At 45.8% G+C, this 576,716-nt stretch overlaps 1 protein-coding gene and 1 long non-coding RNA gene across 8 annotated transcripts; one reads left to right on the forward strand and one right to left on the reverse strand.

Annotated features, from left to right (window-relative positions):
• Window positions 1–11,160: 11,160 nt before the first annotated feature.
• Window positions 11,161–471,268, reverse strand: TEX55 (testis expressed 55). Of its 7 annotated transcripts, none has more exons than XM_085621142.1 (16): window positions 471,163–471,248; window positions 470,545–470,833; window positions 418,652–419,407; window positions 377,031–377,093; window positions 350,285–350,347; window positions 340,848–340,910; window positions 338,548–338,604; window positions 325,485–325,541; window positions 303,630–303,686; window positions 257,815–257,877; window positions 198,113–198,172; window positions 196,666–196,716; window positions 143,955–144,005; window positions 27,026–27,160; window positions 23,065–23,127; window positions 11,161–14,074 (listed from the first exon to the last, which is right to left on the reverse strand). In XM_085621142.1, the coding sequence occupies exons 3-16, from the start codon at window positions 419,393–419,395 to the stop codon at window positions 14,042–14,044; spliced, it is 1,560 nt and encodes a 519-aa protein (XP_085477268.1). In that variant the 5' UTR covers window positions 419,396–419,407; window positions 470,545–470,833; window positions 471,163–471,248; the 3' UTR covers window positions 11,161–14,041. The 7 variants fall into 7 exon arrangements, with proteins under 7 accessions (XP_085477268.1, XP_085477267.1, XP_085477272.1 ...); XM_085621141.1 differs by having other exon boundaries at window positions 470,607–470,833; window positions 471,163–471,247; XM_085621146.1 differs by lacking the exon at window positions 303,630–303,686 and having other exon boundaries at window positions 470,607–470,833; window positions 471,163–471,246.
• Window positions 353,332–359,657, forward strand: LOC146801666 (uncharacterized). Its single transcript, XR_014967631.1, has 2 exons — window positions 353,332–353,869; window positions 356,850–359,657. It is a non-coding gene; the product is annotated as an uncharacterized LOC146801666 (long non-coding RNA).
• Window positions 471,269–576,716: the final 105,448 nt, after the last annotated feature.

Here is a 576,716-nt window from a genome sequence, read left to right on the forward strand (position 1 = left end):
GCAGCAAGCAAACTGGGTAGGTGAGTACCCTGTCAAACAGCCTGGGACTCCATGGCATTGGGGCACAGTGACTGTTGGCCCTCTGCCACTCCATCATTGAGCTAGCCTCTGGCTGCTTGTATTGCCTTTCTTTCATTGGGTGGTAAGGGAGCTGGAATGCATACATACCAGGTGGAGAGTGTCACCACTTGCCACAGACCGGATCACTGCAGAGACCCTGAAGATGACCTGAGGATAATCGGGGGTGGGAGGGTGCTGAGTTTACAGCGCCCCTCCACTCAACAGCACTTACTGGGTCTCCGTAAACTACAATGACAATGCTAAGGGGAAGCCCAGATGCTCAGAGAGCCAAGCCCAAACCAAAATTGACAGGTTCACCACGTGCCCCCTCAGTGGGAGTACCTCTGAGGACTGGGCCCACATGTCCTGCACACGTGGACTCTTACAAGGTAATTGCCATATTTCAAGCCATCTGGGCCTTCAGGGATGCGGTGGAGTCAAAAATTGGAGAAGTGAGAGTGGATGTATCCCTCCTGTATCATGATCTCTTCAATATTGTGGGCAGGGTCACTGAGGCGGAGAGCAGGATCCCAAAGCTGGAAGACGAGGTCACTGAGTGCAGGCAAACTGTGACACGACTATCATCGACAGTGACCACTCTGGAACAACGGACTGAAGAAACGGAGAATAGGTTGCGGTGTAACAATCTCCATTTTATTAGGCTTCCAGAAGATTCTGAATCCACAGATCTTGTCACTTTCTAGGAAACCTGGCTGACGCCCTAGATGCAGAAGGAGACGTTGTCACAGTGGCTCATGATTGCACAGGTCCCTGGCTTACTCCCCCCACCCTGGGTGCCTCCGTACCCACTGATCTCTCACATACTCCATCACTGGGATGCCATCCTACGAGAAGCTCGCATGAAGGGAAACCTATTTTACCAATACTCTTGCATTATGATTTTCCCAGATTACACCAAAGCAATCAAGAAAAGATGGAAATATTTTGAGGAAGTAAAGCAGAAACTCAAAGTAATGAATCTTAAATACCTGCTCATATTCCCAGCAAAAATTAAAGTGATCCATGGTGGTCGCTCTGACTTTTTAAAACCCCTATGCGATGAGTGGAAGGTTTAGGATGTAAATCTCAAGAGCCATTGACCAAGCTCCGCTCGTCCACTCAGAACAGTAGATCAAAATAGAGATCACGTTCTTGGAGAAACCGAGGCTGCGCCCGGGATTCCCCAGACTCCTCTGGACCTGAGAGATAAACAAGAGGCACATCAGAGGCCCTGAGGACCGACACACATTGACTGGAAATGGCTGAAAACATCTGACAGTGGGGGACTGCAGGGACACTGCCTAGATCAATGGCATCTATAGACCAACTGAGGGAGAAGGCTTGGTGTATGGGAACCATCGGGATGTCCCAGGATTAATAATCCCGGAGCTCCCCACTACCCCGCTGCACATAACTATTCAGCACTTAACTGAGACAATTGCCATCCTGCTACAGGAGGAAGTTTATCTCTATATACAGATCCACAGATCCTGCAAGGCTGGACCCAAAAGCACAATTTGGGGGGACAGACACATGAATCTACTTATAAAAGTAGACCCAAAACTATTGAAGCTGACCTAAAGGCAGAGTATGTTGCACAAGGGTAGCAAAAAACTACGCAAATATGTGAGCACATTCACAGCATATGACAAAAATCTAATTTCCATCTAAAGGATGTTGGTACCCTGAGTTCTGACAATCTCTGGTGCAGAAGGAGGTGATTGTCCTGCCAGATCTATTTTCAAGGCTTCCAAGCCTTCTGTTTGACTAAACACGATGGGGCAGATTTACAAGCCGCTTGCGCCACTTTCGCGTCATTTTTAACATGGGAAAAATGACGCAAAAGTGGCGCAAGGGACTTCTAAATCTGCCCGATGTGTGTCATGACAGTGTAACAGGCAGAGTAACACATTCTTCCAAACGAAAAGAAGAAGGCTATAGAGGAAGATTCATAAGTACCCTGGCTGCCACTACAAGCGAGTCTCCAGAGTGGGGAGATAGTTGATTTTGTTCATCCACGACCCGAAAAAGATATCAGAAGCATGGCTGTGCCAAAGGTTTTAGAATTCAGACAGAGCTTCTTGGATCCCTAGTCCAAGAATGTCTTCTCCAACCTGCTCTGACAGGTTGGTATGCTGTGGGGTTTGTCAGCAACCTGTTCTGGTCCAGAAGAAGGAGAGCGGTCTATGCTCCATAATAAGAGATTTCATTGACTGGCTGGCATATTGCTAATTCAAGATGGAAGGGGTTCTTTTGTACAGGTGAATTGGAGGCTTAGACTGGACCTTAGAGCTTGCAGTTTTTCCTCTGAATAGGAGATTCTTCCAGTTTATTTTCACAGGTACAAATCAAAGTAAAAGGACTTTGCTCTTTTTAAGAAAATATGTTTTCCACAAAACTGCCAAAACCAGTGGTACCCATTATGCACAATGGGGAAATATGAATGTTTAATTCATTTTATTGTCTCTTATAGAACTTGGGCTTTGTGAGCCACAAGACCAACTCAGACTCTGCAAAGAAGAATGCACTGGAGTTCACTATAGGCATGGAGATGGATACCCCAGAATCGTGGCAGCTAAGATGACAGAGAACATCTTAGAAACTGAGAGATCTCTACAGAAAATCATAATATTCCTGAAAGGGCTCGCCTATCTTCTAGTATCAACTGCAACAACAAGGTGATGGATGGAATGCTTGAATTAATCTCAGCCACTGGCAATCAATCGAGCTGCATTCCAATCTATCATTTTTTTCCCACTATGTTACCTCAGTGTGGACCCAGCCATATGCAAATGAGTCTTGAACCTGCTCCAATGGGAACAGTCCAGTCCGAACTGTAACGCCATCTTCTTTCAGCACTGATTAAAGACCCTCTTTCAGGGGTATCTAGACTATAGACGCCTCTTCCAGGCAGAAAGATATTTCATCCCAAAATGGCCCTTTTATACACGGAGCAAGTGACCCTGCCAATTGAGGACAGGCTAAATCTAAAGCAGTGCTGGTTGGTCACAAGCTATACTTTCCCCTGTTTGACACGCTTCCAAGAGTAATCCAGCTCGTGGGGAGGTAAAAGTTCTGAGCTGTGTTGGTTACATCATTTTGGACAGGGCAAGACAAGCGAAATTCGGTCCTTCTACAGTTATTGTAGGGCTCCTCTATCAGATGACCTCATATGAAGTGTCTGAGGGATCCTGTAAAAGTACAGCCCACCTGTACTCACGTAATGAGTCAAGCAAAATCATGAACTTAGTTTACCCTGAATAATTCTTCAGTTTTTTAAACAATCGTGGGAGCTACAATCTTGGGGGCATATTATCAAGACAGGCGATAAAATTATTGCCACTTTAGCAGCAGAAAACTGCCGCTAAAACGTCGAAAATGGGCTTGATGATATGCTCTATGGAATTCCAATTGAAGCCCATGTTAGATGTGAAGGACATCTAACATGAGCTTCAATTGGAATTCCATAGAGCATATTATCAAGCCCATTATCGCCGTTTAAGCAGCAGTTTTCTGCCGCGAAAGTGGCGATAATTTTATCACCTGTCTTGATAATATGCCCCTTGTTTCTTGAAAACGTGTGCACTACTGGATGGGAGGGTCTCTTTTACGGAGCACATGCACTTCCAAAGAGATTCATTAGATCGGTTCGACTCACCAGCAGTTCCAGTCCATGCACTGGCTGCCGACCAGCTCCACCGAATAGTAAATATGGCATCTGAGACCACTCTGTGGTGTGCGTAATAGAGGAGGTGTGCTAGAGATTTTGGGACTCCAGAGGAGAATGACATTTATATCAAATACTTTTAGTATAAGGATAAGAACACAGATACAACCTCTACACAATTTATCAAAGGTTACACACAGAGTAAACATGTGGTCGCAAGGAAAAACATTTATGGATGATTTTTTCTGGATGATGGATGTGTGGTCAAAGGTTGCAGATAGATGCCGTATTAAACATATGGTTCATCATTTGAAGTGCCACATATAAGATATATTCTATATTAAATTATATACATTTGATATGCAATACAAATCTTTTGTTAAAGTTTACATATATATTGGTGGGAATCTGTGTGACCGTTATGCTAATTTTGTTCAGGTAGAGGATATACTAATGATATAGGTTTATCATATTTCTGTTACTTATCTAGGTTTTGTCAGCTCATTTTAATTGATAGAATGTATTGCTTAGGGACAGCTTAATAACAAGGATTGTATGTGGAGATGAAGGGCGGGGGGCTGGCGGGAGGTAAGTCTTATTTGCTGTCTTAGAAGAGAGTATAGCCCTGACTGGAGTTATAGTTTGTGTTTTTACTGAAAGATTAATTGTTTTCTTCAGTAATAGTGTAGGGTAGTGCTGATATAGAGAATGCTGTATATTTTTAGATGATTGCCAATTAAACTTCATAGGGTATATTTCGTACAAAATTATCACCAAGCTTTTTTTTTAGATCAAAAAAAGGAAAATAAGCTAATTAAATTTATGATGCACATGAATTTATCAGAAGATGGTTACGGGTAGCCACCTTTTTAGGTCTTGCCTGCATGAGCATGCGCTCTCGCTTGCAAGACTCTTGTGTTCTGTAATGAGTTTGGAACCAGCCCAATGCCTACCATTAGTCCGCTGCTTTTTCACTCTTCTTTGCTGCCTTCTAATTGGGCAGTGCTTGCCCACGCGTAACTCCCTTTTCTGTCAGTGGCACATGGACCAAGGACAGATTAATATAAGTTTAATCAGTGTATCTCTGCTGGCGATGTTGATTAGGTACTATTGCAGGATTGGAGCACTTTATATGAAAAGCAGTTATGTTACACAAGGTCAGTTATTCTTTTATTTATTTTTTATGGAGATTAAGTGATTTGTCCAGAATCACAGGATGTTCAGCTGACACCGAGATTCGAACCCCGTTACCCAGTTCCAAAGTCAGCAAATATGACCTAAGCCACATCCTCACCCTGTAGTGGTTCCAGCTTTCAAACTTTCTTCTTACTCCTACTTTATTATGTTGATTCTAAAATCCAGATAACTTCAGACAGGGGTCTCCAACCTTTTCTGTAGTGAGAGCTACTTCTGATCAGTGGAAATCATTGTGAGCTACTGAAGGCCAATCCACTTGCGCAATGTTACCAAGACACCCCCACGCCCAGTTTCATTGAATTTAAAACTAATGTCCATAGAGCCAAAGACTATGGTTTGAACAAAATACTTTGACTAGGGGCACTATGACAGGGTTGTCATGTGTGTCAATGAGAGTGAGGTCTTTGGAGATGTATGAACATGTGTGCATATGAATGGGATATATGTGTGTTGACGAATGAGAGCCTGTGTCGTAGGTACTTGTGCCACTGTTACATGTGTAACACAAACATGCAACCATTTTTGGGAGAAATGTAAAGTGTAGAAAAACGTTCTGGAAAAAATGTTGATTATATGGATCCTTTTTTCTGCACTCTAAATTTCTACCAGTTATAAATATGACACTGTGTCTACAAGCCACAAGGAGCTAGAAGCCTGCTGTGTGTAAATGCAACACTTTGAAATTGGAGAGAATTAAACTGAAGAATTAACCTTATGTTGAGATGGATTCCATAAAACTCAACATTTGCATTTTCTCCCATTTCAAAGTGTTCGATTTACAAACAGCAGGCATCTTGCACCCAGTGGCCTGTAGTCACGGTCAGAAAAATACAGCCATTTGTTTAAACAGGAGGAAATTAAAGTGAAAAAATATGCTTTTCAAGCTATTAAGATGTAATTGCTTAATTGAAAGTGGAGAAAAACCTGGACTCAGTGTTTCATAGAAATATCTTCATCCGCTTTAAATTTCTCCCATTTTAAAAAATGCCAGGATTTTCAAGTTACAAATGTCAGTGTCTACTGGCCACTGGGATCAAGATGCCTGTTGTTTGTAAATGCAACACATTGAAATGAGATAACATTAAAATGAAGAGTTAACTTAATCATTAAGTTAACTTTCATTTTAACTTTCGCCCATTTAAAAGCATTATGAAACATACTGAGTTGACAAGGACTTTTATTTAAGATGCAAATACCTCAGGGCTTCAGTTCTTCACCTCTGCACCCTGGGTCATAAATCCAACTCCATAACTATTCATTATCAGGCACTGCTATCTGCACCCTGAAGATATTGATGTAAAATAAACACAGCCTTCCTTAAAATTTAAAGGGAACATGTGAACCTGGGCTTACTTGAAAATGAACTCAGGGCTGAGCTACTCTGAAGGTGTATGTGAGCTATTGGTAGCTCGCCATACACCGGTTGGAGACACCAACTTTAGATTCTTAGTAACATATTAAGGTGCTCCATCACACGATACCATGAGTTAAGTAGATTACGCTACAAATCCAAATTGGGACATTTTCATCGCATCCAAAGCGGTCCATGAAGAGATTTAAATGTTTTGTTGGGCGGGCTACTTTGTGGCTGTTTTAAACATCTTATAGCATTTGCGAATAGGGAGAAAGAGGAAATCCCCGTCAATATAGTCTTCCATTCTAAACAGAACTGTTTTAACACCTACAACAACCAATCTGATTTTCCCAACTTATTATTTTAAATACCCGGCACCTTTAACATGTGACCAAAACACTTATTTTACAGGCTTCTCCAAGGTGAACTCAAAAAGTTGGGGAAAAAAACGATGACTCTGTAAACACTGGCTGTGTCATAGTGCTATTTTTTTGAATCTCGGCCCCATCCCGTTTCTTAAACCATCCTGCTTTTGCTACCTCCTCCCATCCCTATTTCTTGTCTCCGTCCCACTTCCAGAAGTTAAAAAAAATAAAACGCTATGAAGCGGCCAGCACTGGATCTTCATACCACTTTTTTAACCATCCCATTATCCTCCGCCCCACCACCCCCCAACCCGGCACCACGCTACCCACCCCCATCCAGAGAAAAGACCTGTTGGCTTTGCCAATGCTTGTTAAAATGATTATGGGGCAGCATTATTGCAGTGGTCCTGTAATAACAATCATGGATCAACTAAGGGAAATTTTGTTTAAAAATAATGGATGAGTCATTTTGCTGAATATGTACATCTATGGCCATTATAACTGGGAATGTCACTTACAAGGAAAAGATCCTTCACACCTGTGTGCCTGCTAATCTCATGTGGTCCATTGTACTGGAGATCTGCCGGGATTATCATCCTGTAAACCATGATGAAGTAAGCATATGGAGTAATTCCTTCATAGTGAGAAATGTGTTTACCTAACTAAAACTAAGAATGTTGAAAATTGGCCAGGTGTGGAAGGGTGGTCTTTTCCACCTCAAAAGAGAAAAGCTTTCTAGAAGTGATCATCAGAGGTTTGTTCGATCAAAATATGCTCTCATGGATCCTCACATCCAGAAATATAAAAGTTTCCAGCAAACAGATAATTGATGCAAGATTATTTTGGGGTGCGGTCAATCTTACCAAGATTAAACATTTTTTGTTTCCCGGGAGCTTTAGTTTTGTTTCTTTTTTGTCCGTAAGACTGGTCCCCAGTGGGGAACAGCCATTACAACGCGGTTTTTACCATGCGTAGCCATTACATCGCATGCGTTACAACGCATGCGATGTTACAACGCGTGGTAAAAAACACGCATTCCATTACATCGCATGCGCTTTTACAACGCATGCGATGTAATGAGTAATGGCGGCTATCCAAGTCGTTGTGAGGGAACTGAGGCTGCTTCCTCACAACGACGTGCACCGCCCCTCGAAGCAGGAAGGAGGAACCAGGAACTGGGAGCTGAGACGGCGACGCTGGAGAGGAGAGAGGTAAGGGGGTTTGCGCTGGGGTGGGGGTTACTTTTGTAGGGTTTAGGGTAGTGTAAAAGTAGTGTTGTAATGTTTGTGTTGTGTGTGTTTTTTTTAACGTTTTAGGGTGTTTTTTTGTAGTGTAGTGTAGTGTTTTAGGGTTGTGTTAGTGTTTTAGGGTTTAGGGTAGTGTTGTAGTGTTTGTTAAGTGTAGTGTATTAGGGTTTAGGGGAGTGTTTGTAGTGTTTTAGGGTTTAGGGTAGTGTTGTAGAGTTTGTGTAGTGTAGTGTTTTAGGGTTTAGGGTAGTGTAGTAGTGTTTGTGTAGTGTAGTGCATTAGGGTAGTGTTGTAGTGTTTGTGTAGTGTAGTGTTTAAGGGGTCGATTCACAGAACTAACTTAAGACAAAATCCTAATCTTACTACTTTGGTATTCACAGAAGTTAGGATTTTGTCTTAAGTTTGTCTTAAGACAGACTTAAGACAGACTTAAGACAAACTTAAGACAAACTTAAGACAAACTTAAGACAGACTTAATACAAACTTAAGACAGACTTAAGACAGACTTAAGACAGACTTAAGACAGACTTAAGACAGACTTAAGACAAAATCCTAACTTAAGTCTGTCTTAAATCTGTCTTAAGTCTGTCTTAAGTCTGTCTTAAATGTGTCTTAAGACAAACTTAAGACAAAATCCTAACTTCTGTGAGTACCAAAAGTAGTAAGTTTAGGATTTTGTCTTAAATTAGTTCTGTGAATCGGGCCCGTAGTGTTTTAGGGTTTAGGGTAGAGTTGTAGGGTTTAGGGTAGTGTTGTAGAGTTTGTGTAGTGTAGTTTTAAGGTTTAGGGTAGTGTAGTAGTGTTTGTGTAGTGTAGTGCATTAGGGTTTAGGGTAGTGTTGTAGTGTTTGTGTAGTGTAGTGTTTAAGGGGTCGATTCACAGAACTAACTTAAGACAAAATCCTAATCTTACTACTTTGGTATTCACAGAAGTTAGGATTTTGTCTTAAGTTTGTCTTAAGACAGACTTAAGACAAACTTAAGACAAACTTAAGACAAAATCCTAACTTAAGTCTGTCTTAAATCTGTCTTAAGTCTGTCTTAAGTCTGTCTTAAATTTGTCTTAAATTTGTCTTAAGACAAACTTGAGACAAAATCCTAACTTCTGTGAGTACCAAAAGTAGTAAGTTTAGGATTTTGTCTTAAGTTAGTTCTGTGAATCGGGCCCGTAGTGTTTTAGGGTTTAGGGTTGTGTTGTAGGGTTTAGGGTAGTGTTGTAGAGTTTGTGTAGTGTAGAGTTTTAGGGTTTAGGGTAGTGTAGTAGTGTTTGTGTAGTGTAGTGTATTAGGGTTTAGGGTACTGTAGTGTTTTAGGGTTTAGGGTAGTGTTGTAGTGTTTAGGGTACTGTTGTAGAGTTTGTGTAGTGTTTTAGGGTTTAGGGCAGTGTTGTAGTGTTTTAGTAGTGTAGTGTTTTAGGGTTTAGGGTAGTGTTGTAGTGTTTTAGGGTTTAGGGTACTGTTGTAGAGTTTGTGTAGTGCTTTAGGGTTTAGGGCAGTGTTGTAGTGTTTGAGTAGTGTAGTGTTTTAGGGTTTAGGGTAGTGTTGTAGTGTTTGTGTAGTGCAGTGTTTTAGGGTAGTGTCGGGGGGTTGTGCAGGGTAGTGTAGTGTAATTGTAGGGAGAGGACTGGGGTTCGGGGGAGGGTCGTGCAGGGGTAGTGTAGAGTCACTTACCTTGAAAACCTTTACCACAAGTATAGCTTTACCACGCATGCCTTTGCGTTGTAATGGCATGCGTGGTAAAAGCATACTCATGGTAAAAGTTTGTGATGTAATGGCATTTCGTTGTCATTGACATCACGTAGTAATACCCGCGTTGTAATGGCGCGCGTGGTATTAGTATGCGATGTAATGACATACATCCGTCCCCAGTGCCATGAAGCCATCGGCGCAAATGCACTTATTAAATGGTAATAATGTGACAAAGGCGATGTGATGACATTGATCATTTCTCCTTGGGGTTCTGAACTGAGAGAAGTAGAGTGGAGAAGGTTGACTCATCAGCTGAAGATCCTGCCTACAAATATTAATCTTATGAGGATCCATCATTAAAAGCTGTTAAGTGTCTACAGGGCAACAGAAGAAAATTATAAAGCTTGGATATGTGAGATAAATACCTGCTTTAAGGAGTTGGGAAATTTAATATGGTCCTGCTCTAATTTACCTAATATTCGGGGAACATTTTACAAGCAGAAGATGATTATTTGCAAGCTGGATCCAGGAACCTTCTCCGTAGCTCTCTTGAGAGATATGGGCGGCATTGGAGGTATTTCCATATGGGATCGGGGTTAGTGTTAAGAGGAGTGAAATAGTACAGAAGGACATGCTAACGAACAGGAAATCTTTAAGAACAGGGAGGACTGACTGGCTGCTGGAAGAGATTAATAAAGAAGCAGGTCCAAGCAGGTCAGTTGGGTTTTCTGCAACCTTATTGCATTAACTTTCTACGATCATTCCACATCACAATTCTTGATTGTATCTTCCATCCTGTGGTGTGATGTGATTAAATAGTAAGGGCCTCATTTATGAAAACTGTTGCATCGCTGCAATAAAACAGCAATGCAACAGTTTCCACTGCACCCTCCTTGCGACACAATGGATGCACCGTATTTAATATACGGCACTCCATTTCACAAGGAAAGACAGATATGTCATGAATCCTGACGGATCTGTCGGCGCAAAAGTCACACACTGCTGGAGTTGTGCCGCAAGCATGATGCAACTCCAGCAATGCATGAGGTAGGCCTGTCCCTACGACACTGTGTCACCCTTACGCCTGCCATGAGGCAGGTGTAAGGTTTTGGTGCAGTGGAGTCCTAGAAGTGCTGCAGTGAAATCTCAGAGATTTCACTGCGACTCTTGTACGACCCTTTTTTACGTCGGAACGCCCCCCCTGCATACATTATACCGGACACAGGTATAATGTGGCGCAGGGCTTTACAAGGGGACGCATCTGCCTAGATGCGTCACCTTGTAAATATGACGCAACGTGGTGCATTATTTACGCCACCACTGCGTCACGAAATGTGGCGCAATTAATGCCCAAAAGTGTTGCAAGGAGCTTCTCAATGTTTTCATCTAAGGTCGGCTGCATCACATTCTACTATTCTACAGCAGTGAAGATTGAACAAAGCAGAACTGAAGCAGATTAATAGCAGTGCAGATGTGGGGTCTTCCCACTCGGGGGAACCTTTCCCCTGAATCTCCACCCTGGCAAAAGTATATTTTCCAACTTGTTCTCCTCCTTTACTCAGAATATATACCCAACACCCATATAAGTTTAAAATATATTTTTATTTAGACAAAAACGTAATAAAGAAATGATTCATGATTCCATCTTTAAAAATGAAGCGCCGAGACTCACACTGGACCTCATTAAGAGCTAGTGAGAGCACATACTCATGACAGCCACAAACCTCATGGAATACAGCATACTGCCAGCAGACTGTGCAGGTTTGCAGCGGGTACGTGAATGTAATTGCTGTTCTAGGCACTGAGATGGGACAAGTCCAAGAGCATTGCCTCCTCACCAACATCTGGACATTCAACAGGCACAGGCCTATATCCCTGGGATAGAGGAAGTGCATAGTCACTTCCTGTTCATCCAGGCATGGATGGAAGAAATAGTGCACTGGCATCCCCTCTACATCTGTCCAATCAAATTGGAAAAGAAAAGTCTATTGTCACCCCTTCTCAGGCATGGCAGAAGAGGTGCATTGTCACTTATTCTTCACCTAACTACGGGATGGGGCAAGTCGTGCATTCACATGACCCTGGCATAGGATAGGATTGTGCCTTCACCCAACCATGTGGCATACAGGCTTCTTGGAGATGAAGTAGTGTGCTGTCGGTTCTCCGCCTGGCAATGAGACAAAGGGAAGAGCATTGTATTTTCAAATTCGCCTGGCAACAGGATAGGAGAAGGAAGGGTGCACAGTCAGTTCCTTTGCTCCTAAGCTTGATAAGGGAGGAGGAGAAGAGTCCTACCATAGTCTCCCCACCTGGCCAGGTGAGAGTGGGAAGTGCATTGCCACAATCTCTTCACTGAGCTATGGGACAGGTCTTCATCTGGCAAGGAGATGGGACAAGCGATGGTGCCCTGTGACTTCCTCTTCGCTGCTCATGGGATGAGAGACGAAGTATAATGCCTCATTCTCTTTACCTGCCGATGGGAAGCCAAGGCATCCAAAGCACACAGCAATGAATAGAAGAGAACATGGAGTATGGACGGCTGGAGAATAAAACCCAGTTCATGCTATCATAAATCCAAAAACAACACAAGAAGATTAGCTGAAACTCAGATCCCAGAATCAACTACAAAAGAGAAAGTTAAGAACTGTAAACAGAAGGTAAGAGAAGCTAAGTCAGTTATCATCTAATCAGTGGAGAGGTACACAAGGAAGAAACACAGCACTGCACCAGGTCATGTGTACTGTGGGCAGAAATTAGACCACACCCTTTTGGGGATTGAATTTGGGGAGACCATGGTTGAGGAGGAGCATCGCCCCGTTTGAAGAATGCACCGATGCATGTGGTTAATATAACAGAAAATTAACATTCTCAGACTCAACATTTCCATCCATTTGAGGAAAGACTGGATCAAGAGATTCATCATGTAAATGACCAAGAAATCCAAGTGGCGTGTAGGAACCCATGAACTCTGCGCGTGGCCAGCGCCCGCCTTTGTTCCACCAATGGTCCTCTGACCAAGAGCGAGTTTGTTTCTGAACCATCACCACATCCTTCTGCCTGACAAGTCATCAGATGTGGATTATAGGGAAAGACTGAGCTTCTGTAGCCGCCTTTCACATGAAGGATAACACAAAAGGAAAAGTAGAGAGCGATCCTTAAGGAGGCAGGAGGAAAGCGGTAATGGGGAGGAAAGATTAGCACAAAGGTGGAGAGAACAACATAAAGGACAGCTGCAGAGAGATACAGACAATGAAAAACATGACTTTAAAATGAGGAACAGTAAGGTTAATGAGCTATAACCAAAACAAAAGCCATTAAAGGGGCACACAGAACATAGGAATGAAAACGAAAGGGAGAATTTATCCCAGTTTTCGGAAGACGCAAGACATGATTGTCAGACTGTGGTCTTTGTGACAGTCGGTTAGGTTTGACTAAAATGCAAACCGTTTCTCTTCAGTATCAAATCAAGTAAGGCGTCTTGGTTTGAATTGAAAATCAAATAAAGGGTCAAACTTCGAGTTCGGAACTATATTGTCTTTACAAGAATATATTGTGGCTGACACATCACAGGAGCTCCATTCCACTGAAGAATGTAAAAAAGGATGCAATTGGCTCAGTTCATCAACCATAAAAACCTTTCTGAAGTGCATGGCTACGCCTAGGGTTTCCTAGCACTAGCCAACCAGGAAGCGTATTACAGCTACTAAAAAAACATATGGGAGATTGATAGTCAAACTTCATTATTAAAGTGCCACGTTTGCAGCCTAATTTAAAACAGAAGCTGATTGTTTTGTCACTTTGATTTCGATTGAAAGCCCAATCCACATCCCCACACTGCCCACCTGACATGTCCCATGTCAACAAGGGAAGGTGGGGATGATGGCAACTGCCAGGAAGCCTCATGTCTTTCCATGATAAAGAAAAAATTAAATCTAGTTTGGAATATTTCCCTAAGAAGCTTCAATTCTAGGGGGATTCTGAATATATGGTGCAGAAAACATTGACAGGAAGCCATGCCTTAAAACTAAACCAATGGAGGACCTGAGCTGCAGTGGAGAAAAAGCATCCTAGGGACAGAGGAAAGAATATTGTAGAGCTTTGCATAGACATTCACCAGCAAACAAATCAACTGGTGCAACAGGAATGATGGAAGCGGTCCTGCCGAACAAGGCATTTGCTAGAGGTAGAGGGTTTAGGAGGTGTCAAACACCAAGGGACCTTTGCATTAATACAAGGACAGGGCATGGTTCATAGCACAAGCAATGGGCAGTGTGGCACTTTGCATGAACACAAGGAAACACTCCAGGCTGGCATTCACAATGGCCATCACTGCCACCGCAGTGGTGTATTGACAGATGACGTCCTTGCAGAAAGAGGCCCTCATGTTCGCTTCCTTTGCATACTGCGAGTGGACACGACTGGAAAGCGCTGTCTGATGCCTTCCTCCCCACCGACAAGCCACTTCTATGCCTTTTTGTTCTGGATCATATCCTGCACCTGGGAAGAACAGACACAACAATAATGCTTAGGAATGCTGAATCTATTAGGATGATCACATGTTTTACAAACAAGTTGCATCTCTCATCTGTCCACAATGCTAGTAGCCCTTGGCATTTCTCGCTTAGAACAGTAAATCACAGGATTGGCACGTCTATTTAAATTGACATTATAGTTGCAGAGATGTCTCTGTTACACATGCTGATTTTAATTCAATATTTGGTAGGTCAAATAATGTTTAAGTAACTCCGTCATTTACAAAGTCACTTTGGCTTCAATGGCACCAAAACCTTTTATTGCACATCTGTCGACACGGATGCTTAGTCAAAGTTTGTACATATTTTTTAAAATCAAAAACATCAGATGGCAAAGCTCTTTCTCATGACACAATTTCTGCACCTGCTGGAACAACAAATGGACAGAGACGGACATATGATGTAAGCTGCACGTGTATCAGAACCAGGGTCGGCTACTTAGTAATATTTGCTACTCTCTATCTTTCCCTTTTACCGGAACTCTGATTACTACGGGGCAGATTTACAAGCCCCATGCACCACATTTACGGCGCCGTTGCGTCACTTCTGTGATGCAGCAGCGGCATAAACCATGCGCCATGTTGCGCCTTATTTACAACGTGACGCATCTAGGGAGATGCGTCACGTTGTAAAGCCCTGCACCACATGAAACCTGCGTTAGGTTTCATGTGGGCGTTCCGGTGCAGGGTGGGCGTTCCGGCGCAGGAACGTCTCATAAAAGTGACGCAGTGAAATCTACAAGGTTTCACTGAGTCACTTTTACGTCCCTGCTGCGTCAAAACCCTGCGTCTCCTTGAAGCAGGCGTAAGGAGTGACGCAGTATGTTAGGCATAGGGCGCCCCTGAGCATTGCTGGAGCCATGTCGCGCTTGCGACACGACTCCAGCAATGCGCCGCCCATACGCCACAGGATGTGACACGCATCGCCCTATCTTTGCGCCACGGTGCGCCGCATTGTAAATGTGACGCATTTGTGCTGACGCAGGTAGGGAATTGCATGTAGAGTCTTTTCTGGCGCATCCCTGCTGATTTGCAGAGATGCGCCAGAACTCGTAAATCTGCCCCTACATCTTTTACATTGATTACTGTCCTCATCTTTTAGGTTGTCATCCAATCTTCATCTCACTCTTCTCTCGAGTCAATCTGTAACTCATTTATTCATGTTTCATTTTCATTTTCTGTTTCATCTTAGACCTCTCTGCACATGCCATTCTCTTTGTTGGTTATCATTTGCCACCTGTTTTCAATGATCAATTTCTACTTTTGGTTATAAGTACAACCATATATTTCCCATCATATTTGCTCTCGATCATCTCTGTATGCACCCTCCTGGGGCTCATATGCTTTCTTGAGAAAGAGATACTGCCCTGCATCAATAACACAGACCCTCCCCCAAGAGACCCTGTGGCTAATCATACAAATAAATGACATGGAGGCTTTGTGGTCAAGTGAAAAAGAACACGTGTTCCTCAACAAAGCATCCGACTGAAATCCACAAGCCCTCTAGACACCGGTGCTCCTCTTCATTTGCACTTGCACACCCCCCCACATATGTCGCAGCGGTGGCCGCTCCTCCTACATCACAGCCAGGAACTGAAACGATCTTCCACTCCAACTTCGTACAGCCCCCTCGCTAGCAGACTTCAGAAAGATACTCAAGACCTGGCTCTTCAACAGAGATACAGCACTGGGATACCCCTAGGAGTGACAGAGCTGCGCTATACAAATGCTGTTTGATTGAACCATATCTTTTGACACCCATGTTCTATAGTATCCCAAAGATATGTAAGAGTATCAACAAGTCTCCATTTTATCTAGATACCATTAGAGACCGGAACTATTAGCCCAAAATATGGATTTTGTTTTTTGCCCTATTTTCTACCATATACTTTATCATACTTGACAGATGTTATTACTATGTTCACCAACTCGATCAGAGAATACTCATTTACTGGAATCAGATATTTGGTTGAAATTGGATATAGAGTTATTTACACCATTGTTCATCAGCAAAGTAAAGTACAGGTCATAGTTTAGGTAACGGAAACTAGAACTAATCTCCTTGCAGTGCCAGCTGAATTCATGGTAAAATAGAAATTGCTGTGAGTAAAACCTTTTTTCTCTTTAATGGTTCATACTAGGAGCAGATTAAGGGCACTGTAACACTTTTTAAGCATGTTTGTTTACCCTTTCTTGTAACTGCAGCTGTTGTAGCTTATTTCAGTTTGAGTTTATTAGAAATCTGTAAGTCATTATATTTCTTGAATAATTCATACAAGGGGTCTTCTGTCCTCTTGAAAAAATCTACAGTCCTGGAGATGGTCTCAGTGACTTACAGCGACAGACACTGAAACGTCAATGTAGTTGTCAATCTCCTCTAAAAGGTTATTGCCAAATGTGTTATTTGTACCTAAATTCTATTTTCTGGACAGGATCAAATACTGGATATAGTATTTGGACTTTTAATACATTGACATGTGGTCCATTAAGATATGTGTAATTCAAGAATAAATGTTGTCACGGTGTTTTAAGATTGATCTTTTGGGAACCCCTTTTGTATATACAACATAATGTTTTCAATATACAAATATTAATCTACACACCTGCTTTGGAATTTTTTTTTCTCTCTAAGTAATGGGTTTTTTTAATTTAATTTTGAATAGCTGTGAATTTAAATATTGAAATCAAAATATGACATTGCATTTAAAAAATCATATAACTACATTTGTGTAAATACATTTGTGGGCATTCTTACCCATTATATAACATTCTAAAAGTGGCATTTTCAGAACTGTGATTAAAAATCCCACTTTACCAATAAAGTAGGCTTTTAACTCTAATTCTATAGACACCAAACTCGAACTGTTCACCTGCTCCCAATTGAAAGTTATCACTTATTAATTGTAATAACGTAACCCTATGTTGTTGTGTGTAAGAGATGGGCCCTGTAGTAGTGAAAAAATGATTTAAGAGATTTCCATTGCCAAGGCATGTAAAACGTATAAGTACATGTGAACCTTTCTAAATACACAGCACTCTGCCCTCGGGCTGTCCAGGGCCTACCCTGGGGGTGACCTATATGTAATAAAAAGGAGGGTTTGGGCCTGGCAACAGGTTTATTTTTCCAGATCGAAATTGCAATTTAAAAACTGCATTCACAGGCTGCAGTGGAAGGCCTGAGACATGTTTAAAGGGCCAAGTGGGTGGCACAATCAGTGCTGCAGGCCTGCTGGTATCATTTAATTTACAGGCCCTGGGTACATGTAGTACCACTTTACTAGGGACTTCCAAGTAAATTAAATATGCCAATTGGGTGTTAGCCAATTCTACCATCTTTAGAGAAGGGAGCACAAGGACTTAAGTGTAGGTTAGCAGTGGTCAACAAAAACAAGTTCAGAAAACAAGAGGGTGAACGCAAAATGTTTGGGAATGACCCTGCAGAAAGGGCCAAGCCCAACACGGATCCATATTACCTGTTCCTGTGTGCATCTCTGCCTGGGTCGTAACACAGAAATGTTCAACAGATATTTCCAGTGTGGTCAAGGACTTCCACAATATGGCCCATACTCATGATGATATTAAATTAACAAACATAGAAAAAGAGCAAGAAAGTCTGGTGTGTGGAGGGTGTCAAGTGTGCAAAACCTTTGACTTAGTTAAAGAATAAATGAATTTTCTAAATGAACACAGTCGACAACGGATTGATCAAATTTACTAAGTTGTTGAGCTTGGCCACTCTGTGAGCCAGGTGATGGTTTATAAACATTCTTTACAGAGCTGTGAGTGCCAGTCTGAAATGAGCATTTTGTTGCAGTATTTCATGTATACCTATGATTCTACTGGCTGATGATCTACGATTTCTACATTATTGTAATTTTTTTTAACCAATTCTGTAGGTCTATCAGTTAGAAATGTTATACAAAACGAAGGCTTTGTATGGCTAGTACGTGGTAATGAGCTGTTCCCTTCCTTCTCAGATCTGCATGCATGGCTGTCATTGGAACAGCCCCCGCGTCAGACGCACTGCGTGCTCTTTTGCACAGATGAATTTTGGAAGTCAAGTCTGGCTCTGGGAGCGACACAGAAGAACCCTGTGCTCCTCCTTTGCTAAGAACCTAAACTATGGGTTTACCGCCATATGTGAGCTAATGTAATCATGTGTAATCTTAATGTAATCTAAATTCATATTAGGCTGTGTAATTTTGGGTTCTGATTCTTCTGGCAGACACAGCTCCTTAATGCAGCCTAGCTTGAGCGAATGGTCCTGCACACATGGTGCAGCAAAGAGTCCCTATAGCAAACACATGAGGTGTTTGGTGTGTGAAGAATATATGTTCCTTCCTATGTGTATTGCTCCCAAAACAGTGACTTTTGAAGCCTGAAAAATAATAAGATACCAATTACTTCTCTAGAAATGTTTCCATTTCCTGACACTACAATCAGGCGATGACATACAAAGATACATAGGCATGTTCTTACTTTAAGTCACATGCTAGATACTGTCTCTGAGCTGGTGGTGGGCTGGTTTGAGTACTTTATACTTCATTGGTATCTCTAGAGCAATTTATCATTCTGTGATGAGAAATATGGACAGAGCCCCTTCCGCTAAGCATTCTTTTAATATTATACTAGAATGATGATAGGTGTGTGTATATAATCAATACTAAGCCGTGTACTTTTTCTAATTTTGATTTTAAGACAGTTACAGGGTGTTCAGAACTTTTGACAATACGTTTGACTCTTTTATTATGCCTCTTTATGAAGCAGGATGTAGGTATGCGCGCTGCTGACACACACATGATCATATGACTGACAGCCGTATATTGACGTAGATGGCTGCTATGTGCTTTACTACTATTGTGCGCATTTGTATGCATGGAAATATATCGGCCGTGTTGGGCCTACCTTGCTGGCGGAGGCAAGGGTGATCAGCTTGACATGGTGTTTGAAATGTCTTTTTTCTCTTTTAAACGGTACAGGCTTGCCCCACAAACAATATTCATGAGGCCTCAAAGAGCAAGTTCACTCCGCCTCTGCTGACCTTCGACGGCATCCCTCTGTGTTTGTTTAACACCGAGGACTGCTTACTGCTTCACACAACTCTCCTTTCTCAGCTAAGAATAAAAAGAAGCAGAAAACAACAATATCTCAGGATAGATTTAATGCGCCTTCCCTACTGTATATGGAAGCGCATATATTTCACTGAGTCCACTTTGATAAATGTATCTTGAATTTTCAAATGAGAAAATTTAAAACGAAGCTTTTTCTAATTTGATTATACATGAACGATTAGTGCCTTTTAGAAACTATATATTTTTGTTTTATGGGTCTGGATTGCGGAGGGAGCGCCGTAACCATCGCAGGTTGATTGATTGGTTCCTTAACATGACATACTTGTTCTCTATTAATGTCCATTCTCTCAGCCCTCTATCTTTACCACCACCTCTTCACTGGCAGTCTCTATCCAGCAGGCTTCCATTATCCCTGCTAGAGGTGAAGAGTCTAGGATGCTGGAACCTTTCGTGGAGCCGTCAGGAAGCCATTGGACGCCGGCCCGCAGAACGGGGCGCCACGCTGCCAAAGTAAAGCAACTTGAAACTGCGGGGAAGCTCTGCGAAGAGGGGGCACCACCAATGTGACAAAGAAGGTCAGCGTCCTCAAACGGGCCAGAATAGAGGACCTAAAATAAGGTATTTAGGGGCCATATGTAGAAAGCAAAATTGCGATCGCAAACGCCGAAATTCGCCGAATTTCGGCGTTTGCGATCGCAATTTGGGCAGTATGCTATGTAGGGAACAACAACCCACATGCAAAATAAGGAATCGCAAAATTTGCGATTCCTTATTTTGCAAATGCATTTAAGGAATCCCAAATAGCGATTCCTTAAATGCAATGTAGAAAGCACCCAAGTTGTGCTATTTTGGCTTAAGGAATCGCAAATTACCACCAACTTCAGGTTGATGGTAATTTGCGATTTCTTTTAATAATGCAGTTTTTTGCATTATTCAAAGTGCCATGTGGCACACATACATGCCCTTAGGGCATGTATGTGCGCCACATGTGCACCCATGCTCATTACAGGGGTGCAACAGGGTGTCCTATTGACACCCTTGCAACCTTGAAATTGCATTCTCAATTTGCGATTCTCTAATTGAGAATCGCAAATTGAGAATGTCTTCCTATTCATTCCTATGGGCCTTTTAGCCCATAGGAATGAATGGCAAGGTATTCCTTATTTGCGATTCTCAATTAGAGAATCGCAAATAAGGAATAGGTGGGATTTGCAAAAAAAATTGCTAATCCTACCTACTTAGCGTTTTGCTATTCTCTAATTGCGATTCCCTAAAAATTGCAATTAGAGAATCGCAAAACACAGCCTACCTACATATGCCCCTTAGTCAGTCATATCAAAAATGCAAAAAAGGGAGGTGTGAAATCTACACAGTTGAGTATGTGTACCAAAATAAACACGTGATAAAGGAAAAATGCATCTCCCATCAGGCACGCTACTGCCCCCGGCAGGCCACGGAGCACATTTCCTTCAAGCAATACTGAACCCATGCGCATGCGCCTTTGTGCAGCGAGCTGGCAGCCTGTGTGGGTGAACGGTGTTAAATGGCGCCAGGTCACTCATCACTGGTTTGCTCGGTGGCTTGGATGCAACGAAGGCATCGGCTGCTGTTAATCCTCTTGCTTCTGACAGCCATCACTGCTTCCACTCCTTACTAATGGTCGCGTGTTAGAGCAGACAGAGAATCATGGCCATTCAAAGCTAATGCAGACATCAACACCGCTAGCAGAAAGAGGAATAAACCCTCTGCTAATAGACCCTTCATAGCTCCGACACCGAAATGGCGGCAATCGCTAGCTGCGCGCGCAAAGCGTCCTGGCAGGTACGTCAGCAGCGCCAGAACATTACCATTAGTAATGAAGAAAGAAGATGACCAGGGAGCCATTGTCCTGCATTTTATTGTGCAGAAAGCACAACGGATGTCCGCCATTAAGCGCGTAACAGATTATTACAATCTTGCTGTAATGCCACATTACCAGGGGAGGACAATGAACGCTTGATATACGGACCTTATTCCAATGATTACCTATACATTGCACCATGGGCTGCGGTCTTATAGCAGGTATTACACTTGGAACTGCTCATTTTATTGTGGATTCAGTACAGCGAAAAGGCACAACTTTGGCCAAGTAATAGGAGTCATCTACTGAATGCATCGCAAAAAGCGGAATCCACTCAGCGCTCGTAGATTTCAAAGGGGGCGGGGGCTGTGACTTTTCTTTAATCTCCCAACAAGAACTCCACTTCTCCTTAGTCCACTTAACTTTTATTTACATCTATTGAGTTTGCCAATACTTTTTTAGGGTGTGCCTAACACAGGTTGGATGGCCAGAATACAACATATTCGATGCCGCTAACGATTCATTCTAATACGCTTGCACGCGGCTGACAATACTGATTCACAATTTATGATTGTACATCCCATCACAACCGACCCTCCCTTCAAGAGGGGGCAGAACAAATATTTTTCTGGAATTACCCTCACAAGGAAGAAGACACATTGGATGCATCAACCCAGACGCACAGTTTCCACTCTCTCCTTCAGTTTCTGTTCCACCAGTAGGCCAAAAGAAGGTCCTAGCACTATGAAGTTGTAGGAAAGTGACAAGATGGCAGTAGACAAAAAAGCAAAATTACTTACAATAACTAACGTGGGAACATATCCTGTGGGAGAGGGGAGAGCTGATGATCAGAGAGAGGTGTGGCACTGGGGCCAGAGCGGCTGACTCCGGAGTGCGAGGTTCACGGTTCGATGCCCGGCGCCGGCGGCAGCTCAGCATCATGCGACTCTGGGCAACGGCTCACTTAATCTCCCCAAAGGCCCCCCAGTGCCTGGATACCCTTAGGGGTGATAAGTTTGCACTTTACAAACGAGGAATTATTACCACCATCCTTAAGCTTGCGAAAATTAAATACAAATACTCCTCTAGTTTATATTCCAATAGACAACTAATAAGTAGTGTCAACTGGATCAATCAATCAATCAGGAGTTTGTAAAGCGCAGCTACTCACCCGTGAAGTTCTCAAGGCACTGGATCCAACCACTCTGGTGCAGGCATTTTGGAATTGACTGCAATGGAGTGGATTGCAGTTGCTTTTAGCTCCTGCATCTCCATGGGATAGTGCACAACTCAAAGTTTGCATGCCGGGCTTACCAGTGGTCGGACAGCGGTATATATACAAAACAACTGCAAAATACCCGTTGCTTTCTTCCACCTACCACACTGCCAGTTGAAAGCGCTCTGAAGCAGCAAAAACCCACCATGGAGCACTACACAAAAACCTTAAATGGATAAATAAATGTCCTTTGGGGGCATGCAGCCAAATATACAAAACATGCGTCAACAATTGGATCTATTATACTTTATAAACCATTTGTAACTGGCCAACTGGTGTTCGTACCAGAATCAGCCCCTGTCCACCTTACGCTTGAACCTTGCCATGTTGCAGTACCTAAATAACAGATGTAACCCGGCAACAAGATATATTTAGCGCAAATGTGCCATCTGGTGAATAATGTCACAGTGTGTCTCAAAACCCAAGCTGACATCTGTACACAAAATAACTTCCGAGGATTCTTAAAGGTGGTGATTGTTAGTGACTCAGAACTGGCCAGAGAGAAGTGTCTTCTTCACTTCACTAGATGCATTCTGTCACCCGGCTAGATTCCTTCCACGTTACCACCACAACTACTTGTAATAAGATGTGGGTAAAATGAGAACTGCAACGGGAACTATTCACAACCTTTCGCATTCACAACCTCTCACATCCCAACTTTGAATGGGACAGGGGTAGACCGTCTTTGCAGCACAGCACCTCCTGTGATCTGGGAGAGGAGCAGAGTTTCCCAGAGCATTCCAAACACTTGCACTCTGCGCACCATACCTGCTCCAGCATGAACTGCAGGGGGTCTTCGGGCTTCTGGTACACTATGTTCTCTGTGATCTCCTGGGAGGGGGACAGAGATGGGAACGAAGAGGGAGGTACAGGACAGAGGGGAAGGGAAGAAAAGAGTGCATGAGATGGGAATAAAGAGTGAAGGATGGGACAGAGGAAGGGAAGAAAAGAGTGTAAGAAACAGGAATAAGAAGCAAGGGACAGGATAGAGGGGAAGAGAATAAAAGAGTGAAAGAGACGGGAATGAAGAGCAAGGGAAAGGAGAGAGGGGAAGGGGAGAAAAGAGTGCAAGAGACGGGAATACAAAGTGAGGGATGGGACAGAGGAAGGGAATAAAAGAGTGCAGGAGATAGGAATAAAGAACAAGGGGCAGGACACACGAAGGGAAGAAAAGAGCGCAAGTGACAGGACAGAGGGGAGGGGAAGAAAAGAGTGTAAGAGATGGGAATGAGAAGTGAGGGATAGGATAGAGAGGAAGGGAAGAAAAGAATGCGAGAGATGTGAATAAAGAGCAAGGGACAGAAGGAAAGGGAAGAAAAGAGTGTACGAGACAGGAATAAAAAGGGGGAGAGAGAACCGAAGGAAAGGGAAGAAAAGAGTGTAAGAGACAGGAATAAAGAGCGTGGGACAGGACAGAAGGAAAGGGAAGAAGAGAATGCGAGAGACAGGAATAAAGAGCCAGGGAAGGGACAGAGGAAGGGAAGAAAAGAGTGCGAGAGACGGGAATAAAGAGCAAGTGACAGGAAAGAGGAAGGGAAGAAAAGAGTGCACAAGACGGGAACGAAGAGAGAGGGATAAGGGAGAGGGGGGAAGAAAAAAGAGTGTTAATTGTTCATCAGGTTCATCGAGTACAATTTACATTCAGTTTTCATATGCTCAGTTCCTTGTTGAAAGACGACAGACAGACACTGTTATTTTCTATAATACTTTGTGGTTGTTTTGGAATGAGACAGACAGATGGGGCAGAACTTGATATGTTCTACGGTACCTGGTGGTATCTAGGGTAGACTAGTTAGAAATGCTAGACAGAAAATATGACATTTCTATAGGTGACACACAGAGAGATAGGCTAGACAGGATATAAAATGTTGCAAAACACCTTATGATGTTTTAAAGGAGACTGAGAGATGTACAGTAGACAGAAATTGCATATTGTTTAGGGGCCAGATGCATTAACAGACTGATCACAAAAAGTAGGGCAAACTGCACTCTGAGTGCCTGATTCACAAAGGTAAACTTAGATGTTTGGTCTAAACTCAGACCAAAAGTCTAAGTTTAGGACTTTGTGAATTCACAAAGGCCTTCACGAGTACTATCATTGTGTCCGCACTCGGGCCGAAGATCCTGACTATTTATGACTTGTCTCTGATTTTGCGATGCGATCTATGAACTCATAGGTTGCATCTCAAAATGTCTCAGAACTGTGTCTGTCTAATGGTATATGTTATGTTAAATAGATTTATACAGTGTACAGCTACTCCCAAGAGTGTCACGGCGCTAAACAGACATAATGGCACCTACAGATAAGACCTATGCAGATTGCCAGAAAAGCCACATCTTTCGTTTTTTCGTAAAGACGGGAAGGTCCCATATTGAGCGCAGCTCCCTAGGGAGTTTGTTCTAGTTAACTATCCCTAAATAAGAAAAAAATCTGCCACTGGTTCTATGCTGGCAGCTATGTGGGACTTTAGCCAAGTGTTCAGAAGAAGAACGGGCTAATGAATATTAAATAGGCAGGGATGCAACTAAACAAAACTCCGCTCTCTCTCCAGCATGAACATTAATCACCAGTTATCTTGACATTTTTATTGTTGTCTGAAACCTGGATATACAAGGAACTCTCCAGCAGGTGCTTTTTGAGTATAGACTTGAAGCCTCACTCACTCTCCGCCCATATTTTTCATTGGCTTGTTTCATTGTCCTTCGTAAATGCTGGCTTCTGATTCATTGATAGGCTTGTTAGTACCTCCTTAGTACTGCCTTGTCTTCATTTGTAACCTCCCATGAGGGCTGGCCCTTCTATTGTTACACGGTATGTTTATTTTAGTCTATAAGCACTATTTTCTTTAATGAGTTTCTGGTACTGCAGGCACCATGTGCTGTCCTGCAAAATTTAGTGAGCCATTCGCGCTTTCACTTTCAAAGCTGCCCGGGACAATCATGGCCGCTTCTTTGCAATGAAATAGGTCCCGCATTTGCGAGAGTTTGCACTATTGTCATTATAAATGACAATAGCTCAAACTCTTGCAAATGCGAGACCTATTGCATTGCAAATATTTTTTGTAAAGGCGACCCATAAGGCGCTTTCACTTTAATGTCGGACACGCTCCTTTCTTTAGATGAGCCGCATCTAAAGAAAGGTGCGTGGCCGCTGTTAAAGAGAAACTGCTGCATGGGGTGCCTTTACAAAAAAAAAAGCAGTTGTTTGTCAACTTAACAAACATATGCTTTTTTTGTAAAAGCGCCCTATACGGCGCTTTCACTTTAATGGCGGGCGCGCCCCTTTCTTTAAATGCGGCTCGTATAAAGAAAGGGGCGTGGCCAACAATAACGTAAAAGCGGGGCATGAGGAGCTTTTCCAAAAACTGCATTTGCAATGCAATAGGTCTCGCATTTGCAAGAGTTTAACCTATTGGCATTGTCATTTACAATGCCAATAGCTCGAACTATTGTAAATGCGACACCTATTGCATTGCAAATGCTTGTTAGTATTCTTTCTGAACACTGCGTCGCCCCCCTCCCTCCAACCCCCGAGGTCAGCGCCAGGTGCGGCTGCACCACCCTAGAGCCCCCCCTGCATGTTCAGTCAACTCTCTTTTAGGTTTAATTGTCGTGTCAAAGCTGAGGAGTCCATTTTGTGTGTCTGCAGATTAAAACTGGACATCTTAGTCATTCGGCAGATCCAGCGGTTCGCAGTACGTGAGCAGGTTAGAAGGCGCTTCACTGAGCCCTCAGTGGCAGCCTGCACCTCTGGTGGGAGCAACCTGGCTTCACTACTGGCATCCTGGGGCTGAATGAGCACAACATGGGTAATAAAATCCGAAGTTGTTCCAAACAGGGGCCCCCAAAACATTTCTTGCCCCCATAATCCTTAAGCTGACACTGCAGCAGATAGGGGTGGGTGTTTCCATGCTGACAAGAGACAGGCTGCCATGCGGGCATGTAAGAGCAGGATGTCAGACGCTAGACCGAAAGGCTATCTTTCTTGTCGGATGAGGGGTAGTGGGACGGAAGGCGAGCACAAGCAGGAGCAGGAACAAGCGGGGAGTCATAGAAAAAGGGACAAGGAGGAAGTTAAGAGGGAGCTAAATAGACACATGTCTCTAGACTATGGGCAAAATCCTTTCACCTCTGACCCGTCGTGCATGGGAAGGCAATTAACTGGCATTATTAAATGCCGCAGTGGCCTGTCACTTTGCATGTGACTATCATATAAAAGTAAAACTACACAGCTTCAGAACACACAGACGGCATCCGGGTCACAGATGCCTAAATGAAAAGAAGGGGCAGGCTGAGCAGGTATGCAGGTCCGAATCAACCACCCTGGGAATGAAGAACCACACTGACTTTGGACCCAGGATCAAAGACACCACAGGGACACAAGGAAGCAGTTCACCATTCCCTATAAACCCTCGCACTCACTGTCCCACATACAATTTGCATTGCGTCTGTTAATTGCATTGATTTTGGGTCATTGTTGACCCCTCTTAAGTGGTCAAGTAATGCAGACCGCCCGCCTTCTTCACAGAGTTAAGATGTCAGATCTCCCAGGTAAGTCTTATGAAGCCAACGTGTCATGAGTTGGCCTGCAGTCTGCAAGCCCTTGCCCATTCCTAGCATGTATCAGTGTAAAGGTTTCAGCAGACGGATGGCACTAGGACCAATCACCATGTCTCGACCGCTAGGGGTTGCCTCAGCAGACTCCGGCAAAGGGATGTGTGTGCGTCACCTGGAATATCTGCAGGATGTTGTGTTTCTCCATGTACTTCAACGACACCTCGTACGGCTCCTCATAGGTGGCAGTCAGCCGCTCCGTGGACTCCCCAGGTTCCAATTCTGTGATCAGAGTCTTTCTGATTGGACACTAGGGAAAAAAAACACAATTATTTACTAAGATCAACAACCATACAGTAAATCCTCAATGAAATGCTGGTCTGGAACCCTCAATAGACACAATTCCCCATCCAACATCAGCCCAAAATCATTACTGTAAAGGCAGCTGAAACTTTAGGACGTGGCCTGCATATACTCCGTTAAGCGGATCACGTGAAGACTTCTGTGTAACAAGTGCGCCTCAACCAGAACCTCTCGTACCCCATCATCAGACAGGATAACTCTTCACCTGGGCTGAAAAACTGCTAACCATGCCACCCCAGTTTAGACCTGGCCATATGCAAATCAGTCTTGACCCAGTGCCTCATGGGAATAGTCCAGCCCGAACTGCCAAGCCATGTCTTCCCTGGACCGGAAACAAGCATCCTAGGACCGGTTTCGGGGTTTCACCCCTCTTCAGCCAGAATAGATTGATTCCAGTGGCACAGTGAGCCCAGGACCCACGTCTGGGCATACCTGGCGTACTTAGGGCGAGAAAGCAAAAGACACACAATTGATGGACGGAATGCAGAACAAATCAAAACATTCACTCCCAGTCAAGAGATCTGGGTTAAATCCATCATTCTTTTGCTCACTATGCCACCCCAGTTTAGACCTGGCCATATGCAAATCAGTCTTGACCCTGTGCCTCATGGGAACAGTCCAGCCCGAACTGCCAAACCAGGTCCTCTCTGGACCGGAAACAAGCATCCTAGGACCGGTTCCATGCTACTGGAATCAAGCTATCCTGGCTGAAGACGGGTGAAACCCCAAAACTGGTCCAAGGATGCTTGTTTCCAGTCCAGGGAGGACCTAGCTTGGCAGCTCTGGCTGGACTGTTCCCATGAGGCACAGGGTCAAGACTGATTTGCATATGGCTGGGTTCAAACTGGAACGGCATGGTGAGCAAAAAAACGATGGATTTAGGCCCAGATCTCTGTACTGGGGTGAATGTATGACATTGTTCTGCATTCTGTCCATCAACTGTTGTTTTTGCATTTGTTATCCCGAGTGGGACGGGTATGCCCAGACGTGGGTCCCGTGCTCTCCATGCCACTGGAATCAAGCTATCCTGGCTGAAGACGGGTGAAACCCGGAAACCGGTCCTAGGATGCTTGTTTCCAGTCCAGGGAGGACCTAGGTTGGCAGTTCAGGCTGGACTGTTCCCATGAGGCACAGGGTCAAGACTGATTTGCATATGGCTGGGTTCAAACTGAAAAGGCATGGTGAGCAAAAAAACGAGGAATTTAGGCCCAGATCTCTGTACTGGGGTGAATGTATGACATTGTTCTGCATTCTGTCCATAAACTGTTGTTTTTGCCCTTGTGCAGGGCAGTTGGCGAGGGAGAGGGGCTTGGGGCACATCTTACGCTGTTCTTCTTTCTCCACATTAGAGCTGGTGCCGGTAGGATCAGGGCCACCTTTTTCTCAGCAGCAGCTGTTGACAACTGGGTCCAGGGAGGGCAGTACTGGGTGATTGTTGAGCGTTCCAGGTGCGCTGCCATGCTGCTTCTTTACCGCAGCCTCAAGTGCGTGCTGTACTTTTTGAGCAAAAGCCAATGCTCACCCGAGTGGTGTGACGGGACCATTACAGTGATTAGGGTAAACCATATTTCCTGCAGGCCTCATGCAGGGGCCTAGTTGATCAACCATATGACTGAGCGGGTGTGCCGGGTGGTGCTTGCTGATGGGCCACAGATCGCTGACTCGCTCTGGAGCTGAAGTCACGCTGCCAATGACAGTGATGGGCTCTACTATGCCCAGGACATTACATGCCTCCAACTGAGATAGGGTTTCTTTTCTTCGGCTAGCAGAAGTGTGAGGAGGAAGAACCTGCTAGTGAAAGGCCAGCAGCCGGACTGGGCAGAACTAAAAGTTAGCAGGACATGCAGCGGATCTTCTTGTAAATCCAGAGAGATTTGCAAGCTGACTACAATCCGATTACAGTATGGACCTGAACTTCACCAAGATGGCAGATATGGGGTGCAGGGAACCAGCAGACAGAAGCAGGGTTAGGGTATGGATGGAACTCAAGGAATACTGGGGTAACACATTAAAAACAATGAGCAGAACAGAATTCTGCTCATCTAGTATTCAATGTGCCAACAGTCTATGATCTTCTCTTAGGCTGAATCTGAGCAGCCTGAGAGTAGTACACTTTGCTGTCTACAAAGAGTTAGGTGCTGGGGATGGCACCCAGAGATGGGGTGTCCCCTCTGTGGGCAGCAATGGGTCTGGGGCATGCAGTTTAATGGTGCAACAACACCAACAGAATGCACGAGTGCTGACTGGCATGGATGCCTCAATGTCCTGCATAAGAGAGGAGAGTGTGTGAGGGAGAGAGGCTAACACTGTTGACAAAAACAATTCTGCTGCAGGTCTAGTCAGACCTCTGAAGATCTAATGCAAAAAAAAGTTCGAAAGCCGCAGCAGTAGAGCCACCAGACACCCCAAACATGAAACAGCGGCCTGGCTGAAGCATGCCTTTGGGTCATGAAGCCATGCAAGGCTGCGTTGGAGCAATGAGGGATGAGGCTCTAATTTGCGCACAAAAACAGCAACATTGGGTGAAGCAGGGCCAGGGGTGCTTGAAGAGGCAGTGAGCGGCTGCTTGGTACCGATCTGTCCATTCATAGAACCACAAAGCAGTGCCACAACTCTTCCTGTACAGTAAGGAACTACTATCACCAAATATGTTATGTAAACCCAAAGCCACAATAGAAGCATCTGTGAAATGATGTCGCTTTGACTGACAGTACATTCAAGCAGAACCAAATGAAGAAAAAACCCAAGAAAGCCAATGCGGGAATGGAACTGAACCAACGCCTGCTTCTTCTCTCGCTCCCTTCTTCTTTTTGTATTGTTTTGAGATTTGCCTCAATGAGCTCTTGCAGCAAATAACTAAAGCTGTCTGCAGCCAGATCTAAAATGTACCGTGCCATTACAGAATTCATTGTGACAATTTCCAAAATCCGATTTCTCTTACAGAAAAGATAAAACATGGTGGCCTACTTGGACAGCATTTCTCAATGGAGCCTTTCATAAATGTATTAGTCAATATCACACACTGTCAAAATAAGCTGCTGGTCATACATCACCTTAATTCCTCTTCAGGGCAGTGTGCCATTGGTCTCAGTTGGCTCCCTAGTGCCAATGAGCTTCGACTCAACAAGGCATTCCTAAATTAGCCTGCATAAAATTAAGGATTGCAGACTTAGACCTTGACTGGGGGGCAAGAGAAGGGTAGTAACACTTACAATTAGTTACCTCTAGGTAACGTAGGTACAGGAAATTTATTATGGCACATACCGCACAGCTTATCTGCTTAAGCTAGTCCTCAGCGCTCAACTGCGCGTCTCATCTTTTAATTGGTCCCTTTTGCAGGGGATAGATCCCTCATGACCACCATATCAGTGTAGTACTTTCACAGCTTAGCTGTATTTTTTCTATTTCTTCCTTATCTTTGCAATGTATTCTGCTTTTCCGCTGGCTGCCCAGAATTTCTGCCATACTGCATTGGGGAGTCCCCCGTATCTACCTAACCTTTGTGGTGTTGCCTATTCTGGTCTGGGGGCCCTTCCCGCATTTCTGGCCTGAAAGCAAACCTGCTGGCCTGTCTACTTGTGATACCAAAGGGGATGATGGACGGAGCGTTTGAGCAAATCAAACACTCACCCCCAGTCAACTGATCTGGGTTTAATCCATCATCATTCTTTAGCTCACTCCACCACCCCAGTTCAGACATGGCCATATGCAAATCAGTCTGACCCTGTGCCTCATGGGAACAGTCCAGCCCGAACTGCCAAGCCACGTCTTCCCTGGACCGGAAACAAGCATCCTGGGACCGGTTTCGGGTTCATAACCCTGATTAGACAGGCCATCTTGAATCCAGTGGCAAAGTGAGCAAGGGACCCACGTCTGGGCAAACCCTGCCAACTTAGGGCGAACAAAGTGATACCAAAGGGGATGATGCACGGAGCGTTTGAGCAAATCAAACACTCATCCCCAGTAAACTGATCTGGGTTTAATCCATCATCATTCTTTAGCTCACTCCACCACCCCAGTTCAGACATGGCCATATGCAAATCAGTCCGACCCTGTGCCTCATGGGAACAGTCCAGCCCGAACTGCCGGCCTGTCTACTTGTGGCATCTCATTATCAAGTGCATACAACCTCTTGGTCCATTGTCGTTAAACGCCAATATTCCCACTTCTACCATGCTGCCCAGTACTGCTCACTAGCTTCCCTGCCAGGCTTCTATGACATAACATCATTGACATAAATAATGCTATAATAAATATTGCCAAAACATAAAGAGGACACAAATATCAACTTTATATAAAATATAGAAAATGCTAAACATTTAACATTATATTCATTTAATAAAATATTGTAACTTAAAAGAATTAAATAATCTAGAAAATATAAAAATATTTGTATAAATGAAAAACATAAAATAAATATAAACTTTAAAATGAATGTAAAAAACATGTAAATAATTAAAATTATTAAATAAAATGAATAATGAGAACATATATTATTAAAGTACACATTAAAAGTTATGATAACACACACAATAAAATACAAGAAAGTAACAAAATATTACTAAACAAATATATATATACACAATAAAAAATACAACTATTAAATTAAATGACAAAAACATATGTTAAAAATAAAACGATACAGAACATTCTAATAGAAAATATTTAGATTTGGAGGGCTAAGATTAGGAAGTCCCATTCTAAATTAAGCAACACTAGGTAGAGTGTTGAACTTTGGAGGGTCACATTTACTAGTCACACTCCAATCTGAGCAGCAGCAGGGAAACATTCTAGGGATTAGATTTACTCTCCAACCTGAGCAACAGAAAGGAAAGTATTGGACTTTGGAAAAAGCAGATTTAGTATTTGCACTACAATGTAAGCAACAGTAGGTAAACTGTTGGTCTTTGGTGGGTCAAATTTATGATTGTCACCCCAACTTAAATAACAATAGGGAAAGTGTTGGACTTTGGAGAGGGCAGATTTACTATTTAACTGCAACATAAGCAACAGTAGAGAAAGTGTTGGACTTTGGAAAGGTCACATTCACTATACACACTCCTACATTAAAAAAATCGAAATATAGAATATAGAATAAAAATAGACATAAATATATTTCAAATATACTAAAATATATACTATTTATAACGCTATAATATAAATTACAATTTGAAATTGAGATCACAACATGAAATCCAAAAATAAATTTAACAATGAAATGTACCAATTAAAAACATTATAAATATATGTATGTATCTGAAATACTTCCCGCCCTACTACCCTAAAAACCAAACACCTACAAAAAAGAAAATAAAAATACTATAAATCAATTACTAGCACACAATTCCAAAATACTATAACATTCTCATATAAAAAAATACCAAACAAAGTACATTTAATGAATATTCAAAGAATTGTAAACAATTATTTAATTTTCATAATCAATAATATAATTTACAGTAAATTATATATTAAATAATGTATAAATAAAAAAATACTACATTAAATTAACACATTACATTTATAATATAAAGTATATTGATATATTATACAGTAAAAACTCTTCCCATCCTACACCATTCCAAACCCAACACCCCAAAAATAAATAAGTGCAAATAAAAAAATCTTGATGTGTATTATCAAAGCAAGAACAAAAGTATACTAAAATAATTATAATAACCTATAGCACAAAAAAGTAAGAAAACAACTAATTTTCAATGCCACGACAGGGGTAGTAAGCCCTACATAAATGTACATTTAATTAATAAATACTATTATATATACAACTAACAAAACAAAAAACATATTAACCATTCAAAATAACATATACATGTGATATTCTGTCCTATGATATTCCTGACATCACAATATTTATGACATAATAGTTGTATCCAACGATATGTCTGCAACAATATTAATGGCATGGACCCTTATCTGCATGTTCTGTTCCTGCTGCACTGCCTGGCCTTCCTTCCTGTCTGCCTACTCTGTTCCAGCTGAGGTGTCTGGCCTTCCTTCCTGCCTGCCTACTCTGTTCCAGCTGTGGTGTCTGGCCTTTCTTCCTGCCTGCCTGCTCTGTTCCAGCTGAGGTGTCTGGACTTTCTTCCTCTGTCTCTCTGCCCAGTTTCCCTTTTGCTCTGCCCCAAAACTGGTAGTCTCTTGATGTTCTGCAGGAGATGCATCAGCGGTGAAGATGCTATGGTTAACCGACCACATATATAAAAAACGCACTACAATGCAAGCTAAAACGTTTATCTAAAATTCATCCATATTGGGCCTGTATATACAAACCTAGGGATTATGGAAAAAGGTATTCCCCGGTTACTTTTAGGTCCAAGAGGGGGAAAAAATTGGGAATATTGGATTATATGCCTCTTAACCAGTTGTGATATATTTTTTATAACTCTTTTTTTGTACATTTTGTGGCATGTGGTATGGATGTTGGTATGCGAGAATAGTTAGCAAGATGTAAATGTATATATTTTTTGTTGTTCGTTGAGGGGCACTGCTAATTATTTAAGTATGGTTTTGTTTCTGATAATAATTTAACTGTTGTTCACATCTATTGATCACGTATATCTATTTGTCTTCAGAATTTATGTAAAGCACAAACAAAAAAAGAAAAAATATGAAAATGCTATATGAATATATATTTTTGATACAAAAAAAACTTTTTTTGTTTCTGACTAAATAATAAAAACAAAGAAAAAGCATCTATTTTGTAAAGACATTGTATTTATGGGGAACATTGTGGTGTTGTTACATTGATCTTTGAGAGTTTTTTACCTACAAAAATAAGATAGGTCGGTTAAGAGGCATATAATCCAATATACAAACCTAGGCCCATATTTACTGAGGTTTTGCATCGCCCTTGCACCACGCAAGATGACGTAAAACCTAAGCGAGCTTTATCAAACCACGTGTGGGCCTGCATGGCTTGATAAATCTAGAGTAACACGATGCAGCACAAATTGCTGTCTTGCGTTATTCTGCCCCAGAGAGGTATTCACATGTATCCACCAATGGATTTTGGCGCATTCCCAGATTTACCATTAGTGGTAGACCTGGGAATGCACCAAAATGCTATGCCTCCCCAGGTCAGGCGTAACAAAGAGAAATATCTTTATTTCTCCTCGTTTTTTCCTCAGAGTTGCTTTTGTGCAGGAAGTTGCCCCTTCCTGCCTACAATACAGGAAGGGGCCCCATGACAATACATTTGCACCATGCACCATGACACAAGGGTGCCTGCGTTGGAACTAGGCAGCCAAAAGTCCGACAGCCCTAGGAAAGGACAAGAATGTGCCATATAATGTTTAAATATATCACATTCCAGCCCTTTCACGCAGCACAGCGCAGCAAGGTAGCTTGCTGCGTTGCACTGCATGAAAGATTGATAAATCTTCCCCCAAAATACCATACCATCTGGCTATGGGTTTGCTATGTTTCAAGGGATTTAGATGATTACCAGTTAGTTCCTGATCCATGCTCCTAAAGAGAAAGTGGTCCGAAATATGAAAACCACTTTCCATCTTGGATAACCATTTATACGAATTTGTTCATAAAACAGCTTCATCTGTAATTCCAGAAACAGCCTTTGCTTTGCAGTACCCATGGTACACATTTGATCATTCAATTTCTTTGATCGCCAACTGATGGGGCGCTTGAGTCGAAAGGCTTATATAGACCCCAAAGGCTTCACTTTCCAGCCAGATGAACAATCCAATGGGCCTCTTAATGCTCTAGCATCAATGTTCCTCTTCTAAGTGGTCTGGTAATCCAGATGGAGATGATAAATGTAGTTTCAGCCACATCAGGATTATGAGTTGCAGAATCTCACCCAGGTAATTTGCCTGCTGAAAGCAGCCGGCATCACCTGGTGAAATACTGGACAAAAAGAGGCAAAATCTGTGTGTTAATATCAATTCTCACCATGTTTTCCTCTAAACCTGTAATTGGGAGTATTTCTGCCACCCCAATCCCAGAGTCATCAATGTCCCTGTTATCAGCAACTACAGGGTGGTGGGGAGGTTGGAGAATACCAGGTACAACGCAGAATGGAGGCTCAAGTCTTGATGAATATAAACACCTTAAAAAAGATCCAAAGTGGACTCCATCTTCTTTGTTAGCTTAAAATACAGTATTGGTGCTGACAATAAAGTACAGAACAGACGTGCTGTGAATCAGTAAATGAAAGGTATTTTGGCCAAGTAAATATCTCTTAAGACCAATATTTGAGCTTGATTCCCATGGTGATCACTGAACACAGAAGAGGCCATTTTCACTAGGATCACACATCCACACCCGTAAGTAGGCGTCCACAGAACTAGCTAGTGAACTGGAGTAAGCAAGGGTAAAATCGCCATCTATAAGAAGTTACCCTGGCTCCACCTGGGGTTTTTCACTTGTTCAGAAAACATTGTGACTGGTTAAAAAACTGGACTTCTTAGACCATGTTATTTGAGACAAATCAGTCAACGCACCGCATTTTCAGTTGTGAAAACACCCCACTTGGGTAATAGTGGCCAATTGTATTGACATTAAAAGGTGTGGAGTTTACCGGGAACAAAGCCCTTCCCATACTAATTAAAGGATAGAAATATCTCCTACAGGGAAATGCACGTATATGGCAGCCAATTTGTGTCAAGTCTTCCCATTCGGGCATCAAAAAGAGTATTATTCACAGCCAGTGCTTCAGGAACCAGTCACGTCTAGAGCTTATGTCTGCCCTCATCTTTAACACCATCTCCTCTCAACATTTTCTAGAAGAACTCTATAAAGTGTGGATAATGATCTGCACCCGTGGCAAGAGTCAGAAAATATCTAAGTCTGCAGAGTCAGGTGGTACCCCAGGGAGGAAGTTCCATGCCATTTGAGCCACCTTCGTCAGTCTGCATATATCAAGACTTGACCTCGGTGTGCCGGAAACTAGAGTAAAGGAAGCCGTTCCCGTAATACATGTGTCCCATCTACCCTCTACCCTCAATTCATGTCACCACCACGGCATTGTCACCCAACTTTCTATGTTTACCTCAAATGTTCAATATTTTAAGACTGAGCAAATCTCCCAGATTGTGTAGGGAGGGGAGTTGATCTTGGTTTAATAAAGAAGCTTCTTTTGGAAAGCCATGGGGAGAAGGAGGAGGCCCTTAGAAACACAGTGCCAGCTTTTACTTTCATCTTTATGCTAATACTGCCTTTCATTTCCTTTGCTTTCCCTTTTAAAAAAGTTTGTGAAAGAAATTTCTAGTCACATTGTGCTAATGTAGTGACTAATTGGTCTAAATGGATTTTTTAAAACGAAAAATACATGAAATGTGACAATTTTAGCCGTTTAATAGATTCGTAAGACAGTGTGTTCTTTATTTAAGCACACTTTTCTACAGAGAAATCGTGCACATATGTATATTTTCACATATATTTCTGTAGAATGCTCCCGGCTCCTGCATGTGGGTGGGACAGTGTTTATGACTATTGATGAGGATCACCTGGAAGCGAAATATTAATCTATTCCAAATACATAATTGTACATACAAATGCATGTTTCTCATTTTAAGAGTGGAACTCACTTTAAATGTAACTTCTTTGCTAAATTTGCATCCGAGAAAGAAAAGTACTACACAAGAATTATAAAAGGATGGGCACATTGGCTGCCTTAGCTGATGACCCAGTTGCCTTATTTGTTTAAAAAAAAAAAAATATTGCAGTTTTAATTTATAAACAGCACCAATTGTGTATATACATTTCATTAACGTATGACGATTAATCATTCATTCTTTTAAATACGACATTTTCAAAAAAGAAATTTTTGCATACATTTTTAAGTAAACTCACATAGGGAAGGGAAAGGAGAAAATAAGAAAGCTAAAAGTTATACACAATTAAAAGGGGACTCTAGCAAATATCCATTGAAATAAAGTTCTGGCCTGCAAGTAAACAAGCATAGGGGATACACCATGGCAGTAATTATACACCAGTCTTTTTTTTTTTTAATGTCTAGGGCCCATTTTGAAACTGCAATTCCTTTCAGCTATAGATAGGTGCCCAAAAACGTCTGCCAAGAGTTTTCCCTCTCTTGCCCTTCCTTTCGTAAATTCCCCTCTCCAAATTAAATACCGCAAGTAGCCTAGCTAGCCAGTGCTGGAAAGTTGGGGCGGTTTGATCAAGCCAGGCTGAAGCAACACAAATTCGGAAAACTGCCATAGCGAGAAAAAGAAAACGGCAACACTTAACTTGCCCCTGGCGGTAATCAACCCAGAGAAGCATTAGGGCTGGAGTTAGCTTAACTTTAAGACCCAAGGTATGTTCACAAATAGCCATCATTGACGATTTTAGTAAGTCAAGCAACGGAAAGGTGGAAAACATATGGACTAAATCAGCGTTTAGTAGATCACACCTTAAACACCTAGTTCCCACCTGCCCTCCCCACTGTGCTATCCTTGCCGGGTATAATAGGGTGAGAAAACTGTCTTGTAATGCTGAGCCTGAAGCCCGACAGAGCATAAAACTGTCTTCCCAAGTTCTAGCGACTCAAGAAAGTTATCCGAGTCAGTGCCCAGCCTGACTTTCCATTTTCCACCATGCTTTTCTAGATCATCCTGCTTAAGTGATATAAGTTCAAGATAAATTCCTTTTAATGTACAGCCCTCGCCGCTTCTTATAACATCTATGGCTTTAATGTTACCAAAGCCGTTAAGCCCACCCAGCTTTTTGCTCAGGAAGCTTCTAAGCTGGAGATATTTAAAGAAATTCTTAGTGCCTATACCAAATTTGTCCTGAATATCCTTAAATTGAGAAATTCCCTCAGAGCTCATTAAATCCCCCACTTTCAAAAGACCGCGCACTGCCCACTCCACCATAATTTGATCAGAAAAGATTTCTGGCAGCGTGGGATTGCCAAACAGCTGGGTATAGAAGTTCAATCTAGCAAGTCCCATCTTCTTCTTGAGGGCAGTCCAGATTTTAAAGGCTGCCTGCATAGTTTTGAACTTTGTTCTTTTAAAATAGCTAGGCTCACTAAATTTCATAAAGCAGTTCGCTGCATCCTCACCAACCAGTAACCTGTATACATCTGGCTGCCTATCTTCAACACTAGGGTCTTCCTTTAAATGTAACTTCTATTAAAAATATGTGACTCTAATTCAAACTAAATGACCCTCATCCCATATGCATAAATCATTTTAAATCAGTGACGTGCGATGATCCCTTCATTGGCCTCCTGTGGAGAGACAGATCACGTTTAAAGCCTTTTGCTTCTGCTATAATCTGCTTATATGAATAATTATTCTTTCTCACAGAGGCTCCCAACAAATAACTCTTTTGATCACTGACATCGGAAAGCTTTCCTTTCTACACGTTACACAGGTGTTGAAATCTGGATCAGGTGGTACAGCATTTTCTGTTTTGATGCCAGAGTTTGGAATGTCCAACCCAGTGGCGGCACCTCCGCTAAAGCGGTGGAGCGTCCCCCCACTGCTCCAAAGGAAAAATACAATGATAATAACATATTGTTATTATTACTGTATTTTTCCTATGGAAGTCAGTGGCTCATGGGGCGGGGCTGGGCAGTGCAGTGGGAGGAGTGGTTTGTACTCCTAAGTGCGCATGACTGCTTGAGCTGGCCAAGCAGTCCTGTACACTTTGCATGTTCCCCACCAGGCTGCATTACACAGCCTGGTGAGGAACATGCAAAGCCTCCCTGTACTCATCTGAGTGCCGAACCATGGCACTCAGACCAATCAAAACGTTGCATTGCAGCGTTGTAATTGGCTCAGGAGAGCCTGCTGCCTGGGTGCTTCCTGCTGCTGCCGGCCGGGACTGGGACCGGAAGATGAAGAGGATGGAGGAGAGGCGTCCGTCCATTTCAGGAAAGTCCTTTTTAATTTTTTTCCATCCCCAACTTACCCCCCACCCACCCAACCTCCCTCATCCGGTAGCAGTCACTACTGGTCCTACTAAAATTCTTTGTCAAAGGAGTATCTTGTGATCCTTCAAAAAAGAGCTGAAACATAAGAGGCCTATGAAAATAAGACCGGTTGGGTTTTGTTATGTCTTAGCGCAGTTCTTGAGCCATGCGAAGCCTATGGGCATATGTTTGTGCTAAATAAATAACTCACTCACTTAAGTGAATGTGGAATTAGAAAGAATATGAGGCTAGTATGTAGCAGCCAGCAGTGTTTGTCCCACCTCATTCACCACTGTGAAGGGTCCATTTTCTTAGCTTCCTCTACTATTGACAGCTGAACATGGCAGCAGGTTCTACGGATGAAGATGTCGGCTTAGAAACATAACCCAGTCTCAGCGGGAGGGGGCGTTTCAGGAACTTAGAGGGACAAGCAGGCAGTTGGCAGCCAGTGCAGTATTTACATTCCAGAGTCTTACAAGGGCACACACTTCAATCTTATTCATACATCCCAAAGCTTTATTCCCATCCTTTCAACCTAAATTGTTAATAGAGAAAAACTGCTGAACAAATCACAAATGACACATTTACCTGTAGCATGCACATTGATCAGAAGCAAACGTGCCTGGAATCAAATATAACCAAGTGGCAGACCTTGCAGTGATAACACAAAGAGGCAGATGGATTGTGGGCTCAGCAGTGAAATGCACTACCGTGTTCTTCTTTAAAATAGTTTAAAACCTTAATATCCTCTTTGTGTGTTTTCCCTCCAATGTTTAGGTCTTACTACAGACAGATTTGACTGCCTCTTCATGTAATCCATTTTTCAGAAAAGTATAACACAAGTAGAGAGAGAAGATGAGATTTGTGCCAGTACCATCTCCCATTGGCTTCCACGTGTTTTCCATGGTTTGCCATTGCTTTGATGGGGTGTCCATCAAACCCACTGCACTGTTCCGTTTGTGTCCCCATTAGGGTTTGCCAATGGTTCTCAAACTGTCCTTTTGGCGCAGTAGGATGTAACATGAAGTGTAGCTTATAACTGAGTCTTCTTTGACCTTTTAACTGGCACAATGCCATTTTACTTGCTGGTTTATGCTTTTTCTGTTTAGGAAGTGTGTGCTGTTTGTCACATCCACAGTGCTATTCACTAATTGCCCATGCCTCTTCATTTGTTTTACTTTGCTGTCATGGTGAGAACATGGATTTAGAGCCTTTTTAGCTCACACAGTAAAGACGAGTGTGCAAAGAAAGTACTAGTCCTTTGTCAAAGGCATCTAGCATGCAAAATGTGGCATTACATGCCATTGAAGTTTATCACTAACAATCACTTACACCACAAACGTATTCTTCTTACTCCTTTTCAACACACTCCTTCCTGAGGGTACAGCTTCACTGCTAAAGGGGTCCTTCTCCCAGCTTCTAAACTGTTGTAGTCTGAGACGTTGCTTCTTTATTGGATTATCTTTCTAGGACAGCTCGGAACAACACACGTAAAGTCCCCCAACTATTACCAAACACTTACTCTACCAAAAAACAGACCTACTGGCTTTGCCAAGGCCTGTTGCCATGAAAAGCTAGTTTGTTGATTTGGAGTCCCTCACTCAGAGTGTGTTCAGGGAGTGTTACGTTATTTGCCGGCACACTTAAGCCTTTCCCATCTGCACACATCTTGAAAGTGATTTACACTAGCTATTTTCGAGGCACAAAATTCTACTTTCTGCTGACTCACAGTTCATCCAATTTTGAGATCAGTATTTTTAAATTAATTTTCTGACCTTTCTATTTAACTTTTATATTTTATACTCGTATAGTCCCTCCCTATCTTCTTTCAATTTACTAACGTATTCCCCACTGTGAACATTCTTTTTAGGCCCACATTGTGAGTTGTCCAATATCTGGTTATGGCACGTTCACCCATTCAAAATAGCAATAACGAACAAGTTACTTACCTTCAGTAACACTTTTTCTGGTGGATACAGTATCTGCCTGTGGATTCCTAACCTTATGAATATCCCCTGCGCCAGCATTCCGCGGCATTTTTTCTTAGCTCTCCACGCTGATGAGGACGTCAGCTCCGCTCGCGACTCCGCATGACATCACTGGAGCCGTAAGAGAGCCTCGTCGGCGTGATGACATCAGTTCCACCCATTTTTTACGTGCCTCCGAGGCGAACAGGTGGACCGACAACAGATTCAAAGTATACACAGTACACAACAGTTGAACAAATATACACAGTACAAAATCAAAGAGGAAAGCTAAAGAACATAAGCATTTCCTATAAATGTACCAGATAGAAAGAAGATACAATGTAAAACAACATGCCAGATAAGGCATCCTTTAAGGTATACAAAGGTGGACAACAGGGAGGAGGGTGGGTCAGTGAGGAATCCACAGGCAGATACTGTATCCACCAGAAAAAGCGTTACCGAAGGTAAGTAACTTGTTCTTCTGATGGATACATCTGCCTGTGGATTCCTCACCTTATGAATAGATTCCCACAGCAGTGCCGCTCCCAGAGGAGGGTGTCCACCCTTTTATACCAAAAAGTCCTGCAAGACAGAGCGTGCAAAGTGGCCCTCCCTCCTCATTTCGGAGTCCAAGCAATAATGCCTTGCGAAAGTGTGGAGGGAGGCCCAAGTCGCTGCCTTAAAAGGTGGAAGACTTGGCTCTAGTAGAATGAGCTCTAATACCCTCAGGTGGTTCCTTACCAGCAAGGGCGTAGCAGATCTTGATGCACAAGAAGATCCATCTGGATAGAGTACGCTTGTGTACAGTCTTGTCTTTTGATCGACCAACGTAGCCCACAAAGAGCTGATCGTCCATACGCAAGTCCCTTGTCCTGTCCAAATAAAAGATCACCGCTCTTTTAGGGTCCAGGCGGTGAAGTCTGTACTCCTCCTTAGAAGGGTGAGGGGGAGGATAAAACACAGGGAGAGTTATGGACTGCCCCAGATGAAAGGGAGTAACTACCTTAGGCAGAAAAGCAGCCCTGGTCCTGAGGACCATCCTTTCAGCATGTATGGTCAAAAACGGGGGTTTTGAACTAAGAGCTTGAAGCTCGCTCACCCTCCTTGCTGAGGTAATAGCCACAAGAAAGACTGTTTTAAAAGAAAAAAGCCTCAAAGGACAGCTATGTAAGGGTTCAAGCGGGGAATCCATCAAAAAAGTTAAAACAAGATTTAGATCCCATTGGGGCATAACAAAGGGAGTAGGCGGAAACCTATTGGTAAGACCCTTGATAAAGCTCAAAACTATAGGAGACTTAAATAAAGACGGCTGATCAGGTAGACACAGAAAAGCTGCTAAGGCCGTCAAATCGCCCTTAACTGTGGCCACAGCACAACCCTGCTGAGCTAAGGAAAGAGCAAACCGAAGAACATTCGACAAGTGGGCCTTTAAAGGATCAATGGATCTCTCTCCACACCATTTATCAAACTTGGACCATCTACAGGCATAAATCGACTTTGTGGAGTGTCACCTGGAAGATAAGACAACATCCACAACGTCCGGCGGGAGAGAGAAGGAACTCAGGTTGCCCCGTTCAATCTCCAGGCTTGAAGGTGCAGGCTCTGAAGGTGGGGGTGTAGAACCTGCCCCTGCGACTGCGAGAGGTCTGCCCTGAGAGGGAGACGGAGCAGAGGGTGCGATGAGAGGTGAAGAAGATCTGTGTACCACACCCTTCTTGGCCAATCCGGGGCGATCAATATGACTTGGGCCCGGTCTTGACGAATCTTCATCAGAACCCAAGGAATCAAGGGTATGGGAGGAAACGTGTAAAGGAGTTGTGAGCGCCAATCCAATTGAAACATGTCCCCCATCACTCCCTGCAGCGGAAACTGGAGACTGCAGAACAATGGGCAGTGTGCGTTCTCTTGGGTGGCAAACAGGTCCAACCGAGGAGATCCCCACATCCGGAAGATGTGAAGGACCATCTCCGGATGAAGCCGCCACTCGTGATCGGCCGAGAAATGCCGACTGAGACTGTCCGCACGAATATTCAGCACACCGGCTGGGTGATTTGCAAACACACAAATCTGATGGTTCTGAACCCAGGACCAGAGTCGCTGAGCCTCTCGACAGACGATACGACCCTACACCTCCCGGTTTGTTGATGTACCACATTGCGGTAGTGTTGTCCGTCAGGACCTGAACCGACTGACCGCGAAGGGAGGGAAGGAAAGCCTTTAGTGCCAAACGTCTCATTCACAATTCCAGAAGGTTGATGTGAAGCAACCTTTCCTCTGGAGACCAAAGACCCTTGACCTCCAGATCCCCCAGATGAGCACCCCACCCAAGATCGGAGGCATCCGTGATCACTGTGGCCACCGGCGGAGGAGGTTGAAAGGGTTTGCCTTGAGACAGGTTGCCCCGCACACTCCACCAAGTCAGCTCCGCTGCAGCATCTCTGGAGATTCTGACTGATTCCCTGAGATCTCCATTGTGTTGAAACCACTTTCTGTGGAGGCACCACTGGAGCGCCCTCATGTGCCAGCGCGCATGACTGACCAACAGAATGCAGGAAGCGAACAGACTGAGCAGGCGAAGGACCTTCAGGACTCGAAGGACCGCTGCATCGTAAAACAAAGGAATCATCTCCTGAATGTCGAGAATTCTTTGTGGAGGAGGAAATGCTCGACACACAATAGTGTCCAGTACAGTCCCTATGAACAGGCTGCGCGGAGAGGGCACCAGGTGAGATTTGGGCACATTGATTAAAAAACCCAAGTTGAACAACAGTTGAGATGTTACTCGCAGATGATGAAGCACCATCTCTGGCGACTCCGCTTTGAGAAGCCAGTCATCCAGATAGGGGAAAACAGGAATCCCCGACCTTCTGAGATGAGCTGCCACCACTGCCATCACCTTTGTGAAGACTCGAGGAGCAGTAGTAAGACCAAACGGGAGGACTGCAAACTGGAAGTGCTGCGACCCCACCGTAAAACGGAGATACTTCCTGTGTGACTTCAGAATGGGGATGTGAAAATACGCATCCTGTAAGTCGATCGACACCATCCAGTCCTCTTGCTGCAGTGCCAGAAGAACCTGAGCAAGGGTCGGCATCTTGAATTCTGCTTCAGGTAAAAATTCAAGCCCCTGAGGTCCAGAATCGGACGTCACCTGCCGTCCTTTTTGGGGATCAGGAAATACCGGGAGTAGCATCCCTGACCTCTCTCCTGCTCTGGAACCACCTTAATCGCACTTTTTTGTAGTAATGAAAGGACCTCCTTCTGTAGAAGAAGCAAATGGTCCTATGAACAAAAACCTTGGCAAGCAGGGTAAGGAGGAGGAAATTCCTGAAAGGGAAGGGCGTACCCATTCTCTAAAAGGTTTAAAACCCAAAGGGCTGACTTGACCGATTTCCAACCCTGTAGAAAGTGAAACAGCCGACCCCCTACAGGACCCACACGATCCAGGATGGGGGATCTAGGGCTGCTTTCCTGCGGTACCAGAGGAAGCGAGAGAGGCAGAAGAGGAGGAGGAGAGATTGCGGGTAGAACCACGTTGGCGACCTTTGACTCTTCCTCTATAAGACTTATAGAGTGGATTCTGCTGCTGCTGCTGAGGTTGACGGAAGCTGCGAAAGGAAGAACTTCCAAAGCCACAATATTTTTTGTAGCCAAAACCCCTTGACTGGGTGTGTAATCCCAAGGATTTCGCTGTGGCACTGCTATCCTTAAACCTTTGGAAAGCCGAATCAGCCTTTTCCCCAAAGAGTTTAGATCCGTCAAAGGGCAAATCAAAAAGAGTGGCCTGGACATCAGGGTAAAATCCAGAGGATCGAAGCCAAGCTTGCCTTCTTGTAGCTATGGAAAAGCCCACAACCCTGGCCACTGAGTCAGCCGTATCCAGACCTGATTGAATAACCTGTCTAGCTGCAGCCTGAGCAGCTGAAAGAACCTCCATAAAGTTTCCCTTCTCCTCATCAGGTAACTTGGGGGCCAACTGTTTTGCCGAGTCCATCAAGGCATGTATATAACGACCCAACAGACAAGTAGCATTGGTCGATTTCAGTGCCATGCCAGACGAAGAGAAGACCCTTTTTAGCTGACTGCTCCATTTTCTTAGAGTCCCTGTCAGCTGGAGCCTGAGGAAAAGCACCTGAAGATTGTTTGGAACAAGATGCCTGCACCACCAAACTTTCTGGAGATGGATGAGAAGAGAGAAATACTGGATCCCCTGGTGCAGTCCTACATCTTCCAGCCACAGCCTTAGAAACAGCAGGCGAAGAGAGTGGTCTATGCCAAACCTCGAGGATAAGCTCCAATAAGGCTTCATTAAAGGGTAACAGAGGCTCAACTGTAGAAGAAGGCGAATGCAAGACCTCTGTCAGCAAATTTGGCTTATACTCAGCAGTAGGTAACTGTAAATCCAAAAGCTCTGTGGGTTTTCTTATAACCATATGGTAACCATATGAGAAGCCCTTGTTGAAGAGAGTTCCCACTCAGGGGAGATATCCAATCCACTCGCCTCCTGAATTCCCTCAAAATCATCCCGAGACTCTTCCATTTCACCCTCCTCTACTTCCTCTCTAGGATGCTGCTCCTCTTCCAACAGCCTCTGTGCCTCTCTCCATGAACGAATCCGCGGACGCGGCGTCGGTGGCGTAATACGCGGCGCCGACTGCTCCAGAGCTGGCATCGAAGGAGGTTCCAAAGAGGCATGAGATTCGTACGAGGCCGAGAGGAAGGCTCACCAGACGGCGCAGGGGATTCCATCAACGGCGTTGAGACTCTCGGCACCGGAAATTGCCATGACAGCGCCATCGGCAAGAAAGGCACGAAGGGTGCCTGTGGATAGTACTGGGGCACGCCCAAGTTGAAAGCCAGCGGACCCACGGGACCAAAAGGTGCTCCGGATGGAAAAGCCGCCCTTGCAAACACTCCGTACATTGCATTAAAAAAATGTGACGGATCTGAACCTGGAGTCGAGAACTGTGGATATGGATTCGAGCCAGTATCCAAACTAGGAGCATCCGACGTCGAAACAATCGGATCCACTGCCGCATCCACCGGTTCATTCTCAGGTACAGGCGAAGATGGATCATCCTGAACCGGCTCGGCGTTAGAAGCCGGTGAATCCCTCGGCGCCTGAGACTGCGCCAGAGCGCCTCTAGGCGAAGGAGACCGCTCCGGAGTCGCACGAGGTGAAGGCGAGGGCAAAGGAGATACAAAGTCTTTACGGCGACGTCGAGGAGCAGGCGAAGGCGACCTCGAAGCCTTACCCTTCTGCGAACGGCGCCGAGACCATGTCTTCTTTTTTTCTTATGTTTTCTCGACTTCGATGTATGCGAAGTCAACAACTTTGATTTCGACTTATCTCTCTTACGCCCTCTTCCTTCTTTCTTCGCCTTTGCCAGGAACAACGTGGCTTCCCGTTCTTTAAGCGCCTTTGGATTCATTTTCCTGCAACAGGAACAGTCCTCCACGTCGTGATCCCACGACAAGCACCATAAATAATCTTCTTGGGGGTCAGTGATGGACATGTGACCCCCACATTCCCTACAGGGCCTAAATCCAGACTTCCACGAAGACGACATCGCAAAAGAAACAGTTAAAGTTGAAGAAACAACAAAGTAACTCTATAAAATATGGAGAATGCTAGAAAACTGTTAGGTGTCGACGGCACGGAAAAAAGGGAACTGACGTCATCACGCCGACGAGGCTCTCTTATGTCTCCGGTGACGTCATGTGAAGTCGCGAGTGGAGCCAACGTCCTCGTCGGCATGGGGAGCTAGGAAAAAATTCTGTGGAATGCAGGGGATATTCATAAGGTGAGGAATCCACAGGCAGATGTATCCATCAGAAACAGAATGCAATCTTCCCATGGGCGCTGTAACCTCCCCATTTGTAGTTTTTCCCCTTGTAATTTGGAATAACCTGCTGTAGCAGAGTCTGCACACCAGATTACAGCAGATGCAACTTGCCAGTGCATCTTTCACATTAAATGCGGGTCGTTTTTCTCAATGAAATCTGCATGGGAATATTCCTTCGGATGTGCAGTAATTTTATATAACTTGTCAGTCAGAATAAGATAAAATACCCATTTGTGCCAGAGTTGGAATATCCACGCCACTCAGAATTAGGGCCTAAACATTACATTATTTTTTTATGCAGAGTTCGAGTACATCCATGTAATTTTGCCCATGTTGGCCACAGTCCTATGTGATACCTTTATTGTTACTACAACACTACCTTCTAGGTAGGGACAGAGAGTGAATTGTAATGGGAACAGTGGGGAAGAAAGCAGAGAGCAAAATACTGCCCAACTGGCACATCCTACAAAGATAGAAGCTGGGTCGCATGCAGCTGCTCTTACACGCTCTCCGACGTACAGGACTATTTCCATATGGGACACACATAACACCTCATTCAAAAGTAAAGACTTTGGGACTAAGGACTAAAAGCACCATCATTAACTTAAACTTGTTAGGAAAGCTCCAACTCGTCCTTTTGGGTGAGAGAAAACACAGTCATATTAATGGCCATCGTTCGGGCCAAAATGGATTACAGAATATTCTTAATCAAGTACTACCGAAGCTAGTCATCGCTATATCCTGAAAATCCAAAATATGGCAAAAGAGGCAATCAAAATTAGTTGAAATTCTTGTCATATCGCCTCCACTTTTTATCAACACCCTAGGGTGCTTGCGACAGTATGAATACAACTTAAAATGGCAGTTACAATGCATGGATTTCTTGAATCAAAACCTTGTTTTACACCAAATACAGCGATTTAAGACTTATACCTCAACCAGGAAACTAAGACCAGCAACGCATAACATGCCCACCGCATCTGAATGGAATAAAACACACAAAGAACATATTTTGGAAGACTACCCCGCTCCTAGCCTCAGAAACTGTGACCAGTTAAGGGGCACTAAAGATAAATACTCCACCCTCTTAGATTCATCGTCCGGGGCCGCATATAATAAAGTTGATATTCCATGGTGTCACCAACACATAACTCACTGGTGTCAGCCTCGTATTGCCTTGTCGCGACTCTAACGACTGTAGGTAGGACCCCTGATTTTACCCTTCCTCTGTATTCTATCTACTCCCACATCACCACACAGTCAAATGACTGTACTGGGCAACATCAGCCTATGATTGATGTTGTGAACACATCCTCTATGGATTTGACCACAGTGATAGAGAGCCTGGTGTTAACACATGTAGCACAACCTTCTCTACTGTCGCACTCAAGACCGTATTTTCACCCAAAACACCAAAAATACAGATGTGCAACCATCAGCATTTCTCTCTTCTTTGGTTTGCTAATTTATTTGCCTTTTTCTTTGATTCTGGATATCCTACGATTGAGTGGATCCATCCTGAAATCATAACTTGTATACACACAATAAAATACATTTCTAGAACTGGTTTCCAGTTCTGCTCAAACAATCTACGTTTAAAAGTAGAGACTAGTTGTTCTGGAATAACCAGGTAGTACTACTGGGATATGACCTTCCTGGTGAAGTACCTATGTCCTCCCACGCTTCTAGGAACATTAAGATTAAGAAGGCAAACCAAAACATGACAGAAGGGGAGCCAAACTGTGGCAACATCTCAATTGCTGAGGTCCATGTTCAAAACAAAGTTATTAACTTGGTTTTGGCTAGTTAGTTCTGTATTGTGACATTCAATTGGCAATTCAAACATAACCTATCCCCACACTGTCTCTGACGGCATCCTGAGAACATTTACTTAAGAATAAGAAGGATTACTGAGACTGAACATTCAGGAGGATTCTCCACCCGACAAGCAGTCCTTTTTTCCGTGATCCTTCATCAAGCATCAATGTTGTATCCAGTCCTTAATTTGTGAAAGAAAGAGTGCCGGTGCCCAAAGCTCTGCTCAAAAGCCGGCTGCCGGAGCAATTTAACATCAGCGTGCCGAATACGGAGGCTGATAGTCTTTAATCCACTACCAGACACTGCATGTCCCTTTTTCTTGCTCTTACATTTTCCTGCTTTCAGTTTGTGTTGGGTTTTCTGTCTTTTTCTTCCTCCATCTTCACGATCTGTGTGTTTTGCCTTCTCTTGTACTCAGTAAATATCCGATACAGAAAAGTAAGTGCTGGTCCCCAAAAATAAGTGCTGATGACCCCCACCGGCAACCACCGGCTCAAGATGAGCACGGGTTGTATCCTTCATAAAAGGTGTTAGACATCTGTTATTAGGAGTCTGGCAGATGTAGGGCAACCACCAAAAATTGGCAGGTGTCTAGTCGCCCTGCTTAGAGTGCATACATGCGCATGCTGGTATACAATTCAAAGTAAGCTTTATTCGATTATTAAAAACAATCATAAAAGCACAAAACAACAAATATACCACTTACTGAACAAATTAAACCAAAAACAAATTGAGGGAGTCACAATACAAAATTTACAAAAAGTAATCTATCAGCTGAACATAAAAGTTAAAAGACCATACTTTTTCTAGCAGCAATAGATTTTAAGATAAACGTGGCAGTAAAAAAACATATATCTATCTCATTCAAAGTAAACAACAGGGTCAAAGCGGATTTCAAGGTACGAGACCCATATTTTTTAAAAAGTGGTTTCAGATAGATAATGCGCAAATGCATATATAGATTACATGTAAGGAGAAAATGTGTAACACTCTGTTTAGTGACTCCATCACATGGACAAGGAGCAATGGGGTATTTTTTTATCGATGGAAAAGCCACCAAATGGTGGACAATACCTAATCTCAGTCGGGTCAATACGAACCGGTGTGAGGATCTAGTAACCTGAGATAGGTATGATTGAAACCCTACAGTATGCTCCTGTGAATAATAAAAGGCCACGGTTGCAAGCTGCATATTCTTAAAATGGCAGCGTTGAACTTTTTCCCTTAGAAAAATTTGTTTGAAATCTGACTTCGAAAAATCAGACGCATAGTTTGGATTTTCTAGGATATTCACCTTGAAAAAGTCCTTAAAAGTAGTAACCACAAATTTTAACCATGGGATTTGTAGACATTTATCCAAACAGAGGCAGTCCTTAATAATGCTTCTATTAAACCCAGTCTCTTTCTTCAACCAAATCGACCTCCATAACATTGATGGTTTCAGCTCTATCAGGTCGGACAAATAATTCAGCCCCAACTCATTATGAATTAATGAGGTAGGAGCGGACGAGGGCAAACATAATAATTTTTTTCAAAAAGCATTTTCCTCAGTCTGAAGATCACCATGGGGGCAGTAGCCCCAAACCCCTGCGCCGTAGAGCGCTACCGAAACACACTTATTTTTATAAATGTGTAACATATCAAATATGCGACGATCCCCCAATTTGATTGCAAATTTAAAAACGCCGAAGGCGCATCTGGCCATTTTGGCCTTGACATTTAAAATCTCATCGTGCCACATGCAATTACTTGAAAACATGATGCCAAGGTAGCAAAACTTATTTACTAAAAGAATTTCCTGATTCTCAATGTGGAAGGGTCTCAAGTTCCTTATTTTACGTCCGCACGGTAAAATAAAAGTCTTGGAGTTATTGAGTTTTAATTTCCTTTCCTTTATAAAAGCAGAGAATCTATTCATTAGTTTTTGTAGACCAATGGGAGTTCTTGAAAGGAGAACTGTGTCATCGGCATAAAGCAGCACAGGTACCTCCTGTCCCTCAATTTGCGGGGCATCACCTTTTTAAGATCGGTTTCTATGGCATTAATGAAAAGAGAAAAAGTAAGGGTGCCAACACACAGCCTTGCCTAATGCCAAGACTCACCATAATTTGGCTTGTACATTCTCCTTCTAGGCCGTAGCGTATTTTTGCGGACAATTTAGCATAAAGTCGTGCCAAAAAGAAAATGATAGCCTGGGGGGCGCCTAGGTCCAAAAGGGTTGACCATAGTAAACCATGATCTATCAGGTCAAACGCGCTACTGGTATACATTTTTGGCAGATGTCCCATATCTGCCAAACTATAAATATCCCTTTACGTTTTAAAACTGGAAGATCTTCCATAAGTGGAAGCGGAGTTCTAGCAGTGAGTTGAACAGGCGTTGCCGCTTACTGAATTATTCACTGACAGACTCACTCAGCTTCTTTGTTGCTTCATTCACTTCATCACAGAAAGAGTGAAAAGGGCCGCTTTGGCACGGAATGCCGTTTTGGCCTTTTAGTTTGTTTTCAGGAAATTTGCGAACGCCTCAATTGGTTCTTCTTCTGTTGAGAGAGCCCTGAACAGACAATTCTGCCTTCTTTAAATTATACTGGCAGCGGCAAACATATGGCATGGACTATAATAGTGGTTGTGAGTGAACGGGTTTATCCCATCCCTAGTGTAGCAAGACTGAATTCAGTACTTAGGGGCATATTTACAAGGAAACTGTCGGAGCGCGGTGTTAACCCAAAATTGCTAATGCCGCGCTCTGACAGTTTCCAAACGGAGGGATGCTCCATATTTACAAGAATGCGGCGCACACCTGTGTTTCCCTAGCGCTGGTACTAGAAAAGCTGCCTAGCGCGAACACAAGCACCCTTGCACCAGGGTGCAAGGGTGCATGCGTTGTGTATGATGACTGTTCATGGGCAGGAAGGTGTCCCTTCCTACACAAACAATCAGTAATGGCGATTTTTTACTTCTATGTGTGCTGCTTCGTACAGAACACATAGAAGTTGCATCTCGTTATTTTCAAATAATTGTTTATGTGCAGGAAGGGACACCTTCCTGCACATGAACAATCACTTATGGTGATCTGCTGTTTCTATGTGTGCTGCATAAATTAATAATTTCTCCTCATTTCGCCAGGTTAAGACCACGTTCTACCTGGTCTTATTTTTGGCGCTGCCCCATATTTACGCCAGCCTTGTAAATAGGGGGCAGCGTCAAAAAGCAACTCATTGACCTATTTACATTCTATGCACTTTCTAACTGTACTGAACTTTTAACTTTTATCAAAGAACTGCATGCACTCCGCAAAGTATAGATTGGAGCAAAGATTAATGCTGGAAAAAGGATTCATTTGGGCAGAAATCTATTCTCATTATTAAAGAGAACACCCAACTATGGAGTACCGTTTCAAATTCTGAGTTTGTGCTTCTCAAGACCAAACACTATTAAACTATACTGCCTACCAGTATGGATGACATGTGACTCCTACACCTTGTAGTCCTCTGTCTTATGGAACATTTCCTATATGCTGAGTTACACATGTATGATTGATTACCCCAGTGTAATGTGTGTGTGATGCAAAGTGCTGACACCCTACACTGGTATGAGTGGCGCTATATATGCATCTGACAGAGAGTGTGATATATGCATCTTCGAGAGAGTGGTTATAGAGACTTGGGCACTGTTAAAGGGTGAGGGAATCCGTGGTGGAGATGGTCATTGGGGGTGCCAACAAACATTATTGCACCAGGCGCCCCCAGCTCTAAAGCCGGCCCTGTTCATCCATCAAACGGGGAGGTGGGCAGGTCAGTGAGGAATCTGCAGGTAGATAGAGTATCCACCAGAAAGATCATTACCGCAGGTAAACAACTTTTTTTTCTGATGGATACTTCTACCTGCAGATTTGTTACCCATAGAACAGATTTCACAGGTAGAGGGAAAAGGGCTGACAGATGATTAGATAAGGAAATCTTGTAGACGGATCTGGCAAAATGCCCATCCCTGTGCACTTCTGAATCCAAACAATGATGTTTTGCTAAGGAGTGCAAGGAAGCACAAGTCGCTTCCTTACAGAATTCTGGCAATCCGGACTCCTTTAGCAAGGGCAGAAGTGGTTGATTTAGCCCTGATGGAATGGGCTCTGATCCCTTCAGGAGGCTCTTTCTTGGCTAAGGCATAGCAGATCTTTATCTTTTGGATAATCCACCGACATAGAGTCCTCTACTATACCGCCTTACTGCTTTGTTGGCAGCAGCCAACAAAGAGCTTCACATCTGATCGGAAATACATGGTGAAGTCCAGCTAGTAGTTAACCGCCTGCCTCGGATCCAACCATTGCAACCATTTTTCCTCTTTTGAAGGATGAGGTGGAGGATAGAAGGCTGGAAGAGTGATGGACTGAGCATGATGAAAAGAGGTGACCACATTGGGGACGAAAGCAGTCCTGGTACGCAACACCAACTTCCCAGGAAAAAAGGAAGTGAAGGGAGAGCGACAGTTAAGGGTATGCAGCGCACTGATCCTTGAAGCAGAAGTGATAACAACCAGAAACACAGTTTTGAGGGTTAACATATGAAGGAGACAGAGGGAAAGAGGTTCAAACGGAGTGCCCATCGAAAAGGCAAGAACCAGATTTAAGTCCCATTGAGAACCAATAAAGTCATTGTAGGAAAGAGGTTAGTTAGACCCTTGAAGAAATGCATCAAACGGGGGATTTCAACAGGGACATCTGATCCGGCAGAACGGAAAGAAGACAAGGCGGCTAAATATCCCTTCACAGCGCCAACAGCACAACCCCTCTGAGCAAGGGAAAGAGAAAATTGCAGGCCTTTGAGTCATGGTCTTTCTCGAGGCACCATAAACACCTCCTGTCACACCAGGAGAAAATTTTGTTTCTCGAAAATGGTCGAACCAAACTTTGAAATTAACCAGTCAAAAATGACTGAGGCGTAGCTCCTCACGGAAAGGCAAGAACTGACGTCAGTGTGCCAAGGTGGCGCTTATATAAGCACCAAGTACGTCACAACCAGCGCTGACAACAATGACTAGGAGCCAAACAATGGCCCTTACAGGCCCACAGGAGTTCTGCAAACAATTTCTGGATCCAGTCAGATGCCTAGGGATAATTCTAAGTTAAGGAATCTGTGGCTAGAAGTCTCTCTTAGACACCTGTTTTTTTTAGAGGAAACATGGTGCTGCAAGCATGATAGATTTTGTGAGGAAAACGCCTCAAAGAGAAGGAAACCCGTGATCAGCGTTGAAGGCGCAGAAAAAAGGGAACTGACATTGGTGCACTGGGGTGGGTGCTTTATGGCCTCTGTGAAGTTGGCTAACATCACTTCCAGTGTTAAGCGGCTCCAGCAACCTCTATCGGCGACTTAAAAGCTTTGAAGTTTTCCAGATCGGTAGAAGTATCCATCAGAATTACATCTGACTTTTAGAATGGATACCGAAGTAGGTGGGTATTGATTTGTAACTTGTAGAAAAGATACCAACAAAAGCGGGTGTAGATCTGTGATCGAGAGAAAAGATACACAAGTGGGGGATATTGATCTGTGACTTAAAGACTCTATATCGAAGTAGTTGGGTATTGAGCTGTAAAGGGTAAGCAGATACAGAAGTAATTGGGTGTTGATCTGTAACAAAGAATGGGAACCTAAGAAGATGGGTATTGATCAGTCACATGTAGAACTTCTACTGAAATAGGTAAATAGGTGGGTATCGATCTGTGATCTGTAGAACGCATACTGACATAGTTGCGCATTGATCTGTGATGTGTAGAAATCATACTGAAATAGGTGAGTATTGACCTATGACATGTAGAACTCATACTGAAATAGGTGGTTATTGAGCTGTGGCTTGTAGAACTGATAATGGAATAGGTAGATACTGAGCTGTGGCTTGTAGAACTGATAATGAAATAGGTGGATACTGAGCTATGGCTGGTCGAACTCATACTGAAATAGGTGGATACTGAGCTATGGCTGGTCGAACTCATACTGAAAAGGTCGGTATTCAGCTGTGGCTTGTAGAACTCATACTGAAATTGGTGGGTATTGATCAGTGACATGTAGAACTGATAATGAAGCAGTTGGGCATTAATCTGTGCTGTTTAGAACCCATACTGATATAGGTGGGTATTGATCTGTGATGTGTAGAACTCATACTGAAATAGGTGGTTATTGAGCTGCGGCTTGTAGAACTCATACTGAAATAGGTGGTTATTGAGCTGTGGCTTGCAGAACTCATACTGAAATAGGTGGTTATTGAGCTGTGGCTTGTAGAACTCATACTAAAATCGGAGGGTATTGAGCTGTGACCTGTAGCGCCTGGAAATGTTCACTGAACCAATTTACAGGGCCAAGTGTCACCGACTGGGTGAGTTTATCAGCCGTCTGTGTAAAAAGTTCTTTTGGAGGTGCATCTACTGTCTTGATGGATCTTTCTCAGGAAGACTGATTAGAAATGCTGTCATTTTCTTGCCTTTTCTTTCTCATTAACCTGGAATCATTTTATGTGGTGACAGAATCTAACCTGGGCGCCAATGTAGTACACAAGTGAAAAAAGAGCCTTGTCGAACAGCACGGCAGACACATTGTGTCCTTTTAACAGAACATTGCTGCAGATATGCAGTGTCTGCTTCATAACCAGCCCAGCATGAGAGGCACTGCATTAAACCTACAAATACAGTCTAATAAAACTAGCATGATAGAGCTATAGCAGAGTGTCATAAAGGTACTCACAGACTGATTACAGCATCAGACACAGTAGCAGTCAGTGCTTGTTTGCAAACAGAGCCCTTTAACTCCACAATATATTCCATAAAAGCAGTAACTTACATAAATGTACGTAAAATATAACTGAACAAGAAGTACAGTCATTTTTTCAATGAAAAAAGGGTGGTGATAAATGGGAAGATATATAAATCTACTGTTTTGCACCCGTAGAAAAGACTTGGAGATGTTGTAGTTCTCTGTGAACTGATCACAGTATATCAGAGGCAGTCCATCCATTAACCCACCTATGGCCAGCCCATCCATTCTGAACCTGTTCTCAATTTGAGCTGACGTGGTTTACCCAAAGCAGCTCCTTGGTCTATGGCAGGAGCCTCCTGGAGGGATAAAAAGTAACAGCAAGTCTGTAATGCAATGATAGCATGCTGGCCCTGCCTTCATATATATTATTCGAAAGACACGCCCATACACTGAAGGTCTAGCTACCAAAATAATATAACTAGTGGCTTAAGGGCACTGTTAGTAATTTTTGGCTTTTTATGTCTGGGATTACCATGGTTGACGCAGTGGACCAGAAAGAACAGATGTTAGCGAGAATGGAGCTGGAGAGCCAGCCCTACATAGGGCAGTCACTCTCAAGTCATTCCTCCATCATCGAGCCTGCTGCCAGGGGTTGCCCCACACCACAACAGGCATTGGCTATGCTGCCAGGGAAACTGTTTTTTCTTTGAATTGTGGGACTTGTAGTCTTGTTTATTTAATTAGAAAACAGGACTACAGGTCCCACTATCGACTGGCATGGCTTATGCCAACAATTGTTGATAGTTTGAGTGACTCACTGCTTGAAGTGCCTCTTGGTCAATTGTTTGATGGGCTCGTTTCTTGATGTGCTTCTTCATCAACTGTTTGATTGACTTGTTGGTTGAAGTGCTTATGGCAGATTGTTTGATGGATTTGTTGCTTGAAGTGAATCTTGGTTGATTGTGTGATGGTCTTGTTGCTTGAAATGCTTGTTGTGTTTAAAAACATTGTTTGTTTTAATCTAGTTCCTACAATGGATTTTTCCTCACTCGATTGCAAGGCAGATTAAATTGCTGACGATATCTTGGGCTGAATTCAGCACAGGCCACATGGCTCATGGCTGAGGACATCACGCCAATTTGTGACAATTGCCAGGGGCCTGATCAAAACACTTCTCTTCTATACCAGATTTAGGGCTGCTGACATGTAGCTTGTTGCCTCCAGTAGCCCCTTGTCTGAGGACTTGGACTACAAAATACACTGAACTTGTGGCTTATGGCATCGGTTAGTGATGTGTATAAAGATGGGTATGCAGTTCCTAAGGGTGAGGAGACATATAAGGTCAGCGAGTACTAGTTTCTATATGTAGGTTCAATAAGTGAATCCTATTATTCAAAGTGAGAGGGGGAGACCCCTCTTCGGAACTGGAGCCCTCACACACCCAGCAAGCTAGGTGTCATGCTTCATCATCTGGGCGTGCTCCTCGTCGGGCCGGCGTTGCAATGCCTGACGGGCTCCCATAAATGGGGCTCTTTGTCGGAGATCATGTATATACAGTGCGTAGTATTGCAATTGGTGTGTCTATTCATTTTCCATTGAAAGGTTTCCGATAAGGACACTCCTTTTGTGGTAATGGTAAAGCGACACACTGTACATGAACCACACGGGTAGTGGCCGGTGACTGGAGGCAAATCCCAAAGTTGTCTTTGGTCTGTGTGGTGTGTGTGCTTTGGGCGGGTGTTGATCAAGATGTCCTTTAGATTTTTAGTACGTCTAAATGCAAATCTAGGGGCAGGGATCTGTAGGTCACCCGTGTTACGTATGTTCCAATGTTTTTTAACAATGCGTTTTATTCTGTTTGATTCAGGGGTGAATGATGTCACACAGGTCAGGGTGTCGGCAAGGGGCTTGGTGTTGACCTCAAGGAGGGCTTCACGTGGGTTATTCCTTGCTCTTTTCATGGAAGTACTAATCTGACGTTTTGGGTAGCCACGCTCTCTCAGGTTAGTGGCCAAAGTCTGTGCTTCTGATTTATAGTCTGTAATGGAGCTACAGTTCCCTCTAATATGGAGGAACTGGCCCACAGGTAAATTGTCCCTGAGTGATTTAGGATGATAGCTACTGTACAGTAATAAGCTATTCCGGTCTGTAGGTTTTTTATGCAGTGTGGTGTTTAATGAACCATTGTCTAGTCTGATGTTAAGATCGAGGAACGGTATGTCAGTGGCTGAGACAGTGGGGGTAAACCTCAGGTATTCATTTTGATTATTCATCCATAGTACGAAGTTCTCACAAGTAGACAGGTCCCCTTTCCAAAAGATTAGGATATCATCAATGAATCGTTTCCATAGTAACAGATTATTCATATATGGATTGTCGGGGTTCCTGATGACCTCATCCTCAAAGTGTGACATGTACAAACAGGCCACACTAGGGGCGAAGGTACTCCCCATTGAAGTACCTTGTGATTGGTGATACAATTGATCTTTAAACTCAAAAAAGTTTTCTGTTAATGCTACCGTATCGCATTCCACTATGAAAGTGATCGGGGTTGGGGATGTTCATTCTATTTTACCCAAAGCGGTTTCAATGACTGCTAGCGTAGCTTGTTGGGAAATGTTCGTATATAGAGCCTCCACATCAAGTGTCATGAGGTAATCTATATCATTGCTGTTGGGTACTTCCTCTATGATGCGGAGGATGTCGGTGGTGTCTCTCACGTAGGATGGCGTCTGTTTCACTAGAGGTTGAAGAAAGTGATCACGGAATTTAGACAACGGCTCAAGTAGTGAGCCAATGCCTGACACAATAGGGCGTCCTGGGGTGGGCGTGATGCCTTTGTGTATTTTCGGGAGTGTGTAAAAGTATGGTATTCTAGGTTGTTTTGCAATCAGGAAATCAGCCTCTTTTTTATTGATCCATTCATTAGTGACTGCTTCATGAACCATGCTGGTAATCTTAGATGTCAATCTATTGGTGGGGTTGTCTGTTATTGCAGTGTAGTACTTTGTGTTGTATAGTTGTTTTAGACATTCTGTGTCATAGTCAGTAGTTGACTGGATGACAGTGGCACCGCCTTTGTCGGCCTGCTTTATGGTGATAGTCACGTCCTCAGCCAGAGATCTGGCAGCCGCCAGTTCTGTTTTAGACAGATTGTGAAATGGTTTGTTGTTATAGGGGTTAGCCAATTCATTGAGTACGGCTTTTTCAAACGCTAACACTTCTACAGGAATCATACTGTTACCAGGTGTAAATGTAGAAGGGTTGCGTAACCCTGTGTCAACCTGATCGTCAGTAAGTCTGACTTGAAAACTGGCTTTTAGGCGAACCTTTCTGAAGAAGTTCTGTAGTTCACACTGATCTCTGAATTTGTCAATCTTGGGGGTGGAGACAAAACCTAGGCCTTTCTTAAGGACCATTGTTTCTGTCTCAGTAAGTGATCTGTGTGATAGATTTACTATCAATTCTTCTGACCTCTTGTCTTGCTCCTCGTTTCTATGTTGTTTGGAGGTTGTTCCTGCCACTGCACTTGCTTTTGCCCTCCTCTTCTCTGCCCTCTTCCTCTGCCCCAACCTCTGTCTTAAAAAGATGGGTTGCTGTTGTGGAAGAATTGGGGTTGTCCTTGGTGATACATTGGATATTGCCAATAAGGGAGCGGAGGAGCTGGGAAGGACGGGGTATTGTAATATTGATTGGGTCTGTTAACCCTTCTAGAATTATTACTGCCTCCACTTCCAGTGCTGGAGTCGCTGTTAGCGGAACCCCTTCTGTTGTCTGAGCTCTCATCGCTTGAATAACTGGCTTTAACTGAGGTATAATCTGCTTTCAGATAGGGATACACCTTTTCCTTATCAAATTTAGTTATATCTTTCTGAAGTTTAGCAATTTTTTATTTCATCAAGTAGTACTTATTCTCGGTTATCTCAGCGTTGATCTCGGCCAACTTGGATTTGTAAGTCGATAGTTGTTTTTAAAGCCCCTTCAGCGATTTGTATCCTGATCAAAGTGCCTTCTTTGATGAACTTGTTGTTTGAAGTTCTTCTTCGTCAACAAGATTGTTTGATGGAATTTTTGCCTGAAGTGCCTCTTGGTCGATTGTTTGATGGGCTCGTTTCTTGATGTGCTTCTACATCAACTGTTTGATTGACTTGTTGGTTGAAGTGCCTATGGCAGATTGTTTGATGGATTTGTTGCTTGAAGTGCATCTTGATTGATTGTGTGATGGTCTTGTTGCTTGAAATGCTCGTTGTGTTTAAAAACATTGTTTGTTTTAAATCTTGTTCCTACAATGGATTTTTCCTCACTCGATTGCAAGGCAGATTAAATTGCTGACGATTTCTTGGGCTGAATTCAGCACAGGCCACATGGCTCATGGCTGAGGACATCACGCCAATTTGTGACAATTGCCAGGGGCCTCATCAAAACACTTCTCTTCTATACCAGATTTAGGGCTGCTGACATGTAGCTTGTTGCCTCCAGTAGCCCCTTGTCTGAGGACTTGGACTACAATATACACTGAACTTGTGGCTTATGGCATCTGTTAGTGATGCCTCGGTTCACTGGGGGATGGAATCATTGACTGATGAAGCCACTGTCTCTTTCCGTGCTGCTCACAACGTTGCATTGATGAATGTTTATTTCAGCTACTGGTCAGCTATATGATGGACTCAATGGTTACTTGGCGATGGCACCATACTTTATTCCCACTATTCAATCCAAATAAGCATTGCTTTCTTTGTGTTCTTCTGGAATGGTTAATAGAAACTGTCTGATGGCAGAAGTTATGACTCCACTGCAAATTATTTACTTAGGTAACATATCTAGTTAAATCATTGCTTGGCAGTCACAATGGAAATAATGCAGACAACATCCATAGATGTTTTCCTCAATGACTGCATGGCTGATGACATGATAGCTGGTTTCCTGTAATGGCAATACAGCTCATGAGATCCCGGACTATGGCTTACGCTCCTCCCAAGGCTGATAGCATCTTTACTGTTGAAGACTGAAGATGAAGACTGAAGTGGGTCCCCGTCAGAGGCCGCATTAATGATCATGAAAAGGACTCTTTGGTGGATTTCATTTTACCTTATTTCTAGTTCAACAAAAGAACAACAAATGTTTCCTGTAATAAACCTCAGACAGTACAACCGTTTTGTAGTCTACCACCACTTCAAAATGGAGACAGTTTTTCATTTCAGGGATTATCTGTTGCAGGAGGGGAAGATTGGATGGCTGGTCTAGATCACCAGAATGCTTATTTGACAGCTCCTATTCACTACAGCTGCAGGACGTTTCTGCGATTCCAATGGAATAACCAAATGTATCAGTTTACTTGCCTCCTGCTCCGCCTTTCATCAGCACCCAGGTGCATGACAAAACTCATGAATTTGGTGGTGGAAGTTCTAAGAACATATGGTATAAGACTCATGGTATAGCTGGGTGATATCCTATTTATGGCCAAAGGTCCTCTACTCCTTCATCAACATCTTAATATAACAAATTTAGTTGCTGCAGAATATAGGTTTTATTTCATTTACAAACACACAAAATCTAGACTCACTATTTCAAAGCAGATGGCATTTTTAGGGTTTGTAATCAATTCAGAGAAATACATTCTGTGATTACCACAGTTCAAAGTCTTGGCTATAAAGAGTGAGCCACAGTTTCCCGTCAGGCTTCTGGGCAGTCCGGGGAACTTGAGGCCCATTCATGATGGGCTTCTCTGACGCATCCAGAACCGAGCACCTGTTTTATGCACTGTAATGCATAAAGTGAATTCATTTAACCCAATATTTTTCTAAGTTATTGTTTTTTTTCATATCATATAGCTCAAAAACTGTGAGTAAGGCATGCCTTTTTCTGTTACAGAGATTTACGGTCTCAATATAAAGCACTAACTCACAGCAACATCAGGATAAATAATCCACTTTACACAAGACAGGCACACAAAATAGGGGCTTGGCTCTCCGGCAGCAAATCCCATCATGATACAGCCCTAGCTACTCTCGATTCAAGCAGCCTTCCAAGATCTATTTTTCATTATCGAGACCTCCAAAGGCTAACATTTCTCAACTTGGAAAAAGAAACTTCAAAACTGATGTAAATTCAAAACATCAAGAGTTTGTCTTGGATTTACATACCTGGAAAAGAGGGTCTTTCTTTGCTTCCACCTGAGAACTAGTACTACAGTGAGATGCAAGTCTGACAAGTTGGGGAGCAAGATGTCTCCAATTCTCGAATGGAGACATATTTTTCAAACAGGAGTAATATCTGCATATAAATGGTTTAGAGATGCTTGTTGCCTCCTTTGCAATAATTAAAGTCCTTTGTTGAAATAGAAAAGAGTTTTGGAAGTGGTCTCCAACAAATGTTTCAGTCCAAGCATATTTTGTTCCTGGCAATCTCAACACCATATTGTACTAGCATTACAGGTGCCCTCAAGGGTATCCTCATTCCAGGGATTGGTGTCTTCACCTATCTGTATTCAAAATACTTTTTCCCTGGTCGGGTTCTGTTTTGATAGACTTCTTCTTTGCAGCTCAGCTCAATATCCAAATTCCCTCTTTTTTCACTTGGAGACAAGATCCCCTGGCCTCTGCAACAAATCATTTTTTTACAAGATTGAGTGTTAGGGGCCAGTTATGCCTTTGGTACCTTTGTAGTGACTGCCAGAATCCTGGCTCAGGACATCCATCAAGGACAAGTTTCATCTTAGGAACTCTTTTCTGGCCATATCAGGTTTGGTTCTAGACTGTTGAAACTAGCATTGGACTACTCAATTCACATTGCCCAATTCTCCGATCTACTTCAGAGTTCTCAGGGACATATGCATGAGATGATCTTGAACCAAACCTTACTGCTCACATCTTCACACGTGTTGTGGTGGCCTGGAGAAACCAAGGTATTTCATTAGAAGCTACAGAAGTAAAACCCGGGTCCCAGATTGTACGAAGCTTACATTTCAACATGGTCAACAAGAGTTAGCGAAAATATGTTGATCCCTCTTCCGTCGATGTAACTCTGATCATGAACTTTCTAGCCTCTTTTGCTAGCCAAGAGAAGACCTACAGAAATGTGAATATCTATTGTTTAGTATTTTCAAAGAACATGGTCAAGTGGATGGGAAACCTGTCAAATAACATATTCTGATTTGTTGCCTTTTAATCACATTTTATAATCAACCTGGGCCTCAGAATAGTTTCTTGTGGCATATTAAGTCAGTGTTTAACTTGTTGCTTTACTGATCTGATAATTATCTTTTATCCTTAGAACTACCACCTGCAACACTAAATATGATGCACTGTTTATTTTCTATCCAACACCTGTTTATTTTCTATGAAATATCTTTCAGATCTTAAAGCAATGGATATTTCGTCCACAAAATATACACCAAAGAGTGTTTGTTATTAATTTAGAGAAAGAACTGTCACTAACTTTTTTTATCCTTCCTTCCTAAATCAGCCATTAACGATTATGAATAAAGAACGGAACATCTAAGAATGTCTTCTTCCTCCCATTTACTGACTTCTTCTCCTACTTTATCATCATAGTCTAAATTCTGCCCAGAAAACGTTAGATGCTAACGCGCCACTTTGTGAATGGGAACCAAAAGAGGAAATGTCAATATGAGCATGGGACATAACCTATCTAACTAGATAGCTAAAGTAAAGAAAGAAACGTAAGCATAAAACCTGCCTCTGTTTATTTAACAAAATCAAGACTTCCCTTTACTACCAGATAGGAAAATATGCATTCCCCTAATATTTCATCAAGCAATGTTTCAGCCAAAAACTGAAGAAGCCCAATTACAAATTGTACCAACATACTTGCCTTATTGTCTTGAGCTCATTTATCGCCCATGCCAAAAGCGCAGCAAAGAAAGACAGTGCCTGGTGGGGGAACAACTTTCCATTGAAACCATTCCATCAAACCATCACATGGGCGTTCACAGGTGGGGAGATTGATGGGCGAAGCTACCAACGAGATTCGACTTGCTAGTGGAAAGGGCTGGACATTTGCTGCCATTAAGTGCTAAAATTCAAATGTTCATGAAACATGAAAAAGGAAAACTAGCTTAATGACATCAGCAGTGGAAGATTACAACTTCTTCAATCAAAACTTTGCGACACCGAAATGCTCCTCTGGGCAAGACAACCACATAAATAGGAAGGAAACTCATTGATTCACCAGTACGCAGCTGAAAGAGGCAAGAATACCATCCAATCAAGAGCAAGAACAGACCCAAAAACGCCTATAGGAATATGGTGAAGTATCGGTTACAATGCTACAGACAACTAAAGCGGTCTGTGGCTAGATCGCAAAAACATTGCACAGACTACAAGTATTTTACGGGACCCAGCACTAGATTAGCACTTTAACTGGTTATTGTAGAAGTATGTGCATTACTCTGGTAGTTCGTTTGCACGTGGAACTGAGCAGTCATACAGTGATGGGACCTTCGCCTTTTCAGAAGCTTACCACTAGAAGATCATTGTTTAATGCAATAAATGCTTAATTTGAGAACTGGTAAATTGGTTAAGCCAGTTGGTCTCATGGTTAGTTACACTTCTAACAAGTCACATGACAGAGGACATCTTTGATTCCACCCTACTAGGTCTAGATGGATGATAGAATCATTATTTGTGTTTGATGCTGGTCAATTAATTTGTAGAAGACATTACTTGATTTCAAACTATCACATGGTTGGTGACAGTATTGCTAGTTTCTTACACAGGTGACTGGTTTGTTACCTAAATGGTCCATTGCTAAAGAGTACATCTTTTCTCCATTGGATGTGAGGCTATGTCAGTATTGTTTCCTACAAGGCATGCTCCACTGTAGATGTCAATGCTTATTTATTAAACTAGTCTCATAGACCAATGTTATTGCCTACTTCCTACTGCAATCAAAAGAGTGATGCCAGCACTCCACTGTTCATATACTGGTAACCAGCAGGGTATTATGACAACTTAATTGCTAAAAGTAACATAATGTATTTTGAATAACGATTCCATAGGAAAGCATGTTTGGCATGCTGGTCACGCATACATCTATTAGCAACTTTCATGTTGCCTTCTTGTGGTAGTACCAGAACCTCTCATTAGTACATATCACTCCCATGCAATCCCTTTCCACAAGTCATAGCATTTCCGTAAAAAGTAACCTCAAGTTTGGTTGCTTTTCAGCCCGTTTCCTTCTCTCCTGATGCTGCCTCGGTACCACTATCCCAGTGTTGATAAGACTCAGTCCATGATCTTACGTTCCCTGTAGTTCTTGCAGTTGTTCATTTACTAAGGTACCCCTGAAAGGGGTTGCCATTTTTGATCCAAAAAGTAACCATAAGAAGTGGGAACGGGGTCCAACCACATGTAACCTCCATGAGAAAAGGCGACTAAAATAATTTTGGCAATCTCTTTCACACCTGTTTCTCTATTAGTACCACAATCCTTCACACCCGAAGCCACCAGCGACTCTCCACAAGGAATCAGGTACCACAGTATTTTTTTAAGGAATTCAATAAAGACCTCAGCCCTTCAACAGGATGCCCACAGAAAAGGCTTTGCTTCCCATTTCACGACAAGCACCTCTATTTCATAAAAACAGACACGCGGTCAGATTCACAAAAGAACTTCATATTCACAAAGCCCTGACTTGGTGGCAGCAAAGTCCTCATTTGAAATGTACAAAAGTTGTTTTGCAGTTCACATTGCAATTCATTATTATCATGAATGGAAATGAATACATTATGTACTTGTCCTTGGACATCTCAAAGGATGGGGTGGCTATGGACTAAGCTCCATTCCTCTCTTTGCGACTCACAACGGAATGCATGAATGCTTTACAACCATTCCCGCCAGAACAAACCACTGATTAGTTACCAAGAGCCAGGGGCAAGGTTCTTGAATGAGCCCTATCAGCTGTGGCAGAGGTGACATATGTTGTACACGGTTCATGGAAAGTCTGACATGGAGCTACACAATTGATATGGGCTTCAATACAGCGCACTTTGGCCACAATAAGATTTCACAATTCATAGATATGTAGTTTTGTTTTTTTATATGGTAGCATTGACATCAATATGTGGGGGGGCAGTGAGCATAGTGGTTGGAAAACAACATTAAAGAACAGTACGCAATGGGCCAACCCAAAGACATAAGGTCTCCACAAATAAACTAGAAACTGTTAGTGTCTTGCACTGACCAGATTGAGGGAATCAAGATGTTGCTGCCACTGGGGGGAAATAGAAGATTGATTTTATGTTGCTTTTACTCGAACATTTTTTAAAACACAACAAAGCTTGAGAATTTTTCAAGTTGCAGTTTCAAGCTGTGAGATGCCAGCAGAGTCAGCGCTCCAGTGTTTGTTGGGGGATTTGGTAGAACATGACTTCCGATGTGCAGACGCACAGCAGACGTGTGCAGCGAGCACGCTGCCGGCGCACCAAACGCAAGACCACCTGCATGCGTCCGGAAGAGGCCCGGGGCTAGGAACCCTGGCTCTTTTGAACTAAATAAGATTAATTTATTCTCCCTCTCAACTTGTGGTCATGAGTATGACCCTAAATGACAGCTGTCTTCATTCTATTGAGTCCTCCACAGAAGAAAACCTTTGATGGAATTGCTCTTGGTCCCTCCTTCAGGTGGATGATCGTAAGACCCCCCAAAAAACAGAAACCCAGCTGGCACATGTTTTTGATTAACTCCAGGTCGCTCCTTTGTTAAAGATTAGAACTTTTGACCTTCTAGAGGAAAAAACAACCAGACAGTCTTTTTAACAGAAACCTGGCTCCATAATGAATTTAGGCCAAATATTGCTGTAGCTCCACCCCCTGGCTACTACGTCCTTCGCAAAGATTGCGACAATAAGAGAGGAGGAGGGACTCCTATTATTCCTAGAGAAGAATATAGGTGTATCCTTGAACCTACACAAATTGCTGACGGTGAAAGTTTATTCTTTGCTATTTCCTTCTGCTCTACTATCACATTCAGTGGAATCTTACTTTATAGACCGCCAGGAACAAGTGGCAAAGTTTGCCAATCTCTTCTGGAAGTAATGGCTAATTTAGCCAGCATTAAAGCTAATTTCACCCTCTTGCGAGATTTTAATCTCAGCTTGGAAGAATTGGCAAACACGCCAGCCGTCAGCCTTTTAGAAGATCTGATGGCCTATCTGGATTCGTAGAGAACCATAACATTTTACACCCCACGCAGACTGGATTTAGACCTTGCCATGGCACAGAGACTGCCCTTCTGACAGTAGTAGAAGAAGCCAAAAGTTTGCTAGACCAGGGAGGATCTGCGGTTATCATCCTCCTCGATCTTAGCTCTGCATTTGATACCGTAAACCATGATATTCATTTAGAAAGACTGCAGAGTGTGGGAATCTCGGGCATAGCTCTTTCCTGGTTTGGGTCTTTTCTCGAAGATAGGTCTTTCCAGGTTTTTGATGGAGCATGTACATCTGGCGCTCTTCAACTAAACTGTGGGGAACTCCAGGGCTCCTCTCTAAACCCTAATCTTTTTCATGTATATATGAGGCCATTGGCAGATATTGTCTTGCCGTTTAGGATGTCAATTGTTTCCTATGCTGACGACACGCAATTGGTCTTTTCCCTCACTCAGACTCAAAAATCCCTCCCTTCTCCGCTAGGTCCCTGTCTTGAGAAAGTTGGTAGCTGATGAGGTTCTTGCTGCAAGTTAAACAGAGGAAAAATGGAGACTATGATTCCGGCAATAACATCAATGCCCCCTTGAGTTCGGGTTGGCCAAGTTGTCTGAGCTCCCCTCCCACCCCAAAAACAGTCATAATAGTTTAGGAATGTGGCTGTACAATTCCCTTAAACTGGACACCCAAGCATCAAAGTTACCAGGTGTTTGCTATGGTATGCTTAGGATGCCCAGAAAAATCCTCCCTCTCCTTCCTTTACCTCAAAGAGACTGGCTGTCTATTCTCTGATTCTCTCGCGCCAGTACTTTGGCAACTCTCTTTATCTGGGAGTGCCAAAAGCTACAATAAGGAAGTTGCAGGTGGTACAGAATTCGACCGCCTGAATTTTGCACAAACTTTAAAAACATCAGGCAGCCAGACTTGCCTTGAGCACCCTTCATTGGCTCCTGGGGGCAAAGAGACTCAAATTTAAATCACTCTGCAGCGGTCATAGGAAACTACGTGGTAAAGGGCCTTCGAACACTTGTCCCTTGGTATTGCGCTACCACCCCAGAAGAACTCTGCCCTCTTCCAATACTGGTCATAGTGCCCTTCACTCAAAAGGCAAAATATGGAGGCCGCTCCTTTGCTTTTAACGCAGCTAAACTCTGGAACAACCTTCCCGATTCATTATGATCGGAAGGTAAGCAACTTTCCTTTTGCAAATCATTAAAGACCTGTCTCATCCAAAACAGCTCACTATAGGTTATTCTTTCCGTCCTGTGCTGCACTTTCAGCATTGGGTTGTCTAAGGGTAGCTACGCGCTATCTAAGTGCCACATATAATAGAATAGAATAAACTGAGGGGTTACAGAAGGGATTCGACTAAAGAGTACAGAAATTAAGCATGGCTCTTACAAATTGGGTATCTTCTGTTCCAACTGCCACCAACATGACTTCTAATGCGTGCTAGCCACTCTCATCAACTGATCATGTGTTTATTAACCCTCACTGAAGCAAGGGGTATCCCTTCTTACCCAGGTCTCCCAGCGCACTCGAGACCCAGAGGTTGTAATGGCTATTGCTGGTTTACTAGGACCAGATTTATTTTCTGGAAGGGACAGTACCCCACTGTTTATTCAATGACGGGAAGGCTGCCAGTGAGTAGGTGACCTACGGCCGGCACATATCAAGTCATCAATCTTAAAGAAAGGAACTTGACTCTAAGGGCTATCATCAGAGCCACAGGTCACCAATAGACATCACACACAGTTGTGCCACTGCTGCTCTAGGCATAAACAGGATTTGCACAGGTGCTTTGATTCTTTTGAACTTGCCTATTTCACTATCTAGGTCCAGCAGTGATCATGTATGTGCACAAAGCAGGGATGTGTGGGTAATTTAGTTCTGGTAAGCCTGTTTCATGAAGAATTCACCCATAATCCCAAATCATTTGAAATGACATACGTCCAAAACATTCTAGAAGAGAACCAAGGCTATTCCCGTCACTGTACAGTGCCAGAAACATAAGAATGACCCCCATCTGAACTTTACTCTGCTAAATCAATTCTGTCACCTAAAACCATTCAAGATGTTGTCTGATATCAAATCTGCCGGTGTTTCAAATGGAAGACGATTTGGCTTAGTGGGTCCATAGGATATTGAACTGCATGTCTTTATGGAGGACCCACTAAATATTTCACCTGGTACATAGCCTACATGCAACCTCAATAATGTTCACAAAGTCCGGTTGCTGGCACTCCATCTGCACTTTCATGGCACCTATGGCTGAGTCTACCCACTTCACTTTTGGCCATGTCGTCTCAATTTCATTCTAAGCATCCTCCACCACTTGTGAGCCTTCATCAATCGGTCAAAGGTCTTTCTTGCAATCATCTCAGAAACTGGTGCACATAGCGGATATCCTGGAGTCCAACAAGGTTACTGCTTTTGCTCCAACAGAGAGAAATAAAGTGATGAACAAGACCATGTTGACCTGCCAAACGCGCAGCACCACTTAATAATTGTGGATTCAGAGGGCCCACATGCGGGATGACCTTGCACATACACTTAAACGTGCATGTGAAACTTTAAGGACTGCAAAGCAGTTTTAACGTTCCACGCAGTGTGTTAAAAAAAGCATCTTCAATCAATAGACCAGCAAATGCTCCTAGTACTCCTCCCAGTTATGTCTTGGAGGGCAAATAAGTAAATCATGTACCGTGTTTAATCCAAGATCCTAAATCTATAGACATTCATACCGACTGAGGCCACTGTGTTTTGTAAAGGAGCCACTGTGGACTCTTTTAGACTTTCTAGTCATAAGAGGACAAGAAGCTTCACAACAAGGGCCATAGCTGACAGCTATCGTTCAATCTCAAATCAGCTTCTACAATGGACCATACACTAACACCCCAGCCTTGACCAATTTCAACAGGACACTTGACATCCAATGACAGTACTTTTGCTGGCTAGCCAAGTAAGAGAGGGAGTGAACTCAGTATCAGTATACAATGAAGGCAGACAGAATCAGCAGGCACCACAATATCCCATAGGAAGGGGGATGCAACACCACAGCCTCACACTAAATCCTTACTGTTTGTGGTCACTGTACATGTGTAACTCAACCTCTCACCACCAACTGTAAGTCCAAATGGCAGCAGGATGCCTCTTGGGTAAAGTGATATCAGGGTTTGTTCGACAATGCATTGCTCCTTGACTTGTAAGAGAATTTAACGTCTGCATTTCCTCCGATTCTAACAATTGTCAAATCACACATATATTCTGATGAAAAGATAGACACTAACACTAAGCGTCCCATATCAGGTGCACTAGATGTGATTCTCAGGCTTCCTGTCCCTGATGAGGGATAGTATCTACAACCTTATGCATGAGTTCAATTTCCTACTTCAAATTCAAGGTAATGCCCTACAATGTCTCTTCCCACTTAGCTAGAATTGCCATTTCCTGAATAATTCACATTCAGATACATAAAATCTTTTCCTTCAGATACGAAGATGGTTTTAGATGGCCTTGCAAAGTGAGCGGGTCAGCTTCTGTGATTTATTTTAGTTGCCCTGTTTTGGGGGTTGCTCCACACGCTACTTGGTTTAATGTACATTCGGGCAAGAGCTACTTGCTAGCTTCTAGTCCCTACAGAACAATTCTGCTCTAGTCCTCTGTATCAAACCTGATTATCAAAAGACATAACGGGAAACACATCCTCAAGGAGGTGTAAATCTCATTCTGAGCATTCAATGAAATCCCTTTTCAAATCACTTGGATCTTTCTGAATATAAGAAAATTGAAGTTGTGAAGTTAAAATATAGCCTTTGCAATCTGAATAATTTTTTATCCATATGTATTCTTTCTGCAGGGGAATTCATTTTTCAGATTTCTGTACTAACCTGCCTGAAGAAACTTATGCCACAGCCATCAAGAAGGTATGGGGTAGGTAATGGTTTGTAACCTATGAAGGCCATACCTTTTGGTTTAGCGATTCTCCTTGCCCATTTGAGGATTATGTTGTGAATGTGTGTGGCAAGAAACTTTTTCTATTCCTATTTTTCACAATTGAATGTGTCCTCTATTGCATGTTACTCTGCAGTTCTAAACACTACAATTCAGAAAAGGGTTTATGATTGCTAGAAATAGCAAAGGTATTCTGTTGGCTTTCCAGAATCTTGTTCCTCTTTCTGAGATTTGTAGGAGTCTCAGCCTGGGCCATCCCAAATGGATTCTTCAAAGGCAGCTGGGACACATAGTTTTACATAATCAATTTCCCTGATGCCTTATCTAACACAAGATGTCACCGCCCTATCCTGATGGATCCTGTGGAGAAGTGTGGCTCAATGATTAGAGCGGCAGACCCTGATGCAGAGGTCTAGCCCGGGACCAGGGTTCAATTCCCCGCCTCGGCGGGTCTTGGGCCGAAAAATTCCTGGACCTGATAATTCTCGCCTCGGTGCCTATTCCAATCATGGAGTCCCACTCTGCAACTCTGGGCAATAGCTTGCTTAATCTCCACAACGGCCCCCACAACGCTAAGGATGCCTGGCCTCCACCTTGGGGGTACCCAGGAGTGGACGCCTCACAGGGAAAGCCAGGATGGGTTCCACAGCGGTATTCGTACAAGCGCCTTGAGACCCTTGCGGGTGAGTAGTGCGCTATACAAGTATCAAATTTACATTTATTTACATTTATAGTATTTTCTTCTTTACAATGTTCACAACAGATGGAAATGTAACAGAGCTGGTTATAAGAGTAAGGAATAGTTACTCGTTTACAATAACTCCAGTATTCTTAGTCCATCTGACTTCCTTCTGTTACACAGCTTGGCTAGGACAATATTATTACGTTTGGCCTCATCACTACATATAGGATGGAGGGATACGGCATAAAGGGAGGGTCAAAGGATGGCGGATAAACAATAGATATAAAAGAGAGATGCAATGTGGCTCCTCTCCTGGCTTCTAAACCATCTGGGTTACTTTGAAATCTTACACAATGTCTGATTAGACCAATAGAAATAAAGAAAATGCCAATTCCTGACTCAACTGCTTAGTCGCAATTCTCACTCCCGCCACAATGCGGCCCATAATTTCCTAAAGTTGGTAACAGAATATCGCCTTTCAATTAAAATTACTGGAGTTACCACAGGTAACTGTTCCTGTTTTTCACAATTACCTTCAATATATAACAATATAAGTTCACACGATCTTGAACAAAAATCCACTTATGAGTGTTTTTTAAAGAGACTAAAGAGCAGCACTGAAAGAGGCACTGGAGGCAGGATTGTTCTAATGCAAGAAGGCCTTATTTATTGGGCTGTAGTGGGTCTGGGCCTTGTCCTAGAGTTACATGAAACCAAGAGCGTAAACAGCAACAGCACAAGCAAAAATGGAAATTATAGAGGCTTGTGATGTTGGAGTCAAGAGCGGGGTTTCCGTCTGCTGGTCTTCAGTGGTTTCCTGAATGTAAAAGAAAACACGGGCATTAACAGTTTGTCTGGAACAAAGACGCCAGTTCCTACTACGGTCTTATAACCCGATATACGGTCTAACTGGTAAAGGGGACAACAATTCATCCTCTCAAGATATAGCCTACACCTATATGAAACCAAATCAGGCACCCATCTATTACCTAGTTTCACTCTCACTAAAGCGATTAAGGGGGCTGCCAGTAGCTATTCACACACTCTGCTTATTTACACCCAGGAACTGAGTCTCCTCAAGTTAGACTTCAATACTCACATTCTGCTAATGTGGCTGAACTCAAGCCCTACACCCTGAAGAAGGTGATGGATGATTAAGGACCAAGCACAACAATTGAAAATAGCTGAACAGATACAGAACATCCAAAAAAGGAAATCTAATAAGATTGTCAACTTGTTACCAGACAGTGAACAAAATAAATCAATAATACAACAAATACACATATACAACGAATGTACAAACCCGCTAGTGGGAATACAGCACAAGGGCCTTGTGTTTTTTTAAAGTTTATTCCGCGTTGCTTTTTTAGTCAATGGGCACTGAGTATACCTGAGACTAACAATGGCACTAGTTTGGAGATGGATGGCAAATGAAGTTCTTCTATTTTCTGGAGGAAATTCTAAATGCAGATGGTAGATCTACTCTGTCCAGAAACTGGAGGATTTTCAGTTACTACTGAACTATAAATCAGGTCCTAACGGACAAGGTACTCCGTCAAAAATATAGCAGATGTCCTGTCCTCCATATTACGAGTGTGTTATAGCCAACTGCATTCTAAATATAGAGGACAAGACATTGCCGCATTTGTACGTAAGACCCTATATTCCAAACTATAAATAAGGTCCTAAGTCTTTACCAGGGTAGTGGTCTAGGCCTATTAAGGCTCACGGGCACACACCTGGATAGTGGTGTAGGTTGGGTCAAAGTTATCATCTGGCTTGTCTTCATCTGATCAAGAGCTAACGGTGTCCGAATAAATTGCAACATCATTGGGTCAGCTTAGTAGTTGCTCTCAGTGGTATCTGTTGAGACCGCAGTAGTTCCTCTGAGCAGCGCATGGGTCATAGAGATGCCACATAACTGCTTTGGTTCTAGTAAGGATACCAGTCCAGTTCTAGGTTCAGAACTGAATAAAAAAAATTATTTTCCCTGTGGATTCCAAATCCCAAGTTTGTTATTATGTCTGTTACTTAAAATATGCTGTGCAGTTTTACTGTGTATTTCATTTCAGTGAGGCAATTCACGTCTACCCGAGCAATACCCCATGGAAAATAATGTAGATGGGCTGGGTGACTCAACAATGCATTTTATTTATACTCAACTACCATTGAGTTGGGTAACAAACAGCGCCAAGATACCCTTCTGGGTGAATGTGTGCTGTACAAATTATGTTAGGTTATTCATTTATTACATATTTTGCAAAATACAGACTTGTGAGGTAGGCCACTGTCTGTAGTGCTACTGAAGAACAAGAGAGAAAAGTCTTGATAAACCATTTCCCCATCCCTAACAAAGATGAGTTGACGTCTGTTGTAGGCTGGAACAGTATAACGTCTACTCAATTACATTCATCCTCAAGGCCACTTTACACTGATTTGAGCCCTATCCTGATAGAAGTGGGAAGTCCTAGGGACTTGAATTCAGGGTGAGAAAGATGCTTTGAAGAGACTAGTTGTCCAATGTTTAATACCAAAATCAGATTAAAACATATCCTGACGCCGCAGGCAAAGCAATCCAGATTTGGGGTCTGATCAATCTCCCTCCATGCTTCTTGCAGAAATTAGCTTGTAGGGTGTAGTTTGCCTTCATAGATCTTAAGTTATGGGTTGGTGTATGAGGTGAAATATAGCCTACAAGTATTTGTGAGAAAGGCCCTCCAATACTTTAAATTAGAAATCTGACTTGCATTCTCTGTGGCACTGGAAGTCGATGAAGATCTCCGAGGGATGAATAGATGTGATCTGTCAAGTTTATGTTGAAGCAAAGTCTGTCCACTTAATTTTAGAGACTCTGTAATTTCTTTCTGCAGGGCTCCGGCACAGGCAATGTTGCAGTAGTCAAGTCCCGATAACACAATGGCCCAGGTCAGTTCAATGTATTGTGTTAACTGGAGCAATGGGAAGGATACCTCCTTAGAAACATAAGATAGAAGCTGACATATGAAACTACTGTTATGATTTGGCGATAAAAAGAAACATTTTCTTCAAACCAGACCCTTCACGTTCTTGGTTATACGAGTAGAAGATGAGATGGCTCCTACTTTGGTCAGCCAGATCAATGGCAGGCAGTTACCTGATGAATCTCTCAGGTTAGAGCTCTGTTGCTGGGGTAATATTTGGGCCAGGGGTCTTATGTAAATATTAAGTAGCTGATAAAGGAGAGCAGTGTGTGACCACACACAAAGGCTGTTTCAAAGTCAAGGAACACTAACCAATTCAAATTGGCTGGCTTCTGTTTCACAGGAATTATTGGAGCTGTGGGAGACTTATATTAACGATACAGACACGTATTAAGATGCTCCAGAAGTGTTTTATGATTCACCGGAACATGTGCTTCCAGCAACTTGAGAAGGGCCAGGATTCGGATTGCCTTGCATAAGGCAGCTGATCAAATCTTCTCTTATTTCAGCAACTACAGTCTCTGTTCCACACGCCTGTGCTAAACCTGATTTTCTAGCAATTAGATTGTTTTCTTCAACAAATTATTGCAGTGGTGCAAATATTGAAGCGTTTGCTGATGAAGGGAAGGTTCAAGAAGAGTCTGTAATTTCTGAATCTTGTTGGCTAGACGATGGGTTCTTCACTAAGGGAGTGATAACTGCATGGTTTATTTATTAATGGAATGATGCATTAATAAATCCCACCATTTCTGGACCAAGTGAAGTATTTTGATGTTTTGCTGTGGCAACTCAGAAAGGTTTAACAGAGATATCAACAGCCTTCAATGTATCTGCTTTTTTGAGTATTTACTTGAGGGTCACAGTAGCAAAGGATCAAAGGGAATTATGGATGTTCAGGATTTTGATTTAGTCGTTAGATGGGACCTCTTATCTTTCTGAGAAGTTGATTCATATCGTAAGAATCTTGTTTTCAAAGACAGGCATCAAGTTGTGAGAGTTTCTCTAAAAATAACAAGACCTTGCTTTTACTCCTATGGTCCTGTTACGTCTCCAAATATTTAAGACGCTCTGTAGTTTGATGTCCTACCTGTTTAATTTGAACAATCCTAATTTTTACACTTTTGTATTGCTTTGTGGTATCCCTGATTTGCATTTTCCAAATATCTCTCTTAGTTATTTAATATTCCAATTTCTGGAGCACTCTATTCCTGGTGGTCAGAACTGAATTGAACTAATTATTAGCTGACTTCTTCATTGTTTTGCTGTTTTGAGTCCGGGGGTCACTATATTTAGCGTTTTTCAGATTACATAGTAGAGATTTTTGTGCAGAATATTTGGAATGGTACTTGTTAAGAACAGTGGACACATATTGTTCAATTTTAGAATTGTGTCAGTAAGACATATAATTCACTGTCGGATCTGATCAGGTGTTGCATATGTGGTTAATGTTTGCATTCAGATATTGTAGACAATGTGATCACCAAATGATCCTTTCAAGATTAGACTTGACATTCGCATCGGAGTTGCTAATGACACAAGTTAACACCAGGCCCAATATATGGTCTGCTAAATGAATTAAATTTAGATAATCTGAGTGAAATCTAGGGACTCTAGATTTTCCACAGCTGTAAAAGTCTGTTTGTTGTGTCAACCAAGAGATTGAAGTCACACAGAAGCATGGATATGAGTGATAGAGCCTGGCTTGACACGAGAATGTTAACAATTTCCTTGATGAAGGTTAGGTTGTACCCTGGTTTACAATTTATTAATAGATGAACATGAAGGAGTTAAAAACTGTAAATCATATGAATCAATTTGTGAATTATGGGTGAGAGTTTTACTACCAGTTGCCATTTATTAGGCTGATTTTGAGGACATCGCAACCTAGCTTGTTATGTTTAGTTAGACTAGGTTAACGGTACCAGCCCCAATCTAGAGAAAGTACTTTAATATCATCAATCATGAAGTGCTGGCATTTGACAGTATATACAGGTGTCTCTGGTAGATACTAGATTGGTTCACTTCCTTTCTTTATCGAAAATAACAAGTAAAAATGTACTCTTTCTCCTCCTACTAAACCTACTTATCTTCTGATGTCCACAAATTTCTCTTTCACCATTTACATGATTACACTCACTTCATCATCTGGGAATTTTACCTCCACTGTTATATGTATTCCAACACATAGCAGATCCTGAAGCTCGACAGGGGAGTCTAGCGAGTCCATTCATCCCTGAGCCCGAGAAATTCTTGTATTTATGAAACTCAGCTGGTCAACATAAAATAGGTATAAAACAGAAATCCTCATTGGAGATCATGGTATGTTCAACACCTTCACACCTACCTTTACGCTTGATTCAGCCAAGTCCGTCAGTAGTCCTGGAGTTGCTTTCAACCTTAAACTTATCTTCAATTTACAAAACAGCCAGATCGTCAAGACCTACAACTATTACCTTCATATGGAACATCACTCTTTTCGCCAACACCAATCACAGATCTCACTCATCAGGGTGGTCACCCGCGTTGAGCTAGACTTCAGCAATGACCTCATTGCAGACTCTAAACATTGTTCATCAGAAACTGCAGAATATCCAAAACTGTTCGACGCCCCAAAATTTCCAACCTCAAGCCTTGGGAGAGTCATATTGACGACCTACACCCATCTTCACGTGCTACGGAAGCAAAAGGGATTCGGACCAGACTTGAAATGCTTTCAAAGACTTCTGATCGCAGAATGCATGCAATTCATGAAACTTTGCAGCAGACACAAGGGGATCTCGAAAGAGGGATCTGAATTTGCTCAAACTAATATCAATGAAACTGAGATTTTAGTAGTAGGCAACAACATTGATTGGTGGCCAAATAACTTAAGGCCTGTAGCTATCGGAGAGGCTCCCTTCCTGGCTTCAGTTCACTGTTCCTTGTTTTAAATGATCTGGGCTGGGAGGCCGAATTCTGTATCTGCTGGGCTCCAACTCTTGAACTATTCACCCATGAATCTTAAAAACATACATGCAGCACAGTGTAATCAGGAAAGACCTTAAAAAGTCTCATCCTGTTAGATCTCCCTTTGCCTCAATACTTTGTTTTAGAGGCGTGTTATTCTTATTATTGCGTTCTTGTTCCATAGAGCCAAGAAGCCTTAGTTGAGGATTGAGCGCTCTATAAAATAAATCAAATCAAAAGGGAAGCCCGAGGGACCTCTGAAGAGGTGAGCCGTAGAGACGTCATCATGGCGATTGTCCTGTTTGTGATTGTCGCAGTCCAGAATCACTGGGGTTGAGGCTGATGTGAAACTTCTGAGTGAAGCAGCAGCAAGAAGGGAATTGACGGGCGAGAGGGTGTGGGGGGCTTTGACAAGCAGTCAGGGCTTCAAATCAGCAGGGACTCTTTCCACAGTTTGAAGAGACAAACAATTAAGAGACATCCAGTGCGGAGACAATTCAGGATTGTGAATTATGGCAGATTTCTTCTAAACAAAATAATTCATGGTACACTACAGAGGGCACCACAGGTTCCTATGATTTCACTAGAAGGGCGGCAGCACTCTTTAAAAAACTGAAAGCAAACTGTAAAACTTGGGGCAATGTATTAAAGAGGATCAACAGGATGGAAGGACAGGATCAAACAATGTTCAAAGGATGGTGGATAGGGTGCAGGGGAGGAGAATAAATGGTACTCCCAGGCAAGATGGTAAGGGGGCCTCAGAGCGAGAACACGGTAGCGCCTCATGGGAAATGTGGTAAACCAGAAATAGAACATATCAAATATTGTTGCAAAGTATCGAGTTGTTCAGATTACTCCTCCCCCTGCTGTCCATGAGACCCCTTCCTACTGAAACACGGTTCAACAATATCTTTAGTTAAAAATAGGGCCTTTAAAGCAAAAAGAAAACAAGTGCAAGCTTGTGATCAGCACATCACTGGGGAAATTGTATCTTACTCATTTAGATGTAAATATTTGCATAATTATATTGCAAATATGAACAACCTTTAATCAAGTGGAAAGTACCACCCACCAGACGCCCTGGGTGTAAGAGACGGGTGCTACTTGCTAAATGCTGACCCAAATCTGGACAGGCTCAGGGCAGCTTCTTAAACCATATCTGCGTGACACGCAGCAAGCCAGATTGAGGGAAAACGCGGCTACTCATTGAAAAAGCTCGGAGTTAGTCCAGGTGCAGGTGTAAGGCTCAAATAATACAGGCGTGAGACACATCTACTCGCTCGACCTTGTCAGGGGTTGTTTAAACACCTCACCCCCCTGCTGCCTCCTTCCTACAGGAGGGTCGCCCTTCCATCCTATCCCGGTTATCCTTCCATCTTTGCACCCTTCTGCTTCAATTCCACTCTTCGCCTGCGCGTGGCTAATCCGACAGATACGGAGTTCCCACCATCGCCATTCTTGCCTTTGCATTCCTCTACGTGGGCACGAGACTGGTTTATTATCTTTATTCCAGCAGGATATAAAGCACATCTTACTTCGATGGCTAATGTAGAAACAATGCGATCTCAGGAGACCCGAGGGCGCAGGGCAAAGGAGCAAATGCAAAACTGTAATATTTCTGTTTAATTTATAAAAGCCGATGTTACTGGGCGCATCTTCGCTCCGATGACCTCGCATTTGTCACAAATGATTGGCGCCAAAAGAACTTTTTCTCTGTCCAACTTTTCTTCTCAGGACCGGAAAGAATGCTGCAAGAAATCCCACTACAATATCACAGGATGTGTCTGAAAAGATGTTTAGGTGTGTATGTACATTTCAATATTTGTTATAAATCAATAAAAAAAGACTAGAGTGAAACTGCGCACACTGAACACGTTGACCTCTGCCCTCCTACGATACCTACAAATGATAGTTACAGTCTCACTAGTATTTGAATTCAGCCCAAAATCGAGAACAAGTCCCATCTCGGACAGAAGCCCCCGGCTCAGCTCGACTCAGTTTATTGCAAGCACAGATGAGGCACAGACGAGGCACAACTCAGACTTCAGCGAAAAGAATGCAACAGCGGCTGGGACCAGTTCAAACCGTAGCAAAAAACACACAGCAATTGCATCAACAAACCATCAGCATTCAGGATATGAAAAAAAAGCCCATCGCAGAGCAGCATACACACCTGGCCGCTTACAACCTTCATGTCACGGCCGGCAGGCGCCCGCACCCCCCGCTGATCTCCAGTGGCCGCGAGAGCCGCGAGAGCCTCTCCCGGGGTCGTCACCGTCAGTACCTCGCGCCTCCGGGTCACAGGACGAATGAACGCGGCAGCCGGTATATACCTCCGGCCCAGAGACTGTTTACAGATTGTCATAGCGACACTCGTTTAGTATTACAGCACTGCCCTGCACCGTGACGTCACATCCTGTGAAAAAAACTACTGCACTCAAAGCCATCAGATGTTGCCTAAACTGAAGGTAGTTAAGACCGGCGGCAAGAAATCATTCTACCGTGACAGCACCCTAACGACGAACAGGAGCCGACGGCAATTTTCTTTGTGTCAGACATTCAGAGTTTTGCAGCAGTACTTAAAGCACCTTCATTTTTTTGCCCATGTTGACTGCACAAGTTAATACCTAAAATCTGCAGTAGGATAATAGATTGAAAAGAGAAAAAATGTGTTAATCAGGTGCACAAACATTCTGAGACAGAATGGGGTGGTGATTTGAATGAGACCATCTGTAATGGAACTGGTGCTCCAATACCTTCAAGTGAGTTGACCATATATAAAACTGCAAACAAAAAAAAAGGCTCTGGGCGTCATTAAACTAATAATACAATGTTTGCTATGACCCATGCTAGCAAATAGCACATACTCCATTTGCTGGCTGCCTATGGACAGCCACCTTGCTGTACCTTTTCAGCCCATTCCCTCTCGGGGGATATGCCCTGCCCGAGCCTGAGTCCCCGACACTGCACAGGTTTCTCTTCTGCCCGCCTGCGACTTGCCGGAGCGTGTGATGGGGTGAGTGTTGTACTGATTGCAGGGGGGCCGCCCTCCCTTCGGGTGATGCGCGCTGCAGGCCTTGTCACGCGCGGCAATGAATACACACACGCACCGTGTATAGGTTAGGCGCAGACTGCCTGCGCAGCTCCGCCCATCTTTATTTATACTCGCGCTCACGCCGCTCGGCGTGAGCGCAGGGGCTATGATCGTCCGGCGCGCGCCGGCAACAACCACTAGCGCGCTGACTGTCACATCCTATCTCAACTCAGTCCTTGACTGGATCTCAAGAGTCTCATAGTTCACTTACTTGACAGGCAAAGTCTCTCAGGCGAGTGCTGGGAGAGGGAGTCTCCCTCAGGGCATACCTGTATGGGCCCCAGCGGGTGCTTGGGGCAGGGACTGGGGTGCTGGGTACCAGAGGCAGACTTGGAGCTTCAAGGGTGGCCTCCGGGCTTGCTGGCGATGGAGCTGGCCCTGGATGGTAGTTCTCTGCGCCTCAGGGCTCTCCCTGGCCTGCCTTGGGCTCTTCGGCGTGGCCAGCGATGTCAGTGGGAAGAGTGGGCCTGTCCACCTGTTTGAACCATGAGATGTTGAGGGTCACTGTTTCTCCTTCTTTCTCAACGGTCACCATGGTCCCCTTCCTGTCGATCACTGTCCAGTACCCATGCTCGTACCGAGTCCGGAATTTCCCCCCGGGCCTCCGGTCTTTCATTATGACAGTGTCCCCTTGCTGTAGCTGACGGGATACTGCTCTTCGGGCCTGGCTGGCCGTGTTGTTGCGCCTCTCTCTCCGTCTGAGGTTACCCTCTTCGTCAAATGGAGGGGGGACCATCCGGGAGCCGTGGGGAGACCATCCCGGCGGGTGCCGTTGAACATTAGCACCCAGGGAGTTTGGCGCATTGAGTAGTGAGGGGTGCTCCTATATTACCGCAGGAATCTCTGCAGTTGCTGTTCTGGGTCACTTTGCTCCGCCACTGCGATACGAAGAGTCTTGTTGATTGTCCTCATAAAGCATTCAATCTCCACATTGGCCTGGGGCCATTGTGTGGTGATCCGTCTGTGCCGGATGCCATGGTGGTGTAGGAACTCACGGAACTCGTGCTCCTGGAACGGGGGCCCGTTGTCGCTGTGGATCTCATTCGGACACCCGAACATGGCGAATATCTTCTCTAGAGTGGGGACAACGTGTAGGAAAGCTGTTGAGTTCACGACTTCCACCACAGGGTAGTTCAAATAGCTGTCGATGAGGGCGAGCGTGACTCGGCCGTCAGGGAAGCTTCCAAAGTCCACGCTCACTTTCTCCCAAGGGTTCCGCCCGTGTTCCTCCGTGTGGATAGGTGTGGGCCTTTCGGGCCCATTCGTCACTTGGCAGGATGGACATTTCCGGCATGTCTCTTCTGCGCAGACCTTTTCTCGCATGCGGGCCTTCATCTTTTCCACCCCTTGGTGCCCTCCATGGGCGAGTTGTGTTGCCAGTAGTTGAAGGGATGCCGGGATGACAATGCGTGGTCCTCTGAGGAGGATGCCTTCTTGGGTAAGGCTTAGTTCATTTCTGACTCTCCACATGTGCATCAGGCTTTCCATTTCTGGGCTTGACCATGAGTTTGCGGATTGTAGGAAATGATGCCACTGTCCTCCTTGGACAGCATCCCGGACTTTGTTTATGACTGGGTCATTTCCGGCTGCTGTAGCCACTACTTCGAGGGTTAACGCTCGAGGGCACGTGAGTGCCGAGATCATGTTCAGGTGGGCTTCGGTGGCGTCGGTGTTTGGTTCTTCACCTCCCTCTCCTGTCGTGTCTGGGTGTCTCGACAGGAAGTCGGCTGGGTTCTTGGCACTGGGCCGGTAGGTTACCTCCATGTCGTAGTGCAGGAGCCCGATGGCCCTCCGTTTGATGCGTGGCGGTGGGTGGGGGGGGCGATCTCTTCAACAGTGGTACCAGGGGCTGGTGATCCGTGACAACGATGAAGGGGTGTCCGCAGATATATAGGTGGAAGTGTCTGCAGGCCCCCAACGGATTGCTAGGGCTTCCCTTTCAATTTGAGCATACCGCTACTCTGTTGGTGATAGGACTTTGCTGGCATACGCTAGAGCAGCCCATCGTTCGGGCTCCTTGAGTGAAGATGGCCCCTAAGCCTACGGAGCTGGCATCTACAAGTATTTCTATCCTTTTGGTGGGGTTAAAGTACACCAGCGTGGTGTGGTCGAGGAGAGCGCGGTTGACGGCTTGGAATGCGGTCTCTTCGGCGGGACCCCACTGCCACATCACATCTGCTCGGGTGAGGTTTTGGAGTGGCGCTGCGATGGTAGCTAGATCTGGAAAGAAACGTCCACAGTACGTGGCCATCCCCAGGAAACTGCGGACTTCGGCCACGGTGAGAGGAGCAGAGGCGTTCTTGATGGCTTGAGACTTCCGAGGGTCTACTTGTATGCCTTCTTGTGTGAACGTGTAGCCGAACAATTCTAATTTCTGCTGAAACAGAGGGTACTTTTCTTTGTGTAGGGTGACTCCGTAATCTAGGAGTCTCGTCAGCGTAGCTCTCACGTGCTGGTAGTGTTCTTTCGCCGTTTGTGAGTAAATGAGGATATCATCACTCACGTTTAGTACGCCAGGTAGCCCAACCAGGATCTCTTTGACTGCGTTTTGGAATATCTCAGCAGCAGATGATATGCAGAAATTCAGCTGCTTGTATCTTCGGAGTCCTAGGTGTGTGCTGAAGGTGGTGATGTAGCGACTGTCCTTGGCAAGGGCTATCTGATGATACCCTGCATTCAGGTCCAGTTTAGAAAACCATCTCGATCCGTTCAAGTCAGCCATCGTCTGCGTTATGTGGCGTTCTCGTCGAATGGCCTTGTTGGGGAGGCACATATCAATACAGAGTCTGATCTTCCCCGGTTGGCGCGGTTTCTCAGCGATCACCATGGGTGACATTCATGGTGTGGGCCTGGACACTTTCTCTATGACTCCTTGATCTTCGAGCTTTTGCAGCTCTTCTTCCACTAGTGGCCTTAAGTGGAAAGAAATCCTCCTTTGTCTTAGTGCCGTTGGCGGGACGGTTGGGTCTATATGTAGCCGGATGGGGGCCCTCTTCATGCACCCAAGTCCCTTGAATAAGTCTCCAAACTGGCTGAGTAGTTCCTATGTCTGGTCGGCTTGTACTCTCCTGGCGAACGTCACCAGTCCTAGGTCTTCAGCTGCGTGACTGCTCAGCAGTGTGTCTGCCTCCTGGTTGATGACATGGATGTCTATGGTGATCTTGATGTTGTCGGACCGCACTGGCACAGTCATTTTGCCTCGGAGGGGTAGCGGTGAGCTGCTTCCGTATGCTAAGATTTTTGTCTTTGACAGTCTGAGTTCGGGTCGGGGCCTCAGCTTGTTGTATTGCTGGATCCCCATGACTGTCACTGAGGCTCCGGTGTCAATTACTGCGTTGATGTCCGACCCTGCCATCTGTATCATGCACTGGGGCCGTCTTCGACTCTTCAGGGCTTGAGTGAACGAGATTAGGTAGTCTCTTCTTCATCTTCTGACGTCGAGTCTTCCCCATGGTAGACCGTTTGCTCTTTCCTCTTCCATCCTGGCGGAGATGCCAATGAGACACACAACAGTTGGCGGACCATCTTCCTCATTTGTCTGGGTCAGTTACCTTCTTTCCATTGCGTTTTCTTTCTCCATACTGATGCAAAATGGTTGGCGATGCCGCAGTTGGTGCATGTTTTCCGTTGTGACGGGCATGACTGGGGGGGGGGGGGGTTGTTCTTCATATCCGCAGTACCTGCACTGATTCTTTGGGGCCTGTGGCTGGCGATCCCGTGGTCTGTGGGCCCTGTCCTTCGTTCTGACTGCATCTGCCCATTCCGTCTTGATGATGGCACCTTTTTCCGCTCCTCGCACCATTGCCAGGTCCATCTCTTCTGCCCGTGCCGCAGAGAGGTCGTGTGAGTGTGCCAGCACTAGGATGTCATTCATGGCTATGTTCAGTTGCCGGAATATGAGGGCCCGCAGGACTTTGCTGCGTATTCCCAGTATCAGTTGGGCTCTGTTTTCCTCTGCGGCTCTGTCCCCTACGAGGTGCGTACCAGCCAGTTCTCTTAGCCGCGCATCAAACGCGTCCACTGACTCACCCTCTTTTTGCTTGGCTTGCCTCAGCTTGAAATGCTCAAAGTCTGGGTTTAGCTGGGGGTCAAAGTGCGCATTTAGGGTGGTGACAGCAGCTGCATTATCCTTGGGGGGTCTCGTGTTGGGAAGATGCTTGAACAGCAGGTAAATCTCCTCTCCCGCATAATGGAGCAGTAGTGAGCGTTTTACTGTCCCATCCTCCTCCCTGGTGGCAATGAAATAATTCTCTAGGCAACCGAGCCAGGTCTGCCACCTTGGTGCTGCTGTGGCGGGGTCAGCCGACTCGCTGAACGGAGGCAGGACCCCTGAGGGAGGGTGGTGCGTGGTCGCTGGTGCAGGGGCTTGAGCAGCATTTTCTTGATCCCCCATGGTGGTAGGCGTGGGTACCGTTGGGCGGCCTAGCGAGGGTGCTGCACACTAGTGGTGGGCCTTGGTGTGCCAGGCAGCGGTGCGTTGCACTGGGCATTGCGCGGGCCATGCGTGTGCCTGGCCGTGTGGCACGTGGTCAGGCCAGCCTGGGTCAAGGTGCGCTAGTGGGGCCTCCTCTGCGGCGTGTGAGACTCACCCGGGCAGCGTGGTGCTGGTAACCTTGACCGGTGGATGTTAAGGCGGGAAGGACTGCCGTGTCCTGCTGCTCCTTGGCTGCTGCATGCGCAGGAGATGAGGCGTGGCTGGTTTCAATGAGGTGCCGCCCAGCAGGGGCATAAGCAGGCGTGCGTTGCTCTTGTGGCCTGGGTTTAATGAGGTGCTGCCTAGTGGGGAGGGGGGGAATGAGCAGGCATGTGTTGCTCTGCTCCTCATCGCCAATGTAATGATTGCAGGAGGAGGCCACTCTCCCATCGGGTGATGCGCGCTGCAGGCCTTGTCGCGCGCGGCATTGAATACACACACACACCGTGTATAGGTTAGGCGCAGACTGCCTGCGCAGCTCCGCCCAACTTTTTTTATATTCGTGCTCACGTCGGCCGGCGTGAGCACAGGGGTTGTGATCCTCCGGCGCGCACCGGCAACAACCACTAGTGCGCTGATTGTCACAAGTGGGGCAGCCATGGTGTTCCCACCGCTGCACTCCTCAGCTGCCGGCCTCCCGTGGCATTGGGCTGATCCTGGCTTCGTAGACCATTCTCGTGGTGCCAGGAGCATCGAGACAACCGGGGTGGCAGGCATGGAGGACATCTGACTCCATTCAGAGCGCCCAGATCAACAAGACGGCGAGTAAGTGGTAAAGTGGATGATCAAGAGGTTAGCCCGACGCTGCCCTCCTCCATCTTGGAGACTGACGTATCTCGACTGAAGGAGCCAACAGTGTTCCCCATGGTGACCCTACGGCTCATCTGCGATCAGGCTAATTTATCTATCTCTCTTTTCGCTGATTCTATCGCCTGCCCGCCCCACCTGTTTGCGCTGCCAAAGTCTCTCTGCATTAATGTCGTCATGGGCGCACCACAGACTGGCTGGCTCCCACTACCGAACCAATGACTGCCTTTCCTCCATTTACGAACTCTCCTACACCGGCTACGGAGCCTTCATGCCCTATAGAGCCAAGCTACCCCCCCCTACCCATTGTTGGCATCCAGCACGAGTGCAAGAACAGCCTCAGGCTCCAGCTCACCGCATTCGCCCACACCCATCCAGCCTTCTATCCCTACGGCCATCACCAGCTCGGGGATTCCCTCCAGGCCCTAGATCACCACCAGTGAGTGCAACAGCACCCTGAATGCCTGGCTAAATGAGCACCGCAAAACCCCCAGCAATGGTGAAAAGACAGTGGCGTAACGAAACTCGAGGGGGCCTCCCTGCAAGGCACGTGGAGGATCCCCCTCCGAGCTCGATCAGGAGCTCTGCAGCCAGAGTGCTGTGCTGAGGGGGCCCCCTGGTGCTTGAGGGCCCCCGCACCGCGGGGGCTGGGGGGGTCCTGTGTTACGCCCCTGTGAAAAGATCCTGCTCTATAAATATGTCATATAAATTTGTCCAACCATAATCGCTTCAACTTTTCTTAAAATATAATCTTGAGTGAATTTGCAATTTGTATATCTGTAGTAGACATATGTACTTACTGCCATTCTTATGTGAGGTTCGAATTTATCAGTTTTGTATCTTCTATGTAATTCATGTACTCTGAAGTCCTTATGTAATGTAACTGGTTCTACTGTAAAGCGCTCTGGCACTTTCAGGTAAAGTTTGCGCCATATAAAAACACATACATAAACAAACAATAAATACATTTCACCCTATTGTAATGCGGGAAGGCATCACATATACCTCAGAACAGAAATAGCAGATGGAGGGTCTGACTTTTTGACTATTCTAAATTCCATTAAAAGTTCACTTATTCACAATTTCAAATAACAACAGAGCTGGAATAAGATCCATATAGCTCAAAAGAAGTATGCCATATATACAGTCTCAGTAATGCCTCTCGGCATCACTGCATCATGGATTTTTGCCCGTACGTTTTTCCAGCTTGAAATCAAGTGGCAAAAATGCCACTACATGCGACTGGTGTGCCACATAATGTTTGTATGTGGGAGGCAACACTAGGTAGTTAACAAAGATTTCGGGGTGGTGGGCTGCGGTGACGCTGGGCTCAAGGCAGGTGAAGCGCTGCCCATTTTCCCTCTCACTCCCCTGTGTACAGCCCACCTTTATCAATAAAATCTATTGTTACATGTGCCGAGACTTCACAGCTGGAATAGAGAACTCTGAACATGGAAGTATAGGCGAAAAGTACACTTTGTAGTAACTTTTACAGTACTAGAAAATAAACTACAAAGTGCAATTTGTGAATCACGCACAAACTCTCAAAGTCCATCCCTGCCGGTTCATGAGGTGACTTCTGCTTCGGCGGGGCATTTTTTGTCATCGTTGCTCCCGGGTCCAGTCTTCTCATCTGCCTCTCCCTTGTGCAGGAGTTTTTATGTTGGGGTGGAAAGTTCTATAAACCAGGCATCCCAGTCCCAACCATCCTGCACAGCATTCTAAGATAATCCAATATGGCAAATTCACTTTGTCTGGGTAAAGAACTTCATTGACAGCCTCAACCCCATCCCTAGCTGATGCTGGCAATATAGCGACTTCAAGTTGTCAGTGGAATGAGTTTCCCCGAGAGCCTCAACTCCACCCCTCGCTGACACAGCTGCCTGATCTCTTCCCACCAAAATGTCAAAGGCGAGGTCCTCCTGTGTTGGCTCCAGAGCTCTGGCTCTCCTCTTCTGTTTCTGGGCTGCTGGGCTGTCCCGGCACAGGTACAGTGTGACAAGCTAGTTAACAGATGCCGATTTTCACCCCACCCCTTCCTTTACCCGGAAATGGGTCAAACACTATTAATGTTCCAATTGTGTGGGGAGGCCTTCGATCCTCCTGCTGGAGAAAAGAGTAATTAACTTGGCCCAGTAGGGGGACAAAGGCGTAGAATCTGATGAGCTGAGCCAGGGAAATACGATAATTCTTAAAGTGCCATAAGGAAAGTAAGTATGATGTCAGGGGCCGTAAATGTACACTCAGAGTGCATGTTTACCCTAGATTGATACCTCACTGGAACTTGTAGGCTTAACTGGATTGAAACTATACTTTTGTGCAAATTTTGCCTCTAATGTGTAACACCGTGTAAGCAACACAGACCTTAATTAGGCAGTATAGATCTACATTATGAATCCCCACTCAATATAAGGCCTACCCTAGAGGAGCACCAATCCTTGAAGAGTCCCTTCTGAATCACGCTACCTGGGCACAGATACCGGGCTACACAAGACAGAAGTCTCACACTCACAGCCCGCACACGTGTCCACACGCATGTGTGCATGTGTTCATGTGTAACCATCCCAGAGTCTCTAAACCTAGCAGCACAGTACCAGTCTAACATCAAAAGGCAGACACTGGCGGTTACCACTCTCAGTCTAATTACCATGAGTGAGACTCAAGTAGTGAGGTTCACCCACTGTACAAGTCCAAATACCGGATAGTCAAATGCAAATAAATCCAGGAGAATAAAATGGGTGGAAAGCATTTGCTACATTTACCAACATACTGTCAAGGACAATGCAATTGAGGTTCAGAGGTCCCAAATGAGAAGTTTACCTTCCTGAACTCTTTCTGTGATATTCTATCTGCAGCAGGCTTCGTGAGTCTCAATTGACAAGACACAGATTTCACAACCAATCGCATTATGACCCTGCCTCAATCAGTTGAGCTAAATGATCACTCCTTGTGATCTGATTGAGTCTAAAACTACAGGTCTTCAGATCAAAATCCTTAGTACAAATGATCAGCATGCTTGGCTCAGGGTGTTGCAAGTTGTTTTAAGCACTCTGTAGGAAGACAAACCCTCAGTCAGAAATAGAAATGCAAAAAACAAGCAGCAAGGTACATGCATCTTAAGGGGGTCTTGCATTCAGAGGCAGTAAATGCATCAGAGATGCGTATTTATCAACAGTACCCATCCTGCTATTGAAACAGTCTCCAAGTGCAATGATTTAGAGGAAATTGCTGGAAGATGAAATCTCCAAGAGAGTGCCTCTGAAAGACATAGCCTTGAAGGAAAAAATACCTCTGAAACAGGGACACACCCTGCAAAGGACACAACTAATGAGAGATGCAGCCTCAGAGGGGCTCCAGTGTGAGGAAGACTTAGTATCCGATGGACTTGGCATTGAAGTAACTCAGCATTTAAAGGGCGTGGTATCCAAGGGACTCAGTATTTCCAGGACACAGCATACCAGGGATGGATATATAACTGGGACAGGGGCCGGAGGTGTTAATGTATCTAACTGATGTGCACAGTGATGGCTTCCTAAGTCTAGTACATGCATATGTGCGGTGGGTACCTTTATCTCCGCGGTGCATGGGTCTGGTGGGTAAACTCATCTGGAGGGCAAACAAGCCTGGGAAGTACACCTACTGGTTGGATCAAAGGACGTGATGCAAGCATCAGAGAAGCACCAGATGTCTGAGAGCGAATCTTGTATACTGATAGAAAGGGATGTGCGAAATTCACATAATTTGCTTTTGTGTAATTACAGAAAATTTCAGGAAAATTCTGCAAAATAATGCATAATTACACAAAATGCGAATCTGCCGTTCAGTGCTATATTTTTGCCCGAAATGTGTCCTTACATCAAGGATGCATTTCACGTTGATAAAAAGGCACCAGGAACATAATTTCTGCAAACAACAGCCATTCGCGTTCTTGTTGTTCTTATTCTTCTTGCGCTCCTATGCTATAATTGTGCGTACCAAGAAATTCCCCAAATAATATGAACTACGCCACTTTAATTTTATGTTATCCAAGCATAATCATATACAGGGAATTATATGCGGTTAGTGTGAGGATCTATTGATATCAGCTACCTATATGTTTTAAGAGCTGGCTAACCTCTCCCACTTAAAGCTGCAAAGCTTGTAGGCAAGGGGATGCCCGGTAGAATGCTAGAGCATCTTTTTTTGTGTCACTAATTTTTATTAATTTTTCCTAGAATATTCAAAGCAGTCAATTTTGCATTACACATATCAAACATCAGTTCTTTTTAAAATGACTACCAAAAATATTGCTTCATATCACAAAAAGTAAGGTTACCGACAATAACAGAAGGAACAATGATCAAAAGCATAAAAGGGTATAGCGGGGTGGGTCTCGAAAAATTTACAGTCTGGTATTGACGTGTAGATATGGATGACAATGTACTTTTGACCTAGATATAAGCGAGCATCTCACAGCGGTTTTTATACTTTACCATTTCAAATATTTTCAAACAAATAGATACAAAGAGGATATCACCTGTTTAAAATATCTGAAATTCACCCAGAGAATATATAGAGTGTCCCTCTAAACTATGTATATTACATCATGCATTTCACCACTTCACTGAAAGTATACTATTATGTCCTAATTCTCTAACACAATAGCTTATCAACATGTGTTATGTTTGGTACAGGAGTAGTGCCCACATATTTTCAATGTTGCAGGTATTTTGGTTGATATGTCCTCAAACGTAGCCAGATTATCAGCAGTCGCAATGGGAGCATGGACCCCTCTTACGCAGTTCAGTATCTCAAGGATTTTCCTGCTGTTTCTGGTGGACCTTCTCATCTCCCTGCAGATACATTGGTCTTTAGAAAATGAATTAAAAAAAGACAAAGCAGTGGGTCGATGGACGAGATACAGGACTCCAACACAGACGATGAGACACCAGGAAAAGGGAAGCAAAACACCTCATGATATGAAGTCAAAGCTGGTGCCATATGGGCAAGAAGATAACTTATTGAAAGATTCCAGTACTAGGCTATGTGAAGAACAGCATCCCAGGTCATGGAGTTATGTCCCTTCTCTCTAGGCAATAACAGTAACTGAGAAAACTCCAACACTGGATTATGAGGAGAGCACCATCTCAAGTCATGGAGTTAAGCTGTTTGTTATATCTATGACCCATCATGTGTCTATATAAGAGGGCCATTTGTTTCTACAGGAAACTCAGATCCACTACTTTCCCATCTGGTCTTTGACATTATCTGAGATGTAATGTTTAATGTCAACTGACCAAGAAAATCACTGTCAGGAAGATTTTCTGCCCAAATATCCATTATGAGAACATTTATCTTGGAGAGTAAGAGAAACCAATAATTCAGAAGACATCTAAAGACATTTCTGCCTCCTAAATATGTGATGCTTCCTAAATATGTGATGCTTCCTAAATTTGTAGTCTTGATATGCTTACTGTGGGATTTCAGGGATCCGTTATTGAAGATTTTAGATCTAGCATTTGTTTTGCATAAATACACATTGGGCTTTATAACAAGCACTGGTTATGTTGACAGTAATCCATCCTCCCTGCAGTTACCGATACTGGGGGTACTGGTAAGACCAGAGGAGAAGGAAGTACTGGTCAAATTCTTGCAAGTCTGACTTTTAGGGTGCCTGATAAATAAGGTATTGCCAGGGGAATCAGTACACCCAGCCCTGGTTCCTAATTTTGTTACTGGTATTTATTTGATCCAGAGTCTCCACTTGCTTTTAGCAGGTGAAGTATCTGGGTGAACTATAAGGAACTGCAGAGTTACTGCAGAACCTCAACTTCCAAGGTGGCGTTTAGTATCGGCCCCATTGGAACTATAAGGGGACTCGTAATGAGGCTGTTAGCATCAAAGCATCAAGAATAGAACACTCCAGTTCCAGCAATGGATATCTTGTTTGCCTCATGCCCGACTTTACCAACTTCATTATCAGTGGACTCCAGAAAGTCAAAAATGCACCTGTCTGCTTCACCTGCAATTTTAGAAGCATATCTCCTCTTCCCGCTCTTTCTTTGTTGGGTCTCATACGCAAATGTTTTTACATTCGAAACACTTTGTATGTGCTATCGAAATGCCAGGTAAGACTGCCAGGAACATAAATATCAGTCAGCATCAACTCAGAAAACCACAGGCACCTCTTTGTACCACTTGCATCACCTGGGGAGCTGGGAAAGAAGTACTATCAGTGCAACCGGATGGAGTCTCTTGTCTTTAAGCAGCCATGTTATTTATATATTCAGGTGTCTTGTAAAGCACTGGGTGTCCGCTTACAATAATGTTGGGGTTCTAGTGCATATAGAAAATAACAGCACAGTGTAATAAAAATAATCCAGCCCTTAGAATCTAGTTGGATGAGTCTGTATTCACTTCAGCTAGTATTCAACCAAGGCGCTTGGGATAAGTGCTAGACAAAAGCTTCCTTAAAAAAATGTTTTTTTATTATTTGAGGATGTTAGGATCAGCTCTGAGTTGTGAGTCTAGAGCATTTCAACATTTAGAACCCCGGGATCACTTCTGATGGTTAAGAGGGTGTCCTGGAATCAGGAGTGATGATGGTGACTGGAGGTTTCTAGAGGAGGGGTAATCTGGGGCCAATTATTGTAAATATGTTGGGCCTCTATTCCAACAAACCTTCTTGATGACGCAGAGTGATTTAAATTTAATGCTACCATCATGCCAGCAAGTTGAGCACTTTCAGAGCCAGTTTTGTCTACATTCAACACATTTTTGTGGCTTGATTTCGGCAGTCGATCAACCAAATTCTTTAATAGTCCAGTTTCAATTACATTTCAATAGTCTAGCCACCACCAAAGAAGTTTAATTCAATACAGGATTAAACGAAAGGGAGGATTTTGCAAAGTAAGTTGATTTGAAGGGTGAATAAGCAGCTCAAGTCAAAGTCAATCCCCAGGTTTTTATCTTTCAGATTAGCAAACTGATCAGGTCCACTTACTCAACAGACAAGCGGTGTCTTGACACCTAAAATTTGTATTTTTGTTGTAGGTCCATTTAGGCAAATGAAGCTGATAATGTAGGCAATTTAGTTTTTGTGATCCTAAGAATTCTCATTCAAGCAGATGTAGGTTTCAGTGTCTTCAACATACATCTGTAAGGGAGGTTTAGTACTGACCTAGTAGCTGAGACGGGGTCACATGTAGCTATTGAAAAGGCGCAAGGAGACAGCCAAACCATTGGAGACATCACATACATATCGGCAGGAGGAGCATTCTGATAATACCAGTTGTGCTTGCTAAGTACTGTCACGAAAAAATGAGCCGGTCCATTTTATGTTTAAAACGTTTTTATTAATACAAAACAAACCATGGGGGAGGGGGATAGGAGGTTAGGGTACACTTAATACAATCAAAGAAAAAAGGTGCAACTCAAGAGGGTTAGCGATGGATAGCTCGATGGGCCAGGGGAAAAGCACAATAAATGAAAGGCTAGAAATGCAAACTGTGGAATCCCTGCGTGCATATCCAACACCCCAAATCTGAGCAATGAAAGCCAGCAGCAACTCGACAAAGCACAATCCACCCCCCCCCATCCCCCATCCCCCCAGTAAAGAAAGGAAGGAAGAAAAAACAATACCCCACCCCCCCGTCCTATGGTCCCGCGTCAGATTAGTCCTCACCAAGAAGCCCCGCACCCCCCCCCCCCCCCCCGGAGGCCCTTGTCTCACATGTGATCTAGTCCGCCGGGATTACCGGCGGCGTCAGCCTGAGAAGCCTAAGATACCTCGGACAGGTGAGCTCCCGGAATTCGGTGGACAGCAGCGCTAGAAAGGGTTGCCACAGCTCTTCAAATTGGTCTATTTCCCCCGCCACCGTGAGCGACAGCTTCTCCATTCCCAGCACATGCCAAAGCCTATGCAACCAACCCGTGATGGAGGGGACAGTGTCGGTGCGCCAGTGGATAAGGATGTTCTGGACCGCAGACCCCAGCGCAATCGCGATCTGTCTGCCCCTGCGGGACTTCAGTGGGTACATTAGGTCATTGGGGAGGCCCAGCAGGACATACGCTGGGAAGCGCGGCAGCTCTATCCCAAAGTGCTTATCCACCTCATCCAAAACTTCCTTCCAGTAAGCGGTCAACACGGGGCAATCCCAAAGAATGTGTGAGAGGGTACCCTCCTGCCCGCAGCCCCGCCAGCACCCCTTGTCAGTGTGTTTATGCATTTCATACAGTCGCTCCGGGGTGTAATACCAATAAGTGGACACCTTAGTGAAGGTCTCCGTAAGGCCCGTGTGATATGCAGAGTGCCGCGCCCGATACGCAATTTTGTCCCATTCCTTGTGGCTGAGTGTCCTACCCAATTCCCTGTGCCAGCGCTCCCTCCCCGGATTGTAATAGTGAAACGGCGGGGGTTGTAGGTACTTGTACAGATCGGTAATTAGCTTAGCATCGGAGGTCCGGGTAGCCAGCCACCTCTCATACGGTGTAATTTGACGAGCAGCGGTGTCACGCACCTGGGGCTGGAGGGCCCAATGCCGAACCTGCATGTAGCGCAATCTGTCCAGCTCCGTCAGGCCGAACTCCTGGCGGAGTTGCTGAAACGGAATCACTCCCTCCGGGCCATAGATCTGGAAGAGCGCCCTGCAGCCCGCCTGCACCCAATGGGAGAAAACTCCCGGCTCCATCCCTGGGGAGAAGTCCGGGTTGCCCGCTATGGGTGTGAACGGCGAAGGGAAGGTGGTGAGGCCCCGAGCCTCACAGACTGCGTCCCACACCCGCAGGGGGACCCGCGTAATAAAAGAAGTGTAAAGGTTAGGGGGGCGGTGCGCGCGACGCAAGAATGGAACCTCTTGTAAAGTGCGGCCCGCCACTGCCTGGTCTTGAAAGAGCCAGTGTTTGTCGGACTCCGACCTGCTCCACTCCACCAAATATCGCAGCTGTGCCGCCTGAAAGTACTTACGGAGGTCTGGAATACCGAGGCCCCCCGCCTCCGGAGCAAGCGTGGAGAGGACCCTCTTCATTCGTGGCTTGCGGCCCTGCCAGACAAAGCGGGAGATGTCAGCCTGCATTTGTCGTATCCAGCCCACCGGGGGCTGGAGAGGGAGGGTCCGGAAAAGATACAGTATCTGGGGCAACACCGTCATCTTAACCGCCGCGATTCGCCCCAACCAGGACAGTAGGCCTTTGCTCCAACGACCAAGCTCCTCCTTGATCTTCCTGCTGAGGAAGGCATAGTTAGCCGTAACCATCTCCGGTAATGTGGGCGCCAGCAGAAACCCCAGGTATGGCACCGTGGAGGAGGACCACTGCATGGGGAAGAGTCGCTGAAGGTCCCTCCTGGTGTCCGCAGCAAGGGACACGTCTAACGCCACCGACTTGCTCATATTCATTTTGAAGCCGGCCACACAGGCAAAGGCGTCTAGTTCCTGGAGGCAAGCAGGCAGCGACCTCCTAGGGTCGTCCAAGGTCAACAGGACATCGTCCGCGTAGAGACTGACAGTGTGGACATACTGGCCCATCCGGACCCTGACCGCATCCGGGTTATCGCGAATCCTCTGAGCAAACGGCTCCATGTAGAGGGCAAACAAGAGCGGCGAGAGGGGGCAGCCCTGCCTCGTGCCGCGTTCGATGGCAAATCCACCGGAGCTGCACCCGTTGACCCGCACCGACGCTGAAGGATGCTTATAACAGTTGAATACCATGGTGCGGAACTTATCCCCGATTCCCAATTTCTTGAGAACCAGCTCGAGATACGGCCAGTGAACTCTGTCGAAGGCCTTCTCCGCGTCGACGGACAGCAACATCCGCTCCCCCGGGATCCGCGAGGCCTTCTCCAGAACATGCGCCACCCGCTTGGTATTGTCAACCGTCTGTCTCCCGGGTACAAAGCCTGCCTGGTCCGCCTCCACCAATCCGGGGAGGTGTGGACCCAGCCTGGACGCTAGAATCCCTGTGTACAACTTGAGGTCGACATTTAAGAGCGAGATGGGTCGATACGAACCGCAGAGGGCCCGGTCCTTCCCAGGTTTCGGAATTACCGCAACCGTCGCCCTCAGGAGATCCGGTGGGATGGCTCCCGATTCGGAAAAGGAATTAAATAGCCGAGTAAGGACAGGGGCCACAGCCGTGCAAAAAGTTTTATAAAACAAAGACGTGTACCCGTCCGGGCCCGGGGCCTTACCATGCTTCAGCCGCGCGATAGCGGAAATCACCTCCTCAACATGGATATCCCGCTCCAGGTGGTCCGCCTGAGCCGGATCCAGCACCGGAAGGGTCACCGACTCCAAGTAGCCTTCGGCGTCCCGTGGCGAGGAGGGCTCCTCCGCATACAGCGCCTCGTAGAAGCCGCGGAAAGATTCCGCTACCGCTGAGTCCCCGGAGACTACCACCCCGTCCGCGCCCACCAGTTCCCTCACGACGCCACGCTGCTGCGTGACCCGGAGCCGGTGTGCTAGAAGCTTGCCACATTTGTCCCCCCCAGTGTAGAAGGCATGTTTCAAGCGCAAGGCGGCATACTCCGCCCTATCAAGATCCAGTGCCGACAGGAGCTTCCTCGCAGCCTTCAGCTGCCTCCACACCCTTGGCGCCCCCGTGCGGCGGTGGACCTGCTCAAGCTCCCGGACCTGAACGGTCAGCTCGTCCCTCTTCCGTTGCCGCTCCCTATTTTCGGCTGCGGAGATAGAGATAAATTCCCCCCGGAGGACTGCCTTCAGTGCCGCCCACTGTGTCGCCTGCGAAGTGTCGGTGTTGCTGTTGTGAGTTATGTAGTCCTGTATGACCTCCCCAATACGCTGCACGACAGACTTTTTGTGTAAAAGGGTATCCCGGAGGCGCCACACCCCTCGAGAGGGGGAGGCCGCCGGCCACTGGAAAACGCCGGTGACTGGTGAATGGTCAGACAAGGTCAGGACCCCGATGTCCGCCGCCGTGGCAGCGGCATGCATCGGTCCACTCACCAGAAGGTAGTCCAGCCGTGAGTAGGTTCGATGTGCGTGTGAAAAGTAAGAGTAGTCCCTATCCGTGGGGTGCATGGAACGCCAAAGGTCGTGTAAGTCCATTTCCGCAATCCGGGCCTTCACAGCCTGGGACAGTTCCCCCGTCTGCGGGAAGCGCTGCGCCGATCTGTCCATCACAGAATCGAAGACAATATTAAGGTCTCCCCCCAAAATGACGTGGCGGTCGGGGGAAGCAGTGACATCCACCAACACGGAGTCTAGGAAACGCTCTTGGTGGTCGTTTGGGCTATAAACGGAGCTGACCGTAAACGCTATGCCCCCTAAGCGCATGCGATACGCAAGAAGCCTCCCCTTCTGTTCAGCACATTTATACAAAACCTCCCCCCTAAAGGAGCTCGCTAGAAGAATGGCTACCCCCGCCGTCTTGTTCGCTGCCGAGGAGAAGAACTGGGTAGGGAACTTAGCAGAGCGCAGCCTATGGCAATCCCGGGACAATAAGTGGGTCTCCTGTAAAAGGCAAATGTCCGCCTGCGTCCCCTCCAGCAAAGATAAAATCGCTCTGCGCTTCACGGGGTTATTCAGACCCTGAACATTAAGGGTCACTACCTTTAGGGCCGACATTCCTCTCGGGGATCGGGAGCGCCGTGCAATGGGCAGGGGATCAGCGGGTGGGGCGCGCGGGGCAGCCGCACAGGACAAGCCATAACATACCAAGCGTGGGCATGGACAACATCGGACGGGGCCTCCCCAACCCCAGAACAACCCCTACACCCCCCCAAAACACAACCCTGGCAACTAGCCAAACGCAAACTCAAACACCCCATTGTCCCAGTCAAGCCCCAAAACGGGCAAGTCCGTAGAAAGAAACAAAGTGGACGTCCAGCCACTCACCTCCAGCCGCTCCCCCCCAACCCCCCCGCCCCGCACCAAGCATTGAAAGAAGCTAAAGGCATCTCCCCCCGGAGTGAGTATTAGGCCGTCAAGGCCACGCCGGTGGAGATGGCCGAGTCCCTGGCCGCCGCCCTCAAAGCGTCGGCCATGTCCGCCCTGATGGTAGGGGAATCAGGACGCCCTGCGCTGGCCGCTGATCGTCGCCTCGCCGACCTCCGCCGGCTCCGTCTCTCCGAGGCCCTCCACGACGGTGTAGCTCCTTCCTCCTCCGCCGCCGTAAGCCCCAAGACTCCACAAATGTCCTGCAAGGAGCGTAGCTGGTGTAGCACCCCGTTCCATCGAAAGATCAGGCGGAAGGGATGACCCCAAGAGTACGGCGTCTCGTGTTCTCGCAAAAAGTCAGTGGCAATCCTGAAGGACCTGCGTTTCTGCAGCGTGATGGCGGAGAGGTCCTGGTAAAGCGCCACCGGCCGTTCCCGGAAAGTCAGGGGCTGTTTCCTGCGGGCCTCAGTCATGATGCGTTCCTTCAGCGGGAAATCGGGCAGGAAGGCCAGAATGTCCGGTGGAGGTGCCGATGATTGGCGCTGCCGGCCAACCCTATGTGCCCTATCAATGCGAATGGGGAAGTCCGCAGCTTCCCCCAGGATCTCTCGGAACAGGTCCCGCAGGTAGCTCCCCAGATCGGACCCCTCGTCTGCAGTCGGCACACCACGCACTCGAATGTTGTTCCTCCGTGATCTGTTCTCAAGGTCCTCAGAGTGGGCCTGGAGCTCAACACACTGCTCCCGGAGGCGGAGAACGTCCTGTTGAAGGTGGACTATCTCCTCCTCCCGGCGTTGGGCCTCCGTCTCCACCGTTTCAACGCGCTCGCCAAGGCCCTCCACTTCCCTGCGCACTTCCCGGACCTCGCTGGCCACCTCCCGCTTCAGTGTCTGGAAGTCCTCCCTGAGGGAGCTAAACAGTTCCTCCATAAAGGTCCTCGTGACGGGTGGTTCCCCCCCAGTCACGTCCGCCGAGGCCTGGGAGGTCCCCGGCGGAGGCTGTGTTCTGTCCCGCAGTTGCTGGGCCCTGCCAAGCATGTCCGGCAGGGTGCGGTCCCCCTTCTTCGAGCCTCCTCTTCCAGACATCGCAAGCACTACGGTCGGGCACTGGTCCAGCCGCCCCAGGGATGCCCAGCTGCTGGCAAGCACTCGACGTGGGTGTCCCCCCACAAGCAGGGTCGCTGCGTCACAGGTGACAAAATGGCGGTCCAGCCCGGTCACCGCCAGCCGCGGGTGCCCAGCCGAGACAGGAATGGAAGCTACAGTGGGGGGCTCCTCATCAGCACATCCCCCAAAAAGTCAGCCCGGCAGCAGCGGCGGTCACATACATCCGCCAGCAAGGGCTCCGGCGAAGGCCAACACCACTGATCCCACGGGGACAAGATGGCGGCAGTGCGAGGCAGGGCAGAGCGACCAGGCCCGACGACACCACCGGGGCCCCCAAAACGCACAGCAATCAAATAGATTCCACCGCCGGTTTCAGTCTGTCACACGCAGGGGCCCAGATGGTCCGACCCCAACAGAGAGTCCGCCGTACTTCGGCCAAGGGACAGGGGCCTACACAGTGCGAAGTGTCGCCGACACAGGTCCGAGTGCCAAAGCACCCGTCCTAAGTCTTCCGCACCGTCGGGTCCCCTCCCGCAGGGCTCCTTCACCCTCCGTCGAGCGACGGGCCAGATTCCCTCCAGATCGCAACTTTCAGCACCAGGCCCAGCCGAGGCGCCCGGACAGCACTCCGATGCGCTCCGCCTCTCAGGCCCTCCTTCGCTCCTCAAGCTCGATCGGACTTTTTGGGGGCTTCCCCCGAGGCGATCAGAATCAAAACGGCAACAACGTGCGCACCAGGTGCTCCGCCACACTCCTCTTCCACGCTGAGCCTCAGCGGGGGGAGAAAAGCATAAGAAAAGGGCTCAAGCTTGGCCGGGCCGGAGGAGCTACGGGAGGAAGCGTCCGCTCACCCCGCCATCTTGGCCACGCCCCCGCCCCCGCCGGTCCATTTTAAAGCAATATTTGATATCCAGAACAAATCTCTCAATCTGTGAAGTATAATGTAATGATCACTGTGTCATCGCCTCCAGAGAGATTCAGAGAACCAAGGCTGATCCTGGCTTTCATCGAGTATGGCGAGGCGCTCCTCTCTGATGTCAGACAGAGTTGATTCTGTCCCACTCAAAGGTCAGAAACCTGACAAGCATTCATGAAGCAGCCAGTTCTGTTCAATGTAGCCCTCTACTTGAGCTCTTACTACTCTTTCAAGGAGATTGCTGGAGTATCATATGTTAGAAATCAGACAATAGAAGGTATGTGAGTGTCTGCTCTGGGTTTCCTTGCGAGTGGAGAGATTATTACATGTTTCAATTGGATTGGAACTGTGGCCATCGATAGCAAGACGCTTATCAGAATGGTGATATAAAAAGAAAGGATAGTTAATACATTTCAGTCTGCGGGCAGCCCGAGGTTACGCCTGAGGCTTTGGTCATGGATGCTACCATGATTATCTGTCATCTTCAGCCCCATTTTTTAATACTTCTTTAGTATTGTGAGGTCCAGTCTGCTCTGCAAGGTGTGCCTTCCTTTTGATACAGAGAATGATCAGAGTAGAGAGACAATCCATTACCAGAGGGAGTCTCTTCAACACACATACCCACTAAGCAAACGCTGTAAGGGCAGATCAGCAACATCTTTTCTTTTTCAGTTTGTGAACAGAACGGCTCGGTGGCATAATTCAATAACTCTACTGAAAAAACAAAGATGAAGATGTGCGCATGACGAATTAGGGCAGTGTTGGTGAGGTTTTAGGCATCTATGGCCCTCACCTTCCTTTTGCCTATGGGCCAGGGGAAAAGCACAATAAATGAAAGGCTAGAAATGCAAACTGTGGAATCCCTGCGTGCATATCCAACACCCCAAATCTGAGCAATGAAAGCCAGCAGCAACTCGACAAAGCACAATCCACCCCCCCCCCATCCCCCCAGTAAAGAAAGGAAGGAAGAAAAAACAATACCCCACCCCCCCGTCCTATGGTCCCGCGTCAGATTAGTCCTCACCAAGAAGCCCCGCACCCCCCCCCCCCCCCCCCCCCCCGGAGGCCCTTGTCTCACATGTGATCTAGTCCGCCGGGATTACCGGCGGCGTCAGCCTGAGAAGCCTAAGATACCTCGGACAGGTGAGCTCCCGGAATTCGGTGGACAGCAGCACTAGAAAGGGTTGCCACAGCTCTTCAAATTGGTCTATTTCCCCCGCCACCGTGAGCGACAGCTTCTCCATTCCCAGCACATGCCAAAGCCTATGCAACCAACCCGTGATGGAGGGGACAGTGTCGGTGCGCCAGTGGATAAGGATGTTCTGGACCGCAGACCCCAGCGCAATCGCGATCTGTCTGCCCCTGCGGGACTTCAGTGGGTACATTAGGTCATTGGGGAGGCCCAGCAGGACATACGCTGGGAAGCGCGGCAGCTCTATCCCAAAGTGCTTATCCACCTCATCCAAAACTTCCTTCCAGTAAGCGGTCAACACGGGGCAATCCCAAAGAATGTGTGAGAGGGTACCCTCCTGCCCGCAGCCCCGCCAGCACCCCTTGTCAGTGTGTTTATGCATTTCATACAGTCGCTCCGGGGTGTAATACCAATAAGTGGACACCTTAGTGAAGGTCTCCGTAAGGCCCGTGTGATATGCAGAGTGCCGCGCCCGATACGCAATTTTGTCCCATTCCTTGTGGCTGAGTGTCCTACCCAATTCCCTGTGCCAGCGCTCCCTCCCCGGATTGTAATAGTGAAACGGCGGGGGTTGTAGGTACTTGTACAGATCGGTAATTAGCTTAGCATCGGAGGTCCGGGTAGCCAGCCACCTCTCATACGGTGTAATTTGACGAGCAGCGGTGTCACGCACCTGGGGCTGGAGGGCCCAATGCCGAACCTGCATGTAGCGCAATCTGTCCAGCTCCGTCAGGCCGAACTCCTGGCGGAGTTGCTGAAACGGAATCACTCCCTCCGGGCCATAGATCTGGAAGAGCGCCCTGCAGCCCGCCTGCACCCAATGGGAGAAAACTCCCGGCTCCATCCCTGGGGAGAAGTCCGGGTTGCCCGCTATGGGTGTGAACGGCGAAGGGAAGGTGGTGAGGCCCCGAGCCTCACAGACTGCGTCCCACACCCGCAGGGGGACCCGCGTAATAAAAGAAGCGTAAAGGTTAGGGGGGCGGTGCGCACGACGCAAGAATGGAACCTCTTGTAAAGTGCGGCCCGCCACTGCCTGGTCTTGAAAGAGCCAGTGTTTGTCGGACTCCGACCTGCTCCACTCCACCAAATATCGCAGCTGTGCCGCCTGAAAGTACTTACGGAGGTCTGGAATACCGAGGCCCCCCGCCTCCGGAGCAAGCGTGGAGAGGACCCTCTTCATTCGTGGCTTGCGGCCCTGCCAGACAAAGCGGGAGATGTCAGCCTGCATTTGTCGTATCCAGCCCACCGGGGGCTGGAGAGGGAGGGTCCGGAAAAGATACAGTATCTGGGGCAACACCGTCATCTTAACCACCGCGATTCGCCCCAACCAGGACAGTAGGCCTTTGCTCCAACGACCAAGCTCCTCCTTGATCTTCCTGCTGAGGAAGGCATAGTTAGCCGTAACCATCTCCGGTAATGTGGGCGCCAGCAGAAACCCCAGGTATGGCACCGTGGAGGAGGACCACTGCATGGGGAAGAGTCGCTGAAGGTCCCTCCTGGTGTCCGCAGCAAGGGACACGTCTAACGCCACCGACTTGCTCATATTCATTTTGAAGCCGGCCACACAGGCAAAGGCGTCTAGTTCCTGGAGGCAAGCAGGCAGCGACCTCCTAGGGTCGTCCAAGGTCAACAGGACATCGTCCGCGTAGAGACTGACAGTGTGGACATACTGGCCCATCCGGACCCTGACCGCATCCGGGTTATCGCGAATCCTCTGAGCAAACGGCTCCATGTAGAGGGCAAACAAGAGCGGCGAGAGGGGGCAGCCCTGCCTCGTGCCGCGTTCGATGGCAAATCCACCGGAGCTGCACCCGTTGACCCGCACCGACGCTGAAGGATGCTTATAACAGTTGAATACCATGGTGCGGAACTTATCCCCGATTCCCAATTTCTTGAGAACCAGCTCGAGATACGGCCAGTGAACTCTGTCGAAGGCCTTCTCCGCGTCGACGGACAGCAACATCCGCTCCCCCGGGATCCGCGAGGCCTTCTCCAGAACATGCGCCACCCGCTTGGTATTGTCAACCGTCTGTCTCCCGGGTACAAAGCCTGCCTGGTCCGCCTCCACCAATCCGGGGAGGTGTGGACCCAGCCTGGACGCTAGAATCCCTGTGTACAACTTGAGGTCGACATTTAAGAGCGAGATGGGTCGATACGAACCGCAGAGGGCCCGGTCCTTCCCAGGTTTCGGAATTACCGCAACCGTCGCCCTCAGGAGATCCGGTGGGATGGCTCCCGATTCGGAAAAGGAATTAAATAGCCGAGTAAGGACAGGGGCCACAGCCGTGCAAAAAGTTTTATAAAACAAAGACGTGTACCCGTCCGGGCCCGGGGCCTTACCATGCTTCAGCCGCGCGATAGCGGAAATCACCTCCTCAACATGGATATCCCGCTCCAGGTGGTCCGCCTGAGCCGGATCCAGCACCGGAAGGGTCACCGACTCCAAGTAGCCTTCGGCGTCCCGTGGCGAGGAGGGCTCCTCCGCATACAGCGCCTCGTAGAAGCCGCGGAAAGATTCCGCTACCGCTGAGTCCCCGGAGACTACCACCCCGTCCGCGCCCACCAGTTCCCTCACGACGCCACGCTGCTGCGTGACCCGGAGCCGGTGTGCTAGAAGCTTGCCACATTTGTCCCCCCCAGTGTAGAAGGCATGTTTCAAGCGCAAGGCGGCATACTCCGCCCTATCAAGATCCAGTGCCGACAGGAGCTTCCTCGCAGCCTTCAGCTGCCTCCACACCCTTGGCGCCCCCGTGCGGCGGTGGACCTGCTCAAGCTCCCGGACCTGAACGGTCAGCTCGTCCCTCTTCCGTTGCCGCTCCCTATTTTCGGCTGCGGAGATAGAGATAAATTCCCCCCGGAGGACTGCCTTCAGTGCCGCCCACTGTGTCGCCTGCGAAGTGTCGGTGTTGCTGTTGTGAGTTATGTAGTCCTGTATGACCTCCCCAATACGCTGCACGACAGACTTTTTGTGTAAAAGGGTATCCCGGAGGCGCCACACCCCTCGAGAGGGGGAGGCCGCCGGCCACTGGAAAACGCCGGTGACTGGTGAATGGTCAGACAAGGTCAGGACCCCGATGTCCGCCGCCGTGGCAGCGGCATGCATCGGTCCACTCACCAGAAGGTAGTCCAGCCGTGAGTAGGTTCGATGTGCGTGTGAAAAGTAAGAGTAGTCCCTATCCGTGGGGTGCATGGAACGCCAAAGGTCGTGTAAGTCCATTTCCGCAATCCGGGCCTTCACAGCCTGGGACAGTTCCCCCGTCTGCGGGAAGCGCTGCGCCGATCTGTCCATCACAGAATCGAAGACAATATTAAGGTCTCCCCCCAAAATGACGTGGCGGTCGGGGGAAGCAGTGACATCCACCAACACGGAGTCTAGGAAACGCTCTTGGTGGTCGTTTGGGCTATAAACGGAGCTGACCGTAAACGCTATGCCCCCTAAGCGCATGCGATACGCAAGAAGCCTCCCCTTCTGTTCAGCACATTTATACAAAACCTCCCCCCTAAAGGAGCTCGCTAGAAGAATGGCTACCCCCGCCGTCTTGTTCGCTGCCGAGGAGAAGAACTGGGTAGGGAACTTAGCAGAGCGCAGCCTATGGCAATCCCGGGACAATAAGTGGGTCTCCTGTAAAAGGCAAATGTCCGCCTGCGTCCCCTCCAGCAAAGATAAAATCGCTCTGCGCTTCACGGGGTTATTCAGACCCTGAACATTAAGGGTCACTACCTTTAGGGCCGACATTCCTCTCGGGGATCGGGAGCGCCGTGCAATGGGCAGGGGATCAGCGGGTGGGGCGCGCGGGGCAGCCGCACAGGACAAGCCATAACATACCAAGCGTGGGCATGGACAACATCGGACGGGGCCTCCCCAACCCCAGAACAACCCCTACACCCCCCAAAAACACAACCCTGGCAACTAGCCAAACGCAAACTCAAACACCCCATTGTCCCAGTCAAGCCCCAAAACGGGCAAGTCCGTAGAAAGAAACAAAGTGGACGTCCAGCCACTCACCTCCAGCCGCTCCCCCCCAACCCCCCCGCCCCGCACCAAGCATTGAAAGAAGCTAAAGGCATCTCCCCCCGGAGTGAGTATTAGGCCGTCAAGGCCACGCCGGTGGAGATGGCCGAGTCCCTGGCCGCCGCCCTCAAAGCGTCGGCCATGTCCGCCCTGATGGTAGGGGAATCAGGACGCCCTGCGCTGGCCGCTGATCGTCGCCTCGCCGACCTCCGCCGGCTCCGTCTCTCCGAGGCCCTCCACGACGGTGTAGCTCCTTCCTCCTCCGCCGCCGTAAGCCCCAAGACTCCACAAATGTCCTGCAAGGAGCGTAGCTGGTGTAGCACCCCGTTCCATCGAAAGATCAGGCGGAAGGGATGACCCCAAGAGTACGGCGTCTCGTGTTCTCGCAAAAAGTCAGTGGCAATCCTGAAGGACCTGCGTTTCTGCAGCGTGATGGCGGAGAGGTCCTGGTAAAGCGCCACCGGCCGTTCCCGGAAAGTCAGGGGCTGTTTCCTGCGGGCCTCAGTCATGATGCGTTCCTTCAGCGGGAAATCGGGCAGGAAGGCCAGAATGTCCGGTGGAGGTGCCGATGATTGGCGCTGCCGGCCAACCCTATGTGCCCTATCAATGCGAATGGGGAAGTCCGCAGCTTCCCCCAGGATCTCTCGGAACAGGTCCCGCAGGTAGCTCCCCAGATCGGACCCCTCGTCTGCAGTCGGCACACCACGCACTCGAATGTTGTTCCTCCGTGATCTGTTCTCAAGGTCCTCAGAGTGGGCCTGGAGCTCAACACACTGCTCCCGGAGGCGGAGAACGTCCTGTTGAAGGTGGACTATCTCCTCCTCCTGGCGTTGGGCCTCCGTCTCCACCGTTTCAACGCGCTCGCCAAGGCCCTCCACTTCCCTGCGCACTTCCCGGACCTCGCTGGCCACCTCCCGCTTCAGTGTCTGGAAGTCCTCCCTGAGGGAGCTAAACAGTTCCTCCATAAAGGTCCTCGTGACGGGTGGTTCCCCCCCAGTCACGTCCGCCGAGGCCTGGGAGGTCCCCGGCGGAGGCTGTGTTCTGTCCCGCAGTTGCTGGGCCCTGCCAAGCATGTCCGGCAGGGTGCGGTCCCCCTTCTTCGAGCCTCCTCTTCCAGACATCGCAAGCACTACGGTCGGGCACTGGTCCAGCCGCCCCAGGGATGCCCAGCTGCTGGCAAGCACTCGACGTGGGTGTCCCCCCACAAGCAGGGTCGCTGCGTCACAGGTGACAAAATGGCGGTCCAGCCCGGTCACCGCCAGCCGCGGGTGCCCAGCCGAGACAGGAATGGAAGCTACAGTGGGGGGCTCCTCATCAGCACATCCCCCAAAAAGTCAGCCCGGCAGCAGCGGCGGTCACATACATCCGCCAGCAAGGGCTCCGGCGAAGGCCAACACCACTGATCCCACGGGGACAAGATGGCGGCAGGGCGAGGCAGGGCAGAGCGACCAGGCCCGACGACACCACCGGGGCCCCCAAAACGCACAGCAATCAAATAGATTCCACCGCCGGTTTCAGTCTGTCACACGCAGGGGCCCAGATGGTCCGACCCCAACAGAGAGTCCGCCGTACTTCGGCCAAGGGACAGGGGCCTACACAGTGCGAAGTGTCGCCGACACAGGTCCGAGTGCCAAAGCACCCGTCCTAAGTCTTCCGCACCGTCGGGTCCCCTCCCGCAGGGCTCCTTCACCCTCCGTCGAGCGACGGGCCAGATTCCCTCCAGATCGCAACTTTCAGCACCAGGCCCAGCCGAGGCGCCCGGACAGCACTCCGATGCGCTCCGCCTCTCAGGCCCTCCTTCGCTCCTCAAGCTCGATCGGACTTTTTGGGGGCTTCCCCCGAGGCGATCAGAATCAAAACGGCAACAACGTGCGCACCAGGTGCTCCGCCACACTCCTCTTCCACGCTGAGCCTCAGCGGGGGGAGAAAAGCATAAGAAAAGGGCTCAAGCTTGGCCGGGCCGGAGGAGCTACGGGAGGAAGCGTCCGCTCACCCCGCCATCTTGGCCACGCCCCCGCCCCCGCCGGTCCATTTTAAAGCAATATTTGATATCCAGAACAAATCTCTCAATCTGTGAAGTATAATGTAATGATCACTGTGTCATCGCCTCCAGAGAGATTCAGAGAACCAAGGCTGATCCTGGCTTTCATCGAGTATGGCGAGGCGCTCCTCTCTGATGTCAGACAGAGTTGATTCTGTCCCACTCAAAGGTCAGAAACCTGACAAGCATTCATGAAGCAGCCAGTTCTGTTCAATGTAGCCCTCTACTTGAGCTCTTACTACTCTTTCAAGGAGATTGCTGGAGTATCATATGTTAGAAATCAGACAATAGAAGGTATGTGAGTGTCTGCTCTGGGTTTCCTTGCGAGTGGAGAGATTATTACATGTTTCAATTGGATTGGAACTGTGGCCATCGATAGCAAGACGCTTATCAGAATGGTGATATAAAAAGAAAGGATAGTTAATACATTTCAGTCTGCGGGCAGCCCGAGGTTACGCCTGAGGCTTTGGTCATGGATGCTACCATGATTATCTGTCATCTTCAGCCCCATTTTTTAATACTTCTTTAGTATTGTGAGGTCCAGTCTGCTCTGCAAGGTGTGCCTTCCTTTTGATACAGAGAATGATCAGAGTAGAGAGACAATCCATTACCAGAGGGAGTCTCTTCAACACACATACCCACTAAGCAAACGCTGTAAGGGCAGATCAGCAACATCTTTTCTTTTTCAGTTTGTGAACAGAACGGCTCGGTGGCATAATTCAATAACTCTACTGAAAAAACAAAGATGAAGATGTGCGCATGACGAATTAGGGCAGTGTTGGTGAGGTTTTAGGCATCTATGGCCCTCACCTTCCTTTTGCCTATGTCTTAGCAATTCCCTTGCCCCAGTTTTCTATCTACAAAGGTATGACTCTTACCAATCAAAGTAAGTGTATTTTCCTTTTGGCCCTCTGACAGACACAAATTAGTTTTCTGATTGTGGCACAGTCTTTAGTAAGAGGACCAACACTTTTTAAGCATACTGCTAAAGATGCTTCTAATTAAAATCAGGTAATGAATAAGGAGGACATGTGATTTTTAGGAGATACTAGAACATATGAGATTAAAGAAAATCAAGAGATTAAGCTTAGTAGCAACTGTAGGCAATTAAAGAGCTAAGTGAAGTACAAGTTACTTACTTTCAGTAACCTTTTCTTCAATTGATACCAATTTCCCGCAGATGTATCACTATCAACTACCCCCATGCCCTCGGCTGGACCCAGGAGATATTTCAGCAATTCACATTCACCGGCACCAGGTGGTAATGTTCCAGTGCCAGCCACGGATCTAGATGGCGTCACAGATACTCAGATCTGTAACTACTAAGATCACAACTGGAGCCGGTGAAGTCAATTCCACTTACTATTCAAGGCTCCACAGGGGTTGACAGATACAAAAAAATGAGCCAAAATACATAATAAACATATCAGGAAAAACACTACGGAAAATTACTAACGGCCTGATTCACAAAGGGCATCCGCACTCGTGGCGGAGGCCCCACTGTCGTCGGGGAGTTTCCGCACTGAGTACAGAGAGTCCCCGACAACTGCGGGTCTTCCGCCATGAGTGCAGAGGCCGTTTGTGAATTAGGGCCAGAGTCCTTAGCTAAAAATCCACAAGGGATTTGCAGAAAGAATCAATCCATCAGAACAAAAATGTACCACAGGTACATAACTTAATCTTCTAATGGATGCTACTTCTCACACATTCCTCATCATGAATTATTTCCAAAACACCATTACACAAGGAAACAAGGCAGAGGAAATTAATTATTGCCAATATAACTTTGCAGGATTACCCAACCAAACAACGACTCCTTCCTTTCAAATGAATTCAGGTAGCATTGCAAAAAAGTGCCACATATATGCCTGACTATTATTCTGGACTGGGGCCCCTCTAACTAGAACTTTCCCCTCCTGGAGTATGCCTTATTGTCATCTGGAGGTTTCTTGCTCACCAGCTGATAACATTTTTTGATAAATAATATAATTCATTTGGATATTGATTTCTTGCAGATTACATTTTATACTTCACTACCAGAAAAAACTGTAAAACTATAGCTTTCTGCTCGAGAACATTTGGTTCTGCCAAGCAGAATTTTACAACGCTCTTGGGTTCTAAGTAGCACATTTATAATTTGCGCAGGTGGAGGATAAATCCGGCATCACGGCGGTTCTTGTCAAACTTATTTTTTCTTTTTCTTTTCAAAACAGATGTCATCCTCTGGTGGCTCTTACTCCCTCGGGGGTGTAGCCGTGGCAGAGACGGAGTAGTCTCTGCAGTGGTTACACCAAAGGTTTGCCCATAAATTAATCAGGCGGGCGGACCATTATGTTGGCGGTAAGGATTCTCCGTCACTGTTGCGACAGAGTATCTATACCGCCAAAATATAAATCTGCTTCTAAGAGCTGAAGCAGCTTTTCTGTCTAAAGAGTGACATGGAGGTGGACAAGCCCTTGGAGAGGATGTCATCTGTGATGCACAGCATTGTGACAAAACCATTTGGTAAAAGTTACGGCCACGGTAAAGTTAGTGATTTACCCCCAGCACCACCCAATCATGGAAAAATGCTGTTATGTGCAGGAAAGAAAGAAAGGGCCTGCAACTCTCCTAACATTCTCAAAGATTGATGACCAGGAAGATTGTTTTCGTTGTCAAGTGACTGAAAGAACAAAAGTGTGTAGCTCTGAAAGGGCAAGCCGACCAAGAAGCCTGAACCACCAAGGCTGGTGCTGGAATTTAATTCTGTAGCATATTAAGAAAACTACTTGCAGTAGGAAAATAAAAGAAGCAATAGACCCTTCTCTTAGGAACAGATAAAGGCAGAGTAGCAGCAACGTGTTCGTTTATTGCACCTCTGCTGAGGCCAAACCAATGAAACAGCAAACTGCAAAACACTCACAATGCTGGATGACTAAGGATCGATAAGTTGGGCAATGTACCAGGTAGTAAAGGGTCATCATCTGGTAGAGTGAAGTGCCTTGGTAGAAGGTTGTCTCGCTTCTAGTACTACATTCACCACATCAGATGGAAGGAAGTAGACCACTAACATTTATTTAAGCTTGCAAATTGCAAACCCAACCTGAAATGTTCTAAATATAAAGGTGCTCCCCCATTAGCAAGGGCCAAGTAGACTCTGTGCTGAGCTGTGGGAGGCCAGCGTGGCAATGTATCCTTGCCCAGTCTGGCCTACTAAATATCAGCTGGGTCACATGCTCTGGCACCTCCTGAGTAACGCCAGTAATGTGAGAGGAGGAGGGATGAATATATGTCCAGTTGATCAAGAATACATCCCAGAGACTAATACTTCAGAATTCCTACACATAGAATTTGTACAAATAGAAGAGATAACATGTTTCATTCAGCTAAAAAGATCCACCTCTGAACACCCTTGACCTGTAAATACATACTAGAGGCTGGAGTTGCCAATGGGCTCACCAACCGGAATCTGCTGAGACAGGCTGCTCTTAGTTTCAGAGCCCTAGGTAGACTGAGAGACCTGTTTCTGTGGTTCTGGCCTAGCACCAGTAAAATATTGATGACACATTGTTTCATCCAATGCTTCCTATTTTGCGTAATTATTACACAGCAGTAAAGTTGCCTGCAAGAGTTTGAACTGGCACTTCCTTCAACCACATAAAGAACAGCCTTCAGAGCAAGTTGTATGGTCTTTGGATCCACAGGATAATGTGACATTTTCTTTCTTCCCTGCACCAGAGGTGGATCAGCTAAAGAAAATTGTCAAATTACCTTGAACTGCCCCATAAGTGGGTTTCCTCCATGAAGAGTAAAATGTATGTGACTAAGCAAGGTGTAGACAAGAACAGAGGCACAGACCTTCCATTTGTGTCCACCAGTAAAGTTGCTGACTCAGAAACATATTTTATATGTTAGATCGCCTTCATACAACACTATATGTCTCTCAGGTAAAACTGCAGTAACCTCACAAGCAGGCTCTCTAGGGCACTAGGAAACCACTAAATGAATGGGGCCCCAGTTAAGATGGAAGAGAAATTAGAAGTCTCTTGGTCTTCTTGGTCTCCTGGCCTACGAAAGCCAATGTCAGCCCTTTCCATCGCTGAGGTTAGAGACCAATCCGCCTTCGATCCTAAAGATAGTACATCACATTCCAACCTGGGTCATGGGCCTACTATGATTACAGCACCATTCTTCCTATCTGCTATGTTGTGTGTGCCGAGGTTCAGGAATAGCAAAGAGCACATAACCATCCATGGAAGTGGCAGTAACTGAGCGCTAAATCAGGACTTGGGATTTGTGCGCAGCTGGGTCCATAGCGTCAAGACTGTGACTGGAAGCGGTACGGGGCGGTGACCATGCAGGATGAGCCTGGCGTCATGGGGTGACCTGAGGGGTGAGTCTACACTTTTAGAGGCTTCAGCATTGCAATCCAGAAGATGGGCATCAGTAAGCTGGGATTGTTATTCCAGTAGTCACTGCATTTATTCTCCCTGACTGAGCATGAAGCCCTGTAGATCTGCCAGCAAATACCAGATGTCTCACTGGACAGAAAAGTCGATCAGTACCTCCCATTCTCCTAGGACACGCAACTAGACCTCTCACTCGAAATCTCATCGAGTACATCATCTTGTGAAAGACTTAGGACTGATTATCAGTATAGCACAAAACACTTCAAGACTGCCTCCTATGGTGCATTGCCCATCTAAGGCTAACATAGGCGAAGGTTTCTCATTTGCTGTATTTAAGCACCTATTTTGTATAGGTTACCTATGAAAAAACAAACATTTTATACTACTATTTTAAAGGAATGATATCATCACTGAAGCAGGGGAAGTGGTCATGTATATCTGAATTTCAAGGATCCACAGGTCTTCAAATAATTTAATTGCTTGATTCCCGCTCTCAGCTCTAATGCTCCGCCCTTTCGACCTAACCAGGTGGTAAGAAAGTGAGTCACTTGTTTGTAGAGAGGAAGCTCCTCACTTGCCCTATGTTTGATGCTTGAGCCTCATCATGACTCTGAAGGCCACCAAGATTCACCAAGGATTCCAATGTTACTCTCTCTGGTTTGTGCAATGCATAACCCCAAGGATTCTCTGGAAATCAAAACAAGGCTGACTTCCTGACCCTCCATCTGCTTTAGTGGCCGGATTCATAGACTCTTGATATGTTAGAACCGTGCAGGACAAGAAATGTAGCTCTCAGTGAAGGAACCTAGACAGAAATGAAAATGAAATGAAATGAAATACCAGTATTTGTAAAGTGCACAGCTACCTCCGAAGTGGTGTCCCGGTGCTGGGGGCCCTCAGGAAGATTAAGCGATCTATTGCCCAGTCACATGGTGCTGGGCTAACCTGCCGCCGGTGCCGGGGATTGAACCGTGAAACTCATAGTCCGGAGTCAGGCACCCTGGCCGCTGCGCCACACCTCTTCCACAGAAAATCCCCCAAATAATTGTTTACTAAACATCGCAAAGCTTTCTTCCCTTTCATTGGCAACAGGTCTGCTGCTCTCCTTTTGATGCACTCTGTCAGCATTTTGACATCTACTTTTGGGGGTTAACTTGTGAAATCCAATATAACTAAAAATGTAAAGCCTTGTTTGATTCTTACTTCTCTGCATCTGAAAGGTTAAAAGGGCATACAAAAGGCAAAATCTCCCAATCAATCCTGCTTAATAACATCAGTTCATTCGCACAAATCAGCACTCCCCCCCACCTAAATCTCTCAGCAGCAAAACAAGACATCTGATTAATTCAAGACCCCCAAGGAGCAAAAACCATTCAAATGCTGAAAATTATCAACAATCTAAGATAAATCCTGCTGAGAGCTGCTCAGAGCCATACCCCTGAAAGCAGAGAACCAATCCTCACTCAAACCCAAAGAGTAATGAGAACATTACCAATTTCTTCTTAGAGCCCACAATACAACTGTTTCATTACTTCACGCATCTCCCGAGGGCATTAAAGCCAAGATTGGCCTTATGAATACTCATACTGGTGCTGTACATTCCCTAAAAGGCCCATGACATGTTAAAAGAGGAGGAATGCTCAATCCGCGGTGAACCGCCATGGAAAGGCTGGCGGGGAGGGACCATCCTAATCCCTACGGCGGTGCCTGGCAGGCACCGCTACCATTGTGGGGTTTGGAGTGCCCTCAGATGGTCCGACGGGCTCCTTGAGCCCATCGGATCTGTGGCAGTTGGTCTCACCGACCGCCACCCCTCCACCCACCATCAAAATGTGGCAGGCAGTAAAGCTGTTTAGGAAGGCGAGGGGACCGCCACCAAGAGCCTATCGGTGGCGGTCTCCCCCCCCATCCAAATCAGGCCCTAAGTGACACATCTCAAAAAGAAACCTTGACACCAATTTATAAAAATAGATTGTATTTTTATATACATATAGGCACCAAAGCAAACTTAATACGTTGCAGATAACCAGAATTAGCGATTTTCAAAGTATTAATGGTAAATGTAATGAAAACTGTCAAATGTTCACCATTAAAGTCAATGGGAGAAAACACACATAGCAAAACGATAGCTGCAGGGCGAGTTCAAATGAACCCTCTTGCAGTTAAGGTTCTGAGGGACACTTGACCAAGACTCGGCAGACACTACTTTGTTACCTTGCCCAGGAAGTTGGGGTGCAGAGGCTGTCCTTGGTGCTGATGGGATCCGCTGGAGCTGTTAAAATGCAGCACTTGGCAAAACCACACTTTGCGATGAAGTTACACTCTACCCTCGGAAAGTAGTGGTCTTTGGGATCCCAGGACATGGGTGGAACTGCTGGATTTCTTTTACTTTGCTCTGCGGCTCAGGGTGCAGAGGTAGCTGGCAGATGTCATTCACCGAAGATGCTTTGCCACACACCCAACGACACCAACTTCAGGATGCAGGGACACACCAGCAGGGTCACTGCTGATGCCAGTCGCTGTTGCTGTGAATTGCTCTCGGACTGGAGTTGTCACACATGGGGTAGATCACCCTACTGGTGTTTCCCAACCCTTGGCTGTGGCAAATGTAGACTTCGGATACTTCGGCGGCTGGAGGTCCACAGAAGTGGATTAGCGACTCAAAACTTGATGTGAGCTTGGCTACCACTCTGTGCTTGCAGGATACCAGTTCTTCTCTTCAGGCTCACTATCGACAGGCCCAGCGGGTCGCAATTCTTGTGACGCAGCACGTCAATTCTTCTGCAGGTTGCCCCTGACTGGTTCCACCAGTCAAGGGAGTCTGCTTAGAATTTCTGGTGTCCACTGGAGTCTGTCTTTCAGGGAGCAATGGGTTTTCACCACGACACACGGTTCCAGTATATGGTCTCTTCAGGGAACTTAAGTGTCCTCTTTGCGCTGCTGCAGAGTCCAAAGCCCTGTTGTCAGTGAAGGTGTCTTCTTGGATTCCAAGTCAGAACTGAGGTTCTGGTGCCAGGGGAGCCCCTTAAATCCTAGTTTAGGGGATGTTAAGGGTGTGAGGTACAGTGGCCAATTAGCTACTGGTCCCTGCGGCTAACCTGCAGTGACAACATCCTGTGGGTGTACGTCACTATGCTACCCAGAATATTCTCTTTTAGGGTCTTTAAAAATGGCAGAACCCTTCTACGGCTATATAGACCTCCTAGCCCACCCTAAAGGCGGTGTACGCCTCCTGAATAACTAATTTTCCCACCTGTCAGGCTCAACAGGGCGGGAAGGGCTTTTTCCTGGAGTGGGGGACAAAAGATTACATATCAAGGGCTGTGAAAGCCATTGAGGCTCACTGCCTTGATCACTGGAAGCACTAGCCATCCTGAAAGGGTGGAGGTGTGACCTCCTTCCTGCCCAGGCCTTTGTCTCAATCCTGGGAAAGTGGTAGCACATCCCACCAGGAGGGCAGACTCTTGTCTTGGTGGCAAACGGCTTGGGGAAGCCCGCCAAGGCACTGCCAGCTCACACTCAACACAAGAATCTTGTTGGGGTGAAAAAGCATGGTGTTTGATACCAAACACAACACAGTTTTGTCGTTCCATAATGGAGCTGGCTATCTCAAGATTCCTCGGTAGCCAGCTATGTTATTCTATGGACAGCCAGTCACTTACAGCAAAACCTTGCTTTACAGGGTAACAGTAGGGATATATATGTCTAAACATATACTTAATATAATGCAGTGTAGCTCCTGGGCTTTGGAGGGCAACCTTAAAAATGACTTACTTACATTAAGGCAGTGGTGTGGCTCTGAAGCACATGGTGTGTGCAGAGTCACTCTCGAGCAGACAGGCTGCTCGTGCAGAACTGCAATGGCAGATCTGCAGACATACTTTTACTGGGGTCACCCAGGGTAGCACAGTAAAGTGTTGCAGCCCTAGTGACCCCTCTTATCACCCTTACCCTGGGTACCAATGCTACCATGTACCAGGGACTTACAAGGAGTGATAAGTGCTTGTCAACTGGGCATACCAATTCAACAGTTACAGTACAAGGGAAAAAGCACTGCCACCGGGGCCTGGTTAGCAGGTCCCAGTGCACTGCCAGACCTATAAAGACAAATAGAGCAAAAAAGTGGAGGGTGACCATGACAAAAGGGGCACTTTTTAACACAAACCTTCCTAGGTCTGGAAAACTGGGCAGGACTTCCTGGAACAGCCTTTAAAGGTGCTATTTATTCCTCTGCAACCAAAGTCCACAAATCAGTATGGGCCCATGTACTTAATCATACTTCATCAACATAAACCATCATATGTTGGGTCCCGCAGGCATCACCAATAACCCCTTTCCACATTGACCTCAAATTGAGACCGATGGTTCAGGTTATCTTTACCATATTCAATTCCAAGTATATACAGATACCAATCAACTCCACAAGCATGCATACAATTAATCAAATGAGCAAAACAACATGCCTAAACCTTCTACTACTCGATGTATACAAACAGGCTTCATTTTAAGTGCCTGGAGGCCAAAGTGCTCATTACCGGAGAAACCCCAAAAGAGGGTGTAACATTTAAATTACTCAAATAAGTAGGTACTGTCCAGTCAGTTAGTAAGACACCAATTAATATTTTCTCCATTTAAAACTGCAATATTTATCAGGGTTTTGGTAACATTACATTTTTGCAATACAATGTAAAACAGACCACCCATGGAAGAGATGAAAAAACTGGACAAAATGCAGAATCAGGAGGTTACAAAAAAGTGATGGGTGGGATGCTTGAATTAATCTCAGCCACTGGTAATTACTCGGGCTGCATCTCAATCCATCGTGTTTTGCCCATCCTGCCACCTCAAATTAGACCTAGCCATATGCAAATCAACCTTGGTCCTGCTCAAATAGGAACAGGTCCTCTCTGAACTGGAACACAAGAAACCAAAGACACTGGTTCTGTCTATTTGAGCCTTTTCAGTGAGGTACAGCTTGATAGTAGTGGCACAGTGAGCATGTGACTCCCGTCCAGATTTACCCGTCGCACTTAGGGTGTTACAATGAAGAATACAAAAAAAGTGATGGAAGGAATGTTCAAATTAATCTCAGGCACTGGTAATTACTCAGGCCACACTTTAGTTTGTTGTTCTGCCCATAATGGCAACACAGTTCAGTCAGTTGGTTGTAAAAGATCCCAGTTCATGGGATCTTGCTCTTCTCCATTTAAAACTGCACCATGGGTTTGGTGTTGCCAAGACTACTTTATTGCAGAACACTGTACAGCAGGACACCAATGAAAAGAGCCAAACGCTTACAAAACGCAGAATCAAGCAGCCAGACTTAGCTTATAGCTGTAGAAATCATTACACATCACCCAGCACTCAAAAAGAGTCACTGATTACCAGAGAAACACTTAGACTACAGCTGAAACATCTGTGCAGAGTAGACAAGAATGCACCAAAGTATTAACTCACATCACTTACATAAATTAACATTGCATTGCACTCCTAACTGAAATTCAATGTCGAGCACAGCAAACATTAATGTACAATCACAATTTAATTGGAAAACAAATGGCCCTTTGGTGCACAAATGTGAAATAACTCTTCCCAGACTCAAGTAATCAACCAACTAGAAGGCCTTCAAAAAACACAAATGTGCTTTCTCACCTCTCCCAACCATCTACCCCTTACAAAGGACAGAGCCCCAGTATGTAATCCATCCTTTCAGTCACCCCTCATTTCCTGGACAGTGTTCAGAATTGGCCCAATGGATATGACGCTTTAAGATGATTTTTTGATTTTAAGATGATATGATAGCACCATAGCATGAGAGTGCAGGGGTCACACATGCCAGTCTCATATTCTTTTAAACATCTTTTGATTTGGCATCTGGTTCATCGTGTGCAGGTAGATTGATACATACCGATACTCAACTTTTTCAATAAATTACAGCAGAGCAACATAATGTACCTGTATATGCATATCACTATGTGGTACTACTAAACACCCCTAATCACTAAAACCATAGTCTTGGCATGTTAGTTCTGATCAATAGAACTGATAATACTCCAATGGTATAACATTCTAACATCCTCCTTGGTATGAGGTCTAAGGGGAATTGAACATGTTCTGCAAGTTTACATATCGGTATATGTATAGAGGGCCTATGAATAAATATCACTCAGTTTGCGTGGAACAATAACACTAAAACAACATATTAACAAACTGGTTATGCCGTGGGGTCCCATCTGTTCGCTTGTGTCATTTATGATTATGTAGAGTGTTAAGGAGGGTATTGCGGATCCAGTCGCACATGCCAGTCTTATGTTCTGAACCTAAACACCAAGAAGACTGTTGTAATCTTCATTTATATCTCATGTGTAAGGTTTTAAAGTGTACTGTGCTTTTGCTAGGTTATGTAAGGAGTTTAGAATGCCTTGAGTTCAGTTGAGTGAAGCTGAACCTTGAGGCAACAAGCCTGATGCTGTGCTGCAATAAAGACACTCTCTATTTTGTATGTATTTGTGTCTTGGAGTCAATTCTACATTTTTGGCGGGGAGCGAAGATTCAGTGCCTCTGCCATCGATTTGGGAGCAGCACAGGAGCAAAGGATACAACTGGACATGTTTTACGAATTCCATCCAAGTAGAGGACCTGACGTGCCATTCCTGTTTACATAAGGCGGAACTCTGTGGTACTGAAGACGGAGTGCTACATCTGGCAAGTATGAGTGACACCCATATTGCAGTATAGTAAAGTTTTGGACTTACGTTAGTGGGCAGTGTTAATCACGCACCAGTGTTGTGGATTGAACTGCATTTTTTAAGTAATGCAGCAACGCTCGTTTCCCTCTGGCGTCAGTTGCTGTATGCGACTCCTTCTCTCGCGCACGTTACAGAAGAGCGAGGGCAGTGAGTATGCGCATGGCAAGTGTTAACGCGCTACAGTAAACACTGTCATTGGATACGTGCATGACGCTGTCACGTGTTGGAAAAGTGTTGGACGCCACCATTGGTCAAAATCAACTGTCTTCATTGGAGAATATTACCCGCAATTCTGTTTGATGTGCTCTCATTGGTTAAAGAATTTCTATTCAGTTTCATCGCGTTTTTGAATCGGCTTTCAGGACTTTTGAAGGATTTTTTCTTGGAAGCACTTACTGTTGAAAAATCGGAGGTAAAGACACAATTTATAATCTACTTGGAAGACATATAGTACTTGGCATAACATCTACTTTTATTTTGTTATCCAATTTTTGTGAGTTATTATACTTTCTCCATTATAGAATTCTGTTTACATCTTACTATTAGTAGCCATGCAATTTGATCCTCCAGGAAAATTGTTACCAAACAAAGGTGAACCCACAATGCCATGGGTAAGATTTAAAGAGGAATGTATTACTTACATGACTGCGATAGATGGACAAAGAATGGGTGCAGAGAGGAAAAAAGTATATTGTTACATTGCCTGGATTCTGAGGGGCAAGTTGTTTTCAAGAGCCTACCACAAGTGGAACAAGAAGATTTGGATGTATATAAGAAGGCACTACTTAGGATGGAACTTAGATTCAAACCATCTACTAGCATTGCGTTGAATAGGTTCAAGTTCTACACAAGGGCGCAAAAAGAGAATGAATCTTTTGATTAATTTTTATCAGCATTACGGGGACTTTCTGTGTCATGTAATTTTGGACAAATGACGGATGAGATTATACGAAATCAAATTGTAGTTCATGTAAGGAGCAAGAAAATACAAGAGCAGTTATGGGTGGTAGGAGATCCTACATTACAAGACGCCATTGCTATTGCTAAAGCTTTAGAACAGTCTGAGAAATGGGTATCTGTGGTTAGCAAGAAAGATTTTCCGAATGAGGAAGTATGTGCTGTAAACACAAATGAAGGTAATTTATGTACTTTAAAAAAAGCGCGAGATTATAGGAAGAAAGATGAAAGTAAATATACCACGTGCTACAGATGTGCAAGTATCAATCACATTGCTTCTTTTCCTCATTGTCCAGCCATCGGCAAAGAGTGTGTGAAATGTGGTCGTTTTGGGCATTTTGCACGAGTTTGCAGGGAGATGAGAAGGAGAAGCAATGTTACCTACAATCAAAAAGGAATAATTTCCTCTCTAACTAAAACTAGTAGGCATGAAGTTAATTGTGATTGTGGAAGGTCAGAAGTTCCAACCAAAGAATAGTCATAACTATCAATGATACCAAATTAGAAGAAATTGGTGGAAATTATGCACCCAAGGGCCCACCCAAAAGCATGGTCAAGGTACTTGGTGAGCAGTTAGAGCCATGGCTGACTCTGGCTCACCCTGGATCATTATTACAGATATTGTATGGAAAAGTTGGGAAAATGTTTAAATTTAGACAAATTGATACTGTTAGATATCATTGCAGAAACATTTGATGGCACAACTATCGATGTCATTGGATACAAGGTTGTAGAACTAGAGTTCAAAGATAGAAAAGCTGAGGTTAAACTCTACATAGCTATAAAAGGTGTGAATGTTCTTGGATGGAGGGATCAGTGGAAATTGGGAATCATACTAAACCCCAGGAGTAGTAAACCCGTTCTCATAGTTTCAGACATAAATGGTGAACAAAGTATCATTGACCAATTTCCAAAAGTATTTTCTGATAAACTTGGCAAACTGATTGGTTATTCATATGATATAAAAATTAGAAGTGGGACAATTCCTGTGAGACAAAAATTAAGGAATGTGCCTATTAATATTGTTGTGTGTAGATTTAGATTCTCCATATAGGGTTCCTGATTTATGCCCTTATATAGGTACAATTCACATTGCCCTTATTTAGGCATAGTAAATCCAGCCCTTATTTAGGCATTGTCCATGCTAACCAAATACACGCATGGTCTCCTACATCCGTACATCCACGTCACAACGATTTCTTGGAAAACCAGACTCTTAAGCCTTAAGAAATTTCCCTTGCTTGGATATTGATTTCTCCAAGAACTCATTTATTCTGCATGAACATCTATTCCTTAGGGGTTCATTCATGACGTTCCGATGCCTGACTTTTATGTCAATAGAGGCATTCCTAAACACCTTCAAGGTATAAATATACCTGCACTTGCCCTGGCAAACCACGGTTCCGGTATGGTCCAGCTCGCCTGCCTACTTGCGGTTCGCCATGGCAAATTCGGAAGGAGATCGAGTTCCAGCCTGATGCACTCACCAGAGGCTGTCATCTTCCTCGCAGAGAATCCAGCTCCAGTATTTCTGACTCCCCTTGCGGGGTGTTAGATATCGAGTCCCGGAAAGAGATTCCAACCTCGCACATTCTAAGGTGTGGAGCAGACTAGAACTTAGAGAAACTTTTGGCACCTCTTGGCAAAACTATAGGCAAAAACATCAAGGACACCGTAGTCAGGGCATTCCTGGAACCTCCAAAGCAATTGGACCTTAGAAACTACTTTGGTCTTCCACCATTGAGCGGACACCATAAATGTGGGAATTGCAAAGCATGTGACCAATGTCAAGAGGGGACGACATTCACGTATAACAACAAAACATACAAACTACCCCATTTCACCAACTGCAAGAGCTCTCATGTAATATACGCTATTCTCTGTCCCTGTGGTCTGATCTATGTTGGCCAAACGATCCAGAAAGCTAAGGCAAGAATCCTACAACACATGAGTAGAATAAGATGCAGAGTACAGGGTGCACCCATGGTTGAACACTTCGTTACACACAACCATTCTCCTGACAGCATGAAATGGTGGATTTTAGAGAAGATCAGTCCCAATGTAAGGGGAGGCGCAATTTCAGTGGCCCTAAATTACAGGGAATGTAGATGGATTCATTCGCTCGGCTCGGTACAGACCGGGCTGAACGAGATGGAGGAGACCGCAAGACAAATGGGACAACTTTAGTCCCTTTCCTCTGACCAAAATGTACTCTGATTATTACTGAATCAACATACTGTAAATATCCTACACAGGAATCCTGAAGTTCTCTAATTGTTTTTAAATGTACCAACTGACAATCTTTGTCTTTTATTACATACACGTCTGCAATTTATAAACATTGCAAATGTCTTTTTTGTATATGCATACTTGCATTATAATTATGAAGAAATGTATAAATATTTGACGCAATAACGCATGAAGAGATGTATATATAAGCACAAATGTGGGCGGGAACATGTTAGCTGTACATACCCCTACTGGTATGATTATGCTACCGATATCTAAGCTGGGACTGTAATTTGCGCCCCGATTTGCATGAAACTGACTACGGCTCCAACACGTCATGGAACTGGTTACCGTCCCTCAGAGCATGACGAAGCCACTCACAACGCCGAGCGCTAGTCCTAACAATGAGCTCTTGCTAATTTTGCACATAAGGTATTCTGCGTATACACGCGCATTCTTTATTCATTGAAGTATCTTCTAGGCCACTTACAACGCCGAGCACGAGTCCTAACTATGAGCCCTTGCCAAACTTTATACATGAGGTATTGTGCGTACACACGCGCAATCTATACCTTGAAGTATCTTCAAATCATTCGGTAATGTAAGTCCACACACATGGGTCTCTGACGCCTCACGGCCTGTCACTTAGTTGCCTAGCTACCGCACCTGCCTCCAAACTCATGACGTAGCGGCGCAGCACACTGAACGTGTCTCCTAGCAACCAGCTCCTGACGCACATGCCGAGGCTATGCGCCACGTACACGCGCTGTAGCCAGTATATCGCCGAGCCGCCTTCAGTAACACTCACAGACACGGTCATAGGAGACAGGACGTATGCCTGACCTCTTCTTCGAGTAATTTGAAACTCTGGATCTAATTAAGGTGAGCGGTAAGAATAGTGAGAGTTGCCCTTTTGGTTTACTCAAATACGATCGGCACGGAAAAGGCTAACAAAACCTCCCTGTTATTTATAACTTCATAGAGAAGTGATTAACACGCCTGGAGGAAACGGGACTAACGCCTGCGCCCCTCCATTAGTATCCTGAGACTTTTAAGAAACCTGACTGAAGAATTAGAATACAACCACATTTCAACACTGGGTGAGTCCATATTAGCGTATAGATAAGCACCTACCTGATCCAACAGAGCAACCAAAGGGCAATTAGTGACAACTTTCCACTCCCTCCTTTCTCATAGAATTAGTGTGGTACAGGAGATTCTTGCTCCTTTTTGAAGATTTGCCAAACGAAGAGCTTTGAACACGTCCTATAAGCAACATTGGGCCTACTTAGGTGAGTTTTCACCTTGCATGCTGGAATAGTCCCAGTATCCCCATTACATACACCTGACCATACACTTTACCATTCTACAGGCTGTCACCTCCTTTCTATGTCCTGATGAAGACCCGCATTGACTAGACAGTAGTGCGCTTCCAGGGTTGAAACGTCGACAAACACCCCCCCGGATCAGTTGAAAGACTCTGCATAAAGACATATTCACTCAACCTGCAGAACTATTCGATTACCTGTTTTTCTGGCCTTTTTGAATCGTCGAAATTCTCACAGTCACTTTGTATATATTACGCACCACCACCACATCACTGAGCACCATATGTCACCTTGTCACAAACAATTCTTTATTTGTTTTCGTATTTTGACAGCCATGCAATTCAATTTGGGTATTTATAAACGAAGTAATTTATAAAACCTTGAATACCCTTTATGGTCTCATTGTGTGTATTTTTTGTGATTAAATTGCTTTCCCTTGTAAACAATTCAAGGAATGTTTCAACAGTTTAAAGAAATTATTCATACCCGACAGAACCAACTGTTACCTTTGTATACAATTGCCCAGGTTCTGAGGGATACTGGGTTACCCCATTGCTATTTTTATTATACTTTAGAAGACAGCACCTACTTCTTACCTCGTACTACACTTAGGTTAGGTACACTGGAGTAGAACTGTTTAGAAGCATCAGATGAGTATTCACATTTTAGTCTGTGTTATTTATGTATGTATTTTAATTAATATATGTCATAGCTACAAACCATGCGATTGCATTATTATTTTATCTTACTGCTAACTCTGTACATATTGTACTTCGCAGCCTGTCTTACGATTGTAGCAGTTAATATCTCTTGCATGAGAAATAAGATTGTTCAATAAACCCTTTTTATTGAAACGCCTGTCTCTCTATTTCTGTGCAACTCTGAAGAAACAAAGCATGCACAATTGACTGAGTGAAACTGTTATCTATTGTTTCCACGGTTCTGAGATTGTTCCGACTCTAAGGGAAACAAAGTTGTCATGTTTATGCGGTTGTCAGAAACAAATCCCTTCTTGTATATTCGAGAAGTTTCTAGTGACCTCTGAGTTAGCTTGTACACACAAGTAATTAAGTTTAATGTACTCAATAGAGACATACTGACCTCAGTCCTATGTCAAATCTATAGTGTATATTATTCCAATGCACAGAGCCTATCAGGGATATAGGAACTACACTACAATATAAGACAAGAGTTGAAAGTTATGTTGGAGGACATGGTCAAAGAAAATGTTATTGAAAAAGTAGAATCTTCAGAATGGGTTTTTCCCCATAGTTTTGGCGCGAAAAAGGGATCAATCTTTGAGGCTATGTGTGGATGTAAGAGCCTTAAATGCCAATGTGATAGCGGATTGCCATACTCATTCCAAATATAAATGAGGTTGTGAGCATGTTAGAAGGAGCTACAGTGTTTTCCACCTTGGATCTCAGATCCGCCTATCACCAGATAGAGTTGATAGATACCTCTAAGCATTGTACTGCTTTTATTACGCCTTTGGGCTTATATCAATTCAAAAGGATGCCTTTTGGCTTGATATCGGCAGCATCAGTTTTTCAAAGGGCTATGTATCACACCTTCAAAAACTGTGATTATTTAACAAAATGTTTTCAAGACGACATAATTATATTTTCAAAGGATCACCAGGAATATTTCTCTCATTTGGAACAGGTTTGCAAAAAATTGGAGGACCATGGTTTGACGTTGAAGTAAACCAAATGTAACTTGTTTTGTTCTGCTGTTGAATATTTAGGTCACACTTTGTCGGGAGAAGGGTTCGTTCCAAAGAAATCGTTAGTTGATGCCATTGTGAAAGCTCCAGCACCAGACCCCAGAGATAAATTACTTTCATTTGCAGGAATGTGTGAATATTATAGTAAATTTATTAAGAATTTTGCAACAAAGATGGAACCGTTGCGGATGTTGAACAGGAATAATGTAAGATTTGAGTTGTCTGATAAACAAGAAAATGCTTTCCAACAAATAAAAAAAGATATCCTAGAAGCACCTACCCTTAAAACATTTTGTATGGGTAAGGAATGTATATTTACCGTAGATGTAAGCATGTATGGTTTACGAGCTGTTTTATCTCAGAGGTGTGGAAGAGAAGAACGGAATGTTGCGTTTGCCTCTAGGACACTTAATGAAACAGAAAGACAATATGCAGTGATTGAAAATTAACTACTTGGTTGCGTTTGGGCCATTGAACATTTCAGAAATTATGTATGGAGAATCATTTTTCACTTAAGACTGATCACAAACCACTTTTCCATATTTTATCACCTGGGGGTGGCAGAAATGCTACTGCTCGTATTGCTAGATTGATGTTGAGACTACAGGAATACAGTTTCAAGGTTAAGTATGCGCCTGGAAAGAATAATGTCATAGCAGATTGTTTTTCCAGGTTTCCTTATAATGAACCAGGAGGAGGTGTGGATTGTACTCGTAGTGACATTATTGCCACTACTAATGATGTTGTCGAGGAAGCTTTTGAGAGTATTGAGGAGAAAATGTGGTCTGATAATTGCAAAGAAGATGAATTATGGAACAAGGTAAAAGACTACATTCTTACCGGTTGGCAAGGAAGGACCTTTTATTGCCTGAAGTACTACCGTTCTTTAAGGTTATAGATGAATTGGAATTGGAGGGTGATCTAATATTCAGGGATGGTAAATGCATTCCTCCTGTAGGTATGCAAGAGACTATTTTGCAATTAGCGCATAAACAACATTTCGGCATATCTTCTATAAAAAAGGTTAATTAGAGCCAATTTTTGGTGGCCTGGTTTAGACAAGATGGTTGATCGTGTGGTAAGAGAATGTGTTGATTGTGTGAATAGTGAGAGAGGTCTCAGAGTGACGCCTGCACCTTTAAAACCTGTAGACTGGCCAGAATTTCCATGGCAGAAGGTTGCCATGGATATCTCAGGACCTTTCTATTCTTTGCCACAAGATGCAAGATTTGCTCTTGTTGTTATTGAATACCAATGAAAATGGCCTGAGGTGAAGTTTGTAAGTCATGTTACTACAAATATTGTCATCGAGTTTCTTAAGGAAATATTTGCTAGGGAAGAGTACCCTGAAGTGCTCATTACTGATAATGGGTTTCAGTTCAAATCCAAGGAGATGCAACATGTTTTAGTGTATTGTAGCATTTGCCACTTGACCACTGCTTTATATGAACCTCAAGGGAATGGTCAAGTGGAAGGATTTAATCGAGTATTGAAAGATTGGATAACTGCTGCACGCGACAGTGGCAGTGAATGGAAAACTGTTTTGAGAGGAAAAATGTGGATGTATCGTACTATACCTCAAACTATTACGGAAATTAGTCCTTTCAAACTTCTCAAATGGCTGATTTCCTACCACTAAGTTATGTCCTCGTGGTTCAAGAAAAGATGGGAGACGAAGTGTCATGATATTGATGTACAACAAGTTGTCAGCTCCCAAATACTATCCAAATAAAAACTACAGACACTGGCATAAAATTACGGCAGCACACTTTGAAGTCGCCTTTTGTCCACCTCAACACTCAGAATTGGATAACGTAGAAAAACGCCTAGCCGCCTTCAATGCCAGCCTACTTTCAACCATGGACAGCTTAGCCCCTTTGAAACAATGCCCTACGAACATAAAACGACGTCAGGCACAGTGGTACTTTGCCTCCCTGCGGCTAGAGAAAGGTATATGTAAAAAGCTTGAACGCCTGTGACGGCGCTCACACGACCCTATAGATAAAGAAAAAATGTAAGCATTCTTTAACTCACTTCCACCGTAATTTAAAAAATGCAAGGAAAACTCACATCGCAACCACACTTGAACAAGCCGGGAGCTCTCAGAAAATTCTCTATCAAATCCTAAAAACATTTACAAACCCTAAGGCCTGCGACATTGGATCTGCCCCATCCCAAACATTGTGCGACAACATTGCTAGCCATCTAACCCAGAAAATTGATATGATTTACAATAGAATCACCTGTACGAAAGATCCTCAAACTAATCCTGAATTTGATCTCCTACCTATCTTGCCTATCTCTCGTATGTTAGAGCACTTCCTGTTACTCAAGACAGAAGGTACAGAAGCCCTATTAAGGTGCGCAAAATCTGGATCCACACTTGACCTCATACCGGCGAAAATAGCCGCTACTCTGTCCAAACAACTAGCCAACCCCATTTGCTCTATTCTAAACAGTTCCCTGAAGGAAGGGGTCCTCCCCTTAGATTGGAAAGCTGCGCAGATCCTCCCAATTAGAAAGAATCCCAAAATTTCTACGGACGACGTAACCAACTATCGCCCCATTTCTCTTCTTCCCCTTCACACCAAAAGTTTGGAAAAACACATTAAAAAACACCTTTCAGACTTCACTGAATTCACTAACTTCCTAGATCACTCACAATCAGGTTTCTGTCCCTGATACAGCACAAAATCCGCATTGGTGGCAGTCACGGACAACATCAGGATGCTGCTGGATAAGGGTCAAGCGGTGGTTTTGGTGCTGCTTGACCTTTCCGCAGCATTCGATACCATCTCCCACCAAACTCTACTTAGAAGATTGGGAGACATAGACATCACAGAAAAGGCTCTGAAATGGTTGTCCAACTTTCTGTCCGACAGAACACAGATCGTCAATTTAGGCCCATTCAATTCACAGACTACCAAGGTGACCAAGGGAGTACCACAGGGCTCATGCCTGAGCCCCACCTTGTTTAACATTTACGTTACTCTCTTGGCGAGACTGTTGAGGAAATTGGGATTTATCCCCATATCCTACGCTGATGACACCCAATTACTCATCTCATTGGACAAATCCAACTCCAATATTCAGAATACCTTCGCAGAAGGAATGAAGGCCATTGCAGAGTGGATGAAAGTCAATTTTATCCAACTCAATGTAGCTAATTCGGAGATAATGCTATTTGGCGAAGCCACCGTGAAATGGTCTCCTAGCTGGTGGCCAGGGGAATTAGGTCCTACCTCATGTCCCAAACAGGTGGTAAAACACCTTGGAGTTCGATTGGACCACAAACTCACACTGGGAGACCATGCTTCTTCCGCCGTTGGAGCTTGCTTCCATAGCCTCAGCATGCTCAGAAGAGTCTTCCCCTTCCTGCCACTATCAACCAGGAAAACCTTGATCCAGGCACTAATCTTAAGCCGCCTGGATTACTGTAATGCGCTGCTGATTTCTGCCAATGAAAGTGCCAGAAATACACTCCAAGTGGTCCAGAACACCGCGGCCCAACTGGTGACCAATGCCCCCCCCCCAAGAACCTGCCTTTGCTTTAAAAACTACATTGGTTACCAATACGGAAAAGGATCAAACTTAAGATCTGCTGTATGGCATACAAAGTCGTAAACAGACTAGGCTCAAGCTATCTAAATGATAAATTTGTTAACTACGTTCCCTCCAGACCTCACCGCTCTGGAGCCAAAGCCCTGCTCCAAGTCCCGCGCTTTAAAAAACCCACCAAGGTGGTAAGGCCTTCTACCATCTGGCCCCGATCTACTGGAATGAACTCCCCTTTCACCTGTGTCAATGCACGGATTACCTGGCTTTCAGAAAACTGTTGAAAACCTCGCTGTTCTGATCAGCCCTCAACAGCTCATTTAGGCGGTCCTAGCGCAGAGATGCCCTTATGGGGTGATTCGGGCGCTCTATAAGCATATAAATCAAATCAAATAAAAAATGGATAGTTAAAAGTCCCAATTTTCATGTTGGGGAATGGGTTAGAATTTGTTTGCCAGGAATTATTTCTAAAGGTATGCCCAGATTTGGAAAACCCATCAGAGTAGTAAAAGTAAATGTGGGGGGGCGTGGCCTGACCGCGAGGCAAGATGGACGCTTAGTGCCTCGGCTCCGCCGTAAACCTCCTCTCACTACACCATCCTGTCATCTATCCTGACATCCTGCACCGAGAACCAACGCTCCAGGACTGGCGATCCCTGCCGCTGCTTGGTGGAGCCCCGGCGCTGCCTCCGTCCCGGCGCTACAGCTTCCGCTGCTTGGGGCCCTGTGACACTCCCGCGACCGGGGACTGAGGTGGCCCAGACGCCGGCATTGCGTGACTGTACGTCCGGCCGCGGCTCACCGGAAGCGGCCGAGGCGGCGATCGAGTGACGGCAGCGCTTTGGCGCCAACTCATCGGATCTCCTCTCGAGGGTGCGCCCTGCACTGCTCCTTGGCGCTGTTCCCCCCCCCCCCGAGACACCCCCTGGGGGCATATCAAAGGAGACGAGCCTTGCTGAGGAGACTCCGCCAGCGCCATTGAGGAGGTGACTTCTTCCCTCGCCATCCGTTTCGAGCGCTGAGGACTGCCGGGGGTCGCCGGAGTGGAGTGTGCCCCGAGTGCGGAGAGCGATGTTCCCTGCTCCAAGGTACAGCGTTGGAGTGTGACTGCGGGGGGATTGCGGACTGGGGCGCTCCCTCCTGTGTGCCCGGCTGCCTGTTGCGGAGTGCCTATGTACCCCATACGGGAGCTATCTGAGGCGCGTCTTTGAACTCGGCGCTGAGAGTGGCCTATTCCCGGACCTTGAATGACATTGCTCCCTGGGGCCCTGGCGACCCGGCGCGCTGTGACCCCCTGCTGGCCCTCAAGTTCACACAGTGAGTGCATGGTGACTCGGGGGTGGGCGAGCTTCCCTGAAACTGGCGGGACCCTTTACGACCTCCTATAAGTGTAGGCGGCCACAACGTGGACCTCTCCTGGCCGGGGGTGTGCGGCAGAGATAATTTACGGACGCCCCTTCTTTTCAGACGCCATTCCCACGTTGAGAACTTGACCGCGCTCGCTCTCCTCTAGCGACGCCGCTGGACTGGCTGGGGGCAGCGAGATGTCTGGAGCTAAGGGGGCCAGGCCATCTCAGCAAAGCAAACTGGATCGCTACGCCTGCACAAAGTCGGACCTGCCCGACAAGAGGGCGCAGGGAGACATGCCCAAGAGTGGCGCAGATCAAACGCCCCCTGAGCCCACTATGAAGGACCTCATGGCAGCCATTACGGGCATTCGCACGTCTATAGACACTCTCTCCTCAGAGATGACGCTCATCAGGGCCGACCTCGCCAATTATCGAGAGAAAGTGCAACAGCTTGAAACCACCACCACAGGCCTCATGGGCGATACCTCTCAGCTTCAAACAGAGGTTGCGGAGCTTCAGGCCTTCCGTAAATTTGCAGAAGATAAGCTCGATGACTATGAGGGAAGGATGAGGCGCAACAACGTCCGTGTCCTAGGGGTGCCGGAAAAAATGGAGGGCCCTGCTGTTGACCTATTCATCGAGAACTTAATCACGACTAAATTGCAACCTAAGGGACTTGTGCTTCACTGGGGCATTGCAGGGAACTGCTCAGTCTGACCCTCCTGAACATTGATTCCGATGTGATTACCATTGAGAGTGAGGATCGGGGTACGGTTGAAGCCTCCCCCCCACGTTCTTTCTTTAGCTGGTTTTTCTCCTTTTTTCTCATTTTGTTTGATGGGCGACAGGCACTCTGCATTTGTTGTTCAGATGGGCAGTTTGAGGCCCAGAGTGCAGGGAAGCAGGGAGGGGGGAATTTGGGAGGGAATGTATTTTTTCTTGGTTAGTATTTATGTTAATGTGTTCGACGGCATGGTCTCTAACTTTACACCGCAACCGTATGCACCACCGACACACAAATGGGTACGCAACGCAACAAGGAGGTCAAAATCTTAAGTTGGAACGTAAACGGGCTGGGGGACAAGATCAAGCGCAGTGTAGTGACCCAACACGTCAAACGACTCTCCCCGGACATAGTTTTACTCCAAGAAACGCATCTGCTGGGCAACAACTGTGGGGCACTGAATAGGTGGGGGTATTCGATGGCGGCACATGCGGGCTTCACGTCTGGGTCGAGGGGTGTGGGCATCATGGTTAGGAAATCCTTCCCATTGTCGATTGTCTCCACATTCACAGACGACCTTGGGCGCTACGTGGGTGTCACAGGCACGTGGGAGGGCCACACTACAACCTTCCTCTCTGTTTATGCACCCCCTGGACTGCAATTGACGACTTTTACCGACCTTAGTGCTCTACTACTCACACTGCCAGTGGGTCACCTTGTCATGGGCGGTGACTTTAACTCTGTCGTATCCGGCGAGTTGGACAGGCACCCGCCGCGCCCCTTGCCCGCAGCGACACACTCGCTCTCTAGCTTCCTGGACGCAATGGGTCTAGTAGATGTGTGGAGAGCCTACCACCCAGATAAAATACAACACACCTTTTATTCTCATGCACATCGCAGCCTCTCCCGCTTAGATTACATTCTTGCCCCCGCCTCCCAGATTGCCAATGTCCACGAGATCAGACATCTGCCCAGGGGTATCTCTGATCACTCCCCCCTCTGGACGCATATCGTCCTGGATCATGCACAAGTCGGACGCATTGCCCCCCTCAACCCATGGCACTTCAAAAACCCCCAAGATACGAAAAGATCTGCTCAAATCCATAGATGACTACTTTACAGAAAACGAGCATACCGTTGACTCCCCCCAAACACTCTGGGAAGCGTTCAAAACTGTGGTCCGAGGGCAGGCCCTTTCCCTAATAGCGGGTGCAAGGAAAGACAGACTGAAAGACATCTCCGATGTCGAACATAGGGTACACCGTCTGGAGCAGACTGTCAACTCAAACCCCACACCTGATGTGCTACACGAGCTACGACTCTGCCAGGACGAGTATAGAGCCCTGGTCACAGAGCGCGCCAAAATAATGGGACAGGAAAAACTGGGCCGTATATACGACTGGGGAGACAAGGCGGGGAAATTACTAGCCTGGCTAGACAAGAGAGAGCGTGCTAGTCGTCTGGTGCCTGAACTCCGAGGGACCGACGGTAACCCTGTGACAGACCCCCAAGCCATAGCTACCCAATTTGCGGCGCACTACCAAAAGGTGTATACTTCGGTGGCCCCTCACACACTCGAGGATTCTATCGCCTTACTCAGAGACATCACCCTCCCTACCCTGGCAGATACGAGTCGCCAATTTCTAGATAGCTCCCTCTCTACGGACGAAATCGCGCTGGCAATTCGGACGCTTCGGCCGGGTAAAGCTCTCGGCCCCAATGGTATCCCTATCGAGCTCTACAAGCTCCGCCCTGACAAACTGGGACACTATCTCCAATCCATGTATAACTCCAGTCTAGAGACGGGAACACTACCGTTAGACCAGCGCCTGGCCACCATCGTCACCATATACAAAGAAGGGAAACCCAAAACCGACTGCTCCTCCTATAGGCCCATCTCCCTACTTAACGCCGAGCCCAAAATCCTAGCTAAAGTACTCTCTAACAGACTGATCAAGGTCATAGGGGACCTTGTCCATCCAGACCAATCCGGATTCATGCCTCGGCGCAATACCGCCCTTAACCTCCGCAGGGTGCATGGAGTACTGGGTAGGGCCCCAACCATACGCGAGGACGCCGTTGTCGCGTCCCTAGACGCTACTATGGCCTTTGATACCATCGAATGGAACTACCTGTTTGCAGTACTAGCAAAATTTGGTTTTGGCCCGGTCTTTATCAATTGGGTGAAACTCCTATATGCTCACCCTATGGCACAGGTGGTCGTCAAGAACAGACAATCCGCCCCCTTTGTGCTGGGTCGCGGCAACAGACAGGGCTGCCCCCTCTCCCCTCTCCTATTCGCCCTGGCCCTTGAACCCCTAGCAGCATGGATACGCAACGATGTGGTCATCCGCGGATTACAATGGGCGCCGGGCTGGGAGGACCGTCTCTCTTTGTACGCTGACGATCTCCTCCTCTACCTCGCCTCCCCTAAGAGATCCCTTATTGTACTGTTCGACATCCTAAACGTCTTCGGGCGTTACTCTGGATTCCGGATCAATTGGCAGAAGTCTCTCATATATGTTTTAAGTGGGACCTCCCCTCAATTGCCTCGGAACTGCCCGATATCGGTGGCCGCAGACGGTTTCACGTACCTGGGCATATTTATCTCCCTAGATGCGACTTTCCGATATTCCCGCAATTTGGGCCCACCCTTGCAACGCCTCAAAAGCGACATCGTACATTGGAAAACGCTCCCTATTTCCTTATTGGGCAAGGCAGCGCTGTTCAAAATGATGTCCCTCCCACGCTTTCTATACGCACTTCAGAACGCCGCGGACCCTGTGCCCAATTCATACTTTAGGGAGATCGAGGGCCTGCAGAGGGACCTCCTCTGGGATGGACGGCCACGTATAGCCTTCACAAAGCTCACACTTGGGTGGTATGACGGTGGAATTGGGCTGCCTGACGTTAAAAAATACTATTGGGCGGCTCACCTCACAGCCATCAACCATGGCACTTATGGCCCCCCTGATGCCCCTGGATTTCGTATGAACCGCTGGCTACTCCCCGGCGGGACCTACAACCGTGCACTGTACTCCACACCTGGCAAGATCCCGCTTACGGGGCCCACCAACCACACGGTTAGGGTATGGCATACGGCGACAAAATCGCTGGGTTGGGCGAACAAACTTACGCTAGCCACCCCGCTCTGGGACTCACAAAAGTTAGGATACCTGGGCGACTCAAAAGGTTTTGATAAGTGGGACCTTATCGGTATTTCCACTATCGGAGATCTCTGGACGGCGGAGGGAGTGAAGTCGTTTAACACGCTCCAGACGCAACACTCAATGGCTGACTCAGAGTTGTTCAGATATCTTCAGGTCCGCCACGCGCTACAGGCCGCTTTGCCAAGGGACGCCGCCCTACCAGCTAACTCCCCGCTGGAGGACAGACTCCTTGATGGATATCTCCCAGAGCGTGCCATATCTCTGACTTACAGGAAGATAATTAATAACATGCCTGACCCCCTGACCCTACTGCGGGAAAAATGGACTGAGGACGGAATAGAACTAGACGACGAAGGGTGGCAGACGGCCATTTCATCCCCCAAAACAGTAGCAATCTCAGCCCGGCTCCGCCTGGTGCAATTAAAAATTCTACACAGAACATATATTACGGGGCCCCAATTGGTACATATGGGGGGACACACAGATGGGTCATGTAGACGTGGGTGTTCCCAGCCAGGTATCTTCACACACATCCTCTGGCACTGCAGGTTCATCCAGGAGTATTGGCACAAGATACATGCCATCATGAGTGAAACCCTCGAGATTGACATCCGGCCGGAAGCTCCTAGATGCCTCCTAAATATTTGGGAGCCCACAGACCTCAATGCCTACGCCATACACTGGGTGACACTTGCCTGTATGATAGCCAAGAGGAACATTGCGCAGCACTGGGGGGCTGCCCAGGCACCTGCAATAAATGACTGGGAAAAGGACCTTGATTGGTGCATGCAACGAGAAAAATCTGTTTACATTGTAAGGGGCTGCCCCAGCAAATGGTCCAAAATCTGGACCCCCTGGAACTTATACCGAGGTGAAATATGTACCCCTCCCAGACTCTACGACGACGATGTCTCCCCTTCCCCGTAACTCCAACTGTATAAATGTGTTATGCATTGCTGAATCCTTGTGCTTGCCAATGCCTCTGCGGTGTTCTTATGAAACTATGCCTTGTTGTCGATGTTTCTTTAATAAAAAGAGTTATAAAAAAAAAAAAAGTAAATGTGAACAGTGTTGTTTCACAGGATGGTAAAGTTTAGAATGATAGGCGTGTTGCAAGATATAATAGTTTTAAAAATGAAAATGTGCATTTGAACCATCCTCTTGACCATCATGTGGAGTTTGCACACCATGATCACCATGATATAATGCGTGAGCACATAGGTCAAGCTAATCCTACAGAATCTGTAGCTTCTAGAGTCAAGGACACCTGCAGGAACAGACATGTTCCTCATAAATGTAATGATTACACCTTTTATTGATTCATGCTTTCTATTAGAGGATTAGATGTGTTGTAATCTTCATTTATATCTCATGTGTTATGTTTTAAAATGTACTGTGCTGTTGCTAGGTTATGTGAAGAGTTTAGAATGCCTTGAGTTCAGTTGACTGAAGCTGAACCTTGAGGCAACAAGCCTGATGCTGTGCTGCAATAAAGACACTCTCTATTTTGTATATATTTGTGTCTTGGAGTCAATTCTACAAGGACCCCCTGTCACCGACATGTGTCTGACCATGTGAGCAGAACTGAAATCCTCACTATTTCAGGAGGGAATGAGGAATCCAAATCATACAAAATGAAGAAATAACTGAGCTACGGATGCTGCCATGGAACAAAAGGAGGCACTGATGTCTTCAGCACAGTGTACTGCATTTATGCACCCAATGAATCACTTCTGGCAGTGACTGATCCTGTAGATCAGTGGCTGTCACTGCAACAGCCCCAGCCAGTGAACAAGAATTGTTATATCATTTTACGCAGTTTTTAAACAGCACATATCTAACAATTACTTAGCCCAATTAGTACTTATCCTTGCTGACACTGTGTTAGCTGTGGAGGCCTGGCCACAGAGGTTTGCCTGTGGGACCCAGTACAGCAAGAGTGATGATATGTTGGATTTGGGTTTTCCCCGCAGAGTTTCAGCTGAGGTATGGTCATGGTGACCTGGGAGCCAAAAATGTGACCATGAGTGTAAAACTACCTGGAGGTAGCAAAGCACTGTAAAGGGCCCAATGCAACAAGCAGAATGAGGGAACAATTCCAGCGCTGAGGGAAGGGAGCGAAGGGGAGAAGGGTTTGAGCAGGAGGGCGAGGACGGTTCTGATGAGTACAGGAATATTGTTAAATATCCTGCGTGCATAGAAGGAGAAGGTCTGTGTTCTGTTTCTTTCAATTTGTTTTCATATTTCTTCATCTGCAGTCTAAAGATGCCCTGACTGTAGGTATGCCAAGAATCACAGTCATGTATAGTTGTGTGTTGTCAGCTTATTGGTGAATTTTCATGCTGTTGTCAGTAAATAGCTGATGGGTTCTAAGTACAAGTTCAAAATGACAGGGGACAAGATGGGTATATGGATAGTTCTGGGATCTTGAGATGTCCATTTGGACAAACTGGTATTGGTTGGGGTAGAAGGAGAGCAACCAGTAGATGATTCTCATCTGGGTGTGGGTGAGGATGTGATAATGGAATCAAAGGAAGCTCTAGGTTCAGAAGAACCAGTAGGCAGCTGTCACCTCTATCTGTGATTAGGATGGCGTAACCTACAATTTGTAAGGTGGCTGTTTCAGTGGTGCAGTGTGATCTGAAGACAGATTGGTAGTCGGGTAGGAGGCATCAGGTGTTCATGTGACCTTGTAGTTGAGTCTAGACTACATTTTAATGATCTTGCCAAAGAAGGGTAGATGTAGCATGGGCTGATAGTTAGTGGGGTCCACATGAACTTATTCCAGGAGTGGGATGATCTGGCCCTTGTTGAAGACTACTAAGAAGTGCAGACGGTGTCAGAAGTGTTGAAAATGGTGGGCTTTGCTGAAGGATGATGGTAAGGCACAGTCTTTATAGAAGGTGGCTTTTATGGAGTTTAGGATGTTGTGAGGTCTATGAGGGAGGCAAGGTTGAAGGATGACCACTAGGAAAGGTTGCATGGAGGGGTAGGTAATGGGAGGCAACCTTGGTATTGTAGCTATGCTGTGAGATTGTTTGCATTGTTTGACTGACAAGTTATAGTAAGAGATTGGAGAGTGTGGAAGGAGTTTAATGCAATGCTTGATTGTCTTGAAGAGTGTTCATTGATGGTGTTGGAATATGATATGGTTTGACCTGAAGTGATAAGTTGTCTTTGTGCTGCAAAGGGGGGCTTTAGTAGTGTGAGATGAGGAGAATCTTTGTATACGCTTACTTCATCATTAGTGCCATTGGGGTCATGGAGTGTGAATGTTATTTGACTTTGCATTATGTGGTGAGGCAACACATCATCTCAAGATGGCGGCCACTTTGGAGCATCCCTGGCCGTCCACCTGTTCATGCCCATTGCGGACTTCGCTTGTGTTTACGGCGTTCTACACACCCGGGATACGGCAAAACAGGTAAGAATCCACTTTGTGGTTCTTTTTATTGCTGCCTGCTATCCACTCCCCTATACCTGACATTTATTGTGATTTTTTATTTGTTAATTAGGGACTTGTGACTCACACAGATAAGATTAATTTAATTTTAAGGGGGTTGATTTGTATACCCCTTTTTTATAATGGAATCTATGGACCCATAATCCCCCAGTGGGTCTTAAATCGACATTTAAATATGGTTCAGCAACACCAGATTGGTCCCAATACTGTGTATTATCCCCTTTGCTATAACTAATGTTCATTGACTGCTCACTCTAACATTGGGGATGTACTTCCCACAGAGATATGGATCATGCAAATTATTAGGGGGCTGATCCTATGTGCACTTCTTCGTGGACGATTGATTCCACTGACTTTTTAATTCACAATGGGTCTCTCCTTTTTAATATTGTAATTACAGCCAGATCTAATGGTCTCATCTACTCATTTGCGGTTGTACCAGTTTGTCATTAATTTAATTGCAATATAGAGAGATTCGCAAGCCACTGCTGACTGGTATTGTACGTTGTCTTGTTCATTGTATTAGCATCCCTGTTGAATCAACTTAAATAGCCATTTTATCCGTGGCCCAAATTTCCCATTCCTTTTGTGTTTAGCTGGCTTATCAAGGTCATGCCACACACTTCCCCGGAACACTGAGAAGAACACACACACTGGGGCTAGGCGTCCGTGTTTTGGTTTTTTACTTAGGCTGTAGTTTCCCAATTTTTAGGGAACTGCACCCCACAAGGTTCCCGAGGCATATCCTAAATCTGATGGATGCAAACCGGTTTTTGTCTTTCAGATGTGTTTGAATGGTCAGTCCACTACTGGGACGACCTTATTATGCTCTTCTTTCTGGAAGGGACTCGAGAAACACTTTCAACCTCATTTGTGCGTAGGTATGAGCTATCTCTAAACTCCACTTTTATTTCTTTGGTGGACATTTTTTAATAAGGGAGACCGAATCTTGCAGAACCTTGAACCGGAGCACAGCACAGTGCAGGGGGACTCCATTTCCCTGCTTGCCCTGCGGGACGCACGCCAGTGACGCCTTCCACGCGCCAGGAGGCGCATTTCAGGCGGTCGGCTCTCCCGCAGCGTGGGACACGCGTGGGCCTGACCGGGATGTACCCGGGCCAAGCGGCAGATCAAGGCTGGGCTGGGCCACCCCCCTTGGCTTCAGGAGATGCAAACCATTGGTAAGGAGACACACTGAGTATAACAGCTTCTGTGAACTCAAACATATTTGCGGAAATATGGGGAAAAGGAAATTAGCATCTACCGTAGGAAAGCTCCCTACCAAAAGTGTGCCCATTACTAAATTTTTGAAAAATGCAGTAGGGATGATTAACAACGAGATATCCCAAGTTGAGGAGGAACTTGCGGCCACAAAAAAATGATCTAGATGCCGTTTTAAGAGAGTCCTTTCCAGAGGGTGGGATAGACCCCTCAGCTTCAATGAATAATGGAAGACTGAAGGACTCCGTGGTAGAGCCATTTAGCCCCTGTGAAGAAAACAACGTGGCTATCGTCCCAAACATGGTCAATCCTTGTGTTCTAACATCTTCTTTGGAGATAACGGAGCTATCGATCACTATGGAACTGGTTTCTCCTGCAGCCAAAAAATTTAAACAACTTCCCCAAACAACCAATATACCCTCATTTACCCAGGCAATATAAGCAAAACCTAAGCCAAAGCCAAAAAATGTAGGAAAAAATGTAGGGATGGCAAAAGGTCTGGGAGGTAGCCACGTGGAAACCCATGTGCAAAAACTACAAAACCTGGAAATTCTTTTAAAAAAATTGCATGGTAAGATAGATAACATAGAACGCCGTCTGATGTCAGAAAACAAATTAGTCCAAAAGGACGACACTTATCTAACAGATTTGATTTCCAAACTACTACCATTAAAAACAACAAACAATGCACTTAGTGCAAACACACTAGTTGAGACACATAAAGAAGGTCCAGGGATCTTCATCACTGCTGGCAAAATCACCCAAGACAAACTTCCCCTGCACCAACTTTAAGGGACCATCCAAATAGACAACTTGTTCAAGAAATAGGGGTGAATAAAGACAGTAATATTAATCAGCCAAGATTAGCACAAGCAAATCAGTTGGACAAAATGAGTAGGGCTCAGCAACTAACTAATAACATTGCAGATTCATTACATTTACCTCCACAGGTGACTCCATATGTTATTATTTTGAAAAGTGTTCCAAAGTTACTGGACAATAAAAGGGAAACATATGATTCGTTAAAGAATCAAGTAGTACACTGGATCTCTGCAAGGACTGACCATAACACCAACCTACTACAACATACCATCATAATGTTGAGAAGAGTGAATTGGGTGGGTAGTTCTAGAAAAACATGTCAGGGAGATTGTGTGGTTGTTAACTTTCATTGCAGGGAATTGGTAGTGAACCTGTTGGATATTTTTTTCAACCATTTTGCTGAGCCCATCTCCCATCAGGATGATTACATTACTGCCGTTCCACTTGGTTACTTCTATAAGCCCAGAAACGAGCAAGATCATAGTAAAACAAATACCAACTACATGTATGATCCAAAATTGATCACCCACTCACACAATAAGTATGCTCCTCTAAGAAGCTGTAGCCATATAGATTGACAGGGGATGGATGTTGTTGGGCCACCAGATTGTAACAAGGATATTATCTCTACCTGTAAGATAACAGAATGTGGTGGTCTGTTAGTGATAAGGATAACACTTGAAATTAATTAGGGATTGGTGTCAGCGAACAATTTCACAAAACCTTACTAGTTTTGTCCTGGAATGTGGCAGGGGTAAAGAATAAATTAAATGATGGGGGAATGGCTAAAAATGTTCAAGGATTGTGCTTTAGTTTTGCTGTAGGAAACCTGGCACATTGAGCCTTTCTTTATAAACAGTTTCCAAACGATATGTACACAGGCCATTCTCTCTAGAATGGGCGAGCTAAAGGTGGCTTAGCAGCCGTGATCTCAGTAACTTCGCCCCTAATATTAAGAAAACCCTATACCATGTGACAATTTTACCATTTTTTTCATTTTTATATGGAGGGGAAACTGTCCATTACTGTAATTAATTTTTATAGCAACATTTTTGATAACACAAGAATAAAGGTAATTAATTCACTAGAGGAAGATTTGGATGGTTTTCTTAAAGGGGCGGGAGGTGACTATACACTCATTTAGGCAGTTGATTTTAATTGCGATAGATGCAATATTGTAGCAGGAGAACAATGTAGTTACTTTGACCATTTTGGTGACCAAATTCCTCACTTCCCACAAAATATTTACGGGGAAGCAATACATTCTGCTAGCCATAAATATAACCTATTAGCCATGGAATTGGATACATCAGATGGAGAGGTACTTACTCAAACATTTGTAGGGGCCAGATCTTCCTCAAACATTGACTACTTTATTGTATCAGAGCATTGTAGGTACTTAGTGTAAAATTTTTCAATTTGTGTAAGTTTGTTTAGTGATCACAAACCGCTAATCATGACTCTGAAGTTTATTATGTCATGACAAAAAAGGAGGAGGGCAGATGATACAAATATTGAGGCACAAGGTAACAATGGAGTTTCAATAAAATGGCCAGGTGTTAACCCAACCACTTTTATGTATAATCTTATAAGGAAAAAACAGAAAGACATCAACACCTGTTTAAATTGTTCTTCTATTAATTCGGACATTGTTTGTGCCTTTTGTAATATTACGATTGAAATATCGGACGATTTAAAAACAAAACATAAGAAAACCTGTAATCAAAACCCCAGATGGTTCACCAGGATTGCTCAAGACTAATTAAGGAATTAAAAATTGCCCTACAAACAAGACCCAGGGATAGCGATAGGATAAGTAACCTAAGGAAAAGTTATAAAAACGCCTTGAATCTAAGAAAAATAGAGATGTGTAAGGAGGCCTTACAGTGACTCGTTATCCAACCTAATTTTGGAAAACTATTTATCACCCTTTTTTTTAAAGATATTCAGCTGTGAAGACAGATGTTACAGTTCCCCAGGAATAATGGACAATGCTCTTTGGAAGTATTTTTAATCCAGGAGCTGCTATTGTTAATAAAAAGGAAAAGAGCAACCTTATCGCAGTCGAATCTGCTAGGTTACCCCCACTAACCCTGGATGAGATTAAAATAGCTTTAAATAAAAGTGCGAATGGCAAAGCCACAGGACCCGATGGGGTTCCTATCGATGTTTTTAAACACAACATCAACTTCTGGTCACCTATTTTATTAAATGTTTTAATGCCACCTTAGGTGGAGTGTTACCAGCATCCTGGGTAGAAAGTATAAAAGTACCCATTTTTGAAAAAGGGGATAGAGGAAAGGCCAAATGTTACCACCCCATATCCCTTCTTGACTATACCTCGAAACTGATGGGTAGAGTCTTGCTAGGAAGATTAGAAAACTGAGCCTCTGAGAAAAAAACATCTTAACCGAGGCCCAGTATGAATTTAGAAGGGGTATTGGGACGGTTGAACAATTTGTGAACTTGGAATTATTGATGGGGAAATATACCCTAGCCAAGGAAGGGGCCTTACACCGCTGTTTTGTCGATCTTACCAGTGCTTTTGACCTGGTTAATCATGTAAAACTATGGTAAACACTAATTGAGATAGGCGCCCCCAATGACATTGTTACCTACCTATCTCAGATTTATATTTTTTTAACATCTAGAGTGCGGTTCGGCACAAAGGGTGAATGCACCTCAGATTTCAGGATACGACAAGGTTGTGTTTTAGCCCCTCTTTTATTATCACTATACATACATAAAGTTGATTGTTTCCTACAAAATTTAAAGGTAGATGCCGCAAGAGTAGATGCTCGATCCACTCCAGTACTTTTATAAGCGGACAACGCTGTCCTGCTTTCAAGAACAGCGAACGGCCTACAATGTCTCATAGAAAAATTCACACATTTCATGACTGAAAAAGATCTACAGCCGAATCTTACAAAACCTTTTGTCATGACATGCGGGAAAAATAGAGCGAGGAATAAACAGCACCATGTGGGCGGCACCGTAATTAACAGAGTCTCAAGTATCACATATCTGGGATTACTGTTTAATAGGAACGGTACTTGGGGCTCACATATAGAATTATCCAACCTGAAATTCCTACGCACAATTGAGGGCATTTTTAGATTTTCCAAAAAAATAGGAAATAAACCCATACCGGAAATGCTTGCCCTATATAGGGGTAAATCTGTTGCAACTGCATGCTATGGGGCAGCTATATGGGGAAGGGCCTATACTACTTCCAAACCCAAGCGAATACATTTTTAAAACAATTGCTGGCAGTTCCAAGTTCCACAGCCCACTATATAGTTCATAAAGAATTGTCTGCTCCTTATATTAGCGATCTTAAAAGCATAGCAGGACTTACCTTATGGCATGGGATTTGGACGAAAGAAGAAACGAAGTTTACTAAGTTTACTAAGGATCTAATTATGGATTGTCTGGCCCTTGACCATAGTAAAAAATTCCCTTGCTAGTGCATATCTATACCCTCTTAAAAGGCTGTAGGTAACTCTAGACCGAAAAGAACCTTCACTTATACAGGGTTACAGTAAAAATGAGCTGAGGACAAGGTTTATCACTTCTAGGGAACTGATAAGAGAGGCCGAAGTTAGTTTAAAACAAAGCGTTACCACTCACTGTAAGTGCCCTCTATTTATGGGCATGCAACCGTATCTTATCACGGTAAGAAAAACCCAGCAAAGGTTTTACCTAACGAGGCTTGGGTTTGGCACCCTACATTTTTTAATAGCATTCCCCAGATCAGTAAAGCGGTGTCATAATCTCCGAATTGTCCTTGCGATGGTAATTCTCCCCAGTCTACGCTGCATTTCATACTATTTTGTAATTTTTAAAGGGATATTCGAAAATTCTTATTAAAACCCCTTTTTTTAGCTAGCAAATGTAATCATTATAAACAAGCTTTTAATTTCATTTGTAGTCTGGAAAGTGATACAATTATGACCGCAGTTATCAGTTTTATACAAATGTTCATTAGGAGAAGACAGGATTACACCTATTTAGAGGCCCTAACCTATGAACAACCAGATGATTGATGATTCTGATGTATGCTAACATCTTGCAGTTTACACACTTTAGAAGAACCTCTTCTAGCAATACGATGATTTGAATTTAGATGATTTAATATTTTTCCATCATATGGCATAAGCTACTATCTTGCACTTTATAAATTTTAGCCAGCATGGTCTCACTTGCATGCTTGCGACTTGCTATACCATATAGCATTCCCACTTTGTTCTGTAAAATATAGACACTGGATGCTTACTATTTCTGAACAGTGTACAGTCTGAAATGTAATATGGACAATTGTCAACTAATGGCCTTGCCTTTCTGTATCAACACATTACTTGTATACACTACTTTGTGTAACAACACGGTGTAACTGGTGTTGGGAACACCATCATATTATCAAGTAGTAAAACAACAGTATTGTTAATATCAGTGCTATATACATCTTGCAGCTTTGAAAAAGTCCGAGAGAACGAAACACGTGCCAGCTGTTCTGGTTTGGACTTACACTGTTTCAAATCTGCTTTCCGAAGTAAAAACGCTGTGGAAGAACTCGACTCCTTTGGATTGAATTTGATCATTTCACCATCATTTTATCAAGAATGGACTTATCCTGTTAAATTGGATTGTGTGTGCTGAAGCGCATTATTTCTCTGTAAATGATGAGAATCTGATTTCTTCCATTTTCTTTCCTGTCTGCCAGAAAATCTTATTTCTTCCATTTTTTTCCTGTCTGCTAATGGTGCGCTTTTTATTGATGAGGTTTGTGGAGACCAGGATGGTAATGCTTAGGCATGTACATTAGTGTTTTTGTAGCTGCACATATATTTACATGGTTTTTGCAGGCATGAGGCGAAGTTGTTATACGGACCTTGACTTCAGACGTTGGCAGTGGGTTTGGTGATTGGGTGACAGATACATTTTAGATGGAGACAGTAGATGAAGAATTCATTGAACAATCATGCATGTTTGTTGTTCTCGTTTGGGTTGATCTCTATGTAGGGCTTGAATTTTCAAATTTGCCATCCATTCCAGGGCCATGCGTGGTCAGCATTGGATGGTCTGTGCTGCTGAGCAGACTAGTTGAGTTTATGGTGTTAAGAGTGGGTTGGTTGAGTGACATGTTGTACCACGTTTAGCCCATCAATGAGGCTGCAGAGTTGGTCTCTTTTTTCCAGGGTTGACTTTACAGAGATTATCACAGTGGGGTGTGGGTCATTTGACCCTCTGCTTAGTTGATATTATAACCCTCAAATCTAGCCTCAGGAATGGTATGGAATTTGAGTGATGGTGAGTATATTTGAAATAAGAAGTAGTGGTTTTTGTGATTTGCCACTGAAGAGACACATGGTTGTGGACCGGAGAGAGTATGCCACACACATTATATTTCACCTTCTTGAATTTTAAAAGATGGGTGCATAAAGGAAGCACTGCGACTAGATAAAATATTTATTGCAATGATTACATACTGTTCTTAGAAACTCACCATGGTTTCAACAATACATGCTTTCATTTTAGATTAATTAAACTTGAACTCACTCTGTCTTGGTATTGCTGAGCCAAAGAGAGACCTTGTTCCGCTCCGGCAGCCTAGGGTAGGAAATAGGATTAAATGATTAAATGGAAGATGATGAACTGAGTTCTAATAAGGATGGTCATACAATGTTAATGTCCTTTGGACAAAACATTTCAATATGGTGCGTCAATTGTAGGCTAGCTTACAACGAAGAGAATATATTCATTCATATATTTATGTCTAGTATAGGTTATTCCACATTCATACAATGGTAAAGGCCAGTTGTTGAATTAGAAAATTGTTGATTAATGAACTGCTGGTTTACAGAGGAATGAAAATATAAAAAACTAACACTCACAAAGTAGAAAGCAGCTGGAATCAAAATAGAAGTATCTTCTACACAAAGAGATCTAACCACAGGTGTAAAAGGTATTTAAAAAAAAGGCTTTTGCTATATTTCAAATGGAAAATTCTAGTATTTTTAACCAATGAGCTCCCATAAATTATCAATAAGTGAGGTTTGCATGGGTCAGAAATATGCTAAGGAACATGACATTCTTCAATTAAGTTGTGCAAGATTGGAACCTTTACTATTGGCCTTCTCCATACATACTACATCCGTTGTGTTACTCCCACCTCTCAATGCAGGTAGCCAATCAGACGAGAAAACCAGGTTCAAGGCAGAATGCAGGCAGAAGGTTGAGTGATGGTAACGTGAAGGATTAGCAAATTAAACAGGTAGGAAACAGCTCCTTATTCTTTCAGGTAGATTTCACTTTGCGACCCATTGGGAATAGCGCCATTTAACAGGGATGGTGGCCTGCTGGGTTCAGCAGACCACCATCTCTGAGACTGCTTTTTAATAAATCAATCTTTTTTTTTTTATGCAGCCCGTTTTCCTTAAAAGAAAAGAGGATACGTTTAAAAAGAAAAAATGGAAGTTTGAAGTTTAGTTTTTTAAGAGTAGGCAGTGGTTCATGGGACCACAGCTAGCACTTACCTTTTTTTACCATTCTCAAAGGGGAAGGGGTCCATTTGCGAATGGGTTACCACCTCCTTCAAGAGGGTCGGTAAAATATGACTGTTTTGCGATCGTAATTCAGTTGCAATACTGTTGGTATTTGGAAGGGATGCCCTAAACAAGCATCATTCAAATACCAAATCACAAACACAAATTGTGATTTGGTAACGTGTGTTTTGTGCATGAGTAAAAGTAGTTTTGCGGTCAGAAACAGCATGATCCAGCCGTTTCTGACCACAAAAATGGTTTGAACATATGGTCCCTGCTCCCTAAATTATTATCAACCAGTCAGTCCATTGTTAGGCCCTATTTCAGTTATTTTTCCTGGTCTGTAAATTCAGTTATTTTTCATGGTCGGTAAATTCATTACTCAAAATCAAGAAGAATTCACTCTGCTAATCGGAAATTTCTGCAGGCCTCGTACCTATCACCAGTGCAACAGGTGTAGTGGCATCAGGACCCCCTACTACACCTCAAGTAAGGCCGTCTTTTACTAACAAACTGAGAGACTTTCAGCTATTGGATTACGGTACTCACTGAAGAGGCTAGTGTTCCCAAACAGCCTGGCAGTTCGGATGGACCGTGCCTTTTGGAGCAGGACCAAGGCTGGTTTGCATATGGCTTGTTCCGCCTCAGGTGACATGGTGGGCAAAAAATGATGGACTGGGAATGATGGTGTTGTGACCCCCCACTTTAGCAGCTACATTGGGGAGTAGCCACTGCACCCAATGGCCTGGTAATCTGGGTCCCACAAAAAGTTGATTAGTTGTATATTGGCCTCTTCTGTCTGCAGGGTGCAGACAGAAGCCCATAAAGGGCTCTTAAATTATGGCAGGGTTAAGAGGTTGGGGGCAATGGCTTTTAAGTGAGCCAAGTTCAGTGAAAAAATATTAAAAATTCCAAAAAGAGAGTAGTAAACAGAGCGTACGTAGAGAGGAAGGGGAGAAAAACAAGTATTGGCAAAGCCCATAAGTCTGTCTCTTGGGACCTATTGGATTTGCCAATGTCTTTTGGTGAGGCTATACATCAAGTCAACAACAGTTTGCAAGTTTTGTTTTCTAAAACCATGCATAAAAAGCCAACAGCAAAACTAAAAGCTGTAGACTGTAACTTATCGCTGGGGGCCAGTACTGGCTGAAGTTATCACACAAGTCCTGAGGCACTTGTCAGTCTTTGACTCAGGAAAGGCTATGCCATGGTAGCCTGACTATCAAAGAAGAGGGACATGCCTGCCCGAGACTCGCATCCCTCAGTTAATAGTTTTAGTTTATGTATTTTATTTCTACATTGCTAACCCTGCACTGGAGGTTGTCAGCACACTTTTAGAAGGATACAAGCGATGTCTACATAGCAATAATAATAACACATTGTAAATACAACAATAATGTTCAAACAGCAGGCTCACAAGTACACGACGGAAGAAACTGGAACATCTGGAACAGATGCAACATAGCTCATGTTTGCCAATGTGGCACTTCTCACATAGGCAATGCAGAACCAACTACATAATTTACAGAGGAAGACTAAATTCCCTCAACACAAACTTATCTAAACTTATCCAAGAATAAAGTTTGAGTTCCAAAAGAATCCTCCACGGACTTGTTCTGTTAGCCCGCGTGTCTGTCGAAGTTCAGGAGGGGTGTCGCGTAAGACAAAAAGGCAAAAGAGTTGTAGTCTTGCATTCCTAGTTAATGTACACTGCCCTAAAGAACCATCTTGATCTCACTGTCATGGCTGCTCAAGTGAGTCACTGATGCGTCACATGCTCTGTGTCAGCTGACAGAAGCAAAAGAAACCAAATGATGGACAGAATGCTGAACAATGAAAACATTCACTCCCAGACACACAGATCTGGGTTTAATCCATCGTTCTTTTGCTCACCATGCCACCCCAGTTTAGACACAGCCATATGCAAATAAGTCTTCACCCTTCTCCTCATGGGAACAATCCAGCCTGAACTGCCAAGCCAGGTTCTCCCTGAACCAGACACAAGCATCATGGGACCAGTTCGGGGCATCACCCCTCATTAGCCAGGCTAGCTTGAGTCCAGTGGTGCAGTGAGCATGGTACCCACGTCTGGGTATACCCTTCCACTGTGTCAGTTGACAGCAGCTCATGTGATTACAGCACAGGAAAAGACAGAGATGGCTAAACCTGTCAGGTGAGACAGAAGGAGCTACAATAGGGGTAGCCAATTTTTGTGTAGTGCTGCCTAGCCCTAATAAACCAAAGCGCAATGAAACACAAACATGTGCGGGCATCATTTTTGTGGTTTACAGATTCAAGATGGAACAGTAAATAAAAACAAAATGTAAAAAGTGCAGCATTGAAAAAAAGGAAATTTAAGGCACAATGATGCAGGTGCATGCATGTATGAAAGAGAAATGATGTGGGCACCATTTGCTTAGCTTTGTATTACAGATTTAAGATAGCAGACACCAATTGGCTTAGTAAATAACTAAAGTACAAGTTCCTAAATGTGGATACTCCATTTGACCAAAGATTCCTCACTGTCAGAATATTCCCCAGACACCAGAATGGATCTGAAAAGCTTTCACAGTAATGTTTCCGCGTGCTGCTTGGTTACGCCTAGGAGCTCCTTGTTGGCTTCATTCCGCCCTTGAAGTAACGGAGTGGAGCCGCATATATAAACGCCACCCCTACGCGCTGTCAGTTTCTTGCTTGATTCATTCATTGCATTGATTCATTGGTTGATGCCCTTCTAACATCCCAGCTAGATTACGGTAATATTTTGTACTGTAAAGCTGCAAAAAATGTGTCTGTTTCTACAAGCTGCAGCACATCCAGATGTGGCTGCACGGTTGGTCCTCAATCTGCCTAGAGGAGCTTCTTCTACGACAGCCCTAGACACTTTACATTGGCTACCAGTTGGAAAAAGAATACTCTTGAAAGCCTTCTTCTATTGTCATCGGAGCTTGCAGGGTAAAGGCGCCAGCTATCTCCATCATCTTCTCATTCCTCATCATCCGGCCCGCCATCTTAGATTAACCAGAGCCCATCTGGCCAAGGTTCCTAAAGTCCAAAGAGCCAGAATGGGTACACGATCGTTCGGATACTTGGCAGCCAAAAAATGGAACTCATTACCTATCTCTATTCGAGCAGAGCCTTCGGAAAAAAAATTCTGGAAAAAAATGAAAACCTGGCTTTTCCAGCTTTCAGTCCAGTGCAAAACGTCTTTCTGCTTAGCTTCTTGTCTTGGCCCCCTTCCGGAGCATGGTTTTCCAGCGCGGGGACTCAGCGGTTGGTGTAACCAGGGGCTATACAAGTGGAATATTATTATTATTATTATTATTCCACATCCTTGGACCCAGAGCACAAAACAAATGGAGCTACTGTTATGCAGATCTCAAATTGTGGACCTTTTTAGACAGTAAGGAGAGACCACTCCACAGAACGGGGAACTGGGAGGTCAGTGAGGAAGATAGAGTATCCACCAGAAACAGCATTACTGAAGCCAAGTGAAGGATTTGTTCTTCTAATGGATACCTCTAGCCACAGATTATTCATCTTTAGAATAGACAACAAAGCAGACCCTGGAGGGTCTGTGGGAAGGGCACAGGTGAATTATTCCTGCAGGACCAAAAGGGTGAAATGCTCTTACAATCAGACCGGGCTGTCAAGGCAGTTGTACGTCATGAACGGCGTAGCCTGACAGGCGTCAAGGACAGGCACTCTGCATACCAATGCAGTGGTGGCAGCCTTAGCCCTGGTGCGATGCGCTCTCAGTCCTACCGGAGGCTGCTTTTGGCCACTGCATAGCAGATTTTAATGCAAGGGACTATCCACTTTGACAGCATCATTTTCTGTAACGCTTTACCTTTCTTTGCCCCAAAGAACTCAACTAAATGCTGATTGTACACCCAGTGCTTCTTGGTGTGAGCAATGTAAAAACGTAAAGTTCTTCTGGGGTCCAACCAGTGGAGTGTCTCTGTCTTCTTCGAGGGGTGAGGTGGAGCAAAGAACGTTCGGAAGGTAATAGTTTACCCAACATGAAAAGGACTCACAACTTTCGGTAAGAAGACTATCATGCTACTTAGCCCCTGTTTGTCCGCATAAAATGTGTTGAACAAAGGTTGTAACAAGAGAGCCTGGAGCTCACTCATGCGAAGAGCTAAAGTGATCACAAAAAGGAAGAGCAGCTATGCATTGTCTTGAAGAGAATACACAGGAGAAATGTCAGGATCAAATTAAGGTCCCACTGTGGCATCACAAACTGTTTTAGAGGAAACATATGTGTCAACCCTTTAAGAAAAAGCATTACAACAGATGATTTCAATTAGAACAGATGGTCTGGTAAATGCAGAAATGTCGAAAGGGCCAACAAATAACCTTTAATAGTGTCAACAGCAAGGCATTGCTGGGCCAAAGACAAAACAAAAAATAAAACATCCGACAGCTTGGCTTGCAAAGGGTCTGTCCTGCGGAAACACACCAGGCCACAAATTTGTCCCACCGCCCCTCGCGAATAGGCTTCGTGGAAGGACGCCCGGCAGCCAGGATGACATCGTCAACTTTGATTGGAAAATCAAATGCAGGCAACTGTCGCCAGTCAATCTCCAAGCCAGTGCTTCAGGAGGAGAACCCTGTCCTACTGCTATGACAGAAGACTCTCCGAAGTGGTAGCCTGATGGGAGGGCAGATGCTCATGCAATGCCCTTTATTTAGGGATAAACAAGGGGCTTCTACATTAACTCCAATTGGTGCAGAATGCCGCCGCTAGGCTGGTGATGGGCCTCCCCAAATTCCATTCAGTCTCAGCTACCATCAAAAGCTTGCACTGGCTCCCGTTGAGGAGCAGACTTGTGTTCAAAGTCTTATGCCTGGTCCACAAGGCTGTCCACAATAGGGGGTCAGAAGGCATTAATAAAATGTTTCAAAGATGCCTTCCCGGCAAGGGCTTGAGATCTGCAAGCAAGAACCTGGTAACTGTTCCCAGGGTCAGGAAAGCTAGGTGGGGGGGCAGCGCTTTCTCGCTGATAGGGGCCAATTTATGGAAATCACTTCCCTCCCCAATTGCCACTCTGGAAACTCACTCCCTATTCCGCAAAGCTTTGAAGACCTGGCTTTTTACTTGTCCTAACATCTAAGCCCTGAAATCCCTGGACATCTCTTACCTTGATCTCTTTCCGTAGTGCCTTGATGCCCCTGGGCTAAGTTCGCGCTCTACAAAATTTATATTCATTCAGTCATTCATTCATTCATTCACATGCTCAGAAGTGGCGGGTAGCACACTCTCCTGTTGAAAGTCTCCCTGTGCCACCACAGGGTGCAGCTGCCATTCATGATGAGTCAGGGACTGCGAGCTGAGCTTGTGTGCCCTGGATTCAAGGATCCCTTCAACTGGTTCACAGTTAGGGAGAAGCCTTAATGTTCCATCCATCTTCAAAGGCGCAACGCCTCCCGGCACAGGTCTCAGAACCCCACACCACCCTGCTTGCTGCAGTACCACGTGACAGTGGTGCTGTCTGTGAGACCTGTACCAGCCTCCAGTTGATGGACAGTAGGAAGGACTTCAATGCCATATGAATGGCCCACAACTCTAACAGATTGATATGAAGTTGGGATTCCACTAGAGATCAAAGTCCTCTGATCTCCACCACTCCTACATGACCTTGCCAACCCAGCAGTGATGCATCCGTCATCTCCATCAGCTCTTGGTGGGGAAGGGAGAGGGGTCTGTCACCGGTCAGGTTGCAGTCACCACTGCAGATATTATGCAGTCTTGTCCAAAATCTGGAGAACATCTGACTGGCTTCCTTTATGCTCGGTCCACTGAGACTTCATATCCCATTGCAGAGCCTTCATATGACACCTGGTGAAGTGGACAAGCAGGATGAATGAGGTTAGCAGGCTAAGATGCCTCAGAGCTGCTCTCACCAATATCTAGGACAGAGGCTGAAACATCTGGATCATAACCCGAATATCCTGGACTCTTTGTGGTGGAAGAAAGGCCCTGCATTGCACCAGGTTCAAACAGCTCCTATAAAGGAAGTCTCTGCAAAGGAGTCAGGTGTGATCTCAGCTCGCTGATCGAGAGCCCCAAAGGTTCATTGGCATCTTACAGTGCTCTACAATTGACAGTGGCGAGCCCATCTTCAAAAGCCAGTCATCGAAGTAAGGGAAAACTGGAATCTATAACCTCAGAAGATGGGGAAAACTGGAATCTATAACCCCCGAAGATGGGCAGCGACCACCTCCATTACTTTCATGAAGATCTGAGTGGCGCTGGTAAGGCTGAAGCATGGCAAACCGAAAGTTCTCTTGGCCAACCTTGAACTGCAGGAAAAGCACATGGGACGGCAGGATTGGCAAATGGAAGTATGTGTCCTGCAGGTCCGAGGCTATTATCCAGTCACACGGATTCAAAGCATACAGAATATGGGCCAGAGTGAACATTCTAAATTGCTCCTTCCACAGAAAGGAATTCAGAGAGTGATCTATAAGACTGGAAATAGGATGAAGACCTCCATTCTTTTTTGGCACGAGGAAAAAGCAGGAGCAACAACCTCTCCCTATTTCCGAGCCCAGAACCTCTCTATGGCCCCTTTGGACAATAGAACTCACACCTCTTGCAGCGAGATGGATAGGTGCTCCTCTGAGAGTCGCTCTGATATGCTTGGAAGGACGGAAGGATATAGCCCTGCTGAATGATCTGGAAGACCCATTTGTTGGATGCGATGGATTGCCACCCTGGAAGAAGTGTTTGATCCTGCCTCCCACAGGGCAGTTGTGCGCCGCTAAGGGCGAACTTTAGTGGTTTCGATGCTGATGCTGCATGGGGAGGAGTAACCTACACTTATCTGCCTGATCCACGTCCCCATCCACAAAAGGACTGGGGTGACTGCAGTGAACATAGGGGGAACCTGGCTATGCCTGTATGACAACTCTCTGGAGTAGCCTAGGAAGGGCTGAAACTGATGGGTAAACTATCTAACAGGGGTCGAGGGGTCAAAAGAACACGCTGTGGACTGACTTTACTGCAAGTGTTCAAAGGCAGAGTCAGCTTTCTTGCTGAAAAGGCAAGAGCCATTGAAAGTCATATCTTAAAGGGATGCCTATACATCTCCTGTAAAACCTGTGGATCGCATGCAGCATGATGCCAAAGAACCACACTAGTGACAACTGCTTCCCTCAAGCAATCAAAAGTATCCAAGAGAGCTCATAAAAATATTTGACTGCATCTTAACCATCTTGGCCGGCTTGAGCCAGGGAGGCCCTACAATCTTTGGGGATCATTAGCAAGAACTCGCAGGCCATGTCCCAAAGGGTATGTGTATATTTGATTCATAGGCAAACCACGTTGATCGATTTCAAGGCTAGGCAAGCCAAAGAGAATATTTGTTTTCTGAACACCTCAATCCTTTCAACCACCTGTCCAGGGGAATTGTGGGGAATGAACAAAGATTCACCTTGCTGAGGGAAGTTTGGACCACAAAACTCTCAGGAGTAAGATGCTGCATAAGAAAATCAGGGTCGCCAGGTGCTGGTCTGTAGCCTCTGGCCACCTGCCTCTTTAACCCTGGACAAGAACAAGGCTAAGACCAATTACCATTAAGAGTCTCAGTTAGGCCTTTGTTGAATGGAAGTAAGGGCTCTGAGGAAGCAGGCCCAGGTTGCAGAACTTCTGTAAGGATGTTTGTCTTCACTTTAAAAGAAGGAAGTTGACCATCCAGGCCCTCAGTCGCACTTTGAATTACCATAGCAAAGGAAAAACTCCCTTCCATAGGCGGGCCAAAGGGGGAAACAAGCCCTTTATCAGAAGAGGTGTCAATCCCACTGACCTCCTGAATGCCCATGCAAAAATTGTCATCATCATACGTTGGGAGTAAATCATACCCATCTTCTCCATTGTCATCTCCAGGTGGAGATAAACTCTGGTCATAATCGGAACCAAAAAGATGATGAATGGCTCCATGGAAGTGGAGGTATATTGCAGGAATCAGGCAGCAGGGTAACTTGGTGTGCTGGAGTTTATCAGAGCTTGAGTTTGGATTGGCTCAAGATGGGTTTGTCTCCGAACAGATATCAGAGCCTCCGTCTCCAACAACATCAGGTATGGTGTCAATGAAACCAGCACAGGTCTTGAAGCCAGAATGTAAGTCGTCACTGGAGTTGGTGTGGTCTTCTAGGGGCTTAGATGGCACTTAGGATGGATCCACTGGCAGTAACACAACTACAAGCCCCTGTAGATCCTTTGGGCCTGAATGCATGCCACAGAGCCCAGAGAGTGGCAAAAAATTGCAACATGGCCTCCTAAAAGGTTTTGACCTGTTGCATCATTGCTGATGGCACTGAGACCTCGGGGTGCATCAGGATCAATTATGGAGTCAGATCCTTGATCAGGGATCGTGAGTAAAATCAAGTGGCAACTTAACGCCCTTGCGAACAAATTAGCCTGACCCCAGGCCTGCTCTTGCCTTTGTCATCCTAGACAGTTTGGAGCCACAACGAGGGGTAGGGAAAGAACTGACCAGAACCAGTTTTGAGGTAGGGCAGGAAATTACCCCAAACAATGGCTGGCACAATGTATAAAAGTGGCACCTTCAGAACCTCTCATCACAACACTCCTGGGCCTATGGAAGATTCAGAAGGAAGACTGCCCTATTGTCTGAAGAAGGAAGATTGGACCTGCTTGGTTTGAACCCAGACTCTCAAGAGTCACTCTGAGGGTCAGTTGTCAGACCTCCTGTTTGATATATAGGGACACAACAAGCTTTCAGAGACCACCCTGCACCAAATGGACCTCAGTGTCCTGAGCCCTGCCGCTGGCCTCTGCTGAAGTTAGTCTTGAACCCCAAAAAGTTCCTCCAGGTCCAGGACCCTTGGGTGGCAACAGAGTGTTCTCTTCTGGAAAAAAAGGTGAAGATACAGAGGTTTTGGGCTCTGTGCAACCATGAAGGGGCGCCTTCTTGCCATAACTCAGCAATCCGCGTCACCAGCCAACAACCTTCTCTTCGCATTGAAAACACATTCTGGTGACTGCAGCAAAGCAAGTCTCCAGTGACTACTGCACTTCACGTCACTCCAAACATTTGCATCAGCAGTGACAGCCTGTGTCGACAGCCAATGCGAAGCTTGAGTGATGACTTGCTCTTTGCACTAAAACAGCGACCTCCCGCGATGCCTGACCTGCTCTTCATGCTGACAACGATAGCTACGTGGCACACACCAAACACGAACCTCCACCTGCAGCTCCTCGCTTGGACTCTTAAGAAGATAAACTTTCACTGTATCCGACTTGCAGTCCATCAAGTTTGGCCTGAACTTGTGACTCTATCCCAGTCCAACATGACCAGATGTCCGCAAATGGTGCTTTGTGATTTTTGCTGCTATTTTCACCAAAAACTTTAGAAACTCATATCTCCGGTTTGCTCCAGTTCCCCTGATTAGATTTGTGCTGTTTTGGTGTTATTTTATTTATTACAATTTACTCTATTTTTTCTGAATTGTTTTGAGATTTTTCCTGTCCTGCGTTTTCAACGTATTACTGTTTGAGTGCTGCATAAATACTTTAAACATTGTCTCTAAATTAAACCTGACTGCTTTTATGCCAAGCTACCAGTGGGTTAAGAACAGGTTTATTTAGTGAACTTTGTAGTCCCCATGACAAGATTATGTTTATTACCTGAGTGGGGTTCACTCCCCCCCTTAACTAATAATCCAATTTCTTGCAGTGACTCTTTGACTGGGACCAGCCAGGCTCTTTCATCCGACCTGCACTTCATTGTGGTCTGCTTTAATAATTACTTTTTGGCCAAAATTTTACTTAAAACTTTGAAAATTCACAACTAACATCCCCCGCTCCCGTTCCCCACCAAAGTCCTTGAAAAGTCCATCAAACTCCAACTCATGGAATACATCGAGAACAACAATCTTCTGGACGCATCCCATTCAGGATTCCACTCAAACCACAGCACTGAAACCACCCTGATCGCAACCACTGACCACATCAGTACCCTCCCAGCCCAGGAAGAAGAAGCCAACCTGATCCTCCTCGACCTCTCAGTGGCCTTAGACACCGTGTCCCACCACACCTTGATCAAGAGTCTTCATCACATTGGAATTCAAGAGGATGCCCTAAAATGGATTGCATCCTTCCTCACTGGGAGAACATGGAGAATCTGCCTGCCATCTTTCACCTTGGAGCCATAGAACATCATCTGCGGTGTCCCACAAGGTTCATCCTGCAGCCCTACTTTGTTCAATGCATATATGACCCCCCCCCCGACCAACATAGTTAGAAACAACTGACTGATCATTATCTCCTATGCAGACGACACCCAGCTCATCCTCTCTCATTCCAAAGACCCATCCACCACAAGAGCCAACATCCACCTGTGCATAACCAATGTCACCGACTGGATGCAAAACAACTGCCTCAGGCACAACATAGACAAGACTGAAGTACTGATTTTCAGGAACAACACCTCACCGTCGGATGATTCCTGGTGGCCTGCTGCACTGGGACCCTCATCCGCCCCCACGGACCACGTCTGGAACCTTGACATCATCTTGGACAGCACATCTACCATGAAGAATCAGATGAACGCAGACTCCCTCACCTGCTTCCTCACTTTACACATGCTCCAAAAGATCTTTAAATGGCTCACAAGTCTCCACCAGACGCACTGTCACTCAAGCCTTTGTCAACAGCCATTTGGACAACGTCAATCTACTCTATGCAGGAATCTCCACTCACCTCCTGAAGAGACTACAGACCATTCAAAACGCAGAAGCCAGACTCATCCCTGGCCTCCCCAGATGAAGCCACATTACCCCTCACCTGAAGAAACTCCAATGGCTTCCCATCCACAAGAGATGCTTATTCAAGATTCTGACACACGCCTAGAAAGCCCTGCACAACAAAGGACAAGCATACATCAACCACTGACTGAGCTCCCACCTGCTAACCAGAGCTCCGGAGATACGCCTCAATATTCCTAGCTCACTCCCCTTGCATCCGCCGAAGCAACAGTAGAGGACGCTCCTTCTCCAACCTCACAACAAAATCCTGGAACAGAATCCCCCTCCATCTCTGGACATCGCCCCCCCTTGAGGAGTTCAGGAGAGGATTTAAGACCTGGATATTCAACTGATGCACCGAGCAGTTTGGACCTCAGTGCCTGGATACCCTCACGGGTGATTAGTCACGCTTTATAAATACATTTTGATTGAATGATTGATCTACGGTTCTCTTATTGGATTTTTGTCATTTGTGTGCCTTTTTGTTCTTTAACATATGCTTTAGTTTTTATAAATTGGAGCAGGACTTTAAGTGTTGTGTCTTTAAATTTCACACAGCCCCAGAACAAAAAATGGAAGAACAATCTCTACTAAATTATCTAAATTGACATGCTGTGCACATTTTTACTTTGGAAACAATTATTAAATACCATTGAGGTAAAGGTCACCTCAGGATTGTCATCCAAGATAGATTAAGGATGATAAGGATTCAACTAAAGGCCAGGTTAGTAAAGCAGGGTCATAGTTTATAAGACTTGCATAATCTAGCAACATGTTTTTGTATTTAATGTTTCATTTTTAATTAACAGTCCTACATCATCATTTAAACTGATTTTTGTAGACATGAGGCAACAGTACATAAAGTATTTATATTTCCATAGCTTACGAATATTTTACATAAGTGTTTTCTATCTACCAGAGATGGCTTGGTCAAGGACAGAAAGAACAAGGAGCACACAATGGCTCCAATGACATCATTAGAATGACAGCTCCAAGTACATAATGACCTCATTCAGCCTGTCGCATTTTGGTTCTCAAGCATTTCCATCAGCAGCTGGAATAAGACATATCTGGGTGGCCAACAATAAGGGACTATGATAGTCACGCGTATTATGTAGAAGAAATGTGGATGTTTGCACTAGTTATACAGTCAAGGACATTCATGTACGTCACCCATTCAAAATCCTGCAAAGGCGAGTAGAGGACGCAGTGGAGGGAGTGCGCCGAAATAACCTTTCGAATTGCATCGTCATAGGAATAGCACTTACGACTCCTCTGGGGGCCCCTACATGCCCACTCATCCCTCGTATACTCAGTCTTAAATATCAAGATACAATCTCAGATGAAAGAGACAATGAACTACTCTGGTAGTGTGATTATTCAGATCTCCAGGTTATACACAAAGCATGAGCAGCAGTCGAGGAAACAGTTTGCAGGAGAAAGCAACAGATGCAAGCGATGTACTTGGACTTTGGGCAGGACCACTGGCAATATGCGGCAGGGGAGGACTAAGTTATGCAGCACTTATGCGGCGTAATGCGCCACATTTTGTAATAGTATTGCTCCATTACTTTGCAATTTTTGCACGTTAGCAGTGTCTGGGCAGAGGTTTCACCTCTCTAGTATCAGTTTAACATTCATAAATAGTAATAAGCAACAGAAAGGTGACCAGTTAACCTTTACGAAGGGCCTTCCACTGCGCGGCGACACATGTTGCTGGGTTTTTAGTAACTTTTGATCAGTTTGAGCTACAACCAATTTTTTTTATACAGCAGATGCTGGATTATATGACAAATGCGGTAAATCCATAATTATGCGGAAAACGCCACAGAACTATATAATTCCAGTGGACCTGACAGTAAGTTAAATTTCAGGTACTTTTTCAATCAAAGTCTTACTTTCACAACATCCCTGACGCGGCGTGGAACTTGGTCTCCAAGAGAAAGGAATTCAGGATGAACTCTAAGAGTGGGAACACAGCAGGCTGTGTAATGAAATTGAGACAAAGAACAACAACGGACCGCATCAGAAAAATAGTGATAGCAGAGACCATCAAGATCTCTATAAGGGAAGGGATACAAGCTACAGAGATGGGACTTTCCCGTAGATTCCATGCCTGGTATGACAGCTCAAGGGGCCAAACCAGACAGCCCTTTATAAATGTACACTGGTAATTAATACATGGTGATACAGCTAATAAGTCGCCTTTCTGATCTAGGCAACTGGATAAGAGAATACATAAGCAAGGACAAAACAGAATAAAATATTATACGTCCACCAATCAACAAAAATATTTAGCAGACAGATTTGATGTACTGCCAATATAACTCCAGTAGCCGAAACAAAGCCGGACCTGTTGTTGAGAGATGTCGGATCTCCAATGCTACTGACATAAAAAAATCTTGGATTTGAACAGGGAAGATTGGGCCGGTAAACGTAACTAGCCAAAAGGGCCAACAGATAATCTTTAACAATGCCCAGTGAAAGTCCTTGGAGAGTCAGCGATAAAACGAACAAGAGGACATCGGATGGTTAGCCTGTAATGGACCAATCTTGTGGGAGCCACACTAGGCTACAAACCTTTCCCAGCGCCCAGCGTAGACAGACTTAGTAGAAGGATGCCTTGTTGCCAGGATGGCATCCACAAATTTGGGAGAAAGACTGAGTGCTGCTAATTGCTGCCGCTCAATCTCGACGCATGGAGGTAAAGATTGTGCAGGCTCAGGACCCTGACCTGCTGCTGCACCAGATCTTCCTGAAGCGATAGTCTGAGCCGAGGACAGATGCTTGTGCCCAGAAGTTCTGAGCACTATACGCTCCTTGCACAATCCAGAGCCAAAAGGATGACTTGGACTGTGTTGTTTCTAATCTTCTTCAGGACTCCAGGCAGGAATGGCAGTGGTGCAAAGGCACACAAAAGTTCAATGTTCCACTTTAGAGGGGTAATATGTCTCTGAGAGGCAACCTTTTTGGGAACTCTGGTGTACAAATGTTTTGACTTTGCGTGTTCTCTCCAGTGGAGAAAAGATCTAGCCAGGGTTTTCCCCTTTGCTTGAAGATTATCGCTGCCACCTTGGGGTGTCCAGAGATCCCGAGACAGTCAATGGCTGATGGTATTCTGCAGTAAGGTAATAAGATCAGTGGACGATGCAAACAGCTCTGCCTTAGGGGATGTCTGAGGAAGCCCATAGGGTGGCTGAGGACCCAACTGGTGTCCTGTTAGTGTTGTTTCTTTGTGCGATCTCTGGCATGGCAACTGGAGCTGACGGCCTGGTGGAGGAGTGTGAACTGGGAGGATCAGCGGTGAGAACGGTAGGATCTGCTCCGATTTCCAGTAACATCCAGTGACACACTTACTAGAGCTGAGTAGGCATCAGATGCACCTGGGGCGGCTGACTAAGTCTTGATTGGCTGTTGGGCCGCAGTAAGGGCACACAACCAGCCCACTGCTTGCCTGAGACCCCTCACATCCCCCAGTAGGAACTGGAATTGTTTTGGAGTGGGGTTGATCACGGCAACAATGGAGCTCGAAGGTGGGGCAAGCAGCTCCCAAGGCACCTAATAGTCCTTTGTGAGACATCTGGAGCGGACTGCTTGTACCCGTGCCCTATCTCTACCCCACGCCCGACCTACCGGGTTGATGGTGTTGTTTATGAGAACTTGCAGCAGCCTCCCTTCGATGGTAGGCATGGAGGAATTCAATGCGAACTGAACCACCTGCATCTACAGCAAACTGATGTGGAGGCTGGTGTCCACCAGAGACCACAGTCTTTTGATATCCACCTCTACCAGTTGGCCTCCCACACCCAGTAGTGACTGGTTTGTCCCCACCATCAACTGGATGGAGTTGGGATAAGGATGTTCTGCTGGTCCAGTTTGGTTAAGTTGCCACCTCGGCATACCTTTCTCAGTCTCCACCGACACCTGGTTGGCATCTGATAGGTTCCCTTGGTGCTGTACACACTGAGAATTCAGGTTCCAATAGAGAGTCTGCATGTGCCATTTAGCAAGGTTGGTGAACACAATGCAGGAGGCTACCAAGCCAAGAAGCCTCAGAGTCACCCTCACTGAGACCCAGGACAGAGGCTGAAATATCAGGATCATAGCCAGAATGTCCTTATCTCAGTAAAGTCCTAAGTAAAGGTCCGTAAGTGCACCATATCCATAATGGCTCAAATGAAAGGTAATCTCTGAGAGGGAGTACGTTGTGTCTTCGGCATTATGATTGATAACCCAAATGATGCCAAGAGATTCACCGTTGCCTGGTGGTGGTCCGGACTGACCGCTGCGAGCCTACTTTCAAAGCCAGTCGTCGAGGTAGGGGAAGGCTAGTACCCCGATCTCCAAACATGGGTAGAAACCGACACAAAATCCTTGAATTATCTGAGGCAGGAACTAGAGGCTACGGGGTGTTCAGGGTTAGCTGGACTCCAAACCTATCAAATGCAAACACCCTACCCTGAAATATTGGTCACTTACATAATGTAACTGTATTCCTACAAAACATTAAATTGGTTGAGTGCTGGGCATTTCAAAAATGTTAAGGACTGTCCTCACACAACACCTAGTGTCATGCTTCATCATAGGCAGTCCCCGCTCTCTAAAAACCTGGGTTGAAAAAGAGCGGGCCTACACCTGGAGACAGGGAGGCACTTCTAATAATATAAGTGGGGGCCCGTGCAATAGTGATTTAAAAACCAATGTATTACCCAAATGACATTTAATTGTAGGGTATTACTTGGTGTTAAAAACTAGAATGTGGGGATTAAGGGAACTATTACCCCATCACCACTCTTGACGTCAACATGTTTCTGCCGTTGGCTCAAGTGAGTAGGGCTCCTATCTTATCAGATTGGTTCCAGTTATTGCCACTATGTTAGGGTGACGTGTGTCATCCTCTAACTAAAACTGGTGTTTTTATATACTTGTAAAATAAACATACATTTTCTTATTCAATAAGTTGTATTTTTTGGCAGATAAGGGATAAGAAACATCATACACATCATGCACATGCAAAATTGCATGTGAGTGTCAAATCACATGACACTGCAAAGGTGGAGCAAAATATCAAAAGTATCAATTATTCATGAGTTTGTAAGACCAGCTCACAATCGTACCCCAATGTAGGGTCCTGATGGGTCCGAAATAGAGCACAGCAAATGGAAAGAGCTCGTAGCCCTCCCTGAACATCAGGTAGCGTTTGTGGGTCTGCAGGATGGGAATGTGAAAATAGGTGCCGTGCAGGACCAACATCCAATCTCCAGGATCCAGGGTAGAAAGAACTAATCAGAAACTTGGAGGTCCCCAACAATGAATTAGAAAGCCAGACAGATCACAGTCCTAGCAAGAGCCCATTGTGCAGTCTTGCCCAGGGCATGTTTTCCGGTTACTATCAGTCCTTCTAGATGAGTTTCGAGATACATTGGCAATCCAAACAGTCTTTTGTTTATGAATAACACACTCAAAGAAAGCAGTAAGAAGCAGGGGCATGTAGTTTAAAATGTTTATTTGAAAATCCTCAGCCTAATGCATAAAATATGTATGGTAACCATACAGAATGCAAAAATAAAAGCAGTTAAGCGTGCGATAGTCAGTGAAATCAAGATACATTTTCTAACATTGTTTGCGGATTTCTGACATCCTAACACCCTAAAGCTATTTCTAAGTGCTATGCTAACTCTTAGCTTAAGCATTTAAACAGCAAACTTGCATTTGGAATTTTGAAGTTTCCTAGGACTATTCACACAACAATCCTTTGAATAGCTGGCTTCAGCTATTTCTTATCCGAGCTCTGCCGCTGAGGCACAATATGTGCTATGGGTGATGGACACCTTCGGCACGGTTTCTGTAAATAAACTATCCTACTAAAGGTGTACGGCTCTGCAGTCTGGCTTGACATCTGGCGTTAGTTATAGTGCAAAGACCTCCCCGGTCAAATACTGGGGTTTATATGCCATTTGACTACTGGTTTTATCTCATATTTACAAAGCAAAACAGGGTTTGAAGACTTTTAGACTACTGTCAGAAAAAACAAACATGGCGCAAAATACGCCAGCTCTATCTACATGTTGACATTAAGTTGACATTAAGCCTCTATCTTTGTAAGCTTACTATGAATGGAGCCACATTGTAATGGCTGCGCCCAATGACAAAAACAAAAAAACATGTCACCCTACAGAGATGTCGGTCATGGTGATATCAACACATTTCACATGTGCTCTAGGAACTTCACACTTTCCAATAGAGAGAAAGAAAAGGCTAACCGCAGTCAAATAATGAACACTGCCAAACTGGAACTGTCACAGTCTTCATAACAGAACCTGGGCCAGCATTGGCATCTTGAATTAGTCCTTGTGCAGAAAAGAGTTGGGAGGGCGAAGATTCAAAATAGGACAAAGGCCTTTGTCCTTCTTTGGCACAAGGAAGTAGCATGAGTAACATCCGGGTCTCTTCTTTCAAGGGCAGTACCCTCTCTATGGCACCTTTGGCTAATAGAGGCTGCACCTCCAGTTGAAAAATGGACAGATGGTCCTCCAAAATCTGCTCTGATGTAGGTGCCCAAAAGCAATGACAGGACATAGCCCTGTTGGACAATTTGAAGGACCCACCTGTTGGATGTAAAGCTCTGCCGCCCTATAGGGGAGTAGCAGACACTGCCTCCTACCAGATGGCTGAGTGCTGCTAAAGGCGTAATACAAATGCTTTGAGATAGTTTCCAGAAGAATTGGGCTGTATGCTGCACCTGATGGCCTGGTCATTGCTCTGACCACAAATGGTCTGGTAGGCTTGTTAGAAAGGCAGCAGGGCTGTTATGTTCCATATAGGTACCCCAATATTGGCTCAAGTACTGAATGCACCTTTCAACTACATTCCCATGATATAACACTGCACAATGGTCCTCAGTACTGACCTTTTACCTAGTTACGGTAATGCTTAAAGATGACATAGGGTTTTCTCCGAAAAGCTTAAGCCTCATTCATAATGCATGATGATTCTTGGAATCACAGCAGGACAGCAGGCCTACTATAAGGGTCATTCCTTCCGTCATCCTAGTCCGACATTACACAGCGAGGTATATCCTCAGGGGGTACCACTATGGGTATATATACACCATATCTTGCTGAGGTAGTCAGACAACAAAAGGACTTTCATGCTGACACACTGGCGCGAGACGCTGAGGTTCCTACACGCAGACACTGCAGCTTGCAGTGGTCCGACATCCCTTGCGGGGTGTCCATCTCGAGAACAAGACGGGGTCCCACAGTCTCTCGCTTCAGGTAATGGGGTTGATTTTATCCTAGAGGGATTCTTAGCCTTTACACCCACATACATGCTAAGTACACTTAGGTACATCTAATTCGGGTCGCATTGTAGGAGTATTTATTTGTTAGTCATGTATTTTATATACTCACTTGTATTCATTGTTTTAGCACGATGGTAGAAATCTACCATCCTTTTACTCTGTTAGTGCTTACAATCATTTATATCTGTTACTGTCTAATGGTTGTTTCAGCATACCTAGTTTACACTAGAATGACGCAGATTCAATAAATGTTTATTGAAAAACGTCCCCACCGTTTATCCTGTGTATCTCTCTGCGATCAAGTGAGCATGTGTGACTGAGTGGAAAGTACCGCACTGTTTCCACGATCGCTGATGGGACAGGGTTGTCATGTTCGATAGTTGCCAAGAACTATTCCCTCCTTGGTAAGAGGGGTTTCTAGTGGCACTGTGAGCTAGCTGGTATACAGGCTAACATACTGGGTATGGGTGTCTAGAATCAGTCTGGACACCACTCCTACAGTGCATGTTGTCTAAACGTGCAGATCTTATATAGGTTTCTAGGAACTACACAACATGGTGCTGCCGACTAAACTACTCACTCACATCTGGGTAGTTCAGTCGTGCTATTCTCAGAGAGCCCCACTCACAATTCCCCAGAGACGTCTGGAGTGGGAAGGAAACTATCCGCCACAGCTGAGTAGGCAAAATTCCTATTTATTGGCTGTAGGTTTATCAAGATTGAAGGACAAACAGTTCCTATTGTGTATAAAACCTTATCTGAGTTTCCTTGAAACTCTTACTTGAAAAATCTTTTCAACAATGACTGAAGAAGACACCGCTGTGCAAGCACAATGTGTGATAGTTGAGGGAGAACTAGAAGGGGAAATTAACATTTCAGAGAATGTTACAACTGCCCTTGCTTCAAAACTAGCAGACGATGGAGTCACAGCTAGAGTTGGGACAGTATCTTTTGTGATTGAGGCTCACAAGTCATATAGAACAGAGGTATTATATTCATGGGTTAAATTCCCACCAGCAGAAGCACAATCAAATACATTTCATTCTTACACTGAGGATGAAACACCACTTGAATACTGTCCATACGAGGACATTGAAATTACGCTCACCTACCAGGAGGACATAAACTTGTTTAAAGGCACCCTCCCCCATTCTAAAGCCAAAGTAAGACTAGGTCCGCTCGGAAGAAACTGAGCCACTTGGCCAGTCTTAGTGGCTTACACACCGCATCCAGAGATTGACACAATGCCAGTAGCAGACCTAGGTCGACTTCACAAAGAAATAATAAAACTTTACAGAAACCTGACACAATTTGTGTTGAGAACACTCTCACTTCAGCCAACCAGGGCTACACAAACAGGACAAGCTGAGGTATCTACAACTAAGATTACACCACAAACACTAAACACAGTTATGGGTAGAATGTCCACTAAACGTGAGCAAATGCCATTCTTGGTAGCTCAGAAAATAACACAGAGCCAGTGTTTCCAAACACAAGCCCTCAAGAAAAACACGGAATACTAACAATCTGCTTGCCAATGGGGATAGGTCCCCAGATAGAGAATTGTACCTTTTGGGGTACGGTTTTCACTGCCATATATTCCAGAACTTATGGTATCCCGTCATTAGCAGTAATACCAGACATGTTAAGACATATACAGACTGGGTATAGAACAGAACCGGCTCTGAACTTAGGGATGAAATTATTAGGTTATTTTGCCCAGGTATCAGCTATTATATTAGCAAATATCAAAGGGGAGGCAGCAGCAGTGGCAATATGCCAACGCCTGAGGGATTTCACTCCTTTACAACAGGACCTTGATTACCTAAAATTATTGAAGACACCTATGCTGAATTAGGTAGAGATAGTTTGGGAGCTAGCGCAATAAAACCTCAACTCATGGGTGGTCCTGAAAACACCAAGCAAGCACCTGATTCTTCCAAGAAGAAATGGGATAATAGCAATAACGAAACAAAAGAATAGATCTCAACCCAGGAGTGGGTTTCCTTAAGAGGAGCCGTCTGAAAGGAGGTACAACCTTAGGAATAGAGATAACATAAAAAACCTGACGGGTATCAGGATACTGATAAACGTTCCTCTTGTTCCTTTCAGGGTCCGCCAAAATAACTCAGAGAGAGAAGGATGGTCAGAACACAGACAAGAAGAGCGTACAAAGTCCAGGGGCACGCCATGCAATTCAGACTACACTTCTAAAAAAGAAGATAAGCTAAAATCAAAACCTCAATTGAAAAAGAAGAAAGTAGCAGGTCTCAAAGTTAGACATGCCCAGAATTCTGAGAACTCAACTTCTGAACCGGGAATGGGCTCTGACGATGCTAGACAGAGCAGCAGAAGTAACAATAGCTCACCAGAACTAGATAGAATTTCTGGTGACAACGGAGTTGAATAAGCACATTACGATTGAATCACCTGATCCAAGGGTAAGTGTCCCGCATAGGCTACATGAAATAACACTCCAGATGGAGGGGGACAAACCCAGAAATATTAAAGGTCTCTTTTGGGAGAACCTAACTTATGGCTATGACATCCTTTTAGCTGAAAGAGATTGGCTGCCTGCAATTGTTATGGATTGCCCAAAGTGAGAAACGTTTGTTTTACCGGCTTTTTCCGACCTCGTTCCACAATACTTAAAACACACATACGTGCAGGAGTGGGTGGTGGCCCTTGCTCCAGCACTTTATCACAATCATGTTGGGTGGGATGCTGAGTAACCTCACCTTATAATCCCAGTAAAAACTAGTTTCAACTCCACAGAGACAGTACCCAATAAAACAAGAAGTGAAAAAAAGGGTCAGGGAGATCTTAGATCAACTTGAATACCAAGGTGTAAAAGAACCTTGCACCTCTGCAATGAATAATCCTTTGTTTCCCGTAATGAAACCTGATAAATCATATCATCTAGTTTTAGACTACAGACATCTGAACACATGCACTAAAACATTTGCAGTACGGAATACACACAGTGCCACATTAATGAATAACATTGTGGGAAAAAAATACAAAACAACACTAGATATCTCAAATGAATATTTGTGCCAAAATTTAGCCCCTGAAAGCAGGTATTTGACAGCATTCTCAGCGCTAGGTTCACAGCGTCAATTTTGTTGACTCCCCCAATGGTATAAGAATAGCCCTGGGTTGTTTTCCGCTAGGGTAACAGAGTTACTTCAGAATTTGGATGAAGGCATTGTCCTATGTAGATGATATTCCTCTAACGGATGATCATTTAAAGGACCACTTGTCCAAGGTGAGCAACATAATTTTGGGGTTCGCCTCTGAGGGCTACAAATTTAACATTAAAAAATCAAAAATAGCCCACCTTAATGTCCTATTTTTGGGATATGAGTTATCAAGTGAAGGTAAAAGCCTTGCAGCTAACTATTTAGAAAAGCGTCCACTTCTCCAACCTCCTAAATCTTTGAAGAACTTACAATCCATATTGGGATTTTTAAACTTTGGCAGAACATACAATTTGGATTACGCAGAAAGAGTAAAACTTTTCTACGACATAATTTTTCTGATAGGCATTGGACACAGGAACACACAGATATCCTTTGTTCTCTATAAGCTGACATGATAACTTCAAAACACCTGCAGACACGCATAAATGTCTGCAACTTGGTGATCCGTGCTATAGCGGGTAAATCTGAGTACACTTAATGAAGGAGAAACGGTACCCATAGCATACCTGGACACAACGCTGCAATGCGTTTTGCTTCTACAGAGAAAATTCAGACAGCGGTACAGACCGCTATAGTAAGAGAAAATGCATGGGCTCAGGGGAAACGAATAATTGTCGTGACTCCGGTACCAGCCTTAGAGGCTGCTACAAAGGTAAGCGTTCCAAATGCTAAAGCCTTACATCCAAGATGGATACAATGGGCTAATTCTCTCACTGCAACAGATGTAGAGTACAGGTAGGACACTGGTCTAAAAACACAAGCATTCCTGCAGTATGAACAAGAATATCCTCTACCCAATGAAATAATGCTTCTAGATCAGTATGAATGAATTTCCTACACTGACGGTTCTGCTCAGCCCGCCATAGGAAGTAAACAGCAATACAGCGCTGCATGAGTGATTGTAAAAGGTCATATGCAGGATGGCAAGTTCCATCCTAGCAGTATGAAGACAGAGGCTCTAGTAGATTGCACGGCTCAGCTGGCAGAACTAAAAGCGCTATTACTGGCACTAATAAATACGGATCGAGAATTCCCCACACTAATTGTGTGCGATTCTTTTTATTGTGTCCAGTCATACAATGAATACCTTCACTACTGAGGTCAAAATGGGTTTAAGGACTCAAAAGGTGGCACAATTAAGCATAAAATGCTATGGGAACAGGTAGCAGAGTTGAAAAATGAACTACCAAGAACTCACGTGATACACACTCTGAGTCATCAACGTGGTGGCGTTCACATTGAAGTGAATTCCTTGGCTGATGAATCTGCAAAGGGGGCAATACGAACTGCTGCCGTAGCTGCAATCACTCGTTCAAAAACGAGACTAGACAATGGTAGCTGTCATTACTTCACACAAAAACAACACAGCCTTACCGAAAGGTTTTCCACTCAAATACTCCTACAAATTAGATGCAAATAACATCCTGTATGCTCAAATTCCAGGTGTGGGGTATATAGTAATACCAAACATGGATCGCAGATTAGGTTTAATTTTAGCTGTACACGAGGGTCTAGGTTCTGCACGCGCAGGGATTACCATGACGGTTTCATTATTCAAACAGCGCTATTGGTGGCCAGGGTTAACTAAACAGACGAAGAATTTTGTCTTAAAGTGCGACATCAGCCAGCGGAGGATGGGTTCCTCTGTGGCACGGCCAGCGCAGACACTATTACGAATATCAGAAAGACCACTCGCTTCTGTCTATTTGGACCACTGAGGCCCCCTACATTCAGATGGGGCTTACAAGTATATCTTGGTGGCAGTGGATTCATGCTCATGATTCCTATGGGTATGGCCTCAGCGCTCGGCAGACCCTCAAACTGTTATAAAAGATTTGCTAGTCTTTATAGGGAAAGACGCAGTTGGCACATTACATTCTGACCGTGACCCACGTTTATCTCTAGGGCTTACAAGGAAGCCATGGAAGGTTTGGGTGTAGCATTGTAGTACTCCTCTCCGTACCATCCCAAGTGAAAATCGGTCGTGGAGAAGAAAAACCGAGACTTAAGGCAATCTTTAAAAGCAAGGGTATTAGGTTTGGGTGGTAATTGGGTCAATCACTTATATGGGGTACAATGAGCCTTCAACAACACACCAAGATGTTCTCTAGGGGGTGCCACTCCTTACGAGATCCTATTTGGGACGAAAATGTGGGTACCTGATCTCGATTGTAAAAGCACAATGGTGGATGAAAAACCATTTGACATCAATAAACGATTGGTTGTTTTACAGAATCTGAACAAATTCAGATCACTACTAAGCAACATGCAAGTAAAACGCACCGCCACTGGGGAAGTCAAATCAGTCACGGCAAGACCTATCTGGATCCCTAAAGTTGGGGATCTGGTCAGAGAAAAGATCGATGACAAGAAAGAATGTGGGCCATCATACAGAAAGCCTGTATCTGTCCTGGCCGTTAAAGGAACAAGAACGGTACTTCTGCCTCTTGCCAGAAAAAAAGAAAAGAGATTTGTCTCTGTTGATCTGATCAAACCACACTATGTGGCCGATACTAAATGGTAGGCCTTGTGGGCTTCTGGGTAGTCTACGCTCTCCTCTCTCTACCATACAGGAAGTTCAGACAAAAATACTCATAACATTTGAAGAGTCACCAATACAACATGATGCAATGTCCAATAATGAAATTTAACTTGTTCCTCTGGAAACAGAACTTCAAAACAAAAATGAAAGACAAATTTCGATTTGCGCTACAACCAATGTGTACATCAATAAGCCTCGACACGAGACACCTGCCAGTTCAGCACAACCTGCTGAGCTACCAAAAATGGCTCGAACTGCATCTGGCTACTTCATCGATTTTGATACCTTCTCTCTTGATCCCAGTGAACCTGAGACAATGGCAGCTCCAGATTCCCGTAAGCAACAAATTTGTGAATTCTACACTTTTCTGAAATAGACTTACTTAGTATCACCTTGGCTGCAGCTCTGGATCATAACTGGAATATTGTTTTTTTCTTTTCTGGATTGGCCAAGTGACTGTTTTCTGCTTACTGATAAATGAAAAATATCTACCAGAACGCTCTGCAGTATCAAATGTGAACTTGGTCCTGAAACCTCATACATCATCTCATCGTGAACAAAGAGACTTGTTTTCCATGAACATTACAGCTGTTCCAGTTCCTGATGGTATAGTTTGGGACAAAGTTGATTATGATGTATTTGGCCCCGCCAGTGCTTAATTTGTAAAATATGAAGTGCAGGTGCTCACATTTTTTTATAGGAGGCCCACCCACTTCCCTTTGCTCCACCTACTTCCACCAGTCGCTCCTCCTGGACCCAAGTGAGGTTGAATTCAGGAAGCGCCGTGACTGCTTTGAGGCGTGCGCCGGCAGTTACACAGTCCTGTCATCCCGCTGCATACAGTCAGCATAGCTGCCAAGGTTTCAGATTTCCACGTGTGACATTTTCATAATTTCTGTGTAATTATGAGTGACATTCAATGACTATGAGTGACACTTTCTCCAGAGCAAAATCAAGCAATGATAACGATGGTAACATACAAACCTGAAATTACACCCATATGAGCAACGAGAAACTCTAAGAAGATCTTAAAACTGCTGCAGAGCGTCGAAATGGAAGAGCACTAATCTACTGCCCTACTGTAATTTTAAAAAAGACTTTACTTGTGCTCATGTTGATGAGCTGTAAGTTAGTAAATTAAATTAGGAATCATTGGAGACGAGTGACTGCTTTGTCACAGGTGGTTGAAAGGGCTGGTGATGCATCACCCTACGAGTTTTGTGATGTGGAGCCTGGGTTAAACCCTGCTCCTAGCCTTATTCAGCAGTAGTGTAAGCAGTAGCCTCTGGCATGTTGGTTAAAGAGGAAAAATGCACTCTTCTTCACTAAGTGCAAGCAGAGTTAATCAGAATCATTTATTATTGTCAGTGCAGGGGTAGTAGTGCATCCCAGAAAGCAGAGGTGGTGCAGGGTGAAGTGCCCTTGCAGTGAGTTACTGGGCGGATAGCAGGCTCTGGTGTTGGCCGTCTGCATGCTGGCCTCGCTGGGTTGCTAGGCTGTGTCAGATGACACATGCTCACAAACACACCCATTAAAGAGTGCACAGCCTGCATTTGAGCACCCTTGCAGCGGGGGGCATGGCAGCACAGCACATACAAGATAAACCTACCACTGCACAGCAGGTGTTGTGACAGAGGAACTGCCTGCTGCTGTGCATAATCCCACCCAGAGAGACACTGCTATCGTAGGGTGAGACAGCATGTTCTGTGGGTGTCAGCTGCTGCGTTGGCTGAGATGATAACAGTGCCCAGACAGCGCACGCACGCTGGTTTAAGTTGTTTTGCATTCTAGTGTACGTTTTTGAAATTCTATAGGTTTTTTCTTTGATGCAAACAAACGTGCAGGTTGTTAAATTTCCGATATGCTTCATGCCTCTTTCTTTTCATGAATGGTGTTTCAGCTGTCAGCGGCTTTGCAGACTCTTACTTGAACAGATAAGCACACACGGGGATAAACTTTCACACAGCTGGATTGAGAGGCAGTCAGACAATGTGTGGGGTGACCACTCAGACTCACGCTGAAGGGCCCCGGGTATGGCCATGTCTCCTGCGCTGTGAAAGGTATGAATCACAGGATTACCTCAGCAGATTCTGGGACAGGGCCGGAAGCGCCAGAAACTCTACCGAGAAGGAACAGAGGTAGGCCAGACTGCATAATTATCTTTTTTTTTTGGGCTGACATCTTTCTTATACTTTTTCTAGTGACTTGAGGTTTGCGAGTGCTTCTTTCACATAAGACATGCAAATTGTATTATGAGCAAACGACGTTAGTTTTTGTCATTTCACTCTGTTTTCCTTCTCACTGGCAAAATGGCACACCCATTTATATTAGAATTATTGTTTAACCTTTTTGAATGAGCATTTTAAATCTCTTAACGTAGAAGACAAGTTTGACTTCTGTTCTATTTAAGCCTATAATAAAACTTACGGTTGCACTAGGAGTAGGGCCATGATGGTACGGGCCAGCAGCAGAGCGCGACGATTCTTCCTTTCACAGCACAGGCTGCGTGCAGCGCTGGTCCAGGACTCAACAACTCGCTGAACTTGAAGCACCACCACCACTCCTTCGGTGGGCGCGGTCCGGGCCATCAAATGACGGCTGTGCAGTGCGAATGGCGGCAGAATGGCGCTGCCAAACTTAAACTGACTGCAAGCCAGTTTTCACACATTCCTTCCAGTAAAGAAAATGCCCGCCTCTTGCTGCTATTCGAGTGACCTCGACCATATCAGGGGCAGGAAGCGGAAGCGGGGAGGCGGCGCCGTGGCGGAAGTTAGAGCGTGGGGGAAGGTGCCCGTTTGAGAAGGCACCCGTTTAAGAAGGCTGATATGCCCTGGAGGCTGCGCCGCTTGTTTTTTTAGACAGCCGGAGGGACGTGATTACAGCTGGGGAGAAAGATCACTATCAGCCTTGGGATCATGGGAAGGCACTGCTCCGCTGTGTGCTCTCTGGCAGTCCCAGGGAGGCAGAATGTGCCTCTTAATAAGGCATGCGTCAATGAGGAATTCAATTTGAAATATTTTACGACGTAGACCCGGCCCTGAGAAATAAGTGCCGGTGCTAAGCACCGGAAAGCACCGGCACAAATTAAGCACGGGGCCCCGCTGAACTTTCGAAAATACTACGTTTGTTTAATATTTCTCTAAATGATATCATTACCTCCAGTACATTTTCTGATGATTGGGATTTTGAAACTGTAAATAATATATTGTCTGATTTAGAACATTCAGCTGCATTTTTACGCACTGAAATGTTAGAGGACACATCTGACTTTGATAGCATGTACTGCTACCAACATTATGGTCATCACTTTTTACAGAAATAGATGATTTCCATGTTATGTCTTTCCTTACCATCAATGGGAACATTGCCCAACACCACCGAATGTTAGTTCAAAAACATTTGCACAGAAATGTTCTTGTATTTCAGAGTTTAAGACTTCTGACCCAATCTCATATTACTATAAGGTTGCACCTACAACTGCACAGAAAAATATGCTGACTAACACCAAACAGATTTATTCTGCATCCTTTAATGCCCAACTATCTGAACAGGGTTTGGACTTATGGAACGACACTATAGACACTAAATAAGTATGGGGTTCTAAGGAATGGCAAGTTCAGGGAACAGAAGCACTGTTTAGAGTGTGCCTCATTCCGCAGCAGATAATATTTCTGAATGACACTGTGCAACAGACTTCCTGTCTTGGACTAGCCATGAACAAGGATATGAACACACCACGGATTCCTACTCCGCCACAATTTGAGGGGTGGCAGAATTTTACATCACACGGAGGGGATATATTAGATGACATTATTCAGTACAATACCTCAGAACCCAATTGGAAAGGATGGTTAGGTTGGCCCACAGACACAAATAGAGGTCAATCAGGATTCAGGGGTATAACCGACGGGTTTAGTAGCCATAGGCCAGACCCACGATATGTACAAAGAGAACATCCGGGGGTGGTGACATCATACAGTGTTGGGAAGTTGTGCCTCAATTGGCTGAAAAACTCGACACTGTCCCAGGTGAAACAGCACTTATCCTTACTCTCAAATGAGGAGGATATAACAGATTTTTAATTCGATCCCTGAAAGCCACGTCAGAAACGTTTCTATAATGCTTATTGAAAAACATCCCCACCGTATATTCTGTGTATCTCTATGAGACCAAGTAAGCATGTGAACACGAGTGACTGAGCGGAAAGTATCACGATCCCTGATGGGACAGGGTTGTCATGTTCGATAGTTGCCAAGAACTATTATCTCCTTGGTACTCCTTGGTAAGAGGGGTTTCTAGTGGCACTGTGAGCTAGCTGGTATACAGGCTAACATGCTCGGTAAGGGTGTCTAGAATCAGTCTAGAAACCAATCTTACAGTGTATGTTGTCTAAATGTGCCGATCCTATATAAGTTTATAGGATCTACACAACAGGGCCTGCTGCTGTGGATACTCCAAGCTCATGGCATATACCCATAAAAATTCACGATGGAGTCCACTTTTTTGCCTAACAGGTGGGTACAGTTGAAAAGCATTACCATTGAGGTTGTCTGGTTGACCCTGGAGGGGCCTGTGGATCTCATCCATGCATGGCACCAGAGCAACACACTTGTCCCAATAGCCCCTCCTAGACAATCAGAGATGTCTAGTCTTGAGTGGATGATGAACTTGGTCGCATTCTGGCCATCCTGAATGGTTTGGGCAAGGAAGTTCTTAATTCTTTCAGGACTGCCGGAAAGATCTCACCAACCATGTCTGAAAATGTGTTGGTGTAACAACAAAGGAGGCAGCTGTTGTTGACTGAACTCAAAGGAAGGATGGCTGAGGAGAATATTCTCTTGCCAAATGTTTACAAGTGTTTGGAGTCTGAGTCATCAGAAAGGTGTTAGTGTTGATTCTGCTGGTGGATGCCCGAACAACCAAACTCTCAGGAGGTGAATGTTGAGTTAAAAAAACATCAGGGTCGCCTGGACGCGGTTTTGCCCAACTGCCGAATAGCGTTTCCGTAAGGGAGAGATTTATATTCCTGGGCCCAACTGGTAAGGGTGAAAACAAAAGTCAAACTGTTACTTCCCAACAATGAGGAAACACAGTTTAGTAATAAGTGCGAGTGAAGTGGGTTTCATGTCCTATTGGTCCTTCAGGGATTTATGTCGTTTCATCAGAACCGAGTATTAGGGTAATAAAAGTAAAAATTAATATCTGTCCCTACCCAGATTCAGGAATGGGAAAGTCAAGGGGTGGGTATCTAGAGATTACCCACTTGTGTACTAGTCTGGGTGAGACTAGGAAATTAGGGGTGCAAAGAAAAGCGAAGATGGTCAGTCAACTAAAAACAAAATATATATCCAACCTGGAAAAGAGGGGAGAAACAATGGGGTAAAAGAAAACAAGTTACTTACCTGTAACTTTGGTTCTCCAGTATTGGTAACTTTTATAGATTCCCATAGCTTGTATCATTCCCCGTCGTCAGAATGGGAGTCTCAGTAAACATAGCAAGAGGTACAAAAGAGAAAGAAAGGCCTAGGCCTCATCTCATTTTGTAGCATATCCCCCTCTTTTTGGAAAAGAGACAAAAAACATGTAACAACCAATCAGATTAGCCTCACCCCATAGAACCTTCCTGAGAGAGCCTCAGAGCCTCAGATTTTCGTAGCCGTTGTGTAACAGTAACCACATTTGCTGATGGCTGAGCTTTCCCAGGGAAGGAGGGTGGGCGCATGGGAATCTATGAAAGTTACCAATACTGGAGAACCAAAGTTACAGGTAAGTAACTTGTTTTCTTACTCCAGTATTGGAACTTTCATAGATTCCCATAGCTTGTATCAGGGTAGCTAGCAGTTAGCAATAAACCACATTCTGTGCCATAAATACTGAAATAACTCTGTATCCATACTTTCATAAGAAGTAAACAGACATTGAAACATTAGTCAGTAAATATTACCAGATACAAAATGTGCAATAACTGGAAGGAGGGATAGAAGGGAAAGCTCACCGCTTATTGGAAGAGAATCCTCAGGACTGCTTGTCCCACTGCCACCTCACTCCATGTGGAAGAGTCCAAGCAGTAGTGTTTTGTGAAAGTATGGGCATTGCTCCATGGAGCTGCCCTACAAATGTCCTTGATAGGAACTCCAGCGAAGAGAGCAGCAGATGATGAAACTGATCTTGTGGAGTGAGCCTGTACACGTCCTTCTAGCGGCTTACCCGCCGCTTGGTGTCAGTAGTGAATTGCGCTGGCAATCCAACGTGAAATTCCTTGCTTTGAAAGGGGAAAATCTTTTCGAGGAGCACTAAAAGCGACCAGGGGCGTAACACAGGCCCCCGCAGCCCCCGCGTTGCGGGGGGGCCCCGCGCTCCAGGGGCCCCCTTAGCAGAGCCAGCATTTTTTGGTAATCAATACATTACGTAATTTACGTTACGCCCAGCGCCGTCCTTCGTTGCACGTTGCCGTGGCCTCTTCATATTGTCATGCGCAGCGCGCAATTAAAAGTGCGCGCGTGACTGTTGAGGAGAGGCATCACAAAGGCCAGAGAGGACTGATAGGGACTGTGCTGCCGCCGGCCGTAATTTAATTATTTCTAGCCCCTGGCTCGCCTTGCAGTCTTGCCCAGTCTTCGGCTGCCCGCAGGTGAGTCTGTCCGTCTGAGACAGGAACAAAAAGTCCGTGTCAGAGGGTGGGGTGGAATAGAATGCATCATGGGGCGGGCGGCCGGGGTTGAATAAGTAAAAGGTAGTATAGGCCCCGGACGGTTCTGTTCTCTGCAGTGGAGACCACGACGATTGCTCCAGTTTGTGAGAGTAGGGATGGTGGTTGTGGCTTTCGCACCATCGCGTGGCTGCAATAAGTAAAACATTTTAATCATGATGATTGTCACCGTTACAATCATCGTGATTAAAATGTTTTACTTATTGCTGCCATGCAACGGTGCGCAAGCCGCAACCACCATCCTCGCTCTCAGTCTCATAAACTTTACTGCACCCCCACCTGCGTGAATTGCAGAGGGAGTGACATATTGCATGCCAGGGCTGGAATCGGAGGAGGCGGGCGACCGGGCCCGGTCAGCCCGGCCCCACGGTAATTAACACATCGCCACAGCTCGAGGCCTGGCAAGCTGTAGTAAGGTCAATCTCCCCTGAGCTTGGATGCAGGCTCGAGGCTGCCGGTGTCTCGTTTTGAGTCTATCAGTGTTGCTGACTGAGGATTTGTGGCGCCTTCAACAACAGCAACACCATCTAACTCCTGTACAGGAGGTGGGCACATTGAAAAGTAAGGAGACCGAGACATTTGCCTAATTTAGCCGGTGTGCCACTCACTACTAGGTTTCTGTAAACCAGGCACAAAAGCATACCCGGAGCTCTGTAGAAGAGTTTCATAATTAAAGAGGCAGCAAAATCTGGTCTTAACGTAATTTTTCTTTTAATAGAGAACCACATATTTGGTACTGAAATGGAATTGTATGCAAATCCCATCGGATGCATTTATTGTTTTTCATAACACTGTGCACTGCCTTTCGGTTACTTCAGAGCACTCAGTATTTCAGAACTTTACATATTTGTAATAACCTCAGAAATAGATATCTAATGTGTCTCTTGCAAAAAGGATGATGACATTAAATACATGCTATCCCAATTCATTTACCGCCAGTTAATACCTGGAGGTCGAATGCACACATTAAACAATCACTGTCACCTCTTTATTTTTGCCCTCTTCTCGGGGCTAGGATACCTTTATAGTTAGCAGCGCATTACTAAAACTGATAACATATTGTAAACCAAACGTGAGCTACCCCTAACACAGCTGCATCAGGCTTATAGAGCAAACGTGGTAAATGAGTGAACGTGCTATCTGGAACACCTCGAATGGGGGCCCAAATTTTCTTCATCTCAATGTCCGGCCTTTCGCTTGCATTTAGATAAAACCACACACCGGTGGCGGTGGGCTCCAACTAAGTGTGTGCCTCACAGAGCCTGAGGCTGCCTTGCCCAAAATCATGCCCGGCAGTGCAGTCTGTAGTTTGGTGCTGTAACGATGACCATGAATCTAGCTCCACTAAAGAAGTTCCTGTAGACTACAGTTTTTAAATTATAGAGCAATAATACCATAATCACCCTTCATTGATGTTATGGAGGCTACACTACAGCCTGTAGTGTAGCCTCCATAACATCTTAATGAATAGTGCTTATGTTATTATTGCTATATAATTTAAATACCTAATAAGAAAGGCCTTTGGTGCCTCGGTGGGCTCTGCGATTGCAATCACAATTGAAATGACACACATAAGCAATCTAAAAAACTTGGCAGCAATGCCGCAGGTACGTGCGCACATTATTTCAAGCTCTTGTTGGTAAATGCAGCCGTGCTTCGTTTGCATCTTGAGGGTAATTTAAAACAGGCGAGTCTCTTCTGACAGTCCTACTAGATGTTGGTTTTGCCGTGAGATTACTGCACAGCTCCTGCCTCAGCCTGAGGCTAATGCAGTATGGTGCCTGTCCGTGCGCGAGTCAGTGTCACACTTAGGCAGCTAAGATGGATTTGTGTATTGTAACTATTCATGTTGGGGCTGCCTCATATTCTGTTGGGTTGGGTCTCACGTGGACAGAGAGGCCCTCTAGTCCTGGTGCTCTCCTGATTGATTGCTGGCAGGGAGGGGGCCCAGTGTGGGCAAAGGCTGGCAATCTTAGGGGCGCCTCTGCAGCAGGCAGCAAACTTGTACTTCATAAAAGCACATGGGAATGTACAGATTAAGTATCAGGAGGTGTTTTTAATATTCCTTTACCCCACATACAACATGGGGGTTTCCCTACTGGTCAAGATGTGTACCACAAGCCATTTCATGTGCTTAAACCGTGCTCCCAGCTGCCTTGTGTTATAAAACACTCCTGTTAGCTTCTGAGAAAAACACACTTCCAACAGGTAGGTTGGCAAAAACCTTTGATTTCTGTTTCCCGGCATGAGGTTTAGGTATGTGTTTTTTAATGATGCTTGGCCCCGGGGGTTGGTTTGTATCAAGGTGGTTCTACGTTGCCAGCACTGCGCCCTGTGTATTGCGGTGCAGTTTCTGTGCCCTGCAGGTGTGCATCTTCAAGGATGGCGCGGCTTGGAAATGGCCCATTTTCCTCTGTGGAAGGGAAGGACACGCACAGTACATGACCATTTACTATACAATGTGAGACCATATTGTGTTATTACATGACTGAGTGCCCTTCCATTTCTGGTGCTTTGTACCATTTTCAGTGTTTTAAGCTCTTCAAGTTTTTTCTTGCTCAAATGAGTGTAATTTCTGATATTTATATGTTTTGATCATCTTCATTGCATAATATTGCTCGCATGAAAGTGTCACTCATAGTCGTTGAAATGTCACTAATATTTACACTGAAATTATGAAAATGTCACACATAGCAATCTGACACCTTGGCAGCTATGCCTGCAGCAGCCACGGTGTTCCAGCCTCCAGGGGCCCCATCAGCGCTGTAGCGCACAAAGGCAGCACTACACTCTCTAGCCGGCGTTGGTTGCACCAGTGAGTTGCCTCATAACAGTCCTGCCTCATAAATTAAATGGTGCGAGCCACGTGCGGTGGGTGCAGGTGACCTGAGCTTCCAGGCCCAGCAGCAAGGGAGTTGAAGACAACTGCCTTTTGGCCAGAGACTATTTGCATATTTACATACCTTTGTAAACTGGTTACAGAGGCTTAGTTTTTTTCTGGTTCCAGTACCCCCTGGGCCCCTAATCTGACTATTCCTTACATTTGAAATTTACATTTACTGGTGTAGTGTGAGAATGCATTTTACGAAAAGGAATATAAAGTAAGGTTGCCAAATGAAAAATGCCAGCAATGTGTTTTTTAAAGAGCCTGGAAAGACCTCATCTTGACACTTATTAGGGTTATAAATAAAGTATGTATTTATTTGTAATGTGACTTTCTGTTTTTGTTCCCTTTAATTATCAGCCATGGATGATTCAGGCAGCCCTAGAACATAATGAAAAGTGCTTTCTATTGATATTTGCTCAGATAGTGCTGAAAATACGAATTTAGGTGACTGCTTATTTTTGTACGTCTGGGACTTCAAAATAATGAGCTGCCAAACCTAATCATAAGACTGGAAGTTTGTTGCAGGATCCGCACATAATTTATTTACACCCTTGATCCCTGATTACCGCCATAATAGCAATAGTTCAACATATCTGAAACCCTACGTCGCCGTCAATAACATGCTGAGTTACTTCCAGTGTCTGGGAATGCACACTTTATTCAGACAACTCACTCCTCATTCTCGCCCTTCACTTTTACGCTCACCCTGCACTCACAGCGATCACAATGCAATCACACTGATCACCATGTACACCCACCATTCACCCGCTCACCCTGCACTCACAGTGATCACTCTGCACTCACAATGCACTAGCGCTGTTCACCCTGTACCTCACCCTGCAGTCACACGAGCACACTACTCAACCTGCACTCATGTCACACTTCACTCACCTGTCCCCCTCACTGCTCAATCAGTAATCTCACTTAAACAAGCCCTTCACTCACCATGCATTCTTTCGTCCCACTCTGCACTTACATCCGCACCCAAATTCTGTACTTGTTACTGTTTTGCTAGTCACTTTGAAATATTTGAGCCTTCAAAAAGGGAATTGTTAGTTTAAACTGGTTTGATTATTGTATGGTGCTGTAATTGTTACTGTTTACCAGTTGCTTTGAAATATATGTGCCTTTATGCACATAACAAATGGGGAATTGTTTGACTAACCAGGCTTAATTTTTGCATACTGCTGGACTTGTTTTTATCATGCACTTTGAATGTATTTTCACATTGATGCAAGAAGAAAATTAATTGTTTTACTAAACATGCTTGATTTTTGTTTATTTGCTGGACTGGTGATTGCTTTATTATGCACTTTGAAAGTAGTTGCACTTTTCTTTTGCTTTACCAACTACAGTTTGTATCGATTGTCACTAGGTACTTGCTGATATGGTTTGTTTTTATTCTACATGCAGTGTTATTTATGGTGTTGCTTGCGCTTGTCTGTAATGTGTGCCTTAAATCTTGTATTTAGCATTGTTTACACTACAGAAATGATAAATTCAGACAAACATCTTCATCAATGTTCTGAAGCATCCGAACAGTTTTCATCCTCAGCCTTGTTTGCCTGCCTGTTTTGTAATGCTTACTAATAAAGACATGATGGCAGGAATTGAAATTGCTTCCTCAGTTCACGTTATTATCATGCACAACCCTTGACAGTCGCTAGTGTGTGGCATTCAGATAATTCACCAGTCTATTTCTCTTGCCTTTCGTAGGATACTGAGTTATATCTTGTGTCCTTCTCATGTATATTGTCAGTCGAGTTTTTATGGAATTGCAGGTTTGAGTTTGTCTTTCAAAGTTTTACTTTATTGTTTATTAATGTCAATTCTATTTCAGACCCTTCATAGTTATTCTTCAGCCAGAGGCAGTTCCTGAGACAATAGGACCGCTCTTTGGCATTGTTCTGATTGCTGCCTCAGTTAAATAATCTGCTTTTGACATTGTTACAAATGGCGTAGCTTATATGTTAAGAGGGTTTCCCACTGAGAAAGACAATATAGAGGCATTTCATTTAAATCTTGGAGGTTTCAAATCAAAATATGCCAGATTTTTGGGTGGTGGGGCAAAGTGGTAGGTGGTGGGCCAGGCTGCCGAGGGGGGGCCCCCTCCATCTGTTTTGCAGGGGGGCCCCCTCAAGTTTCGTTACGCCACTGAAAGCGACAAAGAGTTGCGTAGATTTCCTGAAATCCTTTGTGCGCTGAAGATAAAATTTCAGACAACTCTGGACATCCAAGGAATGAAGAGACCTTTCTGCTGGAGTCGTAGGTCGAGGGAAAAAAGATTTTAGAACGACAGGTTCATTCAAATGGAAATCCGAAGGGACCTTTGGAATAAATTTCGGATTTGTTCTTAGAATCAGAGTGTCGTTTTTGAACTGTAAAAAAGGTTCCTTAATCGTGAGAGCTTGAAGTTCTCCAACTCTCCTGGCTGACGTTAAGGCTAGAAGGAGGGCCATCTTCCATGACAGAAATTTAAAATCCGCTCTATGAGTAGGCTCAAACGGAGGTCTCATGAGATGAGCAAGAACCAAGTTGAGTTGCCACATTGGAGGCAAAGGTCGAACTAGAGGGAAAACTCTAAAAAGTCCTTTCAGGAATTGTTTGACAATCCTTGCAGACCAGAGGGAAGGCCCAGAGGCTGTCTGTCTGAATCTAGAGATGGCCGCCAGGTGTACCTTGATGGAAGAATGTGCAAGACCTGACTTGGCCAGAGATAGAATGTAGGGCAATATTTGATGAGGAGCAGAAGAGAACGGATGAAGGTTTTCTCGGTGGCACCACAAACAGAAACATTTCCATTTTGAGCGATAGGTCTTATTTGTACTTGGTGCACGGGCTTGAGCTAAAACCTCTTTACATTCTAGAGGGATATTTAAACTCTGGAATTCTCGGTGCTCAGGAGCCATGCTGTCAACTGAAGTGAGCTCGGATCTAGATGCACTACTTGGCCCTGGGACATTGTTAATAGAGAAGGAATGGGACGCAGGTGAACCGGCTGATCTTGAGAGAGTAGGAGAAGCTCTGTGAACCAGAACTGGGGAGGCTACGCCGGTGCTATTAGAATCATTGTGCAGGGTTCCGTCTTGAGTTTTCTGAGTAATCTTGGAATCAGGGGAATTGGCGGAAAGGCGGAAACAAATGAGCCAGACCAGGCCATCGAAAGAGCATTCCCCAACGATACTCGATGGTGATCCCTGCTTGCATAAAACCGGCATTTCCTGTTGTCTGGGGTAGCAAACAGGTCTATGGACGGGGTGCCCCAACGTGCGAAAACGCTGTAGAGAGTGTCCTGATCCAGCTCCCACTCGTGACAGACCGACTTCAGACGAATCAATGTATCTGCTGTCGTGTTGAGGGTACCTGGAAGATGTCCTGCTGAGAGAGCGATTTTTTGAAGAATTGCCCATTCCCAGATCTCTTGGGCCTCCTTGGAAAGAAGTTGAGATCTCGTTCCACCTTGTTTGTTCACATAATGCATGGCCGTCGTGTTGTCTGTACGGACCAGGACGGTGGAGTTCCGAATCCTCGGAAGGAAAGTCTGTAAAGCCAAACTAATCGCCTTGAGCTCCAGAAGATTTATGTGGAGAGTGCGTTGTTCGGGTGTCCAGTAATCGCTTACTTGAAGGTCTTGCAAAACCGCTCCCCAGCCTTCTTAGCGAGGCATCTGTGGTCAGTATCAAAGGAGCTGGAGCAACCTTAAAAATAAGACCTTTTTCGAGATATTGTCTTTGATCGTCCACCAGTTGACCGCCTCTCTCATAAGACGAGTGAGTATTATTTTGTCGTTGAACATGCCTTCTGCCTGGCGCCATTGCATGTCCAGTTGTTCTTGTAAGGGGCGCATATGAAGTCTGCAATGCGGAATTAAGGGAACGCAGGATGAAATCGATCCTAGGAGAGATTTGTACAGATGGACAGATAGAGATCGTCTTCTTTGCAATTGACGGGCGGAAAGATTCAGCCTTTTCTGTCTTTCCTCTGATGGGAAAGCTTTGCAACAAGTTGTATCCAGAATGGACCCTAGAAACTTGGCCGACCTGGATGGAAGAAGGACTGACTTGTCTTTGTTGAGCTGAAGACCCAGATGATTGAAAAGCTGAATGCAACTTTCAACTGCCCTTGTAGTTGCTTGAGAAGATGGAGCTTTTATCAACCAATCGTCCAGGTAGGGAAAAACCTGTAAAGACTGTTTTCTGAGAAACGCTGCAACTGGGGCCAATACCTTTGTGAATATCTGCGGAGTGGATCTGAGTCCGAAAGGTAGGACCTTGAACTGAAAGTGGCTCTTGGCTACTGTGAAGCGTAGAAATCTCCTGTAGGCTGGGTGGAGAGGAACATGGAAGTATGCGTCCTCAAGATCCAGAGTTGCCATGTAATCACCTGGATTCAGGAGACGCATGATATCCTGAAGAGATACCATCTGAAACGAGAGTTTTATGAGATAGGTGTTGAGCTCCCTTAGGTCTAAGATAGGGCGCTATTTTTCCTCCATCTTGCGAACCAGGAAATACCTTGAATAGAACCCTTTTCCTCGTTGGGATAGAGGTACTGGCTCTATCACTCCTTTGATGAGCAGTTGATGAGCTTCGAGACGTAGAAGATGTAGATGTTTTGATTCGGTGGTGCGAGGGGCTCTTGAAGGGGGGGGCATTGAAACTCTAATGTGTGGCCAAACCGGATGATATTGAGGACCCACCGATCTGATGTTATGATCTTCCAGCTGTGGAGACATTGTGAAATCCTGCCCCCCACTGATGTTACCGGGGTGAAGGTACAGTAGGGAGAGCCGGGAAGCCGCTATTGGCGTTTAGAGGTATCTCTCCCCTGACGCCCCTGTCGTCCTCTTGAAGGTTGGCGAGAGAAAGACGCCGAATGGCCTTGGTGTTGAGAGTACTGAGGTTTGTACGACTGTGAAGAATATGAATAGGAGGAGTAGCGCTGTTGGTATCCTCCTCTGTATGTAGAAAAACCTTTTCCTCTTGCACCCCGGAAAGGCACTTTGCGGTATTGCAATGTCCCCAGGGACCTTGCCGTTTCTGTGTCTTTTCTGATGTCCTGTAGAACGTAGTCCACATGCTTCCCAAAAAGCATGTCTCCATCAAATGGCAAATCTAAGATCTTATTGTGAACTTCAGGTCGAAACCAGGTAGCCCGAAGCCAGCCCTGCTGTCTTAGAACAGCTGAACCTGCCAAGGCGCGAAAAGCAGTGGTGGCAATGTCCATTGCGCAATCGATGATATCTGAAGAAGACTGCTCTCCTTCCTCCAGGATCTTCTTCGCGTCAGCCTTGGAACCATCTGGCAGTTGATCCATAAATAGAGATAAATCGCACCACATTTGGCGATCATATCGTCCCCAAATTGCTAGTGCATTGGCAGCTCTAACAAGGACGCTGGACATAGAGGAAAACCTCTTCCCCAAATTGTCTAGGCGTCTACCCTCCTTATCTGGTGGTGTGGTAAGGGGCGCCAATGGATTCTTTGACTTTCTTTGAGCCGCCTGCGAGATAACAGAGTCCGGCTTCGGTTGACCAGCCAGGCATGCGGGACTATCGTTAGGAGCCTTATATTTTTTCTCCAGCCGCGGAAGAATAGGGATGACGGTAGCTGGAGATGCTCCGTAATTATATATTCGTCCCAATCCCTATCCGGATTCGGGACCTGTTCGACATTCTGATCATCATCTGATGAATCATCATCATCATGCACAGTGACGATATTCTGGTGACCTATTGGTTCCGGCTCCGGAGGTTGAGATAATTGAGGAGCCATTGTAGCTGAAGAATAGGTCGGAGGTGGTGGTGCTGGCGGCGGTTGCATTGATTGCTGATCAGAGGTTTGAGATGGAAATCTCCTCTTATAATCTAACAACATGATTTGTAAGTCACTAATAAGTGAAGACGGCATGGCCACCATACCCTGTTGTGTTTACTCTTGAGGTCTATCTCGTGGAGGGTATTGTTGTTGTTCCAAGCAATAATCCTCAGAATCCGAGTCCTGGTGATTTACTTGAAGTTGGGATGGACTGTACGCATCCCCATAAGGACATTCTTCTACTCTGAATATTCGTCATCCAAGGGCAATGCCGGAGGTAATGGTGTCACTCTACGCGGAGATGTCATTTCTGGTATGATTTGGCATCTTTTTATAGAAATTTGAACTTTCTGTATCTTCGACGAGGTCGTCGACGAGGTCGTCGTCGAAGGAATCGTCGATGGAGAATGGATCATCGACGACGATGGGCTTATCGTCGACGAGCTCGTCGTCAGTACCATCGTAGATGTTGTCATCGACATCGTCGCCGTCGTCTTCATCACGGTCGACACCATCGTCGGCGTCATCATCGTCGACGTCGAGGTTGTCAACATCGTCGACGCCATTGTGACAGGTACCTGTAGCGTCGACAAAGTCGTCGTCGAAGTCGGCGAAGCTCTCGACGACGGGCCCGTCGACGGAGCTGGTATTGACGCCTGGTGAATCTTAGATGCCGTCGTCGACGTACCTGATATTGCTGTCGCGGACAGACGGATTTTCTTCTCAGATTTTCCCTCCTAAGGTACAGATGCTGGTTTCTTGAAACGTTTTGCCTTTTCAGATGGTGGAGAGGAAGCAGTAGGCCCATGGCTCACCTTCTGAGTAGAAAGTACCTCAGGAACTAGCCCTCCCTCTCCTTTACACCTCAGTGAGGAGATTTTTTGGGACTGGGCCTGTCAGACCTATCAGAGGTCTTTTGTAAGGCCTTAGTAGGAGGTTCAGTCGAAGTTGAAGGGGAAGACCTACCCCCCTTTTTAGACCTCCTTGAAGATGTAGCTGAGGAGGAATCTTCACTGTTCTGGATATTACTTTCCTACGTGACTTCATCTTCTGTAACCAGGTCAATAGACGTCCTTCCCTGTCTCTCAGAGTCTTGGTAGAGAAGGTTCTGCAGATCTTACAATCAGTGGCCTTGTGACCAGGGTACAAGCAATAAATGCAGTCTTTATGCTTGTCCTCAATGTAAAGTCTTTATTTAGAACAAGTAGCAAAGGCTTTAAATAAAGCTTTCTTTTCCTTGTCTGACATCCTGAAGAGAAAAAAGGTGAAATCCAAAAGTTATAGAGAAATCTGAGCAGAGCTCAGTGGACACTCCCTTAGCACAACGTGCAGTAGAAAATCTGAGGCTCTCTCAGGAAGATTCTATGGGATGAGGCTAATCTGATTGGTTGTTACATGTTTTTGGTCTCTTTTGCAAAAAGAGGGGGATATGCTACAAAATGAGATGAGGCCTAGGCCTTTCTTTCTCTTTTGTACCTACTGATATGTTATGTTTTATTTACCAAGGCTCCCATTCCGAGGACGGGGAATGATACAAGCTATGGGAATCTATGAAAGTTCCAATACTGGAGTAAGTGCAGCCACACAAAAAATAATGTGCAGTGGCTAAAAAGTGTTGACAGGTCATGTAAAAGACATGCTAGAGGTGCAATAGGAAGATTATATCATTGCTGGGTGTCACTCATTCCAAAATCTTGAGTGAGTTTCATGCAATCACGTGCTTTTAGAAAAATGTTGTATCATTAGCAGGACCACAAGTACACAACAAACAAAACACACACATATAATCATAAGTAGATTTTGCGTACTGATAAACGTCCATGACTTAAGAGGGATATGTTGCTTGCCCTCTTTTGAATACGATATAGCCCCTTGGGTAAGAGCAGGCGCTCGCTGTGTGAGACCTTCAGTATAGGGTAACAGAAGAGGCTCAAAGGTTAAACAAGGAAACCGGGGGGTTGAGGAAAACCTGGCTGCTCGGCATAACATACTCACAGTTATCTCTGTAGCAGTCGGTATAATCATCTACCCCAAGTCTGCTCACCCAGAAGGACCGGCTCCTCAAAACAGGGCTGGTTAAATGGCCCGGGAAGCTGCCCACCAGGGAACCACCAGGTCGCGTTCCACATGACCTGGAAATCCGGGCTTGGAGTGGGGGTGGGGGCGTTGTGTAAGAAATCAGGGCTACTTGCCTGATCCTGAGGCAGCCATCTGAGAGTGGCTGTCGGTGAGTGTATGTACTCGCTCTACCGATGGAGCTTGTGGTAGTAGCCTCCAGTGAAGGAAAGAAGTGAAAAATACAAAACATGACAGAGCAAACAGGGAACAGTAGTACAGGTGTAGAAAGCCATACAGATTTTTTAATACTTTTTTTTGACCCATATAAAAGTGTCAGGAAGGGCAGAGTGCTACAGTAAAAATGTGTGGCCTTAATATTCCTGTAGATATGCATGGGTAATGGGCCCATAACAGTGCTATCAGGAGGTGTCAATGAAATGTTTATAGGGCGTGCAATACAAATACCACCGACAGTAAAGTTTACGCTCTCATTCCTACGAGGCCTGAGGCGGTGAAAGTAATCCAAGCGTAGTGATCGCTAGGTACAACGAGGTCAGACCAAAAGTACCTAATTACACAAAGACCAGACAATGGTGACACACTAATAAATTGGACATATAAGGAACATAAAGAATCCTTAATTCTAAGAAAAAGTTTCCCGACCGTGCACCAAATTGTTACCGGGGATTGTGATTTCAGACCAATCCGTTACGGATACCCCAGCACCCCCGGTGAGAAATTAAACAGTCATTGGGAGGTCCTGAAGAAGGTGGCTTTTGAATCAATTTACCCACCAAAACGTGCGTCAACACTATGGACATCCAGCTGGCAACACAATCATGAATAAATAATGAAGAATTATCACTCATGATTCAAAGGTGTATGCCACCATTGCTGGGTGAAGGATAAATGTATGTATGAGTATGCTAGATTAGGGTGTGATGTGATGTGAGGTAGTTGTGGTGCTTAGGTGGATCATTATATGGGGTTATCTTTTGCGAACCAAATATAGAATGTATATCAATTGAAAATGTTTAAATGTCACAATGTTGAGATGATGAACTGCAAATAATGACACTGCATATACTAGAACAAAAAAAATATAAAAAGTCATGTGTTTTTTATATTCATATAAAAAATTGTTTTTAACTTTTGATAAATTGAATTGAATAAAATAGAATGGATTGGAATAAAAAAAAAAGTGAATATTGTGACAAAGTAATAGAGGGGAGCCCAGTGAGCTTTAGTAAGCCAAAAGTGAATTAGATGTAGGTTGAGTGGGAGTGCTCTAGTAGCTTATGTATATGTTGTTGTTTCCCCCTTCTCCCAGACCTTAAAAGTATATTCCAGGGGGTACCTTCTAGATATTACATTTAGGGTAATACCTAGGAAGGTGAAGGGAGTGAGAGAGTGTGTATTGTCTCCAAGAGTCCTCCAAGAGTCCTGCACACAATAATACAAATTGCACACTATAGGTGTGGGGAATCCAGCATCTGTGTGAGGTAGTGCCAGTACCGGATTCTTTAATTATGCCAGCTTTAGTACTGTAGAGTCAAATCTGTAATCTACATCTGTTGCAGTGAAAGAGTTTGCCCATTATATCCATCGTGGATGTAGAGCCTTAGCCTTTGGAAGTCGGTACCAGGGTCACAACAATCATGTGTTTCCCTTGAGCCAGGGCATGCTCTCTCACTACAGCAATGTGTACTGCTGTCAGTATCTTTTCAGTAGGTGCAAAACGCATTTCGGCATTTGTATATAAATGTGATTTATATGGAATTGGCACTGTGTCACCTTCTTTGAAAGTGACATATGTGTACTCTGATGCACCCACGATGACAGATCACCAGGTTTGTTGTGTTTACACATGTGTGTAGCTGTTTGGAAGCTTCATGTCCGCTTATACGGAACATAACATTTCTGTATTTTTCTGGGTCCAGTGTGTGTTTGAAAAATCTGGACGTATCAAGTCGTAGAATGTTTTATCCAGTTCAGCATTATCTTGAATGAATGATCTGCCAACATTTAGAAATCCTAATATGGATATTAGTAATTTTAGAGTAGTTGGAGGTTGGAGCTATGCACATTTTCCTAAAAAATGGGTCACCAGGCTTTTGCCTTTACTTGACAACTTGTATCCCAAAAACAGGACATTGAGTTGGGCAATTTTTGATGTTTTGAATTTAAATGTGTAGCGCATGTGAGCAAACCGCAGCATTATGTGGTCTACTCTGGTCAAGTATTCCACAAAATCATCATCCGTAAAGTATATGTCATCGAGATAGGACAATGCCTGGTTGGCAACATTTTAAAGTAGTTTTGTAACTATGGCCGGATGCATACAAAAGGCGCGTTGGGGCGTCCGCGCATCGGCTAAGTACAGGGGACTTCTGTCTCTTATTTGCGATCCCTATAGCCTTTGCCTCCAACACTGTTAAAGCGCTTTTGCACATCTTTATTGCACACTGGCGATATTTGCACAATACATTTTTTAAGGAAAGCATTTAATGTTTAATTGTTTTTAGCTATTGTGTGTTTTTACCTACCTCTGCTGCTGCGTGATAGTCCTGTTTCCCTGCTGCTGCATCAGCGCTCGACCCTAGCGGACCCGGAAGTTAGGCGGGTCCGCATTGCACCTGGGTTGACGCGCCAGTCTCTCTCGCCGCCGCCGGATACATACAAAAGGCGCATTGGGGCGTCCGCGCCGAAGGCGCGCCTAAGGCAAGCCCGTTTGCGCCCGTCCGTGCCCGGAGCGCGCCCAGCGCCAAGACCCCTGGTCCTTTTGAGGTACACAACTATCGTAGAGAACAGCTGATAGCTTTGGACAGAGTTTCGTGTAAAGCCCATGAGTTGGACTTATCTAATGGATATACTGAAAGGTGGGTCTGCAGCAAATGCGCCTATCAGATTAGGCGGGATAGAGAGGGTGGGGGTATAGACAACCTGTTAGATAGGACGGCCACAGCCTGTGCCGAGGATACTGCCAGATACAACTCTCAGATCAAGACGAAGGTCGGTCAGTCCCAATCCCTGTGCTGTATTCTTTTAAACGTTCGTTCCCTACATAAAAATAAGTATCAAATTGCTGACATGATTGAAAATCTCTCCCCAGATCTAATTTTCTTGACCGAGACTTGGACCGACAGCACCTCTGGTCCTGATTGGAATACAGCTCTACCAAGTGGCTATGTGGTCACTACGCAAGATAGAACAGGCAAGAGGGGGGGAGGGATAGCGATTGTTCACCAAGCTCACTTAAAGCTACGAGTGGAAACGTATTTAGACCTACCTGCGGAAGCACTTTATTTCACCATCTATTTATGGAATTCTTTCAAGTTTCAAGGTTTACTAGTCTATCGCCCACCAGGGCCTAAGTCTTCGTTTCCACTAAGGCTTATGAATCATCTAGAATCCCGAATGGATCCCCATCCCTTTATTCTTCTTGGTGATTTTAATTACCACCTGGAACTTATCAATCATCCAGACTCAGCCCTGCTGCTTGAGAATCTAGCAGCTTTAGGCTTCAACCAAGTAGTTAATGGCTCCACCCACAGAATGGGCCATACTCTAGATGGCATTTTTGTTAACAATATGGATCTTGAGGTGACTAATATCACCGCCCTTCCTTGGTCTGATCATAGCGCTATCCATTTCAATATCATGTCAGGATTACCAATACCCCCTTCTTACCCAAAGTTGGCGAAAATAAAAATCAGACAATGGTCTAAAGTTGATGCGGATCAGCTAACCACTGCACTGGGTCACTCACATCCTATTCCCAGTAAGGATAATTCGGAGGCCGCACTGTTCTTTAACAAATGGCTGGCGTCAGTAGTTGACGATGTAGCACCTGAGAAGTCGCTACCCATTAGGAGAGCTAAGCCATCCGCCCCCTGGTATAGTAGGGAACTTAAGGTCTTAAAGAGCACTTGCAGGAGGGCCGAGCACCTCTGGAGGGTCGACTACAGTGCCGAAAACAAAATCAGGTATAATTGTGCTCTATCAGTATATAGAGATGCAATAATCGCAGCAAAAAGTGCATTCTATGCGACAAGGATCAGGGATGCAGGAAATTCGGCCAAGGAGATCTTTAAAACAATAACTGCTCTCTCCAAGCCACCCCAGGACAATACCTTCCGGCCTGATCAAGAAATGTGTGAAAAGCTTGCCTCCTTTTTTCAGGATAAGGTCCAGTTAATTTACAAAGACTTTATAAATCTGTATCCGGATCCAGAGAACTGTGAGCAGTTGTTGACCAATCGAACCACGAGTCACCCCGGTCTTAGGAAATTTCTCCCTATTACGAGAGAAGAAACGCGCAGACTGATTATCTTAACTATATCAGGGTCTCCTAAAGACCCCTGCCCGCCTTCAATCATGCATATTGCGGATGTGATTGCAGGAGAATTATCACCTTTAATTAACCAAGTACTTGAATCTGGTAGCTACCCTTTAAGCTGGAAGACAGCTACAATCAGACCGCTGTTAAAGAAACCTGCATTGGACCCTCATACACCGAAGAACTACCGTCCTATTGCTGCATTACCTATTGCAGCCACAATTCTGGAGAGAGAGGTCAATAGATCACTGACAGAATATTTAGAATCCTATAATTTGCTGGACTCTACTCAACACGGTTTCCGTGCACAACATTCAACGGAGTCAGCACTACTTGTAGCAGCAGAGGAGATCCGTAGCATAGTGGATAGGGGAGGCAGGGCGATCCTTGTAATGTTAGATCTGTCGGCTGCCTTCGACACCGTGAATCATACGGTGCTGATTCAGAGGCTTCAGGAGATTGACATTGAGGGCTCAGCGCTGTCCCTTCTCTCTTCCTTCTTGGAAGGAAGGGAGCAAAGTCTGTACTGGGACGGCCTACAGTCTGACAGCTTCCATCTGCCATGTGGGGTGCCGCAGGGTTCAGCGTTGTCACCTACGCTATTTAATATATACGTGACTCCTCTGGCCAAACTCATTTGCTGATGAATCCCAGCTCATAATTTCCACTGTTAAACAATCTAATGACACGGCTTTTAAATTTCACAACTGCCTGTCTGAAATTATGACCTGGATGCAGGAGAGCTTCCTGAAGCTTAACACCGAGAAGACAGAGATCATCGAATTTGGCCAGGGGAACCCCCTATGGAGCAACTCATGGTGGCCTTCAAGGGCCGGGGACTGCCCCTGCCCTGTGCCTAAGGTGAGAAACCTGGGCGTGCTGTTTGACTGCCAGCTAAACTTTTCAGCCCACGTTAATAACCTTGCATCATCCTGTTTTTTTCTAATAAGGACTCTGCGTAAGATTTTTCCCTTCATTATACCAGAGCTGCGCAAGACCGTTGTAGTAGCGCTCGTGTTATCCAAGTTGGATTACTGCAACGCTCTACTGTTAGGGATAAACAAGACGCAGCTTAAAAGGCTGCAGGCTTTGCAGAATGCTGCGGCGAGATTGCTTCTAGACATCCCTAGAGACCAATCTGTCTCTGGGGGAATTAAAACCCTACATTGGCTCCCAGTCCAACAACGGATAGATTTTAAGGCCATATGTTTGGTTCATAAGGCTGTTTTTGGAGGTGGAGCCAAAGACATCCAGAAAATACTTATCCCCTACACTCCTGGCCATGTGCTAAGATCCAGCACCCGGAGCCTCATCAAGATCAGCAGGATTAGGAAAGTTAGATGGGGAGGCAGAGCCTTCTCAGTCCGTGCTGCTGGACTCTGGAACAGGCTCCCCTGTTCACTAAAACTAGTAGAGAATCACCAATCTTTTAGGAAACTGTTAAAGACCCAGCTCTTCCAAGAAGATCGCACCTGAGGACTATGTTCCCTCTGTACTTACCAGCGCCAAGACGCTCCGGCATTCGAGCGCTATATAAAACTGTATCCTATCCTATCCTATGGCTGAAAACAGCCCTGGGCTATTCTTATACCCCCTGGGGTAAACAGCAGAACTGTTGGAGAGCCTAGCGCTGAAAATGTGGTCAGATATCTGCTTCCAGGCGCTATATTGTGGCAGAAAAATCTATTTGAGATATCTTGTGTTGTTTTGTATTTTTTCCGCACAATGTTATTCATTAGTGCGGTACTGTGTGCATTTTTTAATGTAAAGTTACGGGAAGCTGAGTTGAAATGTCTGTAATCCAATACTAGATGATAGGAATTATCTGGTTTCCTGACCGGGAACAAAGGACTGTTCACTGAAGAGGTGCAACTTTCTATCACACCTTAGTATTGAAGTTGTTCTAGGATTTCCATAACTTCTTCTTTAGCTTCATTTTTTATTGGGTATTGTCTTTGAGGTTATGGGGTTGTCCTCAAGTGAATGTCATGATAAGGTGAACCGTCATCCCAACTTAATTATTTGTGGTATAACAAAGGAGCTAGAGCTAGGGCCTACCGCATATGAATGTTTTACTGATTCTAGGACGAGGTTGGAAAAGGCTGGTAAAATTACTGTTTTCCTGTTTGGGCAATCCATTACAAAATCAGGTGGCCAATCTTTTTCGGCCAAAAGAATATTGTATCCCTGAGTGAAATCTTCCCAAAAGAGGACATTAATAAATGTGGACATTTCCCCCTCCAACAGTAGTTGGACTTTGTATAAACAATGTGGAACGCTTACCCTGGTATCTGGTGTTTACGCCGGGATGTACTTACTCAGAGCTACTCCCAGCAGCCAATACATCAGGGTCTGGCAAACTATCATAACTTCTGCCACGCTGTCTTCTATTGTCAGCACCCATTCGCCGTTCAGAAGCAGAGTCCTCAATATCCGGGGCATGCCTGACCTTAAGTCCGGCTCCCCTCTTTTTCTTAAATTCAGGTTTAGATGTTTTAGGTTTTTCTTCCTGTTCAATTATGTAATCATAAAAGGGTTGTGAGTCCTTCCTTGGTTTCACATGATCTTCTGATCTGTGCTCTGACCGTCCTCCTTTCTCTGAGTGTTTATCGGATGAATCCTGAAAGGAAAGAGGTGAATGTGTATCAGTGTCCTGATACCTGCCAGGCAGTTTAACATTATCACTGTTGCATAAATTATAATGTTTCTCAGTGGATTCCTGGGTAGGAGACCCACCACATTATTTTGTTTTATGTTTGTATTTCTTACTATCCCACTTCTTCTTTGTCAAAGAGTCAGGTGCTTTCTTAGAGTTATCCTTTTTAGAATTATGATTCACTTGTGGTTTCCCAGGTCTGGCTCCCAAATTATCTCTACCAAGCATAGCATAGGTGTCTTCAATAATTTTGGGTAATTCGCGCTCCTGTTGTGCATGAGTCAAATCCCTCAGGCATTGGCGTATAGCTCATGCTGCTGGTTCCCTTTAAAGTTGCTCAACATTATTGCAGATACTGTGGCAAAGTTACCCGTAAAGTTTCATCCTTCGGTCCATGGCAGGTGCTTCCCCGTACTCATTCTGCATCTGTTTCAGCACTACTGGCAGAACAGCCAGAGGAGGGGTACAATGTGTTCTGATATATACTGCAGCAAAGATCATTCCCCAAGCTGCAAAGTTCTCTACAAAGGGAGCCATCTCCAACAGCAAGCAAATTGTCATTATTCTGTGTTTTTCCTGTGGGCTCATATAGATAAATACTGCTTCAAGCTGGTTTGTTTTGGTGCAATCCAAACGGAATTTCTTCCATCTTGGTGGGGACCTTACTCATAACTGCATTCAGTGTTTGTGGGCCAATGCCCGGTGTAACCAATGGTGGGGGTGAAGTTGAACAGCCAGCGCAGGAGTAAGTGTCAATGTTCGCATCACAAACTGTGTAAGGCATCTATATATTGTTACTAGATTATTGTATAATCCTCACATCTGAGCAGCAGTCATATAATTTTTACCGGGATGCTAGGACTGGCCATGTCATCTCCTCATTGCTGAGTCGGCCCTGTCTTACGTTTTCTATAGTGTGTGGGAGGGCGCCTTTAAATCAATGAATATGTTCTTGGTAAGTGAGAGGAACTTCCATTTCCTCATATGGAGAGTAATTATCTGGTATTTCATCCTCAATGTATGCTTGAAATACTCGTGTTACGTCATCTGCAGCTGGGAATGTAACCCAAGAATAAAACACCTCTGTTCTACATGCTTCTTGTGCCTTTACCACAAAGATAACCTTCCCACCATCTGGTGTGAGGCCATTTAGTAGTAGTTTCTGAGTAACTGCATATCTGCAGTTCTCAGAGATGTTCTGCGCCATCTTATACAAAAAATGAAGTACAGAGTAGGCTATCACAGTGTGAATTAGATCCTTTCGAGCTTGAACTTACAACAGCCAATACATAGGATATACCTACTCAGCTGAGGAGGATATTCCCCACCACTTCGTACGTTTCCGGTTAAAAGGTGTATAGGGATCACTGAGGAGGCATGATTGAATTACTCATTCAATCAATACAAAATAAAAATACAACCAACGTTGGCGGCGCCATGTCGTGTAGTTTCCACTAATAAGTAGGAACTGCAAATTTGTGGACAGCATAAACATTGGATGGTGCCAGACCGATATGGACTAAAATAAGTAAATAAACACATTTGCACAACGTACGTGTAGGCCTTGTACACAGGGCCAAGGCAATGTGATAATGTTCTTGAGAAGTTGAATAGTGTAAGCAAGGTAAGTGTTTCTAGGAAACTAACCCAAAGTGTCATGAATGAAAATGTGTGTCAAAAGTCGATGAAAAGTGATGGCAACTTTGGGAAAGACCTGTTTGCATACAAAATGGTGGCATTTCCCGCTAGGCCTAACTAGGACACTTGACACCATGGATCTGCCTTTGTAGTCATTGTTAGATTAAGCCTTTCTCACCACAGACTGCTTTCTCTGCGGGTTGGGAAGCATTCTTGTTGATGGGAAACAAGGGCCTGATGTATCAAAGGGTTTCACCCATTGTATGTTTGTGGGGCAATGTGTGGATACATTAGGGCCAACGTTCCTAAACTGCTGTAAATATAGAAAAAGAATAAAGCAACACTAATTATTTTAGGCAAGTCACACATCCACCATCAGTGACAAAAATGAATGTAATACTCTGCTAGACTAGCTCAATGAGAGGCTAATGGGTAAAAAACAAAGGTTGTAGTTTAATGAGTGGTGTCCAACATCATGCCAAGTCAGAACTTAGAGGCCCATTAGAATGTCGGGAGGATCCCCACCGCCCACATGGCGGTGGCGATCCGCCTGACATTCTTTCCCGCCCGCATGCCATTCTCCCCCCGCCATATTACTATGGCAGGGGGGACGCCGGCGGACGGAAAGACCGTCCGCAGGTCTTCCGCCGGTAGGCAATCCACCCGATTGCCTACCGGGCGGAAAAGCTGTTAATATGGTGGCGGTGTCTGGTAGACACCACCATCCATATTAGAATGCAGGCGGAGACATGTCTTTCTGTGGCGGCGCAGCCACCGAAAGGCATGCGGTCTTCAACATTGGGGGCCCGTAGCGGGTCCACAGGGATTCTGGGGGGTGCACATGGGGGGTACCTATGTTACCCCCTGCATTTCAATGCACAGTATGGCAGGCACCGCGCGGTGCCTGTCACATTGTGCATTGAAAGGCACAACTTGCCCGCTGTAATGTTACAAATGCGGGATGCACCAGAGGGTGTGGCGGGCGCATCCTAATTGTAGTTGCGGGACCACCGCATGCATTGCTGGCGGTCCCGTTTCCCGGGGGTATGGCGGACGGACAAAGTCTGCCCGCCATACTAATGACCCCCTAAGTCTCTATGGAACCCTCAAAGTTGAATCACATCCACAATTCGCTATTTGATTGGTTTAGAGTTTTCCAGTAAGAGGAAATCCTCAGATTTGAAGAGGGAGCACTTAATACTGATAAATAATAGTATAAGTTTCTCATTCATATTATCACAGTGGTGGAGGAAATTCCACAGGTGGATTTTCCAGCAAATTTATCACTCTTACCACAAATCAGAATTGCCTCAAAACGCATTCTATGACTCCTACCATCACTGAGTCTGAATACCAGCAATGGGGTCAATTCACAAAAGCATTTATGATGTGAGTACATGAAGTAGTACTCCAGTCTCCAATAGTATTCCTTCACATCCTCCTAAATGCCTAAGTGAACTAGACGCCTAGTTTGGAATACAAACATTTGACAAATGGGTTTATGCGTGGAAAAAGAGTGCTCATTCAAAAAGGAAGCCATCAAAACCGAAACATCTAATGAAGGTTAGCTTAAAGATTATGGGTCCAGGTGACCAAGGCATTTATGAGTATGTTAATTAGTACTCCAGGAATACCACTTCACTAGCTCATGAACTGTCCCCCCATTGTAGTCTCCCCAGCAATGCATTTATCCAACAATTGTTTCCACTTTACATGTCTTGATTGCACATGCATGAATGACCTACCGACTCCTTATGCCTTCCCTTACAGAAAGGTGAATGACTGAACCTCCACTCACCTCTCCCTCCTTGGGCAGGGTGGTAGAGTCTTCAGGAGGAAGCTGCACTTGCTAAAAGTGAGAAATTGCAAAGACGACACATAACAATGAAACAGTGTGGGTGGAAAGGCTGAACAGTACACAATCATAATATATAATTATACAATGGTCACATGATGCTAGACAGAATTTGTAAATCTCACAGCGAGGAAGTTGGGAAAAGATGGAGGGTGCAAACCGAAACCACAACTCAGTTTGCGCACCTACATTCAGCATAAGTGCGTTGGAGAGTGGAAAAGCAATATGGGCATCATGTCTAAAATTCAGACTGACACGGAATCCACTGACGTTTATGGCTGGAAATTAAACTCCCATCTTTAGAAATTATGGATGAATTGCACAGTTGTGGAGTCTTGTTCTTTCATGCTGTCACATATCAATAAACTCCCAATGCTGTGAAGTCCTCCTACTCTCAGAGGGAGTCAAAGCCTAGGGTGGCCAAACCATGTGTTGGGTATGTAGATGGACCATCTGTGAATTCAGGCTACTGCTGCTTGTCCATTGTTGATTTTTTTAATTATGGCATTTGTCTGTAATATAAGTACTTCAGGATCGCATGACAGCTATTCTGGGAGTCGCATAAGTGGGAGGGACTCCTCATGTATAATGTGATCTAAGATAGGAGCACTGACAGCATTTCAGCCAATGTTAGTGTGCTGCAAAAACTTCAGCCAATGTTAGTGTCCTGCAAAGAGCTTTGAAGTGTGTTTATTGGCTGTGGAGTTTGCACACGCCTCTCCAGTGTATAAACACTGTCTGAGTTGGTTGACGGGCAGCTTGCAGCGTGGAGTGGGCAGGATGATTTGGTGGGTGACCTAGCATGATTCAATCATGCACTGGGCAGTAAACTTGAACTAGGAGGTGATAGCCGGGGTTTGCACTGGCAGCTCCCGCTGCTGCCATTCACCATACTAGATGAGAGGAGGGCTGAGGGAGGGGGCAGTGCAGCTGCAGTGGCATGGTAGGTGGGAACAGTGCTGACCCACAGGGTGAGTAGGAGTGATGGGTCCACCCAGTCCTGGGGGTCAGATAAAGAACTGATAGGCACCCTGAGTTGGCTCCCCATGTTTCTGCTGCTCTAGTCAGGTTGGCGACTGACATACATGGCTGCAAAATACATTGGCAAAGATGAGACGTATTGACTTTGCCAATGCTTGTTTTTAATAGCATTTTCTACCGAAGTTTAACTGCTTCCTAGGACTGCAAATAACAGGGGTCACTACCACTATATTAAATATTTTCCTTTTCAGAAGATTAATTTGAGCCATGCATTTTATAATTGTTAGTAGTAGCCAGAAACATTACTTATGTTTTTGCAATGTCATTACAGCTCAGAGCATGGCCAAGAACTCAACACTTCCTTCAGCTAACACCAGCAGACCTATGGCCTTTCAGAACAAGTACTTACGTATTCTTCACAAACAACCACAACAGCAAGGAGTTCTCCTTCCAGGAAACGTATTTCTTCCTTAAATGTAAAAAAGTGAGGAATATTACTAGGAAGAATGAAATTCAAAATGTACTATATCTGGCCAATAGTCATTATTGTATGCTATAGTATTTTGCAAATATGTGTCTATTAAAAAGTCTGTCTAAAATTCATACTTTTTGTAAAGAACTCCTCTCTGCGTCCTGGTCTCCAAGAGAGATTATGAGAACAGCCCCAGTCGTCCTCACCCCCTCCCACCGCCTCCCCCCCCACCCCCACCCCCACAGACATGCTGAACGGGGGGAGGTGTACACACGGCTGGAGCTACTGCCAGGCACAGAAGGCATGCTCGCTTTCTTGGAAAGATGAGGCTGTACATCTCTCTGGTGTATCTGCAAGGTTTGGAATCGGCAGTAGTCTTGGGGGCCAGGCTCAGCAGTGACGTCTCATGGTCTCAGCAGACGTCTGCTGACGGTCAGTCAGCCAGGCAGTGTGCATTTCCTATTTGTTCGCTTTAAGAAGACCTGAAGAAACCCTGGAGCCTTCCTAAGGCCAGAGTGTTTGACTGCACTGGTCATGAATGACGTCAGTGCACCCTTGTCCATTTCTGCCCACAGCTTAAGAAGCCTGTAGTGTTAAAAACAGTCTGTAACCTTCAGCTGCTTCGAGCAACTACCGGGACACAGCAAAGTATAGGGTACAGTTTGTCCCTGTGGTGGATGTGTACAGTTTTCCTGAGACCCTTTTACTTCCACTGCAGCTTTCCACCCCAGTTCCCCAAAACCTGTTGTATGTGTCCAGTACCTTTTCCTTTGCAGCATCCACACCAATGTGCAAAGCCCTTTTCCCCCTAGCATGCGGAAGAGGGTGGCTCAGGTTATGCTGAAATGCCTCAGAGCACAAAGAGTGTTTCTCATGGAGTGCAGGATGTGGTTGCGGCGGTGGTAGGATGTGGCTGGGAGCGCACAGGGTGTGGCTTAGGGTAAGAAGAATGTGGTTCTGGGTGGACAGTGTATGCTAAGGGAATGTATGATGTGGTGAGCGCTGGTAGGATGTGGTTGAGGTTGCATATAGTGTCGCTGAAGGCAGAGGGATGTTTCTTGTGGCTGAGAGGGTGGTAGGATGTGGTTGAGGGTGCGTATACTGTCGCTGAAGGCAGAGGGATGTGGCTTGTGGCTGAGAGGGTGGTAGGATGTGGTTGAGGGTGCGTATACAGTTGCTGAAGGCAGAGGGATGTGGCTTGTTGCTGAAGGGGTGGTAGGATGTGGTTGAGGGTGCATATAGTGTCGCTGAAGGCAGAGGGATGTGGCTTGTGGCTGAGATGGTGGTAGGATGTGGTTGAGGGTGCGTATACTGTCGCTGAAGGCAGAGGGATGTGGCTTGTGGCTGAGAGGGTGGTAGGAGGTGGTTGAGGGTGCGTATACTGTCGCTGAAGGCAGAGGGATGTGGCTTGTGGCTGAGGGGGTGGTAGGATGTGGTTGAAGGCGTACATGGTGTGGCTTAGGGTAAGCAGGTTGTGGCTCAGGCTGGACAGGGTACGCTAAGAGAACACATGATGTGAGTAGCGGTAACATGACATGCTTGATGGCGCAAACAGCTCAGGGTATGTGTGGGTGGCTGTGGTAATGCACAGCGTGGCAAGCTTGGGCAGTGTGTGGCTGAGAGCGGTCAGGAATGGGCTGAGGGTGTAGATTGTGGGGTTGCAGGTGGGGGAGTGTCACTGATGGTACACCCCCGCTGTCTCTGCTGCCGCCGGTAATATCGAGGCCCTCAACCACCCGCAGGCTTCCACCTGCGCCTCATCCCTGGTGGCCAGTGGTGGCCTAAGGTTCGTTTCCGCTGTGCCTGTTGCTTGTGTTGCCTGTCTGCCCACTCCTCTTCTGTGCTCCCCTGCCCCCCGCTCTCCGCTTTTCTTCCATGCCCCCTACTGATTTCTGTACCCCTCGCCAACCTCTGTGCCCCTTATATTCTGTACCACTGAATTATGTGCCCTCTGTGCCCCTCTGATTTTGTGCTATTTCTTACCCCTGACACACCACCGCACACTATAGACCCCCCGCCGCTGCTGGCGCAAAGTCACTCAAGAACAACTACAGACAAGCCTCGCACTCAACCCTCCGACTAATCCCACCAATCCCGATGAGGGTGCACTCACCCTCGAATGCTGGATGAACGACTGCACCAACACCATAGCCCCGCTGAAAAAACCCACCAGCAGAGACACCAGCAAAAGAGTGAGCTGGTTCACCCCGGAACTCCTTGACTCAAAACGTACCTGCCAGAAACTGGAGAACATATGGCACAGCGACAAGACCTCCTTCACAGACCGCCTTGACAACAACGCACACAACAGCAAGGAGCTCTTCACTATCGTGGAGGAACTCTCCAACCCCAGCTCCAGTGCCAACAACATCCCACCATCGCAAGCCCTGTGCGACTCCCTCGCCACCTTCTTTCACCGGAAAATCACCGACATCCATGACAGTTTCAAACCCCGGACGACCCCTGCTGACCTCGCCGCACCGGACACACCGCACCCCACCGCCCACGACACCCTGACAACCTGGACCAACGTCAGCATCGAGGACACAATCAAGACCATGGGAACAATCCACTCCGGATCCCCGCCCGACCATTTCCCGCACCACATCTTCAACAAAGCCAGCAACTCCATCGCACCCCACCTGCACAAAATCATCAACCTCTCCTTCGAGACCGCCACCTTCAATGAGAACTGGAAGCACGCAGAGATCAACGCCCTACTGAAGAAACCCAAGGCGGATCCGAGCGACTTCAAGAACTTCCGACCCATCTCCCTGCTTCTGTTCCCAGCAAAGGTCATCGAGAAGATAGTTAACACCCAGCTCACCCGTCACCTCAAAGTCAACAGTATCCTGGACCCGTCCCAATCAGGATTCCACAGGAACCACAGCACCGAGACCGCCCTCATCGCCGCCACAGACGACATCAGGATCCTTGTAGACAACGGCGAGACGGCGGCCCTCATCCTCCTGGATCTCTCCGCCGCCTTCGACACCGTCTGCCACCGCACACTACGCATGCGACTCCAAGACGCAGGAATCCGGGAGAAAGCCTTGGACTGGACCACCTCCTTCCTCTCCGGCAGAACTCAGAGAGTCCGCCTCCCCCCGTTCTGGTTCAATGCCTCCGAGATCATCAGCGGCGTCCCTCAAGGATCCTCCCACAGCCCAACGCTGTTCAACGTATACATGGCACCACTAGCACGCATCGCCCGACAGCACGACCTCAACATAATCTCCTACACCGACGACACTCAGCTGATCCTCTCCCTCACCAAGGACCCTCTCACCGCCAAATCCAACCTCCACCAGGGTATGAAGGCCGTCGCAGGCTGGATGGAGGACAGCCGCCTTAAACTGAACACAGACAAGACGGAGATCCTCATCCTCAGGTCCAACCCCTCAGCATGGGACCACTCATGGTGGCCCACGTCTCTGGGGACCGCCCCGGCTCCCACCGACCATGCACGCAACCTGGCAGTCATCCTCGACTCGAAACTCACCATGACCAAACAAGTCAACGCAGTCTCCTCCACCTGCTTCAACACCCTCCGCATGCTCCGCAAGATCTACAGATGGATCCCGACAAACACAAGGAAAACAGTCACTCAGGCCCTAGTCAGCAGCAGACTCGACTACGGAAACGCCCTCTACGCCAGAGCCTCGTCCAAGCTCATCAACAGACTGCAGAGAATCCAGAACGCCTCTGCACGCCTGATCCTCGATGTCCCGCGCCGCGACCACATCACCCCCCATCTGAGGAACCTGCACTGGCTCCCCATCGACAGGAGAATCTCCTTCAAACTCCTGATCCATGCACACAAGGCACTCCACAAGACTGGACCAGCCTATCTCAACAATCGGCTCTCCTTCTACGTACCCAACAGGAAACTCCGCTCTTCTGACCACGCCCTGGCCACGGTCTCGCGCATCCGTAGAACTACTTCCGAAGGCAGATCCTTCTCCCATCGCGCCGCCAGGACCTGGAACACCCTACCCCTCTACCTACGACAAACCGAAGACCTGCTGACCTTCAGGAGACAACTCAAGACCTGGCTCTTCGACCAATAGCAGCAGCTCCCCCCCCCCCCCAGCACCTTGAAACCCTCACGGGTATGTAGTGCGCTTTACAAATTCTTGATTGATTGATTAAAAACATATCTGTACAATCAAGAATGTGAGCATTACATGTTAGTAAACAATGCTCAAGTCATAGGAAGCAGTGGGCGGGGGGAATGTGAATTGTTTACGGCCTCAAGTGGTTGTTCCAGGAGATACAGCTTGAGGGGATCCCAAATATCACAAGGGTGTGAAGTGGGGGGAAGAAGTTCTGCATATGCATATGTTTGGTCTTGCCAAAATATCATGTTCCTTATCCACTCCTTAAATTTGGGTGCCCTGCCTCGACCCCATCTGCATGCTATCCACCTCCTAGCCAAGAGCAGCCCAAAGGAAACAAATTTGCGATATGCCTCAGCAATTTTTTCAGTGTAGCCAAGGAGTGATAGCAGGGGAGAGAGTGGTAGTTTCAAGAAGGTCATCAGCTCCAGCGTGGAAATTACCTGTCGCCAGTAGGCGAAGACAGCACTACACTCCCAAGCAAGGTGCAGGAAGTCAGCAGCTTCCTTCCCACATCTATCACATGTGTTAGTGTCCTGCAATTTGTATTTGTGTAGCTTAACTGGGGTATAGTACAGGCGGTGTAGGAACTTGTAATGAGTGATACGCAGGCAACTGCTAGAGGAAGCTTGTTCAGTCTGCTTACAATGGTACGTCCACTGTTGATCAGTGACATCTAGACCAAACTCAGAGGACCACTTATCTTGGGCAGCGCAGGGGGCAGGCATGGTATCAGTGTTCAAGCTATGATAAAGAATAGAAACTAAGTGTGAGGCGCTATCTGTGTGCCGTATTTGGCATAGAGGAGTGACTTCTGGGGGTTCCAGAGGGTATGATGGGGTGTACTCTTTAAGACCCTGTCATAAACGCACATATAGAAAAAAATATCCAAGGGGGAAGGCGGAGGTTGTGGGAAGAGCTGCTGTAATGTGCAAAATTTGCCGTTTAAATAGAGGTCTCCCCAGCAAGTAATGTTGTATTTGGTTTTAGTTTTTTTAAAGGCGCCCTCATGCAGGACTGGTTTCTTTGGATGATAGGCAAGGGGGAGTAGGGGCGAATATAACATGGGAGCTTGAAGGCACCTGGCAATACGTTGCCAGGCCTTCAGCGTGCAATCTACGGAGGTCGGGTGGGGCTCCCGAGGTGCGGGTGCAGTCAGCATGGCAACATCCAATGGAACAGGGTCTGCCAGCCAGTGTCCAGTCGCTATGTGTGGTGTAACCAATAATGAGCATAATGTGCTTGGGCACACAGATAATACAACTCGAAATTTGGGACATCGAATCTCCCCTGAGAGTAAGGTCGAGCAAGCGTGTCCCATTGTAATCGGACTTGTTTACTGCCCCATATTAATCAGATCAACTCCGATCGGAGGGAGGAAAAGAAATGTCTGCCCGGGTCATAAGGGATATTTAAAAACAAATAGAGGAGCTTGGGGAGGATGACCATTTTTAAGAGAGAAATGCGTCCCGCCATGGTGAGAGGGGGGAGCGTTCCAACTCTTTACGCTGTTAGTGATTTGTTCTAATGTTCGGCCGTAGTTGAGCCTCATAAGCTCTTCACGATCTATGGTGACGTGTATTCTCAAATACTTTATTTTGGTAGCGCACCATTCAATGGGAAAGTCGGTGGGGAATGGCACCACAGAGGCAGTAAGAGGAAATAGTTGAGATTTTGCCCAATTAATGTGGATGCCAGAGAGGCCACCAAATCTGACAAATTCCCTCAGTAGTGGGTTAAGATTCTGCTGTGGCTCCCTAACAAACAGGGTGACATCATCCCCATAAAGGGAGATAGAATTGGGTGGAGGAAGCAGCGCAAGACTTTCTCCTGATGATGTTGCCTGATTTTGGCCGCCAGGGGTTCTATGGCAAGGGCAAAAAGGAGAGGGGAAAGCGGGCAGCCTTGACGGGTACCTCGGGTGAAAGGGAAGGAGGAGGAAGTATGCCCATTAATTAGAACCTTTGCTTCTGGAGAGGTGTATCCACGCTACAAAACCTTTAGGGAGTCCCATGCATTGAAGTATAGTAAACAGGTAATCCCATTCAACAGAATCGAAGGCTTTCGTGGCATCTAGGAAGACTGCCACGATCTCCAATTGCGGATCAGCATTTCGTAGGATGGAGAAGAGGGTACGGAGATTATGAGAAGTCGCCCTACCTAAAATGAAGCCAGCCTGATCTGGCAGGACTAACTTCTCCATCAGGAGACTGAGACGGTTAACTAGAAGTTTGGCAAAGATTTTGGCATCAGTATTGATGAGTGAGAGGGGTTAGTAGGAATCGCTGCTGGTTTGCCGGGTTTCAGGAGAGAGGTGATGAGTGCCTCCCTCATCGAGCCTGGGAGGATCTGCGTCTCCTGGGCCTCCATGTACACCTTCTTGAGCACTGGGAGTAATTGATCGAGGTAGGTTTTGTAAAAGTTGATGGGGTGCCCGTCAGAGCCAGGGGCCCTTCCTGATTTCATCTGCATAATTGCAGCTCGTAGCTTATCATCTTCAAAGGGCGCCACTAAGAATTCCCTTTAGGTTTCCTCTAGCCATCCTAGAGCAACATCCTCCAGGTAATGGGAGAGGTCAGGGGGTTCAGTTCTACGAGTGCTGTAGAGGTCTGCGTAAAATTCAGTGAAAGTATGTAAAGTTTCGAGAGTATCTCTGTGGCGCACGCCAGTGCTATCGACTATTTCTAAAATGTAATTGGGAAAACGGGGTAAACGGATTTCCATCGCAAGTAACCTACCGGGTCTTTCTCCTTTCCCGTATTTCTGGGCAGTGTAATATTTTCTCCGAAAACGAGCTTCCCGCTCAGCCATGCTTTTACATTCAGTGAGTTTGTCTCTAACTGTGGCACTCTGAGCCCCTGATGTATCTTGCCCTATGTCTTTTTCAATTTCCCCTCAAGCTGGTGTAGGCTGCGACGGATGTCTCTGAGGACTCCGAAGCTTTTTGCGATGCAGGACCCACAAATTGTGACCTTAAAGGCCTCCCAGATCGTACTAATGTGTGTAACCGAGCCAGTGTTCCTCTTGAAAAAATCTGCTATTTCTGCCCCAAGTTCAGCATTAAAGGCGTTGTCTAGCAGCGCCTCAGGCATCAGTCGCCAACTGCGTGGAGCAGCAATTGAGTTAGGGGGAGAAATTGTCATTCAAACTGGGGCGTGGACTGAAAAGTTTCTAGCCATATGTTCAGCTGAGAGAACCCATGGAACGACCACCCAGGAAACGATCCAATAGTCTAATCATAACCAAGAAGTGTGCGCTGTTGTGTAGTAGGTGCCTATCTCCTGTCCGGGTGTACATGTCGCCATGAATCTGTAAGCCCATGATCAGAAAGCAGGTGCGTTAGAGTGTCATGAGTTTTGGTGTAATGATGAGGGAGAGGGTTAGATCTGTCGACTGCAGCGCATAAGGCGGCATTGAAGTCTCCCCCCAATGACATGTGTGGACCCCACTTAAAGAATTTGTCCCCCGAAGGTAGTGAAATAGTCGGGATCATCGGTATTAGGGCCGTAACAACAGACCAACATGACCGACTGTGTGCCCAGGGTGCCCCAAAGCGTACAGCTCCTACCAGTAGAGTCGCTGTAAGTTCCACCTAACAGGAAGGGTGTGTTCTTTTTGACTAAAATCAAAAGCCCTCAGTGACACCAGTGAGTCACTAGGAGGAGACCCAGATGATGAAGCATGTCACCAATGGGGAGTGATGGGCATCCGTCCTTTTTAAAGTTATTTCCCCTGGTCTGCTTAGTGGCGGACTGTTTGCGGTTTCTTTAGGTTTCTTGTAGGCTTCAACGTACGTTTCTATGAGTGAGTCCCATGGATGTTGTGGTGTGTATATAAAATCAATGTACCCCTGGAATATGTAGAATAGGAGGAGAACACGTGATCCGCAGCCCACTTGCCACCGAAGCGCGTGGGGCGGCGGGGGGCGAAGTGTGTCTCGTGAAGCATGGCGACATGTATCTGATGCCTATTGAGATATGTGAGTATTTGCCTACATTTTCGTGGGTCACCAAGGCCTCTGATATTCCACGTGAGCAAGTTTATTTGCAATGCTTCAGTGTGAGGAGGCATTACCAGGAATGCACCAAATAACATGATGTGTCTTAGTAACGGGGCTGTGTTTGACCATATCAATGTGTGCTGGCATGTCCATCTGCTGTCGAATAACTAAGATAACATTAGAAAAAAACAATCCCAGACGCACCCATGACAGCACCCCAATTGTGCTGGTAATATATTGCCCACCCAAAACCCATGCAACCCTTGACATTTCAGTCCAGGTCAAGTAAATCCAACGAAAAAATAAACAACACAGGGGATCGCCCATGTGGGGGGCACTTGTGGGCCACAAAATCCTCCCTTCTCCCAGAACTGTAAGACAGCTGACCAGTGGTACGGGGATGGAGAGGGTGAGAAAAGGGAGGGTGATTGGCATAGTTCAATAGGAAACCCACAAAGTACGTTAAGCCCACCGTTCAGACAAGGGGTGTATGTGTAATGCGTGGAACACTTATCTGTCAGCGACAAACTGCAATCGATCCAAGCTCCCAGGAAAAAGGGCATTATTTCTCTCAGCAGATGCAGATAAAGGACTACCCTGCATTAGTTGATCCACAGAACAGCAGGCGATGTAGGGTGAGGAGAGTACAGATAAACAGTTTCCATAGTGAAATTGTCTATTTTTAGAGTCAATCTGCGGCAGGGGATGGAAACCTGGAAGTGCGGACGTTGTGATCCCAACATGGCGAGTGATGCTTGATGGTCTTGAGAAAGTCTTCCACTTGTTGCGGGTTCGCAAAGATGGTATGCTTGCCCTGATATGTAACCCATAGGCGTGCCTGGTACATGAGGGCATATTCTATTTGTGCCTTCTGAAGATTTGGTTTGACCAGCAGGAATTTGTGTCGTGCTTTCTGAACCACAACGGTGAAGTCCGGATAAATGGTGAACTCATTGCCATCATAATGCAGTGATTTGTTCTCATGTGCCAATTTAAGTGCAATATCGCGGTCGCGATAGTTGAGGAGCAGGGCCACAATAGGTTGTGGAGTGCTGCCGGGAGAAGGTCTAGGACCTAAGGAGCGATGTGCCCGTTCCACGATGAATTGCGAAGAGAAGGCCTCCTCGCCAAAGGCATCTTTGAGGAGACGCTCGATGAAATCCTCCATGCGGCCCGTATTGGTGTCTACAGTATGCCTATGACTCGGATGTTATTACGGAAGCTACGAGCTTCAAGGTCTTCATTTTTGGCAGTGATGACTTTTAAAAGCTTATCCATTTGCGTCATTTGTTGCTGCTTCTGAGATTGTCAGAGATGCGTTGTTCAGCCTTTTTGATCCGCCCATCATTTTCATCTACTTTCAGAACAAGGAAGTCTAAGCGGCTGTTCATAGAGTCCATTTGCCCGGAGAGATCAGTAAGGCTATGCTGCATAGCCAAAAGCAAAGGTTTAATTCATCTGCTGAGGTGGATGATTGTGTCTGTGCCTGCTCACCGCTGAGTTGACCTAAATCTTCAGAGTTGGAGCGTGTAAACGCCTTTTTGGTTTCGGAGACGAGTTTGGGCTGGCGTTCATCCGGCTTCCCCATTGTTGCGGGAGGCGAGAGCGGTATATGCAGGAAGACTGGCGATCGTGGGGTCCACACCAGTGTCGGCTTATGTAGGGGTCGACGAGCAGGGGACTACCGGCCTTTTGTGGTGGCAATAGCCTCCTCAGGAGAAGTGAGTGCAGGGATCCAGAAGCAGCTGTTACCTCCAGCAATACGATGGGCTGAAAAACATCGGGGAGGTGCGAAGCTTAACCTGAAAATCTGGTAGACATACAGCCGGAGAATGGTAGGCCGCCCTGCGATCAGCTAGCGTTTGAAGCAAAGCTAAGTCACACAATATCGCGCACAGGGCGTAGGTGACAGAGGGTTGAAAGCCCAGGAATGCCTGTAGGAATGCACTCAGTACCGCTGCATTGTAGGCTCCGGATTAAAGAGAGGAGGTGTCTCTCCCAGACTTCCAGGACACAGAGCTGCTGCGATTGCAGTAAACAAAGGAGCAAGTAAGGCCTGCTGACACGAGAGTCAGTAGGAGCAGGCGTGTGATCACCAAGATGCCGTCAGTAAGATCAACAAGGACCATGAAGGCAGCTAGCACATAGGAAGGTGACAGGCATATGGAAGTCCTCATCCCGCAATGTGGCTCTTGCTTGGAGTCCCGCTGTTCATGGGTGGGAAGTTGTGAGGGGTGCCCAGCATCGTAGTTGGTAGGCCCAGAGTGTATAGAGAGAGAGGCAGGAAGCAGGCTGCAGTGTACCTCAGCACAGTGGGATCACAACGACTAGGAGAGCTCCCAGACCAAAAGGTGTCCATCTCGGTGAGGAGAAGTGTGGGTGTGGAACGAGGGTACAACAGCTGTTGCACAATAGGGCACAGAGGAGGGATTCCTGCGTTTGGTGAGGCCGAGAGGTAGTGCCCTCACAGGCGTCTGGTGAAGTGGGAGATGCCCTGATTGCAATGGTGGTAAGGAGGCAGAGTTGCGCGACAGCCACAATGCGCCGTAATCGGGAGCGATGTTGCTCGTAGAGGAGTATCTGGCTGGTGGAGGGCAGTGCAGTCAAGAAGCCAGAGAGGAGCTCTGTGTGCTTTAGGCCGTCTCTAAACTTGGCCCGGCATAACCCATTGGCGGGAACCAGTTTCAAGGGGCAGTCCGGGTGGCAAAGCTCGTGCCGGCAGCAGTTTGCAATGCGGCACAGCAACGCGGTCACAGAGTGTCTGGTGGAGTGGTGGGTGACCAGTGTGCAGCAGTAATGGACAGGTAGAGCTGCGGTGTTCCTCACAGGAGCACGTCTGCTGTCACTTACTGCAATCGAGCGGATGAATGGTGTGGCTGATACAGAGCAGTCAGTTGCATGAATCGTTGATGAGGGAGCAGATGAAAGCAAGTCTCAAATGAAGGCCCGCTAGGACCAAGTGGAACGAAGAGCCCTCAGCGCTCGTGTAGCATAGAGACGCAGTCCAGAGAGCAAAGCTAGCGTCTACCTCATATGCCACCCCTGGTATCGGCGTGCAGGCTGGTATTTATGCCAGTAAGGCAGGAGGGAATAAGTCCAAAACGGCACCGGCCAGACGCTGTTGTGGCTGAGTGGGTAGGCCGGGAGGATCGCTGGAGACGCAGTGCAAGGCCACTGGGGGGGCCGGTTACCAAGTGGGATCACCGAGACTCGCTTAGCAGTAGTGGCCACACGGGTCTTCTGGCAAGGCACCACTCCCATCCCGCGCCCGCCAGATCTTGGCTCCGGAATCTATGGACAAGGTTGCAGATCGTTGATTTTTTCACCGGAGCATGGGAATACCTTGAGGAGAAAGCGGCAGGGTTCGGAAGCCGGATTAGTGAGGGTTAGAGGAGGGTAGATGAAATATTATGCTGCCAAGCAGCCAGAGCCTCACAGGTGTGTGGCCACCTTGTTCGTGCGCCACCTAGCGCCCCCCAAGTCATGGAAAATGTATTTTTATGTTTTTGGAAATGTCTCAACTGTGATCGAAGAAAAACATCTATTCTTCTGGTAACACATTTTCTGATAGACATTCTTTCTACCTGCAGATTGTAAACTCATGAGCCCCTCCGGGATCCACAGTGGATCCGAAAAATAGGTTCACCGAAGGACTCATGGCCCGCGTCTGGAAGTGATGTCACAGAGCACTGTAAGGGGAAGAAGAGCGCAACCCAAACAAACCCTTGTGAGCTTGAGTATCTAACTGTTGCAAAGTCATCCTGGGCACCCCCAACTTTTTGCTGACTGATGCTGGTGGTAACTGACTCTGACTGACTCTGGGCTCTACCTAACCAGGCTCAGGGCCAGTGCTATGCTGAAAGAAATACATTAGAATACAGTTAAAACACCTACATACACTAGGGTACACAATGGAATGGTGGGGTACCCCTGTGATAGGCAAGATCTACCCTATAAGCCCCTAGTATATAATAGGGCAGGGGGATTGACACTACCTAGAAGTCCCTAGTACCCTGGGGCATGGCAGTTTAAAGGCCAGCAGCTCTTTTTGCACTTGCATGTGTGCACTGCTGAAGCCTGAGGTCAGTTTAAAAGCAGCACTGGGTGCCAGGACTGCTTTTAAAAAGTAAATTGTGCCCAAACTCGACTTTGGTGTTTGGGGCACTTAAGAATGGATATCCTACCATGTTTTGGCACATTAGGACCCCCAGGGTCTCCCCTAGGTATCCCAGGGGTGGGTCAGGTATTTATAAGGTAAACCCTTATAAAATGAATTTGTATATGCCTGGGTAAAGTGAAATTTCACATTTCACTCCCCACACTGTGGTAAAGTGCTGCTCAAATTCGACTTTGATGCTAGGAGCACTGTAGAGGGAGAATCTGCAATATTTCTACAGATTCAGAACCCCTAAAGTCTCCCCTAGCTGCACATGGGATGGGGTTCCTGTAGATATAAGGCAAGCACTTATAAAATATGTTTTTGTAAGTCCTGGTGCTGGAATGGCCCAAGTCATTTTTCCCATTGCAAATCCCCTGTTACATAGGTTAACATGGCAGGAAGTTATTGATTAATAACTCTTGATAGGGGAGGGATAGAAATTCCATTCAAAGACTTCCCAGAATGGTATTAATAAATCCAACAATATCATATTGTTGAATTTCTCCTAAAGTGTACATACAAGAAGTTATAAGACTTTCTTGTTTGTAAGTCCAAATTCAGCCTTCTAATGGTCTGTCCTGATTGGTCAGAGTTAAGTGGATTAGCCAGGCTGCCTTGAAGAGGTGATAAAGAGCCCCTGGGGTTAACCAGCTCTGCTGGCAGGGCAGTGTGCTGTTGCATAGGAATGCCAGGCCAGGGGGAGGGGACGTAAACTATGATTTTCATAGGGGAGAGTAGAGACCATTATCATTTACAGCTCTGAACTTCCCACCTTAGGCAGATGGTAGGATTAAGGAAGGTATGAGCAGATGCAGGGGGGAAAGTCTAAGTAAATTAGCCATCCTAGGGGTGTCTTTAGCCAGCTCTTACCTCCTTGCTGGAAAATCAGCCATTATGGATTTGGAAGATTTGGTGCACTCTGGGACAAAATAATGCCACACTCTACAGGATGTGGTCATAACTTTGAGGAGTTACCCTGCTCCCATTGGTCAGACGAGACCTCCTGCATGACCCAGAGAACTTGGAATAAGTATCTGAGAGGGGCAGAGCCCTCCAGATCTGCTGCTTGAAATTTACTGAAGCAAGAAGTGCCCTGCTGAGAAGTTTTGCTGTGCAAAGATTTCTAAGGCCTGACCTCTGAAAACTGCACCATCTGAAACAACAGCCCTGTGGATTGTTTTGCTGAAAAGAACTAAAGAGTGGACTCTCTGAAAGCTACAGGTTAAAAAAGCTCAACTGGAACATCACCAACTAAATCTACACCTTGGAGAACCATCAGTGGATTTGTAAGGGTTTTGTACCAGTGGATTGTGGGAAATGACATCCTCAACTTTCAAGGACCATCTTGGAGCTTCCAGACCCTTGGAGTAAGTTTGAGACACTTTGGGACCCCTTGAGGATCTTCAGGAAGAAGTTCAAGAAGTTTGGAGAACTTTGGAGCAACTTTGAAAAAATGCTCCATAGAGGGACCGACTCAACCTGGCCAGCCAGGCCGCCTGCCTTCAACTGCGAGCCGGCCACGCCAACCAGGTTTGTCCCGCTAAAAGCTCCATACATTTCAACTTCCAGATATTGACCGGGACTAAGAGAAATCTGAAGCCGGCGAACCCTCACCGGATCCGGCTACATGAGGAGCATCAAGAGACCCTGCGAGAAAAAGCTCCAGAAAAGTTTCTACGTCCGCTCGTAGAAAAGGTGACCGGGAGCAACCGCGAAAGCCAAGCCTTCCATCGCGTGTCGGCCTGGAGTCCTGGGTTGTCCCGCTGAAGCAATCTTGAAATATTTTCTAAGTCCGCTCCAGGGAAGTTAACCGGGACCTTGTCACAAGTCAAGCCGGCGAACCCTCACTGGATCCGGACTGACTGGGAGCTTTGAGGACCCTCGGGAAGAAAAGCTCCAGAAAAGTTTCTAAGTGTGAAGGCAGAAACTGAGACCGGGACCTGCCGGGAGCTGTAGCCACTCAGGGCTCCATCGGGCCCGGCCTGAAACTTTGACTTTGCCCCGGTCTATCGCGAGCAGGTATCACAATCTGGTGCTATAATCTTCTAAGTGCTATATTTTATAAAATCTTTGAAAATTCATATCTCCGGTCCCCTACATTGGATTTTGGTTATTTTGGTGTCATTTTAAAGATAAACATATTTCCTATTTTTATTATGTGTTGTGTCGTAATTATTTACTGAAATGGTGTTTTTAAATGCTTTACATACCTGTCTTTGAAGTTAAGCCTCTCTGCTCACAGCCACGTTACCAAGGTTTGAGCATAGGAATAATTTTCTAAGACCTCTGCTGAGTCCTATCAAGTGTTAGTGGCTTTATTGCCAGTGGCAGACCTACATTTGCCCCTACAAATATCCCGCTTTCCAACATTTGATGCTCAGCAGTGTGGATGAGGACTTGTGTTTAAAAAGTACACCTACTGGCCTGGGTCAGGGCAGCTGAGGAGAACCCAGGGGGGTGGGATGATGTTCCCCCCAACTTCACCCAAGAGGCGGGTGAGGATGAGACCTCTTCCATTGTGACTAGTGTTAGCCAGGTGAAGCAAGGTGGTGGTGGGTGTGGGGAAGGGTCCCTTACACAGGCACCACTACCGTCTCTTGCAGAGAGACAGCTTTAGGCTCAATTGATTGCCTTGGAGAAGGAGAATTTGGAATTGGCTAGGAGAAAATGGGAGAGGGAGGAGGAGAAGAGGAATTATGGCAGCGAAAGTGAAGAAGATTCTGAGATGTCCAGGGGTGGTAGATTTGAACCTAAACTTCCCAAGGGCATAGAGCCCAAGTACACTGAGGGGGATGACATTAACAGGTGGCTAGCAGCTTTTTAGAGAGCCCTTAAAATGAGTAGGGTCCACTCTAGGTATTGGGGTGCAATCCTGTGGGAGTTGATTCCAGTAGCTGGGAGGGATAGGCTCCTGACCCTGAAGGGAGAGGATGCAGAATCATACCAGCCGATGAAAGCATGCTTAGTCAAGAGATTTGGTCTCTCATAAATGAGACTCAAATGTTTTTAATTAAATGTTTTGGAAACTTCAGAGACCTAATGCATCGGGGGCACTGTTGGAAACTGAAGGTTGCTTTCAAATCAGGTGTTTGGGTGCCTAGTAGCCAGTGGCTGTATAGTGAGGACCACCAACGGAATTATGGACGGTTTTTCTACAGTTCCGGTAGGAACAGCAAGTGAACCCCTAATGTTTGCCACACCTCATTGCCCTGAAACTGAGGGATGGACAAAGTCCCTTAGAAGAGTGAAAAGGAAGGAGGGAGGGAAAACGAATATACCTGTACCAGTGCACCCTACCCTTTTTTTCTGAAACACAATGTGCAAAAAACCTTGACTGGTTGGAAGTGTCACATATGGTACAAGCCTCTTGGCATCTATGTTTTCTAAGAGACAAGAGGGATCTCCCCAAGGACTGTGTCTGGAAAGTGAGGGGTTAGTGGACCATTTTAGACATACGTGTCAGGTACCACTGGTACTTAGAACCTGGTAGAGGTTAAAGACGATTGGAAAAAAAAGGAGGGGAGGCTTTTGGTGCTCTTCCCCCTAGAATTTGGAGTACATTTGTGGCAATGTCTAAACGAGGAGGGACTTAGTAATAATTTTACAGAAGTCTTTTGAATGTCTCCCTAAACAATATTTGGAGATCATTAATGTCAGCTGGACCACTTTAAAGCACGCTGGCCAAGCAGAATGGTTTGGAACAGGATTTAATTGCAACAAGATTTTAAGGGAAAGATGGCAGCTTTCATCAAAACGTTCTAGGAAAATGTCAGACAATTGGGAGATTTTAGAGTACTTTGGGCAAGTAAAACGGGCCAAAACTAGACATCATTAGTTAGTCCAAATCTTTTTTGTTAACAGTAAATCGCATAGACTTAACAGGGTGAAATTCATCCCACCAACAATGCGAAGGTTATCGGTTAATGCAAGTGAACTCAGGGTAATTCATATATGTACATGAACAGTGATTAGAACAAACCAAACTCCAAAAGATAAGGAGACCAAATAAGACAACAAAGGTAAAGGGGCTGATGAATTTGTCAGTTCCAAGTCTTTTAGAAATTGCAGTAGCCAGTGGAAAATTGCCCTCGTGAGTCAGTGGTGTTTCGACCTCATATAAACTGAAGGTCATCAATAGAAGAAATAAAATCACATAGACTGAACTGAGTAAACTTGATTGCAACAAACAGAAACATCCCAGATATGGTTTAGTTATTACAAATCAAAATCAATCCTGTTGTTCGACCTAAAGAAAGGAAGCAGCTGCTCTAGGTCCATGTGAATATTTCACTCCAGGCATAACATCAATGTAAGACGCTCAATAGTGAAAGAAGAGAGCAGAGAAGGGGAGACAATGTGGAACCAGGGAGGGGTTAGAGAAAAGCAGGAGTAGGAAAGAGAAATCAGTAGAAAGACCAAAGATAAGGACAGCAAAAAAGACTACAAAGATAAAGGGGCTGATGAATTTGTGAGTCAGCGGTGTTTCGGACTCATATCAACTAACGGTCATCATCATGACACATAAAGCTGCGGGAGCACACAAATAGTGCACAGGATGTTGTCAGAAAACTGTATGCAAAACATTAAAATCCTGGGAAAGACTGGGTCATCCGAGAGTCCAGAAACAGATCAAATTCTATTTCTGGACATGATCCTAGTGTCGGTATGAATCAAACTTAGAGGTAAGTACAGATATAACTCACTGAGTTGTGAAGTAGCCGCACGCTAGTCATGTACTTGGTAATGGATTAATGGCACCAGGGTATGTTAATGGCTTGAAAAATATCTCGTAGTGGCAGGCATAGCATGAAAATAGCTGCGTGATATTTCATCTGAGCGAGAAAATTACAGCGTGACTGTCACTGTCCGCTTCTACAGGGGACGGTGAGTCACACTGCCTCTCCTTCTCAGTGCTTTACAATGCTCCATGTAAGAAGTTGGCCTGGCATATGCTGTCCACTAGTTATAGGGGACACCTTGCACCAGTCCAATTCGACTCTTAAGGTGATAGGTTAAAATACAACCTTTAAAGAAAGCTATCCTAGTGGTAGCTGTGGAGAGCAGCCTTCAGGCTAAGTCTTGAAGGAGTGTTAAGCTTATTGTTTTACCATGGATAACCTCTTGAATGACCAAATGAAAGAGTAGTCCACACAGGTATATATTCAAAATGTATGTATTTATTCTAAGAACAAATCCCACTAGTCTCTTGAGAGGCTTGAGGTAAAGATACAATTCAATAAAGCATTTATAATCACAATAAATAGCACTGGAATCACAGGGCCCCGGGGGGGACCAAACCATATATTAAAAAAGTGGTATAAGAACCATGACAGTTCTGCAGACAGTGCCTAGGGCACTTAGGATCGCTGGCCCCTTACGAAACCACCCAAGGTAGTGAGGAAGGGGACTTACGGGGAGCGTGTGCAGTGTTGAAACTACAGTCGGGATCCCTGTTAAACCCTATGGGAAATGTCGCGGTTGGAAAATGCAAGAATCTAGACACTTCTAGCAGGAGTTCAAGTTCAGGAGTTTTAAGTTAAGCTCTTGGAGGGCCCACACCCACGATAGTACAAAGGTACCACTGTTACCTGCCCCAGGGAAGCTGTTGCATAGGTCGTTTTCAGTGTCGGGTCGATGTCTCGTTTTCTATGGAAAAACGTGAAGAACTGCTGCTGGCAAGGAACGTCGTTGATGTTGTGCAGATTGAACATGTAGATCTTGAAGGAAAGGACCTGAAAGCAGAGGGGACAGAGTCTGGGTCACTAGCCAGTGACCAGGGGCCTCAGGAGAAAGAGCCCTTCAATGTCGGGTGCTTCCAGGGCGAAAACGGGTAGCTTGGATCAACAGCCACGGGGTCCAGGAGGCGTCAAGGAAGGCCAGCTGCTGGAGGGCGACTGTCCCATGAAGGATGAAGGCCGCTGCAGTGTTAGTGTCCAGATTGGATCCACTAAGCCTTGGCAACCGCAACCCACGCAAGGATCAAGAAACAGCTACGGTGCAGACCCACGACGTCTGAGCAAGGTCTCCAGCAAGGAGACTGTAGAGCAGGCCTGGAGCAACCAGGGGAGCCCTTAAAAGTGAAGTTTGACCTCCGCCAGGGCCCACCAGTCGAGAGTCCAGGGACCGCGGGTGGCAGCAATTTGGAGTGCGTAAAGATGCGCCCGTGGGTCGCCGGAGAAGGCTGGGGCGTCGTTCTTTGGCACAGATGATGCTGAGAGGTTGGCTCAATGATGGGCCAAAGCACAACTTCCCCACTCGTCGGGTTCGTGCGCTGGGCAAGAGGTGGCCGGTGTCCTGGGGTATTGGGTATCTTGGCACCCACGGGGTCCACGGTGCTCAGCCTTGCTGTGCACCCTCACTGGCCTCTGGGATGCTTGGGAATCCACCTCAGGGTAGGCAGAAGTCTTCGATGTCTGTAGGAGCAGCGGAGTTCCAACCGGGTCACTTGCAGTGTTTCAGGTGACTGCCAAGCAGGGGGGTAACTCCTTTACCCCAAGGAAGATTTCTTCCGTCAGCTGTGCGGCAGCTCGTCGAAGTTTCAAATCTTTGAAGCAGAGTTCTCGTCCAAGATTAATCTGAGGCTCTGGGGACCCTGCACCCACCTTTATCCAGGGATTAGGGGAGTGTCTAAGTCAGAGACCACCAATGGGAGTTCAGGCGGGAAAGGGTGGCTACACCCTCTCCCCATTGTGTGTTTCCCACCAGGGCAGGGGACAGGATGCCCCTGAACCGGTCTGAGCCGGTGTATGCAGAAGTAGGCACTGGAGGAGCCTACGTGCAAGTTTGAAAGACATCCTAAGGTGCACCCACCCAGTTCCAATCCACATAGTCTGTCTGGGGAGATGAGGACACCTCCCTGCAACAAGATCCCTATTGTCCAGCTGCCGTGGCTGGAGTTCTGCCCAGCAACAGGCAGCCAGAATCGTGTGGGTGGCGGGTAGCATCCATTTTGTACTACGTGTGCTCTTTTAAATTGGCGTCTAAAATCAACCGCTTTTACCATATCACCCTACTAGCAGGGTGGAATCATGCCCTCTCTCCAATGACTGGATTGAGGGTATGCTTCCAAGATGTTTGACACCAAACACAACATGGTTCTGTGCAGCCATTGTCAAGTTAGCATCCTATCGCGATTGATTATAATGCGCTTAAGAGTATATGGTATGACTGCACTACAAACAACCTTGCATTAGTTTTAACGAAAGTTGCAGAGGGGCCCTACTCAGGTAGGAGCTCCCCCTCACACATATCTCAGCACCCTGCCTTGTAGGATTAGCAAGGCCTGCCTTAGGGGTGACTTATGAGGATACATGTGTTGTATTTAAGTGGGATACAGGATACCTATATCCCTGTAAGGAGTGCAAGCACCACCTTACCCAGACTACAGTAGTGGTCTGGTGGTGTCAGCTTGTATGGCTGTCCCAGGGTTGGCACAATGAGTGCTTCAGCCCCTGGTAGGCCTCTGGAGGACCCATACCCTGGGTACCTAGGGTACCATCTACAAGGGGCTCATAGGGTGTCCTCAGTATCCAATTGGCATGTACCTAGGGTACTCACATCAGTTTAGAGAGGAAGCAGATAGGCTGGGGTCCTGGATAGCAGGGCCACAACCTGGCTAGAGTAAAAAAAACAGTCAAAACATCAGCAAAAAGTTGGGGGCAACTATGCAGTCGATGCCAATCTCCTACATAACCCCCTCCCAAACGCAGGGACATTAAACTAACCTTGACCAGTTGAGTATTCATGTTCTAAGTGGAAATATCTGGAGAGGCCATCTGCATTGGCATGGTTGCTCCCAGGTCTATGTTCCACTGAATAGTCCATCCCCTGTAAGGACATGGACCACCTGAGTGGTTTGGGGTTTTCACCCTTCATCTGTTTTAGCCATAGGAGGGGCTTATGGTCGGTTTGAACAATGAAGTGAGTGCCAAACAAGTATGGCCTCAGCTTCTTCAAGGCCCAGACCACAGCAAAGGCCTCCCTCTCTATAGCTGACCAACGTTTCTCTCTGGGGGCCAACCTTCTGCTAATAAAAGCTACTGGTTGATCCTGGCCCTCTTCATTCAGTTGTGATAATACAGCACCTACCCCCACCCCAGATGCATCAGTTTGAACTATGAATTCTTTGGAGTAGTTGGGGCTTTGGAGCACTGGAGCAGAGCACATGGCCTGTTTTAGGTCATCAAAAGATTTCTGACAGTCCACTGAACTTTCTTGGGCATCCTCTTAGAGGTTAAGTCATTTAAGGGGGTCACAATGGATCCCTATCCATTTACAAATCTTCTGTAGTACCCAGTCAGGCCTAAGAAAGCTCGGACCTGAGTCTGGGTGGTTGGAGCAACCCAGTCCATGATGGTCTGGATTTTTCTCTGTAGTGGTTGAACCTGGCCTCCACCTACAAGGTGGCCCAGATACACAACCTGACTCTGCCCTATCTGGCACTTGGTAGCCTTGATAATGAGTCCTGCCTTTTGCAGGGCTTCCAAAACTTCCCTCAGGTGGATCAGGTGATCCTCCCAAGTGGAGCTGAAGACAGCAATATCATCTAGATATGCTGCACTAAAGTCATCCAGGCCTGTGAGGACTTGGTTCACCAACCTTTGAAAAGTGGCAGGTGCATTCTTCAGACCAAAGGGCATTACAATAAATTGATAGTGTCCACCAGGGGTTGAAAATGCGGTCTTGGTTTTTGCAGCTTCAGCTAACTTTGATAGCTTTATTTCGGTCGTTGACCATAAAAGCACAGATAAAATATGTACATACAAGATAAAACATAAATATTTATACATACAGGTAAAAAGTTATTAAACAGAAGTTATCAAAGTTGAAATTTACACATCGATGGTTTAATTGATAAAAGTGGACCTCCTTCGCCACATGCTATGCAAAAAACGGGAAACAGTGAACACGATAGGGGGTGAGGTATCATAACGCAATATCCTGCATGCTTGTGCACATTGTTTTAAGCCTAAATTTCTACATAGTGGCACAAGCCATGATCTACGTATTTCTTTGTAAGCAGGGCAGAAGAATAGGATATGAGCTAAATCTTCTTTGGTTGCGTTACAAGCCGGACAAAGTCCCTCACTTCTTCCTGCCCATTTGCATGTAAAGTCCCCGATTGGAAGGCAACCATGCCTTAGCTGAATATATAACTTTTTGGCAATCGGGGGCTGGATTTGGTCCAAGAACTCCTCCCTGCTGGGTGCCATCTTAACTTGCAAGAAGTCTGTAAGTCAGCCTACCCATAGTCTGTGAGCGGTATAGCAGAGTTAGTTTGTGCTGTTTGAGTAGGACTAGCAACTCCTTCTTCTGTACCGCTAAACAGCTCACCCCTGGAGACTCCCAAAGTTGAGGCAGGCCTATCTGGTATATTAAGGCTTTAAGGTGGGATAACCAGGGTATATTTTTGGCCTTCAATTGGTCCCAGATTGCTAAAAATTCAGCTCTATAGTCGTTAAGCTCAGGCACTGTCCATAACCTTCTCCAATATAGGAGGGGTCGGTTTGATAGAAATTCAGAAATGGGTTCCAGGTCTAGATCTAACCTCATGGGGACGAGAGGTGTACTCTGAGGGAGCCCTAGCAAGTTTCTAACAAATGTGTGTTAAGCCTTTGATAGGGGTGATACACGAGTGTGGCCCCAGAGTTCTGCACCGTATGTAGCGGTAGGTCTTGCTTGAACCCTATACATTTCGAGGGCTGGGGAAACTGGTTTGAATTGCGTTTTCCTGTGAAACTTGCTAATGCCACCAGCTACCTGCGTCAACTTTAGGGCAGATTTGGTCACCTGGGGGCCCCAGCCGAAATCTTCGGTCAGGGTAACACCCAGGTAAACAAAGGTTCTGACCCTTTCGAGCGGGGTACCATTCAGAGATGGGCAGGGGCGGGTGCGCTTTGGTGGGCCGAAAATCATGTACTTTGTCTTATCTAAATTCATTTCAAGTCCCCGCAGAGCGCAGAATGTTACAAATCCGTCCAGGACCCTCTGGATGCCTGTTGATGTCCGTGATAACAATAGAGTGTCGTCCGCGAACATCAGAGCAGGCACCCGCCCAGATGACAGGCGAGGGGCGTCATTATTCCTGACCGCATCCAGGTCACCAACCAAGCCATTTATATAAAGGCTGAAAAGTGTGGGTGCCAGGGCACAGCCCTAACGTACTCCTCTGGCTTCAGCTAACCTTATCTGCCAGTAGCCAGCTGTCAGATCAAATGTGCTCAGATATTTGGCTGAGGCCAATTTATCTATGAGCTCATCTGCTCTGGGAATGGGATGTGCATCAGTCCTAGTGACTGCATTGAGTCCTCTGTAGTCCACACAGAACCTCATCTCTTTCTTGCCACCCTGGGTATGAGGTTTGGGTACCAGGACTACTGGGCTAGCCCAAGGGCTATCTGAGGGCTCAATAACTCCCAATTCCAACATTGTTTGGACTTCTGTTCTTATGCAGTCCCTGACATGGTCAGGTTGCCTGTAGATCTTATTCTTCACAGGCATACTGTCCCCAGTATCCACTTCATGAGTGCACCAGGAGGTCTGACTTGGAGTCAGTGAAAACATATGTCTGAATGACTGTAGAACTTGTCTGCAGTAAGACTGTTGCTGGGCAGTGAGGCTGCCTGCCAAGGCTACGCCATCTACTGACCCATCATCAGGGTTGTGAGAGAGCAGGTCTGGGAGAGGGTCACTCTCCTCCTCCTGTCCCTCATCAGTTGCCATGAGCAAGCCCATGTCAGCCCTGTCCACATATGGTTTCAGTCTGTTTACGTGAAGTACCCTGTGGGGGCTTCTGGGAGTGCCAAGGTCCACCAAGTGGGTGACCTCTCCCTTCTGTTCCAATATGGTATGGGGTCCACTCCATTTGTCTTGGAGGGCTGCTGGGGCCACTGACTCCAACACCCATACTTTCTGTCCTGGCTGGTACACCACCAGTACAGCCTTTTGGTCATGCCAGGCTTTTTGTAATTCCTGACTTGCTTCAAGGTTTTTTGTTGCCTTCTTCATGTACTCGGCCATGCTGGAGCGGACACCAAGTACATAGTCCACAATATCCTGTTTAGGGGGTATGAGAGGTAACTCCCATCTATCCTTCACTAGACAGAGTGGCCCTCTGACAGGGTGGCCAAACAAAAGTTCAAAAGGGCTGTAACCAACCCCCTTCTGTAGCACCTTCCTGTATGCAAAGAGAAGGCAGGGCAGAAGAACATCCCATTTTCGCCTGAGCTTTTCTGGGAGTCCTTTGATCATACCCTTGAGGGTCTTGTTAAATCTTTCAACAAGCCCATTGCATTGAGGATGATAAGGGGTGGTGAACCTGTAGTTAACACCACACTCCTTCCACATTGCCTTGAGGTAACTACTCATAAAGTTTGTACCTCTATCGGGCAACACCTCCTTAGGGAACCCTACCCTGGAAAAGATTCCCAGGAGGGCTCTTGCCACCACAGGTGCTGTGATGGTTCCAAGGGGAATAGCTTGTGGGTACCTGGTGGCATGATCCACTACCACCAGAATAAACTTGTGCCCAGACGCTGTTGGTGGGTCAAGGGGACCAACAATGTCAATCCCTACCCTTTCAAAGGGAACCCCCACCACAGGTAGTGGTATCAGGGGGGCCTTTGTGGACTTACCTGCCTTGCCACTGGCCTGGCAGGTAATACAAGAGCTACAAAAACTCTTGCAGTCCTCACTCATTTGAGGCCAATGAAAATGAGGGACCAGTCTGTCCCAAGTCTTATTTTGGCCTAGGTGTCCTGCTAAGGGAATATCATGGGCTAGTGTGAGCAGGAAACCCCTAAACTTCTGAGGTATGACCAACCTCCTGGCTGCACCAGGCTTGGGGTCTCGACCCTCAGAGTAAAGGAGCCCATCATCCCAATATACTTTATGGGTTCCACCAGCCCTCCCAGCAGCCTCAGCAGCAGCCTGCTGTCTGAGGGGTTCAAGAGTGGGGCAGCTTTGCTGCTCCAGGCTCAAGTCTGCCCTAGAAGGTACCCCTGTCCCCAAGAACTCAACCTGATCAGGCTCAAGTTCATCTGAGACAGTTCCTTCTTCAGGGGTCAGATTCTCTTCTGCTACAAGAGTTTCTTCAGACTGATCCTGGGGGGAAGACACTGCCTTACCCCTGCTACTCCTTCTCTTGGGAGGTCCTTGGTCCATTTTTCCAGGATCCAAGGCCTGTTCAGTTTCTGTCAGCTTAGCTTTTGACCTTGTCAGGGCAAACACTTCTGCAGGGATACCCAGCATTGCTGCATGGGTAGTTAGCTCCACCTCAGCCCATGCTGAGGTCTCCAAATAATTTCCAAGCAAACATTCTACTTGTAGGTCTGCACTTACCACAACCTTCTTTAGGCCAGTTACCCCTCCTCAAGAGAAGTTAACAACTACCAGAGCATGGTTAGTACTGACATTGCTCGCATTGGTCACCTGGTAAGTTTCCCCAAGTATGATTTGGCTAGGATCCACAAGGTCCTTAGTCACCATGGTGACACTAGCCCCTGTGTCCCTGTATGCTAGAGACTCCCTTCCATTTATCCTAGGCTGTTGTTTGTATTTGCCCAGACCACTGGGACTCACAAACAGGGACAGGTCCCCATCACAAACTAGCACAGCCTGAGTAGGTGTTCTGACTAGGCCAGAGTCCTCTCCAGATCCCAGGGTCAACCCTACTAAACCCTTGTTCTGTGTACCACCACCTATAGCTGGACTAGGGGGAACAGATGCCTTAGGGGCAGGTGTAGTGGTAGTTGTGGAGTCTTTGGCCTTGTTACAGTCCGAAGTCCAATGGGTTTTCTGCTTACAGTTTTTACACCATGGCTTCCTTGGCTGTTTAGCTTTGTTAGATTGGGAATTTTCAGATGCTGCTTTTTGGGGGCCTGCTGAAGACTGCTGGTCTTTTCCCTTTTCCCCACCCTTCTCAGAGTTTTTGGCATCTTCCTTTTTAGTTGCACTCCTCAAGGGCTGGCTCTGACACATTTGTCTGCCTTCTTTCCCAATTCTTGGGGAGAGGTCAGATCTGAGTCCACCAGGTGCTGATGCAATAGCGGATTCTGACAGTTATTAAGGATCTGCTCCCTCATGATGAGATTGTATAATCCTTGATAATCATTTACTTTACTGCCATTTAACCAACCCTCCAGAGCCTTGGTAGCACAATCTACAAAGTCTACCCAATCTTGATTCTGTGCTTTCTGGGTATCTCTGAACTTTAACCTGTATTGATCAGTTGTTAGACCAAACCCATCTATTAAAGCACTCCTAAAGATATAATAATCATCAGCATCCTCTTCTCTAACAGAGAGGAGCTTGTCTCTTCCTTTGTCAGCAAAGGAGAGCCATAAGATTGCTGCCCACTGCTCTACTGGGACCCTTTGAACCTTACATGCCCTTTCAAGTGCAGTGATCCATTTATGGATGTCATCCCCTGTCTGATAAGGGGGCACAATCTTATGCAGGTTCCTATTGTCAGGAGCTTTCTCTCTAACTCTAGGGGTATTATTACTGCCACCAGGGGTCTCTAGACCCCACCTTTTTGAAGCTTTCTGAAGTTCCAGGGACTCCCTGTCTAATGCTAGCTGTTCTCTCCTGAGCTGAAGCTTGGCTTGCTCAAACTGGATCAGTCTGCATTTCCTCTCTTCAGAGGAATCTCTTCTCTGAGAAGAGGCAGAGGTCCTTTTGGATCTCCCAGAATGGGCAGACCCCCCTGAGGGTGATCTGTTCCTCCTGTATGGACCCACCACTCTCCCATTAGGGATGGAGGGGGTGCCCCTTGGGTCCCCACCTCCATGTAGTGAGTGGTCTGGTTCTTCCAGGTCGAGTTCATTGTCCTCTTCCTGGTCCTCATCAGAGTCCACCACCTAGGTGTCCTCTTCTGTGGGATGCCCACCCAACCTGTCTACCCCATCAGACACTAGAGTCTGCTTGAAGTCTGCAATGAGCAGAATTTCTCTGAGACGTTGTGTGTTGGCACATTTGGTTGTCTTCAAATGTCTAGAAGTGCACATCTCCCTTAGCTCAGCAAAAGTGATATTGTCATACTTGTCAACTGGGACCCTTTGAGGTCCTTCCAGGGCCTTATGGGCTCCTGATCCTGAAGACATTTCTAGTGTAGTGGATTTTTGCATCTACCTACACTAGGTGTGGCCTACTGAACCCTTTCTTGAGTTTTAGTCAAGGTGTGCTAAGCCCTCTACACACAACTCCAAGTTCAGTAGAACTTATTGTATTCTATGCTGAATTTATATGTACCTCTAGTACCAAAAGTGGCTTTCACTTTAGAAATTCAATTTGTTATCTGGTAAAACAATGGCAAGCTTGAATCCAACCGCTGCACACCAATGTGAGAAGTTGACCTGGCATATGCTGTCCACTAGTTATAGGGGACACCTTGCACCAGTCCAATTCGCCTCTTGATAGGTTAAAAGACAACCTTTAAAGAAAGCTATCCTAGTGGTAGCTGTGGAGAGCAGCCTTCAGGCTAAGTCTTGAAGGAGTGTTAAGCTTATTGTTTTAACATGGATAACATCTTGAATGACCAAATGAAAGATGAGTCCACACAGGTATATATTCAAAATATATGTATTTATTCTAAGAACAAATCCCACTAGTCTCTTGAGAGGCTTGAGGTAAAGATACAATTTAATAAAGCATTTATAGTCACAATAAATAGCACTGGAATCACAGGGCCCCAGGGGGGGACCAAATCATATATTAAAAAAGTGGTATAAGAACCACGACAGTTCTGCAGACAGTGCCTAGGGCATTTAGGATCGCTGGCCCCTTACGAAACCACCCAAGGTAGTGAGGAAGGGGACCCACGGGGAGCGTGTGCAGTGTTGAAACTACAGTCTGGATCCCTGTTAAACCCTATGGGAAATGTTGCGGTTGGAAAATGCAAGAATCTAGACACTTCTAGCAGGAGTTCAAGTTCGGAAGTTTTAAGTTAAGCTCTTGGAGGGCCCACACCCACGATAGTACCGAGGTACCACTGTTACCTGCCCCAGGGAAGCCGGGTGCATAGGTCGTTTTCAGTGTCGGGTCGATGTCTCGTTTTCTATGGAAAAACGTGAAGAACTGCTGCTGGCGAGGAGCGTTGTTGATGTCGTGCAGATTGAAGATGTAGATCTTGAAGGAAAGGACCTGAAAGCAGAGGGGACAGAGTCTGGGTCACTAGCCAGTGACCAGGGGCCTCAGGAGAAAGAGCCCTTCAATATCTGGTGCTTCCAGGGCGAAGACGGGTAGCTTGGATCAACAGCCATGGGGTCCAGGAGGCGTCAAGGAAGGCCAGCTGCAGGAGGGCGACTGTCCCACGAAAGATGACGGCCGCTGCAGTGTTAGTGTCCGGATTGGATCCACTAAACCTTGGCAACCGCAACCCACGCAAGGATCAAGAAACAGCTACGGTGCAGACCCACGAGGTCTGAGCGAGGTCTCCAGCAAGGAGACTGTAGAGCAGGCCTGGAGCAACCAGGGGAGCCCTTAAAAGTGAAGTTTGACCTCCGCCAGGGCCCTCCAGTCGAGAGACCAGGGACCGCGGGAGGCAGCAATTTGGAGTGCGTAAAGATGCGCCCACGGGTCGCCGGAGCGGACTGGGGCGTTGTTCTTTGGTACAGATGATGCTGAGAGGTTGGCTCAATGATGGGCCAAAGCACAACTTCCCCACTCGTCGGGTTCGTGCGCTGGGCAAGAGGTGGCCGGTGTCCTGGGGTATTGGGTATCTCGGCACCCACGGAGTCCACGGTGCTCAGCCTTGCTGTGCACCCTCACTGGCCTCTGGGATGCTTGGGAACCCACCTCAGGGTAGGCAGAAGTCTTCAATGTCCGTAGGAGCAGCGGAGTTCCAACCTGGTCACTTGCAGTGTTCCATGTGCCTGCCAAGCAGGGGGGTAACTCCCTTACCCCAAGGGAGATTTCTTCTGTCAGCTGAGCGGCAGCTCGTCGAAGTTTCAAATCTTTGAAGCAGAGTTCTCGTCCAAGGTTAATCTGAGGCTCTGGGGACCCTGCACCCACCTTTATCCAGGGATTAGGGGAGTGTCTAAGTCAGAGCCCACCAATGGGAATTCAGGCGGGAAAGGGTGGCTACACCCTCTCCCCATCGTGTGTTTCCCGCCAGGGCAGGGGACAGGATGCCCCTGAACCGGTCTGAGCTGGTGTATGCAGAAGTAGGCACTGGAGGAGCCTACGTGCAAGTTTGAAAGACATCCTAAGGTGCACCCACCCAGTTCCAATCCACATAGTCTGTCTGGGGAGGTGAGGACACCTCCCTGCAACAAGATCCCTATTGTCCAGCTGCCGTGGCTGGAGTTCTGCCCAGCAACAGGCAGCCAGAATCGTGTGGGTGGCGGGTAGCATCCATTTTGCACTACGTGTGCTCTTTTAAATTGGTGTCTAAAATCAATCGCTTTTACCATATCACCCTACTAGCAGGGTGGAATCATGCCCTCTCTCCAATGACTGGATAGGGGGTATGATTCCAAGATGTTTGACACCAAACACAACATGGTTCTGTGCAGCCATTCTCAAGTTAGCATCCTATCGTTATTGATTATAATGCGCTTAAGAGCATATGGTATAGCTGCACTACAAACAACCTCGCATTAGTTTTAACAAAAGTTTCAGAGGGGCCCTACTCAGGTAGGAGCTCGGACACATATCTCAGCACCCTGCCTTGTAGGATTAGCAAGGCCTGCCTTAGGGGTGACTTATGAGGATACATGTGTTGTATTTAAGTGGGATATAGGATACCTATATCCCTGTAAGGGGTACAAGCACCACCTTACCCAGACTACAGTAGTGGTCTGGTGGTGTCTGTTTGTATGGCTGTCCCAGGGGTGGCACAATGAGTGCTTCAGCCCCTGGTAGGCCTCTGGGGGACCCATACCCTGGGTACCTAGGGTACCATCTACAAGGGGCTCATAGGGTGTCCTCAGTATCCAATTGGTATGTTCCTAGGGTACTCACATCAGTTTAGAGAGGAAGCAGATAGGCTGGGGTCCTGGATAGCAGAGCCACAGCCTGGCTAGAGTAAAAAAACAGTCAAAACATCAGCAAAAAGTTGGGGGCAACTATGCAGTCGATGCCAATCTCCCACACTCCACATTTATTGAATTACGGTATAGTCTAGCCAGTATTGTCCAAATGACTTAAAATAAGTACCTAGTGAACCACTATTTTCATATATGCATTACTGAGATTCACCAGCATTAATACTGATGTAAACAAACCAACATGATAAACTCTTGTCTTCTAAGTGGCCCTCGGAATGAAGCCGCACAGGAAAGGTCATCGAGCAGCAAACTTAAGTTACTTCACCCCACCATGCACAGGTGGGGCGCCATTGTTTTAGCCTTTTGAGAAATGACCTTGCTGCTTACAACAGAAAGAAGATAAAAGCCTTGCTATCTTTTTCCACCTGCAAGCATAATATGTTCAAGATTGAAGCAGCTCTTCCCAATGCCAATAGTTCCTGTCACATCACCTGGACTTTCGCCCTTCGGGATTGAGTGGTTGGCAGAGGTTTGGAATAAGAGAGTCCGCCTTCCGTGAATATAAAGACTCTGCTTCAGCAGTGCTACTTTTCGAAGAATAGGGGCCACACAAATCTGGGTCCCTGATGACTGCACTACAAGCGCCCCACTATTGTATCCAGAGGAATTGTTCTTCCTGGTTGGGAGCCTGTAAATAGATCTCACACATTTGCCGTTGTCATGATTAGGAAGGGCCGGGCGCTTCATCAAGGTGGCTTCTGAAGGGGTTGTTGGGAATCCCAGCACACTCTAATGTGGGCATGACGTTTTCTGTTTTCTAGTGCTCTGACTCTACTGTCCAGAGACAGGAATGCCCTGGATACTTGACCACCACATTCAGCCTACATCTTTAAATCTCTGCTGACTGGTTCGCACTGTACTCCATCAGTTGGATTTCTGAGCCTGTTTCTTTTTTCCACCTTTCATTTTAGACAACCTTTGTCCTACCTCTGTAAGTCACAGTTCCAGTATTGCAGCTAAAACTGTGACTCCGCCTTATGCAGTTTTTTCAAAATTCTCCTTCTGATCTGGAAGAAGTTATGTTTGTCTTTCTCGGTGGATTTCTCAACTATTGTTTTGTTTCAGGCCGTACAACCATCAGTACATGGCAGGACCCTCTTTAGACTATAAGTTCCTGATGCTGTCCCTTGGCGTTCCTCCACACTCATCCTGGTCCCAGGCACGGAGCCCTCCAGAACAACAGTCTTCTCTTCTAACCTTGGTGTAGCCAGAGCCACCACCACTGCCAGCGAGCCGCCCTATAATCCAGATCCAGCAGAAGTGTAGCCAGAGCCACCACCACTGCCAGCGAGCCTCCCATAATCCAGATCCAGCAGAAGTGTAGCCAGAGCCACCACCACTGCCAGCGAGCCCCCTATAATCCAGATCCAGCAGAAGTGTAGCCAGAGCCACCACCACTGCCAGCGAGCCCCCCTATAATCCAGATCCAGCAGAAGTGTAGCCAGAGCCGCCACCGCTGCCAGCGAGCCCCCCTATAATCCAGATCCAGCAGAAGTGTAGCCAGAGCCACCACCACTGCCAGCGAGCCCCCTATAATCCAGATCCAGCAGAAGTGTAGCCAGAGCCACCACCACTGCCAGCGAGCCCCCTATAATCCAGATCCAGCAGAAGTGTAGCCAGAGCCACCACCACTGCCAGCGAGCCCCCCTATAATCCAGATCCAGCAGAAGTGTAGCCAGAGCCACCACCACTGCCAGCGAGCCCCCTATAATCCAGATCCAGCAGAAGGTTGCTCATTACATAACCAACTTGCAACTCCTCTCAGAGGCATATGCTTGGCTATCTTGCTGTCTGCTCCTGGATAGGGGGTTTGCTCTCACCACATTTAGCTTCACACTCACCAGCTCAGCATTCACATCGGCACATACTAGCTCGTCTATTGTGATTCCACTCCACTGTTGTTTTTGTTAATGCACAAACACAATTTATGTATCTACATTGAGACAGCAGGGGACAGTCAGAGTTAATTACAATATTATCTCGAGTATGGTCTAATGGACTGCTCTATTCCTTCTGGTATATTTTCAACTGCTTGTCTATACATATTAAAAATAACAAATTCATCACAACAGTTGAAAACAAGTTAAGGCCACAAGTTTAACCTCAGAGGTACTGGACATTAGGAGCAAGACCCCAGCAGATGAGTCAAAGTCACCATCAAAAGCAGGCAGCAGGCCAGGCGGCAGGCAAGGACTGTTTGGCTGTACAGGCAAGTTCATCTTGGCCTGCAGGGCACTTTTGTCTGTGACAGCAGGCAATCAGGTGAGAGCAGCAAGTGGTACAACTGATAAGGGACATTACTGGTCCGAAATCGGTACATGGAGGCAGGTTCAATGACAGGGGCACTTGCATAAGACATCAGATCTCCTTTTCTCTCAGTAATCAGGACACTGCTTTCTGATTCAGAACTGCTGCAGTCATTGGGCCCCAGTAGAGGCATATGTGTGGGGGAGAGCTGAGTTCATTATCGTGGTATATTCATTTTCTTTGCCTTGTCTGTGTATTATATAGAGATATTTCAAGTGTGGCTGTTTCCTCTTTAGTCTCACCTACAAGAGTCAGGTTTTTCCAAGAGGAGCCTTTGGTTATTAGAAAATTCCTTTTTGGTAATGCTAACACTACTTTTGCACTGCACATCTATCATCCAGTGTTTCTTTTGTAGAAAATAATAATAATAAAAATAAGTGCTTCATGCAATAGTCCAATGTTTTTCTTGCAAGCACAGAGCCGGTGATGCCAAATGCCATGGCTGCCAAATGCCAAGACAGCCTTGATCTTGATTCCACCTCAGGTCTCTTTCTTACAATACTCTGCACCTCCCACTTCTTTGTCTCTCTCTTGCACTCATTGACGGGCAATGCTGGATGGGTAGGAAGACTGAGGGTGGAGCCAGTCCGTTAGCCTTAGTAGAACTGCACTGGAGAGGGAGAGAGGTGAACTAGAGTCAGCAGTTGTTGCACAGGAGGTGGTGGAAGCTGTCCTGCAGTAGGCAGACGTTGCACATGGGCTGGAGGCTGACTGACCGCAGTGGCCTCCCTAGCCTTCAGCTTGTCACTCAGAGCATCCAGGATGGGGACTGAGCTGAGGGCTGAGGACAGCACAGAGGTCTATCATGGACTGGGGTTTAAAGAGGGATGGTAGGGGTTGAGTAGCTATTGGTCCAACTGCTCCTAGCCAAAGAATTAGGCAAGTCAGAGCTATCAGTCTCAGACTCTACCCTCCCTGATCAAGGAGCAGCCAGGTAAGAGTCCAAAGGGTCTGAATCCTGAAGCAATAGACCGCTGATATTGGAACAGACTCTTGAGAGTCCATTGGATGTACTGAGAAGAAAGGTTGTGACAGGCTAGTGCGATGCACCTCCCGATTAGAGTGGCATCCCAATATGACTGATGATGGTGACACATCTTAGAAGGCCAGCATGAAAGGTGTGTGCAGGTCATTCCACCTTTGCTAGTGCTGCCACCTGCACAGCGAGGCTCCACTACTGGGGCAAAGAAGGAACCAGGCAATGGGCTTACATGCCAAGACAGGCACTGAGACACAGAATGCACAAATGAAGAGCTGGCTTGACCAACTTCAAGTCTCAGAACCCATGACAGTAAAGTGGGATTTTTTACCTTGATGTGCAGGAGGGATTGTGATGGCAGAGAGTCTCCTAAGGAAGGGAGACTTGATCGACTGTTTATGAATGAATACCATGCTCAAAAGGACAAACTGACTCAAGCTTTGAAACTGGGCGCCTCGGTCAATGGTACAACAGTGTCTAAAGAACCTGGAATGCCCTCAACTTGCAGTTGGTTCATGACACTGATGCCAAAATATGAATTGATTTACGAACAATGAATGTTAAAAACTTTAAAGCAATGCAGTTTCGTGAATTAGTTTCCCTCTTATTTCAGGTTTTACTTACTCTTGCCTTCCTCAAGAGTTACATATTTAATCATGCTGTGTTTCTTTCTGTATGTTTTTCCATGTGTACTTTAAGCTTTGCAGGTGTTTATCAGGGGCTTTGATTGAGAGGTCTGAGGCTGAAGCCAAAGCAAAGTGCCTGTCAGTGGGTTTGCCTCTCTGCAGAGCACACAGGACATTGGTCATGTATTCCAGTTATAATTGCAATTTTGTGAAAGTGTGTGTGAAGGGAGTGCACAGGTGGCTTAATATTTACAGAGCAAAAGTAAATACATTGCTTAAATGTGAGTGAGTGCAGTGTATGTTTGGAAGTGGTGAAGTGAGGGAGATGCAAGGAAGTGCATTTGGGGAACGGTGAAAAGAGGGTGCTCAAGAGGAAAGAGAGGTGGTTGAAGATGTGCAGATGGATGAGATGTGCAGAGAAAAAGACGTATATAGCTAACATAAAGTGCATATAACTGAATGCCAAAACTCCTTACACAGGCCTCAATGCTATTGAAATTTCAGAATTGAAAAATGTTGACGGTTAATTATTTATAACAAATCATTGTTGTTACTCATTTATGTTAAACAGCTAACAACCATTGACAAAGCCAATAGCACTGACAGGTTTTAGGTGTAGGTCAGCTATTGTGTTACATCTCAGAGAGAAACCAAAATAATGGTCGGTAGTACACTATGGGAATCACAGAAATGTATTTTATGTGTTCCCTTTTAGAGAGTCCCCGCATTTTTCATCCCACTTAAAAGACCTGTGCTCACATATTTCTATACACTGTTTGCAATCAGCAGTTGTGGGTCCTTCCCGAAGCCTGCTTAGAGCATTTTCTTCCAAAGCTGATGCCTTATACAGTGCAAGACACTGGGCGAGCACACACTTTAGAAGGCTGAAGTTGTTGCGTTGTACAATTTGCACATTACAGTAACTGTTGAACATATCAATGCAGTAAGATATGGGGCAGTTTTGTATATGTTCAATATTTCAAAACTATATGTTCCCACTGCTTTATAAGCCTTGCTTTATTAATAAATTAATTTGTTTTATAATCCACCATTTGCCAATCTTTTTTTCATTTTTTTTCTCTGAAAGATGATCTAGCCTCGACCCAACGTTTGTCCATTAAAGCTTGCCTCTGTCACTCACTACATAAACGTCAGACCAAACGTTTACGCCGCACCACTTTCAAATGCCAGCAGCCGCCACTGAGTGCTACTGCTACCACACTGGAAGACTCCTCGGTACAGCACTTGGTGCCCATGACTCTGTGCTCACCCCTTCACTCTTCTTCCTAACGATGAAAAATAAGTCTATCTACTGCGGCATTGATGCTCCCTTAACCTGCTTGAAATTCACAATGTAATGAGGGACAATGTAGAAATAATTAATGGCTTCCTGCAGTTCGGACTTGAAAAACAGACCTGCCTTCTTACAATCGGCCACTAGATGGCAGAAAGTTAATGCAAATCATTTCCAGAGAACACCTGTCAATAGACCAGATCATGCTTTTTATTACCCGGATTCGTACATGCACAATCAAATAAATTAATTATTGAACAGTGTTAATCCATTTACTAACAATTAACGGTTTATTGCATTTTGCTGATTCCGTTTGTACAAGAAGCCCATGTGGAATGTATTACATCAGAGTGTATCACCGCATTAAGAGGTATTAGTTAAAATGCTTAGAATCATTACTACACCGCCCACGCCCTGACGACAACGCCATTACTGAACTAAAGGGCACTCCGGTTGTCATGTAGAGCACATGTGCGCCTCTATTCTTAGCGTGTGTGTAGCAACCAGGTAGTCAATTAAGGCAAACATCACATACTTGAAGGCGCTCTTATGTGATATAACGAAGAAAACGGATTCTTGGCTAAATTTAATATTTGCCTGGGCTCACACAATTAACGAAAAGGGCAGCCAGGTTTTCTTGTTTCAAATTGTGCTGTTCTAGAACTAAATTATACGTGTTTCTCCTCGGTTTTACATAACGTTTACTGCTCTGTCTTTATTTCTTGTCGCATTCGGTTGGAGCGTGGGTGGCAGGCTGAAGTTTTGTGAAAACTCTGCTGCCTTTGGACTCAAGATTCAAGAAAACCTCCAGCCGAGCCAGATCCAAGCATCTGGCTCAGGCTTTCAGTAGCTTGCCTACCTCCCTCGAGATTTAACTATATGCAAAACGGGCTTTTGCCAATGGGTGCGAGGGAGCTGTTCAGGGTGCTATAATGACGGTCAAACACTCGTCTGGCCGCCATCGTATTTGGGCCCATAATCTTATGGCCCAGGGCTGCTTTGGCTTAGGGGAAATCGCAAGCAGAGATACCCATGGAGCGGGCCCTGGTACCTTCTTATTCACTCCCAATTGCTCAAGCTGCTCGAGTTTCTTCTCTACGAGTGGACGTAGGTCCACACAACCGCCTTGTCAATGTGTAGTTTGACTTTAACACCTTTTAAACATCTGAGGCCCTTAAACAGCTCAGGGAACTTCACCAAGATGGCGTCGGCGTGTGACGGATGAATCCGACGAGCAAAAAACACAGGGCCTAAATCTTCCACCATGAGGCCCCCTAGCACCATTCCAGTCTCTCCTTCTGACACTTGGAATTTGGTTTCACTCTCCACAAGCATTGTGTTCACCCCTCTTAAAGGGATCCGGGACATCCCCACCATGCCTGTAGATCTTTGCCTGGGTTGCCGCCAAAGTGGGGCATGGAAATAGCTTGCTAAATTGGACATCATCCATTACGTTTACAGATACCCCTTTATCAATTAAGACGGTGATCTGGATACCCACGATGCGAAGATTTCTTCATCTTCGTCCTCTCCCGCCTCAGCCGATGCATGGGCATTGCGTTCGGACTGCACCTTATGATCATCCACCACAGACAAGCACCTGAGGGTAGTGTAATGCTTCTAACAGCCTAGAAAGCATGGCAGCACGAGCGCGCTAAATGACACACGGGAGCCGGTATAATTAGGTCACACACTCGGCTCCGACTGACTCGCCGAGGCCACGCCTCTTTATTTTAACTAGCTAGCGTCTGACGTCACGCGTCAGTGCTAGCGCACCTCGGCAGCGCGGAAGGCTAGAACGCCTCGCGCGTGCTGAACACTACACTCCTTCCAACCTTTATAAAACATTAAGCAAAACATAAAAGCAAAACGATGGATCTGTTACCAGTCCGCCAGTCCTTACGGGTCACACCATATAGTCCGCCAGCTGGGATGACGGTGCCGGGTTCCTCCTCAGGTTTTAGCGGGACGGGCCGCCTCTGGAAGGGACCACCTCGGGGGTTCTGCGCCTTGGGGTGTTCGGCTCTACCCGGGCTGGGGAGCTGCCAGGCGGGTTACCCCCTGGGGTGGCTGGGACGGGCTGGGAACCCCCATCCTCGCTCTGACCGTCCTCCACCTCCTGATCTCCTCTCGGCTGGTCGGGATCCGGCCCCTCGGGCTCGGCCCCGGGACGTGGCGGTGTTCCTGGGTGGATTTTTTTAAAGAAGGACACATCTCGCGTGACCGTTTCCGCACCTCTTTGAGCGGTCACCATCGTGCCTGTCCGGCAGGTGACCACCCATGGTTGTGGTTCAAAAGGAAGTCTGAACTTGCTGCCTTGGTAGCGGTCATTCACGTATACTCGATCCTGCTGTTGTATCCTGGACTCCTTAGCTCCCCTTCGCAGGCTGGCGTGGTCGTTCGAGCGCCTCCGGTTGGCTAATATCCTTTCGTTGGTGGCTTGTGCCGGAACCCAAGTAGGGTGGTGTGGGATCGTGTCGCTTACGATTCTCCCCATGGTGGCTGTTCCTGGCGCTGCCTCGGTTGTGACATGGGGGGTCAAACGGTATTCCCGCAGGAAACTGTAAATCGCTCTCTCCAGTGGAGATCCATCAGCCATGGCGATGCAAATGGTTTTATTGAGTGTCCTCATAAACCTCTCTACCTCTCCATTGGCCTGGGGCCACCGTGGTGTTATCTTGCGGTGAGTGATCCCCCAGCTCTTGAGATACTCTGCGAACTCCTGCCCTTGGAAAGGCGGTCCATTGTCGGTCTTGACCACCCCGAATATGCCATGAGTGGCGATGGTTTTTTCAAACTTCGCGATCACCTCCGTGGCTGTCTGGCTCCCCACGATTTCGACCTCTGGGTATTTGGTGAAGTCGTCGATGATGACCAACGCATACGGCCCATCGGGGAGATGTCCGAAGTCGGTACTCACGCACTCCCATGGTCGCAGAGGATTGTCTTCGGTCGCCACTGGGTGAGGGCGCTCCGGCGGTCCTGCGGCTTGGCACCACGTGCAGGTTCTCACCGTCTGTTCCACCATCGCATCCATGCCTGGGAACCATACTTTGGCTCGGAGCCTGCCCTTTGTCTTTACCACTCCTTGATGTCCCCTGTGGGCGAGGTCCACCGCTTGTTGAGTGAGGCTGGCCGGCATGATTAGTCTTGGACCCCGCAGAAGACATCCTTGGACGTCAACGGACAGCTCACTTCTCACCTTCAGGAACGACTCTAGTGTTAGCTTGGCTTGGGGCGTCCGTCTGTTGAGCGAGGCTTGAATTGTCCTCCAATCCCCCGATCTGACGGCCTCCGCTGCTGCTCTCACACACTCATCGCCTTCTGAGGCTTCTATTATTGCGGCCAGGCTCAATGGGAGGGGTCATGACCGTTCTGTCACATACCGGACGTACTCCTCTGTATCCTCGGCCTCCTCCTTCTCCTCTGTCGTGGCTTTCCGCGGGTGTCGTGACAGGTAGTCCGCCGGGTTCGTGGCCCCTGGTTTGTACTCCACCCGGTAGTCGTACCCTTGTAGTTGGAGTATCCATTTTTCAATCCGGGGCGGCGGCTTCGAGGACGACCCTTGGAATAGAGGAATGAGTGGCTTGTGGTCGGTTGTCACCGTGTAATGATGTCCATACAGGTACACGTGAAAATACCAGCATGCCCAGTGGATGGCGATGGCTTCTCGCTCGATTTGAGAGTACTGCTGCTCTGTTTCGGTCAGGGACCGGCTGGCGTAGACGATGGGGGCCCACTCCTCATTGTCCTGGAGTTGTGTCAGGACCGCTCCCAGCCCAAACGGACTCGCATCGACCGCCACGTTGGTGGGCTTTGCCGGGTCGAAGTATGAAAGGGTAGTGTCCGCGGACAGGGCCGCCTTCGTCGCTTGGAACGCCTGCTCCTGTTCCAGGCCCCACTGCCACGTGGTGGACGACTTGGTCAGCTCCCTGAGGGGTTTGGTGAGGTTGGAGAGGTTCGGAATGAAGCGGCCGCAGAAGTTGACCATGCCCAGGAAACTCCGGGCCTCCGAGATGTTCGTCGGAGCTGGGGCATCTTGGACATCCTTCACCTTGTCCGGGTCTGGGGCCACCCCTTGGTCCGAGAAGGTATACCCAAAGAAACTGATCTTATTCTGCAGGAACTGACACTTCTCCCGGTGCAGGGTCAGGCCTAACTCCTGAATCCTCTTGAGGACCCCTCTCAACCGCTGGTGGTGCTCCTCTATGGTTGACGCGTATATGAGCAGGTCGTCACTTACGTTGAGCACGCCGGGGAGCCCACTGAGCACCTCTCTGATGGTATTTTGGAATACCTCGGCGGCACTCGAAATGCCGAAGTTTAGGCGCCGATACCGTCTGAGGCCCACATGGGTGGAAAATGTGGTGATGTACCTCGAGTCCGGATGAAGTGGTAGCTGGTGGTAGCCTGACCGTAGGTCCATCTTCGAAAACCACCTGGCCCCGTTCAGCTCTCCCAGGATGTCATCAATGGTGGGCGTCAGGTGTCGCTCTCTTTTGACCGCGGCGTTAGGGAGGCGCATGTCCACACAGATGCGACTTGTCCTGGCTGCTTCGGCTTCCTGGCGATGACGATCGGGGATACCCACGGGGTTGGCCCACTGACCTTTTCGATGATGCCTTGTCTCTCCAGGGCCTCTAGCTCCTCCTCGACCTTCTGCCGCAGGTGGAAAGCAATTCGCCGGTGCCTCAGCGCCACTGGCTGGACCGACTGGTCGATGTGTAAAGATACTTCCTTTCCTTTCAGGCATCCGATGCCGTTGAAGACTTCTCCAAACTCTTCCAGGATGGTGTCCAGTTCTTCCTCCAGGACTGCCATGGCAAACGATATCAACTTCAATTCTTCGGCCGATTGCCCGCTCAGCAGCATCCCGCTGCCCTATTCCGTGACATAGACGGTGGTGTTGATGCTCCTCTCGCCATGTTGTAGCTCTGTTTGGAAGCACCCGATGAGGGGAATGGGCGTCTTCTGGCCGTATGCGAACACCCTAATCTTCGCCTCTCTCAGCGGGGGTTTGGCCCGCAGTTGGTGGTAGACATTGGCGGCCATCAGCTCGATGGAGGCCCCAGTGTCAATTGTCGCCTTTACCTCTTGTTGTTGGACTAGTATGCGACATTTCGGAAGTCTGCGCTTCTTCTTCTGTGGTTGATGGATTGCAAACACATAATGGACTGGGTACTCTTCGGTGTCGTCGTCCATGTCTTCACTGTCTGCCTCTTCGCGTACCGCATGGGCCGCCTCCTTCTTGGCTCTGGTGGACCGGCACACCGCCGCAAAGTGGTTCATCCACCCGCAGGCGCCGCAATTTTTCCCTCTGGCCGGGCAGTCTTGCATGCGGTGGGGTTGGCCGCCACAGTACCCACAGTCTTTCTTCTTTGCCTCCGGCTGCCGTTTCCCTCCGGCTTGCCTCCCTTTTGGTCGCACTACGTTCACCGCTTCCGCCACTTGCACTTGCTCCGTCTTCACAGGGCGATGTAGGGCTGCCTCCATGTGCGAGGCTCTCGCTTGCGATAGCTCCTTCGACCGTCCGAGGGTGAGGATGTCCGCCAGGGGCTTTCCTTCTTCCTGGAGGACCGTGACGCGAAGCTTAGACGAGTAACACCCCTGTATGATCTGCCCTCGGATCTCTTCCTGTTCGTTGCGGAACCCACACGTGCTGGCTAGCTCCTTCAGCCTGCCATGGAACGCATCCAGAGACTCGTCTGCCTCTTGTTTGGCCTGACGGAAGATGAAACTTTCATAGTCTCTGTTTGCCATGGGCTCAAAGTGGGCGTTGAGCGCGTTCAGCAATGTGTGGTACGTTTTCGGCGTGGCTTCCACAAGAGTTTTGTAGATGCGGTGGAAGTCTTTGCCTCCTAGGTGGAGCAGCAGTGCTCTGCGCCTTTCCCTCGCGATGCCAGCCCCTTCGAAGTAACATTGCAGGCGGTCTGTCCAATCCCTCCAGCGCGGGGCGAGGGATGACGGGGCACCATCAACGACAAACGGCTCAATGGCGGGAATCGACGCCATCTTGGCACGTGCGCAGCACGCGGTGGAAGCTAGCTTCCTCTCCTCTGCGTCAATGCCACCAGGCGTGCACTCCCTCCGGGCATTGCGCGTTGTCCTTCCTTGCGCTGCTGCACCAACCGGTGGGCGCGCCTACCTCCAGACGTCATCCGCGGGACCCTCAGGCGCTTCTGGTTCAAGGCGATCACACCCGGCATGGGCCTGGATCGGAGGAGGGCACGGTCGTCGTCAAACACCTCGTGGGGGCAGGTGCGGCATCACCTGGGCGAGACATATCCCTTCCAGGCTGTGGATTGGGGCACCAGGGCACACACAGCGTCACCTCCGATGTCTGGATGGACCTCCCGAGCTCCTGCAGTGTTCCCTACCAGGCCTCACAGCAGGCTCAGTCGGGTCACCATGAGGGGAGCAGCACACACAGGCTCAGGCAACATGGGAGGACAATGTGGTCACTGTGGGGCACCAAAGTAGCACAGCATGGCTCAATTGACCCCTCGTCGCCAGTGTAATGCTTCTAACAGCCTAGAAAGCATGGCAGCGCGAGCGCGCTAAATGACACACGGGAGCCGGTATAATTAGGTCACACACGCGGCTCCGACTGACTCGCCGAGGCCACGCCTCTTTATTTTAACTAGCTAGCGTCTGACGTCACGCGTCAGCGCTAGCGCACCTCGGCAGCGCGGAAGGCTAGAACGCCTCGCGCGTGCCGAACACTACAGGTGGGTCTGCCGCAGGATCTGGGCACGGATTTTATCTGCCAGCTCAATGGTGGTGCAGGTGCTGGCAAGCCGGCAAAGGCGCACATAGAAGATATCCGCAGATTCACCCTCATTCTGCCGGGCCTGCCGTAGCTTAAACCTCTCTTATTCCGGGTTCAGCTGAGGGTCGAAGTAGTGGTTCACGCTAGAGACTGCCACGTAAAAATCTGTGGAGCCACCAGTGTTGGGGAGGTCTTTAAATAAGTCATATAGTTCAGCGCCTGCCATGTGAAGCATCATTGAGCGCATGACAGCCCTGCCAGTTTCTCGGCTGGGGCAAAAGTAAGTGCCCAGACGCCCTCCCCACTGTCGCTACAGAGATGCAGCTGTCACCAGGGCTGCTAGCTGGCTAAAAGGCGGGAGCGCTGCTACACACCTTGGATGGTGGTGCATTTTGTAGGTGTGACGAGCCTGCGCCATCACTTGACGATGAGGACATATTGATTTCCACCCAATGATATTTATTCCTTCAGACTGTGACAGTTTGATTTGCAGGCTATGCACCAGTTTCGCAGGGTGTGGTACTTGTCTGGGGTGTGTCATCTCCTTAGCTAAAGCAGCCTTGCCTTCAGCCACACAGGTGCCCTTCCCTTCTCAGTGTACCCCCAGCAGCAGTAGGAGATACCTGGCCTACATCACGGATAATGCCACGTGTTTCTCTTCCACTTAGCCTCTCTCTGCCAGCCCGCTCACACGGCGGTCAGGATAGGCGGCCGCTTCTTCTGTGCCGCCTCAGGGAAAGCCCAGCTTACCATAGTGCACCACAACGGGTGCTCCAGATGTCACACGGTGTTGCCTCTCCAATAATAATCACATTTGTAAAGCGCGATCAATCACCCGTAAGGGTCTCTAGGCGCTGGGGGCCGTTGGGAAGATTAAGCAAGCTATTGCCCAGAGTCACATGGTGCTGGGCTAACCTGCCGCCGGGGATTGAACCGTGATCCCCAGATTCCGGAGTCAGTCGCGCTGGCCGCGGCGCCACACCTCTTCCACAGCAGCTGTGAGAACTGGGTCACTTTCAAATATAAAAATGACAATATTTTCTTCCAAGAGACCTGGGCCACTGGTGATTTTATCCTGGACGGTTATGTTTCCTACTCGGTCCCAGCGATTTCATCCCCTTCCGGCAGGGCTAGGGTAGGGGAGTTTAGGGAAACCTTAGGGTAAAATGAGCCTGGTCGGCACCCACAGCACTTTAGTTCAAGCCTTTTTATCTACTTGGCCCAACGTCCCGACTATTGTTTTCATAATGTTTTATAATGGGAATGATGGATCTAATTTCAGTGTGAACATTAACTTGTCCCCTGATTGAATTTAAGGCCTAGACAGCAAATACCCTTGTTTGCACAAAGGGTATCAGATTATTTTAGGTGGTGATTTCAACATAAAACTGGGGCCTACCCAGAGAATAAGGTCCACACTCTGTTTGACACCATCAGTTCTGGGTGTACAGATCTGTGTAAGGACCAGAGAGCCACTTTATTAATTCATTCGACCTTACTAATAACACCTGTGAGATGCTGAACCCCCTCTACCCTTCCAAAGCGCTCAGTCATCAATTCTATTTTTGTATCTAGAGATTGAATGGGCTTGGCTTCTTTGGGTGGGATCATAACAAGTATATATAGCAATCACAATCCTTTGAGTGTCAGTTTATGTATTTGCAAGCAGGGTAGTGGTGTGAAGGGTGTGGCCTCGTCCTCCTTAGTTGTTAAGATGCAAGGTCTCCGGCTGGCATGGAGAATGTTTATGTAAATGCCCTCATGTCTTATCTGTGAGTCAACCATCTTAATACGGTTTTAATTGTTTTACACCCTCTGATGACTATTTGGGTCTGCCCAACCACTTTGTGCAGCAGGGGCAGATAGTAAGCGATTCGCTCAAGAAGCCGATTAGATCTGGGAACCATGAGGTGAAATGGTCTGACCAATTTTGCAGGAAGGCCTCAGCAAATTACCCTAAGGTGCTGAGGAAGAAGCCAGGGATCAGTGTAAAATGCAAGCAGTGTATAAGGCGGCCCAAGCATTGGAGATGCAAGGAGCTTCAAAATGAATCGTGGGGAAGCTGGTGTCAGCATGCAGACTGAAAGGCACCAGGGCCTTCTGGGCGATCATTAACAATACTAAATTTAAGGGGAGTAAAGTGACTCCGTCATTAATTCCATTAGACGCGAGGTCTGGGTTTTGAAAGCATTTATGGGCTGGCACCCTAGTCCAGTCGAGTGAGGAAGAGGTGGCTTTCTCTGTAGCCCCAGATTTACTGTTGAGGAAGTCTGGGAGGCTATTGTTAAGTCTGCATCAAATAAGGCCTCGGGCCGGATAGGGTCCCTATCGACTTGTATAAATCCCTACCCGAGATTTGGGCCCCCTTGCTGTGCAACTTTTGTAATGCTTTTGTTAAAGCGGGTCTTCCAGTATCTTGGCATACCGATACTGTAGTTCCTATTTTTGAAAAGGACAATCTCCAATCACCTGGTTGTTACTGGCCGAGACCATTGCTGGACTCAGCTATGAAGACTGCAGGAAGAGTTGTCCATGAGCGTCTTTTAATACGGGTAAGGGAGTCAGACGCACGTTTGGAGGTCCAGTATGCATTCAATGAGGGGTTTGGCATTGTGGAGCAATGTTTGAACCTGCACTTGCTGATTAGCAATTATACCATAACTAAGCAGGGCTCCATCTGCCTGGCCTTCATGGACCAGTCATGCGCCTTCGATAGTGGGGCAAAATCAAAACTTTGGGAGATAATAATTAATTTGGGGGTGGAAGGTGGCCTAGTGGAATTTCTGCGATCCCTACATTATGATCCTTCAGCATTAGTATGGTTTGGCCAAGCACGCAAGCGTACCAATAGTTTTAAGCTACCGAATGAGGTGCGTCAGGGCTATATCTTGACCCCAATTTCATTCCTTTTGTATATTAATGGACCAGGCACAGTCCTTTCAAATACAACTTTGGATGTCCCTCTCATCTGTAAGAAAAAGATCCCAGTGTTATTGAATGCCGATGACGCTGTACTAATTGCCAAAACCTTCAATGGCCTCAATATCCTGTTTCAGGAGTTTGTTACCTTTATGGGTTCACTTGGCCTTGCCACTAATCGGACTAAGCCATTCACCATGGCCTGTGGACCCAGGCATCAATTGATTTGCAATATATATCTGCACGGTCATTCTGTGGTTTCTTTGCAGGACGTTTCATATCTGGGAGTTGTTTCTGATGCCAGGGGGAATTAGGGACCCTGCACCACTAAGGTGTGCCACAGATTTGTGAGTGTGGCTGGGTATATTTATAATTTAGCCTCCCTTATTGGAAGAAATCCAGTGGCTCCCTTGTTGGAGGTATACAGGAGCAAATGCCTTCCTATTACAACCTATGGGGTGGGCATTTGGGGATACTCCCATATCAACTCCCTTCAGGGTGAGCAAACTAGGGTGATTAGGCTGCTCCTGAGAGTTCCTCCTGCCTATGCAACTTTCATCGCTCATTAAGAGCTTGGGGTTGAGTACGTGGAGGGTGTTATTAAATTGCCCCTCCTTGCCCTGTGGTGCGCAGTCTGGACAAAGCCTCACGCTTCGTTCAATAGGGAAGTAATTTCAGACTGCCTTGCGCATGACAACTCAATGGAAATCCCCTGGCTAATGTTATGTTAGGTTACTAGGAATTTATAGTGCGCACGGCTGCTCAATTGAGTGTCCCGGCGCTTAAGCAACCTGAGCGTGACTGACTTTGGGCTCTTAACTAGGTAAGTAGTGAGCTATTGATGGAATAACCAGGTTTTCAGTGACTTTCTAAAGGTGAGGAGGTCCTGTGGCAGAGGCAGACTGTTCCAGAGTTGTACTGCTTGCACCTGAAAGGAGCGACCGCCAATTTGTGCGCGAAGAAATGTAGGGGTACATGCTAGCTGGAGTGCAGCAGATCTCAGAGCACGACGCAGGTGGTAGAATTGTACTCGTAACCTGAGGTACGGGGCCCAGTTCCGTGGTGTTATTTAAAGGTCAAAACCATAGCTTTAAAAATTATCCTCTTGCGGATCGGGAGCCAGTGCATGGCTTTAAGATGGGGGAACATCCGTGTTCTAGGGTCAAGCATAAGTATTGCCCTGGCCGCTGCGTTCTGGACTACCTGTAGACGTGTCAGCAGGTATTCTGGGATTCCCAAATAAAGAACGTTAACATAGTGCAGCCTAGATGTAATTACCGCCTGGACCACAATTTTTCTGTGTGCTACTGACAGAAGGGGTAAGAACTGCTTGAGCATCTTCAGCACTCCAAAACAGGAACCCACTACAGCTTGTATTTGGGAGTTCATGGATAAATTATCTTCCAACCTGACTCCTAGGTTTTTAACTGTCTTGACCGAGGAGGTGGGGGGAGACATGTCCTTTGGCCATCAATTATGCCACACATTGTCTGTGGGAAGGCCAAAAAGAATTATCTACGATTTGTCGGAATTACACTTAAGTTGGTGCAATTGGAGCCACAAAAACACCTCTGAAAGACACTTCTTCTCTTAAAATCTGCCTCCTTATCACAGGTGAAGAGCAGTTGTGTATTGTCAGCGTAGGATACAATTTTGGCTCCATGGGCTTCGGCCAAATACGCCATATAAAGATTGAAAAGTGTAGGGCTGAGAATTGAGACCTGCGGGACTCCCACATTTAAGGCGGGATTGGGAGCTGAAAAGGGAGGAGACCAAACCGTTTGTTGGTGGTCTTTCAAAAAGGAAGAGAACCACCGGAGTACCGTGCCACCACAGCCACACTCCTGAAGTCTCAGAAGGAGCTGATCCTGGGGCACGGTATCGAAAGCCGCTAATAGGTCCAATAATATCAGCACAGCATTCCCGCCTTTATCTAAGGTTCCCTAAAATATATTAAGTGAGAATTAGCGACCCTGGGTAGGCCAGCCCCTTTTTCGAGTTCAGTATCGATGACCAAGTCTGATTTGTTCAGGGTTAAGAAAACCTTCGAAGCATTGAGGCATTGCGAAACTGTCAAAATCACAGTCAGGGAGTATGTGAAGCTCCAAACCACATCAGCCTTGGAGCTGTACCTTGAGTGGGGGAACAACAGCTGGGATACATTGCTTTTAACAAGTTTTGGCTAGGTTTTGTGAGATGGCACCTCGGTTTCCCCCTTGGTCAATTCTTCTAAAGTTTTGAACATGCCCATGCAATGAATCTTCTCCCCAGAGCCTGTTCAATTTTACTTTTTTCTGTCAGGTATTCTGCCTTCACTAAAAGGTTTTTAATACCAGCTATAAGGGAGAGTAGAACTAGAATATGTGGAACTGCCTTGGTCTTTCTGCAACAGTTAAATTCTGCTTCCCTATGTGTAAATATATGCTCTTTTTTAAAATGTGCTGTCGCTAAAAGGAAAACCATGTTATTTTAGCTACTTTCAAATAGAACTGTTTCTATAATGCATTTTGTATAATGGAATGGGTTTAAAGGTGCAATTGTCCTAATTAAATCTCATGTTATCTCACAATTTTAGTCAGTTGTTTAAGTACCCATGCCCTGGCACTTTTTTGTAGCTTGTGATATACTCGCTCTTACGATGCATTCTGTCTAATGGATTGAACTGACATTATCTTTGTGATGCACTTTTAAGGTTGCCTATGTAACCGAAAAAAACATTTGTTTAATTGAATTGAACTGAATGTGCTTCAATGTTCGGGCTCGTGACCAGTCCTTTAGATTTCCAATTTTCTTTTTCCAGGTTCTGTTATATTTCTTTCCTTCTTTTTCTTCTGCTTTTTAGGTCTCGTCTAGCGTTGCTGCGCACATGCGCAGCTCACTCGCCGAGATTTATTGCTAATGAGAACTTTTAGAAAAGGGCTTTAAGCCCCGCCCCTCATTTCCATTGGCCGGCGTCACCGTTTATGCTAAACGGTGGCCTGCTATTGGAAATTAGGGCTTTTGGTTGCCGCCCTTTGGCCTGGGATCCGGACTGGGTCTCCTGCTTCACGGCTGTCGTGAAGCACTTTCTTATCTTTATGGGGCCATGTGTTTGAAACACATGGCCCCATAAAGACAAGATATCCCCATGCTCCGGCTGCAGTGCGGTCCTCTTTCACATTCGGGACCGCGCTTGCTTGTGTGTCGTTGTTTAAGATCCACCGCCAATTTTCCCAACTTCTGCTGTGCACACCTCCTACACAGTGACCTACACAGACACTTGTACACTCCAGGCAAGGACACCCCGAGCTGTATGTCAGTGATCCCTGAAGCTAGGCCGGCTGAACCAGGCACTAGCACCCACCCCCTCCCTGCTCTGACATGGTGTATTGCAATTTTCCTATCTCTGCCGTTAATTTTCCTTTAAGGCTTCGCTGGGATTAAATCGGCAAAAGTCATGAAGGAAAGCTGCTGAGGAGTTAATCCCAGGGCAGGCTGTTCATGGGAGCGGTGAGCCGGGGAGCGCGTCTTCGTTCCTCGTGTCCGGTCTATGCGGGTCAGAGGCCGCGGGTTTCACGCCCCCAATCCCACCCCACACACACATCGTGCATACTTCTGCTGAAAGGCGAGAAGCTTTGTATATCAATAGACTTGCAACAAATTGAGGAATATTTTTCGGAGGAACCATGTCGTTTTGCAGTTTTGTCGAGAGGAGGGGCTCTCTTGTCTCATTCTCCGTGGGGCTGGGAGGTGTCGTCTGGCGCATGACTGCAGTCGGCCTGGAGAGCTCCAGCCCTGCAGCAGCCGAGCCTGAGCCCTCAGTCTGCTGCTCCCTGTTTCTCTAAGGAGCTTACTCTCTGCGGGCAGATGTTGATGCCGAGCATTGCGCCAGCTCTCCTCGCAGGAGGGGGAGGAGGCGGAGAGCCCCTCCTGTTGCAGTTAGCCAGGATGCTGATTGGGGAGGGCTGGTGTGTTGAGCTGCTGAGTGTGATGCTTCTATACAAGTGAGATGGTGTCTAGTTCCTGGTCGCAGAGCTGGACCTGCTCAAAACCTTAGTTCCCGGTGCTCCGGCGGGGAAGGCTTCGCGGTGTGGTCTTGTGCGCTGGGATGGCCAGGCTCAGGGTGACCTACGAGTACTTGGAGGCGGAAGACAAGAGCATCCGCCTGGGACTGTTCCTCATCCTCAGCGGGGTGGTGTCTCTCTTCATCCTGAGCTTCTGCTGGCTGAGCCCGGCGCTCCAGCACCTGCGGGGCACGGTGGCCAACAGCACGGTGCCGTCTGTGGAGGAGCTGGGGGAGGCCTTCGAGTGCACCTTCACCTGCGGGACGGGCTGTCGGGGCACCGCCCTCTACCCCCCCCCCCTCTACCCCTGCCTGCAGATCTACGTGAACAACTCAGCGTCCCGCTCCCGGGCTCTGCTGCACCAGGACGAGCAGCAGCTGCTCTCCAACCCCAAGGTAAGGGGGAGGTACTGATGGGACCAACTTTATCAGCATTCCCTCACCCCTGTGCCATAAGCCGAGACAAGGGGCGATGGCAACTTCCATTTCTACCAGCTTTGTGATCTTCAGCATTGACACTGCCAAAAAAGAAGGACCTGCTGCGCTCTTAACTCCATGTGCCCCGAGGTCTGTCTGGTATGCTGCCCCTCCGCCACAGGCCTGTGTGAGCCTGTAGCACCACCAAAAAATTGTAGTGAGTTATCTGCAACCCCCTTCCTAAGTTCTCTTCCATTGTGCCAAATTCGTGGATTCTGCAACACCCACCCTCTGCCTGTCTGGTCTGCAGCATCCTGGATGGCAAGCTGTGTGATCTTCAGCACCCGAGCCACCCGCATATATGCTCTTCAAGCCCTCAGAATCTCCTGCCACGAGAACAAGTGCGTCTGCACTCCATCAGCTCTCGGCGCCACAAATCCGGGGGAGCGCACCCACTGCCCTTGTACCCCTGTGCCCGGGTTCTGCAACCGCTCAACATACCACAGCACCCACCCAGCTTAATTGTCACTCTGCACCGTCAGAACACGCCACCCCCAAGCTCCCGTTTCAAGAGTGAGGGCCTGCAGCGAAGTCGCCCTCCGTATTGTATAGTACACAGTCCGCCCCTCTGACTCTAGCGGTAATCCGCGTCCCTTCAACATCTGACTTGCCCCCTTGAAACACTTTTAGCCACAGCTTCCCTGCTGTACAGTTACCCACAGACAGCAAGGACTCCTGCGCTCCAAGAAACTTTAGTTGGCACAAAAGCAAAAAAGATGACTCTTGTGTGTGGGTTGTGTTACCTGCAGGTGCCCGGCCTCTATACACCGCCCGGTCCCATCGTCAGGCACATGCAGGAAACCCGGTGTGAAGCGTTGTGTATCCGAACAGCAGCCTGACTCCGCACACCGCAATCCTATCACTTTCTCTTGTCGGGGTGCAGCTGCAGCGCACACCCGCTGATCCAAGTACGGGGCTGCAGATCCCCTCGCTCGGTGCACACCTGCTCTGACTCCAATGATCACTCTTCAGGGTCAGCAGGGGGCTGCCGTTTAACTGATGTGTGAAAGTAACGGGAGCGGCAGGGCACAACTTGTGCGCAGCTTCCCCGCTGGCCTGAGGTGAAAAGTTTAGTTTTACTTTGTATTTTAGCGGTTAAAGCTCGGCTTCTCTGTAAGCAATCTTAGATTTGCTGTAAGAGTGGGCCACAAGGAGAAACATGATGCACCCCCAGGCCATTGGCTTTAATGAAGTACGGTCTGTATCTGCGTTTGGCCTGGGGGGCTGTAAACCAGCCCGCGCCCTCCCTTAGCAAAGAACTGTACGCTGCTGCCACTGTCCCCAGCAGAGCCCCAGGGCATCAGGGTGGATGCAACTGACAGAAAACACCTGCGCTTATGTGGGGAGAAAGACTGGGGAACGAGCAGACTTTAGGAGCGCAGGGAAGTAATCCGAATGTATGCGTAATATCGGGGGGCCGCACCCCTCAGGGAGGGCACTGATGTGGCAGTATGCCTGAAGAGAGGTGTGCTTGCAGGCACAGGAGGCTCGACTTCTAGCTGCTAAGATGGTTTCCGTACCTCACCACAGTCCTCACTTGAACCAGCTTCCAGGAACGGAGGCAGGGCTGGTCCAGAAGTCCATGTTGTCACAGCCAGTGATGACCGTGCAAGCTAATAAGACCTTGGAGTATGACAGACAGACACGCACACCAGCGCGTGCAAACATACACACGCACACAGAGCATATTTATTGCCTTACTTCTCCCGTTCTACTAGGTAAGAGAAGACATTACAAAAAGACATGCCATAACACAAAGAAGGATGCCCGCTACAAGAAACACAACATCAGCAGAAAACAAGCATTACAAATGCAATAGGTCTTGCCTTTCATTAAGTTAAAGCCATTTGCTTTGCTATGCAATACCATTAGCAAAGCAAATGGCTTTAACATAATCAAAGGGTAGACCTATTGCATTTTCAATGCTTGTTAGCCCTTCAGGCAGTCCTACTGGGCCACTCGAATATTGCTTATTTCAACTGAAGTATGCTGTATCCTGGGAAGCCACAATTATTAAAATAAGAGGCCATATTAGACTGACATATCCATAGTGGATCCCTGTTTTACTGTTCGAAGATGGCAACCATGTTTGAAAGCATAGTTTTGGCACCTTTGATTAGTACAACAGTGATACAGTGTATACTTTAGCATTCAAAGATAGCCGCTCTGTGCAATGTTTACTATACAGCCATCTTGGAATGGTATTGTGCATAAAATATCATTGTTTTTACTGCTCCAAGATGGCCAACACACAGCTTCCATGTATGGAATCTGTGTTGGTACTTTAAAAGAACAATACATTATGTACAATTCCATCGAAAGACAACCACCTGTCACTACATTTAATTTGATTTTTGTATGCAAGCATATGCCCCAGGTTTAGTTGCCAGCATGTTTTTTGCTATTGGAAATGGGTAAGTGGCTGTATGCAAAAATATAAAATAAAATAAGATAAAAGAATAAGTCATAGGGTGGATGAATGGATGTAGAAGCGTTGAGAAGAATGGCAAAGTGCATGATGATGTATTGAGCGCCTAAACTGTGAGCACTTTCATAAGCCAGACCTATTGGCATTGGCAATACATATTTGCTCATGTAGTTAAGGGCTAGAGTCTGCTATTCCAAGGCCCACCTCCCACAATGAAAGTATTTTCAAGTTTAGCAGTTCTGCCTATATGGACAGCTTTGTGAACCAAAAATGTTAACCTTTGTCTTAGAGCACCAGTTTTACAAAATGAGAGGCTACATCTACAGCACCCAAATACTGAAAGCTATCAGAGGCAAACCGAATGACCTATTATGAACACTAAGGCCGATGGTGTAAATTGAAGGTTATTAGTTTAAGAGTTGGGAAGGCCAACACTGTCTCTTGTCCCTACGAGGCCACTGAGCATCATGAAACTAATGTGTAAGAGTTACGCTAGTTGTTAACAATAACAACACTTAAAAAAGTCAAAAACATGTCACGTTAAGCACTTTATGAACAATATATTATTTTTGCCACTGTTAATTGTGAGTTTGAGGTCGCTAGACGTCTTTACGTCAATCATCGATTTCTGATTTTCAGCTGCGGTTTGCCCCAATGGCTAGCAACGACTACAATGCCTAAGCCAACACCAGGCACACTGGGGTAAGTGGCTTCCAGTGACAACTAGCCAAAGCTATCATAGAACACGTTTTCCCACTCATTATTCAAGCAGAGCCTACACAATCTTCCAATGACCAAATTCCTGAGTGTATTGATCCGCAGTGTGGCTGTTAATTTACTGCCCTTGGCAGGAGGCATGGCACACTACCATTTGAAATAGGAGAGACAGTTGATGGGCACTAGGGCACCATTGCTATCCTTCTTTTGCTGGCAAAAACCTAGAGCAAGTGGTAATTCCACCATTTCAAAGCAATCTAGGGCTAAGATGAGGCTACAGGCCCAAACCTGGCTCCAAATAGGCACTTGCCCCTGTTTCTGAGCATGTCCGGGCCACCGCACAGGCCCATCGTTCAGCCTTGCTAGCCTCGCCTTCCATCACAGTGGCAAGGGATGGCTGGTGCGGTCACCTGAGGAGTCTGGCCTATCAAGCTTGTCATCTGTGGCGAGGGAGCTGATAGAAGTGCGTATCCCACCATATAACAAAGTCAATACTTTGATGAGACGATACATCAATGAAGCAACTGCATCAATGAACACTACATCAACTAATGTGATCAATACAAATACATTAAAGGTCATTTCTACAAATTAGTTACAATGTAAGGATTATAGTTAGAGTAAGGGGTAAATTAAGGATATTTATTTAATTTAATTTAATTGCATACAAATTCATTACAAATAGTGTAAGGATTAGGTTAGATTTTATAAATACATTAAATGACAAACAATTATGTGTTAGGATAAGTATAAGGTTTGGATTAATGATAATAAAAAAAGAAAAATAATTAAACCATTTCTAAAGCTTATGGTTAATATCACAGTGAGGAAAGGGATGCATAATACAATACATTTAATATATTAAGAATTAATTAAGAATTAGCTTGAGATTGGTAACGATTAGAGTTTGAATCAGGACAAATCAAAACTAAGTTAGGTTGGTGCAGGCAGTGGAGGCAGCATAAACTGCATGCTGGTTCCCTGCTGTCTTTCCAGCCCCATCAATGGCCAGAAATTAGGTGATCTGCCTGGGAAGTGAAAAAAGTCAATCTGAAGAAGCAGAACAAAACCAAATTTTGCCTGCGGTGAGCAGAGAACCAGGCTCGACAGCAGCATGGCGGCCACCATCTATGAGTGCCACATCCTTGCCAAAAGGGGCGGCCTGCAGTGGCAGGTTTGGATCTGCAAGGCCCACCCTTGATTTACCATCCAGCGTCAGAGTAGAAGGGGATGCCGAAATCCATTCCCAGACATTTTACACACCCATACCAGTGAGGTACAGAGAAGTGACCTATGAGCAGTGAGTGAGGGACAATGCAGGCTAGACTAGAGATATGGCCTAGATGAGTGCTTGCTGAGGATTCACAAGGATGAGGATGCCTTTTATTCAGGGTGGAAGACATGTATATGGCCTTTCCCCACTAGAGACACAATAAGCACACCAGTCAGATAGTTGATCAGCAACAGGAAGACTCCTCAAGACACCCACACATGCTTTAGCTCATGCCCACAGGAAGTGTAATGGAGTTGTGGCTGACCATCATTCAATGAATAAATATCTTCCAAAAAGAGAGAAAAGAAGGTGTAGAGCTTTCATAAAATCCCAACATGCCTATCACGAAAGCAGACTTCTGGATTTGTGAGAGGAACTTAAAAGTGAAATTGAGAGAAGACTGCAAAAACTCTGCTCTGACTGGGTTTCTAAAACTGGGGATGTTACAAAGGATGTTCACACATTAGGGTCTAGAAGGTGGAACGCGAGAATAGGGTGGATCTTCTGAATACAAAACAGAATCCGAACAAAAGACGAGAGAAATGGAAGACATATATTGGACTCAATGTCGGCGAAACCAGAGGAACTGGTAAATAGTCCAAGAGGGACAGCCTAAGCATCAGAGGCCTGGAGGAAGGAGCGGAGGGTCCTGGTCTTAGAAACTAAACAGTGGGAATCTTCTGATCCTTTCTGGGAGAGTGGTATAAAGACGTTAGAGTAGACAGGGTGCACCAAGTCAGACCACGCAGGCCGCAGCACTCTCAGAAACCTTGTGATGTTCTCGTCAAATGTCATTACTATTCTCTGAAAAAGGAGTTATTGAAAGCATCAAGGAAGTAAGGTGGGTGTACTTCCGAATTTGCTTCTTCACAATATTCTCAGATGTCTCCACACCACCCTCTAGATAAGAGGCCTTCCAGCCAATAACGGAGAAATTACACTCCAGGCAGGTGCGTTAAGGCTAGACTTATCCTTTTGGGATTACATATGAACATGGGGGCAAGACCCATCACTTTACAGACAGAATGGAACCTCTGAGGATATCTGAGAACCCTGATTCAAACTGAAGACTGGAATAAAGCGATTCTCCTATAAACTTGGATGGGAGACCAACAATCTCTAGGCAAATGCCTATGCCTCAAAGACGGGGTGCTGGCAAAGAAGATACGGGCAAGTGAAATCAGTTAGGGGTTGAGGATGGTGATTAGTCATTGGCTTTGATCAACAATTTAAGAATGTAAAAAATTGGTAAAGCTACCAAATACTAATAAAGAGCTTGAAAAGGGGCTATTATTAATGATGGTTCAAAGCAACCCCAAGGATAGTGGTGGTAGACATATAGAACAGGGTGGGATCTTCTAACTGGGTTGGATAAGTTCACTGAAAACCAAGAGGGGGTGGATAGACACCAGGTTGATTCGAATGAGTGGTTTAGGAGGGCGTGGTCCTCCCCAATAATCCGGCTATACCAGTTGCATGATATCAGGTAGGATGTGGTCTATACTGTGTGGAAGCACCGAGAACCACTTAATGCTCCAGAAGAGCAAGAGAACTTTCCAGTAAGAAGCAATTTTGTTGCTATGGGCAATACTAGTTTACCTGAAAGTTGTTTTGAGGTTGCTAAGGAAGTTTTGCTATAAAAGCATATTTAGGGTGGGGTTGGAACATGTTGTGCTTTGGGTTCCAGCTGAGGGGCATTTGTTGGGAAGAAGAAATAACTGGTCCACGATGTTCTGGTTGGGACATCGAGAGGTACCGAGGAGATGCTACATGATGCCTTGAAGATAAGCGAGATATGCATCACAGCATCAACCCTTGGTGGAAATTGTTTATTTTTTATGTGAAGGGGCTTGGTATAAAGAAAAGCAGGTTGGAAATTTCTCAGGGCCTCTCAGCCCCATTACTTGCTTGCAGGCAATGCACTGCCTGAAGAGGGTCCATGAGAGAATGAAATAAAGGGCATACCCAACAGCCTACTACTCACAAGCAGCGTCAAAACACATTGCTGTAGTCATCTTCTAGAGGAGGGACTTGCCACGTGTGGTGATAGGTAGTAAATCCGACAGTGAAGAACGGTATCTGATTGTGACAGGATTGCTTTTTGAAGGCCCAAGATGTATTTCTGAGGGTTTTCTTTGAGATACTATTAGGGTTTGCAAAGGTTGACGTTATAATAAGTGGGATCTTCAAATTGCAGCGCAGTGTGGGATGCCCAGAGACATAGGCCTCCCAGGGGAAGGAGACAGATGGGCACTTTTTCTAGAAATCTCAAGGGAATTCTGAAGGAAATGGGCATTAGAGATGTCTGGAGGTAGATCCATATTGAAGAGGATGACTACACTTATGTACGACTCATGCTCACGTGCTGATTATACAATAGTGAGAAGTGCACCTATCCCAATGGTTGCCACACCACAGATTGGCTTCAAATCTGTTTTTGACCAGTCCTGATTCAAAACAACTTACATTTGGGAGGGAAGCCCCTCCCAAATGATAATATGATTATTTCTCTGTGAAAAAGTGTACCAAAATATCCCTAGGTGGAGCGCAGGAGAACTTTAATGCATAGCGAGAGGAGAATGCATATTGCTTATGTCACACATACTAAGGTTGAGGGCATAAGGCCATAGCACAGAAACTAGATTTAGGCTGAGTATAGGGACAGTCCAACTGTGCAGCTTCCCAAAAGCTGACCCCATCAGGGAACAGCTATGAATTATCTATATTAATAGAGCACAGATTTCCTTTCTTCATTTGAAACAACACTCTAGTGTTGCAGTACACAAGGTTGGCATGCACCTGGTTAAACTACTGTAAAGAAGGAGGAAATGGGATAATGTTAAAAAAATGATGATCAGCAATAGTACCATCTTGTTAAAAGAAGACGATAAGTTCGATTTCATACACTACTATGCCTCTTTATATACAAGGGGCCCTCACTCACTTCTACAGCAACTTATCGAAAGAACAAACTTTCCGACACTCACAGAGTAGCAGAGGGAGGCACTGGATGGTCCCCAGTGGAGAGGAAGAGGTGGTCAGGGGGGCAATTTGGGCATTGAAGGATAATAAAGTGCCATGGCCTGATGGATTTTCTGGAGACTTAATAAGACCTACACTACCAAGTTGACCTCCAAATTGGTGGACCTATTTACTTACTGAGCCTTAATATAGAACATCTGGCTTGCCAGAGTAGGAGTTTCCTGGTTATCCGGGGATTCCATTTGGTTTGACAGAATAGAAAACCGTCAAGTATGGCGACGACATTCTCCTCACTTTGCACTCACCTAACAACTCACTTCCTGAGGTGGTCTGATATTTGATGGACTTGGAAGCAGTAGCAGGGTACAAGAAAAACTGAGATAAGTCAGGAATTTTCTATTTTTCTCCGACCCCACACACAGCACAACTGATAGAAATTATATACTCCTTCGCATGAGCAAATGCTTAGGGAATAGAATCCCATCATGGGTGGGGGACAGTAAGAGAGCCAATGTCCTCTCAGTAATAATGGACCTCCAGGAGGATTTAGCTTCACGGTCCCCCTCTTCACATATCATGGTAAGAGAGACCAAATGCTGTGAAAATTAATTTATTACTGAGACTCCAGTGAATATTTCAAGCTTTTGCTGTTCAAACTGAGAATACCTTTCTTGAAAACTTACAAAATCAGGAACAAGGTTCATCTGGATTGGCTTCCCAGCAAGAATTCCTTTGCACGTACTTCAGTGGACTTGATTGAGAAGAGACATGGCACTGCCAGTGCCTTACATTCATTATGCCACAGCACAATTGCGGTCTAAGCCAGTGTTGGGTAAAATAGGGGTACATATGGATCACAATATTGTGGGCTGCAAGATGATTGCAGACCTGTTTCATGGAGACAGGATATAATCTTGTGTGCAATGTAGGGTTTAATTTCAGTAAAATGCAAGGGAGGGACTTCTTTATGTTCAATTAAGACACTGGGTCCTCAGCCGAATGGTTAACCAAGCCACCAGAGACAGTACACCCTTTGGGTTCATGATAAAAGGGTGGGTGCTCAATGTGCATTATCCCATTTTTACGCAGAGCTTCCTGAAGCCTTCTCCCATTTCTCGTAGCCACCCATCTCGAAATGGATATTCTTGGGCAAACAGATTTCTCAGTTACCGTGGAAATTATTGAGGAGGGATATATATGGAAAATCCACATGTGCCAAGTGCAGGGAGAGACATTATAAACTTCTCTATGGCTGGTTTTACATGCCAGCTTCTCTTCATTGCAAATGCACTAATGGTAGCAACAAATGTTTGAGGCGGCGTGGGGGACAAGCAGATGCCCAACTTGTTTGGTAAGGGTGGCCCAAGATGATGAAGTTCTGGGTGAAAGTAGCAAAAGCCCTACAAGTTTTTTGGGATTCTCCATTTTACTAGATCCAGGGGTCTTGGCATTACGTTTGAGACTGACAGAATACAAGGGTCTACCTAAACATGAATGGTGTGTCATCGTGCAGTGCCTGGGAGCAGAGAAAAGAGCCCTTGCATCTAATTAGAAAAAAAGGCTCAATGGCACCATAGATTATGGTTGAAACTGGTGCTTGAATGCCTGACATGTAGCCTGGAGGGGAGTTATATGATGAGTGAGGACATGTGGAACCATTGCTTGATGGACCCTACAAGATAGACAGTGAACTCGTTAAACTGTTCGTGGAAAGGAGGAACGGTGGGCTTGTGGGGTACTCAAGGTTTGCAAAGATAGGTGACGATATGGGGCTTGACTGTGTCTCGATTTAATGAAGGAGCTAAGGGCTGACTATGTTGGTGGTGGGGTGTGTTGGGGCAGGGATTACAGGTGCTCAACGAGACACCGTATTATGTTATAGCAATGATATCCAGAAATGACACCAGCATATATAAACGTTTCCAAAAATGTAATGAACTGACTTTTGAATAAAAATAACTTAAATATAAGTTTAATTTAATTTTGTTATCAGTTTTTCATAATGAATAAAGCACGAGATAGAAGGTCAGGGCACTCAAGGCCTGCACCAGTAAGTGTTAAGATTTCAAAGTTTGGGCAGAAATGGTAGTGCAAAGAGCTGAGAATGTGACCTTCCTAGTTCCCACAAATGTGGATGACCAAAAACACAAGGTACAGCATAGCTCAGCACCTACCCAAAAGTCAATGTGCGATAACAAAAAAGTACAGTACAACATCCAGAACAATAGTCAGACTACTGTTCTGGATGTTGTACTGTACTATTTTGTTATCGCACATTGACTTTTGGGAAGGTGCTGAGCTATTCTGTACCTTGAGTTTTTCGTAATGAGTCAGCTATGAAAGTCTGGTGCTTATGGCTAGAGATACCGGACTCTTTCTCTGGTACGTGATTGAAAGAGTCAGATTCAAGGTCCACTGACATGGAGATGTCACTCTGGAAAGAAATTCTGAGAGAGTCAATTTCCACTATCAGAATCTAGTAAAAGGTTAGGTGTGGAAGTCAGTGTCAAATCTGTGTTACCTTTGATGGTAAGGATGTTTCAGGGATTAAAGAGGGATTGTGGATATTAAAAACCATGATATTTGCACAACAGAACACCTGGTCATCTGAGAACAGAATACAGAGCGTACTCAACTGAGGCAACCTATCCCAGGGGCTGTAGGGGTTAAACATAGGCGCTGGACCGCTGCAAGACACTTCCAGTTTCACTGAGTGAGCTAAAACACTACAACTAGTGGGATAGGCCACGGCAGCCGCGGCGTGTGCAGGTAAGAGCGGTGGGGCCGGGTTGGGGGGATTCGACAGATGACCATGATGGAAAATAAAATAAATAAATAATTTCCCCTCGTGGTCGTCTGTCGAAATCCCCCCCTTCCCCACTCCGGCACACCGCCCCACCGCTCTGCTCTTACCTTCACGGGCCGTGGCTGGGCCAGGGGCAGTGGCATAGGAAGGGGGGTGCGGTGGGTGGGGGCCGCCCCGGGTGTCATCTCTGAGGGGATGACAAAATGGCAAAAATATGTGTTTTAAACACATACTTTTGCCATATTGTCATTTTGCGCACCGGGTAGCACCTGACCTTACTACGCCACTGGCCAGGGGAACATGCGTAGCACAAGTAGGCGCATCAGGACTTACTGCGTGCGCCTTTCAAATATTTACTGGTATCAGCTACATGGTGGTGCAACTCCAATATGTTGGGAATGAGGGGGGAGAAATGTAAGAGGAAATGTTTCAAGCTCTGGCCATCTAGGGCAGTGTAACCATCACCTGACAACAGCACTGAGGACCAGCTAGCTTAAGATAAAATATTATGCTTGGGTATTGTGCCAAGTGCAATATTGGATCAGTGTCTCACACACGCCCTTATACTAAGATGCTTCCGTTTGAAGACATGCCCACTGCAGATGCTACCAATCCTTCAATTTCAAATCTGCTTCATTGGTTAGAACAGTAAACCTAATCTCTATAACGCATTTTATCTGATGAACTGTACTCACCTCATCAGGCTCAGGCAGTGGAGGCAAATCTTCTAAGCTGTACGGAAATATAAACTCCTCACTCTGCAACAAGAAAGACGAACAAAGAAAGGATGAGCAGCCTGCCACAAACCAGGGTCCAATAAACTTTCAATCCTTATCCTCAATATCAGACACTGGATTACTGGACTCTACTGGGATCATATGTCATAGGGAATGAAGCTGAGGGAACGATGGCCACAAAGTACTGGTGTGAATATGGCTTTTGCTTTTCCATACTGGGATAACACAGTGCATGGATACATCGATTTACAAGTGCACATTTTAGTCTGGTGACTTCTTTACACTTGCAAATCAAACCATTTCCGAGCGCACGGTGAGCTTACTTGCACAAATGGCTTCATGAAATCAGCCCACTGGCTTCCAATTGAAGTTGACGCAGCCTCACAAAAGCCTGCCTAGCGTACAACGTTTTCCAACTGGCAATCTCCATATGCCCGGCATTTAATCGTAAGGAAGGAGAAGACAGAGAGACAGAAATCACCCTATAAGTCTGTCAATTGTTTCTGATGTCAGAACACGCTTATAATAAGAAAAGCATGTCACTAGTCACCAGGAATAATGTTTTATAAATGCCGACAGGGCGCCTGGTGTTGCTGGGCCAGCCCTGGCATGGCGGCATACTCTAACACTCCATGGCTGCTCTGACACTACCAACAAAGAACAGCGGAGCAAGTGCGGCAGAAATGCGGGCACAGAAAGGCCTGCTGGCAGTAGGAAACAGGCTAACACCAGTCCGCACCCCTCCCTCGCCCAGCTCATAAACATTAGACAGGGTGCACACAAGGCCAGGAGTGCAGGTCAAGGCCTGGAACCAGAGCAGACACTGCCCGTTACCAGTGGTCGAAGTGGGCAGGATCGGAGGGGCACTATGTGGCCCGACTTTTCTAATTTAATGAAAACAGTTCCCTGACTTTCTGTGAAAGGAAAATCGTACTGGGACAGTTAATCCCGAGAACTAAAATGCTTCGTCTGCAGTGTAAGGCAGGGAGCCTCCTGTGCTGTGAAACCGAGGGAGGGGCAGACAGCTAAACAAGCCTTCTTGCCAGGGTGCCTGCCTGCCTGAAAGAAATGTAGATGTGCACAACGGGTCAATCTGCAAATGTAAAGGATGCCTGGAAGCAGGTACTGGCTTTAATCATTCGAATCACTGGACTCTTCCTGATGACACAGATTCATTCTTTTTGAGTGGTATTGAAAACGCGTTACAGCTGAGCTGTGAAGTGTTTGCTTTTTAAAGGGGTATAACACGGGCCCCTGGGCCCAAGGGGCCTGCGTTAGGTTTCTAACTATTCTCCACTGCTCCAACCAGGATTCAATTCCGTGGCTCTCTGGTTACAGACACGGACACAGACCTCTTACCTAATAGAGGCTTTATAAAGTATGATAGTGCAATTCCCACCGATTACCTTAACTTGCATTTATTCTATTTAGACTGGATTTTATTTATATGTACATACCTGAAGGTGAAAGACCAAAAAAAGTGACAGAATATTTAGTATTTTAGCCACGCCTTTGGACCCGCCCCCCTTGTTCACAGCATCACAGTTCCCTTGCTTTTTTTAATGCACTTCAACTGCTGCCGTTACACGTCACTCACCTGACCCTATCTGCCTGCTGGGATCCGACAGCAGAGCAGGCAGGGCAGGAGCAGCATGGGGCACATTACTCATGCTGCTGCAAAGCACGTAGTCTAAAGTACAATTAATGACTGGGCCTCTTTAATGTATTACAATTCTCCATATGATCTGGCCCAGTTAAAGTTGCGGCACAAAACATTAGACACTTGTCAGCTGTAACACACATGGGGTAATTTGCCCCACCTAGCACAGAATGCACAAGAGAAATATTCAGCAAATAAAAAGTGTGTGTAAACCCACGACTTAAACAAGCACTGACAAAGCTAATCGCTATGGCCGTTCACATAGCTACAGTACCTCAAGAACTTTACTATAAGTCCCTCTCAAGTCAGTTGCTCCTGCTTAACAAGTCTGCCACAAAGCTGCAATAACTTACATTGGGCCAGATGTACAGACTTTAGGAATACCGATTGCCTAATTGCAATTAATTCCGAATCGCAATTAGGAAATTGGTATTCCTAATGTATGACTTTTTCTTCCAAATAGCGATTCCTTGTAGGTCGCAAATCAACATACCTCATGAATATTAATGAGGTAGGCCACAATTTGCGACCTATTAGGAATCACAGCCATCACAGGGATTGTGGCCTGCTGAGGGCAAGCAGACCACAACTTTAGTGAATGTTTTTTTTATTAAATCTATTTTTTTAAATGCAGTCTGTTTTCCTTAAAGCAAAACTGAATGTGTTTAAAAAGAAAAAAATGAAACTTTGAAGTTTCATTTTTTAAGAGTAGGCAGTGGTCCCTGAGACCACTGCCTACTCTTATAAAATACTTTTTCAACATTCTAAAAGAGGAAGGGGTTCCAAGGGGGGCCCTTTCAAATTGTGAAAAGGTTACCACCACTTTTAAAATGGTGGTAAAGTATTACTGTTTTGCAGGTGAAAACTTGGTCGCAAAATAGTAATACATATCATACCGAAAATACCCCCTTCCAAGTTCCGAATCGCAAATGGAAATTCGATTCGGTAACAAGTTACAGATTCGCATTTTGCATTAGGTACATCAGAAAAAACATTTTTCAGGTTGCAAACAGCCTGATTCTGCTAATCAGGCAATCAGAAAAATGCTTTATGCATCTAGCCCATTGCTACTAAATGTCCCACTTGACTAAGATGCAACTGCTTCAAATGTCCTTTACAAAGTTGAGGGTTTGTGGCTTCAACATAAAAATGTACATATCCACTTTTGCTTCTCTAAAAAATTGTGCCTGATTCCAATAGGATAAGTAAATATGCCAACGCTGGTATATGTTGATGAATTAACATTGTAACTTGTGATAAAAGCAGCACTTGCATATATAGGTGCTAGAAATCACTGGTTAAGTCAAGCTCCTTCTACAATATGATTGATATGTCAGATACAAATGGTTGAAATGTTAATCACAAACCGGGGGCAGGGTGAAGGATGTGGCTTAAACCTAAAAATCTGTATATACAGTCTAGCTACTCTAAGGACTTGTGCTCATTAGAAGTAGGATAAATAAATATACCAAAGCTGGGTTATAGTGAAAAAATAACATTGTAATTTACAATGCATTTCTTGAGAGTTATGAAAAATAGTTGATGTAACTCTACTATACATAGGGACTATCAGTCATTGGAAAGTGCAAGTGTCTAACAATTTCTATTTTTTGCTATTTTCTAGGTGTATGTGCACATGTGCAGGGGCAAAATGCAGTCACTCAAAGAAAAAACATCCAATGTCTGGAGTGGGCTGGTCTATTGATCTATAGCTTTTGCTGGGGCGGGAGGGAGTATATTTTGAGTGACATTTCAACAGACCAATGGTGAAAGAGTGTTGATTAGGAGACCCTATATATGTATTTTTTTGAATGATGACCTTTGAAAAATGTGAGGCTGACAAGACAGCTAAAGCTGTGTTTATGCCAGACCTAACAAGAACAAACCTTATTTCTTCTCTGTCTGTGCCTTGAGAATCTGTAACTAACTTCACATAAGTCTTCAAGCTGTATCTTCTCTCATTATATTCCAGAACGAGCTGAAGACATTCCTTTTCAAACATCTCACTGGTCACCAATCCTTGTTTATGATAAGCCCATATGTGTTGTGAATACTGACCTCTTAGATATATGTGAACTTTACATGCCACAACCACACACATTCCCTTCTCTCCCCAGAATCACATAAGCAGCTCACTCAAACATATTCTCCTTGGTACTCTTTAATGCTTAATGGTTTTATCACCAGCATTTCAATTCAAAGGAATTGTTCCTTCCAGTCAGCCCTGCCTCAAACCTCTTACATCTCCTCTGCTCCCCAACCTCCCTCCTACTCACCTTGAGGTTCTCCCTCCAATAATTGTACTGTTTTGTCCTTTACCCACCCACATTTATGCTTGAAGAATCTTTCACCATACCCTCCCACCTCTCCTCACATTCTTGAGCACCTACTCTCTCATCACCTCCATCCTCAGGTAATGCATTATGCAATCCTGTCAGAGTCCTCTCTTACCTCTCCACCTTCATCCACAGCACACTAGGTTTCTTCAGGTTGAGTACTGAGATTGGCGATGGAAGTTGTGTCTTGGAAATCACGTATATAGAGCTCTTTAATTGGTGATGGTGAAAACATTGTTTAAAAAAAATGGAAGCATATTCCAGCTTAAAGAATTGATATTTAGGAGGCTTGTATTAAGGATCCTGTTACAGACATAATGTGGAATAGGAAACATGTTAAACGGAAAATAACAAGGAAAATATTACACTACATCACCATCTAAAGACAAGTGCAGAACTTGCCCCTTGGCTCACAGAAAAGATAAGGAAGCTAAAAACAGAACTTGGTGAACTACAATGTAGATGAAGGAACATCGAATGCCATACTCATCAGCATCCTCCTCCTATGCCATAACAGAAGACACAAAATGTCAACTGCAATCAAAAACAGAAAACAACTCCATGCCTCAACATATATTGCTAATACACAACATTCCTCAAAAGAACGACAGAGGATCCTATCAGAACATGGAAATCCAGAATGCACCAAAGCTGACATGTCACATGCACTAACCCTTCCTCAATGAGCTGGAAACCAAAACAAAGAAAAAATAAGTCTATCTCAAGAATAAAATAACCAATATCCCACATATAAAGGAAATGAATAATAGAGAGACACTAACTGTCTTCGACCTGCTGGTTAACACAACACTTTTCTGATACCAAGTCTAGTGAACAGGTCAAGGTAAGCAAGATAACTACATCTTAAACAGACCCCGCCCCAGAGAAAATCTCCCAAGATAGCCTCTCTACTACATGTACTGGGTCTGTGGAAATAGACATAACAAATAGCTTCCCAGATACAAGAAGTTTCCCTTCAAATTCAAGACCTCCTTCATCAGAACACTCATCAAAAAAGGAACATCAATCCATCTAACCCAGCCAACTACAGGACGATCTCTAATTGCTATCTCCTAGCAAAAACAAAATGATGAAGAAAGCTGTCTTCAACTTTGTTAAAGAGAATATATACTCCTAATATATACTCCTGAATCAGCATGTTGGGTTCCACCCAGGAAAATAATCTACCTTGATATCCATTTAGAATGACCTGAAATTAACAGTGAAGAATGGGGTGGAAGCACTACTACTCCTGGACGTGTTGACATAGTCCACCATCAGACACTACTTCTAAGACAAAAAACAAATTACTTATGAGGAACAAGGCTGGGATCTCTTACTAAGTCAAAGAAAAGCAAAGCAAGGTATTGATACCAATGTTTACATCATCTCATCACTTCTCATACTGTGCACCGTACAAGGCTCAATCATCTCTCCACTCCTGTTCACCTTCTTACCATACCTGATCAGCTCATTCAACCTAATATCCTAGAGCTATGCAGATGAAACACAGATTATTCTAAAACTGGAAACCCTAAGGAACCAGACTTGCCTAGACTTGATGAATGCTTCTGCACCACTGAGTAATGGATGGTGATCAATCAACTTTCATTCAATTCCTCCAAAAGAGAGATCATGACCAGTGGACTAATTACCAACCTACAACTTGGGGCAATTGCAAAATGTTTCTTTTTCTCAATGTTTTATTGCTGTACTTTTACTTGTGCAAATAGAAATACATATACACAAGCATTAGAGAAACCAATAGGTTTCACCTATGCAAGAGCTATTGGCTTTTCCAATATGTTTTATCCATGTTATGCACCAACGTAGCTGTGGTTCAGCATTGCTAAATGTTAGTGGGGTAAAGGAGAGTGGAGTGGAGTGTAGTAAAGTGGTGTGTTATGGAGTGGATTAGAGAGTCATGAAGTGGCGCAGAATACAGTTGAATGGCGTGGAGTGGAGTGAAGTGTCATGGAGCGGTGTAGAGTGTTGTGGAGTGTTGTAGAGGGAGTAGAATGTTGTAGAATGACACGGCATAGAGTGGGGTTGAGTTGAGTGGTGTGGATAAGAGTGTCAGAGTTGAGTAGAGTGTCGTAGAGTGGAGTGGCATAGAGTGTTGTGGAGTGGTGTAGAACAGAGTGGAGGGGTGTAGAGGATGTTCCACGCCACTGCATGCTACACCACTCTACACCATTGCGCTCTACGTCACTGCACTCTATGACACTCTGCTCGGCACCACTTTACACTGCAGCACTCTACTCTGCACCATTCTACTCTGCACAACTGTACTCTGTTCCATTGCCCTCTATGCTAATGCACTCTATGACACTGCACTATACAACACTCTACTCTGCAAGACTGCACTCTATGCCATGCTCTCTACTGTGCACCACTCAAGTCTATGCCACTCTAATGCACTCTATGCCACTACAGTCTACAACACACTACTGTATGCCACTCTAATCTATTCTGCACCACTGCACTCCACGCTACTGCACTATACACCACTCTACTCTGCGCCAATGCTGTCTACACCACTACACTCAAAACCAATGCTCTCTATACCACTGCACTCTAAGCCATTCTGCTCTACACCACTGTACGTTAAGCCACTTCACTCTCGACCACTCTACGACACACCACTCTATAACACTTCACTCTGTGACGCTCTACTCCATTAAATTCTACTTCACTCTATGCCACTCCACTCTACAACACTCTACTCCACTCTATGCACTCTACGATACTACTGCACTACACTATGATGCTCTAGGCAACTCCCTCTATTCCACTCCATGTCACTTTACTCCACTCTATTCTATGAAACACTACTCCACTCTCCTCCACTACTCTAATCCACTCTGTATCAGTTCACTAACCTACTCCTGCAGTGGCATTGAGTGCACTGAGGTAGAGAATAGTAAAGTAGAGTAGAGTGCAGTGGTGCAAAGTAGTTGGCATAGAGTACATTGGTTTTGAGTAAAGTAGTGTAGAGTTCATTGGAGTAGATTGCAGTGGTGTAGAGTGATGCAGAGTAGAGAGGAGTGGTGTAGAGTTGAGTGGTGCAGATTAGAGTGCAGGGGCATAGAGTGCAGTGGCGTGGAGTAGCACAGAGAAGAGAGGCGAAGAACTCAGTGGCATAGAGCACAGTGGAGTAGATTGTATTGTTTCAGAGTAGAGTGAGGTCTTGTAGACTGGAGTGGCGCAAGAGTAGTGGCGTAGAGTGTGTTGAAGTAGAGTGCAGTGTTTCAGAGCACAGTGGCTTAGATTAGGGTGGTGTAGAGTGGAGTCATGCAGAGTCTAGTTGAGTCGCCTAGACTGGAGTGATGCAGAGTGCAGTGGTGCACAGTAAAGTAGGGTAGAGTGCACTGACATAGAGTAGAGTGGTCTAGAGTATGGTGTCATAGAGTGCAGTGGCGCACAGTAGATTAGAGTGGAGTAGAGCGGATTAGCATAGTTGCGTAGAGTGTAATAACATAGAGTGCATTGGCGTGGAATGCATTGGAATCGTGTGCAGTAGAGTGATGCAGAATAGAGTTAGGGGGTATAGAATGCAGTGGAATAGAGTGCAATATTGTAGAATAGAGTGGCGCAAATTAGAGTGGCAAAGAGTTCAATAGCAAAAAGCATAACATTGAAGATTAGAGTGTTCTAGAGTGCAGTAGTGTATGGTATAGTAGTGTAGAGTAGAGTGGTGCAGAGTAGAGTGGTGCAGTGTAAAGTGGTGCTGAGTTGAGTGGCATAGAGTGCAGTGACATAGAGCGCAATGGTGTATAGTGTTGTAGCGTGCTGTGGCGTGGAGTGCAGTGGCATTGAATGCACTGAGGTACAGAAGAGTAAAGTAAAGTAGAGTGCAGTGGTGCAGAGTAGTTGGCATAGAGTGCATTGCTTTTGAGTAAAGTGGTCTAGAGTGCATTGGAGTAGATCACAGTGTTGTAAAGTGGTGTAGAGTATAGTAAAGTTGTACATGTCACAAAGCAGGGGGCAGGAGAAATCCCTGCTTTAGTCCAGAGCAAGGAAGGGTTTGTTGCTTCAACCACTGCTATTGCTAAACATACAAATCTGAATTAACAAACAAACAGTAGGAGTATTGGCTTGATTACTCATTTAAGTAGCATAATCCATAAATGTGCTTAGTCATTCGAATAAACAAAGTAGAAATGTAATATGCAGGATCCTAACATATTTTTTACAAAAACCTGCCTCTAATGTTATGATTCTTCTCCCTATAAATTGTCCTTTAACCTGGATACATGTCTCCCTGGTGACTTTTAGCTATGTTTCAGAGCATACCATGGCTCTGACACCACTGCTCTAAATATCAGGGAATATGAATTCAACTAATGTGAATGGGGCCACCCATCTCTGCGACCTGGTAGTACTGGTTCTCTCAGCCGCCTTCGACACCATCTACACTAGTTGCTCATCAAAAGACTGTCCATTTCAGCCCACATCAGTGGAATTGCGTTGACATGGTTAAGTTTCTTTGGGTCACACCATTTCCACCAAGTCAAACTGAGTTCATTCATCTCCAGAATAGCCATCCTCCAATGTAGCATTTCCAGTACTCTTGCTTGTCACCAGCGCTATTCAATCTCTACAGTGCCACTTTGCTGTCATCGCAATTGGGTTACCATATTTATTAGGAAAAATTAGCGTTGCATCTCAAGCTTGATGATTTACCTGGCAACCTCCACAACTTGTCTCACTGCCTTTTTTGGGTGCACATCTGTAGCCAGAATGATACAGCTAAAATTCTGCTCCTGAACACTGATTTGTCTATTTCTTCCCTTTATCTTAGCTTGAGGAATTGGACTCTCCTCCAATCCACATTGCTAAGGCTTGCAACCTGGCACAGATTGCATCCAAAGCCCTTATTTACCTTCCAAACGTAAAGCAGTTTCCAAAACTGCATTCCTTGATCTATATTTGCTAAAAGAGGCTCTGCAATTGCTTCACAGCTCTCTGAAAAGCTCTCTAATTCTCACCATGGTCATGTCCTGCAGGATTACTGCAACACATCTCCTTCTCTAAACTCGCGAGAGTTCTAAACTATGCAGCCTATCCTTTGTTTGATTTAAAACGGCATGTATACATCATAACTGTCCTGAGGTCCCTCTGTAGGCTTCTCATTACTGAAGGCCCCAGGTCCAGCTCTCCCGGTGCTGCTGCATCATTCTTATTCCTTCTTCTAGCTTTTACCCACGTTTTTTAGTGCCTTCTCCTTGCTCCGTCACCTCTTTTTGGAGTGCCTGCTCCTTGCTTTCCCCTCTTTTTCACTGCTCCTACTTGTTTTTCCCCTGTATTTAAGTGCCTTTCTTCTCCTTTACCCTCGTTTTTACCGCTTTCTCCTTGCTTTCCTATCACAACCTGGCTGTTTGAATGAGCCTCCGGGACCTGCAAGCACCTGGATTCCCTGTTGGGTGATCAGCCGCGCTTTACAAATCCATATTGATTGATTGAGAGCTATCTACAAAACTATTTGCCTAGTGTTTAAGGCACCCCTTGTTAATCACAGAAATACCTCACAAAACTGTTACTCTATTATCTACTGACCAGAAAATCCGGTCAGCCAACAGATGTATTTTGACAATCAACTTGACAATATTCAAGAGATTTGGCAGTCAAACATTTATGTGCAATGCTCCTCTGCTTGGAACTCCCTACTATTCTATCAGAGACTTGAGAATAAATATCAAGTTCAGAAAATCCTTACAACTCATGCATTATCCCTGACATTTGGGAAATTCAGACATCTTCAAGAAATTCCTCCTCCCTTGCAACTGGAATTCTTTGCCGTTGGTTTTCAAGACTCTGTTGTAAAGTTTTGTTTTTTGGGAAATATTCGATGGCAGGCATCCTCATCACGCCCACTCTTACCCAAAATACTTGCTTCTTTAGCAGTAAGCTTGAAAGAGAATAATCCTACCACCCACCAGTCTTTATAAATACCAACAGCCCAAATAGCTGTAACACCACTGGAGGGTGCTTAATAGAGTAAAAATTATAAATAAAGTGAATAAAGAAAAGTAATCCTATTTCTCCTCCAGGGGAATCCTCATCAATCATAACCAGTGAATTTTCTCACCAACGTGCAGGATCCCAGAGCATGTTTTAATCTATCTTTACACACTGAGGGACCGATTCACAAAGGGATTTACAACTCGTAAAGTTATGAATGTGGAGTCACCGCACTCTGGACAGAATCTCTGTACTGCAGTGCTCCGATTCCACCCAAGTGTGGAGACTACAGACTCGTAACTTTACAAGTCGTAAGTCCAAAACACTGTTTGCAATTTCCAACCATTAAAGAAGGTTAGGTAGAGACTTATGCATTCACAGGTCAGGTCTTAAAATTCCAAATCATAGTAGGCCGGAATCCGACCTACCCCATGAATATTAATGAGGTAGGTTGCAAATTGCAACTCACTATGATTGGAGGTCATCACAGGAATGGTGGACTGCTAGGGTCATCAGACCACCATGTCTGTGATTGCTTTTCAATAAGGTAAACTTTTTTTCTATTCCGGCCTGTTTTTCCTACAGAAAACGGAACTGCTTTAAAAAAAAAAGAGTTTCCTTTTTTTGGATTAAGAGTTGACAATGGTCCCCTGGAACATATTTACAAGGGAAGTGGCGGAGTGGGGCGTTAGCCTTCCTGGATTCGCCTTCCTGGCTTAACGCCTCACTCCCGCACTTCAGAAACGCAAGGCTGCACCATATTTCAAGAATATGGTGCAGCCCTGCGTTTCCCCCAGTTTCGTCAAGTTAAGACCAGGTTTGCCCTGGTATTAATTTTGGTGCTGCCTCCTATGTACGCTGCCCTTGTAATTGGGAGGCAGCGTCAGAATCAATGGTTGTTGCGGTGGAACGCCCACAACAACGCCCATTGTCCTACCCTTTCACGCTAAGTATAGCGTGAAAGGGAGCCTTATTTACAAGGCAGTGTTAAGCCACATTAAGTGGCATAACACTGCCTTGTATATAAGGCGAATCCCCTATCGTCATGAGAACATCGCAAAAAGGGACGTTCCCGTTGCGATAGGGCCTTGTAAATATGCCCAACAGTGTAAGGCTCAGCAGCAGAGGGCCTGCTTTTCAATGGCTCTTTGGGCTTAGGTAATTGTTACAACAACACCAACCTTCTACATCTGAGGCTATAAGGATGCCTTATATATGGGTATGAAAGGTGGACACATTAGCATAGACAGGCTATGTTAATTTCCCAAGGTGGAGAAGGTCATTTGACTGATAGAAAAATCTTTTAAATATCACTTTGAAGAAAGAGGTTTGTGAAGGCATTTTCTGTAGGCAGTAATAGCTGCAAGATGTATCTTAATTGAGAAGAGGTGCAGCTGAGATCTCCCTAAGTGGAGAAGACAAGGAAGTATGCCTCTTTCAGACACCTGGAGGGATCAAAATTGTTCTGAGTACATCAGATGCATGATTACTTCCACTTAAAGCCCTATGCAGTTCTTGTTGATAGACACGTAGCCTCTTTCAAACTGTCCTCACAGCCTTTGGCACAATTCAGGCGTCCTTATTGTATAGGTTGAGGGTTAAGCCACTAAGGGACATATTTACAAAGAAGTGATGGAGCGTGGCGTTAGCATTCTTGGCTTAACGGTGCGCTCTGGCACTTCTGAAACGCTGGGCTATGCCATATTTACAACAATGTGGTGCTCCTGCACTGGCGCTAATTCCAGCTGCCTAGGTGCCAACGCAGGCACCCTTGCACCATTGTGTAAGGGTGCCTGCATTGTGGGGGAATGATTGTTTATGTGAGGGAAGGTATCCCTTCCTGCACAAACATAATCTTAAATAGGTGATTTGTAACTTCTATGTGTGCTGCTTTGTGTAGCACACATAGAAGTTGCAACTCGTCATTTTTAAAATGATGGTTTATTTGCTGGAAGGGACACCTTCCTGCACATAAACAATCATGCATGGCGTTTTGCTGTTTTTATGTGTGGTTTATACCCAAACTGTTTGCCTTTTGTCTCCTATTTTTCTGATCCTGATTTTGTTGACCATAGGATTCTGGGCACTTTACCACTGCTGATCTGTGCTTAGGTGCATATGCCCTCGGTATCAATTGTGATATGATAGGTTATCCATGATTGGCATATTTGATTTACTGGTAAGTCTCTAGTAAAGTGCAAGGTGTGCCAGGGCCTGTAAACCAAATACTACTAGTGGGCATGCCACACTGGTTGTGCCACCTACACGAGTAGCCCTGTAAATTTATCTCAGACCTACCACTGTAGTGCCTGCGCATGCAGTTGTGAACTGCCATGTTGTCCTGGCATGTGCACCCATTTGCCAGGCCCAAACCTTCTCTTGCCTTACATGTTAGGCACTCCCAAGGTAGGCTCAAGGTACCCCCATTGGCAGGGCGCAGTGTATGTGAAAAGTAGGACATGTACTAGTGTGTGTGGCATGTCCTGATAGTGATAGTGTAATACTGTGTAATTTGTTTTTCACTATTGAAAGGCTATCTGTTCCATAGGCTTATCAATGGAATTGCACTGTAAAATGTTTACATGTGTAACTTGCAATATGGAGAAGATAGCAAAATTAAGTTTAGACTCTGTGAATTTATTAACGCACATTTTGGTGAGGTTGGTTTTTAAATCCTGTGTTTGAAAATGCCACTTTTATAAAGTAGAAAAGCAAGAACAGCTGGGTTGCACTCTGAGTAAACAAAAAATGTTGTACAATGTAAATCAAAGAAACAGAGTAATTTTCTAAAGTGTGCACCATGTGGGGAGGCTCTACCAGGCCGCCCTTTTCAAAGTGAAAGAGGAAACTAAGACAGGTGTCCTAGACACCGGACGCACTACTGGTATTCACTAAAATAGTGTACACCATTTACATCAGATTGGTGAACAAATTTCAACACTGTGTGACCATAAACAACTGAATCCAAAAGCAACAATCACAATGTATTGAAGTCCATCATGTAATCATCACTGGAGCGTTGAGTGTAGTTTATTAATTTTTAATGTACAAACTCAAGTTCATCACAGGAAAAAACTGTTATGCGTAGACTGGATGATGGTAGAACAATTCCCATGGTGATTAAACAAGTTCCAATTCCCAATGCAATATCGGGTATTAACAGTTGCCCTTTGTCAGGGGAATCTACAAACAAATAATTGCTACAACAAGTGAACCATATTCAATAAGTTTCAAGGACACCTGTCTTAGTTTCCTCTTTCACTTTTAGAAAGTAAGCATTTTCTTACCTTACCATTCTGTGTGCCTCTGGCTGTTTGTCTATTCAGTGTCTGGTGTGCGAGTGACAGGAGCTGAGATGTGCATTCACTCTAGACAGTCACTAGGAGGGTTGAGGTGTTCCTTGCCTTGCCCGGGTGACTTATCGCAAGCCTGAATGGTCCTGGTCTGCATTTAGAGTAGTGGGAGGAGTTGCAATTACACCTGAATAGGCTGGGTCTCCTTTTGCACAATGATGTCTCTGCGCCTGTGGTCATGATCCACCAGTGAATGCAGAACTGGTTTGGACTGGGTTCAAAGACCCTTGCCACAAAGAGAACAAAGACATTTTGGGGTTTAAGTATTACACCTAAACCCCCAAGACTTTAGATTACTTCAAGGGGCAAGAGGACCAAAAAGAAGAGCAGAAGGACAGTAAGGAGGAGTACTGCCCCTTTGCTGTGTGCTATGTGGGGTTGGCCTGCAGTTGCTGCTTCTGTCTTTGGTGGAGGAAAAGGACTGACTCTTATTGCCCTGCTGTGGTATCCTGCTTGTGAAGAATCTCCAAGGGCTTGTGTGTGCGTCTTCCCTTCTGCACACTTTCCCTTTGCTTTGGGGAAAGTTCTGGTGCATGCACTCTCATTTACATGAGTCGTGGTGCTGCCACTATCATTTGCAACTTCATGGGACTCTTACTTTTTTGAGAGAGAGAGAGAGAGGGGACTTTATTGTATATGAACCAGCGCTGGTGGGCACTGGTTCTCCCATGGTGCAAGAGAAAGCGCGTGAAGAGTGCTTTGCTAAGCAGCCCAGTGCGTGGACAGCTCTCTGATTCCTGATGCCAAAGCAGAGCGCTGCAGTATCCAAGTCCGAGCGCATGGGAAGCGCAGTGCTGGTGGCCCCTAAATGTGTGGAGTGCAGTACGTGCAGCTGGATACTAGGCATCGCCTAGCAACCAAAACAATGAGCGGAGAGGAAGCCGCGGTCGATGCAGCCCTGCCCAGCAGGACGCCACATGGAGCTGTAAGATAGAGGGGACCTGCCTTAGCTGGAGGAGCCGTCGGGCTTCCCCTCACTGTGCCGGTGTCACTGTAAGGAACCTCCGACCCAGGGATAGGGGCACACCGGCTGTTTCCTGCTCCAGCCTGAGTTCGTCCCCAAACACTCACGTGCTGCTGGAGACACGAGCGACCACCAGAGGGAATTGGCTCAAGAGGGCATGTCCGGCGGAGAGAAGGAGCTCCGTGAGGCTTTAGGTGTTTGGCATTACGGGGGAATGCCACACAGAACCCCGAGGACTCACGTAAGGAGCCTACTGGAGACCTCATTCATAGAGCTGGTACGCGAGGCCAAGGCTCCACGAGGTCTCCGAATGTGATTTTAAGAAGTGTCCTTATCGTGTGCCAAGCGACTGTTGTTGCCCTGACGAAATCGCCAGAAAGAATCCAGGCGATGAAACATGTTGGCATTTAAGGAGGGTATGCATATTCAGCAACCTTTTTAAGTATTGAAGTAGGTACACTCCTAAGGCAGAATAAAGTTTGAACCTGTAGTGGGTGTACCTGTTTCACTTTTTAACCTTCACTATTAAGTCGCACAACTTGTTTTTCTTTTGGACACCTCTTTATTATTATTTTGGAGCGTGATGGCTGCCGATGATGAGAAGAGTGGGCAATGCTGACGAGTACCAGCCAGCAAGCTCTATTGGGGTTGCGCACGTGAGGTGCCATCACGTCTCTTTCACATTTTTTGCACATTTATGTGTTCTTTCACGGTTTACTCACTAGTTAATTGAACTGAGAAACCTTAGGTGTACTACATATGAGTTTAGACACCTTCACGATCATTTGTGAGACTGCTTAGAGTAAAACCATTTACCGTTTTTTCTGTTTTTTTAAAAAAGTGAAGGTAGCTAACTAGTTGGCAACTACCCCAAAAGATCTTTTGACTCGGGGCAGTACCAAAGACCTATAAGGTTTGAACCAATCTGTATGGCATAAAATACCTTCTGACACCCAGGTCTTTGTTGTGATAGTCAAGAGGGCATGGGCCAGCACCCCAGTAGTGGACACCAACAGGGTTTTTTTTCTCCCGGCACCATTTCCTGGCCTTGTTTTGGGGTTCTAAGTATTCTGGCCGACAAGACCTGCCGCGCGTGTTTGCGGGCAGCTGCTACGTGAAATGTGATCGGGGGCATTATCCTCATTAGGCGCCCGAGATGCGAAATGCAGGACAGCGGCCCAACAATTTCACGATAGTAGATTCATGATCTGTGCAACCTGTGCACCATGTGCGTAGTACGTGATAGCGTAAGGTGTTATGACTATGTTTCAGGATGTGTGCAGCCTTGCCAGTAGTACTTAGATGCCCTACCTGTATTATGGCAATCGCCTTATGGCAAAGTGATGATGGCTTAAAATGTATGCATTCTTATGACCAGTGCCTATTGGCACAGTATTTTTTAGGATTTTGGTCTGAGGTGTTTACACATGCCTTCTTTATGACAAGAGCCTAGTGGTGCAGTGATTTATGTTATGTGGTCTAAATGTGCTTTACATGCTATGCAGTGATTTCTGGTCTAACATGTGTTACGTGTAAACAATACAAAGGATATTTTTGATATAACCATGTGTGGATTCTCTTTTGTGGTGTGCCTAGTGTGTCACTGCTGTGTGAGTGTGGCGCGCAAACGCTTTACACATTGTCTCTGGGAAAAGCCTGACTGCTCTGCCAAGCTACCAAGGGGGTGAGCAGGGGCTATCTTGGGTGTGTAACTCCCTTACCCTGACTAGAGTGGTGGTTTGTGCCTGGCTTAGGTGTATACCCTAGCCAACCAGAAACCCCATTTCTAACATAGGGCCTCCTTGGCCTCTGCACCTACGGCATGTCCTGTAAATCCTGCAACGGTAACATGCAGGGGTCATTGGACCTGAAGTAGGTGCAGAGACTGGGGGAACCTTAGGAAGCAAATTCTTTTTTCCCCCTTTCATTTAAAGTAGAAACATATTGGGTTTTTTAGGGAAACAAAAAGGCCCTGGTGATTGTTTAGAGTGTTTGTTTATAGCACTTGAGATACTTTTTCAATGTTGTTCCCCTGAACAGATGGATGATTGGTTTACATTATCAGACATAGGTCCGACCCTTCCTCATTACAGCCAGCAATCTCCGAGGCTACAGGTTGTTCTTCTTGTGCTTCTTGACCCCTTCTCTCTCCTTAAGCTGAGGATAATCCATTCTTAATGGATCACTTGAAAATGTTTGATCATCTCGGAAGTCCCAATAGAATACATGCCAGGATGACCTCTTTGCAGACCTTGGTTGCAAGCTCTGCGAGATACCTTGCAAGCATTTACTTTTCACTCCCCTCAAGGAGGAGTAAAGACATTCGACCCCACAGACTCCTTGGGTGGGAGCTCGGCTGATGTAAAAGTTCTAGGCACTTCTGCATCTTCCTCTTCTTCATGGCTCGAAGATATCTGTAGCTGTCCAGGGCTTCCTGTCTTCTGAGTCTGCTGGTTTTGGTCCTGTGACATTCTGTTAGGGCTTCTATTACCTCTGTCATCTTTCTATGTCTTCTGTTTTGAGTGTTAGACTCAAAATGGTGTCTGTAGAAGCGTGGGAACTATGTTTCTAAAGGAGTGAAACTTGCATTTTTTAAAGCCAGTTCAGTGTGTAACCAATAAGATGTCTCCTTTCATTTTATTTGGTGCTAAGGATCCAAGGAGAAGTTCCATTCTGAGTATTGTAATTCTCATAATGAGGGCTGCAAACCCTGTAAACTGCTTATAATGTTGCATTTGCCAAGAAAACATACTCTGGGATGTAGTTTCAAAGTATCTACAGTTTGTTTTGTTAATTTTCTTCACTTTCTATGCCAATAAAGGTTTGCAATATTAAATTTGGATTCACAGCTTCCACACGACCACTGAGGCAGGATTTCCGTTCTGAGAACTGCAATACAAAAACATGTACCAAAAACCCACTATATATATTTTTTTAAGTTGAGTTTGATTGGAAAACCTATTGTTTTAAGTACTCTGAATGTAAATAAACATGGGGGCAGATTTATAAGCCCCTTGCGCCACTTTTGCGTCACTTTTCCCATGTTAAAAATGACCCAAAAGTGGTGCAAGGGCTTTGTAAATAAGTCCCATGGTGTCTATACTTAGTTTGTTCAGTAAGGCTCTCAGGTTTCCATTTTTACAGTTTTCACAGATGAATACAGACAGAAACCATCTGTTTCCCTGGCTTTATTTATTTTTATATGAGGGCAAAATAGAAAATATGTCTTTTCACTGCTTTCAGTCATTCCTGCCAGTCCAACAGCTGTACAGGCTGACAGACAGGGGAGATACAAACTTGGGTTTTCTAATGAAGAAGTAATCAGCTGCAGATGTGCATGTTTGTATACCACATTGTGAATGTTTTCATGTGAGATGATTGCATGTGAGTGATGCTTTGTATATGCCTTCTTAGAACACTAAAACCAACAGAGCATCCGAATGGAAGCAGATACTTGTCAATTAAATAAAAGAGGAAAGATGCAAGTTGCAGCTTCAAGTTTTCCAAAACACAAGATAAGCATGGATAAACACAGATAAATGTGGATAACTGCACATGGAAATGGCTACTAAATAAATACTATATAGCCAGGAACCCTAATGTTAATTTTAGCACTTTTCAAGCCCAGCATGTTTCGCTGTACCAGGTATCGGTGTCAAAAGACCAGGGCATGCTGGTGCCACCCATGTCTATGCTTCCACGTTCGTGGAAGGTTTGCACAAATATATCGAACATTGCATAGGTTGGGTTCATTCCTGGGCATGGATTGACCCCTTTTCGAAGAGTTCTTGGGTCACTGGGCTCCTTGATATTGCACATTCCTGCAGCAAAGGAGACTTTACAGCTTCGTTTTTTGCTGCACTTTATTTTTCGGAGAAACAATCCTTTTTGCTCTTTGAAAACATGGTTAGTGGACTAGAAGACCAGGTCAGAAGGAATCCAGAGCAAGAGAAGGAACAAGAAGAACTGGAAGCTAATGAGGCCGAGGGCTCCAGATCCCCAGGAGAATCTACTCTATGGGTGTTTTTCACAATTTCACCTGGTAAATAAAAACTACCTTCTAAATTTATAATTTGAACTATTTATTGAATAGAAGCTCAGAAGGAGCGACCGTGGGAAGTACGCCCTTAGAGGCGCATCGCTGAGCACGCATCATCATGCGTGGCCTGAACAGCAGAAAAAAAGAAGTGAAAGAGGGACACCCGGCAGGTGAGGGGATCGATCATCCGAAGAAATTCTACAGAAGAAGCAGAAAGGCAGAGATTCCTGTTATAACAACTGTGCATTATTTAGTGTGTGGCAAGGCCATCGCCTGTGGTGAGCAGACGCAGGCTGCTCGGCTGAAGAAGATAAAAAAAATCTTCATAAAAATTTGTCAAAAATATTTTTTCTTCAGTTATCAGAGTTTTTGATTTCCTTTACTACTTTAAAAAATATTAATGCTAGTGTTGAGAAATAAGGGCCGTTTTTGTTTTCGCTCAAAAGAAAAACGTCTACAAAAACCAAAAAAAGTTCTTTCAGAACGAACTTTAAAGTTGAAAAAAGATACAAATATACGGTGCTTGTTTTGTAGGTGAGTGAGTGAAAGTGCAGAAGATGAGGAGAGTGAGAGAATGAATGTGGTTGAGAGACTGAGTGAAATTTTACCGTGGCCGAGGAGAGTGTGAGGCGCTTTCAACAGGGGCCGGGACTGCGAGACCCAGGGTTCCGCGCAGGATCAACGCAGCGCACCTGGAGTCTCTTCCCGCCCCCTGCTCCTCCTATAAAATCGTGCCCCTGACGCATAGCGGGACGCGTGTGCGGGACGCCGGACGAAGCCCGGACAAAGGGCGGACAGTCTTAGACAGTCCGAGACAGGCTGAGACTGGACTGGACACGCTACTCAGCCCTTACTGTCTTCGTTTTGCGTGGTTTGCAGTAAGACTATTCATACTTGTTTCTACTTCTTGGATATACCGTCATCTATTATAACACTGTTGTCATTTGGTTATTATTACTAGTTCAAGAAGAATGCCTAAAAAGAATTTAGCGGCGGGAGGTAACTCAATAGAAAACTATATGATACAAGTAGTCTCTAAGATTAACAACGAGAGGCGCGAATCCTTAGGTCTTAGCCTGTCCCCTAACTTATCTCCCCTAAGCCCTTCACCTGATTCACCCTGGATTGATAAACCTTCTCAGGTCGAGGGAAGTGCAGTTTTAGACTCTGATACCTTAGAACATGGCATTTCAAACCTGAGTACTCGTACAGCACAGGGTCAAGACATAGCTCGGGCTAATGACTCGGAATGTCAGGTAGTTGACACTGATCAAGACCAAGATCAAATTGTGCAGGAGAGTGAGCAGCCAAATAATGAAGCTGATCCCCCAGTTCTAGATCATGCGCCACGTGCCATCAGAAAATGTAGAAAAACTCAATTATACCGTGGTGGAGTTCTTTTAGGGAAGAAGAGGGTTGCGTCACCCGTGAGAAGTAGGGACAAAAGCAGGGGGAAAGTAGAAGAACCCGAGAAGTATAATGTGGATGAGGAGTTATTATCAAGATTAGCTGATTTAATTGACACTAAACTTAAAATCTTAATTAAACCAGTAGTGACCAAATTGGACAAGCTAACTGCTGATATAAAGAAACTAGGTGCAGATCAAAAAAAGTTAGTAGAAGCTGTGTCTAATATATCAGACACAGTTACCAGCCTAGCTCTACCCGTAAAAGAGGCTCTTTTTCCTTCATCTGAGGGAGGCACTACCTCAAACACTATACACGCAAATCTACAGGAACAGTCCTCAACTACAGCGACACATCATTTACTGCCAGGAGATACATTACCCCCAATTCCGCCTGTAATACCTGCACCTACTACAGAAGAAGTTATGGTACAGTTTCTGGAAGATGCGGCTCCATTAGTACTGGTATTGGCTAACGTCCCCCCACTAGCCCCAGACCAATCAGAATCCCCCCCGGCAGTAACAAGTAAGGCCCTGCACTGGTTATCAGGCAATATGCAGCTGGCCCCGTGGGGGAAACAACAGCTAGTTGGTGACATTAAGTCAGCCAGAAGGGTCCCATGGATAGGTCAAAACCCTAAAAAATTCAAGGGTGACTGCATTATTATAAATTTTGCCAATTCTGCAGTTTTACCAAACATCCTGCCAAATATTTTGCCGCCGCAGCGCAGAAGAGGTACCATCATTCCTCTCACCCTAGAATTTTTCGGCAAAAAACAGCGGAGCATGTCCTATCCTAAGCCTACCCATAATTTCACCAGGCCTATATGGCCAGCGACATCTAATGGCTGGGGTTTTGAGGTACCAACTAATAACTGGGGGTATAGTCAGGATAGAAGGGAACGTCCAATACGACCACCCCCTCCAGATCAATATTACTCTACTCATTTTAATAATCACTTTAACATCCCCATCTCCAATAGGTATGGCATCTTCTCAGATGAGGGGGGACTGGATGGGGTGGAATGACTACCTGACACATCTTCTAACCTCCTCCCCACCGACCGATTGCCAGAAGTTACAGACTTTGGAGATATTCTACAAGGGTTAGAACCGCAAGGCAGTAAGGATGGGGGTTTGGTTGGCTGGAATCAAATAGATATACCAGGTTTACCCACTGATATAAACCCAGCCTGTCCTCAAGCTTGTTCTTCGGCTAATCCCGGGACAGATGGGGTACGCTGCTGTACAGGCTTAACACCTATCACTCAAATTGTATGTGGAAATGTGGCTATAATACAACATGAACCAATTAAATATAAGGAGGGGCTATTATCCTGGAATATAGCTGGACTGCAGGATAAATTGTTTAATATAGATTGGTTATCCTTTGTTAAAAATTACCCCGTTATATGCCTCCAAGAAACCTGGGCAGTGGGGAAAAATATACACATTGACGGTTATGAGAGTTTTATAACTTCGGCAGTTCCTTCACCTAGTGGTAGAGCTAAAGGGGGTTTGGCAATCTTTGTTAACTTATCACTAATATGCCTTAAAACTGTTCATCACTCTGGCAATAATAATATTCAGGTTGTCGAATTTAAGAGGGGCAGTACAAGTTTTGCTCTGATCAACTTTTATAACGCAGTGAGTCAGTCTGGCGATTGCAATATGGAGTCATTGCGTGAATTCCTAAGGGCCAAAGATGATTCCCTTCCCCGCCTTAAGATAATAGCGGGTGATTTCAACACTCATTTATGTGGGAATCCTAGCCTGAGTCCTGTTGGTCATTTGGGTTGTAACAATCTGGAAGGAATACACTTTGATCACTCGCGAAGGGGTTCATGTTTAAATGACTTAATGAATGAATATAACCTTTTCACTGCTATGTCAATAGTTGAGGAACAAACTGTATTTTCAACCCCTACTTTTAAAGGTCACGCAACAGGGTCATATATAGACCATATTCTATTATCGGCAGAATTTGTTAATTTTGTTGGGGATTTTTCGATTATTTCAAGCATTTTTAGCGATCACAATCCTTTATGTATTACTTTGGGTGTGAATTTACTCGAAAAACATAACCCTCGAGAGGACTGTGGTACCACTAAATGTATTAATGGCAAGCGACGCTTAAAGTGGTCAATGGCGGACTGTAAGCAATTTTATTTTTCTATCAACAATGTATGCCATCATGATCTGATAACATGTACATCTACTGCTTCAGCATCATTACAAATTCTGACGTCTTTTAATGAGATTGCTAAAAAGGTGGAGTCACTTTTAACGTTACCTGCTAAGAGGATAGCTAACTCATCCAATAATCCAAAATGGTTTGACAGCAACTGTTCGAAGGCCAGTCGCGAGCTCAAGAAAGCATTAAAAACAAACCAGAGAGATCCTTCAACCATCAGGGTGTTGCGGGCTGAGTACAAAAAGTCTCTTGCCATTCGCAAACGTGCTATTAAGAAAAGCGTTTGGGAGTCCTTGTTAGATCCAGAGATACTAAAAAATAGCTCTAAGTTCTGGGAGATCATTAACAAGCCCTTATTTGATCATCCCAGTATTTCAAGTACAGGCACCAAAATCCCAGAAGAAGTTTGGATTAACCACTTCAGTTCCATTTTTAAAGGTAATGGTTCCCAGGTACAATGCAGTCTAAAAGAAATTAGTGAAAAATCCCTGTTCTTCACAACTGATGAGGTAATAAAGGGCATAGAAGGCCTATCAAACAACAAGGCCCCAGGACCTGACGGTCTCCCTCCTGATCTTTTTAAATCTTGTATAACACTCTGGGCACCGGTCCTTACAGCTGTACTTAATGCTGCTGTGCTTTGTGGATGCCCAAAATCATGGGGGGTATCCACTATTGTGCCTATTTTTAAAAAAGGAGACCGCAGTAGCCCTGCCTGCTATCGACCAATATCTTTAATAAACTCCGTGGTTAAAGTTGTGGGAGGAGTAATTTTGAACAGATTGGTCAGATGGTCAGAAGAAAATAATATAATATCTTCAATCCAGTATGGATTCAGGCCTGGTCATTCTACGATTTCACAATGTTTAAACTTATACCTCATCATCGCGAAGTATACTAAGGCTCGAAGAGGAACGATCCATATGGCGTTCATGGATCTTTCCTCGGCTTTCGATTGTGTGAGCCGGGGGAAGCTCTGGGACGCCATGCTAAAAATGGGTGTGGATCCAAACTTAGTTGATTTGTTAGATGATATGCACTCGGACACCAATGCAAATGTCAGATTCACCCAAGACCTGAATGTGACCAAAGACTTTGGGGTGCATCGTGGTGTCCGACAAGGCTGCATCCTGGCCCCATTCCTTTTTAACTTATACATAAATGATCTGGAAGAGCATCTTTTAAGCACCAATACGGATTATCCGTACATAGGCCGTAGGGGGCTGCCAGTCCTTTTATATGCGGATGACGCAGTTCTCCTATCAAGAACAGCAAACGGACTACAAATCTTACTAGACTCCTTCCATTCTTTCATGACCTCAAGAGAGTTAAGCATTAATAACTCTAAATCATACATAATGAAGGTCGGACAGGGAAATAAAAAAGTAAACTGCCTAAATGTAAATGGTGTACGTATTCCTACTACACATACATTTTCCTATCTCGGGGTCCTCTTTGACAGTCATTTAAATTGGGGACCCGTGATTGAAAAAAAGAAGGGAGAAGTCACTAGGGTAAACGCGGCAATAATGGACTTTTCTAAGAAAGTGGGCAATAGTCCAGTTGCCGCCTTGCTCCAACTTTACCAAGCAAAAAGTGTCTCCACAGCGTGCTATGGAAGTGAAATTTGGGGTTATGTTCCTCCGGATCCCTTACAGACTGTTGAAAATAACTTCTTGAAATTAGTATTAAGGGTTCCCAGGGGCACGGCCAACTTCTCCGTGCACGAGGAACTGGGGGTTTCCTTCGTAAGTGACAAGATCGCTGTTAATCCCATGTTATGCTGGATGAATTGTTGGTTAAATGATAACATTCCACTAACCCAGCTTATTTTAAGAGAGTCACTCACATGGGACAACAGGATGAAGGTTCCCTGGTTAAAGTATCTTTTTAAGTGCTTTGCTGATCTAGGTCGCCCTGAACTCTTTTTATCCCCTGAATCGATCACTAAACAGGATGTTATAACGGTCAAGAAAGCTTTTATTGATCTTAGAATCCAAGATAGGGAATCACGTGAGCTAAAAAAAGAAAGTGTTCGTAATCATGTATTAGTAAAAAGTACCTTGCTCATGGAACCCTATTTATCCTGGCAATTGTCCAGTTATGACCGTTTCTTACTGATCAGGTTCAGGTTTAATCTGTTTCATTTTCTGCTGGCTGTACCTAGGGGATCTCATCGTGGACAAGTGTTGCCGGCTTGCGGTTGCGACGATATGTCTCCGCAAGACCTGGCACACTTTCTTTTCTTTTGTCCCTTTTATACTGTACCGAGGAATCTATATTTAAAACCCTGTCTGAAAAAACTAAATTTTATACAATATCGTCCTGCACTGCACTTTCTACAGCTATTAAGTTGTGAATATACCTTGTATCTATGTAGTTTTTTAAAATTGGCAGTAAAATTTAGAAATAGTATGGAAGGATAAAAATAATATATGAATTGCTATTACCTCTTTTTTATAATGGACTCCACAAAATACTCTGAATGCTTGTTGTATATTTGTCTTCACCTGCTTATCTTACAACTGTATTTTATCTTTATGTATTAATGTGTTCTTTTTAAATGTAGTGTAAATGCTTTTATGGTTGTCAATTCGCACAACCGAATAAAGTTTATTGACTTGACTTGACTTGACTGAGTGAAAGTGTGGAAAAGGGAGCAAGTGAGGGGGACTGAATAGGTTTTGGACTTTTGGTGAAAGTAAGAGATACAGGGAGTAGGAAAGCAAGTGAAAGTGAATGAGTGTGAGGAGGGTATGAGGAGGAATGAGTGCATGAGAGAGGATGACTGAGAACGTGGGTCAGAGACAATGAGAGGTGGAAAGTAAAGAGTGAGTGAGAGAGTAAAAATGAGGTAGTCAACGAATAAAAGTGAGGAACTGAGTAAGAAGGAGTAAGTGGGTTAGTGTGAAAGTTAGAAGAGTGAGTGAGAGTGAAAAAGTGAAGGAAGGTGCAAGGGAGAGTGCGAGGGAGACAGTGCATGAAAGAGCGGACAAGTGAGAAAGTTAGTGAAAGAGTGAGAGTGACAGAAAGTTCAGAAAATGGAGGAAATGTAAGGGGGTCAAGGACTGAAAACATGAGTGAGTAAAAACGAAGGTATGAATGAGAAGGAGTGGATGAGTAAGTATGACAGAGAGTAAGTAGGTCAGTGAGTGAGTATGATATTAAGCAAAAGTGAAGGACGGTGTGAGAAAGGATGTCAAGTAGACAAAGTGCATGAGGATGTAAGCGAGTGGAAAAGTGAATGACGTAATGAGTGATGGAGACTTTCGCTTTTCCATGCGTAACAGTGCATCATTCTTGCTAGGATATTGGACTAAACCTAGTGTTGTCTGATATTGAGTGTGGAAGCTATATTAGCAGGGTCAATGCACCTGCAGTAGAGCTTTGCTCTGTTGCTCAGTATTAGAAACCACATGGCCATATCAGTAGGACTGAGAACTCCTTCCCAATTGCTGGATAATTACACTCTGAATAACTTCTTTGGAAAGTTCTGTTTCTGGGATCTCTCAGATCTATGGACAAGACTGGCCCTCTTCCATGCACTACAATCTCCACCTCCTCTCTGTGAGTGGTAGTCAGCCTGGTTATGGAATGCTACTCTCATATGAATTCCCTGGGCTAGGATTTAAAATCTAATTGAACATTGCTTTTTAAAGTTGCTGTTGTGAACAAAGGCATCAGTTGAACTTGGCATAACCTCATTGTCTTTACCCAAAACTGAAAGGTCCCTTTCTGTTCCAGAATAGTTTCTAAGGCTACCTGATCAGAGCATGTTTCTAGTATGTTGTCAGGTCAAGCGTTTACCGTGCACAGTCTGCTAGTCAGCAGACTACAACTGTAAAATTATTGGCAGCTCTTGGGATCACCGTATAACTTTGAAACAACTAAAGCACAGACTCTGCTTTGAGTTGTATGGTGCCCAGTTGTAAAAAATAAAAAGAGAAAGGTTTTTTTATCCAAGAAGAGAGAGCCACAATGTATTGGTTACAGCTCATTGTACCTTTATTTGTAATCTCCCTATTCTTTTTCTTGACAGAAAGCAACCAAACTCACTAAGATTAACTCAACAATCGGAGTTTTGTTTTATACAAACTCTTGCCTCATGGTGACACCTTCTCCTTCTACAGCTCATTCTTTAGGGCTGAGGAGGCCTCCAGAGCATGCTTCACGGTGGGTGATTGGTCACTCCCCTGGTTACAGGGCTTGAATGCTAACACTTGCCGAGCTGATAGGGGCGGAGGATTGTCTAAGGTGGACATTGCTTGGATTGGCCCACACGGAATGAAATGGTAGCAAAATGTTACCTTTGGTGGAAAGCAATTTGACATGGAAGCAACCGAACGTGAATATTGTGCAAAGTAGAGGCAATAGTATTTAGGCACAATTGCTGGAGTTGTTTGTTTTATTTACTAAAATGTGAGAAACTTTTGCAAAGCTGATTCACCTCTTCCCCCACACAGCCTCTGTATATTCAAACATTTGTCAGAGGCAAAAGTAGAAATGGTCTGATCAGTTTTATGCACAAAGTGACCAATCTCGTAAATATGCCAACAAAGTGATTTCTTCTTAACTTTGGACCAGGACATGGGATATAACTACAGTAATAATATCCACTTGTACCTGGAATTTTCCATAGAGATCAAGTTCACGCCACAGTAGAATGGAGGCCCTGTACAATCCCATTCAAGGCCTTTGGCCAAGCGCATCTGGAGTTGGCTGCCAGACCCTACACCTAGCACTCTGAGTGGCCAGCGCAGACTGCACACTACCTCCATGGGGTTTGGCTACAGGGCCTGCCCCGCCCACCACAGGCCTCGAACCCCAACCGTACCTTACACCCCATCTGCCACTGGTAGCCAAGCCGCCTGTGCATGGCCTTCAACCATGTGCAGGGGGAGTGGCCGCATGGCCTGACCTCCAACCAGGCCCTACGCTCAGCCTGCCACAGGCGGCCAAACCCGCAGTTGTGAATGCTGTGACAGACTACATTTTAGATATGTTAAGTGAGCCTCTTTCTCACCTACATATCTTTAGCCGAACGTGTGAGGGTCATGTTTATGATGGCACAATTCTTGGTTATTATCTTCAACAAAAGGTGCCACAATTCTAATATGACGCCTCACTGAAAAGATCTCTAAGTGTTAGTAATGTCTGCTTAAAAGTCAACATTTGGACAAAGCTGACACATTCTGTGTCCCGCGAGCTCACACATCTCCGAACCGCATTTTATTTTGGTAAATACAAGATGAAATCAGTGAGCAGGATGTGGGCAATGATTAGGAGAGGCTTCATGCTAAGATTGCCACCAGAGAACATGTCAGATTGCCCGGTCACCCACTCTCACTGGAGATCTTGCTCTGGAGTCCCAGCAGAGGGGGCTCTTTTGCCACGAGGACATTTCCTCCCCCAGCAGGACTCTGAAAAGGGACAGCTGCATTAGCTCTCAAAAGGTATGACGTGTGATCATCCTTAAGAAATTCACGAGGCAAGTTTTATATCCCATGCTAAAAATCTAGTATAGTGCTTGGAAATTGATAAGGGGTGTTAGGATGCTAGGAGCTTCCTAAACATATTAGAGATGTTCCCTTTACTCCCGCTGCTTGGCATGCAGGACTGCTATGAGGTTGTCCTGCTGTGTACACTTTAAGTACCACACTAAGGGCATGATTTAGATCTTGGCGGACAGGGTACTTTGTCACAACGGTGATGGGTATCCCGTCCGCTAACGTATAAATCCCGTTATATCCTGTGGGATTTATATTTCGGCCGGATGGGATATCCGTCACCGTTGTCACGGAGCAACCCGTACGCCAAGATCTAAGTCAGGCCCTAAGACTTTTAAGACTTTTACAATAAACGATTTAAACAAATCCCTGTTGCTCTAGTGTTCTGCTTAAATGTGTTGTTCAAGAATGAAAGATTGTTTGGATGACCACTGTGCCCTGGAAAGCTGAACAGGACTCATAAGTGACCTGAAAACGCTGCCTGTGCAGGACTACTTAGTAGGCTAGTGTTAGGGCTGCGGTCCAAATTGTATTTTTCCTCAGTGAAGTGCATTTAACTAAGCCCTTGCACTTGTGAGTTAAAAGTGGGACCCGTGAAAGTCTGGGAAATCCTAGAATTCGTATAATTTGGTGCCTAACGCCAGCTTTTGGATTTGTATGAACATTTGAGTAGTTTTTGAATAAACAAAGTTAAAAGAACTGAAAATTAGAAATACACGGAGACGTCCATTGTAATTGTGGTTACCTCCTTCAGATAATCAATCAACCAGCATTTGTAAAGTGCAACACTGTCCCCCCTAGGCGTATCTGGGCGCTCTGAATGCAATGTCCCAGTCGAAAAGCCAGGTCTTGAGCAGGGCCGAACTGGCTACAGGGCGTTTTGGTGTGCTGCCAAGCTGGTGGCTGATTTCACTGCCGCGGGGGCTGATTTAGTTGATGAGGACCTGCGTGTGCTTCTAAATAAACAAATCAAAACGAATGGTTATAAGCACATGCAGGTCCCCATCAAGGAAATCAGCCCACTGCTTGGCAGCACACCAAAACGCCCGGGAGCCAGTCCGGCCCTGGTCTTGAGTTGCTTTCTGAAGTCTGCCTGGGATGGTGCAGTTGGAAGATGGAGGGGCAGGTCGTTACAGGTCTTGGCGGCAATGTAGAAGAAGCAGCGCCTGCTGCGGCTGTGACGGGTGCAAGGGGTGCGCACGGGCTAGTGAATAGGAACTAAGGTGTCTTGCGGGTTGATGGAAAGTCAGTTGAGGGTTGATGGAGGCCAGTCCTTGGTTGTATCGAGCTTTGTAGGTGAGCAAGAAGATCTTGAATTGGCATCTCTTATGGCTGGGGAGTCAGTGGAGATTTCTGTAGTGGGGGTGATGTGGGACCATATGGGGAGGTCAAGGATGACTCTGGCTGATACTTTCTGTATGGTCTGGAGTCTTCAGAGGAGCTGGGTGGAGATGCCAGCGTAGAGAGCTGTTAGACCTGGCACCATTGGCGTGGGTCTCCCTTCCATTATTTTGCTGTTGCCTCTAATGTTTTTGGTGGTTTTAGATGCTTTGGGCACTGTGCCACTGCTATTCAGTGCCACAGTGCAAGTGCTCCAGCTGTTAAATTGATGTATATATTAGTGACTCCATGATTGGCTTATTTGGTTTACTTGTCAGACTCTAGTACAGTGCACTGCGTGTAAATCAAAAGCTGCTGGTGGGCTTGCAGCACTGACTGTGCCACCCACCGGAGCTGCTTGTAAAGTGTGTCCCAGGCCTGCCATTGCAGAGCCTGTGTGCAGTCTAGTACTGCCATGTTGACTTTGCAAGTGCACCCACTAACCAGTCCCAAAACCTTCCATCTTCCACATATCAGACACCCCTAAGGATGGCCCAAGGGTAGGGTGCATTGTGGGTAAAAGGTAGGACATGCCCTGATGTGTGTGGCATGTCCTAATAGTGAATTACAGCCATTTTCGTTTTTCACTATTGCAAGGCTACCTGCTCCCACAGGCCAGAATGGGCAGTTTGATTATAACACCTTATAATCATAACTGACCCAGGGAGCATGGTAGAAATACGAATTTAGTATGCCGAACTCAGAATGATAAAATACATCTTTTAGTGAAGTTGGTTTTAACATTCTGTGTTTGAAAATACCACTTTTAGAAGGTAGGTATGTTCCTGCCTAACTATCCAAGCCTGCCTCTGCTATGTTGTGTATTCCATGTCTGGTTTCTGAGTGACAGGGGCTGGGGGGTTCCAGGAGACAGGGTGAGTCAGCACAAGGCTGAATAGACTTATCTGCATGAGGAGTGGTGGGAGGAGTAGCACCTGGGCCTGAATAGGGCTGTGCCTGTCTTCCACAATGCTGGCTCCACCTCCTGTGGTGTGTCTGAGGACCCTGGCCCACACTGACAAAGGAAGAAGGTGTACACTGGCAGAATGCACCCAGGACTGGTTTGGACTAGGTACAAAAACCCTCTGCCTTCAGAGACAAAGGATTTTGGTTTATAAAAAGGGGACCCAGACCCCAGAACTTTAGATCACTTCTGGGAATCAAGACGAACCTTTGCTGAGGAGAAGAACCAGGAAGCTGAAGGAGGAGACTACCCCTGTGCTGTGTGTTTGGGGTTTGGCCTGCAGTGGCTGCTTCATTGCCAAAGAAAGGAAAAAAGGACTCAGTGTGCTTTTCATCAACTTGAAGAAGACTCTCCAAGGGTTTGAACTTGAGCTTGCCGCCTGACTGAAGTCTCAGGGATACAAGACTTCATCAACCAGCTCCCCCCTGAATTCCCTTGCTGGGAATTGAAGTGCCTGCTTTTTTGCTGGGCCTTCTGAGAGACTGCGTGTCACTGGGAGCTGGAAGCGCGACTCAACGTAGAGAAGCGTGTCGCTGCTGCAGCAGTTGCTGTCGTATCGCCAAGGAAGCGTGCCGCCGCTGCCGCCATCGCATCCCCGAAGCACATCGCATCACTGGAGAAGTGTGGCGCCACTGCAGAGGTCGCCATTGTATCACAGGAGAAGCGTGTAACAGGGCCTGTCGTGGCTCTGAAGATCATCGAGTTGCCGCACGGCCGTTGGGCGTGCACGGATCGCCTCAACGTTGTCGCATCATAGCGAATACGCCATTTTGTCGCATCGCACCGGAGAGAAGTATCGCATCGAGGCGCCATCTTGTTGCATCGTACCGGAGAGCAGTAAGAAACCGACGCATCACCTCCCCACACAGTAAGGAAGCGTGCATCACCTTCCCTGTGACCCTATTATTTGCTTTGCGTTACGCATCCAGGGTACTTTGAGAGTAAAGTGTCGCATTTACAATCTTAAGAGAACTGAGCTATTTCCTACCATTTTAAAGTTTATTTTCAGTACAGTATTGTGGGTTTTTGTTTTTTGGTCTTGTGTTAAGTCTATATAAAAACACTTATTTTTATAATACAACCTGTGTGGTGTCAATCTATAGTGTTGTCACTGTATTACTGTATGTGCTCACAAATGCTTTACACACTGCCTCTGAGATAAGCCTGCCTACTCGTGCCAAGCTACCAAGGGAGTGAGCAAGGGTTATTTTAGGAGTGTAGCCCCTTACCCTGACTAGACACAAGGGTCCCTATTTGGTCAAAGGTACCTACCTCTGCCAACTAGAGACCCCCGAATCTAACAAGAGCGTTGCCATAGTCGAGGTGGCTGGTGACGAGGACCTGAGTGATGGTTTTTCTGGTGTTGCTTTGGATCCATTTGAGGAATTTGTGGAGCATGCGAAGGGCGTGGAAGCAGGACGAGTCGCTGATTGGCCTTGTTGTTTCATGGTCAGTTCGCTGTCAAGGACGATGCCTAGGCTGCATGCATGGTCAGTTGACGTGCGTGTTTGTCCAAGTTCTGCTGGCCATCAGCTGTGGTCCCATACTGAAGTGTTCTTCACGAAGATGAGTACTTCTGTATTGTCAGAGTTTAGTTTAAGGCAGTTGTCTCTCATCCAGTTGGTCATGGCGTCACAAAGTTGGTTCGGGTGGTGAAGGGGTCTTCGGTGAGTGAGAAGATGAGGTGTGTGTCATCTGCGTATGAGATTATGTTGAGGCCATGGGATCTGACAATGTCTGTGAGGTGGGTCATGTAGGTGTTGAACAAGGTGGGCCTGAGGGAAGATCCTCAAGCAACGCCGCAGATGATGTCTTTGGGTTCGGAGGTAAAGGCAGGCAGCTGGATGCTTTGAGTGTGTCCTGCAAGAAAGGAGGTGATCCACTTGAGGGCGTTTTGCTGTATGCCAATGTTGTAGCGTCGGTTGATGAGGGTGAGGTGGGAACAGATGTCAAATGCAGCAGAGAGGTCGAGGAGGATCAGGACCACAGTCTCTCTGTGGTCGAGTAGGGTTTTGAGGTCGTCTGTAGCAGCGATCTTCGCAGTCTCACTGCTGTGGTTGGCACAGAATCCTGAATGGAAAGCATCGGGTAGGTGTTTTTCTTCCAGGTATTTAGTAAGCTGTTGGATAATGGCCTTCTCGGGTACCATTGGCTGGGTAGGGAGCATTATCGGTCAATAATATTTTAGTTCACTGGGGTCGTCGGAGGGTTTCTTTAGGAGGGGTCGGACCTCTGCGTGTTTCCCACTGTCCAGGAAGACTGCTGTGGAGCTGGAGGTATTGATGATACTGGTAAGTTTTGTGCTGATGGGGTTGGTTTCTAGGTTGAAGAGGCAGTGTCGGCAGGGGTCGGTGGGTGCCCCGGAGTGGACGGAAGACATGATGGCAGTGGGGGTCTGCATGGTGAGCGGAGACCAGGTGGTGATCGTTCGGCTGGTGTGTGCTTGTAGGTTGAGGCTGTTGAGGTTGAGGGAAGTGGGTTTGAGGATAAAATTTTTGTAGAAGGTGGAGATCTTGCTGTGGAAGTAGTCCGAGAGAGTGTTGCAGAGTTCTTGGGAAGGGTGGATGAAGTTCTCTGTGGATAAAATAAGAATCCTCTGTTTATTGTATGTTAGTCAAGCTACACTCTTTAAAAGGGTATCTCAATTTGTGGTTTTCTATATTTCGGGTCTCGTTTATTAAATCTGTTTGTTAAAAATGGTGGCCTATGTTGCTATAGGAAAAAATTACAGGGAAGCAGTCACACAACACCTCGAAGACAAGAGCTTCCCCACAACGGGGGTGCAGTCACATTTGTGGTAAGTGCACATGCTGCATACTCCTCTGAGTCTATATACTCATGGACAGAGTTTGATCATGTAGATGCCAATAAAGACCATTTTGCAAACATTTAAAGCTTCAGTCATACCTGCACCTTACGGAGCATGCCATGACTTTGAGGTTCCATTAACCTACCAGGGAAATCAACATTGGTTTGGTGGTTTGCAACCATACACACATAGAAATGTCGGACGGGGTCCCTTGAGTAATGCAAGGGTCACTTGGTCAATATTAGCTAGATGTACACCATATCAAAATCCAAGTATCCTATAACTAAGTGATGTAGTAAGAGTATTAAATAGTACAGTGTCCATATATAGGCCACTTGTAAAATACATATTGCAAAACATACACAGTTGTCAAGTTCCCATAGGACCTACAGTACAGAGACAGGATTCCATAAAGGCAATCAGTCCAAAGTCCATAAACACCATGATGGGCAAGATACCTGTGAAACATGATGAAATATAGATTCTGGATTGCTCCCAAGATTGCCCAGTTAAAAGCCGTCTATCTTCATACGTCACCCAAAGACAAGCAAGGAATCCTGATTATTTGCCTGACCTTTGGGATGGTGCCACTCGTAGAGAAGTGGAAAACCTGGGTAAGTGTATTATACTACTACGCATGGCACACCCTCATTAGCAATTCTTCTAAATGCATTAAGACAAGTAAATATTGAACACAGAGCAGCACTGGCTATAGATGTAGGAATAAAATGAATGGGAAATTTTGAACCATTTTCCTCAATCATTTTGAGTAACATTTGCAGAGAAACAGTAGCCGTGGCCATACGCCAGAGGTTTGCAGCTGTTCCTGTCCAGGATCATGAACGGGAATTACCAAAAATAATATCATAAATGGATACATCTATGGGCTTACGGGCCATTAAACCACATCTCAAAGACAAAGGCAAAATTGAGGGTTCCAAACAGGAAAACACTTTAAAATAAAAAGAAACAGCGAGTGAGAAAGAAAAATGGACTGGATCTCCAACAATAGTAGTCCAGTAAGGGTGGTTACACTTTGAGGCACGTGATTAATTGAAAAGGTCGGACCTGTATTAGCATTCTGGTAGCTGATCTTCTCATTATCTTTGAGACTCTCACAGTAAAAGATCATTGAGAAGTGGACAGACTAAGTATCGTAGATAAGATGAATATAGCAAGCAGAAAGGTGAAGCAGGAAAAGAAGTCAAGGTTAGTGTAAAAAAGGAAGAGTAAGGTTCTGACTCCGAGACACACTTAAAAAAGAAGAAAGTGGTTGAACTACCTAAACTATGGATACTTCTGTGGAACATGACTTGAGTGATTGCGCTTCTAGACAATGCGGCAGCAGTGAAAATATTACACCACACTCTCCAGGGTTTCCGGTGGCAAAACCGACTGAAGGATAAGTACAAATTGATACCCAAGATAGACATTTAAATCATCCAGTCAGGGTTTAGTTTATACAAATTGAGTGTGACATGACATGCACAATTAAATCAGTATTCTGACTGCATTTATCTGATGCTTGTGAGGTTGTAATTGCAGAGGGTGACTGGCCTCCAGTCTTTATTAAGGGAAGTGCCCGGCAGGTAGAAAGTGATCAAAGTAGTCTTTTCTTCCTTAGTACCTGAGGATATCAGGGAAGTATATGCAAGAGAGTAGGGCTGTCAAACAAACCCCAGCCTTGTACAGAATCAGGCATGGTGGGATGAAGATTCTATTCCACATGTCATTCGCCCAAGGAGTGAGCCCCAACATAAAAGCAATCTTAGACCAGTTGCATTAAAAGGCCATCATAACACCTTGGAATTCAACTATGAACACCCCTCTTTTTCCTGACCTAAAAGCAGATTGAGCCTGCAGAATAGTCTTAGTCTATCGGAACTTAAACTCACACGCCTATAAATGCCTCCACAACACCGGACCTCAATATCACAACAACAGAATCACCTTCCACATACCCAAGAGGAACATCTAATCCACCAACCTCACCCTCCCCGAACCCCCTCGCATCCGCAGAGCAAGAAAAGTTGGAAGAACCTTCTCCTACATCACGGCCAAGAGCTGAAACGAACTGCCGATCGACATCAGACGTGCCCCCACCCTGCACAGCTTCAGGAAGACCCTCAAGACCTGGCTCTTCGACTGACCGGAGCTGCTCACCCCCCCTCCCCCAGCGCCGTGAGGCCCTCACGGGCGAGTAGCACGCTTAATAATTCCCTGATTGATTGATTGATTGATAGACATATTTACACAGTTCAAAATGCTCATAGCATGGGTTTAATGACAATCCTGGTGGGGAAAAAATATAAAACAACCCTGTGGATTCCCAATGGGGTGTTTAGCCAACACATAGCCCCTGAAAGCAAGTATCTAACCCAGGCATCTCCAACACGTAGCTCATGAGCAACCGGTAGCTCTCCAGCTACTTATTAGTAGCTCTCCTGTGTACAGCCCAACATACTAAATGAGAAGATTTTGTTTGGCTATATTAATAGGTATACCAAAATTAAAAGTGTGCATTGAAGACAAAAAAGTACGAATTTTTGGAACTCATAAGCTGCCGTTTTAGGTAAAATTGTTGAATTTCCAAAATATACTTAAAGCTGATATCCGAGTGCTAAATTATGTAGCCTTGGGGAGACTCATACTCATAGTATTACCTAGGTGCCAGCGTCATTGCAGCTATGGCTTCAAAGATTGGTGTAACACTACAGTAAACACTGAATATTGCATTTGGCGTACACGTTAGGTTCCGGGACACAGTAGACCCCAATTCTATCCTCTTGGTTGGACTTATTTGACCCGCATTATGGGGTAAGCACTTGACTGTAACAGAAATACGGATATTATCATATATCTTGCTGCATTATTGTCTGAGCCCTGATGAAGTTCCTTTGGTCGAAGGAACGAAACGCTTTGGCTGATGGCCATTTTTACTTTTGTTACTAATAAAATCAACTGATTGGACTCTAGTATATTAATCAGACCTCATTTCTGGTGCACCTTCCCTTTCTACAAAGAACACCGAGTGTGGTGTAACACTACAGTCGACACTAAGGGGAGGGCAAACTGTGGACTGCATGTACCATAATGCAAAGGAACCAAACCTTTCTGGTAAGTGATGCAGTGTCTGGCCTCACCCTTTTCCCTGCCGAAAATGATTTTCATGACCTCCTCTAACATAGTTCCTAATGTTCCATTTTGTCAAAATTGCATTCCGGCCCACTGATTATACTTCATCTGGTCCTGACTGGAAATTCCGGCCTGGGTGCAGAGAGTACGGCCCAAGCCAGAGACTATGGCCGAGCCAGAGAGTCCAGCCCGACTGCAGCCATAAAGATATGACTCATAAATTACCTCTGTGAATACCAAAAGTCGTAAGGATAGACTTTTGTTTCAGATTGCCTCTGTGAATCGGGCCCTATGTGTGGCAATGTAGCATTTGCCAACAAATTAAACATTCCACTGTGAAAAGACCAGTGCAGACTCCCCTTGCTATCTTCAATTGCCCTTTTGGCGTAATTTATCTCAACCACATTGGGCTAGTAATAACTGATAATCAATATAAATATATATTGGCATCAGTAGATTCATGCTCCAGATTCTTATGGTTTTGGACAAAATGAAATGTTGATGTTTGAGCAGTCATAAAAAGCTTGCAGTGGGAGTAATTGATATGTTTTATTCATACAATTGTCATGCGTTTGCTGCAAATGTTTTCAGAGATGCTATGTCTGCTGTGGGAGTATATCTCCACTACTGACATCCATTTTGCATGGACAGCAACGGAATTATAGAGCAAGCCAACGGTACGGGTGGTTAGAGTATTAAGTTCAGGACTGGTTTCTTTCCATCATTTGCATGGAGTTCAGATAGCATAAAACATCGTGCCTAGAGAAGTATTAGCTGATTGTAGTCAATATGAGATTCTCTTTGGAGTATTTATGTATGGACCTGACCTAGATAAACCTGAAAAGGTGGTGGAATATTTTATAGAGAGTCCAAGAAGCCAGAGACAAGCTATCTAATTTGAAGCATTCTGAGTCTGCCACCGGCAAAGAAAATGTTTTTCAAGCTTCTGCTGGGAGGATCCTAAAGTAGGTGATGAAGTTCAAGAAAGGATCCCAGGCAAACAAATATTTGGGCCATTTTTCAGACCACACATTCTTGTTCTTTGTGTAGAAGACACTGTACTGTAATCCTGCCTTCGGTGCCTGGTTCAACGAAAAGTATGATGTCTATAGATCACGTTAAAAAACACCATGCAGCCAATTCTGTACAGCAGATCCCCTCTAACACCGAGAAGTCTTCAGAATAGAGCTCCCTACCTCTCCCTTCTCTGAAGGAGCTATCCCAGAAAGAGTGCAGCAATAGTGAAAGCTTGAGTCCCAATCCTGAAATTGCCAAGTCTGCTTTGTCTCCCAGTTCACCCCAAGTAACATATTACACAGGGGGTCTGATGCAGTCATGTCTACAGTTGCAACAATTCCAACCAATACTGTGGTTGACTATGAACAGACGATAGTGCTGACATCAGTTGAAATGATGCATTTGCAAGAACGTTTTATAAAAATGGCTGTGATTTTCAAACTGATCAATACTCTCCACAGTCACTCAACAGCATTGATTTCTCCTTGATTTTCTTTGGCTCATGACAGGCATCTAATACCACCATGGGCCTAATTCTGGATTGCTACATGAGTGTTTTTCCTTGTTATGTGGCTCATCATGTTACCTGTTGTTTTGCTATTATTTATTGAACATTAAGTTCCTGATAAAAGTATGCCACTTCCTGTGGTTCAAGAACTGCAACTACATTCTTCTTCCCACAGAGCTTCACAAGACCTCTATGTTGCAAACATTACAGCCTATGCTGTGCCTAATGACATGGTTTTGGAAAGGATTGCATATCAGATAATGGGACCCACATAAATCTTGCAGTTGCCCTATGTTTTATATGACACTCCTGGTTCCTTTTGAGATGATTGGGACATTTAGACATAAAAATATGATGTCTAATTTGAAAGGCATGTACAACCCTCAAAAATGAGGATCCTTATTTGAATGCTGACAGCTATAGCAAAATGAGTTGTTTACACCACCACCGAATACAGAAAACTACCTATCCACGGCAGATATACAATTATACGTAGTGGGGACACTGCCAGGCCCACCTTCAAATAGCCACCCAAATGTTTAGAAGAAATGTCCTTATTTTTATAGTGATGATAGGTCAGATCTTTCAGCTTTTTATTACTAACAAAACCCAAAACAATTTAAAAAGAACCTGATCGTTAATAATAAGTTAATATATTCTCATGAGTTTGCTGAGAACATCTCCATACAAGGCTGTGAGTTTTGGAAGGAAAATGTTGGCGAGAAAAGTGTTTGGGTAACAAACATTTGGCAAGTACAAGGTAAAGAATCCTTGTTTAGAGAATATATAATACCCACAGAAATGATTTTTGTGCACAAAACTATCTAACAGACAACTTGTCTGGGATTTGGAACAATGAAAGAATTAAACCGCTCTCCATCAGAGAAGTTGAGTTAACACAATTACCCAATTAGCAAATGAAAGCAAACATGACTGACATTAAATTAAATAGAATGTTCTGGAGTGGAACGTATAGCTTGGCTAATTTATATCCTAAAGGAATAGCCTTATGCCCTTATTGATGCAGACACATGCATGAAAATGTTTCTTTCCCACACTCCGGGTCCTTGATTTAATCGCTCTAAATAAGGAGAACTAGGAACTTTTCAGGTCCAGCACACATGCTCCTACAGTACTTCAGTTCCAGGTAAAGGAATGTGCCCCCCCCCCCCCCCAACAGTAGGCTCACAAGCTCACAAGCCCAATTAAAAGAATGATCTTTTAATTTAGGAAATAATGAACCTAAATGGCATAGTGAGTTTAGTGATTTAAAACATCAGATCAACATGTTTCATGCCTCAAATTGCCTTGAATTCGAACAATCCATATCAGGAGAATATTTTATCCTGGCATCGATATTTTGACGATATACTTATCTTTTGGAAGGGAAGCAGAGACACTTGCAGTCTTTACATAGAATTGGCGAATACACTAAATTCCTTCCTACACTGTACAGGCAACACACCCTTTTGAGTGTGTGAAGGCCCATGCTCCTATTGGAGCACATTCCTTTACCTGGAACTGTAGTACTGTCTCTTACGTCTTTAGGAACTGCACACCCTTATACATGCGTTGATTTAATCGCCCATACCCCAGATGTAACAGGTATACACCTGTTACCATGAACGCATACAGCATGCACAAGTTGTGCCAATGTTGGATAGCATGTTCAAGCCTAACGGCTGTGAAGAAGCATTTGTTCAGAATTAGTGAAAATATGAGTTTTTTCTGATTTCCCTCTGGGACCACACCCAGCTAAAATAAAAGGTTTTATATGTGCAGCAACCTACGCCACCTCTAAGAAATGGCAAAAACATTCAGAAAAAGAAGCTACTGAAAAAATTAGACAAGCTGACAGGGAAATTCTGCAAATTAAATTTAGAGTCATAGATAATGGTATGCACACACTCTCCGAAAGAGTGCATTCCCTCACTAGTACTGTCTCCTCATCCCTTGACATTCTAAAAAGGGATGTAAGTCTTCTCCAGCATGGACAGGCTCAGTTGAGAGCAATCTTGCAGCTAAATTGGGCCATACAAACACTCCGAGCTGGGAAAGGACCATGGCAGCTCTTAAACGAAAGTACTGTTTTTCAACTCTTTAATTTGTCTTCCACTCAGAATACCAAGGCTGGAAAAGAAGCCAATTAAACTTTATTATGTGTATAACAAATGAAAGAAACCCTGTTTTTTGTAGCAGAAAATCCAGCTAGCACGTGGCTCCTGCATGGAGTAATTTCCCTTTCAAATACAACCTCCTATTTTTATGAGTAGCAGAAGTATAAGTGCCTGAGATGGAATGAAAAATGCACAATTCCTTCCTACATCATGAGTGTAAGTTAATTTTCAAGCTCTCATGCATAACTCAAGACAATCCTGCATTCATAGGCATATCTGGTTGCACAAACCCTCTAGGTCATTCACTCCTGTGTGATTCCATTACTTTGCATGTAATGTGTAACACTTTGAAGCCAGGTCAGTGTTGTACATTATCAATTACACCTGTTCTATCCATCCTGATCCATCATACACTCTTGTATAATGGTTCATATCTAACAACAGCTAATGAAAGCTGTTGCAGAATGGCACAAGGCCAATCCAGTTTGATAACTGTATAAAAAGTGATAAAATGGTGTAGAATACCCTTGTATCCCCCACCTCGTAGCGTGCTCGAAAATGCCCCTTGGCCTCGAATAGACACAGGCAATATGCGTTTTGATAAACTAAGCAAGCTTCTTGCCATTTTGAAACAAAAACAAACATTTGACTTACAGACAGCCTGCTCTGCTTCAGAGATTCAGAGACGTTTGCAGACACGGTATCTTATTCATTTCACAGACTGTGCACATTATCTTCAACTCACCAAGCACAACTGGCAATGTGCACTTCTTTATAACCATCGGATCTGATCTGGTAACTGGATTTAAAGTTTTTTTTGGACTGATTCCATTATTTTTTCACTCCTTGTTTTAAAGTCTCTTTGGCAGATGCCCTGCAGTCCTTCCATCACTGACTATGACATTCTCTTTATAGGAGAGAACATGTATCAGTTCCCTCAACAGCATCGAGTCCACTTAACCAGGTAATCAGAAGTGCAGAGAGGCCCCAGCATTTGATATGGCTTTTGGCTCCTGGTAGTGAGTGAGTATTGGGCTTTGTATTTTCGTAAAATGAATGCTCTGCAAGTGAGACCAGTGTTTGGGTGCATTAGCTGAATGCAAGAAATCATTTTGGAGATGCCTTTATGGGCATCAACATAAAACCACTCCTGGAACCGTAGAAGTTGCTTCAAACCTACTGCAAAGCAATGCACCTACCAATTACTGAATATGCTCAATATGATGGACAGTTCTCAACACTCAAATCATCTACAGCTATGGAATTAATGAACAAAGCAATATCCCCACCTCTAAATGCCATGTAACTACAGGATCTGTTCCAATGTGTTTGTCCATCTCCTTCACTAGCACCGCCAAGTCAAAAGAGCCACATCACCGCACTGACAATACCTCACTTTTTGCTCCAAAGGCTCCAGGAAGCTATGGAGGCTATATACCACCATTATTGATTGGAACAAAAATAAAAAATACCGGGGGCCATATTACATATATGGTGCAGTTTCCCGGTTTGCGTTACAGCACACCTTTCAATAAGTGCGCTGTGCACAAACAGGGAGAGTGTGCCGTATTACAGGGAATGCGCTACTCCCAGGGCAGCCACAAACATGTGCTGACCTAGGGGCAGTGCATTCAAGTGAAATACAGAGCGGCTGCTTCAAAGCAGCCCCGTGTTACAATGTGCAGGCGGCAACAGTGATTGACTGCACCCGCCTGAAGAGGGATGTCTAGAGGGTCCATTGTACACTTCTACCCCCTTCAGAGGGCTGCCATCAGGGGGCTCACTGACAGTGCACCAACATTTTATGGCGCACAACAACTTCTTTGCCTTTGTGCCCATGTCCATAATGCGGGCGCCCCCGGGGGGACACAAAGCGGGCATACATGCCCTTTGCGCCCCCAGGGCACTTTATGTAATACGGTCCCTGATCTATCTTCAACCTAGAGGGAAAAGACAGTTCCTGCTTTTCTGAAACTAGATGCAGGAAAGTACTTTCAGACAGTTTCTGTACCTTTTTGTTTTTTTATCTTTTTTACCCAGATGCATTTGTTAAAAACCCAATATAATACTTGGTTTGCTTATTAGGAAAACACATCTTACATTATACACAATATATTTTTGTAATATTATGTTTTAGCATGCTTCATATGCAGTTATGTCAGCATCCATCATTGATTTATCAGAGACCCAAATACTTTCCCAAATATCAGGTTTTATTAAGTTTCATATGCATTTATGCTCTTAGTGACTAACATTTATACACTGTTTATGTGTAGTGTCATCTTTAGGATTCGGAGGACTCTACATGAGTAACCTCCACCCCTAACTGGGGATGTCATGAACTCCATTTGAGTTAAGTTAGCCTGCTTTTCCATTTCTCGACTGCATATCTTTAGCCTAATGTGTGAAGGTCATGTTCAGACCCGCTCCATTCTTGCTTATTATCTGCAAGTACAGGCGCCGCAATCCTAGTGTGGGCCTTCCCTGTCCAGATCTCAAAGTTTTAATAATGGCCACTTGGAAATCTACATGTAGACAGAGCGGTTGAATTTTGTGACCTCATAGCTTAGTCTGTTAAGAACTACAGGTCTCCGAGCCTCATTTTATTTTGTAATTACAAGATAAAATCAGTGGTAAAAGTCTATGTAAAGTCCAGAATTTGATCATTAATCAGGAGAAAGTGTTTGTGCTAAGATTATCGCCAGAGGTCACGTCAAATTTCTGGATCAGCCACTCTCAGACGGAAAGCTTCGTCTGGTTACCTGGCAGAGGGTGCTTGTTTGCCCTGAGCACATTTCCCAGCCCCCAGGAAAACTCTGAAAATGTGAAGTTGCATTAACTGTCAACGGGTAACACTTGTGATCATCCGTAAGAAACTCAAGAGGTAAGATCCCTATTACATGCTTTGACAAAAAATATAATGTAGCGCTTAGAAATAGTTAAAGGGTGCTAGAAAGCTAGGAACTTTCTTTAGAGATGTTCATTTTATTCTTTCTGCTTATAACATGCATAATTGCTTTTATGTTTCATGCTGAGCGGAAGCTATGCACATTTTAAGCACTAGACTAAGGCATTAACAATAAACGTTTTATACAAATTCCTGTTGGTCGTAGTACTCTGCTTGATTTTGTTCCAGAATAAAAATATTTGGATTACCCCTGTTTCCCTAAGGCTTGAACGGGACTGGTAAGTCACCTGACAACACTGCCCCCGCAGGACTGCTTAGTGGGTTAGTAACAGTGCTGCAGTTCAAATGGTATTCCTTCCTAAGCATAGTGCATTGTGTTGAGATCTATGAAGATAGACACCTGGAGCCAGGAGGTATTATTAAGTCTTCTTTATTCAGTCTCCAGTACAGGTCACATCTGTCTTGACTCCAGCCAGCCTAGTGTGGTACCAGCCCCACCAGGAGCAGCCTGCCTAGCTGCTCAGCCCATCTCTAACTGCCAACACTCATCCACTCAGACACCCAGGCATTCCACGCATCACAAGCACACCAACATTCTATGACCATTTCACGCTCTGGCTGAGCAGCTAGAGACAGCAGGGCTGGAGTACATGTTATACAATTAAGTAGGGTATAACACATTGCACTAAGTATTTGTACTTGTAGGTTGGAAACCCACCCCTGAAGATCTGAGGAATCCCAACATTCGTACCACTGATGTGCATGGTCCTTGGCACAGCAGGATTTCACCGCAGGCTGTGGGTCTGGATCTGTAAACCCTAGATTCAAGACTGGATTTTCGGACCCCACTCTTAAGCCAACAAGTGTACTTAAATCTGGCCTGAGTTCATAGTCCCATGAAGCTTAAGCTGGGCTTGCGTTACCAAGCCAGGATCCATGGATAATGGGGGGGGGGGTCTCACTGGGCACCCAGGGATTCATGAACCACGCAGCAAAATTGTCTTTTTTTAAACTTCAATAATGGAGGGGCAGGTCCCACATGGGCCTGTGCATCAGAGTGTAGTCTCCCTGCCCCCTTATGTACCCTTCTAATGTTTTTTCAGGAAGCGAGGACCAAGTCTCTGTATCCTGAATGGCAACCACAAAAAGTTTTCTCCATGTTCTGGCCAGCCAATTAGATCTATCTGGTTTAGTGGATACATCTGCAAATCTGTGAACCTAAAATGGATAAAAATCTGTCTCGTTCACTCAGATTTGACTACTTTTTAAAAGCTTTTGGTCTGCAAAACGAGTTTGCGGAGCTCCTCAGATAAATAGTCCAGATGCCTCTTAAATTTAACCTCTCCATGCCCAGGCCAGGCCTCTTTTGAAATGGTAATTTCTCATAACTACTGAATGGATTTACACCAGACCAAGAAAAGTCACTTCTTTGAGTAAACTGTCCAACTCATTTTTCCCTGGTTTGAGGAGCAAACAATGCTATGGGAGTTAAAATGGAAATTTTCACTTTTGGAAATGCCTCTCTTTTTTTGACCGTGGCTTGACAGATCTACACAAAACTTGCCATGAGCAACCAAAAGTTGCTCTACTTTTTTTGGAAAGTTTTGTGCAGATTTGTCGAATGGCGCTGAAGTTATTCGCAAAATGAAATTGCCTTTTCGATGGACAGTCTGAGCTAACCATAACTACACTGTGTAATATATATATATATATATGAAAAGAGAACAATTGATGGAAGGAATGTTGAACAACGTCAAACAATCACCCCCAGTACATCGATCTGGGCCTAAATCCATCATATTTTTGCTCAGTCATATACAACTAAGTCTTGACCCTTCTCCCCATGAGAACAGTCCAGCCCGAACTGCCAGGCCAGGTCCTCCCTGGACCGAAAACAAGCATCCCAGGACCGGTTTCGGGGTACCAGCCATCATCCGCCAGGATAACTTCAAGCCAGTGTAATGGCGAGCACGGGACCCACGTCTGGGCATCCCCATCCCACTTGCGGTGACAAATGGAAAAAGAACAATTGATTGACGGAATTCATAACAATTTCAAGCATTCATCCCCAGTACAGAGATCTGGGCATAAATCCATTGTTTTTCTGCTCAACACGCCACCCCAGTTTGGACCCAGCCATATGCATGGGAACAGTCCAGCCCGAACTGCTCGACAGGTCCTCCCTGGACCGGAAACAAGCATTCTAGGACCAGTTTCGAGGTATTTAAAACATTCAGTCTACCAGACTCTTTTTTAAGACAATACCAAGGTTACCATTTTTCAAGTTTCATTTCTAACATAATATCACATTTTTTTTTTAATTCAGTGCTAATAATTTGACTAGCTTTTTGTAGTTTTGTTTTCTTTTATGCAAATCATCTTTTTAAGCCGTGAATTGGGCAGTCAACCCAAACAACAATGGGCCTTATGTAGAGCTCTCCGTGACAAACATGACAACTTATTACAAGTGCTTTACAGCCAATAACACTTGTAATATGGCGGACCGGGCCTCCAAACAAGGCCCAATGGTAGCCCTCCTAATCCTCCATCAGCTTGGTCTTCTACTTCATATCATTAGCAACCCAAGATATTGTAGCCTGGCAAGACCAGTATCACGCAGTACTGACTTACAAGGAAGGCAGTTACTAAAGTGACAAGCTTCAAATATCTACTCTTTGGGGTAAATGAGAAATAAGTTAGTGTAACTTAAAAACAGAGCACATCTCCCTGCAGAAAAACAGTACATCCATTTTCAACTCCAAGATTCGAAACAGCTGGAGATGTAGAAATGTTTATCACTTTGGGGAGGAATGTGCAGAATTACATGATAATCTACAAACATGGGCATACTTATGGGCTACTGCATGATCTTAAACTCTATTAAAGAACCACCTGGAACTGATAAAAGCATAATCTAAAACAGAATGAGGAAAGTAACAAAGCCATCAACATTTTATGTTCAGGTGAATGGTCTGGATTTGTTACAAGCCAGATTCCAAAAGTATTTTCACACCTAAGTGACAAGGAGGTGCAAAGTTAACTTTATTCAGGAATACAAAATCACAGCTGTGATCCACAAAACAGCTAACAAGCTTCCAACTAGTTTGAAAAACTCTTGTAGACAATCTCGCCTGTCACCTACTGGTCACATGAACTTACGAAATGTTGTTTCATCTCAGTATTTGGTTTTCTTGTCCTTGGTCTGTTTCCTCTCCCCTCCTTCTCTACATTAGACAAACCACTTCTATTTTCTTTTGTATTACTACTGTTCTTACTAGGACAAACAGTATTATCAATGTATTTCTCAGGTGGTCTTATTGTATACCACGTGGTTTCTAAGAATATTAGACTTTCTTACAAATGAATATGTACAACAGGACAACTCTGAACACTACATTAGCTTTTTACAGATTCTTTAGGAACATTCAAAGGAGTGGTTTGATCTTACATCACTTATGTATATTTTTATAACTTTGAACCCACAGTTATTCTATCTCACTAACTGCACTCACCCCCGTAATCTTGAACAGAGAAGATACGCTGCATAATTCGTCGTCAAGTAGTTCTTCCTGAATATAAACAAGAGGAGAGAACATTAAATATGAAAAAGAGCTTAGCACAACATTCTGGAAGCATCCAACAAAGCTCAGCATTCAATGCTGATTGTTTCAACGTGTCACTAGTTTTGGACATGGAGGAGTATGGTGAATTAGTGGCCACGTGAGCAGGGAGGGTGTGATGTTTATGGTTCTGTAGAGGATAAGGCACCCATCACTCTTATGGGGGTCTTACAACTACTTTTGTCATCTTTATTTATTGGAATCCCACATTTTCCTTTGTTTATAGACCCCTGTTGCATCTAGTTAGCCTTTGTTATGTCAACCCGTTTCCTGTTTTGATTTCACACTGGTCCAAGCTGCCATTAGCACTAGACAGTTTGGCAAACTGATCTTTCTAGCTTCAATGTAAGCAATGACCAAGCACAGTAACCAGAAGACTACAGCCTAAAGTCTGGTTCTGTCGGAAATACTGAAAACAATATCTATATATTTACAGGCAGTCTACTTCAAAACAGGCCTTTTCCAAACACGTTAATTGAGAAAATATATTCAAAAGCAGCACACAAGAACCATATAGTATAGTTTCTCTTTGCAAGTAATATATTTGTTTGGCAGTAGATCAATTCACTACATAGACTGAAATTCACAAAACAAGGTGCTCTGTGTGCAGTGTAACAAGCACTCGGGCAAACAGTGAGTGAGTGTGGAAGGCTTAAAATACATAACATCGATTTGTTCTTATTGGAACTTATCAGTCCATCTCAATATGTAGTTCCATTGGTGATGGATGATAGTTTTCAAGAGTCCATTAGTTTATCCACCTCCCCTTAGAGTGGTACCGACTTAAATAGCATTGACGTTTCGGCCCCAAAGATTCAGTGTGATACTTTATCATGAAATGGGGTCTTCCTCAGAACAGCAAACGGAAATACCCTAGTCATATGAGTGTACTCAAAGCAGATAATCGCCTCAAAAAGTTGCCATAACCACCTCCATAAACGCTCCAAATAACCGCCAATGCTAGGATCGCGGTGGTGCTTTGGAATCTAAATCAGTTAGATACAGTAACTTAAAATTGCATCGACAATATGTCCACAAATTGCTTACTCAGACACGTACAGCATTAGCAAGCAATTTGAGGACATGTGGAGGAATAAGAGCTGGGTAAACTGATGGACTCTTGAAACCTATCAGGCAACAATGGATCCACATCTTGGGGTGGACTGACGAGCACCTTGTTTTGATGAATTTTCACCTATGTAGTGAATTGAACTACTTCTGCTAAGAGAAAACTATACTACATGGTTATTGTGCACCTTAGAACAGTGGCTCTCAACCTGTGGGCCAGGGACACTTGGTGGTCCGCAAAGCCTACTCGGGGGGTCAGAGACTGCTTATAAATAATTATAATAGATTAATAAAGTGGATACAAATAAAGAAGAAATGTACAATTGAAAATGTAAAAAATGTTCTGTAAATGTGAAGAAATTTGGAACTGGAGGATAAAAATTAAGTTAGTATCCTCAGATTGATTCGTGGGAGCAATGCAAGTGCATCAAACAGAGTACAGTGTGGGCGATGAGTAGCTCCTGTGTATTGTTTTGCGGTTCAAATCATTGAAAGTGCTTAGGCCGGGGTCCTCCACTTCCAGAAATGACTCAGTGGGGGTCCCAATAATGATTAAATGGAGGTCCCTGGGTTCCATTAATAATAATAATTATTATTATTACTATGAACGCACAGCTATACCCGCAGGGTTTCTCTGCACATGGCAGAAAGGGGGAATGTAGAGAGATAACTAAGTGGGATAGACGAGCCAGGTCTTTAAGCCCCTGCAAAAAGCAGGCAGAGACACACAGTTCCTCAATAAAACTGGAAGGGAGTTACAAAGTAGAGGTCCTAGATAGGCAAAAGAACAGTCTTTCATACAGGACAGGTGAAATCTCAGAACAATAAACCAGGTCTGTTGCGAAGATCTCAGAGGATGGGTGATATGGATTAACCAAATCCAAAATGTATTTGGGACCAACTCCGGCATTTACCTTGAACATGTAACATAGAGATTTAAACTTAATGCAATTCGGAACAGTAAGCCGGTGCAGCTCACGGAGAAGGTTAGAAACTGAGGCAAATTTGGCTAACGGATAAGGAAGCCTAACGGCAGAATTCTACACAAGCTGAAATCGGTGGATAGTGAATTTATCGGCTGCCAGGTATAACAAATTGCCGTAATCCAATCTAGATATAATGAGAGCTTGAATCACTGTCCTTTGTGCAGAAAAGGGGATCAGTCAAAGTATCTATTTTAGCCATTTAATTACCGCAAAGCAGGTGGCCATCACCCTATCCACTTGTGGTTTCATAGATAATGATTCGTCCACAATAAAGCCCAGGTTCTTAACCTTGTCCGAAGGTGTGGGTGGAACATCTAAAGCGACAGGCCAGTGAAGAGGTACCCAAACATCGAGCCGCTTGCCAAATAACATGACCTCTGCTTTATCACCGTTGAGTGTGAGTAGGTGTTAAACATCCAAAAGGAAATCTTACCCAAGCCCAAGCTAGAATCAAAAGGCCCATGCCCCTGAGCAGATGACAAAGAGAAGATAATCTGCGTGTTGTCAGCATAGGAAAAGAGAGACAGCCCACAGCTTTCTACCACCTCTGCTGAGGGGTGGATATAAATGTAAAATACCAACGGACTCAGCACCGAGCCCTGCGGAACTCCAGAAGAAAGGGCTTAGGAATTAGACCTATCAGATGAAGAAAGAACCTGAAAGGGTCGGTCCTTAAGGAAGGAACGGAACCACTCCAGGGCCACACCATCAAGACCGAGTGCCATCAGCCCATCCAATAGGATGGGATGAGACACGGTGTCAAAGGCAGCACTGAGATCTAATAGGATGAGTGCTGCTGCTTCTCCCTCATCCAAGCACTGCCATAACAACTCGCTTACCCTCAGAAGGGTGGAATCTGCTGAGTAACCCGCCCTAAAGCCGGACTGAGAAGAATGAAAGAAGTTCTGGCATTTCACAAAATAGGTAAGCTGGTCATTAACATGTTTACCCAAGATTTTAGAGAAGATGGGCACCAAAGTAATATGGCGGAAATTGGACAAATTAGTGGGGTCTAAATTAGATTTTTTTAGGAGCGGAAGGACCATCGCATGTTTGCACTTCTGGGAAACCACCCCTTCATTCAGAGAGGCATTAGGAAGGTCCATAACAATGGATAGTAAGCTGGGGTCAAGCTGACAAAGCAAATGGGGGGGTAGAGGATCTAGAGGGGAGCCCGATTTAATGGACTGGAGAATACAATTAAAAGATGTAATGTCCAGAGGGGACCAAGTATTAAGTTTAGATGAATGGCTAGAAATAGGCTGAAGGTTATGTCCATCACCAGGAGAGGAATTCTGAATGACGGACAATATCTCAGCATCGTTCAATTGTACTCTCTGCAAATGGTCGCTAGCCAATTGGGAATAAATACGGGAGAGAGGGAGAAGCTTGCGATGTACATGGATCAGATAATTCCTTCACCACCTTAAATAGTCTTTTTGCACAATTTGGAGCACCTAAGATTTTACTGGAGTAGAACTCAGCTTGAGCAGATTTACAAAGCCCATGATATTTCTTTAGTGCTACCTTGTTGTTAGTTTTGGTGTCTTCTGTATAGGATTTTCTCCAGAGCCTTTCAAAGACCTTAAATTGTTTTTTCATAAATTTGAGCATTTCATTACACCAAGGAGCAGGAGGCAAAGACCGGCCACAACTTGTTACAGTGGCCTGTTAACATTTATCCACAGCTCCCCCCCACCCCCAAGCCAATGATGGATATGGTTGCGGTCTAGGATCGACAGTTGTTTAATGTCTGGTTCGGCCTCGTGAAGTCAATTATTAAAAGCCAGAAGGTTCAGCTTCGACCAGCTCCTGGTTTTGCCTTACAGCTCGGATAAGAGGGCACACAAGAAGATGCAATTCTCAGCTTAAAAGGCACTCCGGAGTGGTGAGACCAAAGTAGAGGGCAAGGGGCAGCGGTAACCAAGTCAGACAGATTAGAAAAGTTTGGGTCCAAAAGATGTCCTGCAGCATGCGTGGGAGTATTAATGATTAACTGGGGGCTAACAGAAGTCAAAAGGTTAAGAACCACTGCTTTAGAATATATTTGTATCAATTAATGTGTTTGGGAAGGACTGTTTGGAAGCAAACTACCTGTAAATATTTGATTAATGTTTTGAATATTTCCGGCAGGACCATACCTATGGCTATGTACTGTAATTAACCCAGATTGTGAGGAACACAGGGTGACTCCATACTTCCATGCAGTAACCAGATTGGGCTGTTTGCTCCAGAATCAGATGTAACAATACATAGACTGTAGATACGACCTGCATAATTTACTTTGAGATAGGTTGATTGTCTCCTTTGGTGTGCCTTCATCGCAGGCAGAAAACTATTCCAGAAGATTTTAATTTGCAGTAAACAAGTTTATTGCACACCTAAGCCTCGAGTACGGGTGCCTACCTAATTCAGATGGAGCCAGTTCTCAGAGTTAACAGGTTCCTCAGAATTATTGTTTTGCGGTTTTATATAGCGCAAACGCTGCCCGAAACTATGGGAGCGCTTTGCAGGAGCAACATTTACATAACACAAGGACACATTCATTTTTTGTAGGCATGGGGAGATGAAGTGATTTGCCCAGACTCACACGATGTTGAGCTGACGCCGAGACTCGAACCCGGCTCCCTAGATCCAAACTCGGCAGTTCTGGTTGTTACGCCACATCCTCTCTACAAGGCCTGTGGTTAATCTGCAGACCTGGGGCTCCAACCACCAAGGTATTTTCACCTTCATCCACAAATGAAACGAATGCTCATGTCTGAAAATACCTACATTTATGACTGCCAGGAATCCAACAAAGGATCCCTAGCAGGTGGGAATGCAATTACAGCTGCAGGTCTATTTGCCACAATGAGTGCAGAGAAATCCACAGGAGTAAATCCCAAGCAAGGACATGGAAGAGGACGTAACTAAGGGTGAGTTTGTGACTTCCTACAAATGTACATCTATGGGCACTTTCATATTCTAACCCAATCCCGGCCCATCCTCAAAATAGTCAGAAGGTTCTGGCAGTCAATGGCAGATTTACTGAGAGTCTAGGAGGAGGACTTCGCACGGTTGGCTCCTTGCTTTCTGTGCTAAAATCTTTGCTGTGCACATTTTCGCAAAGGGGGAATAAGGTAGATGTCACATTACATTCCCAGTACCATGCCTGTAAACCTGCCCAAAAGCAGTAAACCTGTACCTATACATAGGCATAAGTATCTGTGCAAATTTACTATTTTTTTGTGAATAGTGCCACTGGTGTCTTAGAAACAGGCATTTCCGAGGCCAAGGTTTCTTAGGGAAATTCTGAGGGAAATGAGCAACTACTGTGGGCAACGGGGTCAGCATTACCAATTCCTCACTGTAATTCCTCAATTTTAAGGTGAATCTCAGGGTGGTCTGGTAATTAGTGGCAAATAATCTGCTTCTTGCACACATGAAATCGTCCACGTTCCAGAAGCCTCGAGCAACTTGCACACACACGACAGCATGTTTGTTCAAATAGTCAAGGAATCATGACACACCAGTTGGCAGTCAAGATCTACAAAGTTCCACCTCACAATGGTTGGAGGAAGAGATTGGCAGATGTTAGGTGTGTTGGCAGATGTTAGATGTGTTGGTGGATGTTAGATATGTTGACAGATGTTAGGTGTGTTGGTAGATGTTAGATGGGAGCTGCACATACTCCTGGTTTCAGAGAAGCAGCATGGTAAATCAATTTATTGTCCTGGCTCTTCGTGGAGGGAGCATCATATGAGCCACATTACAGTAGCAGCTACCAAGCACAAAGTGGACCTCTTCAGTGGATCCAGTCTCAACTTCAGCAAATCTATTGAAGCAGTTAGTTCAACTACTAACAATGGACAGCAAATAACAAAAGCAGCATTGTATTAAAATTAGGGGATGGGTCCTTGGCAAAAACGTCCTGTTTTCACTAAGGTACAACTAGAATTCAATATGTGACACATCTTAGCTGAAGAGTAGTCAACAACAATCCAAAGCATTGTGGGCCTGATTCACAAAGGTAAACTTACACTTTTGTGTAAGTTTACTACTTTTCAGTAAACTTAGACCAAAAGTCTAACTTTACTACTTTTGGGTATTCACAAAGGTAAACTGAGACCAAAAGTCTAACTTTACTATTTTTAGGTATTCACAAAGGTAAAATGAGACCAAAAGTCTAACTTTACTATTTTTAGGTATTCGCAAAGGTAAACTGAGACCAAAAGTCTACCTTTACTATTTTTAGGTATTCGCAAAGGTAAACTGAGACCAAAAGTCTACCTTTACTATTTTTAGGTATTCGCAAAGGTAAACTGACACCAAAAGTCTAACTTTACTATTTTTAGGTATTCACAAAGGTAAACTTTGACCAACAGTCTAACTTTACTACTTTTCGGTATTCACAAATGTAAACTTAGACCAAAAGTCTAACTTAACTACTTTTCGGTATTCACAAAGGTAAACTTAGACCAGTATTCTAACTTCACTAGTAGTAACTTACCTTTGTGAATATCCAAAAGTAGTAAAATCATTAGGTAGAACACATATACCCAAGTTATCCCTCATCTTTGGTCTTGGGCCACAAGATGTGCAGCCAAAGCTTCACCCAAATCAAAAATATGGCTTCAAAAAGGTGAGAGTGGGCTGATTCCCATCACTCCTTGCAACAGAAAAGAGAATGTGGAATACTCACTATGCCATAAACATTATTATCTCCTCCTGAAGTGTCCCACGCTTTAATATAAGGTATACAAAAATAGTTTCATCATTTTACCAGTCCTCTTGAACAGACAGGCTGTGTTTTAACATTAGATTTCATATGTGTATCAACAGCAGACATGCATGACGTAAAACAAACCATCATATTTCCATAACTAGTTACATTAAGAATTGTATTCTAATGTGACACCTACTTTCAGTTCAATTCTGCCAGAGTTAGTGCAAAGTGAGAGCAATAGCCTTTGGATACAAACAGTATTTCACGTTATCAGAAAGTTATTGGTAAGTGGAACATTTTCTCTGGGAATGGAGCGGAGGGTATCCAATCCCTTAGAGAAGGGACTGCGTTCAGCAGGATTGCATGGGAGGGAGTTTTCAATCTGGTATAATAAGCATTGATTACTCCAAGTATGTAAAAGTTGCTAAATATCTCTATTTGTGAAGAGGATCTTTGGTGACTGATCTTGAGCTGCAAGATTGTTTCTGGGGCCAAAGAAACATTGAGATGCAGATTTAGTAGAGTTTATGAGGCGTGTTAATAACTGCTTCAAATGCTACAGATTCTGGTTGTTGTGTACTGTGCCATGAAGTATCAATTTAGTCCCTGAGTTCATAGAAAAGAAACTCTAAATTACAATTTACTCACAATAAATATTAAAGATAGACAACTAGAGCTTATGGGAGAATTAATGGTGCGGGTCATTAACCATCATTGAATCATGGCTGAGCCCTTTCACGGTCGATTATGGACTCCTTAGTTTGAGCAGGAAACTACATCATCAGAGCAGACTGATCTCCTAATTCTGATGGTGGTTTAGTCATCATTTTTAAAAACTCAGAAATCTGTGTGACTTAATAAAAACCATAAACGTACAGCATACAATCAATCAGAATATCATGGCCATATGAAAAGTAAAAGAATACAATCATAGACTTAAAACTGATATTAAAACAAATTAACTACAGCAGCAGAAGAAGAACACAACATTTAGGCCTCTCCATATTCAGGATATTATATTGTGTCCTTTATACGGCACTTATATTTTGACAGATCTTCTATAGAAACCTCCCCCCAAGGTAGCAGCAAAATTTAAGACCTAGAACATAGCCATATAGAGAGCATACTATAAAGTTCATAGTACAAAAAGCAAGAAAACATAATACAACCACAGATGTAAACAGATATAGAATCAGTATGACCATAGGAACAAGTAGGAAACACAATTAACCAAAAATCTGCAATAAATGCCAACAAGGAACTACCCAACTTTTTGAATGTGAAAAAGTATTCATCTTAGGAGCACCATACACTAGAACCTATCTGCATCTGATTCACAGCCCACCAAAACTCAAGCCCAACTTCATAGAACAACTAATGGACTACATCACCCATAACCAGATCTTATCTCACATAATCATTTTATCAAAATTATTTAGGGTCTTAGATGTGCTACTCAACTACACAACTTAATAATACAGGTAGCGGATAAACAAAAAACAGTCAGGAACATTCCAAATAAAAGTATATTACTATGGCTGTCAAGATGGCCGATGAGCTGGAGCTCCCTGCTGAGGTTCTGGGTTTTGGGATCACTTGTAAGTGAATATCTCTGTTTTGCCACCCATCCACCCTTTACTCGGGTCTCATTTCGGAAAGGGAGGCTTGGGTGTACAGCGGATGCCGTTTCGAAACCTCATCTACCCTTATGGGGATCACAGGATGTGGATCCCCCTTCTCGGAGGCCTGACCGAGGGCCATTGGGATAGTCTTACCGAACGGATTCGGTCGATGCGCCTGGAGCTTGCCCAAAATCTGCCTCACTGGTGCGGTCCGGATCGGAGGGTGTGAATCAGAGATGGTTACCGGCAGGTTTGCTGGGGGAGGCTTGTCTGCGCTCTTCTAGGGACGGCGGATCGAGTTATCGGCATGGGAGTTCCTGGTGCTTGCTGGTGGACACGCAAATGTCCATTTCCTCCGATTGGCATTGCAGCGATTCCAAGTGAGTTGCCGCTCACTCCCCATCCCCTTTACCGGCGCGGGAGAGGGCTGACCACATCGCTAGCTACACCCGCTGCCTCCCGATCAACCTGAGTGTACGCGGTCCAGAGGCTGCATTCGTTTCGTCGTTTTACATCCGCTGCCCCCTGGTCTGCCTGAGGGTTCGCAAGCCTGAGACTGTGCACGTATCACAGACCGCATTCGCTGCATTTTTTTAGTCCTGCGGGTGGAGTGAAGGCAGCGCTCGTTGTGCGGGTTGTTCCGCTTCAGCAACTGATAACCAGCTCTTTTCCTGTCTGGTGGACTTCCATGGAGAGACGAGATGGCGGTGTGCTCCTCGGCAGCGCTTGCTGTTTAACAAACGTGAGCCCAAGCCCAGCAGCGGTTCTAGGACGCAGCAGGACGTGAGGCCGCAGCACTGGAATCGGAGGAGAAGATGTCCTCAGCAGAGATTGGAGAAGTTTGAGGGCGGTACTCGGCCACGATTCCAGAAGCCTACGTGAGACCGAACGGAGCAGCCTGAGTCCAATTTAGGAGGAACAGCTGCCATACCGGTGAGCCTTTGTAAAAGGGGAAGAGCAGGAGAAACTCACTGGGTGATAAAACTGGTGGTCTTGAGAGCGGGCGAGCCGTGAACACCGGAGATCGGGGCTGACTGACTCTAAGATGGCGGCTGCCTGGGACAGAGCCCCGAGAACAGTGATCTACTATTGCCTGCTGATGAAAGGCCCGGGCCCCCGCATTTTCTGATGTTGCTGCATGCCTAGCCTTAACGAAGAGTCCACAGCTTTAACGGATTGGAGAGGCTCAGGTCATTGAGACTCAGATCCTACCATATTCTGCAAGAAACAGCCTGCCTTGAAAGAGAGTCAGCCTGACAAACATCACCCCACCTCACTGTTTGATCGAGACTAGAACACAGGAGCTATTGAGGGAGGCATGGAACGCGCTGCAGCACAGTCTGAGGAACCAGCTGGACAAGCGCCACGAAGCAAGCACCACTTAATGCTTGAATTACGCTCAGGGTTTCCCAGGAACAACGGGACTTGTACGGCAGATGGAGCCATGACGAGGCCCCCCGGGCAGAAACCATGAATATTGTACTTACCGTGGAGACTGAGCAACATGGTCGATACCTAGTGGAGCTGTTTAGGCAGCTATAGAGGAGTTTAGCTCTGGTTTACCCCCTCAGCCGTCACCTACCCAGCCAGACATTGGACAAGGTTTTTCTTTGTCTCCCCGTTTGGTTTCCTTCCTTCCACCACCTCCTCCCTCCGTGATCCTGTGGCTTCCTCCCCTTTCCAGCTGATACGTTAATATCTCTTGCTCCTGTGTAATCACTGTTTTTCTCCTTATGTTTATTCTTGGCTGCTGTAACTGATGTAATTTTGTAACCTGTAACTTGCTGATCCTCATGTTAAGCAGTGGCGCCTGAGCAACTTTGGCTAATGCCCGGTGGAGCTGTCATATGCAGCTATAGAGGAGTTTGGCTCTGGTTCACCCCTCGGCCGGCACCTACCCAGCCGGACATCGAACATAGTTTTCCCTGCCTCCCCGTTGTGTTTTCCTACCTGCATTCTCTACCCCCATTTACCATTCCCACTCTACCTCATCACTCCCCATAACACGTGTGTTCGCGCTAATAATCTCACATTATTGTGTAATCTCATGTTTCTTCTTTTCTCCTATGTCTATACTTGTCTATGTAATTATGGAACCTGTAATTCACTGATCCTCATGTAAAAAGCTCTGATACCTCCAGGTCTAGCCAGCGCTATATAAAACTTTTCAAATAAATAAATAAAATAAATACTGTGCATCAGAGAATGAATGGGATTATCAGTGTGTTTATTAGAATGTCTTCTTTTGATTCAATAAGCTTTTGATACATATGTGTGTGCGTGTGTGTGTGTATATATATATATTCACTGAAAAAACCATAGGTTTCAGGGATGATAATGATCATTATAATTAGAAATTAGCATTTAAAAAACCTTTGAAATTCACTGAAAAAACCATAGGATTCAAGCACGTTATAGTTAGAAATTAGCATTTAAAAAACCTTAGAAATTCACAGAAAAAAACATAGGTTTCAGGCACGTTAAAGTTAGAAATTAGCATTTAAAAAACCTTAGAAATTCACTGAAAAAACCATAGGTTTCAGGCACATTATAGTTAGAAATTAGCATTTAAAAAACCTTTGAAATTCACTGAAAAAACCATAGGTTTCAGGGATGTTCTAGTTAGTTGGACATTTCACTCAAAGAAAACCATAGAAATTCCCCTGTTATAGTTAGTTGAGCTAACTATAACTTGCGCCCCCGCAATGCACTGCTGATGATGTCACATATTACATCATTCATGACATGGTCAGTGACATCACTGATGACATCACTGATGACATCTCAATGACATCACTGATGACATCATCCAGTGAATGTGTGTTTCTATAAAATGTAAATATGTTTTATATATATATGCCAAGGTGTATTGAAGAATGAATGGGTGTATAAGAGTCAGGATGGATGATTAAGTAGGTGTGTGACTGACTGTATAAGTGAGTGATTAATTGTGTCTTGCTTAATTCATGTGTTAGCGACTGATACAGACATTCACACATCTATATGAGCTATTGATTGCTTGTATGGGTGCCTGAGTAGGTGGGTGGGGGGGTGACTCTGTGCATAGATGTGTGAGTGGATAATTCACTGGGTATATGGGTTCGAGTCTGTATCTGTGAAGGGCTGTATGGCTTGGGGAGTGTGTGTATGAGTGTCTTGGTGAGTAAATGGATGCCTCAGTGGTACATGTGTGAGTAACTCCATATGTGAAAGGCAGTATATATATGAGTGTTGGACTGTATAAATGACTATATGTGAGAGTGAGTGATTGTGAGAGTGCCTGTATGGATCAGTGTGTGCTTGTATTAGTTATTGTATTAGAGTGTAAGTGTGTGTTAGTATATGTATAAATAAGTGACGTGGTATGTGTATAACTGTACAGTTGAGTAAATAAAAGTGTGACTGATTATTTCCATTACAGACTAGGTGTGTGAATAACTCTATGAATGAGAGGCGGTGTGTGAGTGTCTGTATAGATAAGTGACTGGATATGATAATGCTATAGTAATGGCTGACTGTATGTATGAGTGACTGTATGGGTGAATGAATGGATGTGTGTGTAAACCTAGGAATTAGTGAGTGGATATGTACTAACTGGTATTGGTGTGTTCATGGTTTCGAATATTATACTATGTATTTTAGAGTGGATGTCATCAGTGATATCATTTGAGTTGTCATCAGTGATGTCACTGACCATGTCATGAATGATGTAATATGTGACGTCATCAGCAGTGCATTGCGGGGGCACGAGTTATAGTTAGCTCAACTATCTATAACAAGGGAATTTCTATGGTTTTCTATGAGGGAAATGTCCAACTAACTAGAACATCCCTGAAACCTATGGTTTTTTCAGTGAATTTCAAAGGTTTTTTAAATGCTAATTTCTAACTATAACGTGCCTGAAACCTATGGTTTTTTCAGTGAATTTCTAAGGTTTTTTAAATGCTAATTTCTAACTATAACGTGCCTGAAACCTATGTTTTTTTCTGTGAATTTCTAAGGTTTTTTAAATGCTAATTTCTAACTATAACGTGCTTGAATCCTATGGTTTTTTCAGTGAATTTCAAAGGTTTTTTAAATGCTAATTTCTAATTATAATGATCATTAAACCTATCTTTTTTTCTGTGTTTTTTAATTATCAACCCATTTTCAACTTGGTGAAAACTGCAAATCTCACCACTCTTCCATCAATACCTTACACCAACAAAATTGCCACAAACGAGAGCCACAACTAACGCTAATGAAATGCAAAGTAGGTGTTCCCGTGCAAAAAAAACACAAAAAAACCACTTCCCCATATTTTTAACGACCAGCCATATCTGCAATGCGATCCAAAAAGCAGGCGGAAAGCCGAGTTAGCAGTAACAAATTAACATTAACCTTTAACTGGTGTAAGGAGGTCGACTATCTACTCCGTGAATTGGACCCAACTCACAGCCACATCTAAAGACCAACACGAGATAGAGCTACTGATCATGCAGGTCCGACACGCAACAAGCCCACAACACCCAGCGCCACCACCACCAGAACCTCCCCCCCGCACCACCCACCCTACTTCCACCAAGGCAGCGCAAAACAGGACAACGGACCTTCCCAAAACACCATGCCCCTCAGCCACACAATAGCTGAATGTTGGGAGATGTGGCAACCAACTATATATGAAGGAGGCCAGTCACCCTTCAACAATAAAGCACACAATGCCAAGTGTAACGCTGATGTGCTGCACAGACCTCACTCTGCAAAGCACAAACCTCTCCATGTGGAGATATACTGTTGATACGTGTAGTGTAGTGCACAGTGGACGCAACCATGTTACCTCAGGCAGTGGGGAAGATCTCGGTCATGTAGCTGTGTTGTCCCCCCCTGGAAGCGGAAGCGGAGTGGGCTGCTCCAACGTACGCCACTCCAGCGTAGCAGTATGAATAAATAGGCCAGGCCCTAGGCGTGGTTCACTTGAGGGAAGACCAACGAGTCTGTCACAGCGGCAGCCCTCACACTGGCATGTGGCTGCCGCCATAACTGCGGGCCTCCTTGACACAGGCCCCCTGTGAACCCAGCGGCACAGCACCGCAGACTTATGTCTGTACGACTACTGCCTTCGATCTACACTGCGGACAGCAGTGCTCACAATTCAGATGCAGTGGTGATTGCAGATGTCGCAGTCCAGTTTGCAAGACACTTTGCTTCCAGTGCGGCCCGCCCAGACCACGCATCATCGCACGGTGCGCACACGCTGTGTGCTTCAGGTGCTATTAACTCACTGCACCATAAATCATCGCCACGTAGATGTGCGCCCATCCTGACCGCTGCCTCCGCCCTACACTGGGGTTACACGGTTCACAATTCAAGATTAGTAGCGACGCAAATTGTGTAAGACACTATAATGGGTTAAGAAGACCACATGCTCCCAATCTGTGCAGCTCAAGTCAACGTCACCTGCCTGTGGGCCTTTGCTGACAGCTGCCTCCGGCATACACTGTGGAAGACCAACGACACGTGGTGCCAACTAACCCTGTTCAACACAAGCCGATTCCACATCTGTAAGTGTGTCCTGAGTCCTGAATTGCAGCGACGACAGCACCAGACAGATAAGTGAGGGGTATTTCCATATGGAAGGCCAGAGACACGTGGTGCCACTGAACCTGCACTACGCAGGATGGTGGGGCCACCAAGGTGTGCACGTGGCTGTGGGCCCTTGCACACCGCTACCTCTGGCCTACACTGTGGAAGACCGGCGACAAATGGTGCCACTAACCGTCTTCAACACAAGCCGATCCCACATGAGGAACTGTGTCCTAAATCCTGAATGGTAGTGACCCTAACTCCATGAGACAACCACAGCACCAGACTCCCTTCGATCAGTGAGGCATATTTGCAACGGCTGCAACACGTGGTGCCAATAACTCTGTTCAACACAAGCCGATCCCACATGTGTAACTGTGTCCTGAGTCCTGAATTGCAGTCACCCAAAGTCCGTGGCAGCGACCACAGCACCACACTCCCTTCGATCAGTGAGGCATATTTCGATATGCAAGGTCGGCAACACGTAGTCCCACTAACCCTCTTTAACACAAGCCACATGTGTAACTGTGTCCTGAGTCCTGAATAGCAGTCACCCCAAGTCTGTGGCAGCAACCACAGCACCACACTCCCTTTGATCAGTGAGGGGTATTTCCATATGCAACTACAGACTCCAGTAGGCAACTAACTATCACAGTCCTACACCCTACATATTATCCTTTTAGTATCCTCGCTTCAAGATTTCTTTTTTTATATCAGTTGTAGCTTTACTACAATGACCAAATCAATCTTCAAATGCAAACTAACATGGAATAGCAGTCTACACTACAGGCAGTACAGCTCGCAATTCCAATTTTAAATGCTAATTTCTAACAAAATTGTACTCAGAAAATACAACACTTCGTCAATGTATTCTATACTTATTTCATCTTTTCATCATACGCTTACACTGCACTCAGTAGGGCTCACAATGAAAATGATTTCTTCATTCATTAACTACAGAGTCCACTAGGCAAGTAACTATTACAGGCCTCAAATCTACATAATATCCTTTTAGTATCCTTTCTTGTTGAACATTTTTTATATCAGTTATAGCTTTAGTACAATGATCAAATTCATTTTCAAGTACGAATGAACACTCTGCAGTCTACACTGCGGGCAGAAGACCTCACAATTTGAATTTTGGACACGTGGTGCCAACTAACACTGTCCAACACAAGCCGATCCGACATGTGTAACTGTGTCCTGAGTCCTGAATGGCAGTGACCCCAAGTCCATGGCAGCGACCACAGCACCAGACTCCCTTCGATCAGTGAGGCATATTTCGATATGCAAGGCCGGCAACACGTAGTCCCACTAACCCTCTTTAACACAAGTCGATCCCACATGTGTAACTGTGTCCTGAGCCACTGTGTCCTGAGCCCTGAATGTGAGTGACCCCAAGTCCATGGCAGTGACCACAGCAGCATACTCTTTGATCAGTTAGCCATATTTGCAAATGCAAGGCCGGCGACACGTAGTCCCACTAACCCTCTTTAACACAAGCTGATCCCACTTGTGTAACTGTGTCCTGAGTCCTGAATAGCAGTCACCCCAAGTCCGTGGCAGCGACCACAGCACCAGACTCCCTCTGATCAGTGAGGCATATTTCCATATGCCAGGCCGGCGACACGTAGTTCCACTAACCCTCTTTAACACAAGCCGATCCCACATGTGTAACTATTTCCTGAGTCCTGAATAGCAGTCACCCCAAGTCCGTGGCAGTGACCACAGCACCAGACTCCCTCTCGTCAGTGAGGCATACTTCCATATGCAAGGACAACAGCACATGGTGCCAGTAACCCTGTTCAACACAAACCGATCCCACATGTGTAACTGTGTCCTGAGTCCTGAATGTCAGTGACCCGAACTTCGTAACAGAGACCACAGCACCACACTCCCTTCGATTAATGAGGGGTATTTGCATATGGAAGGCCGGCGACACGTGGTGCCACTGAACCTCCACTACGCAGGCCGGTGGGGCCACCAACGTATGCATGTGGCTGTGGGCCCTTGCTCACCGCTATCTCTGGCCTACACTACGGTCAGCACGCCTCACAATTCAGATAGAGTCCTGATTCCACATGACGCAGTCCAGTAGCCAAAACACATTGCTCCCAGTGCGGCCCGTCCACACCAAGCATCATCACAGGCTCATACAGTCTCAATACTTCTGGTGCCACTAACCCTCTTTAACACAAGCCGATCCCACATGTGTAACTGTGTCCTGAGTCCTTCATGGCAGTGACCCCAGCACCACACTCCCTTCGATCAGTGACGCATATTTCGATATGCAAGGCCGGCGACACATAGTCCCAGTAACCCTCTTTAACACAAGCCAATCCCATGTGTAAATGTGTCCTGAGTCCTGAATGGCAGTGACCCCAACTTCGTGGCAGCGACCACAGCACCAGACTCCCTTCAGTCTTATTTGTCGTTCTTTTCTTTAAATAATTTTTTTGATATGTAAATCTATACATGACTAAGATTCTTCTTTGTCCAACCGCACAGGAACACTTCCAGGCCCAAGAAGGTTGTTGGAGTTTGATGATAATGTGGGAAGAGTGTGCGTTACCTGCTGATGTGGGGAGAGGCAGCGTCAACGGGGTATCTATCACAGAAAGAACTCCGATATGTTTTCACAAATGCCTCGGAAAAAAGCCAGCTGACGGACTGAATCACAAAATGGTTTTTCAATGCTTATGTAATGTGAGTTACAAACAGTTCGCACCCCAGCTGCGGCCCGTCCACTCGACTAACAGACGCAGTACTACGAGCAGTCCGTATTATTGTAGTTATCCCTACCCGGTTCCGTCGTAGGCCACGCCAAGCCACTGCGATTACGTTCTGACGTTGGCCCCACATAGCTACCTGTCGCAGGCGTACTCGCTGTTGGTGTGCAGGTCAGTAGTCTAGTTCTCAACATTTCACGGCCACTCCCTCAGGGCAGATTTGCACACACATCACACCCATCCGGCACATGCCTCACAGGCCATGTGACCACGCAAATATAATCGATCGACAACGTCACATCCTTTATTGCCAGTGCTGACTAGATGGCGGACGCTCCACGTGTCTCAACCATAAAGAGTCTTTGAAAAGTTGCGCAGACGGTTAGTCGCACCCGGATCTGAATAGCCATCAGGGGCCGACCACCCCCTTGGCGCGGACTTCAGATGCCAAGGGTTAGTACCACCCAAACTTCATATGGCCATCAGGGGCCTACCACCACGTGCACACACTTGAGTTCCACAGACTTAGTGGCCCCAAAAGCTGATGTGGCCATCGATGACTCAGGACTCAGCGACATGTGTGAGATCTGCCGGGCCGCGGAGAAGCTGATGTGGTCTCCGCCATTGATGACTCAGGACTCAATGACATGGGTGAGATCTGCTGGGACGTGGAGAAGATGATGTGGTCTCCTCCATGACTCAGGACTCAGCGATATCTGTGAGATCCGCGGAGAAGCTGATGTTGTTTCCGCCATTCATGACTCAGGACTCAGCGACATATCTGGGATGCGCGGAGTTTTGACGGGCACGTGGAGTGCCCACTGCTGCACACTCCGGTGGCACCATGTAATTATTTGCTCATGGAGTCGCAGAGGTGGCAGGGTCTCTCTCTCTGTCTCTCTCTCTGTATCTCTCTCTCTCTCTCAGTCTCTCTCTCTCTCTCTTCCTTCTTTTCTTCTATCCCTCTAACTCTCTCTTCCTTCTCCCTTTCTCACTCCCTTTCTTTCTTTCCCACTCTTTTTCTCTCTGGCTTTTTTTTCCTTCTCTGTTTCTCTGTGCCTCTCTTCTTTGATATGCCCATTACACACGTCCTTATTTTGTGCTTTATTTTCCAGGCTCTGTCGTCGGCATCCATGGTCCCCACAGGAGTGTTTCGCCTTCTTGTTTTCTATTATTTTTGTTACATTTTGTTTATTAGTTTATCATTTATGTATATGTTGATAAGAAATACATTTTGCAAATAGTTTTTCGTTATCGTTTACATATATATTTTAAAAAAAAGAAAGTTAAAAAAATAATAATAATAACGTTTTTGGTTGTTCTCTTCACTGCTGTGTGACTCTTTCTTGTTCTTATTACTGTTATTTGATGGAGTCCACCATGGTGTTAAATTTTGAGGCACTTATTGTGGGAATACTGGTGATGTCTTCAGTTTACACCAACCAACTGAATAGTGTGTTAGATTTATCTCAACTTTACTTCCATTAAAGTGCTGATAATGAAATGCAGACTAGCCGTTCCCGTACAAAAAACCGCGAGGTGCACTTTTGCGATTTATTCTAAATACTAAAAACCTGTATTGAATTGCATTGAGGTAGTGGCTGCACTTACAGTGTACACACAAAATCAATTAAGAACTCTCATTGTATTTATATTGATTTGGAATAGTGCGTCAAGTGCTAGATCTTGACGAGATACACTGCTCAGTTCGTATATTGTTCTGCACACGAAAAAAATCACATCACAACTTTCACACCAACTGCAATACAAAACAAATTCCGGCGATAAGCCATGTTAGCACCCGGTATTTTACACCTGCTTTCTGCTGCTGTTAAGCAGGACGACTACCTGCACCATGAAACGGAACACAGCCAATAGCCACACCAGAACACCCACAGGTGCCATAGAATCAATGAGCATGATGCAGTGATACCCATGAGGGCCACAAGACTCATCGCAACAACTCCAGGACCGCCAACACCCCCAAACCCGCATCTGAGCAAGTGTGTCCCTGTGGTCATTGTCTTAGCATGATAGCCACGAGCCCTGCAACATCACAGTGTGCTGTCACCTCAGTGTTGGCAGTGAGCCTGGACATGTAGCTACGCACGCATCCTCCTGCATGCACAACCGGCATGTGCTGGTCCGGAGTACACAGGTCAGCGCAGGGGTGTGCCTATCTGGCAATGGGAACAGGGTGTCTCGGACATGTCCGTGTACAGGCAGTGCAGTAAGTGTGTCTCTGTGTTCTGGTGTGGCCTGCTACAAAAGCCGCAGTACTCGATGTTGTAAAGTGCCATGCACCACCTCCAAACGGCACTGTGATGGTGTAGTTTGAATGTAGCAGGACATGCGCGAATAGGAATTACAATGGTGTGCCGTACAAGTGCACGAGATACAACAGCGCACCGTAGAAAAGTGTGGGGGCTCGTGGGAGGGAGAAGCAGCTGTTTGGCAATGTAACACACAGTGAACTCGCCCATGTGCCACGTGCTGGGCATCTCATCCATCATAACCACCGTCGCAGACATCCCACAACACCAACGACTGGCCTTTGTACACATTCTGTATGAATGCAGCATGGTTTTCACTTCTATGCTCGTTCAGTGGTGTTATGTTGGCGGGTTGTGTGACTTGTGCTCCTTGTTGGTGTGTTTCATTTTGGCCATTGTTTGTCTATACTTGTGCTGTACTTAATTGTGCATGTGTGCCATTCTGCCCATCTCCCCCCGTCCCTGCTTCTTCCTCTTCCTGGTGCTGTTGTGTCTATATTTTTGTTGCTCCACACATAAACACATGTAAAGAACAAATTAGAATAGTTCATTGATTCTTTTAGGTTTCAAAACTTCTCTCAATTGGTTTCTTTTTAATTTTCCATATAAACCGTTTTTATAATATTCAACAACACACAGAAGTCAGAAGTGCAACATATTCTATCAACTCACTTTCTAGAACATTCTACAACACATGCAGGTTAAAAGTTCATCAATTTTTTTAAACTTAACGATATTTTTTTGCAACATTTTCTCCAACATTTAACGGCACGTGCAGGTTAAAAGTTCACGATTGTTTCAAGTTCGAACAGTGCCTTCCAAATGCAAGTAGCAGCTGTGGTTCAGTTGAGCAAATTCTATCCTATGATATGTACTCCACGTTGAAACTGCTTTTTCTTAACCAATCACAAAGATGCTTTTCCTCAAAATGAATGTGTACCCTACTTTTAAAAAAGAAGGCTTTTCAACTCCCAATCACGTATCGTTTTGTATGGCAAAAAAAAGTACTTCCCCATCTTTAAACATATCTCTTATTCTACCAAGGAACTGCATGAGCTACAGACACCTTTCCATACCTTCCAAACATACCTTCAAAATGCTAGTGTGGGTCGTAGGACATAGCTATATTTTCAGGTGCAAGAGGTATGCAGAACACAGACGTATTGACTTAGACCTAGGTTTACAAAATGTGGACATTAAATGGTTTACACAGAGAAGATTGAAGTTGCACCAATTGCTACCTTTGGTTAAAACCTCTTTGCATCTTCCACACCCTGACCTCATGATTGTGCATTGTGGTGGAAATGACCTAGGCACATTGACTGGGGTAGGTTTGGAAATGCTTATGAAGGACACCTTTGAACACCTCAGCTCAGCACCATGTGACTCTGGGCAATAGCTCACTTAATAGCTCACATCATTTCCACGCCGGCCTTCGAGGGCCTTCAGACCCATAGGGGTGAGTAGTTTGCGCTTTACAAAATACCGTATTGATTTGATACGCGCAAACTTACCTTTCCCCTCCCTGTATAAGACCACCTAAGCACCATACACAAGTTACAAAGTTCAAATCAAAAGTTCCACCGAGTAGGTATAACTACATGCTGACACTACTTGACAGATGTGGCACAGCGGCCAGAGCACATGACTTCACAGCATATGACACACAGTTTGGACTCACGCTTTCATCCCCGACTCCGGCAGCACCTCAGCCTAGCACCATGAGACTCTAGACAATACCTCACATATTTTCCGTACCCCAGGACTTTCAAACCAGTAGGAGTCAGTAGTTCATCCTAGTAGGTATAAACACATGCTGACACTACTTCCACAGGTGTGCTGCAGCGGCCAGGGCACATGACTTCACACCATAAGACACACAGTTTAGGCTCACGCTTTCATCCCCGACTCCCGCAGCAGCTCACCTTAGCAGCATCAGACTACGGAATACCTCACTTAATTTCCGTACCCAGCACTTTCAGACCGAGATGAGTAGTTCGCTTCGCACCCCCTCTATAGCACACCCTAAACACCCCACAGAGGTTACAGTGCTCCTACTCTCCTCTTTCCCATGTTTTTCACCCTTTTCCCCCCTTACTCGCTTCAATGGAATCACAAAATGGTGGCCAACACTTCCTAGTTGCAAATGCTTGCAGCCAATCAGCAGCAAGCTCATGCTCGTAACGCCTCAGCCAATCAGATGGCAGAATTCCCAAATATCGATATCTGTAAATTTCGATACTTCTCAAAAACTACTGAACGGATTTACACCAAATAAACAAAAGGGTGCTTTCTAGACCAAGACCCTTCTCCCTGCCAAATGTGGGGTAATTCCGTTCACCCGTTCGACCTGTAGCGTTGTCTAAAGTTTCCTATGGAAATTAACATTGAAAAAACATGTTTTGGGACCCCCCTTTTTTCTCGCCCCCCCCCTTGACAAATCACCCCCAAACTTTCAACATAAGAGCTGATTTCATCAAAGAATTAGTTTTGAAAATGTCACGAAGATTCATCAATCGGCGCCAAAGTTATTGTGAATAGAATGTTGCCATTTTCCTATATTAACTAGGTCCTAACTATAACTACCTACTGGCAACCGCCAGTAGGTAATACATATATATATGTATAAAATCATAAATTAAAATTATTTGGTAACAATGAACAACAGCTCAGAACTGACTTGAAAGTAGAGACAAAAACCAAAGGAGCTGCTGCTCTCTGCCTAATAATGCAACAGGCTGTGTTTCAAATAGTAAACATACCACTGATAATGTATTTTATTTCATTAAATGAACTCACCCCTTCATCATCAGGCAGACTAGTCAAGCTGTACGCCTTGTCCTTGGGTGTTAATCCCTGAATAAAAAGCAAGAATTGTGTGTGTCAACATTGAGAAAGGAAAATAAGCAGTCTTGTACATTTTGCAGCTTTTAATGTTGATCTTCTCTGGATGTCACTAATTTTATGGTCAAATATTTTTTATTACAGATAACGAATAAAGATACTCATCCCATAACCCAGCCGGATTGGCAAGGAGAACACTTTTTTATCTTTTGATTAAAAGAAATGTATCATCTCTAAAACGACCACTAGCTTATTTCTGACCCCAAGCACCAACAACACAATTAAAAAGTAAGGTCCCTGGACTGGCCCATTTTTAGACTCACAAGCCATCGTCAATTGTCGTTCATGAGCCCTCATGTTACCCACAACTACCTCATGAATGTGCACCGTACATTATCATCTTAACAAATCTTCCAGAACTATCTACGGGGGTCAAAGAAAATTACATGACACAGAAAAATAAGGCAATGTATTGGCTGAAAATGAACTCGGTATGGACGAGTTAGTACATGTAAGAAGGGTGCCCTGGCTTGGCATACATCCAAAGTATGGAACAGGGGATTGTATTATTATCAACTTAAGGAGTCCCCGTTTAGTAGAAATGTTGTTACATGACCATGTCCAGATGACATCTCCCTTGTGTAAGATCAAAGCCCTCCCATTAGGGTTCTTTTAAAGACAAAGACCCTCCCTTAGACAAACACTCGCTGGGCTCTGACCGTCTCAAGAGCGAGCCCAACACCCACATGCCAGACAATATGATGGACCCCTTCTCCAGGATGGTTATTTTTACTCTCCCTTTGCAACATCAAATAGATTTACCACATTATGCCATCTTGATGAGCAGGACTGACGAAAGGAGTCAAAAGGGCAGAGTACATGTAGGAAGGCCCGAGTATGCCAGGATTCTACACAAAATGAGTCAGCTCGATTTGAATGAATTGATATTACCACAGATCATATGGTTATCAAGTCCTGGAGTGTTGCGGGGATAAAAAGCAAAATGGGGAATCCTGATTGGCTGAACCTCATAGACTCATAGCTCACATTATTTGTTTGCAGGAAAACTGGCATAGGGAAGATGTTCAGTTACACGTTTTGTATCAATCATAACCCCAGCTACTCCCTCTGGAAGCGGGTGAGAAAAGGGAGATTGGCAACGTTTATTTCAATTTTAGCTTCTATTGTAATTAGAAAACAACGTAATAGTTCACCGTATTATCAGCTGGTGCACCTAGCATTCGAGCAGAATCTTGAGGTTGTTTCGGTCAACTTCAATAACAATGTTTTTAATAACTCGTGGAATATGGTTGTTGTAGAATTGAGTAAGGACATTAGGTCATTTGTGAATAAAAAAGGAACTGGTTACATGTTTGTTTGGGCTGGGGATTTCAACAAGAGTAAATGTCAGCGCCCCTACAGCTTAGTATGTGGCTACACAGACTGTTATGGGAACGATCAACCCCCTTTTCCTCATGATTTATAAAGGGAATCCTTAAATGAACTACTGTATAGCTTAGACATGGAATTATTAGAGCAGGAAGGGGAGCCACATGTAGTTCTGATACCTACTTTCCATGGGAATGGGCACTGTTCTATCATAGACCATATACTCATCCCTGTAACCGAGCCCAATTTGGTCAGATCACTTAAGATAAAACCATCAGTACATAGTGACCATTCGGTGCTTAAGCATACACTTAATATATTCTTTCGCAAGACAACGGGTACTAAATAAGCAATGCCCATTAGACCAGTGGGTACAAAAGAGGTCAGTTTAAAATGGGCAGGAATTAATTAATATAGACTATTATAATCCGTAGTTAAGGAGAACACTGAAGATTTGACATCTGTACCAAATGATGAGTGAACTATGAAAGACTCCTAGAGCTTTTCAGAACATTGCAGTCATGGTAGCAGATAAACTGTTGGCCCCAATCAAGGACCTAAGGGGTATTAGTACGATTCATGGCTGGTTTAATAAACATTGTAACAAAGCCAGTAAGGAGCTAAGGCAACCATTACAGAAAAGTCAGAAAAACTGGGGGCACATCCAAGAATTAAGAAGGAACTATAAGCCGGTTCTTACTATCAGAAAAAAGGAACTCCAGGAGCAAGTTTGGGAGAACCTAGTAAGGGCAGCAGATACAGAGAACTGCACCATGTTTTGGAAGACCGATAATTCCCCTTTTCTAAATGATAATTTAATGCCGACCCTGGAGGTCGCGGTTGCTACCGAAGCATGGATGAGCCACTTTATAGGGATTTTTAACCCGAATAATGTTGATATTGGTTCTACTGGGGCTATATTTAATGTGCCAGGACCTTCACTGGCTACCTGTCAAGAAAGGAACCACCTTCAAGCTCCTCACGCACGATTACAAAGCCCTGCACAACGCCAGCCCTGCATACCTCAACCACCCCCTCTCCTTCTACACTCCCACCAGACATCTCCACTCTGCACAACTGGCCCTAGCCACCATCCCATAGATTTGCAAGGCCACGGCTGGAGGAAGAGCCTTCTCCTACCTCACTACGAAGACCTGGAACTTCCTGCCTATGCACCTCAGGCAATCACCAACGCTGCCTTCATTCAGAAAGGGCCTCAAGACCTGAATCTTTGACTGAACTGCAGACATCCCCCACCTCCGACTCAGTACCTTGAGACCCACACGGGTGAGTGGTGGCAATTGATAAGATTACTGATTGATTGATTTAATGAATACCTGAAGCCAATCACCATAGAGGAAGTTATTGTTGCACTTAACAATAGTGCACCTGGGAAAAGTGACTGGGCCAGATGGGGTACCTGTCGACATCTTTTACCCAAGTATGCAGTGCAGCAGCACATGGCCATTTCCCCAAAACATGGGGTGATAGTACCATAGTACCAATTTTAAAAAAAGGGGTTAGGCAAGACCCTATGTGTTATCACTATATCCCTATTAGACTCCTCTGTAAAAGTAATGTAGAGGGTGATTCTGGCCAGACTCAAAACCTGGGCTTCAGATAACCATATATTGTCTGATTGCTAATATGGGTTTAGGAGAGAAATTGGCTAGGTGGAGCAGCATCAAATTACATTTCATGATAATTAAATACACAGTGACACGCCAGGGACATACCCACTTCTGTTTCGCAGACTTGAGCAGAGCATTTGACTTAGTGAATCACGTTATATTGTGGCAGACATTAGCTGAAATGGGCGCCCCTGTTGATACAATATGCCATCTCTCACAGCTGTACGCCTCCTTAACAGCTTGCGTGCACTTTGGGAAAAACAGGGACTTACAAATACATTTAGGGTAACAAACAGGCATTAGTTGTGTCTTGGCCCCTTTTTTATTTTCACTATATATTAATGGGGATGACACTATGCTTCGAAGCTTAAATGCAGATGCACACAAAACTGGTTCACGTGTTACCCCGATTTTACGATATGCAGATGATGCAGTGCTGATATCAAGGCTATCTAACAGCCTCTAGCTTCTAATACATAATGTTGTATCCTTCATGGAGGGCAGAAGATTAAAACTTAACAAGACAAACATATACCATGGTCTGCAGTAAGGGAAGAAAGAAGGACTGGGCACATTTTGTTACAGGACAAAAGTTTGAACAGGTAAAAACCTTTAGCTACCTGGGCATCCTATTTTCACAGGATGGATTATGGGGACACCATCTAAAGAACGTAAACCTAGAATATTCTTGAGCTTCTGATGCGCTCTTTAGATTTGCCAATAAAATAGTAATGAAACCCATTAGTGAAATGGTAAAATTGTATAAAAGCAAAAGGCTCCCAGTTATAATATATGGGGCACAAATCTGGGGTATAACAAATAGAAACTAAATCATGACACAGAAAAATGCAATTTTAAGCAGACTGCTAGCAGTCCCGCAATCAACTCCATTTTACATAATCCAGAAAGAGCTTGACCTCTTGTATATTCAAGATCACAATCATCTTAGTAGCATTATCAAATGCCACAGTATCTGGTCCAAACAAGGCACTTTTGTTACTAGAGACATCATAAGGGATTGCCTAGAACTTGACCAGTTCGAACAAATCCCTTGGTTTAGGTATAAATTTATTTATTTATTTGAAAGGTTTTATATAGCGCTGGCTTGACCCATGGGTAGCAGAGCGCTTTACAGGAGCAAAAGCAGTACAATAGGTATAAACAGTTGTTCAGGGAGAAGCATAAACAGTCAAATACAACACAACAACTTGATTTAGATATGAAAAGGGACGGGTACAAGCAAAATACATGAGAGGGGAGCAAAAGGGAAAAACGAAAACAGTCAGATTAAAACACCACAAGTGGTATGGAAATAAAAAGGGAGGGACAGGGTAATTAACATGGGAGGAGGGAGGAGCAATTTTACAAAGGTAATTAAAGCACACAAGAAGGGCTCAGCAAAATAGTGAGGTGGTGGAACTACAATCCGGAGGATTGACATGATATGAACGGCTAAATAAAATAAATGGGGGGAGAACTAGTGAGGAATAGTAGTGGGAGCAAAGGAGAAAAGATAGGGGTAGTGATGAGAGAGGAAAGATGGGGAAATGGGGATGGGGTGGAGTGAGGGACAGGTAACAGAAAAGATGGCTGCTGACTAATAAGAGAGATAAGGGATAAAGGCAAAAAGGATCATTAATACAGGGGAAGAACAGAGAGTAGGGTCAGAGGAGGGATTATGAACCAAAGTATTTGTTAAGGAGGTGGAATTTAAGGTCTTTTTTAAAGCTGAAGTAGGATGTGTTGCAGCGCAGGTCCTTAGAATGTGAGTTCCAGATGTTCGGGACATTCCCAGAGAAGGAGCGAGATTGGGCAGATTTCTTATTGAACAAAGGGGTATGAGGAGGAGAGTGTTGGTGCTTCTCATCGTTCGGGAGCACCCTGCTTTGTTGAGTTTATTAGTAAGGTAAAGCGGGGTTTGTTGGTGAAGAGCTTTGCGTGTAATGCAAGCAGTCTTGTAGAGGCATCTGCCTTCAATGGGTAGCCAGTTGAGGGCTTTGAGGGTCAGTGAGATGTGATCAAATCGTTTGCAATCAGTGATGAAAGTGGAGCACGATCTAAGAGGAGCTAGGTGTAATTTAAGGGTTCCGGTGAGGATAGCGTTGCCATAGTCAAGTTTGGAGATTTGACAACACATTTGAAGTCATCTAAAGGAATAAAGGGTTTAATTTTCTTAAGGTGTTGGAAAGTGAAAAGAGCTCCTTTAGCAGAATTTTTTATATGGTAATTCAGGCTAAGGTTTTTGTCTAGGGTGAAACCAAGTGATTTGGCCGAGTTGGATAAGGAGAGCAAGCAATTAAGGGCATTGAGGTCAGAGATCCAACCTTGGATGGGGAGTCGGTTATTTTTTGGGGAGAAGAGAATGATTTCTATTTTTTTCGGGTTCAGTTTGAAATGGTTAGAATCTTACTCAGGGCGTTATTGAGATGAAGTATGTCAGAGTGGGATCTAATCTTGTAGTAGAGTTGTGTATCGTCAGCATAGAGGTGTTAATTGATTCCAGCTTGTTTCAAAATGAGGGTAAGGGGTTCCATTAAGAGGTTAAAGAGGGAGGGGGAGAGGGGAGAGGATAGAGCCCTGGGGGATGCCCAGGGAGACAGGTGTAGGGCTGGAGAGGCAGTCTTTGATTTTGATTTGTTGTGTTCTGTGCTGAAGGAAGGAGGAGAACCATTTGAGGATCAGACCATTAAGGCCGAAGCGAGCATTAAGTGAGTTCAGTAAGTCAGAATGGTTAACAGTATCAAAGGCTGCAGAGAGCTCAAGGAGTATAAGAAAGCAGGATTCATCATTATCGAGGGAACGTTGAATGTCATCCACAATGTTTAGCATAGTGGTTTCAGTACTACAACCTTTTCTGAAGCCAGATTGAAGGGAGTCAAGTAAATTGAAATTCCCGATGTGTTTGTCCAATTGGAGCAATGCACATTTTTCGAGGGCTTTAGAGAGAAGAGGGTGGTTAGAGATAGGGTGGAGGTTGTTGAAATCATTGGGGTCGGCAGTGGGTTTTTAGAAAAGTAGTGATTTGACCGAGTTGAAGGGAGTCAGGGACGCAACCAGTGGCGAGGGAGGAGTTGATGATATTGGTTCAAGAAGGAGCAATGATGTGATTAAGTTGGTGAACAAGGTTAGAAGGGAGGGGATCTTTGGTATGCGAGGTTGGCTTAAGTTTAGAAATGATAATGAACACTTTGAGCTCAGTCATCGGACTGAAATTATGCCAGGAGGCATTGTTTTTCAGTAGTAAGTTGGGAGGGTGGTCATCTGGGAAGTTTGTGGTGGGTGGGTAAGTGGGAGGATTACATGGTTGGGGGGAGTTAGTAAGGGGGAGTGTCATTTGAAGCGTTAGGGTCATAACCAGAGGAAGATGGAAGGGTTGGTCAATTTTGGCCATTTTGGCCGAGAGGAAGTTAGCAATTTCTTTGCATCTCTCAGTTGGACCAACAACGTAGGAGGGGAGGAAGATGTTTGTTTTTTAACAATGTTGAACAGTTCTCTGGGCCGATTTTTGGTACGCTCAAGTTGAGCTTGGAAAAAGGTTGCCTTTTCAGAGAAAATGTGTTTCTTGTAAATTGATCTGGACAATCTGAGGAGGGCAAGGTGAGAGGAAGAGGGGTGTTGTCTCCATGATCTTTCAGCCAGTCTCAGTTGTCGTCTTTTGAGATGGAGTTCGGGATTGAACAAAGATTTGGACAGAATTTTTCTTAGGTGCCTAAGTTTAAGAGGGGAAATTTGGTCTAGGACGTCGCTAATGGTCTTATTAAAGTGCTATGTGAGTTCATTAACATTTTGGGAGGGGGGGGGAGAAATTGTGCTTGGAGGTTAGATTCAAGAACACCAGAGGGGATTTGTTTGAGGTTTCTGGTCCACTTCAAGTGTTTGGTATTACTGGTAGGGGTTAGTGGGGCAATGGAAGCAATCTGAAAAAGGATGAGGTGATGGTCAGACCAGTCTATGGGGATGATGTTGGAAAGGGTGGTCAGGTCAGTGCTGGAAATTATGGCATCGAGTGTGGCCCCTTTGTTTGGGTTGGTTTGCGAGAAAGTTGCTTAAGGTCATTAATCTCTAGAAAGTTGGAGAGGCGCTTGACAGTGGGATCCTCAAGATTATTCGAGTGGATGTTGAAGTCTTCTAGAAAAAGATTTTTAGGGACAGAAAAGGAGGAGTGTGAAAGAAGGTCAGAAAATTAATCAGCAAACAGAAGAGGTTCACCAGGAGGGTGATAGATGTTATGTAGTCTAATCGGAGGAGAGCCCTGAGAGTTGAGTTCCACGCAGAGGTATTCAAAGGTAGAATGGTGGAGATTTGAAGTTAATTTTTGAATATTAAAGCTAGTCCACCCCCTATTCTGTCGGGTCGGTCTTTACTAATGATGGTGTAGCCTCAGAGATGATGGTTTCAGATATTTCCATCGCATGACGGACTGCAGATCGGCAATTAACAAGCATGCAAGACAGGGGCTTGGGGTTGTCATTTTTAGGTTTGCAAGGGTGGATGCAGGAAAGTTGGGCTGGAGGTCGAGGAAAGATGGGAGAGGAGGGTGTTCTGCTTATGCCCATAATCACTGGGATGTTGGAGTAGGGGAGAGGGAGGTCAGTTGTTAAAGGCTTAGGAAGGTAGGAGTTAACTAGGTTCGTGAGGTCAGAAGTGGAGAGGTAGCTAGTAGCCTGGATTGTTCTGAGAGTACGATTGCAGAGGGAGATAGTGGGCCATCGTATGTGATGGGAAAGTATATGGTAAGGGCGAAATGAGTCAGTAAGATTAGGGATTTTGAAAGAAGTGGAAGAAAATTGTAGTGTTCGGGTCCCTGCAGGCATTCTACAGTGCAGTAAGAAAGAGTTAAGAGCCGTCTTTTCAGTGGAAAGTTATTGCAAGGGACCAATACAACAAGGGGTACAAGGTTACTTGACTATCGTGACTAATAATCAGGACAGATTTTACTTGGCCAGGCTTCTAATTAATCCACCATATTGCTGCATTTCCTAAATCAAAGGCATGGTCATCACATTTACCCAAGTGCCCATGCGATGAAGAAGCTGGTCAATCCACTATGGACTTCATGCTGTTCTGTACATTTTATAAAGTCATAAGACTAAGAGTACTCCATCCGTTATTCTTATCCCAGGGTCTTATTTATTATAGAATGGCCTTTGATTTTCGTAGGAAATTGCCAGATGTTTACACCTGTCACAAAGACCGTCCGCCACGGAACTGCCACAGGCAATCCTTACGATTGCCTGGTGGAGTGGTCTTCACCGGTAAAATGGAGGCGGTGCCTAGCATGCACCGTCCGCCAAATTACGATGATGGCTGGAGACAGCATTTCCACAGGGGAGGAACCAACATGGAAAGGCTGGCGGGGATTGGGTTTTGGGGCCCGTTGCGGGCCCCCCTTGTGTTGGAGGAGGCGAGGGTGCACTTGGGGGGTACCAGGTACCCATGGTACCCCCCTACATTTCACAGAACTATGTGTGGTGCCTGCCACCTAGTGCTGTGAAATGCACAACATGGCATTTTAGCATTGAGGCGGGTGCTGCTGTCAGCAGCAACGGCCGCAATGTTAACACACAGGATTCGACCGCTACGGTGGCGGTCGCATCCTGATCCGGTGTGCGGGACCGCCGCATGCATGGCGGACGGTCCCGGTATACACCAGGATGGGGGACGGACTCTAATCCGTCCGCCATCCTAATGAACCCCAAAGTTTGATTTCATTTGAATGGTGAGATTATCAGTTTGTTTACTAGAATGTCTCATTTTAATACAATATGCTTTTTGATATATGTGTGTGTGTATATATGATTTTCTATCTATCTATCTATATATCTATATATATATATATATTCACTGAAAAAAACATAGGTTTCAGGGGTTTTATAGTTAGCTTGACATTTCACTCGTACAAAACCATTGAAATTCCTCCGTTATGGTTAGTTTTGCTAACTATAACTCGTGCGTCCGCAATCCACGCTGATGATGTCACATATTACATCATTCATGACATATTTTAAATATTTTAATTTTTTTTTTTATATATTTTTTTTTATTAAACAGTTCGACCAAAACCCATCAATTAGTGATATTTTAATTTTTAAATCATTATAATAACATTATACATTACATTACAAAATATACTTTCTCAGAATGAATTACTTTAGTTTAAATACTTTTCAAATAGGCAATAGACTTTTAAGTACAGTAGTTACAGTTGTTGCTATGGTCAACACAATTTCAAACACAATGCAACTTTGAGCTCAATGGGAATTTCTAGTTAAATGCAATTAGTTACTTTATGGATTACTTTTCTAACCACATGACTGGATCCTAGATTCAGCCCTGGGACATCTCCTGTAAACAGTTGAGTAAAAGCGTTTTGGTTACACTAGTGATTTTTAAGGAATATTATTGTATTTTAAAAGTTGACACAAAAACTTTTTCACATAGAATCACCAATGTTATCCTATGGGAGGAAATTCACTCAGCAGGTAAGTAGTGTTATCGTTACTTTTTCTTACTCAGTGGTGGATCCTGGATCCAGCACAGGTGCATCTCCTGTAAACAGTTGAAAGAATGCTTTTAAGTCATACAGGCCATTTTTAAGGAATATTTGTAGTTTGTGAAAATCGACACTTAGAAACTTTTCTGGTGAAAACCAGACAATGGATTCCTATGGAAGGAAATACAAGTTACTGGTAGGTACGGTTAGAATTACTTTTCAGGGTCAGTGCTGGGCTAAAAGATGCAGCACTGGGTTCTCTCCTGATAACAGGTGAGTAAATCGGAATTCGTTGTTCGGAGGATTTTAGGTGAATATTTTAAAGTTCCAAAACTCCACACTTAGAAGAATTTCCAAGTGAAACCAGTCAATGTAATGTTAGCCTATGGAAGGAAATTCAAGTTACTGGTAAGTACGGTTAGAATTACTTTTCAGGATCAGTACTGGGCTCAAAGATGCAGCACTGAGGTCTCTCCTAATAACAGGTGAGTAAATCTGAATTCGTAGTTCGGCTGATTTTAGAGGAATATTTGTAAGTTCCAAAACTCCACACTTAGAAGATTTTCCAAGTGAAACTAGTCAATGTTAGCCTATGGAAGGAAATTCAAGTTACTGGTAAGTACGGTTAGAATTACTTTTCAGGATGAGTACTGGGCTTAAAGATGCAGCACTGAGGTCTCTCCTGATAACAGGTAAGTAAATCGGAATTCGTAGTTCGGCTGATTTTACTTTGGTCCACTATATATAGAGCCAGTTTCCTACACCATCCCCTCCCTTCACCACTGTGTAAACGCGTCCTGTGTCTGTTTTAATTTGGGAGATTAAGTCTCCTTGAATCCTGAGGGTCCCTGGGGTCCAAGGAGACCACTAGGTACCACCAGTAAGCGCCACAGAGCTGCGTTGCAGAAAGGTGCAAAAAGGGGCACGGCCTGGGCCACCTCTCTGCAACGCAGCACAGTGGGGCTTACTGGAAGCACCTGGTGGGCTAGTTAGCCCCCAGGGGCTCTCAGGATTGAAGGGGAATCATTTCCCCAACTTAAAACACGCCACAGGGCGTGTATGCACACGTCACCTCAGGCCCCGCCCCCTTACTTCACCATTGTGCAAACGCGCCCTGTGGTGCGTTTTAAGTTGAGGAATTAATTCCTCTTCAATTTTGAGGGTCCCTAGGGTCCAACTAGCCCACTAGGTACATCCAGTAAGCGCCACAGAGCTGCATTGCAGAGAGGTGTAAAAAGGGGCGTAGCCTCTGAACACCTCTCTGCAACGCAGCTCCCTGGCGCATACTGGAGGTACCTGGTGGGCTAGTTGACCCCCAGAGACCTCCAGTATGCGCCAGGGAGCTGCACTGCAGAGAGGTGTTCAGAGGCCACGCCCCTTTTTACAACACTCTACACAACAACTAGCCCATCAGGTACCTCCAGTAACGGCCACAGAGCTGCCTTGCAGAGAGGGGTAAAAAGGGGCGTGGCCTCAGAATACCTCTCTGCAACGCAGCACCCTGGCGCATACTGGAGGTTTCTGGTGGGCTAGTTGGCCCCCAGGGACCCCCAGTATTCAAGGGGAATTCGTTCCCCATCTGCAAACGCGCCAGGGGGCACGTTTGCAGAGTGGTGCAAGGAGGGGGCGTGGGCTCTGGCGCGATACCGTTTTTTATTTTATTTTATTTTTTAAGAAGGGGGGCTGTGCAGCCCCCCTTCTTTCTTCAAATTTGTTGGCCCTGGGGACCCCATCCCCCAGGGCCTGCCCCCTTTTTTTTTACTTCTTATTATTTTGGAGGGGGGCAGCCTTGCCCCCCTCCTGTGGCCACTTATGGCCCCAGGGACCCCATCCCCCAAGGCCGGCCTTTGTTTTAAAAAAAATATATATATTTTTTTTTCAATTTGGGGAGGGGGGCCCCGTGGCCCCACTCCCGGGCCACTAAGAGCCCCGGGGACCCCATCCCCCGGGGCTGGCCCTCTACGTTGTGGGCCGTGGGGGGGGTCCCCAATCCCCCCACGGTGCTTTTCCACAGGGGGAGCAGCTAACATGCTGCTCCCCCCTGTGGAAAAGCAATCTGCTTTGCTATTTGGAAGAGAGAGCAGGTTTCCTGCTCTCTCTTCCAAATAGCAAAGCAGTGTGCAATGACAGGGTGGGAGCCGTGAGGCTCCCGCCCTGCCATAGCAAACTACAGTGTCCCGGAGGTGGGCACCCCGGGACACTGCAGGAGCCGGCCCTGGGGGGTGGCGGTCCCCAGGGCCTCGACAAGGTTCCAGGAGGGGAGCCGCACGGCCCCCTTCCATATTTTACAAAGCCCCGGAGGGTGGTGGTCCCCGGGGCGTGTGGGGGAGCTTGAGCCCCCCCACACAGGGTATTTTTTTTAAAAATAAAGCCCGGGGTAGCGGTCCCCGGGGCCGCGGGGGGCCGTGAGCCCCCCGCCATTCATGTTTTAAAGCCCTGGGGGGTGGTGGTCCCCGGGGCTGAGGGGGCCTGAGAGCCCCCCACAACTAATTTTAAGAAGCCCCGGGGTGGCGGTCCCTGGGCTGGGGGGATTGGGCCTCCTCACACTTTTTTGATCATGCCCCCGGGACTTGGCCACCCTGGGGGCTAATTAACAAAGAGGCACGGGAGAATGCGCTTCGTTTTTTTTTTCCATCTGCAGGATCCGCGCACCCAGCGCGGATTTTGCCGATTTAAAAAAAAATATATATATTTTTGGGCCCTGGTGGTCCTTGTGGGACCCCCTGAGCAGGCTTAGGGGGTCAGGGTGTTTCTACCCTGCCCCCTTTTTGCATTCTGCGTGCTTGTTTTTGTGCTTTCTTGTGCCTCGGTTCTACCGAGGCACAAGATGGCTGCCAACACTTCCTGGTTTGGAGTGTTGACAGCCAATTAGCATCCAGCTCGTGCTCAGCAGGGTGCGCAGATCCACCGCGCCCTTAGATATATCTATGATTTTACTTTTGATTTTCTCAGGAACTACTGAACGGATTTACACCATTTAAGCAAAAGGCATGAGTGTGAACCAAGGGCTACCTTTTTTGCCAAATTTGGTGTAATTCCGGTCAGCAGTTCTGGCTGTAGCTGCGATTAACGTTTCCTATGGAAAATTGCATGGCGAAAACACGTTTTGGGACTCCCCTTTTTTCTCAGTCCCCGCTTGACGAATCACCCCGAGACTTTCAGGAGAGGAGCGGACCGGAGCGCCCCACCAGTTTTGAAAATTTTGCGAAGATTCGTCAACCGGCGACAAAGCTATTCCCAATAGAATGTTGCGAATTTCCTATGCATAATAGGTGCTAACTATAACTAACTACTGGCGACCGCCAGTAGGTAATATATATAAAATATATATATATATATTCATAAATTAATAGTATTTGGTGACAATGAACAATGGCCCAGCATTGCCTTGAAAGTAGAGAAGAAACTAAAGGAGCTGCCAATGTCTGCCTGTAAATGCAACAGCCTTTGCTCGAATAGTAAACATACCACTGATAATGTATTTCATTTCATTAAATGAACTCACCCCTTCCTCATCATTCAGGGTAGTCAAACTGTGCGCCTTGTGTTCGTGTATCACTCCCTGAATAAAAAAACAAGAATTGTGTGCGTCAACATTGAGAAAGAAAAATGAGAAGTCTAGTACATTTTGCAGCTTTTAAAGTTGATCTTCTCTGGTTATCAATAATTTTATAGTCAAATGTTTTTTGTTACAAATAATGAATACATGTAATCTGCCTACAACCCATCCAGATGGGCAAGGAGAACACTTTTTTATCTTTTGATAAAAAGAAATGAATGTATCATCTCCAAAACCACCAATAGCTTATTTCTGACCCCATGCACTACTGTGCAAGGGGAGAGGAAGAAGTGGAGGTATAAGAGGCATCATCAGGTTTTATTCCAACCTTTAATGTCTCAAAAGCATGTAAAGCGCTACTCGCAAGGTACAGTAGATACTGGAATGGAAATTACACACAAAATCCTACTAGGCACAAAGGAGTTACCCAGTCACTTCTTAGAGAACCCAATGGAGGAGAAAACTCAGTCTTCAGCAATGCACTACAAGAGCATTAGGTCGCAGGTAATCCTGCCTGGTCATGTTATTTTGTCTCCAGAAAGGATTCTGCTGCTTCGACCTGTGTGAACACAAATTGAGATTCTTTATTTCTGGCCTTCAGTTATTGCTGGCTGCCAAAGGGATGCCTTCGCTCACTAACATAACAGGCCCTTCTTTATACGTTCTAACTGGCTTCCTTGGCACTGGTTGGCCAATTATAATCTGGAAATACATCTCTCTGTGGATTAAAACTGTTAATGCTGGTTCTTTGTTAAGCCACTGCATGTGCACAACACACTATAGAGGGCTACTCAAGACCACAATCACCATGCTTCTCCCAAGCTTTTGGTGAGAAGCCTGTAGCCCTTTTGAACCATTACTACCGCATGGTTGGTGCCTGCCAAGATATCCTTCTCCGGGACATTGTGGAACGAGATCAAAAGAAGCCTGGCCTACTAAAAACTGTATGCCACTCTCAGAATTCAAATATTGGCTACTCTCAAAGTATCTCCTATAATATCCTGCTGAGTCTCCATGTAGGGCAAGGTCAGAAACCATTCTGTTTTTGAAACTGAACTGGGCTTCCTTGCCTGCTTCCAATTCATGTACCAAAGACTCCCTCTGTGACACTTGTGCTGTCACCCCCTGAAGTTCTCCCTCAGTCTTCAAGAACCTCTTTTGAATTGAAGTTTTTGCAGTAACTATTGAGGTCACCTTTCAATCAATGTTTGCAGTCATTTTCTGATGGCCTCTCAGTGTCAATAAAATGAGGGTTTCAGTGTCCAAATCCCCCACCTCCGTCATCACATCTCCACTACTTGCTTGCTGCAGTTTGTCAACCATGCCAGGCTGGGGTTGCCAGTTGTGGGCAAATAGGTATTTAATTTCTCCCCTCTATCTCTTCTGGCTTTTCACTTTAGGGAGTTCCCTCCTGGCGAAGCTTGCCACACTGAGTCCTTTGTTTGAAGTCTTCCCGGATGAATGTTTGCTTCACTAGGCACACCTCGCAGGCCAGCAGGAGTTTGAAAATCAGCAGTTCCAGGGGGTACTAACCTTCTCTCCTTTGGTGTGGACGGGGCATCACAGACGGCCACAGAAAGCTTCCCCAGTCCAGCAGGGAGGCCTCCCTGATTCTATGATGCCCAGCCATCTCCTCTCCTCAATTTCAGCTGCCGATCAGGGCTCCAAAAGATAGATATGGTTGTGCCAGAGATCTGGAAGACCAGGTCCGGATGGAAGTCTGGCTAGGCCCTATCCCCCTAGAGTCAAGAATTTTTGACACCATTACTTTGAAGAATCAGATTAGTAGTGAGAGATCACATGATTGGTGGCTTTTCCGGAAGGTAGGGCTTCCATCACTCCACTCATGTGGAAGACTTTATGATTAATTCCTACATCTTTACTTAGGGGCACTTCCTTTGTCTATAAGGTGTATGAAGTCAGTCTCTATTATGCTAGTTTCTATGATAAGAGAACCTTGCCATACGTGTTTGTCATTAGCTAAAATCCTCAAAGATTACAAGATCCACAGATCAGTTAGATTCAATCTGCCAATTGAAAGGCTCTGATCCCATTCATTATCAAGAAGGGAATCCAGGTCAGCTAGGAGGAAATTTCATCCATTTAATTGCTAAACTTTCAATATTGTTACATCTGAAAAATCAAATGCCAGAAACACTGATCTATTACTTTTGGGAGTCTACATCTGTGTTAATATCACTGCACCATAGCTTTGTATAGTGTACATTCTAGGTAACTGTATTCACCTCGTCCACCTGTGGTTGTTGAAGTAAGCTAGCTGTCTTGCCTTCAGCTTCGACTTCTTGAGTCTGAAAAATAAAACATGAGTATCAAACACCACATAGTATAATGAGTTACCAGTTACAATAAACACTTCCCAGATGCAGCCAAGCAATGGAAGATCACCTGGTACCTACACCAAGGGCTCCTATGCACCCAACACTAAGAGCAGAATTGCTTCTGTTGGTGACCCGGTTTGCTAAATCTGAGAATTGAAGACATTGGTGTGCATCTTTAGATTAGTACATGCATTTCAGCCAATGTTCTGCTGGTGCCTTTGTGGGAGTGGGTTAGGACAGACATGCATATCAGCAAAAATATCTTTGTTTCTTACACCCCCGCCCCCACACAGAAGTTGTCTCACAGCAGGAATGTGGTAAGGCATACATAGAGCCTGTCCCTATAATCTAGCAATGATCTTATACATAATTGGCTCCCTTTATCAAACCCGATAACTGGGGGATTATCCCCCAAGTTGGGTTACAGAAGAAAGCGGATTCCTTATATCATATGGGAATATAATATAATTCCAATAGAGGGAAAAAGAAGACAATGGTCCAAGCGGACTAAGAGGGTCAATGGACCACAGTGGAGGAACAGTTAGATGGTGTACCCTTCACTTTTGTTTATATATAAATATATATATATATATCCCTAACGTACATCTAAAGGGCTTTTTCCGACTACCTGCTGAACAACTGATGAAGTTAATAGCTTTACTACTGTTGGACAGGCCACACGAAGGGCTTGCGCCCTCCCCGCATGACAGGGCCCAAGCCCCGGCCCCCCAGGCGCGGCCCACGAGAATCACCCGCACCCCGTCTCCCGACGGAACTCCTGCCCTCGGACCTCCCTGTAGCACGGGCCCAAGCCACCACCGGCTCCCTCGGCCGGGTCAAGCCGCCATCTTGGGCCCTGCGCCACGAGGCCGCGTGGCCTCCCCCCGACCCTAACCCTGGGCCTGGCCGGCCCCGACATCCCGGCACCACCATCCACCCAGGAGGTGAGCGGATCACTTGGCAGGTCAATGGGAGGACGAAGTGCCAAGGACTCTCCCCCGCCAGGTGACGATCGCCTCCAGCTCCCCCAGGCACCGGCTCCACCCTCCCGCTGGGTGTCTGGACACCTTCATCCCGGACCCTCCGACCCCCAAGTGCGAGGGTCCGGACATCAAAGGGCACCTGCCCTATAACTGGAGCAGCTGCGGAGCAGGAAGGCAGTTGTATCCTGGAGTCGAGAGACACCGAGAGAACTCAGCCTTGACGGACTACTGGCGCTGCCGTAGCCCTATCTTGTGATCTATCGTCCTGCCTGCTGGCGCTGCCGCGGCCTTCTGCAACATCCATCCTCATCGGGACCTGCTGGCGCTGCCGCGGCCCGTTGTAACGACCATCTTCACCGGGACCTGCTGGCGCTGCCGCGGACCGTACACCGACCATCTTCTCTGGGACCTGCTGGCGCTGCCGCGGCCCGTGTATCGACCATCTTCACTGGGACCTGCTGGCGCTGCCGCGGCCCGTACCAGCTAGACCACCTAAGCTCGAGGATTGTGAGCTACCCACCATACCACCTCAACTACCAGACTGGTAACCAGACTGTCCCGCTACCCCCTTTCCCATCTTGAGAGACTTGAATCGAGGGGACCCCTGAGTCCAGACCTCCTTGTACCTTTTCATCGTACCTTAAGAAGTGCTTATAAAGAACGCTAACTCATCTCCTTGTGTGGTATCTGTCTGTGGGGGGGAAGTTATTTGTCTGTACGATCGCTGGAGACGGCTCTCCCCGGAGACCTCTCCCCTTGTCCTCGGCCGACCCTCCCGGTCCGTCTAACATTGGTGGCCAGCGGTGCGATCCGAATCAACGCGTAATCATACAGAGAGTAGCTCACCCCACGACAAAACCACGATGTCAGCTAAAGATAGCGGTTCCACTGAAAAGTTCCAAATGGATAAGTTGGAAGAGTATAACCACCGCGAACTTAAACAATTCTGCATGGAACTAGGCATTGCTACCACCGGCCTGAGTACCAAAGAGGATTTGAAGCGCGCCCTTGAGTCGTGGGCAGAAACTGGGATCACCGGATCCTCCGACCAAAACAGTGTCGCACCACAGGGGAACGCCACGGCTCCCGAGGAGAGGGGAACGGGCCTCTCGCAGGAGGAGATCCAGGAAAGAGAAAGGACCAGATTACACGAGTTGGAAATGGCACGACTCAAGATGGACGGTGAACTAAAGTTAGCCGAGCAGAAACTAAATCTAGAGCATCTGCGGCTCCGAGAGGAGCGAGAAGAAAAACAGAGACAGAGAGAGCTTGAGGAAAAAAGAATAACACTCGAACACGAACGCAAACTGGCGGAAATAGAACTTCGGAAACAGAATAAAGAGACGGGGGTGCCTGAGCGACCGCACACCCCAGGGGCAACCGAGAAAAAAGTCCACATCCCCAAGGATGTTGTCCGAGAGTATGTCCGAGAAGACGACATACAACAGTGGTTCAAAGCCTACGAGATCGCCATGACCTCCCACCGGATCGACCGGAGTGATTGGGGAGCTGGACTATGGGGGAGGTTCGTCAACGAAGGTCGCGATGCCCTGTTGCAGCTCCCAGATCACCAAATGTCGTCCTACGACCACATGAAGGCTGCCCTCCTCACCCGCTACGGCCTCACACCCGAGATGTACCGCCAGAGGTTCAGAGATTGCACCCGGATCCCGGGTACAACTTGGGTGGAGTACGTAAACTATTTCAGCAGAGCCTTCGAGGGGTGGATCAAGGGGAGCCATGTAACGACCTACGAACAACTCTTTAACCTCATGGTATGGGAACACCTGTCGAACAACTGCTTCGTCGAGCTCAGGCAGCACCTCCTCGACAGTAAATTGACCGACCCCCGGCAGCTCGCCGCTGAAGCTGACCGATGGGAGAGCACCCGAGTGGGCCGGAGAGGACCGCACGAGCAGAACCGAAGCAACCAAGGCCAGCACCGTCCTCGGGGAGGAGGAGGAGGCCAGGGGCGAGGGAGAGACACCCTCCCGGCAACACCCGTGGCCAGCACCCCGCCCCCGGCCGGCCGGGGAAACCCCCCGATGCGTCCAGGGTTCCGAGCCAATGTCACGTGCCACCGATGCCAGCGAGTCGGCCATTACGCCAATGACCCGAGCTGCCCGCAGAACCAAACACCCAAGCCCCGCCAGGTAGCTGCCGCCGCCCTGGGGGAAGAACGACTGTCAGAGGAACAGGAAGAGTATGAGCCGGCCCAGCAAGAGTGGGAACCGGCCGCCATGGTTCTAGCGTGCCTAGGGGGAAAAGACATAGTCCCGCGGGCTCCCCTACCCGCCAACACCAGGAAATACGGTCAGTGGGTGACCATTAATGGGCATCGGGCTGAGGCCTTACGTGACACAGGCGCCAGTGTGACGGCCGTCCGCTGTCACCTGGTGAAACCCGAGCAGATCCTGCCGAACATTCTCTGCCCCGTCCGCTCAGCTGACAATTCCGAAAGTCTGTGTCAAATGGCCTGCGTCCCCTTCGAATGGGGAGGGGTCTCCGGCCTGTTGAAAGTGACGGTCCGGGATGATGCCCCCGTGGACTGCCTCCTGGGGAATGACCTTGAGAGTTCCCAATGGGCCACCGTCGAGAGAAGAGAGCACCTGGGGATGCTGGGCCTCCCGGACTGGGCCTGCGTAACCACCCGGTCCAGGGCAGCCCGTGCCGTTCCCCGACCAGAAGAACCGGAATGGCCAGCACCTCCGCCCCCGGTCGCCCCAGTAGAAGACAACGATGAGGCCAACCCCCCGGAGCCAACGACCGAAGGGGACGCGCACCTCCAGGACGTCCCCGGCCTGGCTCAGTGGCGTCAAGAAGGGGGGCCCACCCAAGAACAGTTCCGCCAGGAGCAAAAGACTTGCCCCTCCCTCGAGGGACTCCGCCAACAAGCCAGCGCCCAGAGCGCAGGGGACTCCACCGGAACTCACTGGGTCTACTGGGAGAACGACCTGCTATACAGCGAACAGAGGATCGCAGAGCTAGGGGCCGGTCGAGTACTGGTGGTACCTCTCCGCTTCAGAAACTTCCTGCTCAATCTGGCCCACGATGTCCCCCTGGCTGGACACCTGGGCCAAGACAAAACTTACAGTCGCCTAGTGACCCACTTTTTCTGGCCGAAGATACGGAACGACGTCCTGAACCACTGCCGGTCCTGCCCCACGTGCCAGGCCAGCGGGAAGAGTGGCCGTAAGCTGAAGGCCCCTCTACAACCCTTCCCGGTGGTCACCACCCCGTTCGAGAGGGTAGGAATAGACATTGTGGGGCCCCTGGACCCCCGCACGGCACAAGGACATAGGTTCATCCTAGTACTGGTGGATCACGCCACCCGCTACCCCGAGGCGGTGCCTCTACGAACAGTAACAGCTCCGGTGGTTGGCCGGGCCCTAATGGGGATCTTCTCCCGGGTGGGCTTCCCCCGAGAAGTCGTCAGCGACCGAGGCACGAACCTTATCTCCAAATACATGAAGTCCCTCTGGCAACAGTGCGGGGTCACCTACCGATTCACGACCCCCTATCACCCCCAAGGGAACGGACTAGTGGAGCGATTCAACCGCACTCTCAAGGGGATGATTGGGGGATTGGAAGAGCCCCTCCGTCGCCAGTGGGATGTACTACTCCCGTGCCTCCTCTTCGCCTACCGGGAAGTTCCCCAGAAGTCCCTCGGTTTTAGCCCCTTCGAACTCCTGTACGGGCACCCTGTGCGAGGGCCCCTCAGCCTAGTCAAAGAAGGTTGGGAGATGGCCCCCCTAAAGACCCCTCCAGATGTCTTCAAGTACCTCCTGGCCCTACGTAATCAGACCCGGCGCTTCAAGGAGATGGCCAAGGCGAACTTCGAGGCCAGCCAGGAAGACATGAAGAGATGGTATGATCACAATGCCTCCTCCGTCGAGTTCTAACCTGGACAACAAGTGTGGGTGATGTCCCCCACCGAACCATGTGCCTTGCAAGATAAGTGGACGGGGCCCTTCAAGGTGGTCGAGCGCAAAAGCCCCGTCACTTACCTCATCGACATGGGGACCACCCGGAACCCCCTTCGGGTCCTCCACACCAACAGACTCAAACCACACTTTGTGCGCTCAGAACTCAGCCTCCTGATGGCTACAGACAGTGGGGCGGAAGAAGACTCCGAGCCTCTCCCTGATCTCCTGAAGACTCAGGAGAAAGACGGTTCCGTGGACGGGGTCCGGCTCTCCGATGCCCTCACCCCAGAGCAACGCCAGGGCTGCCGGGACCTCCTGCTGCGGTTCGCTTCACTGTTCTCCCTCACTCCCGGGGTCACCCCTTGGTGCTTGCACGACGTAGACACTGGGGACAGTCCCCCTGTCCGGCACCGGGCCTACCGCGTACCAGATCGGGTACGGGCCTGCATACAAGAGGAAGTGGCCAAAATGCTCACGATCGGGGTCATCGAGCCCTCGGACAGTCCCTGGGCCAGTCCAGTTGTATTGGTCCCCAAAGCCACTGCCCCCGGCACCACACCTGAACTGAGATTCTGCGTCGACTACCGGGGCTTGAACGCTGTCACCCGAACCGACGCTCATCCTATCCCCAGAGCGGATGAATTGATCGACCGGCTGGGGGCCGCCCGCTACCTCACTATCTTCGACCTAACAGCGGGCTACTGGCAGATCGGTCTCACACCCCGAGCTCAAGAACGATCCGCCTTCTCTACCCCCGATGGCCACTACCACTTCAAGGTCATGCCCTTTGGCATGAAGAACGCCCCCGCTACATTTCAACGTCTTGTGAACCAGGTCTTGGCGGGGCTCGAAGAGTTCAGCGCTGCCTACCTGGACGATATCGCTGTATACAGCCGCCACTGGTCCGACCACCTCCTCCACCTCCAGGAGGTCCTACAGGCCCTCCAGCGGGCCGGCCTCACGATTAAGGCCGGCAAATGCCAAATTGGTCAAGGGTCCGTGACCTACCTGGGGCACCAGGTGGGGAGCGGGCTGGTGGCCCCACTGCAACTTAAGATTGCTGCCATCCAGTCCTGGCAGCCCCCCGTCACTCAGACCGAAGTCCGAGCCTTCTTGGGGCTCACCGGCTACTACCGGCGGTTCGTGAGGGACTACGGCAGCATTGTGGGGCCCCTCACGGGTCTCACGTCCAAGAACCAACCAAAGCGGATTAACTGGACCCCCGATTGTCAAGCGGCCTTCGAAAAGCTGAAGGCCGCCCTGTGCACCGCCCCTGTGCTACAGGCCCCCGATTACAGTCGGGAATTCGTAGTACAGACAGACGCCTCCGACCACGGCATCGGAGCGGTTCTTTCCCAAGTGAACCCCGAGGGTCATGACCAGCCGGTGGCCTTCATCAGCCGACGTCTCCTGGGCCGAGAACAGCGCTGGAGCACCATCGAGAGGGAGGCCTTCGCAGTGGTGTGGGCCCTCAAAAAGCTCCGGCCCTATCTCTTCGGTACCCACTTCCGGGTACAAACCGACCATAGACCCCTGCAGTGGCTGATGCAGATGCGGGGGGAAAACCCAAAACTATTGCGCTGGTCCATCTCCCTGAAGGGAATGGACTTCACCGTGGAGCACCGACCAGGCCAAGACCACGCCAACGCAGATGGCCTGTCCCGCTTCTTCCGCCTCGACGAAGAGAGTCCCCAAGGAGATGGGTGACTCTCCCCGCCTTCAGCTGGGGGGGACGCATGTTGGACAGGCCACACGAAGGGCTTGCGCCCTCCCCGCATGACAGGGCCCAAGCCCCGGCCCCCCAGGCGCGGCCCACGAGAATCACCCGCACCCCGTCTCCCGACGGAACTCCTGCCCTCGGACCTCCCTGTAGCACGGGCCCAAGCCACCACCGGCTCCCTCGGCCGGGTCAAGCCGCCATCTTGGGCCCTGCGCCACGAGGCCGCGTGGCCACCCCCTGACCCTAACCCTGGGCCTGGCCGGCCCCGACATCCCGGCACCACCATCCACCCAGGAGGTGAGCGGATCACTTGGCAGGTCAATGGGAGGACGAAGTGCCAAGGACTCTCCCCCGCCAGGTGACGATCGCCTCCAGCTCCCCCAGGCACCGGCTCCACCCCCCCGCTGGGTGTCTGGACACCTTCATCCCGGACCCTCCGACCCCCAAGTGCGAGGGTCCGGACATCAAAGGGCACCTGCCCTATAACTGGAGCAGCTGCGGAGCAGGAAGGCAGTTGTATCCTGGAGTCGAGAGACACCGAGAGAACTCAGCCTTGACGGACTACTGGCGCTGCCGTAGCCCTATCTTGTGATCTATCGTCCTGCCTGCTGGCGCTGCCGCGGCCTTCTGCAACATCCATCCTCGTCGGGACCTGCTGGCGCTGCCGCGGCCCGTTGTAACGACCATCTTCACCGGGACCTGCTGGCGCTGCCGCGGACCGTACATCGACCATCTTCTCTGGGACCTGCTGGCGCTGCCGCGGCCCGTGTATCGACCATCTTCACTGGGACCTGCTGGCGCTGCCGCGGCCCGTACCAGCTAGACCACCTAAGCTCGAGGATTGTGAGCTACCCACCATACCACCTCAACTACCAGACTGGTAACCAGACTGTCCCGCTACCCCCTTTCCCATCTTGAGAGACTTGAATCGAGGGGACCCCTGAGTCCAGACCTCCTTGTACCTTTTCATCGTACCTTAAGAAGTGCTTATAAAGAACGCTAACTCATCTCCTTGTGTGGTATCTGTCTGTGGGGGGGAAGTTATTTGTCTGTACGATCGCTGGAGACGGCTCTCCCCGGAGACCTCTCCCCTTGTCCTCGGCCGACCCTCCCGGTCCGTCTAACAACTACCATATTAGGAGGCGACTTAAATTTTATAGCTGACTTATCCTTTGACAGCTACGAAGGTGTCATTTGGAGACTAGCTTATTCATTGTTGTATATGTGATGTGAGACCCATCCACTGACCCATCAAAATTCTTTTTAGTTGCCTGTTCACAACATATGCAAAAGACAACAGGATCGCCTAATTAATACTGGAACAGAGGGGGTTACAAATAATGTTGAATATGCGAGTAGAACTACTTCTGATCATAAATCCTTGCTGCTTATTAGGAAATGAGCAAATCCACTTATATGTGTTCTGACATGGCAATTGTGGGTATTGTTTAGTTTTATTTTCGCAGTTTTATATTTCACAAACAGACTAAGGGCATTAGAGACCTTTGCATGCGCACCAAATACATTACACACAGTCAGATTCACTTTTTTTTAAGGCACATGGAGGTTAAGTGATTTACCCAGAATCACAGGATGTTGAGCAGATGCGAAGACTTGAAACTGGCTCCCCCAGCTCCAAAGTCAAAAGCTCTGGCCATAACACCACCTTTCTCCCTGAGGAGAAAGTCAGATCTTGGGTTGCACTTTGAATCCACACTTTTAGAGGGCTTATTAGAGATGCCACCAGGAAACATGAGTAAAGAATGGGAGGTGTTTAGGGGTGGTGGTGAGAGGGGCACACAGTAAGGAAGTGTTAGGTGTAAAAACCTGGCGGTCTCGAACATGAAGACAAATAAATGACCCCAACATGCTGGGACATATTTACCAGATTGTGAGGGATACTCTTTTTTGTTTTACAACAACAAACTCCCACTCTGGGAGTCTTTGTTTGTAAAAAAGAAAACTTTGCTATGCAGGTGCATCTAAAATGGCGACAGCACAGTAAAGTACAGTGCCTTCCGTGGAGCAGCTGTAGTGGCATCTTCTGTGAAGGCTCAAAGATCTCCACCAGGCAAGCGGAAGTCTCTAAATATGACAGGCTGTAGTGCACCAGGACAGCAGAGTACATCCTTCCGTTGCTTTAGGGCATTGGAGTAGAGACTTCCAGGATGTAAATAAGACTCCAAATTGCAACATTGTGGGTGCTCACACCGCCTGCAATCTACTCCCCCGAACCTCCGGTGGGACACTCAATTACTCACCCTTTTGTGTCTTACTATAGCATAATTATCCTGTAGCAGATATTTGGACATATAAAAATCTGCATATTCTGCCTTTGGCCATCTGAATTTTGCATGTACTTTTGAAATGTATTTTCATATTTAACTTGCAGCCTCCTTGAGAAATCAAATGGTGTTCTGACCCTAGTATACTAGAGTTACATTAGGGTGTGTGCTACCAAATAGATGGATATTTCACATGTATTTGATTGTTAAATTTGCACAGAATATCAAATATAATGGTTTGAAAGTTTCTGACATCAATCTGCATTTCTATTGTGCAAAGGGTGTCCCTGAAGGGGAATTATCCTGGAAACCAACATAAGGAAAACTCGTCTGTGCTCTTCAAAACTCAGCTTCGATGTTAAGCACAGCAAAGATGAACTTTTGTAAGACAATCTTTTTAGGAAAGTAGTAAATTATTAATTTTACTCACTTCAACCTCCAGTGGCAGCCAAGGCGAGCCATCTACATTTTCTTCAGCTGTAAATTCCCCAATCTGAAAATAAAAGTTTAAAGTCAAATGCAAGAAGAGAGAAGCTGCCTGCGACAATATTCTCACAGTGACCACCAAACATCAGTTTCTTGACTGATTCTCTTGTGACACTGCAGACTATTATATTTTTCTGTAGTCATTGGTCATAATGTTAGTTGAGAGTGTAAGGTTTCTGTCAGTAGACAGCCAGCAATGGACCTGCACTGGTGCCATTGCGGCTGCCTCTGCCAGGCTGTGTCCTGCTGAGCTCCACCAAGCATTTGGCCTTCAGCAAGGATATCCTTGCCTCATTTGAAATGTCTATATTCACAAAGGCATCGGGAGTAACTCATGTACCTCTGTAGAGTTAGTTTGCATTGCTATGGGCCCAGACATTGTAGTATATATACACGAACACACACTGTGAGGACACAAATAATTGTTTCATAAAACTTCTTAAAGTTACTAAGTATACTGACTTACTAATAATACAAATCTTGTAACATGCTGTGCACCCTACATGTATTCTGAGTGATACATGTTCTGGCTGCACATGCAGTTTTACTCCGCACCACCCCTTAGCATGCAAAAGAATCTTGGTTAACACCAGACTGAAGAGTCTAAAATAATACATCGGAAAATAAGAGTAGCAGAAATGGCACAGCAGACCTGTACATAAGAAGGTGTTCCCAAAAAGAAGGTTGTTTCATTGGAATAAAATGAAGCCAGTCTGGCAGAAATCTTGAAACCTAAGCAGAAATTTAAAACATTCCGTTGATTTCCAAACTGACTGTAACCTTAGTTTGCATTATCATTTTCTATTCCTTTAAATAAAGAGCAGCATCTCTGTAGATAAGCTAACATTGATGCTGGATAGCTTGCTTCCTCAAGCCAGGGATCTCAGTATATTTATTTGTGTCTTGAATGAGCATAGCAGATGTTTGTGGCACCAGTTGTCTTCCTTCATGACCTAGTGTGTGGCTTCCAACTAATCCAAGGTTACTCTAAAGCCCATAAATATTAATTTAAAGTGCCATACAGATTGGTCATCAATAAAACAGGAGCATGCATTTCAAGGGACATTTGCCTCACCTGACTTCCACATATAAGACTTTTCCTTTTGCACTCTGAAGCAGTCGTTTCTCCTTATGCCTTCAATGTATATTCGCCAGCATCTTACTGTTGGACCTGTCAGCCCTAGGGTGGTCTCCCCTTCTATTTTTGATCGTGCCTCATTTTTTCCACCCTCATTTTTATGTTGGACTAGGTCTCCGGGCGCCTTTTCATTGCCAATCAGTGTTAAGGTGCAGGTGCTCCCTTCTCCCAAGATGGCTGCCACAGACCCCTGCTACTGCAGAGTGGTCTTTCATAGTAGCACCCTAGCTGCCAGGAGCTGGCTGGAACCCCACAACAATGTTGCGACACCAGCCCGCCTTTTTGTCCCATAGGTAGAATGGGGAAGCTCCTTGAATGTGCTGGAACCTTCTAGAAGGGAGGTGTGGTTTTCTTTTGCCGCCTTGGCTAGAGGTCACCTGACCTAGGGCTACTTAAGTGAGGGAGGGAACTTTTTGTAGTTAGTTGGCCAGTGGGGTAAAGCAGAGCTGGAAGAATCCACCAGGAGTGTAGGCGTTAGGGCTTAGCCAGGGACTTATGCCTCTGAGAGTGACAGGATTTAGGTGCTGCCTCTTAAGTGAGTGAGGGACCCTGTGAAACCCACTGATCTTGCCCAGCAGTAGGAGGACCCAGAGCACCTCTGCCCAGCCTGACTAGGAAGGACCTAGTCGCCAACTCACTCCCTACCCCCCTTCCTGTAACAGAACCTCTTAAGGGCGCCAGATACACCTGCGCCAACCAGACGTCATCTAACATCTGAGAACAGAAACTGAATGCTGAGACTGCGTGTCCAGATGGAACTTTAAACTTATATGCCAAGCGCTGAGACTGCGTGTCCAGATTGACCTTTAAACTTATATGCCAAGCGCTGAGACTGCGTGTCCAGACTGACCCCTGAAACCTGATGCCAAGCCGATTGGAGAGCCACCGGGGATCGACCAGGTATTAGCGCTGTGACCCCTGCGCTCCCTGACCTGGCCTGGGACCCCCGGCAGAGTGCTCCGCTGAGCGCGGAGCTACCCTCCTTAATTTGAACCCCCCCCCCCCCCCCCCGTGACGTGGGAGCCAGCGCGCTCACCGCGGCAGCCCGGAGGCCGGAAGAAGTGCCCTGCAGAGTCACGAGGCCCATGGAGAAGCCCGGGGCCCCGTCGCTGCCGTCGCAGCTGTGAGAAAAGGTGCGCGAGGCCGTGGACGAGATTCCCCCCATCGCCGCAGGCGCGGACGCCTTCCGACGTCGTGAGCAAGGTAAGCCTGGAGGCTGGGAGTGACCCCGGTGCGCCCCCTACTGGTTGGGAGCCTCACCGCACCCCGAGCCCGAGTTCCCCCTCCGTGGGAGTCCCCCCTGTCATCGCGACGGAGAGACCCCTTCCGAGGGATCCTTTCCTTGTGCCCCCTTGAACAGTACTGAAGCGTGGTGCCCTACGAACTGCACCGGAGCCGAGAGACTCGCTCCTCAAGTCCCGTTGCGCTCCCCGCTGAATGCTCCGTCCAGTATTACATGTCATTGATTACGAGTGGCGCTTTGTTTTACAGGCTCCGTTTCAAAGTATTACATGTCATTGATTACGAGTGGCGCTTTGTTTTACATGCTCCGTTTCAAAGTATTACATGTCATTGATTACGAGTGGCGCCTTGTGTACTGCTCGATCTTTCCGGCCTTATTGTGTTGTACTGCTATTGATGTGACTTCAGTCTCTTTCCATTCAAGTCTAGGGGTTAGAGTAGTGTATAGAGCCTAGTTATTAGGCACTTCGACATGATCCTGTGTTCTTCCCCATAGATCAGGGTTTGCATACATATCCTAGGGGATAGATTCTTTAGCATTAGGGGTAATCTGTTCTGTAGTGAGGGTATCTAATGGAGCTGTGCTGCATTCAGGCCTGGTAGGCCTTAAACGGGAGAGACTCCATCTTTCCTCCTGCTCTGGCAGCTTGGGAAGTTTCTAGGTCATAGGCAGTGTTTTAGTTAGGAGGTGTTATTCGCTTGGAGAGAACCGGTTCAGGCCGGCCCTTATCGAAGGATTGTATTCTCCTTCATGCCGAAGACACTACATCAGGCCGGCCGGCTGGGAACGTGTCCTTGGCACGGGGAGGTACAGGAATTTGGTGGGCGGCAGGTTTCGAGCTGGAAATTTCCATGAGAGAATGCACATCTATATTAGTGAAAGTCTGAGGCAGACACTGGCACTTGCTTCTAGACCATAGGCGGCATCTGGCCGTTAGCAGAAAAAGCTACTACTTATTCCAGGGAAGACAGATGACGAACTTGAATCTAAAGAGGAGGAAGTAGTCGATGAGGAAGAGGTTCCAGTGACTCGGAGAGGGAGAAGGGAGTAGATCCGCGACTGCGGAGGTGTGACTTCCAGGCGAAGCCGAGGCACAGAGGGAGAAGGGAACCTAGATGACCATTGAGCACAGACTACATACAATCCAGGTGATGTCGACCCCTTTTTCTTTGAAGTGTATAACTTAACCTTTCACTTTCCTTGCAGGATATATATATATATATGATGTATTCTGCGAATGTGCATGTGGCATTTAAATAAAGTATTTAGCTTGTCGTGAGTTAGCATGTGTTGTGTATTTTTGTATAGGAGGATAGCCTATTCTTTTAGTCAGAGTTAACTCAACATGAACAGAGGTTAATCCTGGTCAGGTAAGTGGTAACTGGATGAGGGGGAAAACGAGCCCCTCGAACTAGAGAACAGGTTGTGCTCAACTAATAGTCTTTGTGTGATCTGATATATGGTAATCCCGACTCCCCTGTCATGTACTACGGTAACAATAGGATGAGCTCGTGCTAAGGCTGCCGTCTGGTAGGAGATTCTGGGTCTGCCTGAGGCCGCGAGACTATGTGTGTTGCTGCCGTCTGGTAGGAGATTCTGGGTCTGCCTGAGGCCGCGAGACTATGTGTGTTGCTGCCGTCTGGTAGGAGATTCTGGGTCTGCCTGAGGCCGCGAGACTATGGGTGTTGCTGCCGTCTGGTAGGAGATTCTGGGTCTGCCTGAGGCCGCGAGACTATGGGTGTTGCTGCCGTCTGGTAGGAGATTCTGGGTCTGCCTGAGGCCGCGAGACTATGTGTGTTGCTGCCGTCTGGTAGGAGATTCTGGGTCTGCCTGAGGCCGCGAGACTATGTGTGTTGCTGCCGTCTGGTAGGAGATTCTGGGTCTGCCTGAGGCCGCGAGACTATGTGTGTTGCTGCCGTCTGGTAGGAGATTCTGGGTCTGCCTGAGGCCGCGAGACTATGTGTGTTGCTGCCGTCTGGTAGGAGATTCTGGGTCTGCCTGAGGCCGCGAGACTATGGGTGTTGCTGCCGTCTGGTAGGAGATTCTGGGTCTGCCTGAGGCCGCGAGACTATGTGTGTTGCTGCCGTCTGGTAGGAGATTCTGGGTCTGCCTGAGGCCGCGAGACTATGGGTGTTGCTGCCATCTGGTAGGAGATTCTGGGTCTGCCTGAGGCCGCGAGACTGTGATTGCTGAGATTGCGAGGCTGTGAGGTCTTGATATATATATATATATATATAATAGGAATTCCCTGTCCTTAGGTGGTACATATATATGTGGTTATTTAGGTGTAAAAAGGCCCTAGGGAGGGGGTAACGTTCTGGTTTGGGTCAGGAGGGCTCTGTGGAGCGGCTTCTATCTGGAGGGAAAACCAAAGCAGAACATTTGGCGTCGTGAACCGTTTACGTATTCTGTGTGCGTTGTGTTGTCCCGTGTTTGCTGCCGGCGTGTGCGTGACTTTGTTTGTATGTTCTTTGTGATATACTGGTGTGTCTAGCCTTTCTTCTTCTTTCTTTTCTTTCTCTTCTTCTCTCTTTTTCACGATCTGTTCTAGACAATGTTAATCTACTTTTAAGTTGCCCGTTGATATTCCCAGCTGGGATTCAATGCCTTGTGAAGCCTTAGCCCGTGAGTGGGCTGAGTATTTGGAAGCAGACTGTTACATATCACTTGATTTATTTGCATGGGGGCAGACCGTATGATGTGCTGGCTCGTGAAGTGAGCTACCTGTGCTGATTTAGAATTGGTATGTGTGTGTTTCAGCGTGTCTTGTAAAGAGTGCTTATACATAGCTTGCTACGTGAGGCAGAGAGGGCTGGATCCCTTTCAAGTGTTAGTTAAGGAATGCATATCTAATGTTTTCAGTTGTAAAGTGCATATAAGATCTCAGAGCATGGCTCTGAAACGTGGGACTCCCTTGAAATTCCAGTCTCCGTAGTTGCAATGAAGGGTGTTATTCAGCAGGTGATTAATGACATTTTGGAGAGAGACAGCGGTGTTATTTTCAAGTGTTGGTTAACATGCCTTACACATGTGGGCATTTGCACTAAGAACGTAGTGAGTTGAAAAAAGAGCTGGTTGATGCCCAGTTTGCTAATATATCTTTGAAGACAAAATTAAACGTGTACCAGGCTGTGAAGTTGTTCACTTTGCCATGCCAGAATGATTCAGGTGTGATAAGTGTAACAGAGAATGCAGGCAGGCTATGAGCTACACGGACGGTTTTAGTTAATTCCTCTGAGGAGCTTTCTCAGCCTGAATGGAATGTGCATGAAAGTAAACAGACTAATGTTTTGGGCTTCACGATCACCGGTTGCGGACATAAATTAGACATGACAGTGTATGATACATTTTGCTTTAAAAGAGAATTGCAACAACGTGATTTTGGATGTGAACAGCTGATTGTGTACAATAAGTCTGATATGTGGCCACTTCATTAACATGAACATTTATTTCGTGAGTTACTTCTAGAGCAATGTGCCCTTTTTAGTTACAGAAAAGTGCAGGGAAATAATAGGTCGCTTTTGAATTCAGATTGCTGTCTGGGAGTCTTGCAGTGAGATCATCCAGCAACGCTGGGCAGGGCTCGGGCTTTCTGTGAAGTCCGAGAAGGAATTCCCACGGGAGGGGTCATCTCATCTCAGCTCCTCTCCTCCGTAGGCAGGGACAGCTTCCTGGAGATAGATGTCTGGGAGGCTTGCACAGGCGCAGGCCCCCCCCCCCCATGAAGAGAGTCGCAGACAGTCCAAGAAAGTTGGCAGGCGTGCAGACCTTGAAGGAGATAAGGTGTGAGCTACAGACAGCCGGAGAAGCCTCTGCTTGTTATGTTTGGCAAGGGGCCATTTAGTGTCCGCGGAGAGTTGTGAAGGGGGGCAGCTCCTGTGAGGGGTGCAGTGAGAGAAGTGAGAGAAGGAGACTGCCCCAGCCCTTCTTGCTGTGTATAGAAAAAGAGGGATTTTATCAAGACTTCAGAGGCTAAAGCGTTAGTAGTATTCTTACACGATTCCCCAGAGCTGGAGGAGACCTATATAGACAGAAATTAAAATATTGTATTTTTGGAAATGTAAGACGAAAGTAGTGTACTTTTGAAAATGTTCTTTGCAAGAAAAGTGATGCTTGTTTCTTTTTCAGATTCGCCCAGTTCTCCGCGAGTGAGTGGGACTCCCTTCTCCCGTGTGAGTGGGGCCCTCCCTCTCCCCCCCCCTCCCACCTTCCCTTCCCTCCCCCCCCCCAAGCCTGGAGTGATCACCAGACGAGACGGTGGCGGCTGATGCCGGTGGCTATCCAGACTGGATGGGGTCCTCCCTTATCAAGAAGATATGTATACCGGAGAACATGATGGCTTGCTTCTTTCCAAGCGAAATGGGATCAGCAAAGTGTGGACCTGTCTCCTTCACGTGAGGCCAACTTTCTTTGCATGAAGGCTGTGTGCCTTTCACACAAGGTGACTGCTTGTGTGACGGTGAAAACAAACGACATGAGAGGAGATTACAGGATGTGCTTTGCCAGAACTGTTTTCTCGACGTGGAGTTCGGAGGCCTTGGAAGGCGGCTGTGTGTTTTTTCATACTGAAGGACTGTTTTTTTTTTTAGGGATGGAGATCAATAGAGACGCTTTGCAGCGCTCAGAGTAGATATTTTCTAAGTTACTGAACAGTAATAACTTGTAGCTGTTGCTACTATATCTGAGTTTGACAGTGGAGTCTCCAGTTTAATCATTAGAAGCATTAGGAGCGTTCAAAAGCTTGATTGATTTATTTTCTGTATCCATTCAACATGTATCCGGATGTCTATGAGCTATTTTTAGATGCACCTGAGTGGTGGCTACTACATGTGTTTGGAGAATGCGGACTTTATTTGCTCTACAGTGATTATCACATACCTTTGATGAGTTTTTTTTTTTTTTTGCTTTTTAGTCATGATTTGTTTTGAATTAGGTATTTTTGTGTAGCAACTTCAAAATATGAGTTGCTGTTTCAACATGTGCTTTTTAGTACTTGTGACTTTTAATTTAGACATGTGGTTTTCAATGGTTTTTGCTTTCAATTGCGTTATGCAGTACTTTAATGATAGTTTTGCTTTTCAGTTATGTAATACAGTTGCTATTTGCTAGATTTTGTTTTTGACATATGTGAATGGTGATGATCAAGGGTCATGGGGTGCAATGTAGTGAATCAGCCACTTGTGGTCTGACACCCTATGGTGACCCTCAACCACCACCATTCTGTACTGACTTAAGTGTGTTCTGCCTTTTAGTGGAATAGTCTTTCCAAGAATAGAAGGTATGGTATGTTGAGGTGCAGTCTTGTGGGTGGTGGTGCACACATGTGCTCAATGTTGTATACTGAGGGATTTAGCGTATAATGCCAAATTTATTGAGAAAATGGCCTGCTGGATGGTGAAATCCATTAATAATACTTCTACAGTCCTGTCTGACATGCTATTGGACGCCCAGGGTGAACGTAGGACCATTTTGCAAAATCGAGCGGCCATTGATTATCTTTTGCTTAAACATGGACACAATTGTTAGGTATTCTGATTATTATCGGCATTTTGATTTCTATCTGTTGCTTTATTCAAGTGTATTCCTTCAATGCTTCAATTCTGCACACTTGGTACTAGACATAGATCAGTTCGTTTTGTTTCATATTAGGTATAATAGACTGAAGTCAAGGGTGGAATGTACTGCTCGATCTTACCGGCCTTATTGTGTTGTAGAGCGATTGATGTGACTTCAGTCTCTTTCCATTCAAGTTTAGGGGTTAGAGTAGTGTATAGAGCCTAGTTATTAGGCACTTCGACATGATCCTGTGTTTTGTATAATAGACTGAAGTCAAGGGTGGAATGTACTGCTCGATCTTTCCGGCCTTATTGTGTTGTACTGCTATTGATGTGACTTCAGTCTCTTTCCATTCAAGTCTAGGGGTTAGAGTAGTGTATAGAGCCTAGTTATTAGGCACTTCGACATGATCCTGTGTTTTGTATAATAGACTGAAGTCAAGGGTGGAATGTACTGCTCGATCTTTCCGGCCTTATTGTGTTGTACTGCTATTGATGTGACTTCAGTCTCTTTCCATTCAAGTCTAGGGGTTAGAGTAGTGTATAGAGCCTAGTTATTAGGCACTTCGACATGATCCTGTGTTCTTCCCCATAGATCAGGGTTTGCATACATATCCTAGGGGATAGATTCGTTAGCATTAGGGGTAATCTGTTCTGTAGTGAGGGTATCTAATGGAGCTGTGCTGCATTCAGGCCTGGTAGGCCTTAAACGGGAGAGACTCCATCTTTCCTCCTGCTCTGGCAGCTTGGGAAGTTTCTAGGTCATAGGCAGTGTTTTAGTTAGGAGGTGTTATTCGCTTGGAGAGAACCGGTTCAGGCCGGCCCTTATCGAAGGATTGTATTCTCCTTCATGCCGAAGACACTACATCAGGCCGGCCGGCTGGGAACGTGTCCTTGGCACGGGGAGGTACAGGAATTTGGTGGGCGGCAGGTTTCGAGCTGGAAATTTCCATGAGAGAATGCACATCTATATTAGTGAAAGTCTGAGGCAGACACTGGCACTTGCTTCTAGACCATAGGCGGCATCTGGCCGTTAGCAGAAAAAGCTACTACTTATTCCAGGGAAGACAGATGACGAACTTGAATCTAAAGAGGAGGAAGTAGTCGATGAGGAAGAGGTTCCAGTGACTCGGAGAGGGAGAAGGGAGTAGATCCGCGACTGCGGAGGTGTGACTTCCAGGCGAAGCCGAGGCACAGAGGGAGAAGGGAACCTAGATGACCATTGAGCACAGACTACATACAATCCAGGTGATGTCGACCCCTTTTTCTTTGAAGTGTATAACTTAACCTTTCACTTTCCTTGCAGGATATATATATATATATATGATGTATTCTGCGAATGTGCATGTGGCATTTAAATAAAGTATTTAGCTTGTCGTGAGTTAGCATGTGTTGTGTATTTTTGTATAGGAGGATAGCCTATTCTTTTAGTCAGAGTTAACTCAACATGAACAGAGGTTAATCCTGGTCAGGTAAGTGGTAACTGGATGAGGGGGAAAACGAGCCCCTCGAACTAGAGAACAGGTTGTGCTCAACTAATAGTCTTTGTGTGATCTGATATATGGTAATCCCGACTTCCCTGTCATGTACTACGGTAACAATAGGATGAGCTCGTGCTAAGGCTGCCGTCTGGTAGGAGATTCTGGGTCTGCCTGAGGCCGCGAGACTATGGGTGTTGCTGCCGTCTGGTAGGAGATTCTGGGTCTGCCTGAGGCCGCGAGACTATGTGTGTTGCTGCCGTCTGGTAGGAGATTCTGGGTCTGCCTGAGGCCGCGAGACTATGGGTGTTGCTGCCGTCTGGTAGGAGATTCTGGGTCTGCCTGAGGCCGCGAGACTATGGGTGTTGCTGCCGTCTGGTAGGAGATTCTGGGTCTGCCTGAGGCCGCGAGACTATGTGTGTTGCTGCCGTCTGGTAGGAGATTCTGGGTCTGCCTGAGGCCGCGAGACTATGGGTGTTGCTGCCGTCTGGTAGGAGATTCTGGGTCTGCCTGAGGCCGCGAGACTATGTGTGTTGCTGCCGTCTGGTAGGAGATTCTGGGTCTGCCTGAGGCCGCGAGACTATGTGTGTTGCTGCCGTCTGGTAGGAGATTCTGGGTCTGCCTGAGGCCGCGAGACTATGTGTGTTGCTGCCGTCTGGTAGGAGATTCTGGGTCTGCCTGAGGCCGCGAGACTGTGATTGCTGAGATTGCGAGGCTGTGAGGTCTTGATATATATATATATATATATAATAGGAATTCCCTGTCCTTAGGTGGTACATATATATGTGGTTATTTAGGTGTAAAAAGGCCCTAGGGAGGGGGTAACGTTCTGGTTTGGGTCAGGAGGGCTCTGTGGAGCGGGTTCTATCTGGAGGGAAAACCAAAGCAGAACACCTTGTTTTACATGCTCCGTTTCAAAGTATTAAGTGTCATTGATTACGAGTGGCGCTTTGTTTTACATGCTCCGTTTCAAAGTATTACATGTCATTGATTACGAGTGGCGCTTTGTTTCACATGCTCCGCTTTGAAGTATTAAGTGTCATCCATTACGAGTATTGCTCTGTGCTAGATGCCCCATTCAGAGGTAGCACAGCGCTATCATCACCCCTAGAGCGCTATAGGTAACTAAACCTCCTAGTGGTTAACGCGGTGGGGAAAGTGAATTGCATGTACATCTCCTGCCGTGCCAGTATATTACCTGAATTGCATTTATAGATTATGAACTGCATTTTCATCTCCTGTATGGCATGTATATCTTGATGGATTGTATTACCACGCAAGCATTGCACTGATACCTCATGAACTGCATCTAACTAGCTCTACTTGGATAAACTTGAATTGTTTGCATAATTTATACCGTGTGGCGTCACTTATTGTGTGCGTTCCCCGTCCATGAGAGGTGCGTGTTGTATGGTTGCTTTACACACAGACCTTTGGTTGCCCGACCGCTCGTGTCACGTTACCGCCCCATAGGGCCTGGTGACCCCAGGTCCTACATTGTTGGCGAGCGGTGGGATCCTAGGACCTGTGACCATACAGCACCCTTCCTAAGATCATCACCCTACAGACAGTGCTTAATCAGTGCCGGTGGTTGCTGGTGGGGGGGCATCCTCACTTATTTTTGGGGACCAGACATCTACGGATAGCAAGAGAGGGAAAAACACACAAAGTGAAAAGACGGAGGAAGAGAAAGATTGGAAAACCATCATAAAGGGAGAGAGTAGACCTGCAAGAGTGAAATAAAGGAGCAGGAGTGTCTGGTGGAGGATTTAAGAGGCATATGATGATTTCAAGACTTCTCAGCCTTGGTAACCTGTGTACCAACATAAAACTGCGCCAACTGCGGGCTTCTAAGCAGCAGAGCTTAGGGCACGGGCACTCATTATTTACAAATTAACCACTGCCTACAGTCTCGGGTTTTACCTAAAGAATGAAACATATAGCTAGTCTCAAACACATTTCGGGACCCCTGAAGTCTATTCTCATGACTGTAACACGAGAAGGGTGGGGTGCATGGCACACTAGGGTGGTGTGGGGGCTGCTGGAGGATGGCAATGAGAGGAAATTGGAGTAATAGTAAGATGCTTTATTCCCATCTCTGCTAGGGGCGGCTTAGCTGTAAGCTACTGTGTACAGGGCTGGTGGACTGTGCTATGGAGCAGCTCCTGAATTGAGGAGATGGAAATCCCCGAGTAAGAGGGAACCCATTCACTGGATCGGTCATGGTGCAATGTGTTTTTGTCTTGACGGTACAACTATGCACTACAGTTTTGTACATGTTGGTACTATATCAAATGATAATCCAATACAAAAAAGAATGAACCATAAACAGAAGGCTCTGCATCTCTGCCAGGTATTTGTGACAACCTTGTTATGAAAAAGGGCACCAGTACCTCTCAGTAAAGGCAGCTGCTCTGAAAGTACTCTCTTGAATACAGCTCATACCCTTGGGTTTCATTCCAAGTTTTTACTTACTTATGCCTACTACCCCTCCTGGGGTATAGGCAATCAACCAGGACTCTCCAGCCATAGCTATCCTGGATTTTCTTTCAATCTAACTCAAGGTGCAACCCATCTCCTTGCAGTCAGCCAGAGGTCCTCAATGCCAGGTGTTTCTTGGCCTTACTCTTTCCTTTTCCCTTGAGGGTTCCAGGTGAGGGCTTGCCTGGTCCTGTTAGATTTGACCTTGCGGAGAATGACATATCCAGCCCCAGCATCTTCTCATGATTTCTTCATGAGCAGAGAGTTGGAAAGTCTGCTGTTAGAGGTTGTTGTTGCTAATAGTATTTGACGGTCTGGGCTTTGTTAGTGGTGGTCACTGTTGTCTTGCAAGTGTCTGCTTCATAGAGAAGGACCGATTTTACCCTGGTGTTAAAAAGCTTGATGTTGGTTTGTTGCCTTAGGTCATTGGAACTCCATATCTTCTTCAGCTGATTGCAGGCAGCCTTTCCTTTGCCGATTCCTGCCTTGACGTCAGCGTCTGTGCCGCCCTGCTTGTCTATGACACTGCCTAGGTAGGTGAAGGCCTCAACCTCTTCCAGGGCATTGCCTGCAAGAATGACTGCACTTGTGCTGGCCATGTTAGCCTTTATGATCTTGGTTTTTCCCCAAGTTGTGCTGATGTGACTGCCACTTTGTCAGTCTTCTCTTGCATCTGCAGATGGGAATGGGAAAGTAGGGCCAGGTTGTCTGCAAAGTCCCAGTCATTGAGCTGCATCGAAGGTATCCCCCGGATCCTATTTCTTCTTCTTGCTGGCAATGTCTTCATGATCCTGTCTATGGCCAGCAGAAAGAGAAAAGGTGAGAGGAAACAACCTTGGCGGACTCCTGTCCTCCCTTCGAAGGTTTCCGTGAGTTGTCCTCCATAGACTTTCTTGCAGGAACTTCCCTCGTAACAGTTCCTGATGATTCTTAAGAGTTTATAAGGCACACCGTAGTTGGGGAGGAATTTCCAAAGGGTCTCTTTATCCACGTTGTCAGATGCCGTCTCATTTTCGATGAAGTGGACATAGAGGGGGGTGGGGAGTTCTATTCCATCGACTGCTCAATAATAATGCGCATAGTTCTTAGTCCACCTATAAACAGGGCTGCTGGAATTATGCGTTTTTGCTGCCATGGCGTTTTTCACATAATTATGAATTTTCTGCATTTGCCACACCATCCATCATCTTCTGCATAATCTGCAGACTTTAAGGAAAAAAATGCTTCTTGCCCACACGGATCAAAAGTTACTGAAAATTCAGCGGTCATTGTTGTGGCGCAGTGTAAGTTTATTCACAAAGGTTGCCTGGTAGCCGGGTAATCTGTTGCTTATGGCTGTGATTGAGTGTTAAGCCGGTACTAATGAGGTGAATCCTTTGCACCGAACATAAGGAATAAGTAAGTAATACTGTCTCAAAATCTGCTACATAATGTCACAAAATGTACTTTTCTAGCAACATAAGAAATTAGTTACTTACCTGTAGCCCCAGTTTTCCAACATTGGCATCTTTTATATATTCAAATGCTTGAATCATTCCCTTTCGTCAGGCTGGCCATCCCAGGTGCATTAAAATAGCAGTATACAGTGTAAAAAGATACAACTTATAGTGTATAATACAAAATGGCCATGTTCGTGAGAGAACACAGTATATTTAGTAACACATCAATCAATCAATCAATCAATCAATCATGAGTTTGTTAAGCGTGACTGCTCACCTATAAGGGTCTCAAGGCGCTGGGGAGGTACAGGTTCCAGTCCATCTAGGAGGAGTTCTATCGAAGAGCCTAGTTTTGAGGTTTCTCGTGAAGATGGTGAGAGATGTTGGCTGTCTGAGGTGGAGCAGTAGGGCGTTCCAGGCTCTGGCCGTGAGGAAGGAGAAGGAGTGGTTTCCCGATCTGGTCTTTCTGGCGTGGAGGACCACGGCGTAGGAGAGCTGGGCTGATCATAGGGTTCTTTAGGGTGCGTGAAATTCGAGGCGGCTGTTCAGGTATATGGGTCTGGTGTTGTGGAGGGCTTTGTGTGGGTGGGTGAGAATCTTGAAGGTGATTCTGGCCTCGATGGTGAGCCAGTGGAGTGTGCGCAGGTGCAGGGAGATATGGCAATGTCTTGGCAGGTTGAGGACCAGTCTTGCGGCGGCGTTCTGGATGTTTTGTAGCTTGCGGGTGAGGTTTCTGTTTATTCCGGCATAGAGTGCATTGCCGTAGTCAAGTCTGCTAGTGACGAGGGCGTGAGTGACATCAACCTCATTCGAAAGAACCCAAACGTCAGTCAATAAGATGGAAGCTTAAGCACCCCTCCTCTCCCTAGAGGCCACCATAACTCAGATTTCAAAGCACAAATGTAAGAATAAAATACAATGTGCTTCTAACCGGGGAGGATGGAGGGTTGCATGTGAATATATAAAAGTTACCAATGTTGGAGAACTGGAATTACAGGTGAGTAACTAATTTTCTCTCCAACATTGGATCTTTTATATATTTGCATGCTTGAATCAGAACAGCAAGCAGCGTGCATTATGAAATACAACAAAGCAGGAAGCAGGCTCACATTTAATGAAACAGGATCCTCATGACGGCCTGTCGCACTGCTGTGTCAGCCTCTGTGTCCACATATAGGCAGTAGTGCTTTGTGAACGTATGCCTGCTCCTCCAGGTGGCTGCATGGCAGAAGTCCTTCAAGGGCACCCCAGCATAGAGGGCCGCAGTTGAAGTCAAACCCCTGGTGGAGTGTACCCTCACATTTTCATGGAGAATACGGTTGGCCTTGGCCTTGGCATGACAGAAAGCAATGCAGGCTGAGAGTCAGTGGGTTACACCCTGCTTGTGCAGGGCTTGACCTTTTCTTGGTTGACTAAACAACACAAACAGCTGGTCTGATGTGCGTATGTCCTTTGTCTTGTCTAGATGTAATCGGAGATATCTCCATGAGTCTAAAGAATGTGACAATACTTCTGCAGATGTAGATGGGTTTGGAAAGAAAGATATTAGAATGACAGGCTCATTTACGTAAAAATCAGTTGGAACTTTTGAAATAAATTATGGGTTGGTTCTGAGAATCTCCCTGTCCTTCATGAACCAAAGAAAAGGTTCCCTGATGATGAATGCTTGAATCTCTCACACTCTCCTGGCAGATGTTAGAGCTAGGAGAAGAGCTGTTTTCCAAGAATCAAATTTTAAGTCTGCTTTATTAGGCTCAAAAGGAGGTGTCATCAATTGACTAAGAACTGTCTTAGTGTTCCCAGGGAAGCTGAGGAAGTTAAAGAGGTGGAAAAACTCTGAAGAGACCGCTGATAAATTGTTTAGTGGTCCTTTGGGAAAAAAGAGTAGACCTCAAATTGTCAGTTCTACTAAATCTGGAGATAGAAGCCAGATGGACCCTGACTGAAGAATATGTGAGACCACTTTTGGCAAAGCTTAACAAATATGGCAGGATCCGAGAAGGCTTTATTTGAAGCTGATGAGGACCATTATTCCTGCACCAAACACAGAAACGCTTCCACTTAGAGTTGAAAGTCTTATTGGTAGGTGGAGCACAAGCCTGCACCAGAGTCTGTCATTATTGTGGAAGATCCAGATGGACAAATTCTAGGTGGTAAGGTACCATGCTGTCAAGGTCAAAGACTTGGGATTGTGGCACAAATCTCTCCTTGATGCCGGGACAATATCCTGGGATGCACCTTCATGGGAATGGCTAGATGTGCTCAAAAACTGCAGCAGCTCGCTATACCAGTACTGGCGAGGGGACGCTGGAGCAATGAGGATCTGATTGCAATGGTCTATCTTTGCTTTCTTCAACAGCTTGCAGATCAGGGTCAAGGGAGGAAAGGCACAGGAAAAATTCTTGGACCAACTGATCGAAAGAGCATTGCCCATCATCCCTGGATACTAGAACCTGCTTGCAAAGCATATTCATTTTTTGTTGTTCCTCTTGGCTAACAGATTGATTGTGCAATGACCCCAGTGATTGAAAATGTAATCCACCTGTTTCTGTTCTACTCCCCACTCGTGGCAATCCGTCATTTGCCGGCTGAGGTCATCTGCCTGATCATTCTGGCAGTCCATCAGATGTTCCACAGCAATGTCTATATTGTGAGAAATGGCCCAGTTCTACTACAGTTGAGATTCTTCTGACTAGGACCAGCTGACCTGCCAATCTGGGAAGGAACACTTGTAAACCCAATCTTACGGCATGGAGTTCCAACACATTGATGAGGAGCTTTTTCTCCGCATTTGACCAAAGGCCACTTGTTGAAAGCTCTTGCCGGTGGGCTCCCCCTCCGTCCATGGACATATCCATGGTGAGTAATAGTCTTTCTGTTATTGGAAGAAAAGAGAGACCTGCAGTTAGGGTTTCTAGAATTCTCTACAGGATCAGAGCTTGTTTCCTTGTGGCACCAATCACATCTTCCCATGAGCCTTTGATCTGCCTCCATTGTGAATCCAGCTCTTGCTGAACAGGTCTCATATAAAGCCTGCAATATGGAATGAGACCTAAACATGATGCCATCAGACCTATTAGGGACTTGTATTGCCTCACTTTGATTGATTGCTTTCCAGCAATATTATTTGACTTTGACAGTAACTTTCTTAGTCTCTCTGCTGATGGAAAAGCCTTCCCAACTGAGTGTCTTTGACAGTATGCTCATCGTTCTTAAGGGTATAGTCTTCAATGGCATGGCCATTGTCGCGGACAGTATAGTCATCGTTGTCGACGGTAAGCTCATCGTCGTCAACGGCAGGGTCATCATCATCGACGCTATGGTTATCGACAACAGAATGGTCGTAATCGACGATATGGTTGTCATCCACAGAATGGTCTTAGCCGTCGCTGAAATAGTGGGCGTCGACGGCATAGTCTTCGCCGTCAACCGTGCCTTTATCGATTGAATGCTTGACGTTGACAGTGTTGTTGTCGTCGACAGTGAACCCATCATCTACATCTCCGACGTCGACGATGAAGCCAAAGACTTTGCTGTCGAATCTCTGGAAGTCGACTAGATTTCCTGTGGAGATTTCTAGGTCACAGGTGAGTCTCTATAGCACTTAGACTCCGGTTTGTCAGCAGAGGAGGTGGCTGCAAGAGCTATACCAAATAAATCATGCTCAGGAAACTGTAGAAGTCTCCTCTTGTGCGCTGCCTTCATGGGAGAGCATGGGGGCCACTTCTCATGGAATCTTCCCCTAAAGAGGGGGCATCTCCTTTAGAAGGAGGACAATTCTCTTTATACATCAGAAATAATGGCAAGCTCCGTTCTCTGGCCTTAAGAGTCTTAGTGGACAAAGACTTACAAATCTTTAAATTTGCTGGTTTATGTTTAGGATAAAGGCAATAAATACACAGAGTTTGGATTATCAGTGTAAATCTTCGTTTACTGCCAGAAAACAAGGTTTGAAAAAGAGATCTCTTCTCTTTGTCAACCATGGTGACAGTTGCTTGTCAGACCAAAGATCTCCATGGTCCAGAAATTGAAACACTCTTTCTCTAAAAACAACTCACAGTACAATAGAGCTGAAAAAAGGGCTGGTTCAAATCAAAGGCAGACCAAATAAGAAACAATTTCAGGTTCACTGAAAGGTTAGCATAGAGCTCTGACAGGGGACTTCTTCACATACGACGTGCGGTAGAAATCTGAGCTATGGTGGCCTCTAGTGGGATTAGGGGTGCTTAGGCTGCCACCCCATTGTCTTCCTTCAAATGCGGTGGATGTGTTACTAAAGAAACTGTGTTGTTTCAGGCCTATGGCCTTTCTGCATTATATGTTGTATATTTTCACACAGTATAGGCTATTTTAATGTGCCAGGAATTCCCAGCCTGACGACAGAGAATGATTTAAGCATGTGTATATATAAAAGACCCAATGTTGGAGAATTTAGAAAGCACTGTCGCATACTTTGGTTATCCCATGCCGCAAATTTCCACTGGCCCTGTCTATAAGGAGGGATTTAAATGTTGCATATCCCAAACCAATCAGAAAATGTGTCCATATACTGTACTTAATAATTTCTGTGCACTCTAATACATATAGCAATAGAAAGCTTTTCACTTGTGAGCATGAATCAAAAAAGTTATTGTAAATATACACCTATCTATACCTATGTTTTGGTTTAAGTTTATAATTTGTATGTATTGTGAAACAATTCCAGGACTGCATCTGGGATGCTGCAACAGTCACAGCATACACACATTCACAAGCGGTTGCACATTTGTAAGGTAAGTGCATATTGTGTCATTTAAGTATGTGTAAATGCTCATCAAAAAAGCATTTTACATGCTATATTTCCCTCCTTGGAAGAATTGTGCTTTCTTGTGGAAAATCTCTTCCCCTACACCCAGTCAATTTTGAGAGTACTCCCGCCCATTGACTCTGGAAATGGATTAATTATTATCCTTAGCGTGAGTAATTTTCCAATTGTTTTCAAGGTAGGAATGGGAAGAGAAATCGAGTGTAATTACCCACAAACTCACATGTTTGTGAGTGTGCTAATAGGTTACGGGGAACGCCGACCCTGAAACGACCCCTACCTGCCCACTTAAGCCAATGCACTCTCACATAAGGGGCCTCCAACCTTTTCTGTACTGAGAGCTAATTATGTTCAATGAAACGCATTTAAAGCTACTAATATTACTAGTGTTGTATAATTTCAATTTTGTAATATGTATTTTAATTCAACCAAGCAAAAGCTTTCTAATTTAATCAGCTGGGATGCACACAGGTGAGCTACTCAGAGGTAGCTGGAGAGCTACAGTACCTCACGAGCTACTGGTTGGAGACTCACCATTCTGGTGCAATATTATGGTGCCGATTCCGATCCTGGAGAAACCGGGTACGAACCGTCGGTCGGAGTGTTTTCTCCGTCCGACTCGTACCCGGGGAAAAAACATTACAAACATGCAAGTACGATTCGCACGGAAACACCATTTCCGTACGAACCGTAAAAAACACCGACCGACGAAAATATCTATACAAATGTGATCCGGGAAAGCGCCGACGTGACGTCGGGACGCATTCCAGCTGCGTTTCACGAACCAGGAAGTACGATTCGAACCGACAGCAGTCCGGACGGCAATATTTTTACGGCACCCAAAAAGTGCCGGAAAAGCTAAGTACGCCGCGATGCCAGCGGAATAGGGGGCCCGGTACGCGGCGTACCCCCCCCCCCAGCCCCCGCATGTACGCCCCGACCACCCCCCCAGACCCCGCATGTACGTGCCGTACCCCCCCCAGCCCCCGCATGTACGCGCCGTACCCCCCCCCCCGCCCCCGCATGTACGCGCCGTACCCCCCTCCTGCCCCCGCATGTATGCCCCGAACCCCCACCCGTGTATGTACACCAGTGTAGGTACGCACCGTACCCCCACCCGTGTATGTACACCAGTGTAGGTACGGACCGTACCCCCACCCGTGTATGTACACCAGTGTACGTACGCACCGTACCCCCACCCGTGTATGTACACCAGTGTAAGTACGCACCGTACCCCCACCCGTGTATGTACACCAGTGTAGGTACGGACCGTACCCCCACCCGTGTATGTACACCAGTGTAGGTACGCACCGTACCCCCACCCGTGTATGTACACCCGTGTACGTACGCACCGTACCCCCACCCGTGTATGTACACCAGTGTAGGTACGCACCGTACCCCCACCCGTGTATGTACACCAGTGTAGGTACGGACCGTACCCCCACCCGTGTATGTACACCCGTGTACGTACGCACCGTACCCCCACCCGTGTATGTACACCAGTGTAGGTACGCACCGTACCCCCACCTGTGTATGTACACCAGTGTAGGTACGGACCGTACCCCACCCGTGTATGTACGAGGCTAACCCCCAGCGCTACGCGCTGGGGGTTCGCGCCGTACATACACTTCATTTTTCCGATTCGTACGGTAAATCGTCCGGGGATGTGTCGGACACTTTTTCCGACCCGAGGACGTGTGGGGGAATTTTCCCAATGCGATTCGTATGGACTTTTTCCCATGCGAATCGTACTTGCCAGTTTGTACGGTACTTGTACGATTCGTACGGAAAAAAATCCGGATACGATTCGTACGGGGAAAATTTTTTCCAGGATCCGAATCGGCACCTATATTTGAGTAGATGGATCTATGAATCTTAATACAAAATGTGAATCAGCATCTGTAAGTTCATCCATTTGCACATATATGTTGAACACACATGTTGAAAGCTGGCTCTTTACATGATGTATCAAAATGAGATATCATGTAAAGAGTCTAGGGGTTCCCTTATAAGTGGACAGGGGCTTGCTCTAGCAATCTCCCTTATAAGTGGACAGGGGCTTGCTCTAGCAATCCCAAGGTTCTCTTCTAGGGGATAGTGTGGTCGAGCAGCCTTAGGCTTATCATAGAGGAGTGCAGGACATCTGCAAATACACACAACAGTCAATAAATGATCCATACGACTCAAGAAGGAGATCCACATCAATTATTAAAAATAACCAGTATCTTTATATATGTTAGGCACCAGAAACAATTCATTCAGATAAGTATGTTTTTCAAAAGAAATACTTTTGAGTTCAAAAAGTCAGCACAGTGCAATTTTTTAGAAGCTGCCATGTTATCCTATGGGAGAAAAAGCAAATGTGGCATTCAGGTACAGTACAGAGACTTACGGGACCAATCTCCAGGAGCCAAGATTAGTGGTAGGCAAGGTCCAAGGCAGCACAAGTAGAACACCATCAGCGGCACTAGGGCGGCCGGGTGCAAGGGTGCAAAACAGTATCGGGTGCCAAATGTTACTCTATGGGGATCAGTCGTTGCATAAAGAGGCTGCGGGCTCGCACTGGGAGGCTAGTCGGGATGAACCTACACGATGCCTGGGGGTGTAGAGACACCTTTGGTACTCTTCTCCATGGCCCTGGGGTGAGGGGTGCAGAACTGTCCTTAGATGCTGGGGTTTCCTTGCCGGGAGCAGTCGTGGTGGAGGGGGCCTGCGTGCAGAGGCTGCAGGTGCTGTCGGGGAGGCCACAAGAGATGACACCACACTAACTCAGTCTCTGGAGGGTTGGGGGACCATGCTGACACAGTTGGCCCAATTCAACTGAGACTTGGAGTGAAGGGTGCAGTGATGTCTTCAGGCGTCGGGTTTCTGCTGTCACAAAGTCCTCTCAGGAGTCTTTGGATGCCTGCAGGATGCAGGGAAGCAGGTCCACTAGTTCTCAGGAGTTCTTGATGTCTGGGTGAAGTGCTGGCATGTCTCCCAGGCTCTGTGGACTCAGCAGCTGCAGGAAAAATCGTCTTTAGGGATACCCCACTCCCACACCGGTAAGGGTTGGTGGTAACGGAGTACTTCCAGGGACATACAGTGGTAGCTTGGCTCGAGTGGTCAGGAATCAGGCACCGTGCTAAGCATACGACATACCATACAATAACCATGCGTGCATCCGTTCCAAAAACGACTCTACACCGTAAAAATTATGAAAATATCTTTCTTTATCTTCTTTTTCTCTTAGTTGCTGATTAGATAAATAAATAACACAATCACAATATACAAGCTTTTTAAATAGTGCAGGTCAAATAAATACTGGCTTAATGATTCAATAAATAGGGGTGATCATAAATAATAAAGGCATAAATATAAGTGCAATACATACAGGCAATTAAATATTCTGAGGCAATAAATACTGCAAACCAATAAATATTGTGCATCAATAAATACTGAGGACCAATAAATACAGTGAAGCAATAAATAGGTTAAATACAATAAATACAGTGCCCCCAATAAATAATTAAAAGCTGACAGTGACACTCATATAATCAGATCACATTTGAGATTACTATGGGCTAATTTGGCCCAGGCACAGCTTGTGGGGATGTGGAAGGCTTGAGGGTGTCTACTCCCTGGCTTGGACAAGGCTGAGGCCTAAACTGAGGTAGATCAAGGGGGGAATACCAGAGACCTGGCTCTCTCACTCTACACAACCCCTCTAAATTAGTCTCAGCTCACCCCTGGCACAGTCCAGCTGGTTCCAGCACCTCTCTAACCCCTAGAGTAGTCTCTTAGGATTCCACAGGGCCTTTGGCGCCCTCTATTCCACTTACTGCCCTTTTTCTGAAGCTCCGACGCCGCTGGAGTCGTGTCGACGCCGTGAGGCGGTTCCGGTTCGATGTCGGCGGCCTCGGCACAATGTCAGTTCCTGACGACGCCGGTAGGCGGCTCCGGTTCGATGTCGGCGGCCTCGGCTCGATCTCGACCTCCGATTCGATGGCGTCGGGCAGTCTTGACTCGATGTCGACTTCGGGCGGCTCCGGTCCGATGGCGACCTCAGCTTCGATGACGTCGGCCGGCCTTGACTCGATGTCGACTTCCGGCGGCTCCGGAGTGCGATCTCCACTCCCGACCTCCAGTGCTCCTCTCCTCAGGTTCCGGCGACTCCGGAGTGCGACCTCCACTCCCGACCTCCGGCACGATTCTCTTCAGGTTCCGGCGACTCCGGAGTGCGATCTCCACTCCCGACCTCCGGCACACTTCACCTCGGTCTCCGGCGTCTCCGGAGGGCGGACTTCACTCCCCCGTCGACGCTCCTCACTTGACCTCAGGTGTCTTCTTCCTCGACCTCTGGTACTCTCCACGACCTCCGTCGGCGCCCTCACTCAACCTCTGGTGGCTCCGGGTACGACGTCTGCTTTCCAGTCAGCGCCGCTTCTTCACCTCCGGCCCCAGGTCTCTAGGCTTCTCGACGTTGGACTCCAGGGAAACCAATAAACAGGTCAGGTACTTGCTTTCTTAACTTCTAAGGCCTGTTCCTGCTGTCCAGGTCCTTAAGATGGTTTTTCTTGCTTCTTCCCACACAGGGCTCCAGGCTGGGCTCAGTCAGTAGGGACTAGTATCAAGGGTGGGTTTATGGACCCCACTCCAGGCACAAGTTTCCACCCCTGCTGCCTCACTCCTTCCTCCTTCGGGTTTCTGCTGCTCACTCTTCACCAGTCAGGTGCCAACTGCCAGCTCCAACTGCCAACTCTCTGTCTTAGCTTCCCAACATTCTAAACCGCCTCCAACCGTCACAGGGTTCTGGAATGTTCTGGAAGGTGCTGGTAGGTTCCAGTGGATGCTGGTGATGTCACAGGTGGCCACCATTTTGTGCTCCAGGCCCTCAGACAGAAGTTTCAGGGGTAGATAAAATGGCTCCCTGAATCTGCAGCAACACTAAAAAGTCTGGTGGTTCCCAAAAAGGGAAAAATTCAAACAGGGTTTGAGGCAAAAGTGGGACAAAATAAATAATGATGAGGAGGGACCACCCAAAGGGCTGACAGGTCTAACAGGGAGCTATTGTCAAAGTCAGCAGGCAGGCCGGCAGGGATGGTGCCAAGTCAGTTGCTGGATCGTCTGTTCTTGCTGTTGCGACACTTCACACCAATTTTCTTCTTTCAGGTTGGCAGGGGATGATTTTCTGGTGCCAACTACTCCCCTAAATACTGAATTTAGGGGCTTTAGGGGTATGTAGTGTAGTGGCCAATGAGCTACCTACCCCTGGGGTCACTCTGCCCCCTATATGACCACTTCCCGGAGAAGTAGGCCTACCCTGTCCCAGAGTTCCTAACTGTGCAAACACAGAGATGGCCACGTCTGGAGAGTCGCACCCACATCAGTTTAGGCCACCTTAGGAGTGGTGCTAGCCTGGGGGTGGGCACGCCTACCTAACTAGCTAGTTTTTCTCACCTGTCCAGGTGCTAAAGGGCTCTGGACAATGAGGGTTAGCTTCCTCTCCTGTGAAGGAAGCGAGATTCACATTTCACAGTTGGCAACTTCTTTGAAACTTGCCGGCCTAGGAAGGCTAATGAGCAGGCCATCCAGTGTGAGGGAGTGTGACAGCCTCTTCCCGGACAGGCTTTGTTCCTGACCTCCTGAGAGCAAAAGGCTCTCATCCTAGTCGGTCGGAAACTTGTCTTGGGTGGCCAGCCAACACATTAGAGGCTGGTAGGTTTTCAGGGGGCACCTCTAAGGTGCCCTCTGGATGCAGGTATTATTAAATTCATCATTGGAATCAGTGTGGGTTTATTAATATGAGATGTTTGATATTAAACATCCCTATTCTCAGTGAGGCCATCATGTAGTTGGGCAACTCGTTTTCACCAGTGTCCAGCACATGTTCTAAAACGGCTTCCCTGTTCATTTGCACTTGCAGTAATGGAATTGACCAGCAGAGGGGCATATCTGTTCATGCCGGTATGCCCTCACATGTCATATAAAGCTTAGGGCTGTGAGGCCTGCTGTAGGGGTGACTTACAGATATTACAGGGTTAGGGGACATGGCACACATGGATGTGTGTCATGTTGTGGTTTCGCTTTTGTCTGCACCAAAAAATGCAGCCTGCGATGTTAGCCCTGCATGCATTTGGTGAGGGGTCCCTTAGGGTCGCACCATTCGTGCTGCAGCCCTTAGGGGACCCTCTTTAGTACCACAGGCTCAAGGTACAAAAGGGGTTACCATTTACTAGGCGTTTACAGCGGGTGCGAAAGATATTGCCAATTGGGAAAACAATTGTACAATTTTGGGAAAGAGATCTAGCACTGGGAACCTGGTTAGCAGGAACCCAGTGCAATTCCAGTCCAAATTACATTAAATATCAGGCAAAAAGAGGGGGTGACCATGTAAAAAAGGGGCACGTTCCTACAACACTCAAATGGCACTGTGATTGGGGTCTTGATTGAGGTCTTAACAAAGTACCTGAGATACATTTGTAGGAACTTGGGTTTTTGATAGAGGAGGGTGAAGACTCTTTGCAAGCAGCAACCACGATCCCTGTCAGGGTGAACAACAAAAGTCACCAAATTAACCTGTGCTTAAATCTCTGGTAGCTTGACACAAAGGTTTTCAGGCTTAAGTTAGAGGCAATGTGTAAAGTATTTATGCAGCAAACAAACAGTAATAAAGTGAAAACACAACACAAAAAAAATCCCACACCACTTTAGAAGAATAGAGTAAATTTAAATTGAAAAAACAATACCAGAACAAAAAAGGTCCAATCATTAGGATTGTAGAAATACAATTTCAAACTTTTAGGTGAGTATAGCGCCTAAAAGCACAAAGCGCCACTGGCAGTCATCTGATCATGCTAGACCAGGAAAAAAACACAAGATCTGTCCGACTGCGATGGAGCATGGCATATAGGGAACAGATTAGTCCCACTGAAAAAGTGACCTTCTCGTAGTATGGCACGAAGAGTTCTGTTCGCGGTGGAGGAGGCAGCGATGAGCAGGGAGAGTGTGGCAGATGGTCGTTGTTGTTGCTCAAAGATCTAGTCGAGCATCACAACAGTCATTGCTGGAGCTTCGGGTTGATGGTCACTGAAGCTACAATTGCTCAAAGGTGAAGTGCAGATCTTGTGTTGACGGTCGTCGCTGGCAGTTGACATATCTCAAAGAGTCGTGTTTACCGGAGTTTTGCGGTGGAGGTCATCGTGTGCATCAGAATCTTGGTATAATGGGCTTGTTCGCAATTGCAAAGAGCCCAAAACTTCAGGATTTCACCTTTCTTTCCAGAGGAGTGCATTCTTCTGCCAGCCAAGGGTCCAGGCACTCACTCTAGAATAGGCAGCCATGGCTCAGGCCCCCTCTCTCATTCTATTCTCAATGTTCCTATGCTCTCCTTAAACAGCAGTGTGCATTAGGCATGGCTATTGAGGGATTTGTATTGTGGCTAAGCACTCCTTCTATTAATCTATTGAAGGAGCAACTTCATTGCCTCCCTCGCTACATTAGAGACGATGGTAAAGAGGTAATTACCAAGCAAATGCTCAAGCCTTATTTTATCCCATTGTTTATTGTCAGGTTTTTAGCCCAGAGAAACGTTGGTCAGTCATTGCTAAAATTTAAGTGAGAAGGAGAATGTAAGAGAGAGAGAAAAAGAGAGAAAAAGAGAGAAAGGGGTAGGTAGGGCATAGGAAGTAGACCAATTTGAAAGAGACACCCTATTAGATCATAAACTGTGTACCTCTAAAACATGATGCACCAATGTGGAGTCAGTTGGACAGTGTTTTGTAATCGTAGGCATCACAAGGGATGATTATGAAGGACCACTGTTGTGAACCAATTGGAGACAGTCTTCGAATATGCTCTATGCATATGTTCTAGCATCATCCTTTATAGACCAACAGTTAATGTCTTTATAGTGAAAAACAGAAGAAAAGTGTTGCTATATTTGATTTAAGTTTTATGAGCGCTTGAATGCCCAAAGGCATCTTGGTGCCAGTGAATCCACCTATCTAGGACTCATTCAAGCCCAAAATGCTGCAAAGGCTTATAAGGAAAGTGAAAACAGCCAGGTTTTTAGCTGTTTGTGAAAGCATAACAAATTCAGCTGGCTTCTGAGATGTTTGGGCAATGTGTTGCAAAATTGACTGGCATTGTAAACACAGCTGCGACCGCCCCAGAATGCTTTCTTTATTCTGGAGATGATCACTGGTCTTAAAATTGCGGCTCGCAAAGGTCTTTTCGGAGAGTACCAACAAAATTTGTTTTTTAGGTACGCAGGGCTGATTCTGTGCAGTGGTTTATGTGCCAAGCACAGGGCTTTGGATTTAATTTGATTGGAGTACCACTACAAAGATACAAAGAGACAGACAATAACACAGAGTACTAGGAATAAGGTGTTCAGAATTGTGCTTATCTTGCACTAAAGGATTTTGCCACCACTGATGATGTTTTAGTTTATACCCTTTTTATAAGCATGACAGAAAGGTATTGCATTTACTTTACAAAATTCACTCTCTATGTTGCGAGAGTCACATGTATTGCATTCACTATGGTAGTTTTGCAAGCTTCCTACTCACCTGTTCGTGTGCAGTTACTAGCGGTACAGAGTCTTCTTTTACAATAGTGTCAAAGTCAGTGGCCTGAGAAAAGAGAGGAGAGAAATATTACTTAAGAAACCATAACATACTCTCATATGGTGAAGATGCATGTGAATTTAGTAGTTGATCATGTTTAGTTCACAGCACATCACAGTAACCACCCTCAGCTAGTAGTACATGCCGGTTTCAGTAGCAATCTAAAGATCATGAATTCTGAAGTATCATCTTCGATGCAAGATGTGGCACCCTAAAGTGGGCTCTCTTCAAGGATTACCTGCTCTATCTTCTGATGTACCTGTGCAAGATAGCCTTTCTATTTGGCAGCTAAAAACAACTTGGGCATTTAAGGTTTCAATAGGTCCATTTAAGTTTTATAAAATTCTGCCGGCAGGCTAGCAGATCAGTGGTCTTCCCTTTGGCTACGGCATCAAAATCTTCTCTCTGCTCTATGGGCAGTGCTATCAACCTAGTTTAGCAGACATGTTGTCTCAGACTTTCAGTATCAAGTGTGTCAACACTGGACTACAACCATTAGTAATCAAGAAAGTTTAAATGTGAAATATGGAAATGAGCTATTGCCCCTTTACCCTGCTCCAGTTTCACATACTCCTAATAATCACGTAGATACATTCTACGCAGGAAGGATTCAGGTGACTACAGAAAGAGTTAATGTTTGCAGTTGCTCATTGGGGTGTAGAGAGACAATGTCTTATGTAGGCTTTGGACACCTTCCACACAGGATGTGACCAAGCTAGTGAGTGAGGGGCCGGTTACAGACAGAGCGAAAGAGGCATTGAATTAGCAGCTTCTAGAGACACACCCTGACCTGATGCCCGGCCAGAACCATGCTCTAACAATCCCTGTTGAAGTGTGAAAGGCTGAAAGCTGCACAGAGTCTGACTGCCAGGGAAGGTCTTCGATCAGTACCTCACAATTGTCGCGAAGGACTCACTTGTTTAGAGCTCTTTGCTTATAAATCTGAAAGCTTTGTAATTACTTAGAATACATTCTATAGCACAATTTAATTGGAACAATTAATTCACGTTAGATGATTGAAAATGGGCACTTAACAGAACATTTAGGACTACTAAATCAGTTTCATCATATATGTATATATATATTAGTTGCAGTTTTCAGCATATATCAAGATACGATATGTTAAGGTGTGAGAAACTAATAGAATGTACTCAATGTAATTGCAAAGCTTTCAGATTTATAAGCGTAGAGCTCTAAACAAATGAGTCCCGCGTGACAATTGTGATGTACTGATAATATTTACCCCAGCCCAGCGGGCGTGTTAGGTGGTCCTTGTTGTGTATACAAGGGAAGGACTGGGTAACATAAAGCAGTGTCAAGCCCACACACTAAGCCCTTCACTGGATCAACCTTTAACAGGGACACTGCACGAAGGAGATACTATCTACACTACAATAGGAAGCATAACACATGCAGGTCATTTTATACCTGTGCATGCGTAGGTTATCCATTACTTTCTGTATTTCCTCAGGTTTCATAAATCAAGATACATCACAAAACTGTCCCTATCATGCAGATCAAAAGTCATTTGTCGACAAATCTGCATATCTGAACAAAATAAAACTATTGAGCAGTCCCAAAAATATGTTTGGTGGAAATGGGCTCCCTGCTTAGTTCTATAAATAGGTCAAATGTACTTGTTCCAGTCCTTTAGTAATTAAGTATGCCACGAAGACCACCACTATCCCAGAAACCTGGTGTTACCTTATAGTTCCTTAAAAAAAAAAACTTAAGTCATGAGCATCTTACCGCACAATTTTGCTGCTAAATGTGGAGGAGAAACTTTATACATAGCTGCTTGCCAAATGGATCAACTCCATATTGCCTAATTTTGTTTCAGTGGAACAACATGTCTTTCTCCCTGGTCAAAGCACATATGATCATGCTAATCTGATTGCTACACTCATTGATGCTGCCCAAGCGGGGTATCATTGGCTACCACTAGCTTGTCTTTTGGTGCCCCAAATACTATCGTTGTTACCACAGTTATCAGATGTCCTAAAAGCAACTGCAAAAACAGAAAGTAAATAGGATATTAAGAGCCATTTTTACTTTCTGTAGTTTTTACTCCTGTCCTTACTCTAACCACACAGTAGCAAAATAGTTGGATGAGGACAGAACAAGGGGTCAACCTTGTGATTACATCAGCAGGCCAAATATTGCATGATCTCACTTCTGCTACTCTTGACCTTTTGGTGAACTGATGCCCATGTGTCCAAGCCCTCAAGATTTCTTTGGTGCTGTTCCCTGATTTTATCTCTCGGAATTTTCAGTGAAATGCACTTCAATAATATAATTTTCCTAATATATTTACTTCAGTAAAAAAGACAGTTGCCACTTTATGTAGTAATGACCTCTTTTAAGATTGGTGAAATCACATCTAATCTTTAAAAGCAGAACCTCAGAAATGATTCAACACCAAGCAGATGCTGACATGCCATTTCCCATTCTCTGTAACTCAGACCACCTTCTTCCATCTCATCCACTGGCCTCCCGGGTAGAACAAGGACTTCATTGATGAAGTCTCATATCGCCTTACCACCTCGTCCATCCAACATGTCCACACCAACCTCTTGGGTGACTTCAACCTCACAGACAATACAAGCTCACAAAACAAGAGACAGCCTCCTCAACCTCATTAACACACTGAACATAGTAAAGCATTTCATATAACCAACAAACTTCAAAGGTCACATCCTCAACCGTGTCTTTTCAACATCACCCACAATCCAATGCAAACCACGCATATTCCTGGACTGCACTGACCACTTTGCCCTCCACAATTTGTGCCCCGTATTCTACCAACAAAGGTTAACACAAAGAGAAGACAAATCCTTCAAAGATTTCTGCATAGACAATCTAAAGCTTGAACTCATCTCTCACCCTATCAATTCCAGCCCAAAGCTAATACCCTTCAGAACAACTTCAGCAAGTTTTGTGAAAACTATGTGAACATCGACATCAAAAGAAAAACATGCACTTGCAAGCCAAAGCCTTCAACAGTTACTAAACTGGTCGAAGATGATAACAAAAAAGAGTTGTACAAATATCCAAAGCTGAAAATTGGTCCTAGCTACTGTCGATGCTTGAACATCGGACCCACAAACGGGAGCAACTTTTTGAATAGGCAAGTAACTTTGTATTCATCGAACATCTGGGGCATTAATGGGAAACACACTAAACCCGGTTGTGAGGAAGAATTTAAAATTATTTCATATCATATGCCTTCAAGAGGCACAGCCACAAATGTCATTCACTATGCCAGACTATAATGAGTTCTTAAATAAGCAAAGATTTCTCAATATGAAGGACACGTCTTGGGAGGAATCGCAACTATTCCAAGATCTGTAATGAAAAAGGAAACAATGTGATCCTGCTGGCTACACTGCGCAATATAATGGCAAATCCCACAATCAAGTGCTGGCTTCATGTGACTCACAAATGGGATCTGGCAGAAGCGGATGCCATGATACATGATCGCAGGTTGCGGGAGGGGTGGTGGAGCAGCTAAGATGTGGGACACCTACATTCTCAAATTAGTTGATAGCTTGAATCCACCCTCCCCTAGGCTGTAGTACCTCCCACGAAATGCCATGTGGAGGACCCGATTGAGCCACCTGGGTGACCCACTCTTTTACACATTCACGCTTAACAGTCAATAGTGGGAACCCTGCGCTCTCTGGGGTGGTTTATGTAGAGGTTCACCCCGTTTCCTTTCTCCCCCTGATGCGACCACTGGCCTATATCTTTCATGTTTGTAGTATACTTCTGCCATTCATGTTGCCGCACTACTACTTAGCTGCACATGGAAGCGCCAGTCACAGGGTTTCAAAAGTGACAGTTTTTTTGGGGGGTGATGCACACATTGGCAACTCCTCTATAAGAAACAACAGTGCTCTGCATAGCTCTAGGTTACCTTTCTATTTCTCCCCTGTGCCCTGCTACCCCTCCATATAATTGTATGATCTGCTACCAGAATATAGTCAATGTATGCATGGTGGGATTGTACATTCGTCCACTTTATGAAAATACTTATTATTGTGATCTGTACAACTTGTGGTGATTCCGGATTAAATGCCAATATAGGAATAAAAAAAAATAATAATGATGGCAAATCACTCTGATATAATATGGTTACTGACAGACTATTTCAACTCAAATCTTTTATTTACAGTTGCTGATTCAATATGACAGGAATTAAATGATTCATACAGGAAAATCCATCCAAAAGAAATCAAATTCCAGAAAAAAGATAAGAAGGGTGATGCCTTGGCTAGCACGTTGAAAAAAACGGGAATATGTCCCTGTACATCAGCAGGCTGCCTATACCCATATTTACCCCACAAAGGTTGGCAACTCTAGACTACGCATGGGCTTCCTATACCATATTTCCCCAACAAAGGTTGACAACTCAAATTACTGAACTCAAGATAATTTCAACCTTGAAAGTGATCAGGCATGGCCGAACATAATTTTACACTACTATAGAGGGGCTTACAGTAGCCAACACTTAATTGGCAATCTGGCCCAATTTGTGTCAATCAAACAGATCAAATGGCTAATCTCCAATTTTGAAACCCTGAATGTCATATTGAAGTCATGCACAGAGGAATATACCACAGTCAGAGACAATTCTTTTTGCAGCCACTGCCACAGGTAAAGAGTTTTCATTAAAATTAAAGGTGAAATTTTATTTGAATGGGCCATCACGTTCACTGGGAGAGCAACTTGTAATGCCTCAAACCCACTGCAAAGAGATCAGAAATTTGAAGCTAAGCATGGCTATGAGATCCCTGAAGCAAGACAACAATGGATTAAGCTACATGAAGTGGCAAAGTTAAACGATTTAAGGACATTTTGTATCCTGGCAAATCAGTCAGCACCAAACAAAAAAAAGTTTCTGTCAACATTAGTCAAGATTAGTACAGCTAACTGGTCAATATATAACAATAAACATTTGCAACGCAATAGGTCTCACATTTATGAAAGTTGAGCTATTGTAAATGTTAATGTTTTTAACTTATGTTTTTGTTTGCAGTGCAGTAACGTAATAAGTAAAGCTGTTTACATGTAAATGTTTAGTAAAAGTGGGCTGTAAATAAATAAATAAAGGTGCATAGTCAAGCTGTGTGGGGAGGCGGGAGTCATCTGCTTTGGAGGAACTTTACAAACAACACTGCAAAGAGAAAAGTTCAACGGGAAGTGCAGCTGAGGCTTGCTGCGCTGGTTTGAAAAAAAAGCCTTGGGGGAGAGAGTGTAGGCCTGCAACAGCAGGCAGGAGAAAGAGTTTAAAGAAAATAGTGGTCACAGGCTGTAATTAAAAAATCTAGAGTAACAACACATTTTACAGGGGCGCTCCTCATGGGAGGTAACAATAGGTAAAAAGTAGGTACTATGGAGGGACTACTAAGCCTATTGACGAATCCAAAGCCCCCATTTACAGAGGACAGTAACAGGAGCTAATTCACAAGCTGTGCGGTAAATGGGTGGAGCTTAAAGTCCATGCCTGAATAAAGCATGTCTCTAAGAGACAGCACATGCGCTGCCTAGGCGAGACCTAAAACACTATATTTTGATAGTACAATAATAAGTTCTGAAGGTGAAGTGGATTGTATACATCCAAATGCAACATCGGAAAAGGGTTCAGGGCTGTCCATAACTCTATGAGAGATGGAGAACACCATCAAGTCAATGGAGACCTAATAGCTTTCCAGTAGCCATCTTCAAGCAAGCTCAGTCACAATGGGCCGAAATAGTGAAATAGTATTATCACTTTACAGAAACTGTCTGTTCATAAATTCAACTCCTGACAGCTGAAGGGGCTGTGCCTTGGTGCCAGTTCATAAAATAAGGGCCCACTAGCACGCCAGAAAAGTTCCATATAACAGCTTGACGTGGAAGGGGAGTACTTTGCCAAACTACTGCATAAAGAACTGGAACAGTGGGCAACAGGAAAATACATCATACCTATTTTCCAGACAGGCTTTCAGAAAGGCTGCAGCTTTAAAAATTATTTCTAACCTTGGCGATTCGTGGACCAGGCAATGAATGAGAAGGGACGTCTATCATAAGTCATCTTTCTAGATGTTATCACAGCTTTTAACAAAATTGACAGAGGCAAACTATGGGCTAAAATGATTACATGGGACATTCCTCCTCTGTTATTAAGAGCTATAAGGAGTGTCTACATTGGCACCTGGATCGAAATCAAACTAACATCAAAGACAAAAAACCCACACCAAGACATAAAAAATGTACACCAGCAAAGGACTGAAACAAGGCTGCATTTTAGCTCCTCCTTTTAACCTTTACCTGGTAGGCATCGATACAGCCTTTACCTCAGCAAAAGCATGTCTGCCGAACAAGGCAGGTCAAAAGATTAACATTTTACAATATGCCGATAATTCCATCTTATAAAACAAACAGCAATCGGATTGCAAAGGTCATTGAATGAACTAGCTACATACAGCAAGATCAATTCCATCAAAATAAATATAGAAAAATCTAAGATAATAATCGTTGGCCACAAAATAAATAAAAAAGGAAGATGGCACATTCACAAAGTGAAAATAGAAAAGGTAGCCCCCTACAAATATCTAGGAGTTTGATTTGACGAAAGATGGCACACATTGGGACGCAAAAAAGCACCTCAAGAATACCATACAGTCTTCATATATTGTGTTCCTCTGCCTTTTGGAGAATGTGATGGTACCAGACATGTTAATGATAAGTAAAGTTATAGGATGCAAATGAATGCCGACACTGCCATATGGAATGGTAACGTTTAGAAACCGCCTTAGCAAATGGCTTGATAAAGTCCAGTACAACATATACCAGCTCCTTTTCTGCTCTCAGATTCCATTGGCCAAGCACACCTAAGTATGGAATTTACTCTAATGAGACAAAACTCAATGCTCAGAGCAAGCTATTTAGCTTACTGTGCAAAGCTAAAGGAAGCTGCACTGAACACCCTGAAGAATTATCTATGGATTTTTCAAAACAAGGAGGCTTCATGGAAATCTTTTTTGAATAGTGTTTGCTTGCTTTGGAAACAAGACAGACATAAGAGATGGGGTTTCCAAGTAAGCACATAGCTAAGCTATTAAACTAACAAGAAAAACTCCTGTCCGCAGACGTAGGCATGGAGGAGCTCAGCACAAATGCCCAGGCCAATGTAGCACTAATGGTATATGACCATCCTAATGTGCTGTCATATCTCAAGCAACTTTTGAACTTCAGCTAGAAAGACAGCTGGTGTGGCTAAGATGTGGACTAATGCCACTAAAAGCATATTGTATGAAAGATTAAGAAGCAACTCAGACTTACTGACCAGTCCATGCCAGACATCACCTAAATCTCCATTGCAAATCCTATATGTTTGTAATACATTGCCCAGGCAGCGAACATTCTAGCTCCATCCAATCTTCAGAACCTTAAACATCTGAACCTGTAACAAAGTGGTGGAGTCCTACCTAAAGGGAGAATCCAGCCACTTGATAGTAGAATTTTTAAGAACAAAGTTAGCAAGTGATGAGCTGACACACCAGCCCCAACAAACCGCGTGGAAAGCCAGATCAAACCACCAAATTATGATATACCATCAATTCAGAGAAATATGCCTCCATTCACTGTTAGGATCCATCTACTCAACATGGAATACGCCTAATCTTGAACACCAATGAAGATTGATACCTCACTGCGTATTCCAATGGGACCTTCTCCACATCAACTAGGGAAACAAGGTTGTAGGTCGATTGTGATAATCAGGGACTAGGGCACGACGACTGTCTGCAAACTAAATGTTACAGGTGGTGCAAACCTCCATGAGATCCTAGTTTCTCCTCCAACCAGGAGAAATAATTTACACACTGACAAGCATGAGTAGGTACACTAAACTCATAAAATTGCAACCAGGATATACAGAACCACTGAGTGTGCAAATGATTAGGTTCGGTAACATTTCTGGGTTTTTTCTATATAAGTATAATTTTTATTGTGAATGTGCAATATTGTCACTTTCTTTTTATTGTGAATATATTGTTTTTATCGAAAAGAAAACAATTTGTAATGATTTTAATTAGTAATACAATTAAAAAAAATGTAGCTAGCTATCGTCTACATCCTAGTACTCTACAGACCTCCCTGACATTAAACAATCTGTCCGCAGACAGGAAAGAAAATAGAAGAAAAACAGAACTCTTGGTAACCTTATGGTACTGAAGTCCCCCTACAAAACACATAAACAGCTAATCACATCAGCCAAAGTACTCTACCAATACCACTTTCATCAATTAAGCCACTTCTCAGGATAATCAATCACAGCATCAGTCTCACGCTGGATCCACTTAATCCGGACTCCACCAAAAACTGCAATGCCATCAAACTCGCAATGTTTTTCACTGGCTCTCCTCCAACCTTTCTAACAGATACCAGTTTGTTCACATGGGAGCCTGCAGATCCCTCAAGATTCACATCCAGATTCACCCAGGGTTTCAAAATGTTTCCAGTCACTTGGTACTCCACTCTTGGGTTATAGTATAAAGATCCACCAATATGCTGATGATACACATCTCTACTTGAAAGTTGCCTCTGCTTCAGACATCCAATACCTCAAACACTACCTGCACAATATCCAGACCTGGATGTCCAGCACCTAAAATTGTGCACATCAACAAACATTTAGGATAATTGGTTTAGAAACACTTGGAAAGGCTGGATTTATACCTTTCTGTAGATAATTGCAGGCTTCTTCCTGATGTCGAAATGTAGGGACATCAGTGGTGCTTTCAATCCCAAAGGGAATTCAAGTGTACTGATACATACTCTCTCAAGTCACTAATGCTGTCAAGTGCCGAGATCCATTCTCCAACACTACCTGGTGACATGCTCTGGTGAACTGCAAGGTCGAGAAAACAGCTGCCCTCTTTAACGTAGAAATCATCTCTTTTGTATTTGTATTTGGAAGTTTATCAACCCAAACAGCATTATAAACGCTCCATAGGTCACCACATAAACGGAGGTTACCTGAGCTTTAAAGATAAAGAACTATTGTGGTTAGCCAAGGCAAGCATTCTACTGGTTTAATGACGTCTGTGACGCACCAGTCCTTCGGAATCTCCTTCAATTATGCCCGATACGATAGTGGGACATTCCTTACCAGATGCCTGATTGGAATAGCCTCTTCTTTCAACTTTATAAGGTGTACAAAAATGTATATTTCACCAACATTTTGGGAAAAAAACTGTTTTAGGATTCTTCTGTAAGGATTGCACAAAGGATTGTTCCATCATCACCACTGGTATTGTTGATGGGCTCTTCCCCAAAGTGCACCACATAGATAAGGGACTTTGCTCTTGAATCTAATCTAATATTATTTTTTTTCTGTTGTGGTCATCCTACGATAGGATCTTCTGTCTCTGCACTATGCACATTTCCTCCTGTCTGAGCCCTCTTAAGCCCATTTTGGCCCAGAAGTAACCTATAATATGTATCTTCTGTCTTGTATATCACCCTGGACAAATATCCATAGGAAGCAGCTTACTTCTCACACTCAACTACTAAACCTAATTCTTACTTTAAATTCCTTTTGCATTTTTTCCAGTATTTATCCACTGATTAATAATTTTTGGATTTACCTATGTGGCTCACCTTTCACAGCTACAGCACAATATCACCATTATTCTTTCACATATGATTTCATTTCTCCTCTAACCTCTCTCCTGCCAATCTTTTTTTTACTGATCGAATGTACCTCAGTGCTGGTTCCCTTAGGAACGGATCAGCTTGATATATTTTTGAGATTGTTCAACACTTTTAGCTAGATCCATTAAGGGTGGATTAAAAAACATAGGAGGTCATTAGGATGGCGGAGGGTGCACCACCACCCGTCGTGTGGTGGCGGGCCCTCCACCATCGGACAGCAATTTCCCCCCGCCACATTACGATGGCAGGGGAAATCGCTTTCTAACCGTGGCGGTCGTAAAGAACGCCCGCCACACTTTCGCCACAGGCAATTGTACCGATTGCCTGGTGGAGCGGTCAGCATGCCTAAAATGGTGGTGGTGCCTAGCAGGCACCGTCCGCCAAATTAGGATGCTGGCTGTAGCCAGCCTTTCCATGGCAGCGAAACCGCCATGGAAAGGCTAGCGGAGATTGGTTTTGGGGGCCCGTTGTGGGCCCCCCTTGTGTTGAGGGGAGGTGGCCATGTACTGGGGGTACCCATGGTACCCCCTGCATTTCCCTGCACTGAGTGGCAGGCACCGCGTGGTGCCTGCCACGTAGTGCAGGAAAAGGCACTACATGCATTTTTACTATTGCCGCAGGTGCTGCAGCCAGCAGCACCCGCCACAATGGTAAACATGCAACATGCAAATTACGATGCAACCGCCACGGTGGCAGTCGCATCTTAATTTCACGAGCAGGGACTGCTGCCATTGAGGCGGGCAGTCCCACTCACCACCTCGATGGTGGACGGACGGAAGTCTGTCTGCCATCGTAATGACCCCCATAATTTTTCTTCAGGTGGAAATTAATTTTTTTAAAATAAAGTTACACATTTTTGGGGTTTAATTTAATGTATTTAAATTAATAAAAATGTTAATTCAAAATTAATAAAACACTGTAGCATTTGTTCCTATTTTGCTCTACATTTTATATAAATACATAAAATGATTTTATACTCATATTTCTTATACAAATATTTGTAATATCTATTTTCGAGTTAAATATAAACAAAATTGTATTTCTATACTTTCACCAAAGGTGGACTTTAGAGTTGGGGTGGAGATCTTCAGATGGCAATGTTTATGGAATATTTAAAAAGATATATTGTGAAAATAAATATTAAAAATAGTTTATGTTATATATTAATGTATATTCAAAAATTTAAAAACATAAAAAAATATGGTAAAATTATCAGATTTTTTTTTTATTTTCAAATTGAAAAGTTTTTTTTTTTCAAATTACATAATTTTTCAAAAGTTCATATTAGAAAATAAATTCCCACCTGAAGAAAAAAATGTTTTATTGTGCATTATTAATTATCAAAGATAATGTGTAGAACTAATTACAATCAATATAATTATTTTAAATAAAATGCAATGTTACATTATATAGTTTAAATTAAAAATGTTATTAAATATTTTATAATTAACTAAAACATACTATTTGTATTTGTTTAACATTAATTTACATTTATTAATATTTTTTTACTTTGTTAAATATTCTAAATTCATTTTACTTTATTTCTTATGGGGTTTAATTTTAAGTCCCTACAGCCTCTGTGTTCTATTGAAGGGTGCTGCAGTACCAGTGGTTGGCCATGTGTAGTGCTAGACCTACCAAGAAGTGTAAGTTCTTACAAAAGTGTAAGTTAGTACAAAAGTGTAAGTTACTACAGAAGTGTAGTTTGTGAATACCGCAAAGTAGCAAACTTACTGAAAAGTGTAGTTATTCAAAAGTGTAGGTTACCTTGGTGAATCAGGCCCATAATGTTGATATTCCTAATAAATCTACATTTTGAAAAACACTCCATCAACAACAACCTCAAATGCAAATTGTTATAATTGTATTAAGCAAGAACTTGATTAACCAAGGTGCTACAATAAAATACTATCAAGAGGCGTAGATCTTGCACCAAAATTAAATGACAACTGCAATTAAGTTTGAAAATATGAACCATTAGTAGTAAAGCAACAGGATTGGAGAATACATAGCAGTGGCAATGTACTTGTAACATTGGACTATGATTTTTGTTATCCAGAAGCACTTCCAAACGGAGACAATAATAGCAAAAACAATACAGGTAGTCTTGTCATAATATGTCCCAACGCCTTTTAGTCCAGTAAATGTAAAAAAACAGAAGCTCTATTAGGTATCAAGTTTCTACATACCTTGATATACCGTACACTGTTACATGGACTCATTGAAAGGTACAAAAAGAAGTTGGTCAGAATTGACCCTAATAATTCTGCTGTTCTCAGCATGTTCTAACCACAGGGATGTGCTGGATATTTTAAGGGCTCAAATGGGAAGTAGATGAGGATGCAAGGGACAATCTGCCCTTACAGTAGAACATGTGCAAAATCTAATAGTGAGTGATCACTAGTGTAGGCAATCTCATAGACTACCAAAAAAAGCAAGAAGTGAAGTACGAAAGGAATCCCTAAATGGGAGACCGAGTGAGTGCTTGGTTTAATTCTAACTCAAGAAAATAAGTGTCCGATAAAGAATTTGACGGACCATACTCCGTCAAGGTGGCGGATGACATTACCTACACCATCCTGATGGACTACAGTCCAACTAATTTAGAGATGTCCACGGACCTGTATACTGTAAAGAACACCCTCCCAGTGGTTCCTTTCACTGTGCAAAAAGGTTTGGTGAATGGTCGCCGTTGGTTTTGACAGTCATTCACCAAACTTTTTACTTTTCTGTTTTTCAGAAACAGACTACCATAGTGGGAGTTTGCTCTGAAAAATAAAAAATAAACTAATGATGCCACCACCCTGGGAATCACTTCGCAGGGTGTGGAGGTCATTATTGTTTTTCTGCCCCTCACCATGAGTTTTTTTCCTGGCAGTGATGGACAGAAAAATAGACACTACACGGTCCACCCTAAATATCAGGCGATGTATTGAATTCAGTTGACAGAGGCATAGGCTGCTCAGTCAACTGAATTCTTAAATTCAGCCCATCTTTAAATGAGGCGGTGGAGTAGGGGTATGGCAGGCAGGGTACTCAGTCGCATTTGCAATGGTGTACACACTCCACCAAACTCTAAATCTCACCCTAAGCTTCTAGTTTAATGGCCAGGAACATGCATGTGGGAGGAACTGAATGATCAAATCTCACTCTCAAAGAAAAAGAAGAAAACATAACTGTATCAAGTTTGCTACTTAAAGAAATGGGACGTGCCTAAAAAACGCTGGGCCATCAGTTTGGGTCATAGCACAGACAATACAAAGGAAACCACAAATCACTCGCTGGTATTATACAGTCTCCTGATCTGCAATTGCAAGGTTGTTAATGCTACAATTCTCCCAATCCTTCATTATTGTCACATATAAAGAAAGAAATAACACAGAATTGGAGGCTCTTTACACGAGGAGACCTTTAATAATTCAGAGCACACCGTAGGAAATTTTGCATCTAAAATTCGGTACTACTACTTTGGGAAAACTTTGGGCCCGATTCACAGAACTAACTTAAGACAAAATCCTAAACTTACTACCATTTTGGTATTCACAGAAGGCACTTACTCATTTCGGTATTCACAGAAGGCACTTACTCATTTCGGTATTCACAGAAGTTAGGAGTCCTAACTTTAGGACTCCTAAATGCCTTTTGTGAATACCGAAAGTCTTAAAATTTAGATTGTTTCAGTTTAGTAGTAGTATAGTTAGGACTCCTAACTTTAGGATTCCTAAATGCCTTCTGTGAATACCGAGAGTCTTAAAATTAGGATTTTTCTCAATTTAGTAGTAGTAAAGTTAGCACTCCTAACTTTAGGACTCCTAAATGCCTTCTGTGAATACCGAAAGCCTTAAAATTAGGATTTTTCTCAGTTTAGTAGTAGTATAGTTAGGACTCCTAACTTTAGGACTCCTAAATGCCTTTTGTGAATACCGAAAGCCTTAAAATTAGGATTTTTCTCAGTTTAGTAGTAGTATAGTTAGGACTCCTAACTTTAGGACTCCTAAATGCCTTCTGTGAATACCGAAAGCCTTAAAATTAGATTTGTTCTCAGTTTAGTAGTAGTAAAGTTAGGAGTCCTAACTTTAGGACTCCTAAACTGAGAAAAATCCTAATTTTAAGACTTTCGGTATTCACAGAAGGCATTTAGGAGTCCAAAAGTTAGGACTCCTAACTTCTGTGAATACCGAAGTGAGTAAGTGTGTTATGTGAATACCAAAATGGGTAAGTGCCTTCTGTGAATACCAAAATAGTAGTAAGTTTTGGATTTTGTCTTAAGTTAGTTCTGTGAATCGGGCCCTTTGTGTTGTGTCCCCGTCTTTCATTTTTTATATTTTTTTCAGGGCCAGACTCAGCTGAAATTTGTTGGTTCGCTCGTTTATATCAAAAGAGATAGAGAATAACTTCCATAGAAAATATGCTTTGTTTTCATCCACATTATTCAGTGACTATGAGTTAGATCTGGTAAAAACATATCTTTAATAAGATAAAGACAATTATAATCATATAAAAAGGCCCACAGGTTCAGAGAAGACTACAAATTATTGTTGAGGAACAAATTGGGGCATACACCTTCTCCTACTTTTACTCTTGTAAAATCCCAAAGACATTTAATGGTAGCCATGACACAGAAAATTCAATATCAAAATCTGAGCCAATGCCTCCAGTACTCTGAGGCATTTTGATAGCACTAAAGTCTATCTGTCACATTTGTAAGGTGTGCCAAGAGTCTCTTAAGCATTTTCTATATATCTGTCCAATACTGATTGCCATAAGAAAATGTTTTTAATGTCTATGTTCACACCTTTTAACTCTACAAAGCTGTTCCATTCAGCATTGTACTCATATTGTGAAATTCTATGTTAGGATCGAAGGTGAAGGCACACTCTATTTTCTTCACTTTCTTCACTTTATTGCGCCAGCAGCACAGTAGAACATTGCAAACAAAGCAAACTAACTTTCCCAGCAACACTTGAGAAAGGAAGAGCAAAGATTCAACCAATTAGAGATCAGTCCATTCCTCTTATAGTTAGTTTTTTTACAGTATATCTCCTCCTATACCTCCTCTTTCTTCGCTGCTCCAGCACCCTTCTAAGATAAGTACTGCCAGCTCTTTTAATTTAGGCCTGGTAATATTGTATTTGAAGTATGCCATTTTAAATTGCATATTTCTCCCCAATTTCTAGCCTCATCGTGTGACTGAGTCAGCACTCCTTACAAGGCTCTATTGCATTATTTATCTCACCGGGCCGCGCTATCCGGAGCAGCATTAGGACCGCATGAGTGCACACTTCCTCTGCATTATAAGGACTTTTGATGAAACCGATTTCCTTGTTCCCTGCGGTCGGCGCGAGCTCTGAAGTACTTCCTGACAAAGGCCTTTCCCCCCTTGCAGCCTCGAGTCTTACACCCCGAACGGGGTCTGGAATAGAATAAAACATAAATAAATAATAGTAGAAGGGACACTAACCCAGGTGTGAATTCCCCTAAGAAACAGAGTGTCTGGTGTACCAGGGAACTTACACCACTGATTGACCATCCCAGGAACACCTATATGACTGGCTCTCTAGTAAATAACACTCACATACCTTAGTATCACTGAATGCTTGGTGTAGACTAGATAGAAAAATAAATGTGAAAAAAAAGAAAGAGTGTTTGTCCAAAATATCCAACCAATTCAACATGCCCAAGAATAGTATAAACTTACCAATCAGGCAATAATCCTTCACACACAAGTGTTGGAAGGTGGATTATTGGTAGGGGTAAGTCTGCACCGACCACTAGCAATAAGGCCAGTCAAGGTCTCAATACATTAACTACTGGCTCAACCCTTGGTAGCTGGCTGCAAGCAGGCAGGCTTAACTTAGGAGAGAGTGTGTGAAGCATTTAAACACACCAATAGATTAAATAAGTAAGATACACACAATAAAAATTCACAACCAGTTTATAAAAATAGGAAATATTTGTATGATTAAAATGATGCCAAAACAACAAAAATGTAAGGTGGGGACCCAGAGATATGAATTTTTAAAGATTAAACACTTTCTAGTGCTTAAAAACATATAGCACCAACTTGGGCCCTCTGTTCGTGCTTGACCGAGACAAAGTCAACTATTGAGGCCGACCGCGATGGAGTCATGTTTGGATACACTAAGCAGGAGGCCCAGGACAAAATTTTACATTTGCACTTAGAACATTTCCTGGAGCATTTTCTCTCGTTGTCGAGCGAGGTTCCTCTTCAGGCCGGGATTAGAGTCAATGTTAGCAGCTTGGCTCAGCGCAAGGCCTCGGTAAAATCCTGGAAGTCTTGATCTCCGGAGCTTTCAGCGGAATGAACCTGAAATCGAGGCCAGGTCGCGGTTCGACGTCCGCAGACTGACTCTTGTCGATGGGTCGGTCACCTTATGAGCTTCTTCCAAACATTGAGCCAAACTTCTGGAACTTCTTTCTGAAGTTCTTATTAAGGGTTCAAAGTGAGAAAATCACAAATCCAATGGTCTACAAGCTCTGAGATAGTCCTTGGAAGTTTGGGACTGCAATACCCACAATGCACCTGCCCAAATCCTTAAAAGTCCCATGAAGGCACTCCAGGCTGGGGACTTCTTGGGGGAAATGGTCGAGGAGAGCTCTGCTAACCTGTTGCTTTCAGGGAATCCACTCCTTAATCCTTTTTGAAGCAAGGCAAAGTCCTAGGGCTGTAGTTCCAAGCATGCAGCAGGCGCAGTCCTTCAGAGTGCAACCCTTTGGGGTGCAGACCCAGGGTTCCAGCAGGGCAGTCCTACATCTCCTTGTAGTTTCAGGCAGCAGATCAGCATTGGTATGCAGCTCTCACATATTTATCAAATGCTCTGGGGTGAGAAGCAGTGTACTTTAAAATTTAAGTTGGAGAATTTCTCTCCTTCTGAGTGAGAGCTGGCTAAGCCACCCTACTGGTGTGGATTATTTCCCTTAACACTCCTTTTCAGGCTTCCTGCAAATTCCATTTCTGGGTCTTCCATCTGGCTAGGGGGTACAGGAAGAGGGGTAGGCCTGACTGGCAATCATTACTGTCCTGTTCTCTTTGAAGCCCAGTTTCTTTACCCATCCCCCTTCCTGGCCTGTTCTCTGCAGCTGCAGAGCTCCCAGATAACACATGTCTCTATTCAGGCCACTTATCCCCTCATCAAAGTAGTTTGGCTATGCCTTTTAAGTGCTGACCTATCAAGAGAGGCTGTTAGAAGGCTGGATTTTGGCTCATAGAAAATAAACTTATTTTCTGTATTAGTTATGATAATTTCAACTATGGCAAGTTGTTGATTTTATCATTACCAGTCTTTTAAGTCCTTGAAATATTGTTTTAGCTCACTCCTGTCAATAGCCAAACTGTATTACAGTATTCCCATGTTAGCCTATGGAGCTAAAATGCTACAATGGGGGGGAAACAAAATCTGTAGCTTTCCCCTCTCCAGGGCATATAAAACATATTTTTAAATGTCCCTGCTTATTTTTACATGGCACCCTACCTTGGGCGGCACCTAGGGTAGACCATAAGGGTGACTTGTATGTAAAAATAAGGTAGTTTAAAACGTTGGAATTACTTTTAAACCCCAAGTCGCATTTGCATATATTTTCAAACCAGGGCTGACTTTTAAAATGACAGCAGGCAACACAGCAGCGCACACTCAAGTGCCTCAAAGCTGATGGGCCTCCAAACCTACCTGCCCTACCATATAGTAGGGACTTACAGGTAGGTTGTCAGTACCAAATTTGTAATTACACCTAATTACCATATACCTTTTGAATCAGAGTACTGGCCCTGGTTAGCAGAACCCAGGGTGCAGTCAGTGTCAGTTGCCACCAGTATCTGTCATAAAATTGGGGTGATCAGTGCAAAAAAGATGACTTTCTTACGAGTCATCATCAAAAAATCCAAAATCTGAAAATAATATCATATAAGTACCTGCCAGTTTAAGCCATGCAAAAGTGAAATATGTGATTAAAATATATATAATAACCACTGCCAACTCCTACCTGTAAGAGTGCATCTAAACCTTCGTACAGCCGGCAGCCTGGAGAATACTCCTTGTGTAAATCTTCGTCACAGGCGCCATTTTACTTCTTTAAATAGTACCAGCCATCAAGACAGGGCACCTGTTTCATCTCCCAAAGCAGTTGCCATCTTAAAACTATGCGAATTCTGAAAGTCTGGCCATGGATTCTGACCTGCCCTCATGGACCTTCGCTGGACATCTTTGCCTCATAATCTAAAACTTCCTTGGAACCCTTCCCCTTCTGTGACATACATTTGTATTTCTTATATATTGTAGAATGTCCCTCCTTAGAATAGAAAATGAGTGGCCTCTTCCAGACTTTCTTGAATTCTGGGGGTTTCTTTGCGGGCAGTATCTCTGCTCCAGTCAGGCCCAAGTTAGGCATGTTATGCAAACCTTTCCCGTTAGGCACTGCCTAATGTATAAATTACTTTGTCCATGCTGCCAAGCAGATCAAGGGCACCAGCCTGTCAGTAAGCTTTGTGACTTTTCTATTAGCACAGTCATATCTGACTACGTCTGTATAAAACAGCATCAGGAACTGACCACAGCAGACTATAAAACATTGGTAAAAGGCAGGAGAGATGTTCCTTGCAAGACTACATGCTTTCTACAGGAACTATGCAGTGGTGTCTGTGAAGGTGCTGTGTTTGTTTACATGGTATATGGGGGGAAGAGCTAAATCACAGAAGATTTATTGCTCAACGCAGGTTTAGAAGCAAATTTGTTTTATTCTTAGAGATGCTAAAAAGGAGACATGCAAACACAGATTACAGCTACCGCCGCCCACAAGCAAGGGGCCCTCTAGCAGACATCTGAGTTCTGGCCCCAAAACCAATGGGGCAGCCTGACCCATCCTGCATTAGCTGGATTGAGTTGTTGGTCAGTCCACCACTAGCAGAGAGGGGCTGTGACTGACCCTTCCTCTCTTTCTTGTATCTTAATCCACATTCCAGCAGGTCAGCCCACCCTCCTAACAGTACTTTGTGCAACTGCGTAACGTCATCCCCTGATCCAGGCAGCAACCTCTAGTGTTTGAGAAGTGCACAGAAAGTTGGTTTGCTTGAAGGTAGAGCTGGGGCAGGTAATTGCTGCTCAAAGGGTGCACTGTACCTACTTGTCCATGGGACAGGTTCTTTCATAAATCTTCTTGTCCTGTAACAAAATCCACTTGACCCTTTTGTGCCATCCAGTGCAGCGACAAATTATGTTAGCAATCTCATTATATAAGAGCTCTGATATAGCCTCTCGAATTATGCCAGGGCTCATACTATAGTAGGATTTGAATAAAATCAAAGGTATGAGAATAGTGCTAATTGAACACAAAGCTGCTGCATATGCAGACTACATAGTTCTGGTTATATCAGAGGTAAAGAATTCTCTACCAGCAATGATGAGCACGATTCATAAACATACTTCCATCTCAGGCTATTCACCAAAACAAACCAAAAATGTAAATTATGCCATTTAACATATATCGCACTCCTATAGGGACCTGAACTGTGGTCTAGAATGGCAAAACAAAACACTTCAATATTTAGGTTCATCCTTCACCAGTGAGTTGGAAGGAAACAAGAATCCCCAGTGAGGAGCACAATATGTGACATCAACAATAAATAGTCACCACAATATTTACACTGGTGGAGCAGAACAAAAGCTACTGAAATGATTATTATTCTAATCAATCCTCTCTTACACATGCCCTTCTTCAACATTTAGACTAATTCTTTACCTGTACAGACAACATTTTCTCATTATATTAACTTGTATGGGACAAATGAAGCAGAATAAAACTGCAATATAAATATAAAGGAGGAATAAGATTCCCAAACTTCAGATCATATCAAAAAGAATTTATAGGGAGACATGTCATACTGCTTGCATTTTGTGTGAGAGGAGCAGCCTGTGCAACGCCACGAGAGCTGCACCGAACTGCCCTAGCCGCTGAAGCCGCCGGAGAGGGAGCTGCCAGAGAGCCGAAGCAGGGAGGAAAACTGGGGGAACAGAGCATCGGAGGGAGCCGAAGGGGTGACCCACACTTCTACGTGGCTACGGCAGTAGCCTGGCCTGGCAGCCCCGCCAACCGATCCCTGATCCTCACAAGACGCCTGCCGCCTCCGAAGCCTCAGGCATATATCAAGCAGCATGAGACCATGGGTAAGGAGGCAAGGCAGGCTACGGCTGGGCGCAGGACACCAATTCACAGACTCACAAAGCGGCAAGGGCTCGATGGTTACATGCCACGCTCTAGTTTTTCACCGCTCGTCCCACTTCCTCCTGACCCCCAAACCACCACTTGACAGTTTATAGGCTACCCCCCTCCTCACCCAAGAAGAGGCTAGGAGGGTTATAGGAGTCAAAGGTGCAACAACTATACTGATACCCTTCCAAACAATCAAAAGCTATTCTACATTAAACCTACTGCTGCAATCTGCAGAACACACTGGTTTCGAGTAGCCACAATGCGTTACATGACCAGCTAAGGGTCAACTAACAGGGGGGACTGCGGGCCAAATCGCATAGCTGTGGTAGAGCCCCTAGGACTGGGGAAGCGGGCTGCCTAAGTGGGTGCAGCTTGCATTCAGAGAGTGCTCCACCACCGTTTCAGTGCTAACACCCATAGCCACACATAGTGCATAGCAACGACAAAGATGGATAGAAGAGCGATCCATAAAGTTCCCTTGCGGCGTGCTAGTGCCCCTCCACAGCTACAGATTTCCAGGAAGTTATGTTATGTTATGTTATGTTATTTATTTATTTCTATAGCGCACGGCTACTCAAAAAGAGTGTCCCGGCGCTTTAATGGAGAAAGAGACAATACTGCAACATAAAAAACATAACACCAGATAAAACTAACAGAAGAATGGGCCAGAGATTCACGGAGGACCGGCTACTGAGTGAACAGCCAAGTTTTAAGGCCTTTCCTAAAAGCTAGTAGGCTGGTGGCTCCCCGCAGGGCCAGTGGTAAAGAGTTCCACAGCTGAGAAGCCAGCAGTCCAAAAGAGCGGCCTCCGAGGCGCGCTTTCTTTACCAGGGGGACAACAGCAAGGTGCAGGGCTTCCGACCTCAGAGACCTGGTTGGATGGTAAAAGACCAGTCTCTTTTGGAGGTACTTGGCTCCCTCCTTGTGAAGAGCTTTGTAGGCCAAGGTCAGCGCCTTAAAGGCGATCCTCTTGCGGATAGGAAGCCAGTGTAAAGTTACCAGCAAGCCCGAGGCCCTGGAGCGCCTGCTAAGGCCAAAGATTGCCCTTGCAGCGGCATTCTGTACCACTTGAAGCCGCTGCAACAAGTACTCTGGGAGGCCCAGGTAGAGAACGTTGGAGTAATCCAACCTGGACCCAATCAGAGCCTGGACAGTCAGCGTCCTGTGTTCCACGGATAACAGAGGAAGAAACCTCCGCAGCATCCTGAGGATGCCAAAGCAAATGCCCGACACCCCCTGGATCTGGGATTTCAAGGTAAGCCTGTTATCCATCTTCACCCCCAGATTCTTAGCAACCTGAGAGGAGCAGGACGGAGGGAACAAATCCCGTGGCCACCAGGTCTGCCAATCTGGTTCTGTGTCGCACCCAAAGAAAAGTACTTCGGACTTGTCGGAATTGCACTTAAGGCTGTTTAGATGGAACCAGTGAAAAACAGCCCCAAGGCAATCCCGAATACTCTCCCCATCAAAGTCGCCTCCTCTCTTACAAGAGAAGAGGAGCTGGGTGTCGTCCGCATAGGATACGATCTGGGCACCATGCGACTCCACCAACGCCGCCAATGGGGTCATAATGATGTTAAAGAGGGTCGGGCTCAAAATAGAGCCCTGAGGGACCCCGACTCCCAGAGGCGGCATCACGGCGGAATCCGGCGGGGCCCAGATCGACTGCCGGCGGCCGGCTAGGAAAGAGGAAAACCAGTCGAACACCGTCCCCCGTAGGCCTATCTCGAAAAGTCTAGCGAGAAGACCATCATGGGGAACGGTGTCGAACGCCGCCGACAGATCTAGCATCACCAGCATGACTTTGCCCCCAGAGTCCAGAACCCCTTTAATGGTTTCCGAGACCTCCAGGAGCGCAGTCTCAGTACTGAGATGGGGACGAAAGCCCGATTGGGTGGCGTGCAAGATCTCATTAGATTCAAGAAAGTTGGAGAGCACGCCTTGGACGTGCTTTTCCAGAATCTTCGTGAGGGCCGGCAGCAGAGAGATGGGCCTATAATTAACCGGGGCCTTCGGATCTAGACCAGTTTTTTTGAGCAATGGAATCACCATCGCCTGCTTCCAGGCCTGCGGAACCACACCGAGCCTCAGCGAAAGATTTAAGAGCGGATTAGCCAACGGGTTGATCACCTCCGCAACTTTCGCCAGAAATTTAGCAGGGCATGGGTCGAGAGGAGAACCCGATTTTAAATTGCCCATAAGAGCCAGGGAGTCCGGAGCAGAGATAGAGGGAAACACACTCAACGTCGCCCCTGGCCCGGCCTGTGGCAGTGTGGTGGTGTCAGGTTCAGTCTGGCCCGCAGACACTGGTGCCAGGAATGACTCCTGAATGCGTTGGATCTTGCTCGTGAAGAAGTCAGCAAGGTCCGTGGCCCAGGTACCAGATGGTTTTTGGTCCGAGGTGTTAGACCAAGGTGAGGTGAATTCTCTCACAATGGAGAAAATCTCCTTGCAAGAGTTGGAAGCCGCATCAATTCTCCTGGCTAGATAAGCTTTTTTTTCCAAACGGATGTCCCGGTGATAAGCCTTAACCACCGATTTGTATGTCAACTTGGCAACAGTGTCATATTGTGCCCGCCAGGCTCTTTCGGCTACCTTGCACTGCTGCCGCGTAGCCGACAGTGCAGCGGTAAACCAAGGCGCAGAGACCCGTTTCGGTGTCGGGCGGGATGTTACTTCCGGGGCAAGATCGTTAAGCCTATCCAGTAGCCAGTCTTGCATGGTCTGCGGATCCCTGTCTAGATCACCTAAGAGAAGGCAGGGATGGGCCTCAGCTGCCTGGGCCAGCATCTCCGGGGTAACACGATGGAAAGCCCTGTGGACACGACCCTGTTGATGTGCCGGGATAGGCACAGATTTAGCTATGCCCTTGATCACAAATTTTGCGAGGAAGTGGTCAGACCATAAGACAGGAGTAATCTCAATACCCTCGAGAGGGACAGACGAAAAGACCTGGTCAAGGGTATGCCCCTTCTCATGCGTAGGCTCCTGAAAGTAGGGGATGAGCCCCAGCGGGGTCAGCGCCTCCGAAAGTTTGGCGGCCGCCGGGTCGGATGAATCATCCATCCGGAAGTTGAAATCGCCAGCCACGATGAAATGTTCGGCTTTCAGGGCCAGCTCCACCAGCACCATATCCAGATCTTCAAAGAAGGTGCCGGGAGAGCCAGGCGGTCTGTATACAAGCAGTCCCTTAAAGGATTGGTGGGGCGACAGAGTGATAGAGAAGGCTAGGGTTTCCGAGCCACGGATGTCAATAGCTGGCAGGATCTCACAGGGAGTTCCTTTCCGGACCACTAGCGCTACTCCACCTCCCCTTCCGTTGGCTCTATCCTTTCTGAAGATGTTGTAATCGGGCGGGATTGCCAGGGCGACGTCAGGGTTAGAAGAGTCGCCCCACCATGTCTCAGTAAGCATGAGGCATAGTGGTTTATCTACATCGAGAAGCTCATAGATGTCCTGCGCATGTTTGCAAGCTGACCTGGTGTTCAATAGCATGCACCCGAAGCCAATACTAGAGCTGTTGGTACTCGGCCGTAAGAAGAGCGAGCGGGTCGGGCGCCAGCCACAACCCGGGCAACGGGATTTCCCATGGTAACGGCCAGGGAATACAGTACAACAGCCATAGCCATGAGGAGAGAATGAGCGAAGTTCGCCAGGGGAATAGCGCAAAACGAGGGTCCCAGGGGGACACATCCCTGATGGTAGAGTCCCACCCGCCGCTCCGCCCGCTTCCGGGACGCTGACGGGCGCAGACGGGCAGGACTCTGGCTTGACTCCGGCGAGAGTCCGGCGCTCCCGCTGCGCGTCACCGCTGCGCGCAGGAGGCGAGCTTTAAGTAGGGCTCACCTGTGTTGCAAAAGAGCGCTAGAGCGCTCCCACAAGTGGCAGACTCGCTCCACACCACCCCCAAGATGGCGCCCGGCGCCAAACACGAAGGCTAAGAAGAAAATAACATAGCTCCGCGAAAAGCGCGGTGGGGGGCCCAATTTAGGGTGCAAGTGAGAGGGCACACAAAGAACGTTCTAATAACAAAGTAAATGCAATTTAAAAGACAAAATGCAAAAAGCGAAATTTTAAAAGTTACAGCAGCGCTGAGAATGAAAATTTCAGCAGAATAGCGCGCGTGCGTGCTACTCCCTTTCTCCAGGTGGTGAGGTGAGGTGGTGAGGTGGTGCAGCTACGGTAATTCAGACCCATTAAACCAGACGGCACGCCCATAGGTCAGAGACAGTCATGAAACTAAGAAGCCAAGTACAACATCTCAAATATGGTGAGGCAGAAGCAGCTAACGAGCAAAAAAGGTCTGGTGGGCAACTCACAGGATGAGCAGGTGCTACAAAACTCGCCCCGGTCCCAAAGCGGCAACTAAGGAGGACTTTTGCAAGGGTCCTACTCTGCCCCTGACTCGGGTGCGACCTCCTTTAAAGAACTTTATCAAGCAATATCTTCATAAGGCAACAGAAATAGCTCAGAAGGAACAAAATGCTTCTCCAGACATGACATGACATCCACAGATATCAGCTGGATTAACTCAGGGTGCTCAGTCAGCTGCCTGCCCAGCATGCCTCAGGAAGCCATGTTAATGTCAAGCAACAATGTCACTTTTGCAGGGCCCCCAGTTTACACAGATCGCAACCATGCCCCAGCCTAAGACCATGAGAGTCAATTATAGACCTAATCACAGATTCTACTCTAGAGCCGGTACTATACTCATATGAGCCTAAGAAAGTCCTGGCTGGAGGGCAGGAGCAAAATGAAAGAGGTGCTAACAGCTATCATTCCCAGCCTCCCCTCAAAACAGGCAACTTCCCAGATACCACAAGACATCCAAGTTTAAACAGGATCTGAATACCAAGCCCTGAACTGCACCCCAGAACTGAAGAGTCCTTCTGCCTCGTCACCTCAAACAAGTGAAACACCCATAATTTAAAAATATTCTCACACACTACCCAGAATGAAGAGTTTCACGGACCAGGAACTGGGATTTTTGTCGGATCATTTTCTTTCTAATATAGAGGCACAAATATACAAAACACTGGGGCAATCCCAGCCAGTGATGCAGGGATCAGTGGAAAATGCTGTTGAGTCAGCTTTGACCCCTCGTGGCACACCACACATTCAAGAGCTGATGGCAATAAGAGCCATGCAGACTACATTAGCCAGAGCTCAACTCTGGTAGTCAAGCAAAATGGGACTACTGTTAGATCGGATTCAATCACTGGCAACTCACCGGGCAGAAATTGGATCCAGACTTAACCTTCTGGAATCTGAGGTAAAACTCCTTGAGAAAGACAAACCCTGCCCATTCTCCCCAATCATTAACAAGTTGAGCATCTTACCTGAGACGTTGGGAACACTGGTGGGTGCAATCAAGGAACACACAGTAAGTAAAGTGCCACAGGCTAAGATATTAAATGCCACTAAGGTGGAGGATTTCTATCAAATGAATTATGGCAAAACTAAAACAGCTAACCCCTCAGAAGTTTCTCATCAACCGCCTGACATACAGGAACAGGCAATCTGTATTTCTCCAGTTACCAAGCCAATAGATCAACATGGAAGGACCACTTTGACATAACACATGGCGGAAAAAGTAAGAGGGGTCACACGTGGCATCCAAAAACTGAACAGCTACCGAGCCTCTCTCAACATCCAGCTTGACAAGAAGGACAAAAAATAGGTTAAAAAAATAAAATTAAAGAGCACTGTTTACTAAAAAGAATTACACCATCACATAAGCCACCCATAAGCAAAAAAGAACAAGATGTCAAGAATCCTGGCAAAGTCTTTCCAATCTATTGGCAACTCTGATATAGACAAAATCTCAGTCCCCATTCTCCATTAGTACATCCACTGCTGTTTCTATGGCCGTACCTGTACTCTCCGTTGGGGAGGAGATATTTTCGAACAGGGGGTCCCCAGAGATCACTGGCCAGATGGTGCAGAATACAATTTGAAAAGTGGAACCCCTTAGAAGGTGAAGAGATGGGACAAGGGGCCCCACCCTTAACCGGGGAGGTGATTTTTATAGGCGCGGGGGGATGTCAGGCACACAGAGTGAAAGAACGGACCAAGGTATCCAATCCAAATAGGAGACCCGGGAAATACCAGATCCCAATCCACAGGGTCCTTGAAGGAGCCCATCAACTTGCAGGAGCACAGCAAAACTCCAAGTGATCGGAAGGGAGCGACCACCACCATGCTGGAGCATAGCCACACCCCCAGTGGTCGAATGTAAGAGACCACAATGAAACATGGAAAACATAGGGCCCCAATTGGACTCCACTTGCTGGTAAGTCTTTTTTTGTCAGCAGCAGATAGGCGAGCACAAAAGTACTGTGGGTAATAGCCACTCAGCTCGGCCCAGGGATTCCAAAGAGGCCTCTCTACAGCCCAGCTGGCTGGATGAGCAGCAAGTCACCAGCCAGCATAAGCGTAAGGAGGAGGAGCGTACAAATCTAGAACTGCACTTTATTCCCCGGACCACCCGAAGGCCCCAAGGACACCCTCAACAGAGCATAACTTCAGAGGACTTGGACTGGGTTAAATTCGGGCCACCTCTGTTAAATTGTATTGGGGATGTGACTATGATAATCTGGAGAAGAATGGGACATCGGAACGCTGTATGGGCTGAAAGAGCCACTTTTGAAGAATGGGGTATCGAACTTCACATCACCAATCCGGTGAAATATCCGTTTGTTCTTTCAATACCACGTTAGGCTCAAACACCAACCGACGTGTAGAAGGGCTCAATTGGGGGTAACCACACCTGGCCTTGGCACTAGATGGCCACAGCGCCCTTACAATTCACTGAAGGCATAGCCAGAGGGAGGTATGTTCTGACACCCTAAGGAAGGTACACAGCATGCAAGGGAGGCAGCTGCTGCTCAAGCCCAACTGACTGTGCTATCACCATAACATCATGTGATGCCTCAGACATTCAGTCTCAGGTTCCAAGTCTTTGAAAATAACAAAAGAGCTGCCTACACCTGTCACCACACGAACTATGTTGGCGATACTAGTACTTCAGTTTGTCAGAAAGTATGGGGGGGGCTGAAGATTGCAAAACGTATGCAGCTAACTGGCACCTGTTCGCTGCACATTGGGCATGCTATTACTCAGTCAGTCAGTCAGTCAGTCAAAGTTCATGTTTATTTAGACTGAAGTTCTTTAAACCATACACCACTTTACAACCATAATCACTGTATATATATTACTTTCATTTTAAAAGACATAAATATCCATCATCAAATTTCATCTAATAAAATCTTATTAAAGTCCTTTCATCAAAATATGCTTTCAAATAAAATGCCTATCTTTATTATACAATTCTATAAGTTGCGTAGAACACCGCTCTTATTCTAAGTTTAACATAACATTTTTAACGGTCATCATGAACCTCCCTAGCTATATCCAGAAATCGCATATCATTTACAAATTCTACAGCTTGCTCATGGCACATAATTCCATAGTTTAAAAATACTGGGCATAAAAATTGTCTTTGCTGCTGTATAGTCTTTAAACAGCCCAATAATATGAGCAAAAATATTGCATTTGGTATTCAGATCACAGGTACAGTTACCTCTTGGTTGGAACATCTTGACTTTTATCATGTCATTTATTTGACAGGGATTGATTCCGATCCTCATTCTCAATAATTCACTTTTTATCAAATGATTAGGTAAACTATCCACATATGGAAATCTCTCTTTATTCTTCCAAGATTTTAACATAAATTGTAATGATTATTTCTCACTTAAATACTTATAGTCATATTCATGGGACAAATTTTTACCTAGTGTCCTTAACTCACTCTTTGAAATTTCAATGTGTAGGTTCTGTAGGACCAACTTCACCTTCATATCCTTACAGACTACCCCCAAATTCATTCTGACACTTTTTGCAGAATTTCGTTTTCACACCACTAAGAAACATTCTGTTCCTCCCCCGCACTCAATCTTTTTCAGAATCCTATTAGAGCCATTTGGGTCAGGATGATCAATGATCTCATACCTATTTCAATTCTTACTGCTTCAATCATGGGAGAGCAGGGACGGGACAGCAATCTCTTTAAACATTTCCCCTCCTCAGCTTCCCACCTACTCTTGCCACTAATATATAGCAGCTTGGCTCAATATTGCAGTTACAGGGGTATCACTGCTACACGGGCTTTTAGAATGGGTCTATATTAAATTTCTCAAAAGTCCCTATTGTATTTTTTTCAGACCACTCACCAAGGCCACAGCCCTGACCTTCAGGGTTTCATATGTGTCTTCCATTTCAGGGACCTCTCGAACCAGGACCCAAGATACTTATATATATTAACTGGTTCTAGCTTAGTAGGGCCTAAATACCATCTGAATTCACTTTCTTGCCTCCCAAAGCAGAGCACCCTGGTTTTGTCAATAGTTACCACTAGATTTTTATAGCTACCATATTCCCTAAACATGTCCAGTTTCCTTTACAAACCTATTTCTGATCTAGAATTACAAGAGCGTCTGCATACAGGAGGCATGCCACGTGTTTACCATTTACTCTGGGGCTGAACCCTTTGGCATTCGATAGTACAATGGGCAGATCTGCTACAAATAAAGAAAAGAGTAAGGGGGCTAATTCAAACTCCTGCCTCAGCCCGTTATTGATTTGTATTTCTTGTGTCAATGTCCCCTCTGTATCCATAACGACCTGAGGCCAATTACTCTAGTGTAACTCCTGAATTAGCCATAAGAGATCTTTTGGCATGTTGAATAGTATCAATGCTTCCAACAGACGATCCCTGTCTATCAAATCAAAGGCTACATGGAAGTCTTGGAAACAGCAGAATAAATTGCCCCTATGTTCGACAGACTTCCGCACTATAGTCCAGAGTGCAAAACAATGGTCAATTGTAGAATCCCTGCCTCACCTTTGGTGGCTTCAAGTTGGCCTCAGCTATGTATTTCAGAAGACTGTACCACTTGCCATCTTTCTGACTGGATGGCTTGGCCCCCAGACTGAAGAGTAGGCTAATCTGTTTGCAATGTTCCATCCTCATTCTGCTAGATCTCCCTGCTGCTATCCCACATAATAGGAATAGAGACTCACAGGCATTATTCTGCAGGATGGTTCCAGAGATTCACCTCATAAATATTTGGGTTTCAAAATGGATTGCAGCAGGTTTATTTGTTTTTCTAATAAAAATATTGACAATTCTGAAAGTTATGTTGTGCACCCTGTTTTGGGAGTCAGGTTTACCTGTCACCCAGAGTTGTCAATACAGCCACCCCCCTGTGTAGAAAGACAAACAGGTACCTCTAAAAACCTCCCTGTGGAGTTTACACATTGGTGGGAGAGAAATTTGGGGGAAGAAAACTTAATTAGGAACTCACTCATAGATTTTGTGAGGGACTTCCGGCATTCATGGACTATTCTCAAATCATCATGCTTGTCATCATCATCATCATCATTGTTAGACCTGGCACATTGGCGTGAGTCTCCCTTCCATTTGTTCGTTGTGCCTCATGTATTTTTGCTGGTGTTAGCTGCTCAGAGCACTGTGCCACTGCTGTCCAGTGCCACAGTGCAAGTGCTCCTTTTGTAAATTAATGTAGGACTTGTGATTCCATGATTGCTTGGTTTGGTTTACCTGTCAGACCCTAGTACAGTGCACCAGGAGTGCCCAGGGCTTGTAATCCAAATGCTGCTGGTGGGCTTGCAGCACTGGTTGTGCCACCCACAGAAGCAGCCTGTAAACATGTGTCTAGGTCTGCCATTGCAGAGCCTGCGTGCAGTCTGGTACTGTCATGCTGACTGGGCAAGTGCACCCACTTGACAGTCCCTAAACCTTCCCTTTTCTTCATATCAGACACCCATATGGTAGGCCCAAGGGCAGGGTGCATTGTAAGGATAAGGTAGGACATGCCCTGGTGTGTGTGGCATGTTCTAATAGTGAATTACAGCCATTTTCGTTTTTCACTATTGCAAGGCTACCTGTTCTCCATAGGCCAGAATGGGCAGTTTGGTTATTACATTTTATAATCCTAACTGACTCAGAGAACATGGTAGAAATTCGAATTTAGTATGCCTGAACTCAGGATGACAAAATACATCTTTTAGTAAACTTGGTTTTAACATTCTGTGTTTGAAAATGCCACTTTTAGAAATTATCAAAAAAGGAGGGGTTTGACACAAAGGATTAGAGGGTAGGTAGGGCCAGTTATACTACATAAGAAAAAAAATTACCTATACCTCTAGTGACTTCAACACTTATTCATATGAAGTAAGATAAACGAAAATTAATACGTTTACCTAAGCAGTAATTTCTGCCTTTTATTTATTTTTTTATTTTTTTATTAATTCTTTTGATCACAAAAAGAACACATAATGAACTACACGAAATACCACATTAGTCCTTACACAATGAAAATGAACAACGTGAAAAATGTGTTTTGACATACAATTACAAATAAACTCATAATAATCAAACATTGAAGCAACCAAATGAAATGTCACAAAGAACAATCATTATATACACAATCCGAAATACAAAGTTGTCATACAAATTGATGAATTAGACAACTAACACCCTTATATTTGGAATAAATCAAATCCTCTGAAATATCAGGGACACAAGGGGGTATATTTGCAATATTTAACCAAGGAGTTGAGTTCGGTTAAATATTGCAAATATACCCCCTTGTGTCCCTGATATTTCAGAGGATTTGATTTGTTCCAAATATAAGGGTGTTAGTTGTCTAATTCATCAATTTGTATGACAACTTTGTATTTCGGATTGTGTATATAATGATTGTTCTTTGTGACATTTCATTTGGTTGCTTCAATGTTTGATTATTATGAGTTTATTTGTAATTGTATGTCAAATCACATTTTTCACGTTGTTCATTTTTATTGTGTAAGGACTAATGTGGTATTTCTTGTAGTTCATTATGTGTTCTTTTTGTGATCAAAAGATTTAATTAAAAAATAAATAAAAGGCAGAAATTACTGCTTAGGTAAACGTATTAATTTTCGTTTATCTTACTTCATATGAATAAGTGTTGAAGTCACTAGAGGTATAGGTAATTATTTTTTTTCTTATGTTTTAGAAATTAGGCATTTTCTTGTCTAACCATTCAATCCTGCCTCTGCTAGGCTGTGTGTATTCCTTTGTCTGGAGTTTGAGTGACAGGGCTGGGGAATTCCAGGAGACAGGGTGAGGTATCCCAGTGGTGAAAAGAGAGATCTGCATCCAGATGGGTGGGAGGAGTTGCACCTGGGAGCTGAATAGGGTTGTGCCTGCCTGCCACAATGCTGGCTCCACCTCCTGGGGAGCGGCTGATGTCTCTTTCCTGCACAGTGAATGAAGAGAAGGAATCCTGTCAACAAAGTGCTCCAGTGCTGTACTTGCCTTCCACAATGCTGGCTCCACCTCCTGTGGGGCGTCTAATGTTTCTGCCCTGCACTGTGAAAGGAAAGGAGAAGTCTGGTAAACAGAGTGCTCAGGAACTGGTTTGGACTGGGCAAAGGGCCCTCTGCCTTCAGAGGACAAAGGATTTCTGGGTATAAATATTGGGACCCTGATCCCAAGAAATTAGATCACTTTGGGAAAACAAGAAGAACCTCTGCTGAGGGAGGAACCAGAAGAAGCTGAGGAGGAAACTATCCCTGGAACTGGGGGATTGGCCTGCAGTGGTTGCCTTACTGCCAAAGAGAGGAGAAAGGAACTTTGTGTGTACTTTTGCTCAACTTGGGAAGGATCTCCAAGGGCTTGGAAAAGAGCTTGCCTCCTGCGGAAGTCTCAGGAACAACAGACCTTACCCCCCAGCTCCCCAGAGGTCTTTGGAAGTGCCTGCTGCTGTTGTTGGGCCTTCTGAGGGACTGCGTGTCGCAAGGAGCTGTAAGCGCGACTCAAGAAGAAGAAGCGTGCCGCCGTCTGAGTTGTTGTCGTCGCATCTCGTAAAGCGTGTCGCCGCTGCAGCCTCGCATCGAGCGGAAGCGTCTCGCATCATCCAGGAAGTGTCTCCCAACGCCGAAGAAGCGTGTCGCCATCGCAGCCATCGTAGCTGACGCATTGCACCGCATCAAGAGAAGAGTCTCGCATCGAGGAGGAAGCGTGTCGCCATCGCAGCCATCGTAGCTGTCGTATTGCACCACATCAAGAAAAGCGCCTTGCATCCACGGAGAAGCGTGTCGCTGTCGGAGCTGCTGTCGTCGCATCGCGTAAAGGGGTGTCGCCGCTGCAACATCGTATCAAGCGGAAGCGTCTCGCAAATGTCGGAGAAGAGTGTCGCTGCCAAGGCTGCTGTCGTCGCATCGCGTAAAGGGTGTCGCCGCTGCAGCTGATGCATCGAGTCGAGTCTTCTCGCAACATCGGAGAAGCGTGCCGCATCTGTAAGATCTTCACGTCTTTATTTCTTTGCACCAAAAACTTCATCACTTCAACATCGTTGCAACACTTTCGTTGCCCTGCGTGTCGCATCTAAAAGGTACATTGACTTAAAGTGTCGCATTTAAGAACTTAAGAGAACTAAGCCAAATTTTACCATCTAAAGTAACAGTATTGTGTGTTTTTGTCGTATAATGGTCTTGTGGTAAATCTATATAAAGAATACTTATTTTTGATATACAAACCTGTGTGGTGTCCATTTGTAGTGTTGTCACTTGGTTACTGTATGTGTTCACAAATGCTTTACACACTGCCTCTGAGATAAGCCTGTCTGCTTGTGCCAAGCTACCTAGGGGGTGAGCAGGGGTTATTTAGGAGTGTACCCCTTTACCCTGACTAGAGGAGAGGGTCCCTATTTGTCACAAGTGTATACCTGTGCCAACTAGAGACCCCCAAGTCTAACACTGGTGGTCAGCGGTGAGAATTCTGGACTTGCATTTGTGACTCCTGTACAGTGATTGGTGAACACTACTTAGTGAGTGCAGACCTTAACGCAACCAATACTTGTTGGTAGATTTCTTTTTGGGACTTTCTATTTTTGAGTACTGCCAAGCTTAACCATGGTGGAGAAAGCAGCATCCATAGTCTCTGTTGATAATGAATGGGAATGGGAAGAAGAGAAACTGGAAAGCTACAAAGTACAACAGCTGAAATTCTTCTGCAAGAAATTTAATGTTTCTACTACTGGATGTAAAAACAAGGCAGAGTTCTACAAGGCGCTGAGGGCCTGGGTAGAAGCAAGGAATGCCACTGATGATGATCATGCAGAGGAGCAGCTGGATGGGCCATTGGGTCCAAGAGGAAGGAGAACCCCTTCCCCTGCCGGTAGCAGTGTTTCTGTTAAAAGTCTGTCTCCAGAGGAGTTGGCAGATAGAAGAGAGGGTAGGATGCACGAAATGGAGATGGCAAAGCTCAAATTAAATGGGCAACTGGAGCTGGAAAGCAAAAAGCTGGCTCTGGAAGAGAGAAAAATCCAAATGGAGCATGATATGGCTTTGAGGGAATTGGAGTTGAAGGCTAAGAGTTTAGAGCTTACTCCCTCTGTGGCAGCACACCGCCAGTGCAGGTAGAATCAAGGGTGTACATACCAAAAGATATGGTAAAAGAATTCTTTAAAATAGATGACATAGGGCAGTGGTTCAAGGCCTATGAGTTAGCCATGTCCTCCCACCGGGTCCCTGAGAAGGATTGGGGAGCGGGGTTGTGGGGACGGTTCCTGAGTGAGGGGCGGGACACACTGCTAGACTTACCTTCAGATGTTTATAATTCTTATCCCCATATGAAGGATGCTTTGATGTCTAAGTATGGGTTAACTCCTGAGTTGTATGGTCAAAGGTTCAGGGGTTGCACAAAGATTCCTAACAGTACGTATGTTGAGTATGTAACTTTTTTCTGCAGAGCATTGGATGGTTGGGTGAAGGGTAGCAAAGTCAATGATTTCCAGGGATTGCTTGATTTGATTGCATGGGAGCACTTATGAAGTAACTGTTTTCCTGAGCTACGCCAGCACCTGATTGATAGTAGGCTGACTAATCCTAGGAAGCTTGCTGAGGAGGCGGACCGCTGCGTCAGTACCAGGGTCCACAAGGGTCACGTGGGAGACTCAGCCATGAGTGGGCAGGGTCCCCAGCAGAAGAGTGGGGGGGACAAGGGTAAACAGAGGGAGTTCCATATGAGGCCCCAAAGTAATCCCCAAGGGAACCAAGGGAAAGGTTCTCAGCCTCCCCCCCAGAAACCGTCAGGGGCCCCGACAGGTCCACCTGTTTAAAGAGGGCCCCCGAGATGCTACAAATGTGGTGAACTGGGTCATTTTGCCAATGATACCAAGTGTCGCCTTTATGGAAAACCAGCACCCACTGGTGCAGCCCCCCGGCAGATGGCTAGTGTAGCCCTGGGTGAGGAAAGGGATGCCCAAGGTGGGTGGGATCCCGCAGAGATGTCCCTTGTCTCATTAGGAGACTGTGAGGTGGTCCTTAGGACCCAGCTGCCTGATAACACTAAAAAATACAGGCAGTGGGTGACCATCACTGGCCATAGAGTGGAGGCTCTGAGAGACACAGGAGCCAGTGTGACAGCTTTCAAGTGTCACCTGGTGTCTCAAGAGCAGGTTGTCCCTGGAGCATTCTACCCAGTTGTTGCCGCTGACAACACAGAGAGTCACTGCAAGGTGGCTCAGGTTTCCTTTGAGTGGGGGTAGGGGGGTCTCTGGTACTCTTCAGGTAGCTGTGAGGCCCACCATGCCTGTTGACTGTTTGTTAGGGAACGACTTGGAGAGCTCACCTTGGGCGAAGGTGGAGCGGAATGCACAATTAGAAATGTTGGGTATGCCTGACTGGGCGTGTGTGACCACCCGGTCAATAGCAGCGAGTAAAGGTGCTCAAGAGGACCTGGAGCCTGAGAGGGAGGCCCAGGTACCTGCCAGCAAGAGGAGAGGCAGGGGGCACGGGAAACTGGCCCCCAGGGTTCCCACGGTCCAGGAGGGAGCAGACCCTGCGGGTGATGCCCTGGAGCCTACAGGGGAACAGGTAGCCGAACTGGGGGACCTGCCTGAGCTGACCCATTGGCAGCAAGAAGGAGGTCCCTCCAGGGAGGAATTCTGCAAGGAGCAGAAAAAATTCCCTTCTCTTGTGGATCTGCGGCAACAGGCTGCAGACCAGGCAGCAGGTGATCAGGCTGGATCACATTGGATCTACTGGGAGAATGACCTCCTGTATACAGAGCCTAAGGTTGCTGAGCGTGGGTCAGCCCGTGTGCTGGTGGTACCCCAGCGCTTCAGAGCCTTCCTACTGGGGCTGGCTCATGATGTTCCATTGGCAGGACATTTGGGGCAGGACAAGACCTTTTAAAGGCATGTCACCCATTTTTATTGGCCCCAAATGCGCAGGAGTTCAGACCCTCACTGCAGGACATGCCAGACTTGCCAGGCAAGTGGTAAGAGTAGGAGGAAGCGCAAGGCTCCTCTCCAGCCCTTCCCTGTAGTCAGCACCCCCTTTGAACGGGTGGGTATTGACATTGTGGGGCCACTGGACCCCAAGACAGCCATGGGCAACAGGTTCATCCTGGTCTTGGTGAACCATGCCACCCAGTACCCAGAAGCCATACCTCTGAGGACAGTGACGGCCCCGGTGGTGGGACGAGCACTGATGGGAATTTTCTCCCGAGTGAGATTCCCTCGCAAGGTAGTGTCTGACCGGGGAATCAACTTCATTTCCAAGTATATGAAGTCCCTGTGGCAAGAGTGTGGTGTAACCTACAAGTTTACCACACCTTACCACCCCCAAGAAAACGGGTTGGTTGAGAGATTCAACTGAACCCTCAAAGGCATGATAATGGGTCTTGAGGAACCTATGAGGCGTAAGTGGGACGTCCTCTTACCAAGCCTGCTCTTTGCTTACCGTGAGGTGCCACAGAAATCTCTAGGGTTCAGTCCCTTTGAGCTTCTCTATGGTCACCCCGTAAGAGGACCTCTAAGTCTGGGCAAGGAAGGCTGGGAGCAATCTCCCAGGAAACCTCCCCAGGGTGTATATAGCTACATGCTGGCCTTTAGGAACCAGACTAGGCGTTTCAGACAGCTCGCTGAGGCGAATCTGGAAGCCAGCCAGGAGGAGATGAAGCGGTGGTACGACCAGAATGCCACTCTGGTTGAGCTTCAGCCTGGACAGAAGGTGTGGGTCATGGCCCCCGTGGAGCCCTGTGCACTCCAGGATAACTGGACCGGCCCCTTTGAGGTTGTGGAGCGCAAGAGTCCGGTTACCTACTTGGTGGACTTGCGGTCTCCCAGGAACCCCTTGAGGGTCCTGCATGTCAACCGCCTGAAGCCCCACTTGGAGAGGTCCCAAGTGGGCATGATCTTGGCAACAGATGCTGGGATGGAAGAGGAGACCGAGCCTCTTCCTGACCTCCTGTCAGCCAGAGAGCAAGATGGGTCAGTGGATGGTGTCAACCTCTCTTCCACCCTGACCCCTGAGCAACAGAATGACTGCCACCAGTTGCTGGGACAGTTTTCTGATCTGTTCTCCCTGGTTCCCGGTGTAACTGATTGGTGCGTCCATGAGGTGGACACTGGGGACAGTACACCTGTGCGGCACAAGGCCTACAGAGTGACTGACAGGGTAAGGGCTTGCATCAAAGAGGAGGTCTCAAAGATGCTTGCGCTAGGGGTAATTGAGTCCTCTAGCAGTTCTTGGGCCAGCCCAGTTGTCTTGGTCCCAAAGACTGCCGCGCCGGGTGCCACACCCGAACTCCGGTTCTCTGTGGACTACAGAGGGCTCAATGCAGTCACCAGGACTGATGCACACCCCATCCCCAGAGCGGATGAGCTCATAGATCGGGTAGGGTCTGCACGGTACCTCAGCACGTTTGACTTAACGTCTGGGTACTGGCAGATCGCCTTGACCGATGGGGCAAAGGAGAGGTCCGCATTCTCCACACCAGATGGGCACTACCAGTTCTGGGTTATGCCCTTTGGGATGAAGAATGCCCATGCCACCTTTCAGGAGGTTGGCCAACCAGGTGTTAGCTGGGCTGGACTCGTTCAGTGCCGCCTACCTGGATGACATCGCAGTGTTTAGTGCCAGTTGGGAAGAACACCTGCGCCACCTCTGGGAAGTGTTGATGGCGCTGCGGAGGGCAGGCTTCACGATCAAGGCGAGTAAGTGCCAGATCGGGCAGGGTTCCGTGGTGTACTTGGGACACCAGGTAGGGAGCGGCCAGGTGGCGCCCCTACAGCCCAAGATTGAAACCATCCTGGCTTGGGAGCCGCCCAAAACCCAGACAGAGGTGAGAGCCTTCTTAGGACTCACGGGTTACTACAGGAGGTTTGTCAAGGGGTATGGCAACATTGTTGCACCCTTGACAGCGCAAACTTGCAGGAAGCAGCCAAGGAAATTGATTTGGACTGACACCTGTCAGGAAGCTTTTGAGGCCTTAAAAACTGCTATGTGCACAGCGCCTGTGATCTTGGCACCCAACTTCTCCAAGGACTTCATAGTACAAACAGACGCTTCAGAGCATGGTGTGGGGGCTGTTCTAGCACAGATGAACGAGGAGGGCCTACATCAACCTGTAGCCTTCATCAGTAGGAGGTTACTTCCACGGGAACAGAGGTGGAGTGATAATGAGCGTGAGGCTTTTGCTGCGGTCTGGTCACTGAAGAAGCTAAGACCCTACCTGTTTGGGAATCACTTCCGGGTTCAGACAGACCACAGGCCCCTCAGATGGTTGATGCAGATGAGGGGTGAGAATCCAAAGCTGTTAAGGTGGTCCATTTCCCTACAGGGGATGGATTTCACTGTGGAACATCGTCCTGGTACAGAACACGCCAATGCTAATGGTCTTTCCAGATTTTTCCGCCTTAGTGATGAGAACTCCCAGGAGGTAGGGTAGTTCTCCCCACATTTCAGCTGGAGGGGACACGTGTTAGACCTGGCACATTGGCGTGAGTCTCCCTTCCATTTTTTTGTTGTGCCTCATGTATTTTTGCTGGTGTTAGCTGCTGAGGGCACTGTGCCACTGCTGTCCAGTGCCACAAGGCAAGTGCTCCCTTTTGTAAATTAATGTATGATTTGTGATTCCATGATTGGTTGGTTTGGTTTACCTGTCAGACCCTAGTACAGTGCACCAGGAGTGCCCAGGGCTTGTAATCCAAATACTGCTGGTGGGCTTGCAGCACTGGTTGTGCCACCCACAGAAGCAGCCTGTAAACATGTGTCTAGGTCTGCCATTGCAGAGCCTGCGTGCAGTCTCGTACTGTCATGCTGACTGGGCAAGTGCACCCACTTGCCAGTCCCTAAACCTTCCCTTTTCTTCATATCAGACACCCCTATGGTAGGCCCAAGGGCAGGGTGAATTGTAAGGATAAGGTAGGACATGCTCTGGTGTGTGTGGCATGTTCTAATAGTGAATTACAGCCATTTTCGTTTTTCACTATTGCAAGGCTACCTGTTCTCCATAGGCCAGAATGGGCAGTTTGGTTATTACATTTTATAATCTTTACTGACTTAGAGAACATGGTAGAAATTCGAATTTAGTATGCCTGAACTCAGGATGATAAAATACATCTTTTAGTAAAGTTGGTTTTAACATTCTGTGTTTGAAAATGCCACTTTTAGAAAGTAGACATTTTCTTGTCTAACCATTCAATCGGGCCTCTGCTAGGCTGTGTGTATTCCTTTGTCTGGAGTTTGAGTGACAGGGCTGGGGAATTCCAGGAGACAGGGTGAGGTGTCCCAGTGGTGAATAGAGAGATCTGCATCCAGATGGGTGGGAGGAGTTGCACCTGGGAGCTGAATAGGGCTGTGCCTGCCTTCAACAATGCTGGTTCCACCTCCTGTGGGGCATCTAATGTTTCTGCCCTGCACTGTGAAAGGAAAGGAGAAGTCTGGTAAACAGAGTGCTCAGGAACTGGTTTGGACTGGGCAAAGGCCCCTCTGCCTTCAGAGGACAAAGGATTTCTGGGTATAAATATTGGGACCCTGGTCCCAAGAAATTAGATCACTTTGGGAAAACAAGAAGAACCTCTGCTGAGGGAGGAACCAGAAGAAGCTGAGGAGGAAACTATCCCTGGAACTGGGGTATTGGCCTGCAGTGGTTGCCTTACTGCCAAAGAGAGGAGAAAGGAACTTTGTGTGTACTTTTGCTCAACTTGTGAAGGATCTCCAAGGGCTTGGAAAAAAGCTTGCCACCTGCTGAAGTCTCAGGAACAACAGACTTCACCCCTCAGCTCCCCAGAGTTCTTTGGAAGTTCCTGCTGCTGTTGTTGGGCCTTCTGAGGGACTGCATGTCGCAAGGAGCTGGAAGCGCAACTCAAGAAGGAGAAGCGTGCCGCCGTCGGAGCTGTTGTCGTCGCATCTCGTAAAGTGTGTCGCCACTGCAGCCTCGCATCGAGCGGAAGCGTCTCGCATCATCCAGGAAGTGTCTCGCAACGCCGAAGAAGCCTTGTCGCCATCGCAGCCATCGTAGCTGACGCATTGCACCGCATCAAGAGAAGGGTCTCGCATCGAGGAAGAAGCGAGTCGCGATCGCAGCCATCGTAGCTGTCGCATTGCACCGCATCAAGAAAAGCGCCTCGGATCGACGGAGAAGCGTGCCGCCGTCAGAGCTGCTGTCGTCGCATCGCGTAAAGGGGTGTCGCCGCTGCAACATCGCATCGAGCGGAAGCGTCTCGCAAACGTCGGAGAAGAGTGTCGCTGCCAAGGCCGCTGTCGTCGCATCGGTTAAAGGTGTCGCCGCTGCAGCTGACGCATCGAGTCGAGTCTTCTCGCAACATCGGAGAAGCGTGCCGCATCTGGAAGATCTTTACGTCTTTATTTCTTTGCACCAAAAACTTCATCGGATCAACATTGTTGCAACACTTTCGTTGCCCTGCGTGTCGCATCTAAAAGGTACATTGACTTAAAGTGTCGCTTTTAAGAACTTAAGAGAACTAAGCCAAATTCTACCATCTAAAGTAACAGTATTGTGTGTTTTTGTCGTTTAATGGTCTTGTGGTAAATCTATATAAAGAATACTTATTTTTGATATAAAAACCTGTGTGGTGTCCATTTGTAGTGTTGTCACTTGGTTACTGTATGTGTTCACAAATGCTTTACACACTGCCTCTGAGATAAGCCTGTCTGCTCGTGCCAAGCTACCAAGGGGGTGAGCAGGGGTTATTTTAGGAGTGTACCCCCTTACCCTGACTAGAGGAGAGGGTCCCTATTTGTCACAAGTGCATACCTGTGCCAAATAAAGACCCCCAAGTCTAGCAATCATCAAAACAAAAGCATACACTCTCATCACTCTGTCTCTCCTGTCCCTCTCTTTTTTTGTCTTTGATATTAGAAATTACGATTGGCTCCTCACACCGTCTCCTACAGAAACCTTTAAAAAGGCTCTCCTATGAAAAAGAAATGTCTATCACTATTTTAGTTGATCTTCCCCTTTCTCAAACTTTGCCAGCTATCCCCCTCTCCGTATGTACAACAGTGAACCACTATATTGTTGAATCAGTTACCCACTCACGTGTACCACTCCCAGTACCTCCAAACCCATTCCCCCATTACATGTTTTCCTGCTGTTTAGTATGATGCTACTTGCACGCATATGATCTTACATAATATGTATCATTGTTACAATTTACAGGGCTCTAATACCACTCAGTCAAGAAGCACTATAGAAAAACACTGTTACTAAATAAATGAAATAAATACCTATTCTTGCACTGCACAAAACTTACCATATCTAACCTACAAAAAATACCAACCCTAGCTGACAATACTCACCTACCTGACTACATATTTATTATGCCTAGCTACCCACCATACCATCTTTTCCACCTACCACTTCAACATACCATACCTAACCTAACATACCTACCACACTTACCTATACCTACCTACCACACCTACCCAACCCACCATACATAGCTTACTTACCATACCGAACCTTCCAAACTACCTGCCATTCCTACTTAACATAATACCTAACCCACCATATCAAACAAATTACTATTGAAAATAAGCCGTACCTAACTACCATACATATCTTACCATACATGAATATGTGTACAATGAAACAAAACAAATGTATACCTAAATAGTATTTAATTAAAAAAAAATCTTAATTTGCTTTCAATTCCCTTTAAAAGTCTTGCAATTCTATTTGATTATTTCTATTCTAATGTTCTAAGTACGTATATAGATTACAATTCAAATCTGGTGTACAAGTAAATAAAAATAGAACACCAGATCCTTCTCTTTTAATAATTTTTACAAAAAAAATAACAATTACTACGTACAGCATAAGTATCAACCAAGACCAATTGGCATTGCCAATGCTTGTATTTTAAGTCACCAACATTCTGATCTACTCTCAGCTGGCGTGAAGGTCCATACCAGCACAGGGCCTAAATAGTACCAGCAGCACCTCTCAGTGACAGCCGAGATCTGGAGGCAAACGTAACACTGAGGGCCAGAGTCACCTCAGTGAGAATACTGTATGTTCTAGCCCTAAAAAGTTACTTTTTCTAAAGTTAAGTACTGCTGCTGCTCTGCGAAATACAAGGTTTTCCACTAAAAACATTTCTGACCAAATATAGCACAAAAGTCAGCAACCCTCAAATGGTAAGTAGATCCCTGAATTTATGAGTCATGGTAGCAGTTGGACTATTTAGCCATATGTCTGAAGATTTTGACTATTGTTAGCATATCACAAGTGTTTATAAGCCATGAAATACCTTCTCTTCTTGAAAGTGTGTGGATTCGCTGCCTGACTTCTCCTGCTCCTCCTGGCCTGGTGTTTGGTCTTCACTGGTTGTTAGCCCCTCCCCCTCAAGTGGATGATCTCTTGCTCTTAGCTCCTCTTGGGATGCTGGCCGATCGTCACTGCTGGTTATGTCCCCTTCCTTGTGGGAAGCTCGCCGATCGTCACTGCTGGTTATGTCCCCTTCCTTGTGGGAAGCTCGCCGATCGTCCCTGCTGGTTATGTCCCCTTCCTTGTGGGAAGCTCGCCGATCGTCCCTGCTGGTTATGTCCCCTTCCTTGTGGGAAGCTCGCCGATCGTCCCTGCTGGTTATGTCCCCTTCCTTGTGGGAAGCTCGCTGATGGTCGCTGCTGGTTATGTCCCCTTCCTCGTGGGAAGCTGGCTGATCGTCCCTGCTGGTTATGTCCCCTTCCTCCTGGGATGGATGAGTATCCTCATTCTGGGGTGGTGGAGACTCACTGATTGCCTCTAGCTCTTGGGGCTCCTCTTGAGATACTGTTGGTTCAGCGCGAGGCAATGCTGGTTCCTCACTGCTTTCAACTCTTTCCTCTGCTGGTTCATCTCCGGCTCTCACTCCTTCTTCAGACAGTGCTGGCTCATCACTAGTTTTCACCTCTTCCTCCTGGGATGTTTCAGGATCACTGCTGGTTTTCACTACAGCAGATTTAGATGGTGATGGTGATGGTGACGGATCACCAGTATGCTCTGGTTTGTCCATATTTTAAACCACCTGTGACAAAGTGAGAGAAAATGACTAAGTATGAAAGAGTTTTGCAACGTAATCTTTACATACACATACAAAACACTGATGCGCTACCAAAACTTTGTTTACTCAGTTCTGAATAGGGCTATCAACATTATTGATTTACTACAATTTTATTGTGCACGCTAGGAACAAAATAGTCTCAAGGCATTTTAGACTGCTACTATAACAATCAACAAGGCTCGTTACGGATACCCTCTAATGTTCTCGTACACTGAGGCAATAGTGGGGTGGATGGGTTGGTGGTTCTGGTCACAACTCTCGGTCGGATGCAAAAAGTTGGGGCTACCAGCAGGTGATGAGATGATGCATTTGACATGGTCTACAGTAGGTGAACAGCAGAACAACAGGGATGGTTAGTCAGATCTGTGTTATATAGAACATCGGCAGCTTTCATGGACATTAGCAAAAGACTCTCCCTTAAGTGCTTGGAGTCTATTCAAGTATTTGAAGGGCTGAGGGGTACAATTTCTTTCTATTTTTAACATACTTGTAGCGAGAGTTCTCTACTATGTTTGGGTTGGACGAGCACAGAGGATGGTTTTTTGTCTAGGGGTTTAACTTATGGAAATGCTACTCGGGTAGTGAGCGGGCCCATGAGATGCTTCAACTGTGCACACTAGGAACAAGAGTCTCAATGCACTTTAGATTGTTACTACAGCAATCAACAAGGCTCGTTACTGATATAGTGTAATGTTCTTGTACACTGAGGCAGTAGCGGGGCGGATGGGATGGACTTTGGTCACAACTCTCAGTCGGGTGCAAAAGGTAAGAGCTGCCAGGAGGTGATGATGAGCAGCATTTGACTTGGTCTACAGTAGGTGCACAGCAGAATATTATAGATGGTTAGTCCGATCTGTGTTAAATAGAAAATTGTCAGCTTTCCAGAATGACATTAGAAAAAATCTCACCCTTAAGTGCTCTGGTCTATTCAAGAATTTGCAGGCCTGAAAGGGGAGGTGTCCTTGCTTTTTTTAACAAACTTGAAGCTGGAGGTCTCTAGTATGTTTAGGCTGGAGGAGCACAGAAGATGGCTGTTTATGTAGAGGTTTACCTTATGGAAGAGATACTCGAGGTAGTGCTGAGGAGATGTTTTGTATGTAAAGCTGAGGATGCTGAATGTGCTTCTGGCTGACATGGAGAGGCCGCTGAGTTTTAACTGGATCATGACTATATGGTATTGGTCGCTTAGCCATAACAGTAGTCTGTGTAGGCATGAACGAAGTGCCCTTACTCTGTTAGCAATGGCATGCACACAATGCAGAAGAGGAGCCAATACAAAGACAGCCTTGGTGGACATCTCAGTTGATGTCCAGCATGTACTTAGAAAGGGGCCATACTTAACCTGTCGAAAGTATCTGCCTATGAATGAGAGGACTGGGTCAGGGTGTTCTCTGAAGCTTTGGGACCCATTCAGATCTCTGTGTGCGTTGGGATTATGTCACGTTGCTCAGAGAGGTTGAGAAGACTAAAAAATGCAAAGGGGTTAGCATCTTCATTGGCAATCATCATAATCCAGACTGCAACAACAGCTGTCTTGTCACGATTTCCAAATCAAAGCCTAATTATTAGGGAACACTCTGAAGTACCATGATAAACCAGTTTTGGGAAAGCAAATAGTCGAATGCCAGTCTTTATGAAAATGCATTTCGGAAAATAGCCAAAATGGTGAAATAATTTGAGAAAATCATTAAGGACCCAATACAGAATTGAATACCGGATCCAAATGATGATTCAATAAAGCCAAACTGCCCAGCCAGTCTTGAAATTAAAGGAAATAGGAGAAGATAACTAAGGAAATACATGAATACAAACAAAATCACAGTAATATGATTAGTATTTCTACTGCAACTCTAGGTGGAAAGCAGGAATGGCTACAAAGTATGAAAAACAAACAACAGCACCGGACATGAATAAGGGAGGGAGTTTAGAGAAAGAAAAGAGGGTTGAAAAGTCAGAGTGAGAGGATTTTGGAGGTCAGCATCAAAGAAAAATAGTACGTTGTAGGCACAGCTGGAAAGAGAAGTGGTCAAGCGAGATCTGCCTATTTAAATTCACATGAAGGTGCTAATCACAGGTGGCGGGAGAGAAAATCAGAGGTGGTGTCAAGATCAGACATGTAGATCTTCTCAAAATTCATTCCCTGAATTTAAAGCAGATATTTTTCAATTTGAGCTGGAGAATGTGGTGTCAATCCATCAGAGATGCTAATCAATCGTTTAGGATCTGCAATGACAATGAAGGAATTACCATTTAGGAGGTAAAGGAAATGTCTGCAGCATGCAGAATGCTGATTGCTTCTATATCAAGCTAAGAATTATTTTCCACATTCAAAATGAAAATACAATTGGAAGTGCCAATGTGCCCTCGGACAACCATCATCATCATATCACTTTTGTGACAAGTAGCCCCCCAGACCATAAGTACTTGCATTAACTGCTCTAAGAGACACACTTTACTGGATCAAAATAAGCTAAGATTATTTCTGAAGATACAGCATCCTTGATATCCAGAAAACCAACTTTTTGGGTGCTGTTCCAAACCTACTGAGATGTCTTTCAAATTTCTCAGAATCACTGAGTGGCCGTCGATCTGCTGGGCAAGAACCTGACACAGAAAACTGCCACCGACAGAGAGCAGCCCTAGGGCAGATCATGGGACAGTGCCAGTCATACCATTTGTTTAATCATCTTTGACACCATCGCATCTCTAACTCCCAAAAGCAGCACAGTGAGTTTGAGGGTGAACTTCATATGGTGACATTTCTGTTTTTACATAGGCTGAGGCCACTGCCCTTCATCTCTGAAACTTGGTTTTCAAACAAGTCTCATAGTCTCCTTAGCATATATGACATCATCCATCATGTTATAGACTTTCTGCAAACCACACAGTACTCTGCTGGCGATGTTCTGAAACTTCCTAGCAGCAATAAAAAAAAAAGAGGTCTCAAAACTGAGGGACCGAGTCGCAAAGGGCCTCTGCACTCATTGCAGAGGCCCCGCAGTCTTGGCCGGGGCCGCACACTTGTGGCGGGACCTGTGCAATGAGTAACTGCACTGCAGAGGTCCTGGCACAAGTGCAGGCCACCCCGCCATGACTTCAGGTCCTCCGTCACGACTGCGGGCCTCCTTCAGAGGAGCAGAGGCCTTTGTGAATCGGGGACTGAGAGTCTTGTATCCATAAGGTCTAGGTTAGCTGAAAATGATGTTATACATCTGAGTTCTAAAGACAGCTCCTCTTGAGTACAGCCATAATTTAGTTCAAGTTTCTAAAAGAATCACAGAAACATCAGGTCAGCAAAGATGTCTATGGGACCTGTGCTTGACTTAAAGCAGAACATACTGGGTATAGTCGCCAGAACAAAGAAGCGGACAATTAAACGTAAATTCATCCTGCTTGGGCTGATTCTAGTGAAGTGAAGGGTAGCCATTCATTGGTTCCAACCCCTCAAACCCTGATTGCGCTGCTGGTTGTCAGAAATATGTGAGTGGTAACTAGCTGAACTTCATATGACAATGATGAGGGCAGATGATAAACTGACATGGGAACCATCACATTGGAGACTGCTGCTGCAGTGTCTGTTAGACCCTCCAGACACAAGACCACCTTTAAAGAAAAGCCAGGCACATAACTATGAGACAGCTCCATGTAGAAAAGGAAAAGACCTAAAAACAATCGAGGAATGATAAAAACTGATCATAAAACCTACTGATAGGAGAGATGGGTGGACAAAACCCTAACACTATAGACAGGGGCAGTCAAGAACATGCGGCAGGTACCTGCTTTGCACTTGTCTGCAACTTAAGAAAACTCTTACCCATCTTACCAACACAAGGTAGAACACTGACAGTGCACAGTACCATCCTAAGCAGGCTTGAATACTGAAAAGCGCTACTGTTAAAAATAACAGACTATCTAATAAAAAGACTGTGCAGAGTGCAAACAGTTGCAGCAAAACTGGCATTGAATACAAAGAAAATGTCATCTTCCTCTACAGGAACGAGAGAACTTCACTGGCTCCCAATAATAGAAATTATAGATTGTAAATCACTTGTGCAGTTTTTAAAGCAATTCGGGAAAAAGGCCCCAAACCACTGCAAAGGAAATTCAAACAGTACTTACCGTCAAGGAACTTACGTTCATCGACAGCAAACCTCCTCTGTATTACTACAGTGTGGAAACTAAGACAGGGAGGACGAGCCTTTTCGGTTAAGGCAGCACAGTTTTGGAACAAATCACCAGTATCATTGATAAATAGTACACATCTCTTGCAATTTAGGAAAGCATTGAAAACTTGGCTATTCCCCTGTAGTTAAGGATAAGATCCTTCCATTCAATAGTAGCTTTACTTGAGAAGCAAGTGCCACCATACCTTGGAGGTGACAGTCGTGCTCTATAAATGTTATATAATAAAAATAATAACAATAGTGTTGGATAATGTGTATAATACATTAAAAAATCCTGATTGTTCCCAATGTACAAAGCCATACAATATGCAACGTTACCTGCATATCTGTTAAATGTTTTTCTATACTGCAGTTTCTCATTGATGACCCCATATGCCTTTAGAGCATACTGTCCCCTTCTAGTGATTTATCAGTTGTTTCCTGTTGTAGAATATATACATATATATATTTTTTCAATTGCGATCCTTCGTCACATCTGCGGAAGAATCCAGCCGCACCAACGGGCTTATTTTCAATTGTCTATTTGGCAAACAAAAAAATGATGAGTTTCGACCTCCTTTGTCTGGGTCACACACATATAGATATATATATATTCACTGAAAAAACCATAGGTTTCAGGGGTGTTATAGTTAGCTGGACTTTTCACTTGTACAAAACCATTGAAATTCCCCCGTTATAGTTAGTTCAGCTAACTATAACTCGCGCGCCCGCAATGAACTGCTGATGACGTCACATATTACATCACTCATGACATGGTCAGTGACATCACTCATGACATCACTGATGACATCTCAAATGACATCACTGATGACATCACTGATGACATCATTAAGTGAATGTCTGTTTTTCTGAAAAGTAAATATGTTTTATATATGTATATCTCAAGGTCGATGGAAGAATAAATGGGTATATAAGTGTCTAAATGGATGATTTGTTTTTGAAAAATTGATTGTGTAACTGACTGATTAAGTGTATCATAGTGAATACATGGCTTAGTGAGTAATGTTTAAATATGTAAATATCTGTATCAGTCTCTCACTTTGTGTATAAGTGGCTGCATGGGTTGGTGAGTAGCTACATGGGTGTCTATATAGGTTATTAGTTGGTTTTTTGAGTATCAGTCTGAGTGTCTGCATGGTTCGGTGGGGGGTATTACGTAGTGCATAGGTGCATGAATCAGTGACTCACTGTTTGTATGTGTTGAAGACAGCATGTGTGCAGGACTGTATGGGTGGATGAGTGTGTGTATGGGTGTGTTAGTGAGTGAATGACTGTCTCAATAGTGTCTTTATGAGTAACTACATATGTTTTAAACTAGTATATGTGACTATTGGTGTATATAAGTGAGTATCTGTGAGAGTGAGAGATTGAAAGAGTTCCTGTATGAATAAGTATATATTTCTATAAGTGATTGTTTAAAAGACTAAGTATGTGTAAGTTTCCGTAGAAGTAAGTGTGGTGGTGTGTGTATAACTGTATATGCAAGTAAATGTATGTTTGATTCTTTATTAGCATGAGTGACTATGTGTGTGAGTAACTCTATGGATGAGCGGCATTGTGTAACAGGATGTATAGGTGTATGAGTACATATGATGAGTGAGTACATGTATGAGTGACTGTATAGGACTGTTGGTGAATGAGTGGATGTGTATGTGGATCTTAGAATTACTGAAGAGGTTGTTGTAACTGGTATTGGTATGTCCATTGTTTTGAAAATTTTAGTCTCTATTTTTGAATGTGTGTATCAAAGGTTATATTAGGGTGAGAGGAGGTCTGCCACTCTATCACAAGGATGATGTCATCAGTGATGTCATTTGAGATGTCATCAGTGATGTCATGAGTGATGTCACTGACCATGTCATGTAATATGTGACGTCATCAGCAGTGCATTGCGGGCGCGCGAGTTATAGTTAGCTGAACTAACTATAACGGGGGAATTTCAATGGTTTTGTATAAGTGAAAAGTCCAGCTAACTATAACACCCCTGAAACCTATGGTTTTTTCAGTGAATTTCTGAGGTTTTTTAAATGCTAATTCCTAACTATAACGTGCCTGAAACCTATGGTTTTTTCTGTGAATTTCAAAGGTTTTTTAAATGCTAATTTCTAACTATGCCTACAGAGATAGGACATGTGAAGAAAGAAGAAAAAATGCACAGAAAGAAAAAAAAGAAGTGCAGAAAGAAGCAACAGAAGTCCTCAAAGACGAAGAAAAGTGCAGGAAGAAGGATAACGTGCAGAAAGAACAAAAAGAAGAGCAGAAAGAATCCTTGTTGCAAAATCATCCTGTACCCTCAACTTTTTCAGACGGATACTGGTGGTAACTGAGTCTGACTAACCAGACCTAGAGCCAGTGCTATGTTAAAAGACACTTAGAATACAGTGAAAACACCTACATACACTAGGGAACATTATGCGTTGGGGTCCCCCTGTGATTAGCATGACCTCCTCTGTAAGCCCCTAGATTAAAACTACCTCTTAAAACAGGCCACAGGGCGTTTTTGCACACGTTAACTCAGGCCCCGTCCCCTCCCTTCACCACTGTGTAAACACGCCCTGTGTCCGTTTTTAGTTGGGAGATTAAGTTAATTTGAATTCTGAGGGTCCCTAGGGTCCAACTAGCCCACTAGGTACCTCCAGTAAGTGCCACAGAGCTGCGTTGCAGAGAGGTGTAAAAAGTGGCACTGCCTGGACCACCTCTCTGCAATGCAGCTCAGTGGCGCTTACTGGAAGCACTTGGTGGGCTAGTTAGCCCCCAGGGGCCCTCAGTATTGAAGGGAAATTATATCCCCAATTTAAAACGTGCCATAGTGCGTGTTTGCACACGTCACCTCAGGCCCCGTCCCCTCCCTTCACCACTGTGTAAACGCGCCCTGTGGCTGTTCTAAGTTGAGAGATTAAGTCCCCTTGAATCCTAAGTGTCCCTAGGGTCAAACTAGACCACTAGGTACCTCCAGTAAGCGCCACAGAGCTGCGTTGCAGAGAGGTGTAAAAAGGGGCTTGGCCTCAGAACACCTGTCTGCAGCGCAGCTCCCTGGAGCATACTGGAGATGCCTGTTGGGCTAGTTGGCCCTCAGGGACCCTCAGTATTGAAGAGGAATTAATTCCCCAATTTACAACTCGCCAGGGGGCGCGTTTGCAGAGTGCTGCAAGGAGGGGGCGTGGCCTCCGGCACGATGCCAGTCTTTTATTTATTTTAATTTTTTAAGAAGGGGGGCTGTGTGGTTCCCCTTCTTATTCTAATTTATTGGCCCTGATGACCCCATCCCTCAGGGCCTGTCTCCTAATTATATTTTTTGACCCCAATCCCCAGGGCCGGCCACTGTTTTTTATTATTTTTAAAAAATATATATTTATAGACACACGTAGGACATGCTGGACAAACCGTACGTACCTATCACCATGACGATTTGAGTGATATTCATTAAAAGGCGACTATGCATACAATGAATCCACGTGGAATGTATTTACACCACTAGTGAAGCTCTGACATGTCTGATGCCCTACCGTGCCTAATTCCGGTAGACACCCTTGTCGTTTATTTATAGAAACATGGGTAGCTATTGACGGGCACATTTAATATACATGCACACCAAGCCATTCAAAGGGGATTCGACAAAAATTCGACCAAAACTATGTAGGAAACCCCCCTCACGGTTAATAAAACACACATCCACAGCCGGATGTGTAATACTTTTTATTTTACTCTCTGGAAAGGGGACGAACATCACTTGAGAGTCACAGCGCGCTCCTAGCAGAGCCCAATGCTGTGTTACACCCACCATTGCCTGCCGAGTGCCACACACCTCTGTGTTGTATTCCACCAGCTAGTGCATATGCTATGACACTCTTTAGCCCATGTGCACTGTAACACCACGCCGTGGATATGTCATGCCACACTTGTCTTCGCACAGGTTATATTGCCCCATCTAACGTGCCTTCCTCGATGCCTATGTTATACCGCACAGTGCTATGCCATACATATTACAATCTGGGATCCATATCTTTGTCACAGTGCATATGCAACGTTACACTCCCCAGCACATATTTTATATTACAACTTTAGAGACTAGTTAGGTTACACAACACTGCCCTGTGCATATTACACTCCAAGGCGCACATCGCATAGCACGCGCTAGTGCCTGTGCTATCTCGCGCTCTCCAATGAATCTGTCATTGCGCACAATGTATTGCATATTATATTTCACGCCCGGTTCATCTTATATCACACTTTTTGGTGCATAGTTTATACCATACACTATATCTAGTTTTCATTTTCAATCGTGCTCTCAGGACTATGTTCTATATAACACTGTGTTCACCTACCCTTTTCACGGGAATTACATTTTGCGATAGGGGGTGGAGGGTCAGGGGGTGTTTCTGCCAAGTGAGCCCGGAGTCACAGTCACAAACGTCCTCTTCTTCCTGAATAAAAGTGAGATTATGCTGCATACTTGTTCATATTTTAAGTAGTTCGCACAGACACACGTTTTAAAAACAATAAAGTTCCTAATACCCGCCTTCTCTGAACAGTTAGCTTGCTGCCCCATCCCCCTCCTCCCTATCCTCTGTTGTGTGAATCCATGGACTAACCTCCTCCCTCCTGCCATGCATGGTCTGATGTGCTGCCACTGCCCTCAATTTAGTATGATGTACCAGTCCCCTCCTCCTGCCCTCCATTGCCCAATTCTATGCCCCATCATTGACCTCCTGCTTAAACTCTGTGCTTAGCTTGCTGCCCCTATTCTCCTTCCCCCTGCCCTCCGATGTCTTTGTGCATGGCCCTGCTCCATCCTTTTTGCCCACCATGTTCCATGGACCTGCCACTCCTATCTAATCTGAGTGTTCTGTTGAGCTGCCACTCCCCTCCCACCTGCCTAGCATTGTCAGATGACTGTAACCTGTCCCTGCCACCTCCACCCTGCCTGTCCACATGCCATGCCCCTATCCTCTTCCTCCTGTCCTACATGGTCCATTGTACTGCCACACCCTTCTGCCCTCCCTGGTCTGTTGTGCTGCAACTGCTCCTCCTGCCTGCCCCGTGCGGTCTGTTGTGAGGCCCCTTCCCCTGAACTTTCTTGTCTGTGCACAGGTCCTGACCCTCCCTTCTATCCTCCATCGTCCTTTGTGCATGCCCCTGCACCCTCCTTCTTGCCCATCATAGCCATTGTGCTGCCACTAACCCTCCCACTTGCCATTCATGGTCTTCTGTGCTGCCATGGCCCCTCCCACCTTCCCTGTGTGGTCAGTTAGCTGCCCCTGACACCCTCCCACCTTCCCTCCATGGTCTGTGTGTATGCCATCACAGTCTCACTGTTGCTCTTCATGGTGTGTCTTGCTTCTAGTGCCCATCCTGCCTGACCTCCATGGCTATCTTGCTGCTCCTGCCCTGCCCCCTTGCCCCCAGCCCTCTGTTTACATGTGCAGACCCCTACTCCCTCCCTCCTGGCTTGTCTGTTCCATTGTAATGCCCCTGATCCGTCCCTCCTGCCCTCTATGGTCTGTTATGCTGCAGCTTTCTCTCCTGTCTGTCCATTATGGTCAGCTAGCTACCATTGCCTCTTGCCCCTCTGTTCTCTGTTGTCCATGTGCATGGTCCTGTCCCCTCCCTCTTGCTTTCTATGGATTGTTGTGCTGCACTCCCGTCCCGCATGCCCTGTGTGGTGTATTGTGCTGCTGCAAACCCTGATGCCTGCCCTGCAGGGTCAGTTTGGTGCACCTCTCCATGTCCCTCCTGTCCTCTGTTATCCAAGTCCATGTCCCTACCCCATTTCCTTCCATGATCCAATGTACCATACTTGCGAACATTTTGAACTTGGTAAGCGGGAGATTTTGAAAAAAAAACTGGGGTATTGATTTTCCCCTTTGAGTTACATTGAAAAAGAGGAGATTGTAGACAGGAGACAGATCAAATAAAGCCCATTTGAGCTTAAAAACATTGGACGTTTCCTGGCTGAATAGGGTCTGTTGGCATGTATGGTTGTACTACCATTGCCTCTTCCTTCTGCCCACAATGGTCTATTACATTGCCACAGCCTCTCTTGCAAGTCTTGTATTGTTGGTTTGTTGCCCCTGCCCCCCTTTCCACTGCCCTCCATAGTCTGTTGTGCTGCCACGGCCCTTCCTGCCTGCTCAGTGTGGTTAAATTGTTGCCTTTGCACCCTCCTACCTGCCTTCAATTTTCAGAGTCCGTGCCCCTGGCCTCTGCCTCTCAACAGTATCCTAATGAACAACTAGATTGCTAACATTCTATATTTATTACAAAAGTGTGGAACGCCTGACGTCATCTTGATGTAATCAAAACTGTAATACCTAGAGCATTTCCTTTAGAAATTACATATATGAGAGGGTCTTATTGGCATCAAAATTATGGTTAGTGTTCTAAAAGACTAAAATAAGGACATATTTTCTGAGTTTTCAAATAGCGACAAAGCACTTTTAAAATATTTGTTAGCTTTATGTTTTTTTATCCAGTTGACCACTTGATTAAATGTTGCACTTAGGGGAGAGGATGTGGTGTTACTTCCAGAACTGCAGACTTTGCAACTGGGGAACCAGGTTGGAGTTTCTGCTTCAGCTCGACATTCTGTGATTCTGGTCAAATCACTTAGTCTCCCCATGTCTACAACCAAAATGAATTTGTTCTTGTGTGATGTAACCAATGCTCATGTAAAGCACTCCAATACCTGACAAGTCTGCACTATACAGTGTTGCCAGATTTTTAGACCCGTCCCAAGCCCAAAGCCGCTCAAATATAAGCCCAAAACAAGCCCAATCAGACCAGTTCCAGCCCAAAAACCAGCCCAAATTAGCAAGTCTCCAATTATGCACAAATTGTCATCTGAAACAATTTTAACGACAAATATACATTCTATTCAATATACAGATGGTGGGAGGGTGTTAACTGGGCACCTGCCTTAATGCTAATAATTTTTAAGACCAGTTCTCACTGCGACTTCTAAGAGCCCCTGCAGCTCCACTCTGCCTATTGCTTAAAGATTCAGCCCCCCTCCCCCCGAAATCAGCTCCAGTTCGAGCGGCAAACAGTGTGCGTCAGTGCGCGCCTTGGCATCAGCAACGTGGTGAAGCACGGAGTGTCAGATCCATGCCAGGACAGTGGTAAACAGACGCATGCGGTGCTGCCAGCAGGTGCGTGCGAGGTTGGGTGGCCCCTGCACAACTGTTTTCGAAGCTGGGCTGGCCTACGAACAACCAATGTGGTCAGTTTTGGTTTGGGTGTTAAAACACTCTTTACCTACGTCAACTTCCTGGCATCTATTAATATTCATCACTTCCTACAAATAGGGTGAACAACTGGCATGGGTGCAAATTCAGGACGAGGAGTGCAAAAATTCAGGACAAAGGGTCAAAATTCAGGACAAAAATTCAGGACGGGAGGTCAAAATTCAGGACAAAACTTCGGGACAAAAGGTACGTTTTACAGACACATCAAAGGTGGTCGCGTAATAGTGTATAAGTAATTCCATCTATATCCAAACATTAATCCACTTGAAAACGTACGTATCTTTCCATCCATCATTTCACTCATCCATTAATCCACCCTTTCACCCTATCCATCTGTACACTCATCCATCCACTCTTCCACCCAACCATCTACTCATCCATCCAGCCATTTATCCACTCACCCATCCAGCCATCCTTTCACTTACTCATCCATCCACCCAGTTACTCATCCTACCACCCAGTCCCCTTTTCAGTCATCCATTCATCCTCCCTTTCTCTCTTCTTTGACCCTTTCACTTAGCCATCCTTCCTTTCTTCGATCCACCCATACTTCAACTCATCCACTCATGAATCCATCCATTGACCCTATCACTCATCCATCCATTCACTCATCCATCCACCCATTCACTCACCGTTCAGCCACCCTTTCACTCATCCATCCATCCACCTGTCCAGATAAGTCTGCGGGGAGGGCTCAGGGTGCACCGCACTGCTGGGGTTTTACCTGCCAGCGTCGTGATATGCATAAAACGTAGGCATGGGCTGCTCTAATATGTAGTACGGCCTCCTGTAGGTGCACGCACAGGACCCTGGATGTACTTGTAAAAGTACTTATTTACAAGTGACGGCTGATGCCTGGTAGCGCAAGTCTGCCAAAGTCATTCAATGCCATGGCACACATGCCAACCCTCCCGATTCAGGCGGGAGACTACCGATTTCAAGGCTGGTCTCCCGCCTCCTGATTCAAGCATCCAGAAGCCCGAATCCTCGGGGTTTCAGCTGACAGGGCTTGGTATTGTGTAACGTGCTAATTCTTCCAGCAATAGTTAGAGTGGCGATGCAGGGGCTCTAGTAGGGGTGTAAAACCAACAAAGCCTCATTCACAAGCAAATGGTCTTTTAAAGACCTGCGAAGTACTGGGGTGCGGCTGTGTGGTGCCCGGGAAGCTATTTCAGCCCGGGCTGCCCCACACACGGTCACTGAGGCATGAAAAACATAAGATGAACGATCATGAAAGTTAGTATCACATTATTTAAACATTTTAAAAGGGAGCAGATGCAGATGCGATAGCAGGTATCAGTCAAACAACCATTGATAGAATGAAGTTAGCATCACATTATTAATAAGGAAGCAGATGCAAATGCGATACAAGGCATCAATCAAAGAGCAATAATAGTCAGCCCCGATCCCCACACTTGACACCGCCGCACAGACACGCAGACTCAGTGGCGTCACTAGGGGGGTGCGGACCGCACCGGGTGACACCATCGCATGGGGGTGACACCGACAGACGGTGCCCTGTGTGACACAAGGCTTCGGCACTCATCACGTGTTCTCTCGGGCCGGTGAGAACCGTGTGACACAAAGCGCTATTTCCTCGTTCTCCCTACTGTCACACAGTGGAAATGATTTCAAAGTTGACAGGCTCGCACCTCTTTTCACCCATACGATGCACTGGCTCAGGCCTGTGCCACCTTCGTGGGCACCGGAACTCCAAATAGCGAGTACCTGCACTTCTATATTTCTTTTTAAAGCACTGCACAACTACTCACCGCTCCACAAACCACGGAGCTATACACATTCTCTCAAAGGAAGCCATGCTTCACAGCTGCAAACCTCTGACAGGTGGGAAACCCCGAAGGCTGACTGCGTGCGGGCACATCCTGGAGGGGGTTCGCAAACTGCCATGGAGAGTGCACCTTTCTTCTCAAAGCACACTGCCTGTTAGTGCATTGCTGGGATTAGATATAACACGGCAGCTTTCCAGGTTCCAATTCCAAATGTAGGGCCTAATGTGGAGAATGGAGGGCGGGATATACGGGGTCAAACATGGTAATATCCCAGATCCGCCGTACTGTAAGTGCCGAAGTCTATAAAGCAAAACTCCAAATAAGGCCCTTCGTTCTTTATGAAAGCGGACGGCATTTCTGTCGTTAAGGTCACATTATAAGTGTGACCAAAAGTCCCTGTCTGCAGATCTCCCAAGTAACACACAGTGCGCACTCACACCTTCAGTCATCAGTTTCACCTAATTTATCAATAAATAACTCGACCGTGAAAGCGTCCCTCCCCTACCTGAGACGATGTAGACAGACGCAAGGACAGCCTCCTCAGCCGCCCCGGCATCTTGGCCAGCATGTCGACCACGGCGTTCGTCTCCAGCCCAGGGACACATTAGCCCGGAAGCGTGGGCGCTTCTCACCTTACACCAGATCGCTCCATATGGGGAAACAGAAGAGCCGAAGCCGCACCGGTGTCAGCAGCAAGCAGCCCGGCCGGCTGCCTCACCAGCACCGTGACGCACGCACGCAGGGGCTGGCCAAAAAATGATTCCCAGGGCCGTCATTGGTAGCATTTTCGCGCGCTACTGGATTGACGCCCTGGGGGACCCCCACATTGGCCCACGCACTCACGCGACGGACTCCTCGTGGTCGGCGCCCGCCCAGGCCACAAAATTGCGCACATCCATCCAAAAGTAGCCCAAAAAGTAGCCCCCCCGCCAGGCATGGTTTTTTCCCGCACAACTGGGAAAAAAGTCACCCAATTGTGCGGGAAATAGCCCAATCTGGCACTGCAAAAACACAAAATAATAAGTGTTTTACTTCTGTCATTGGGCTATATTCGGGCTACATCTGGGTGATATTGGGCTACATTTGGGCTCTTTTGTATCCGGTGGCCATCTTGGGAGATTTATTTGTTATGAAGTTTCCATATTTCCTCATGTACTGCAGTCTCCTCAGTAGGAAATGCTTTCAGTTTTTTACTTTGATTCCATCATGAAGGTATTCAGATATGTCACACATTTGCCATAAATTCTGAAAGTTAGCACTCTAGTTGCTCATTAGATCACTGTAGTAAAACTACTGTTCACCATGGAAGTCTGCTCCTGGTATTAAAAGTGCATGTTTCAGTCTGCATGTCAGAATTTTTTAATGAAATAGAAGAGGATTTGAGAAGTCACTCAAAATGTGCCCTCATTTTCTTTCTTCAGCATTAATCATAATTTCTATGGCAAAATGAACGCCCTCATTGTGTTCCTTTTTAAATTAAATGTTTTAAGTGTTACCAGTTTATTCCAATCAAGATGGCTGCAGGTGTGCCATACTTTTGTCATAATGAAGACAGTAAGCGCTCTAGTTGTTTTTAAGAACACTCTGGGACATTCTGTCATTGGGCTATACTTGGGCTACATCTGGGTGATATTTGGGCTACATTTGGGCTCTTTTGTCTCTGGTGGCCATCTTGGGAGATTTATTTGTTATGAAGTTTCCTAATTTCCTCATTTATTGCAGTCTCCTCAGTAGGAAATACTTTCAGTTGTTTACTTTGATTCCATCAAGAAGGCATTCAGATGTGTCACACATTTGCCATAAATTCAGAATGTTAGCACTCTTTTTGCTCATTAGATCACTGTAGTAAAGCTACTGCTCACCAGGGAAAACTGCTGCTGGTATTGAAAGTGCATGTTTCAGTCTGCATGTCAGAATTTTTTAATGAAATAAAAGAGGATTTCAGAAGTCAAAATGTGCCCTAGTTTTTCTTTCTGCAGCACTAATCATACTTGTTATGGAAAAATGAACCCCCTCATTTTGTTCCTTTTTAAATTAAATGTTTTAAGAGTTACCACTTTAATCCAAGCAAGATGGCTTCAGGTGTGCCATACGTTTATCATAAGTAGGACCGTTAGCGCTCTAGTTGTTCTTTGGAACACTCTGGGAAGCTGCAGTAGAACACAAAGGAATCAACTGACAGTCTCTGCCCTTGTTGGATGTACATGTTTTACTGAGAATGTCAGACTTCATTCTCACATGACTGAGAAAGATAATGTGAATTTACAGAAAATAAGCTCTCAGTTTAGCTTATAGATCCCCTTCCAAACCTCTGTGGGAAAAGCATGAGAAAATATTTTTCTCTCAATCATGATATCCCAGCAGAAGGCTTTTTCACATGGTGAAATCACCTTAGAACATACCACAATTCCTAAAATGAGTATGGTACCATCAACAAATGATTTATAATGTAACTAAAGTCTTAAAACCTTCTATTAACTGCAATGCTTTTTAATGAGGTGCTATCATGTATATTGGTCCCAAGATGGCTGCCAACACTTCTTGGATGAAGTGCTGACAGCCAATCAGATTTCAGGATGAGATGTGTGGTTAGGCTCCGCCCACAAATATATATGATTTTACTTTTGATTTTCTCAGGAACTACTGAACAGATTGACACCAGACCTGCAAAAGGCACTTCCCTGAGCTGAGGACTACCTCTCTGCCAAATTTCAAGTAATTCTGTTCAGCCGTTCGGGCTGTACCTTGGAATAAAGGTCCCTATGGAAAATTGCATGGGGAAAACGCGTTTTGGGACCCCCCTTTTTTCTCAGCCCCCGCTTGACGAATCCCCCCGAGACTTTCAGGGTAGGAGCAGAGCGGAGCGCCCCACCTTTTTTGAAAATCTCGCGAGGATTCGTCAACCGGTGCCAAAGTTATTCCAAATAGAATGTTGCGGATTTCCTATGGAAACACGGTCCTAACTATAACTATCTACTGGCGACCGCCAGTAAATAATATATATATCTCAATACGGTACACAATACGGTACACAGATGCATGATTGTTAACATGTACTGATGACTGCAATGAAATTATACCACAATATGAATATGTTTAAAAAAATGTACCAGTGAAACGTGGGCTAGTGGTTCGGACTGTTCCTTTTAGATATGGGCCGAGATTCATTTGCATAATATTTGCCTCCATCTGTCATAGCACAGACGAGCTAGAGAACTATGGAATGGTAGGAGGCCAGAATAATCACCAGAGGCTAACATTAATTCAAGCATTTATTTAGTTATGTATGTATACGTTATATATAGCGCTAGCTAACCAGAAGGTGTCAGAGCGTTTTACATGATTGTGAGCGAATCCAGTGAATCAGGAACACAATAAACATATGAGGCCAGGCTCAATAGATAATAGTACACAAAAACAGCACCGTAACAGAAACCATGATAACAGTTCGAGAGGAGCAGTAGGCAACATAAGCAAACACTCAAATAGCCGACTATGACATAAGGTTCAGTGCTGAGCACGAGAATGATAAACCAGTGTCAGACGTATAAGAATTAAAGTATTTGTTGAGGAGGAGGAGTTTCATGTCTCTTTTGAAGCCTGGGATAGAGGGGTTGCATTTCATTCATTACTGTTGTACTTTCTGGATATCTCGAAGCTATACAATACTGTTGATGCAGAGTTGCTTTGCCACTTAAACATTCATTGACACTGAAAAAGCAGTCACAGCCTTCAACATTTTTGGCAAGTTCCTTCACTTACGCACTGGCTGTAGGCAACCTGGATAAGCCAAAATTCAACTTCTCTAATTTAAGAATTACTTTTTAGGTCCAGCAACCAATGTTCCCTCTAATTATTTTCCTTTATGTGTGGCAATAAAGTCGCTTTGTGCACTACAGTCACGGCTACATGCACTGAAGACAAGTAACAACTTAATATGCAAGTATGTGCCCCATGCAAGTTACCAAAATCAGTGGCATAGCAAGGGTACCATAGTCCCTAAATTAAGCCTGAAAACAATTGACCTCCCCTCACCTTTGGGTTGGTATGAAAAGATGCACATTACAGGGGCAGTGGGCTCCGTGTACCTCTGAACCCGGGAGCCACTGAATCTTATTCCCAGATCCTCCTTGTCCTTATCTCGTTCCTCCCTGTTAGAATTGGGGGTCTCTAGTTGGCAGAGGTAGGTACCTTTGACCAAACAGGGACCCTGGCTTCTAGTCAGGGTAAGAAGCTACACTTCTAAAATAACCCCTGCTCACCCGCTTGGTAGCTTGGCACAAGCAGACAGGCTTATCTCAGAGGCAGTGTGTAAAGCATTTGTGAACACATACAGTGAAAACACTACAGATGGACACCACACGGGTTTAGAAAAATAAGTCATCTTTACTAGACTTAACACAAGACCTGTCAAGAATTCCTGTCATGCGAGGGGAGGAAAACAGTAACCAGCGAAAACGGACTACATCTCCCAGGATGCTTAGCGGTTGAGAGGTTATGTAAACAGGAGAGCTGTTACATAACTCAAGGAAAACACGCCCTTATGTAAACAGGAGAGCTGTTACATAACTCAAGGAAAACACGCCCTTATGTAAACAGGAGAGCTGTTACATAACTCAAGGAAAACACACCCTTATGTAAACAGGAGAGCTGTTACATAACTCAAGGAAAACACGCCCTTATGTAAACAGGAGAGCTGTTACATAACTCAAGGAAAACACGCCCTATAAAGGGAGGAACCGGGAGGTACAACGCTGTCGGATATTGTGTTTACACCGACGTACTTGCTTAGTGAAGAGCAGTATTCCGGAGTGGTGCTCCAGTAAGGCAAGAACGGAGGTAGGTCGAGTCGTTACTCCCTGGGCCGTGTCTTGCCCCATCGTCACCTGTGAAGGACCCGGAAGCTCTACCGGATAACCATTGAGCTTCGCTTTTTGACTCGGCTGAGTCAAAGCGCAGTGGCGCTTTTGCTGGTTGGAGTCGTAACTCCCAGCCCGACCAGAGATACAGAGATACAGGGACTGCCAGCTGTAACGCACACCAGGAGGTGTTTGCCGCGTTACAGACTTGGAAGTCCACGGGATCGATCGAGCGGCTGCTCTCGGTTCAGTCTTCTTTGCTTGTGATTGGGGTATCGGTGACGCATCACCAGGAGGTGACTCCGCGTCCCGGTGCAGTCTGAGGAAGAGGTTGAGACCCCGGCTGGGTGTTTCCCTGACTCCTCGATTCTCCCCAACACTCTTCGTGCCCCTCACAGCCTACCGATTGGCATTGTCGGCCATTTCATTTCTGCCCTCTGTTGGCATACGCCGGGATCGGCGTATATGCAGAGGACGGTTAGGACCATCCGTGCTGTGGGCTGGTAACGTACTTAGCCTGGAGGATTCCAGTGACTATAACCTTTGTTTATTCCTTGTATTATTTTTGCCTTCATTAAAATAACTAAACTTTCACAAGTGGTTGCGTTCTCATTATCGTGTCTGTTAAACGATCCTGAGACGTTCAGGGCGTTACAAGACCAAGGGCCTCATGTAGGTAGCGAAATACCGGTCGGTAACGGCCGATTTTCGGTAAATATGCCGTTACCGACCGGTATACAGACAAGTGAGATGTAGGAGTCCAAAAACCACTTTTCGGTAAATATGAGGCGGTAAATACCGATTCATAGTTACCGAATTCTAAAATACCGATTCATACTTACCGAATACAGAATTAACGAATCGGTAAACATGAAGTGGTAAATATGAAGTGGTAAAAATTTAAAATGACATGTAGGAGCAGTCGGTAATTAAGAAATCCATTAAAATCGGTAATTAAGAGTCGGTAATTAACACGGACTAAAAGCAGGTGGTAACCATCAACAATGGATAAAAGCAAACCCAAAATTCAACAGCGTGGACAACATGGCCGCTATGTACGTCATTGCAAGGCGCCTACGTCTACAGGCAGCAGGACTGAGGGTGTGGCGACGGGAGGAACAAATCTACAGACAGCGCATCACACTATTCCAGCTGACTGATGCAGAGATACATGAGAGGTACAGGCTACACCCCGAAACCATCATGGACTTAATCAGGGACCTACACCCACTCCTGGACCAGCCAGTTAGAAGGGCGCACGCCATACCCCCACATGTGCAGGTGCTCTGCAACCTACATCTGTTGGCATCCGGCAGTTATCAGGTGGTGATAGCTGCGGTGGGTGGGGTATCCCAAAGTTGCCTGTCCCGTTTCTTCAGGAAGTTCCTGGATGCCATGATGCAGAGAATGCACCACTACATAAGCTTCCCGAACTCACAGGCTGCACTGCAGAAAACAAAAACTGACTTTTATCACATGGCACAGTTCCCCCATGTCCTCGGCTGTATTGATGGTACCCACATCCCAATCTGTCCACCAGCAGATACAGAGCACATCTACAGGAACAGGAAGTCCACCCACTCCATCAACGTGCAGGTGATCTGTGATGCAGGGAACATCATCACAGATATTGTTGCAAAGTTTCCTGGGAGCACCCACGACTCTTACATCTTCCAGAATAGTGGGATTTACACACGACTGAGTGCCGGAGAATTCGGAGAGGGATACCTGCTAGGTAAGTAACAGTGACGCCCCTTGAAACATGCAAACATAGTGTATAGAGGCATGTTACTGATGGTTCCCTTTCACCCATCCAGGCGACAGTGCATATGCATGCCGGTCATTCATCCTCACTCCCTACCTACACCCAGCTACCCAGAGTGAGAGACGATACAACGTGGCACACAAAACAACACGCAATGTGGTGGAGCGCACGTTTGGACTACTGAAGAGCAGGTTCCGCTGCCTGCACAAGAGCGGAGGCGCACGCCAGTACAAACCCATCACCTGCTGCAAGATCATTGCCACTTGTGCAATGCTGCACAACCTTGCCACGAAAAAAGGTACAGATGTGGAACTAACATATTTTGAGGACAACGAGGATGAGTCAGGCCAGCCAGAGGGCAACGCAGCTAGAGTGCCAACTGCAATCGATGGGAGAGAGAGACGGGCAGAGATCACATCCAACTATTTCTGAGTAAGTAAGGGGACACAGCGAGTTGTGAGCAGTCATGACGTAGTTTAATGTGGCACCACGCCATGAACACATGATCAGGCCAATCTGGCAATATATCATCTATACAAGGAGTATGTCCAGGGTTACGTCACCCATTGTGAAGTGGCTAGGCAGGGCGACATCAATGTTTGCGCATACGCGCTGCAGTGGTGGATTGCACGGCCTGTGCATCCTCACTAGAGCCAACCCCAAGCCGCCTGCTGCTCCTGCGTGTTTCTGGGACGGGGGGTGTGATGCTGCTGGTGGTGTCGATGCTCTCCGCAGGATCCCCTGCAGCAGTTGTCGACGCCTGACTCGTCAATAGCACCCCTAGTGCACTTGTCACCTGCACCATCCCCCGAGACAGGTCGCTGCAGCACTGTGTTAGGCCCTCCTGCATCGTCACAGAGCGCCGGCACAGTAGGGAAGTGGCAGTTGCCAGACGGTTGAGTGCCCTGCTGGTAGTGTCCCTTCTCTGGCGTTCCCGGCGCCGTGCTTCGATGTCAGCATCTAATTTGCTGCACAACTGCTGGATAGACTGGGACATGTCCCGAATGCCCGCAGCCATGCCGCCAATGTTTGTGTCCATGTTGACTATGCTTGTCTTCATCACCCGCATGTGCCTCTGGACTGACATGACTGCCTTTGATTGCAGGCGCTGTTGCTTTAACATTTGGCCCTCGAGCCCCAAGAAGACACCATGGCCGTCAGTGGGTGCTGGTGGACTCTGGACACGCGACCTGCGGCGCCCTCTTGTTTCCGTCTGTGCTGCCTGTGAGGTGTGGGGCACAGTGGCATGGCTCCCTTCCTGGGGCCCGGTGCGGTCTTCAGGGCCCATGCTGTCGTCTGACGAGGTGTCCAAGGCTCGTAGCCTGGCTGCTGGACGCCTCCTCTGTCTCACGCATGCAAGCGGAGATGTGGCCGGTGAATCGAACATGAGTGGCGAGGCTGGCTCTGGTGGTGGTGATGCTGGCTCACGGTGAGGTGATGCTGGCTCTGTGTGCGGCGATGCTGGCTGTGTTGGTGGTGCGGCTGCCAGTGGGCCTGCTCCCCGGTCTGTACTTGTGCTGGCTGGAGGTGTTTGATGTTGCCGTGGTGCCGTCTCTCCTGCAGCATGCCCTGTCCTGCATGATGTCACATCTGTGGACAGAAATACAACATTGGCTCAGTGTCCCCGAAGGGCTGCATTGCAAGCGGCACAATAAATAATTTCACATTCCAACATGTCCCCTGTCTCCTTGTGCCTCGAGTGCGTGACATGCCTTGTTGCCCTGTAACATTTACGTCATGGTTAGTGTTGCCCTGACTACATCTCCCGAAATGCATTGCCTGTCTGCACTGACACGTGTGGACTGCAGTGTGATTCTCGTTTCACATTTGGGGGATGTGGGATGGGGTAGGGGGGGATACATTGCTGTGCTTTCGTCTTACCTTGGTGTGTTGCGGCTCTGGCAGAGCTGTCGGCGTCCCCAAGACCCACGACGCTCTCTTGCTCGATTGTGGCCGCCACCAGCTCCTCCAGTTCGGTGAGGGCAGGTGCCCTGTTGGTTCCACCTCCGGTCTGGCTGGCCTCCTTCTGGATGTCGCCCATCTTCCTCTTGGTTACAATCCTCAGGTCATACCAGCGCTTTTTGAGGACCTCAATGTCCCTGTGGGTCACTCCCACAGCATTGACCTGCGCCTGGATGGCCAGCCATATGTTGCGCTTTTCCACCTCAGGCACTTGCAGGGATTGCCTGCCGAACAGCTTCTGGTGCTGCTTCACGACCTCCTCCACCAGCACCTGGAGTTCCTTGGGGCTAAATTTCAGCTTCCTCCTCCTTTCCCCTCCGTCTTTCTGTGTTCTCTGGCTGGACATGCTGTTCGTTTACCCGCTCGCACATGCAACTGCTCCCTGCCTCTCCTCTGCACTCCAAGCCTCTCCAGGGTCGGCTAATTATGTCCACCTGCCTGGGTGTGGCCACTTCGGCTAATTGAGTACACCTGCCTGGGTGTGGGCAGTTCCAGGTTGGGTGGGCTGTCGTTGCACTGGATTCGCTGTTTCGTCAAGTCATGTGATTTTCTTTACCGACTCCGTACATACCGAATCGGTATTTTCCGAATCGGTAACTACCACCTCGGTATTTTGCGATTCGGTAACTTCCACCTCGGTATTTTCCGATTCGGTAAATACCACCTCGGTATTTACCGATTCGGTGAATTCCGATTCGTGATTACCGAATGTTACCGAATCGGTAACTGTTACCGAATTTTTACCTACATATAACTTACCGATTCTAATTTACCGATTCGGTACGGCTCGGTATTTTAGAACCGGTAAAATTTATTTACCTACATGAGGCCCCAAATGACTAAAATCCACAATACTGTAATCCAAATAAGTCTTTAAAATGGTAGAAATAAGAGTTCACTTAAGATTGTAAATGCAACACTTTACTCTCACAGTACCTGGGATGCCTAACGCTAAACAAACAAAAGGGTCGCAGGGAAGGTAATGCGTTGGTTCCTTACACTCAGGCGAGTGGATTTGTTGGTTCCTTACTACTGCGCAGGGGAGTTGATGCTCGCTTCCTTACTGTGTGGGGAGGTGATGCGCCGGTTTCTTACTGCTCTCCGGCATGATGCAGCAAGATGGCGCCTCAATGCGATGCGACAATCCGGTGCGATGCGACAAAATCGCGTCTTGGTTACGATGCGACAACGTAGATGCGATGCGTTCACGCCTGGTGATCTTCTGAGCCGTGACAGGCCCTGCGACACGCTTCTCCGGTGATGTGACGGAGACCTCTGTGGTGGCGGCACGCTTCTCCGGTGATGCAACGCGCTTCGGCGATGCGATGGTGACAGCGGCAGCTGCGGCACGCTTACTCTGTGATGCAACGGCAACTGCTGTGTCGGCGACACGCTTCTCGTCGTTGAGTCGCGCTCCCAGCGACACGCAGTCTCTCAGAAGGCCCAGCACAACAGCAGGCACTACACTTCCCAGCAAAGGAAATCCGGGGGGAAGCTGGTGGTGAAGTCTTGTATCCCTGAGACTTCAGGCAGGAGGCAAGCTCAAAGTTCAAGCCCTTGGAGATCTTCTACAAGATGATGAAAAGCACACTCAGTCATCTTCTCCTTTGTTTGGCAATGAAGCAACCACTGCAGGCCAACTCCCAAACACACCGCACAGGGGTAGTCTCCTCCTTCAGCTTCTCTGCTTCTTCTCCTCAGCAAAGGGTCATCTTGATTTCCAGAAGTTATCTAAAGTTCTGGTGTCTGGGCCCCAATATTTATACTGCAAAATCCTTTGTCTCTAAAGGCAGAGAGTGTCTGTACCTAGTCCAAACCAGTTCTGGGTGCATTCTGCCAGTGCACAACTTCTTCCTTTGTCAGTGTGGGGCAGAGTCATCACACACACCACAGGAGGTAGAGCCAGCAGTGTGGAAGGCAGGCACAGCCCCATTCAGGCCCAGGTGCTACTCCTCCCACCACTCCTCATGCAGATAGGTCTATTCAGCCTTGTGCTGACTCGCCCTGTCTCCTGGAGCCACCCCAGCCCCTGTCACTCACAACCCAGACATGGAATACACAACCTAGCAGAGGCAGGCTTGGATGGTTAGGCAAGAAAATACCTACTTTCTAAAAGTGGTATTTTCAAACACAGAATATTAAAACCAACTTCACTAAAAGATGTATTTTATTATTCTGAGTTCAGGCATACTAAATTCGTTTTTCTACCATGTTTCCTGGGTCAGTTAAGATTACCTACCTTAGGGGTGGCTAACATGCAGAAAAGGGAAGGTTTAGGGACTGGTGAGTGGGTGCACTTACTAAGTCAACATGGCAGTACTGGACTGCACACAGGCTCTGCGATGGCAGGCCTGAGCCATAGTTTACAAGCAGCTCCGGTGGATGTCACAATCAGTGCTGCAAGCCCACCAGCAGCATTTGATTTACAGGCCCTGGGCACGTATGGTGCACAGGATTAGGGTCTGACAAGTAAACCAAATAAGCCAATCATGGAGTCACTAATCCATCACATCACTTTAACATAGGGAGCACTTGCACTGTGGCACTGAATAGCAGTGGCACAGTGCCCAAAGCATCTAGACCAGCAAAACATATAGCAAAAACACAGGAGGCAACAGCAAAAAATGGAAGGGAGACCCACGCCAATGGTGCCAGGTCTAACACGTGTCCCCTCCAGCTGAAATGTGGGGAGAACTAGCCTACCTCTTGGGAGTTCACATCACTAAGGCGGAAAAATCTGGACAGACCATCAGCATTGGCGTGTTCTGTACCAGGGTGGTGTTCCACCGTGAAGTTCATCCCATGTAGGAAAATGAACCAACTCAACAGCTTTGAATTCTCACGCCTCACCCCTCATCTGCATCAACCATCTGAGGGGCCTGTGGTCTGTCTGAACCCGGAAGTGAGTCCCAACTTCTTCAGTGCCCAGACCACAGCAAATGCCTCACGCTCAATTGCACTCCATATCTGTTCCCGTGGAAGTAACCTCCTACTTATGAAGGCTACAGGTTGGTCTAGGCCCTCCTCATTTATCTGTGAAAGAACAGCCCCTGCACCATGCTCTGAAGCATCTGTTTGGACAATAAACTCTTTTGAGAAGTTGGGTGCCAGGAGCACGGGTGCCGTGCACATGGCAGTCTTCAGGGCATCGAAAGCTTTCTGACAGGTGTCAGTCCAGTTCACTTTCTTGGGCTGCTTCCTGGAAGTCAGCTCTGTCAAGGGTGCAACAATGTTGCCATACCCCTCGACAAACCTCCTGTAGTACCCAATGAGTCCTAAAAAGGCTCGCTCTTCTGTCTGGGTCTTGGGGGGTTCTCAAGTCAAGATGATCTCAATCTTGGGCTGTAGGGGAGTCACCTGGCCGCTTTCAAACTTGTGTGCCAAGTACACCACGGAACCCTGGCCGATCTGGCTCTTACTCACCTTGATCATGAGGCCTGCTCTCTGCAGTGCCATCAACCCTTCACAGAGGTGGCGCAGATGTTCTTCCCATCTGGCGCTGAAACTGCAATGTCATCCAGGTAGGCGGCACTGAAATCTTCCAGTCCAGCCAACACCTGGTTGACCACCCTCTGAAAGGTGGCAGGGGCATTCTTCATTCCAAAGTGCATAACCCGGAATTGGTAGTGCCCATCTGGTGTGGAGAATGCTGACCTCTCTTTTGCCCCATCAGTTAAGGCAATCTGCCAGTACCCAGACATCAAATCAAACATGCTGTGGTACCGGGCAGCCTCTAACCGATCAATGATCTCATCAGCTCTGTGGATGGGGTGCGCGTCAGTCCTGGTGACTGAATTAAGTCCTCGGTAGTCCACACAGAACCGGAGTTCGGGCGTGGCACCTGACAAAGCAGCCTTTGGGACAAAGACCTCTGGGATGGCCCAAGGGCTGTTAGAGGACTCAATCACCCCCAAGGCAATCATCTTGGAGACCTCCTCCTTGATGCAAGCTCTCAACCTATCAGTCACTCTGTAAGTTTTCTTCTTAACAGGAGGACTGTCCCCAGTGTCCACATCATGGACGCACCAGTCAGTGACACTAGGAGTCAGGGAGAACAGGTCAGGGAACTGTTGGCGACAATCCTCTTGCTAATCAGGGGTCAGGGAGTTAGAGAGGTTCACACCCTCCACTGACCCATCTTGCTCCTTGACACACAGGAGGTCAGGAGGAGGCTCAGTCTCCTCTTCCATCCCAGCATCTGTGGCTAGGAGCATGCCCACTTCGGACCTCTCCAAGTGGGGCTTCAGGCGGTTTACAGGCAGGATCCGCAAAGGGTTCCTGGGAGACTGCAAGTCCACCAAGTAGGTGACATCACTCTTGTGCTCTGCCACCTCAAAGGGTCCGGTCCACTGGGGCCATGACCCACACTTTCTGACCAGGCTGAAGCTCAATCAGAGTGGCATTCTGATCGTACCACCACTTCATCTCCTCCTGGCTGGCTTCCAGATTCGCCTGAACGAGTTGCCTGAAACTCCGGGTTTGGTTTCTGAAGGCCAGCATGTAGCTATATACATCCTTAGGAGGTTTCCTGGGAGCTTCCTCCCAGCCTTCCTTTACCAAACTCAGAGGTCCTCTCACTGGGTGTCCATAGAGAAGTTCAAAGGGGCTGAACCCTAGGGACCTTTGTGGCACCTCTCGGTAAGCAAAGAGAAGGCATGGCAAGAGGACATCCCACTTACGCCTCATGGGTTCCTCAAGACCCATACTCATGCCTTTAAGGGTCCGGTTGAATCTCTCAACCAGCCCATTACCTTGGGGGTGGTAAGGAGTGGTGAACTTGTATGTTATACTGCACTCCTGCCACAGGGACTTCATATACTTGGAAATAAAGTTTGTACCACGCTCTGACACTACCTCTCTGGGGAACCCCACGCAGGAGAAAATCCCCATCAACGCACGACCCACCACAGGGGCCATCACCGACTGGAGAGGGATGGCTTCTGGGTACCGGGTGGCATGGTCCACCAAGACCAGGATGAACCTGTTGCCCATGGCTGTCTTGGGATCCAGAGGCCCCACAATGTCAATGCCCACGCTTTCCACTTGCCTGGCAAATTTGGCAGGTCCTGCAATAAGTGTCTGAACTCTTGCGTATTTGGGGCCAATATAAGTGGGTGACAAGCCTTTCAAAGGTCTTGTCCTTCCCCAAATGTCCTGCTAAAGGCACATCATGAGCCAGCCCCAGAAGGAAGGTTCTGAAGCGCTGGGGTACCACCAGCACACAGACTGACCCAGGCTCAGCAACCTTAGGCTCCCTATACAGGAGACCATTCTCCCAGGAGATCCAATGTGATCCAGACTGATCACCTGCTGCCTGGTTTGTGGCCAGTTGCCGCAAACCCACAAGAGAAGGGCACTTGTTCTGCTCCTCAAAGAACTCTTCCCTGGAGAGACCTCCTTCTTGCTGCCAGAGGGTCAGCTCAGGCAAGTCTCCCAGTTCAGCAATTTGCTCCCTGTAGGTTCCATGGCATTCCCCTCCAGGTCTGCCTCCTCCTGGACCGTGGGAACTTCAGGGCCGGTTTCCTGTGCCCCCTACCTCTTTTCCCTAAGTCAGGTACGTGGGCCACTCTCTCAGGCTCCAGGTCCTCTCTAACACCCTTACTGGCTGCCATTGACTGAGTGGTCACACACATCCACTCAGGCAGACCCAACATCTCCAAATGAGACTTTCTCTCCACCTTAGCACACAGGGAGCTTTCCAAGTCGTTGCCCAACAGACAGTCAACAGGCATGGCTGGCCTCACAGCTACTTGAGGGGTACCTGAGACCCCCCCCACTCAAAGGGAACCTGGGTCACCTCACAGTGGCTCTCTGAGTTGTCAGCGGCAACGACAGGGAAGTACGCATGGGGGATTACCTGCTCCTTAGACACCAGCCGACAACTGACAGCTGTCACACGGGCTCCAGTGTCTCTCAGAGCCTCCACCCTCTGACCATTGATGGTCACCCACTGCCTGTATTTCTTAGTGTTATCATGCAGCTGGGTTCTGGGGACCATCTCTCAGTCTCCTAAAGAGACAAGGGACATCTCTGCGGGACCCCACCCACCTTGGGCACCCATCTCCTCCCCCAGGGCTACACTAGCCATCTGCCGGGGTGGTGCAACACTGGGTGTGGTTTTACCATACAGGGGACATCTAGCATCATAAGGGCAGTGGTCCACTAGACCACACTTAAAACAGGTCTTGGGCCCCTTGTGAACAGGCTTATCTGTCGGGGCCCCTGCTGTCTTCTCAGGGGGAGGCTGGGAACACTTTCCTTGGTTCCCTTGGGGATTACTCTCAGGCCTTTTTCTGGAATTCCCTCTGTTGTCCCCTTGTCCCCCCCCATTCCTCTGCTGGGGACCCTGCCCACCTTTGGCAAAGTCTCCCACATGACCCTTGTGGACCCGGGTGCTCACCCAGCGGTCCGCCTCCTCAGCAAGCTTCCTAGAATTAGTTAGCTTACTATCAATCAGGTGCTGGCGTAGCTCTGGAAAACAATTATTGGACAAGTGCTCCCATGCAAACAAATCATAGGGCGCCTCAGAATTATCCACTTTGCTACCCTTCACCCCACCATCCAATGCTCTGCAAAAGAAAGACACATATTCCACCCATGTGGAAGACTCCAGTTTCTTGCAATTCCTAAACCTTTGTCTGTACAACTCTGGGATCAAACCATACCTGGACATTAGGGCTCCCTTCATGTGGGCATAGGACACCTGCTCCTCTGTAGGTAAATCTAACAAGGTGTCCCGCCCATCACTAACAAAGCGGCCCCACAACCCTGCTCCCCAATCCTTCTCAGGGACCCGGTGGGCCAACATTGCAGCTTCATAAGCACTGACCCATTGACCCATATCCTCTTGTTTGTGGAAATCCTTAACTACTTCTTTGGGGATGTAGACCCTTGCTTCTACAGGCACTGGTGGTGCGCTGCCACATGAGGGAGGAACTTCTAAACTGTTGGCTTTAAGTTCCAATTCCCCAACACTCTCTCATGTTCAAAATGCATTTTCTTTTCCTCTAAGGCTAACTTCTTCATCTCTAATTCCATCCCAACCTCTATTTTCTTGCTCTCTATGTCCTTCTGACCATCTATTTTGAGCTTGGCTAGCTCCAACTTATGCTCCCTCTCCCTGTCCTCCAGCTCTCCTGGGGACAGGCCCTTGGAAGTAATACTGCTGCCCGCCCTGGAAGGTACTTTCTCCCCGGTTGGGACCAATGGCCCGTAAAACTGTCCATCTAAATTCTCTGCCTCCTCCACAGGCTCTTCAGGATGCTCGCTGGCATTCCTAAATTCTACCCAGGCCCTCAGCGCCTTTTGGTATTCCTCTTCCTGATGAGGCCTTTCAAAGAGATTTAAAATTTCTTGCACAGAGCCTTGAGGTTTGGCACAGTGTAGGTATCAATCTTCTCTTCTTCCAATTCAATGTCTACAGATGCAATGGATGCTGGCTTGCTCATGGTAGAAAGACTGGCAGTTCTCAAGAATCAAAAAATAGAAAAGAAGTTCCAAGGAAAATAAAATTCTACCAAAACATGTATGTGGTCGTGTTTTGATCTGCACTCACTAGTAGTGTACACCAATCACTGTATATGAGTCCCAAATGCAAGTCCAAATCCCCACCGCTGACCACCAATGTTAGAAATTGGGGTCTCTAGTTGGCAGAGGTAGGTACCTTTGACCAAATAGGGACCCTTGCTTCTAGTCAGGGTAAGAGGCTACACTTCTAAAATAACCCCTGCTCACCCCCTTGGTAGCTTGGCACGAGCAGACAGGCTTATCTCAGAGGCAGTGTGTAAAGTATTTGTTAAAACATACAGTAATACAGTGAAAACACTACAGATGGACACCACACAGGTTTAGAAAAATAAGTAATTTTTACTAGACTTAACACAGGCCAAACGACAAAAATCCACAATAATGTAATCCAAATAAGTCTTTAAAATGGTAGAAATGGCTTAGTTCACTTTAGATTGTAAATGCGACAGTTTACTCTCACAGTACCTGGGATGCGTAATGCAAAACAAACAAAAGGGTTTCAGGGCAGGTGATGCGTCGGTTCCTTACACTCAGGGGGAGTGGATGCGTTGGTTCCTTACTGCTGTGCAGGGGAGTTGAGGCTCGCTTCCTTACTATGTGGGGAGGTGATGCGTCGGTTTCTTACTGCTCTCCGGCACGATGCGACAAGATGGCGCCTCGATGCGATGCGACGATGCGGTGCAATGCGACAAAATGGCGTCTTGGTTACAATGTAACAACGTAGATGTGATGCGTGCATGCCCGACCGCCGTGCGGCGACTCGGTGATCTTCTGAGCTGTGACAGGCCTTGCGACATGCTTCTCCGGTGATGTGACGGCGACCTCTGTGGCGGAGGCACGCTTCTCCGGTGATGCAACGTGCTTCGGCGATGCGATGGTGACATCGGCGGCACGCTTATTCAGCGATGCGACGGCAACTGCTGCGGTGGCGACACGCTTCTCGTCGTTGAGTCGCGCTTCCAGCTCCCAGCGGCACGCAGTCTCTCAGAAGGCCCAGCACAACAGCAGGCACTTCAATTCCCAGCAAGGGAATTCAGGGGGGAGCTGGTGGTGAAGTCTTGCATCCATGAGACTTCAGGAAGGAGGCAAGCTCAAAGTTCAAGCCCTTGGAGATCTTCTACAACAGGGGTACTCACAAACTTTCTGTCGGGGGCCAAAATTACAGTGTGGTTAGTGGCCGAGGGCCGCACTGGTAGGGGTGGAGTCAGTGGGGGCGGAGCTAGAGTAAAAAAAAAACCTTTCAAAACATTAGACAATGATGTATTTCACAATCAGATGCAACTACAAAGAGCACATTTTGATAATATCCTAGTTTGCAAGTACTATGAGTAACCCTGCACTAGACAAAACACCATCTCTCTCTACTAAGAACATTAATCACTGGAATTAGCAAGAAATTTTTATTGTTGCCCAAAAATGTTGGAGGCCAGGAAGGAGGCAGCAAGTGCTTTTAAAACCATATTATACTTACAAACACGACGCCCCCACCTGAAGTTAGCTCCCGGTGCGGTCGCACTGCCCTGGAGCCACCCTGCTCAAGGGTCCTGTGACCTCAGTGACAGAGTCACTGCCACTCTATGGTGTGCTGCTTCATAGATCTGTCCCCAAGACTGGAGGTGAACTTCATGGATAGTGGTGGCCAGGCCTTCAAGGTTAACCCACACTTGCCACCGCTAGGGTCCACCTGCTGGTGCTAAGACACCAGGGCTTTTAAGATTTTGCGGCGCCTTCTTAGGTCTAGCACGGGAATGTGCTCCCTCAGGAGAGTGGTCTGGGAGCCTGGTCAGGAAGGCTGAACGTGGTTCACCAGTTCCACTTCAGCAGCTTTGACCATAGCACCGCATCCTCTCCCGCACTGAACACCATACTGCCCCACTGAGAGAAACTTGCACTGCACTGACCCGCTATAAACACCTGGATGTGACTCAATTCTAATTACGCCCTAGACAAGAGCAATATGCTGCGTAAACAAAATTAACATCCTAGAAAAAGCAAACACTCATAGGGAATGCAAGATTAAGTAAAGCATGTGAAATGTAAGCAGTGAGTGCTTTCGCATGAAAAGGTAAGGCCATGACTACAGGGCCCGGAAGGGAACCGTTTCGGTGCCCATTGCTTATATTCTTTCAAAACACAGGCAGTCTGGTTTTAAAAGACCACATTTGTGTACACACAGCCGCTGTTCACATCTTGTTTTCCAATTCACCCATCAAGCAGGTATTTCAGTACCTCCAGGCAGGGTGCACTTTCCCACACAGGGAAAACAATGTTGTTGAAAGAGAGACAAGAAAACAAAAGTAGCGCTTCACTGGCGAACACTGTAAAGTGGCGCTAATGTGTTTAGGTGTAAATAAATCAATCTGGGCACCTTGCAACCACTCTGTCTTGCTTTAATTAGTTATTTATTTTTTACATTTGGAATGTTTTATGTCTCTCCACCCAAAGGCTGCACTGGTGTCAGAAAAAGACGTTTCCAGCAAAAATCTTTTTTGGATCCATTTCACAGGGGAGCAAATAAAGGAAAGGAGGAAAGAGTGGGTAATACCCGTTTCTTGAAGTCTCGGTTTTCACTAACTGAGGAGAGAGGGAAGACTCGGAGGCTTAGAGGCCGTCACCGGGGCATGTGCTCACAGTTTAATTTATAGGGACTTGGGGAGGCTGCTCGCAGGAGCCATATGGACTAAATGTACATAGCTGTGCTTACGAGCCATGCTTCGCTATATTAAAAAGCAAGTTCTTTTAAAGTTTGTATCCCAGGTCTCGCGCGATGGGAAACTTTCACAAAAGAATAAAAAAAACATACCTGTGCAGGCGCTGCTGTGAAGGTTCTCCGGGGCTGCGGGCTGGAAGGACGTCGTCAACACAGGAAGCTCACCAAATGGTCCTTTAAAAGTCAGCGGTAACTAGCGCTAGTTACAGCTGACTTTTAAAGGGCCTGAGCTTCGTGTGATGTCAGAGGCAGGCAAGCCAATCGGAGGCAAGCAGTAAGCAGAGACAATGGCCGCAGGAGGAAACGGTGTGAATACGTATTAAAGCGTATTCACAACGTTTGCTCCTGCAGCCATCTTCCCTGCTTACTCCAGGGAAGTGTATTGTTATCGATCAAGGTCCGTGGGCCGCCAATGAAGGCCGGGCGGGCCGTACTATGAGTAACCCTGTTCTACAAGATGATGAAAAGCACACTCAGTCCTCTTCTCCTTTCTTTGGCAATGAAGCAACCACTGCAGGCCAACCCCCAAACACACAGAAGAGGGGTAGTCTCCTCCTTCAGCTTCTCTGGTTCTTCTCCTCAGCAAAGGGTCGTCTTGATTCCCAGAAGTTATCTAAAGTTCTGGGGTCTGGGCCCCAATATTTATACTGCAAAATCCTTTGTCTCTGAAGGCAGAGAGTGTCTGTACCTAGTCCAAACCAGTTCTGGGTGCATTCTGCCAGTGAACAACTTCTTCCTTTGTCAGTGTGGGCCAGGGTCATCAGACACACCACAGTAGGTGGAGCCAGCATTGTGGAAGGCAGGCACAGCCCTATTCAGGCCCAGGTGCTACTCCTCCCACCACTCCTCATGCAGATAAGTTTATTCAGCCTTGTGCTGACTCACCCTGTCTCCTGGAGCCACCCCAGCCCCTGTCACTCACAACCCAGACATGGAATACACAACCTAGCAGAGGCAGGCTTGGATGGTTAGGCAAGAAAATACCTACTTTCTAAAAGTGGTATTTTCAAACATAGAATGTTAAAACCAACTTCACTAAAAGATGTATTTTATCATTCTGATTTCTGGCATTCTTAATTCGTTTTTCTACCATGTTCCCTGGGTCAGTTAGGTTTATAAGATGTTATAATCAAACTGCCCATTCTGGCCTATGGGGACAGCTAGCCTTGCAATAGTGAAAAACGAAAATGGCTGTAATTCACTATCAGGATATGCCACACACATCAGGGCATGTCCTACCTTTTACACACAATGCACCCTGCCCTTGGGCCTAGTTTAGGGGTGGCTAACATGTTGAAAAGGTAAGGTTTAGGGACTGGTAAGTGGGTGCACTTACCAAGTCAACATGGCAGTACTGGACTGCACACAGGCTCTGCGATAGCAGGCCTGAGCCATAGTTTACAAGAAACAGCGAAACAATTGAGCAAATTAGAAGAAAAAGGGAGGGGCGGCATTTTTCAATTCTCACCTAGGGCGGCTAAACACCTCAAAACGGCCCTGGCTGCTCCGGTGGGTGGCACAATCAGTGCTGCAAGCCCACCAGCAGAATTTGATTTACAGGCCCTGGGCACACATGGTGCACGGGACTAGGGTCTCACAAGTAAACCAAATAAGCCAATCATGGAGTCACTAATCCATTACATCACTTTAACATAGGGAGCACTTGCACTGTGGCACTGAATAGCAATGGCACAGTGCCTAAAGCATCTCTAGACCAGCAAAACATATAGCAAAAACATAGGAGGCAACAGCAAAAAATGGAAGAGAGACCCATGCCAATGGTGCCAGGTCTAATACTCTCCTTTTTAAAGTTTTTGTCTTGTCTGCTTGCGCCTCTTTACCTTCCCACTTATCTTTCTCCCTTTCTGCTCTCCTCTACTTCTCCCTCATCCTGCCTCCTCTCTTCAAACTACATTCTACCATTCTCTTTTCCCAAAACTCTCTCTAATGTCCCTGTCCTCTTTCTAATTCTAGCCTTTCTCTATCAAATCTATATCATGACTATGCTTCTCTCCTACTAGGCTCATTCATTTTTTCGGACCTCCTTAATTGTCACCTTTCTCTACCGATCCCATTTTTTTTTTACATTTGTTTTATTCAAGTTTTCAATTTGTTTTTTTTTACAAACACAACTACAAAACAAACCCCCCTAACTCGGATGACAGCTCTTACCCAGCAATCATGTGCAAAGCCACTTAACTACTGTGCTAATAAATTTCATTCCCTAGATTAACCCATTGACCTAGTGTGTCTGGTGTTGTCCGACGGTATTGAATTTGAATTTAAAAACATTTCTATAGCGCACTTTTACCATGCGGTTTCTTGGCGCTGTTAGATTGTGAGAAGCAGGCAGGAGCAGAGGGGAATTTAAGCATTATAGGCTCGGGGAAAAAGAAAAGTTTTAAGACCCTTCCGGAACTCAATGTAAGAAGATGACATACGGAGTTCCGGGGGGAGGGAGTTCCAAAATGCAGGAGCAAGCACTGCGAATTTCGTACCGCCAGTCTTTTTCTTGCTGAAGCGGGGGATGGTTAACAAAGCCTGATGAGTAGACCTAAGCTCTCGTCCAGGTATGTAGGGGGTGATGGCAGAACAGATAAATTCCGGGGCAGTGCCTGTTTTAGCCTGGAAAGTGGTGCAGCCAAGCTTGAACAGAGCACGCTCTTTCACCGGCAGCCAGTGCAAGGCCTGCAATAGGGGAGTAGCTCTATGGTATTTAGGCAGGCCGTGAATCAGGCGGGCAGCCTGATTCTGCACTAGCTGCAAACGGCGAATGGCGTAGGCTGGAGCGCCATTGTAAATGATGTTCCCATAATCGAGGCGCGAAAGCACCATGGCCATCACTATAATTTTTAGGGCGGGTAAAGAAAAAAAACGAGAAATCTTCCTGATGATTCGAAGGGAAAAGAAACAGGAGGAAACAACTGAATTGACCTGAGAGTGAACAGAAAGTGAGGGATCCAGGAGGATACCAAGGGTCTTGACCTTAGGAACTGGGAGCGGGGGAACACCAAGTGAGGAGGGCCAGTGAGAGGGGGACCAGGGACTGCAACCACCTCTGGTCAAGACTAATTCCGTCTTGTCCGGGTTGAGTTTGAGGTGGTTGCAGTTCATCCAATCCTGGATGAACAGCATGACGGATTGGACATTTGAAGCAGAGGAAGAGGAGTGGGAAAGGTCAAAAATTAGCTGGAGGTCATCGGCGTAATTGAACACCGTGACCTCGAGCTGCTGTAACATAAAAATGAGGGGGTAAATGTATAAATTAAACAAAAGAGGGGAGAGGGAAGAGCCTTGGGGAACTCCACATGCAACCTTACGAGAGGTAGCGGTGAAACCAGCAAGATGGACTGCCTGAGCCCTGTCACTCAGGAAGGACTTAAGCCAGGTGAGGGCCAGGCCCTCTATACCCGCCGCCTTGACACGGGTGGGTATTCTAATTGTCCCTTATAATCTTTTTCTCTCCCCTCTTGAAACCTATAGCCTTTTGTTTGTTCTTATCGTCCTTCCTTTCTTTTTTATCTTCTTTCTGTGTTTCACAACCCTTTTTCCCCTTCTTTTCCTCAGCATTTCTTGCTTATTCATGCTTCCTTTTTACTTAGTTCATCCTCTCCATTTGTGCCCCCTTTTCTCTCTACACTCAAATCTCCCCTTTCCCTTGCCCTCTCCTCCAAATCTTCTCTCTCCATCTCTCTATTATTTCTATCCTTCCTATTATTCTGTTTGTCTATCCTGCACCTTTATTTTCTTTCCAGTCACCATTCTTATCTTTTTCCTTTTCTCTACTCTCCCATCTTTACTTTCATTCTGTCTTTCCTACATCCTTTGTGAATTTTATAATGCAGTGACTCACCTGCCTTAATTCTCTCTCTACTTCATATCTCATTCTCACCTACTCTTCTATGTCCCTCCTATATTACTCTCCTCTATATCACTCCTCAATAGGTGCCCACTCCTCCCAACCTCTTTCTATCCAGCTCTACTCCGTTCCATACTTCTGTTTTTTTCTTGATTTCCATTGCCTTTTCACCTCATCTATCACCTTCCACCCAGTCTCCTTGTGCTCTTTTGTTTTCTACCTCATGACAAGTTCCTACACAAACCCAGTGACTGACCGTTTCTGATGACCTCCCCCAGTTTGAGTAGCCACTCTTCTGTGGCATGGCCCATACTCTTGCACCTCCTGATCCCAGGTTGCCTGCTTCCCACTATTCTAGATATATGGGGCCTCGGTTGCAAGATGGCTGCCGTTCGCCACAATGCATCTGCGGCCACCCTCAGCATGTGCCAAGCCTCAGAAGGTACCTCTACGTGAGTAGGCCTCCCTGCGGGCATATGCATGCCCTGCATTTCATGAGATGGAATACATGAAAGGCTGGGTGTAGGAGTGCAGATCAGCCCAGTGCTGATGTCCCCATTCACTCTGAGTTCTTCACAGTACTGACATGCTTCTTATCTGCGATCCCTGCAACCCAATCTATAAGTCCATCACCTCTGTCCATGTGCTGACGTGCCCCTCACTGAGCCTCAGCCTTCAAAACTCTACCTCTAGTGCTGACAACCGCCCGCTAGTGAGAGTAGACTGATTCTTGGAAGTCAATTTCACATGGGAATGTCTGGCTATTCATTCTCATGAGACTAACAAAAGCATACAGCCAAACATTACACCTTAAGGAACTGTTACCCAACTCATTGGTGCTCAGTCTATCAACCTCAGAACAATGAAAGACTTGCCTTACATCCCGTGCCCATAATTCTCCTTAATCCAGCTCACTATCCCAAGAATAGAGCTCTCCCCATCCTGCCCTCTGCAGGCCTGGTTCTGGATGCTGAAACTCTTTCCAAGACCACACACATGCATCCTCTCCCTAACCCTTCCATGATGCCCTTGAGTATGACGGACTTCGAGGAGTGGAGGGAAGGTAGGGCACGAGCGAGTTGCTGCTGACAGGGGGAGAAATGGGTAACAGAGTGAGGCGGGGCTGAACTAAGGCACCCTCAGGAGTGAAGCTGGGACAGGAGCCTCAGCAGTGGATTAGACATATTAGGGGTACTCTAAGCTGGGCCAGCCAAATCAGACCTACTCAACTATTGCCTTGTGGCCTTAAATACTGCACAGCTGTATTTATTCCCCTTCAATGATATGAGCTAAAAGCAGGACTAGGGAAGGAATATGGAGTTCTTGACTGACATGGACTAGACTCCTGTTCCTCTGGGCGACTGTTTTGGGAAACATGATTTAAATTCCAGGCAAAACACTAATTTTTCAACATTAACTGATCACACCTCCTGGCCCCTTCCAAACAGAGTCCCACAGCACAAACAGGTATTGGAGCTGTGCTTTTCCAGCCCTAGCTGTGGCTGCTGATAGAAGTGCAGTGCCCGACCTGGATCAACGCCAATTACAGTGATAATTTTACATTTAAAATCAAAACAGTTATTCAATTTAAAAAATATATATATTTTGTTTAAAAAAATTATATATTCGAAGAATTCAGATATCAATTATGGGGGCACTATTAAAACCTTTGCAAAGTGTTTAAGTACATGTTGTTAAAAAAGAAAAAGCCTACCGACTTATTAATGGGAATGCGACTAGGCAAATCCTTAATCAGCAGCATTGTAAAACATAGCGCTCATAGTATATATGGTATTTCTCTATGATGAGAAACACACTACTTTTATAGCGCCTGCGGTGGCGCATGTAGAGTCTGCTTCTATGGTTACCCCCACTTTTTGCATGGTGCTAAGCTGTTTTTGACTAGTCTGACTGGGATCCTGCTAACCAGGACCCCAGTCTATCTGCTTTCTCCCACAATTGTTATGTTCAGTACTTAGGTACAACCCAGATTGGATACTGGGGTACCCTTATAAGTCCCTAGTATATAGTTTCAATGTACCCATGGCATAGGTACCCCAGAGGTCCGCCATGGGCTAAAGCATGCATTATATCACCCATGGGAGACCATTAAAAATGGAACTACAGGCCTACCATTGCAGCCTGTGTAAGCTGGTGGTTGCACCAATTACTAGAGATATAGGAATCCTATATCTAGGGTCACAGCACTTAAAACCTATAAGTCATCCCTATAGCAGGCCTTTGCAATCCTGAAGGCAGGGTGCTTGGTTCTAAGTGAGAGGATGCCCCTGCATGAGCAGGACACCCCTACAGCCTACAGAGTCCATTCTCCCGGGTTGTCAGTGAAGCAGCCATATACTATATAGAGGGGCAACGCATAATTACACAATAAACATCTTCAAACAGGCTGCAACAAATCCTATCATGTTTGGTATCAAACATGTTGGAATCATAGGAGGTTTGATTCCAAGCACTGGAATTGCCCTCCGTTAGGCTTTCAGTGTTCCCGGTACCAGCCTTCTTGACCCGGACAGCACAAAATGGTTGCTGCCGACCAGAGACACATTTCTGCCCTCCTGCTGCTTAGGCAAGCTCGAGCAGAGGAAGGCAGCACAATAGGTATCCTGTCACAGGGAGGCGTGACCACCTCACAGACAGGATTTAGTGTATTGGGACCGGGTGAGTGCACTTGCCAGCGCCACAAAGTCCGCATGAGGGGCACATTTGGTGTCCCCGTGCTTAGTCCAGTTCAAACTAGTCCTTGGAGCCGTTGGCTCCCGCTCTGGTGCGAAACTGGACGAAGGACATGGGAGTAACCTCCCCCCTGTCCAGACCCTTTCAGGGAGGGTCTCCTGAATCTTCCTAATCCATTCTGTAGGGTACTTAAGGGCTTACCTGGGTGTAGGTCTCTAGATTCGTTGTGGGACAAGATCAGACACCACTTCTTCTACCGTCTGGGCACTGTGGACTTCAATTGGGCTCGACTTCGTCTCCCTTCCAGTCTGCTGCATCGTCTGTGCCTGTGCACCATACAGGAACCTTCCAAAGCCTGTGGGTGTCAAAGACACGTGAAGGAATCTCCCCTGAAGTGAAGGAGTCACTCCTCTTCATTCACAGGAACCGCAACTACGTCGACCAGTCTGGTGATCCTGAGTTCCTCCGGACTCCGTACGCTCTGCAACACAGGTGGTGGTTTTCCACAGCTCCCGAGCCCTGCCCTGCTCTCTCACCAAGTTGGAGGCCGGTATCCCTCATGGGGTTGCAATAACCGAACCCCTGTGCACTGCATCAACTCACAATTGCAAAGGCTTGTTGGCTTCCTTACAAGAAGATCTTCAAGGTCTAAGTAGCCCCAACCTTGAGTGCCTCCTGGGACCAGAATCTTCAGCCACACCTCATCGTGTACATCGTGACTTGCATCTTTTGGTGAACTACTTCAGGTCCTCTCGGGACTCCAGTGCCTATGGGTCCATTTGAGGGGCACACTTTTTTTTTTTGCTCCCTAATTACTCGGGTACTGCCCTGACTTCCCTGTGTGTTGTTGAGTCCTCTGTAACTTGCTGGTCCCGACGTCGCTCCTCCTTCAATTCCTGCATTAGTTGCATTTGCCAAGGCTTGTTGGTGCCCCCCACCGGACACCAACCCCTCAGCACTCGACATCCTTCATGGGACAGCTTGTGCATGGCTCCTGGTCCTCCTCAGCGTCGCCTGGCCTTCACAGCTGCCGAGTCAAGGTCATCGTCACCCATCCTGCAAAACTTGACATCAGAGAGCATACGTCTTCCAAGTCTCCTGGTCACCACTGAGTGACATAGACTCTGTCTCCTCTGCTTGCAGGTACCTCTCAACTTGAATCCACCTTCGGATTCCACTGGACACTTTCTCCTTCTTCAGCAGCGGCACTTTCCTGAAGTCCTCCATTGGGTTCGACGGCGGTTTCCAACACCACTTCACACGTATGCACCCGGCTTCCCTGGTGTAGGTAACGTGGGTACAAGGGTATCCACGGGTGGGGTAGCTCTCTAACCTTCTGTCTTCCATGGGGTTTATTCATGGTCCTTAATCTTTAAAACTCCAACTGCGACTTACACGTAAAGTTGTCCGAAGTACGCGGTTGTATTCCCACACTGCACACACTCTCCGTGGGGTTTATAGTCATTCACCTTGGGTGGTTCCTTAGCTCCCCAGCTTTTCTACGCCCTTTCGACATTGTCTTGACCGGAGTTGTGGTTCTTACAACACTTTCTTAGTATATGATTTTGTCCCCTCCCCCGTGTGTATCTTGTGCTATTTACTGTATTTCTATGCAAAGTATTGTGTGCATTGTGTTTATCTCCATGTAGGAGATATCTAAACGTATTAGAGAGTATTATATAATAAATACATATTTTTATAAATACCTTGCGTGGTTCTTTTTCACTTAATCTATACTATAAGATTGTATTCTGATAATACAAGCAGCTTAACACTCCTTCTGGACTAAGCCTGAAGGCTGCTCTCCACAGCTACCACTTAGAGAGCTTTCTAAGGTTGTCTAACACATCTTAAATCACAATAAGGGTTGTCTGGACTGGTGCAAGGTGCCTAATTACATTAGTGGACATCATATACCAGGCCAGCTTCTCACAGCGCACATGCAACAATCTTTTTTAGCGATCCCCCAATGACCTCCTTCTCCATGGATTCCCTCACTACCACCCTACAACAGTGTACTTCATCTCTCAAGTGCCCCTCTCTCACACACTATTAATTTGTTGTATTGCACTACTCAAACTAGTGTTGGGTGTCAGAGCATATTACGTTATATGTGTGTAAATCAGTCTAAAGAAAATATTACATAAGACAATAAGGATTAAAGGAAATAGGAATCACTTTATTAATTTCGTTTTCTAGAGTTTTATATAGCGCGAACTAGACTCGAGTAATCAGGTAACAGCGCGCTTTACATGAGCACCAGTTTTGTTACAGAAGAACACATTCATTTTTTGTTAGGCACGGGGAGATTAACCCCTTCAGTGCCACGCCCTTTCCCCGCCCTGTGCCGGCCGTTGCATTAGCGGGCGGGGTTCATGACGAGATAGTCTCGTCATGGGTACAGCGCAACCGCGCTCCATGACGAGACCATCTCGTCATGGGCACTGAAGCGGTTAAGTGATTTGCCCAGAATCACAGGATGTTTTAGAGTCGTTGCCAAGACTCGAACCCAGTTCCCCAGCTTCGAGGTCGACCGCTCTAGCCATAAGGCTACATCCTCTCCCCTAACTTTTTTTTTTTAGCAGGAGAATTCCATGTCACTTTTTTCATTTCGTTACAAAAGGGCACATTCATTTTTGTTAGGCACGGGAAGATTAAGTGATTTGCCCAGAATCACAGGATGTTGAGCGTCGTTGCTGAGACTCAAACCTGGTTCCTCAGCTTTGAGGTCGACCGCTCTAGCCGTAAGACTACATCCTCTCTGTCATCAATACTAGTCAGTAGTGTATTTTAAGAGTGTTTAATCTGGAGATGCATAAACTCAGTATTTAAAATGTATCCCAATTGTTGGGATTGGCCTCAGTGGATGGGGTTAGTATTACTAATAAGACTCTATTTCCGGCCAAACAAACACTTTTAGCAACATTAGATAACGAAAGCCCAGGAAAAAAGCATAAAGTTCTAATTTATACCATGCAGTTTGCATGCAGCTCTTTGATAACAATTTATAGGTCACTGTGCTATATGAGGACTGTGAGACTTATGAATTGTAAGTAACAAAAAGATCTATGTGACAAAAGCAGTAACACCTGAGCTATCCACACAAACACAATTCTGTTCTTTTTTCATGGTACATGTTCTTTGCAGCAGGCAGATATATTAACCCTCTACACTACTTAATGAAAAATCTAAACTGGCACTAGACGAAGATCCATCTCTCTCCAACAGGAACATTAATCACCAGACTAATTTTGACATTTTACTGTTGCCTTAAAACTGCTTAACACACAGTACAACCCTAAAACCAGACTTGATCAAGGGACATCCTGATGTCATATATGAAGGAGCTCTCGTATGCAATAATGAAGGGTCAAGACGCTCGGTAAAAAGATTATTTGCCAAGTCTGTAAACAAAATAATCCTGTTCAAAGCATTTAATATAAATTCTGCCCTGGATTGGCCTCCTGGAATGCCACATTCCTAGTTGAAGTAACAGCTCCTTTGTCTTCAGAGCATGTCCTGGGCTGGGCCTCCTGCAGCAAAGCCTGTCGCACAAGAGTGAGATTTCACACCTGGCGAAAGGGACAATAAAGGGACATTTCGTTGGCGCCACGCAAGCTGTGTGAAAATACTTGCCGCGTGGCGTCGGCAAAATGTCCTTTTATTGTTCCTTTAGCTCCTGGAAGTGGCCAGGGCGCTCCCAAAAACAGTCTGGGTGCAGGAAGGGTCAAGGCTGCATGCGCACGCGCGCTGCCTAAAGGGAACATAGCTAGGACTGACCGCTTTAGCTGTCTGAAAGATGTCATTTCGTCAAAGTACAAAAAGAGATGCTTTGGGTTAGCCAGTGCCTCTCATGGGTTCCGCTTGCTTTGCCATTGCGTGGATGGGCTGTCAATCAAGACTACTGCATTTGAAGAATGGTTACACTGCTCCATTTGTGTGGCCATTATGTATTGGTGATGTAGCTCACGTATTCGTTTTGTTACACTGCAGATTAGGCAAAAGGCGGAGTATGTGTTCTTTGATGTATTTCCTTTGCAGATATGATGACATTTTAATTGATTGTACGCTACCAAAGTTCATTAATGAATTTTACTGGTGTACTTCTTTTTTACTGTTTTAATTGTTTACATGGATAGTGAGTTCATCCAAACACAGTTATTACTATACTGCAATATGCATGAACTGTACCTCTTGGCATGGCGGACCACTTTAGGTTTTTTCGGACCAATAGTGGTGTACTCTATGAACATTTTTATGTAAGATCACTGTACTGTTTTTTCGAAGTTAATGTACTTATTTATTTATTTGCCTGATTACTTAAAACCATTGCAAAATTACAACAGTGCTAAAAGAATCCACACATTTGTAAAGCCATGTTAATAAATCTAAAATAAATCAGTAATTTTAGGCAACATATGCCACAGTATCTATCCCCAAATTCATAAAACCATATAAATAATAAACTAAAAAACACAGTAGTTTTAAACAGTGAATGCCACAATATCTCTGTTAAAACAAAGGATTTCATTGTGGAGGTTAAAAGATCGTTTAGACATTTGCCACTAAAAACTTATCCAGCTTGTTCTAAAGTAAGCAATAATCGCAGGCTTATGACCAGTGAATCAGTTTACTGCTGGATTTAGCTTTGTTCCTGCTGCGCTCATAAAGCGGACCAGGCTGCAGGCTAGCTGAATGTCTCCTCCTTCAAAGCAAACTTTCACTGCGTGTCTGTATGATGGAATCTGTCTTTCCTTCAGGACCGGTTTTAATAATGATCTTTATTCCTTATCTAAACTGTTAGACCTGGCACCATTGGCATGGGTCTCCCTTCCATTTTTTGCTGTTGCCTCCTGTGTTTTTGCTATATGTTTTGCTGGTCAAGATGCTTTTGGGCACTGTGCCACTGCTTGTAAAGTGTGTCTCAACCCTGCCATTGCAGAGCCTGTATGCAGTCTGTGACTGCCATGTCAACTTGGTAAGTGCACCCACTTGCCAGTCCCTAAACCTTCTTTTTTCTACATATTAGACACCCCTAAGTTGGGCCCAAGGGCAGGGTGCATTGTATGTAAAAGGTAGGACATGCCCTGATGTGTGTGACATGTCCTGATAGTGAATTACAGCCAATTTTGTGTTTCACTGTTGCAAGGCTAGCTGTTCCATAGGCCAGAATGGGGAGTTTGATTATAACATTTTATAATCCTAACTGACTCAGGGAACTAGGTATAAATTCGAGTTTAGTATGCCTGAACTCAGAGTGATAAAATACATCTTTTAGTGAAGTTGGCATTCTGTGTTTTAAAATACGCACTTTTAGTAGGTATTTTCTTGCCTAAATATCCAAGCCTGCCTCGGCTAGTTTGTGTACTCGGTGTCTGGTTTGTGAGTGACAGGGGCTGGGGTGGCTCCAGGAGACAGGGTGAGTCAGCATAAGGCTGAATAGACCTATCTGCATGAGGAGTAGTAGCACCTGGGACTGAATATGGCTGTGCCTGCCTTCCACAATGCTGTCTCCACCTCCTGTGGCAAGTCTGATTACCCTGGCCCACACTGTCAAAGGTAAGAAGAAGTCCTGTAAACAAAGTGCTCCAGGACTGCACAGAACTGGTTTGGACTAGGTACAGACACTCTCTGCCTTCAGAGACAAAGGATTTTGGTATATAAAAGGGGGGACCCAAACCCCAGAACTTTAGATCACTTCTGGGAATCAAGACGACCCTTTGCCAAGAAGAAGAATCAAGGAAGCTGAAGGAGGAGACTGCCCCTGTGCTGTGCTGTTGGGGTTGGCCTGCAGTGGTTACTGTATTGCCAAGGAAAGGAGAAAAGGAACTTTGTGTGTACTTTTGCAATCTTGAAGAAGAATCGCCAAGGGATGAGCTTTGCTTGCTTCCTGCCTGAAGTCTCAGGGATACAAGACTTCACCACCAGCTCCCCTGAATTCCCTTGCTGTGGAATTCTGCCTGCAGAGAGGTGCCTACTGTTGTTTGGGCCCTCTAAGAAGACTGCGAGTCGCTGGCAGCTGGAAGTGCGACACAACGAGGAGAAGTGTGTCGCCGCCGCAGCAGTTGCCGTCGCATCGCCAAAGAAGCGTGCCGCCGCTGCAGCTGTTCGCCGTTGCATCATCGACGAAGCGCGTCACATCACCGGAGAAGCGTGTCGCGGCTCAGTATTTACCGAGTTTGCCACACGGCCGTCGTGCGTGCACGCGTCGCATCCAACGTTGTTGCATTGCATCAAGACGCCATTTTCTCGCATCGCACCAGATCGTCGCATCGCATCAAGGCGCCATCTTGTCGCATGGCACTGGATCACAGTAAGAAACCGACGCATCACCTCCTCTCTGGTAAGGAACCGACGCATCACCTCCCCTGTGCTGCAGTAAGGAACCGACGCATCACCTCCCCCGAAGCAAGGAACCGACGCATCACCTTCCCTGCGACCCTTTTGTTTGTATTGCATGTCGCATGCAAGGTACTTTGAAAGTAAAGTGTCGCATTTACCATCTACATTGAACTAAGCTATTTTCTACCATTTTAGAGACTATTTTTGATTATAGTAGTGTGGATTTTTGTCGTTTGGTCTTGCGTTAAGTCTAGTAAAGATTACTTATATTTCTAAACTGATGTGGTGTCCATTTGTAGTGTTTTCACTGTATTACTGTATGTGTTCACAAATGCTTTACACACTGTCTCTGAGATAAGCCTGTCTGCTCGTGCCAAGCTACCAAGGGGGTGAGCAGAGGTTAGTTTAGAAGTGTACCCCCTTACCCTGACTAGAAGCAAGGGTCCCTATTTGTCAAAGGTACCTACCTCTGCCAACTAAAGACCCCCAGTTCTCACATAAACCCTTCCAGATGCACAGTAAATGTAGTACATCATCTTTGGTATCACCGCATAGTCTACACTGTGTTGTTGTATCTTTCCGTTTCCATGGTGGGAGGTGCCGCATTGCTGGTAGGATTCCCAGTCTCAGATGCAGGAATCTTTCCTTCACTGCTCTCGAAAAACCTATACCAAGGTATATTTGTGGCAGGCACCCTTGAATTTAATGTACTGTGTTTTTTAATTTGTTTTATTGTGCTTTTTTAATGGCTTATGGCCTGAAAAAAATTATTTATCATACTAATTGCTAATTTATGAATGTACTGTTTATGATGTGTCTGCTGTTTGGATGCTTTAGCCTGCCACACTGCCAGAGTGTTGTTTTCTAATGGTCCTTGCACATTCATTTGGTTTATTTTGTTGTTTGTTAGATTACAGCTTTTTTGGTGAAGATGTATGCACATACATGCTTATTTGCATTCAAGGCAAAGATATTAAACCATCAAAAACGTATAGCAGGGGTCTTCAAACTGGAGGGCGGGGCTTGGAGGGTGCAGTATTAAAATGTTTGAAGACCACTGACCTATTGTGTTTACATAGGGCATGCTGTGGGCTGGCTGACTCTAAGGGTCGGCGGCAAGATCTCCTAAGGTGAGTCAGTGTTAGGCCTGGGTGGAATTTAAATTACGCCGGAGTAATCATAGTAATTTTGGTCCTGCATTACTGTTGGACATGGAATTACTGATAATAATGCGATTACACCTGCTCACGTAATTAAGAGTAATTTGGAAAAAATCCTACAGTGAGAAAAAATTTAGCAAGTGCCTGCTCACTATTTGTGTTCCGTAGTATTTAGGGCTATTTATTCGAGGAAAACACATGAGTGTGTCTCTTTTAGATGCAATGGTGCATTTTGCACTAAGAAAATAGCACTAAATGTTAGGATTGTTTGGGGAATTACTACAAGTGCACATTTAGCAAGTATGAGTGTCTGTTCGCACTCACTATTCATGTACTATTGCATTTGCCACTATTTCTTAGCGCAAAATGCAACCTCATGTGCATTTTGGATGGAGGGGACATTTTTGTGCTAATAAAATAGCGCTAATTGCAGAATTACTCTTGTTAAGTAATTCTGCGTAATCTCAGAATTTTGGGGGAATTCAGCGTCACTACGTTAGACAGAGTTACGTGACTTATGCCCACTCCTAGTCAGTATACGGGCACCCCGCCATCAAAATCTCTGTTTTTGAAAGACTTAGCATGTCTTCTCACCAATCACTGATCAATTGTTAGCAGACACTTTGTTAAGATGTTGTGAGCAGTGCTGCTGGCAGTTTTAGCTTACAATGTAAGTGAGGTATCATGGGCATAACAAATACATACAAAGAATGCAGGAGAGCCATATATATGTTAAACAATAAAGAGGGCAAAGCCAAGCTATTAAGCACTCCAAACTCGATAGTAAGTAGTGTTGACTGGAAGGGACAGACATTAATAATCGGGAACCAATCATGAAGAAAGGATCTAATCCACTGTGATACCTTGCCTTTGATTCCCAGCTCACATAGACTGCATGGATGCATCTATTTCTTTAATTTTAGCACAGTTACACTAAGCATAATTGTGGTGTTAGGACAACACAGATAGACAGCAAAACACCACAGCATTTAGGCCAATTAAGGTATGCAATCAGAAATTTGCTTAACCTGAATTTAGAGAGCATTTCCACACTTTGAGGATGAAACATCCTAAAATATCTCCCTCGCAAGTGTTTTTTCTTTCAAAGTTGGGAACCATCAGCAGGTACAAAGACCCCGACCTCAAGGCTGGTGCCATGACATATCATGCTATATATACATATTGCATAAACTGAGAAGTTTAAATGCCTCTTCGCAACAAAAATAACTGAACGAAATAATTTGTAATATCCAGCAAACCGGAGCACTTCATTTACCTATCACTCCTTTCCAATAACTTTGAAATGTCTTTGAACCCTTTTTCAACAAAGATTTATTAAAAAAGCTGCCACGTGGAACTGCGTTCTTCACTACAAATACTCTGGCCACCATATCTTTATGCCATGACCTCTTCACCCGATTTAAGTATTTGGCAAGGCAAATGCGGAAATGGTCAGGTTAGCGGTTTCACAACCACACTCTTCAATTATCTGGCTGCTCTGCAGCCAAAGTCCATGGTATTGTGTTAGTGGTTAATATCTCATTAACTGTTTTTTTTTTGCTGAGTGGCTTGTTTACATATAAAGGTTACCCATGATGGAAAAGTAGGATCATACGAAAATAACCTTTCTTTCTTCATTATGAGACCATTATTGATTGTCCTAAGCATTAGAAAGAATAGAAACAACAGTAAGCACACCTCTCAAAGACGTTAGTGGAATTCTCATTGGAATATGTTGTGTCCTGTGACACAAGTAAACGCTAGTAGCCAAGTAGAGTTCAAAAGTACCTGTACCTTTATTCAGTAGCTGGTCCAAATACATCCAGATGGTATACAAGTACATCTGACAGGTAGTCCAGGTAAACAGGTGATGGTGATGTAGGTTAGCCTGTAGTCAACCCTTAGTTCCATGTAACAGCAGCCCCACCAGGAGCAGCCTGCCTGCTGCTCAGCCCATCTCTAACTGTCATTCTTTCTTCACTCACACAGACACCCAACATTCCGTGCATCACTGAAATCCCAACATTCTACAGTAAACATAAACACTGGCTGAGCAGCAGGAAGATTGGTAAACTACAAGATATGAGTAAACTATGCAGGGCGTAACAGAATTAAAAATATAGCGCACAGAAATTGAAGCTGTAGCCAAAAACATAATAAGATATGTGTCGGGGAACCCGATTCCAGACAGGCGGCTAGTAAATAAATTATCTCCAGGTGGCCATTCCACAATCTTTAGGAATGAAAACTCATAAATAGAGTGATAACAGCAGCACACCCTCTAGTGAAATGGACGTGTGGTCTAGACCAAAGAGACTCGTTCGTTTTTAGGTCTCGCCTGACATTAGCCGGGCGCATGCGCTGCACTCGCCATGCGAGTGCCTTTTGGAATCGATACGATTCCAGAACTATACTTGAAGCCCCGCCCCTCTTTCCATTGGCTTGCGTCATCGTTTATGTTAAGTGATGGTGCGTGATTGGAAAGCGGGCTTCTCGGTTACCGCCTTGTCCACTTTTAGGACGGCCCATCTAGACAGGCCGATGCCATGTTTTTTCCCGTGAGGTAGGAGCTCCTCGCACAGAGCACGATGGCCCCTCCTCCCATCTTATTTTTTTAGTTGTCTGAGCCGGGGGGCTGTCCTCGCAGGCTGCAAATTTGCGTTTGTTCCTTCTGTGACCATTTGCCTCATGCACCGTCATTCCCCATTGTCCATTTTCCCTGATCAGCCCCACAGCCCTCTCTCGCTCCCACTCCCACAATATGGCAGACCGCCAGTGCTACTACTTTACAATCTATAGTGGTTGTTTGTGGTGTTAAACCATCAGTTTGTGCGCAGGGTGCATCCTCTGACTAATAACAGAAGCTCACCCAGCCTAGAGGCATGCGTTGTGTCCTGCTATTAGTCGGACTTCAGTTACCCGCAGCTTCCGGCCGTACCCTCATCTCACCCCTCATCAGTGTTTCACTGTGCACAGCCCACGCCTGATCGCCCCTGCCGCTGTGCTCCTGTTTAGGGCCCTGATCTCTTGACTGGCTCCGATGCACCTGCCTCCTTTTGTAAATAAACCACCCTGCTCTCAGGGACATTGTTAGCTCTAAACAAGAACTGATTTTGATGTACAGGACAGAATGCTGGTTGTTTTTCTTGCTGTATGACTTTGCATGGATGTTAATACTAAACTAAGACTTGGGTTCAGGAAATGCTCGATATTTTGAGTTTACGTAACTCATAAGACATGATGAAATGAACCGACAGTTTGCAAAGAGACGCAACACTAAAAGGTGCAAATTATGGTGGCAATCAGGCGCGCAACGCGCATAGGACTCAAAGGGCTTGAGCAGCCCCGCCCCAACCCACCCCCGTCGTGTGTGTCAGACCAGGCTGAGACGCTTTCCGGGCGCACACACAGCCACACCAGAGTACTTCACAGGTCTTTCAAAGACCATTTGCATGTTAATAAGGCTTTGTTGTTCTTTCACCCCTTCCAGAGCCCCTGCTTCTCTACTCTGCCTATTGCTGGAAGAATTAGCACCCCCATCCCGAATTTTTGTCTTAGCTACACCCCCACCCCGGAAATTTGACGCTAGTTGTGCCTCTGGTGGCAATCGACTCTCCGTTGCCCACGTTTTTTAGTGTACTATTCGTTGACCCTCTTGCAGCTCCAAATCCGCCTTGTGCCGTGAGGTGCCAGTTCCCTCGTAATTCATGCAAAGTGGGCATATCTGGAGCGGAACACCTCAAACACCGCTAGGTTTCGGCAAAATGAAAGCCAGATCAGCTAAAGAAGGAGGCCATGGCTTTGCCCCACATTCTTACTACAGGTGAAACCAGAGGCAGGCAAACGGACAAGCAGTAAATCGCCTGATACTCCTTCCTGCACGTAAAATGTGGGATTTAAGAGGAGGCACACATCCTACTGAGTTCCCCCTGTGTGTTTGTGTTCACATAGAAATTTGACTACTAGACAATGTAGATTAAGTACAAATTTTACACTATACTACGCTGATAGGCCTTTGCGCCATAATGTAAGGCTGAACGCCATACAAATCAGACATTTCTTAATGCAAGCACCACAAGTGACATCTGTGGGTGACTGTGAATGTAGTGCAGTGCACTATTCTAACGTGTGTACAATGCATTCACTCATTCCTAGCTAATCCACGCAACCACATAACGATTAGGCAATCCCCTTCATTTGAACCCTTTTTCCTCATGAGGGTTCTGAGTACACAGTATTACTATTTAACCATGTTTTCCCCCCTATTCACAATACTGAGATAAAGCGGAATGGGCGAATTCATGATTTAAAATAAGAAAACATGAATGATGCCATATTTTACTCAAAGATGAGCCATCATGCTCCAAATTATGTTTCGATAATCTATTATCTGATCTTGACCCCAAATGCAACAGGCATTTGCAATGCAATAGGTCTCGCCTTTGGGACCTTATAAGTGTTCAGCCATGCAACAGTTGATGTTGTTGCACCAAGGATATTGTGCTGGATAACTAAACACTTATAAGGTCCCAAAGGCGAGACCTATTGGCTATGTCGTGATGCGTGGAGCTACCCAGCTAAGTATGCATTGTTTCTTTCATCTTGGGATAAACGATTCCGAAAGAATGTGAAGAATGCGGACATCTGAAACCACATTTGTTAGAAAGAAGGAATATATTTTAAGAACCTGCTGATTTTTACGGGAAAAGTATATAGTTCAGTAGAACAAAAATGTCTGTTTACCTCTGCAAAAGTTGTCTGGGATTGGATTCATGCATATGATCAAATAAATATAAAATGCATCAATGTATACACAACATATAATTCCAGTGGTGCGTTACTATTGGACCATTATTGGCAAAAGCTCAGAACCCTAAAGGTAAACATTATTTCTTGTTGCGAATTGGAAAGGAGAGGCTAGGGGTATCGAGAGATGCAATGGAGTGTTGCCTGGGGGGATACAGCATTGTTGGCAGAAAGGTCAAACCAATAGATGTCCTCCTACCGAGAGGACGGAGTCTGATCCCTCCATTCTGAGGTGGGTGTGAGGGCGCTCCCTGCTTTTACCTGGTGGCGGCAGATGTTCGGAATTCCCTCCAGCAGCAGCAAAGCAAAACTCCCCAGCTCCCACAGCCGCGTGACACTTCAGCACTGTCCCCTGGAGGCCGCCATAGGACGCTGAGAATAGTCGCCATAGCAACCGCGTACCATACGACGAAAACAGTGTGCTGTCATGTAGTAGCGTAGTGGGTGTGAGGTCCACGCATTGTTACCATGGACGCGGTGAACGCCGACTGAATAGAAAAAGAAAACAGAATAACCATCAGGGGATCGAAACAGAAGACAACCAGTGGCCATACAGATGGAGAATATCTTTTCACATTCGGTTAGGCAAGATAACTATTCGTTTTAGAATCCTGCCTGCCTGCAGGGTTCCACAATAACATTTTTGAAAAATAATGGGCTTTCTGTTAAGATTTATATTTTGGCAAATTGTAATTTGTTACAATAAATTACAAATAAGCAGGTATATTAAAACTGAAACCAGTCCGAAAATAGTTTGTAAAATAAAAAATTGCCATCACATACATTTATTTTATTTTCGTGAAGGACAAAAACTTACCCTTCTAAAATGGCGTCCCGATTGTCCTTTACGTAGCGGTTATACGTAGGCTTTGCTACCATTTCATTGGACAGTTTATATTTGTCATGCCGACGTGATATTTCTTGTTCCCAGCTTCTCAAGGGACACTGAGCAGTGTTAGCAAACTCAGCATACAGTGGGACACCATTTCCCATACTAGAGAGACAGGAACTCTACAGTAAATGGAAAGAAAATGTCAGTTCGGGAAAGACAAAGATAAGAAAATATCTGAGGTACGATTGAATTAGCTTAGGAAACATATACAACAAGCATTGGCAAAGGCAATACATTATTTGTATGTATATATATAGCTGTCAGCAAACAATATCTTTCACACACATGGATGTAGTGCTTTGCGAGTTAGAAATGTTGAAACCCTTTTGGCTCTTGGTCGACTTCGTTTACACACAGACAAATGCATCCTCGAAACCAAACCCTCCAACCATTCTTCTGACCCCATACCTAGTGTCATCGCCATTGATTTCTATACCAATACTCTCTCTTATTGGACCAGGCTAGTTAATCTCTTCCTCAGTCAAGGATCCCTCCCAGCTGTCCTCAAAATAGGACAGGTTACCCCCCTCCTAAAAAAAACCTCCGCAGATGCGAGCAACCTCAATAACTTTCGCCCCATCACCAATCTCCCTTTTCTTTCAAAGATCACAGAAAAATGTGTTGCAAAACAACTTTCCCAACACATTATGGACAATAATCTCCTTGACGTGTTCCAGTCTGGCTTTATTCAAAATTGCAGCACTGAAACAGCCCTGCTGCGAGTGATCGATGATGAGCTGTATATACTCGATTCGGGGGAATCGTGCCTTCTGATTCTTCTTGACCTATCTGCAGCCTTTGACACTGTTAATCACAACACCCTCCTCAACAGAGAATGGGCGTGGAAGGCTTAAGTGGTTAAATGGTTTGCCTCATTCCTCTCGTACAGCTCCCAAATGATCAAGATTGTGAACAGTCTCTCGTTTCCACTGGTGATTGGTCAAGGCGTCCCTCAAGGTCCCATCCTTGCACCCACTCTGTTTAATCTCTATCTGGAACCATTAGGGAACCTCCTAAGCAAATCTGGAATCCTCTACCAGCTCTATGCAGATGACACCCAAATCTACCTCAAGGTGTCTTCCTCTCAAGATCTCTCACTACTCAACTCTACTCTCAACTCTATTCACAACTGGATGTTAGTTCACCAACTCATTCTCAATACCTCCAAAACTGAATTCCTCCTCCTATCTACCTCTCTCTGCCCGCCTCCTGTTCAATCCTGGATGGATCAGCTGAATTTACTCAACAGTAAACCCATCATTGTCGACTGCGCTAAATCCCTAGGTGTCATACTTGACAAAAGACTCAACCTAATCTCACACATCAACTCCATTGCCAAGATTGCACGTTATCAGGTGCGCCTTCTGTGGGGGATTCTTCGGTTCTTCCTGGAGAAAGACCTAAAAACCTTGGTTCAATCACTAGTTCTCTCTAGACTGGATTATTGTAATTCTCTTCTGACTGGCCTTCCCAAATCTCACCTTTCTCCCCTTAAATCCGTCCTCCATTCAGCAGCTCGCTTCCTTTCAGGGTCCAAACGAAGTGACCACATCACTCCTATCCTGTCTTCTCTCCGATGGCTTCCCATCGAGGCTAGAGCTATTTACAAAATGGCTTGCATCACTCACAAAGCCTTGCACTCTTCCTCCCCTCGCTATCTGGCGAATAAACTGAAATTGTCCGGAGGCTTGAGACCTTCTTGGAATGCGGAAAAGTTCCTGCTTGAGCCCCCCTCCTTCAAAAGGGAAAAATTGATGGCTCAATCGTTCTCAGGTAATGCGATGAGAATCTGGAACTCGCTTCCTCCTTTGCTCCGTGCCACCACCTCCATCCGGATCTTCAAAGCGGAGCTCAAATCTCTTCTATTCCAAAGACACTTTCAGAACAAATTCCTTCATTCTCAGACCCCGCCAGGAAGTTCGTTAGTCATTGTAAATTTGTTATATTTATTTATTTTTTGTACATTCCTTGCTTGCTGTGTTTGATATTGTGTTCCTCTTGCCTGCTGTGTTTGATTCTGTGTCCTGCTATTTTTGTACGTTCTATTTTGTAACATTTCGCTCATGTAACGTAACTGGTTCTATTGTACAGCGCTCTGACACCTTCGGGTAAAGTCCGCGCTTTATAAAAATGCATAAATAAATAAATAAAGACTTGTAATGCTAAACTCCATTTGTGGGTACACAGAACTGCCAAGGTTTCAGATTGAAGTGTGACATTTTTATAATTTCAGTGACATTCAACAACTATGAGTTACACTTTCTCGCAAGCAAAATCAAGCAATGAAGATGAGGGAAACATATAAATATCAGAAATGACACCCATTTGAGAAACGAGGAACTCTGAGATCTTAAAACTGCTGCAAAGCCTCAGAAATGGAAAGACACTAACCTACTGCTCTTGTAAACTGATTGTACTCTTAAACAAATGTGCAACCATGATATTAAACAAGTCTTTCAGAGGCAATACTTCTAGTTCTGTGCACATATGCAGACATGCACAGTTAAGATCACACCAGCAGTGAATTATACCCTATTGTATTAGGAGGTAGTCTACAACAGCCTAAAACCATTAAACACAGGTGATATGGATAGTGGTGTATCAGACCTGATCCTATGAGCCACAGAGTATTTGTAGGTTGAACCTGGGAGCCTCTTCTGTTGCTTCTCGGTCTCTCCTTCTTCTTGTCTCACCCTACTTTCCCCTCATTCCTTTTATGCATCTTTTTGTTTCCCGTTCCCCCTCATGTCCACACTCCTCGTCTTATTCTTTAATCCACTTGAACCACTCTTCCCTTTCTCTCTCTTCTCCTGCCCCTCTTTCATTTGTCTACCCATTTCCCTCTTTCAATCTTACCCTTTATTTTTCTTTGTTCTCTCCACAGATTTCTATCCCTCCTACCTCTCACTGTCTCTTGCCTCACTGCTCCAGTTTTATCTACTTTCTCTCTTCTAACTCTTTTCCGTTGTCTATCTCTTACCCGCTAACTCTCCAACCTCATTGTTAGAAATGGGGGTTCTGGTTGGTTAGGGTATGCAACTAAGCCAGGCAGAACCCACCACTCTAGTCAGGGTAAGGGAGTTACACCCACAAGATAACCCCTGCTCACCCCCTTGGTAGCTTGTCAAAGCAGTCAGGCTTATCCCAGAGGCAATGTGTAAAGCGTTTGCGCACTACACACATACACCAGTGACGCACTAGGCATACCACAAAAAGAGACTCCACACAAGTTTATATAAAAATATTCTTTGCATTCTCCATAAAACACTTTAGACCATAAATCACTTTTCCAACTAGGCAATTGTCATGATGTCACACAGATCATAAAATCACTTTGCCAACCAGGCAATTGTCATAACATCACAGTTAGTGCATAAAGTAAATACTTATAGGCTGCGCACGTTATAAAAATAACACCATCACTGTACATATAATGTACACTCTGATATTCTTTATCCTTGAATTGCATGGCACACATGACATAAATGATCACATCAGGGAATGACATGCAGTATGTTGATCAGGAAGAGGAAACACATGGGTTGTCATACATCACCCAATATAACAAGTGGAACATGAACCGCAGGGAATCACCATACCCGTGTAGTGTTCCCCTAGATATTGCGCACTTGCGCTTCCGTTACTGATTATATGGTAATTTTAGTTCCTAATGTGGGTGCAAGCACTCCGGCCCTCCTTTTAGGGGAACTATGGTATAGTGGGAACTTAGCACCGGGGTCCTCCGTCGAGGTCTCACCCCGTTCTCTACAAGAAGATACCGTGCCCCCAAAGATATGCCAAATGGTCAGGGAGGCCTCACCTGGTCCTCCTCCTGCATGGCGGACTGAGGGGGGTTTCCACCGTGCAGCCAGCACTTCGGCTTGCTGCGTTGTCACTGCAACCTGCAGGGGCCGCACGCACTCAGGCTTCCTGCCGTACTGCGCATAGAGAAGAATGTTCTGGTGCTGCAGTGCTGATACACACGCGGCTGCGGTAGCCAGAAAGGAGCCAAGAACCAGCGCACAAGGGTTTTAGTGCCTCAAAGGCCCCAAGGAAATGCACACCTGAGACTTCCCCTCAGAAACCAAAATGGACAGGGGTTTCTCCAGGAACGAAGCACAGGGAGGCTCTCAGCAGCCAAAGATGAAGCTTTTCCCTATGCGCTTGAGTTTGCTAGGACAAGGAGCATAACAGCACTCCTTGGAGAGCACTGTGGGCACACCAGCAGGGTGCAGACAGGCCAGCACAAGGGTCCTAAAAGCAAAGTGGCAGTCCTTATCTCAGCTCCACTGCAGCAGGTTAGCACTTTCAGAGTAATCAAGTCCCAAGGTGGTTCCTCCTAGCAGTCCCGCAGTCCTCTGGTGTAGAACCAGCAGCATCTGGTTACAAGTCCATGCGGTGCCTAAATCATGGGGTCACAGCCCCTGTACTTATAGTTCAAAAGTATTTATTCTGGGGGCACTTCAAACAACTTTCAGAAGGGTGCAGCACCCCCATTCAATCCCAAGCCTGGGCTCCAGACACACTACAGGGGGGTGCAGACAGCATTGTGACAGTCAGGCACAGCCCTATTCAGGTGCAAGGGAAACTCCTCCCACCACTCTAAATGCAGCCAAGGTCTATTCAGCCCAGCGCTGAGTCACCCAGGAAAGACAGGACACACCTCAACCCCCCTTGTGAATATCTAGAGTAAATGCACATCCCATTCTCCTCCTGTCAGTCTAAACCAGACACATGGATACATAACCAAGCAGGGCACAAAGAGTAATAAGCACACAGAAATACCTACTTCTAAAACTGGCAAGTCTAAAATAATAATAACAAATCCGCTTTCACCAATAAGCAGGATTTATTACTACTATTCCAAACATACCAAACATGGCAACGCTACCCCTTTCATATCATAAATTACCACTGAAGCACATATCAGGAAATTCCCAATGCAAACTTGGAGAGGGCAGCCTCACAGAAGTGAGAAACGAAATGGGCTGTTTGTCACTACCAGGTCATGCCACACAACAAAGGCACATGTCCTACCTTTTACCTACACAGCACCCTGCCCATAGGGCTACCTAGGACCTACCTTAGGAAAGACCTATATGCCAGTCAGTCAAATACTCTTTATTCGATTCGTTAAAATCATAAAAGACATAAATAAAACATATTCACAGCATACACCATAAAAACACTCAATTTCAGATTTACAGAAATCAGTACAAAACCTAAACAATACAAAACAAGTTGATTATTATTAAAATCCACTTAAAAACGTAAGACATTTCATTGGGAGGGGCTTGCTTTTTTATCCTAATGGCTGCCACTAAAAAACTAGCCACACAAAAAATAATACGGGTGGACCCCAGGTGCTGAAGAAAGATCAGTGCAGGCCTGACCTGAATAAAGCCGGCTTCTTTCAATATTGGTAACAAATATAATTTTCTTATGTCCCTGTAAGTCTCGCAAAACATAATAAAATGCAAAGTGTCTTGTTGCGAGAATTTATCACAATTACAGGGGGGACCTAGTTCAGGTTTTATCCAAGATGGGTAACTGCCTAAAATCTGATGAATCAGATTAAACCTAAATTTGGTCAACAAAAACCTGTGCAAAGGTTTCGTGACAATTTTAAGGTAGGGCTCTAGTGAGGGGGAAAAGGTTAGCATAAAGTGCGCCCTGACAGCTGGTTTCACGAGTTCCTTTTCCTCCCGATCCAATCTAGCCCTCTCCATAAATTTAGTTTTGATCCAATTAACGTCCTCCTTCCTAATGGAGGCTGGCAACCGGAAAAGTTCTGTACGGCCCAACTGGTGAAAAGTTTTTTCCAAATAAACCAGCCATGGAATTTTATGGGCCCGATCCATTCCCCTAAGATTGGACATAATGGCGTGATTCAATGTTAGCTCTGGATTGAGCCAGGTTTTTAACCAAAAAATCAGGGGGGACAGTTTTAACCTATCTGTAAGATAATCCAGACCCACCTCCGCATGTATAGCGAAGGTCGGGGAGGATTTGGGGAGAGACAGAAGATGTCTAATAAAACCATTCTCCACTCTTTGAATTTTTTCCACAGATGCGCAACCCCACAAGGGTGAACCATAAGAAGCGATCGATATGCATTTGGTGTTATATATTTTCAAAAGGGCCTCCATAGGCATAGACCCAAGTCTCCTTGAAAAGCCCATAAGGGCTGATGACGAACGAGCCATAGATATGCTCTTTGCCTTAATTTGGGGGCCCCAGGATCCCTTGTCGTCAAAAAGGACACCCAAGTAGGGAAAAACAGCAACTCTAGAAACTAGCTCCCCTTCGCAGAAAAAGGTTTTAGTTTTAAACCTACTTCTACAATGACCTACCGCCATCGTGTGTGACTTTTTTGTGTTTATTTGTAAGTCTAATTGAGCCATGAAGGCCCCAAATTGATCCAAAAGTCTTTGGAGCACAACTCCCGTACGCGCTAATAAAACTGCGTCGTCCGCGTATAGGAGAGCTGGGACTGACATAGCTCCTACACGCGGGACATCCACCCCCACATCCACCAGACATTTTCCCAATCCATTGATATAAATGGTGAAAAGGAGGGGGGCCAAAAGGCAGCCTTGGCGTACCCCCCTTTCAGACTTGAATCAGGTTATACACCTGCCTTCCCTAGTGACCCTAACTACCGCAAACAACTCCTGGTGAAGAGAAGCCATGAAGTGGACGAGTGTTGGATCGACACCAAACTCAAGTAAAATGTGCCACAGCTTAGACCTGTTGACCAAGTCGAAGGCCACCGACCTATATGCAATAAAAGGGGAGTTTCAGACATGGCAAACACTTTAAGCTCCACATAAATGCTGCTGTAAACTGCACAGGCAGGCCTTGCAGCAACAGAGGCCTGAGACAGGTTTGAAAGGCTACCTCTGTGGGAAGCACAAGCAGCGCTACAGGTCTACTAGTAGCATTTAATTTACAGGCCCTGGTTATATAGGATACCACTGTACAAGGGACTTTAAGGTAAATTAAATATGACAAACAGGTGTAGACCAATTGTACCAAGTTTGCAAAATAGAGCACATGCACGTTAGCACCGATCAGCAGCAGTAAAGTGCCCAGAGTCATAAATCCAACAAAAACAGGTCAGAAAAAATACAGGAGGAAGGCAAAAACAAATTTGGGGATATCCCTGAAAAACGAGCCAGTTCCTACACTCATCCCTTTCTCTCAGCTCTCCTACAACCCTTAGTCTCTTCTCTCACTCCAATTCCTCATCTCAATCCTGTCGGTTCTCACCCTCCGCCTTTAGTCCCTCCTCCTTACATCAGTTTTCTTCTTATTTCTCTCTCCCACTTCTCCCAAATCCTGGTGACTCCTGTGCTTATTTATTGTTCCTGCCTCTTTAATTTGAAAGGGTGCCTGTAATTTAAGGTTTTGCTTCCACACAGCTCTTTATCATGTGTTACACCTCTTCTAGTTCTGACTTGGTATACTGCATCATGTTACATTTCGGTATTCACAGTTTCACTTTTCGAGCTGCAGTATAAATCCCAAATTTGCAAACTGATGTTGGCTAAAAAGCTATGCTGACAACTGGCAAAAGGAGTCAAACATCACACTGTCTCTCGGCACCTATGACATGTGAAACAACACCTAACCCTGCTTGGTGAGAGGGGTTAGCTGACCAGCGCAGTCTAAGTGGCTTGTGCGACCTCCCAGGGTATCCTTCACAAATTCTGACAGTGATGGACCAACTCTGTTGATATAGTGCCTGTTTGGGTAGTTCCAGATGCTGGAGTTCTAGCAGAATCGAAATGGAGACAAAATGGGGCATTTTGAATGGGAAAGAGATAGTCGACATCTCCAATGGAGATACTGAGCAACATGAAGAATTTACATGTCCAGAAGCACCTGCTTTTAAACACAGCCATCAAAAACAAGAGAAAGGCTAGAGTCGGAGAGTGGGACAGCAGAGTTATGGATCCCGACAGTGTGCAGAGCTGTTTGATCCAGCAGAAACCGAGCTCACTGCAGCCCAGCCAAGTCATGGACAGAGGAAATACCCTGAGTGGGTGGGGTGGTAGGCTTGGATTCCAGTGATTAAGTATAGCATGGAAAAAGGAAGGGGTCTGATTCCAAACTCTCCTTAGCAGTTGCTGACCAAAGCTGCATGGAAAAAGTGAAAGGCCATCTTCACAGTTTTGTGAAAACGATGAATCCTTGATATTTTGTGCTTTTTTTCCTAAAATGTTTTTAGCCTGTTAAAAAAGATACTTTCTCCCCCTTTGAAAATGGGCATAACAGCTCGTAGCAGTTCGAAACATATTTCCTCAAGTGCCCTGAGCAGCTGCAGCTTACCATGGGGTGGAGAAGCAGGGACATGATGGGCGCAGATTCATGATGGGCTCAGCCGGCTATATGTGAATGCCTAGCGCGTCGGCTCTCTGCAGAGTTAACGGCCAGTTTAGAAAGGTCTCCAAGTCAGAGTGAAGCTTCATGAATTGTTTTGGTGCTGTGGCCAGTCCTTATAGCAGGTGGTGCCTTTGCCAGACTACAGCAGGCAAGGAGGGTACCACCCAGCGTCGTCCCCGTGCTGCAGCAAAGCCTCGCCCTGCTGTAGTTTGAAAGCGAGTAGCTGAGAGAGACCACATGGTCGGGGAGGGACTAGGAGCCAGGCCGGGCGGGGCTCAGCTTCATAGATCTTAAGCCCAGGGCCACCTTTACTAATACTTGTCCGTATTATTGGCACATCCCAGCGCGGTTGTCCATTAATAAATGTAATGCAGATTTGTGATAACACTGACTCAGAGACCATTCTTGCAAGGCTGCAGAGTAAGGCAATTTTAGCGCACTGGCTGTTTATTAGTGCAGCTGCCTCGATGTGTATGTGCCTCATTGTAGAGGGGTCCAAGGGGCACAATAATGTGTGACTAATGAATTTTTGTCCGGTGATGCGGCCACCAGCACAAAAATGCGTTAGTCTAACCCATGATGTGTGTTGCTTGGCAGGGCTGTAGGCATCGTAGATACCCAGGCTGCGGAGGACGCTACAACTGGTGACGAGGATGGGATAAGTAACCCAAAGATTGACAGGGCTCTCACAGAGAGTTTGCTGTGATCCATGCAAACTGCCTTGTGCATGCTACGTGTGTTGCAGTCAAAGTACAGAACCAAATCTTAACGCACATGGGGTCGAATCGCAACTCCAGCCGCTGTAAAGAAGTTGAAAATTACCAAAGCATTGCAAAGAAATCTACATATTGGTGACCAAGAACCTGTTGGTCAGACCGTACATAAAGGTAGCAGGCTGCCACGCAATATACTGTCATATGTAATAAGGAGCGTTTAATGCTGAAGGCAGAGACAAATGGATTTTCAAAGAGCAGCCATTGACAATCACCAATAGCAAGATAACATTACAATTAGAAAGTGGTGAAGACAAAAAGCACGCAAAGAGACGCCAAAGAATTAAACAGTTATTTACTCACCACAACCTGTGTAAAGTGAGCCGGTACGACCTCAGCGCCAGACACCGCAACTCAGGCAAAGCACTAGGGTTGTGCTTACCAAGCTGGTGACAATCAAAAGTGACCGAAGATGTCTTCGGAACTGTGGAAGGCTGAGACCATGAAGGCAAAAACTGATGAAGTTTTTCCAAAAGTCATCATGAATGATCCAAAGGCCAGCACATCTCAAAGTCTTAGAGATGGCTCATACTAACAGGTTTAAAATAAACAGCTGAGGGAGCCGGAGAGAGCTGCACCTCCCTTGTCAACCACTTCCATAAATGGCTACAATGCTGCCACTTTCCTGCGACCACCACCACCGCCAAAAAGCAAAATATTGGTAATAGATGGACAGCTTGGATAGAGACATTTGGTGATTTCATTGATGCACTTGAAGAGACTGATAACAAAAGGATTATCAAGTATCTTAAAAATATTTCTGGTAATGGTGTAAAAGAAGTCATAAAGAAAATGCTGAGAATTGATGAAGAAGTCACATATCGTCAGATTAAAGAAGTGTTGAATCTCAAATTTAATCCAGTGCCAAATACTGATTACGAACGATACATCTGCAACCAAGAATGCCAGAAAGTTGGTGAAAGCATTGTTAAATTTTGTGGAAACTAAACACATTCATCAAACGTTGTAAGTTCAATGAATTTAATGATGAGGAAGCTATTCGTCTGAGAGTTATTAACGGATGCTTCCAAGATTTATTCAGAAGAATAATGCTGAGAGAAACTCTTAGTCTGGAGCACATTTTCATGGATGCCAGAGCTGAAGAGAGTGCTGTTAAACAAGCTGCTGATATGGAGGCCAGAGGTGCCCAGAATGAATCCATCATGAGCGTGAAAAGTAAGCCAAAACAAAAGACTGAAGGACTCAAAGTGATGTATACCAGTAAAAAGTAGTTGTGTTTTAGATGTGGATTTTTGTTTCCACACAAAGGTAAATGTCCCGCTCTTGGACAGATATGTAAAGGCTGATGGTTTGCAAGTGAAGGAAAGAGTAAGTGCGTCACAGCGCAAAGACAAAATGGCCACCAGAACGCTCCAGAAGCAGCGTTTTGACGCACACCAACAAAACAAAGGGGCAACATCAGTTAAGACAAATTGACACTGACCGAAGTAGATCGTCATCTAAATCTTCGTCAATTCTTCAGTTCTTATGTATCCGTTTCAAGTGAAAGTGATGAAAATGGTTGTGCATGTTGATATTTGCCTCAGAAAAGTGTGCACATGTTGGTTTGGCCGCTTGTAAAGAAAGATGTCAGTCAAAGCAAGATCGACATGCCAAAGCACTAAAGTCATTCAAACATTGTCCGAAGATTACACTGAAAGTAAATGGGTATTCAATACCTTTCATTATCGACATTGGTGCCTCGATAAACATTATGCCTGAGGAGAAATGTAATAACTATTTTCATTGCCGCTACTTAAGCCATCGAAAACCAAAGTGTATATATGGGCTGCATCGACACCCTTAAAAAGTCAAGGTTCATTTGTGGGGGCTCTAGAGAGTCGGCAAGCAAGATGGCTGCAGTGATGTGAGGCTCCTGCTGTCCGGGGCATACATCCAACAACATCCTACCTCAAATGACCACATCATACCATAATATCTGCTATGAGACTCCTAGACACCGCGGAGTGCTGTTTGCCACCAATCCCGAGTGAAAAAGAGGACCTTAATTGCAGTTAAACATTTGTAGCCCTGTTGGCCGACTCAGAGGCCACGTGACTGTCATGGGGGCCGCGATGCAGACTGGTGACTGACGGAGTTGATGGGCGCCGGGAACCCTGTAGCGGTAGACTTGCTTACCGCCCCCCCTGCTTGGTTGGGGGACTACTTCTCCCCCATTGCCATGCTTGCATGGAACAGAGGGAAGAGCCTGGATGACACTGCTGGTTGCCTGCTGCGGCACAGGCTGGGAGAGGCGGCCACCGGGACTGTAGGCCTGGACACCTGATGGAGGACTGGGGCACATGCTCCTTTTAGATTCTCCCCTGCATTGTGTCCGGCTCGGACCAACGGTCGTGGGCGGTGATCTGTAGAGAGTCCTACTTATAGCTAACAAGGCACAGTCGCGAGGGTCATATGCCACCCCGAAGGCTAATCAGGATTAAGAAGTGCACGCCCCTATTTGGATTTTGGCCCTGACTGCGGCGCATTGGGAAAAGTGCAGTGCATACTCGGTCCCCTGCCTGGGGACGTTGGGGGAGTCTGGAGGAACTGGATCACTGTTGCATGTTGTGTGATGTGGTGGGCAAAGACTACCCCCACGTGCTCGATGGTGTTGGTAACCCCCCAGATTCCTCTACAGATGCTTTGTCCTAGTGTCACTGTAAAAAAATAGCGCACTCTCCCTGAGAGTACGCTTTTTTACTCCTCGCTGCGAGCTCCTGGTCTGCCATACACGTAAGAAAAATAAATTGTGTTCAGTAGAGTTGGTGCTGGTACTTGCTTGGTGCTATCAGTGTGGCACCATGGAATTCACTTGCAGACAAACCATCCACTACTGCCAACACAACATCTCCTGTGCCTCCTGGTGGCACAAGTCACAAGGCGCTGCCTTTACAAGTGCCTGATTCTGCTCATGCCCGCCCCCCCTGGCTGCAGTGCGGGCTTGAGGCAGGACTCTGAGGAGATGGGCACCTACCTCCGCCGCTGCCAAGGGGTGGAGATATAAGTGAATACTGGTAGGTTGGTACAGGAGCTGATACTCCTTCTGAAACTCTTGCCACGCTACAGCCCACCTGTGTATAAGATACCAGGTTGCGCCACTTGATAACAGTATGGGGAAAACTGACAGCAAGTGGACCAAATTGCCGTGTGACACCCGCAGATCTGCTCAGGCACCGAGTGACAGTGCTGACAATAATGGCTCAGAAGACTCTCATATGAAAGATTCGACTGAAGCTGCTTACATGAAATAGATACTTTTTGCTATGCAGCAGAGCCTCACCTCCATTTAACCCATAATGGACACCATGTGTACCAGGATGGACTCCATTGCGCAAAAGTTGGAGAAACATGATGGCTGCATCACTGAAACAGAGCATAGAATATCTGCAGTTGAGGACAATGTCTCACACATGAGTGAACAACTCCTTAACATGGAAAAAAGTACTCAAAATAATCCCTGCCAAGAACGAGGATTTGAAGGTGAGATCCCGGCGGAATTACTTGCGCATACTAGGGATGCCTGAAAATGCCAATACAGACAAAATGGAGGAATTTGTGGAATGCCTGCTTACCGTGTTGTTTGGTGCTGATTACTTCTCCAAGATGCTAATTGTAGAGCAGCGTGTTGATAAATTGCCCTCCGCAAGTTGCGCCTTCACGACCGATTATTGCCAGATTACTAAACTATCAAGATAGGGACACTGCTCTCAAGCTGACAAGGGAAAAACCTGTTACATTTCAAACGTGGTAGCCTTATATCCGGACTTTACCACTGCGTTCTGGAAGCTTATAGTAAATGTATGCCCATCAAGCAGAATCTGCAGCAGGCCAACATTCGATATGTAATGCTTTATCCTGCAAGACTCCGTGTTACCCATAGCGCAAGGTACATGTTTTCTACAATCCACGACAGGTTGGCGAATTTCTGAAGCGCAACACGGGTCGTAGTTCCCTGGCGGACCGCATGTCACAAACATCCAGATCCTCCTTGCCACTGTCGGAGGTCAGGTAGTCCTGCCTCAAGTGGATGGTTGGCGGATTAACTGATCTGACTTTGTGGGACACAAGGGTAACTTGCTATAAGTAGAGAATGCCGGTTTAAACCGTATATCTTTTGCACTGTACCTGAATTTCCATATCAGCATTGCCCAGGAGGACGAGATCACACTTGCGTACTGAACAGTCCTAAGATGTCTGCTGCAGCAATGATGAGGAATTTGGGAAACTCACGCCTTCACCCTGGACACCCTTGTTTACTCAAGGAGGACCCCGTCTGACACTGTGGTTGACCACCTAAAAGGATACTCCTAACACACTTTACTTTTTGCATATTGTCTTTCACTGTAACACTTTACCTCTGACTTATCTAATTCTACTCTGACCTTTTCACCCTCTCCTGATTTCTTCCTGTTCTCCCACTGTTTTGGGCCCTCTATTCGCTTTTTCTCTTAGTTGCTAAAGCCGGTTGATTTTTTGTATTTCCTCTTTATTTCTTTTTCTATAAAACTCAAACATCTCATAGATCCAATGGATGATACTAAGTCAGTTTAATTGCTGTTTGCTGAGGGGGAGAAAACTACTTCTTGGTGGGATTAGGCCGCCAGAGTGGGAGGAGGGTGGGATGGGTATTGTTATGTTTGTTTTTGTGTGCACATCCACTTATCATATCAATGTTGCACCTGCTAAACCTTTGGGAGAATTACAACACTTCAGTGGAGAAGCAATAATCAAATTGGGATGGCTAAGCCGAGACCGACACAAAAGGTAAATGCACGGGTTAGATATATTTGTCTAACTTGGAACGTCAGAGGGCTGGGTAATCCACGCAAACGTCGCCACATACTAGCATACCTGGATAGGCATAATATTCATATCGCCTTATTGCAAAAAACGTATATATATGAGATTCTGAGTGCACTACCTTTGCTACCGGCTGGGCATCACACAGGTACTTCATGACATACTCTACATTTGGACAGCAACCATTTAAAACTTAACCCAGACAAGACCGAATTGGTCCTTACGAGGGACGGCCACAACTTCTGGGGCCCAAACTTCTGGCCAAGGAACTGGGACCATCCCCCACCTCTTCCCCCTCTGCAAAAAGTCTCGGTGTCACAATAAATAACGACCTGTCAATAAAAACCCAAGTGGGCTCTGTGATCTCAACCTGCTTCTTCCAACTACGGAAGATTAGAAAGATCAGCAGACTACTCACACAGAAAGCATTGATAAAGGTTGTGATAGCCACGGTCATGTTTCACTTAGACTACGCAAACTCAGTTTACCTTGGAATGCCACTATTCCTAACCAAAAGTCTACAGCTGGGTCAGAATCAAGCAGCCAGACTGATCCACCAGCAACCTAGGTGGCAACATGTCACTCTGCTTCTGAGGAAGCTGCACTGGCTCCCCATCCCCCAGCGTTGCGCCTTTAAAGTAGGATGGCTGGTCTTTAAATCCCTACGTGGCCGGAGCCCCAAATTAATTGATAGCCTTATTCAAAAGTACACTCCCTCACGCAACCTACGCTCGGCTCACCTTCATCTCCTGGCAACTCCCTCCTTCAAGCTGAAGCTGCAGGGGGGCTGTAGGTTGCAACGCTGGCACACAGAATCTGGAATCCCCTTCCACTTGAAATCAGATCATGTACTGACCTGCTGACTTTCAGAAAATCCCTTAAGACATTGCTGTTTACCCAAGCATACGAATAAACTCCATTAGGGTTCGGCAAATCCTAGAAACAGTGCCAAGAACCAACAGGTGTACGTGCACTTTACAAGAATTTTTATAACATAACATATGCAAGGGATACTGCAAAGCCTATCTGTAAGGGCACACCATTCGCTTAGCAGGGCTTTCCTAACAACCCCCACGGATTCTACACCCTGATGTAGGGAAGGTTGGCCTCTGCATCCATCACCATTGTTAATTGCTATTGCCCAAACACTGACATTGCTGTTTTTTTTGATAGGCTGTGGGGTCAGATTATGGACATGAGGACCACACATTATTTGGGTAGGAGATTTCAATGTTATGCTTAATGCTAATTGGGACCGGTCTCACCCAGTATCCCATTATCATGCCACTGCAAGCTGACACATTAAGACCGTTATTGAAGAACATAACTTACTAGATGCGTGGAGGTCAATGCACCCACGGATGAAGGAGGGCACCTTCCACTCTGGAGTACACAATAGCTGGTCCAGACTAGACTACTGGCTCATATCTAGAAGATTGGGTACATGGAGTAACACATCTAGCATGCACCTACTCAGATCATTCCCCAGTAGTGCTTGCCCTCGATGTCCCCTCCCTATATGCATCCTGGAGGCGCTCTCCTACATTACTCCTGGATGACGGATTCCATGAGGAGCAGGAGATTTGGGGATTTTTCGATAGGAACAGGGACTCGTTCCGGAGAGTAGCACAGTATGGGAGGCCTTTAAGTTTAGCGCTTGTGGATTTGTTTGGCCAACAGTGCGGGATCCTGCGCTCTATCAGGGATCGTCTTCAGGGAAAAGAGGAAGATATCCAAATGTTGGAGGAAAGCTTGAGAGATCCAGCAGGCCCTGGTATTAAACGCAGAATCATGGAGGCCATTACGGATTATCAGGAAAAAGCTGAGTGGGAATGTCTGTTCCTGTGCAAATATTTTAGAGCAAGGAAGTACGAAGAGGGAGAGAGACCAGAACATGCATTAGCCACAATAACATGCAAATCCTGGTGCACGAATGCTGTTCTGGAGATTAGGGATGAAAATGGCACACTGGTTTTGGGATACATTGGAAATATTAAGGGTCTTTTCTAAATTCTATAACAATTTGTACGTTTCTCGCAGGTTGCAAAGTGTTGACATAGGTGCGTACCTCGGGCTGTGGCGTTGGGATGGTTGAGTGATGCGCTGAGTGAATTTCTATCTGCAGATATAGAGGGGGATGAAATTAGAGAGGCCATTATGCAGATACAATCTGGTAAGTACCCGGCCCTGATGGCTTACCGGACAATTTTTATAAGGCATATTTTGGCACACTAGTCCCAATCTTTCAATCTGTTTACAATGACGCTAAGGACATAGACCTGCTCCCACCTTCAATTTGGGAGGCAATGATAATTGCCTAACTCTAACCAGGCAAACCAGCGGAGTATTGCGAGTCCTACCGGCCCCTATCCCTTATTAACTGCAATGCCAAAATTCTCGCTAAGGTACTAGCAAATCGCCTCAGCCTCTTAATGACTTTTTTGGTGCGGCCTGAACAGTCAGGATTCATACCTCAGCGCGCCACATCACACAATTTGTGCATCCTCTTTGCCCTCCTTCAGGACATTGACCCAGACCTAGCTGCTGTTGCGGAATTCCTTGATGCCACCAAGGCTTTTGATTCTTTGAAATGGCAGTACCTGATGGTCATCCTTTGGCGTATGGGTTTCCCTCCACCTTTTCTAGCCTGGATTTCCCACCTGTAGCCCCAACCAACAGCCAAAATTCAAATCAATGGGATCTGTTCGGCCCCTTTTTCCATCGAGCAGAGCACTACGCAGGGCTGTCCCGTCACCCTTACTTTTTGCACTGGCGGTGGAGCCACTGGTTGCCAAACTTCAACAACATCATCGAAATTATGTCATCAGATACCCCACTAGGCAACTACTAGTATTGTTATATGCAGATGACATCACATTATGTATTAGAGACCCTCATGGAAGCCTGAATGGGGTGCTGTGCAAGTTTGTCCATTTAGGAGGTATTTCGGGTATCCAGATCAATTGGAAGAAATCTCACCTCTTTCACTTTATCCCCGCCACAAAGTGATTCCATTTGGATTACCTGCTATGGTGGTGTGACTCTGAACTTAGATATTTGGGAATATTGATCTCAATAGATGTAGAAGAACTAATACGAGCAAATTATGGCACTGCCCTCACTGCGGTAACAGATAATATTACTAGATGGCTATTGCTACCCATCTCCCTGGTGGTTTCATTTCCCTCATGAAAATGCCCATATTGCCGAAACTCCTTTATTTGTTCCTGAATATTCCTTACTCACCAGAGTGCCACTTTTTCAAAGCACTGAAAACGCAGCGGATACGATTGGCCTGGGCAGGTAAAAAACGTGCCTACAGTGGAATGTACTCACATAGCCTTTCTCTAAGGGGCTCAGGCACACTACGCCATACATTGGTACATGCCACTAAGTTTATGCCGCCTCTAGCCATAGAACAAGGCTACATGGTCCCAATCCCAGCATCTGCTTCTTTGAGTATGAGAGCACACTTTGCTGTGGCTGCGGACCCCACTGTTGCATGTACAACAGCGGCATGGGACAGACTGGCTAAAAGACCCAGTAGACCAATATTCTACTCTCTGCTTGTTGCACTGCCTTATCACTTCTCCTTTACGGTAAAACACAAAGGTGCCTATGCATCAACAATGCCATTTGCGATTCCTTATTAGCGAAAAATAAGGAATCGCTAATAAGGAATAGCAAAAGGCTATGCATGTAGGAATCGCTATTCAAATAGCAATTCCTTAATATTCCTTATTACCGAATCGGTAATACCGAATCGGTAATAAGGAATACCTACCCATTCATTCCTATGGGCTTGGAGGCCCATAGGAATGAATGTAAAGCCAGTCTGTATTAGCGATTCGGTATTACCGAATCGCTAATAGCGGGAGCACTTTCAAGGGTGCCAGGGTGTCAAAAGGACACCCTGTTGCACCCCTGAAAATGATATGTGCACATATGTTGCACACACACATGCTCTAAGGGCATGTGTGTGCGCAACATGAAACTTTGAAAAATGCACAAAAGTGCATTTTTCAAAGTTTTTGCAAATTACCATGCAGTTCATCTTCATGGTAATTTGCTCCCCCTATTAGCGAAATCGCTAATTTTTTAACTTTGATGCATTGCATTTAAGGAATCTCACTTTGGGATTCCTTAAATGCAATCGCTATTTAAGGAATCGCTATTTAAGGAATCCCTATTTAAAGAATCGCTATTTAAGGATTCCTTAAATAGCGATTTCTGCTTTTGGGTTGATGCATTGGGATTGGGTATTTTTTCCTTAATACCGGGAGCTATTACCGAATCGGTATTTTACCGACTGGATTTTGGGTTGATGCATAAGGGTGAAAGCGTCTTGCAGAGCCATGCTGCATAAGCTGGACTCACCACTTAGGGAGATCTCTACTCTTATTACCTGTTTGAAACCAGAGAATTTATTTTTTGTTCAGGAGGCGTCTGCCCCGTTTGATACATTTCTTTACATCAGGCTCGGATATATTGTTAAGGTGGCTACCCCTGACTTTCACCGGGAACCTTCCACATTCAACACCCTACATACTATGCTTAACTAAACCAGTCAAAGGCATCTGGTCTCCATTTTGTACCACTTAGCTCAGATTGAGGTTCCCTAACTGGCGGGAGGCGCTTGCGCCGGAAGGGACCTCGAGCTGGGGTTGCCACTTACAGATCAACAATGGTAGATCCTATAGCCTTGAGCCATAGGCTTCATATTAGCCATTATAAATGTCTACATTGCATGTATTACACTCCAGCCAGGCTACACCTTTATCACCTTCACTTCAGCGATAAGTGTGCCAGGTGTGGCATGACAGGAGAAGACTTCCTTCATCTGGAGTGGTTGTGCGGGCCAATACATGCCTATTGGGGCGAGGTTGCGGAAGCTATTGCTTTCAAGATCGGTCGCACTGTAACTCTCACACCACTAACGGCGGTATTGGGACACAAAGAAGAAATAGAGGCGTGTTTCAGAAAATATGTAGCGCTTAGTCTCCTATTGGCCAAGTGTAGAGTTGCATGCAAATGAAGGGGGGCAGCGCACCGAAATTTAAGGAGTGGCCGCAAGACTCAATCTTTTGTACCAATCAGCTGACCGTATATGCTGAATTACTACCCCCTAGCTCGCAAACTCAAGATATCTACCCTCGGCGATTGCCACTGCGTGGCTTATTGACTATATCTTGCTCTATACAACACTTTGATGACCAGAGTTTGCTCTGAGAGATGGCCTTTGCACACATGTACTGAAGGGTGGTGATTGCTGGCTCAGCTGGTGCGACCTAACCTACTGCCTTAGGACAATCACCCACACCACGCTCATGCATGACTGGAGTATTTAGACCTTTTCAAATCCCACATACCTTGTTGATATCAATACAGGGGGTTGGGAACAGGCTGGAAACAGAAGATGTGATCAACGGTATTGAGATGTTGCACCATGTTATTAAATTTGAAACTTGATTTAAGTTTTGTACACTTGTAATTTGTCATGTATGAAAAAAACAATAAAGAAAGTTCTAAAAAAAAATAGGTTTCTTTGTAGCTACAATGAAACACAAGAAAGCGAAGGTGCAAGTACTCATCCATGTGCTTCAAGGGACAGCATCAAGCGCCTGTCTACTCAGTTTCAGCTCAGCCGCTGATATGCGACTGATTTCTGTGAATTACAACATGAATGCTCACCATGAAATAGTAAGCCAGTTTCCTTTGTTGTTTCATGGTTTGCGAAAGCTTAAGGCTATGAATGTAAAGTTGAATATTGATGAGGACGTCTGTCCTGTTGCTCAGAGACATAGACAAATTACTTTTCATTTGTAATAAGCTGTTGAAAAAGAACTTTAAGCGTTACTTAAGCATGATATTATTGAACGTTCCACTGATCCAACGCCATGGATTTCTTCCATAGTTGTAGTACCTAAATGGACAGTGAATCAGCTGTATGAATATGAATTGACATGCGTCAGGTAAACAAGGCAACTGAACGATAACGACATCCAGGTCCACACATGACATGAGAACGCAGTTAAATTGTGCAAAGATCTTCTCTCGCCTTGATTTAAATAAAGGTTATCATCAGTTAGGGCTTGAAGAAGATTACAGGTACCTTACTCTCCATGCCACTGGAATCAAGCTATCCTGGCTGAAGAGGGGTGAAACCCCAAAACCGGTCCTAGGATGCTTTTTTCCAGTCCAGGGATGACCTGGCTTGGCAGTTCAGGGTGGACTGTTCCCATGAGGAACAGGGTCAAGACTGATTTGCATATGGCTGGGTCCAAACTGGAATGGCATGGTGAGCAAAAAAACGATTGATTTAGGCCCAGATCACTGTACTGGGGTGAATGTATGACATTGTTCTGCATTCTGTCCATCAACTGTTGTTTTTGCATTTGTCACCCCGAGTGGGACGGGTATGCTCAGACGTGAGTCCCGTGCTCTCCATGCCACTGGAATCAAGCTATCCTGGCTGAAGAGGGGTGAAACCCCGAAACCGGTCCTAGGAAGCTTGTTTCCAGTCCAGGGAGGACCTGGCTTGGCAGTTCGAGCTGGACTGTTCCCATGAGGCACAGGTTCAAGACTGATTTGCATATGGCTGGGTCTAAACTGGAATGGCATGGTGAGCAAAAAAACAATGGATTTAGGCCCAGATCTCTGTGCTGGGGTGAATGTATGACATTGTTCTGCATTCTGTCCATCAACTGTTATTTATACAGGTATCTTACAGCATTTTCTACACAATTTGGTCTGTTTCAATACAAAACACTACGTTTTGTTGTGTTGCAGCTGCAGAATTGTTTCAAGACGTAATTCGGGGTATCATACAGCCTGTCATAAATGCGCTCAATTACGTCGCTGACATATTGGTTTTCTGAGCTACACAAAAAACACGATCAAGCTCTTACACAAGTATGACATTTACTTACTGCAACAGGTTTGACTCTGAATGCAGACATATGTGAGTTCCATAAGACAAAGCTAACATTTTTTTGGCCATATCATTTCTGGTGGAGGTATGACACCAGATCCTGCTAAAGTACAAGCGCTGTCAAATGCTGATCCCCACAAGATGACTCTATGGTTCATTCATTTCTTGGCATGGACAGTTATTGTTCCAGATACATACAAGACTTTACCACTATAAGTGCGCCGTTAAGAGACTTTACAAAAAAAGAATGTTTAATTTCATTGGTCACAAGAATGTGAGAAAAGCTATAAAAGAATTAAACAAGCCACTGAGACTGCTACTGAAATTAATTACTTCAATCCGATAATTCATATATAAGTTGTTGTTGATGCTTGCCCAGCCGGGTTAGGCGCTATCCTTGCACAGCACAGTGGACACTGCAATGCTAGAAGGAATATTGTGGCATATGCAAGTTGAAGTTTGTCCTAAACAGAACATGCTTACTCACAACCAGAAAAAAAAAGTTTAGTCGTGGTAGACTTGTGAACATTTCCATGTACTCCTGTGTGGAAAACCTTTTACGATAGTAACTGATCATCAAATGTTACTGACTATATTTGGCGATCCAAAGACCTAAATGCCTCCTCGCATTGAACAATGGGGACTACGGTTAAAGTAGTATAGTTATACCATTGTGCATCGTCCAGCGAAGGATGAGAATCCTGCTGACTACTTTTCCAGAGTGCCTATACAAGGTCACGGTGCTCCATCCAGGACAGCTGAGTACTATATCAACTTCATTGTAAAATCAAACACAGCACCTGCCATTTCGTTAGCCCAGATTATCACTGCCACCAGCCATGATAGTGACATGGTAAAGTTGAAGGATATAATTATACATCAGTCATGGAACCAACACATTGATGATAAATTTCAAAACTACAAAAACATCAAGGATGAACTGTCCATAACTTAGAAAGGAGTTATACTACGAGGGTCGAGAATCCTGATTCAGAAGAATTCTGTGACAGAAAATAATTGAAGTGGCCCTTGAAGCACATCGTTGAATTATTGCCACAAAACGAGCTCTCCGAGACTGAGTCTGGTTTACTTGATGACAGGGCTGAAAAGGAATTAAAGGCCTGTCATCTATTTACTTTTCTACAAAAACTACTCACCACACCTTGAACATGTCAGAACTTCCAAATCATGCATGGGAGAGAATAGCCATTGACTTTTTTGTTCCATTCGACATGAATATCACCTGCTGGTGAGTATGAACGATAACTCACAATTTCCATTAATTGAAGCTCTTTCATCTACTAATCAAGACCGAATCATTGAAAGACTAGATGGCATCTTTGTGACATGGGGTGTTCCAGCCATAGTGAAATTTGACAGTGTCCCACCTTTCAACAGTCAAGAGTGTAAAGATTTCTTGGGCCATTTATATATATTGCATCAGAAGAGGACACCTTTGTGGCTGAAGGCCAACAGACTTGTTGAGCGTTTTATGAGTACACTAAAGAAAGCAGTGCAGCGTGCAACTCTTGAGAAGCTTGATTTGAAAACTGTGTTGAATTCTACTGTGAGAGCACAGGTGAAAGTCCTGCAACACTAATGTGCGGGAGAGCAATGGACACCAAGTTACCTTAGTGGACCAATCATAGAAAGAAAGATGAGAAAACAACTCATGAGAAGGGTTTGGTGAACAAACAAAAGATGAAAACATATGCTAACCAAAGATGACGCGCGAAGAGCATCCTTATTAAGAAAGGAGATCAAATCCTCGCACGACTCATGCGAAGAAAATCTGATGCTCCATTTGATGCAGAAACTTTTCAGGTTGTGTCTACCAAGGGACACATGGTGACTGGCCAGCGACCTGTGAAGTCTTTTACCAGAGACTCTTCTCACTGTAGGCACTTAACTAATCGTTCATCAGATCTGTTGAAGGAGAGACCGGGTCTAAAACATCAGTGACTGCTGTTGCCTCTACACTGTTGACACATATCCTGGACATTGGTGATGACAGTTCCCGGTTTCCAAGAACAATATCAAGTTGAACAATTAAAGCGCGAAAAAGATTAATTGAAGAGATTTAACTGTATACGTCTATCTATTTATACATTTTGTAAAACAAAATATTATCTACTGGCGGTCGCCAGTAGATAGTTATAGTTAGGACCGTGTTTCCCTAGGAAATCCGCAACATTCTTTTTGGAATAACTTTGGCGCCGATTGACGAATGCTCGCGAAATTTTCAAAATAGGTGGGGCGCTCCGCTCCGCTTGTACCCTGAAGGTCTCGGGGGGATTCGTCAAGCGGGGGCTGAGAAAAAAGGGGGGTCCCAAAACGCGTTTTTCCCATGCAATTTTCCATAGGGACCTTTAGTCCAAGGTACAGCCCAAACGGCTGAACAGAATTACTTTAAATTTGGCAAAGAGGTAGTCCTCAGGTCAGGGATGTGCCTTTTGCATATCTGGTGTCAATCCGTTCAGTAGTTCCTGAGAAAATCAAAAGTAAAATCATATATATATCTGGGCGGAGCCTAACCACACATCTCATCGTGAGATCTGATTGGCTGTCAGCACTTCATCCAAGAAATGTTGGCAGCCATCTTGGGACCAATATACATGATAGCACGTCATTAAAAAGCCTTGCAGTTAATAGAAGATTTTAAGACTTTAGTTACATTATAAATCATTTGTTGATGGTACCATACTCATTTTAGGAATTGTGGTGTGTTCTAAGGTGATTTTACCATGTGAAAAAGCCTTCTGCTGTGATATCATGAATCATGTTTGAGAGAAAACTATTTTCTCATGCTTTTCCCACAGAGGTTTGTAAGGTGATCAATAAGCTAAACTGAGGGCATATTTTCTGTAAATTCACATTATCTTTCTCAGTCATGGGAGAATGAAGTCTGACATTCTCAGTAAAACATGTACATCCAACAAGGGCAGAGACTGTCAGTTGATTCCTTTGTGTTCTACTGCAGCTTCCCAGAGTGTTCTAAAGAACAACTAGAGCGCTAACAGTCCTACTTATGACAAAAGTATGGCACACCTGAAGCCATCTTGATTGGAATAAAGTGGTAACAGTTAAAACATTTAATTTACAAAGGAACAAACTGAGGGGGTTCATTTTGCCACATCAATTATGATTAGTGGTGCAGAAAGAAAAATTAGGGCACATTTTGACTGACTTCTCAAATCCTCTTCTACTTCATAAAAAAATTCTGACATGCAGATTGAAACATGCACTTTGAATACCAGCAGCAGACTTCCCTGGTGAGCGGTAGTTTTACTACAGTGATCTAATGAGCAACTAGAGTGCTAACATTCAGAATTTATGGCAAATGTGTGACACATCTGAATGCCGTCTTGATGGAACCAAACTAAAAAACTGAAAGTATTTCCTACTGAGAAGACTGCAGCAAATGAGGAAATTTGTGAACTTCATAACAAATAAATCTCCCAAGATGGCCACCAGAGACAAAAGAGCCCAAATGTAGCCCAAATATCACCGAGATGTAGCCCAAGTATAGCCCAATGACAGAATGTCCCAGAGTGTTCTAACGAACAACTAGAGCGCTAACAGTCTTACTTATGACAAAAGTATGGCACACCTAAAGCCATCTTGATTGGAATAAAGTGGTAACACTTAAAACATTTAATTTACAAAGGAACAAAATGAGGGGGTTCATTTTCCCATAGAAAGTATGAATAGTTCTGCAGAAGAAAAATTAGGGCACATTTTGACTTCTCAAATTCTCTTCTATTTCATAAAAATATTCTGACATGCAGACTGAAACATACACTTTTAATACCAGCAGCAGACTTCAGTGGTGAGCAGTAGCTTTACTACAGTGATTTAATGAGCAACTGGAGTGCTAACATTCAGAGTTTATTTCAAATGTGTGACATATCTGAATACCTTCTTGATGGAATCAAAGTAAAAAACTGAAAGCATTTCCTACTGAGGAGACTGCAGTAAATGAGGAAATTAGGAAACTTCATAACAAATAAATCTCCCAAGATGGCCACCAGAGACAAAAGAGCCCAAATGCAGCACAAATATCACCCAGATGTAGCCCACATGTAGCCCAATGACAGAAGTGTGCAAAACACTTATTTTTTGTGTATTTGCAGTTTTATATAGTGCAGACTTGTCAGGTATTGGAGTGCTTTACATGAGCATTGGTTACATCACACAAGATCAAATTCATTCTGGTTGTAGACATGGGGAGATTAAGTGATTTGACCAGAATCACAGAATGTTGAGCTGAAGCAGAAACTCCAACCTGGTTCCCCAGTTGCAAAGTCTGCAGCTCTGGAAGTAACACCACATCCTCTCCCCTAGGTGCAACATTTAATCAAGTGGTCAACTGGATAAAAAAACATAAAGATTACAAATAATTTAAAAGTTCTTTGTCGCTATTTGAAAACTCAGAAAATATGTCCTCATTTTAGTTTTTTAGAGCACTAACCATAATTTTGATGCAAATAAGACCCTCTCATATATGTAATTTCTAAAGGAAATACTCTAGGTATTACAGTTTTGATTGCATCAAGATGACGTCAGGCGTTCCACACTTTTGTAATAAATATAGAATGTTAGCAATCTAGTTGTTCATTGGGATACTTTGAAAATTGAAGGCAGGTAGGAGAGTGCAGAGGCAACAATTTGACCACACTGGGCAGGCAGGAAGGGCAGTGGCAGCACAACAGACTATGGAGGGCAGTGGAAAGGGGGGCAGGGGTAACAAACCAACAATACAGGACTGGCAAGAGAGGCTGTGGCAATATAATAGACCATTGTGGGCAGGAGGAAGAGGCAGTGGTAGTACAACCGTACATGCCAACAGACCCGTTTCGGCCAGGAAACGTCCAATGTTTTTAAGCTCAAATGGGCTTTACTTGATCTGTCCCCTGTCTACAATCTCCTCTTTTTTAATGTAACTCAAAGGGGAAAATCAATACCCCAGTTTTTTTTCAAAATCTCCCTCTTACCAAGTTCAAAATGTTTGCAAGTATGGTACATTGGATCATGGTAGGCAGGAGGAAGTGGGGTAGGGACATGGACTCGGATAACAGAGGACAGGAGGGACATGGAGAGGTGCACCAAACTGACCCTACGGGGCAGGCATCAGGGAGTGCAGCACAACAATCCATGGAGAGCAATAGGGAGGGACAGGACCATGCACATGGACAACAGAGAAAAGAGGGGAAAGAGGCAATGTTAGCTAGCTGACCATAATGGACAGACAGGAGAGAAAGCTGCAGCATAACAGACCATAAAGGGCAGGAGGGACGGATCAGGGGCATTACAATGGAACAGGCAAGCCAGGAGGGAGGGAATAGGGGTCTGCACATGGAAAAAGAGGGCTGGGGCAAGGGGGCAGGGCAAGAGCAGCAAGATGACCAGGGAGGTCAGGCAGTATGGGCACTAGAAACAAGACACACCATGGAGAGCAACAATGAGACTATGATGTCATACACACAGACCATGGAGGGAAGGTGGGAGGGGTCAGGGGCAGCTAGCTGACCACACAGGGAAGGTGGGAGGGGCCATGGCAGCACAGAAGACCATGCATGGCAAGCAGGAGTGTTAGTGGCAGCACAATGGCTATGATGGGCAAGAAGGAGGGTGCAGGGGCATGCACAAAGGACCATGGAGGATAGAAGGGAGGGTCAGGACCTGGGCACAGACAAGAGAGTTCAGGAGAAGGGGCCTCACAACAGACCGCACGGGGAAGGCAGGAGGAGCAGTTGCAGCACAACAGACCAGGGAGGACAGAAGGGTGTGGCAGTAAAATGGACCATGGAGGACAGGAGGAAGGGGATAGGGGCATGGCATGTGGACAGGCAGGGTGGAGGTGGCAGGGACAGGTTACAGTCATCTGACAATGCTAGGCAGGTGGGAGGGAAGTGGCAGCTCAACAGAACACGCAGAGTAGATAGGAGTGGCAGGTTCATGGGATGGAGCAGGGGCATTCACAAAGACATCGGATGGCAGGGGGAAGGAGAATAGGGGCAGCAAGCTAAGCACAGAGTTTAAGCAGGAGGTCAATGATGGGCCATAGAATTGGGCAATGGAGGGCAGGAGGAGTGGACTGGTACATCATGCTAAATGGAGGGCAGTGGCAGCACATCAGACCATGCATGGCAGGAGGGAGGAGGCTAGTCCATGGATTCAGACAGCAGAGGATAGGGAGGAGGTGGATGGGGCAGCAAGCTAACTGTTCAGAGAAGGTGGGTATTAGGAACTTTATTGTTTTTAAAATGTGTGTCTGTGCGAACTACTTAAAATATGAACAAGTATGTAGCATAATCTCACTTTTATTCAGGAAGAAGAGGACCTTTGTGACTGTGACTCCGGGCTCACTTGGCAGAAACACCCCCTGACCCTCCACCCCCCATCGCAAAATGTAATGTCCGTGAAAAGGGTAGGTGGACGCAGTGGTATATAGAACATAGTCCTGAGAGCACGATTGAAAATGAAAACTAGATATAGTATATGGTATAAACTATGCACCAAAAAGTGTGATATAAGATGAACCAGGGCGTGAACTATAATATGCAATACATTGTGCGCAATGACAGATTCATTGGAGAGCGCGAGATAGCACAGGCACTAGCTCGTGCTATGCGATATGCGCCTTGGATTGTAATATGCACAGGGCAGTGTTGTGTAACCTAACTAGTCTCTAAAGTTGTAATATAAAATATGTGCTGGGGAGTGTAACGTTGCATATGCACTGTGACAAAGATATGGATCCCAGATTGTAATATGTATGGCATAGCGCTGTGCGTTATAACATAGGCATCGAGGAAGGCACGTTAGATGGGGCAATATAACCCGTGCGAAGGCAAGTGTGGCACGACATATTCACAGGGTGGTGTTACAGTGCACATGGGCTAGAGAGTGTCATAGCATACGCACTAGCTGGTGGAATACAACACAGAGGTGTGAGGCACTCGGCGGGCACTGGTGGGTGTAACACAGCATTGGGCTCAGCCAGGAGCACACTGTGACTCTCAAGTGAGGTTCGTCTCCTTTCCAGAGAGTAAAATAAAAAGTATTACACATCCGGCAGTGGATGTGTGTTTTATTAACCGTGAGGGGGGTTTCTTACATAGTTTTGGTCGAATTTTTGTCGAATCCCCTTTGAATGGCTTGGTGTGCGTGTATATTAAATGTGCCCGTCAATAGCTACCCATGTTTGTATAAATAAACGACAAGGGTGTCTACTTGGAGAGTACCCACCGGCGGGGGCGCCGGGATTAGGCACGGTAGGGCGTCAGACACGTCAGAGCTTCACTAGCGGTGTAAATACATTCCATGTGGATTCATTCTATGCATAGTTGCCTTTTAATGATTATCACGCAAATCGTCATGGTGATAGGTACATACGGTTTGTCCAGCATGTCCTAAGTGTTTCTATAAATATATATTTTTTTAAAATAATAAAAAACAAAGGCCGGCCCTGGGGGATGGGGTCCCCGGGGCCATAAGTGGCCTGAGAAGGGGGGCAACGCAGCCCCCTCCTAAAGAATAAAAAAAAAAAAAAAGGCCTTGACCCGGGGGTTGGGGTCCCCGGGGCCGATTAAGGCCTTGGGAGGGCCAATTTTTTTTTTTAAACAAAAAAATTAGGATGCAGGCCCTGGGGGATGGGGTCCCCAGGGCCAGTAAATTAGAAAAAGAAGGGGGGCCACACAGCCCTCCATCTAAAAAAAAAAATAATAAAAGACTGGCATCGTGTCGGAGGCCACGCCCCCTCCTAGCAGCACTCTGCAAATGCACCCCCTGGCCAGTTGTAAGTTGGGGAATTAATTCCCCTTCAATACTGAGGGTCCCTGAGGGCCAACTAGCCCAACAGGTATCTCCAGTATGCGCCAGGGAGCTGCGTGGCAGACAGGTGTTCTGAGGCCACGCCCCTTTTTACACCTCTATGCAACGCAGCTCTGTGGCGCTTACTGGAGGTACTTAGTGGGCTAGTTTGACCCTAGGGACCCTTAGGATTCAAGGGGACTTAATCTCTCAACTTAGAACAGCCACAGGGCGCGTTTACACAGTGGTGAAGGGAGGGGACGGGGCCTGAGGTGACATGTGCAAACACGCCCTGTTGCACGTTTTAAGTTGGGGAAATAATTCCCTTTCAATCCTGAGGGACCCTGGGGGCCAACTAGCCCACCAAGGGCTTCCAGTAAGCGCCACTGCTCTGCGTTGCAGAGAGGTGGTGCAGGCTGTGCCCCTTTTTACACCTCTCTGCAATGCAGCTCTGTGGCGCTTACTGGAGGTACCTAGTGGGCTAGTTGGACCCTAGGGACGCTCAGGATTCAAATGAACTTAATCTCCCAACTAAAGACGGCCACAGGGCGTGTTCACACAGTGGTGAAGGGAGGGGACGGGGCCTGAGTTAACGTGTGCAAACACGCCCTGTGGCACGTTTTAAGTTGGGGAAAAAATTCCCCTTTAATCCTGAGTGCCCCTGGGGGCCAACTAGCCCACCAGGTGCTTCCAGTAAGCGCCACTGCGCTGCGTTACAGAGAGGTGGTCTAGGCCGTGCCCCTTTTTACATCTCTCTGCAACGCAGCTCTGTGGCGCTTACTGGAGGTACCTAGTGGTCTAGTTGGACCCTAGGGACCCTCAGGATTCAAGGGGACTTAATCTCCCAACTTAAAACGGTCACAAGGCGTGTTTACACAGTGGGGAAGTGAGGGGACGGGGCCTGAGATGACGTGTGCAAACACGCCCTGTGGCGCCTTTTAAGAGGTAGTTATAATCACCTGCCCTATTATAAACTAGGGGCTTACAGAGGAGGTCATGCTGATCACAGGGGGACCCCAATGCATAGTGTTACCTAGTGTATGCAGGTGTTTTCACTGTATTCTGAGTGTCTTTTAACATAGCACTGGCTCTAGGACTGGTTAGTCAGACTCAGTTAACACCAGTATCCGTCTGAAAAAGTTGAGGGTACAGGATGATTTTGCAACAAGGCTTCTTTCTGTTCTTCTGTTGGTTCTTTCTGCACGTTATCCTTCTTCCTGCACTTTTCTTCGTCTTTGAGGACTTCTGTTGCTTCTTTCTGCATTACTTTTTTTTCTTTCTGTGCGTTTTTTCTTCTTTCTTCACATGTCCTATCTCTGTAGCCATAGTTAGAAATTAGCATTTAAAAAACCTTTGAAATTCACTGAAAAAACCATAGGTTTCAGGCACGTTATAGTTAGGAATTAGCATTTACAAAACCTTAGAAATTCACTGAAAAAACCATAGGTTTCAGGGGCGTTATAGTTAGCTGGGCTTTTCACTCGTACAAAACCATTGAAATTCCCCCGTTATAGTTAGTTCAGCTAACTATAACTCGCGCGCCCGCAATGCACTGCTGATGACGTCACATATTACATCACTCATGACATGGTCAGTGACATCACTCATGACATCACTGATAACATCACTGATGACATCTCAAATGACATCACCGATGACATCACTGATGACATCATCCAGTGAATGTGTGTTTTTCTGAAAATTACATATGTTTTATATATGTATATCTCAAGGTCGATGGAAGAATAAATGGGTATATAAGTGTCTAAATGGATGATTTGTTTTTGAATAATAGATTGTATAACTGACTGATTAAGTGTATCTTAGTGAATACATGGCTTAGTGAGTAATGTTTAAATATGTAACTATCTGTATCAGTCTCTCACTTTGTGTATAAGTGGCTGCATGGGTTGGTGAGTAGCTACATGAGTGTCTATATAGGTTATTAGTTGGTTTTTTGAGTATCAGAATGAGTGTCTGAGTGTCTGTATGGTTCGGTGGGGGTATTACGTAGTGCATAAGTGCATGAATGAGTGACTCACTGTTTGTATGTGTTGAAGGCAGCATGTGTGCAGGACTGTATTGGTGGATGAGTGTGTGCATGGGTGTGTTAGTGAGTGAATGACTGTCTCAATAGTGTTTTTATGAGTAACTACATATGTTTTAAACTAGTTAATGTGACTATTGGTGTATATAAGTGAGTATATGTGAGAGTGAGAGATTGAAAGAGTTCCTGTATGAATAAGTATGTGTTTATATAAGTGATTGTTTAAAAGACTAAGTATGTGTAAGTTTCTGTAGAAGTAAGTGTGGTGGTGTGTGTATAACTGTATATGCAAGTAAATGGATGTTTGATTCTTTATTAGCATGAGTGACTATGTGTGTGAGTAACTCTATGGATGAGTGGCGTTGTGTAACAGGATGTATAGGTGTATGAGTACATATGATTGAGTACATGTATGAGTGACTGTATAGGACTGTTGGTGAATGAGTGGATGTGTATGTGGATCTTAGAATTACTGAATAGGTTGTTGTAACTGATATTGGTATGTTTTGAACATTTTAGTTTCTATTTTTGAATGTGTGTATCAAAGGTTATATTAGGGGGAGAGGAGGTCTGCCACTCTATAAAAAAGATGATGTCATCAGTGATGTCATTTGAGATGTCATCAGTGATGTCATGAGTGATGTCACTGACCATGTCATGAGTGATGTAATATGTGACGTCATCAGCAGTGCATTGCGGGCGCGTAAGTTATAGTTAGCTGAACTAACTATAACGGGGGAATTTCAATGGTTTTGTACGAGTGAAAAGCCCAGCTAACTATAACGCCCCTGAAACCTATGGTTTTTTCAGTGAATATATATATATTCACTGAAAAAAACATAGATCAGGGATGTTATAGTTAGTTGGACATTTCACTCAAAGAAAACCATAGAAATTCCCCTGTTATAGTTAGTTGAGCTAACTATAACTCGCGCCCCCGCAATGCACTGCTGATGATGTCACATATTACATCATTCATGACATGGTCAGTGACATCACTGATGACATCACTGATGACATCTCAAATGACATCACTGATGACATCACTGATGACATCATCCAGTGAATGTGTGTTTCTATAAAATGTAAATATGTTTTATATATATATATGCCAAGGTGTATTGAAGAATGAATGGGTGTATAAGAGTCAGGATGGATGATTAAGTAGGTGTGTGACTGACTGTATAAGTGAGTGTTTAATTGTGTCTTGCTTAATTCATGTGTTAGCGACTGATACAGACATTCACACAGTTTAGGTTGTCAGTTGGTGTGTAAGCAGTTCCATGGCTTGCTTAGCAACTAAATGAGGATCTATATGAGCTATTGATTGCTTGTCTGAGTACCTGTATGGGTGCCTGAGTGTCTTTGTAGGTGGGTGGGGGGTGTGACTGTGCATAGATGTGTGAGTGCATAATTCACTGGGTATATGTGTTTGAGTCTGTATCTGTGAAGGGCTCTATGGCTTGGTGAGTGTGTGTATGAGTGTCTTGATGAGTAAATGGATGCCTCAGTGGTACATGTGTGAGTAACTCCATATGTGAAAGGCAGTATATATGAGTGTTGGACTGTATAAATGACTATATGTGAGAGTGAGTGATTGTGAGAGTGCCTGTATGGATCAGTGTGTGCTTGTATTAGTTATTGTATTAGAGTAAACGTGTGTTAGTATATGTATAAATAAGTGATGTGGTATGTGTATAACTGTACAGTTGAGTAAATAAAAGTGTGATTGATTATTTCCATTACTGACTAGGTGTGTGAATAACTCTATGAATGAGAGGCGGTGTGTGAGAGTCTATATAGATATGTGACTGGATATGATAATGCTGTATTGATGGCTGACTGTATGTATGAGTGACTGTATGGGTGAATGAATGAATGTGTGTGTAGACCTAGGAATTAGTGAGTGTATATGTACTAACTGGTATTGGTGTGTTCATGGTTTAGAATATTATAGTATGTATTTTAGAGTGGGTGTATCAAGTGTTATATTAGCGTCTGATAAGGTGCATCAGATTTTGACTTGGATGATGTCATCAGTGATGTCATCAGTGATATCATTTGAGATGTCATCAGTGATGTCACTGACCATGTCATGAATGATGTAATATGTGACGTCATCAGCAGTACATTGCAGGGGCGCGAGTTATAGTTAGCTCAACTAACTATAACAGGGGAATTTCTATGGTTTTCTATGAGTGAAATGTCCAACTAACTAGAACATCCCTGAAACCTATGGTTTTTTCAGTGAATTTCAAAGGTTTTTTAAATGCTAATTTCTAACTATAACGTGCCTGAAACTTATGGTTTTGTCAGTGAATATATATATATATATTATCTACTGGCGGTCGCCAGTAGATAGTTATAGATAGGACCGTGTTTCCATTGGAAATCCGCAACATTCTATTTGGAATAACTTTGGCGCCGGTTGACGAATCCTCGCAAAAGTTTCAAAATAGGTGGGGCGCTCCGCTCCGCTCCTACCCTGAAAGTCTCGTGGTGATTCGTCAAGCGGGGGCCGAGAAAAAAGGGGGGTCCCAAAACACGTTTTCCCCATGCATTTTTCCATAGGGACCTTTAGTCTAAGGTACAGCCCGAACGGCTGAACAGAATTACTTGAAATTTGGCAGAGAGGTAGTCCTCAGGTCAGGGAAGTGCCTTTTGCAGGTCTGGTGTCAATCTGTTCAGTAGTTCCTGAGAAAATCAAAAGTAAAATCATATATATATGTGGGCGGAGCCTAACCACACATCTCATCCTGAGATCTGATTGGCTGTCAGCACTTCATCCAAGAAGTGTTGGCAGCCATCTTGGGACCAATATACATGATAGCACCTCATTAAAAAGCATTGCAGTTAATAGAAGGTTTTAAGACTTTAGTTACATTATAAATCATTTGTTGATGCTACCATACTCACTTTAGGAATTGTGGTATGTTCTAAGGTGATTTCACCATGTGAAAAATCCTTCTGCTGGGATATCATGATTGAGAGAAAAATACTTTCTCATGCTTTTCCCACAGAGGTTTGGAAGGTGATCTATAAGCTAAATTGAGAGCATATTTTCTGTAAATTCACATTATCTTTCTCAGTCATGTGAGGATGAAGTCTGACATTCTCAGTAAAACATGTACATTCAACAAGGGCAGAGACTGTCAGTTGATTCCTTTGTGTTCTACTGCAGATTCCCAGCGTGTTCCAAAGAACAACTAGAGCGCTAACAGTCCTACTTATGATAAACGTATGGCACACCTGAAGCCATCTTGCTTGGATTAAAGTGGTAACTCTTAAAACATTTAATTTAAAAAGGAACAAAATGAGGGGGTTCATTTTTCCATAAAAAGTATGATTAGTGCTGCAGAAAGAAAAATTAGGGCACATTTTGAGTGACTTCTCAAATCCTCTTCTATTTCATTAAACAATTCTGACATGCAGACTGAAACATGCACTTTCAATACCAGCAGCAGTTTTCCCTGGTGAGCAGTAGCTTTACTACAGTGATCTAATGAGCAAAAAGAGTGCTAACATTCTGAATTCATGGCAAATGTGTGACACATCTGAATACCTTCATGATGGCATAAAAGTAAAAAACTGAAAGCATTTCCTACTGAGGAGTCTGCAGTACATGAGGAAATAAGGAAACTTCATAACAAATAAATCTCCCAAAATGTCCACCGGAGACAAAAGAGCCCAAATGTAGCCCAAAATCACCCAGATGTAGCCCAAATATAGCCCAATGACAGAAGTGTGCAAAACACTTATTATATTGTGTTTTTGCAGTGTTATATAGTGCAGACTTGTCAGGTATTGGAGTGCTTTACATGAGCATTGGTTACATCACACAAGAACAAATTCATTTTGGTTGTAGACATGGGGAGACTAAGTGATTTGACCAGAATCACAGAATGTCGAGCTGAAGCAGAAACTCCAACCTGGTCCCCAGTTGCAAAGTCTGCAGTTCTGGAAGTAACACCACATCCTCTCCCCTAAGTGCAACATTTAATCAAGTGGTCAACTGGATAAAAAAACATAAAGATAACAAATAAATTAAAAGTGCTTTGTCGCTATTTGAAAACTTAGAAAATATGTCCTTATTTTAGTCTTTTAGAGCACTAACCATAATTTTGATGCCAATAAGACCCTCTCATATATGTAATTTCTAAAGGAAATGCTCTATGTATTACAGTTTTGATTACATCAAGATGACGTCAGGCGTTCCACACTTTTGTAATAAATATAGAATGTTAGCAGTCTAGTTGTTCATTAGGATACTGTTGAGAGGCAGAGGCCAGGGGCACAGACTCTGAAAATTGAAGGCAGGTAGGAGGGTGCAAAGGCAACAATTTAACCACACTGAGCAGGCAGGAAGGGCCGTGGCAGCACAACAGACTATGGAGGGCAGTGGAAAGGGGGGCAGGGGCAACAAACCAACAGTACAGGACTTGCAAGAGAGGCTGTGGCAATGTAATAGACCATTGTGGGCAGAAGGAAGAGGCAATGGTAGTACAACCATACATGCCAACAGACCCGATTCAGCCAGGAAACGTCCAATGTTTTTAAGCTCAAATGGGCTTTATTTGATCTGTCTCCTGTCTACAATCTCCTCTTTTTCAATGTAACTCAAAGGGGAAAATCAATACCCCAGTTTTTTTTCAAAATCTCCCTCTTACCAAGTTCAAAATGTTCGCAAGTATGGTACATTGGATCATGGAAGAAAATGGGGTAGGGACATGGACTTGGATAACAGAGGACAGGAGGGACATGGAGAGGTGCACCAAACTGACCCTGCAGGACAGGCATCAGGGTTTGCAGCAGCACAATACACCACACAGGGCATGCGGGATGGGAGTGCAGCACAACAATCCATAGAAAGCAAGAGGGAGGGGACAAGACCATGGACAACAGAGAACAGAGGGGCAAGAGGCAATGGTAGCTAGCTGACCATAATGGACAGACAGGAGAGAAAGCTGCAGCATAACAGACCATAAAGGGCAGGAGGGACGGATCAGGGGCATTACAATGGAACAGACAAGCCAGGAGGGAGGGAGTAGGGGTCTGCACATGTAAACAGAGGGCTGGGGGCAAGGGGGCAGGGCAGGAGCAGCAAGATAGCCATGGAGATCAGGCAGGATGGGCACTAGAAGCAAGACACACCATGAAGAGCAACAGTGAGACTGTGATGGCATACACACACACCATGGATGGAAGGTGGGAGGGGGTCAGGGGCAGCTAACTGACCACACAGGGAAGGTGGGAGGGGCCATGGCAGCACAGAAGACCATGCATGGCAAGGGGGAGTGTTAGTGGCACCACAATGGCTATGATGGGCAAGAAGGAGGGTGCAGGGGCATGCACAAAGGACGATGGAGGATAGAAGGGAGGGTCAGGACCTGTGCACAGACAAGAAAGTTCAGGGGAAGGGGCCTCACAACAGACCGCATGGGGCAGGCAGGAGGAGCAGTTGCAGCACAACAGACCAGGGAGGGCAGAAGGGTGTGGCAGTACAATGGACCATGTGGACAGGAGGAAGAGGATAGGGGCATGGCATGTGGACAGGCAGGGTGGAGATGGCAGGGACAAGTTACAGTCATCTGACAATGCTAGGCAGGTGGGTGGGGAGTGGCAGCTCAACAGAACACTCAGAGTAGATAGGAGTGGCAGGTCCATGGAACATGGTGGGCAAAAGGATGGAGCAGGGGCATGCACAAAGACATCGGAGGGCAGGGGGAAGGAGAATAGGGGCAGCAAGCTAAGCACAGAGTTTAAGCAGGAGGTCAATGATTGGACATAGAATTGGGCAATGGAGGGCAGGAGGAGTGGATTGGTACATCATACTAAATTGAGGGCAGTGGCAGCACATCAGACCATGCAAGGCAGGAGGGAGGAGGCTAGTCCATGGATTCACACAACAGAGGATAGGGAGGAGGGGGATGGGGCAGCAAGCTAACTGTTCAGAGAAGGCGGGTATTAGGAACTTTATTGTTTTTAAAACGTGTGTCTGTGCGAACTACTTAAAATATGAACAAGTATGCAGCATAATCTCACTTTTATTCAGGAAGAAGAGGACGTTTGTGACTGTGACTCCGGGCTCACTTGGCAGAAACACCCCCTGACCCTCCACCCCCTATCGCAAAATGTAATGCCAGTGAAAAGGGTAGGTGAACACAGTGTTATATAGAACATAGTCCTGAGAGCACGATTGAAAATGAAAACTAGATATAGTGTATGGTATAAACTATGCACCAAAAAGTGTGATATAAGATGAACCGGGCGTGAAATATAATATGCAATACATTGTGCGCAATGACAGATTCATTGGAGAGCGCGAGATAGCACAGGCACTAGCGCGTGCTACGCGATATGCGCCTTGGAGTGTAATATGCACAGGGCAGTGTTGTGTAACCTAACTAGTCTCTAAAGTTGTAATATAAAATATGTGCTGGGGAGTGTAACGTTGCATATGCACTGTGACAAAGATATGGATCCCAGATTGTAATATGTATGGCATAGCACTGTGCGTTATAACATAGGCATCGAGGAAGGCACGTTAGATGGGGCAATATAACCCGTGCGAAGACAAGTGTGGCATGACATATTCACGGGGTGGTGTTACAGTGCACATGGGCTAGAGAGTGTCATAGCATATGCACTAGCTAGTGGAATACAACACAGAGGTGTGTGGCACTCAGCAGGCAATGGTGGGTGTAACACAGCATTGGGCTCTGCCAGGAGCGCGCTGTGACTCTCAAGTGATGTTCGTCCCCTTTCCAGAGAGTAAAATAAAAAGTATTACACATCCGGCAGTGGATGTGTGTTTTATTAATCGTGAGGGGGGTTTCTTGCATAGTTTTGGTCGAATTTTTGTCGAATCCCCTTTGAATGGCTTGGTGTGCATGTGTATTAAATGTGCCCGTCAATAGCTACCCATGTTTGTATAAATAAACGACAAGGGTGTCTACCGGGATTAGGCACGGTAGGGCATCAGACATGTCAGAGCTTCACTAGTGGTGTAAATACATTCCACGTGTATTTATTGTATGCATAGTCGCCTTTTAATGAATATCACGCAAATCGTCATGGTGATAGGTACGTACGGTTTGTCCAGCATGTCCTAGGTGTGTCTATAAATATATATTTTTTTAAAATAATAATAAACAGTGGCCGGCCCTGGGGATTGGGGTCAAAAAAATATAATTAGGAGACAGGCCCTGGGGGATGGGGTCATCAGGGCCAATAAATTAGAATAAGAAGGAGAACCACACAGCCCCCCTTCTTAAAAAATTAAAATAAATAAAAGACTGGCATTGTGCCGGAGGCCACGCCCCCTCCTTGCAGCACTCTTCAAACGCGCCCCCTGGCGAGTTGTAAGTTGGGGAATTAATTCCTCTTCAATACTGAGGGTCCCTGAGGGCCAACTAGCCCAACAGGCATCTCCAGTATGCGCCAGGGAGCTGGGCTGCAGACAGGTGTTCTGAGGCCAAGCCCCTTTTTACAACTCTCTGCAACGCAGCTCTGTGGCGCTTACTGGAGGTACCTAGGGGTCCAGTTTGACCCTAGGGACCCTTAGGATTCAAGGGGACTTAATCTCTCAACTTAGAACAGCCACAGGGCGCGTTTACACAGTGGTGAAGGGAGGGGACGGGGCCTGAGGTGACGTGTGCAAACACGCACTATGGCACGTTTTAAATTGGGGATATAATTTCCCTTCAATACTGAGGGCCCCTGGGGGCTAACTAGCCCACCAAGTGCTTCCAGTAAGCGCCACTGAGCTGCATTGCAGAGAGGTAGTCCAGGCCGTGCCACTTTTTACACCTCTCTGCAACGCAGCTCTGTGGCACTTACTGGAGGTACCTAGTGGGCTAGTTGGACCCTAGGGACCCTCAGGATTCAAATGAACTTAATCTCCCAACTAAAAACGGACACAGGGCGTGTTTACACAGTGGTGAAGGGAGGGGACGGGGCCTGAGTTAACGTGTGCAAAAATGCCCTGTGGCCTGTTTTAAGAGGTAGTTTTAATCCCCCTGCCCTATTATATACTAGGGGCTTACAGAGGAGGTCATGATAATCACAGGGGGACCCCAACGCATAATGTTCCCTAGTGTATGTAGGTGTTTTCACTGTATTCTAAGTGTCTTTTAACATAGCACTGGCTCTAGGACTGGTTAGTCAGACTCAGTTACCACCAGTATCCGTCTGAAAAAGTTGAGGGTACAGGATGATTTTGCAACAAGGCTTCTTTCTGCTCTTCTTTTTGTTCTTTCTGCACGTTATCCTTCTTCCTGCACTTTTCTTCGTCTTTGAGGACTTCTGTTGCTTCTTTCTGCACTTCTTTTTTTTCTTTCTGTGCATTTTTTCTTCTTTCTTCACATGTCCTATCTCTGTAGGCATAGTTAGAAATTAGCATTTAAAAAACCTTTGAAATTCACAGAAAAAACTTTAGGTTTCAGGCACGTTATAGTTAGGAATTAGCATTTAAAAAACCTCAGAAATTCACTGAAAAAACCATAGGTTTCAGGGGTGTTATAGTTAGCTGGACTTTTCACTTGTACAAAACCATTGAAATTCCCCCGTTATAGTTAGTTCAGCTAACTATAACTCGCGCGCCCGCAATGCACTGCTGATGACGTCACATATTACATCACTCATGACATGGTTAGTGACATCACTGATGACATCTCAAATGACATCACTGATGACATCACTGATGACATCATCCTTGTGATAGAGTGGCAGACCTCCTCTCACCCTAATATAACCTTTGATACACACATTCAAAAATAGAGACTACAATTTTCAAAACAATGGACATACCAATACCAGTTACAACAACCTCTTCAGTAATTCTAAGATCCACATACACATCCACTCCTTCACCAACAGTCCTATACAGTCACTCATACATGTACTCACTCATCATATGTACTCATACACCTATGCATCCTGTTACACAATGCCACTCATCCATAGAGTTACTCACACACATAGTCACTCATGCTAATAAAGAATCAAACATACATTTACTTGCATATACAGTTATACACACACCACCACACTTACTTCTACGGAAACTTACACATACTTAGGGCCATATGTAGGAAGCCCAATACCGGCCGGTAATGGCCGATTATCGGTAAATATCCCGTTACCGACCGGTATTCAGGCTTTTGGTATGTAGGGGGCACATTTCAGGATTCGGTAATTTACCGAATCGGTAAAATTACCGAATCGGTAATTTTACTGATTCGGTAAATACCAAATCCTGAAATGATATGTAGGGGGAGTGTGTGGTTGTTGTGGGGATTCGTTATTTACCACCAACTTAATGTTGGTGGTAAATGACGAATAGCTGGAAAAAAGCATTTCTTTGCACTTTGAAGTGTGCAATGTGGCAGACATACATGCCCTTAGGGCATGTATGTGTGCCACATGTGCACACATGCAGGAATCAGGGGTGCAACAGGGTGTCACTGTGACACCCTGCCACCCTTGATTGTGCTCCCCCCATTACCGAATCGGTATTTACCGATTCGGTAATGGTAACTGGCTTCCCATTGATTCCTTTGGGCCTCCTGGCCCATAGGAATCAATGGGAAGCCAGTTACCATTACCGAATCGGTAAATAGCGATTCTAAATTACTGACCCATTCCGATTCGGTAAATATTACCGATGGATTACCTACATAGCATTTACCACTTCATAAATACCGAATCGGTAAAATTTGGTATTTATGAAGTGGTAAATGTTAGGCTACCTACATATGGCCCTTAGTCTTTTAAACAATCACTTATAGAAACACATACTTATTCATACAGGAACTCTTTCAATCTCTCACTCTCACATATACTCACTTATATACACCAATAGTCACATATACTAGTTTAAAACATATGTAGTTACTCATAAAGACACCATTGAGACAGTCATTCACTCACTAACACACCCATACACACACTCATCCACCCATACAGTCCTGCACACATGCTGTCTTCAACACATACAAACAGTGAGTCACTCATTCATGCAACTATGCACTAAGTAATACCCCCCACCCAACCATGCAGACACTCAGACTGATACTCAAAAAAACAACTAATAACCTATATAGACACCCATGTAGCTACTCACCAACCCATGCAGCCACTTATACACAAAGTGAGAGACTGATACAGATATTTACATATTTAAACATTACTCACTAAGCCATGTATTCACTATGATACACTTAATCAGTCAGTTACACAATCAATTTTTCAAAAACAAATCATCCATTTAGACACTTATATACCCATTTATTCTTCCATCGACCTTGAGATATACATATATAAAACATATTTAATTTTCAGAAAAACACACATTCGCTGGATGATGTCATAACTGATGTCGTGATGTCATTTGAGATGTCATCAGTGATGTCATGAGTGATGTCACTGACCATGTCATGAGTGATGTAATATGTGACGTCATCAGCAGTGCATTGCGGGCGCTCGAGTTATAGTTAGCTGAACTAACTATAACGGGGGAAAGTGAAAAGTCCAGCTAACTATAACACCCCTGAAACCTATGGTTTTTTCAGTGAATTTCTGAGGTTTTTTAAATGCTAATTCCTAACTATAACGTGCCTGAAACCTAAAGTTTTTTCTGTGAATATATATATATATATATATATAACATAGAGGGAGCTTTAGTGTCTTGCGAGTTAGAAATGATGGAACCCTTTGGCTCCTGATGGACTGTGTTAGAGTGGAATGCAATGAAGGCTGGTTTAGAATGTGGAATTAGCAGTTGCACACAGATGAATAAAGATGTGTAATACTAAGCTCCGTGTGTGGGATGGTCATTGGCGGGTACCCCAGCTGAGGAGGACGCTACAATGCCTATATCATAGTTTCTCTCACATAAAGACAACACCATCAAAATCACATTGCAATTACACACACACAAATGATAATGTAGTGGTGATGGTGTTAATGTGGTAGTAGTGACAATAAAAGTATTAATAATGGAGGTGATAGTCGTACTTAGTAGGTATTGTATTCATGGTAGTGGTAGTCATGGTGATGGTGTTTTAGTGGTGATGGCAATAGAGGTGATGATGATAATGGTGGGAGGGGTATTAGTGGTGATGGTTGCATAGCGGAAGTAGTGATCATAATGGTGCTAGCATACATGCCAACCCTCCCGATTTAGGCTGTAGACTAACAATTTCAAGGCTGCTCTCCCGCTTCCCGGTCCCTACATGCAGAAACCCGATTCCGATTGCCGAATCATGATCTGCTGGCAACAAGGCAGCATGAGCTTGGAAATATATGTACTGAGCCAGAACACTTTACCCTTAATTCTTGGGTGGGGGGGAGGGAGATTAGAGGATGTGACAGGTCTCGACATTTCATTCTTGGCAGTTTTACATAGCGCATACAAAAATAAGGGTTTAGAACTCTGTTTTCGTTTGTGCTATGTTATTAAACTGCCAAAAATAAAATGCTTATCGTCTGTCACCATGCATGCTAATGGACTGATTCAGACAGATTACCCATGCGCCAGTCTAAGTCAATGGGGAAAATACATTCTCTGACTATCTTTTTTGTAATCTCTCCAAAATATTGGCATGTATGTGCTGTTAGTGGTGTAGTTTTTTAGGGGCGATGATGGTGCTGGCACTGGTCGTAGAAGTGGAGGTGGTTGCAATGGCTGTAGTAGTGATAGTGCCATGACCTGCTAATGTGAGCTATTCATGAGGTATTCGATGTCTGGCATTCATGTTAAGGCTTTCCATTGCATTCCAGCAAGGGATGATAGAAGAAGGTGGAAGGCAACATCTGTTACCAGTGCTTGAAATGGAAATATGAAAGTGCAAGTGCTCACTATCCCAGAGTACTTGTTTGCAACTGACACGTGCCAGTAGTCCCCCATTAAAAGTACTGCACCCTTGCAGAGAATTGCAGACCCCCCTGCAGATTTAAAAAGTGCAAGTACTCAGTACTTGTGAGTACCTGCCCATTTAAAGCACCATCTGTTGTGCAAGACAGTGTGAGGTCTTTGAGCAGAGCGTGCTTCTTTTCCTGCGGCACTGGCATGGTGTCTTTGGGGTGACCAGCTGATGAAGAGACCCCTCGCACTGCCAGAATGCTGTTCACTTTGGTAGCACCAGACCTCATTGCCCTGAGAGCTGGCAAAGCAATCAGCAGTTTGTGATGGGGTACCTTCTTTATTTTCTATTCTATGTGCTCTGTATTGCCTTACTATTCTTATATTTCATCAGTGCTGGGGATTAAAGTAAAGACGTACTCTGGGAGAGCACTAATGGATGTGGCATAACAACAATTATAAAATAATATTAAACATTGGCCCAAAACACATGGCATTGAAGTACACTCTTTTCTGTGTGGATGAACATATTGGACACAAACAAATGCAAAGAATCACACAGAGGTCAGCCCATGGCTGATCCACTGTCCCAGGCTGTATGCGGTGGTTAGTGGAAGCAAAATGCAATTTACAATTTAACAGACCAATGGATGAAGAAGACTGACCAAAAGCCGCTATATGTATGTAAATTATTTGTGACCTTTTTGGAAGGAGCAGTAGTGTGGCAAGGCAGCTAAAGCGGTCTTAAATGCCAGACCTAATAAAGGAGCAGATCTACAAAACCTAGTATAGTGTATTCGTTTCATCCCCCGCAGATAAAATATTCATATCTGTTGTGTCGGTGACGCACCGTCCGCGTCCGAGACTCCTGGGCCTTTTGATAGCGCTGCGCCACATGGCAAGTGGCATGCGCGGGCTTAAGAAACTTCACAGAGCCGAACGTTGGATAAACAAGAGCTCCCGTGTATGTGCACCTCTGGCGTCACATCCGCCTGGGCTCGCTTTTATTATCCTGGTCACATAACATGCGACCACACCACTATTCTGCTAGATCTCGGAGGTCCCACATGAAATCCACCCGGACCTCTTCTAACAATGAACTGACCCAGGTTGCGCCTATTGTCTCATAGGGCCGCCATTACATTCCTACCCAAACAGTATCTAAAATGCAACAATAATGCTAATACATTTAAAACGCAGAACAAAAAGAACAGTCTTACATAAAATGGTCCTTCAGTCTACAGGATGGCTCAGGATTTCTTCATAGGCAATACTGGGCGCTCCCACACCCTCCAGATACACTGACGGGAGGCACCGACATGGAATTTTCTGGGGTATCTGGACTGGTCACCGGCACCTCAGGGTCCGGCCTCTCCGTCTCAGTACAGTCTGCTTCGGAAAACTCCCCACTCGTCATGATCGAGAAGGACCGCTATCCCAGGCTCAGGCTCCCTCACATCCAGAGGCACATCTTTGGAAGGGTGAAAGCTCTTGAAGAATTACACATTCCTTGTGACAGTCTCAGCATCCCACTGGGCAGTCACTCTGGTGCCATTCAAATGTGTGATTACGCACGGCTCCTTCTTGTAGGGCAAACAGATTTTGCTATTTGAGGCACGATTCTGCAGGAGAACCAGGTCATCCACCTTCAAGTCAGACTGCCAGGCTCTCTGCCACCGACTGGCTTGGTCATTTTAACATTGGCGCCTCGCTTGAACTTGATGCTCCTTCAGGGACTCCGGACGACACAGAGGATGATGCGGGATAGAGTCAGCAATCACACGCCCCATGGAAAGGTGTAATGGAGTCACTCCAGTCGTGGAATGGAGCGTTTGTCAGTATACCCGGAGGAATGAGAAAATGGCTAATTCCAAGGATTGGTGGTGATCATGAGCGATACAGATAACTTTGTTTAAGGTGCGCATAAACCTCTCAGCTTCGCCATTCGCTTGAGGCCACCTTGGTGTTATTTTATTGTGGGTAATGCAGAGAGATGACAGATAGTTGGCTATCTCCTGTCCCTGAAACGGAGGGCCATTGTCAGTTCTTAGTTCCTAAATGAGCCCATGATTGGCCATTACTTTCTCCAGTTTAGGAGTGACTTCACTCGCACTTAATGACTGGAGTACATCCGCCTCTGGATATTTGGAGTGGTCGTCAATCAATACAAAGGTGTGCCTCCCATCAATGAGGTTTCCAAAGTCAAAACTGACACATGCCCAGGGGCGGTCCAGTCGAGGATTACCGGCACTGGTGGACTGCTTTTCTCCGGTAGCCTGGCACCATTGACAGGATCTTACCCCCTCTTCTACTTTTTCATCCATCAGGGGGAACCACACTTTGGTCCTCAGGCGGGTTTTCGTTTTTACCATCCCCTGGTGCCCGGCATGCGCAAGTTGGATTACTCGTGTGGTCAGGACCAAAGGGATGACTAGGCATTGGCCTCGAAGGAGACTTCCCGTGGAATCTTCATTTAGCTCCAGCCTGACGTGGTATAGACTCTTCGTCGTTGGTTTGGCCTCTGTGGTGAGTACCTTCCACTCCTTCCTTGCACTTTGCCACCGGCCATGCTTCATGATTTGTATGGCTCGCTGCAGACATTCATCTCATCGGGTTTCTTCCCCCAACACCTCCATGGACAATGGAATGGGGCATGCTAGCGGTTATGCATCTAACATATTCTTCCGTGTCCTCGCCATCATCCTCCTCTTCGGGGGTAGCCGCCCAGGGGTGAGGTGATAGGTAATCAGCCGGGTTCTGAGCTCCAGGATGGTACTCTACCCGGCAATTGTATTCCTGCAGTTGCAGCATCCACTTTTCTATCCGCGGTGGCAGTTTGGAAGCAGTGCCTGAGAACAGGGGGAGAAGGGGCTTGTGGTCTGTGGCTACGATGAACAGATGCCCATACACATATAAGTGGAAGTGGTGGCATCCCCAGTGAATGGCTATGGCTTCCTTTTCTATTTTTGGAATATCACTGCTTGGTGTCCGTCAAAGACCGACTGGCAAAAGCCACAGGGACCCAGCCTTCTTCAGCGTGGCCGAGCTGCAGCAGGACATCTCCCAGCCCCTTTGGACCAGCATCGACAGCAACCATGGTCAGTTTTTGTGGGTCAAATGAGGCCAGGGCGGACAGAGCATCCTTGATAGCTTGAAATGCAGTGTCATGTTCCGGACCCCAGGTCCAGGGGACAGAGCCTTTGGTTAGCTCCTTGAGTGGCTGGGTGAGGGTGGTGAGATCTCAGATAAACCGGCCACTATAGTTGACCATACTGAGGAAGTTTCTTACCTCAGTGACATTGGTGGGAGCAGGTGCCATCTCGATGTCTCGTACCTTGTCCGGGGTAACGCCTGAGGCCTGAAATACATAACCAAAGAATTGGAGTTGCTGTTTGAGGAACTCGCATTTGTCTCGATGAAGAGTGAGAACGGACACTTGGATCCTCTGAAGCACTTGGGTCAGCCTGGCGTTGTGCTCCGCTATGGTTTTGGCGTAAATGAGAATGTCATCACTGACATTCACAACTCCAGGAAGATCCATCAGCAGTCCGTAAATAACATTCTGGAAAACCTCGGCTGTGCTTAACACCACAAAACTCAGGCGGGTGTACCTCCTCAGGCCCACGTGGGTGGAAAAGGTTGTGATGTAAGGTGGCTCTCTGTCCAGCACCAGCGTATGATATCCAGATCGGAGGTTGAGCTTTGAGAATCAGCACGCTCCACTCAGTTACCCGATTAGATCATCGATCGTGGGGGTGAGGTGTCTTTGCCTTTTTATTGCGGCATTGTGCAGTCTCATATCGATACAGATTTGCACCTCCCCAGGCTGTTTTGGCTTTTGGGTAACAACGATGGGGGACACCCACGGGGTGGGCCTCATCACCTTTTCTATTATTCTGGCGGATTCAAGTTTTGCTCGTTCTTTTTCAAACAATGGCCTTAGGTGGATGGCTATGCGTCTGTGGCGTAATGCTACTGGCTGTATTGTAGTGTCTATGTGCAGATGTATTTCTTTCGTCTTTTCGTCTCCCAATCCCGTCAAAGGCGTCCGGAAACTCGGCTAAGATGTGTTGAATCATCTCCTGGTGAATCCCAAAAGCGAACGACACGACTCCCAGGTCCTCCACAGCTCGGCATCCCAGCAGCATGCCCTGTCCATCTTCTGCCACGCATATTTGTGATTTTATGGAGTTGGAGCAGTACGAGATTGTCGTCTTAAATTTTCCTCTCATCAGCAGGGGTCGGTCTTGTCCATATGCAAAGACCTGTCCAGGGGAGGGGTCATGTCCCATCTCAGACATCTAATATTATCCCTGGGTCCGGATAATATGCAATACATTTTCCCAGGTGCTCTTGTCTCCTTGTTCCCCTTTATCTCTGAGCTTTTCATTCATTTGATCACCGAGCCATTGTAAAGATGCCATGCCAGTGCAGTGCAGTGGCTTGCATTGCCAAGACGAGTTGGGCACAATATCTTCTCTCAACTAGCCCCAATTGGTTGTTATTGGGACACACTGCTCTCAGGTTTTCTCCAGGTTCAGTTTCTTTATTTTTATTTATTCATGTTTTTGTTTAGCACAAACCACGCCCAACAGCAACCATCGGAGTGCTTTACCACAGCTCCATTGGTAGGTATGGGCATTAGAATGAAACTGTTCCATACTTTTCTCCACTCTTACAACCTGTATCTGGGTCTGCTGAGCACATTGATGGAAGGAACAACATATGCTAGTCACCAATATGGAGATGACACATAACTATGACTGAAAATGTTATTGCTTCAGGATATTCTAGCACTCCATACTTGTCTTTCAAAATTACAATCTTGGATCTGAATACATTTCTTGGTGCTGTTAGAACTTTTCTGTGTGATGAATTCAAAGACTATAAAGCTCTATCAGATGGACTGGGAGCAGTCTCAATCCCCTAAAATTTGGTGTTTTCTCCTGACCCTTCTCAACAAACCAATGCATTCAATAGTAGCTGAAGCACTTTAGGCTTCACAAGGACAGAGAATATTTTAGTATCAAACTATGAAGGTTTATTGCACATTAATGCCTTACAGAAGACAAAAATCAAGCTAGCAGCAATCCACAATCAGGATGTGTTTGCTTCAAATAATAGGCAATCAAATGAGACCAATTTTTAAGAAGAAGAGGACGAATCAGCATGGAACACCTTAAAAGTAAGGGCAAAGGAAAAGTTAGTTCTCTCTCTAACAGAGCACTCTAGAACATTCTCTACTCTGCTCTGCTCTATTATGCTCTGAGCTCTTCTGAAGACACACAAATTCTAACATTTTGCACCCCTTCACTCAGTTCTCAAAGGACTATCCAATCGGGTTAAATCAAAATGATACAATGACATGCTTGATAGGTTCTCAAGGTTTCTCAAAATACCAGCTTCTACTGTGTTCCTGAAACGTACACTATCTGTGACAAGATAAGAAATATGGACTACTCATCACATTTCAGGTGTCCCTTGAATGCGCTAGTCAATAAAACAACATTCAACGATAATCACATAGAAAAAAACATTTCTGCACATGGGAAAGACGGAAAAAGAACATTTTGTTCGAAAAGTAGAACTCCAGTTTGCCTAGAAAAAAAATGTTCATGTGTCACAAAATAAGATGGTAAACAACATTAGCCAATTTGAAATGATTCAGGCCTACATTAGCATTAGTCAATCTCAACATGAATAAACGATGTTACTGTCCAGGTAATGTAAATATTTAATATATACAAATTTCACCAGTGCTAAATCCACAATAGAGTGAATTCTTACTCTCTATCCCTAAGCACAAAAAACAGCTAAAATCATTATTGATTACCAAATTCAGGTTAGAGATTTTTTTATCCCCTCTCTCCTCCCAGTTGACGTTTTTGGGGTCAAATAATTTCACTCATTCTCCATATCAATTGCCCAGATCAGCAGATTTATTTCTTCACTTTCTCAAAAACTTTTAAAAAACATTTATTCGGCCCACTTGAAACCAGCAAATTAAACTTTATTTACTGCCTGTTTGTACTTAAAAATGCCCTACATAATAATTTATATTCACCCTTTTCAAACCTGTTTAACACTCTTTGGAGATTCTCATCTCTTCCTCAAAAAATCCACCCGATCTTCTTCAGTCTGAAAGAACTCCATTGGCTACTAATTCAATGTAAAAGAAAGCTGAATGTTTATTGCCTGGTATACAAAAGACTTCACTACAACAAATAAACTTTTCTGGCCAACATGCTCACCATTACCAGAAGTGCCGGAGGAAGCGGGGAACTCTGAAACTTGCATGTGTATATACGGTGCTAATAAACACAGATCTCAAGTAGGTACAATGTAATCAATTTATTCTGTAACAGAGAATCACAGTTTCATCAATTGTAGAGAATGATGCTTTATTCTGAACGTGAAAGGCAGGAGACAGCCCAATTCAGGTTGTCCTGGCTCTAGCACTCCCTGCAATAGACCGATTCTCACCTGACTCCAGCTATTTGATAGTAGAGCTCTTAGAGGCTGTGATGGGGCTGGGGGTCGCGATGTTAACTTACCTGAAGAAACAGCTTAGGGAAGACCTTGGGGGTACCCGCAATGTAAAAATAAGGTAGATTATCACTTTTAAAGTGCCCATACTACTAAAGTCAAGTTTGCAGTGAATTCTACTTTTAGAAGCAGTTCTGCAACACAAGGCTGCTTTTAAAATGGCCTCTGGCTCTCAGCAGTGCACGAATGCAAATGCAACAAAGGCTGCTGGCCTTTAAACTGCCCTGCCCTATTATATACTGAAGATGTATAGGTAGTTTTCATCCCCTGGCCCTATTATCTACTACTCAATGTGTGTGTTTGTGTTTAACATAGCACTGGCCCTGGGCCTGACTAGCAGATCCCAGGACACAGTCAAAGTCAGCTACCACCAGTTCCATTCAGCACCAAAAAATGGGGGTTAACAGACCAAAAAGAGTGACTTTCTAACATGCCCTCCCCAAAGGAAAGGTGAGGGGTCACAAACCTGCACCCAAGTAGTCCTCTTCAGCTAAGTGGAAAAACCGAGAAAGTCCATCCGCATTGGCAACCCCAGGTCTGTGTTCTACTTTAAAGTTCATTTCCTGTATGGAAATGGACCACCTCAATAGCTTGAGATTCTCCCCCTCATCTGCACAAGTCACCTGGGAGATCTGTGGTCAGCTTGAACACGAAAGTGAGTACCGAGCAGGTATGGTCTGAACTTTTTCAGGGACCACACCACAGCAAAGGCTTCCCTCTCAATGGCACTCCATCTTTCTTCTCTGTGGAGAAGGCACCTGCTAATGAATGCAACTGGCTGATCAAGGTCCTCTTCATGTACCTGTGCCAACACTGCCCCAATCCCTTGCTCTGAAGCATCTGTCTTAACGACAAATTCCTCAGTGTAGTCAGGGGCCACCATCACTGGGGTAGAACACATAGCATCTTTCAGAGTATCAAAAGCCTTCTCACACTCCGGGGTCCACATAACTTTCTTCGTCCTTTTCTTAGAAGTGAATTCTGTCAGGGATGTCACATTGGTCCCATAGTTCTGCACAAACCTCATATAGTACCCAGTCCGTCCAAGGAAGGCCCTGGCTTGTGTCTGGGTAATAGGAGCTGCCCAATCCAAAATGCTGTGTATTTTGGCCTGGAGAGGCTGTACATGGCCTCCACCTACAAGGTGGACCAGGTACACTACAGATAGAACTCTGCCCTATTTGGCACTTGCTGGCCTTAATGGTCAGGCTTGTCTGCTGCATGGCCTGAAGCACTTCCCTCAGGTGGTTTAAGTGATCCACCCAGGTAGACCTATATACAGCTATATCATCCAGGTAAGCTGCACTGAACTGTTCAAACCCAGCCAGGACCCTGTTCACCAGCCTTTATAAGGTAGATGGGGCAGTGTCTAATCCAAAGGCAATTACTTTGAAGTGGTAATGCCCCTTTGGTGTGGAGAATGCTGACCTCTCCTTTGCTCTTTCAGTTAGGGCAATCTGCCAGAAGCCTGAAGTGAAATCATATGTACTCAGATACTTATCAGCCCCTAGCCTACCAATGAGCTCATCAGCTCTAGGTATAGGGTGAGCATCAATATTCATGACTGCATTGAGTCCTCTGTAGTCCCCCTGGGGATTAGGTTTGGGTGCCAGCACCACTGGGCTGGTCCATGGAGTTTCAGAGGGCTCAGTTACCCCCAGCACCAGCATCTTAGCTACCTCAGCCTTGATGCTGTTTCTGACATGGTCAAACAACCTGTACAGTTTATTTCTGACAGGTAGGCTGTCACCAGTGTCAATGTGGGGCACACACCAATCAGTGACACCTGGGGTCAAAGAGAACAGACAACAAACTGCCCCAGCACCTGCTTGCAGTCCCTGTGCTGCTGGTCTGTCAGTTTGGGAGAGAGTACAACTCCTTCCACTGACCCATCTTGCACACTGTTGGAGAGAAGGTCGAGCACTGGCTCAGTCTCCACCTCTCCACTCTCATCGGTGACCAACAACTTGGTCATGTCTGCCCTGCCTTGGTTGGGTTTCAATCTGTTGACATGCAGGACCCTGTGAGGGTTCCTGGGGTGTTAAGGTCTACCCGGTAGGTAACCTCAACCTTCTTTGCAAGGATTGGATAGGGCCCAATTCACTTGTCGTGGAGGGCCCTCAGAGCTACAGGCTCCAACACCCATAGCGATTGAGCTGGAGCATTCTCAGAACTACATCCTTCTGATCATATCAGTGCTTCATGAGCTCTTGGTTGGCCTCCAGCTTCCTGCTTGTCTTGTACATTTACTCTGATATTCAAGAACTCAGATCTAGTACATAGTCAAGCATATTGTCCTTAGCTTCCTTGTGAGGCTTCGCCAAACACTCTCTCAAGAGGCTAAATACCCCTCGACAGGGTTCCCAAACAACAACTCAAAGGGCCCATTGATCATGCCCTTCAGGGTCTTGTTGAACCTCTCCACCAGACCATTAGTCTGGGGGTGCAATGGGGTGGTGAACCTGTAGGTAACCCCACATTCATCCTATATCGCTTTCAGATAACTGGACAGGAAGTTTGTGCCCCTATCTGAAACAACCTGATTTGGAAGCCTCACTCTGGTGAACACCTCCAGTAGGGTCCTAGCCATAGCAGGAGCAGCGACTGTTCTGAGGGGTACTACCTCGGGGTATCTTGTGGCGTGGTCCACTAGCACCAAGATATACTTTGTGTATGATGCAGTGGGTGGCTCTAGGCGACCAACAATGCCCATTCCCACCCTCTCAAATGGGGTCCCAGCCACTGGCAGTGGTATTAAGGGATCCTTTGTCTTGCCCCCTGCCTTGCCACTGGCCTAACAGGAGACACATGAGCTACAGAACTCCTTTACCTTCTCAGACATTCGAGCCAGTAGAAATGGTTCACCAACTGGTTCCAAGTCTTAGTCCACCCCAAATGTCCTGCTAAGGGGATATCATGACTTAAACTCAGGATGAACTCTCTGTACTTCTGGGGCACCACCACTCTCCTGATAGCTCCTCCCTTGAGGTTTCTGGCGTCAGTATAGAGCAGTCAATCTTCCAGTAGATGCTGTGAAAACCTTTGTCATCCCCCTCCTCATGCATCTAGGCAATCGGCCTCAAGCTCTCAAGAGTGGGACAGTCTCTCTGTCCCTGACAACACTCCTCTCTGGAGGGTCTACCTGCTAATGTCAGTTCTGCCAAATCTGACAGCTCTGGCAGAGATGGAGTTCCTTTCTCAGAGGCAAGATCCGCCCCCTCAGGGTCAGATTCCTGATGCAACTCTGAAGTTACCTGGGCTGGCTCACCAGACCCATTGCCCTTATCCTGGGATGCTTGGCCCCTTCTCCAGAGTTCAAGCGTCCCCCATTTCCCTTCTGGACAGTCAGTGTCACAGCACATACCCATTCTGGGAGCTCCGATATCCTATTATATAGCCCTTTCACCACCTCTGACAAATCAGAAATTTCAAAATCATTTCCAAGCAAACATTGTTCTGGGAGCACAAGAGGTACAGCTACCTTCTTAGGGTCTGTCACACCTCCCAATTCCAACTCCACCCTATCCAGAGATTGGAGCTTGGTCACCTGATGAAACTCACCAGGTAGGATCTGCTCTTGAGACATCAGTGTGTCCATAACCATAGTCACACTGGCCCATGTGTCTCTCAGAGCCTCCACCTCAGCCCCATTGATTGTAGGCCTCTGCTTGTACTTATCCATTCTTAGAGGTAAGGCAGCCAGGGTTGCACTATCCACTCTTCCCAGGGACACAAAGGATGCCTCTGTCCCTTCTCTACCCCTCTCTGAGGTACTCTCTACCCCTTCACTTACACTAGCAACCCCTGTGGGCTGCCCACCAGTTAGGGAATTCTTGGTGCAGACCGCCTCTCCCTTCTTGTGCCCTGGCTGGCTACGGTCAAAGCATTTTCCCACCTTTAAGGGATTCAAAGAACCTACCATTCCTTTCCTGGTACCCCCTCCCTTTGAACTTGGACTGGCTCGGGGCTCCTCTCCTTGTTCAGGTGTTTGTGGATCTTTGGCGGACTCCTTCTGTTTTTGACCTTGTTTTCCCGGGTAGGGGGTCTCTCCTTCCTTCTTTTGATCACCCCCTGGTACTGACTGGAAACCCGGGTTCTCACCCACTCATCAGCTGTCCTGGCTAGTTCCCTAGGATTAGACAGATTAGAGTGCACTAGGTACTGGCATAACTTCTCTTGCACACAATGAGTCAAAATATGTACTTTCATGAACAAATTATACAACCCCTCATATGTGTCTACTTGGTTACCCTCAATCCAGCCTCCTAGTGCCTTTTCTAAGAGATCCACATAGTCAACCCAGGACTGGATGCTCACTTTCTGGGTGTACCTGAATTTCACCCTGTACTGTTCTGGGGTCAAACCAAATTTCTCAACGAAGCATTGCCTCATGTGAGAGTAGGATTTGATCTCATCCCCTTCCTTGCATGATCAGGAGCCTATCCCTCCCAGCTACTGGAATCAGTTCCCATAAGAGTGAACCTCAGTGCTTGGGGCAGACCCCCCCCACCCCCCACATCTCAAGGGCCCTCTCAAATGCTGTGAGCCATTTCTCAATTTCATCCCCATCAGTGTACCTGGGCACTATTCCCTTGGGGAGCTTGGGGTTAAACCCCTCCACCCAGGACACCTCAACCTCTTCATTGTTATCACTGCCACCACTTCTTCTCGACTAGGGTCAACTCCCTTTCACTTAGGGCTAGCTCCCTTTCTTTAAGGGCCCACAGAGCCTTGCACAGGGGAGCACGTCCTCCCCCATCCACAGGAAGCGTGAACCAAGTGCAATAGCCCCACTTCTGTACATCTGGTCGCGCTTGACAGGGACAAAGTTAAACCACGATGGAGCCCTACTCGTATACCCCACGCGGTATGCCTCGGTGAAAATTTTACTTTCGGACTTCGAAACGTTTCTGGTGCTTTTTCTGCTGTGGGCCCTTGCTGCTTTCCATCAGTCCGGATTTGGTGACGGTTCAGCAGCTTGACTTTCAGAAAGCTTTCGGTCTAACACTCAATCAATCAATCAGGGTTTTATATAGCACGTTACTCACCCGTGAGGGTTTCAAGGCGCTGGGGGGCAGCTCCGGATCAGTTGAAGAGCCAGGTCTTGAGGTCCTTCCTGAACATGTGCAGGGTCGAGGAGTGTTTGATGTTCACAGGGTGCTCGTTCCAGGTCTTGGCTGCAATGTGGGAGAAGGCTTACTGAACCAATAACTCAGTTTGTGGACTCTTTTCTTCATCCCCTGGTACACAATCTTCCGTCCTATATCAGGGACACTACTGACTTGTTGAACAAACTAGGTGGTCTTGTGTGGGATGATTCACTATGGCTCTGCACCCTAGAAGTGGAATCTTTGTACACATGCATAAGAGAAGACTTAGGGTGCAAAGCGGTGGAGCATTTTTTATCATCACGAAGTGCCAGTCATAAATGATCATAATAAAATGATATTGGATATGATACACTTGATATTGGATAACAACTATTTTCTGTAGGATGACATTTGGTTCAAACAACAGCAAGGGACTGCTATGGGGTCCAAATTTGGCCCCTCATATGCCAACTTGTTTATGGGGTGGGTGGAGTTGGTATACGTATGGGCCCAGGCAGCCGCTTCATGGACTGAGTATATCAACTTCTGGGGTCGCTTTATCGACGACATTTTCATCATATGGTCCAGGACAGAAGAAAACTTCAAATCATACTTTTCCTATCTGAATAACAACTCCTTAAATGTGAGATTTATAATGACCATGTCTAGGTCTAGGATACAATTTCTGGATCCTCTTCTATGTGTGCAGAACAACACCCTACAGAGCATCCTCTACAGAAAAGAAACATCTGTCAACAGTTAACTACACTTTCAGAGCTCGCATCCCCCGAGTACTAAGAAAGTCATTCCCTATGGGGAGTTAGTACGTATAAAAAGAAATTGTAGTGAAGAAATACACTACAAGAACCATAGACAAGAACTGGTGCAACGCCTCAAACGCAGGGGGTATAGGGACTCCGTTCTCTCTCAAACACTAGAGAGAGCAAATCAGTTGGAACGTGTGGAAACACTGGTGCCAAGAAAGAGTAACAAGGCAATGTGCCCTAGTTACACGCGACCTGTCAAAAAGGCACAAGAAATGTGGCCCAATGGGGTTTTTTCCATGTGGCGGATGTAACATCTGCAACTTGGGACAAGTCACCAAGATTTTCTAATACAACACGGAAAGATCTTATACCATTAGGCACTTCATTAACTGCCTAACAAGATTTGTGATCTATGTGATTGTATGCATATGTGATAGGATCTATGTAGGGAGCACAGTACGGCCCTTAAAGATACACATTCAAGAACATAGGAGAGCATGTTTGAATGGCGACGTAACATACGCACTAGTGTCCCATGAATATACATCAACAAGAAACAGGTCGAACTTCAAGTTTCACGCTATTGATCATGTACCCGCTTTACAAAGGGGTGGCGATAGGGAGCTGTGCCTATGCCAATTAAAAGCAAAATGGATCTGTAGATTGAGATCCACAACAGAGGGTTTAAACTTGGACACAGAAATGCATCACTTTCTTTGAGAATTCATTTATATTTATAGATACAACTATATATATCATGACATGTCTCTCCATGCCAGTATGACTTGTTGAGAATCTGGTTGTTTAAACATGTTCAGCAACGTTGCACATGGTTCTTGCCTAAAAAGCATGGTACCATCCACTGCACATAAGAAAGGGCGACACACAAAAAATCTGTGTGTGTCACCCTACACTTTCGAAAATGACTTGTCACAATGAATATCATTTGATTTCCATCTGTATCAGTATTAGTGGATAAGAACTGTTGTGTGTTCATACATGTCCTGCAATATTTTACATTTTGCCTAAATAACTATGGTGCCACAACTTGTACATCAAGAAATGGTGATACTGCAAACTAAATTGTTTATGTCCTCCTACACCTTTGATAATGACTTGTGTCACAACATGTACACCAAGATATGGTGATACTACAGATTAAATTGTCTGTGTCCCCCTACACCTTTGAAAATGGCTTGTGCTTTCCTGTGTCTAACTATTGTCGCTTCTAGCAAACTTGAATGTCTTCTTTTTTCTTGTAGGGGTGTCCTCTGCCAACCAACAGATGTTGAAACATTCTAGGAGTGACTTCCATTTCACAGGGTACAGCTAGCTCAGCACATTAAGCTGGGTTGATTAGCATTCGTATTTGTAGGGTTCGAGTCCCCCCATTTCTTTCTTTCTTAGCAATATATACATTTTAATAATACACACATGGAGAAAATTCTCGAATTTAGATGTACATTTATAATCATAATTCTAATCCTTGTGCTATCCGTGTGGTTTTGTCTGTTAAACCAAGATGCTGAAAGTTCTGGAGAAATAAGCAAGGAGTAACTCAGACTCCATAGTGTGGAGATAGCACAGCACACTTAGCAAGGTTCATGAACATACGCGGTAGTAGGGTTCGATTCTTTCCATTCTTCCTCTTCTTTAGAAATTCACATACTTTATTGTAGAATGTTCTTAAATTCAGAATTTAAATCGCATTCTATTCGTTATCTGTTTTCCTGACAAATAATTGGCTGCATACCTGCAGAACTAGACTAGGAATGATAATTTTTTCAGAGAAGTGTGATAGCGCACCACAATGAGCAAGGTTGATCAGTGGACACATTTGCAGGGTTCGAGTCCCGTAATTCCTCTTTTTCATCTATTTTTTGTTAATTCTTCGGAAGATGTAGAAATTAATTTATAATTTTGGGGCCAGATGTAGGTAAAATCAATTTTGCGAATCCTTAATAGCGAATTTTACCGATTCGCTATTAACTCACAAAATTGAATGTAGGTAGGAATCGCTAAAATATTTGCGATTCCTAAATATTCCTTAGTAGCGAATCGCAAATTGAGATTCGCTAATACGGAATACCTACCCATTCATTCCTATGGGCTAGGAGGCCCATAGGAATGAATGGGAAGACATTCTCAATTTGCGATTCGCTATTAGAGAATCGCAAATTCCGGGCGCAATTTCAAGGGTGCAAGGGTTCCAAAAGGACATCCTGTTGCACCCCTGAAATGTGCATGTGTGCACATGTGGTGCACATACATGCCCTAAGGGCATGAATCTGTGCCACATGGCACTTTAAAAAAAGCAAAAAAGTGCTTTTTTAAAGGAAATCGCTAATTGCCACCAACTTGAAGTTGGTGGTTATTAGCGATTCCTTAAGGCTAAAGTGCGCTTTCTTATGTGCTACTTACATTGCATTTAAGGAATCGCAACTTGCAATTCCTTAAATGCAATTGCAAAATAGGGAATCGTTATTTTTGCGATTCCTTATTTTGCGAGTAGGTTTAATCTTACCTACATTGCTCAAAGCCAAATTGCGATCGCAAAGGCCGAAATTCGCAATCACCATTTGGCTTCCTACATCTGGCCCTTGGTCTGTTAAGTAGAATCGAGCTTACAATTTTTTGAGGGACATGGAGACAACACGTGGATAGGTAGGATCAATGGTGAGGATTTTGGCGTGCGTCTATGTATGGAGGAAGTGTAATAAGGCAGATGTGGTAGGCTCTCTAGTGTTTCGCTCTTTGCCTTTCTTAAACACAGCTGGTTTGATTTTGCTGATTAACATGGCTATTTAAACTCGGGTCTGGTTAACACTTCTTTTATTCGAAACATTGGACGTGATCTTATTGTCACATAAGTTGGTGCCGCAACTCCAAATGGGACTGATGCGCTTGGATTGCAGTTTCCGACACGGTGAATGGGTCAGGAGCCTTTGAAATATTATGGGCCAGCTTGTTTTACTATATACTTTTTTAAGAGGCACTTGTGAACCTAAAGTGCATTGCAGACATAAGATCTATACTTAGCCCTACCAATTATTTTTGGGTCAGGATATCAGATGCTCTGGGCCAGTTTGAATTGTCATTTTCCATAGAGGCGCTAGTGAACCAAAAGCGCTTTTCTGAGTAACCGGCTTTGGACTATTTTGAATTTTAAATTTTTCTTCACAGAGGTACCTATAAACTGGAAGCGTTTTGTCTGACTAGTGGGTAACCACGTACACTTGCCTCAGGTTGAGACACTTGCTTTGTCTTTTAGATTAGTGATTGAGCGCGCAATACCTCTAGAGCGCTTCTCCGATTAATGTGTAATTCTGTACACTTACTTTGTCTTCAGTCCAGCGATTGAGCGCGCGACACTTCACACATTCTGGGTTCTGACTGAGATAGTGACCACGGATCTCTATACGAAAAGATATCCTGTTTCAGGTACATTGAGATTTTAGACTGTTATATCGTTTAGTGCACGCTGAAGCCAGTGTTCTCTGCAATCAGTGCTTAGAGTTTGTATGGACATGTGCTTTATTATTTTTTAGACCTTCTGATCGGGAACAATACATATGAAAGTGCCAACCAATTTGGGACTATCTGGACCATTCACTTGGTGGGTAACAGATTGACTATTAAAAAAAAATTAAAAAAAATTTTGGTTTGTGATCTGGATGTGGTGATTGGGATAGTAGAGGCAGGAGTGCTCTCTGTGTGGTTTAATTTAAGTAACCTGATTCTAGCCGATTTTCTCGCATGTTTACTGTGTCCATCAATGTTCCATCCTCGTTTTGCTCTGTACTCCAACATTCAATTGTTCTTTCTCTTTTCAGCATCGGATTCTTCTTCTCCTTCTTTCTTCTTTCTTTTTTCTACTTACCTCCCCGCGTTTTTTATGCATATGAAGGGCCCCACATGAGCTTTTTTTTATTTTTTCCCCCGCCATATCATTTCTCAGTTTGCCATTTCTTGATCAGAGGTGGCGTAAACAGTTATGCTTAAAATATGTATCTTTTTTCTTGCTATATGGTAACATTGTTTTTAATAACAGAACGGCCTGACTGGTGTGGGGTTGGTTTTTGTAAATGACTTATGTATATGGCGTAGTAAATTAACCAGTGTATATGTTTTAATAGGCACCATGTTAGACTCTTGCACTACGATCATCTTCTTGGTCTTGTTTTAATATTGTGGTTTGTTGATTGTGTTTGTGTTGTTATTTGCAGCCCTGAAGAAACGCATTGGCTGTTGTGTCTAAAAAAATGAATAAAAAGGATCTACAACATATTCTAGTGAAATAATCATTATTACTGTCATCGCTGTCTTCCATCCTCTATGGGATTAGAACCCTATGATTGTTTGCTGTTACAAACTTGCCTCTCTCATCTCTTGTGTTCTTGTGCTGTATTTGAAACCATAGTGAGTGGCTGGTTTCGAGAGGTGGGCATTGTTTGTTAACAACTGTATGGAGTGTTATTTAACTCTTTGTGACTTACATTGAAAGGAACATTGGTAGTTGGTGCAGCATCTTATACCCTGCCACCATGCCTGTATGGAGAAGGCTCTCCCGCCTGTTCTGTTTCTGCGGATGCAGGGGACCTCTGCCAGGGCGAGGTCGGCAGATCAGAGGTTCCTCTTGGGTGCGTAGAAGGATAATCTCTCGTTGAGGTATTTGGGTCCGATGTTGTTGAGTGATTTGTAGGCGTGGGTGAGGAGTTTGAAGGTGACCCTCTTTTCGACAGGGAGCCAGTGGAGGTCTCGTAGGTGTTGGGTCATGTGTTTGTGACGTGGTGTCCCGAGGATGTGTCTGACTGCGGCATTCTGGATGGTTTGGAGTTTGTGTAGAAGGGTTCTGTTGATACCGGCATATAGAGCGTTGCCGTAGTCCAGTCTGCTGGTTATAAGTGCGTGGGTGACGGTTCTTCTGCAGTCGGGGGGGGGGTCCATTTGAAAATCTTGTGGAGGATGCGTAGGCAGTTGAAACAGGCGTTGATCTGGCGGTTCATGGATAGGGAGGAGTCGAGGATGATGCCGAGGTTTCGTGCGTGGTCTGTGGGGGTGGATGAGCTCTAGAAGTCAGACCTCAAGAACTCTTCAGCAGGACGAACCTGGAATCCGAGCCAGGTTGCGGTTGAAGGAAGCCGGCTTGGCTCTCGCAATTGGGTCGGTCACCCTCTGGTGTTTTTTCCAAAATGTTTTCCATACTGTCACAAACTTCTAGAGGTCCTTCCAGAAGGCCTCCTGATGGGTTCCAAGTGTCCAAATCACAAATCCAAGGGTCTGGAATCTCCTAGAGGGGTTGGCAGGTTTGGACCTCAGTTGCCACAGTGTACTTGCTCAACCCCTTAAAACTCCACTGGACGCACTCCAGAAGGTGGACTCTGGCTGGAGAAGGGTCAGTTAAGCTCTGTTAATCTGTAGCTGCAGGGAGTCCACTCCTTACTTCTTCTTGTAGCAAGGCTAAAGTCCTAGAGCTGTAGTCGTAAATAGTGCAGCAGACACAGTCTTCACCAGGCAGACCCTTGGGTGCAGAACAGGTTTCCAGAAGGACAATTCTCCTTCTTGTAGTTTCAGGTAGCAGAACTGAGAGGCTCTGCACCTTTCACATATGTATCCAGTGTTCTCTGGCGACAAGCAAGTGAACACCCCTGTCCAATGAGGTGCAAGACTACACCTCAAAGCATGACAACGTCCTCCAAAGTAAGGATTAGCCTTGTACCAGAAAGCACTATTCGCCAAAAATCCACCATGGCTGAAATTCAGCAGAGCAGCAAAAGCTAACTTGACCAAACTCGGAGTATGGCCTACTTCCTTAAACTACCCCCACTCACATCTGTGAATTCCTTCCTTGAGCCTCCCAACTGGCAGGAAGAGGGGGTGACCCTGGCTGACAGTCTTGCTTGACCTGCTTTTCCCTTGAAGCTGATGCTTTATGGCCCAACCCCCGGCTCTGGCATTCCTGTGCCCCACAGAGCTCTCTCCTTTAGGTAGCCTCTGCCCGACTAAGCTTCTTATTAACCTAATTAAGGCGGCCTGGCTAATCCCTTCAGGGTTGACCAATAAGGGAAGAGGACTAGAGGCTGGATTTTGGTTTACAGAAAAGAAAGTCTTATAACTTATTTTGTGTACCAGTTATGTTAAATCCAATCAATCAGTATAAACTTAATACGGTCTTTGAAATAAAAACCATAAAAGTAAAACAAGCCATGACACACACTTCAAAATCATCCTCGATATCAACAGTTTAAAAATACATAGAATAAATAAACAGTTAAAAAAATGTCCTACAAAGATATAAAAGATGACGAATGTCTTATATTTCAAATGGGTTTAATCGTACCTGTTTCTCAACCTAACAGCAACTTTTTAAAAACCAAGCACATACTGCTGCCACCGTGTCCCTGTGGAGGTCCTTAAAAAATAAAACAATATCTCGATCGACCCTCATGGATGACATAATCTGCCAGAGTTTGGATCTATTTACTCGGTCAAACGCGTATGATAGATCCATAAATGCCAGATGTATGGAGCCGGGTCTTTCAACTGCATTTTTAAGTAATACTAACTATAAGTTCAGGCATTGATCCACGGTTGACCTCCTGGACCGGAAGCCATACTGTGCCTCCAACAAAAAGTTCTTTGTCTCTGCCCATTCTGAGAGCCTGTTCAAGAGACTGCGCCTCACCACCTTATCCACTGAGTCAAGCAGTGATATGGGCCTGTAGCAATGGGTACTGTCCCTGTCACTCTTTTTACCAAGCATTTACAAAGCAATAGGTCTCGCAACTGCCAATTTTGGAGCTATTGGTATTGTAAATGGCAATGCCTTTTAAAAAATGTAAAGCCATTGTTATTTACAATACTCACTCATTCATGCATTCATCCAAATACCCATCCAAGATAAAACAGACACACAAACTCAACCAGGTTATGGAAGATAAATTAAAAGAATTAAAAAGTTTAAAAAAAGTTTTACCCCCTAAATTTGGTGGGCATATGGTTCTACAGAAAGAAACTTAAAAATAAAAACAGGTGTCCGTTTTGTAATGATATTGTACATATTGTATCATTCTTTGAATTTTCAACATAGGTGCCACATTTAGAAGCAACGTGTTAGACATCTTAAAGCCAAAAAAGCAAACAAAAAAACAATGATATACCAAGCACTGGGCATTCATCTTTGAATGCAGAAGTCTATAGTGTAGCACTGCTGTTCGGATCCAAGGTGGCCAACCCAATGCTTCTCAAAATGAAGGATATCTTTAAACAGTAGGACTGTGATACAAAAAGGACAATGCAGTTCCTATATGGCTGCCCCATGTAGAAATAGCAGCTGCACTGCATGCGGATAAAATGAGCAGCAAGTGAGCAGTCCAAATAGAAATATGTGGAAAACTGGAAAAGGCTGTAAAAAAAAAAAAAAGAAAGAAATGAAAGGTGACCTATAAAATGAAAAAAATAGAAACTAAAAGACTGACCACTAGTCCAGACACTGAAGCATACTCATTTTCGTACAGATTTTGAGATGTGATCAGCATGCATCTAATAGACCCAATTTGAGGCCAAAAAAGGCTTTATTTTGATTGTCTGTGCTTCAATAGAAGTCAATGTGGGGAAATACATTCTCTTTTTTTTTTTTTTTGTCCTCATATGCCAACAAGGTTTTATATGTGCAATCAATAGGTTAACAAGCGATATGCTGCCTCAGTACATACCAACTGGAAGGGACAGACAGCGATAGGGCTTGACAAACCTGCGATCACCATACCATAACCTTAAGAGGGATTCAGGAGTTCAGCCAGAATACTGAAAGAAGTATCAAAGCACAGCTTATACCCGGGAATGGGATAAATGGCTTAATCATTGGACCCGGGGGATAAAAAAAAAAAAAAAACATTCTCATGATTATTTTGTTTGTCTCTTCTAAAATTGTAGCATGTATGGATCAGCCAAAATGCCCTTTCTATCAGAGCACCAGAACCAATGGCTGAAATCAGCCAACATATTGCCTCAAGCAGTATAATATCACGGGGAGAAACAGAACACTTGAACAGACAGAAATTCAGCTCAGACCCAACGACCCTGTACCGAAAACTAGCTCAGAGCCTGTATATTTGTGTATGTATGTAGAGTTTATTAATTTATTTTTAAAACCGGTCTGGCAAAGAACCACACTTAACTTTTACTCCTAAGAGGGACTAAGCAAGGAGTATCACAGGGCAAGTCTTCTACTCCCAGGGCTTCACCTTGGAGGTAACCGATGCCACAGTCGCTGCTCACTACAGTCACCGGTGACATTCCATACAAGTACCGGTCTACAGGCGCTGACACAGTATAATATCAGTCTATCTGTTGAAGCCTTTAACATATGATTTTCACAATAAATAAGTCAGGCCTACTGCCTATGCTGCAATTTTTCATAAAGAACAGATCGGACCAATGCTATCTGATGTATCTTTTCCTAATGAACCAATGAGGCCTGTATCCTCGTTCATTGGCTCATCACCAATCCTAATCAGTGGCTCGTCACCATAGTCAAGTGACTCCTGCTCCACTGAGCATTAGCTTTTCCACAAGTCAAAAAGTGCAAGTACAAGCACTCTTTTCAGCTGAAGTATGCAACTTTCAACCAATCAATATTTTTGTCAGAAAGTCAACATTTTGGTGGAGCCAAAGGCACTCTCGCAGCATGGGAGAAGCTCTTTTTTTGTTGAACACCTAAGGTCTTGTGACAGCTGTGCTGTCAAGTCAGACCTAAAACAAAACTACAAGTCCCAGAATGCAACTTTGTCTACAAAGCTTGTACTGGTTGTAGGTGTCATACATGACAGGATTCCACCTGGCAGCGAGACATGGGATTAGCAGAGAAATCCATGTAAAATGTGTACCCAGGGGTCGTATGCATTAACAATGAATACCTGAAGTCTGATTCGTCAATATGCCTCGTGTGACGTGCGGTAAAGTTGTCAGCCCACGTCAGGTGCCTGCGCGCCAGATATGCAAATTAGTTTCCAAGTACCGGGGCCGTTCCTCGTACAAACGTGGTAATTAGCTGATCAGATGCCTGCTCCACCTTGTCAAGTAGAGCCTTTAATTAAAGGCCCCCGCACGTCACCCGGAGTCACAGCCAATTAATCACGCGCAGACACCGCCAGGCACTCAGCAGCAGGTATAGCGCCTCTCCGCTGCCGTCAATTCACAGCCGCGATTACTAGAAATATAACGGAGCTGGTTTGCGACGGTCTGTTTCGGATCTTGACACGGTGATGTCTGTGACCGTTTCCAGAAAAAGAACGATGACATTAGAAAATGGCGCAATTGCTGTGAAATCAGAAATAGCAAAGAGAAATGTAAAGTAAAAACAAAAAAAATATGGTGTACAAAATCAGAGTACTAGTCTTTAATTCTCTTTGACCACTACAACTCAACCAATACAATTAAATTGCGAGGTGAATACATTTATTATTATAGCGCATAGAGACTAGAATGTAGTCAACTTGTGGCTTTGTGTCTAGATATGTTGATGGTGTTTGGTGAAAACAAGGACAATAACAGTATCAATAAATGGAATCAAATATCTCGTGATGTACCTTTAAGGAGATTGCAGGTCACAATGGTGTCCCTTGACCACACGGGAACGACGCTGAAGGCTGAATTCAATTAAAAGGACATATACCTCCACAGAGTTTTATAATGTCCTTTTTATACACAACACTGGGTATTTTATTCCTTATAATACATGGTCTCTCACACACACACTCTCTCTCTCTTTAGTTTAGAAAATTATACACCACATTTAAAAACTATTTTCTTGTTCTATATATCATACCAAAGGGGTATCTTTTGAATACCAGATTATACTTGTCTATACAGAATTATTGATATGAAGCACCATAGGATCATGTTGAATGATTTTTTTAAATTGTTCTAGTTTTTAAAAAATTTGTATCGTTTTCTAAACTGTCACATAATACAAAGACATTGTGCACAAATGTTTTATATAACGGTTATGATGTGCTTTTTTGTTAAATAGGCTGACTCAACTGACATACATAGCACATATATGTCTCTCCAAATGATTGTTCTCAATGGAGGCCTTCTGAAATTCTTACATTTCAATCTGCTTGTTAGTCCTTTTCTTCCGTTAGTCTTTTTTTAGTTTCCATCGCATGCACATGCGCATTTGCACATAAATGGTGCTGTTACACCCACAAGCCACAACGTTCGATTGTCTTCACCGGTACGATTGTGTCTGGAGGAATGGTCACACTTTAATGCTATTCAGTCGAACACGTCCTTTTGACGGGTAAGCGATAAGACAATATGGGGCATATGCACAAGGAGTTAATGCTGTCGTAGCGTCAACTTTTTGATGTTACGGCAGCTTTTTTTTATTGCCGTATTTACAAGTTGCCGATAACCGCAGTTAGCGGCAGTTTTCCAGTGTTAACGTGTGATTTTCGGATCGCCAGTTCTGTTAGTGGGACTTAACGAAAATGAGAGGAATGGTAGGCGTTCCTCTTTGCGATATTTAGAAGGAATTCCTTGCATGGTGCAAACCAAAAAAACTGCCTCTAAATCCAGTTTGAGGCAGTTTTTTAAGACCAGAAAATAGCTGGTCTTAAAATGGTGCAAACCAGGGGCGGCTGGTGACATTTGAAAATGGCGGGGCGTAAAAGTGCTGGAGGAGTGCCCCGTAACATAACCTGGACGCTAGCTTACCACTTCGGCACAAAGGTGGGAGATAAAGCTGCCAAGCCAGAACACCCTAAATTAACATCCCAAACATGTGCATTCCCGCCAGCTCCCAAAGGCCTAAAGTCACGTCAAAACGCACTCTGAAACTAGGCCCAAAACACACCTTCCCCTCCATGGATTTTCTTCAAAACACTTGCAATCAAAATTAGACCTTCCCAACTCTGATCCCAGCTAAGCAAATCCACTCGGAACCACCTGCAACACCCTACAATCGAACCCCAAAAACATGCAAAACTCACGTTTAACATGGGCTCCTATGGCAGCTCTTTCCCTTCCTCGACTTTGCCAAAAAACACCCTTCCCATCGATCGATTCCTCCCAAACTTCCTGCACAGTCATGAATTCCCCCTCCCCACCACTCACAGCAGCCCTGTTCCTGTCAATCAACTGGAACCCCTAAAAACCACTTCTCCACCACCCCAACACCGCCCATTGGATAACATCGCACTTCCACTACTTCGATCATCTTCAAACTCACTGGGACACTAGTTCCAGCCATTCCAAAGAATCTCAGCAAGAATTACACAAATCCATCCATTGGAAGGGGTACGACTTTTCACCCAAACACAAGCACCCCGCAAACCCACAAAAACACCACCATTATGCACGAACCTGAATCGGGCCCTGAGCCCTAGACTCCGGGAACCCTAGCAAATTTCAACCCTAAACACCACCCCAACCCTACCACCTAACCCTAAACACCACCCCAAACCTACCACCAGCAGCGGGAGAAGTGAATAAAATGAAAAGAAAAACTTACCTGACCGCCTCTGCTCCTGGTCCGCCATCCGCGTTGGCGCCTCTGCCACCTTCAAACTGGAACACCACGTCACGACGTCAGCACTGGTGTGGCAACCTCTCAGCCAATCCTGGCGCTGCTGCAGTACCAGGATTGGCTGAGGGCACAGCTTACGCTACGCCCGCCGCCTGCCCATTAGGAGACCGAGGGGCTCCTAATGGGCATGCGCAAGGTAGTAAAAACACAAGTACGCATGACTGGGCACGGGCTAAAAATTACTCTCCATGCCCACTCATGCGCACTTGTGCTGCCTTTCCATGGCTTGTCTGACAATGCATGTCAGTCAACATGACGCCGGACCGCCCACGGTCCGACGTCATGCTGACTGACATGCATTGTCAGTTCTCCCCACCCTCGGCGTCTCTGAACTTAAGTAAACTAAGTTCAGAGACACCGAGGAGGGAGCTGCGGGCGGGGGTGGGGGGCAACGCCCCAATGGACGCACCGCGCCTGGTGCAAACACTTGGGGCCCCATTTCAGAAGGTTTTGGTGCTGGACAGCGCTGCAAGGAATGTTTCTGAGCTGCCCTGTGACAAAGCTACAGGGCAGGAATGCGCACCATCAATAAGATTGGGTGCATTCCTGGGCCTCACTCATGAAAAGTGCTACTTCGCTGTGTCAAAACAGAGTTGCAACACTTTTCACTATGCCCTTCTTGCAACACCATGGATGCGCTGTATTTACTGTACAGCGCTCTATGTCTCAGTTAATGACAAATACCTTTGGAATCCTGACGTATCTGTCAGCGCAAAAGTCACACATTACTGCAGTTGTGGTACAAGCATGACACAACTCCAGCAATGCATGGGGCCAGCTCATCCCTGTGGCACTGCGTCACCCTTATGCCTGTCATGAGGCAGGCATAAGGTACTGGTGCAGTGGCGTCCCATAATTTTTGCAGTGAAATATGATGGATTTCACTGCACCGCTCCTATGAGGCTTTGTCGCGTAGGAACGCCCACCCTGCATACATCATACCTGATGCAGGTATAATGTGGCACAGGGCTTCACAAGGTCAAGCATACGCCCCCCCTGTCTCTTTCCCCTGAGTTGGTGCATAATGGCTGCCATGTGCCAACGCAGCCACCCTTGCACCATGGTGCACTGCTGACTGTGTTACGAAGTTGATTGATGTTGTGGCTCCATGTCTTCTCGAGACGTCTGCAGGTGGAGCTGGACTAGTAGAGGGCAGGAGTAAACCAGTTGGCCTTCTAGAAGTGTTGTTCGCATGGTCTTTTCTTGAGGGGTGCCAGTTGGAGATCCATCGGTGGAGGTTGCGGGCTGCGGTGTTGCCGTCTGATAGCATTGGCGGAGTGGTGGTGCTAAGGGAGTTGACCGGAAGTTCTTCGGTGGCCTTGATCGACCCGCAACGGGGGGTGGGGGTTCAATGATGGCGATTGTGTACAGTGGGTATGGTGAAGGCGTGATGTAAACAATAATGGTTGGTACAAGAGAGTCCTGTGGTGTGGCTGTAGTTGAAGTTCCCGCTGGTGGAGAAGACAGGCTTGAGCGTGCGTCAGACTATGTGTGTTGGTGTGGTGACTAGCTGCTTGAGTTCGATGTTGGCGAGGTTCCCCAGGAGGGTGGTGGTGTTCTGGTCACTGGGGTTGTCCAGGTGGGACTGGAGGTCTCCAAGTAGGATGTAGTCGGTGGATGGCAAAGCCTTGGGGGCGGTGAGGTCTACAATGGCATTGGTGAATGGGGGTTCATGACCCGGGGGCGTAGGGTGGTGTTGGTCCAGATCTGGAAGTGGAGGTGTTCCGTGGTCACCGTTGGGTCATTAGAGTGCATGGTCTGTCGGAGTGTGCCTTTTCCATACAATGGCAATGCCTCCTTCTGGCCGCTCGGGGTGGTCCATGCTAGTGAATTTGTAGCCGTCATGGATGGTGATGGCGATGTCAGGTCCAGAGCAGAGGTTGGTCCAGGTTTCCGTAAAGAAGGCGATGTCTGAAGAGGTTGCGTCGAGGAGGTCCCAGATTTCTGTTGCGTGTTTGTGGACGGACCACACGTTGAGGATGATGCAATTGAGCCAGTCGGCTGCAATGTTGGTTGGCTGGGCGGCAGGAGGCGCTGGTGTACTGATGTCGCAAAAGGTGCATTTGCAGTTTCGACAGGCGCAGGGTGCAAGAGAATTCTACAGTGTTGCTAGATGGCAGGTGGAGTGGCATCCAGGGTTGATGGTGAGGAAGGTGCTGGCGTCGTAGTGGTGGAATGTCAGAGAAGAAGGGTTCTTGGAGCTGGTCACGGTCCAGGGGCAGACAGATGCAGTCGGGCTTGCCTTTGACGCACCAGTGGTACGCCCGCTGCGTATGGCCACACAGCGGCTGTCATTATGCAGTGCTGCATGGGGAACTGGACAGTTGGGAGACGGGAAATGCGAGAAAGGACCCTGGACGGGGCAGCGACGCGAGGGGGAGAGGGGATTGTAAATATATGTTTTTTTAATTCTTACCTCGAGACCGGGTCCTGCGTCTTCAATGCTCCTGCTCTCCTGAGTCTGCTTCCAGGAACAGGAAGGAGGAAGCCAGGTCCCCTCCCCTAAGTCAATCAAAATGCTGCAATGCAGTGCTGTGATTTTTCTTGAGCGCCGAGCCAAGGCGTATAGCCAGGGTCTGAAGGGTTGGGCATGTTCTCCATGCAGGCTATAATGCAGGAGTCTGGCTCCAGAAGTCTCCATGCAGGCTGTACAGGAATGTGTGCATAACTGCTTTGGGTGACTTGAGAGGGTCAACCAGTCATTGCACACTTGAGTGGGCATACCACTCCGCCCCTGCCCTGCTCCCTTGGTAGTGCAGCCCCACCCACCCTCCCGCCCGCAAAGGAAACATAGAATGAGTACATCACTAAGTTATCATCATGTTCTGTTACCTCTTCTTGCACTGCTTGAAAGCAGTGGGGCGACGCTCTTCCACCACTGCGTATTAGCCGCCACGGGGCCTCCTCCGCTATGGAGAAAGTGACCCGATTAGGGCCACAGGGGTCACTCACGACCACCTCTCAGCATTTCACACAAAGGAAGAGTCGGTCAGACAGTAGAGAATACAAGCCAAGTTATTTATTAGTTTACACTTGAGCGGAGTCCAATCTGACCAGCCTCCTTGGATTTTTGCAGAGGAACTGACCTTAGGCAACATTGTAAAGCATGCAGTACATTTCCAATACCCCTGAAGACCCACCCAGACAGGAAAATTCCAGTCTGAGGGCTGGTGAACAAAGGATGTACAGAAGTAGAAGCTACAATTCTCGGACCGGGTATGCATTATCTTGCATTCAAGGCAACTCTGCCCGTGACCGTCTCTCTGAGAGTGGGAGCAGGCCTATATACTGGGAAAGGTATGTGTTACCAGAACAGTCAATTGATTAGTGCAGTGAAGCTCAACTTTGGAACAGAAGAAAAATATCTTGAGGCTGCTTTCTGCTGAGGCAGACGGTATGAGACAAAAGCTTAGTTTCGATCATGGTAGAAAATGGCGGCTGAATGCAAAATGGTGCCGCAAATGCTAACTTAAAACGTACTGCTGAAAGAAGAGGAGTTGACCGAAAACACTTTCCAATCCAACTGACCCCCCTTTTAGCATTTGCTAACTACTTTTGCTGCTGACGAAAAGCAATGACACACTGCACAATATAATGACTAATACTACAGATCAATTCATGCACTATCAATAGTCAAAAATGCCCTCGTCTATTAACATGAGTTGCTGGATATCCTGCATCATAATGGCCGTTGTCTTAGTATCATGTACTGGAATCTTCAGTGTGGTTGTCAATTGTTTTATGCAATAAGCACAACAAGCAGGGAGGCAATGTATACACAGGCAACATGTTAATATTATACCAGCAATGGCGACTAGGAAAATAAGGGTCTTCCAACCCCAGGACGCAAATAAGCACCAAAATCACCCTGAGACAGTCCAAGTACCTTTCTCCTGGTAAATGTCGGATGCAATTCTATGTAACTTCTGGATGGCAGCGTATATGTTAGGGCGTGTTCTGGGATATAAATGCAGCAGCTGCTGCCAATGATGTGACAGGCCCCTCCCCTATCAGCTAGGATGATGTCTAACACCATCCTATTTTGTAAAGCAACGAGCCTTGTAGCATGAAGCTCTGCTGTACTTTGGTCAAAATCCCTGTTGTGGTATTAATGACCCCTTCTACAACTCTGGTGAGCCGACGAAAATTAAGGCTAATGGACATAGGTCCTCAAAAGCGATAATACCCTTCACAGCATCGGTGAACTGCTGCAGAGTGGTGTCCGTCTGATCTATGTCTTCCTTGTTAATAACCCTTCTAATTCAGGACAAATGGGCACTTCTACGCTAATCAATGGTCTTTATGGTAGTTGGACGGTGCGATGCACACTGGGGAAAGGAGGAAAGAAAGATAACATATACCTGACCATCCCCTAGGGAGCCAATGATAAGCTTGAGAACCACAAACAAAGTAGACACTATGCGGGGGGAGCAAAGGTGGGCTGCTTCTCGTGCTCAACGTATATGTGTAGTTGCAATTACTCTCTCCCACTTTCACCTTCCCAAACCCTCGAACACAGCTACCAACTGTTGTGTTGACTAATGACACCGGCATCGCCTCATCCTGGGTAATGTTGCGCATTTGAAAGGAGCGAAAATATTTAGTGACGTTGAACCCCTGGAAATCCAACATTTAATTTTGAAGTCATGTGACATTTTTCTCTCTCTCTTATACGTTCATACAAGCTGTTGGAGACAATGTATCAGGTGTCCCTTGTTCCCCTGGGGTAAACCCTTGATGGGCACGTATGTAATCCAACACTGTGTGATAATCAGCGGATGGTATATTTATAGTACAAGAATAATAATGAGTGTATACCATAGTAAACAATTCAAACCACCCTTCACAGCTGCCCAGATAAGACAAGGGCAACAATAACAGGCTATCACTCTTATGTTTAACTGAAGGGAGAAATCTGGATATCCAGCAATTAGTGACATTAGACCTATCATGGGCCTGATGAAGCATTTGTAACAATACATTATCCACATATGTCTTTCTGTGTTCACCTTTATGAGGGGCCAAAGTAACAAACGTGTTCAGGGGGAACAGGTGTTGTACAAATCAGATAGTGCACGGGATATTTCTCTTCAAGGAACCATACTATTCCAAGTATTGTTATAAAGGAAATCAGAACAATCACCACAAAAACTATTTTACTCTTTGTGGACCAACTGGACCAAACAGACTCATCCCATCCTCAACGTGGTGCTGCAAATGGCTGTTCCTCCTCAACAATTGGGCGACACAATGGATACATGATAATGATAGGAAAGGAAATGCAATGGGGCTGATGACAAGGAAACAAAAGGGGACAAGTGTTCCCAGCGTCAGTTAGAGCCTCGCTGGCAGACTCCTATTGTTCATCAAAGTTGGTGCTGTTGAGCACCGGTGGTGAAGCTAGGCGATCCAAGCTCTTTGAAGAAATCCCACTTTTCTCAGGACAATGTAACCCCCTCCGGGGGAGCACGTTCTCTTTATCCTGTCCAATGTCTGAACAATGCACCAATTTCGCCTCTCCCTATTTCTACTGTGGCCTGACTTATCTAGTCCGTCCCTGCTAATCTGACTTTTCCTTTGGTGCCCTATTCCTCCCTCGGGGTGCAAATTTTACCTAGCTACTCCAGGCACAGAGGGGTCGGCGAAAAGGGGCTCAGACACAGAGGGGCCAATGGGTTGGGACTCAAGCACAGACGGGCCAGCAGAACGGGACTCATGAATGGTCTGAACCCCAGGGGGCACTGCTGCATTCAAGTGGGGTAAGCCTCAACCGAATTGCTGAATGCACAAACAACCACTAACACATATTTCAGATTGCTGACTCGCTCCATCTCAATAAAGCCCATCTGAAGGTCCTCAAAAGGGAAAGAGGGTGGTGCCTTTTCCAGGATTATACATCATGCATACCATACAGTATTTAACCAAATGAGCAGCGGTCTTGGGAATGTTGTCATTCTGCCACACATGGTCTAGTAGTTTACAAATGCCCTTTGCGCTAATATGGGCTGGCCCATGCGCCATAGTGACCACAGGGAGGACATATGCATCTGGTAACATCCATCTCTTTCTCTCTGACTTATCCGTCCAGCACCCATCCTCATCCAAACTTGCTGTGCTTTCCTGCCATACTGCTATCTCTTCAATCTCTTCAATCATTGCCTCGCTCTGAATCTCCTTCACATTATCCATCGTATCCTCAAACATAGTAACCTCGGGCACCCACCTAGCGGGACCTGCTACAAACATCCTTGTCATCTTTGTTCGTGCTGTCTCCTTAGATGTCTGATCTGCAAATGCATTCCCCCTACCCACATCATCAGTAATTGCCTTGTGGGCGCTGCACTTCACTATTGCTAATTTCTTAGGGAGTGTCAAAGCCGACAAAAGCCTATGTATAAGAGGGCCATGCTGGATGCGAGTCCCATGGGAAGTAAGAAATCCTCTCTCTGCCCAGAGCCGCCCAAAATTATGGGCAACCCAGAAGGCGTAATGGCTGTCAGTATAAATATTACCAGCCAGTCCCTTGCTCAATTTACAAGCTCGAATAAGGGCAACCAGCTGTGCTGCCTGAGCCGACTGATTGGGAACTTGTGATGTCTCAACTACCGTGTACAGTGTCGTGAATGCATATGCGGCAGTTGTGGTGCCATCCGGCAATTTGAAACAAGAGTCATCGACATATAGTTCCCTTTGGGGGTCAGATAAGGGAACATTAGTCAAGTCTACCCGTCCCTTCGTCTCCTCCTCAGTCCGAAAAATGCAATCATGTACGTCATTTTCCTCACTCTCAGAAGGGAGGGGTAGTAACGTGGCTGGGTTCAGGGTGGCACATCTTTTAATCGTGACGTGTGGTGCAAAGAGGGTCAGTTCATAACCGGTCAGACGTGCACTGGTGAGGTGCTGTGTCTTTGTTCAAAAGCGTGTCCACAGCATGAGGTACCATGACTGTGAGATCAGTATCAAATATTAGCCCAGCTGGTTGCCTTAAAGAGATGGCCACTGCCGCAACCTCTCTTAGACAGTTCGGGAGGGCTCTCGCGACTGGATCAAGGAGAGCAGAAAAATAAGCACATGGTCATTGCTTACTTCCAAAGGCCTGTATTAAGACAGAAAGCGCACAACAAGCCATCTCGTGTACTTACAGCACGAATGGCTTCATGTAGTCAGGCGTACCAAGCACAGGTGCAGAGCAAAGCGCAGCTTTAATTGCTCAAAAGATTGCTGACATTCAGGCGTCTGAGGCAGGGGTTCATGCACATCTTTAGTGGTTAGCGCGAGCAGGGGTTTTGTTAGTAATGAATAATTAGGAATCCAATGGCGACAGTAGGAAGTGATGCCAATAAAAGCGTGCCCATCCTTCTGAGTTTTAGGGCTAGGCATTTTCACAAAAGTGCTAATGCACTCAGGGGTCAATCTTCTACCCTCCTTCGACAGTAGGTGACCTAAATAGGTGATCTCCTGTCGACAATATTGAAATTTAGAAAGGGACACTTTATGTCCATGGTGAGCCAAATGGAGCAATAACTTAACCATACTGTCCTTGCATCCCTTTTCAGTGTCAGAAGCTATTAGTATATCATCCACATATTGAAGCAATACATTACCTGAGGGAAGCGTGAGGGAGTCCAATTGGGCTTTCAAGGCTTGGCTATATATACTAGGGCTCTCGGTATAGCCCTGAGGGACTCGACAGAATATAAAGCTTCTGCCAGCTAGGGTAAAACCGAACAGATGTCTGCTACCGGGATGCATCGGTATGCTAAAAAATGAATTTTTCAAGTCAATGACAGAAAAGTATTTGGCAGAAGAAGGGATCATCGTCAGAAGAGCGGTGATGTCAGGGACCACAGGGAACTGAGGGACCACTATTTTATTAACTTTGCGTCGGTCAATCACAAAACGATAAACATCTGGATGATTATCGGTGGAGTCTGAAGATGTCTTTTTAAAAATGGGAAGAATAGGGCTATTACACACATTTGCAGTTGTCTCTTCAACCACACCAGACTGGATTTAGTCCTGTATAATCCGCAACAAGGCTTGCGCCCCTGCTTGTGGTATCTTATACTGGGGGATACGAGGCAATATGGCATTGTCTTTAACTTTATTGGAACCCGGGGGAATTTGCAATAGTCCTACATCTGTGTCACCGTTACACACAATGTTAGTAGCACATCTTTAAATTCAGCAAGGGGTGCAGTTTTGGACAAACATTGTTTAATACTGACTACATTCGAGCCCATCGTCATGTAAACACCTTCCTGGGAACAAAAAATTGTAGCATGCAACTTCTTTAATAAATCTAAGCCCATCAGATTTTCTCCACAATGGATGTCAACAAAAATGGCGAATCCACAGTAAAAGGACCTATTGTCAAGGCAAGAGGTTTGGAAATGGGGCTCACCACAGGCACACCAGAGAAGCCTACCAAAACATTATTTTGGCCATACAGAGCAGCCCCAGGGACCAGCGAATGAGAAACAGAGCTATTCATTGCACCTGTATCCACCAAGAATGTCTTAACTGAGCCTTGTAAATCTGCAGTTACATAAGGACTGCGCTGATCTACAGGTATCAGGACTGGTCCCTCACCCTGTCCCTGGCTGTCCTAGCTGTGAGACATCCCTGTCACCTCATCCAGATCATAGTCATCGTGATAATACTGTCTCCCTCGAGGGTCATCAAAATAGTTCTGGTCAGAGTGACCCTGAGATGTCCCACCTTCCTGAACCTTGTCTTGATCACTAGCTCCTTGACCTCCTCCACGAGAACCCCATCCTCTAGGGGCTGCGACTTTCTGTAATAACACCGGACACTCGCTACGCCAGTGCCCCTCCTCTTTGCAATACGCACACTGATTCGGCCCTACAGGTGCAGCATTCCTGCTAGTACAGGGAAGCTGCCTGGCCGGACCAGCACCACGTCCTCTACCATCTCCCCTAGATGCCTGCTGTAACAACACCTTCATCTTCAACTCCTTGTGTTTCTTCTCCACCCTCTCCTTTTGCTCATTTTCCCTGTGTTCATAATACAGCGCCATACTCAATATTACAGAAGGGGAGGAAGTCGTCCAAGTGCTCTCCGAAGCCTGTAACAAAGCAGCAATCTCTGGGAGCAGGTTCGTAACAAATCTGTTAACAAACAATCGGACACCCCCTTCCACCGACAAATCCTGTCCGCTAAAATCCCAAAACACACCCTCGAACTGAGTGATGACATGCCATTAACTTGTCCCAATCTACTCTGCTTGGTGGAATAAGAGAATGCATAGAAGAGATAATTTGGCCAGGCAAGGCTAGTATCTTGGCCCTAGGCTTCTCACCAGGTTTGCTCTCCTGATCCCATGCTTTAATCTACTCCCAGGTACCACCCAATTCTGCACCGTTATCCTGTGTGTGTACCTGCCTCCAAATATCAACGGTACCAATAACCCAAAGAACATTTCAATATCTGCTAGCGTCATCACTGTTGATGAGGCAGCCTCCGTCAGTTCCTTATAGTACACATTAGGATATTTCCTAGGGTCTGGTAACAGAGTCTTAAGGGACAACACCTCACTCCTCTTCCATGGTGTATAAACCCATTGTTCTTGAAACCGAGCCTCTACCTTTGGTCTGATAACGACATCATGCTGGTCTCGCTGCTCTGGTGTTTCTGGGTGATATATGGGGTGCACCTCCCTCATCGGAAACTGAGACATCATATTCGGGCTCTTATCGAGCAGCCTACTCCAGTAGGCAACCATCGTCGCAACATTACCAAACACCTGATCAGGCGCCATGTCAGCTACATAGACATGATCCTTAATATCATAGATAATCTGTGGCGCTGCCTCATTAAAACACTGCTCCTAAAGCCCAAACAAAGTAGCTGACATGTGCTTAAGGGCATGCTGCTGGAAAAAAGGCTCATAGTCTTTCATCACCTCCTACACATCCTCCACAATGTAAATGGGGTTACGAGCCCAATGAGCTGCCTGGATAGCCACCAACTTTTTTTTGGCCTCCCCACATCAGATCATATCAACGTCCGTCCTAACTGGCCCTTGAGTTTCGTCCAGTCCGTACCCTGGCCATGTACTGGTATTTCAATATTTTGCGACACCGGGGAACAGGGAAAAACATTAGGGATCGAAACAGAGTTACCAGGCAATAACATGGCGACTGGCTGTGTTGTAAGCGTTAGAGAGCTAGCGAGAGGGACGCCGAGGCAACCGATGTTACCGGAACACTAACAGACGCGGTTGCCACAGATGGTAAAGGCAAGGGAAGGACAGGAGGTGCTGTGGCCAAAGCCGATGAAGCAGCAGTAGCAGAGGCAGAGACAACAGAAACAGAAGAATCGGGTGACTAAAGCGGTGGGGGAAGTACAGGGTATACCCTCTGCGGGGGATACGGGGGTCGAGCATCTAACAATTCCTCTATGAATTTATCATTATAATCTCGAGCAACATAAGACTTTTCTCACTGCAATCAAAACTTCCTATCGGCACATTCTATTCCTTTCTCCATTTTCTCTCTATCATACGTTACAGATTTCTGAGTCACTGTCTGCATCCTTGGCTTCCGAGCCTCCTTCTCTGCTTTCATACGTCTCTGTTTAGCCTCCTTTTGCCATGTTCTAAGGGAATCAAACATTGACTGCCTACTTCTTTTTGCAAAAAGATTAAACTGCAGGAAATTATGTTTTTGTTCATTGAAAGTGCCAGTCAACGGCCACTGCAACTCAGCATTGTACCTCGTATATTTGTGCCATAACGTACTAAACATAATTGGGCCAAGGCCATGCTTAACATACATCTCGAAATTTTGAGTGCCTTCCAATTGAGCATCAGTAGAACAACAACGACAGCCCACACAAATTAATTTGGTAAGGCACAGCATTCTCCACAAGAAAACAAGTTTACTATTTATGCTTAGTAGAGATTTGTAAATATCTTATCAAAGTTGGTCCTCAGACCTCATCAAATACAAACCAAAGTAGTGCCATATTCACAAAGAACCCAAACAAATTAAAGCTCTTTTCCAAAAATGATCTTCAGACCGAAACACAAACCAAAATTGCGCCGTAGCCACCATATACCAAAGCAAACTCACCTGGTCCACACAAGTTGAACCAATTTATTCTCCACTGCTGACTCTGGACCAAATGGTCAGATCCAAGGGTTTCACCGTTCAGGATTTCAGCCGGGATGACCACTGGCTGAGGCACAGCCCGGTCCGACATACGGGGAAGCTGCCAGTACTAGACTCTCACATGCAGGGATTCCCGGTCCGCCCATCCGACCAGACATGGCCCCGACCCCCCCTACCTGTCCATGGGCAAGGAAGGGTCACTCCCCCGATGGGGTCCCTATTTGAGCACCACTGAAGGAAGTGATCCGATTATGGAACACCCGGGTCACTCGCGACCACCTCTCAGCCTTCCACACAAATGAAGAGTCGGTCAGCCAGTAGAGAATACAAACCAAGTTATTTATTAGTATACTCTTGAGCGGAGTCCAATATGACCAGCCTCCTTGGATTGCCGCAGAGACACTGACCTTAGGCAACATGGTAAAGCATGAAGTACATTTCCAATACCCCTGAAGACCCGCCCAGACAGGAAAATTCCAGTCAGGGAGCTGGTGAACAAAGGAGGTACAGAAGGATGAGCTATGATCCTGGGACTTGGGTACACATTATCTTGCATTCAAGGTTACTCTGCCCGTGCCCATCTCTCTGAGAGTGGGAGCAGGCCTATCTACTGGGAAAGGTATGTGTTGACAGAACAGTCAATTCATTAGTGCAGTGAAGCTCAACCTTGGAACAGAAGAAAAAAAAATCGACGCTGCTTTCTGCTGAGGCAGACAGTATGAGACAAAAGCTCAGTTTCGATCACAGTACAACATGGCGGCTGTGTGCAAAATGGTGCCGCATTTGCTAACTTAAAATGTACTGCTAAAAGAAGAGGAGTTGACAGAGAACACTTTCCAATCCAACAGCTACGTGTCTCACTTTCTCCTCACCTGTGGCGCAATCCGCTGCACTCGCTCAAATCTGTGACTCAGCCAGCAGGAGCCTCACCCAGGCGGGTTTTCACAAGCCAGGGTACAGCAGTCGACGTCAAGTCCACTGGGGAACCTCCACATGCAGGTGATGCAACAGGGCCCCCTTAGGCGTGAAGTTGCTGCGCTCCCACCACACAAGTTCGGCACAGCTCAGGGGCATCACCCCTTAATGTTTTAGCACAGTACTGTTTATATTTTGACACTGAATTTATTTACATTGATCACATAGCACAAATGTGCACTTAGCATCTAAAACAATGCTCTGGTTTATTTAGTATTTATACGTTGCGGCTAGGGTGGAGCCCTGCTCGCTTTGTGTGTAGATTGATAATTTCAGAGTATTACATTCTTCACATTTTGTTTACCTGAGTGCATCACTCCCAACTCTTCTTTTAAGAAACACAGCTCTGTGTGCCATCCCTCCGAAACACTGCTTGAGGTAAGTCACCCCTCTAGATGGCCTTAATAGCACTAAGGCAAGGTTCACTAAATTTCAGGTGTGGACACCCCCGCAGGAGTAGGGGTGCCCCTACAATATCCAGTCTATTGTGGGGTATTGTAAATGCGCAGGGAAGCCATAAGGACTACATGGGCTGGATACCCGCCAACACGAGTCTCCTAGCTTCATGATGGCTTCACTGTAAGTAGGGATGTTTGGTACCAAACATCTCATCTTAATAAATCCTAGCTGAACCCAGTGTTGGATTTAATATTAATTTCACAACAGATCCTTCTAGAGGTTCCACCGAAACCGACCGACCACTGCTGTGGTTCATGTCTAGTTGTCGCCAGCCTGCCATATCCAGACATGTTTCTGGACCCCTGAGTGGGGAGCCACAGCTCTCTTGATTTAGAAACCATGCCTGATCTGGGTGGAGGTGGCTGCAGGACCTCCCTCGGCAGAAGCGGGAGCTTTAAAGGCCATTCCCCCTTTGAACCCTGCACCCCAGCCTCTACTGTTAGAAGCGGAGGACTGGAGGAAAAGTTAGGTAAATTAGGAAGTGTTTCTATCCCTCCCTGCACCACACCTCAGGTGGGACAGGAGAGGTAGACCCCACTTTTCACTATCCACCATCTTGTGGAGGGGGATAGTAGCCTATGAGGTGTCAGGGTATGCACACCCCCAAGTGGGGTGAGCATAAAGAGGGTGTAGGTACCCTACAGGTAGGCAACCCATTTGTTACTACCTGACCGTCCCTAAAACGCCCCTAAATTCAGTATTAGGTGGCTCCCAGAGAACCTGACTTCAGATTCAAAAGACCAAAGAAGACAACGGAAGAAGACTGCTGACGTTCCAGGAAGAGAACCTGCAGAAGAAACCGCGAAAACCCTGCCAACTGCAAAAAGGTTCGACAACCGGACCTGCTGTCCTTCCTGAGTACTGCAAGGCCTCCTAGAAGCCCTGGACTCCTTCCAGCCTTCGCCAAGTGCCCCACACCCCCCTTTAGGATAGAGGCTCTAGTCCTTGGCGTCTGCCAGTAAAGAAACCGCAGCGGGAGAGGACCAGCACTTGTATCAATGCGACTCTCCACTGCCAACAAAACGTTGCAGCCCAGAGGCCTACACCAACTTGAGGGATCCTATAGCATGACAGCACTGGTAACAGCCCCGTCCCTGTGAGCCTGTACTCTGCTGCTGGTGGGCCCGACGACCTACAACTGCACTGCCAGCACGACCACCTCTCCTCCGTGACACTCTACCCCACAAACTCACCTGTGGCTTGACCGCTGCCGGTGAAACCCCAACAACCAGCCTCCTCGACTCCCAAGCTCCTGCTACAAGCCCAAATCGTCTCCAGTGGTGCCTGAGCCCTGGACCTTGGAACATCTTCATCCAACCGGTGACAAAGTCCTCCAGCCTTCCCAGGTAGCGTGGTCATTTGAAACTCCCCGGCTGAGCCCTCATTTCAGGAACCACGACCGCTGGATTGACGATACTCCACCAACCAAGCCTGCATCCTCACGCCAGCAAAAGCGACAGGTGGGTTGGCGGTGCGCCCATAGAACTCCAGTGACCTGCTGCCGGCGATCGCAATGGTAACTGTGTTGGTGGTCGACTGAATTCGAATAAAGCCTATACTTCTCCATTGCTTTCTGCACCGACGGCGATGGTAAATATTTGACGGTATCGACAACCGAGGTGTAGATATTGAAAGTACTGCATACTTTGAACTGCATTGTCTTTATTCCGATTCATACAGTCCACAGAATATTCTCCACTATAAAAAAATATATTCCAATTTGAAGTCTTGCTTCTCCAATATATATCAATATTGTAATATTTTTATGCATCGCTGGTCTCTGATTTATTCTTGAGTGGGTGTGTCACATTTATTGCCGCTGTGTGTAAAAACAAATGCTTAGCATGACCCTGGGATAAATGCTCACCCACACTACCACAAAAATATAGCGTTAGTATTATTTTTTTTACCACTGATCCACTTCGTAGAGATTCTTGGACTCTCTACATAGTGTACTTCATTTTAGTGCACCGTACAGAGAGCCAGCCTCCTACAATGAAGAAAAAATATGAAAAGGAAAAAACCTCTAGTGCAAATTTAAACACATCAAAAACCTGTTATTTGGTGCAAACAGATATTAGAAACGATTCACTAGAAGTCAGTATAAAATAATATACATTAGCTTGGCATCTGTAAAAACATGCAGAAGGGTTCTAGCTTTTCTCTAAGGAGTGCAAAAAGAACATTCTCTACTTGTCACTGTAAGCTAAAAAAATAGATCAGAATCAAGAAAAGCAACTTTCCCTTATTGTTGCTTGCTCCATGACCTGACCTGCCTTTTATCCAGCAGCGGCCTGTGTAGGTAAGCACTGTGGGGCGGGCTGGGGCGGGCTGGGGGTGTTGTTGACAGTCAACGAAATAGGATGTATTTATTTATTTAACTTTCCCTATTCTGTCATCCGTCGACTTCCCCCAACCTCCTGACCTGCCCTCACCCCAACCCGCTTACCTGCACCCCTTCCTTTATAAGGGTTTGGAACTCCAAGGTGACCTGCAATATCCTTATCATGTACCCCAGGAGGTACTTTATCCAATATAATACATATTCACACCATCATCTTTCCCACAATCCACTTAAAATCTTGAAGCAAACGTGAAGAATAAAAATAAAAACTCTAGATATTTGTTGCAAACATATATTTGAAACAGGTCAATACAAGTCAGTTAAAAAAAAAAAAAGCTGCAGTAGCTTGGAGAATAGTCTAGCTTTTCTCTATCTAAGAAGTGCAAAAAAATAAACATATGACCTCTGCTTGTCATTGTAAACTATTAAAATAGAGTAGAAGAAAGAAAACCAACATTTATTTTCGTTGCTTTAAACAGCTGCTTCATTTATGCTCTGTGACCTAACCTGGCTACTAGCTTTGGCAGCAGGCATTGCGGCATCCAAACTTGACTGTAACAACTTATCATCGTTGAGTTCTGACGTATTTTCTTTACTAATCGAAGACTGGGTGCACCAAAAGTCACCAGCAGTGGCCTGTCCATACGGGCTGAGGCGCCATGCCCCCCACCTTTTTCCAGGCAAGAAGAGTGACTGTCAGGCAGAACAAAGATCAGCCAGGCAGACACTCTTCTTGTTAAGGTCAGGCAGCCAGGAGCTAGACATGCCCTAAAAGCGGAAGGTTCCTGGCTGCCTGAGGTGAACTTTGCCAGTGATGACTCAAAATATTTCAAAATACTTTACACAAAGCATTTATTGATTTAGACACAGAAACCTGAATGTGCACATTGCACACGTTGAATGAAATGACGCAGCAATTGAGACAAGGTAAGTAACAGCACCATAAATGTGTGCTTGAAAAGTGTAAGGAAAAGCGAAATTAAAACCTTGTGTCACACGTTTAAAGCCCTCCATCAGCTAGGGCCGGAGTTTCTTAAACAGAAGCTCTCTTTCTATATTCCCACTCGTCAACTAGGATCCAAAAATTCATACCAACTAGCGGTGCCACGGTCTAAGACTGTCACCTGGGGAGATCGATGTTTCACTAACACCGCAGCCAGACTTTGGAACACTCTTCCTTTGGTGATTAGATCTACACCCACATTGTTCCAATTTAGGAAATTGTTGAAAACCTGGCTCTTTGACCAATAGATGTTTTCTGTACCTTTATTTTTAATTTGCTTCCGTCATCAGGGAGGCATTAGCTGAGTTATAGCGCCAAGACGCCCACGAGCATACGTTGCGCTTTATACATTTTAAAATAAATAAATAAAGTAAATGCAAAATTATTATAGCGATTATTATTAGTTTTCCATAGCAAGATTACTTAGGGAAAAATGTTTTTGTTATTCATTTACTGGTGAAATACTAATCATTCTAATGATGTGGCTTAGCATTTTTATTGCCTTTCATTGTAATGTATCATAACAGAATATGGTACAATTGTGCAATATAATTAGATAGGTAACTGGAACTTACAATCATGATAGTAGAGACCATAATAATGATAGAAAACCAGAAACGATTTTAGTAAAAGGGAGAGGTGTGGCGCAGCTTCAAGAGCAGCTGACTCAGAAGCGCGGTGCTCACGGTTCGATCGCCGGTGGCAGCTCAGCATCATGTGACTCTGGGCAATAGCTCACTTTATCTCCTCCCCGGCGGCCCCCCAGCACCTGGATAAATTTGCACTTCACAAATGTAAATCAATAATGAAATATTTTTAAGAATAATTTACATGTATGGCTGTTGATAATTTGTGGCAGTAGGCCACGGTTAACGTTAAACAATTTTGTGTAATAACACGTAGGTGAAGCATTACTATTTTTCTCTTATTATAAAATGTTTGATTTAATGCATTATATTTGATTCTATTTGAGTTTAATTAATTGAAAGCTGACATATGCATTTTAAGGTCTTTAAACATGTTCTTTGCTAATCTGCAATTTTTCCTTAGCCAAATACAATGGAACCTTTTGCATATCTGCAAATGTTGCTTAATTTGTTCTGTACACGTAACTTCTTGTGTTTTACAGATATTCCTTTAGAGTTCACTGTGAAATGGTCTGGTGGGAAAGTGAACTATAACCCGATGCCATGAACTGCTGCACTGTATACTTCTTACCGTTGACAGACCTCTGAGGCCCGGAAATATACTTCTTTCTCATGATCAGCAAGGGAAAGCATGCAGGAATAACTAAAATGTATTTGGTGATGTCATACGTAAACAAACCATGTGATGGACTGACCATTGTGGAGTGACACTAAATCACCAAAAGCGACATATAGATTATAGAAGAAGAAACCCCAAGAGAGGGGCTACGTCATGTTCTTTCCTTTTCTTTGAGAGACGGATGAACTCCATGCTTTTTCATCTCATAGTGAAAGGATTGACGCTTTCCTATGATTCAGATCTCCTATTTTTTGACTGCATTTTGCTGCTACTGCTGCCTTTTAGCAGTTGGTCTGGATTCCTTCTTTGTCGAACGACTTGATCTTACCTTATTCCCCCCTTTGCCCATGATAATGGACTCACCTTTAGTGCTTTTCAACTTAGTTCATTTACCCCTTTTGCTTTATAACCTTTTTGATGCTGTCAGAGAAACGAGCCATCCTTCTGCCTTTTGTGATGGTAGAAATTTCTAACTTGTACCTGATGTAAGTTCCTGAAAGCCATCTTCTGCCTTCAATGATGCTTAGAACCTTGTATCGGATGATTATTTTTTAACCGTCCTCTTTAAGGCTGAACTTTGACTAAATGTGTAGGTTCATACTGCATGTTGTAACCTTCTTGGCCGAAATGCTTGAAAGATTGCTTACATGCAATGATTTGGGATCATTAATACAATAACCAAACTATCTAAATTGTCTTAGTTTATTATTGTGTTCTGATATTCTTTCATTGAACTGTGCTATTTTTCCATTTAGTTATAAATGCGCAATAGGGAGAATCAGGGAATCTTTTCAGAGAATCAAGTTCTGCTTCTTTTATTCCGTGTTGTTGTAGCAGACATTGTGTGCATAATTCTGGTTAGACTTGACTTCTTCAGCAGGTGAGGTCTTTCCATTGCAATACTTTATTTCTATAGCATGGTCCTGAGACTGTTGTATTTGAACCATATCTTGAACTTGGGAGTTGGCCAGCCTCATTGGATTTCTAACGTTGAATTTTGGACAGTCTAATTTTCACCCCTCCTGTCTGCGGAGAAAGATCCATCAGAGGACCAATCTCCTCTGTGGTAAAAGTAATGCGATTCGTCTAACTGTAAAGGGCCAAATACAGTTGGAGTAATAAAAAGTAAATAGTGGGAAGAAACATTTTTATAATGCTTCCGCTTGACACCAGGCTCAGGGTTTCACAGCCCTGTGGGCGTGGCCTCTTCAGCCTGGCAAATGTCCCTCGAGGCCATCCCCCTTGTGATGAGGGGGAGCGTCACCCACTGCCGCGGACCTGGGAACTTTAGTTTTAAGCCCAAAAAATGCCCAGGGCTGAGTGTCAATCAGTCAATATAGTTGAAACTGTATAATCTATAAGTAGTCTTGGCAGAAGGATATAACCATACACTGTTGTTTTAGGTTACTAAAACTGTCTGTTTTTTTTGTAAGAACTGGAAATGTGTGTAATATTTCTATAAGAATATATTTCTTGGAAATAAAGTATATCTGCATCTGAAATCAGTGACACCTCGTCACGGAGTGGGGTGGGGTCAGCGGTCTCAGTGACCCTAAGGTCAGCCAATGAGAGAAGGCAGCAGAACCAACCCTCCTGGGACCTTCGAGGCTTGTGGCTGCTGCCTTCCCCCGGTGAGCCAATGAGGGATGGCAGTAGTCCCAACCCTCCTGGGACCTCCGAGGCTTGGGACTGTTGCCTTCCCTCATTGACCAATGAGAGAAGCCAGCAGTCCCAACCACTGTTCCCAGCGGGTGCGCTAGAGCACCTATCTCACCTCGAGCGCGCAGTGTGCTGTTTGAAGCTCACACAGGTGAGTTCAATGGAAAGAGCCTCCCTGCACTTGCTGCATTTCTTTTGTTAAAACGGCGCAGTTGTGGGACAGACTGTATGCCTTTGTGAAAGTATTCATGTTAAGCACAGCGCCCACCATGCGCTGCAATTAACATGATTACTTTAACAGAGGCATACAATCTGTCCCGCAGTCGCGTCCTTTTAACAAATGAAAGGCAGCGAGTTTAAAAGCACGACGTATGCTTTCAGGGGATTCTGAGAGCACACCTCTGCTTGTAGACTTGCAGCATTTTTTTTGGTAATAGAGCGCAGCACACAATCTGGCCCGCTCTATTACCAAAAGAAATGTAGCAAGCCTACAAGCACACGTGTGCTTTCAGAATCACTGCGTGCTGCAGCTCCAAGAAACACCGGCCCACCAGAGCCCCTTCGCAGACCTGCAATAAGCTCTGGGTCGGAGCCTATTGCCAGAGCTACTCCTGCTCCTGTCTTGATACTAGAACCCTGTGTGGGTCTGGCCTGCTCTATCCAGGGCCGGCTCTAGGGCTGACTTCTGGGGGCGCCTTGTTTGCAAGTATGTTACAGTTTTAAAAGCACCTTCTACCGCATTCCCTGCGTCCAGTAAGTTTAATACAACAATACAAATATGTGGATTACTCCGGTGATTAATGTTCTTCCTGGAGTAAGATCAGAGTTTTTTTTTGTGGAAGTTTTAACTCAACCAAAAGTAGTGCCATGGGTTAATATGCCTGATGCAAAGTATGTGTACCATGCAGATCACAAAGTGCATATAAGTAAAGAGGTCAGTGCTTTTGTCAGAGAGGTCCTTTTGTTCCTTGCAGTGTATAAGTTAAAATCCTAATATAGAACAGTAAGCTAATAAGACATCAAGACATCAAGGGCTGCATGCAAACTGCAAGATATATTTTTATTATAGTATTACGCTTTTATCCCCAGCCTTTCATTATTCTAACATTGCAAAATAGGTTCATTTCTGTAAAAATAATTCTTTCTATTAAATGTACCCCCAACTATGGTGTTGTGTATAAAATTCTGAGTTTGTGCTTCCCCAGACCAAGCACTCTTAAACTATACTGTCTACCAGTACGGATGACATGTGACTCCTACACCTTGTATTCCTTAGTCTTACGTAACATTTACTGTACACTGATTTACAAGTGTGATTGATTGTCTCTGTGAAATGTGTGTGTGATGTAAAGTGCTCTGACACCTTTCAGTGGAATGAGCGGAGCTATAAACCTAATTAAATGCATCGCAGTGAGTGGTTTTGGAGACGTGAGGGGCACTGTTAAAGGGTGGTAGTGACAGAATCCGTGGCGAAGGTGATCGTTGGGGGTGGCAACAAACATTGTCGCACCGGGCACCACTACCGCTAAAGTCAGCCCTGGCTCTATTTGCCACTGCCCGAGCCTCTGGCTCCTGGTGGGATATCTCATGGCTCTGGATTGGGGAGTTATTGAAAAGGCAAACTGTTCTACACCCGTCCTTGAACAACGCCTCCGTTAAGTGCTTGAAAACAACTCCTACTTGACAAATATCAGCAAATGATCATTGTTTCTTCATGCTGGATCTGCACTGCTTCACCTGCTCATGTTGGCCCGTTAGCCTGCATCCCAGGCCCTGTACTTGCAACATGCACTCCAGTGCTTAGTTTTAAGGCACATACACAGTGATGAGGCTAAACTGCAGCCAGAAACCTTTGTCAAAGATTGCACTTAATTTACTGAGGTTTAACAGATCAAAAGAGCTCTAACATTTAAAACAAAATATGTCTCCCTTAAAAGAAATATGACTTCAAGGGGTGGATCCTTTTGAATTTCATCGTTTCCAGCCTCACAATAAGATGTGCCATGTATCATATATTTTATCAAGAGTAGAACTGGCCTCATGTCCAGAGAGTCCAAAATGTGATTAGTCTCTTTTGGAATTACAGAAATGATTGCCAGTCACATGGACTGAGAGCTGTTCCCTCCATGTAAACTGCCACAGTGTGCTTTGGCCAAAATGGAAAGATAATCTAAATGTTGAGTAAAACCCAGCTGGAAAGCCATCAGCACTAGGAGTTATGTTGTTAGCCACCAGCCTAACTTCATGCATACTGCGAGGTATGGATTAGAGGGTTATGATTTTTTCCGCAGCCATTCATTATCCTAATATTGCAAAAAGGGTTCAATTGGGTACAAAGCAATTCTTATTAAAGAGAAACCCTAACCATGGTGTTACATTTTAAATTCCAAGTTTGTGCTTCTCCAGACAAACCACTCTTAAACTATACTGTCTACCTGTAGGAATGACATGTCAGTCCTCACGCAGTCCTCAGTCCTATGTTACATTTCTTATACACTGATTTCATACCTATGATTGATTGTCTCTGTTTAATGTGTGTCCAATGTAAAGTACACCCTAGACTGGTATGAGGGGCGCTATAATACAAAAATAAGTGCATCTCAGAGAGTGTTGTAATGGAGACTTGAGGGGCACTGTTGAAGGGTAATAGTGAGGGAATCACTGGCAGAGGTGGTCATTGGGGGGCGTCAACAAACATTGTCACACAAGCCGCCACCAACTCTGAGGCCGTCCCTGTGCGGGGCACATTGTATGCCTCTGAGGAAGTATTCATGTTAATTGCAGCACATAACTGGCGCTGCGATTAACACGAAAACTCACACAATCTCCACTTGATATTTGTCGCTGCACCCACACACACATGGTCGGGTTCCTGGCACACATAGCCTTGGCTGCAGTGCACAGAGACCTTACACTGCCGCACACAGAGATAAACAATTTGAGGAAACATTGGTCCCAACCCTCCTGGGACATTCGAGGCTTTCCTTTCGGAGATCTGCAAGTAAGGTAAGCTTTATGTTTTTGGAAAATGTTTGTTTGTGTGTATGTATGAATGCATGTGTATTTAATAATGAGTGTTGTGAATGGATGTGCTGGGGAGGGGTGTTAATGCATGGGTGTGAGTGAAGTTCAAAACTGATCTCAAATCTCTTCTCTTCCAGTGACACTTGCAGAAATAAAACATCCCTTTCCATGTCCCTCAAGGACGTTCTTACAATGTTGTTAATATGAAATCTATGCCTGTGCGAACCTCATCCTAATGTGTTTTTGTTTTCTGTGTTACTGCCACCTATTGTTTTATTTTACTTTTTCATCTATCTCGTTTGTATCTGTAACGTGTAGATATGTAAAATGTCCTCATGTAACGTACTGGATCTATTGTGATGCGCTCTGACACCTTTGGGTAAAGTTCGCGCTATATAAAATTGCATAAATAAATAAATAACTGAATGTGTACCCCCTTCCTCCTTTAAAATGACCTACCGCCTCTGCAAGTCTCCGATTATAAAGAAATTAGATACGTGCGGGTATTTAGGGATTACAGAATCCCATGTATTAAAGTATTATTAATGATGATAGCAGTAATAGTAAAACTACTATGGGACTTGAGGTTTAAAGTATCTCTTCTTTTGCTTTCTATGTGGTCTATTGACACTTCTCAGAAAAAAAAAAAATATTCGATGCATAATGGAGATGCAATTTAGGCTTGTTGCCGCAAGATGGCAGCAGAGAACGATTAGGGATCTGACACAGCATTGAACAGAGCTGTTTTGTTCCATGTCATCCAGTGTTACTGTTGGTATTTGTGTGGCACGGTCTGGAAATGGGAAGATGTGAGTAACATATCGCAGAGCTCTTAAGGTTCCCTGGTCCATTGGACCCAGTCCAGGTTTTTGCTTTTTTTATTCTGGTACATGTAGCCCTGTTTATTCCAACATAGAATCGGTAGGACTGGAGGCAGCAGTATGCAAGAAAAAACCTGAACTGGATGCGCTACTAAGAGGCTTATGAAAAATTCAAGATCTCTGGTTTTATTCTTGTCCTTTTTAGTACTCATTTTTTTCTTTTCCGATTGTAAGTGGAGGACTACAAGTCCCAGTATGCTAAGGAAATTAGGCTGAGATTAATAATTCTCACCAGACTATCATTTCTAGTTTTTTGCCTTTCGAGGCGCTCAAGGCTGCATTTTCTGAAACGCAAAATGACTACTTTGCAACACTTTATTAAAATGCTTGGGTAATGTTTAACTTTTCCTAAAGTAGTCAAGGAGTGAAATTAGAATACTAAATAAGCCTCCTAGACGGTTTGGGGGAGAGTTGCACCATCCCCAAAATATTCTACAATTGGAGGTAAACCCCCATGGCCTTCTCTTTTCCTCTTTTTGCCCTTTGTTTTTAGGTCTCGCCTGAGCCACCCCATGTGCTACTCTGTGAGACATTTAGATAGGGGGCTTTTTAAAGTGCTACCACACGCTTTTCCTGGCCTCAAGCTTGCGGTTACGCGCTCGTGCACGCGTGCAGCCGCCATTTAGCTTTCATCGCGGCACCCTTACAGCGCGCGATCAGGCGCCATCTGGCTTACCTCTCGCTTGCTGTCCCAAGCGCCTCGCTCCACCCCTCCCCCACCACAGAGCGCGTCTCGCGGCCGTGCGTCTTGTTTACATCTCCTCTACTTTAGTTTATGGCTCCATGTTCGGATGGCTTTGCTCTGTTGGATTATGGCCGCCTGCAGGCAGAACATTTTCTCCACTAGTGTTTGCCTCCTTAAAAGCCGTTTTTTTCATGCTACACATCTTTTAGAGTTGCTTTTCTCTGTAAAAGCAAAATCTCAGAAGAGTAAGGAAAACGTTTCTAAAAACCGCGGTGACTCACACGGGCGTGGACAATGTTGACATGTATTAACAGTGGATTTCAGACCTATTGAAACGCAGAATAGATATGCACACACACACTCAATCGATTGCGGCCTAAATATGCAGCCTTCAGAGGGCAATAATCATGGCTGTATGGACTGGTAAAATGTGAAATTGTCCATTTTTAACGCATTATACTATTAATCCCAACGGCGGCACATGCAAAAATTCAGTTTCCCCCGAAATATTTTAACTCTTGCTTAAAGGTTTGATCAAGAAAAATGTAACAACTGCTAATTGTTTAAATACTAGCTCATTTGCATGCAAAGTGTACGCCACTGGAATATCGGCGATTAAGTCGGCCTTTTATGTCCAATGTGCATTAATAAGAGATCATTGGGGGCTCGGCAGCTTCCCACTTTAAGATGTCACGCCAAATTCATAAGCACAAAAAGTATCATTCCGATGATTTCACCGAAAACGAAGGGTTAAAACTTCAAAAACGCATGCGACCCGACATCTAGGATAGCCGGGATCAACCCGCCTAAAAATGCCTTGCGCTGATTTGCATATTATAAGGGCAGGGATAGAAAAACACTAGAGACAAACACCTACCTGCTCAGAGACGTCCTCCTCCCTATATTTCAGACCCATTACAGTTGTTACCATTATCGCTACTGTAGCGCTTCAGATGAAACATGGATCGTCTTTCGCGGACCTGAGAAGCAGCTGGCTGCCTGAAAAGTGGTTCCCCATTCAGTCTCCTTGACAAATATACTGCATTGTAGTGGATGAGTCATCCAAGGCTAATTCTGCGTTTTATAGGCACGTCTTGCCATTACTTACATTCAACATCCTGCTTCACAGAGGACAAACTGGAGGCATCCTGAATTGCATTTCAGTTAAAATCTTTCAATACTATATGCATTATAAATTATCAATCCAGCGATATGGTTGGATAGGAAAGTAAATAGATCTAAGAACTGTGAAAAGTCACATGGACAATATAGCCAACTGATGCAGGCTGCTTTCTGCACTCAGCTGGCTTAAGAAGACAAGCAATAAACTCTACATAATTCAAAAACACCGCCACACAATTAACTGCTATGCTATACCACAACATACAAATGCACACTGCATCATTCCACTACATAACACATTTAGTATCACCACAGCATCACTCAGCGCAACCACAGCATCAATCTGAGCCAGCACAGCATCACTCAGCGCCACTACAGCATCACTCAGCGCCACCACAGCATCACTCAACGCCTCCACAGCATCACTCAGCACAACCACAGTATTACTCAGCACAACCACAGCATCACTCGGTGCCACAACAGCATCACTCAGCACCACCACAGCATCACTCAGCACCACCTCAGCAGCACCACAGCGTCACTCAGCAGCACCTCAACGTCACTCAGCACCACGACAGCATTACTCAGCACCACCACAGCATCACTCAGGGGCAGCACAGCATCACTCAACGCCACCACTGCATAACTCAGGGCCAGCACAGCATCACTTAACAACACCACAGCATCACTCAGTGCTTCTTACACTTTTTAATTACAACTTCTCAGCATGCTGCACAGCAGCCACACTTCTCTACAGCACAGCTTAGAAACATTGGCAAAGTCAATAGCTCTACCTAAACACTTATAAGGCCCCCACAATCGATAGCCAATAGGTCTCGCCTTTGGGACATTATAAGTGTTTAGTTATCCAGCACAATGTCCTTCATTAAACATCAAGTGTTGCATGGCTATTCACTTATAAGGTCCCAAAAGCGAGACCTATTGGCTATGCCATGCTTGTTTCACCTTTTCTGGCTGTTTCCACACTTCCCTTTGTCTCCTTTCTGCTTGCTGCCTATTGCTTCCTTTTTGCCCCATGCACTTAACTGCTGCTTCCTACCTCCCGCATCCCCCACCACCTACTCCTGCCCTGCTGCCCACCACCCCATGATCTCCTCCCCACTTCTGGATCTTCTTAATGGCGACCATAAAACAGAGCAGTCATAAAGAAGGCGCTGCCTATCCCTGCCAGACCACCTCCCTCTTGTCTCGGTCCTCCAACCAGCAGACCTGACGGGCCCCACTTTCTCTCGGATACACCAATTTGAACCACCCTATCCTCCTGCCTTTTTTCCTCTATCCCCCCTACTTTTGCCTCTTTTTCTCTTGCTTTTCGCCCCTTTGCTTTTCACATTTTTGTCTCTCTTGCGTCTTTTACCTCGACCTGGCTTGCTCTCTGTGCCTTTTTCCCTGCTTCTATTCCATTGTCTTGTGCACCTTCTTCCTTTTGTGTACCCATTTTTCTCTCACCCAATAGACTCTCTACTCAGTCCTCCTTTGCTTTCTTGGAACCGCTTTTCCACTCCGCTTACACGTTACCCCGACTTTAGCACTCTGCCTCTCTTTCCACTTTTTTTTTGCCTTTCACTCTGCTCTACATTGACTTCTGTGGCCTTCTCTTTTCTTCTTTATCCCCTCTGCTTTATCACATTTTTGGCTCTTGTGCATTTTTTGCCTGTTTTCGCACCTCCTTTTACTGCTTTTTATCTCTCGTTTGCCGCCTTTTTGCGTCACATGCTTATCTGCTGCTTCCTGGCTCACATGCCTCCTTTCTGCCTGCTCCGGCCCTGCCCACTAGTCTCAGGATCTCATCTCCCCCTCCTGGACCTTCTTAATGGCAGCCGCTGTCACGCTATAGGAATGCCAAAGGTAATCCCGTCTGCGGCTGTCCATGCCCCACCCATGCTCAGTGCCAGGACCCCTGGTCCACCACCTACCCACAGCAGCCAGAAAGGCTACTCTGCCACATTACTCCGTGCCATGAACCCAGACGCTTATCCCCACGATGCAGTCTGGCCTCCCCTGCCAACAGTGAAGGTGCATTTTCCTGCATCACGTACCACCGCTCCCGCTCACCACACAGACAACCATAACTTTCAAGTCACCACCATGCACAACACTCACTAGCCCTGGCCTGTGCTCTCCTTAACACCTCCTCGCTCAGCAAACACACCATTGAAGTCTCTCCCTGAACCTATTCTTTCTCACTGAAATCTGGATCAGTCTTCTGCTCAGGGCAACATGGCAGAGATTCCTCCCAACTACAAGATAGCAAGGCCGGACAGAACTAGCAAACCCGGAGGAGGACTTGCCATCACCCACAAAGAAAACATCATCTGCTTCCGCTCCATCTTTCCAGCCAATGCCAGCGACCACCTCGAGCACATGGCCTTCAAGATCGGTACCTCTGGCAACATCCCCTTAGCAAGGGCCCTACTCTACTCACCACCCTGACCCATAACAAACTTTGGACCAGCCTTGCAGACCTCATAACACTTCTGGTGCTCACCTAAAAACTGCTTCATCCTCCTCAGCGACCTCAACTTTTAATAAGAGGACCTCACCAACAGCACCATCCTCCTTGAAGTCCTAAACATAAGGGACTTACCCAAGGAGTAAGCTAACCCACAAAGGCAGCTGGACACCCCCTCGACCCTTTCCTTACCAACTTTGCAGACATCATAGTAGACAAATTGACTCCCATCACCAGGATTGGCCACCCACTCACCCACTTCAGCCAACACCTACCTAACAAACACAGAATGACGCTCAACAAGTCCTCCTGACACACATGGAACAAGATCCTAGAGGAAGTCTGGACCCAGAGCTCCAATTCCAACTGCCACAACACGGCAAATTCACCTGCTCCATCTCAAACACCTGGATTGCCTCCTGCATTGACACCCTGGGAGCCAGTGCTCAAGACCGTGCCCATAGCAGGGACCAAGCCTGAGAGAACCGGGAAAACTGAAGACCTCTCTCTCTCTAACGCTGCAAATAGCTGGAACACTGATGGAGACACACCCACAGGGACATATACTAATCAGCCCTCTGGATCTACCACCAATGAATTGGGGTCACCAAGTGTGCTGCAATCACCAAAAGGATTGAAAACCGCTCCAATGCAAAATTACTCTTTGCTACAGCAAAAGAATTCAAGTTCCCCGCTGCCAGCTCCACGAATATCACCCCAAACTCAGCTCTCCCTATACCGCAGCACCAAAATCAACATCATGTACAAACACGGGGCACCCCAACACCAGTCAAATGGCAGAATCATTGCCTCTCGCACAGCAAAAACTGCAGCAACCCAGGCATATAATGATCAGGTAGCCGTATTCTCCACCCAGTCTTTACGTGGTTGAAAGGTAATGGTGATTTGGTGGCAGTAGCAGTCCACCACTTACGGGTGGCGGTCATTCATCCCAAACCCACTCCCCTGGGACTAGCCGATTACTCCACTCATATACAGTATGGTGAGGAGGGAGGGTGTTGAGCGGGGGAGAATCCGTGGACCAAGGGATAGGAGAGTTGTCTGCTGACATCCTGTCACCTCAGAACATTTTCATAATCCCAAGGATTATATTCCAATCATTGAACCCCTAATCCTGCAAATTCACATGCCAATATTGCAAGCACCTGGGCAAATTAGAAAATTACGTTCTTTGGGGCACAGAAGTATCACACCTGCCACTGAAAAAGAAGCAAATCTGCCATATTCCTTTGTGAATATCAACCACATGCATATCTCTGCTGTGCACGAACAATCCAGACAAATGGAGAAGCCACACAAATGCCTACCTCAGGCAAGAGCAAAAAATGTGAAATGTGTGCACCCCGGGGACCGTAGTACTAATACCATGGTGCCTTTGAACCCCTGGGTAAATACAACCACTCTTCCCACTCTATCATGCATAAGAATGCCAGAGACCCTTGAGCCTTGAGACCCTTACGGGTGAGTAGCCACGCTTTATAAATAACTGATTGATTCCCAGGATCCTGTTTTTTGTTTTGTTAGGAAAAGTTTCCGCTAAGTGGATCATGGACATCAGCATGGTGGTTCTTGCTCCTATATGCCGGTGTCTGGCACTGCTCCGCCGCAGCCGACCCACCTCTCTATTGCTCTGGGACGATGATGGAGGTGATGGCAGAGTTAAATTATGGGCAAAGTTTGTTCCTCCATCCAAATCTAAATGAAAGCTTTAGGGTCATTACTAGACCGTCACTGCATAGCATTGCAATGGGTCACTGGTATCGAAGATGAACAGTGCTACCTTTCAAAACTATAGGGTATCGCTGTACAGCGCCTACTCAGGGAACATCGAAATGCTGCAGAAAGTAGCAAATCCAATGACTAGATGTCAACTGGTCACATGCCCTAAGGGATGTCAGCTAACAGCACGAGTCCAGCTGTGACATAGTCTCTTGGTAAAACAGTAAAAGGTAGAGTGAAAAAATGCAGAGGTAAAATTAAGAGACTATAATGCGGGCAACATGTATGTCTGTGGAAAATGCAAAAATGTAGAGCTAGAAATGTCAATTTTTACTTTCCATTACAATGTTTTTTTTTTTTTTTTTTTTTTTTTTGAAACCGTTTATTGCATTTTGAAAAAGTTACAGGTATGGGCCTACAACCACCCGGCCGGCCGCTAGAGTGACAAAAGCATATGACATACATACAGTAAGAGTCTCTTGGCGGTGCAGATTGGTAAAACAGGAGACATCAATAGCGCAGGCCGCATATCTCCAAGCCGACAATACGGTTTCCTTTTATCAAGACAGAACAACACAAAAAACCACACCCGCAAGGCAACCCGCAATCCAAAGTGACGGCACGTGCTCCGTAAGTGGGGGATCCCAACCAGCAGCAAAACTCTGAAGAGGGGGATGGGAGTAGATCAGGGACTGGGGAACCACGTGCCCACGGCTGAGGGAGGGGAGTCGGCTAGGGGGACGGAGCTGGCGAGGCAGCCGGTAGCAGTGGCGGCTCACAAATACCCCCGCGGTAGGCGTTCCAGGGGCCCCAGATTTTCACCCACGCCCCAGGCCTACCCCTCGCCACATACACTACCTGTTCACGAAACATACACCAATCCATATGTTCTTCCCAGGCCAACACCGCCGGGGGCCTCTGGGATCCCCACAATTGGGCAATGTCACGCTTAGCTATCATGTATCCCAGAGTCACCCACCGCGTCTGCGGGACCGAATAGTCATTTGGTTCCCACACATTCAGCAAGCATCTCCTCGCTTCAGGCAACAGCGCGACACGCGTAACCACACGCAGAACCTCATGCACACCACGCCAGAATCGCTCCACCTTTGGGCACTCCCACAGTATATGCATGAAAGTTGCCAAAGCACCACAGCCACGCTTACACAATCCGTCACCAGCAAAGCCCATACGTAGAAGCCTTGGCCCCGTCACGTAAACCCGGTGAAGGATCTTAAGCTGGACGAAGCGAAGGCGAGCCGGGATGGCCACCTCCTTCGGAGAGGCCACCGCGGAAATCCAATCCTCGTCGTCCAGTTCCAGCCCGTCGGCAACCCAGGCCTCGCGGAGACTAATCAGCAGGCACGATCTGTCGTTGATCAGTTTTTTATATATAAGGGAGATTGTGCTGTCTGGAACATGGCCATCCAGCACTCTGTCCTCCAGGGGGGAAGACTCCGGGATGGACGCAACATCTGGAAAGACGGAGCTCAGCGCGTGGCGGACTTGTAGGTACCGAAAGTACTCACTGCCTTGCAGCTGAAACTCCGTCTGCAGCGTCTCAAAAGTTTTGAATCCCCCCCTCGTCCAGAGATCTTCCACCGTGCTGATTCCGATCGTGTCCCACTTCTCGAAGCCCTTCGATGTCCACAGGGAGCCCAACCTCTCAGACGCATACAGCGGTGACGCCCGGGTCAAACGGTCCTTCCACCCCATAGCTGCATTAGCCGCGTGCCAGACACGCACCATGACACGCGTCGGTCCCGTCAGACGGGAGTCGGGCGCGCCAGAGTAGAGCGCTCGATTGTAATCGCCACCGGGCAGGAGCATCTTGTCCATTTCAAATGCCGGGTTCAAGGCGGGCCCGTAAAGGCCATGATTAATTGCAGCTAGTTGGGAGGCCCAGTAATACCGTTTAATGTCCGGGAGGGCGACCCCCCCATCGTACCACGGGAGCGTCAATTTAGCCAGAGCAATGCGCGGCCTCCCGTCCCAGAACAGGCGCCGCTGGAGGCCCTCCACCTCATGGAAGTAGCGCGCCGGAACCAAGTCCATAGTGTTCTGGAGGGCGTACAGAAAGCGCGGCAAGGACATCATCTTAAACAAGGCCGCTCGGCCAAGCGGCGAAAGCGGCAGACGCCGCCAACGCGCAACGTCCTCCTTCAGGCGCTGGAGGGGGGGCAGCAAGTTCCGCTCATAGCGGGCCTCCGGGTCTAGAGTAATATATATACCCAGGTACCGGAACCCCTGGGAGGCAATCTGGATCGGGCAGTCCCGTGGTAGGGCCGGAGCCTCCCCGGAAAGCACATATACGCAGGATTTCGCCCAGTTGATGACGAGGCCTGAGTTACGACCGAAGGAGCGCAAAACATCAACCAGGACAATCAGCGATTTACGCGGGGAGGCGAGATACAAAAGGATATCATCGGCGTAGAGGGACACGCGGTCCTCATGCTCGGGGGTCCAGCGGAGACCACGGATAGAAGGGTGCCACCGTAGCCACTCCGCCAAGGGCTCCAAGGCCAGTGCAAACAGGAGCGGCGACAAGGGGCAACCCTGACGCGTGCCCCGCCCCAGCACGAATGGGGCCGAGACTCGCCCATTCACCACCACCTGCGCCAATGGGCCTGAATACAACAATTTGACCCAGCTAATGAATCCCGGTCCAAATCCAAATTTCGCCAGCATCGCCCAGATGTATGGCCATTCAAGCGTATCAAACGCCATGGTGGCGTCCAAGGACGCCAAGATGGCCGGCTCCCGCACAAACGGGACACGCGCGAGCACCCCGTGCAAGCGTCGCAGATTAAGAGCCGTGTTGCGGTGGGGTATAAAGCCAGATTGGTCTTGGTGGACCAAATCGCCCACCACGCCGACCAACCGGTTGGCCAACACCTTGGCGAGGATTTTAGGCTCCGCGTTCAAGAGCGAGATCGGCCTATAGGATGTGACCCGCTCACGGGGTCTCCCCTCCTTGTGGATCACCACGATTGTGGCCAGACGCTGGTCCGGCGGGAGGGAACCCTGCGAGTGGGCCGCCAGGAACATCGCGCGCAGGTGGGGCGCTAGTACATCCGGGCGTAGCTTATAAAGCTCGATGGGGATACCATTGGGGCCCATGGCCTTGCCGGATGCAACCGAGCGAATAGCCAGGGCAATTTCGTCCGAGGTGGGAGGAACGTCCAGCAAATCCCTGTCCTCCACCGTAAGGGAGGGCAGCGCGATGTCCCGAAGCAGGGCATGGGAATCTTCCTCCGAGCAGGGGGAAACCGGGGAGTACACCTCGCGGAAGTAATCCGCGAAGCAGGAGACAATGGCTTCCGGCTCGGTGACACACGCACCATCCATCCTCTCAATCAACGGAACCACACGACTCGCTCTCTCCCTCTTATCCAACCACGCAATCAATTTGCCAGCCTTATCGCCCACATCATACAATCGCCCCTGCTGCTCTCTACTGAGGCCCCTGGCCGCCTCCGTGACGAGGGCCCTATAGGCCGCCTGCTTGAGGTGTAGAACATGCAGCTTGGCATCCGTTACCCCGCTCCCCAGGTCACCCTCCAGTTCCGCGATCTCGGCCTCCACCCGGGTCACTTCCTCCCGCTCGCGCCTCCGGGCATGGGAGATAAAGGAGAGGGCCTCCCCTCTGAGAACTACCTTAAAAGCCTCCCACAGGGAGATGGCCGAAGGGACAGACCCCACATTCTCGTCAAAATATCGCTGTAAGGATTTGATCAAGTCAGCACGAATGGTGGGGTCGCGCAAATACCATGCATTGATTGGAGCCACCCTGCCCTCCCCCCTCGGGAAGACATCGAAATGTAACAGCAATGGGGAGTGATCCGAAATACCCCGCACCAGATGGCACACCTCCCCCACCCTCCCAGCATGGGCCGCCGGGACAAGGATGTAATCAAGCCGCGAGAGGCTACCATGGGCACCCGAGTGGAAGGTGTATTGCAGCTGTGCGGGATGCTTTAGTCGCCAGCAATCCACCAGGCCCAGCGTGTCTAAGAGGCCGGACAGCCACGCCTGTGCCCGGGGGAGGTCCCTAGGGGGATGACGATCCATAGACCCAGAAGCTACCGCATTAAAGTCCCCCCCAACCACCAGCAGGCCACCCGGAAGGTCCAGGAGGAGGCGCCCCAGGTCCGCAAATGTAGTAGCTTGTAACCCAGGCGGGACGTACACTGATATAAAAATAAACACTCTACCCTCCATTCTACCCACCAGGACAGTGTAGCGTCCCCTCTCATCATGGCGCACCTCATCAATCTCCAACGGGAGCGAGTTCTTGATCATGATACCCACCCCCCGCGAGCCCGAAGTGAAGCCCGAATGGGCCACCAAACGATAGCCCCGCCGATTCATTGCATGAAAGGAGTTACCTATAAGGTGTGTCTCCTGCAGGAAGACAACATCTGGTGAAATACGTTTCAGGTACTGCAGGACCACACCACGCTTAATCCTATCCCCCAGGCCGTTAACATTCCATGACAACACAGTCAAATCCCTACCCCCCATCGTACGTAGAAGCAATCAGTCGTCCCCCACAGAGCATCTTGAGAGCAACAATACAGTAGCGGGTTTGCCTTGCGGTGCAAACAAACAACACACCCCCCCCACCCCCCCATCCCAACAAAACTCCCCCCTCCCTGCACCCCTGCATGAGCCCAGACAGCCCCCCCAAAGTGCAGTGTGCCTGTCGCCCCATAGATGAAAACTAACTAGTCCCCCAGAGGAGGAGGGAAGCCTCCGACAGACCCCGAACGACCTCCATAGGAGGGGAACATATACGATCAATAAATGGTAAAGGAATGTTGTCCAGAGCAAGGCCTATTATTCACCCCTCAATTCTGATCCGGCGGGCCCTCCCCGCTGACCGCACCCCCCCCACCCCCTCGGCCCCGATCTCCAGGCAGAGTGTCCAACCAGTCCCCAGCCGCCTCGGGCCGGTCAAAGAAGTGCGTGCGACCATCCACCTCCACCCTCAGCTTAGCTGGAAAAAGCATTGAGTACTTAAGGTTCAGGTCCCGTAAGCGACGTTTAACACCGAGAAAACTCAGTCTCTGCTTTTGGACCGCCGGAGTAAAGTCTGGGTAGAAATGCACATCCATGTTATCAAGCTTGACCGGTCCCTGTTGCCTGGAGGTCTGCAGGATAGCGTCTCTGTCCCGAAAGTTAAAAATCCGGGCAATGAGAGGCCGTGGCGGGGCACCGGCCTTAGGTCTGCCCCCAGGGACCCGGTGAGCACGTTCCACCGCAAAAAGCTTACTCAGCCCCCGGGGCTGGAGATGGGTAAGGATCAGTTCTTCCACAAAAAGATCTGCCGCCTCCGCCTCTCGTCCCTCCGGCACCCCCACAATACGAACATTATTCCTCCGGGCCCGACCCTCGGAATCCTCCAGTCGCCGGTCCATCAGGGCGCTCGCCTGTCCGAGCCGGCGCACCTCCTTCTGGAGGGCCACCACATCCGTCGTGAGGCTCGTTGTAGTGTGGGCCAGGGAATCGACCCGGTCGTTCGTTTTAGACAAGTCAGCCCTCACGAGGCTCACATCCACAAGGACCGAGTCTATTTTTTGCGCTAGGGTGTCGAAGCGCTGGTCCACCGAGGCCTTCATCTCTGCGATGGCGCCCATGACGTCCCGGAGGGTCAGATCCACCGGCTGAGCAGATGCCTCCGTCGGGCCCGCCGGGGATGTGCGCGATGTCTCCGGAGATCCCTTCTGGAGAGTGTAGCGGTCCATACTGTTGGATTGGTGCGCCGGGCCACGGCGGGTCGTCTTCACCTTCGCCCGGTCGCCATCTTGTTTGGTGGACATGCTTGCTCTCCCACCGTCGTGCCGATCTCCTCGAACGGGCCGATAAACCAGTTCACGGGTTCCGGGGGGGGGGAGGGCGACCACTGGACCGCAGGACGACCCACAGCCGGCGGGCCAGCCGGGCACCTGGACAATGCCACACCACCGCACCCCGCTCCGCAGCCCTACCTCGCTTGAGGGCAAGGAGGGCGCAAAAGCGAAAGTGAAAGCGCGGGGTACGCGAGTCGCCCAGCCTTGCCCGCCGCTGTTGTTCACTTTGTCCCCGGATCGCCCCACTACTCCAATCCGGGGGGCCGGCGCGGAGAAGGCCGCAACTTTCGATCGGTGCTCCCACCGGTGTCCGGGGTCCGATTCGAACCCAAAAAACGGGTGGCGCCTCAGCTCGGGTGTACCGACACAGTCCCCTCAAAAAGGGCAGGATATCGCCAGGATTAATTCAGGAGGTCGCGGAGGTCCTCGGGAGCCTCGCACCTACGCGGCCATCTTGGTTGCGCGCTAGGCTCCTCCCTCCTCCATTACAATGTTAAACTTCAACCTAATCCCTTTTTCTCCCAGTCCCATAACTCCATCCCAAACCTTTTGTTCCTGTCCACCATGCAGCTATTTCCTCTGTATTGATGGGGGGAGGGGCCCTGCATCCCATACCACCGCCAGTGCCACCCTTCACCTGCCCATACTTATATCACACTTACACCTTTCCCTACTATAACTTTAATCAAACCCTAACCTAACCTCTCACCTAACCTTCACCTCGTCCCGAATTCAAACCCTAACCCTTCCCTCAATCCGAACACTAACCCTCACTTCGACCCTAACCATACCACATTCCTTTACACCATCTATTAGTCTTCCTCTACCCCTAATTTAATGCCTGAAGGTAACATAACCCAGTTACCCCTTCCCTAACCCTTATTCCTACCAAAACTGTAACCTGTAGACCTTACTATTTTTCCTCCCTCATAGCTTGATCTAACCCAAAGCTCTAAATCTAACCCTAAACTTCTCCCTAACCATGGATTGTTTGCTTCTTTTAGTGTTTTGTATAATTAGCTTTTTTTAAGCCTACCTATTTATTTTTCAGTGTTTTGTCTCTATGTTGTGCTACTCATTCTTTTAAAAACTTTTTTTACTACAAGCCGGGACATGTGGTATCATTTTAACTGTAGGAGTACGGGTGTATGAGCTGTTGGAATGAAAATGTTTTCGTTATTTTGTCTGCATATTATTCTATGTAAGTTAGCATTCCCAGCACCATTTTATGTTCGGCCGTCATTTTGGACCATGATCGAAACTAATCCTTATTTTCTTCCAGAGAAACGGCCTGTGGTCATTTTCTATTCTCCAAGGTTGGGCCTTGCTTTGCTAATGAATACACTGTTCTTATTAGCGCATAACTTTCCCACTAGATAGAGGCCTTCTCCCACTAGTCTAGTGGCGGGCACGGACAGAGTGACCTTGGGTAAGAGATAGTCTGTGCCCGGCCTCAGAATCGAAACCTATCCTTCTGTACTCCTTTGTGTAACTGCATCTGCCTGGAAAATTCCATTGTGGGCGTGCCTTCATTGGTTCTGAATTGAACAAAATGTACCTCCATGTTTGCTGATGTCAGTCCCTCTGCAGCAATCTCTAGAGACTGGGCAGAATGGGCTCCACTTGAGTGTTACTAATAAATCTATTGGTTTGTATTCTATACTGTCTGACCGACTCTTCATTCGTATGGAAGGCTAAGAGGTGGTTGGGAGTGACCCGTGTGACCCTCAATCAATCAGGGGTTTATATAGTGCGCTACTCACCCGTGAGGGTCTCAAGGCACTGGGGGGGAGCGGCTCCGGATCAATCAAAGCCAGGCCTTGAGGTCCTTCCTGAACATGTGCAGGGTCGGGGAGCGTCTGGTGTTCACAGGAAGCTCGTTCCAGGTTTTGGCTGCGATGTAGGAGAAAGCTCTCCTGCCAGTTCTGTTTCTGCAGAAATGGGGGACCTCTGCCAGGGTGAGGTTGGTGGAGCGGAGGTTCCTCTTGGGTACGTTGAAGGATAATCTCTTGTTGAGGTATTTGGGTCCGATGCTGTTGAGGGATTTGTAGGCGTGGGTGAGGAGTTTGAAGGTGACACTCTTCTCAATGGGGAGCCAGTGGAGGGATCGTAGGTGTTGGGTCATGTGTTTGTGATGTGGTGTCCCGAGGACAAGTCTGGCTGCGGCGTTCTGGATGGTTTGGAGTTTGTGTAGAAGAGTTCTGTTGATTTCGGCGTAAAGGGCATTGCCCTAGTCTAGTCTGCTGGTTATGAGTGCGTGGGTGATGGTCCTTCTGCAGTCGGGGGATCCATTTAAAGGTCTTACAGAGGATCCGAAGGCAGTTGAAACTAGTGGAAGCGACAGCGTTGATCTGGTGTTTCATGGAGAGGGAGGAGTCAAGGACGATGCCGAGGTTCCTAGCGTGGTCTGTGGGGGTGGGAGGGTTCCAGAGGGCGGAGGGCCACCAGGTGTTGTCCCAGGCAGAGGTGCAGGGTCCGAGGATGAGGACCTCGGTCTTCTCTGAGTTGAGCTTCAAACAGCTGTTTTTCAACCATGCTGCCACGTTCTTCATTCCTTCCTGGAAGCAGAGTCTGGTCTCTTCGGGACTCTTCGTGAGAGGATGAGCTGGGTGTCGTCGGCGTAGGATACGATGTTGAGCCCATGCTGTCTGACTATGGCGGCGAGGGGGGCCATGTAGATATTGAAGAGCGTGGGGCTGAGTGATGATCCATGGGGGACTCCGCAGTTGATTTCCTTGGGTTCGAAGAGGGAGGGAGTCGGATCCTCTGGGTTCTGCCGGAGAGGAAGGATTGGATCCAGTCGAGGGCGGCTCCTTGTATCCCCGCATCATGAAGTCTGGCTGCGAGTGTGCCATGTGAAATGTTGTTGAAGGCTGCGGAGAGGTCTAGAATTATGAGGGCCGCAGTGTGTTCCTGGTCGAGTAGTATGCAGATGTCGTCAGTGGTGGTGAGGAGGGCGGTCTCTGTGTTGTGCTTGCTGTGGAATCCAGACTGGGAGGTGTCTGGGATGGAGTTCTCTTCGATGAAGGCGATCAGCTGGGCGTTTACGAGTCTCTCGGTGACTTTGGCCGCAAAGGGGAGGAGAGAGATGGGCCGGTAGTTTTTCAGGTTTGTTGGGTCGGCCGTTGGTTTCTTGAGGAGGGGTTTCACCTCTGCCCGTCTCCAGTCATCTGGGCAGATGCCGGATCTGAGGGAGGTGCTGAGGGTCCGTCCTAGTTCGGGTGTGATGGTGGCGACGGCCCTGTGGTATATATGTGGATGGCAGGGGTCTGTTGGGGCTCCTGAGTGGATTGTCTTCATGGTTGCAGTGATGAGTTCGATGGTAGCGGGATCCCAGGTCGTGATGGTCGGCTTATCAGCGGTGGTGGGTAGGGTGGTGGTGTCTGGCGCTGGTTAGCTGAATTTGTCATAGAAGGCCTTGATCTTCAGGTGGATTAAGAGCTGAGCTTGTCGTAGAGTTCCTGGGAGGGTGTGACGTCCGTAGCTTCATTGGTGGGTTTTGCGAACTGCTGTATGATGTTGAACAGTTCCTTGGCGTTGGTCTGGACTTTGTCTCTTATGAAGGTCCATTTGGTGTCTCTTATGCGCTGGTGGTATTCATTCAAAGCGCTCCTGTGGTTGTTCTGTGCTTCAGAGGTTTTCTGGTTTCGCCAGGTCTTCTCTAGGCGTCTGCAGGAGCGTCTGGCTTCTTGAAGTTCTGTGGTGAACCAGGCGTCCTTCAGAGGGCGTTGTGTGGCGAGATTGTCGGCGCAGCAGGAGACCCTGCTGTGAAATTCCATATCTGCGGAGTTGGTGTCAGTCGTGGCGCTGTGGGGGTTTTGAAGGAGGGTGGTGTTGAGGAGTTCCTCCGTGACCTTGCTCCAGTTCCGTCATGGTGGGTGCGGTGGTGGTGTTAAAGGTGAAGTGGATGCAGTGGTGGTCCGTCCAGAGGGACTGGGTGGTGTGGCTGAAACAGATGTTTGTTCCTCCCGCGAAGGTGGGGTCCAGGGTGTAACCAGCTCTGTGCTCGGGCATGTTGACCAGCTGGTTCAGTCAGAGGTTGTCGAAGAGAGTGGTGGAGTCGGGGTCGTTGCAGCTGTCGAGGTGGAAGTTCAGGTCCCCGAGTAGAATGCAGTCAGTGGAGGTGATGGCATGGGGTGCAGCAAGCTTGGCGATGGTATTGGCGGCCTGGGTGCGAGGTCCTGGTGGTCTGTAGATGAGGGTGCCGCGTAGCGTCGTCTTGGGGCTGGTCTGGATCTGGAAGTG

The sequence above is a fragment of the Triturus cristatus genome, chromosome 8 (assembly GCF_964204655.1).
Source record: "Triturus cristatus chromosome 8, aTriCri1.1, whole genome shotgun sequence".
In the NCBI taxonomy this organism is placed as follows: Eukaryota; Metazoa; Chordata; class Amphibia; order Caudata; family Salamandridae; genus Triturus; species Triturus cristatus.

Coding starts and splice junctions, on each gene's coding strand:
- TEX55 (XM_085621142.1), bottom strand. CDS start 419,395: ATGGACAAACCAGAGCATACTGGTGATCCGTCACCATCACCATCACCA. Junction 340,911..350,284: donor GGCTGCCACTGGAGGTTGAA/GTGAGTAAAATT, acceptor TTTATTTTTCAG/ACTCAAGAAGTCGAAGCTGA. Junction 338,605..340,847: donor AACAACCACAGGTGGACGAG/GTGAATACAGTT, acceptor TTTTTTATTCAG/GGAGTGATACACGAACACAA.